The sequence below is a fragment of the Chroicocephalus ridibundus genome, chromosome 2, assembly GCF_963924245.1.
Source record: "Chroicocephalus ridibundus chromosome 2, bChrRid1.1, whole genome shotgun sequence".
Classification (NCBI taxonomy): domain Eukaryota; kingdom Metazoa; phylum Chordata; class Aves; order Charadriiformes; family Laridae; genus Chroicocephalus; species Chroicocephalus ridibundus.
In genome coordinates, this window is record NC_086285.1 from 5,692,431 (window position 1) to 6,170,095 (window position 477,665).

Genomic DNA, 477,665 nt, shown 5'->3' on the forward strand with positions numbered 1-477,665 from the left:
GCAGCCTCCAGCAGCACGGGGCCCTGGGGTGCCGGAGGTGAGGGGATGCTCCTGCCAATAATGCCTGCATCTCTGCTGGCAAAGCAGTGACGTCCTCTGCGCACCAAAAACCAGATTATCTGTGATTCTGTGTTCCCCATGAGTTGCAGAAGGAAGGTGCAACTTCATCAACGCAACCCAGCCAATATGGAGAATATAAATTAAAAGGAGAGAAATTCCTTGCGAGGCATCTCCCAACCTTTCCAGTCAATACCAAACGCCAGGGAAAAGGTCAGGCTCCGGAGAATGACTTGATGTTAAATGCGGCTCCGATCTCTCCAAGAACCTGTTTCTCCTTGAATCGTTTCAGTTGCTTGGATGCTGTTGGGGTACAGGCGCTTCTCGCCTTCACTCCGATGGAAAGGAAGGAAATTGTCTGAGTTCCCATTGTCTATGGGGTAAAAAACAATTCACAAATAATATATTTTCTTATATCTTCTGTAAAGGCTGTAGCCTTGTCTCATTTGATTCTGTATCACTCTGGCTCTCCTGAAAATCCATGCCTTGGGAGCCGGGGGAGAAACGCTTTTCATCTGCCTGTGGTGAGTCATCTACGGGCAGCAAAGGGAACCGGTTTTTCTGGCTGCTTTAGATTTTCTAAATTTCAGCTTTTCAGAAAAATCAAGCTCGTCTTTTAACTTCTTTGTAACCAGGTTGTCAGCTCTGATGCTTTCTTGGTATGTTTTTTAAACACTGAATTTGTGTGTTCTCTGACGGGCTGGGTTGCAGAGTCACCACTTCCGTATGCTCTCACGCATTTTTAGGGATCTCACCACCAAAACGAGTATCAGCTCCATCCTGGAGACAGAAGTGTTGGAGCAGAGTGACTAATTAGTTATAATAGCAGGTGCCCTTCCCTAATATCTTTTTCAGCTTTAGAGCAGATATCCCCCGAGAACTATTGCTTGATGTTAGCGAAGCAGAAATCAGATCATGATGAACCTCTGTAATTAAAGAGAATGGCAGCTCATCCTCCAGTGAGATGAGTGGTTTGATAAATGTATAGAAGCGCTCCAGCAAGTGAAGAGGTTCAGGATCTGATGAAACTTAACCCAGAGGCAAAGTGAAACACCGGTTAGCTGCCGAGATGGTCGGTGGGATGAGAAATCAAAGTGGTTTATAGGTGTCTCTGCCTTCCGAGCAGAAGAAAGTAGTCACCGCTTCATGATCCTCAGCAGCTTTGTAAGAAACATGGTGGCAGAAGGGGGAGTGCTCCATTGAGGGGACATGTACCCGTTTTACAGATGGGAAGTGGAGGTGTAGGAAGGAAAAGGAGAGGCCATCCCAGATCACATAAGTGACCTGTGGCAGAGCTTGGACGTTGGCTCTGGGTCCTGTGTGTTTCACTCCGTGGTTCACAACGTCGTTCCTCCAAGTACCTTGTGAGCCCACGTGTTCACCACCCAGGTACTCACAGCTACATGGGCTGTTGGTGATGAAATACTGTCAGTTTTTACTGGACTGAGGCATGTTTGATTTGATGCCCCATCCCTGGAGGTGTCCAAGGCCAGGCTGGATGGGGCTTTGAGCAACCTGGTCTAGTGGGAGGTGTCCCTGCCCATGGCAGGGAGGTTGGAACTAGATGGTCTTTAAGGTCCCTTCTAACCCAAACCATTCTATGATTTACTGGTCCATACAGGCTTGCAGCCCAAACCACCTCACCCTGGCTGGGGGAGGAAGGACACCTCCAACCCTTCTCCATCTCCATAGGAGATCATCACCCTCTCGACTCTGCGGCACACCTCTCCAGCCACCGCAATGTTTGCTGTGGTGTGGGGCCAGACTGGCTACAAGAAACCACATCCAATGCAGTGGCCTTTGCCTTGCTAATGCTGAAGGACTGAAGAGGGAAGAGTAGTCTTAAAAGCCGAGTCTTGCTTGTGTCTATATCCTGCCATTGCATCAGCTTTGGTTTGGATCTGAGTCACCCAGGCTGTGCTCACCCAGACAAGTGCTTGGGCGATTTGTGTTCGCTGATGAAAATAAATTCTTTGCACCCTGGTATAAAACCACAAACCATCTCCTGTCTCTGCTTCCCCGCAGGCATCGACTCCAGATGCAGCACATCACCTCGAGGTGGCCCCTCTCTTGCCTCGTGGTCGGGTATTGCTCTTCTCTTGATGAATTATTTTCAGCAGAAGTTGGCAATCTGGAGCGGCAGTGCAGCCTCTGGAGTAAACTCAGGTCATGGTTGAGCACTGGCTATGGCTTAGGAAATTGTCTTGATTCAATATGGTAGTTAAGGGGAAACTTGCTGTGGGGAAGCATCTCTCCGGCAAGAGGAGAGGACTAGCAAGTGCGTGGTGAGCGCTAGCGGGTCATTCTGGTGGAGGAGGGACGCGTGTTTGCTCCTAGAGACTCCTAACTTCATGCTGGGACGTCAGAGGTTTCTCTGTAGGCGAAGAGATCTCCCACCTGCCGTGGCACTGCAGGGAAACCCAGCCAGGAAAGGTGTGGCGCCGAGCAGGGTTTTCTGTGCTGCGTCCTCCCAGTGCTGCACTCCCTGCTCTGGAGAGCTGGTTCTTCCCTAATGACGGCAATTAGAGCTGGGTGGAAGTGCTCCGAGTTGCTTTTTTAAACGCCAGTCTTTTAGCAAAACAAACCACAGAGTTGTCAGTTTCTATGAACTTCCCGCTCACCTCTCCTGTTTTATGGCCGGCTGTAGAGCAATGAAAAAATGTCACATTTTTTTAATAGTGTTTTCAAAGTTCAAAACAGTTCTGTGATTATTATTACCCATTTTTGCCTTAAATGAGCTGCAGCTATGGCCTAATTAATTTTATCTTCTAACAGCCTGATCTAAGGGCTGTTATAAATAAGCTACACTACTGTAATGAAAGAAACACAGATATGGGAAAACAAGGGCTGCTGCAGTCCCGGGGAGCCCTGCTTGCCCTCCAAACGTTAAATTTTAACATGTAGCTGGCCTAAACCACTATTCAAGGAAAAGAAGTGGAGAGAGATGCCGATTTCTAAACGGTCCCAATCCAAGCCTATAAATTGTGTGAAGGCACCGTCCTGTTTTCCTAAATGTCTGCTCGGAGCTTACCCTGATGCTCTCTTTAAAACTGCGCGGGGGCAAGGTGGGAGGGGAGAATGGCTTGATGGGGCTAAGGTAGATGGGAGGATGGGAAGCCCAAGCTCTCAGGTACCAGAGCTCCTTTCAGATCTACAGCAGAGGCAGCAACTTCAAAGCACTTCAACAAAACGCTAGCTCTCTGAGTTGGAAAACATGCAGGCTTGGGAAAAATGACGTCAGATGCTTTTTGCTGGGAAAAACAGGCGTGGGAGGAGTCTCCCTCATCACAGGTCAGCCCAAGCCATTGGGTGTCAATGGCCAAAACGTTGTATCCTCTTGAGGTCGATGTTTTTCCTGCTGTTACCAATGTTTGTCTCCATTAGTTGCCTGTCCAGAGGTACGTAACGTGGCTTTGTTCATCCTGCAGCTCCCCCAGCCTGATCCGAAGCGCATTGCTTACAGGAAATTTGGGCAAAAATTGCTTTAGTCATGCCCAAAGCCCCGTGGAAAGAACTAAGCCCCCCTGTCTCAAAGTTATCTACTTGAGCTCGGTGGGGCTTTCCAAAGATCATTTCCTAATGCAGTTTCCCACAGGGAGAACCCTTTCCCGCATGGTTTTGGTTACTGCCTTGAGCAAATTGAATTATCATGCTAGAGGAAGACAAGAGAGGCACTATTTTAAACACCGCCATTATTTTAGGGAAACTCCATGCAAAATTACGTTGTTGTCAGTGGGGCTGTGGGTACAGTCCCACCTGACCGATGATCTCCCAGCCAAACCAAGGAAGCAGTGCAGATGATGGGTCTCTGAAGCCATGGAGAAGCGACCTGTGGTTCAAACACCATGAGGAGTAGAGGTGCGTTTTCCCGGTGATGATTAAAATTAGAGATGCGAGCAGGGAGGTATCCCTGCGTGATAAATCCAAGCAGATCAAGTACATGAGTAGAGACCAGACTGCATGGTAGGGAGCCGTGCTGCAGAAAGAGAGTGAGGAGACGCGGTGGATGACAAGGTCTGGATCACTTATGCCATGCTTCGGAAGAAAAAACAACCACAAGTTTATAAAAACAAACCCTTGCCAAAAAAAAAAAAAAAACCCAAAAAAAAAAAAACAACTCTCATTCGAGGAATGTATTCAAAAGGAGAGTTATGTAAAATCTGGGAAATAATTGCTGCTGCTCTACTGGATGCCAGAGAGACTTTGATGGGAGCTGTGGTCAGTGCCAACATGCTTTATGGCAGAAATTGTAGATAAAGTGGGCTGGCAGAGCCGCAGAAGGGAGAGTATGGAAAGCATGGCACGTAGGAAAGCCACGCACAGGGAGGTCCTTCTCGACGAGAGAGAGAAGGTTGCTGTCAGGATAAATGCCTGGTTTTCAGCAGGATGTCAGATTCGTGTCGTGTCTGGAAGACAGCTTAATTTTCAACAACAAAATGATTTCAACAATGTATCATGACTACCATGCAGCTACCTCCTAGCTTAAGGGCACATGATGTGATTGGACAAGATGATCATTGTGGATCCCTTCCAACTGAAATCTCATCTCTTCTCTTCTCTTCTCTTCTCTTCTCTTCTCTTCTCTTCTCTTCTCTTCTCTTCTCTTCTCTTCTCTCCTCTCCTCTCCTCTCTTTCCCTTCCCTTCCCTTCCCTTCCCTTCCCTTCCCTTCCCTTCCCTTCCCTTCCCTTCCCTTCCCTTCCCTTCCCTTCCCTTCCCTTCCCTTCCCTTCCCTTCCCTTCCCTTCCCTTCCCTTCCCTTCCCTTCCCTTCCCTTCCCTTCCCTTCCCTTCCCTTCCCTTCCCTTCCCTTCCCTTCCCTTCCCTTCCCGTCAAATATGAACGCTGAGGCAGGATACCCGGAGGAGCTGTGAACTCCCTTTATTGGAGGTATTAAACAACAAATCCAGCCACCAGACTTCGGCCACGTACAAGTCTGCAGACTCCAAGCACGGCCAGGCATGAGCTGTGTGGCCTCTTCAGGGTCTTTCACACTTCATATTTGCCTTGTGTAAGTGGGGACACCCCTCATCTGGACAAACAAAGTTGAGCACCCTGCCACCATCACCACCCTGCAGGTGATGCTTCTTTCCCTTGCCCACCCCAGAGCCGCTGGCACCACCAGGCACTGGGCATTTCTGTAGGCAGGCGTCTGCAGCTGGGATTTTGTGGCATGAACGAATCTGGACCCATCTTCAAAAGCAAGTGTTGTGAAAGCTCCCAGTGGCCGGGCAGGACACTGACCTGCTGCTGCTTTGCTTTTGGGGAGCTTGAGATGCAAAGCACCCCAGTGAAGGACCGTTAGAGGCATCTTTGGGAAGCATAATCCTGCTGGGAAGGCTGGTTTAGGAGAGGAGAAAGGGGATGGAAGGAAATAGCTTCAAGCCTGCATCATCGGAGGTTTGAAGCATTTGGCTGAAGTGGCTGAGAGCTGGGGTGTGGGTTTTTATTGAATAATCATCACTTTCTGGGTAAAGTGGAAAATGTTCCTGTGAAAATTCTAAATTGTGAGTTGTTCATGTAAAAAAGCAACCCTGGACCATGCAATTCCTACGTGCAAAGTGCAGTCCCGTTAAAGTGGCAGGTCCTTTCCTCCCCAGGCGGGTGATGGGAGCAGAGTCCCCGTGCTGCAGGTGGCCTCCCCGGGGAGGGCAAGGACCAGGCAAAGACAGCAGCTGCCACCACCAGCAGAGAGGTGCAAACACGCACATTGCTCGGTGCTAACTGCTCTCCTCCACTCCCAGCGCCTGAAACTTGGAAACCAGTCCATCCTGTTCTAATCCCCTCCCGGTTCCTGGCCTTCTTCATTGCGTTAAAGATGGGCTTTTCCCTTGTGGGTCTGGAAAATGATTCATCCACCAGCCCAGGAATGCAACCCTGGAGGCATCCTTTGCGGTCCTCCCCCAAAACACTCTTCTGGAGCTGGATTTCTGTGTGGAAGGAATGTGGTCTGGAAAAGTCCTCCCCAGTAAATCTTCGAGCAAAGAGGAGTCCCGGTCTCATCCAGATCCTCAAGTCCTGGTCTCATCCAAATCTTCCCTCGGGAGAGGAAACATCCTAAAACCGAAGGTGGGTGCAGCAGATCCGCCCCCAGAGCCAGGACTCGGTTCCTGCTCAGGGTGCGAGTGCCCTGCCCTTTCCTCCTCCCAGGGCTGGTGAGTCTCAGTATCACCCTCCTCCTCCCCCCAGTTTGCAAAGGGAGCGATGCTTCTGGCTCTGGGCGAGACAAAACCCCTGCAAACATGACCAGAAAGCCCACGTGTGAGCGCACGGCAATGCACGATGACCCTGCCATCTCGTTATCGTCTGTCTCCGAGCAGTTTTGGTACGAAGTGGAATTGCTCCTTGCGTTGTGCGGATGCCTACAGGCAGAGCTGTTGTCCATTCGCTCTGTTGGATAATATGTTTAATCCAAATAAGCCAAGCCCCTGGGTGTAGCACTGTGACTTCTGATGCTTTCCCTTCATGCTAAAAAACGCTAAGATAATAGTGCCCTTTGCAGGATGGGCTCTTTATGCAAGTGCTGCTGTTCGGAAAAGCCAGGAATCATAGTAAGGAGAAACACTAAACTGGCCAAATTCTGTTGGGGAACAGCACAAGGGTGCCCCAAGCATGACTTCTTGCTTGTATTAGAAAAAGTCCTGTCCCACACAGAAATAACACGGGTTTCTGCTCTAGTTGAATATGTCCCTGCTTACTGCAGGGGGGTTGGACTAGATGACCTTTAGAGGTCCCTTCCAACCCAACACATTGATTCTATGATTCTGATTCTGTGATTCTCGTTTGGTGTTCAAACACAGTAACCAGACTGCCCGGGAAAAGGCTCTCGGCTCACGGGAGCTCCTCGCCGGTGTCATTGCTCCAACCCGTTGATGGTGGGCAGTGTCGGTGTTCGCACCAAAAAGGCTCTTGAGAGGAATTGGGTGTATCAGCCTCAGGGTGACATTTTTCCTGAAAATGAGAGGGTTTTGGGGAGCACCACTGTTCCTCACCGGCCTCTCATGCAGAGCTTGATGGCAGCTGGAGGACACCATTGCTTGTTGGCACCCAAGCCAGCACCCATAGCTGGCTTTTTAGGTCTAAATGCAACACGTTAGTGATGTACGGGACAGTGGGTAATACAGGGGGTACAAGACAGCTGGGTTTCAGCTCTGGCTTTGACTTTCTCAAAATCATTTCTGATAAGGCGACTTAGCTCTTTAGACTGTGATGTTGGCTAAAAAAGTGGCTGCATGAATTCTTTAATCATTGAAATATCTGTGATAACAACAACAACAACAACAACAACAAAAAAGTTGTTTCCCTCAAATAGTCCTTCATCTTCCCACCTCAGAGAAGCTCTGTGGGTCCCAGTTGACCCAGCCCGAACCATCCCACCCTCCATGCCACCTCCTACATGTGATCCTTGGGCTGGTCTAGAAGTAGGTGGAGATGACATGCAGAAGGCTGAAGACCACGTGAGGAAGCGCGTACAGCACCCAGCAAAGTGCCTGATCTTCCATCATCAGCTGACCCGAGGTGGTGATGAGTATCGGTGCCCTTCTGCTCTTGGCAGCGGGTCTGACGGGTGGGGGTAATGGACCAAGCGCCCACGTCAGGCACAGACGCTGCTCTGCACCCTTTGGGGACCCTGAAAAACAGGGAGGGGCAGCATTTAGCAGGATGACAACTTCTCAGCCTTTAAAGCGATTGATTTTTCTTGCTCCTTCCTGGTTGGCACAGGCAGGGCTGCATTCCTGCAAACAATAGCTCGCCGCCAGGCCGGCCCCAGCCCTGGCTACCTGCTGTACCCCGAGTAGTCCTGCGGGCACGATCCTGGCTCTGCCTGCAGGTCCCCGGGCTCGGCAGCTTGCGTGATTTGTCCTCACACCCCTTCACCTCCTAAAATTTGAAATTCGTTAGCTCTGTTTAGCAGGTGCGAACAACAGGCATTGGTAAACTCATCTCAGCTACCAGACTACCTGTCTGTCCTGGGGAAATTTTTGCTCTTTTTCAGGCAAAGACCTGGGGAACAAACCCCAAAGTCCCTGAGAAGAATCCAGATCCTCTCCCAGGACACAGTTCCCATCTGACCTGGTTCATGGACGTCCTCCACACTTTCCACACCTGGGCACCACAGCCTGGCAGCTTCTGTGACACGAATTTTGGGGGGAGAGGCTGGTGTGTGGTGGCAGCAGGGCAGGGCTTTAGGATTTCATCCTCCACCCCAGCCCTCAGCAGAGCGACTTTGTGTAGCCAGACGTGCTGCCGGGTCACTGAAACGAGATGGGTTAAAAATTAAGTTTGCAAAGGAGGATGGAGTTATTCTGTGAGCACTCAGGTATGGTCACCAGCCTGAGCAATCAGGTTTCCCACAGTTGTGAAAGCTGCTGGTCTGCCTGAATGCTAAAAATAAATAAATAGCGAGGGTGAGAGCTCCAGCAGCCTTCGTCACTGAAGCCAGCGTGTCCTGCAACTACACCTTTCAGCATCCAGTGACTTTAACTCCCACTAAATCCATTGGGACCAGTTGGTTTCACCGGGTGCTAAAGGAACAGCCTTGTGCCCACAGGAGACAAACCTGGGTCACATCTCCTGTAGAATGGGGGTGAGCTGCTGGGGACCTGAGTTGACTTTCTGGTTCATGCGCGGACGTTCCATGTAATCTTGGCCAAAAAAGCATAAATAACCTCCCTCCGCTTGAGCTCCAGCATCAAAACAGGACATTAATCCCTCATCTCGCTTTGCTCATGGTGTGATTCCCATGAAAGGACAGTCAGTCCCAAGGAGCCTGGACCTCAGGGGGGGTCACCACCTTGGCACGAGTGAGTTACTCCATTGCCCACGGGCTGCTGTGGGACAATCTTTGCCAGGCTCATACACCCATTAACCAGTGCTGGCGCGGCTGAGCCTCCCCTGCCCGCGCAGCCTGTGCTGCCAAATGTCTCCTTTCTGCTGGATTCAGCTGACGCTGGAAATCGCAGAGGCTCTGCTTGATGACCCTGACCAAAGCGTGCTGGAATTCGCTGGGTTTCATAAGGTTTTCATTAGGGCTGAGAGAGAGAGAGAGAGCCCCTGAGGTTTTGTGCAACTCCTAAACTATCCGTAGCGCAGTTTGCAAAACCACCCCGTTTGTGGGGATGTTTGTTTTTACTGATCCCTCTCTGCTTTTTGTCTTCCTCTCCTCATTGTCTTCCTCTTCAAGGTAGACGTGCTGCTCTGCCTAGGGGGAACATCTGCTCCCTACCGTGGCTGAGGGCTGAGGACAGGATGGCAACAGGGTGCTCAGGGGGAGGCTGGCCTTCGTTACCAAGTTGCTGGGATGGTGCTTGGATGACCTGGGTTTGTTTTTGTCTTTTCTTCCCAGTTCCCGCAGTGATACTGGTTGGGAAACCTTATCCATCTCTATCGCTGCTCCCTCCCTCTGGTATCATCCCTATAACGGCAACTGATAACCCCTGCTACCATCTCAAGTCAGACGTGGGACAGGGAAAGATCTCGGTGCAAGGCTCCCACAATGCCTTACCCTGGGACTGAGTCTGTAAGTCATCTACTTTTGCTTTGCAAGGGGCTGAATCAGGATTTAAGATCTCCCGAAGAAGATTGTAATTTAATAACAGTAAGCAGCAGCTGACTGTCTGGATCCTCAGCTCAGAGGGTCGTGGCTTATGTAAAAAATGGGAAAAACACTCAGGAAAGGGAACACAATAGTTTTGTCCTCCAGTAAGTGGTTAGACTTGGCGAAGTCCACCACGTTGCCTTAAAGCTCACCCCATCAGACTCTCCATCTCTTTACCTGAAGGGCCAAGTCCTGCTGAGTCTTCATTGCCACCGAGTACTTCCCTAAGGCTTTTTGGCATTCGGGAAAAGCAGGCTAATTTTCTGGAGTAGTAACAAATCTAAGCTTTTCTAGCACAAACCTCGTTCATCCTAGCAGATAGTGAGCTAATAACCCGAAGAACACCAAGTGCCTGAACTCTGGCATCAGCATTAGGAGTAGGGTTTGACAGTGATGGGTCTGGGGGACTTGGATCCTTCTGGAAGTTTCCTCAGATAAAGCAACGGTCTGAATACATCCGGATCCGAACTGGGGCCCCTCTGCCGCATTCCTCCTCTGGCTGGAAGGCAGCCAGGGCTGCTGTTTGCCTGTGCCACGTCACGGTCCCACCTCGGCTATCCTGTTTTCTCAGTGCACCTGCTAATCCTTGGCGGTGGGGCGGGGGAGCAAACGGAGAGGGTGCCGTGGAACCCACGCCCGCAGTGCACACAGCCGCCCCCGCAGGCTGCCACCTCCCCGGCTCACCCTGCGCCTCGGCCAGTTGCAGATTAACCTCCAAAAGGTGACGGCAACTCTTTTTGCTCCAAGGCAGGAGTCCTTCACCAGCGGGAGGCTGGAAGAAACACCCTCCCTGAGGATTCTCCTCCACCTTTGCCCCAAATTTAATTTTTGAAAAGAAAATACGCTGCAGTATATCACTCTGCAAAGCCTTTGGTAGCAGCCAGAGCGCCTGCAGAAAGACCAAGAGAGGTCTGGCATGGTATGGCCGTTTCCATCAGTGTTGTTATATCCCATCATCGTAGTCAGTGCAGTTATAGTCACTGAGGTATTTCTCCTTGCTAACAGAGACTTAAGAGTGGTATCTCCCACCTTCAAGGACAGGACATAGACATTTTAGGATGTCGAAGAGGGGTTCAACACTGGCCAAAAGCCCTGGCAGACCTTGCTGTGATGCTACAAGGTGTCATCATCTCTGACTCCTCTCTCCTTTTCTTTTGCAGGGGAGTATTTTCCCAAAAGCCTGAGGAAACATCAGCCTCATATCCCCAGTTCACAGCCCAGCATAGCTGGCTCAAAATGGGTTTTGCACTAAGATTGCCAAGCAATAAATTGGAGCAACAGGTACAGGTTTCTTCTGCCTCAATGTTGTAACCCCTGTGCCAGAGGAACTGCTCCTGTCTTAACCTGCTGCAAGCTGTTGGCTCCGGGAAGGCAAACTGCATCTCTAGAGCTCTCGCCAAAACTGTTCCTGCCCCAAATCAGCATTTACCCTTGTGCCCTTGGCTTGCCGAGGCCAATCCTTTCTTCTGAATGGGGAGAAGAGGATTTGGCCCCGTCCTGCCCCTGCCTCCACGGGATCCGCCGTTCGCACAGCTCCGTGCGCAGCGTTGCCCAGGAGCTGCACTGAAAGGGCTGGTTTGCAGGATCGAGGTGTCTCTGTGTGCTGAGAGCCACCGACTGACATGAGCCACCCACCGGAGGAGGATGCAGCGACTCGGGATGGTTGTGTCTCCATCGGTGCAGCACAGCCGTGCACCGTGGCACTGCCGCGCAGGAGCACTCCTCACCCCGGGGCCCCGTCACATTCCCCTGTCCCAAGACATTTCCATTTGCTGCCGTTAACCATTAACCAGCACGCTGCTACCCGTCAGAGGCAGCTCTGTGCTGCCGGCCCAGATGGTGCTCCCAGAGCAATGCCCTACAAAAGCGTTTCCCCACAGAGCCCCGACCTCCACCGGTCCGAGCCCACCAGCGCCACAGAGCAAAGCCATGTTCCCTTCCCCGCATCAGAACTCCCCTTGTGGGCAGCTGGGCCAAATCCTGAGGCTGGTGCTCAGTCCCTCACGGATATCAGTCATCCCGCCTTGCTCACTGGTTAGATGCTGCGGGTGGCTGAGATGTACTGTTATGAGGAAAGGCTGAGGGACCCGGGGCTGTTTAGCCTGGAGAAGGGAAGACTGAGAGGGATCTCATCAATGTTTATCAATATCTAAGGGGCAGCTGTCAAGAGGATGGGGCCAGGCTCTTTTCAGTGGCGCCCGGCGACAGGACAAGAGGTAACCGGCACAAACTGGAACACGGGAAATTCCATCTCAACGTGAGGAAAAACTTTTTTACTTCGAGGGTGGCAGAGCACTGGCACAGGCTGCCCAGAGAGGTGGTGGAGTCTCCTTCTCTGGAGACATTCCAAACCCACCTGGACCTGTTCCTGTGCCACCTGCTCTGTAGGGGGTTGGACTAGATGATCTCCAGAGGTGCCTTCCAACCCCTGCCATTCTGTGATTCTGTGAGATTCTCACGGGGTCTTTTGCTTCAGCAAGTTATAAGCCAAGTGAGGTTCCTGCATGTACTATGGCTGATAAACACACACGTATTGCTTTCTCATCTTTTTCCCCATAGCCAGGAGCACAGCAGATGAGGGAGCAGTGAATTATAGCCCAATCATCTCTATCAGATCCGTAGGGGATCTGCCTGTAAAGGGCACTACCTAGATTTTCATTTGGACATGATGATTTTGAAGGGCAGAGCGATGAGTTTGTAGACCCTGAGCAAAGCTACGTGAGTCATGTGTAGTAAAATGCCACGTGCTTTGGTCATGGGTCAAGAAAAGCTCTCCTGAAACATTCTCAGAAAGACATGCAATGCTTTGCCTGCTACAGGTCAGGACATTTAACCTCACCTAAGCAGTGATGAGTCTTTGCACTGGTGTCTTGAGCAGCTTGTGGGGTTTTTTTGCCTCCTTCCCCTGCTTTTCCAAAGCATGAGGCCCCTGCCCTGTTATCTCATCTGCAGGGCTTGGCCCTTCCCTCTTCCTCCCAGAGCTCCATACCCGAAAGCAGGGTGGAAATACCTTTGCAACGTGTCATTTTGCAAATACGTCCTTGGCAGAGCCTGTTTCCCCGTGCACAATGTTAACCTTGTCCACAGGCATGTGGGGTGGTCAAGGCTGAGGCAGATGTGGGCCATTACGCTGCCAAACTTCAGCAGAGTCTTCCTCCCAGCAGCTTCTGATTTACCCCAGCATTAACCTGTGACAATGTCTTCAGTGTCTTCAGGCTTGCACTGGGACACTGAAAACAGCCTCATCTGCCATTTGTACACATGAAAAAACAACAACCTTTAAATCACAAGGTCTTTAAGCTCTGGGAATTCCAAGTCAAGGCTTTAGGACCAGAGTGTGAGTGCATCAGGTTGTGCGCATGGGAGAAAATAGCTGGAACAGGAACTTCTCAGATCATGTTTCAGTTATGAAAGTCGGGCTATTCTCTTTTCCACCAGTACTGAGTTAAACTGCTCGGAAATAATGTTTTCTGCTCTATAACCCATGGCATGACCAGAATTAGCAGGAAGCAAAAGTGCCTACAGCTCAGCACTAAATGAGCCCATGGTTTATGACAAACATATTCTTTTCCCTCGGCGTTGACTATTCTAAACTGCTTTACATATATTTCTACAGATTTGGGCTCCTTAAAAGCTCACAAGGATTATACACAACTTTCTCACTGTGGTGATGGAAAGGAGTAGGGACAGGCAGCTCAGACATCACCTGTGCACCAGCCTGACGTGCATTACCAAAGTTGTGGGCATAGGAATGACATGCTTCATTCCAGAGATCAAATTCGTGTTGCCGCAGCCATGGAAACGGGTTGGTTTACATCGGCATAGATATATGCTCTGAAAGGACCCAGACACACAGCAGCTATTAATTAAACCCTTGGTGCTGGGGTTAATGACTTCATGTGGCAAAAGGGGAACTGGAGCACGATGGAGTTTGGTGCTGGTCCTCTGAGGTCTCCAGGTGTCCTCGCCCCAGCTTCTATCTAACGCTTCCCACCAGAGCTGCTGGTGTATGACCCTCGCTGCTGGGCCAGCACTGGGCTTGGGGGGTCAATACGCCAGAAATAAAAGCAGGTCCTGCCACAGGTCCCCATCTCCTGTGGGCTGGATGGAGACACAAAGCATGGTGTCTCTGCAACAGAGGAAGACGCTCAGCATGATGGAATGAGAAGAATGAAAAATGAAAGGTGAAGGCTGTTATGGGTTTTATGAACTGTGACCTGCTGACATTAAGAGATAAATTGCTTGCTAGGGGTCAGTTTTGCATCTTCAACCATGAAACTAAGATCTCTGAAGTGTTCCTCTCAGATATGGGCACGCCCAGGCTGAATGAGCAGGTTCAACCCATGCCCTGATTTGCAGCTATCTGTGATTAGTGGTATACCGGGCTGTAGCTAACATCATGAGTTTTTTGGGCACTCTTCCCATTAGATGTCCCTTGGGGTCAATGACTAGGTCTGTGGAGACTGTTGGTTCAAACCTGTTCTGACACCTGGTTTAATTGATGAGCTGATCCATATCTATTTTCAGTTTGTGTGGGTTAATGTAAAGAACCAAGGAAATGGCAAGAGAAGCTTGATGCGTAGGAAGGGAAGGACTTGGACGGTTCGCAGTCCAGAGAGGTCGTGTAGTGTCCATCCTTGGAGATATTCAAAACACAGCTGGATGCAGTCCTGGATCCCCCAAAGGCAGAGGTGACCGGTGACAACAGGGTAAGACGTGTTGCCTCCGCCACTCTCCAGCCAGGGACGTTCCCTTCACCAGCAGCACCATGCAGATGCCAGGCAGGAGCAGCTGGGACTGAGAGGAGATGGTTTGTCTTAGGTCACCCACTGCCAATGGCATCGGGGCAGCTTCCAGAGGGGGTAGCTGCATATTACAGCTGCCCTTTGCATACACTTTTTTCTTAACAAACGTATCCCCAGACACAGCTTTGCGCTGCAGAAGGTGGCTACGGCAAACACTGCCAGCTTCGCTGGGTTTTTCTGGTTTATCATTACCTGTCTCCTGGGAGGGCAGCTCAGTTGCACGCCCCAGTGCTCCATTACGTCCTTGTTTCAGCCAGAAATCCTGACGGCAACCCTCAGCCCGGCTCCCCATCGCCCTGGGCTGCACGGGGAGACCTGGCTCGGCGTCACGGGGAGCACGGGAGCAGGCTGTCTGCCCCAAGCACCGCTCCCCTCAGACCGACTGCGCCAAAATTCGGGACAGCTGGAACCAGCGACTGGAGGTGGGACCCTCGGGCCCAAGCGTGAGCGTGGCACTGAGCAGCACCACACCTCGCTTTGTCCAGTGGAGATAGATAGAGAAAAGTCGGGGGGGAATAAAACCACCCTCCCCTGCCCTTTTAAATCAGGACTGAACAGGTTTCTAATTAAAGCAGTACTTAATCATTATTGCTCGGTGAATGCAGGGCTGGTGGGTATTTGATGCAAACAGCGAGTTGGTTGAAACTCTCTCACACCGGCTCCTTCTTTGTCCCTCCGTGAGCCTGGGAATGGGTGTGATCTCCGAGTAGGAGTGTCTCTGCGGTTAAGTAGAGGATTGAATTACTGAACGCTGCTGTTCCCGGGCTGACAAGGTAGCAGAACAGCAAACAAAAGTGCCTTGAAACCAGCTCACCCAAGAGGAGAGAAAGTGCCGGGTTCGGCGGCGAAGGGAGACCTGCGAGGACACTTCCCAGCAAGGTAAGCAGCTCCCCTGTACCCCGCTGGGTTTTATTTCTAAAGGCCAGAACTCTTTGATGACTTTTGTTCTGTGGGATAGCAAAAAAAAAAAAAACCAACAAAAAAATTAATAGATTTCATGTTTGTTTTTTTTTTAAAATCGCTCACCTGGTGTAAGCCGGGATGTCTTTACTGAAAGCAATGAGCCCATCCCAATTAGCACCATTTGGGTGTTATTAACCCCTCTTGATGAGCACCATTCAGGGTTGGAACCAGCAGCTGTCTCAGCTCCCCGAGAACCCGGCCGGTTCGCGATTCAGTTTGGAGGACACATGCTTTTCGTTTAGCTCTCCGCAGAGACTGGCTTTGATTTCGCACAATGAGCAATTAACGGCACTTTGGTTGGGCCTGGTTTGTTTTACCCTTTGCTGCTGTGGGGATTTGCCTAAAGCTCGCCCGCCTTTACAGTGCTGTTATGGGTCCAGGCAGCGATGAAAAGTCGTTGCAAGTTCTCATCGATAGGTCTGGTTGTCATCTAATCGATCGATCTGCTCATGGATGAACTCCTGGGCTGTTTTGCTCTGTAAGCACAGAGTGTTTTCTCATCCCCTTCGTTTGAGATGCAAATTGCACTGAGATAAAATTGAGTTGTAATGGAGTTGAGCTGCAGGCGTACTTGCCAGTATTTTTCTTAGGCGTGCCTTTTAACAACATAAATATTTAACACAAAGGAGAACTGATATGAATTAGTGCCTGTGGGAGGTTCGCGCTTATTCAAGGCTACCCCGGCACAGATGTAAACAAAGGTTAGAGCAGCTGAAGCAAACTGGCCCCACAAGAGCAGCGCTTGGAGGGTGAATCACCCAGGTGCTCTTTACACACCGCTGCTAAACGGGCAGATTAGAGCCTGCAAAATAGAGATTAGACAACTAGAGAGCATCGGCCTTCCTTTTCGGTGGAGTATTACCATTCCCTGCTGCGTGGGCTCGGATGCCGGGTGGAAGGAAAGGCAAGGATGGGCTTCAGCCAGCGTCATGCAGATCGGGAAAGCCCTGACCTTCTTCCCTCACCTTCCTCCTAGCAGAGCCAGGTGAGCCTCCCCTCCTCCTCCTCCTCCCTGCATGGACAGGCTGACCTTTTCCTCCTCCAGCTCCCTTCCCACCGGCGGACATGTAGGTCTCATGACGTTATTTCCTAGGCAGGACTTTAGAGTCATAGAATTGTCTAGGTTGGAAGGGACCCTTCAGGTCATGGAGTCCAACCATTATGACTTTGTGGCAATGGTTGCCAAGGTCTCCCAGCAGGGAGCAAAGGTTTCGTGCCATGGCCACAAGCGGTGTCACCCTGGTTTCCTGCCTTCCCCTGTGTCCTCGGGCTGTGGTTATGCTGAGACAATAAATCCCTGCTCTTGCATAGCCAAATATGCTGAAGATCCTCATGCTGTCTCCTGATCTTTTCCATGGAGCTGCACAAGTTTTCCTGGACTTTAAAAGTACCTTTCCTGCTCTGGACCCCCCGGGGATGTGTGGGACATGTGACATGGAGGAGATGCACCATGAACTCTGACTTCAGGCTAGATCTGTCATGCAGGCTGCTCCTCCAGCAACACCCACGCTGCTGTCATTCCTCCCCAGGCGAGCAGGAGACCAGCTCAGTCACCTGCCCCATGCTTGGAAGATGCGGGGGCTTTGCTCTGTGCCGGGCACGTCTTACTGGACCAAAAGTCTTCCATCAATTTTAATAGAGCTAAATATATGGTAGCCCACTTGGAAGCAGAACCCTGAAATGCCCTGTGCAGCAAAGGGGGGCTCGGGGCACAGAAAAAGCCTCGGTGATACCTTTGTGCTACCGGCCCAGCTCCATTTTAGCTGCCCCTGAGGAATATACGTGCCACCACCACCCCTCCTCAAGGCTCATCCTTCATCACAGGGAATGGGCTCTTTTGCAGCCTTCTGAAATTTGCTCTGGGACTGACACGAATCCACGGGTCGGGCTCTCTGTGCATGAAACGTCCAACTGCACAAGGAAGGGCTCCAATGTGGACACACCACACCCAAAATGTCTCTGCTGCAGCTCTTTGTTTATTCACACACATTCTGCAACTTCTGTTGGCCCCTCAGAGAAACAGATAGTACAGTCACAAGGAGATACATGCTCCTATGACTCATTAAAACCTCTCTTCTCATGCTCTCCCTTTCCACATAATACAACTCTGGAAATGGGCCTAATTATAATTTATCCTGGACATTTATACATTTCCACCCATTCTGGGTGTAAAAGGAATGCAGGAAAGGGTCAATATTGTCGCTAAGCCTTTGGCCTCCGTCAGTCCAAAAAGTCCTCAGAGATGTAAAGTTAATTTCCAACATCAGATGTTGTGCATTTTCTTCAGTTGTCTTGGATTCCAGGGACCTCTGCTTGAAAAAGGAATCCTACCTCTTGTTGTCTGTCTCTATCTGAGCCTATTCGTGCTTATCTGAGGCTTTGCTGGTTAGAGCAACACTGAAACTTGTTATTACCTTATATCCACGTCAAAGACAGGAGACATAGGGGATGCTAAATTGCATGGTTGACCTCCATCCTGGGCAGTTCCTGTGGAATGAGCTATTCAGAGCCACCGACCTCTCCCACTTAAAAATGTCCTGTTGCCATGCCCGGGGATGAAAGAATAGGTTTCTGGATGGGCCTTTATTTAAAACCATTCTTACAAAAACAGCTGAAAAGGGTAAGAAACAGGCAGCGCTAGAAATTATCTTCTTTTTTTTTGGGTGATGGAGACTATCTAGATACCCACCTTCCTTTTGGGAGGGTGCTAGAGCCTAAATTGTTGTACTTGTTGCTTTCTATGAAATAGCTGTCTGGGTCTGAGCAAATCCCATCCATCCCAGTCTTTCAGACGCCTGAATCCTTTCCCTGTGCTCAGACAAAAGTCCCATTGGCAGCTCCGGGTGCAAAAGGCGGTCCCGGATGAATGACTCTTTCTAAAGCTGTTTGCAGTATTTGCGGGGATGTTTTATTCATTTGGCTTTGCGCAGCTGACGTGCTTCTCTCTCAAAGCTGGCCTTCGTTTCTGCCAAGAGGGGATTGCACGTTCTCCTCGCGTTTGCATGCCGTGGTCCTGCGTGGGCTGGGTTTCAGTTTTTATGCCAGGCGGGTGCCAGACGCACGGCCCCGTGGGCTAGGGCTTTGCTCCGTGCTGTGCCGTGTCAGCGGGGAGCTGTGCTCAGGAGCCCCAGAGCTGGGCAGCACAGGGTTTAGCTCACAAAGTCATGGTGCACCGACACCATCCATCATACAGCACGTGACACCACAGGGGTGAAGTTACACCTCCTCATTGCCCCATGTCCTTCTGCCCTTCATTCCCAGTAATCCACCCCATCTCCATCTGCCTCGTTGTCTCCCCGGATCCCCTTCCTACCACAACAGAGAATAGCCACCGAAAGCCGTCTCAGGAAGGAGACACAACCACGGGTGTCTCTTGAGGGTGGGACGGTGCTCCTCAAGGAGCCATCACTTAAAGTGAAGGGAGGCAGGTGGAGACTGAGCAGCACCCACAAAGTCACAGGAGAACCAAGAGTGACCTCGCAGCCCACCCTGGGTCGGAAGGGCTGGATGAATCGGTGACAAACACACCACGTATGTCGTGCTGAACGCAAGCTAGAGGATAACACTAGTATGGGTGACTGCTACCAAAAAGACGTGTGTTGCTGCTGTTCCCTTGAGAGAAGACCCCATGAAGGTCTAGTTCTGTTTCAAAGACCTTAAAGCTCATATAAGGCAACTCATACCTTGGCTCAGCACCCTGTCCCAGTGGAAGCCTGGGTTGGGTTGGTTGGTACTTACTTGTTTTGACACAATTTAGGTGTCTTTCAGCAGAAGTGTGTCAGCCAACATACACAAAAAGCGAGCTTTCCTTTGCAGCTCGAGAAACAAACGTTCCCCCTGAATAAATCCGTTGCATTTCACTGGCCCAGTGATGGAAATGCGGAGTCCCCTGTGGATCACCATCCTTAGGTCCACGTCGTTTCATTTGGAATCCGAAATGCAAACCTGTTTTTTTCCAGAAGTCTTGGGTTTCTCTTCCCAAGTTTGATGTAGTACAAGTCTGAATTGGAGCAAAACTGGAACGGTCCCTTCCTTTTGATAGCCAATATTAACCTCAATGCTTTCCATTGGGAAGCCAATGCTGTGGGAACTGGTTCTCCAGTGGTCTGAGTGGACCCAGACCCCTGCTCCATCACCACGAGAAAAAGTTGAATTAGCAAGGGCTTACTCAGCTGCACTGGTGAAACAGAGGACCAGGGAAAACATCCTCTTTATCTTATACATGTGTGCATATATATGCATGCACACGTTCTTACAATAAATATAAAGCTGTTATATGCAGTAGCAAAAATCATAAATCTTAGACTTGTTTTTTGAGAAGGATGGGCCAGGTGGGCACTTGTGTTTGGGTTTCGCTGTGGTTTATTTGTGGTATTTGCCTTGTTTCATGGCGACGGATCTGGCAAGCAGGGTCTCGGGGCACGGTGGATGAGACTGAGCTCCCACGGTCTGAGAGGTGAAGGGCAGCGTGGCAAGCTGGGCTCTCCACCCGGTGGGTTGCCCCATAGGCCAAGGGGAGAGGAAGTCCTTCCTGACCAAGAGTCACCCATAGACCCATCATCAGGATGAGGGGATCCACCCAGGGAGAGTCCTCCTCAGACTTAACCGCCTAAAACTAAGACGCCTGAGTGAGGGTCGTTGAATCCCAGCCTCTGACCCCCCTCTCCTAGCCTTGCTCCAGGCTCTTTTAACCCTCCATAGGAAGCAGTGGGCTTTCCCCGGTTTCAGGTGGGAAAATGCCTTCTTTCGGGGGTCTCTCCTCAACCTCCAGCTGTCGCATCCTTCCTGTAAGCTTCTGAAGGGCAGGTGCTCCCCAGGGCTCAGACAGCTCTTGTACCCGTGACCAGGCACGCAGGCTCTCCACTCTGATGTCTCAGCTCTGGTTTTACTTACCTGCAGTCATGAAGTTAAATAGTGGTCTGTTAAAATGCTGATGTGGGAGAGGATCGTAACGTTTTTTTCCTGGATCTTTTCCTGGAGGTGGTGAGTAATTACAAGTTAGTTTCTGAGAATGTTTCTAACCTGAACCACTTCACTGGAAATGAGGAAGAGGAATTAAAATGGCTTCAGCTTTGTTTTCCTTCTACGTCCATCTCCTGCCATCACGGTGGCACGCAGCCCTGCCTTCGGACACAGTGCTGGTCCCGAGCCAGCGATCTCTCCCTTTCACCAGGGCAGAAAGAGCTGAAAGAAAGGAGAGATTTGTTCGTAATGAATTGGCAAACTAGATGCTCGCCTTTCCCTTGGGACGGCTCTGTGCCGTTCCTGACTCAATAACCTCCCGACGAGGAGCCGGAGGTGGAATGGATACCTCTGAAGTTGGTGTGCGCCAAGCTGCATTTTATTATTTGAAAATAATGCAGCTGGCACCACCCCAGGGGCAACGCTGCTGCAAGGGTTTTAGCAGCTTCTTGTGCCACTGTTTTTTCTCTCACGGAGCCTATGAGAGAGGTGAGTTTGCGTCAACAGAGCTTGTTATCGGTCACTGGGACTGATCTCAGGGGGAAGTTACTGCAGCTCAGACTCCTCTGCTGCTTCTGAAAGCTGTGAGTCTAATAGGGCTGCCCTCACCCCGCAGAGATGCTACCTGCCTGGGAGAGCCTGCTGCTTTCAAAGACATCCCGGGGAAGAAGGACTTCCCGGGAAAAGAGTCAGTCGGGAGCTGCGTGGGTGCTCTGACCTTCTCTGTAGGACACCCAGGCAAGGACTGCCAGCCTCCGCGTTCAGCCAGCTTTCTCTCCCTTCCCCAGCGCCAGTCACCGCTGAGCACCGGGCTCTGCATCCAGCCTGACGGATGTGGAAACTCAGACTGCACGGCTTGGGCGTCGGGGTTGGCATTCAGGCGTTCCGAATTAATTGTCAGTACATTGTTCTGAGGTTGTTGAGAACTTTGCTGGGACAATACAGCTCGACCGTTCCCAGGAAAAACAGTCAGTTGTGAAAATTTTAGAGGGAGGATTCAGAAATAGCAGCAGTTTGGGGAAAATCTGCTCCTACAAATCAGTTTCCCAAGACCATCTGCTTGAAGATCAGACTGCTGGAAAGCTACCAGCAGTGAGATAAATAGGAAGGACATAGGAGGTCATAAAGAGAGGTGTAGAGAGATGAGCAAGATTTTCTGGATGGAGCGAGGTGTTGAGCTAGAATTTATGGCAGGTGGAAATGAGGCAGCTGTAGGGACTAGTCTAAATCAGAGGAGATAAATCATGAGCTGCCTGCCCTTCTAAATCAGATGTTCTCTGAGGAATTTGAAGAGACAGATGAGGTACAGAATGAGGGCTGTTGCGACTGGGAGGGTGGTTATTTCCCAGTAACCTGGTATTTCCTTGTGCTCCTTCCTTTTTAAGTAAGAAGCAATGGTAGGTTTGGAGAATTAAAGCCCTTCTGCATGTCCCACAAGGGGCTGAAAGGTAAAGGCTCTCAGCACCCATGGGTTTCTCGGAAAGACTCTGTATACGCTACTAAGTCAGAAATGCTAGAAATGGACAGAGGGTGAAGACACAGGTTGCAGGAAGACACACTAAGCTGAAGTTCTCCTCTTGACAATGCCTGGGATGGTGGTTGGAGATGGGGTAAATTTGCAGGATTCAAGGGAGAGACAGCAACGGGGTCCTGGGGAGACTGGTCGGCTTTTGTCAGGCAGGGCAAACTGGTTATTGCTTATGCAGAACCTGAGAAATGACTTGACTAGGTGGAGCCAGGTTTGTGCGTCCTTCAAATTTACTGAACAGGGAATTCAAACCTCCCCTGGGGTATAGACCACGTCCAGTTTGAGAGGCTATCAAGAACATAAAGTCATCTCAATGATTCTCTTCACCCCAGGCCCTTAAGTCTTCACTCACAATGACACTGAACAGACTTCAGCATCTCAGTCCTCAGCATCCCAGCCCTTGCCCCATGAACAAAGAACAGAAATGACCAGCTGCTTGTGATGGCAGGTAGCTGTTTGGACGAGACATGATCTGATGACCCCTGGCAGCCATTCATGGAGAAAGGGAAAACCTGACCATCTGAACCCAGTGAAGTCCCTTCTTAGCTCCAGAGCCATTGACCCTGAGAAAGTGAGCAAGAAGCTTCTGCACAATCTTCGTTCATCTTATCTAATGCCCCATCTCAAGTTTTGATCCATCTCCACTTAAGAGAAGACTAAAAAAGCCCTTCAACTCCTTTCATGATCCACACAGATGATTTGGTAGCATGGATAGGGCATCTTTTCTGACCTATGGAGATGGCTCAGTGCAGCCCTGAAGCAGGAGGATCAATCCCTGTTATTGCCTTAATGCCAAACCGATGGGAAGGCACAGCTTGCCGAAAGCACAGCACCTGAGCAGGGTCTCACGGTCGTGGACCCCCAGGGAGCCAAGCCCAGAGAGCACACCCTGGCCATTTAGCCATCTCATTTCAAAGACATTAAGTAAAGGCGAGCCTGCCAGCTTCCCTAATAAGCCGTTCCAATATTTAATTGCCCACCGTGATCAGAAATAGCATCTTATTTCAAGGCCTGTTTTATGTAATTTTAGCTGCCAGGCAACAGCTCTTTCCAAGAAGGCTGAAGTGCTCTCTGTGGTCAGCCATGCGTGTCTGTGCAGAGCCCTCTCCTCGGCACGCTGGCCTCACCGAGCTCCTGAACCTGAACCTCACGGGACCTAGGGGAGGAGGAGGTGAGCCGAGCTGTACTTCTTCCTCCTTTGCCACTCCCCAAAAGCCCATATCCCATTCCCTACCTCATGACTGCATCCCAGCACATCCTACATGGGTAATGTGATTCAGCTTCTCTGATTGCAACCCTTCCTGTGATCGTGCAAGAGGACGGGAGCTGTCACCAACACACTCATACACATATGGAGATGTATGTCACAGGTGCTCTCACTTATGCAAACTTTGCCTACCTGCCAGAAAATTGGAGGAGGATATTATGTGCCTGAGCGTGTGACATGAGAGAGAAGACAAGCCCCCATCCTGGACCTCTCTACCCGTCGTTTCCATGTGAGATAGCATCATAGAATTATAGAATTGTCTAGGTTGGAAGGGACCTTTCAGAGCATCCAGTCCAACCATCAGCCTAACACTGCCAAAACCACCGCTAAACCATGTCCATCAGCATCGCATCTAATTGCCTTTTAAATACCTCCAGGGATGGCGATTTCACCACTTCCCTGGGCAGCCTGTTCTAATGTTGATAAAAGCCTCTTCTTCTCCTCCTGCAACAGGAAAATAGAAGACAACTTATATTTGTTGAGTGCTGTACTTCTGGGCAGTCACTCGCCAGGGACAGGCATTGTTCAAAGCAGCGGTCCCAGGCCCCAGGGCAACTCAACGCTGAATTTCATTCCTCCGGGCAAAACAAGAGTTAACTGCTGTCCTCTGTGCAAACAGAAAATGGCACCTACTTGGGCCCAGATGCCCGGCTATGATGGAGACAATGAAAGCAATTCAACAACCCTGGTTTACCTCATCTAATGCCAGTCCAAGTATTCCCAATAATTAGGCCTTTCAGCCTGGAAAGGCTGGAGCCACAGCTGCTTCCTATTTTCCCGAAGCTGTACAGAGCATTAGTCATTTCACTGGGTTTTTTTTTTTATTACCGTGACTACAGCCGAGTAAGCGTGCCGCCAAACCCTAGACAAGCCAAATCAGGCTCAATTCAGAACAAACCCCGTGAGTTTGAAATTCTCTCCTATCCCCCTTCTGAGTCCTTATTTTCCCTCCCCACCCAAACAGCCCGAGTCTGCCTGAAGAAACGTCCTGCGAGGTCTGCTTTCTCAACATGTACCAGGTTGACCAAAACGAAGTAGTGATTGCTGGCACTTCCACCCCAACTGTTACTCATTAACCAATCTTGGGAATGACCTTGACACTTGATTAGTCATCTAGTCCTTCCTGAAGGCAAAGCTTTTCCCCACACTGTGCTGGTTGGAGAGGAGATGGGGATCATATTTAGCAAGGAGGAGTGTTGCTGTGATTTTGGCAGCGTGTGACAGGGGCAGAGACCCATCTGCCCTCACCTACCGGCTTTGTTACTGAGGTCGCATTAGGGAAGGCTTTGCTTTTACCTCTGGAGGCTCCAGGTTGCCCTGGCTGTGACATTCAGCCAAGAGACCAGCCACCAACGTTGGGTTTTCAGGTCCTCTGCCCTCACTCAACAGCAGCATTTGCTCGTTGCAGTTTAATTTATAGTGTCTCAACCGAGTGGTGATGCCCCAGCAGAGCAGCTCCAAGCCGGCAGTTGTCTTTGCTATGCAGTGGCCACCTCAGCCTGCACTCTTGGTGTGAACTTGTCTCCTCTTTCCATGGTTGTAAGAGTCCCTGGAAATGGTGGAAAATGGGTTAGCTGGCCTTGGAGGTGGAAAATGGGTAGTTGTAAGTTATTAATGTGGGGGTAAAGAGGGGAGCTACAGCTGCTTTAGTGCCTCTCTTCCCCCTTCACAGGTAAAGCTGTGTCTGTACAAGGAAGCAAACATCCATCCCCATAACCAGGTTTTTTTATCCGATGAATTCCTGCCCCAGAGGCAGTTGACTAATGCTCCTTGCCAATTTGTCTTTCACCTGGCGCTGGGCAAAACTGGTTTGATTTAGATAGGAACTGACCCAGACACTGCTGTTTAAACCCCACAGTGAACCCAAAGCCTCTTAAGATCCCTTTTTTTCTTCTTTTTAAATTAGAAAAGTTTCTGCCTTTCCTAATTTCAGCACAGATGGGAGGTTTTCACTCCATAAATACTGGATTTTGTGTCTGGGCAGGAGTTGAATTATGGGATCATCTGATTAAAAACCCACATTAAATCATTAATGCAATGAGCTGTCTGATTATATAAGTCATACTCCTATTATTTCTAACTTGGCCACCAGCCGAAAGAAGCTGGAGTCCAAAGAAACAGCCAACCTTGTCTGTGCTTCAGACTTCTCCCATTTTAATGACTAATGAGGAAGGGAGGGACAGCGTTTCCCAGAAAAGCGGGGACCGGTGCTAACAGGCGAGTTTGAGATGGAGAAAGGACCCCCAGGAGATCCAAGATCCCCGATTCGAGTCAAAGAGGTTTGGGTGGGAATCGGTAGAGCGTTGCTGGCTTTCGGAGGGTTTTGTCCAACACAGCTGTCTGCATGTGGAGGAATCTCAGCATCCTTTGGGTTAACTTTCCCGACTGCAGAGGTTGGGATGCTGGGAGGCGCAGGAGCCAGCTGTGTCTCACAGCTGGCCAGCTGCCGGTTTCCTGCGCTGTTAGCAGCAGAGCAAGACGCCTGCTGGCTTCCACAGGGAGCAGTGTCACTTGTGCTAAAAAGCTTCATCCCCCCCCACCCCGAATTCTCCCTCGCATACAAACATCTTTAATTGGCTTTGTTTTCAGGTTGTTCCTGTTTTGACGCTGGAAGGAAAAACCGTAAATAAATTAAAAAGATAGCTGAAGGAAGGCAGCTTCATTTGTGGTTTTTTTTTTTTAATTTGATAGGGACTTTCCAAATGCCATATTAAAAATAAAGGAAAGGTCTTTTGGTTAAAGATCTGAACTGGGATCTTTTTTTGGCTTCAGTTTCTGATAGCCATGGACTTCACAGTAGGTGAGTCAGGACCCCATTCAGAAAAGCATCTAGCTCCTCTGTAGGCACTGAAATATCTTCCTGGATCTGTCTGTTAATCTGTGTGGGTCTCAATTACCTTTCTGGGAATTGAGATGAAATTTGTTTTTTTTTTTTCTCCTTGCTGTTTCTTTCCTTGCCTGGAAGTTACCTGGAGGAACCGAAAGGGAGATGAAGGTTGATGAATGTGCCCCTGATAGGTACATGAGGCCACATGGACTCAGTCTTCCACAGTCCTTCTGAAATATCTGTGTTTGGAAAGGAGTGAGCATGTCTGACTCCTACTACTGAGTGGTGCCAGACTGTGGGTGCCTGCTCAGTTAGCACAGAGGTGCTGGGGCTACAGCCAAAATACCCCCTGGAGGTACTTGCATCTCTACCACCTGTGCAGGGAGCCAGAGTCTGGCAGCTCTGGGCTGTGGGAGACCTGGATGGAACAATGTTCTTGCCTAGAACAGCAATTTTTGTACTCTTACTTAGTGTGCAAACTCTTCAGGAGAAGGACCATGGCTTCTTGTGACTTTGTGATGCCAAGTGCAGCACAAGTCTCCATGCCCTCTTAACATGAGCAACAAACACACCTTCTGGCAGGGGATCACCTGTCTGTGTTCTTTTCCTCCTTGAGAAGAAGCTTCTTCCATGGCTTTGTGTGATAGCTTCTTTTATTTTTCATCTTGTCGTGGCTCAGTTGTTGTGCCGAGTTGAGGCAGCCATGGCACCGTTCCTTCTCGTAGGCGGTTTCCTACAGCTGAGCAGAGGAGTGTAGGAGAGGCCCTGGCCTACGATCAGTGCAGCCTTTTCATCCAGAGACAGAGAAGAAAATGCAGTCAATCAAGTTGTTGTTGTTGTTGTTTTTTTTAACGTAGTACAATCGTTCAGCCTGTCATGAGCAAATGCAAATCAGGGGAGCGCACTGGTGGAGCAAATCAATGCAAAACGCAGAAATCAGTGAGCTGTGTTTTCTCTCGGAGCTGGGCTTTGATTCGTGAGCAAGACTGACTCATATGGGAACGGCTGATATGGGTCTTGCCCCTGCACAAACACAATCTGTCCCGTGGCCGCTCCATCGGAGCCGAGCTGCTCAGGAGGCACCTGCCATGCGCCACGGGCCAGCCAGCTCTGCTAGGATATAACCCAGTGTTTTCACATACGTTGTTTTTGGGTTTGATTTGCTTCAGGGAGTTGCCCTGTAAACAAGCTGGGTTCAGAAGTTGCTTCTTGAGCAAAACCTCAGCTATCCAAGCAGTAGGAAGAGGGAGCATAGCTAAGGGTAGTCCTTTTTCCTTTTCACAGATGGTAGGTATGATAAATAGGAGACCTTCACTCACTAGAGGGGTAGCTGGAGATACCAAAACCATCTCAAATGTCCCCAGACACCTTTGTGTGGGCAACTGAAACCTACCTCTTCCCCTTACAGGCAACAGAGCCTAGGGAGCTCTGTGTGTAAAGCAGACATCTGGGTCATCCAAGATCACTCCGTGGATCACTCCATATGCCCTCCTCACTGCACTGGTTATGTCTCCATTGACCTTTACAGAGCTGAGAGCCTGGTGCCCTGCCCTGAGATACCTGCAGGTGTCTTAATTTAGAGCTGAAACTCACCCTGAAGTGGAAGGGCTTCATTCCTTGGGCTCCTAGTGCTCAAGGGTGCCTGACCTGACCTGACCTGACCTGCAGCAGTTGCTCCAGGAGGGCATAGGTCTCCTGGAGGTCCACTGTTGTCTCTGCCACCCCTCGTGCCATGGTGGGAACAAAGCAGTAGTGATGTCAGGGCCAGCACCCTGGTGAATCCTTTCCACCTATTCAAATGGGGGAAAACTAATCCCACACCAGAATGACGGTATCCTATCCAGTCTTTGCTGGGCTGTGATCCCACACTTTGCTTGGCCCCCCATGAGCATGGACAGCCTGCGAAGGGGAGTTCATCCCACCTAACTGTGGGTAACTACAGCTGTGCTCTTTGTAGTCAGCAGAGAGAGACACTTCAAGGTGTGGATTGTCTGTATTAAACCTCGACTGATGGCAACAGGAACCAACCTGACTAGCACGCTTACTGTTGTATCCAATTATATAGTAATTTTGTTTTTTCTTCTTCCTTTCCCTTCTAGCTCAGACTGCAGGATGACAGACGGTGACACAAATCTCCCAACTATCGAGAGAAAGCTGGGACTGCAGATATGGGGCATAGAGGTATGACAAGAGGCAATGATGGCATATGGCCTTTGCAAATGTTTGTGTGTGTGTGTATGTTTCAAGAAAGAGATATTCTTGAAGTAGTCTGGGTGGGAAAAGAAGGTCTTACGGATAAGATGCAGTGGGAAACAGGAGACCCAATCTCTGGCAATGCAACTTTCAACGTGTTGTTGCTTTGTTTTCCTGCTCTGTAAAACAGGGATAATATTGAGTAAGGAAACATGCATGTGGTGGGACAGAACCTGTTCCTCCAGCACTGGAGGCTTTCTTACCCACTTTGGGAACCAATGCAAGGCAGCTTTAGCACACCAGAAACTAATTCCCTGTTTCACCAAGAAGAGGGCTTATGTATAGGTAACCTTAGTCTATACCAGCAGCTGCCATGGGGAAGCATCCATTTTTGCAGCAAAGGCATCCCATGGAGTCTGTTTGCACTTCGTCCTTGTCTTTCCCACTCTGATCAATGGATCACTGCAAAGAGAGATACTGCCACCTGCAAGGTCACCTTCTGCTTGTGGTGGTATTTGATTTTGTACTGGAGCCAGGCTGTGCTCAATTCTGCCTTTTTCTGGCCCAATTCTCCAAGAACATTAACCTGCAATGAGAGGGGGCATAGCCTGAGGTGCAGAGTCCGCTCAGGGGAGCAGTGGGAAGGGGCTCCAACACGTCTCCAAGTGGTGGTGGCCCTCTGCAAGTCCCAGCTATGTTCCAAACATCACAGGGTTGTTGCCTTTCCATTTCTCTCCAAAACACTGTACTAAGCTTCTTTCCAGAGGATCTGTAATTAGAGACGTGTCGGGTTCACAAGGGTCAAGCTGGTATGCTGGGAAACAAGTTAGGCCACCAGAAGAATGTGTGTCTCTAATTCCAGGGAACCACAGAGCCAATTCAAGCTCAGGAGCTGTGTGCATACTGGTGGGTGGCGCATCCAGGCACCTGTGCTGGGCAGGCATGGTTGGTTAATTGTGCACTTGTACCAGATGATGTGTGCAATTAGGGTCTGGAGAGGTGGAGGGACATATCAGTTTCCTCAAGTCTGTCTCTTCTCAGCACTGCTAGTTGCTACGAATCCCTGGCAAAGTGGTTATCCTAACAAAGCTCCAAAAGTTATCCTTGAACTTGCAGGTACTGAGTAAAAACCGTGCCCCAAAACTGAACCTAGGATGAGATGTGCTCACTCCCTGGGAAATTCCCTACAAAAGCAAGTTCTGGAGCACTTCAGCCTGACCTCCAGGTCGTCTTGATGTAGAGCTACCCGATTGCAGAAGGGCAAGGAGACCAAAAAACACTGGTCAATCTGTCCAAGGAGCATTATCATTTATCATTTGCCCCTTCTCACCCCTTAGTACTTTCGGGATTTCCCCCAGAAGTGGCTTTTCCTAGCATAGAAGCACAGCCCTGGTTCTTCCTCCTCCAAACCCTGCTTGTCACCTTAGTGTTTCATGCACCCCAGCCGTCCTGTTTCGCACACATCAGCTTCTGGCTCTGAAGTTCGAGCAATGACCCAAATGCTCATTTCCTTACAGAATATGAAGATGGTTCCTGTACCTGAAAAGGCTTATGGGACGTTCTTTGAAGGGGACTGTTATATAGTTCTGCACGTAAGTAAGGATAGCAGGCATCGGTCTCTGGGGTAGGCAAGAGAGGGGAGGCAACCCTCTTGTTGCCTGGGAGGCAACAAAAACAAACCTTTTTGTTTAGCTCTGACTTGGACGCTGGGTATCCTCACTGCTGAGAGCAGCACTGTGGGTAAAAGTGGTTGGGCGTATGCGTTCACCATCTAATCACGCACCTGAATTTAACGTGGCTGTTGCAATAAGACTGTGTTTAGTAAATTAGAACTCCAGAGGAACTGTTAACTTAGTAATTCATTAAAATTATTTGTTTTCTAATCAACTGAATCATGTCCAGACTTGGCAAAATGACCAGTACATTCCTGAGAAACTAAATCAAGGTCTACCTTTGCATGACTTAAGGGAGTCTTCTGGGGGCGTGAGGGGTGGTTGACTGGAGGGTCTTGTTTACAGCAGGTGGCGTGGGTTAAGGTGTACCACTTATTCAGTGTCACAGAGGCTCTGCAGCCCTTCTCATGTCCCCATGAAGACGCTTCATCTGTCTAGACCTCCATGCAATTTGGTCTAGGCTTACTTGCAACAGGCTGAACCCGAGCTAGCTAGAAGCATGAGGAACTTCTGCGAACCAACTCTACTATATGGGCTGTACATAGTGCCTTGTGTTCCCAAAGCTCTGTGGGAGGATGATTGCACTCAGCTCCCAGACTTCGTTCCAAATCTCTTCATCTGCATAGAGCAACCCAAGCCCCATTGCATCAAACAACATCCATACAGCGGAAACCAGAAGCATTTCCCACTTCCTGGGTCTAAGCGTCCCTCCTGCAAACATCTTCATCAGTCAAGAGACACCAGAGCCTCCATTATTCCATGATAAACAAATGCACATCCTCTGTATGTGAATCCGGGAAAGCAGGCTGGGATAGCGACACAGATTGAGTCTCCTGCTCTAATTCCCCATCCATATGCCTTTAAGCTACTTTTTGAGTGCTTTTGGCGAATCAGTTTGGTAGCGGCCACCCAAAGACATGCTTAGAGGAGAATATGAGTGTCCTTGCAAGCAGTTGACTCCAGATACCACTATAGATTTTGACGCTCAGCTTATGTTGCAGTAGCTTCCCCAAGTAGAAAAGCATTTAATCAGCCCACTACTCTCCTCCCCCCTGCCCTGCAGATGGGAGGGTAAAAATACCAATCTTTGCATTCTGCATCTTGACTGGAGGCTCTCCAAACAAAGGCAGTCCACAGAACAATGGGACTTTGATCATCTTCAATAACAGCGTATTAAATTGAGCGTTTTTTGCAACAAATTAATTAGCTGTGCCTGGAGGAACTGAGCTGTATTTTATTCAAGTTTTTCTAGCGTGTTTCGCTGTGGTATCGCTGCACAAAGCAAATAAACAGAGCTTAGTGTCAAATCCAGTTTATAAAATGAGCTTTTATTACCTTTCCCAGGTGTCCATGATAGGGTTTAACACAGTAGGTGCTGAAAAATACCTGGCACAGCTCACATAATGATAAGCACACCTGTTCTCAGATCGCTCGCCTCCTCTTTCTAGGCTATTGGGTTTTTCTGTAATAAGATGAATCACAGCATGCACACACAGGCTCCGCTTCATTTGGAGTTAAGTCTGTTTTGCAAGTCAGCAGGAATTCAGAGACAGTTTGTGTTACTACGTAGTGTGATGTGAGGAAGAGAAAGGGAAAGAAAGGATCGTATATCCAGGCAAATAAATAGCAGTGTACGTTACATTTAGAAAGGAGATCTATGAGAAGAGTCTCTAAGTTTTAATATCAAAGTCTACAAAGGTAGGACAGGTTGAGCGCATTAATTTTTGTAACCGCGTGGGTGTTCAGTTTTCCTTGATAGCAAGAGTTATAAAAACACACAAGACACAAACATCCTTCAGTGCAATGTTCTCCCAAATCAGGTCCCTGGCTCTGGGCTGAGCTCCCAGGGAGTATCCTAAGGCTCCATCTTGTCTCCCCATGCCCAGGAGAAAGGCAGAACTGGGAAAGGTCTCCATGGTCACTTGGTTTTGCCAGGTCTCCCTGGCCAGTCATATTATTTGAAACACACATATGGGCTATGTCTTCATTCTGACTTGTCTTTCCTGCCTCTTCCAGACCAAAAGAACCTCTCGCGGCTCCACTGTGGATTTGCATTACTGGATTGGCAAGGACTCATCTCAGGATGAGCAAGGTGCTGCGGCCATGTACGTCACCCAGCTGGACAATGTGCTCAGGGGGAGCCCCGTGCAGCACCGGGAAGTGCAGGGACATGAGTCTGAGACCTTCCAAAGCTATTTCCGCAATGGCATTATGTGAGTAGCGTAAAATACCCCGCAACGAGCTGGGTCATGGCCTCTGGGGTTCCCTCTGCTTCTCTCCATAGAATCATAGAATCTTCATGGTTGGAAAGGACCTTTGAGATCATCGAGTCCAACGAAACAACCTACAATCTCTGCCACTAGAGCATGCCCTGAAGTGCCACATCTAGACGTTTCTTAAACACTTCTAGGGATGGTGCTTCTCAGAGCCATCAACGTTTCAAATATCTGAAAAACATGGATCAGCACTGAATTTGGTCAACATTCAGAAGGAAAATTTCCCTTTTTGAAAAAAATTAGTTACAAGCATTGGGACTGGAACCGAGTCATTCTGTTCTACTGGTCGTTTTCCCAGATATTTGCTATAAATGCATCTTAACCTCCCTTTTGTTCACCCTAAGGTCTTCCCTCCTCTCCTCCACATGCTTTAGATTAATATGCCCATTCAGAGCACTTCAGACTAATATCCACCTTGAAAAGAAGTGCCGATTTGGCTCACACTGGGAGAAATATTCCTGCAGTGGAAGCAAAGTTTGACTCTAAACTTTGGCCATCTAAAATTGGGTTGAATACAACCCTGTGGTCGTGGTTCCCTTTTGGGTCTTTCAAAGGTGACTCCAATGGCTGTCTTCCAGGAGGACTTTCACTGGCAATAAACAGCCTAAGTGCCTTTCTTTTAAACCGCTGAAGAAAACTCAGATGAAAACCCATCCTTGGTTAATACCCTCTATCCCAGCCTGGTTTTTTGATACCTCTGTATTGTGCATCTCTATAACCTCTCATGAGTTTCCTCAGGACTTTTGCAAGACAAAAAAGTGCTTTTATCCTCATCTTAAAGGTAAGTAAGGGCCAATGACGGACTAGAATTCAGACCTCCAAAAGTGTGTAGGTCTGGAAATCTATTTGGAAACCGATCTGCCTGTGAACTCAGTATGAGTTAGACATCATCTTGGTCTAAACCACATGCCTAAGGTCAAACAGGAAGTCTGAGGCAGAATGAGAAATTAAAGCAGGCTCTTTCCAGAACTTGGCAGGTGGACTAATCACCAGAGCGTCCTTCTTGGATATATTCAACTAGGCCAAACAAGTCTGTATTACTGTGTATCACTCACACAGCTGACCATGTTTGTCAATCTTCTTACAAGCTATGATAAAATACACATATTACCCATATGGCAAAAACTATAAAAATTTCAGCAATTATCTGTTTCCCACAAATGGCAATTACATCATGTCAATTATTACCGTAAGGCCTGAAGAATGAACATTGGATCTGTCTTCTAATATGGTCTAGGATACTTGGAAGTGGGTTAGACTTGTTCAAAAACCATTAAAAAGGCTCCAGGAATTCCTTTGGGGACTGTGTCCTCTGAGGATGTGATTGTGTCTTCCTTGCAAAGTTGCAGGGAAAGGAGAGGATGGCATCATGCGGTGAGGCCACAGCAGTGCTAACAGCAGCTATTGCAAAGTCTGTGTTCAAAGATGGAAGGACAACAAAACTGATAGATTAAATCTGAGAGAAAAGCAATGTCCTGTACCTGTTTACGATAGCATTTTGTTCTGCTTATGGCAACAATTTCCTATCTAAGCTACTTTTAATAGAATAACTATTTTGAACAAAACCAAATTTTAGCAAAAAGTCCATTTTCTGCAAAATATGTTTCATTTTTTAATTGAGTGTTTATGGAATATTTCAATTCTGAGATGCCACTGACATGGTTAATAGGATTTTCTGTTTGATTGTGTTATGTTTCCATTGCCATCCCTCACCTGCCTGTTGATCTACACACCTTCTCCCAAGATCACAACAGCAACACAACACCCATAACAGGCAGATGGACACTGTGAGGAGTCATGGTTTGACCAGGGACCATGAACAGTAGAGTGAGGCAACACAGCATTTGACATTCCATTTTTAGGACTTTGAGATTATATTTGGTCTAGATTTTTCAGTTGTCACCAAAAGCTTGAGATGTTCTCAGAAGATAAAGGGGAAGGTATCTTCCAACCAGCTCTAACTCTTTACTCCCTGCTACACAACAGCTACAAGAAGGGAGGAGTGGCTTCAGGATTTAAGCACGTGGAGACTAATATGTACAACATCAAGCGTCTTCTTCATGTCAAGGGGAAGAAGCACGTGTCAGCCACAGAGGTAAGAAGAAGAGCCCTTTCTCCTTACGAATCATATCTCCTTGCCTCTCCTCCTACACCCTTTTTCGACCAGCTTTGCCTGCTAGATAGCTCATCTCTGCTCAAGAGATGCTGCTCCACTACAGCATCAGTTTCAAGACCTGGCTCAGGGGTTTGGTATTACCATGAGAGAAGCCATTGGGCTCAGTGAATGCTAGAAAAACGAGTGTGTCATTGCAGACCAGTTCTTACATCCCCAGGGGCAAGTTCGCAATGGCTGTGCCTTGTCTCCTGCAGCTCTTGTTGTCCCCCGCCATCTGCCAAATGCTTTCATTTCCTCGTGACAGGTAGCGCTTTCCTGGGACAGTTTCAATAAGGGTGATGTTTTCTTGCTGGACCTTGGGAAAGTGCTGATTCAGTGGAACGGACCCAACTGCAGCATTGCTGAGAAATCCAGGGTGAGTACAGGAAAAAACCCCTCAGTTTACCAATGGTATTTTTTGATGCTGGGAGGGGGGAAAAACAGAGAAACAGCGCTCAGTGTTTGCACAGTGAAAATGTCAGTAAAACGACCAACACGCAGATGAACAGAGGAAATCATGACAAATCGTCTACTTCTCCATCTGCTGATATCAGAGGCCCAGGGAAATTCAGAGCTGGCCTCAGCTCGGGTTTCACGAGCAGCTGTGGGCACATCAATAGCTGCATCTCCAGAAAGGCATCCAGCTCCCTCTGGAGAGGTCCATCTGCATCCCTCTGTGCCCCGTATGCGTGACATGGGACTAAAAGGCAGCAGCAGCACCAGTAGTTTTAGCTGCAGTAGCTACCCCATTGGTAGATGAATTTTTATTTTTTTTTTGCAGTATCAGAGGGAATTCCAGCTTGGTCAGTATGAGACAAGCAGGAACATGTAACCCAGGAGCTGCTAGGTCAGATCTATAGCTCTTAAGGCACTTTTTGAAAAGGTGTCATTATCTTTATTTTCCTTACAGAGGAACCGAGACACAGAGATGTAATAAAGCAAGATATTATCAAGGTGTCATCAGCAAAGTTGATGGCCAACCTCATAGCCAGTCATTGTACACATTAAAAGGCAGGTGGGTCTGCTCTTCATGTGGTGGCACCTGATGAGCCAGGAGAGGGGGAAGCTTCACAGGGAATGCAGTTTTCCAGGACACGATGGTGAGGGGAGAAAATCAAATGGAGGGTGAAGAAAAGACAAAGAAACCCTCAGGACACAAAGGAGGGGGAGCAGGTAGAGGGAAGCCTGCTCTGAGGAACAGGCCATAGTTCTCAGGCCTGGAGATCGAGCAGGTCATTTCCTAGGTCTAACAAAGAGGGGACCCTTTTAAATCATTGCAGTAAGAGTCATGGAAAGAAAGAATTCAATGGAAAATGGAGATTTCAGCCTAATTAGTTGCTTGGCATCTCATGCTGCTTTTTTCGCAGAAAACATCCCCTGTTTTTGAATACTTGAAACATTTAAATGTAAAATGTCACCACGGGGCACCCAGGGTCCTACAGTTCCTCAGCGTCCATCCCCGTTGTCCTCAGCATGCGTGCGTCCCTCTCCCAGACCACCTCAGAAGATCATTGGACCTGCTTATGTGCAGTCGCACATAGGCAACACCTGTTGTGGCTACCGTGCGCCTGTGCCCTGCGGGAGCAAGCACCAGGAGCAACTGTAATAAGCAGTATTTTCCTGAGAGTTAGTTAATAAGTAGGCATTATAGGCACATCCCTTTTTTTAATAGCTAAATTTGGAGGACACTAGAAACTTCAGAGACTTGTGGTCGTATGGCTTGGACTATTGGTGCTCAGTCATTGCTCTAGGTCTGAGGCTTGTGGAAGTCACTGTCTGGATCAGGACTTACCCCCTGGTGATCCTTGTTGCAGGGTCTCGCGCTGGCTCGCAGCATCAGGGACAGCGAAAGAGGCGGCCGCGCTCAAATCGGCATCATTGACAACGAGAAGGACTCCCCAGACCTCATGCAGATCATGAAGATGGTGCTGGGTGAGAGGCGCGGGGAGCTCCGAGACGCCATCCCAGATGCGAAAGCAGATGAGCTGCAGAAGGCGAATGTCCGGCTCTACCAGTAAGTCTGGGGATGGGCACCAAGCCCCGTCCTTTCTCACAGCGGGCACTGTATAGCCTGACTCCAATCCGTGACTCTGTCTTTCAGTGTCTATGAGAAGGACAACGACCTGGTGGTACAGGAGATAGCCACCCGGCCCCTGACACAGGATCTGCTCCAGCACGAGGTGAGAGAAAGCCTTCAGCCCTTACAGTGAGAAAAGGATGCTGTGGCTTGCTTTATTTTCATCCGAGCACCTGTTTTAATGGGGCACCCCATTTCCTGAAAACTATCAGCCCTCCCATCCTTCATTTTGTCAGGTGTCCTCTGAAAACAGGACAGCTTGGCCCTGCTACAGCCTCAGTGGCTGGAGGTAGGTGGTGCGTTGAAGCTGCTCTAACGAGAGATGGCAAATCAACCTTCTCAACCAAGGGTGATATTAGCTTGGCAATCAGATTCAAGGAGAGCTGTGGGCCAGGAATAAATTCCAGATGGAAATAAGTCTTCTTAATACCTGATGTTCCGGGACAGCCCTCCATCTGCCGAATTCAGAGCAAATAAATGCTCTGCTCACAAAATCATGAAGATATGTTTTTCTGCTGTAGCAAGTGACTGCTCTGTGACCCACCCTGGAAGGACATTCCTTACAGACCCTCTGTCCAAAGGCTTTCAAAAAACAGAGGCTTTCCTAATACTGGTGGAGAATTGCTCATCCTTAATTTTCTGCAGTGCAAACCAGCTTATTCCAAACCAGCGTTGCACTGGAAGGCTCCAGCTCCCTTATTCACTCTGCTGTCAGCCTCGTTAAAGCTCAGTCTCCTTTTACAGGCATGGGAAGCTTTTGCTTTTCTTGTCAAAGCTCACTGTGAAAAACGAGAAGCCTTTGGTCACCCAGCGGGTTGTGAGTTTGGAGCACCAGCTCTCTGCGGCGGAGACAGGCTGCCTGGCAGCCATCTCATCCCGCTTGGGTTTGGGATCCTACGGCGTTCACAAGGATGCAATGCTTTTAGCTCCAGACTGGGGACACAAAAGAGTCATACGGAAGATGTCTAACTTGAATTTTTCCTGCTCCTTTAGTAGCAGATTTGGCATAAATGAGCACCACCACCAGCAGTGCTGAGGGTGATATTTCAGCGTAGATGTCCCCTTGAACCTTTCAGGGCTGGTGTCTCTGTTGATTTGGGAACATCTCCCATGAAACAGTAATGGCCAGTTTTGAGCAATGCCTAGGAAAAATGCATATTTTAACTCACTACAATTAAAGGGCAGCTGCCTGGGTCAGGTGTGCTTGCAAAGCCAGCATGCCCATGAACCCCCTCACTGTAGGGCTGATGGTAGTTGTAGTCCATCTATGAACCGCAGTAAATCCATCCTCTGCTGCCTCTTCTAATGGTTGCACCAGGGTTAGAGCTCTGCAAGGCAAGGAACTGAGCTAGGTCTACATCTAGTCTAAATCTTCCACAAGGGTCCAACCTGGGTAGGCTACAAATGAGGACATTTGCCTGCACAGAGCTTTTTACGTATGCTTTTTTGTTTCCTCTCAGGACTGCTACATTTTAGACCAAGGTGGTTTTAAGATTTATGTCTGGAGAGGAAAAGCCTCCAGCCTGGAAGAGAAAAAAGCAGCCTTCACTCGAGCTGTGGTGAGTTGTAATGCAGTGCAAACAATGTCGTGGGAGGTTAACTAAGTGCTAATCTAGATCTGACCACTAATTACAATTAAGTGTAGGTCTTGAGGAGCTGGCCTGTGTAATAATAGAGAGAGAAGTTAAACGTCTAAGGAAGGGAGGTGTGATGACGTAAATACAAAATTGTTAGTCACCAAATTGCACTAGAACTAAGACCTGCCACTAAAACTAGGAAGAAATTCATTAAAGAAAAGAAAATATGACAGAAAATTCTTTGTTACACAGTAAGTGGTGGAATTCTGGAATTTGTTGATTCAGGGTATGGTGGAGGCAGAGAGAGTATCTGTAGGGTCCAGATGGAATTAGACAAATTCGCCGTCACCAGGTCTGTAAACCTGGTATTTACAGAATCTGTAAATTAAAGGAGCTCTCATATCCTCTCTAACATCCAATATTGAGGATGCTGGGGAGAGGGGAGGGATCACACTGCAGACAGCCACCAGGCTCACATGTGCTCGTTAGACAGCACCTCGTAACGGCACTGTTCCAGGCAGGGCAGACCACTGCTCTGACCCTGAGAAGCACCTCTTGTCTTCCAAACCAAGTGGGGAACTCAATTACTTGGGCTGTCTGGAAAAGCCAGACTTCGTATGCAGGTGCTACAGGCCCCAACCCCAAGTCCATTAGGGGCAGCAAGTCTTTTTCACAATGCCAATGGGCCTGAGCCAGGTTCTGCGTGTGAATTTGAAGATGATACAGGGCTCTTCCACTGGGTAGAAAAGGATGTGTTAGTAACTGCTACTAATTCAGATGGCCAACCTGAGGCAAGACCAGGGCTCACGTTAAGGTAGAGCATGTCACCGTAGCGCCCTGGCACCTCCAGATGAGCTGCCGTGCAGTTATTTTTTGGCAGAGCATGCCTCAACGCTTCCTTTCAGAAACAATTAGCCCCAAGGGAGCCCGTGTGAGTAAAGCGTTTGGTAGGTTTTTTACAGGTTGGCAAGTTGAAGTGAAGGCTACAAGGGAACGTAGCTTTTAATCCGTTTACTTATGTGAAAACCATAAATGTCCTCATCTTCAGTGAGATCTTACTAGGAAATAGTGAACTTCAGTGGCCCCACCTTCAATAAGGTCATGCCTGGAGACACCCAGCTCCAATGCTGATTGCAGCTATTGTTTGCAGCTATTGTCTCGGAGAAGAAAAGCTTAGACAAACTTTGCCTTACAACTCCTCTCGCAGTCCTCAATGCTCTTTTCAAAAGCTTAACTCAGATGCTTTTTAATAGGCAATCAGCTCTGCAAATTCTGGCCCTGAGCTACACGTGTGGAACAAAAGATATCTCTTTCTTTCAGTGTGGCAGGTGGGAGGGATGGGAAGACCATCTGCTCTGCTTTTCCCTGGGGGGAGTGTGTGGCTGCAGTATTTACAGCAGAAGATGAATGCTCAGAAGACCACAATCAAGCTCTTTCCCTGAACCACGGCTGTACCTCCAGGTCATCCTGGAGCCTGCTGAGATAAACACAGAGCACTTCCCAAAAACCGCGCAAGGACTTTGGCATTGTAGCAGAGCACAGATAATTTTCTTCCCTCTCATATTGTATCAAGCACCTCTGTTGAAGTAGCCTTCTAACTCGACAGTGGCTCTATTGCAAAGAAATAATTTGGTTTTAGGAAAAAATACAGGAAAGAAAAATAGACATTTCTGAGAATTTAGTCCGTTCAGAACACAGCTCATGCTCTGGGGTACTTAGCTGCCTCCACCCCTTCACTGCCTTGGCATGCGTGCTCTCTAGCATGCTACAGAGAGGACAGTCTCCCTGTTTTAGAGAGGGACAAAAAGTTTGGAGAGAAGCAAAGAACTGCACTAGGTTCTCAGGTCATGGGCAATCATCACTGCTCCCTCTCTCCACGCCTTGATCCATCACCAGAAGCCATCTATGGACCTGTATGAGATAGAGCAGGAGGCCTTTCATTGACCCACTGAGTGAGATTTTCTTCAAGACTAAGGTGCCATGTACATATTAAGTTTAGGATTTGATCCAGACGACCAGCCTCTAGGGGCAGGGTTCAGTCTCCTAAACACAGAAATAAACATGGTCACTACAGTGAGAGCTTGTAGACACCTCTGTTTATAAGTCTGAATGTAAGTCTTGGGGTGAATCCTGCCTTTGGTCATGCCACTGTGTTCAGTGGGGCACGTTCACTCTTTGGGCTGGCTCAGGTCCACATCCCTCTTCTCATATCTGTAAAAAGCTCCGTGTGTCCCCACTAATGTCCTTTTCCAACACCACTAGGGTTTTATCCAAGCCAAAGGCTATCCTTCATCCACCAATGTTGAAGTGATCAATGATGGAGCAGAGTCAGCCATGTTTAAACAGCTCTTCCAGAGATGGACAGAAAAGAACGAGACACAAGGGTTGGGCAAAGTCTACACTACTGGCAAAATTGGTGAGCATGTTTCTCCTGGATTTGGATTTCCTACCTGTGCTAGGCAACAGCTGAGGGAACATCATTCACATTAACTGTCTCTTGCCTTCAGTGTCTTGAAAATCTGGTGCACGTTCTTCTCATGCCTTGTATTTTCCACCTTCTTCAGTAGATGCAAAGGATTCAGGAACCGAGCAGTGTTCAAAACTGCTGAGGCTTCTTTTACAAAAAAACCTTCCACTTATTCCAAATGGGAGAAGATCACTCTTGCCTGAAAAATTGTGTACAAAAATTCACACTTGCCGAACTTCCTAATTTTCTTTATAAAGGGCTAATGATGAACCTGGTAAGGAAGTGTTGAACAATACTCTGCTTTCATTTACACTGGCATCCACCCAAGGTCCTCCTGACGTCAATGGAATTATTCTGTATTTACACCAGTGTAAGCGGTGCCTCGATTTACCACGCTGCTGAAGTGAATATTGCAATGCATTAACCCCAAAGAGTAAACAATACTGAAGAGAGAGAACTTGGGGATGAACGATGGGATGGTGACAGAGATGCTGAATGTCTCCCTCAATAATAGCTTCAGGGCTGCAAATCTCTTTCCCTTGCAAGTTGTCTCTTTCTCTCCACCTCTGTCTCTCTCCGTCCTGCCCATAAATGCACTCTCTCTTTACCATGAGCTGCAGAAATGTAACCATTTTATTTCTGAAAGCGACATTTTAAAAGGAAGGGAATATGTATGGATTTGGAAACCAATTATGACTTTTCAGTCAGGAGACAACTAATATTTTTACCAGCCAGCCATCACTGGAATGTTCTATATGGCCCGTTGCCAGCCTGTAACAGATCAACACTGGGGTGGTATGAGCTCTTGAATATTCCAAAATCAACATTGGCTTGCTGGTGGCAAGACGTGGCTTCATGCAGCCATGGACCAGGTTTTTCTCATGTGTATAAAGATTGTGAGTGCATGAGGGTGATGCAGACGGTTGGTATGTTATTGTGCATTCACTGGGTTCTTGTTTTTATTCTGCTGGTGCGTGCAGCCAAGGTGGAGCAGGTGAAGTTTGACACCACTCAGCTCCACGCCAGACCGGAGCTAGCTGCTGAGCAGAGAATGGTAGATGATGCATCTGGAGAGATAGAGGTGAGAGAGCTCCTTTTGCTGATAGAGGATGCAATAACCAGCGTGTTTCCAAACGTCCCTGTGTTTCCACACACACCAGCCGTATGGAGCTGTGAAGGTGTGCCCACCCACCTACCTTCCCCAAGGAAGCATGGCTGCAGCCAGACCACACTGCTTGTGAACTCCAACTAATGCAGCAGTTACAGTAGCTCGGGGGTGTTTCTCCTCCAACCCATGACCAGTGGAGCAAAGCAGTCACCAAGCTGACTCCTCTCCTGCCATGTGTGTGGGTCATGAGACAGATACAGTCAACTCCCTTCTCACGCTGTCTCCCAGTTAGGTCCATATCAACCAAACTTGCGCAGAGCAGAGGCTCCTCTCCCATTCTGGTGGCCTCCCATAGCTGGCTGATAGAGGGGTTGTGGGACTGAGGGACCAGGAGGCTGCTCCTCCTTGAGGGCCACCAGCTGCAGAAAGGCTCTGAATGGCACACGTAGTGTGGCAGTCACTGGAGAGACCTGACTTGGACAGCAAGCACTTAATCAAGCTGGAGGAACATAGACTGGCATCCAGGGGAGAAAGGAAGGGTTCTCCTTCCAACTGAAGACCTGAACTTCAGTGGTCTGCTGGCAAAGGGGCTGTGCTCTGTCTTCACCTTCTGACTCCTGGTGTCTGACTTCTGACTCCACTGCTGCTCACGAAAATGTTTCTTTCGCTAGGTGTGGAGGATTGAGGACTTGCAAATGCAGCCAGTAAATCCCAAGACATATGGGCAGTTCTACGGGGGTGACTGCTACCTGGTCCTGTACACCTACCTGAGATCAGGCAGGCCTCACTACGTCCTCTACATGTGGCAGGTAGGTCAAACCAAACAGAGAGGACTGCGCTGTATCTGCTGGAAGCCTGAAACTGAAGGAAGCAATTAGATGCAAAAATCCCAACCCAAGCCTTCAGAAGAGCTCACATGCCTTTTGCTCATCAGTTGTCCATTGTGAATATCCCAAGCTGTGCTTTGTAGGCAGCACGGACTCTCCGAGCCCAATCTGGCATCAGACTGAGAGCTAACAATTTCATCCAGAAATAGTGAAGGATTACGGGGTTTAGAGTGCTGAGGTCAAACTTTGCAGTCTTTCAGATCTTCCCTTAAAGCCTCAGCTCCTGGAGTCACATGAGTATACAAATATCTCTGCTTTCCTTGTTAAAGTAAATTTACCTCCCCTGGAAAGCAGAGAAAATCTTTGAAAATGGGATGTTAAAATTGCCAAAACCAGATTGAAGTGAAATTTAAACAGCTGGTAGTTTTAACGCTGATCTCACGATGTTGTATGAAGGGCTTGGGATTGGCAAGATGTTACATCGTGCAGAGCTTTATGCCCTTCATCTCATCACATAGCGTGTGGCATCTGTCTCTTCCCCAGGGTCGCCATGCCTCTGTGGATGAAATCACCGCCTGTGCCCTCAATGCCGTCGAGCTGGACAAGAAGCATGGGGACGAGGCAGTGCAGGTGCGCGTGACGATGGGCAAGGAGCCCACACACTTCCTGGCGATCTTCAAGGGCAAGCTGATCATCTACGAGGTAACACGGCTTTGGGTGCGTGGGCAATGGAAGGTGCAAGCACCAACCATGGCTCAGCAGTTGCAATGGAAACAGTCCAGAAAAATCGGCTGATATTCAGGAAAGGAGCCTGCCAGGTCTGCATGGGCTGGCAGATGGAAGTGGTGGAACATTTCTACTCCTTCCCAAGTCGTATGAACACCATATGTGTAAACACAGTCCTGGACTGACCCAGACTCAGCTGTCCACCCCTGAGCTCCAGCGTTAATGTGTGATGTTCTTTCCAGCTCTACCCCAAAATATTTTGCAGAGTTACAGTAAGACAATCATCCTATGAATTACAGATACCACTATCCAGAGACGGTCGTCCAAAATATCCTACAAACACACAACTTGAATTGTCCCTGCCTGAATTTTATCACGTTAATTACTAACCCACTTCACCAGCTGCTTTGGCTGTCACCATCTGCGGTGGAGACATTGCAAATGGCTGGGGGAGAGGGGAATTACCCTCAGCTCTCAGTATTGGTCCCACCATACGGCTTCCATGGCAGATGTTCAGCTAAGCCGAGAGCAGCTGGAAATCAGAGTCCAGCTGCCTTGCCCAGTTTACATGGCAAATGCTTTGCAGATACTAAGATCTTCTCACATTGAATATGAGCATCTTGATGGGAGCTGGTCAAGACTCAGAGTAATCAGGGAGAAATGTGGAAGTTATGCCATGTGGGTTTTATTCTGACCTGGAACCAGAAGGTATTTGGATTTCTTTCCCTGCTCTGTGCAGGACCATGGTCCATCGTTGCAGCAGCATGGAAGGTTGTGACCCCAAGAGCCTTCTTCCTCAAAAGGAATAGGCTGCCCAGGGAGGTGGTGGATTCACCATCCCTGGAGGTGTTTAAAAAAAGGGTAGATGGGGCACTTAGGGACATGGTTTAGAAGTGGCTTTTGTCAGGGTAGGTTAAAGGTTGGACTTGATGATCTTAAAGGTCCCTTCCAACCTCAGCAATTCTATGATTCTATGATTCTAAAACCAGTTGAACCCTGGATTTGCATGCCCTACTTGCCTCCCAAAACCAACCTTCCCTCTGTTTCCCTGCAGGGTGGCACAAGCCGGACTCAGAAAAGCATGCCCGAGCCAGCGATCCGCCTCTTCCAGGTGAGAGGCACGGATGAGATGAACACAAAGGCCACAGAAGTGCCAGCCCGGGCCTCCTCACTCAACTCCAATGACGTTTTCCTGCTGACAACCAGCCAAGTTTGCTACCTGTGGTGCGGGAAGGTGAGAAATTGCTGATGTGAGGCTTCAGTCTCCTACCTCCGCTGAGCTGTGTAACCTTGGGCATGTAGACCATTAATTCCAATGGAGGAAGGAGCACCCAGGAAAAGGTTCTCTCTGTGGAGGATTAGCAGTAACACAGCCCTCTCTATACAGAAGTAACCCATCTGGGACTTCACCTCACCTCATTTCAGATGTTCGTATGACTTTCAGACAAATAAAGTACCCCAGGTTCTCCACCTGTAAGAAATTTGCCAGCATTAGAACATATTCATTTATCCTCTTTTAGTCATCTGCTTCAGGATGAGATGGTAGATAAAACCAAAACAGAAGGGTCGCCCGGAGAAGTGGTGGATGCCCCATCGTTGTAAGTGTCCAAAGTCAGGTTGGACAGGGCTTTGAGCAGCCTGATCTAGTGAAAGATGTCCCTGCCCACGGCAGGGGGGTTGGACTAGATGCTCTTTAAAGGTCCCTTCTAACCCAAACCATTCCATGATTCTATCAGTTGTGCCTTAAATGCCATTGGCTGCACTGAATGTCCCTTCAAGGACTAGAAATGGATTCTGAGAGATCAGCTCATGTGGGACCCTCAAAGGCATTCCAGCAGGTCTAAAACTTTCCAGAGGAGGGCATGGCCAGCTTTTCCCCACCGGTAAGTTTTGCCACTCTGCCCCTAACTCCACCTCAATCTTATGTCCCGAATGCAGGGATGCAGCGGAGATGAGAGGGAGATGGCAAAAATGGTGGCTGACATCGTCTCCAAACGGGACAAGCACACCATTTTGGAGGGACAAGAGCCAGCAGAGTTCTGGGAAGCCTTGGGAGGCAAAGCACCTTACGCCAGTGAAAAGAGGTAATAGTAACCTGCTTGCTCCTCTGGCCTTGGCCAGGCAACACTAAGCAACCACACTGAGATGTCTCTTTCATAGGTTTTGGGTCAGGCCTTCTGAAGTAGGAGCTGTAGATCCAAAAATCTGCAGACAAGGATGTGCTACACCCTCTTTTCCCCACAGTAAATCCATTCCATATCTTGTCGTAGGGGCTACATGAACCACATGCTCCATTTCCGGCCATTATTAGCTTTATGGGCAGCCCCGGAAGATTCATGAAACTAAGCCTGATTTTGAACAACCTGGTTTTCTCCAGTCCTCTGGGCCAGCGATGTGTTCCTTTGCAACCACCGTGTGGCTTTCACCTGACAGCACAAGGACAGAAGGGTTCTGCCTTTGCTGTCTTTGGGTGGAGAAAAAGTTACCTTTAAAAATTCTTAAAATGATCCGAGGATCCCCTGAGACCTAACATTGCCTGACTTTCAGGCCCTCAAAGGACAATTGCCATGTTCCCACCTCTTCCATCAAGGTCATGGCAAGTAGCAGCAGGGTCCTGAGTAAACCATGAGGGAAAGGTTTCCATCTCTCTTGCTTTTTCTTTCCCTGCCATGCATGAGGAAGGTTTCAAGAGCAAGTCACACACTACCAGCCTCGCCTCTTCGAGTGCTCCAACCAGACGGGGCGATTCATCATGACAGAGGTGGTGGGCTTCTGCCAGGAAGACTTGGATGAAGATGATGTCATGCTGCTAGACACGTGGGAAGAGGTCAGCACTGACTACCCCTCCTCTTCCCCTCAGACGTATTTTCAAACAGGTTGTGGCTTAATTCATTTTAATCCATCATTCAGCATGAAATCAAGGGCAATAAGCTCTCTGTCCCACCTCAAAATCCTTCATGATGCTCGGTCAGACAAGCAGGTGTATGTCCAATCCTGCTCACCCAGGTACGAAACACGAGTGAGGTGGTATTGCTAGCCCTGTTTCACAAAGGAGGGAACAGAGACACCTGGTCCATGCCTTGCTCCAAGGCAAGATGAGCTGGACCTGCTCCAGTCTTTGCCAGCTCATACAAGGGGGTGGCACCCAGAAACCCTCCCCCTCATTTCCCAATGCCGATGGTGAGGACTTGCTTTAGACTATCGGAAACTGACTCCGAGGGGTTTGCTTTCTGAGGCCATTTGATTTTTTGGCCCTGTGAGGGTTGGGTTTAGCTACCTTGAAGCATGGGAGAGCTGTTTTCTGAAATATTTATGCTTTGGGCCTGTCTCAAAAGCAAAATCCTTCTTGCCTGGGAGGAAGTCTGCAATCAAAATCCCAGGGGACTATTGGGAAACAACAATTCCTGTCTTATCTCTGCTTCAGTTGGCAAGGCTGAACAAACAGCCGTGCCTGTACAGGTCCTAAGTACTCACCGGTCTTCAACACCATCTCTCCTTGCAGATTTTCCTTTGGGTTGGCAAAGCCTCCAACACCTACGAGAGGAACGAGGCAATTGCCTCGGCTAAGGAGTATCTCAAGACCCATCCAGCAGGGAGAGACTTGGCAACTCCGATAATACTGGTGAAGCAGGGCTACGAACCCCTCAACTTCACAGGATGGTTCAACGCTTGGGACCCCTACAAATGGAGTGTAAGTTGCTGGAAAAGCCCCGTGGTGTGCACACGCGCTCAGTGATGCTTCAGGGGTGTGATTGGCAGCAAGCCATAGCCTCTGTGGTGCACGGAGCAAAACCTTGCTATGACATGTCCTGAGCTTCACGGCTTCCTGGTGCTACCTGAGCAGCTTCTGCTCCTTTGCCAGCAGAAAGTACCTGTTTGGTGAAACTGAGGCTTTTGCATATATAAGTAAATGTGCTTTAATTCACCATATTCACAGTTTTATTTTACAAAAGATAAGGTTCCACATCAGGTTTATTATTTCAGCCAAAAATGGGTTGGGGCTGCTAGTAGTAGCATTAGTAGTAGTTCAGAGTGGCAACAAAATCACCCCACATCATTTAAAAAAAATGAAAAAAAGGTTAATTTTTCAAAACACAGCCACAGAGAAAAATTCATCACCCAGCTTTAAGGACAAACTCCAGTGAAAAGAAAGATGCGAGCAGACAGGTCTCATCTCCAGGTTTGCAAAATGCCCATCAGAGCCCAGGAGCTCCTGAGCAATGTCACCCTTGGTCCTTACATACAAGCCTTCTTCTCAAAAGCTGATTTACAAATACCAGGTCTTCACTTTTTAGAAATGGAAACTTTCCTGAGGAGATGCCTAGGAAAGGAAGAAGCCCTTTCTTTCCTCTTTTGAAGACACAGGCTTCAAATCATTTCAGGAGTATAATGTGGAGCAGAGATTTGCTTGTGTGGCCAATGAGTAGGGGCTCACCACGTGTTGTCAGGCCGGCATCTCCAACTCTGGTTGTGCACAGCGTGGTTGGGCGGAGGAAGGAGCAATGCATTTAACTCTAGGCAGACCATGGACCAGCTGGTCCAGCCAGCCTCGGGGATGGGTGCCGCAGCACAGAGTGTATTAGGAGTAAAGGACAATCCTGGGGGGGCTTTGGTGGTTAATGGAGACAGTGTATTGGTTCATAGCAAACAGACTGGTGGAAGCAATGCTGCCAGGCTGTGCACCTAAATTCCTGCCACCCGATGGCACTGGTGGGAACGGTTTAAAAAAAAAATAAAACCAATAAAAAAAATAATAATAATAAAAAAAAGATGATGTGCAGCTGGGAAAAAGCTCAGCTCCCAGGTGGTGTTCTACCAGACCCTTCCCCGGTGAGATCGCCCCTTCCATGAACATCAGTGTTCGGCCAGTTCACAAGAAATCCTGTCTTCTGGTTGCCCAAAGGGCTGTGAGCAAAGTCCTGTGCTGGAGGTGGGACAGCTGGGGAAGGGGGGTGACGGTCCCCAGGAGACTTCACACTGCAGGAAATGTCATACAGAGACATTTTTTTTCCTGTAGCTGGGTTTGCATCATCTTTCTTTGCAACCGGTGTGGTGGTAGAAAGCCTGCCTTGACAGCCGGATTTGGACGGATAAGACAGCAATTCCCAGAGCACTGACCCTTAAAACAATGTTGATGCTTAGAACAAAGGTCAAAACTTGTTTGTTTTTTTTTTTCCTGAGGAACTGCTGAAAAACAAGGATACAGCTCATAAAATATGTGCCTCTCAAAATATCCCCTGCAGGCAGCTTCAGCAACTGCAGACAATCCAAACTGTTGACATCCCAGAAACATCTGGGGGGTGTGTGTGTGTGTTCATTGCTCAGTTTTGGGTCTAAATCTGTTTGCTCTGCAGTCCATGTGTTTACGTTGTTTGTTCTTGTTGGGGAACTTTGTTGGATGATTCTGTTAAGAACTGACATCTCCTGGCTGCTCAGGAAATCACAGTCATCAGCTTTGCCAATACATCTAGTGTATTCCTTTGTTTTAGGAAATAAGAGGTAGCTGGTGATACGTGGTGCCAAACTACAAGAAGTCAGGGATTGAGGCTTTGAGAAATCTGTTGCTTTAGCTAAATGAATCAGGGAAGGGGGGAAAAAAAAAGGAATATAAGTTTATCCCAAATTTTCATGCTCTGAAAGATTCTTTTAAGATTTAAAAGATTTTGATCCAGTGGTAAATATGATTTCTCTTTATTTGCCTTCTGCTCACTGAAGTCTTTAAATTTCCTTTTTTCACCTGTTATTGTACAACTGCAAAGGCTAAAGTCCATTTGTTTCTTTGCTTTTGAGTGAAAGCTCTGATTCTGGCACAGTCTCCTGACTCCAGGAGCTGGGGATCATGGGAGGCAGCAGCTGCCACCTCAATGGGCATCGCCGGCCTTTAAAATTTCTGTGGTCTCCTGACCCTGTTAGAGACCAGGACCACGTGCTAATTAAAGGCTGTCTGTGCTTCTTACAACCCTCTTTACCTTTAGGATGGCAAGTCCTATGAGGACATGAAGAACAGCTTAGGAGACGTGTCGGCTCTTTCCGAGATCAAAGTGGTGAGTTGCTTCTCGACCATGTGGGTGGGAAACACCTGGGTTTAGACACCACCGTGTCCTCCAGCCTGTTTGCATGAAGGAGAGGACACAATGGTCAGAGCAGGCGTGGGGACCTCAGGCTGCCAGGGTCAGAGCTGCGCTCTTCTGTGGAAGGCAGAGGGAGACACGATTAATAACCCCTATGTATGAGTAGTCTGCAGTGCTGTGGCCCCTGAGAACCGAGACAAGGGGCCCCTGGTCAAGAAGAGCACAGCCCAATGGGGATCCTACGAAACATGGAGGAAACAAGGTCCCAACAGTCCCAAACGTGATGGTCACACAGGCTCAGTTCTGCCCTGGACAGGGGCAGGAGGAAGGCTGGAAGAAAGTGGCATGGGCTTTGAACCAGGAGAGATGGCACGTCAGGGAAGGGTACCTAGGTAATTTAGATGTTTTAGACATGGCAGATACCTAATCTCACCTCCTGTCCTCCCTCCCACACTTCCCACTGCTGTTATCTTGAGAAAAATGTGACAACTGTAAGTATCTTCAGTTACTTCTAAGGGCTCTCATCAGTGCTGTGCTTTTAGCAGTCCTACCATCAAGACATAACATTGATGGAGGTGCTGGACTAATGTTTTAGTTTGGACTTTCTCCTTGCTGCTTTGGAGCAGCAGCCCAACAGATAGCTTGTGTCAGAAACAGACCCCCCCCAACCCCAACAGAGAGAAAGATCCTGGGATAACCCCCAGGTTGCTCTGCCAGAGCTTGACATGTTTTCCGCCGTTTGGCAGGACCTTAACAACATCAGCCTGAACAAGAGAACCCTCAGCATGACCAACTTGGGTGGTTCAAGTACGGCCAGTGCTTCCCCAGACTACAAATCACACTTCAACCACAGCAACAGCAACAGCTACAGCAACAGCAGCAACTACAACAGCAACAGCAGCTCTTCCCTGGTGCACAACGGTGAAGGATTCTACTCCCGAGAGGTGCTGATGAATAAGACAGTGGATGAACTTCCAGAAGGCGTGGATCCCACTAAAAAAGAGGTGACAGCATTGCTGGCTTGATGCCTTTGTAGCTTAACCTGGAACTTGGTCATTGCCTAAGGGCACTAGTACTTTAGACTATTAAATCCTGCTTCAGGCTCAAGGAGACAGTAGCTGGACACATAGGTCTCATGAAAAAGAGGGATCTTCACGTGAGAGGGAATTGTCGTAGTTTTACCCTAGTGGGAGTATTTCTATTTTTTTATGGCAGAAAAATGAATTTAAAATAGTCATTTTTTAAATGTTTTTTCTTCTGGTAGAGTTGTTGTACTCTGCCACCCAACCTCTGTCCTTGGAGGGACAGAGCATCAAAAGCACAGCTCCTGCGAGACAAGGTGACACAGCTGAGAACGAAGCCAGGATTTGCATTTCGCTTGGGCTGTGGGTGCTTGTTTTCATTTGAAACTCCTTCCAGAAGGCATCTTTTTCTTTTCTTTGTTGTTTGTCAGAAAGCTTTCATTTCACCATCCAGGGACAGGGAGGAATGTCACATTTCAGATTTCTGATGAGCCCAAGGATTTTGTCAATGTCCGTAGCTGAGTCCAAGCAAGCCAATGGAGGGGAAGAAAGGGGAGGGCAATTGCCTCTGCTCTCTACAACCCAAGTTTGACCAGTTTCTTGCCCCAAGAGATCTCCTGGCAGAGGCCGAGACCCACAGACAGAGAGCTGATCCACAGCCGGGCCAGCAGCTCTGCCCCACGGCAATGCCCATGGTTGTATTTCAGCTGTACAGGAGTGCTTTCTTCTCCCCAAAATGCCAGGGAAAACTCAACCTCAGTTGCTCACAGGGTCTTTCTCACTATCACTGACGAGCCTGCTATCTACAAAACTTTCTGTCTTTCCAGTCCAGGGGGAACCGAGTGAAGGGGAGATGCTTTCCCTCTGAATCACTACCTAAGAAACCACCCAAAACTTTGGCCAGCAGAATTTTTCCCATGCACCATTAATGGTCCTGGCCTTAGAATGGTTGATTAGTGGGGACCAAATTCCAGCCAGAGCATGCTAACCCTGCGGAACCAGAGCATCCCTTTGGGCTGGTGGGCTTTTATTCCCCTGGTGCTTTAGGAAGGAGGATGAGGAACAGTTGCTGGAACATTCCGCAGGCAGGACAGGCAGCAGGACAGGAGCTGTTGGCCTGGAGTTAGGGGTCAGCACTGGCACAGTGAGAAAGGGACACAGCTGATGGAGGTGTCCCAGCCCCTGCAAAAGCCAAAGCTGACCTCTCCTTGCTCTCTCCTCCCGCTGCAGTACTATCTCTCCGATGCCGATTTCCACGATATCTTCGGGAAGTCCAAGGATGAGTTCTACCAGATGCCCAAATGGAAGCAGCAGAATGAGAAGAAGCAATGTGGACTCTTCTGAGACCGCAGGGGCCACCCGGCATCCCGTGACTCTGGGACCAACCCTCGCTCTCTTAGGAGCGTCAGGGAAGCAGCACAGACATTTGCTCAACAAACCCAACCCAACATCTCAATCAGGCCAAGCTCCGATGCAGTTGTTCCAGCAGCCACTGTTCAGGGGATGGCTCCTTTCTCCCTGCAGACCCTGAACCCAAGGAGACAAAACGTTTTGCAGCAACGGCTTTGCAGGATGTTTTTGTCTCTTTTTGACACTTTATTGCTGATAGCCATGAAGATGAGTGTGTGTCGCACAACCATATTGTAGCCTCTTCTTTCCTCTCCCTTTTGCAAATCGCCACGCGCACAAGGTCATGGTCTTCCTTCATTTGTAGAAGTTTAACATTAAGCCAGAGAAAGGCCACTGGCAGCTGCTATGTAATTTCTGGGTGGGGAGAGGAGAGGGAAGCCTTAGGAGGACAGAGGGGGAGCCTTGAGTTCAGGAAAAAGGTAATGAAGTAGCCAGATGTGTGACAGGGTAGCCCATGGGGTGAGACCAGCCAGTTCAGTCCCTTCTCACCTTGCAAATGTCATCTCGCCAAAGAACAGCAAGAATCTGTTGTAGACCAACACGCATAGCCCAGTACAGAGAACAAATGAGAATCTGGCTTGGAAAAAAAACCAGCTTATTTGGAACATATTTATTAGCTGATCTATTTCAAGAGGATGATGAGATCTGGGGCTACACACAGCTGTTGATTTTGACTGCCAGACAAGACGTCGTCTATTTTTCTCTCGTTCAGACAGCATCTCCAATCTCACCCGGCCTCCCTGAGCACAACTGGGTGTAAGTGAACGTAAGAGTCCACCGCCCTGCAGACCAGAGGCTTGGGGAAGCCAGAATGGTTTGGGGTATGACCTGAGGCAGAGTGGGTCCCGCTGAAGGTTTCATCAGGGCTCCATCCCTATGATGTCCATGGGGCTGAGAGCTCTCGTTCCTCACTGAGAGCTCAGTCCGATCGGGGGGGCAGGGGGAAATGTAAGCCATCAGGGAGGGAGACAACTGTAAACTAAAGGAGGGAAGATATTCATTTAAAAACTCAGAAGATGTGGTTTTGCAGCTTTACTCCATTTCCAGCCTGATCAGTGATTCCAAATAAACAGCCAGCAGCAGCACTGTAAGTGTCCTTGGTCAGCGTGTGGGGTAGGACGGCAGTGGAGAGAAAGCTCTGCAGGGCCACAGCTCCTTCAAACGTCTGGTCTTTAAAGGGATTTGGGATTTTTTGAAAAGAATAAACTGAGAAGGTGGGGCCCCCTCTGTTCCCAAACACCACATAGCCAGGACCATTTGTCTCCCCACGCCCACGTACCCTGCTCCTGAAGCCCCTCCATTGCCCATGGTGGGTACTCGGCCAGTCAGCAGTTGGCCTGACTGCCCACTGCTGCAGCAGGGATGCGGGGATGAAGCTGAGGAGCTGCAGGTGGTGGGCTGGAGGCAGGGACCTCCAGGAGATGGGGTTCTTCTGGACAGATCTTTGTGTTTAAGAACTGGTAGTTACTTCACGTAAACCACCACCCTGTCATTATCTCCATGCTCCTGCCACCCTTTCATCCCACTTCTGCTTGAGGGTCCAGCCCAAAACCCATTGAACCCAGACTAAGGTAAGAGTCAAGCAGCGACAGTAATCAGCCAAATTACCTGCGTGATTGCTCCTGTTGTGCTCACGCTGGATACAATCAGTGCACATTATCCCTGTTTCAGCCTCTATTGCCACTGCTGGAAGCAACAATATTTGCGTCGCCCTGCTGCGGCGTGCTCCTGCCAGCTCCCGGATTAACGAAGCGTATGTGCTCCTCAACAAAATGCAGCAATGCCACCTATCAGCCCTGAGCGTGGGCCTAACGAGCATCGTGCGATCAAATGGCGACCAGCGGAAATACCATTGGATTAGGGAGATTAGGCCAGTTTGCTACAACTTGTTTTAATTCCTGTTGCCACGATACTCACCAACACACACTATCAGAGCATGGGGCATGGGATTTTGCAGATAATAAATTCCACTGATATTTGGGCCCGTTGGAAACTGCTGCTGCTCTCCTCTCCTCCTGGGCAGAGCTGGTTTTACTCTCAGCCTCTGATTTCTGAAGGAAAGCTGCTCACCCACATCCTCCCTTTTGTGTCAGTTGCCCCTTTCACGGTGAGCCATGTCCTCTTTCTGCTGCTCTTTTTACAGGAGCTTTTCCCCAGAGTGGGGCTCCAGAACTTCCCAATCTGCTCAGAGATGAGGTCCCTTGATAATGGCATGGACCATGTCCCTTCCTGTGGGGAGAGAACACATCTTGCAGCATTGTCCATCATGCTCTGGTCCATCCCATCTCCGTCTCAGCTACTTTCCCGCCTGGCTCCAGTAGTTTTTGCCCAACTCTCCTACCTGATGAGGGATGTTCTCTCTTCCCATGGATCTTTCCTACCTTTATTTAAGTGTACAACAGGCAGAGGAAACCCTGGCTTTTCTGCGTAGCCCATCTAAGCCCATCCTGGCCCTGGATAGTGTGGTCCTGCCCCCACATCGCTTCCCACTCCCTGTCCATCACTTCTCTAGTGCTGGCCACAGCAGGCAGGTGAGGGCTGGTACCTGCGTGGCACAGGGCAGTCTTGGGTATCCATCGTTCATGCATTTTATCTCATGGCTCCTCAAAACAAAATGCTCAGAGCATCCTGGGAGCTGGGACCGAACTCAGGCTGTCCCCAAGTTGGAATCAAGGATGTTCCAGCTTTGGCCTTCAAAGGAGTCTCCCGATACAACATGCCCCATCCCAGAGGTGAGTTGAGAGACAGCCCCTGTCACTGCAGGACACCCTGTTCTGCCTCGGTGGCCTCTGCCACACTTGAACTCTTTCAAGTTAATTCAGTACGAGCCTTTGAGTTGTGGATATGATTCACATTTAATTGGCAATGGTTTACAACATCACACGATATCGTAGTGAAGAGGAAAAAATCAATGTGTCCAGCAATTACTGCTGCAGCGTGACAAACTCCAGGCAGGACTAAATGAAATCCAGTTTTGCAGTGGACCAAAAAATCACTAAATCCAGGTTATTTTGGAATCAAAAATAGGTGGGGGAGTGAGTGGATCGGAATTTGCTTAAAAGGACATTAACCTCGTTGGTAGCAGCCCGTCCCCTACACCACCAGGCATGAAAAACCCCAGAAAGACTGAGAGCTTTAAGAAATTAAGCACGTCTAGCTCCAACTTCATGTGTGTTGCATTCAAGTAAGACAAAGAGGCAAATAGTGACAAGTAATTGGACTTTTCCAGATATTTTTTTTTTTACTTTTAATAGTCTAACATATTGTTAGTAACATAGTTGGCACTTCAAAATATATATTATTCTATTTCAACAATATTCCCTTAACTCTGTGGTTGTACTTGAAGATAGATCACCTTTTGCCATAAATACTGTCGCTGTTCAAACCGCTCTTGTCTGTTTGTGCTAGGCTACCTCTACCACTTCCTCTGCGTTAAAAAATGACGTTTTTCTATAAAAACACAAAACAAAGAAAGTTTTACCACATAAAAAAAAAAAAAAAGAAGAAGAGCCCTACTGTCAGTTGAGCGCCTTTCCACCGTCATCGGCAAAAGACGTTCTCTGAGGTCCCTTTGAGGGGGTTTCACTTTGGGTTAGAGGGAAACCTGCCGTTCGGCAGCTTCTTTCTCCTTCACAGGGTGAGAGCCGGGCTTTGACTGCAAAGCGAGCTGGCTGAGCGCCAGGCACGCAGGCGGAGTAGTGTTCATGTATTTTTTATTATAATACAAAAGGAAAGTCGAGTTACATAACACGGGCCTTTGTCGTGCTGCTTTCTTTTTCAATCTGTAACAGGAAAGAGGAGAATTGCGTCCCCGTTTAAGACTTCATACGGTGAAAGATGGCTGACATCTGAAGTCGCAAGAAATCACCTGGCGTCTGGCCACTGATTTCAGTGGTGGGGTGGATTTTTTTCTTGCGCAGTTGTTGGGTGTTTTGTCCAGATATCTGACCGAACCCAACCCAAGAGCTGTACTTTGCTAAAAAGGAGTCCCTATCCTCTCGCTAAAAGCAGAATTTAAAAAAAACCACACTAAATAAAGTGAACCAAAACCACAGGCGGATTGGTCAAACAGGTACAAAAGGATTAATCTCAACGGCAGCATTAGGGTGTTCCCAGCATGCAGAATGGAGAAGGTTGATGGCTATTTCACATCAGGGGTCCTATGGAGCACCATGTCCTGCTCCAGAGAAGGCACTGGGGATTTGTTGGGACCCTGACATTGTCAGACTTCGCAGGCTGAATTCCTTCTAGGTCTGTAACGAGGTTCACTGTGCCCTGAAAGAGCTGAGCTGCTAATCCCAGTCCTGGATATCGATGTACACAAAGAGGGTGGAGGAGGAGTACGGGTCTCCGTTCTTGGTCAGAAGATGGATGTGGCGGTAACCTGGAAGCAGAGACACAGATGGAAAGTGGCCTTTAGTCTGTTTGGAAAAACATTTGCTAACATTTGCCAAGAGCCTGCAAACACATCTCCCTCTCTCAGAGCGTTTTCCTCCCAGTACCCCACAGAACAGGTAGGTCTGAAATGCACGGCTTTGAGCGCTGGCAACGTGTTGTGCCCAAGACAACTGGTGACAAGGGGACCCCTTCCCCAGAGACAGTGTTAACAGCTGCACAATAAACCGTTTATCATCTTAATCATTGCCCCAAGAGAGGACCTGTTCTGACCCGAGGTACGATGGGTCTGGACCGCTCATCACGGAAGCTTCCCAGAGGGCTCAGTGATTGTGAGGAACAGGAAGCAGGGCCTTACCTTGCTTCAGACTAGTGAAGGGAAGGGTGTACTGCCCAATGAAGTCGTTCTTGGTCGACATGTCAAAGTCTTCCACCACAAACCGGACCAGGGCAAGTGCAGGGATCTCTATGTCAAATGTAAACTCTTCATCCCATTTTGGGTTAAAGCCTGGGCAACACAGAGAAGGACGGAGATCAGAGCTGCTCACAAACCAGGAAAAAAAGTGAGAGACGCTCACAAGCAAGGATGGAGGTCAGAAATGCTGGCAGATAAGGACGGAGGTCGGAGATGCTTGCAAATGGATGGAGACTTTGCCTGACTGCCAAACTAATCTGAGCCAGGCCAACGGTCTCACGAGGTGCCAAGACCACTGTTCCCAGCTCTGACGCTGACTTGCTACCTGCTACTAATAAATCCTTCAGCTTAGGCTGCTCATTGCAGACCAGCACCACGCTCCCAGAAGGCAGCAAGGAGGAGGAGGGAGGTGAACTCGGCTCTGCTCCACAGGCTCTTGTTGGCTGATACACAGATGTCTTTGGTTGCCATTGGACCAGCTGCAAATTTTTAGAGCCCTAAACCAGGGGGGAGCAGAGAGGAGGGCTGTGCCTTTGTGTTGTGACAGCCTTCTGGAACCATCTGTCACCACTCTGTGCCTCACTTTCCCTGTCTGCAAGAAAGGTACCTGATTACAAAAAGCATCATCAAGTCTGGAGAAAAAAATGGTTTCTGTCTCCCTATATAAGGGCAGTGTCTGAGACAGCCAGAATAGCCCCACTTCTGTTACGGATAAGGATCTCGTGATCCGGACTCACAAAGCAAACAAGACCCAGACCGTCACATCAGACGAGGAATGAAAAGCAAGCCCAGTGCTCTCTCTGTTGGTCACAGCGGGTGCTCTCTGCAATTTCAGTAAACCACTCCCCAGGAACAAACGGGAGGAGTGGACATCCTGTTTGAAACTCTGCTGCCATTGGCCCAGCCTGTGCAGAGCAGGAGCCCAAAGACAGCAGAAGGTCAGCTGAAGCCCTGATCTTTCAGCTTGCCCTGAAGGGGCTGAGATGGGCCTGTGGACAGTGCCATCACAAAATACCTGTGCTGGGTTGGTGAACTTTATTTGGACTTTAGTAGGATTAAATCAACTGGACTGTTCAGATAACGCACATCTGCTCCTCACCTCCTTCATCCTTGGGGAAAAAAAACAGTGTTGCTGATGCCATGGGAGCAGAAATCATGAAGGGAATCATGAGGGAAAGTCATCAGCCCTAGGACCGTAGGTTTCACTGTACTGACATCTGTGGGGGATTTTCAACCCGTCTCAGAGCCATATGAGATGCTCAGAGCTTCTGAGCCAGCAGGTTCCCACAGCCTCTCACACTCCACAGCTGCACTGCTGGGACCTGATCTGTGCCCACAGCACCTGCTTCCGTCCCACCAACACAGAATCATACAATCATTTACGTTGGAAAAGACCCTTAAGATCATCGACTCCAACTGTAAAACATCAAACCAGGTGAGCTGCTGAAGCGTGGTCACATACATGAAACCTCAGCCCATGAAATGTAACCCCCTCTCTGCAGTGGCCCCTTTCCAACACTGATGTTTTCATGGTTTGATTCTTTTTCCATTGGGCAATGCTCCCTCCAGCACCATTCCAGCACTGCTCCAGTATCGCTCCAGCTAGCCAAGGGCCAGCTGTGGGGCTGGGTGTGCTGAGCAGACCTGATGAACAGGTCTGGCAGGTCTGAAACATTCCCTACACAGTTTTCACTCATTATAAAAATTATCGTAGGTGACGGAAATGGCCATGAGCTTTAGGAGCCACGCCAGATTTACTCAAACAGGAAAGAGGAAAAGTGAAACGTTAGCAGGGAGGAAAATATGCATTGGCTTTCTAGCATTTGGCTCTTACTCCATGCAGAAAAGCAGCCTGTGTGTGTGTGTACCTGTGTGTTTGTCAGCAGGAGGGCAAGGACTAATTTTTCAGACTCCTACTGCCTTGTTATTCCCACGGGACAGAGGGCTGAACTTGCCCTTTGCAAACTCAGGCGGCCACAATATTCAGACTTTCACTGCGTGGAGGGAAATCACATCCATGTTTGACCGTTGGGAAGTGGTCCACCGGGAGGTGAAATGTCCGTGAGATCTCTGAGGTCGGTGCTGGGTAAGGCTTGAGCCCAGCTCTTTGGAGATCGGGTCTTACAGCTTTTACCCCTCAACCTGTACCATTGCTGTGATATGCATTGATTTAGCAGCAGTGCCACTTTGGCGGAGAGGACAAGCAGATGCAATGTCCCTGCCTTGTGAGGAGGCTCTGAGCTGCAGGAAATATTTTCCTTTTGCACAGGCTATGTTACATATGAGAAGAGGCTGACAGAGGTCGAGTTATTCAACCTGGAGAAGGATATGGGGGTTATTATTGCCATCCTCCACTACCTCCTTATAGAGAAGATAAAGCCAGGCTCTTCTTACACGTGCACAGCAAAAGCATGATGCACAATGGGCACAAACTGCAACAGGGGAATTTCTCGTTAAGGATATGGATATCTTATTTTATCATGAGGTCACTCAAAGACTGGATCACTTGAGAGAGCCCAGAGAGACTGGGGAATCTCCATCTTTTGAGATATTCAAAATTCATCCAGGCAATAACCTGAGCAACTTGAGTTAACTTTGAGGTTGGTCCTGCTTTGGGCACAGGCTGGAACAGACATTTCCAAAGTCCCTTGTAACCTCAACCTTTTGTGAGTTTGCGACACTTTTAGGATAAAATCAGCCTCACAAGAAGCATTCTCTGGGAAGATGTTAGTGGTGATCCATGCATCCCAGGTCAAGTCCAACTGCACGGAGGTAAAGAGCACTTCCAAAGTTCTAGCTCTACAAATTTGGCAGCCAGCCTCAAAACGAATCATACGGCTGATGTTGTTTTGGAGGGAATTTCTGTTTCCAAACATCTTAGAGAGAAAAGAGAGGGAAGAACCCCCGAAAAGTAATTCTCCATAGGGACATCAGTCTGTGGGGCTAGTTCATGCCACCAGCAGTCTATAACCAGGGTCCCTGCACTGAATTAGGCCAACAGCACCTGGGCAGATCCAGCCACAGGGCAGCAGTCTTGGCAAGGGACACCACTACATGAAACAACTGGGTTACCGCCCTATGGGAGCACGGCATGGAAGAAAACCTCTTACCATTGTTTTCAATGACTTTGGTCTGCTTCTTGTTGTTATCCTGTTGGACACCGTGGATCTCTACTGTCACCTTAGGATCAACAATGGAGTTTTTGCTTTTGTTCACCTTGGGCAGCTGCTGACCAGAGATGATCTGTGGAGAAAACAGAGGAAGAGGTCAGGACATCATTAGGAGAGAGGGCTCCCTGGCAAATGTCCCTCTCCTTCTCCAGGAGCGCAGGACCTGTTGTGACAAGCTTGTGCTGGTCTTTCAGAGCCAGCGTTGTGACATCCTTCAGTTTAAGTTGTCACAAGCCAAAGCACCTAATGAACATTCCTCCAGCCCAGCAAGCTAGCTAGGGGGCAGGCAACTTTGCTAACTGTTGCCACAGGGATCAGATGATACTGGGAAACAACAGTGGTGACTCTTGACTGTCTGCCTGTATGTTTCTGTAACGACAGAGAATACTGTCATTAGCTCTCCTATTGCTGAACATTAAACATGTGATAAGTCCCTGGAGGATGAGCGCCCATGCAGGACTGAAGCAGAGACCCCAGTGGTTGGAAATGCATAGGGTTAGGATAACATTGCCCAGGTGGGACCAGGAGAAGGAAAAGGTATGACCTAGACCCCCCTGCCCCCCCAAAGGTGGATGCTACATTTTCTGACTTCTATTCTTACTTTAAGCAGAAGCTTCTTCTTTGTCCCCCATGTTCCTTCTGTGATGGATTTTGGATTGAATTTGGTTTGCTCATCCCGGAGGAATTCCGGCTTTAAGACATACCCAGAAAACCCATTGTCCTGGAACCGACCCTGGTAGACATCCATTTCTGTGCCTGCTGTCTGGAAATTTAGGGCAACTGCAACATAAATAAATAAATTCAGTCACTTTCAGATAAATCAATGGGACTTTTTTAATACTAATTCTGTTCACATGAAATTGCGCTTTATGGACATAAACATTGGCTTTTCCATGCTTTAAAGAGCAGTGATGAACTCTGATCCTCGTAGTCTGCTACTCCTGAAGATTTCTTGCATTCATAGATGTTAGAGATAGGAAATGACATTACAGTCACCTCAGTTGTTCTCTTGACTGCCACCGGGTCAAAAAGAGTCCCGCACTGAATTTCTGTCACCTGGTTGGACAACTGCATCTTTTAGATAAACCCATTCATTTCTATGCTGAAGGAGTTATCTCCCGCAGTGAAGACAGAAAATCCTTCTCAGATTGTTATTCTGACTACTTAGCCTCATTATAAAACTTCCTTTCCAGCCCAGATATGCCTATTTCCAATTGTCATCCCAAGGGCCATTGATGCCTTTGTTGGTTAGCCTAGAGAGCTCTTTGCTGTCTGAACTCCTCATGCTGGAGTACAGAAGCTGTGATCAAATCATCTCTTTATTGTCCCCTGCCCAAAATAGATCAAGCCTCACTGGTGTCCTAATGCCAGGCAGATTTCTTGTATTCTTTCCAATTTGCCACCATCCTTTTAAAAGTATTGATGTCAAGTCTGGAAGCAGTCTCAGTGAACGGTCTCATAGTATCACACAGGGAGTGCACATGGACCCCAGCACCTCCTCAGTACTCCGCTGATTTCTCAAGGGTGATGCCAACCTCTTTAGCAACTTCTAAGACAGCTCTAGGACAGATGGCAACTTATCCTGGTCCTGGGTCCTACATAACCTGTAATACTTTATGCCCAAAAGCATTTTAAGGCACTCTCCTGTTTTTCCACCTGCAAACAAGACTTTAATAATTGCAGTATAGCTGGGAGCTACTATATACTGGGAGCTGCAAGTACTTGGAGCTTCTGAAAAAAAACTTATTTTGGGTGCCCAAATACTGAATTCAGGTCACATAAGGCATGTAGGTCTGGCTTTAGTGTACCCCGAGGGACCTGATGTTTCCTCCCAGAGACTCTCCTGAGGCCAGACTCAATACTGGAGAGACAGGCCAATGGATGGTACATCCATCCCCTACAGGGGCGGCAGCACCCAGCGAGTTCATATGCTGACAGCCACATCCAGCCCATGTAGGTAGGTCTACACAGCTGGGGGCCAGGGAGCCCTGCATCTGCAGATTCTCTTGTCTGGCTGGTCCATGTAGGCATAACTGGGACACTTCCACCATCCAGCATCACCAAGACAGCCACGTCATCACCAGCCTGCCCACTTAACAGTGCACCAGGTTTCCTGGATGAAAGCTACAACATAATTCACTTAACAGGCTCTGGGTCCCTTGTTTTCATCAAATCTCTGAGACATCAATATACTACCAGGGGCCTCCATGCCCTGGGAGTAGGTATGATGAGCTGCTTTGACTACAGGGAACAGCTCAGGCCACAGCTTGGCCCTTACGGTTATGGCCTTGCTCTAGGGCTCAAGAAAGCTGAGTTTGATTTATGTCTCTGCCAGAGATTTCAGCACACTACAGTAAGACACTGTAACTCCTGGCTCCCTCCTGCTTTGTTAAATGGCAACAACACATCTTCCTGTGAAATTGCAGGGACGTGCACATTCATGTGCAGGAAAGACTCTCTTCACGGTTTTGAGGTGGGCCAGAAAATAGTCTATGAAAAGTCACTGAGCATTGTCTGAAGCGCTGATCTCTCCCAGTGTCCACTGAGCCTCTCTGCCTGCAAATGGCTTGAGATCGCACATCTACTTCAGCTGAAGCCCCTTCATAGCTAGGCCATGGGTGACCCACCCATGTTGACCCTCTCCAGCCTCCCAGTTGCACCCACCAATCTGGCAGCCGACGTTCCACAAATCAACGGGGTTGTAGTTGGAAGAATCTGTCCTCCAGCCTGCAGGGTAGATCCGGCTCAGGTGCCTGATGTTGTGATGAACAAAACTGGTTCCTACAGACAAAAAAGAAGAAAATGTCCCTTTCAGTGATGGGAGCCACTTTTATCTCTTCTTGATGCTGCTGGATATATTGCTCCTCTGCCTAGTGAGTCTGGCTAAATGTGAACTACCTGTATAAAATGCCCTTCTTGGTAACAGCCTCTATGATGTTATGTTACTCCTACTGTTTCTCAGTGACACGCATGGCCAAAGAGATCAAAACCGACATCTTTCAGGGTGTTTTTTCCTCATGCTTAACCACCACTAGCTGTCCCTTTATGGGGGACTGGGACAGAGGATGGCCTTTTGCCAGGGCAGAACATACATACCAGACTCCTGGGCTAGTTTCAGAGCTTTGCTCTCCGTGAACGATGACATCTCGTAGAATGCCCGGGGATGGCTGGGGTCCTCAAAGCCATTGAAATGGACACTCTTGCAGTAGACAACTGTGTCTGACAGCTCCTTGGCCAGCTTCAAGGTGTCACTCTAAAAGCAGGAGAGCAAGAGGTTTGTGGGGAGTTTCTGCAGCCACACTCAAAAGTCATAATCACGCTTTGTCTAGGACCCCTAGGGCTTCTCTTCTCCACCATCTTCACATGAAAAGGATGTATGCTATCAACACTCAGTGGCACCGCTATGCAGAGAGAGGGTGGAAAAGGGGCAGACTGCCCTTGCCATGTCTCTTGCCCTGCATGGAGAGTGCTAATCCCTCCTCTCAGGGCATCACTGCCCTCTCAGGTCCATCCTGGTCTGTCCCATGATATCACTGACTTCCCAAGTGTTACTACCAAGATTTAATTTCATCTGGGCCATTCCTCCTTCTACATTTATTTGCATGTTATTATGTGAATGAGTATTTCAGGTTGGCTATCACAACTCGCAAGTGATTAGTGCTACAAACACAGTAGCAACCAGCCCGATCGGCCTGTATTGGTGAACTAAGAGAGGATTTCACACAACAGATGCTTTGCTGTCCCAGCACCCTTTGTTGCATGATGTTCGACAGAGGGATTCTATCTTTGTTGGTGGGATACCCTTTCTGCTGCTCTCTGCATTTGTATTTCAGCATCAATGGCTGTCTCCAGTTGCTAAACTTTACAATAGAGCCTTAGCAATGAGTTTTCCATAGTGTCCTGGTCCCAAGCACGGAAACCAGGAAATAAGGGGAAAGGAAGGATGTTTTGGCCTCTACAGAACTTGGACTTTTTCCCCTTGAACTAGGAAGTTCTCATAATGTAGGTACATCCTACTCCACGGCCACATTAATTGGTGCAGGGGTGAAGTGAGAGCCACCAGCTCCCATCAGATGCAAGGAAAGAAAATGTCAGACTTCAAAATTATACACATTATTGACTACAGTTCAGAGAAAGAAATAAGACCCTCAAAGAGTGAGCAAATCAGCAAGGGGAAGCACAGATCAGACCAGATCCAGAGGCAACACCAATTAGCTTTGCCATCAGTGGGACTGAATGTATTTATATCACCTATGAACCTGGTCCTTAAGGGATGTGGCCTTCACAATGACCTGCAGTCTGGAAAAATGAATGTCCTCACACAAGGGCGCAAAACACTGGTGTAAAGGCCAGCCTTTTCCACCCAGAAATAGTGATCCTAACTGCTTTAGTAACTGGCCACCCTTTCGCCATACATCTGTAGATCTTCCCTCCCTCCTCCAGGTCAGAAAAACTTGGCCGGTGAGGGTGCGGGTATGTCCCAAAATGTGACTAGAAAAGCATCAGTCTCTGGTAATAAACAAAGTCATGATAGTCCCATGACAAATACATTTCTGGAAATCAGACTGAGAAAGACTGAACATGTGTCCTTCCACTGCTTCCACAGAAGCTATATGGCCTGTCCCAGCTGCAGGGTCCTGCAGCCTCATTTTAAGGAAAGAAGCCAACCTTCACGCTTGGCTGGCTCTGCACGATCCCCGTTTGTGCTCGGGACAGAAATCATTAAGCTGAGCAAGGACCAGGGTCATTAGCTTCAGCAATTTCAACAATTCGCCCTTACGTGTTCCCAGCTGAGTAGCTGAAAACACACTGAAAACTGTCTTAGCTGGGAACACGTTGAAAGTATATTTCAATTCCAGCATAAGTCATGGGATAGGCTAACAAGATGGGATTTCCTGATGCAGGATTTCAGAGCCTCTGTAATAGGCAAAGATCTTGTTTATAGCTTTTCTGCCTCTCCAGGTCTGCCCCTTTTCAGGACTCAGTTACTTCTTTTATTTACCTTCCCCTTCTGCTGTATCTCGGTCTTTACTGATTCATCTTCGATTTCAGCTGCTTCGTCTTCATCAGAGACATCCTCAGCCTCCAGATTGTTGTTCCCATTTGTTCCGGTGGGGTCCTCCTGCCTGCTCAGCTTCTTGCCTTTCACAAGGATCTTCCCTTTCAATTGCTGCACAAGGAAAAGACAAAATAGATGGTGATTAAGAAAAGGTTCTTCCCGCTCTGAAGGAGAAAGGATGTAACAGCTCCTCAGCTGCAACAGGGCCTTTCAGAGTTGCATTGGTCACTGGTTATTATCCATAGATACAGGTAAAAATAAGTCTGTTTTTCCACTAAGGCCTTGCCCTGCCTCTGGCCAGCCTCTGAGACCACAAGCCATGAGTTCGAATACCCCAGATAGCCTGCTGATTCCCCTCTAATACAGAGCTGACCATCCCCTCAACTAGACGACTTAAACACTCATGCTCTTAGAGGCAATAAAAATATACTTTTTTTTCCAAAACTGAATGGGGCCCAGCAAACAAGGCCAAGCCTGGAGGTCAGGGCTCATGGAAAGTATTCGTGGCACTGTTTCTGCCCCTCTGTTATTTAGTCTACCCCAGTCTCTGCAACATGTGGTTATAAACACATGCACAACTTGGGAAACGGCATGAGATCCATGCAGGGACTGAATCACTGCAGCCTTCTGCTCCACTAGACATTTTAATGGTGAGAGAGGTCCATTAAGTTCTAGAAGGGTGCCTTGTGGATAGCAGACATGGGATTTTAATACGTAAAGGGATTTTGCAGGTGAAACCTTAGGGAGCTGACAACCTAAGGACAAGTTCCCAGACCCTTCTCAAAGATATCTCCTCTTCTGAAAAGAGCTTCTCCTGCGACTGCTAGCATGATACAACACTAATCATAACCAGCAGCACGTGCCAAGATAACACAGCTGGCTGCTGAGCTAATCCAAGGAGCACATTTCTTGTGCTGAATCAACTCTCTCCAGCCTCTTTCAAAGTCCACATAAAACCCCAGGTGAAGGAACAGGCCATCAGCGCATGGTTGCTCGCAGACCCCCATACCACTGATGTATCTCTTGTGGTGCAAGATCTGACTGTGGGAGGAAGGCTGAAGCTCGTAGAGGGCTGACTGAGTCCAGACAAGGCAGCAGCGATGCTGGCAGCAGGGAGCAGTACTGAGAAGGGTGACTGCCTGGGTGCAATCTCTAAGTGAGCGGATTATGCTACCAAATTAGTTAATTCAGCCCAGAAGCATCCCTAGATCCTGCAGTTTCCAGTGAAATCAGTGGGAGATTTGCTGCCACATGGATGTGTTTGGTAGTCCTGGCTTTGGAGGGTGCTAGTTATTCCAGAAAAATGCAATCTCAGAATTAGCCAACACCTCACTCTGCATAGCATGCCTCCCCCCTCCCCCCTCCACCCAGTGACACCCTGTATTTGCCCTTTCCACAACAGCAAAAGCAACGTTCTCAAATGACAGGACTGTGGAAAATCAAGGATCTTTCAACACAGCCATTTTCAAAGAACGTTATTCCCGTTTTGTGGGTGCAAGCAAATTGCATCACGTCTTTTCAGAGACCAGCCCGACTCCTCACCACCCGGCTAAGCTGTGGATGGAGCTTGGTTGGAGCTGAAATTTGACACTGGCACCCGAGGCAGCAGCCAAGAGCATTTTTCTTCAGCTACCACAAATTATCTGTTTACAGTGGGGCACTTTCCCTGTCACTCAAAAGCTACACATAGGCAGCTGGAAGGAATGTACCAGTTACCAGGAATAAAAGGCCCAAAGGAGCAGCGAGAGCATAGCAGTATCCACCTCATCATCCCCAGACCGCCCTCCATCTTCCCAGCCCCTCAGCCCTCTTCCAGGCAGAGCTGTGACCTGCTTTTTCACATCCATGGCTGGGAGATGAGTTGGCTCATCTTCAGAGTCTCTCTTCAGTCGCATGTCTCTTTCCACCCTCCTGCCCTCAACATCCAGCTTTTCACTGTTCTTCCACAACACGCACTGGCAGCGGACGAAATCCAGTTCTGTGAGAGTTTTTAGGCTCCAGTCAACACTTTGTATGGACAAGCCTGGAGGGATTGCACTGGGGACAGTGAGGAGGGGCTCAGAGAAGCCCTTCTTGTCCTTTGTAGGCTGCAGACAGCGTAATGCTGTATAAGATATTACCTGCCTCTGCTTTCTAATGTCCCATAAGAAATGTTAAGAACAGCTCAACAGTAGAGAACTAGGGATAAGGTATTTGGGGCAGGTTGCTTGATTCATGATTACCAGTAGGATTACCAGCCCCTTTTAAGCTTCTCCAGTTCAGGACAGCCTGTCCAGCAAGTGGGAGGTGTAATTTCTGGCACAGACTGACATGGCTGAATAACATCAGCAGTGAAGGCACAGCGACACAGCCTCTGCCTTGTCTCCTCCCCACACCACATACCAGGGCTGCCAGCAGTCGGTCCTTGGTGCTGCTGTTATCCTGTCTAGACTGTGGTTACTCTGGGAAACCTTGGACATGCTGCAGATGCTCCCCATGGGCACAGGCACACTGGTCAGCCCACACTGTGCTACACAAGACTCTCCATAGGGCGATTATGGTGGTCCCCTTTTGGCCTTGAAATCTAAGATGTTGGCTCCATTCTGGAGTCCTGTTGCATTGCAGAGGTTGAGCATCCCCCTGTGCAGTTGACTTCCACTGTGCCTACATGGGAGAGAAGTCCATGTACCACCTAACTCCAGAAGAGATGCATTAGCTCATTGGTCCACAATGAGGGGTGAGATTCACCCCAAAACAGAGCATTTTCATCTCCATTTCCTGCAGAAGATGCTGCATTGCAGTGAATCCACCCTGCAGAAGCTGCCAGTTTCAGACATTGTCTCATTGTCTTCTTTCATTTAGGAAGCAAAGTCCAATATTGGAGTGTTTATCTTCTTTAACAAAGTTTTAAATAACTTGATACACACAGACACAAACACACACATGCACATGTTTCATCTCTTTTGGTTCTGCTTCATGTGATATTAAGTATTTCTAGCCTGAGGCGAAAGACACTCAGCTTATCAGTTCAGCTCCGTTGAGCAGATCTCTTGTCTTAGGAAGAAGCATTAGCTGAAATACTCAATAAATATTCTCCAAGTAGACCATAAAGCTATTCTAACTGCCAGTGGCAAGCCCAAGGTTGAATACAACCTAAGAAAATGGGAAAGGCTACAAGGACATAGACTCTACTGAGAGCATACAGCAGAGCGGCTGCTGGAATAGATGCAACTCTTTCCCTTCCTCACGTGCCCTGTAAACGGCATTGCCTTAGTTCTCCATAAATGGAGCTCCCCGGCTCTCCCACCTTTTCTACTGCATGCTCAACAAGCTCAGCTCTGCCAATGAAATGGTTCTGACGCATGGCTTTGCTTCCTTTAGGAGTCTGTGAATCAGGACACGGCAACCATCTTAAATGAAAGCAGCACTGATTTTATCAGAAGGAGCAAAGCTGTAAAGAGCAGAGGATTTCCAAAGGTCTGCATATACATTTATCCCACCTGAAAGTTTCTTGCCCCTATTATCAACCTGAAAGCCATGGCAAGGTCTGATTTCCAGTTTTCATCTCAGTGGGAGTGGAAGATTTATAAAGTGATCCACCTCATCAAATTTTCTTTGCCTTCAACACCTCCTTTAGAGTCAACAGAGAAAACTACACACTCCCAGGGTGTGATTCTTCTTCTCTATTTCGACAAACACTTACGAGGAGGTGGACCACACCTCCAACTCCCCCAGTTGTATTAACTAGTTCTCAAAAGGAGCCCAAAGTGAAGTGCTCACATATATGGATATACAGGGTCTGAGCGCTGCCACTTTACATCCCACTCTTTGGATGAAGATCTCCATCTCCTCAGATTTCTGAGAAGCTGTGAGGATTAACGTGTTCACATTCATAAGAAGATGTGCAGGCCACATGCACTAATCGATATCACATCTCCACCTGTCTATGTCGTTCAGCCTAGTTGTAAACTGAAGCGTTGCAGGGTTTAACAATGAGTGGCACGGGAGGATGAAGGGAGTCTCCAGAAAAGGGGAAGAAACACATTATCAAAGGAGGTTTTGAGAGATTTGAGGGAAACTCATCTCAAGAACTTCAGCCAAGAAAATGCCCTGCAGATAAGGTTGACACAAGCTGGGCTAACCTTGGAGAAAGGCATAGGTGTGGAGTTAGCCATAAGGCAGAGGGACTTGAAGCCACATTCATGCTGAGTATATGATGCAAAAGTAACCCGCCCAGGCAGACGGCTCTCGGCATCCACTGCTGGCTGAGAGACCTGTGACTGAACCCAGTCTGGACTTAGCTGAGACAAATCTAGAGGCATTTACTGCCTTGCTGCGAGCACATGGCAGAGCATGGCACCCCCGCTGCCATGCAGATCAGTTGTGCCGAGCCCTGCACTGCCATGGCTATAATGGCAGTGGTTCCTGAGCTGCATGGCTCAAAGTGATGTCAGATGGGGAAACTGGACACAGCAATGGATGTGACTGAAGGGACGGCTGGTGGGACAGTGAAGGTGTGGGATGGAAGAGGCCCCTGCCACTGCACTGGGGCTCCCAAGTAGGGCGCTCACGGTCCTGAGGGTCACCTACCAAGACAAGTCTGTTAAACCCAAATCCACTGTTGTTGTAAACAAGGAAATCTAGTAACAAAGAGTTGGAGGGGTTTTGGATATGGCTGATACACTGAATAGTTGCATGCGCTGTTGGCAGCTGTTTTAATCTCGTTCCAGGGACAGGGTTTTGCAGTATTTCTAGCTGGGATGCAGGCAGAGGGAGAAGGGGCCCTGACAGATCGCTGTGCAGACCAGAGATAGGGCAGAAGGGCCTGCAACAAGCAACCAGCAGCAGAAATTGGAGTAACTCTTCCCTACAACCCTGGCACTGCCTGTAGATTTTGTGTGGCTTTTGGCCTTTCATCCTATAGACCTTTAATTTACTACTGGGACCTAAAGAGAGCAGCTTGAGAGAGATACTTAGATGCTCTGTGTAGTCCAACGCTGTTCCTGAATGGAGCCTAATAAATCAGATGCCTGCCCTGGGCTGTGGTATGAACCATTAGTGTGAATCCAAACTGTGCTGATCTTCCTTTAATTACTGACACTGCCCCCCTAACACAATCCGCAGCAATTCTTCACCTGGTTCTATTTACAGACTTTCAACCCTCTTTCCAGTGACAGATCCCACCCTTTGTCTAATATAATAAATAGTACGTCATCCCGGGTTTCCCCATGCCAGCTTCACAAGGAAGTGGAAAATCCAAGAGGTTTTTGGTTTGGTTTTTTTTTTTCCCCCTTAATGTTTTAGCTTCGATGTATTTTCCACCAAAAAAATCAGCAGTTCAGCCATTTGCACTCTCCTAGTTCACATAACAGGAAGGCAGAGGAAAAGTACCAGAGGGAGAAGGATAGATTTTGCTACATTGGCAATTTTTCTCCCTTTAAACTAAATGGATCGGTCCCTCCAATGGAGCATATCAGCCCAAATCCATTCACTAAGGTAGATCTTGGCTAGATCTTTGTTCTAGCTGGGGCCACGTGTCCATCTGGGCAATCAGAGCAGGAGATTAGACAAGCACAGGAATGGGAAAAACGTCTTTGGGAAGGTGGGGTCATTCCCTTACACTCGCATCACGCATTTCTTTCTTTGGTGTTTCTCTTTTCTTTCTTCGTATCATTCCTCTGGTCACAAGGCAGCGTTCTGAAAAGCTATCAGCGGCTTTCCTGATACCACACCAGGGACAAATAGCAAGCCAGGAGGTGACACTGAAGACTGATTTTTCCAACTCACTAACAGCCTGCAGAGACCTGTCTCCATGTTTCGTGTATCCTCACCCTGGGAGAGTCACTTCTTAAATGGAGGCACCTTGTCTGTGCCAGTGCAAAGGTCCTGCTGAAGCAGCAGCATTCAAAATTATAGAAGATATTTTGGGTGGATCATTTTTCTCTCTCCCCTGCTGACTGCCAGCTTTATCCCACCCACAAACTGCTTCCAGCTCCGGCTAGGCATGCTGATCCAATTTTTGGCAAATGATTTCTTTAGCAAAGAAATGCAATTTAAAGGGGACTGCAGCTATTCACACACAAGTCTGTTTCTGCAAAGTGCTTAGGAGAAAAGAAAGAAAGAAACCACAAACCCAAAGGGCGGAAACAAATGAATGTTTCCTTTCTGGCTTCTGTTTTGGAAACCGTGTTATTTCATATCAAGATTCCAGTTCCAATTTTTTCTAATTGTCAGCTAATGATTTTATAGTGGTGGTCCGCTGTTGAGGGCTGTATCTCCTTCCCCCCACAGGGTCTGAGGTCAGCTCCCAGTTTCACGGCTGCCCTCATTCATGGGGATCAGAGGGGATCTCTATGCAGCCTCCTGCGTCCCCTTGTCCTCCATGGACATCTCCTTCCCTATCACCCCAGGCCATTCTCGGTGGGATGACACTTTGTGCTTGATACAGTTTTAGGCTACCTGTACTGGTTTTCCCCTTGAGTTTTGAGGGGCAAAAAATCACAGCTGTCCTTCCAGCCCTCATTGCTTCCTCATCCACAGTAGAGCAGCCGAGGCATTAAAGGGGGAAGGGAGCACAAGCTACATCCCTCAGCAAAGGGCAAAACATCTCACCTACACTGAAATCAGGCACTGTCTAGTCTTATTGGATTAAAAACACAGGGACACCTTGTAGTCACTCCTTGTGGTGCTCATCTTCCCTGTACGTGCAGCAACCTAACAATGCTTCAGAGGATTAGCCTAAAGAAGGTCATATTCAGCTTTGGGGCCTGGGGAGCTGACACAAGAGAGACTCTCAGGATTCATCTCCTCTGGGACAAGCCAGAAAAGCAACCACCTCATGGGATGAAGGACATTCCCTGGCCTTGGTAAATGGATCAGGAATGTCTTCAGTCCTGCAGGGATGTCTCCTCTGAGACCTTAGACAAGAAACAAGGAGCAACAGGGCATTTTGTGTTTGACGTGCACAAGCTACTTCTAGATACTCTTATTTCTTATTCGACCACTGCCCACAGATAACCACTGTTCCTCAGCAAGACCAGTTCTCACCACTCCCCATGCATATTGTCCACTACTTGGCACTCAGCAAGAAGACAGACTTCTCTCTTGTCCCACCCTCAGAAGGCAGAAAGTGCCTTGCTTACCTCTGGGGAGGGGAACTGGGATCTGTTTCCATCAACTGGGGCAACCAAGAGCATGTCCTGCAGGATTGTCGTCATGTGCTGAGCCATGACCTTCTGCTGGTCGACACTGCAGTGATTCTCCAGGGAGATGATGACAGGATATGGCGAGGTCTAGAAGAAGACAGCAACATACATCATCAGTGAACTCTGCAATTTCACCTGTCTATAGCAATTGATATAAAACCCAGCACTGTTTTCTGTGGAAATGAGTGTATCAACAGCAAGGTCTAGTATTCTGCTAAAATGAGCATCTGTTAAAAACGGAAAAATTCAACTGTGCAGTACCTACTCAGATCTCTGCTGATGCCTTCCAGAGATGACGATCCAATGGACAGGGCACTAGGCTGGGTCGGGATGCCTCCCTCAGACTTGCTGGGGCACTTTGATGAGGCTCCCTGTACCTCTATTCTCCATTTGCACTGTGGGCCAGAGCACCTTCCTACCTCAGGGGAAGGAGACTGCGAAGGAAGGCTCTGAAATCACTGGGTTTGCTCAAATCCTTAGGTGATGTGAATCCTTCCTCCATTCGTGCATAGGCCTGATCTGGTTCCCTGCGGCACCCCCTAGTCATTTTGTGTGCTGAAGGCATTGTCATTGTCACTGCTTTGTAGCCCCACAGGAAACTTGATACTAGCTCTCAAGTGCACTGAAAATAGTGGAAAGCCCAGTGAGTCTGGAGAGACCCAAGGTTTTTTAAAGGCTGCTGGCCCAGCACTGCCATGGAAGACCCCAGACCTGCTCATTCCTTTTAAAGCAGAGTAAAAGCAGTCCTTTCCATCAGTCCCTCCAAAACACATGCACATGAATTCCTCTAAACTAGGAATGGACCCCGAGACATCAAAGCCACGCAAATCATGGTCTTGTTTGTGTTTCCCACCAGTTACGCTCAAGATGTTGGGCATTATTTTCATTGCAGTGGGGTCCAGGATGCAGCTATGCTGGGATAGATTCAAACTTGTCCCCAGGTAGTGCTCTGCCTGTCCAGCAACCCCCAGGAAAGGATCTCTACAGAAAGCAGAACATGGATGCCCAGATGGAAGGACACATCTTGTACCCATGAGAAAGGTTAAGGTGAAGTCTTCGTTGCTTATGCTGTCTGCTGGGAGGGCAGAGACCTACTATCAGTCTTGGATTGTGCAATATGTCAACTCTTAGTGGGTCCCTCGTCCTTACTTTGAAAGCATAGTTCTTGATGGCCTTAATGACATCGCTGAAGAGGATCTTGGAGGTGAGAGTGTAGCCATGATAAATGACAGGCTCCGAGTTAGGGCCGTCCCAGCAATCCAGTTCCACACAGCGGCAGCCTTTGGTGAGGGCTCTGGAAACAAAGAAGGGACCTGGTTGGGTTCTAAACCTTCTGCTCCGTCTCAAAACAAGGGTGCATCAGGCACAGGTATTGCCTGGGAAGGCTGACAGGAAGTTTAGGGATCAAGGGAAAAAAGAGGAGCTTGGAAAAACAGGAAAGCAGATGGAGAAAGGATGGGATCAGGAGAGCTCAGAGTCAGCAAAGAGAGCTCAAGGTAGAGCAAGGAAAGCACAGTGGGATCTGAGAAAGGAGGTAGTGAAAGTCCAAGGTAAGAATTATCCAAAGAAGATGACACAGTCAGTGCCAGATGAGAACGGACACTCATGACTGTGCCCCAAGTCTTTTCCCAAAGATGGTGAAAAGAAGAGAAAAATCAAGAATGGCTGCATTGGAAGAAAGACAGTAAGACAGTCCGCCTTAGAAGCCAGGTCATAAAGACTGAATCATGTGACTTCTTCATCTAGATCTGATAAGACATGAGAGATGACTCCTCAGAGCTGTCAGGGAGGGAGCTGTGAGAACTGCACCATAGCTGAGGAGACTGCTAAGGGCCAGTTTTCCAAACTGAATTTTCGCTTGAAACTCCCGCCTCTACATATCCATACTTTCATTTTAATTTACTTTCAAATGTAGGTTTCCCCTACACAGATCTGGGAGGTGATCTTGTCTCTTTTACAATAACCCCATACGTTTCAGATAACACAACTCCTTTAACTCATTGCAATAAGAATCATGGAATTTTTTTTTACAACCAAAACATAATTTTGCAATTTTAAGATACCGTAAGAGGAATTCAAACAGCTACTGAAAAGCAACTTGTGCCAGATTTCACTCTCCACTCTTTTGAGCTTGTCACTCAAGATACCCATTGTTCCCTGAGAATCAGATAAATAATAAACAAAGACAGAACTGCAGTCATTGGCTTGCTTATAAGGAAACACTGTCTCATTTGACGAAAGTACAGGTCATAGCAGAAGTAACGTAAGGTCGCTGTGCACATTAGTAAAGGCCACTGCAAACATCTGGCCATGAGACATCAGACAGCAGTTGTTGTTAAAGGCAGAAGTAGGCAATATCTAATATTCTGTCCAGGGACACTGTGGGAGCATCTGAGCTGCTAAAGAGGGACCAGGCGTAAGTTTCCTGATCACCCACGCTGCTTCATTAGCTCACCTCCTACCTCTTTTTTGGGAGCGCTCAAACTAGTCTCCAAAATAAACCCCAGCATGGTTCTAGGGATAGTCCACACCAGGGGCTACTCCCAAAAGGCAGTGCAGATCATAAATATCATGACAGTATGCATCATTTTGGCTCCTTCCAGTCCCTACACAGTCTTGCAGCTCTATCCCAGAAATCTTTGCAACTTGTAAGCTCCTTACACTCTCTCATGCCATATTCTGGGGAATGCAACATCCCCCTCAGCATCATGATTTGAAAACACCCTGCTAGAGGGCTGCAATCCAGCCTCCGCATGACTGCAGATATTTTAAACTAGTCCCAAATGTACTAATTATACATCTTACAGTCAGGTGGACACCACATGGGGCCCAGCAGAGACCCAGGTCGAAGTGCTATGAAAAGGGGCGCATGGCCAACCTGGTTTAGAAACAGCTCACCCTGATGTGAACATGGGCCAGTCCACATTACCTGGTGTCAGGGTGGGAGTCACTTCTTGGTCCTCTTGCAACTGGCAGTACATATGCACCGTATGTCTTCTCTAAGAAAGAGGCCAACCTCTCACACACACATAAACACACACACACACATACGTTACCTGATATAGGCTTCTGTGCTGCTTGGACCTGTCAGCTGGTCTTCCATAAGATAGGTATTGTGTGAGGATGACACCAAGTAGTGACTGAGAGGTTGAGTCATGTCCTGGTAAACTTTACGGTGAGAGGAGTTGAATATATTCCCATCATCAGAGAGCAGGTACATCAGGAAACCATCTTTGGTCATGGCATTACCCCTCTTGGCTGCCACATAAATAGACAGAAATCCCATATTGAAAATCTGACACCACCATCATCTTCACCATAATGCCTGCTGCTCTCCAGAGGACCTCAAAGGCAAAACATGCTCCCTAGGCTTTCAGCTAATAGTAAAGATATTGGTGCTGTTCAGACGATGATGACAGCTTCATCTGCCTGAAAATGCTTTTAAAACCCCTTCACCAAGCACAGCTTTTTACAACACTTACTGTCCTTGATAAGACCTTAAAAGTGTCAAAGACAGCACTTACCTCACCTGTCTCTAGAGAGCTACAGTATAAAAATCTCCATTTGAGCACTTCAAGCTTTCTTCATGCCAACATAGAGAAGTTGTCAGATGTCTAAACATAGCCAGATAAATCCTATCTGTACTATCCAATGAATACATGATTTGCAAAGACTAAATGCAAAACTACTCAACTTTGGGGAGAAACTGAGAATTCCCCATCTTGAAGGTCTGAGATAGACCTCAGTCTAATCCCGAAGTCTGACATCTGCAAAGAATGTCCCTCTCCTGAAGGTATACAAGGATAGGACAAAAACAACCTATGAGCCTGTGTTCATTTCTTGAACATGTCCTCCAAGGTGCTCTAGACTGGCAATTTGCTTAATTTCTGAGCAGATAGTTCTGTGATTGCTCTCCTAAACAGCTGTCACCTTCTTCGCCCTCCACTCAGACATCTCATCACTTTTCAGATGCCCCCATTCAAAAATATCTGCCCCCATTTCTGCTTTTGGAGAACAGAAATATTGGTACATTCTTAACCTTGCAAAGCCATGTCAGGTCTTGGCATGTGAATAAGCCATCAGAGCCTTTCCCTCAGGAATTCCACCACCCTCTAGTCAACTCTATATCAACCCCTCTCCAGCTGCTCAGTGTACCGAAGATAAAATTGATAAGAAATATTTCCCATGCTCTCCTGTGCTCTCCTCTCCTAGAGCTGCTAATGTTCCCTAGAAGACTGGTGTTTCAGAAGCAGCTGTGAGGAGAAAATGACACACTTGGCTGCAGAAGAAAGTAGCAGAAAACCAATTCATAGTTCATCAAGAAAGCAAGATTTTGAACCAAACCAGCCAGTGTTTCCGACCTACCTCTTTCATTGGGCTCATATTTCTGAATTAAGGCAGGGGCAGCAACAACAGCATCTTCTTCTTGCTGCGTCTCATAGAGGAACCTCACGAGGTTCTGGCAGGACATGAAACCTTCTGCATCTGAGTACTTTTGGAAGATCTTGTCTATTTCCTTCCTCTCTGTCAGTATCTTGTAAAATTCCTCTATCTCATCATCCTCCAGAGCCTCTGTTTTGGACTTGTCACAGTGCTGTAAACGTAGAGGGGAGAAGGAGTGAAAACCTTCTTTCCTTCTGGCATATGCCAGCCGTAATCTGCACCAGGGCTACACAACGCAGAACACAAAATATATGGAAACAGTTACTGGCCAGTGAATGAGAAGCACTTGGTCAATTACAATGGTTCTCATTGACAAGGCCAACAGTCATATAGCAGTTACAATTATTATTATTTATTCATATTATCAGTGTGCTGAAAAGCACCAGGCATGGCCTTGAGCTCCAGCACACTGTGTATTGCGCGAACTGTAAGGTAGACAACTCTAAGACAACTCAAGACAATCTAAGTACAAGTCAAGGCTCAAGAGAAATGTAACTCTTGATCTCAAGAGGTGGAGGAATATAAGGAAACAACTAACTCAGTACATCTTAAACTACTGAGAGAGACCGTGGCCTAAAATCCAGTAAGTGAAAAGGGCCTTCCCTTTGACCTTAGTGAGTCTGAACTCAGGCTGCAAGAGTCCGTCAAGGCTAGCAGTAGTGCTGCTTGCACAGATGGCATCAAAACAAACTTTAAAAAAATCCTGCTAAACATGTGCATGTTTAGATATGAAAAAAAAAAATCCCTTTTTCCTTGGAAATTTTCCATTCTCATCCAAAACCTACCAAGTAACAAAATCTCCACAAAATTTCAGATCAGATATCAGATTCTCGAGGAGCTATAATTCAAAATCTTCATGCCCATGTGCTCCTCTGTGGTTTGAACCTCTCCTCTAGACAATAGCTCTGACAGAGAACCACAGTCAAGAGCTTGGCTGAACATAAAAGATCAGGAGTTTAAGGTACACATGTCAGTGTCCCCATGAAGGACAGCACCTTTTCCAACAACAAATATTTCCAGTTTATTTAAAATGTCCCAGATTCAATTTTCCATTAGAAATTAATTTTTTTTCTGTGGCAAATCTTGATGTGAATTTTGTTGTTTGTTCCTAACAGAATACTTCACGCAGAGGTGAATAACTATTTTTCAGTTATCTCTAGGATGTAAACCTCTGCTGAGCAAAACAAGCCGCAATGGAAGCCAAGAGCCTTTCTCAGAGGCATCACTTATGGGCAGGGAGCGTTATACCGCTTCCAAGTGTATTCCCCTGCAAATTTCAGCAATCAACCCCCTTTTAGTGAGTGTCTTGTTATTGTGATGATTCCCTCTTCCTCAATATCTAAAGCAAGCACACAGAGCCTTAACAGTGGTGTCCTCATCTTATACAGCCCGCTCACATCTTAGATTTCACGTAGGTCTGAAAAATGTCATTTTTGGCATGGACACACAAACCCCTGCAGGACATGGCTTGCCTTTCTTAGTCTTTGGCCTAAGAACTTCTCTTCTTCAGGCCTGAACTTGGAACGGAAAGTGTGTTCCAGGCCACGCAGGGGAGGTTGCGGTGCATTTCATTTCACCCTTGCTATGGACAAATTGGTATCAGTTACAAGGACTTAGCTGACAGATGGTAACTTTTCAAACCAGAAGAATTAAATTGCTTTCTGTCTTTGATCTCTTATGACAGATAGAGATATTTTTCTGGGGTTTATGACCAAAATGCATGTCTCAGTTTAAGCAGTCATCATACTAATCTCAACCTAACTCAAATAATGAGCTCAGTGATGGCTATGGTGGCTTTGGCAGTGCCCCAAGAAAGATGACAATGAGGGACTTACTTACATCCCTTGCAAATACTCCACTGGAGTCCTTCACTATCTGTTAATGGTGCACATGTAAAACCAAACAAAATTATCATGATGCACAGCATTTCACAAACTGAACCGACAGCAAAAAGTTCAACTTGTCCTGACTTCAGAATCTGCTGGGTAGAAGCTACGGGCTCAACTCAGGGATGGGACAACCTGTGAAATGCTACAGACACCTTCACATTAGGTTTGAGCAGTCCAGGGACTGTCTTTTCCTTGCTGTCTTCCATGTCTATGATTCTGTGCTGTGGCTTTGGCAGATCTCACAAGCTAAGATGAGCATGATGCTTAGCAACTGAAACAAGAATATAAAGAGGGAAACCAACTGTTGGGGCTGCAGGGATGCTGTGAATGACAGGCGTTCTTCTGTTTAAGACACAGCAGGGAAAACGACATGATATTACTTCTAGAAAACTGGTATTATAAGTGATGTGCCTTGGGAAGTTTGTTCATTAGTGGCCATTAAAGGTTGTGATGGAAATAGGACAATAGCACTGGCATTATAGTCGTATTCCAGGACAGATCAGATGCACAATATGAAAGTGTGCTCCTTCTGCTTTGGCTACAAGAGCTTCAAATTATAAAAAGAATCTCAGCCTAAAGTACTGTGTTTTGCCTCACTTGCATGGAGTATGAACCTTTCTGATGCACCAGAATGAATATTCAGGTTGAAACGAAGCGAGCAATTAGAGGAGCTCTGCACAGTTTCTGGTCGCGTTGCATATGCATCAGGTGTGCCTAAAACCTAGATGTGGACACAGAGTTACGTGATGAAAAGCAAGAATGATGTGAGAACATGCCCTGTAGGTCTCTCTTGAATCCTTGATCATCCTTCCTTCCTGTGACTAAATGAAGAAAAACTCACTAAGACAGAAAAGATCACCCTTTTAATATCCTGTAATGTCTCTCAGTCCATCTCAGTTTAGGCATTATGTAAACTGAAAATGTAATTGCTTTAGGAGCAAGACAGAATTTTCCTGGAGGCAATTCAGCCCACAAGAGATCTGAATTAACCTCGGAAGAGCCTCTCTTTCCAGTGGCTATACAGGAAACTTAAAACAATTACATGCCTAATGAGGGTACTTCAGCTAGATGCCTGCATTTAGATGGGTTGAATCAAGGTTTAGCAATTACTCGGAGACCTTAAGAAAAAAGAGAATTGAACTTCATCAAGTTTCCACTCCTAGAGCTCCCTTGTAACTACTGCAATAGCTGAAGAGGTTCATTGAACAAAGAGACTGCGCCTTTTAAAAAAAGTGCATCTTTTCAGATTTTTGACGTTTGAAGATATAGGTAGTGATTCATCTGGCAGATGTGAGATGTATCCTTTAGGATGAGGTGAATCGCACCCCAGTCTCCATTATTGGCTTGACCTACACAGACTGCAAAGGAAGCATAAATGTTGGTGACTAGTTCCGATGTAGATGTCTGCACTGGAGACATCCAACCCAATCAGAACAATCCTAGCCCTATTGCTCTTCTTCCAGGGTCTTTCTGAGCAAGGAATAAAGCATGGGATGTGCCAGACAGAGCAGACAGTACATCTGGAAGATTCTGCAAGTTGAAATTCTTTAAGAACTGCTGATGACCTCCCCCAATTCTTGCAGAGTTACCAAAGAGAGAGAGACCTTCATAAAGCAAGGATTAGGAAACTTGTATCTCCTCTGGGGGAAGGTCCTAATAAAATCTTGCCAACTTTCCCTCCTATGTGCTTAGAGGAAGAAGCAGGAGAACTACTGCCCGGTGCCCAAAACCACCCACGTGTTACTGCTGATGAGTAAAAGTGTTTCTGAAACCGCACACCCATGAATTCAAATCCTGCTTCAGACAGATGAAAGCTTGGAAATTATCCATATGTTCTATCTCACTTCACCAGGAAGGTTTCTTCAGAGAGAACTCAAAAGCTTAACAACTGAGAAATTTTCATCCCTTATAGGCTCAGCCAGCAAGCTCAGTCCTGAGAATTTAGAAGCGTATGTCTCTGACCAGAAAGCCTTGGGCTATTAAATCAACCAGGCTGGTCCAGGCTTGGGTGCAATGTTACGTATCTATCATGAATCTGGCATTTTTTCCCTAATTTGCACTTTCATTTTGTTTACCTGTCACTTGTACCCTCCTCCTCTGAGAAGGTGAGGATATGGGTTCATAATTGTAACCAAACCAATTTCAGCCAGACTCAGGCACTGACACGTGGTTGTGGCACACAGAACTGCCGAAACACCTGGGACTCAAAGTGCACTTGAACTTTGCTTTTCCCTTTTTCTTGCATTATCCATGTTTGCATCTCATGTTCTCTGAATCCTAACAAAAGTGGGCATCAGTGGTAAAGACAGACCTTAACACACCTTCATCACAAGCACTGTGCTGGCCTAACTTAGTTGTTAGTGGGAATCTGCTGAGCACCAAAAACTGAGAGCCCTTCCTTGGTATGAGAAAAAATGCTAGGAGTTCTCTTTAGAAAATGCTAGGAGTTCTCTTAGCTTAGGTCTCCAAACAAAGCTGAAAGCTGTGGGAGACCTTGACCTCAGTCAACAGCAAATACTTTATCTGCTTGCTCTCATTACCTGGAAAATCTTCTTGGCATGATAGTCATCGACTTCAATGTTCACTTCTTTCAGGAAGTTCTTAAGCTCTTTCAAGCTCATCTTGTTGTCTTTGTTTTTATCAGCTTTCCTCAGGCAGGTATGAATCCAGCTGCAGGATGATGTAAGGAAATCTTTCCAGGTCAGTGCCTAGCCTAAATACCACCCTTCTGCTGCCCATGGCGGGGGGGAAATATCTTCTAAAGACTCTGAACCACCTCTCCAGCTGCTGTAAATCAGCGTGCTACCACTGAACAGCTTACATCATCTCACCTTCTGCTCTGAAAGAGCAAAATGGGGCTTTGGCAGAAGCAAAATGTTCTGTAATAAAAGCGATCATGACCCGGGAGAAGCTTTTCACCATCTGGCCAAGGCTGGATCAGCTCTCTTTACCCTGTAGGAGTTTCTCGCCACAGCCAGAAACAGTCCGATTTCTCTTTTATGACAGAAAGTGCATTCTGCTACAGACTGCTAAAAGCGGATAAAGGACGGATGAAAAGAGCTCCCAAGTGGAATTTGGTAAACTCCTTATTATGGATTTGATCAATACGCAGTATATCAAGGTGAACACTGAACAGAGATTCTCCAAAAGAAACATTAATATTAATTTTTGGACTCACCTTCAGCATCTGTATTTCTTTACCGATTTCTGCCTATATGTCTTAATAACTTTGTTGCGAGCAGAATGAAACCGAACTTTATAGGTCTCTGCTTCCCCTCACGAAATGCACAGGGTACATTACTGTATCGTACTGTGATAATAGTTTGTAAGAGCTTGGCTTATAATAACTTCAGTATATCTATGAATCTGGACTAATTACTATAAAAAATGAGATGTTTAATGTGATGCGGGATAATTTGAACTGGGTCTCCCATGTTCTTTCAGTCTCTTGGGAAAATAATGTTAGACAGTTGAAATACCTTGCAGTTTTAAACTAAAAATGTGCTTTTTGCATCATGGAACTGATTCTCTCTAATTTGCTTTACTGTCAAATAAGAAAGGTCATCCAGAAAAATCTCCTATTTTTCAATAGAAAAACATTTGAAATAACAATTTGATCTCCACAAATGTAACCTTCCACGTCTTGCATAGGTAGCATTGCTTCAAACTCATTCTAAAGAAAATCTTTTAAAAATGCCCAATCTGGATGTTAAGCAGAGTAAACATCAGGATCAGCAAATTCCAGCTGAGACATTTAGTACCTTAACATGTTAACTAGATCTTTCAAAATAACCCCTAAAAAGGGCATTAACTGACAGCCTTTGGGGCTATAGACATAACCCTGAAACACAGTATTCACCACAGCTACCACTACATTCAAATATTTCCGAACTATGGAAACATGCGTAAACTGTTTGTAAGTATTGTTTGTCTCATGGAAAGTTGAACTTTCTGTCTTTAAAAATCTTGGCAGGTGCTAAACAATGACCTCACACTGCATCCGTCTTAGCCTGGTAATATTAATATTCCCCTTCTTTAGACATGGAAACCAAAATAAAGAGAAGCTACATTTCCCCAGCTCCCAAGGACAGTCCAGGGCACTGAACCAGGGTCTGTCTTGGACTGATTCTTCCCAGAAAACCAAGATCAAGTCATGAAGCTCCCAGAGGATGCTATGCTGGAAGCACAACACCGTCCACCAGCAGCTGTGCTCCAAAGAGCGCCTGCTGAGCATGTCAACATGGTGCCAGTGGTGGTGCCACCCATTCATACCTGACCCCCGCACCTCAGCTCCCCTTCACAGCCTTCCCTAAAAATACAGGCAGGAGTAACATGCAACTCTAGTGAGCCAAGAGGAAATCCAGACTGTCACAGCCAGAGGTGAGCGGCAGGGTTGGATAACACTAGCCGTGCGTAGAAAGTACTCTTTCTGCTCTAACCACTGCAAAAAACCACCTTTTTTAAAAGTCTGCAGTCATTTCCACTGATCAGGAGCACCCAGAGGTCATGCACATATCCAAAGCTGACTCTGGAAGGCACTATGTGGGCAGTCAATGCATCTGCAAGAGTATGCCCAGGTCCTGCCTGCAAATGGAAGATACTTTCCTGTTACATCCCTCCCAGGGCAGCTGATCAATGTAGGAGCGGAATCAGAGAGCTCAGAAAGAGCGTAGGCACACAGTGGACCCTCTCGCTGCAAGAGCAAGCAGCAAAGAGAGAAAAAGGAGACTACAGACAACTGGGGCCTCAGCCTGTTGTTTCAGCAAACAGCAGTGTTCATTCCCGAAAACACCCAAGCTCCCCATGCATCTGGACATCCTCAGGTTTGAGAAAGCTTAAAGGAGCTGGATGAACGCCAGCTTAAATTCTTCTCATCCGATACAAACACCATTTTGCAGCCCTGGTTGTGGGTCTTCTTTTCACCTTACATGCCTACTTGGGCCTGGGTGGACTAGGAAAAAGCTGGTCCCATTCCTGTATACATCCAGAGAGAGCGTTCTTCCTGCCTCTTGTTTTTGAAGGATCTGCCAGCTTCAGGGCTACCAGCTTTCTCTTTGAAACCAGAGAGGGATGACTGAAACTATCTGGCAGATATCCCATGAATGTGCTCAGAACAGAAATGCTGCAAAACTTCTGGTAAGTGATTTCCAACCAGAATAAAAGCTCATACATAAATCCCAGAATCGAAGCAGATGGTGCCACGCTACTCAAATGAAAAGTCCCCTGTATTTTCTGGTCTAAAGTCTTCCCCGCACACATACCTGCTGTATTTGCTAAATAACCTATGCCAGCTTGTTGCAGGGTTGAATCTGAGGCTTAATGAAACAGTACTGTAGGCATAAGGACATCAGAAGTATTCATCAAGCATGTGGGAGTTTTATCTTTGTAGGAATACAGAACTGGAAAAGACACGTAAGACACTAAATCAAGTCCCTTGCTACCACCAGCAACTCCATCATCTTATAAACTGAACAAATCCCGTCTGAAACCAGCAAGGTTTTTGCTTTCAATACTTGTTTTCAAAATCTTGCTCATTCCTTACTTGCTTTGCAAGGTTTCGGAGGCTGGAAAAGATACACTGCAAGGCAATTCTCAAGTCATGGGGGACAGGCAGGGGACCCAACACTTCTCCTTGTCTACCGACTCTTCCCCTTCTGTGCTCACAGATGCGGAGAACACTTCTGAGGTTTAAGGCAGATCTGAGTAAGCCCACGCTGCCAAGCAAACCCAGTGAAGACAGACTAAATTTAAAATCCCAGGCTTTAATTAAACATCATCAAATTTCAAATGAGAAATCATGCTGTTCTGTAATTCCAGGTTACATTAAATGGCCTGAGACAATCGCAGATTGGAAGCCAGCACTGCACGGTAATTACTATTCCAGAAATATGGCTTGCCTACCCACACTATTTAGCTTCGATTCAGCTTTCCAAAGAGAGAGGCACTTTTCCACGCTGGAAATTTACAGCCTTCTTCCCTTGCAAATGTCATTGTTATTTTTCCCCCCTTAGCAATCTTGTCTCTTCTTATGGAGAAGTATTTCAGCAACATATTCAATCTGACACGCTCCAGGGACAACCTTCTGTAGCCCAGATCTTCCCCACACACTGTGGGGTGGGGGAAACCTTTGCATTTAGAAGGAAAACTGCCAGGGTGCAACAGTTCCAACAGCATCAAAGTTTCAAGATTTCAACTTGTCTAGGGACTGCTCCCCACCACCACAGACGCACAACTGATAACGCTGCTGAGAAATGACCTTACAGCCTAGAGCTTGAAAAACCATCCAAAAGACACTCACAGTGCAGGAGACAAACACAGCATCCCGCGCACACCAGAACTAACGGAGCCTGATTCCTTTAAACGAACAGCACTATGGCTGTGCAAGTGCTTATTAGACTTCAGAGAATCCAGAGAAGAGTAAAGCCCGATGAAAGCTCAGCATTTATGTGACATCTCCTTCATCATCAGCACATTATTACCCAGCAGGGAACCCACATGGAGTGAAGCCTTGACTGAGGGCAAGACTCCCTGGTGCCTGCTCAGGCTCAGGCTCAGGCTCCAGATTTGTGATTTTCCCCAGCTGAGGATTTTGCATCTCCCCTGCTCCCCACGGATGCTTTGATGTTGAACAAGGCATGAAGCTCACGCAGCCTTATCTCACTGAGAGCACTCTCTGGTTTCCTCTCCGATAGCTGGATGCCTATCTTTGTGAAGCTTAAAAGATTTTAATATTTTATGACTGCCGTGGCCCTGTCAAATCAGGGTGAAATCAGCCAACAGGTTCATATGTCATGGTTAGAGCTTCAGATACACAGGGACTGCAGAAAACCCATCAAACACTGCACCCACAGATATTCTGTCTTTTTATATGAACATGAGACCTGTGGTCACAAAGCAAGTTACTGAGTGAAATACAGCCCCGGGGAAAATTCCCTGTGAATTCAGCAGAGCCAGGATTTCACCCAATAACTAACTCACTCTCCATTTCACGACTAATTCACTCTCTTTTCCTGCTCTGCTACTTTTCCCTTCAGATGTCTGCATTGTCATCAGAGCAATTGCAAATTCTTTTAGGGCAAAACTTCCATCCGTGCTGAGGCAAATAAGAAGTAGTTTCACTAAAGTCAGTGGAGCTACCCCAGAGTAAATTTGGCAGTCGGAAGAGGAGAATCAATTCCCTCGCCTTGTATTACTGAGAAACACGGTAAACAGTACAGGCTTTTCATGCCTTGCCAAGAAGGGCCTGACCTGGAGTTTACTGCAACGCAAGTGAAACAGACCCCTGAAGAATACAAAAAATAATGATTGTTTTATCTGGAGATCCCTGAAAGAGGCAATTCTTCGCTTAAGGAGCTATGTGAAGCCTGAATCCACTCTTGCTTCTATCACTGTAAAACAGGGGAAAAAAGCACCAGGGAGTTTGCCCGGGTGCAAAATCAGTGCGAGAGAAAACCCAGTGCCCAGGGTCAATAGGAAAAAAGGGGGTTAGTCTCCTATCTCCACCCACAGAGAAAGACAAGTGCATCTTTGTGTGTGATTAATCACTTCACAAGGCAAAGGATACTGTTGGAGTTTCTGTTTCTGGTTCATGGAGTTGCTGTGGGCTATGATTTTCCCAAGGCCGGAGATCCAGTGGTTGGCATCGTCCTCCGAACTCGCAATGAGGTCCAGGTTTTTCCGCTGGTCTTTGAAAACGATGGAAAAGCAGCGATACTCTGGGACATCCTTGGCGTATTTTTCCATACCTTCTGTTTTATGGCCTGACCTCACATCCCGAATATCTTCAATGGAGACTGTGGAAAGAAAGCAGAGCCTGCTGTCAGCAGGGGTTCAGTCAGCCTTATCTCTACTTGGTGAGGGATATTAAGAAATTACTCTTTCTCCTGTTCCTGCATCCTCTGGAGGATTCCCTTCCCTTTCCCCCCTTCCCCAAACTTTAGTACTAAAGAAAGCTCAAATCAAAAGGAGCAGAAAGAGCAAGAATTTCCTTTTAAAAAAAACAACCAACCTCTTTCCCCATGTCCTTATTTAACAAAGAAGCCAAATATGCATTAGATGCCATACTGTGATATCATGTTTATGAGATACAAATCACTGCCAAGAATTTGGTTCCAGCCCTCGGGGCAACCCTGATTTGATCTCTGCCCCCATCTGAGAGCAGGGAGAGCGGAGCTGTGCCTCCCTGTGAACATCATCTCACAGGAAAATGAGAGGCGACTTCAGTAAGAGCAGGACAGGGACCAAAATACTCATTCTTTAGTTTAAAAAAAAGTGAGAAGTAAAATTTAAAATCCCTTATATTATTCTCAGCCACACTAGTGCAAATAGGGAGGGAAAAACCAAAGCTTCAGAGCAGTTGGTGTCACCCATACTCCATCCTCACCCCCGTCAAGGGTAGAATTGATCCTCTCTGCTGTTAGAAAGCAAAACGTTGCTTTCAGGACCATCCTTCCCCATTTCCATCTCTACCCTTCAGCTAGTGGCAATGAGCCCTGAGGTCGCACCAAGTTTGCAAAATGCACACACAAGGCAATCCAGAAAGAGCAGTGCATTCAAGAGACTACATTACTAAACAAATGTAAGTAACGGAGACACGCCGACATTGTCCCTGAGAGCGTGCAGATGCCCTCAAACTGTGCTGAAATCAGGCAAGCTCCCCGCAGCATGCACCGCCTTTCACGGAGTCGTTGGGCCACTTAATACATCTACAGAGGACTGAGAGGAAAAGGCAGGAACTTCTTCATCACATTTGACTGCTGAGAAAGGTTAAATACACACAATAGATGGCAAAATGCTTGCAAACAGTATTGGAATCCATAACCGAGAAAGTCTCATTGCATTTTCTTGGGTGGGAGACAGACTAGTTAACGTTTTGTAAACATCTACCAACACCGTCTCAGGGCACACATAGAAAAGGCAACACAGCTGAGAGATATTCAGCCATCTTCTATAACAAGCATGCCAAAAAATAGGTATAAACAACACAATAATTTGAAAAAAAATATTAACTTCTCCTTACCTGAAAATGTAAATTACACGTAAAAACTCTTTCCTGTGTCACAGCTGTGTGAGATCAATTTTATTTCTGCTTATTGTGAAGGAGCTTCATTGAAAAGCAGTATGTGAGTGTAAAATATCCCCACTGTTTATCTGAATAGGAGAAGTTTGCCTTTAAACATCCATTTTATCTGCTCCTTCATTTAAACTTGTGCAATTTCACCATATAAAGTGCCCAGTTCATTCAAAATCAACACTGCTAAAAAACACAACTCGGCACACACCCTGCACGTTTTTAGCATGGCTGCCCTGGGATAATCCAAAATTCATCAGATGCTCATTAGAGTTTGAAAACATTCCTTTTTTCCCCAAGACAGTCATGATAATACTCAGCTGCTGGGAGGAAAAAAAAAAAAAAAAAAAAAACAACAACCCCAAACTTCACTCTTCAAAAATCAGTGACTTCCCAAAACCAACACTTGACATTTGCTTTAAATTCCCAACACATGTTGGGGTGGTCAAACATCTTCCACAGCACTTGCTGGTTTGGTTCCTATACAAGAGCAAACCGTGAGGACCTTCCTTGAGCTGGCAAAGCTCCTCCCTGACAATTATGAGCAATTATCTTCGTGTGGTCTTTTATGATCACTTTGTAAAGGCCAAGAGTTGATCAGTCAGAGGGGAGTGGAGGATGGTTGGGATGGGATGGGATGGGATGGGATGGGCTGGGCTGGGCTGCTGTGGAATTACATTATCTGGCCAATTTACTGTAGAGTGAAAGTTTATGGTCTTGAGTACTAAAACCACCCTTGAAAGAAAAGGGTTGCAATTCCCTTGCAGCTGGGCTGCCCTGATGGTGATTTTGCCTGTTAACTAGGACATTGGGCAAATGACAGTGATCGTGCCCTAGGTAGAACTACACCCTTAAAGTAAAGGACGCTATCATGTTTGGACGGATTCAGTTCAGTCAAAAAGTCTAAATTTTAGTTAACTCCCTTTTATAGCCAATGGGAAAAAAAAAGAAGCTTTTGGAACACAAATCCTCTGTCCTATTTAGACAAAATCTTTAGGGTAGTATAAATCATACCCTTAATCCATGGCTATAGCGGACCCTTGATCAGAAAGGAAGTCCAGGCTGAGCATCTCAGATGCAGACATGTGCCATTCAGATGGTCCATAAGTAGGTGATTCTCCTCCAATACCAGTCTCTTCTTGTTATGGCTGTGCAAGGAAGGATCATCCTGTTCCTCCTCATCACCTGCCAACTGCTCAGCACTCCTTGGCTCATAGGAGTTATTGTCCCTTCAGAATGGCTAGCTAGTCTGCTTGTGCAATCAATTGCTAAACTTTGGGTTGGCAAAGATCTAGTGTTTCCAAGACTAGAAAATCTGATGTTAAATATTGGAAATTTAGAATGGATTCTTTGGAAACCATTACCTGGCAAAATGTATCCACTGGAAAAGAGAGCTGTGTGGGAGGAAAAAAAGATTGAAAACCTGTGTCTGGAAGGGCTGCCTTGATCTCTTTGTGGTATTCTGAGAAGAGGATGATAGAGGGCACAGAGCTCCTCAATGCAGAAAAGGTACAAGGAAGGCTGAAGAACAGGATTGATGTCTACCATAGTCATGCAAGTGACAAGGACAGAAACTATCAATGCAGGAACTGTTAAAAAAGCAGGGTAAGGGAGGGTACTTTTTAAAGCTTTCCATAGCTTGGTCATGTGTACTGCTTTCATCTATCATTAAAAAAGCTGAAGCCAAAGGAGTCGACCCAAGCCATCTGCAAATGTTATCTCTTTTCTGGAAAATCTTAACCCAGCATGAGTACATTATCAGCTGCTCCCAGACAGTGAACGTTCTGTATTAGCAGTCCCAAGCTAACTGCGTGCTCAGCTGAGCTATCTGCAAGAAGAAATCAGAAATAACTGGGGGACAGACATTTCACAGCAGAGGAACACTTACAGCAAATACCCATCAATCACATATCCCTGCAACCTCCCTGTTCCTCTCCATCACGCCACAGTGGGGAGGTAACCACAAGCAGAAGAGAATCTGGAAAGTTTGCATCTACTTCTCTTGAGTGTTTACGTCTGCTGAAGAGGTGGTTTGTGTAAAGCCCAAAACATGAAGCACAACACAAGGAAGCTTGTGTCCTTTCTGGCCTCCAAACATTGAGTCAAACAGGTTACATCCTGGTCAGCCTTCCTGGCTGCTGCGGATGCCGCTTGGCCAGTGTCACAGCCAAAGGCTCCCCACTGACATGGACATACAGCAGCATTCCCTGGAGCCGGTGAAATTACTCTGTCTGAACTAGTCTCAGGGATGATACCAACATACTACAGTTTGTATAACACTGTAGGTTTTAAGGGCTTTAGAATAAAGTATGTAAGTTTAGAAATTAAGGTGTGGTGAACTTTGTACTCTATGTTCTGCTTGCGTAAGTATCAGTAGAGCAAAGGAAGTCTGAGAGACAAAGGAGAGACAAAAGTCTGGCAACATAGAATCATAGAACATGTTGGGTTGGAAGGGACCTCTAAAAGTCATCTAGTCCAACCCCCCTGCAGTGAGCAGGGACATCTTCAACTAGATCAGGTTGCTCAGAGCCTCATCAAGCCTGGCCTTGAATGTCTCCAGGCAAGGGGCCTCCACCACCTCTCTGGGCAACCTGTTCCAGTGTCTCACCACCCTCAGTGTAAAGAACTTCTTCCTGATGTCTAATCTAAACCTACCCTGCTCTAGTTTAAAACCATCGCCCCTCATCCTATCGCTACATGCCCTTGCAAACTGCCCCTCCCCAGCTTTCTTGTAGGCCCCCTTCAGGTACTGGAAGGCTGCTGTTATGTCTCCCCAGAGCCTTCTCTTCTCCAGGCTGAATAACCCCAACTCTCTCAGCCTGTCTTCATAGCAGAGGTGGCTCCAGCCCTTTGATCATCTTCGTGGCCCTCCTCTGGACCCGCTCTGACAGGTCCATGTCCTTCTTGTGCTGAGAGCTCCAGAGCTGGACACAGTACTCCAGGTGGGGTCTCATCAGAGCAGAGCAGAGGGGCAGAATCACCTCTCTGGATCTGCTGGCCACAGTTCTTTTTATGCAGCCCAGGATGCTGTTGGCCTTCTGAGCTGGAAGCACACATTGTTGGCTCATGTCTAGCTTTTCATCCACGAGTACCCCCGAGTCCTTTTCCACAGGGCTGCTCTCTACCATGTCATTCCCCAGCCTGTATTGATAATGAAGACTGTCCTGACCCAAAGGCAGGACCTTGCACTTGGCCTTGTTGAACTTCATGATGTTTACTTGGGCCCACCTCTCTAGCTCGTCCAGGTCAACATGCAGTTGAGCAAGATAAACATGAGATAAACCAACCTTGAAGGTAAGAAGGAAGTTAAGATGAGGAATGGAACCCTGCTCAACTGAAATTTGCACATCAGCAAACAACTCCTTTTCAGGAAAAACAACCTCAAAAGCTGGTCCAAGGTTAAACAGCAGATAGGGTTGGAAGTGCCAAAACGACCACCAGGGACCACCAGAGACCATCGACTCAATTCATTAAGCATGCATGACTGGGAGGAGAATATGTAAATGAATTCAGGGAACTAATTAAGATATGTACTTTTTTTTGAGAAATGTAGCGAATATGTAAATATTATGACCATAAATATGTCTGCTCTGTGTTGCCAGACAGACACACTTTGGAGGAGCGATCCCCGTGTGTCTCCAACACTGCAGCTTTGCCAGTAAAGAATGCCTGCTTTCTAAGATTTTCAAATAAAGTCTTAGAGAGTTTTATTTGCCGCTTTTACAGTATCAGGGAGATGCTGAGAACTTTCTTTTCAATCCTCCTCTAAATTTTCATCACTGGATACTGCCCTTGTGCTCCTCCCTTGCTAATTCTCGGCCCAGTGCCCTTTTGTTTCACCCATGGCATTAGCAGGCAGGTATGAGTCAGGCCTGCAGAATGCAAGAGGCCAGGTTTGACAGCCATGATGTGTTCAAGCAAACAACATGTATCTTTTGGGTGTCTCTTTTGATCTGGGTTTCTCTCTGCATGGCTTTCAAGGAGCTTGCTGTTACACTTGCAAGCTCATCTCCTCATGCAGAAGGACGAGGAACACCCCTCAAAGGAAAACAAAAGCTGTGATTCCCACGGATGGTCTGCAAGTACCCAAGTCCAAAACAGTGACCCACAAATTCTTGCTGAGCAGGTGCAGAGCCTCACCTGTGCCTCTGCATGACCAAAAAGCTTTCCTGTGCCCCAGAAGTTAGTTTCTTCCTTCAAGTGGCCCCTGCGCAACAGGATTCCCACCTCCCTCCAGCAAGACCCGGGCTGGCCTGACCACCCTCCACGAGGTGTCCTCAGACACACCCCAGTGCCAGGATTTCTGGCATCCCTCTGCATGTGCAGAGGGGATGGCCATTTGTGTGAGAACCATTCCTGCAGTAGGGAGAGGGACACAAATTCCATCTCCCCATCACCCTAAAGGCTGTAACCCCACAGCTTTCAGGCTTTGGGAGTGCATCCGAGTCACATGTATCTACTGTAAGCCAAAAATACAAGTGTTGAGGAGCCAGAAGGACAAGCCTGACAAGGTGCCTAATGATTAGAGCACTTGTCCGGGAGATGAGCCCTGGCCCCTGGTCTCTCCGTCTCTTCTTCAGTCGCTGCTCCTAAAGTGAAACATCCAGACTGTGCTGGGGGCGTGGACAGTAAAACACTTTGGTAATCCTAAAGAATACAGGGAAAGGAGGAACTGAGGCATAAAGCAACCACACTTTGCCTTCCTCCCGTGTGACAGACAGCGCTTTGAGAGGAGATATTTTTTCGAGTGTCTTACAGAAAAGAGAGAAAACAAGGAACTGAACCTACATCTCCTGCAAACCACTGAGCATGTGAAGGACAAGGACCAAAAGGTGCTTCTCCTTCCTTGTGCCTTTGCTGATAAAGAGGGAGAGGAGAGTCAATGTATAGCGATTTAGAGGCACTGCTGGCTTTGAGCTGGCCTTGAGTTACCCATGAGGGGAGGGGGGCAGTTTTTTCACTCTGGGAGAAATACTCCTCAGATCCTTTCCTTTCCTTATCCGGCCTCCCTGTCATTAGCAAGCGATCTCTGCAATGTGGCATTCAGTCACGTTGAATTACATCCCACTCTAATTGTCTCAATAAGCCACTTCTGTTTACTGTCAGGAAATGCAGATGAGAAATGTAGTCAGCTGTTTAATGGCTTGTACCATATTTGCACACAATACTGCAGAGGGATCAGACCTTCACCAGCTGCAGCTCAGCCAGGCTGGCTTAGCATCTTTGTCAAGAACAGATGAAAGCCGCTACCTGACCCCAGGACCACCCTGCCAGCCAGGATGGCTCCAGCGGAACTACACGGATTTCACAAGATACGGAGCATATGGGGCAAACGAGCACTGCGTGCTGCTTCTCTCTTTGGTTTCACCCCAGAAAAAGCAGTTTAGTTGATTTCAGTTTCACCATAGGTAGCTGATGCTAATGGCCAAACGCAGTTGTGATCAGGACCTTTGTTATCAGCAGGAGCTGGAACACTGTCAGCTCCCTGGTCCGGGAACACCAAAGGCTATCCATCACCCTCATCGCTGAGGGATGCTTTAACATAATGCTTCAAGGGTGGGTTTAGCACAAGCCCCACTGTGCTGTGCCTTCTTACCCCTGACCGCGTTGCGCTCTCGCCTCCCTATGTGTGAATTACTGCAGGTCCCAGCTGCTGATTCCTCATCACTTCTCCTCTCCCCCTCCACTGACTTGCTCAGCACATCATTGCTTTAACTTGAGATCTGCTGCACAGCAGTCTGCCCTCATTGCTGGCGTGTGTCACCATCTGACAACCAGTGATATAACGCACATGTAATTTTACAGGTTGTTTGGAAATGCCTTTTAATATAAGACCTTTACCCAATCTTTCTGCCTACCCATCACAGTTTGGGGCGTTGATGTAAATAGAGTGATTTCTATTTACATTCCTTCCACACATCACAACCAGGGCCCTGCAAACTATTTCTGTAACTAGTTCCTACTTCTCCTGCCATTACAGTGCTACTAAATTTGGATCTAAGGCTCTCAACACTTCTGTCTTTGCATTTAACATATGCTATGGAGAATAAGGTCAGTATTTGTCAGCACACTGCCTGTGATGAAAACTGTCCCAGCAACGCATGCGGTGGCCTGATTCAAAATTAAATCGAAAAACCAGGCAGCTCTGCATTTGAAATGATTTGTTTTATGGATTGAGTGATTTTGATAAAACTAATGAGACCCACAGACAGACGGTTTTGTTTTCACAGCTGATGGCTGCCTTGCATAACACATTCACATCAGCAAATATTTTTCCAGGGACAATTACATGTCTGACCATGAAGCAATGATTCCTAAAGAAACTGCCTGACCAGTTCCAGAAGGAAGGTGTAGGTGCAGTCAACTGCCTGCTGTGTGTATACAGGTTGCTGAGAGTTTCTGTTGACTTTAGGCAATTATCAGGACTAATTTCAAGTTTTCACTTCTTGACTTGAGCAAGCACAGAGCACTACCACGTCCTTTCTGTTTTTCTGCAAGCAAGTTCAGGGCATTAATTCAATGGAGACAATCATTCATTCTTCCACAAAAATGGTATGGTATGTTCTTTGCATGGCATTTAAAGGGCATTCTTAAATTTCACAGGAACCCAAAAATGAAGGAAAAAGGTTTCTGCTGAACACTGTTGGTAGGCTATAAATATAAAGCTTTTGTACTATTTTTGAACCATGCACAAATATCCTGTAATTGGGCTGGAAGTCATAGGAACTGTAACAAATTCTGTGCATTTTTAATAGTAAGCATAATTAATCATTAGATCAAAATATCAATCTCTTTAAATAATAATACAAACACCACTTGCAACATTCACTTGTGCAAATGAATTTATCTCACTTCTGTAAATTGCTCCCCAAACTGATCCTTTTAAACAAAATACAGAAAAAAACCACCCAACAATAGTAGTTTTTAAGTAAAGCTTTTGGCCAGAAATGGAAATATTTCAGCCAAAACTCCCAAACTTCTTTCTTGACTACACTGCTTGTGACTCAACGACGCACCCCCAGTGAGTCATCCTTGGTGCAGTGTGTGAAGCTCACTCAAGGCTGTCATGGAAAACGTCATCTCCCTGAGCCTCCAGCAGAGAAGGAGTGCAGGAGGCAGCAAAGCACCAGCTTCTCCGAGGCTCCATTGTAGCACCCCTAAATATAAATGACTCATTCAGTCTATTCCTTCTGGCTTTGAGTATTCTGCTTCTCCATCAAATGCTCAAAAGGATGTTTCACTGGAAAGTTTTCAACCACCCTTACAAATCCCCCAGTTCAGAGAGTTTTTAAAGGAATTGAGTGTGGCTTAAGTGAGCTCACGATAGGGATTTCAGCTGGTTTAAGGAAAGACTTTCAAAAATCGATTTCACTGAAAGCAGCACATGCCTTTTTGTTCTTTTTTTCATGTAGATGAGACCTGATATTTGAGCACAGCTAAACAAGACAGTGTTACTGACAGGTTCTTGCTCTTTGAACACAAGTCCCTCTACCTCCTTTGGCTCCCCTCCTCCCCACCGTAGTGATGCTCAGAAGTGAACGGGCTCTGACTGAACTGGCTGTTTACCAGACCCCTTGCACAGACCTTTTCTTTGCCCCCAAATTGTTAATCCTGCCACTTGAATTGTGTTGTTTCTGCCCCAGGGAGAAAGCTGTCCCATGTGTAAAACCCTCACGGGCCAAAGAAGCATCCAACCTGACCATGGCTCTATACAACATTTAAGATAACAGAGAGCAGCAGTTATGGGCCCAGTATGCAGCTCAGACACACGATGTAGCAAGTTATGGTGAAACGTGGATTTTTAAAGGTGCTTTTGTGAAGCCCTTCTTGCCCAGCACTGCTATGTTTCTGCTGGAGCCGAACAGAGAGTACGCACAGGGCATAGCATGTTTGTTGGAAAACGGGCCATTTAAGATGCTTCAAGGGTTTTTGGAAAAAAACTTGTTCCCTTGGGTCTAAATGGAACATACTGAAAAATAATGGATTTTGGATAATAAGGAAAAAATGGATTAGATTCTACCTGCAGGGAAACCATTGTGAAATGGCAGCCTATCCCCCACAAAGCCCTGTGGGTAAATCAGCTATCAAGACAGCATCCAATCTAAATTTCCGGTTGTTTAAAATAAAGACAACAAAGAAAGGTACTGGTTGTACCCCATGCATCTGATCCAGACAACATCTGTGCCTGTGACAACCCTGGTATGTTGGGTTTTTTAACTTCAAGCATCTGAGATTCTTCTGTCTAACCTTGGCAGCCCCCAGTTTTATCTACTAGACACCACCACACAATGGTTTACAAACAGCTTTTCTGCATGATTATAAGAACAATAACAGGAATAACAGGAAACTGTCCAAACAAAAACATAACCCTTACCCAACCCAGACTTTGCTCCTCTGAGGTGCCTTCATCTGCTTGCTCTCAGCAATGCTGCAGATAAGATTAGACTCGCTGCTAAAACCTCCCAGTTTCCATTCTGCTCATTCTTTTTCCTTCCTAAAAAAGGCAGCTTATCGGCAGTTTTAGAAAGGCTTTGTACTGGAGGGCAAAGTTACTGTCTGTTAACAAGGAAGGGTGACCCTCTGGAAAGACTCGCCTTGAAGTCCCTGATTTTGAGTATCAAATCATGACCCTGCACTCTTCCTCTGCTTTTTGACCGCCTACACACACCAGACCAAATGAGAAGGCAGCTGTAGTGACAGAGCTCGCCAGAGGACAGAACACTAACCAGGGGTAATCCTCTCTATACCTAAATCCAAAGCAGCCTGGTGAAATTAAAAGCTCAAGAAAGAAACTCAAACCAACCGATCACTCCGAAAACTTGGGAATGGAAGGTCTCAGAGGACCAACACAGGAGAAAAGCATGGGAAAATTGATGTCCTTGGGGCTATGGCTTGGGACTGGGCAGGTGTCAGTCCTGTACTCATGTCTCTTGTTGACTTCCACGTTCAGATGCATCCAGGGTACCTGTTCAAAGCAGCCCTGAGGTGGTCCTCCAACCCTCCCAAAAGCTTGCGCCACAACTGCTGGCATAGCTTCACATCCTCCCAGGAGTGTGTGGGACATGGCCCGCCCAAGCACGCTTGGTAGGTCAACCTGGCACCAGGCATCTGGCACCAGGCATGTTCCCACAGCCATCTGGGTGTACGGGTGCAAAGCCAGCCCAGCTAGAGCCCTGCCAGAGCTTGCTTTTTCAGAGCAGCAAGGATAAGCTTCTCAACTTCTTTGTCTCCCTTCCTGCTAACCCAATGACAAAACAAGGAATCTTTCTCTGTGGAAAGGGGTGCATACGTTGAGGCATTATGGAGCGTACGTGTGGGTGTGAGTTGGTAGGCAATATTACTCCATCTTTACTTTGCACTGAGGACACTCCCATGGCACAGCAAGCTCTTCTTCCTGCAGTGGCACTGCCTCTGTCGCCGGCAGTGTGGAAATGTTGGTTGTGCCCAGTTAGCAAAGTGTATCTTCAGTGTTGTAAATCCCCACCCACACAGATACACTCCCAGCCTGTGCCCAACACCCAGCTCAAAGGATCTGATCTTGCTGCAGGGCTCTTATTGCAGCTCAGTATATATTAAAAAAGTTCCAGTTGCGCCAGGTCTCCATGCCACTGCCCCAGCCATGGAGGAAATGGTTCCACCACTGCCTCTCCAAGCAGACCTCAAAGTCCCTGGAGCCACAGCACAAGGACCCCCTCCCGTTTATTTCAGAGGACCAGGTGGGGTCAGGACTGTTACGGGAGTCGCTCTCAGACCCCATAATTTGGAAACTGCTGGCTCAGAGCACAGGAAAGCAAGCTCTGAAAGTCAGTCTTCTCAACTCACACCCTTGTTTGTTTTATAGCAAGACATTATCTAGGACTTAGCTTTTAAATGGGACAGAGCTCAACAAAGCAGGCATTCTTAGGGAGCAAATGTTCACTAAGGCCTCTGCATTTGTTGTTGTTATCATGGGTTATTGCATTGGTACCTAAACAACTCAGCTGAGCTCAGGACCCTGCCACGCTGGGCACGCTGACACACAGTAAGGGACAGCCTCTAATCCAAAGCCTTTCATAGCTAGATAGAGAAGGAGAAATGAAATGTGTGGGGAAGGATGCAGAAAGAAAATGAACACGGTGCCCAAGGTCACGTGAGAAGAGCGTGGCTGTCAGGGTTACAAACCAAACCTATTTTGCCCTCCTACCTTACTCCTCCTACTGAAGATCATATCACTTCTTGTGGGAGCGGGGGGGGGGGGGGGGGGCGTAATTTGGAAGACCCACCCTTCATTTCATTAATTGGGATTGTTACCAAAAAAATTGTGTAAATAACACAGGCGGCGTGTTCTACATTTCAACATGCCGTAAAACATATTCCACATTATTCATTTATCTCCTGGCTTTACAAGACTGTGATGATTAGTGACAGAGAAATATGTCAGAAAAATACCAAATGAGAAGAAAAAACAGCTATAAACAGCTATAAACAGATACACACTCTGTCTGATCCCATTTTGACTGCACAATTGGGCTCCTGGGCATTGCTGGCACAGAATGGTTTACCCTTTGTCCATACAACAAAGAATGTCATATCTGGATGTTTTACAGTGGGGCAGATTCTGAGTTTCCAAGATAAGGATGAGAACAAGCTTTCCTTCACAGAGAGATGTTCTGCCAGCCCTTGGACCTCCACATCTCTGTAGTTCCCTTGTGAGGTTTAAATGCCAGCTTTCCTAGGGGCTGCAGGCGGAAAAGAGGTGTCCCGGCAGAGCTCAGACCAACAGCCCAAGCGCACCATACCACACCGCAGATGCTCAAGCCATGTCTCACACCGAGCATTAGGTCTTGGGCACCTGAGTAACCCAAACTCTTGCTCTGGGGAAGAAACGAGGCAGGCAGGGCTGCTGAGCCCAGCGTGGCCCACCCCACAGCAATTTTAAGTGGTAGCTCATGAGCTTGGGAAATGCAACCGTTCCTGACTCGGCAGATTCCTCCCAGCTGTCTCTAGAGCTGACAGCATTACTCTGTGTGTTACGGGAGATGTGAAGGTCTGGTCTCATTGCTCCAAGCCCTACCTCCACACCGCAAACATGATGGCTCACCCCAAGCATCTCTGCCCGCAGTGTCCCGTGCCTGTGATGAAGCAAACTTTACTTACAGATCTGTGACTCCGGAGACCTCAGCATCTTCTTTGATTCCTGCCATATGGTCTTGCAGTCCTCCTGGAGCTTATAAAACCGCTCCTTTCTCCAAGAGCCTGACTTCACTTTTAGCAGCTGGCTGCCTTTCAGGAGGAACTTCAGATCCTTGTCATCTTTCAGGCCTGCAGAGAAACAGTATTGGTGATGTTGTAAGAGTCAGCTCAAGAAATGCTGCACACAGTGTCTTCCCTTCCACGGGACACTAATCACAGATACAGACAGACCACTGCAGTGCAGCCAGGTCTGGGGGGGACAGCAGAGCAGAGGGACCCAGAAATCTGCCATGCCACACTTTACACTCACAAAAGAGACTGGAGCCTTGTAGATTTCTGAGATTGAGTCTAAAGACTTTTGTACTATAATTCTCAGGTGGTTTATAAACATAACATATCTTCTTCCCAGCAAATACAGTTTAATGTTAGGACGCAAAAAACATCAACAAAAACAACAACATAACAGTAAAAGCAGAGGACAGAAAGTTGTATAACTTGTAATTGGAGTACTGTCAGGAACTTTTAAGTGATTTCAAATCTATTCTGTGATAAATTTCCTTTGTGGAAACAGGAATACACAACAATATCTCTCTTCCTTCTCTGGCAAGCAGTCCCCTCCTATCCACATGGGAATTTTGAAAATCAGTGTCATGAAGCTTAGGACTTACGCAGATAAGTCTGGTGACAGGCAGCATCACATCAATAAGATAGCAATAAGGTAGCAACCATGTTCTCCTCATTGCCCGGCTAGTATCCGAGAGGACCTTTATCCTTCTTACCCTACTAGGCCACCACAATGTCAAGTAATAATAACCAGACCCTCTGGTTCCAGGAACTTCAGATTTCAGATCTTAGGCTAGATTCAGGAAGACACTCAGACATCTAGAGAGGCAACAGGCAGACTTTGAAAACATAGATTTGGCATTCTACATGGTTTTGAATGTCTCAGCAGTGTATTACTTACACATACCTAAATACCTTGGAGACTCTGTCCCTCAAACCAACCATTAATTACAGATCTGGAGCGTGTGGGCTGGGAAGGGTGAGAGCATGAAACATGAGGAACACATCCTGGGCTTTCTGTAATAAGTACCTTGCATCTCTCTGACATTGCATGAGAGGCTGTTTCAAAGCTGGTGAAACAGCACGTAACTCTGCAGTACTGACCAAGCACATCCCAACTCAATGGGATTTTTGCTAACCTCATCTTGACAATACAGATGAGATTGTCACTGATAACCACTTGGCCGCTTGCAGCCACTTGACACTCACATAATGGGCAATTTCCCAATGCTAAGTAAACATAACGCGGGGTCGCACAAAGCAGAAATCCAAGTTAATTGATTTATGCAATAACATCTATATCGCAGTGTGGCATTCTCCTGTGACATTGGGCTTGTCCTTCTCTGGAAGATACAGCTGCCTTGAACTGTTGTTTTTTGAACAAGGCAATAAACTACCAAGCATCACTTCAGGCCTGCTTGAAAAACAAAACCAGCATGAGACCCAAGTGGCCAAATCCCCTCATTTCTGATAATTTGTACAGGAAACTGAAGTGCCAGGTGCTGCGCATCACCAAGGTGGATCATGGTGTCAGCAGCAAAAAGCAGCACCACAAGTTTGTAATTGGGATACAAAGGCCTAAAGAGAGCATTTTAGGTTGCCAAGAAAGCTTGACATCTCCATCAGAGATAAATATTAGGGGTGTCCAGCATCCACTCAGTGAGCCACTCACACAACCTTACCAGTTTTGCAGATGCCAAGGAGCATGACCAGAGCTGAGCCTGGCTGAGGCAGACAGAGTTGAAAGTGCCAGAGTGGGAGCTGGGATTCTGAAAAGGTGCCTGTGGCCTCTCTCTTTCCTCTACATTCCATTAGCTATCTCATTAATTAAGTGTCTTCCCATGTTACAGCATCCCCTGGGCCTCTTGGCTCATGTCTGGTCTGGAGGTTCCCAAGAGGAGAATCTGAATGCTTCCTCCTCTGGAAACCCTCTGCATCTTCACATCCCGACCATGAGAGGCATCGTTACGAGACTAGGAGGAGAACATGCCATCCTAGGGTGACGTGAGGAGGAAAGCAAGAAAACCATCAATTCCTTTGGATGCCTATGTGCATAAATGTGTAATGAGAAATCCCTGTTAACTGGCATGTTTCATTACACAGACACTGCATGCAGCATGCATAACGTGTCGTGCTACCTGGACATCCCAAAGAGCTGCACCAATGCAATAAAAGCAAATCTGGATGGGCACAGGCAGTGGCCAAGGGCAGATTTGTCGCCTCTAGGCTTGACTCACCCAGTTCAGACACAAGCTGGAGCTTCATCCTGCTCCAGCACAGCCTGGTCAGTGCATTAGTGTGAGTAAAAACTCCCTTTCCTCTTCAGAGGACCCACCTATGTGTTAGGAGCAGGCCTCCCACCCATCCTTCGCCACTGTGCCCAAGGATCATGCCAGGTTAAGTGACCCAGCAAAAGTGGCCACTGCGCTTTGCAAGAGCAGAAGGGAAAGATAAAGAGGGGCAGTGCGTGGTGAAAGCAAGGCAAAGATCAAAGATGGCAGGGAGCGTGAGTCAGAGGGCAGTGAGAGAAGCCAGGGAAGGGATGGAGACAAGCTTGCCTCTAGGAGACAGCAGGTTTGGCCAGGAAAGGGTGAGAGGGCTGATCACAGGTGTCTAACGGCTCCGTCATTCCTTTGATGTGGGAGGCCTTTGAGATAGAGAGCAGTCACCTAGAGCTGACTTCGGCCAGCGGTGACCCCAAGCACTCACTGAACCACCCCATCGTGGGTCTGGAGGAAGGAGGGGCATCCCCTTAACCAGGTGGACACAGCCTATTTCAGGCCTGCTCTGTGTCTGTCTAGCAGCAGTTCAAGCTCAGACAGCTAAACTGGCCGGGAAAGAGGGCCAGTGTTTTGGTCCCTGCCTCCTATGCCCAGTCCAATCACTGCCACAGACTCTTTAAATGACCTTGGGTGAGTCACTTAGTGTCTCTATTCCTATCTACAAAGCACCAGCACTCCGTTACGCCAGAGACGGAGCAGAAGATGCTCTGATCTGCTGATACAGGAACCGCAACTGCACCCGTGATGTGCCAGTGGGACATTACTTTCCGTTGGTCACTTGAACTGCTTTCCAGGAAAAACACCATTTCCCAGCAGAAACCTCAGTTCAGGTTTTATGCCTGAACCAGCTCCTGAGGATTTCTGCCTAACAACCCCACGGAGATAAGGAGATTTGCTGTCCAGAGCTCCACCTCACAGCAATGGAAATTTGTATGAAAGAAAGCAGTCATCATACACATATATAATTGAAAAAATCAAAACCACTCTGCAGCAGGACAAGGATATTGGTTTTCAACTCTATAACAACAGTGGACGTGAGAAGCACAATCACCATACTGAAACATGCCTAAAATCACTGCCTAAAACACGTGGCAAGACTGTGTCTTGCTTAGCATCTTCTGTGAAATACCAAACACGTACTTGGCATGCAAAATCGCGGGGTGCGTTTCAAGGGTCAGGCCCCCCCTCCTCGCAAATTATCAATCACACACTTTCTAAACAGAATATATTTAGTGTGCAGTAATGTTCAGATTGAAAATCACATTTGGCAAAGGTAGGAGCGCCTCAAGCACACACAGCACTGCAATAACCATGAAGTTAATATACTGCACTATGAAGCTTTGCACACTAAGGCATCAAAAATGTTAACCTTTGTATTATCCATCTCAGGCTTTTAGCAAGCAGGAACCACAATAAAACAATAGCTGTCACGGTAGAAGCCAGGCTCTGAGTTCACTAAGGAAATAGTTAGGATGATGTCTATGGAAGACACTGATAATCCATATTTCTGCATTGCTCACTCGCAAATCTGCTGATCTGATATAAACACGTTAATTACAACTGCTATAAAACAAGCCTCCTCCTGCCTGGTATCCCTCTCCCACCTGGTTTAAGACCTGACATAACTCACGTTCACCAGTTTAAAGGACAGAAAGCTTTTCTGCTAAAATTCAAAGAACTCATGTGGGTAAATGGCCATTTTCTATTTCCACCTGCCCTCTGTAGCCACAGAAATCAAGGGACTCACATCCACTTTGGGCTGTGTCTCCAGAGAGCAGGAACCAGCAATGAGCCACACACAGAAGTTATGAAACTCCCTGGGTTTCCTGTTTCTTTTCATATGGTTAACGCAGACCTCTGAGTGGGTCCTTGGGCTCTTATAGCAACTGGCATTACACCACTGAGAAGTCCTAAAATCAGGCAGGAAAAGGGCACTGCCTTCCCCAAACATCCTCAACCAGCAACAGTTCGGAAAGACCAGCAAGAGATTTGAAAACCGACCCTTTGCCAAAGAGGTCCCACTTTCTTTGATGCCTCAAATGAAGCGGTTTACATATCTGGCGGGTGGTTACAGGCAAAGGAAAGGAAAAGAAACATCAGGAGTTTAAAAATAACCTTAAGAGTTGCCTTTAGGGTGGAGCACTGCCTCTGCGCAGGGAAAAGAGGCAGAAATCAAGCAGCTGCCAGAGTGTCGAAGTGCCGAGGGTTTGGTCAACTTGTCCCTTACCCAGCCTGGTGCCGTTCAACTCGGCCACTCTACGGCTCTGCTCCCGTAGGATGTTTTCCTCGGACACGCTGCGCTTGGGCTGCCTTCGGATGCACTGCATGATCCAGCGCGGGGCTCAGGGAGAGGTGTCGAGCGTCGGGAAGGATGGGGGGCCACGCCACCCCTGAGGGGATCCCTGCTCATCCAGGAGCCTCCGGAGTGCGCGGTGTCAAACGGGGCTCCAAGGAGGGAGCGGAGACAGCGAGAGAGTGCAGGCAGAGGAAGGCAGGGGAGGGCAAAGTCCAGCTGGGGGTGGGGACGGTGGGAAGTCTCTCCTCCTGCTTTGCTCACCAGCTTCACAACACTGGAGGCAAAATTACACCGAGGCGCCTGCCGGCAACTGCCCAGGTAGAAGGAACAAGTTTTCCTATACTCATATGCCAGTGGGGTTTTATGCATCATTTCCAGGCTGGAGGACTCTCAAATATTGTTTGTGGCTCCTAATCAGTGCCTAGGGCTTTGTCAGCTCAGCCTGCCCACTAATGCCAGGATCCGAGAGAGCTTGGCTCCACCCTTTCTCTTCCGTGCGGAGCTGCTCTGAGCTGTTCCCACTGACATGCAGTGAAAAGGAAGTTAAAACACCTTTTTGCCAGGGCAAACGTAGCCCAAAAGCAGCTCGGAAACTGTGTTATAATGCTCTTTTTTTTCCACCTAGAGAAGAGCATTTTCCTAAGACTCTGGAGACTGCCTTCTCTGCCACTGATTTCCTGTATGACTTGGGTGAGTCACTTACCCTGTGTTTCTGCATAGCTCTGGGTTTATTCTTGTAATTCAAATTTATCCTGCAGTCTAGTACAGGGATAAGCCCCACCAGTGGTTAAACAAGTCACTGATTACACAGAATCAGAGAATAATTCAGGTTGGAATGGACCTCTGGAGATGTCCAGTTCAACTACCCACTCAAAGCTGGGTCACCCTCACAGGTAGACCAGCTTCGTCACAGCATTGTCCATGTGAGTTTTGGACATCTCTAAGGATAGAGACTCCCCAGCTAACCTAGAGCCCTGTTCAAAAGCTTAGATGTTCTCAGTGAAGAATACGTTCCGTATGACCAGTATAAATTTCCTTTGCTGAAACTCACGACCATTGCCCATTGTCCTGGCAATGCCTGGAGCTGAAATCCATCTCTTCCCTAGCCATGACCCCTCCTGCAGTGAGATATCACAGCTATACGTATTAACCTGTTCCATTCTAGGTGAGTTTACAGACCTTGTTATGGATTAGTTTTTTTGTCCTTGCCTTTGCTAGCTGCTGCCCTGCCAGGCAAGCCAAGGGTGAAGATACTGCAGGGAGATGGAGTCAAGCTGCAGAACCAGTACATGCCCGAGAAACTTGACAGCGAACCGTATGTCACCGTTTCTGATAGAGACTTAATCTAAGGCTCTCCATCACCAGCCCCCCATCATATTCAACACAGGTTTTAGAAACATATTCTCTATTTCTCGTATCCAGCAATCCAGCCGTCTTCCCTTTCTTTCTCCGCATTTTGAAGGAAGCCCTACCAACACTCACAGATAAGCACAAAGGACTGGGTTATTTGACCAGCACAAGGACAGGATCAGAGTCATTAATCGCTGCCATATGCCACATGTAAGAAACTCCCTGGGGATAAGGCAGAGCCATTGCTTGGCCTTGAACAGCAGTGCAACTAATAACGCCTTATTTACCTATAGCAACTACAAATCACAGACAGCGAAGGCGAATAAAGGCATTTTCTGGATGAGGCATTGCTGAACACATTAGCCAGGCAGTCAAGAGGTGTTTGAGGAAACACCTCCAGCCTTTTCTGAGCCCCCTGCACATCTAGGGGATGGATGTCGGAGCCGTAATCTCTGTAGTGCTCCCCTGGGAGCTGGGAGCTTTGCTTTTGCCTGGGCTAGGAGGTAGACACCATGATGTAATGGCTAGGGGATATTTATTAGCTACCAGACTCTGAGCACTTCCCGTATTTCACATTGTACTAGAGAGGATTGATCAAATTAAAGGAGTGGGAAACACAGTGGTCTCCTGTACTTGCCTTAGCAAAACAATTTGCTTCTGTGCACCAGCTCTCCCGTCCAGCAGCAGCCGGAGTCCCATAGGGATCGATCTGAGAGCACACAGAGCCCCTCTGCTTCATTTTCTCATTAATTCCTAATAAGCAGTGCCGGTGACAGCACTGCTTGGAGCTTTCCAGGCCCTCAGAGAACATTTTACTGTACTTATCCCTGAAGATTGCATACACACAAAGCATGGGATCAGCATTCACCGAGTTTAGATATTTCTCCAGAACAGCAATGTGCGAGTTTTGCTGTTGTGAGGCCTTCAGAGATGTGAGGCAGTTAAAATCAGTTTGGTTTTAAAACAAAGATGAGATCGTCGGGCCAGAAATGTCCTGCTTTGGGAAACAACAGATCTGGATGTATTCTGGTCTTGAGGTCATTTAGAGACAATGTCACATCTCATAGACGAAGCCTGATGGATAAATGTGACACTGTGGGTTACACAGCATTGCTTATTGATGTTACATGGTGCTGCAGCACTCTGCGGCACTGGAGGAAGTGATTCCTGCAAATGGCTTAGGGACAAATTCTCCAACCCTTATTCACTGCAGGTAACACCTGACTGGGTCTGAACCCTGCAAACACTCAAGCATGCAATTTTACCCGTATGACCAATCTCACTGAAATCAATGGCACTAGTCACATGAGTGAAGTTATTCACGTCCCCGTGCCCAGGATCGGGGCTGTGCTAATCATCCTATTGATTCCAGCCGGATTAGTCATGGAGTAAATGGTAATCAATGTGAATGAGGATGTCAGAACATGGTCCCAAAGTCAGCAAAGTGCTTTAATAGCCAGGAAACAGGCACTTGAGACAGAAAGACTCTAGAGTCTGGTAGGAAATGGGCTATGTGAGAAAACTATTAATGCACAGGCTGCTCTTCAGACAATTTTCCAAAACGAATTAATCTCCATCACATCCTTATACAAAGGAGCTATTGCCACTTCACAGCGGAATAAGCAGGTTGGTTTTGAGCTCTTTGGGGCTAGACAGACCTGTTCTCCCATCACCGCCACGTTTGGGCAAAACCAAAAGTGGTGTAACCCTAATACCGATCATAGCCTCTTTACACCACACTGACACAAATGACATGACAGAAGTCAGTTGCTGATTTGCCCGGTCTTGTGATAATTTGGGACTGGAATGAAAATACCTGTGCTGGTGATGACCTCACCACTTCCCCATTGCATCATGCACACGATGTAAATTACTCTGTTATGACAAGTAATGCCTATGGCAGTTACACAACACGTTACCCAACAGTTACACAACACATGTCATTTTAAGAGATTTTCCCACTAAAGAGGCTACAGGTTGTGCCTTGCTCTGCATTTGTTACCAAGAAGAAAAAATAGGTTTATTTTATATGATGTCATTCTTTGAAGAAACACTGTGATTTCACCTTCCCTCCCAGGGAAATTCAATAGAATTATTTTAATAAGAGTAACACCACAATCCAAGTATCACTGCTTGTTAACGAACTACAATGTCTGTCCCTACATATTGCTAGGCCTCAGCAATCATGAGAACATGGAACCCAAGTGAACGCAGAATCAGTGAGAGTTTGGAAAAGCTGTAGTTCAGCTGGTCTGTAGTAACACGACAACCTTCCGTCACTTGTTAGGTTGACGGAGCACTCAAACACTGAGGTTGCTGATGGTAAATAAACTTTCATGATTAATTTTGCACTCCTAGTACAAGGACCATTGTCAGTGCAGCAGCTGTTTGGAAATGAGTACAACCAGCTGCAGCGCCGGGCAGTGGCTGCTGTTTGGGAAAGCAGAGAACCTGTCAAGTGACAATGGTTTTGCTGGTTTCCCCTGTGCTTTTGCAAATCGCTGATGTTACTTGTGAAGTGCCTCTGCAGAGTCCCCTTTTGTCATCTACCATCACCCCATCCAACCTGGCTTTTATATCAGCTCTTTAGCAGCCCTGTGCCTGGGATCGGTGTGGTCCCAGCAATGGCAAGTTGTCTTCCAGCTGAGACCCTGCCAGAGGACAGGACAGCAAGGCTCCTTCCACATCTGCAGGCTCCCACCTGCCCTGCCTTTCCCTCTGGAGTCCATTCTTCACTTCATTCATGCCCTCTAACATCCCACCCGTAGACACCCCTGCTCTTTCCTCCTTCCTTGCTACCTCCAGGACAGCACTCGCTGCTTTCAGCTTTATTCTCCCCAGTCACACCTCACATCCTCCGAGGACCAGGCCTTGCTGTTGGCACAGCAGAGCTTGAGAACAGCCAGTTTCTTACCACCAACAAATAGCTCCTCTACACCAGCACTCCCCCTCTCGCTCCCTCCGGTGGAGCAGGGACCAAGGAGTGGGTGCTGAGACCATAAGCATCCGTTCATCTCTGGCCAAAGATGCTGCTGCTTGTTGACAGTGGGCGCATCTTCAGTGCATGTGGTATGTACCAAGTTCCACCTTGTGGTGACACTGAGAATGGGCTTCTCCGCAAAGCCCGTGGCAGCACCAGCAAACCTCCTTCTCTTCCTTACATTGGCTTTTCTTGCCCCCTTTAGTTCCCTTCCAGGGTGCTTGAGAGGTCCTGCTAAGCCGGAGCAGGGTGTTTCATATAGAAGGAATTCTCCCCAAGCATTCTGTTGTGGCTGTTCTTCAAATCATTGCCTAAAACCTTCCTCCATCGGCATGTTAGCAAGAAGCTGCATGATGGACAGGTTTCTGGTATACCGAGATCAGCACTGTCACCCTGCCCAGTATTTCTCTGCCTCACTTCTTCTGTGTATCCTTTGGATATCTCGCCTTGTCCGCAAGGTCTCTGGGAGGAAAACAGTCCTTTCTCCAGCTCTGCTCTGACTAGTCCATGCAGCCTAGCCATCTTTCCCCAAAACAGGCTGGCTATATCCAGACTGCCTACTGGGAAGGACTGCAGACCCAAGCCATCACCCAGATCATGCTATGTGCTAGCTTGCTATGGATCAGAACCATGCCAGAGAGTGTACTGGCAGTTAAAAGGTGCAAAGCCCTGGCCCTGGTTTGTATAGACAAGCCAGGCTGCCTGCTTAGACATTTCACAGATGGTATAAATTGTGACCTTTATTTGTGAATATCTTCATAAATCTTTCTGCCAGCCTGGGTCACTCAAAGGGCATGCAGATCCATGCACAGCACTGGCTGTGACCGATCAAAAGCTACTGCTGTCTCCCTGCACTCTTGATGAAATCCAGGTAAAATGCCTAACTGAAGTTCATTGCACTCGGGAACTCAAAACCAGAACGAAGGTTTGGTTCGGGCCTTCCACTGGTCCCTCCATCACGGTGCACATAGAGATTTGGCTGCAGAGCGAGAGGCACTGAAACAAATGCTGGCTTGCAGTAAATTACAGCTTTTCCAGTGGCCGGTGTGAAAAGGGCGGTAAGAAAGTAATTGAAAAGAAGGATATAAATTTGATGGATAGGACCAGCACCGACAGCACTCTTGCAGCTTAGCTGCTTAACTCCTAAGTCATTGTCCTGATTTGGGTTTCTGGGCACATGCTGGTGAAAATGTTCTTCTCATAAAACCAAAGTCAATTGTAGGTGGGTCACAGCTTCGTTTTTTTTAAGGCCACTTAACAGCTTTTCTCACATTTTCTTCAGGAGCTGAAATTTCTTCCACAGACGAAATGCTGATCACTCTGATCATTCTGTAGCAGGGCAAAATTTGTGCAATAATTAAATTGCACAATTGAATTATGCAAAACTAGGGGGAAAATCCTTTTTTTTTCCCCTCAGTGATTTATCTGGAATTTCAGCACTCTGTAACTTTAGCCAAAAACAGACAACGAGACTTGTTGTGCGGTATCTCAACACAGGGCTTTAAAAGGTACCCACGAGAGGGGCAGCCCGAGGTGTGAGAATTCCCCCACACACATTGTCTAAACTGGGTCATTTAAGGTGTGGAAGTATCTTGGTTTAGAAGAAACTGTGGCAAAATCTTCTCTACCTGCATAAAGAAAAAGAGAAACCTCTGTGTTTGAGCAGGGTCTGCAGCCTTCCATTCTGGTGGGCTTGACTGAGTAAGGACTGAGACCCTCCACCCACGGTAAGGACCCAGGAGACGCATGGGCTGGGGGTTAGTCTCGCAGTATTTAGATACCTACAGTGCACTGTAGACAAGGGACCGGGAGAAGACAGGGTACAATTCACCTGTCTAGATCCCTATAAGCTTAAAATTTCTTGCAGACACCTACATTTAGCCAGCCTTATCAAGTCAACCATTACTTGTCTGCAGCTTTCCTTCATAAATACCTGTTTATATTTTTTTGATTTCCCTGTAAGGGAAATTATACTCTGCTCCCAAATCATTGGTATCTTTGGCTCCCAGAGCTGCCCATCCAGTCAGCTGAGCTTCCGGATCTTGCACAAATCATCTCTTCCTCACATATTTCTCCCTCTTGCTTTTCCCCTCTAGTTGGCTGTATCCTTTCATTTCTGCTACCTGCAGCAGTTTTCCAAGCGGCTACATTTCCTTCTTCCTCCTCTTTCATTTCCTCCTTAAATTCTATTTTTCCCTGAGGATCCTCTTGCCCTGACTCACGTGCTTTTGGGTGTGATGTTGGGGCTTTGCACACCAGCAACAATCTCAAAACCAACCGCAGGCTTTAGTTTTACTAAAGACATTGCTCAAATTGGAAGTTTGGCAGCTTTTGTGTCAAAATAAAAAAAGACTCCAAATGAATTTTACTTGTGCTGTCTGAAAAAGGGACAAGTTGCATGGTTAACGCACTGCAAAGTGCCAGAATTGCAAATTCTCCTGCACTACTAGAAATGCTATGGCTCAAAAAACGCTCATGTAACACATGAGACACAACCTGCATTAAGTGGGATGTGCTGGGAATATTTTGTTTGTAGGAAAGGAGATCAAAGTCACCGGCTGCTTCAGAGCAGATCCAAGCTGATCCCAGGTAATATTATCTCCACCCTTGGAGGCTGGAGCCCAGAAGGAGCCTCCTCAGTCCTACCAGCTGAGAAGGGCAGGTGGAGATGATTCATTTGGAAATTTAAATCTAGAAGAAGTAAATTCTTGGGAGTGACTGACAGAATAAACAGGGAAATGTCCTGTTTTGTATGATTTTACTAACCCTTCCCTGTGGATTCTCACGCTGGGCTGTGGCAGAGGGCATTCCCGTAGCGGGGCTGTGGCATTCCCTACACAATGTACACAGTGTCTTGGATGAAAAAGTCAGTGTATAAGAATAAGGCATAGTACAAATTAGCTATTCTATAATGTGTGCAAGCACAAGGGCTCCCAGTTCAGAAACAAACCAACTTAATGAGGCAAGAGAAAGATTATTAATAGCCCACCAAGTCTAGCACATTCATTACGTACTAAATGTAGATGATTCTTTACAAAATAAGCAACAAGAAGCTCATCCAGCTGAATCAAAGACATTCAAAATAAAAGGCACAGATCACTAAATCACAGCAGCTACTCTGTCTCTGCAAACAAGGGAGCATGCTCCGTTTTCTTCCCCGAACTCAGATCTCCATCCAAATGCAGAGTAAACAAAACTCTACAAACTTTTCAGAAACTCTCATCTATACTAATACCAGCTTCTGCTACCAGAAGGTATCTCAGGTGTCTCCTACCCATAGTCAGATATTTTACTGAGACTAAACCATGTGCCTGTGGTTAATTCTGACAGTAAATACAGCTGTTCTATCTATGTTGGAAAAAACGAGTGTAAACCAAAGAAAGAAACTGAGTTTCAACATACAGCCATAGACAAAACATATCTCTAAACCATAGTATCTGAGAAATTTCTGACAAACTACATATCACATGTCTGATCCTGCTAACAAACCAACATGTGAGCAACTCTGCTTGTCGTAAGTAGTCTGGCATTCAGAATGACTTTGGCACTTCTGTGTGTTATGTGTTAAGGAATTTCAGTAAATACTTTTTTAAAAGCTGGGCTCATTCAACACTTGTGTATTTTTCTGCCTGTGAGAAGAAAATAGATTAACAAGCAGCCACTGAATTCTTCTTGATTCCTAACCCCAGAAGACTAAATAATATACACTGAAAAATGACCCACAGCCCAGAATAGGAAATATTTTAATAGTTCCAGATGTATTCCTTAGCTTTCTTTCCCCAGTGGTTGTACAATGAATGGGATAGCTACAAAAAGTGTAACATTAACCTCTGTTTCACCTTCCTGTCAGATTTCTAGCATCTGGGGAAAAAAAAAGAGGGAAGATTTCTTGAGCCTGGGGGAATCTTTTCACATTTCTGCTGGTAATGCTAAACTGATTATGTTTATGGTCAATAACTTATTGCTTTATTAGTTGGGTTTTTTTTAATAGCTCATCTACAGTAAGAAAGCATCTGTCTCATGAAAAAAAAAAAAACTTTTCCCATTTCTCTGGGATCACAATATCCCATTTCAGTCTGTAGCTATCACAGTCCTGAGTTGTTTCTGCTCATCAGAGTAAGTAAAATACAATGAAGAGGTAACAAATCAATATATTAAAGTCAGACCAGAGAATAAGGGCTACTTCATTACCCTGTCTATCAGACAAGCCTCCCAGCCTCAGTACCAATTGAATTTTCTTAAATCTCACTTGCTGGAATGGCAGAGAGGATTTCTTCTTTTTTAGAAACATTACTTAATTTACACTTAACATTTATAGCATCTTGGGGACAGACCCTGAGCTGAGGTGATTTATCCTAGCCCTGCTGTCTTCACCAGAGCCCAGAGAGTTTACTCAGTTGAGCATCCGTCCCACTCTCAGTTTCACCAAAAAGGGGAGGAGATTTGGATCAACTTTTCTGGACTTGCAGAAATCTATCCAGCCAACACACCCTTCCTACCAACACAGCTAAACCTATCAACAGAGAAAAATCTGTCATCTCTGTAACACGGAGTAAATGCTGCATTACTTCCAAATGACAGAATGGGCAGGCAAAGGAGGAGGGAGAAGAGAGGAAGAAAAATAAAGCTTTTGGACAAGATAAGAGCTGAAATGCAAGGACATTTCTACTGACTTACTGTTGCAAGCGAGGAAAGTGCCATTCGATTCCATTGCTGCAAAACAAGCCGACACGCAGCAGCAGAAAGGGCTCCGGGAAACAGCTGTGCCCAGATGTTAGCGCTGGCCCCAGCGTGGAAGCCAGACCCGTGAGGCTCCCCCTGCTTTCTGCTCCAGTAATCCCCAACGTCAGCTCCCTTCGGCGAGGCCTGCTCCTTCCCCTTGGCTAGAAATGCCTCTTCGCTATGACTCCTCATTTATTTCTCTCCCGCATCCGCACGCCAGTGCCTGCCCAGCGCGTCGACTGAGGCCAAGCGCCCGAGCTCCAGCGCCGCGCTGGCCCTGGCTCCTCCCCGCTGAAATCTGGCGTCTTCACCGCTGGCCCAGCCTCCTGCTTTTGCTACCGCTGCAGCTTGACAACGATGCCTCTTTTCCTGTTGCTGGCACATTTTCACGCTCCTCTCCTTTCCGGCAAGGCTTCCAGAAGACATCGAGTGCTGCAAATCTGTCCTCCGTGGTCCTCAAATCAAGGAAAGGGCCTTAAACAGTAGCCAGGGATCGGAGTGTAGGTCTCAAGGGCTTTTAGATACTGGGAGGGGCATATTTCTTTTCACAGGGAAAAAAAACAAACAACAGGTCAGAAATTGCCAATGTAGAAATAGAAGCTGTAACCACAAACGCTCACAGAGGCATGAGCTGAAAGCAGGAGAAAAGTTACAAGCTTTGCTTTTGAGACAGCGAGACAGAAAGCAGAAAAAAATGCACTGTCCTGAGGCTTTTCCTGAGTGGAACTTATTTCTTCCACTCTGTCCCCTACTCTTGAATTAGATATTTTTTAAGGGTAGAAAGACAATGCTGGCAAATAGGGAGTGGGAAAGAAAGGGAATCCGATGTGAGAAGGTAAAGTTTCCCTCTACTTGAATGTTTGTGGGAGGTTTTCAGTTACGGTTTTGCTGTTATTTATTTCTGTTTCTGGTTATTTAGGTTATCTTGATGCAAACAATTGATGGAACTGTTGGCAGATTCAAAGCTCTCGCTCCTCAGCAGCTGTAAACCCAGCAGCTTCACCAGCAGAAGCGAAAAGTCCCTCTCTGATGGTGACAGATCTGGGAAGCACATCATGAAAAATACCTCAGGGCTAGGACTGTTTGTCCCTCCCCGCCAAGAACTGGGCTGCTCCTTTTAGAGCCCAGATGTTGCTCTCAGTTTTACAGTCCACAAATACCAGGCTGCTGTCACCACCCAAGAAGAACTGCCCTAATATAGCAAAACTCCTCTGTGCTAGTACAAAACTAACAAAACCAAACAAGTGGAGAAAATAAAGAGCAGAGATTTCATCTCATCATTTCTCAAAATCCCACCCTTCTACCTCACAGCCACCAGCATGGCATGGCGGGGGGCTCGCGCTTTCTGAAGGACCCAGGAAGAAGCGCCCCTTCTGCAAACCCGCAGGCAATGAGACATTGACGCAGACAGGGGCAGACTGTTTGGCAGCAAGGTCAGTTGCTGGCACGACAGCAGCTGGAGGCACCCAAGAGGTTCCTTGTACAGCCTTAAAACCTCAAGGCGGGGGCATTTCTGGAGGACATCCCCAAAACCTGTCGCCCTTTCAACTGACAGGGAAGAGCACTGGAGGGAGTGTACAAGAGGCTGGCAGATGAGTCAGGCAGACTGGAAACTCCAGTAAAGCTGAGGTGATGAGAACATTGTGGTTTTCACAAGGGAGGAAAAGTAGAGAAGGGCAGCTTGAAAGTGGTGACGGGAAACAGCATGATAGTAACTCCTTTGCTCTTGTGTATATCACACCCCATTGCGTCCTCACATTGCCTAACACAAGCCCCTCACTTAGGGACGAACCAGCCGGTATCCCTATGCCCTCTGTGGCAAAGGGGGGAGATCTAAGAGAGCTACGTTCATCCCAGAAACAATGAGGACCATATTCTGGAAACAACCACTTCACAGAGCACCAAGACATGACCATCACTCCCCTGCACCGCAGCGAACACCACTGTGATTGCACTGGCTGGTGGACAGAGCACCGTCACCGAGCGAGACTCAGTTTCTCTGCCATCATCCCTTGAGATCTGAAGATGATCCCCAGCATTTCCCCTTCACAACAGCCCACTGTATCTTCTTGTGCTTCCTTCTTGCCATGCTGCCTTCTCCATGATGGTAGAAGAAGTGGTAGCAGTAATGGTGCCTGTCATCATTCCCAATTAACAAAACCTTGCCCAAATTTTCACTTTTCCCCATTACGCTTAGTCTCTCTGCTTCTGTATGTGTCCAGAAGCATCACCATTTGGGCTGCTCTGAGCACTGTGGCACCTTTCTGCCACCTTAAGCTAAGTCATCACCATTCCTAAATCCCTGATGGGCTTCACGTTGTATGTGTGCTCAGAGCAAGCCCGGCATTTCCAGACAGCCTTGCATTCCTTGCATTCATCAGAAAGTACAGTCACTATCAGAGCCATTAATACCCTGCAGCAAACATCCAGAAGCCGAGATCACACAGCACAGGTCTCATCAGAGCCCTCTTTCGGAAGGCAACCGTCCTTTTCGCTATATTTCTACATGCATACCATACGCACTTGAATTCCCTTCCCTTTGCATTGCTGAAACAAATATATGTCCAGAACAACAATGAAACCAAAGTGATGTGAGGAGCTACTGGGCTCCTGTGAGCTGCAGAAATCCTACTAACAAATGATATCCTGAAAATAATATAGAAGTTTAAGAATGTCATACAAATCAAATCTCTGATCCCCATTTTGGATCACAGCATTTATTGTATTCCTTCTCTGGTTTGGATTTTGGCAGATCTAGAAGGTGCAAGGTGCAAAGTGGGATTGCCCTCTGCCTGGTTAAACCAGCAGCACAGCTGAGTGGCAAGTTTAAAACTGGTGACAGAACTGCAAAAAGTCGGCGTTCATCTGGAAGCCTTAAGAGAGCAATTAATTCTATAACAAAACGTGTAGCTAAGATAGGCTGCAGCTGACTGCTGCTGTATCTTTGCTTATTTTTTAAAAGCTGTCTGAATTTCTGACTGCTTCTTCCCTGTCTTGAATACAGCTGCTAAGCTCTATCCACCAACTTGCTCACAACCAGTTTTGTGGTTCTTGATCTTTGAGATCAAACCAGGATTTGAAGGGGTGTGATTAAAATTAAACAGCACTTCTTTGTGCATGTTGCCTGTACTTACAGCAACAATACTGTTGCTAAGGGTCAAAATTAAATACATACAATTTATTCTGGGCAGATCGGTCCTGGCATACGTAAGATGGCATTTCAATACCTTTTTTAAGGACCCCAGGTTTGTCTTCTCTGCTTTAAAAATTAACTTTTATAGTGAGATAACAACAGAATGGTAAAATCTTTCATTTTATTGCAAGGTAACTGAACAAGATGATTGCATACTCTCTGCCCATGCTGACTTAGCTCTATTTATTCCTTGATAAAATTGCCTCCTCCAGGATTTTATAGCAGGCAAGTTAACATGCACTGATTGTTTCACAGGAGGAACACACCTTTTTAGCAATGAAGACAAAACCTAACAGAAAAACCTGCTCTCCTGAATTCCACGAATACATTAGAGATTACAAGGAGGGCTGTATTTATTCCCTCTCAACTCCTGTGGGCACCACCCACAAGCAGTGACTTCACCGCTGAGCCCAGCTTGGTGTCTCCCAGCTTTCCGCACGCTGCCGGTTATTGTATTTAATGGCTCTTAGGAAGCCGCTTTATTTCCCTGCCTTTATTGTCATGGATTTTAATCCCCAAATCATCCTGCAGGCTGAAGAGGAATGTGAGGAATTCCCTGTGGCGTCTCAGACATGTGTCTCTCCACCTATCCGGTGTTCCTTGGAGTCAGGATCCTGACTTCCCATGGCTGTACCTGGACCTAAGCTCCTCCTCACTACCTTCCCAAAAGAAAGGCAAGGTTGGGGTGAAAAAGTAGAATACCAATAGAAATAGAAATGATAGGATAAGGGCACGTAAATCAAAGAGAGAAGCAGGCAGTGTTTGATGCACAGGGTTTTTGCATGGGTAGGAGCTACAGGATGGGTCCCATATGCAGAATAATGCATTAAAGGGAATATTTAGAAATGCCAGTGCAGGAGGGGAAGGACAGGAAAAGACCCAAAGTCTACTTCGCAAAATTTTCTCAGGTGTGGAAAGAAACCTAGACGTGGCAATCACCCAAGAAATAAGCAACCTGTTATTTTTTTGTCCCTTTCTCCTCAGTCTTTCCTCTCCAAGGGAAACTCTCCCTTGTGGCTCTGGCACCCAGGAGGAAGGGAAAGCACAGCTCCTCCATCCTGCTCCCAGCCCTCCCCTCAGCCACAGGAGAGGGTTGTCAGGGCTGGAGGAGGGACCAGGACTCTGATTTCTCAGTCACACTGGAGAGGGGTGCAGGCAGGAGCAGGAGTCTCTGAACAGGAAGAAGACAGAGGTGCTGTGAGATCCTCCTTGGGGATTCTCTCTGGATTATGAGCATATGGATTTGCTGCACAAACACACCTGCGGCAGCAGAAGCTAAGGAGTTGCTGCTCCCGAGTTGCTCTTGGGGTGGGGAGATGAGGCTCCTGGGAGGTGGAGAGGGGAGGAGAGGACATATTGCAATACATGCATCATCTTTCTGGACTATCACAAAAGGCCTTTTCTCAGTCCAGAGCTTCAGGCTTATGCCAGTGACAGCGTGACAATGCTGGAACCCCCAGATCCTGATTAAAGGAGGCACAAAGACCTCACAAAGCCCATTTTGCTCCTCAACCTCTTTAATTTGGCTCAGCCACAGCCCAGACTTGGGCTCAAAGACCTCACAGCAAAGATGGGAAGAACTGACCCACACTCAGCTCTTTGCTGCAGCTATTTAAGACAGGCCTGTTCATTGCACCAAATCACCTTCCAGACAAAGAGACTCAATCACCAAAGCACACACCATCGGACAAAGGTAATTCCATTTCAAATGAACAGAAAACTCCAAAACCTGCTTTGGGCACCCTGCTTTTTCCTTGTTCATACCATCATTTTCTGAGCCCATCAAGAAGCAGAGTCAGGGCATTTCTAGGGCTGGAGACAGGCTGTAGGATGGGCACGGCCTTCCCAAAGCAAAGCTGACACTTTCTAAAGAGTGTAAGGTAAGCGCTGTGGTATTTTACCAAAGGACAAGTCCTAAAGCCAGGACACACCTTCATTAACCCACTTGCTCTCTAGCCATATAAGTGAGCTTGAAAGGAGACAAATGTTGGCCAGGCTGGGTGAGGAGCCTGCCTCTCTCTGCAGCCCACCCTCCAACACATGTCTACACAGCTTGCCAAAATCATCAGCTGAACTGGAGTTGCACAAAGTCAAGGAGAGCTCCCTTTTCCCGCACACCTACACCCCTTTGCATTCTCCTCCTTTGTTTGTGCATGCACTGCCCAGCCCAGGCAGCAAAGAGCCTTCACAGGGTTCAAAGCCAAAAACGTTCACAGGCTGCAATTCAACGGCGAACCATAGATCACAGCAAAACCAAAGCAAAGCAGTTTACCTGTCTCCACTCCGCCAGCATGATTCAAGTGTTGGTTTAATTGTACACAGTGGAAGGAGTAACTTTGCATCTCAGAGGAATGCTACACCACCTGATCACCAAGTATTTTCTGTGGAGAAGATGCCTCCTGGCTTCCTCTGCCCTTCAGACTCTCACACACACCCTCCTCATCACACAGAAATGTTCCCAACCGCCTCTCCCAAAGATAACAGCAAGGTGCTTTGTTTGCTTTGCGAAAAGGACTCGGGATTTCTGCCACTGTGACACAGCAGGAGTGTAAGAAGCATTTGGGGGTTACATGGCCAGCAGGGAGCTTTGGTAGCCACGTGTTTGGGGTTTTTTTGTCAGCAGGAGAACTACTGAAACCAGCACAAAAGAAAATGTCATATTAAATAGACTTCATGTGAATGCAGAAGCGGGACTGGAATTTTTCAGATAATTCTGCTATGGTCTGGCTGTTCACTGATCTGCTTTTTCATGTCTTTTCCCAGTCCATTTACTATTTTAGATAGGGTGTCTTACCATCCTCAGATCATCTGGTCTCTCACAATGTAAATGCCTTTTACATTTTTGGATCTGCTCATCGCTCTTATTAAATAGTCTATATATCAATTTGGAAGGCCAGATCCAGTCACCCTGATGACTCACCTTTTCATAGAATCATAGAATCATCGAATGTGTTGGGTTGGAAGGGACCTTTAAGGCTCATCTAGTCCAACCCCCTGCAGTAAGCAGGGACATCTTCAACTAGATCAGGTTGCTCAGAGCCTCATCAAGCCTGGCCTTGAATGTCTCCAGGGATGGGGCCTCCACCACCTCTCTGGGCAACCTGTTCCAGTGTCTCACCACCCACATTGTAAAGAACTTCTTCCTAATGTCTAGTGTAAACCTACCCTCCTCTAGTTTAAAACCATCGCCCCTCATCCTATCGCTACATGCCCTTGCAAACAGCCCCTCCCCAGCTTTCCTGTAGCCCCCTTCAGGTACTGAAAGGCCACTATAAGGTCTCCCCGGAGCCTTCTCTTCTCCAGACTGAACAATCCTTTTGTAAAGGTATCATTACTCTTTTGTTATCCCTATTGTCTTTCATTAGGTGGACATAGTTCTTGTTGACAACAGGTTGTACTCCGTGCCTGTGTAAGATCTGGGATTCAAAGGACTGATCCTACCACTGAGTGTGCTCCACCCAACATTTATCTATTGGTGCATTTTCCCAACACTGACAGCTTTCTGGCAGCTGCTGGTCCTTCACGTGCAAGAAACACGTTGCAGTGTGGGGAAGAGCAGCCTCACGGCTTGTCAGGAGCTGGCGGAGCTCAGCACCTCAGGAAGTCGGGTTCCCTTAGGACATAAATTGGAAAAAGCTGAGGAGTGGGATTTATGACTCTGCAAGAACAGTGAGATTATTGTGTTTGTGGATGACTCACTGGACACAGTAACTCACTGAAGTTTATAAACTAGGCTGGAATGGAATTAACACAACACAGTATCATAAAGTTCAGAGAACGGGTAGGGCAGCCAAATGCCTTGTTTATCACCACAGACAGCTGTGCCAAAATATCTTCAGCCTGAATGATGCTGATGTATACATCTGCATTTAAACCATTTATCGCAAGTTACTCCCATTCAAGAGAGAAGTACATGGCCACAGGAAAAAGAAGCAACAGATGCTGGGATATGTAAAGCTAAACCTGCTGCTGGCATAATCCCGTAGAAGTCCCATTAAAATTAATGAGGTATTTCTGCCTGAGCAGAAGATAAATTTGACTTACTAAGCCAGAAATACGCCTACCTGACTGTACATATTAAGTATTTGGACGGGTTTTCCCTCCACTTAGTGTAAGTAATCAAGAGCAGCTCTAGCCACCAAATAAAGCAATAAAACAATCAAAAGAGTCATCTATTACTGTGTTGGTTGCACATAAAGACTTAAAGAGTTACCAGCACAAGTCCCAAATTGTTTTCAGACTGAAAAATTATATGAAAATAGAGGAAAAAGCACGATTATGCATAAGATTTGGCAATAAAAGACCTACATTTCTCTAGTTATTCCAAAAAGCTCATTATAACTCTGGGAATTTCAGTATAAAGGAGATACTTAAATAATTTGACCCCCATCCAACAGTATGATTTAGACATCTCACTAATTTTGTCTTTGGACTAATTTTGATTTGTGTTGAAAGTTTTATTTCATATTGGTTTATCTAATTTCTGTCACTATAGTATAGATTTCTGAGTGTTTGAGAGTCATTTGTGTGCATTTCTATGCTTTAACAAATTCAGGTTTAAGTGGGCCCTCTAATGTTGAATTCCTTGACTTTACATATTCTGATTCTGGGATAATGAAAATGTCTTTACTGGAGAGCTATACAGAAAAGTACATTTAGTCTTAAAGACTTATTGGCAAGATTTTTTGGGGGGAGGGATGACCCCAGAGACTTCTTTTAAAGCTGTGAAAAGCTCATCTTCTAACAGTGAATGAGAAGCTCAAAGAAAATGTCATGCATACTTCTCATCAACTTCCCGGTTCGGTGCATCAGTGAACAGCACAGATCAGCCACACGATACTGGACAACCTGATACAATTTATAATTGTGTGAATGATTTAGTAAATCTAACCATTAATACGAAGTTAATGTTGCATGAATGAGAAACAATAACCTAATTGGGGAACATAGTAACGTACTAGACTTTATGCTATGAAAACATTACTTGGAGTGATTATCACTGTTAGGAAAGAAGAACAGTGGGAGACTGGTCCCAGGGTCCTGCCACTTTTATCCATTCATGGCTCCTTCTGATATATCCCAGATTACAACGGCACTGAGATACTGACCCTCACGACCACTAACATCCAGGTTAGCAAGAACATTTCTAACCTTAAGAGACCACAGTCATTAGGCCAAGTCATCTGCTATCAGGAATGCTTGACACCCATCTCTTCTTTCTTGCACCGTTGCCTCTTTACAGCCAATAGCACTGGGATATACAAGGAGGATGGAGGAGGGCTGATGATTAATGTCATAATGGGTCCTTTTAATATGCTTCATCTGTCAGCTTAATTCTCGATAACTGGGATAATCACAATAATTAGATGCAATTGTTCATATCATTACCTAATTGCAGCTTTTTTCAGTGTAGCCAATTCACATGAATTTTAAATGCACAGAAACTATGGAAAGTCTGAATTACACCTACATTTTCGAAAACCTTATTACGTATAACATTGCCCCACAAGTTTAAACCGCACATGATGATCTTGTGATTCCAGAGTGTACAACACAGGTAATCGGTGATGTTACAAGTGAGGCATTTTTATTTCTGATCCCAAAGAGTTAAAACTACAATTCACACAAGCTCAGTGACATCAGGCTTCCCTCCACCCCCATCTGAACAATTCATGCAGAGTACAAAAATGTTCTTGAATTGCTAACATCTCCGTGGAAGATGTTTGTGCCGAAAGTATGCAAGGAATTCCTGTGTCTCCCAGAGTCCTAATGAATGGACAGCATTTTTGGTGTTAATTTATAATCATCCATGTTCTTTGAAAAGCCAGACATGAGATGAAGAGAAAGCCACATAATGAAATCATTTAGGACCAAAAAAAAAGAAAAGATCAGACAAGGTGACAATTTATTACTAGATTAATTTTTAGATTAACATGTTTCCTAAATGAATAAAAGGATGAACTCATAAAATCTCAGCAAATGTATTCAAAAGGAGTATTCATAACCTCTAATTTAGCTTCTTTAACTATCTAGTTTCACTGCATAAGATGAAAGTTACCACAGTTCAATAAACTGTCACTGAAGAGAGGGAAGCCTTTGAAAAGAATGAAGAGGACCAAATTAAGATGCTGAAGTATCTCAAAATAGACAGAGTAAATACCCTTCAGAGAGGTAGTGTTGTAAGTCTGAGATCACGGGCTATATCTTTATTGCAAAGGGAATAATGAACCTTTGCTTTAAGTGCAAAGTAGAACTTAAGTTTATATATAAAAGTGCAACAGCTGCTTCCAAAATTACGCAGTTATACTCCTGATAGAATCAAATCAGCCACATATCTTTGGTAGGTGGTGTTATTTGGATTTTTGAAAAGAAAACACTAAGGCGATATCAGGGTGCAGAAAGAACCATAAACGTTGCCCGTTGAGGAAGTATTTTATTATTTCTTGGTGCCTCCTCATCAGTTTTGCAAGCCTGGTACAGCCAAAGCAAAAAGGTTAAATGACTCATTTCCTTCCTGCTCCTGCTGCGGGGCACCTAAACCAGCAAAGCCTTCGCGCAGGCGTGCACCTCCTCCGATTGTAGAAGACCTGGTTTGTGCAACTGTGCAGACATGCCTGTGGGAACAATACCCGGAAATACAGAGCTATCCGATTGCTATTAATAAATACTACCGGGATCCCAGCAACAAGCTTGTGGGCCATACAAGAACCAGAGAAGAAAGCCCTGAAGCCTTGCCTTTGAGTTTGTGGCACCTCGGGCACCTCCCTAAGCTCCCCAGGGCTTCCTTCATCCATCTAGTCCAAATTATGCCATCAGCTACCCCTGCGCCCACCACGTGATCCTTTAATCCTGAAAACTTCACCCTCCCCACTCTCTCTGGCCACTTGCTTGCAGTGGGTGAGAATCCCCACCAACATTTATTTTTCCACAGAAATTGCGCTTGTAGCTGACACGCTCCTGCTTATATCAGTGGTGGACCTCCTTTACATGAAAGGTAAAAATGCTGCTCTACCACAACGGAAGACAACCCAACAAAACAGCTTTGGCTGCTTATTGAACAGTTTCACTTAAAAGTGTTGGAACCGTGTGGTGTCTCAGCACAAGAACATGCCAGTTGGACATGATGGGACATGTTCTCACTGCTTTATACCTTATATTCTTCAACCCCGATGAGGATGCAGACCTGATGCTTTTAATTCCAAGGTGCCAGCTGCAGACCAGGTTAAAATGAGCTTTTGGAGGGGTTTGCTCACTTTCTAATGCATCAAGGATATTCTAGAGTGCACTTTGGAGATGTAGGGGTTTTTATTTTTAAGGCCAAGTGCAATTAAAAAAGAATTCACTTTTTCTGCTGAATATGAAAAATATAGAATCATAGAATCATAGAATCGCTGAGGTTGGAAGGGACCTTTAAGATCATCAAGTCCAACCTTTAACCTACCCTGACAAAAGCCACTTCTAAACCATGTCCCTAAGTGCCCCATCTACCCTTTTTTTAAACACCTCCAGGGACGGTGAATCCACCACCTCCCTGGGCAGACTATTCCAATGTTTAATAACCCTTTCAGTGAAAAAATGTTTCCTAATATCCAATCTAAACCTCCCCTGACGTAACTTGAACCCGTTTCCTCTCGTCCTATCACTTGTCACCAGGGAGAAGAGGTCAGCCCCCATCTCCCTACAACCTCCTTTCAGGTAGTTGTAGAGGGTGATAAGGTCTCCCCTCAGCCTCCTCTTCTCCAGGCTAAACAACCCCAGCTCCCTCAGTCGTTCTTCATAAGGTTTGTCCTCCAGACCCCTCGCCAGCTTTGTAGCCCTTCTCTGGACATGCTCCAACACCTCAATGTCCCTCTTGTAGCGAGGGGCCCAAAACTGAACGCAGTACTCGAGGTGGGGCCTCACCAGTGCCGAGTACAGGGGGATGATCACTTCCCTAGTCCGGCTCACCACACTATTCCTGATACCAGCTAGGCTGTTGGCCTTCTTGGCCACCTGGGCACACTGCTGGCTCATATTCAGCCGGCTGTCAACCAACACCTCCAGGTCCTTTTCTGCCGGGCTGCTTTCGAGCCACTCTGCCCCAATCCTGTAGTGCTGCATGGGGTTGTTGTGACGCAAGTGCAGGACCCGGCACTTGACCTTGTTGAACCTCATACCATTGGTCTCAGCCCATCGGTCCAGCCTGTCCAGATCCCTCTGCAGAGCCAACCTACCCTCAAGCAGATCAACACGCCCGCCCAGTTTAGTGTCATCTGCGAACTTACTGAGGGTGCATATGGTGAAGTCCCCAGAATGAAAGCATTTCTTCTTGCATTAGGAAACTGGTTGTTTTCAAGCCAAAATTAATGCTGTAATTAACACCATGTTAAACTGTAGAACTGAGGGTCAAGCTATACTTTGGTTATTAATGTCACTGATAGTCTCTGGGTGCTTCTGTGGGGGAAAAGGGCAGCTCCTTGAACATAAGGACTTTAAAAACAGTACTTAACTGCCTAAACACAGAATTCTTTATGTTGTTTCAAGGGCTGCAGGATGTCCCAGCTGACCTTCTGCTTCTGCTGCTGCTCCAGAAGGCTGTCAGTCCCCAATAGATCCTGCAACAAAGTCTGACAGTCCTTTTTTTATGGATCCTTGGGCATCTTACATGACAGGCACCTAAATGTAGGCAACTGTAGGCAAAGCTGCTGTCCTAAGACCAAAACCTTCCCTTGGGAGACCCTTCCTTGCTCAGAACCCTAAGGAAGCTCCTATGTTAGAAATAAGCCCTGAAATGTTAAAAGATCATGTAACTAGCCCATAGACTGCCTAGAGATGTAATAGAAACACAACTAATAAGCTTAATAGAAGAATTACTAAGTGCAGTTTACAGCAGGGCACGATGGAGAGGAAAACAGTCATTCTGGGACCTGCCCACTAGGGTAATTCCTTGCCCTTGTTTCAGTACCCGAGGTCAGTTAGATAGCAGTAACGGAAGGTAAAGGGAAACCATATATCTCTTGCTTCATGATTTCCTGGGCATGGTGAACAGTACTACTGAAGGTGTCCTGCTAGCCTGGGCAGAAAAGAAGATGCTGATTCTGTAGGCAGGTACCAGTTCATCTGGCTTGTGAAACCAAGCTGCCTCCTCGCTTTCTTTGATCCACTGCAGGGCTCACATGGAAAAGCATATGCAAGCCTGCTGGTTTGGCTGAGCCAGCCTTATCTTTCCCTACCAGCAAAATGAAATAATACTCTGGGAAAGCGATGTGATAACACAGCTGCACATTTTTCTGATGACAGACTCTGCATGTCCTCAGGACACCACCACCTCTCGCATTCTCCCATCCCAGTGGGACAGTTTTTCTTTCTTTCATACCGAGTTCCCCTGACCGTACTCCTACAGATACTATTTCCAGTGAGATTTGTCCCAATCTGCAGGATCTAGGGCACAGTTTGGAGCTAATGTGGGCAGCAAGAATTGAAAATGTCCTTAGGAAATCCAAGCTACTTCCTTTGCACTTCTGCCACCAGGGCCAGCTTGCAGCAGCCGTGAGCCCTCTGTTTCTCTGGAAGATGGCAGTCCCAGACCCCTCTACAACAGCACAACTATGTTCTCTCCTTGCACTCCAACTCTTTCCAACAGATGACATTGTTTTGCCTGTGATCAATTTTCTTATGTCCCATCCTACCCTTGCAAGGGCTTTGGAGGTAGCTCTAGCATGCCATATTTTTGTGTTCCCAGAGTGAACAGTCTCTTTGAGATGATCTTTTGAGACTAAAGCAAGATGTTCTTTTTCAGCTATGCAGCCCTAACTTAGCTGGCCTTCTGGGTCATTTGTCTGTGCCCAAGTTCCTGAGGATAATGGGGTAAAAATACACTTAAATTCAGCCCATTCATCACGCTGAAACACCATATCCAGTGAAAATACCGCTTGGAGCTTTGCCTAAATTAACAGTTTTCAGGGAGGTGAAAATAATTTAATGTTAAAGTAAAATTTACAAAGCACTTCTCCTGATGTTCATCTTAGAAACTCCTTTCCCACCTGGCCTGACGTCCCTATGAGCTTCGCCTCCAGTCTTCTCAATTGGCTGCTTCTAGCCTTCAGCGTGCTGACTGAAAGGGAAGACTGAATTCAACAGTTTACGCTAAATGTAAGCTGTCTGAATCTGGGCCTGTCAGCATCACCACCTGCTTCAAAAGAGGTTTTGCTCATGCTCTTTTTAAAGCAGAAACAAAAGCTGGAGAGAAACCCAGGTGAAAAATCCTACATGTAGGGGCGTTTGGGTTCCTTTTCCTTCAGAATTAGGTGGCAGTTCCTCATTGCACTGCACCACACAGGAGGCATATGGTGGGTCTTTTCCATCTTCTACTCCAAAGATTCAGACCTTGCCCCATCCTCTACCAGGCGACAGCCTTGCTCAGCACATCTTCACATTACCAACATCTAGAGCACAGCCAGGTATGGAAGAATAATTTGCATTTTTCCCTTTAATTCACCCAGTGCACAAACCAGGAGAGCAGGGGGATATCTGCAAATACACTGTGTCTGAAAGTTTGCTGACAGGAGGCTGAGAAAAATCTTACCAGATAAAGGTAAGAAAAAAAGGTGTTTAATTTCGTATGCAAAAGGTTTCAAGATGAGGAGGGAAAGCCTGGTAAAGTACTGAGGCGCTGGGACAGCATGAGACAGGCCCAAGCCATGGTTTTCTGACGGCCACGGTTTGGCTGAATGAGCCCAGGCAGAGAAGTCACAAGGCGGTAAAAAGTAAGTAGTAGGGTGATCTCCGACAGCAGCTCCCAAGGGTAGGGAGAAAAGTAGAAAGAATAGGCCCCAAGTTTCTGCTCTTCCAAGGTTTCTTTGCATTTATAGAAAATCTGGCTGCTGTGTAAGGAGAAGAACTTCCAAAAGAAACTGAAGCACAGAAGGGAATCAAGGTAAGAGAGAACCATATTTCCTACTAAAAGGAGTCAATCAGTGGCTTATTCCGTGCAGCACAAATTATCTACTGTGGAGTTCTGCCATGCCATGCTAGATCACTTCCAGGACAGAAGAGGTTCACACAAAGCTAGTCCATGTATATATATCTATGGAAACCTGGAATCTGCAGGGTAGGTATGGGATACAGACATCTCCCCAGTGATGTCCCTGAAGGGTAGAACGCTATTAAGCATCAGTTAATTCTCTTTGTTACTGCAAAGTCTCTAAGATCTGGAGAAATTAAGGCTGTGGTCCACTACTGTGTAGGTGCTGTGCCAAAAACCAAATTCATTTACGAAAAATAGCACCGAGAAGACGCTTTATGACCACAGAAAAAATAAATCTGGAATGTGAAAATGCTACCCTTATTCTTTGACATAGGGAACAAAGGCATATCCAGAAGCAGAAGCCAAATATTGGGTTGTGAATCTAACCAGAAGCTGCTTTCCTTATTAGCTATCATAGACGACCTACTTACAAATAATCAGTGGACACAGAATGGAAACCACTAATTTTAACAAAACACATTACTGGGTAAACTGTTCTGGTCTAAATGTAATAGCCTTTGACAAAAGCAGGTCAGACTCTGTAGTCCAATAACCCTCACTGACCCAGGGACCTGTGAATATGATGGTGAACATGGAGTATGAGCCCCTCTTTCTGCTCTGCTTGAGAGTCCCAGTGTCACACCAGCACTGCACCCTCTGGCTGGATCTCTCTGTGGAGGTGTAGCCCATTTCCAGCTTAATTAGAGAGTGACGTATCTGCCCAGACACTGTTGGAAACGAATGACTGGGTCCTTTGTGTATGCATTTTCCACATGCTTCTCCTACATGTTGGGTGTGTCTAGTTTGTAAGATCCCATGCAGCTTGAGTGAAATTACAGCGTATTTCAGCAGAAGTACGGCAATACTCACTGACATGTTTTAGTGAGGGACAGACTTGTAGATACAGAAGAGATGTGTGGGAAACAAAGAAAAGCTTAAAGTCATGAAGTGTAAACTGGAAGCAAGTGAAAGGGTTGACTCACGTCAGGAGACAGCCACAAAATAACACCACACAAGATGTTAAGAGTGAAAATAATGAAGACCATTCAGGTGGAAATGCCAGTTGCAGGTTGTTTCAAACTGTCTCCAAGAGAACTGGAGATGATCTAAGTACAGCCAGCAAGGCAAGATCTGTAAGAAATGGATAGCCTTTAAACGAATTAGGACATCTGAAGAAAAAAAACAACTTTGGCAGGACAAGGAAGCAGTGCAATGTGAGAAGACAGCTTTCAGAAACTAAGCTGTTTGGCATTTTTCACCTGAAACGAAAATGTTTCTTTTCCACTTTCTGTGTCTGCAAATTTTACTTGAGTTTTAAAGTCAGACTGTGGAGGCTGTTTTTAGTTCATCTTCAAGATACAGATGGTAACATGCAAAGGAGACCTGCATTCCGACGATACCTGTTTGGCTGCATCTCCAATAATTACAGGATAATATATAGTTTTGCCAGTGTAGTGAATAAACACCCTTTACCTAATACACTGGTAAGAAAATATGCTAGATTGAGATGGAAGTATTTTTACCTGCTCAGTTGCCTGATCAGAACAAAGATTTAGTATGTTTTTAAAGGCTTTCCTGAGTACATAGAAACCTTAATAAGACCACTGGAGGGCAGCAATGTCAAAGTGAATCATCCACCAGCGTAGTTTTGGGAATTGTTTCCTGAAAACCCAAATCCACGAAGACTACTAGCAAAGATCTAGAAAAAATTAGAAATAATTTTCTGCTACCCAGGTGCAAATAGGCAGAACAGTGCAATTATTCTAGTGCAAAAGATGATACTGCAATGTCATTTCCCTTACTTTCCCACAACTAAAGAACGCCACCTGAAGCCTGAATGACTTGCCTTGTTTTCAGAAAATACTAAAAACATCCAAAAAATGTTTGGAGTCTTCATGGATTCTAAACCGTATGGATTTGTGTTTTTAAAAAATCAATATATAACCCAAGAGTATTCTGTATATCTTTTTATATACATATATATAATTTGAATTATGTGTACATTTGAGATATGTATAGATACATATTCCCAAATGAATCCATATTGTTGCATTAATATAATGGGAGCAGCACATTCAGCAGAATTTTTAACTTTTATTTTTAAGAAATTTCAAAGAAACCTTTCAAATATCAAGTGAGTGGAATCATTTTAGCGAGTCCTCCCTCCCTCTGTAAGGAAGTCCACTGACATTAGTGAAGATTTTGGGCTCACCATGAAGAGAAATGTTTTGAGCTTTCCTGCAAGCTGTTTTGATTTAGTGAAAGGATGCTATTGTTAGTTCAATATTTACACATTTAAGGAATAGATACTGACAATAATTTAGGATTATAGTTAGTCAAACTCAGCTGTCCATTGCTTTAAAATATATAAAAAAATATATTGGCTGACTTACAGGCCCAGGTCATAACACCCATCTATACTTTTGATAAAATATGAACAAGGTAAATAAAAACGCTATAGAGCCTGCTATTTTTGGAAAAAGCGTAAGACACAGTTCCACTCTGCAATGTAACTATGTACACATCGTCTCTTACTCAGTCCTTGAGCTCCCTGATTGCATTCAAATCACATCTGGCCGTTTTATATACAAATATGTTCTGTTACTGTCCGTCTTAGAAAGCTAACAAGCAGAAAGAAGGAGCTGGGCTTGCCTTATCCATAGTGTCATTTGGCACTCGGATGCCTGAACAAGCCACCCCCATGACTGTAAGGTGATTTTGTTAGGTTACAACGAGAAGGACCTTTTCTGAACGCGTTACGACCAGAAGAAAACATGGTTTGGGACAAGAGTTGATCTTTTAAGAGTTCACATGGGATAACAAGAGATGTGTGAGAACCACCTGGGGAGCACGAACAAAATAAATATAGAAAAGCAATACAATCTTGACAAGACACAGAGACTACTTTTAAGAGTGGAATAATGTGGATTTTAGCAGAATTTATGATTCCTCTTAGGTCCGTGACTTAGGTTACATCTACCTTAGCAAGTAGCTTGGTGCACTAGGAGCAGAACTGCAGTGCAAAAAAGTCGGTGCTCAGGAGACAATGTTCACTCTGTAGGCATTTGGGGATATTTTATTTCAAACTAGCTTTTGTTTGGTCCTGTAGACTGAGAGCCCAGTAGCTGACAGAGCACATGAGATGAACTCCTGGAGACCTTAGCTTCAGATTAGTTTCCTCCAAGAGAAATGCCATTGTGCTCCACACTACACACACAAGCATACTAAGTGGGGCCCTCAGGAATCTCTTCAGGTCCACACACCCAATCCAAAACAAAATGTCCGCATAAAATCCAACCTTACACGATACCGAGAGGAAATACAAGGTAAAATGTCTCGTAGAAGTCATAGATGGCAGTTAGAGAAAGTGTCTACATGTGGACAACTTATACCTATAAATGTAGGCTAAAGTTTCTGGTTTTGTTTTGGTTTTTCTTTACCATTTCCCACATGCATGAGTCTCTCTTCAGCCTTTGGAAGTTAAGTATCTTAGAATGGTGATAAAGAAGATGATATATATGTAATTATTCTTAATTTTTATAGTATTTATATGGAAATGTGAATACATATGTAAATTAAACAGCTTCACAATTGTAACAGTGGCATTTATTTTTTAAGTTTATATAAGTAAGTGATGATGGCATAAAAATGGAGATTAATGAAATATATATCAGGGTCATATGGGAAAAAATTGTGTATAGTCCTGGACCAGTGTTTAAGCCCTCCCTTCTGATCTTGCATTTTTACTACCAGACAGATGGATCTCACCTTCAAATCCAGATTTCACGGTGGGTTTCTGGACTGCAGTTGGAAAAAAAATCCAGCTTCTAAACTGAGATGATCTGCTTGGCAAGTTACTGAAAGACAGTAAAGATGAAAGTACAGAAATTTTTTTCCACAGGCAGTTTTCATGTACATCTATATACTATTTTAAACAAAAACATCTGCTTTACTGCCACTACTCTAAGGCTTTTTTAAAGGCTGGGAAAGAATTCTGTAAAAAATGCTGGATTTTATTAACATTCCAGTTAGCAAACAGATGTTATAATCAATTGTAATAGTGCATGATGAGAAAAGTTGGAATTCTGATATGGAAACATGTCAAAATGTGGATGCTCTAACCTACTTTTAAAGGCAAGGACCCACTTACATGCCTGTATGGAAACAAAGCTGTGAACATTTTCTACGGGAAAACACAGGTATCTGATCGTACCCTCGTCAGATATCAGATCTCTCTGACTTGCCTTAACCTTTGGAACAGGATATTGCAGATTTACCAAGCTTTCCTTTTGGCAAGTTTCCGTTTTTCACAGGGAAACTAAAAACACAGCAGTGCCTCCGAGTCTAATTCGGTGCCTTATTCCAAACACAGGTTTTGATGAGCTGATGAACTAAAGCTCGTGACGCCCTGTAGCCACAAGCCCATGTGCCACGTGCCTACAAACACCAGTTCCTCAACCACCACCATGGCTGCCATGGGGTTTACACCCCAGGCCTTTTGCTGGTCTGCTCATGGAACAACACGGTTCGGTATATTATAATTATTTTTGCAGTGGCTATTTCCCTTGCACTACCATCGGAGGGCAGTACCATTGCCCACATACACTTCCAACCCCTGCAAACCCGCTTCACAGGAACCCCGATGGAGCCCAATGACCCTGGTAGGGATGGAGAGGTCCTGAGGCCCACAGTCTGGTTCTTTCACTGAGCAAGATGCAAGGGGGAGGTGAAAAAAAAAGGGAAAAATAGGAGGCAGGGAAAGCAAAAAATGCTATGCCGGGATGGTTTCTAAGGAAAATATCACCAACTTCAGCAGGAGCAGGCGGCTGTTGTTAGCAACTGGTGTACACAGCCAGGCAGGCAGAGGGGGAAGATGAATGGTTCCTCGGGCCGATGATGAATTACCCCCTTTTCCTGCCCTGCCTCCACGGGCGGCGTGTGGCAGCTGGGGAAGAGGGAGAGGATTTGTCTCCTTCCCTCAGCTGCCAAGCTCCCCGCCTGCACCGCAGCCTGACGGCAGCGGAGGAGCAAGCCAGGCCTCCTGCAAAGCCCAAACCCCCTCAGGGCTTTCAAGTCAACATTTTATTGCGTTTCTCACTAATTCCTGCAGCTGTGCTGCTTTACAAGAGTGCAAAAAGTACCTGTTTTGACAGAGGTAGGGCAGAAACCGGGTATGGGGCTCACAGGCTCTGCCCTCAGCCCTCCCGTTACCGGTACAACAGCGCGGGCACGGAGGCGGGGAGCTGTGTGAGGAAGCCCAGGGAGGGGAATTAGGAAGCGGGGGCAGCCGCCGTTATCCCGCTCCGCGATGGCCTCGGACGGAGCTCGGCCCCGGGTGGCTCCACTCCGCCCCTTTCCTGGGCCGGTTCCCCCCGGCCCGGCGGCCTGGCCCTTCCCGCCCTCACGGTCGCTCGGCAACGGCGGCGCAGCCGAGCGGCGGCGGGAGGCTGAGGGGGCGGCGGGAGGCTGAGGGGACCGGGCCGGCCGCGGCCACCCCAGCGCCGGGCTTGACATGGCTGAGCGGAGCCTCTGGCCCGGCATGCAGGTAAGGCAGCAGGGCTGGGCCGCAGGGGCCCACACGCAGCCCGGCACACAGCCTCACAGGATGGGCAGCCATGGAGGCACACAGACAGACGCCTGTATGCACCCTGGGACACACAGACGCACGCCCTCTACAAAGACTGCCACACACACCCTGTGCAGTGCTTGTGTCTCCCTCAGGCACACACACACACCCCCCTCATAGCCCCAAACACGCACGCCCCCTGCATAAACCATGGCACATGCTGTGTGCATGGAGAACCGTGTCTGCCACCCTCACCTGTGTGCATGCACGGCCTTGTGTACACACGCACACGCTTACATACACACCTCCACACACCTCAGTGTTCATGTGTCTCCCTTTTCAGGGTCCTTCCCACTACCGTTCCCAGCCCTTTCTCCCCACTTTTCTGCCTTCATTTGCTAATTCCAGCCATTTGCACGCATGTCTTCCAATCCGATCTTAGGCCCCAAGCGCTAACATCCTTCTTTTCTTTCCTCAGGACATCTCCCACTTGTTGGAGAGCACTTTTGAGGACCTGTACACTGGAGATGTTATCGGGGAGGACATGGAGAGAAACTGGATCAAGTCCCGAGGAGGCGACAATGCTTATCATGAGAGTTTTACAGAGGAGCTACAGAAGGTACAAGTGGAAACCAAGTCAGAGTTTGGAGCCCTGTTCAGCTTTCATTGCTACTTTGTAATTTCTAGATCTTCTGTAAAATAAAATAAAAAGGCAGGGTGGGATCCTAGAACTGACATTTTAATGGAAATTTGCAGGATCACAGTTTCCCACAGAACCTTTCATGTAAATTAATATTCACCACATGTTTCTTCATGATACTTTCAGCTCTGGGTCGCTTTTCAGATGCAGAGTAAAACCAGTAGCCCTTTAAAATGCCTATTGTACTGGCTGACAACCGTAGTGGTGCGCTATGACACATAATCCATTAGCATTTGCGATGCTGTTTGGGAATCTTGGATGAAATCAACAGTAGAAATGCAAAATGCTTGTATTAATCATTGCTCTGATAGCTATTGTCAGTGTATAAAAGTGTAGGCTATTGCTGGATGAGTTATGTAACAGGTATTTTTTCCATTCTGTGTCATCGTACCCACTTCAAAGGTTATCAGACGTGATTTTGTATTTCTTTTGAGTCATTTATGAATATATTAGTGGACACAGTATGTTCTGAGTAATAAATGGGAGTACTTCTGCTTGGATAAGGTTCATTTCAATTAACACTACATATCTGTAACATGCACGTTACAGCTGAACTAGTCACCCAAGGCTCTCTGTATCATCAGAAAAAGGAAAAAAAAATCAAACCAGGCACTTTTAACGCACGATCCATCCGATCTATTTTAGGTAGCAACTTTGTCATGGAACAGGATCGTATCCTGGATTCCAGTGACAGTGGAGGGATCCCAGAATGAGCAGGACAGGAGGAAGCATCTCATTTTAGCTGAGATGCATCCTACCCTTTGTATTTAAAAAAAAATAAATGGAATTATTTAATTCTATTAAATGAATTATTAAATTCTATTAAATGAGCCAAAAGATTAAACCTTGTTACATGAAAGTTCTACAGAAAGCTCAATTAGGCTACAGGTGTTCTTGAGACCAGTCTATCAGTTTCTCTTGGGGTTGGTCTTGTGTGTCTCTGCGCCTCTGCTATCTTCTCTCTTTAATTTACATTGATACCTCTTTCAGGCAGGATTTTTCTTTTTGAGTTGTGCTTGTAAAGCACTTACCACAGTGGGCAGAGTGATTCAAAATGTGTCAGGAGAAGTGAAGTATCACTATTGGGATATTCTGGAGTTTTAGAAACCTTCCTAGTAACTAGGAGGGAACATTCCCTTTAAATTTAATCCTACATTTCTAGGCAAAATACAGTGCCGTTGCTACTGTCCCACAGAGGTAAAAGACAGACATTTCTCTTGTCCTGAGAGAGTTTTCTCGTCTTTCACACATTTTTCTTGGGCAGTGCTTCTTACCCAGCACAAGTTAAATGACAGGAATGACGGTGTTTTAGCAGGCCAGTTTGTGCTTGTAGAGTAATGATGGTTTTTTACCAAGCTATCCATTTACCTTTCAAAGGCAAATAGAAAACATTTATCTGCAAGGAGATCTTTAATAATTTGTGACAGCTCAAATCAGACTAATTTCTCTGCGTTCACCTGTGCCCATGACAGCTTCTTGCTGAATATAAGTGCCGATTGACAGAAGCTGATATGGTAGAAGAGAACATCATACAGGCCCAGGATCGAGCAAAAGCTGAAGAAGAAAGGGCCCTAAATGTGATGAAGGCAGATGCGGGGGAAGATTTCCACAAAATGGGATTGCCGTCAGGTGAGGATTCTGGAAATACTGTCTCTCCCCAGTACATGTTTATGGTACCTGGAGACGAATGTAACTTTCTTCTGGTAGGAAGGTAGGACTGACACTAGACTCAGTGAGGTTTTTGTTTGGCTTTACATCAGTTGAGCAGCTTTGAAGGATTTTGTGCAGAGATGCAGGTAGGTAACATCTGTGTAACACTGTAAGGAACTAAACAACTAGGTCATTTTCAAAGTAAATTTGCAATTAATGACTTACCACCTAACTTTTATTACAAGCATACGTACCTTGATATATAGCAGCAACAAAGAGGTTGTTTCTCCAGTGGCTACATAGCTGGGTTTGAACTGAATTTAGAATGGTGGACATGCATGTCCAAGTCCTGGGATTAAAATACCAGACTGTTTCTCTATCCAAATATATTACCTGACAGTGATGAGTTACAAGGACAACATTACTTTGGATTGATCAAGACAGTGCATCGTTAAGGGGCTAAGCTTTTGTGCTTTTTTATTGTTTTTTTTTTATTGTTTTGTTTGTTTGTTTGTTTTACTGTTGCAGTGGCATCCTCTTTTAGGTGGATTGTGGATAATGAACTTCTCAGAAAAAATCATTTAACCTGCCCTGATGGTTACATCACTGATAAATTACCTGTTACTAGAGCACCAAAAGGTAACTTTTAAAGCAGAGAATAATTTAGACTTTTTAGAACACTCTCTAAGAATTGAAGCATTGGAGGATGTAGCAGATCTGAGTATATTTTTATAGTTTTCTACCAAAGCAGAAGGGACTCTAGTATTACAAGCATAAAATTCTGCTAAAGGAACATTGTCAAAATAAAATTGATAACTTAAAAATGATCGACGTTAAATGTGCTTAATTATGAAATTTAATGGTGGTCGCACATTTGTTTACAGTTCTTTCCATCTGACACAAAAACAATATTAATTGTGACTGCTCTGCCTGTATTCATTTTCATTAGCACAAAGCTGCAACTACATCTTGTATACAGAAAAGGGAAGTGGTTACAGTAAAGTAAAAACTTTTCAGTGAAATAAAGTTGTATTCTTTATTTTGGGTTTAAAATTTTCCAGTTCTGGAAATGGTGAGACACTGGAACAGGTTGCCCAGAGAGGTGGTGGAAGCCCCATCCCTGGAAGTTTTTAAGGCCAGGCTGGACGGGGCTCTGAGCGACCTGATCTAGTGGGAGATGTCCCTGCCTATGGCAGGGGGGTTGGAACAGGATGATCTTTAAGGTCCCTTCCAACCCTAACAATTCTATGATTCTATGATATATTGGTTTAATTTGCAAATGAAGATCTTTTGGGCAATGTCAAGACTTCTTACTTCTTTTACTCATGTGCGAACCAAGGTGAAAGGTTTCAGTATCATTAAAATGAAATTTTTCAGTCAAGTGGAAACAAACGTTTCAGAGCAGTCAATTTAGTCACAAATTCCAAGATTCAGGGTTTTTCTTCCATTGTAATTCCAAACAAAGCCAAAAATATGACATCTCAGGGTTTTCTCTGAGGTATCAATTTTGTTGTGTAACTATAGGAAGATGGGACTAGATGGTACATCCTGTTTATGTCACTTTTCTGACTGTCATAAGTCCATCTTACGGGTCTTTTTGTAAACTGAACAGAACATTCTAAGTTCTGCTCACTTGGAAGAGTAACAGAGCTTTCTAAGAGTAATATAACTTTCTTTGTGTGTAGCTTGTTTAATTAATATTTCTAAAAACTTTCTTATTAAAGTAATAAGCTTCATTTGTGCAAAATAAATTATAAACATATATTAAATTCTAGATGATTTAAAATGTATTTTTTCCATTAAAAAAACCTACAATAAATTCATATACCTACACTTAGAATAGATGCTTATAATTCATGTTTTTCTCTTAGAGAATTAAATTTTTCTTTGAATTGCAGGAAAAACAGAACCTGGCTACATCAGAGAGACGTTTAGTTTTAAACAGCATGTTTCTTCAGGCTCACGGGACCAGATGCCTGCAGGGATTGCACACCTACAGAAAATACCTGGTAGTCTGCCAAGTGTATCTTTATGCACATTAACTTGGCCTTCAACTCCAGAGTCTAGCTACCAGACTAAAAAGACACGTAAGGTACATTTTAGAGATTTGTTTGTTTTAGTCTTTCAGAACTGTAGGGCCTATTGCTGTTCCTCTAACAAAGGGTAAATATCAGTGCAGATTTGACTCCAGTACTTGGGTTTTTTTGATCTGTTAAGAAAAGAGAAATACAATATTTCTATATGAATTTTCAATGCTGTATAGCTTTAATTAGATATGTACAGATACCTTAGCCATTCTCCCCAAAATTGTCGTGTTTAATTTTGCACCATGGTATTTGTTTTTCAAAGAAAACTGATGCCTCGCAGAAGGTAGCCTGGAAAGATAGTAAGTGCAAAGCAGAGGAAGAAAGAGAGCGTGCTTACCTTGCCAAACTTGAGAAAAGACAGAATTACTTGAAGAACCCCCGCTTTTTCCCACCAAATGCTCTTCATGGAGGCAAATCTCTTGTCATTTCTCAAGAAAAGGTGGAACAAACTATAGCCAGAAGAAAAGCAGAAGATAATAAAGGGTATGCAGTATATACAATTTATTGATTCTGATCTGGAGCACACAGAGAGATCCACTATAGAATTGCTGTGGATTTACATGTAGATATTTTGAGCTAAATGTCTGTGTGGTCTCGTAGGAAACAAAGTATGTCTGTGCGACATTTTGTTTTTGCCAAAGGGTACATTTTGCAATTTCTTATTTTATCAGTATTTATAGAACTAGGCAGTAAGATAATGTCTCCTTTTTTTTTGTCTTTCAGAGACACCTCATTTGTTCCTGTGTTTCTTGCCAATCCACCTACTGTTTTGTTTTCTGATTATGAAGTTGGCCAGGTTTATGAGGTGAGAACTTGCTGCTTTGGAGAGGGTTCGTTCGACCACTGAGAAGCATTATGTCCTACCATGATCTACACATTTCACTCACTGTTGGCTTTCTGCAGTTCAACAAAAGTCTGAGTTTCTTCTTACATTCAATTAATGACCCTTTAGCTTCCTCAAGATATTCTTTCACACATGCCACTGACACACTAACCAGTGAAAACTGAAAGGGACTCTTACCAGTCTTTGCTTGGGTTTGGTAGTATCTGATTCAGGCTTTATTGAATAAACTGAGATTTTTGGGCCAGTTATGATGATAAATTAGCTACTACTAGCAGAGTACTGTGGAACTGCAAACATTATAATGAGTGTTGATAAATACAAAGGAGTATTTTATTTTCTTTTTAAATGAAGATGACTATAGAGCTGCAGAACATCACTTCAACATGTCATCACGTAAGACTTATCCCCCCCTCTACTTCAGCGTTTGCCATTGGGCCAGGTAAGGGTTATTTTTTCTGCCTTTAAGATGTTAACACATAAGAGATCTAATTTATCTGCTTGAACAAAGAATTTTCAGAGACATTATGTTTGGTTCTGCTGTCCCTAGTGCTCTGTGTAGGACAATATTCTGCTCAGTTCTTTAGAGACTGAAGGCTGTCTTATGTTTCTAGGACCATTCACGTGCAACTCATAAGCAGATTCAAATGGTCGAATTGGGAATTCAAGAAGACTAACTAACATTAACATGTTTGAAGTTAGATTGAAATATATCCATGGAGTACCTAGATTGACCCTTATCCAAAATTTATCTAGGAACAGACATAGTGTCCATTGAAATCAGTACTAGGAGATGGCAAGAAATAGCATACTTCAATTGGCACAAGGAAGATTAGGTGAGAGGAAAGGTAAGAAAAACACCTTTCTTACAGTAGGGTAGCCAGGAACTGGCATAGATTGCCAAAGGAGGTTGTGGTATCGCTGTCACAGCATCGGAGGAATATTGCGAAGGAGTTAGGTTCCCCCATGTAAACCTTGTTGTCTTGTGGCAGAGGAAAACTGGATAACGACTGTAAGTTTCTCCTCACTCGGTTTCCTCAGTTATGAGAAGCATTTTTCAGACAAAAAATCTTCTTTATGTTCAGTGGAAGATATGGATGTACAGATTACGCTGGCAGGCCTTCTGTGGTCATTCATTTTTATCAGTTTGACTTAGGCAATACATGGGGAGAGTTTACAGGCACCTTTCCAGAGGGAGATGTGATCATAAATACAGATGCCAACTTTGGGAGGTTTTAATTTTTTTAATTCCCTGCATATTTTTTTTTCCAAGGAAAATTTCCAGGAAAGGGAGGAATGATTGCTCCTGGGATGACATGCCAATATACGGTCCAGTTTATTCCTGAACATCTAGGAGATTATGAGGATTGTATATTAGTGGAGACTCAAGTATCAGAACCTCTTCTGATCCCGATCCAAGCTAAAAGACCACCTCCAGTGTTAACATGTCAGTAATGTCCAATTCTTAGGTTTCTCTAAAGTTAAACAGACTTGTTTGGCTTTTTTTTATTTGACTGTCTCCAATTTTATGTCACAAACCAAATGTTGACAAACTTGGCGGTGCAGTTTCTACATTTTGATATCTATCCCATTTTCACTCATAATAGCTTTATTAGTTATTAAAACATAATCCTGTCAAATTTTTCCTCAATTATTTTTGCTTGCCACATCAAGCTCATTTTTTTTCACTGTATTAGAGGATTGATCAGGATCCACTTCTCTAGGTTTGTGTCTTGCCAATTCCTGAACTACTAACTGTAATTACCAATCCTAAATATTAAGGAATTACGATTTAGTTATAAATGTTTGATGATATTAATATTAATGAAATTTTACATTAATTATATACAGATATGACATCTGCAGGATTCACCTCTCAGACATCTAGCCTCAACTGTAACAACCAGGATTACTTTTGCAGAAACGTGCTTTGATACTTTGTAAATTCACTTTTTCTGTTATACTGAGCTTTTTTAAAAATCATCTCTTACTCTTTGTCATCATTCAATGCACTCTTTAAGTAAAAATCGCCATTAAAATGTAAGATGAATGTAGAAATATGTACCTCATACTGTTTAACTTTCAAATTGAAAGAATTTAAGGTTTTTTAGGATTGCAGCACCCAGCATATTCATATGCAGTAATGTTGTCTTTAACGAGTTATTCAAGAACTGGTGTTGCCAGCTGCTAGCCTTCAATGTCCATGTAGTCTGATTTTCTGTGTTACTCATTGCAGTGCCTCACATTATAGACTGTGGTTCCTGCCTTGTTGGAGGAATAAAAGTAACGATAATTTCATGCAGAAATGAGGGATTTAGCACTGGGAAGTTCTGTATAATGCCAAAGAAAGCCTGGCCACCTCCGAATTCCAGGGTGAGTGATTAGAAGGGAAATATTGGACAAGGTATGGTATAAATGGCTTGATGTGAAGGGCTTTGATCTAGTCGTGGTATAGAATCATAGAATAGTTCGGGTTGGAAGGGACTTTCAAAGTCATCTAGTCCAACCGCCCTGCAATGAGCAGGGACATCTTCAACTAGACCAGGTTGCTCAGAGCCCCGTCCAACCTGACCTTGAATGTTTCCAGGGATGGGGCATCTATCACCTCTCTGGGCAACCTGGGCCAATGTGTCACCACCCTCATTGTAAAAAATTTCTTCCTTAAATCTAGTCTAAATCTTCCCTCTTTTAGTTTAAAACCATTACCCCCTTGTCCTATCACAGCAGGGCCTGCTAAAAAGTCTGTCCCCATCTTTCTTGTAAGCCCCTTTTAAGTATTAAAAGGCCACAAGAAGGTTTCCTTGGAGCCTTCTCTTCTCTGGGCTGAACAACCCCAACTCTCCCAGCCTGTCCTCACAGGAGAAGTGCTCCAGCCCTCTGATTATTTTTGTGGCCGCCTCTGGACCCATTCCAGCTGGTCCATGTCATGTATATTAGCACAGAGGTCATAAGACCTTGCTGGGGACATCTGTATTGTCCCATTCTCTGAGGGGTTCCCATTTATCCTCGAGACCAATCTCTCTGGATGTCTGTACCTCCTGCTTGTTCTCCAGCTTGCCTCTGGAAGAAGATGTTTTGCTCAGTGGTGAGGTAAACTCAGGCATAGGTCAGGGAAAGGACAACTGGTTTGAACTTTAATCTTACCCTTAAAGCAAATAGAAATGCAATCAGTTCTAGCATCGCTTGAGCTCATTTTCTCCCCCTTCCCACCAAAGGTATCGCTTACTGACCTTGCTGCACCTCTAGACCCTAGCAGTCCACTCCAGTACCGCTCTGTCTTTAGCTTTCCATCACAAAACAGGGTCTAAGTGAAATGCACAAAGAAGATAAGGTGTGACTGGTAGATTGGCATTTTATGTGCTGGAGAAAAGGCTAATGGGACAGCTGGTGTGCCAGATTGTCCCCCCTGAAATGCTTTACAGTTCTAATTCAAAGTGAGTCATAAGCATGGCGAAACAGCCAGAGCTCCTGTGCTCAGGCATAGCTGTTCTTCTGTGAATATGAATATTAGGGCTCCTAACACGATCATTTGCCTTTGGTGACAACGTCTTCCCTCCTGCTTTCACCAAGGTCATTAAAAAGCATGGAGCATTTATTCTAATTGAGCTATATACATAAGCCACATACTTTTGACATGTGTGGAAAAAAATTACTGTAAAAGGTAGAACATTGATGTTGTAGTATACTGCTTGTTTTAGGTAAACCTGTATTTTAAAAACAACCACCTAATTAATTCAACTTATTAGTCTTTCTTTTTTTTTTTCTCTTTTTTTTACACTTTAGGCTGTTGCCACTGTTGATTTTGTGATACAAGATCCTTTTGGGATCTATCCTGCTGTTTTTGAGCTAGCTCCAGGGCAGAGTACGACAGTAGAGGTTAGTACCGACTGCTACAGAAAGTATTTGTACTTTACCAAATACGTTAGCAATCAAGATTATTTTAGAAGACCGTGGATGGACCTTGCAAATTTGTGTTTGTGTGAGCCAAAATGCTCAAATCTTGCTGTGCAATTATGTTGGAAGAATTGCAATTGTCTTATTGAAGCGTCTTTCACGGAAATTTCCAAGTGTTGCTTAGCCACTCAGAGACCAGCCAGATTTTCCCGATGCAAGGAATCTTGTTAGAGAAAACAGGAATCTGAGAACACAGGAGTCCTTATTTCACTCCAGCTGGGGCATCGAGTCCAAGAAACTTTTCCTTTCTGAGCTTCCTGGGGAAAAAAAAGGGCATCTGGAGAAAAGAAATCCTTTCATTGAAGAGCAGCAGGTACAAATCCTTCACTTAGGCTGCGCTCTTTCCTGAAAAAGGTCCTGCAGTAGGTGTGTATTACTGGTAGTCACCACTGCTTTCTCTGATGTGGGCCACATTTTATTACAGCATCACTATGGGGAGAGGAAGAGCGATATGGAGAACATGGCTGTCCTCCAGCCCTTCCTTTCTCCAGTGCCTCTTGGCTGTTGGTAAGAGGGATGGTTCAGGCAGGTGTGGATAAAGGAGAAATGTTTCTTCTCCTTTCTCCCTCCCCAGGTGCATTGCTTCAGCAAGGCCAGGCATGTGTAGGACAGAAAGAGGAGATGGATTTAGCATAGGTTGGGTTCGCAGGCCGTAACGGACAAGAAGTAGAATAACCATTACACGGCCAAAGGTTTTGGCCCCTGAACAATTTTTGTTGCAGTGGAGCTCGGGGAAGGCACACAGCAGCTGCCCTGCTCACACTGTTGCAGCTTGACAGGCAGTGGGGGCATTGCTCCAATAAGTGACCAAGGGCAGATTAGATTCTGAGGGTCTAATTCATGTGACTGACCAACCCAGCAGAGTGCTCACATCTCCAGTGACTACAAAGTCTGGTGACCTTCCAGATACACACATGTAAGTTTAGTGACCCAGAAAACACCTATTTCTTTCTGGTCTCTATTAAGGGAATATGACACACTCTGTTTCTTGCAAATGTAAGCTTTAATTATGAATCATTAGAACTGTCCTTTAGTGAACATTTACGAGTCGAAGTTTATTACTTCCTGGAAAGAAGTAACAGGCATTGCTATTTCACTTCTCTCTTTCAGGTAGTGTTTTTCCCTTCTTTTCCAGAAGTCTCACAGCAAATATACACCATTGTTTGTGACAGTTGCCAAGTCAATGATGTTACAGTCACAGGTTTGTTTCTAACACTTTTCAGAGATCGTGTTTCTAACACTGTAGATATTCAAATAATGTGAGTGGTGGTTGATGGCTTGAAGCGATGATGAGATTTAATGTCACTGGATTAAGCACATACTTTGTCCCCCGATGGTGTTAAATGGTAAGCTTTTTTATTATTATTATTACTGTTCCATCTCAGTGCATGAAATACATGGCATTCAGAAAACAATGAGCTCTTAACCCACTGTAGCCAAAAATCCAAATGTAAAATGTCACCAAGTAGCAGAAAAGAACACCTGTAGTCGGGTGCAATTCATTGCTTAGGCTTTTGTATCAGTAAGATGACATGACAAAGTATAAAACATCAGCTTTAACAGGGCAGAAATACATTTGGGTGTGAAGCAAATTTAGGGCACGTCTTGGTTGAGGATATTCAGGAGAGAGAGGCAGTCTTTGGATTAGCTAATGAAACCAGTTGAAATTCTCGTAAATGTTAGTGCTTGTCCTGTGATGTAATCGTGAGTGCTATAACATTAGGCTTGACTTGTAGTCTATTTTATCACTTTATTATAGGTATTTCCTTTGGAAATGTTTGAATAGTGCATTTTCTGCTTATTTTTATTTTAAGATACTGCTCAAAACATCTGGGAGCCACATTATCAACAACTGTAAACATTCTGCTCATTTCAGTGAAACGGTGCTGATGTAAGTGAGCTGAGATTGTGGCCCTGAAATTCAAATCTGTTAAGTTCACGAAGAGAAAGATCTCAATTGATATATAAGTATCAGGAAAATATTGTACAGTTAACACATTGGAGTTCTGAAACTTGAGGAAACAGCAGATACAATCAGTAATGGCCATTGCTGGCATTTGCTGTTAATGTGTAATACGAACAATGTTAATAGCCAGATGGTAAACAGTAATACCTACTTATTTCTTCAAGGGGTTGGACAGCTGATAGCTCTGGAGCTTGTGTTCGTCACGGGTGGAGAAAGCAAACCTGAACCTGGTGAAGTTACTGATGTAACAGCACAGCATCTCATACGATTTGACCCCCAAAACCCACACACCACCCAGGAGAAGAAACTGGTTATAAGAAACTCTACGTATGTAACTACTATTAATAGAGTAATGCTCTGCAGTCTGAACATACTCGTGGGGACCTCAACTGTGAGACCATCCTCTCTCAAGCTGGAGAAACCTTCATGCACTAGTTGATAAACTTTGTGCAGAAGCCTTGCTTCTTTCTGCCACATAGTTTAATAATTAAGGTTCAAGGATATGCTTGTAAAAGCAGGAACATTATATATAAATCAAACATTATGGCAACCATTAGCCATACCATTTGGTTCATACGCTGCCAAGGTCAATATATTTGCCTTGGTATAGATAAATCTACAACTGCAAAAGATTCATAAATATGGATGGTTGCAGGAAATATTTAACAGGGTAATTGAGATGGGATTTATCTAACTTTACACGTCTACAATGTATACTTGTGCAACTGAACTAAAAACCCTATACTCTTTTCCTTTCATAGTGCAGGGAAATAGATGCTTTTAAGGATGCAGTTCTGACTGTGGACATCTCCCACAGAACAAGACATAACACATCCTGGACTCCCCTGCATCTCCATAGATTAAAGCGGGAGCCCAATGTAACTAGCTTGTATTAAAATTTTCCAATGATTCCTACTATTGAGTCCTAATAGATCTAAATATAAACTCTATTTGAAGACAAGGAATATGTCCCTACGTGCAATTACGTTGTACTGAACATAGTAGAATCCTGATTTTGATCAAAAGCAGCTGGATGATAATAGAAGTACACTAATGTGCATGACTGCAGTAGTTAGAGGCTATAGACCATCAAAGCAGAGAGGAGGTCAGTGCTGGTTTTAGATACGTTCATGTAAATTGCTACTTGCTACACTGAATTTCTGGAAGTTTGTTTTGTGGCCTGGAAACCACACATGCATAATGCCAGAACAGAATGCTGTTTGGGTATAGAAAGAGTGATTCAGTGAACTGGATACTGTAAACTGACGAAGGATGTGACTATGCCAATTTCTACATTTTCTCTGTGTTATAATCATGACAGCAGTCCCTGCACGTCTGGTATCAGCATTTGTATGAAGCAAAGTTGGACAGCCTGGGACTGAACTCCACAGAAGCAGGAAAGAGAAAACTTTCTACTGCTATAGAAAGTGAAACAAGAAATTGTACATGTTCAGTTTTCTGTCGTTGACACTCACTTTCAAATTCCAGTGTCCTTCCTCCCCTTAGTAAGGCAAAGTTTTTGAGGTCAGTAGGAGCAAGGTTTTAAAACCCGTGAACGCATTCCATGGAATACAATTCTGCTGAAGCAACCCAGTTAAGCAACCTTTTCTGGATTACAGAGAGTGTTGCAGAGCCATTGCTATGATCTTAGCTGGAGCCCCTGTGTTTCTTGATACGTTAAAGACCACAGCTTGCACTTGGATTAAATTCAGAATGTTAATGTAGATCATGAGCAGTGATCCAATGCAAACAGACTGATATCAGCAGGAATTGTCCTGTTGAACTCAGATTCTTGAAAAAAGAATCGTAGAGTTTCCTAGAAGTTGCATTACATGACAAGTTAAATAAGGCAAGAAAGTGTTAACATATCTTGCTCATTTATATAATTTACTTCCATATATTAGCATATTCTTTATACAATTTATGACTTTATACAATTTATTTATTTTTATGACTCTATGCTGCTTCATCAACTTTGTAGCTCACAAAGACTGGTAACTCTAACCCTTGTAATTTTTAAGGAGAGGAATTCCCTACATGGAAAAAGGAACTGCAAATCTTCTCCCAATATCTTACTCAAAAATGTCTAATTTTTTTAATTATAGCTTTTTGTTGTTTATTGATTTCTTTGCAGCCACGTAGAACTTCCTTTCTACTGGCAGATAATAAAGCCTAATCTGAAACCATTAATACCAGAAGAAACTGCAGACTTTATGAAGCTCAAATACACTCAAGATACAGAGTCAGCCTTCTCCCTAAATCTTGAGCAGGGAGTTTTGCTTCCCCATGCTGATCATGAGTTTATTCTCACTTACACTCCACAGGAGGTATGGCTTGTGATTCCTTCCTATCTGCAAACTCCAGCTGTGTATTTTTATGCAAGCCATAAAATTCTTGCTGTGCAGCTTTCTGAATTAAATTTAATTAGTTGGTACTATGCTCTGTTAAACAGTGTTCAAAATGTAAAAAGTTACTACAAGAAAACATGTTTTGACTGCAAAATATGAGACAGTTTCTGATCTCATGTCATTTTTGGTACTGATTGGACACAATTAATTTTACACTGAAACTGTAGACGCATCCTCATAGCTGCAGCTGTGCTGGCTGGTAAAGTTACCACTCTCCCATTACCGGCTCCTCCACAATCTCCTGACCCTTCCCATCTGCTGAGTCAGCTGCTTTGGGGGTGTGCCCCATACCTGCTGCAGCCTAAATAATTTTGGTTAGCAAACAGTGATTATTTAAACTGTTTCCAACTGTAGCTTTTTTGGGCTGAAATGGGTCCTATGAACAGCTGCGTGGCAAATTAAGGGGGTAGTAGTAGCCTTTGGCAGAGAAATTATAGGATGCAGCTGTGGGTAAAAAGGGGTGCAACGATGTTTGAGCGCAGCTGTACCAGTGACTGTTGTCTTCGTTTCTGCTTTGCTGTCTGTGTAAATAAGGAGCATGAGCTCACTGTATTTAAAGAAACTCAATCCAAAGTAAGCCCAAGAGTGGGAATATCCCGTGCTGTGGTGATTGACGTACATAGGAACACCTCAAATAAGTATGGAAGAGAAACTAACTGTGTTTTTAAAATACTTCAATTAGTTAATAGAAAAATACATTGAATTAGCATATACACTTAATATCTCTCTAGAAACAAAGGAATCTTTTGCAAAGCCCTTCAAATTTAAGGCCTGCTTCTTTGTTTCCTTTTTTTTGCCCATTATAATATAGAAGGCACCCTCTTTTCCCGTGACAGAAAAGTAGTGTTTCTTACTCAAAATCAGACTGATAGTCAATTAAGCTGAACGCCCTGGAGCTGTTATAGGAAACTTTAAGTTATTACAGCAGTACTGATCTTAATTTGGGGAGCCTGTGCAGATGCTTGTGTGTAGTATGCAATATACTAGGGAAATAATAACAGACATGTCAAAAATGAGTATTTTTCTTGGAACCATGCACCATGAGATCAGAATCTGGCTTAATATTTTGCAATCAAACATGTTTTCTTTTAGTTACTCTAGAGTTACTAAATATTGTTTATCAGAGCTTAGAACTCCGATGATGATTGTTCATCCTTTAAATGTAAACTACTTTTTCATCTCTTTTTAAGCCTCAACATAACTGATTAGTTGACATTAAAATTCTCTCCTCCTTCATCTGTATAGCTGAAGAGTTATCACAGTGTGATTCAGATGGTACTGAGGGACATCCCAGAATCACCTTGGTAAGCTGAGAAACAGTATTTCCTGGTAGAACGTGTAGCCACATTTTAGCTATGCTATGACATTAAGTTACTGCGATTCATCATCTTTCTGGTCATGATGGACTGACAAATATAAAAGACTTTATCTGCACAACTAATTGTGGTACAAAGAGCATCGCTGTGATCTCCCCTAATGTCTGGACCCTAATGTCTCCCCTAATGCCTTAGCCCTAGCTAGGGCTGTGTGTCTCTTGGAAAAAATAATATTGTCATTTTGTCTATTTATTTCCCAGCTTTCTTCTGAGATTTCCAGCAGGTTTTCCTGTTATTACAGTTCGTCACAGCAGTCTGTGACTTACATACTTCTTCATGAACAGACTGAGACTACTAGAATACATTAAAGAACAACTATAATTTTTTCCAGTTTTTAATTGTCCCTAGCCTGGGCTAACTGCAAATGGGCAGTCTGTAATTGAGAAACTTTTGATGATTTTCAATTTTAATCTCGCAATTAGAAGATGGGATCCAGTTTAAACACCACTTTAAGATGCTTAATAATTCTACCATATTTCCTCCCAAAGTTTAGTAAAAGAGGGGATGCTTCAAAACATCCCAGCATACAAAGCAGAGGATGTAATAGCACTAGAAATAGAAGTTAAAGGATCAACAGAACCATTTCACCTTCTCCTGGAACCATACGCCATTATCATTCCTGGAGAAAACTTTATTGGTGTAAACGTCAGAAAAACATTTAAGGTTTGTTTGCTTTTGGCTTCATTGTTATCATGTGCTTTGTGTCACTAGATGTCATAGGTGTTACTAGAAGATATGAGAAAATCCATGGTATTTTAGTTTTTCTTAAATATTTTTAAAGGAGACTATGAGTCCAGGAGGGTCTGTACTGAATTTCCCTAGCAAGCCTCTTTAGCCCTACACTCCAAGCAGCAGCTTTTGTTCTTTTTTCATCTCTCAAGTTTGACACCAGAGAGTTTTACCCTTCTAAATATTTTCCTGGGTCAGAGTCAGAAACTTGTTGCTTATCACTTTGTCACTCCTGTAGTGTAAAAGTTTTCCAGTTGGGAGGAATAGCCAATGGATGATTAAATTACTTCGTAACAGAGGCACTGTTCATGCAAAGAACTACAGCAAGCACAGAAGAGCTACAAAAGTCATGCTGCAGCTTACGAGACCTTATTCTTTCCTGCAGTTGTGATAATTTCTGTTTGACCATTATGGGACAGACTGCTGCTGCAATTGTCCGCTCACGCAGCGTCCTCTTCACTACGGATCAGGATCCTTTTGTTCTTAGACTTACTTGGGAAAAACAGGCCTGTTAGCAAGAGCAAGGCAGGAAGACATTTCCCAGTTAATGGTCTTTCCATTTTTTTCTTAAAGATACTGCTAAATCAGCATTTAGTTTTATGCTTTTTCTTCCTATAAGGTCTTTTTCAGCTTAAGACAGCCATTTCTTACTTTCCAGTAACGCAGTATGGCTACATGTGTGGTATAGGTAATTAAGTCACTTACTGATAATATAATGACATTCCTCACAGTTTCCAATTCTTTTTATTAGTCTTAAAAGGATAAGAGTTTAAACTGTGCTTAGAGATAATTGTGCTTCAGAGAATAAAGTTATTTGCTGTAATTAAGAAATAATGTTTGAATAGATCTGAAGAGCAGGCCAAAGATTTCAAGAGCTTCCATCATCTCCCTCACAAACAGATCCTTGGGTAAAAAAAAAGGCTTCTTTCAAAAAAGGATTTGAAGTTTAAGCTTAGCTTTGAAGTTTTGTAACGTTTTTTGAAATATGGGAAAAAGCATAAAATGCTTCAAATATGACACAGTTCTTGAAAAGAACGGTTAATGGATTTTCTTTAGGTTTCACGTAACACCTTCACTAGTGTGAAGGTAGCCACTGAGTTCACCTGACTAAATATAGTGCTTTCAGCATAGATCTCCACATCTGAGCTACCTGCTCTAGACTTCCCTTAGAGTCCTTGGAGATCTGGTTGGCAGCATCCAGAGGGTGATTCATCTCGTCCCACAGGCTAAAATAGGTCAGAGAAATTGGTCCCAGCACTGTCTAACTGGCTGTATATTCAGAAAGGAGAATTCCTAGGAGATGAGGTCATATGTAAAGCTCTTATCTGTTTTGCAGATACCTGAAATACAGTCAGGTAAATCCTACTTCTTCTTGTCCTTGTTTTGCATCACAGAGGAGAAAGGAGAGGGAAGACACAGCATTATCATGAAAATAACAGTAGTTAGTGCATGGCATTGGGTTAGTACTGTTCAAGTCAGAGGTTAGTTCTATGCCTTTCCACTCTTACCGTGCTCTATTTATTTCAAGATTCAGGTGACCATAGAGTATGTTGTAGCTAGATTCGAGCTATATTAGTAGGTTGTAATCTTTAGTGGTGATCAGGATATGGTTGCAAAGTCACTATTGCAAAGTATGTGATGTAAGACTTGCAATGCCTGGTTTGCAGTGCATCGGTACTCTCAGCAAATTGGCTTGTTGCTATGAAAGCTTAAAGTGCATTAATTGTCTCATTGATTTTAATGGTTTTAGATGTGGAATAACAGCAAATCACTGATCCAGTACACATGGGAGAAAATAATGCCCTGTGACATCATGGAAGTTGAACCTCATACTGGCATCATAGGTAAATTTTCTGTGACTTGCAAGCATCAATTAATGACAGAAATATTTAAATTGGTATGAGTGGAAGAGAAAAGTCACAGAGCACTGTAATGCAAGCTGCAAAACAAGACCTGATCCCCAGCCCACTACAGCCAGCAGGAGACTTAGTTTGCTTCCAGAAGCTTCAATCACAGGCTTGCAGCAGGTGGTTTCTTTGCAAACGGCTAAGACAGGACCCTGATTTTTTCTTTTCTAGATATGAATAAATGCTGTGAATTTGAACTGGCAATTACTGGAAGCGAACCTGGGTGCATCAGCCGTGACCTGCGGTGTAAAATTGAACACTGTCCAGAGCCTGTTGTGCTGCATGTTGAGGCTGCTTTTAAGGTAAAGAACAGTGCAGTGTTGTGGGACGACTAGCTGTGCAGCCTGGCCATTGTCCGTATAAAGGTTTTTGCCTCTCAAAGGCATGACAAATCTAAAGCAGTTACAAATAGGAGGGAGGTGGTTTTGCTGTGTAGTAACTATTGAGGCAATGTTGATACTCCCATGACAATAAGAATTTTTCTGCATTACACACAATGCATTTGCTTTCTCCTATTCTCTGTGAAATTGAATGTTAATCTTAGATAATGTATGCTTCTTAATCAGGCAGGTTTGGCAGAAGTGTCCATTCTGACGTCTGTTTCCTGGTGTCCTAGGGTCCACTTCTTTGTATTGATGTTCCTTCACTCCAGTTAGGTTTGACTAAGCAAGGTGAGAGCGTGTTAAGAACCTTTGAGATTAAAAATCTGTGTCAGCTGCCAGCACAATGGAGAATGCAAGAAAGCCAGGTTTGTCTAGCTGAAAGGAATGAAGAGGTAAGTCACTGCTATAGCTGGCTATGCTCCCTCTTTAGCTATTTCTTCCTTAGTCTTATGAGTTGTAATATTCATTCCAGATATCAAAAGTTACAGTTTCTCTGACTTGTTATGAAACTGGTTCTGCACAGTTCCATAAGTGCTTAAATTCTTTTGAGATTAAATGCTTCTTTGCAACTTTTCTCCATTTCTATTTATTACAAATCCCCTGCCAGCCTGATCCAAAGAGACACGGAGTATTTCCTGTATTTCCGTATTATGACGGGAAATTTATATCAGCTGCTGCTGATATAAATAAGAGGGAAAGACTTTATCAGAACTGAGGCTGCTAAACACTCCTCCCACACACCCACACCAGCATCTCGGACAAGAATCTCAGCACCTACTGAATTGGGCCCTTTTGCTTTAAACAATAGCTTTGAAACACAGAGGTGCGTCCCAAAATAACTTGGAGGTAATACTGGTGGCAAAGAATTGAGCGGGAGCTGCTATCTGCGGACCATCACATATTCCTAAAATTAAAAAAAAAAAAAAAAGAAAGAAGGCAAAATACTTATTTTGATTATTTGTGGCACACAATGGGCTTTGTACCTAGATTTCTCCTTGGTGTTACGCATTAAAGGGAAGTGAGGAAATCCAGACTCTGGGGTAAGTGCTTTTTTGTTGTAATGAAAAGCCAAATTCTGCTTGTAGGCCTCTTTACATAATTGCCCATGCAAGGAATTGAGTTCACTTGTTTCGTGGCAAAATTGGTCCAAAAGCTGTTCAGATGTTCTGTTTTTCTGGAGAGACTGTCGGTTTTGCAATGGAGAGAGGGGTTGTTAAGGAGGAGCTTTCCATTGACCATCAGGAGATGGAAACCTGAGAGAAGTTGTACTGTATCCTCATGAGTTCTTGAGCTTTGTTTTCTTTTCTGTGTATCATGTAGACATCTCACCAACTTTGGGTGAAAGTTGATGGCAAAAAGAAAAGATTTATGAGTGGTGGTTATGTCAGCCTTGCAAAACAGTTATGTGTGTATGTCTATAACTTTTCCCTCAGAATAATTATAATTAAGTGCCTGATTAGGGATAGGGGTGCCCTGGAGGAGACCCTGTCTTCAGAGTCCTCAAGCCCTTACATCTCACTGTTATTCCTTTGTCCCCTGCCATTCCCAACAATTCCCAGAACCCCAGAGAGATTTGAGACTTAATCTCTTGAATTTGTCATCCTGGAGCCCATTCATGTCCCAGTGAAGATCCTAGATCAAGTGCTCCATTCCTCCTGCATAAGAGCTACCCCTTTCCTTTCCTGAACCTCTCCAGCCCCGACCCCACACTGGTGCTCTTTCTCATTCCACTGCTCCAGCCCTCCTTTCTCGACTTTCTGTCCGAGAATCTCCCCAGTGTGTGGCACGTTGCATTGCTGCTGCTCAGCCCCTCCACTTGGGAGGAGACACTGCTACTGCTGCTGACTGGTGCTCCTTCACATTCCCCCTCACTCCAAGCACAGGCATCCCTCTTATGCCCTTGGCTCTGACTACTGTTCCGTTAAGTCATTGCTTTTTTATTAGCTGTCCCTATAGAAGGAAAACTGCGCTTACCGAAATCAATCCAGGTGGGACTCCAGGGGCAGAGAAAAAGGACATGTGTGAGGAAGAACTAGGTACATGCAAGTCTTAATCAGATTGTGTGGCTGCAGCATTTTACACTTGCTTTGTAGGTGTCCAAGAAATTTCTGTTTCCTCTCTCCTCTCCTAGGTATCTCCCTTTACCATTCACCCGTCTGCTGGAGAAATACCTCCTTTGGGTATATGCAGTGTGTCAGTTCAGTTCACATCGTTGCTGTGCCAGCGTCTCCAGACAGTATTAGAACTAGAGGTAGAAAATGGAGAAGGAAGGTAAGGGGGAAAAGTGGCATTCTGCTTTGTTTTTTTTTTTTTCCTGAGATTCACATGTGATTTTCACTTTAGGTAGTTTTATCTCCTATACCAAAAATATGTATCAGGAACTCAGAGCGGGGTTGTGTAACCTATTAATGAACTATCCGATCACTAATATTGCTAAATAAACATAATCATCATTCTTTCCAGCATGCTGTTGTATGTCGAGCACATTTCATTAACCATAACAATAGACCATCTGTGTGTTTATTTCCAGTCACCTTCCTGTTTTTGTTGAAGTTCAGACCCCACAAGCGTGCCTGATACCTAGTCATCTAGTATTCACTGAAATTTACACTGGAGTTCCTGCCAAAGCAACCAGCAAACTTTTTAACCAGACACTGCTGCCAGCAAAATACTTATGGGGAAAGGTAAATGCTCTTCCAGTGGATGAAGAATACAGCAGGGATAGAAATTGTAGTTTCTGTCAAAATACAGACTACTCTTAAAAGCTTTTCTGATGTGTCCATTGAGTAGTGATTCCTGTTTACTGGCTTATAAGCAAGACTTCAACTTGAGACCAGCCTTGAAAAGATTACCTACCACTTGATATTAATAACATCTTACTGTCTGTGGATCATCCCTGGGAGAACAGGTGGGCGGAGATGTGAGGGGAAATAGGATTTAAGCTACCGGAGTATTAAACAAAGTACCATGGCAGTTTAGGGTTTGCATTTAATTGTAAAGAAACAATGGTGCTTTTGAATCACGTCTAAATTTTGCTTCAATTTTACATTCTGGGTGTGATTCAGCTCACAGATTAGGACCCTTAAATTGAATGTCAGTATGTAAGCTATGGTCTGAACTCTCTTTTCAGTCAATGGAAATCTGAGCTGGAAGTCAGTCACTAGAATATATATGTCTAGTGTCACTGTGGGTGGTGTAGAGTGTTTTTCCCCACCTCCAGGTGTCACTCAAGAAGTGTAGTCTCTTGTAAGTCTGGTCACACCAGCCTGGCCTGCTTGGATGGCATGGCTACCCTATGTGCCCACGTTTAGGCAACTGAATCCTACCTCATCTATCCAGCCAATGGAGTCCAGAGAAGTATTCAGCTCTCCCTAAAATGGACACCTACTTTGGTCTGCAGAATGCTCTCTAGCACATACTAACTGGATGTCTGTTGGCTACAATGGTAGTGTTGACACCCACTGTGCATACAATTAGGTTAATTAGCCCGTAAGCTGAATCCTACTGTCAGTGCTTTGGTCATTTAGATCTACTCTGACATCCAGGGTTCAGCTCGGTTAACTACATAAAAGCATTCAGTGCCATCTGAGATGTCCTTTGGTGCCCAAGACATCCTACCTGAGTGCGCGGATGATATTGGACCTATGGGAAAGCGTTTTGGAACAGCTGGAGCCTAGGAAGGATATCCACAGCATTTACGTGGCACCTGATGTTCCTATGTGAGCAACTGAGTTGAACCCCTGGATTCATGCCATGTGCATTTAGTCAATTAGGGAACGTGCCAACAAGAGGATTGTCACGTAGGCCACCTCTGCAGTCAGTGGAGAGAGAGATGGCACCTGTAGGATCCTGCTCCAATATCAGATAGGTTGACTTAAGCCTGGAAAGCCTTGTGACTGTGAAAGGGACAACAGTGACTCTGCTGCCAGCCCAGATGCCTTGGTTTGGCACCTGAAGTCATTTGGAATAAAAGTAACACAAGGATCTTCTCAGCCATGGGGGAAGTGTGCTAAACTTTAGAATAACTCTGTGTTTATGGTCCTCTTTGATCTGAAGAGAAAATCTGAAAGAATTGGTGTTAATGAATTGAGAGAGTTAACTGAATGTCTGTCCTTTCTGTTTGGCAGCTCATTGGAAGTCAGGCAGCTTTCTGCTCCGTCGCTGTCTCCCCAGCCAGTGGCACCTTAGGCCCAAATGAAGAAAAAGAATTCTGCATAGAGCTGTCAGCTAACGTCGTGGTAAGTTTAAAAATTGATGCAATTTTACCAAAACAGCAACACTGGCATTCTCATCTCACCTCCATTTGGCAAAAGGAAGGATTTCTATACGCAAAATATAATGCCCTTTTTTTCTCATACAATCTCACTGGATTGCTTTGCTTTAGAGGTAACCGTGGTTGAAGGCAAGAATTAGATCAGTCCGCATGGTGGCAATTTTCTACCCTGCCGCTTTCTTTCCTGACTGTTCTTTTCATTGTTTCTTGAATGCCTATTCAATTACTCTTAATGCCTATCACTTTTCTTAGGCATAACGATGCTCACTTTGGATTATCCCAAATGAAATGTAGCAGACTGGCATATGTAGTACACATTTGGTTTTCTGAATGCACTGGGCTCATGACATTTTGATATTTGAAAACTTAAAAGGGGCTGATGGGACTGAGGGCCTGCAAAATAGGGCATAGACTGCAGAGTTAACAAACTTCAGGAATTCAGCCGTAGACTTTATAGAGGCATTCAAATAGATGATTTAATGCAACTAAATAAAGGAGCTTCCTATAGGGGTGGTGTATTAGTTTCCATTACAGTCACTGGAGACCGAAGTTTCATTTATTCGCTTAAAAGTAGGTGTTCAGTACTATCAGAGATGCCCTAGAAGATCTCAGATACCCATGTATGTCTGGCATACGTGGCACAGGATCCCAGTAAACTTGAGCTTTCTTCATGGAAAACTGGAAGCTTAACAGGACACACTGGGCATCTGAAAGGGCACTTTTGCATATGGCTGGGGAACTGAATGCCATCTGAGCCACCTGCAAGAAAGGTTGTCCAGATTGTAGGTGAGCTAAATGCCCAAGTACCATTAATGAATCAGTGGGGATCTAGAGCTCATATTTGGAGTTCACCTTTATAGATGAACTCAAGGGCTCACATTTAGACAGGTGTTACATTTGGAAGTCTGAATCTGGAGCTGAATCCCAGTCTGTTATTTTATGCAGGATGCACAGATTCATGTATTGATAAGGCAAAAAAGAATAGTAGTGTTGAATTAGCCAGAATACTGGTGTAAGTGGGCCACATGATTCATCCTACAAGTCCTGCTTTAAACGCAGGTAGAAATAAAACTTTAGTTTTGGAAGATTATTTAAACATGACTAGAAGTGATTAATGCTTAGAGCTTCAACACTTGCAGTGTAGGAATTGTGTCAAAAATCACTAATGGAGCAGTCTTAGGCTTATAGACTGATGTGGGTACAAAGACACGAAACAGACATAAATTTTTACCTTGGTACTGCCTTCTAAGCAAATCTGATGGTGGCAGAAAATGCACTTAAAATAATTCAGTAAAACTTTTCACGATTCTATTGTAGTTCTGGTTTTATTCCAGTGAAGTTTATACGTGTTTTCTAAGTAAATTTCGTAGTGAAGCTGCCTTTCCTCTCTGATGTTTGCTTTGTTCACAAGAAAACTTGACTCTTCTCCTTTCAGGGTGAGCTGAAAGACCTTGCCCTTTGCTGTAGCATAGAAGACAAGATTGAACCCCTCTTTCTGAGCATTTCTGGAGAAGTGAAAGGACTGCATGTCACCTACTCAGTACCTTGTGACAGTGGAGTTGCCAGGTAAATCAAGGGTTTACCCCTGAACTGGACAAAAATCACTTCTTCACAAAGCAAAAATACAATAGCGAGGGGAAAAAAACCACTTATCCACATAAACTTCACTCTTCCTGCTGCTGTAGGCAGCAGGACAGTAAAATGTGCCAGGATGATTCACTGAAGGTGCCCATGTGAAGAAAAGGTACTGGGTTTTACGCCCTATCCAAATTCAGCACCTTCATACGCCCAAGAGAAGACTGGAGAAGAGCGCTACTCCACTCCCACCATTGTTTAGCTGAAACTAAATAAATTAACAACTGAGTTCATTCATTCATCAATAATAAATTGATGTGAAGTTAACTGAGCATTAGTGGAACTCATGTTCACGTGTTATGTCTGTTCTCCCTTCCGTTCCTGGCACTTGTAACCTGCCAGTAGCCTTGAGACTTCGTGTGTATAGACAGCATGAAAAATAACCTTTCTCCCTGGTAACCAAAGTGTGGGACCTCTTCAGTCCCTCACATGTTTGAGAGTGACAACTATTTTTTGGAATTACAAAAATTTGTAAATTCAACTCTTAGATGTGAATTTAGAATTACAGAATTGTACCCAAGATCCTGTAGTTTTTGATCATTAAGTTTTGTTGTTGCTCTGTGAGACATGATATTAAAGAAAGATGAATATACTTCTCTTTGACTTGGTGTTTCTCACTGATATTTATTTTATTTTTCTGATAATTCTGAGGATGATTATTCTCTTTTGGAATATAATCGTCTTTATATATTTTTATAAGTAAAAATGGCTTTAATTTGGTAGGTTGGCATGTATACATGATAAAAATTCTACCCGAAATAAATCCTTAAGTGGATAGGAGTAAAATAAATGAAAAGCAGTAAATGCTGATGGCAAAAATAATAGGCTGCATAGTTGTCTTACACCAGTCGTCACAACCACATTGCATATTGCACATTTGAAAAATCTACTGAAATTATCTGTGGCATAAGAAAATGAAACTGATGTTTTAATACTAATGTAACTTTTTCTGGCAGTGATGAAAGACAAATGTTACAAAGCCTGTGTGATCTTCTTTTGGACTTTGGATCTGAAGTTGGATTCAAAGACATCGTAAAGCGTCAGCTAATTCTTACCAATCACTCTGGAATCAGTGCTCCATTCAAACTAGAAGCTGAGTATTTTACTGGCTATTCACTTACTCCAGAACAAAGAATGTGCCCGTAAGTCTTGCTTTTCTGCATAATGACTCAAATACTAATTTAGGTCTGGATTAAATCTGAAATCAAGACAGAGTGCTATTGCCTCTGGCACGAGATACGCTTTCTGCAGTGCTCTGGTGGGTTGGTTTTTTAAGAGGTTTTTACCTCTGACTGTGGTAATGAAGAGGGGCAACCTCAGAGGGCTGGAGCACCTCCCCTATAAAGGCAGGCTGAGAGAGTTGGGATTGTTCAGCCTGGAGAAGAGAAGGCCCCGGGGAGACCTTCCAGTGCCCTTACAGCCCCTTCTAGTACCTAAAGGGGGCCTACAGGAGAGACGGGGAGGGACTTCTTATGAGGGAGTGTAGCAATAGAAGGAGAGGTAATGGTTTTAAACCAAAAGATGGTAGATTTAGATTAGATATTAGGAAGAAATTCTGTACTCTGAGGGTGGTGAGACACCCCAGAGAAGCTGTGGGCACCCCATCCCTGGAGGTGTTCAAGGCCAGGCTGGATGGGGCTTTGAGCAGCCTGGTCTAGTGGAAGGTGTCCCTGCCCAGGGCAACGGGGCTGGAACTAGATGATCTTCAAGGTACCTTCCACCCCAACCCCTTTTACGGTTCTATGAATGAAACTTGCTGGTGAGGCTTCCTGCAGAAATGGGTAGCGTGCAATGCAAGGACAGAAGATTTAGCTTATGTAAGTGTCAAAACACTATTGTTGCCAATGGACATAAGCTGGTTTATGCTGACCAAGACTCTGTTATGTCAGATTGTACACAGAGTCTTGCACCTCTCAAGTTGATTGAGTCCTAAGCATGTTACTTTCAAAAAATGCTTTTTAGGCAGTCCTTCTTTATGGACTACTATGGCTAGTAATGGCTAGTAATTTAGGAGTCAGGTAGAGCTCTTACTTTAGCAGAGTCCTGCTCATTTCACAGAAACTTCGTTGCAATTTTTTTTATTTTTTTCAAGCTCCTCAAGCCATCTGGTGAAAACAAGAGGGCCTGTCACAAAACACGCAGCCAGAAGAGCACTGTCAGGTATGAGAATAGCTGTTAATCCCCACAGTGGAGAGAAGGCAAAAGCCAACTGACTACCGTATTCAGCATTAAATGTTCCATTCAGGCACATCATTTCATTCTTGGAGTATCTGGCTAAGTCTACATTGTGAAATGACTTAGTTCCTCAGTTCATTCTTGAGTTTGAAAGTCCACGTTGCATAGGCATTAGATCAATCTCTCTCTTCCCCCTCATTTCTTTTTTCTCTCTCTTCCACCACTTCTTTCTCTCTCCCCCTCCCTTTCTTTCTTGTTCTCGTTCTCTTTCCTCTTCTCTCTTTCTCAAAACCAACAGCCTGAAATAAAGATGGGTGGTTCTGGTGATAGTTCACTCCCAGGATCACTCCTAGCACAAAGTATGGATGACACGCATAACATTTGGCCATTTCCTCCCTACACAGTCTTCCAACACCATTGCAGCAGGCTTTTCTCCCTCAAACCCTTTTAGATACCCTCCCCACTGTGGAAAGCTGCAGCACAGCCCATCCATCATTTCTGATGCATTGTACTGAAAAATAATAATATTCAAAGCCCCATGAGACCCAGGGAGGGAGGAAATGAGAGTGAAATGCTGTAAAGCATAGATGTGTCTTCTGTATCCAAAATAAAACTTGGACATACTGATACCTTGCCATAGTGTTTGGTATGTGTTACAAAGACAGAGCTTTTCAGCTGTTGAATTAGTACTTAAGACTGGAAAAATGCTGTTCTGACAGATTCCATGCAACCTTATTGATTTAGAAAGCGAATGACTCAGAATGTGGAAAGGCTTTGCTCTTTGTAATTTATTCTTTGTGTTGAAGAGCGCACAGAGGTAAACAGGCAGCTGTTAATAGGAAGACAACCAGTTAGCACAAATTCCAGCTTATTTTTCTCAAATTGAGGGTGTGTTTTCATGTAGCCACTTAGTGCCTTGCATATCCCAAAGAGTCCTGGATCAGATTGTTGGAAGGGAGTTCCTCTATGAAATAATCTCTGCAAGAACTCTCAAAAAAAACAGATTAAGACCCACTGCAGAAGGGAAATTGGATAAAGTGGTATAAATGATCCCAGGTTTTTGTGGAGGCTGATTTTTGAGGTTAGGCTGATTAACACCAGCTAAAAATATGGTCCTAGATACTCTTTGAAAGACTAACTTTATTCCATTTCCTCAAAATTCATCAAATGCTTCTTTGCTATGCTCCTTCAGAGTTTGCAGCAGCAGTGCTGTCTCATGGGAAGGGAGTAGCTTTCCATATACAACCTTCCACAGGAACTCTGAAAGCCTTCCAGCAGCTAATCATAGAAATAACAGCTTACAACGACATGTGGGGAGAGTACTGGGATGATCTTGTCTGTAAGGTAGGTGGAGCTTTGCTTTCAAGTAAAGTATTGCTATGGCAGATTTTACACCAATTATATTTCCTAGATTCCTTTCTGATAAAAATACATTTTCGTTAGGACTTCTGAAAAAAAAAAAAAAAAATCAGGGCAGGTATTGCTATACTGCTACCTCCAACAACATGTAAGGAACAACTGTTTGCTCTTAAACCGTAGGGTTTAATTTTGGTGTTACGTGTTCACCTCCTGGGAGGTTTTCATGTGCTGATTGCAGCAGTTTTGATTTATAAAATCTGTTTGGTAGCTGGCCAGTGCGCTACTCTGTTCTACCAAGCAGAAGGGAAGCTCGTGAATGTATGAGGTATTGCATTCTCCTGCTGAGAAGAGCTTTCGTCAGTGTATGAATTAGGTGCTGTCAAAAGAAATCAGACAAAAATATTTGAAAATTCAATCAGTTTTCAAAGCCTAATTTTGTAACCCAGAGAACTAAAGTTTCATCTTGCTTCTAATTGCAAAAATTAATTTTTAATAGGTGGGAGACTTACAACCTAAATTAATTCCTATGCAAATGACTGTGAAAGGCTGTCCAATCTTCCTGCAGATGACAGGACCACAAACAGAGCAACCCATAATCAGGTACTTCACACTATAGGCCATGCTTTACCTGATGGCCACTCTTAACTGGCTGCCAGTGCAGCCAGATATGTTTCCACTTTTAAACAAATCTTTAATGGAAAATTATTTCAGACATCCACTTCTGTTCTGAACGTACTGACAGCAGCGTTTTCTCCCCCAGGTTTGGCACTCATGTCTCTGGAGGGTGTCCTGTCTTTCGGAGGGTCCGGCTCAACAATCCCACTCCCTTTGGTAAGACTGACTTTTGTACAGCAAGCATTGACACTTGCATTGAATTCCTTATAATAATAAAAAATAGAAGCCATTAATCATGTTAATTAACTGACGTTCTTGTTTCCTAATGAGGACGTTCTTTGTAAAAAGAAGACAGCTTAGATACCCTCTTATATACTGTTATTATAACTTGGTTAGTGCAGAACGAGAGTACATATTTGTCAGGTCTTTTTGTGCATAGTAAATCTTTATCATTATGGATTTACTGCCATGAATATTAGTTTGCTTTCTGCAACAGGAAAGCATGTAAGCTCCAGCCAGAGTGTAGTAGAATTTATATAATCGACTCAACGTGTTACTACTATGAAACAGCACATCCTATCCTGATGCGTCTGGGTTTTCACTTATTGAAATGATGGGAATTCAGGATTTTCCATCCTCGTTTTGTGCATCTCTCACAGCATTAGGCTTAGTCAATCAGATACGCTACCTGCTTCTTAGTGGCATTATCTGGCTCGTCTGTGTTTAGTCTTTTTATCTCTTGAGTGAGATTTTAAGCTCTTCAATGATAAATCACCTTTTTTTTTTTTTTCTGAATGCCACCAAACACATTTTCTTAACAAAAAAAATACTAGTAATTTACTTTAATGTTAATAAAAGTTTAGGCCCTAGAGAGCAGACAAACTATAATAAGGGCATAGCGCACATGGTCTTAAATCATTTTAGTTTACAGCAAACATGGAAAGCTTAAGATGTGCTTTATTATGAATTCAGTTGCTAGAGACAAATTTGTGACTTGATATTCTGGTTCTCTGGTACCAACTAAGCTATGAGTCTTCTCAGTGGCCACAAATAATTGTCCTCTCTCCTTTTCAATTCAGACATCCGCCTGGACTGGGAAATCTACAACCTAGAGCAAGACGATAAGAAGCTGGTGGACCTGTTGATGTTCTTTGGAGACCCTTTTCCTCCAAAGGCCATGGATGAAAATGAGACTGCATCAATTGGTAGCAATTCAGAGTCAGAGATCATGTTAAAGTTGGATCAAACTGCCATTCCCTGCGGAAGCATTTATCCAGCTTTGCAAACCACAGATGAGGTCAGCTGTTACTCTGTTTTTTATACTGCTGCTGAGATACATGATGGGTTTCCTGGCATGAAAGGTTGAAAACAATAACACACAATATAACTTGTAACTAAGAGCTGGATTGTTAAAAGAAATGTCAGTTCCTCTCACAGTCAAAGAAGCAATATATGGGTAGACGGCTATTGATTAGCAATCAGTTTCCAGAATGAGGTATGAGCAACTAGCTCTTCAGCTTTTCCTAAAGTTGTTAAAGAAGCTGATCAGATACTTTTTAAAATACTGTTATTAATAAACTAATGCCATTTTTACATTAAAGTGTTAAGACAGCTAAAACTCCTCAGTTTGGGTCTACTTTTCTCACGGGTGCTTTGTGGTGTCAATGTGTGCAGAATCTCACCTGCGAAGTTCAAATTGCAGCTAACATTTAGGAGGTATTTATCCCAATAGCGCTTTTTCCAAGGGGTTCAGGAGCAGTTTCAGGAGAACAAACCTATGCATGAAAAAATGTCCAGTTTTTGTGCCAGAAAGAAAGAAACTGAAGCTGGCCATATTTCCTGAGTACCGCAGCAGTTCCCTGAACACTTCACTTGCATTCCTCCTCTGCTGCGTAACAGTTTTAACCATTCCCCACCCTTGTGTCCCTGCAGTCTTCAGCCACCGACAGCAAAGAGGAGGAAATCATCACTCAAGAACCTACAATACAGAAAATTGTCTCTGTACTTATACGACCTCATGAAGGGGTTCCTGCAGACAGCCCCTACTCCATTACTCCAAGACAGATTGTAAGCTTTTACCTTTTCTTTGTGCTTAGATTTAGCATATTTTCTGCAGGACAGAGGAGACAGAGGAGGAGGAGGTAGCTTTGGTTTTGGGTAGAGACTACTAAACAGTGAAACAGTTGGCTGGGAGGCTTTGGGATCTTGAAGATGACTATGAGAAGAGTTTGCAAAGTCAACAGAAAAAAGGAAGTGTCTTACCTACATTTGAGCAGTTAACTGATGACTGGAATTAAGTGTTCAGTTGTACTAGGCTCTCTAGAGTGGCATCTCTGGTCTTCCCACTTTGGGCTGCCTCAGTGAAATGTGGGGTGTTAGGCGGGAGGCATCCAGCGTGGAGTTGGAACCATTTTACTTAACCAGAGTAGGTTTGCTAAGTAGATGTGGTGGAGTTGGAAAGCAGACTGCGGGGAAAGGCGTGTTCTGTAGAGAGCTCTTCTGGATAAACAGTTGTAACCCACAGTACTTCAAAAGTAACTGGTGCAAAAAGGGGCCACAGTGTCGCAATTCCTTAGGAATAAGATAAAGCAAAGACAGCACTGGAAAGATCTAACTATGACAGGGTTGCCCAAAACATCAGTGTGTCTGTTTTGATTCTTAAATCAAGTTTTGTGCCAAAGGGTTTCAGTTACCAGTTAGAATGAGCTAAAGATTACATAAATAATTACAGAAGTGGCATCTCAAAGCCACGAAGCCTCCAGTCAGCTCTGGGGTGTCTGAAGCTGAGATAGCTCAGAGAAACAAGTGCTGCATTGTGGAGGCAGCCTCTACTGCGTGTAGCCGGCAGTGAGCGTGGCCCATGTGGAACGGGGTTGATGCTTATGGAGCCAGTCAGGTATTCCTCTGCTGAAATGTTCTCCATGTTTCTGCTGTGACTCCAGGAGGGTCTGTTGGCTCAGGTGTTGTGTAGCACAGCTCCATGGTTGAGCAACCAAGCTGTCTATGACCACAATGCACAGACCCTGCAGTGTTGTAGGACATGCCAGAGCTCTGCTCTGGCCCTGCTGGACCTTAGGCAGAGCTTTGTTATGCTCCTCACCACTCTGAGCAGGGGAACGCGGTGCAAGGAGAGCTGAGCTAGTTTTGCTTCTACAGAACGTAGGTCCAGCAAGACCAAACATCTCACCCTGTGATCACATGAGATCGGGGAGTTTGCGTCTGCGCAGCACTAGGCTGAGCGCAATACGTACCACATGGGCCCTCAGTTTACAACCTCGGCTAGATGTGAATTGCCTCTTCAGGGAGGTGGCAAAGGTTTTTCTGCAGCAATAGCAGGATTTAATCATAACCTGCCTATGTTTCTGCAGCAATAACAGGATTTAACCATAACGTGCATAACACACCTAAAGAAAGCAGAATCTATTCAACCTGTAAATCCCGGAAAATCCACCATAGCTGGCTAGTGCATTTGATTACATTCCCTGCTGTCATGTAAAATAAAAAAGCTGAGAGTAAACTGAACTGTAAAATACTCTTAATTCTCACTTGCAACTCTTCAAAAAATGTTTTTTGCATCTGTGAGTGCTGTCAGTTGTGGGATAATCATCTGAGTTGGCTGTGGATTAAGAGTGGCCAGAACTGGGTATTTTTAAAAGCAAACAGGTAGGTACATCTGTTTGGGTACTTAGGGAGTTGTCTGTGACTGTGCTCACACTCTGTTGATGCTACAGTGTGGCTACGCTGATATTAAGTCAGTTTTGTTGTCGCGTGTTGTCATTTTAGTGCAGGCCTGAGTGTAGCTCATCCCCAGGAGATTTCACGCTCCTTGTGCGACTCGGTTTTAGCAGCTGAGCGTTGAGGGTCCTTGTGCAGCCCCAGGCAGGTCCCTGCACTGCTAAACGGTTGTCTCTCGACTGCAGGTGGTTCCAGGAGGTGGCAGCATCTCCGTTTGCATCTCCTTCACCCCACGCCTCCTGCCAGAGGCCGTGCCTGAAGTGCAGTGTGAAGGGTTTGTGCTGGGTTTCATGAGCCTAGACGACGAGGTAAAGTGACTGTCACAGCAAGTCTAAAGATGACCAGAAAATAAGCGTTTCCCTTCCTGTGATGTATGTACAGGCTGCTGTGTACCTGGGCAGTCTGTATAAACAGGCCTGTTCCTGCTACCCTGTACATCCTTCCTTAACGAGGGTTGTTCGTTTGTTGCATTTGTCTTTTAGCTTGGAAGCATTCTGGGGTGGGAATGCCACTGTCTTCTGACATTGTCTGGTGCCGCAGACCCCAGACAAAAGCCCGGGGTTTGAAACACTATCACAACATCAGGTTTTATTGATAACAAGAGTTAACAATGGGACTGAGACTCAGGACTGCTGAGTTCTGTTCCTGGCTCTGCATCCACCTTCCTGTGTGAATTTGCACAGCCGATCTCTCCTCTGGGAAACTTCCTCTTCAACAACTGCAAGCGCAGCTCACAGGCGCTCTGCGATTCTCTGACATGAATCATTGCAAAGGTGCAAAGTATAATGAATGAACGGCAATGGAATATTTAATAAAAACATCCTTAATGTTCCTAAGTCCTGGAGGAAGAAACACCCGCGTCTGTATTAACCGCAGCCATTCGGAGTTCAACTACCGCTTCGCTTTTGCTGTTCCTTGCACGTTGCCGTCACGTCTTACAAACAGGCAATACGGTGTCAAGCAGAATCCCTTTTTGGCTAACAGCCACTCGGGCTAAAAGTAGAGTTTCAGGTTTTAGTGCTATCATTTTATACATCACTTCTGTTTTCCTTTCGTTGTCAGCTTGCAAAGACAGTGCCTCACAAGGTGCATCGCAGACATGGCTATGAAGCCCCACCGTTACGCATAGACTTGCAAGCTTTTGTAAGGCGTCCTCTGTAAGTACCACCGCACCAACGGCTGCTGCGTGTGCAGAATGAATCAGCCTGGAGGGAAGGGCTCTGACCAGCTCGGATTCTTTACACTCAGGTTAAAAGTAGACATGGATCATGACGGAGGAATGGTGTTTTATTCAATGGCAAGTGATCTCATACCAGCTCAGCCTCTGTTAGGAGTAAGTATTTCCTGCACCAATGTATTCAGCTGTTTTGTAATGCTGTGCTACTGTAAGAATGCAGAACTGTGTGTATGTGGTTTTTAAAATGCATATTTATCAGCAATAGCCTCATGTTGCAATTTTCTATCTTGCACGTAACAAGATAGGTAAAACAAAAGGATTACAAGTACAACAAAGAGGTTGTAGAGAGGTGGGGTCGGTCTCTCCTCCCAAGTAACAGGCGATAGGACAAGAGGAAATAGCCTCAAGTTGTGCCAGGGGAGGTTTAGACTGGATATTAGGAAAAATTTTTACGCTGAAAGGGTTATTAAGCATTGGGAAGTAGTTAAGTCGCCATCCCTGGGTGTATTTAAAAGACAAGTAGGTGTAGTGCTTAGCGATATGGTTTAGTGATGGTTTTTGTCAGAGTTAGGTTGATGGTTGGACTAGAGGATCTGAAAGGTCCCTTTCAACCTAGACAATTCTATGGTTCTGCTTATTAGCCAGAAATAAGAGAGGCTGAGGTCAGACAATGCCTATTTCATATGTCTTTTTTTTTTTGTTTGCACAGGAGTTTGTAAGTAGAAAAATAAGTACTTATTTTCAGGACATAAAGGTCTGATAGCAGCATGAGTCACTTAAAGCCATGCGGTCAGTTTCTGTGACCCTTGACATTCAAAGACTTGTAAACTTTATTACATTATTTGTATTTTGTTTTTTTTACTCAAGAAATTTTGAATAACACAAGTAGGAAATACTGGGTTGCTTTGGGGTAAAGTCCTTCGGATCCCTGGTGGTGACCAGGGTGGTGAATGACCAGACAGACCAGCACAAACCTCTCAAGGGAGTTAAAACTAATGAGTTTTGAATCATTTCTCCACCAGGTTTTGACAGATTCGGTAATGACTCAGAAATTGAAACTCATCAATTGCACTAAGGTTCCTCTGTACTTCAGGCTCCGTCTGTCTACGCCCTTCAGTCTGTCCAGCACAGGTCCCCAAAAGAACACCAAAACATCCCACAGCAAGAAGGAGGAAAATGAACAGCAACCGCAACTTGTACTTTATCCACAGCAAAACATGCTGGTAGGCTCAAAAATAATAATCCTGTGCCAGAATAGATAGTTTAGTAATTGGTGTGTTAGTGTGGACCAGATGAACCACAAGAAAAACACAACCCATATAGAAATCTCCTAATTTCAGGGGAAATAGTGGTATATTCGCAAATGCTAATTACTGCCGTTTTGCCCGCTATACTGCGGGTACAAAATATTTTTCTACAGCGGCCCTGATGTGCTTGTCTCATCAGCTCTGACCTGTTGCAAATTCCTGCAGAAAACCCCGGGGTTTTTGGAGCTTACCTAAATCAATAGCCATATATATGCTGGACAAATTGAAACATTTCCACAGCCTGCAGTCCCTCATTTCCTTAAATTAGATGAGGCAGTGCAAACAGAGAAAATCTGGTTTGGTTTGGGTGTACGCAATTGACATTACAGGAAACAAAGTCCTGGAGTCAAGAATTAGCCAGAGTGCAAAGAATGAATAACATTTGCATTTTTGACGTGTGCTTCTCATTTTTTCAGTGTTCATTTTGACATGAGACACACACATCTTAATTGTGCGGGAAGAAAGAGGACTTACATTTTAAGACAGCCTTAGGAATATGGTATTTGTAACCTCGGGAATTAAGAACCTTTGTCTCGCTAGCGACTGTTTCTCCCCTGTGGTTCAGAGATCAGCCGTTCACCTTTACACTCCCTCTCTGTGTGCTGGATTCATAGGAAATAGCTGTGTTTTTTTCTTTAATTATAATGCTTTTTTCCAGTGGGAATTTGGTTGCTGGCATGACACCTTTGGGTTCCAGTGGGAAAATGTGTGCCTGGGCCTTTGAGCAGTGTTTACTTTGGATTTCCTGCACACAGTGTCTTCTTATGTGAAGGTCATCCCAATTCCTCTTCCCGCAGGTGAAAGTGTCATTCCACACAACTCTGGAGTTACTTACCTATCAACATTTGCCAGATACCCAGCTGCTTCCTGGATTCCAAGTGCTCCAGTTTGAGAACGGAGAGAGAAAGCTGAAGTTTAATCAAAATCTGGTCATTGAATATAGTAACCGCAATACCCAGGTAAGCTCAGAACTAGATCTCTGGGCCCTGAGAAAGGGCTATGTCGTATCAGCGCCTCTGACTCAGAATGGACGTGCCTTAGGATTTGTGGCCAGCAGGTGGAGGGAGGTGATTCTGCCCCTCTGCTCCACTCTGGTGAGACCCAGCCCGAAGTGCTGTGTCCAGCTCTGGAGCCCTCAGCACAGGAAGGACATTGGACCTGTTGGAGTGGATCCAGAGGAGGCCACGAAGATGATCAGAGGGCTGGAGCATCTCTGCTATGAGGACAGGCTGAGAGAATTGGGGTTGTTCAGCCTGGAGAAGAGAAGGCTCCGGGGAGACCTTATAGCCCCTTCCAGTACCTAAAGGGGGCTACAGGAGAGATGGGGAGGGGCTCTTTATCAGGGAGTGGAGTGATAGGACGAGGAGTAACAGTTTCAAACTGAAGAAGGGTAGAACTAGATTGGGTATTAGGAAGAAATTCTTTACTGTGAGGGTGGTGAGGCACTGGAACAGGTTGACCACAGAAGTTGTGGCTGCCCCATCCCTGGAGGTGTTCAAGGCCAGGCTGGATGGGGCTTTGAGCAGCCTGGTCTAGTGGGAGGTGTCCCTGCCCAGGGCAGGGTGTTGGAACTAGGTGATCTTTAAGGTTCCTTCCAACTTGAACCATTCTGTGATTCTATGATTTACTCGTCTTTGCAATACAGCCACCTCTAGAGTAAATTGTGTCATCCAGTTGAGGTGAATGGCCGTGGATTTGCAGAAGGAGATGGCGCTCTGTTGAGACTGCAGGTGACTCTCAGATGGACAGACAGGTTTTGGGTCAGCAGCCTGGTGCTGGTGCCCCAGCTCTTTGCTCAGCGCGATGGCCTGGATGATACAAAGGGCAGCCCCATCCCAGCGTGACTCTCAACGTCCTTCTGAGACACGGGGTCAGGACTGTCTCAACCAATGTGCCAGCGACTGAGTCACCAAGCCTTGCCTCCCGCAGTGCCCAAGCACGTCTTGAAAGTGTCCCGAGTCTGTCTAACTCATGTGGTGTGGTCACAGCCCACACACGTTTAAAGACCGATCTCTTCCAGATGGAAAGCTGTAAACGCCCCCAAGTCTTCAGCAGTTCCAGTACACTGCAGGCATTCTTTTTTTAATTTTTTTTTTCATACCAGGTATTTCTGAGGACTGATCTGTGTAAGATCCGAGCACCATATCTAAGATACAGTCACTTTAATAATAATCTTGGGCAATCTGCACAAATCGAATGACTCACAGCGGGCCATATACAGTCCTAAGGGACAAGGAGATGCTGTAATGTCTGCATCTCCGCAGAAAACCCTAATAACAGATCAGAACGTTCATTCCATGTTACTTCATTAAGACCACAGTGTCTGGTTTGAAAACCTATCCCAAAACAGTAAAACAAGCAACAACTTAATTCACTCAAACCTGTAAAATGGGGAATTGACTCTATTACAAAAGAGCACAGAACAACTAAGTGCTTGAGGTAAGAATGATCCAGCTGTAGCAGATGTTATTAAAGCCCTATGAAAATAAGGTGGGTTTTCTCCTTTCCCTTTCCTCTGTTTTGCAGCTGGTCCCAGTGACCGCGTACCTCACTGTTCCGGTTCTGGAGCTCTCTTGCGACACGGTGGATTTCAAGACCTGCTTTGTTGCACAGGCCAAGACTGAACACGTCTTCCTGTGGAACAGGAGTGGCTGTAGAAGTTACTGGGCTGCTTTGCTGGGTATTCTGGTTTTGCAATTGGAATTTTGTGTTATATAGTTTCACTATTCAGTGTTTTTCTTTAGTAAGACTGCAGGCACTCATTCAATTTATAGCAAATATATGATCGTGTCGGCTGCAAACATGCCAGGTCTGCTTCTGTTCTCACTTATGTGGGCTTTTTCTTTTTTTTTTTGGTTTGGATGTTTGTTGCTTGGGGTTTTTTTGACATCAGCGTATCTCTACTGATTTCAGCAGTTAATCAAACGATTGAATTACAGCCCTCACAGGTGGTGGACACACTTTGCTCCTTTATAGTACAATCCTCAGAGGCGACAAGAAGCAGCAGCTCCTCATGAGTTTGGTTTGAGCTTGTGCCTCATGATGTTAACAACAGGTGGATTTCAAAGGAAAGATCAGGGCCTTATTATTTTGACGTGGAGGCCATTGATCACTCCCCTTGATTAGAGGATGGAAAGAGCAACTGGCCACACGCAGAGAAAGCCTCTGTCAGTGCAAGACATGAGTTATTAATTGGCTAGTAGCAAGGAGGAGCATTGTTTTGAGTGCTACATGTTGTACAAACTTATACAAAGAGTCTTGTATTGCTTTGTTTGATATTTGCCCCTTCACTGCAGATGACCAGGAAAGGCATAATGACCTGGAAGTGTTTTCTGTCTCCCCTACTAATGGCATTTTGGAGGCGCGTGAAGGGGACCCACCTACCAAAGAGATTTTGCAGATCAGCTTTACTGCAAGGTACAGTTCACAGGGCTGAAATCTCGCTGTTTTTCCCTGTCAAGCCCAGACTTACAGTGTGAGTAGTCACTGAAAGCAGAGAGCAACTCTGCTCTGGTCGTGGGTTATCTGGCTGCTCGCTCTGCTTCTACACTTGCCAATCCTGGCCTTCCAGCTGCTACGTTTTCCCTATAACCATGTTCCCTACACTGCTCCCTTATATGGAATTTCTTTTGGAATTGGCACCCAGAATTTCAGGCTTTAGATGTACCCTCTCAAAATCATGCTGTTCCCACAGCTGGCGTGACAACACGGACTACGTACCACCAGCTAAAATCCCTTTCCTTAGGACAATGTCTTCAACAGAGGGCAAAGCTCAGGCCTGTAAACCAGTGTAGAGGCTGATACAAGAGTTGAGTCCTTTCAGCATCCAGCACTTTATTAGGACAGAGGGAGAACTGCATCTGGAGTAGTTCAGAATTCCCATAAAGCATCCATTTGTCATGCAGAGAAGTGCAATGTCTTTTGCAGTTGCTCTCGGGGATCCTTCATCATCATTTATGTGGCTAAAAGTAACTTTTTGAAGTCCTGTACTTCCCTACCTGCATTCAGAGTTCCTCCTGATGAGGCAAATAGAGGAAAATGTTATTCCAATGCAATGATTGATAGAATTTGTTTTACTCTTCCTTAGCCTGGTGCAGTGTTTAGTGCAACAGTCATCTTGATGTTTGATGAGAGGAAAAAAAAAAAAAAAACACCAATGTATTTTTGTTGCCTCTTGTCCAAATGTTTTCTATGCAACAAAGATAATGTGAGCTGCAGGCTCAGATGACAGCAAAGAACAGAAGAAAGCAGGTGAAAATTACTTTCATTGTCCTAATCATGTTTATGGCCATCTTATCACAACCTTTTGTCAAGGCTAGCCATTAGTTGTGAATGTACGAGGCAATGACCCAGAGCCTTTAAAGTCTTCGCTCTAATTAGGGAGATGCAACTCCTGTAGGAAAGTTCAGCTGCCATTACGAAGTGTTTTCTTGGAAGTTATCACATGGTGGCAGAAAGTTTGAGAGAGAGACAAGTCTACCCCTGTGATTTCAGTGACCACTGAACGCTGCTGACAGGGAAGGTTCAAGAAGCAAACTACAGCCGACACGTTACTGCCCAACCTCGGGACATGCCGCCCGCCCTCCATCGCTGGAGACTCTGAGACCTCAGTGGGACGAGGCCTGGAGCAGCTGCTCCAAGCTGTCCTCGCTCAGGGCCGCACCATGGACCAGAGACCTCCCCAGGCTCCTGACCGCCTACATTTTTCTGGAGTGCTTGTGAATATGCCTGAAGCGCTTCTTTTTGTCTGACAGATACACTAATTAGCCTGAAAGTACCAGAAAGTACCGATGTTGCTGTGGAGCAGCTGACCATCTGCTCAGCTCCAGACAAAGAATTCCCAACATAGCAGAGCTCAGGACCAGCGTGGCATTAGTAAATAATGATATGCGAGATGTGAGGTGGTTTTAATAATTCAGCTCCCTAAATCAGTGGTTTTCCTGCAGGGGAATTTTGCATGAGAGAGAAAAAAATACAAGTTGTCTGGCAGAACAGGCTCTTGCCCCAGGCCTTTACGATGGCCGTCTCTTCCCCGCAGAGAAGTCTCAGATGAACAGTCGCAGGAGCGTCGGAGAGCATTAGCCTTAGGAGAGTTACACTGTAAGAATTCCGCTTAGTGCAAGGGATAAAACCGCACTTGCTGTAAGCTTTCTGATGTTCATTTACCACCTGGACTCTGTTGACTGCGACTTGTCTCGGGGGAGTTGATGGAAACTTTTCAATTTCAAACTCCGTCACAGGGATGAGTTTTCACATCGGGGCAGTGCAGGCTCCCAAACACTAGCCCCCAGCAGAGCGTCATCTTATTTATTTAACTAAAACAGAATTTAACAAGTAGGGAGTCACTCAAGTTCTTCTTTCAAACATGAAGTTAATAATCCAATGTCTTTCCTTCGGGCACAAACTGGACCATTCTTTTCAAACATTCCCTATGTAGCCACAGGACGCAACACCATGGAGCGAGATGGCCACCCGCAGACTCCACACTGACTTTGGAGCCCGGTGGCTTGTGACTCGAAGCGGTTCATGTCTCAGGGCACCGTTCTCCCCTTTTTCTTCCACAAAGTAACTTGTCTCATCCTTCAACACAGAATTGCAGTAAGCACAAAACAGCTGTAACTGAACTGTACTTTCCCTCTGCATTTTAGGAGTGACATTGAATATGAAACGATCGTGACCGTTACCGGAATGCTGGGAGAGAAGCCGTGCAAACTACAGCTCAGGGGGCGAGGAACATACGATGGGAAGTATGAAGACCCGTATTTCATTTAAGCAAGACAATGTGGGACACGTCAAGGTAATGCGTTGGATGCAGATGTGCCATCAGTCGAGCCTGTATTTTCACCTACTTCAGTTGTTTGAATATGGACTGGAATTTTAGCAGAATGAAATTTTAAGTTATGAGGAAAAAAAGAAAAGCTCACGGTACTTTCAAGAAAACAGTCATAATCTCATTCTCTATTATTTTATTGCTGTGATAAGCTGACCCTTTCCCACAGATCCGGGCTCTGCAAAATAATCGGGTTTAAATTGCAAAGCAGCTACGGTAACAGGCCAAAACCCTTTGCATATCACAGCCTGCCTCAAATTACAATTAAAGACCCTTCGTACCTTAAAAAACAGCTTTTGTTTTGCCTTGTTTATTTGTTTGACATTAAAACGGACATTGACACATAATAAAAGCAAGAATTAGAGAACAGGCCAGCATTCCCCTGGCTGTTTCCTCAATGCCGGAGATGAAAAGGGGAAGAGCCAACTTTCCCCGGACGCCTTGGAAAATTCCCAACCTGCATGTTTCATCATGCTTGGGTATTGAGAACATCCCCTTCGGCTGCAGAGGGAGGAACCTGCTTCCTTTTAATTCTTTCCCCCCACATGGTTCCCATTTACTCACACTTCTCTTTAAATGTTTTTAGTATTACTTTAGCTAAAGGTCACCGAAATTCCCACTTCTGAGCCTGTTAAGTTTTCCACTCCCACCATATAAAAGGTTTTTGTTAAAGGCAGTGTGTGCAGGGAGGAGGGGGCTGCAATCCACGCTGCAGAACAAAAGATGCGCCATAGCTGCCTTCTGCCTGCTTTAAAACAGACTCGTACCAGCACCAAGAGCTCAGTTCATACCCAGCGACCTCAGCGGGAAAAAAGGACCCTCAAAAGATGCTAATGCCCCTCTCCCTCTTCTAAAGAATTTAATCTCTTTTTGCTCTAAAATACCGCACATGATTGCCAAGTGAGAAGGCTACAGAACAAGAATGTGAGAATATAAAATCTCTCTCAAGCTAACAACGACCTCCAGCTACCAATCACCATAAAAAGAATACAAATATATTGCAAGAACCCAATTGTATTAAGTGCAAAAACAAGAGCCAGCACAAAGAAATTCAGTCTCTGTTACAAACTTAAACACTTCTAACATGTCAACGATGACGAGTACATTTGATGACAACGATGATGAGTACGTTTCTTTTTCAAGCCGTTAGCTCTGGGTTTCAGTGGTCTGACAATTCCTCCTAAGAGGACGAACAGATGCGGGAGACCTTTACAGGATAAAACACACATTTCACTGATGCTCACGTAGTGCTTGCAGTAAGAGTAATGCTGAAATCTGGTTTATGTTAGGTAAGTAAATATTATTAAGCATAAGCTTGTCTTCTAAGTTAGAGTCACACAAACTGATAATTAGAAATGTGTTGTAAAAGGTGGAATGGCCAATTTCAAATTCCTGGCGTCTATAAATCATCAAAACCGTTCTGTTCAGGCACCCCAACGGTTTGTTTGCTCCTAAGCAAAGTAATTTTTAGTCCTTCCACGTTCCCCCACTGGAGGCTTCAGGGCAGCTTGGTTAAACATCGAAAGGTACAGCCCATCCTCCAGCATAGGGACAATTTAAGACATAGCCGACTCACGGCGTGGACGGACAGAGTTGTAAAGGTGTTAAGTCTTTGCACTGCCTTCAAAACAAGCTCTTCTAGCCTTCCTACGAGATGGTGAAATCTTTTCAGAAAACCCTGGAAAAGCCTCTTCACCTGCACTGATGTTTTCATTTTGAGCAACCATTTTAGGCAATTTGTCATACAAAAATACCGTACCATGAACTACTTCTCGCTGATAATATTCACAGAATAAAGGGATCAATTAGATTAGAAATATTCACTCATGGTCGCCACACAAGGGCCTGTAGTGGAACTTCAGCTGAGCTCACTTCTCTTCTCGTGTCAGGATGTTCTCAGGCAAATGCCAGTTTTGCATTTTCCCACCTGCTTAATAGATCTGTATGATTTATTCTGCTTCCCAATTTGTCCCTACAATTTGTAGATCTAGTAACGAATCCCTGAATCTGCTTGATTTCACAGTGCAAATCGTTTGCTATTACTAGCGAAGGCAGAGAATTAGCTGTTGTGTTGTTTCGTCGGTACAACTGGAGTTTAGTTCCCTGGGTACTCAAATACGGCTGCAGCGCCCATGCCCGTTCCAATGCACATGGATACAACGCCGTATGCTCTGAAACGAAAGAACACATGGAATTAAGAAAAAGACAGATCAGATTTAGATCATCTGGGGGAAAAAAGAATAAATTTGAGCTACGCACTGCTCTCCTGTGTGTCACCAAGAGATTCTAATTCTGGAGCAGGTCCTGGTGCCCTGGAGGGTGTTTGCAGAGCACATGGGGACACGTTTCTCTGCTTGCTTTCCGGACAGGAGCAGTGTGCCAGGAGCAACTGGGAGGGCTGGGGCCAAACTGGCACAAAGCTGGATGCAGCCCAGGTTTGCAGAGCTGCCAGCTCCGAGCACTGACTGGCTGCTCTAACGCTGCACGGCAGAGACGTCTGCTCAGGGCCCTGCACCACCACGGACCAGGAGAGACTCTGCATTTGTGGGCAGCAAGACATTGCACAGCTCTCCGTGAAGAGAACCATCGGGAATTCGTGTCCAAAGCTAGCAAACGGATGGAGAAAGCTTGACCCAGCCTGATGGTTACTTCTGAGCCCAAGTTCCTCACCTACACATAAGGCATTACAGCGAATACCGTTCCTCAGTGCTCACCTTCTCCCTCTGCGCTTCAATTCATTGAGCAAAGTGACAACTTGACGAGCACCAGTACAGCCCAGTGGGTGCCCCAGTGCTATTGCTCCTCCCAGCGGGTTGACCTTCTCCATGGGGATGCCCAGCTTTTCAACACAGTACACAGCCTAGAAAGACGGAGGGAATGGTTTCATGGAGATGCTCTCACCGCCGTTAGCTTTCACCCCTCTTGCAATAGAGAGCTAAGAGGACTGGAGAGAAGACTGGTGGTCTCGTCCACATATAAAAAGGGGCAGCAAACAATCCCTGGCAGCTCTAAGGGCCTTCAAAAGATTTGTGCTCAAAATGAGTTTAGCTCAAACTATGTTTATTATTACACAAACTCCACATCATTGTGTCAGCTGCTCTTAAAGGATTAAACAGGACTTTTAACATGGTCCTGACTCCAGCCGGACCGTGCTTCCCAGTGGAAAGGAGTGGAGCCGCATTGCAAATCCAGAGCACAGGCCTGTCAACTTCATCTCTAACTCAGCACACGTACCTTCTGATGGGCAGGTCACAGGTTTGTGAAAGACACGGTACTGACGTTTCTACCTTTCATCAAGGACCTCCGAACTGGTGAGTGCAACACACTGACATCACCCAGTAACAAATTACAACCCTTGTGAAACACAAGTTTTGCAAGTTGGTATGAGGATACGATAGTAAAGATTACGTTCTTATTCAGTGGACGTATTTTTCTCAGCTTTTTTTTCAATATTAAGCTGTATAAGCAATGCCCTGCTTATTTTTATTTGAAGGAAAGGCAATACAGCCTGCGCATGTTATTAACGTTTGGCTGAAGATGTAATACGTGGAACAAATTCAAATCTTAATTTGGAGACCAAGCTGAAATGCACTCAGTTACCACGGAATGTAGCAGCTCGAACAGGACGATCACTCACCTGGCTCGCAAAGGCTTCATTAATTTCATATATATCGATGTCATTCAGAGTCAGACCTGTGGTTCAGAAAAGTCAGGATTTAAAAGGAGGTATTTTTGCCTTATAACTACATTAAAGAGAATAATTCACTTAAAGCCTCCCTTTACAAATCCTAGTTCTACTCCACTAATGACAATAAGAGGGGGACCTGGGCTCCCTGTGGGGTACCTACACTTGTACGCACGTTTATGTACAACAGCACCTAAAGACTGTAAAACATCACAGTCCATGGTACTGTGTCACTGAGTTCACCAAGTTTCCTTAGATTAAATGTTATTTCTTTGCAGAGGGATTAAAGACTGAAGGGTATTTCAAGACTGAAAGATAAAACTATAGGTGAGCATGTGACCATAGCAATGACAGGCCAACGCAACAGTAATTATCAGTTATAAAAGCTATTTAACCTGATGAGTATGATAAGAATCTCTTAAGGTTTTGAATTTAAGTTCACTGTTCCTACGGCTGATAGCTGCACATGCTGGAAAACTATAACCTCAGTTTTCAGTCCACAGAGTCCAATCTGCCTTGTGCCCAACAACGTACGAACGATGAGCGGTTCTTACCCGCCTTCTCCACAGCGACTGGGATTGCGTAGGCTGGTCCTATGCCCATGACGTCGGGTGGGACTCCAACCACAGCAAAGGACCTGAGCACCCCCAGGACCGGGAGTCCCAGCTGTGCTGCTTTCGAGCGTTTTGCCAGGAGAACAGCAGCCGCTCCATCACTCACCTGGCTGGCATTACCTGTTGGAAGAGATCCAGTAACACCTTTTTTGCCTGGGCGCGTTCTCTTACAAGGCAGGTAAAGCACAGGAACAAGAGGAATTTAAGAACAGAGCTGACCTGCTGTAGTGCTACCATCCTCTTTGAAGGCAGGCTTCAGCTTCGCCAAACCCTCCAGGGTCGTGGAGGGTCTAATCCCTTCGTCTTGGTGCACGGTGATTGTTTTTTGGTTGCCTTGATTATCTAGAACGGTGGTCTTCACTGGAACAATCTCTGTTTTAAAGAGTCCCATCTGCTGAGCTTTTGCTGCTCTGTTAAAGAGAGGAAAGGTTAAATATTGTGGAGGCGAACTGCAAGAGAACTAACGTCAAGGAAACCAGTTAGTAAGAGAATAAACTGAAGCGTGACTTGGTACACAGGTACCTCACCGAGTAGTGGACAAGAAGACAGGAGAATACTTATTTCCATTCATGGGAAGACAAACTTCTTGCCTCTACATCACAGGAAATAGATCACTAACATTATGAGCATTTCACCCCAAATCCAGGTCAGAGGATCACATGCTTCTGAGCAAGATCCCCGTTCTGTTCCCATCGAGACCTTTGTGACCGACTGACCACCACCAGACCACAGCATGAAGCCGTACCTGTCCAGTGGTACAGTCACATCACAATTGTAAGAAAATAAACAAACCCTGGTCTTCAAAACATCAATTCTTATTTTTGAGTTTAAATGGGACAAGTGGGCTAAGCTTCCACATAACGCTCATGATTTCTGACAAGTTAAGGAATGCCTGGAGTTTTGTCCTGGTTTTGTCCTACTAAAGGCAAGCTGAGTAGACCACATACTTCATGTATGTGGTCTACCTTTCATCAAGGTAGATGATGACCACATACTTCATGTATGATCTTCTGGCATTTAAATGTAAGCTTTGAACCCCAAATGATTGCGACTTATGTTGCATAGTTCAGTGTGACTAGTAGAAGGGTATCACTTGAAGGTGCAGTGAAGACAGACAGGGTCTGGTCCCTCAGACAGCAGCATTAGCAGTAGGGAACAACTGACATGACCGGACTGATGTAAGCAGGCAGAATGCAATTAGCTAAATTAGAATTAGCTAAGGGCACATAGTGTTAATCTTTCATATCAGCAAGGTATTTCAAAGCCTCCACAGTAAAGCTGATTTAGAAGATTCACCTTCCAGCAGCAGAGCACCCTTTACAGGGAATACACACTGGAGACTGAGAGCTTGTTTTACCCCTTTGTCACTTTACACTTTTACTAATAAAATGAAAATATTTAATACTCCCAGGTAAGCGAGAGCTAGAGCAAAGTGCTGAAGGACAGACACATCAGTAGCTCTGCAGACATCCTGAGACCAAGGCCAGAAAATCACCCCTTTCCTCGTGCGAGAGGCGAGGATCGCGTTCACATACCCTTTTGGGTTATCGGTGTCAGTGAGAAAGGCTGGCATGCCAAGTTCCCTAGAAGCAGGGCCAGAATTTAAAGGTTAACTGGCCTATGCAGTACCTTCCTGGATTAGATAAGTAATTGGCCGGGGTGATGCTTAAACAGAGCTCTGAAAGTTAGTTTAACTCTTTGACAGCAGCAACGTTAACGTACCACCTGTCACCGGACTGACAGAACAGCCCCCGGGATCCCAGGGGTCAGTTTACTTTGGCAGTGATTTAACCCAAGAGGAAGGTCATTAGAGGCAGAACTGGACTCACTTGGAGCCAAACACCTGCAGCGAAGAAAAGCCTCTTCTCAAAAGCTCGGCAGTTCTCTAGAAACAGCTACGTTGAAATATTCCCGCTTAGGAAAGGTTCCTTCTGCTGCCGCTCCCGTGTTCAGTTTCAAATGATGCCGAGCCAAAGCCACTACGAAAATACTGAACCACACATTCGTTCCAGAAACCTCGTGGAGGCTGCATCCCTTGGATGCTGAAAAGCACAGGGTGCTCGCTGCTGAAGGCTCGTGCAGCCTGACACGGCGCAGGGTTAGGCACACAATCCCCGGTTCCTCGTCACACAGCCTGGGACGTGCTCTGGTCTTCGCTCTGACCATCTCAAGCCTCTTTACTCACTATTAAGGTTTGGAAAGCAACGCAAAGGCTGCACTTAACCGCTCTTGGGAAGTAGCAATGCGTTTTCTACTTGCATTCCTTAACTAAAAGGTTAAAAAAAATAAAATGTGCATTTACTTTTGTTGGGAAGCCAAGGCAAAGGCATCTTGCTTCTTTCGGGAAACTCCAAACTTCTCCGCCACATTTTCTGAGGTTATTCTGGGGAAAACATCATCATAGAATTAATGCAATGACACAGCTAACGGAGCTGCAATTGGCTTCTACTAAGACAACTCAAGGTCCAAGCACTGGCTTTAGTCTCAAAGCGAACTGCTGCCTTCTCAACCGAAAACTGCTGGGCAGCAGCAGATCCTGAATCGAATCCAGAGACAAAACAAGGTTCAAATCCACTCTGAAGTTTCTGCTCATTAAACCATTGAGTTTAAGACGCAAGACAAGAGAATCTTTCATGGGAGCTGCTGATCTTCCCCCCCCATTTCACACCATGACTCCTCAACCATGACCAAGGAGGATGCCGACACATGCAGATCCCAGCCCACGACGTTCGGATTGATTTGAAACAGCATTTGTCACCATGGACACAGACCATCGAGAAAATCCTTAAACTCTGGGAAGAAGAACCACTTACCCCATAGGAATAAGACAATCTCGAGCTTTGCTGTTTTCCATCATACTGGAACTGATATCACCAGGGTTATTTGCATTTCTGAGGGACATCGTTTCCACGCTAAACACAAGAAAAATTTGAGTTTGCTGCCAGTGCTTTCACACTATATTTGCGGTAATTGCTCAGTTAAGACTGATCAAAAACATAGTATCTTGACAACGTGCTTTCCTTTCATCCCAGAGAAACACAGCTATTAAGAACTGGCTGAGGCAGAAGCTCTTCAATCATCGATATAAGCATTACCACGAAATGAAAACAGATTGCTAGATTAAATTGGTCCTTGTTTCACCAAGAACGGGATACCAATGTCAACAGCTAATTTCTCTTATTTCCACAGCTAGGAAGGAATCGTTCCTGATTCTGGCACTTCTGTCCTCAAACGTAACGAGAAATCTAAACTGGAGTTTCCAGCGAGATTGTCAACAGCCATCAAAATGCCACCTACAGCCTAAGAACTGGTTGGCAGTATAATAAGAAAAGCATTGAGCAAACCATGACAGAGACTTCAGTGAATTATGGCATTTGTATTTCGCAACACGGAGAATTTAAGACATGGATCCCAGAGGCTGCAGTCTTTCCCCTACAAGTGAGGTAACGGACTGAAGGCATCCAATTTTACTGTATAAATACACAGCCATCACTTAAGACTAGTGAGCTTTGTATGTCAGTCTAGACCATGAAGCCTACCGTGGGAAGAGGGTTTCAATTGTGCTCTGCACCGCAAAAATACATTATGAAGAGTAAGTAACAAAGAAAATATTCCTGGAAAATGCAAGACAAGCAGAAAATAAGGCTTTTCCCCAAGCAGCTTATAGTTTCAATTCCTGACAGCACTTACTAACTCTAATCTGGGACGCTACATTACTTGACTTCAGCTGCGCCTACCTCCAGATGGAAGGTATAGAATTGGGCTTTAAGCAAGAGCAAACCACAGCTACAGCATTTTGTGTTTTCATCCAGTGTCTCTCCGCCTACAGAGTGGGTGAGTCCTCTCAGGGGAAGAGCACGACCGGGGATAAACCCAGCTCACAAATGCCATTTGTAACATATGGATTTTATATCTTCATGGAGGTCCCGGCAGGGTAGAGGCCAGAAAACGTCCCCCAGTGAAGCGCGGTGGCCGGCATTCCCAGAGGCACAAGGGCTAGATCCCAAACCCTTTGAGCCTTTCAGTACCTTCAAGCGTATCATTTTGGAAGACGGTGACAAGCAACTTCTTGAAACAAAAGTGTGTTAACACGCAGGAGTGAAAAGCATCACGTGCTCAAGCACAAGCGTTCCCGTGAAGACCCAGTGCCCAGCCTGCAGCAGAGGAACATGCCTGTCTTGCTGAGCTGTTTATTTCGCAGCAGTCTAAGAAGGGCGTTCTCAGCATCAGATCTTGCTCAACCAGGTACGTGCAGGTGTTGAGAAGTTGTAAATATAAATATTTTCCTAAGGGCTACCAGATGACTGTGTAAATCAAGAAAGATTTAGAGCTACCAAGGTAAAGAAAAAGAGAAATCCAGTATTTTAGCCTCAGGAGTACTGAATTCTTCTTTCTTCCATTCGTTCTTCTGACATGAACGTGTACATGGTCACTGGTATTTCTCCAAAGCCAACCTAACATTTACACAATCTTCTAAAAAATAAACACTTCTTACGATGTTAGAACTGAAGCAAAGAACAGCGTGCCCGTCGACTGCAGAAGAACATCTGCTCTAAGTCTATAGAACAGTTATTAGCATGGGTCTTCTAAGTGGTCTTCTAAGACACTAGTTAATCGGAGATTAGTTAAAAAGCTCATTATGGCAGGCTCTTCCAGGCTGTCAGAGCTCTGCACAGAAGTGGTGTCTTACAGCAGGGCCAGAGGACCCTAATAAAACAGGCTCATTGCGTGCTTCTAAGAGGTACTCAGCCTCTTACTGCAACCCCAGCAGACATGTCACCGAGACCAACATTTCCATGAGAATTAAAGGATTTTAAAGCACCCTCCCTCAGACTCTTTAAGATGACCTTATCTTCTGCCAAAGTACTCAGAAGCCTCTAGAAATACATGAATTGCATCTGCAGCCACCACTTAAATTCAGGTCCTAATTCTAGAGTTTATTTACCCATTTGTCAAACGAGGACAGCGCCTACTTCCTTGGTGGGGACAGACCTGGTTGGAAGGAATTTCTAACTGCTCACACAAGAGCTTCTGCAGAGGGACTGAGCGCTACTGTCAGGCAGCCTACGCAAGTGCCATAAAAAGACTTTCTTACCCGCAGGCCAAGCCAATGTCATACGATCCATTTCGGATGCCACCTGTAAAAGCAGGGCAGAGACAACCTTACTATCATTAGGAGCAAAAGCACTTCCATTCCAGCTGCGGTTCCATGGACACCTGAGGCATCCACTACAGCCAAATGGGGTGTTCCCTCTGCCCTACCGCCTGCCGGAATGGGAGCCAGGTCAAGGAGCTGGTGGGGCTGAGGACAAACCAAGACCTGATATGCAACCAGGGAAGACAGGGGGAACCCTTCTAGAAGCCACCCGATGTGGAAATGATGGCAGAACTCATCCTCAGAAAACCAAGTTACTTCTATAGGGGTAAACTCAGCCACTCGAGGATATAAAAGCACTGAACCAACACCACAATGAAAATTTCTAACAGCAGAAGCCATTATCACTATTTTTACTGCTTAGAGAGATTTGAGGATGGGAGAAATGAGTGCTTGGGGCGGGGCAGGCATCAACTCTGATCCAAGAGCCCATAACGCTTACCAGCTATGTTGATAATGGCCTGTAGTCCAGAGGAGCACTGCCGGTTCACGCTCGAGCACGGCACCGTCTCTGGAATACCACTAGAAAATAAGACAGCGTTGGCAAAGGCTCAGTGACAAAAACCACGCCACAAAGCAAACATCCAAAGACAGCATTAAGCCGCCTGATTAAACTTTAACCCTGAAGTTCAAGACAGATGCCTTTACACATTTGTTGACCTATTTGGTCCTGCACCAAGACAAAGCAAAGTTCATGGATAACTTCCACACGTGATATGTAAGCAGCTCTGAGCGCTGTTTCCCCACAGGCCTGTCGTCAGAAGGTCCTCGGTAAGCAGGACCCTCTCGTGTGCCTGGTTCCCGAGCTCTGACCAAAAGGCTCTGCGATATTTATATCGCGACACACATGCAAGAATTACTGGTGGGCTGCCTCTGCACCTCTCCAACGTGGTGGCTGTGCACTGATTGACAGAAACAAACACCACTTGGCAATAGGCACTGGCTGAAATATTTGGAAGCCGGGAGCCAGCTCAGTACAAGCCATTGACCTCAACACCAGGAAACGAACAGAAAGACCCGAGACAAGTCCATGGTTTCAGGCCCATGCAGAGCAGACAGAAGCGCAGCCTCGCAGTACAGAGCGGCAGCGGGTGCAGCTGGGAGCCCACAAAACAACATCTCCCCTTCAGAGGCTCGACACAGGCGGCACAAACTGATTAACCGGCCTCACCTCTGCCTCCCTGTCCCTTTGCCAGCAGGGTTCGCCAAACCCTGCCACGGTTCTCCAAACGCTCGATCGAAGTCTAATTTCTAGGCAAAAGGTGATTTGCTGTCGCTTCTTAGGAGCGCAGCAGCCTCACTGCAACCTCTGCCCCAGTGCTGCTCTGTAGCCAAGGCCTGAGAAGGGGAAGGAGGAGGAACCTTGAGAGTTTACCTTAGAAACTGCGCAACTCTTGCAATCAAAGCGCCAGCTCCAGGCTGCAGCACATTTCCTGAGTGCAAAGATACGATTCCAGTCAATGGGTTGCGTTTCCCTCACTATTTGCTGCAGGCGTCGAAGGGATGTTGACGTCGCCATGGCTTGGTACCATCCGGCACCCAAATCAGAGCCCCACCACTTGACAGAACAGTCGTGAAGGACACATGGATTTCATAAACCTAAGGCTACACATGAACCCCTACCAACCCCACGATATTTGCAAGCGTCCCATGGGACACCAGGAGCAGCGTGTCCCAGAGAGCCAGATCCAGACCAGGAGTTTTGTGTCGGGATGGAGGTGGTCCACTCACCCACACAGATGTCTCCCAGGGCCTCGGGACGAAGATTGACATCTTGAAGGACAGCCGTCATAACGGCAGACAGCAGTTCGTCGGGTGTAGTATCCTGAAAGCACAGGGGATTAGTGCAACTTAACAAACACCAGGAACTGCCCTGTCACCAGTTCACCCTCAGACTACTTCAGAGGGCACAGCACTTAGACAGCTTTACTCCACCTCTCAGCTCATGAAGGTCGTTGTTTTCCTCAAAAAGCAAAATTATTCTGTGTGGTTCTTACCCTGGGTATCTTTCAAGCACTGTAACACACGCTGCTTTCTTACCGAGCTCGGTTTTACATGAGCACGCTTTGTAGGGCCTTCAAAGCCAAATAACTACCATGAGTTATGTTGCAAGACTTAGCGAGTGGAGCCTCTGAATTCATTTAACAAGACCCATTTGGAGGATGACAAGCAAGGCACATCCTTGGAGCCATCCTGGCACCGTGTTCTCGCCTCGATAGGAGCCCCAAGGCTCTCTGCTGGCCACCCGGCGAGGAAAAGAGCCACTCAGGAGCAGGGTGGCAGGTCCGTGGAGATGCTGCTTTTCTAAGTAAGTGGTTACTCCGTTTGACCAAGCAGGTGCAAGCAGCACGGCAGAGACCTGCCCCGGGCTTCAAGGGGAGCTGCGAAACTTGTCAGTACCTTGGCTGGCTTTTTTGGGGCTGCCGGTGGTCCTGCTGCACCGGCGCCGCACACCTCGGCACCAAACCCTCAGAAAATGCTGCTTTGCGACTGTTACAAAGCGGAGCCCGGCTCCTGGGGAGCAGTGAGCAGGGATGGGGGTGCAGGGGGGTCCCCACCTCCCTGGGGAGGCTCAGAGCCTGTGGGGGTGGCCTCAGCACCTCAGGGGACCCCAGCCCAGCACCCTGGGGGGAACTCAGCGCCCGAGGGGACCCCAAACCACCCGGGGCGGGGGGACCCTTAGCGCTTGAGGGAACCCCGACCCAGCACCCTGGGGGGGGCCTCAATGCCTCAGGGGACCCTAACCCACCTGCGGGGGGGGGGTGTCGGCGCCTATGGGGACCCCGACCCCGCACTCTGGGGGCGCCTCAGCGCCTAAGGGGACCCCGATCCCGCACCCCGAGGAGACTAAGCAATCGGGGGACCCGGCCCCCGAGGGACCGCTGGGCCCCGCAGCTCCCCGGGAAGGGGACGGGCGGGCAGGGCCTTCCCCCGGTCCGTACCTTGAAGCCGCCGCGCTTGGCGCGGCCGATGGCGGTCCTCCGCCCGTGCACCACCACCACATCGTCGGGACTGGTGGCCCCGGCGCGGCTCCCGCAGGGCGCGGCCCGAAGACCGGTGCCGGTGCCCGGGGGGGCCGCGGCGAGGTGCCCCAGCACCAGCTGCACCCGCCGCGCCGCACCGCTGCCCGGGCCCGCCGCCATCTTGTCACCGCCGCCGGGGGCGGGGGCGCCGAGGGACACACCCCCTCATTTGCATGTCCTCACGCCCTCATTTGCATGGCCACGCCCCCGGCCCACCCCGCCTCCCGCCGCGCGCGGCCACGGAAAGTTCCCCTAAAGCCGCAAAAAATAAACCGAGGCGGGCAAACAGGGACCGGATTAAAACCAAATAGATAAATAGTAAAGTGAGTAAATTTCAAATAAATTTAAAAATGCATTGGTAAAGAAAAAATGAAAGCCATAAAATAAAATAAAAAAAAAAAAGAAAAGAAAAACCATACTAGACGAAGAGAAAAAAGGAAAGCATGGGAAAAAAAAGGCAAGAGAAAAAAGAAAGCAACAGAAAAAGAAAAAACACGGGAAAAAAGAAAGAGAAAAGAAAAAGAGAAAGAAAGAGAGAAGAAAAAGAGAAAGAAAGAGAAAAGAAAAGAGAAAGAAAGAGAAAAGAGAAAGAAAGAGAAAAGAAAAGAGAAAGAAAGAGTAAAGAGAAAGAAAGAGTAAAGAAAAGAGAAAGAAAGAAGAACTAGAAATAAGAAAAGTAAGAAAAATTTTCCTTTAGGTAAATTTAAAGGGAAAATAAATAAATAAAAAGAAATTAAAATTAAATACATTTTTTTAAAAAAATCTAAATGCGGTGTGTTTGGAGCACCTGAGGCCAGCAGCTGCCAGCACAGAGGGACGGGCAGAGCCGCGGGGCGCGAGAGCTGCCCAGATTCATTATTTCCAGTAAAGCCCAGGAGCCCCCAGCTCCGTCCCCACCGTATCACCCCCCCGGGACGGTGGCGCCAGGCGGCCCCTTGCACCCCCAACAGCTGCTGCCTACTGGGACCAGTCCTAGGGGGAAGGGGCTGTACTGGTGTGCAGGGGACAGGAGGTGTCCCGCTCCAGCCCCCCCCCGGAGAAAATCAGTTCCCCATGGACGCGTGGCAGGGAAAGACACTGGGCCCCATAACCGGCAGAATAAAACAAAACTAAAACCAACCAAACAAACCAAAAAAACCCCAACTTTACATGGCATAATATTACATTCTCTTTTCCTAGTTCCATTCTGTACATCAGAACACTGCAAGGGTTTTAAAAAACAAAAAGGCAAAGGCACCTGAGGAGCGAGTCGCGCGCACACACACACACACACGTACCCACACACACACGCACACCCACACATACCCACACACACACACGTACCCACGCACAGCCCCGCACACACACACGTACCCACACGCACAGCCCCGCACACAGGCCGCATCCATCCACGGGAGGGTTTAGGGGCCCCGGGAGCCCCGTTTTGCCCCCTCAAGGCTTTGGAAAGAAGGAAAAACACCCACCCACCACCGAAGGGCTGAGAAAATCAAACCTGAACAGATTCAACGGAAGAGGAGAAAACAGCTTAAACACGGGTTGGTTGGGTTGTTTTTGGGTTTTTTTTTTTTTTTTTTTTTAGCTTTGTTGAAAACACACTTTTCTGACAAAAATCCTTCCCAGCCAACACTGATTATTTTTGTTTTCTTGTGTGTTTCGTTTGTTTGTTTTTTTTTTTCCCCATCCGTCCCATGTTACAGAAGGGACAGATGGATTTGGTCCTATTCACAGAATAAAATTTTTCATTTTTCCCCCCAGAGGAAGGGGATGACTTTACCCCCCCGCGAGGAGAGCTGCCCATCACCACCACGCTCGTGAACCCCCCAGTGCTGCCCCCGCCCCAGCTTCGCCACAGCCCAGCCTGGGGAGGAACTGGCCTCCAGGAACCCTTTTAACTACTTCTTTTAATTTGCCCTAGTACTACCAGGTCTTGGTTTTCTTTAAATTGAAATAACTCGAATTTTTGCGTCTCTTTGTGGAGCTGCGGCCGAGGAAACGCTCCCACCGCCACAGCAGCGGTGCGACGTCTTCATCCCTTCCACGCAGAAGAACTCAAGGATGCGTGAAGTCATACGAACAACCAATTTCTCAATTTCCCCTTCAGTCCAAGCACCACTTTGCATTTTCAATTTAAAAAAAAAAAAACAAAATTAAAATAAGGCTGTGTGTGACTCCTTGGCCTGAAGCTGGCAACACCCCAGTATCTGCTTATTTAACCCCTTACTGAGATAAGTGGAAACGGCTAATGCAGCAGGGAAAGGGGAGGGGGGATGGTGCAATTAATTCGCTCAAAATAACCAAGATCTGGTTAATTAATTAGCTTCCAGAGACTCTGCTTGCTCCTTCCCCAGGTTTTTCGGCTGGTCAAAGAGGCTGTAGCCCAACTCTGCTTTCAACTGGCCCATTTTCTCCTACAACTTCAGGTATATGCTGCATGAAGAAATCTGTTTCCAGCTGCCCTCGATGGAGGCAGCTCCGGCTCTCCCCGCCTGTGGCTTCGTGGGCCTGCAGCTGCTCCCTCGGCACCCCCGCAGAGGTGACATCCCCGTCCTCAGGGCTGGTCCCATGAGGCACGGAGGAGAAGACACCCGGCCACAGGTGCCGGTCCTCTCTGCCTAATTTTAGGCACCCGCTTGGGTTTTACGGAGAGCCACTGGGCTCCTCCTGCAGCTCCGCTTCCAAAACACGTTGGCACCCCTCCCAGCCCCAGCGCAGCCACGTGGGCACGGGTCAGCAGGGTGATGGCTACGAGCAGAGAGCTGCCCTCGCCAAGGCTCTCCATGTCTGAACCCTGGCTGTTCCCAGCAGGAACGGGCCGGTGCTCAGCCCTGCCCACCGCAGGCGTCAACAGCGTTTCAACACCCCTCCACAGTGCCCGTGGCAGAGGTCCCAGGCATCCGTCCATGCGTGTACCCCGCAGAGACCTCCCACGCCCCGAGAAGACCCCTTCTTCCACGACTCTCACGCACACACGCACGCACACACAAAGGCAAAGTCAACACGGCTGCTGCATCATTGCGCCCGACTCCGTGCTTTGTGCCGAGTTGAGCATCACTCCTTGATTGTAACCGCTTAAGGCACAGAACAGTATTAAAGGCCGCCCCGCTGGAGACGCCGGCTGGTCCCGCGACCTCCAGGAGGGTTCGGTCCCCTTGTGTGAACGGGGACACTCGGGTCCCCCCGACTCTGCGGTCTGAGGATCATCTCCCTCCGGCTTGGCTGAAGCCTCTGTCTGTTCCCCTGCGCAAGGTGGTGATCGCCACTGAGCATCTTATTCCTCCGCTGCTCCCAGGGATGCTGCCAACGTCGCTGTCATGCTGGGGGCGGCGGGACAGATCCCATTCGCCGTATTTTCCCCAAGAGATAAGTAACATGGCGAGGGGGGGACGACCCTGACATCGCTGGCAGCAAGAAGGTTACTTGGTCCAAAGCCAGCACCCGCCCAGTCCGGGAAAATTCTTCGTTCTGAATTCCCAGTGCCGAAGATCCCGAGCGCAGCTTGGAAATCCAACAACGCGGTGGGTACCGAGCCGGTGCCGAGCAAGAAGGTACCCGCGGGGGGCACTGCCAGGACGGCCCAGGACGGAGGTCTGAGCTGCTGAGCGCAAAAGGCCGCGGGTCTGACGGCCGCCCCCCTCCCGCCGGCACTTCCCCATCCCCGCTGCCAGGGGCTCAGAGCCCACAGTTGACGAAGGGGTGTCTCAGCAGGTCCTCGGCCGTCGGCCTCCGCTTCTCCTCCACGAAGATCTGCTTGAGGAAGTTGCGGCAGGAGTTCGAGACGCCGTCGGGGAGCTGGGGGTTGGTCGGCTGGGTGGCGATTTTAAAAATAGCCGCCATGGCTTCGAACTCTGCCCAGGGCGGCTTCTCCGTTAACATCTCCACCACGGTGCAGGCCACACTCCTGCAACGATGCCAAGCACGCGGTGGTGAGACAGCGGGTAAGGGACTGGGTGGCTCTGCATCTGAAGTCTAATCGGCTCTAGGATTGCCCCTGCCTGGCACGGACTGCGCAGGGAGCAAAGCCCTGTGGGAGACAGGGGCACGTCTCCAGTACGCGTGGGCCCATGAAGCTCACTGGTCACACTGGTCCTTGGCACAGGGCGCTCTGCTCCCACTAGCAAGGGAACTTGCAAGCCTTGCCCCAAAGCTGGTGGCTTTTCTGCCTATGTTAATGGGCAGATATTAAGTTTCATAAAAGCACGTGAGGGACCTTATTGGAGCATGTCCTGAAGGGAAACCCAGGCCCAGGATTAGACGTCACAGTTTCAGCAATAGCACATGGTTCCCCAGGAAGCTGAGCCGGAACGAAACGTGTTCACCTACATCTGACTTCATCTCAGATGTGCATCTAAGGAGCACGTCGGATGAGCAGAAAAGAGCCTGAGAGCTTTTCCTGTGCTTGCCGAGGAGTCCTTGTCTCAGCAGGGACCCTCTCTGCCACCTCCATTCATAGTTGCTCCTAAAAAAATTGAACCCCCCCCATCAGCCGGAGCAGCCGGTGCAGGGCTAACTACTAAGGATTCCCTGGGTTTCCTCACCAGGGGTCCAGTGGAGGGACCAGTTTTTGTTTACCCTACTTTGCTTGGGCACCCATTGGGGAGCACACTGCGAAAACAGTGCTTCCTCCCCATTTCCCGGGAGGATTAGAAGCGTTATCCCAACTCTTTTAAGCTCCAGCTGACATCTGTGGATCTCCACAGATCAAAACATTCACAAGCAGCCAGTAATTTTGGTCGTCTTTGTGCCCGAGCCACACGCAAACACCCGGCGGCAGTTTTTGAGAGGCTGCACGAGATCCCCCTCCGCCTCCAAGCTGGGTTCAGCTGACCTAAGTTCAGAGCCACTAAAAGTCAGCAGCTCCTTTAGCAAACTTTGTTATCAACCTGCTTTCCAGAACTAAAGAGCAGCTACGGGCTTGAGCTGCGCATGGCCCTCAGACACGATAAGAGCTTCCAAAAGCAAGTTGTGATTTTGATGGCTCCTGTTTGGGACTTTCAGCTACAACATGGTCCCTCTGGCTATCTGCACAGTTGATCCTAACATTTAGCTCCCACTTCCATCCTTTGCACTGCTCCATCTTCCAACTACCAGCAATACCTGTTGCTCCAACTTCCCAAAGGGGTCGTTTGTTTAAGCGGCAGTGGTGGGGTTTCTATCGTATTCCTTACCACACGTCAGCTTTTCTTCCGTAGCCTTCTCCACTGATAACCTCTGGGCTCATCCAGTATGGCGTTCCCGTGACAGATTTAATCCCAGTCCCAGACATGCAGATGGTCTGGATGCGTTTGCTGGCCCCAAAATCTCCAAGTTTCACATTTCCAGCAGAATCTCTCAAAATATTGGCACCTAGGGGTGAAAAGACAAAAAAACAAACCCCCAAGAGATGAAGCAGCAACCTGAGTTGAAGCGGGTACAGTGAGGAGAGCAGGGAGGGCAAAGGCAAAGAGCTGGACATGAGGGAGCTTTGGGGGGCTGGACTCAGCATTACGCAACCCCCCCCTTCTCCTCAGGCAGCTGCTCTCCAAGGGGGTTGGCTCCCATCAGCTCTCCCGGACAGTCTCAGTCAGCAGATTTCCCAGAAGTGAGCAGTGAGTGGGAGACAACAGATCATCCTCCCCACACATGGGCAGCAGAAGACCCTCAGATCCCTCTGGTCACCAGGGCCTCAATTCTTGGGTACGTTACACCAGGTTTTCAGATGTGTAAGGGCAGCTAACAATAATCCCTTTCAAGAACACCGAATCTGGGCTTCCCAAGCAGGAGGACAGCACAAGATTTTTGGTTTCAGGTGCTTGTTCAGGATTCTCATGGTTCAAGTTGGTGAATACCAGCACTATGTTTTGCATAATAATTTATTTTGGGGTGGGGGAGATCGGGTTGAACAAATCCAAGCAAGCAAGAGGCCTCTCTGTATTATCTACTCACCTTTAATGTCCCGGTGGACAATCATATTGCTGTGTAAGTAGAAGACTCCCTGCAGGATCTGCCTGGTGTACTTCCGTGTGACGTTCTCGGTCAGAGCACCGTAAGCTTTTAGCTGGTCCTTTATTGAGCCCTGTTGCAAAGAAACAACACGCACCAGCTGTAAGGACCAGCAGAACCCAACGTACCACATCGCAGTGACTTTTTAAACTTTCCCGACCACTCCCATCTCAAAAAAAGCCACTTTACCCTAGAAACAGGAAGATAAAAATCCACTGAGTGCTGAACGGAGCACAGGCTTGTCCTCAAAGTCCCAGATGCCAGTGGAGAAAGAGGTCTCTGGTGCACATCAGTGCTACCTTCTGCCAACACTGCAGATCTTTTTCCCCCTCTAGTGGCTGGACATCCCCAATAGCCCATGGAGAAGGACCAGATTGATGAGGAGTTACAACTCAACTGAGAGGATCAGCTCAACTAGTTCTTCAGGGCCAACCTGATGAGTCAGTCTTCTCTGAAGCCTCCCAACTTGTCACAGCAAGGACTACCCACTGCTATGAGGCAGACAGACTCTGAGGGACATGATCAGCCCCGCATGGGACTGCTTCAACAAGACCCAAGTTAGACAATTTGCAAGTACCCAGGCCTTGAATTTCTGACCCAGGCACACCGGTTCCTACTGGTTTGATTTTACTGATTTAAGAGGGAAGGAATCAGGGGTGCAGACATCTACCATCTGCAAGACGTTCACCCCCTTGGTTTTAGCTGCATTTTCTGTCGACTTGGAAACGGATGTCCCTCACTATGCCGGAGCTGGGTTTTAGCAGGGATGAACCAGAGGCAGATCTGGGGTTCAACCAGAGAGGTCGCACCCAGATCTACCTCCAGCATCCAGGTTGGCTGAAGAGCAGGAGGGGACACTCATCCTGTTTCTGCTTGTCCTGCAGCTCCGGGGTTGATCCAAGACTGCCACAGGCCTTGTGTTCAGGGAACAGTGAGCTGCTGTGCTCCAAGTCAGTCACTCAAACTGCATCAGCTTTTCCACAGCCATCCACCTCTGCTGTTGCTCTGCCCAACTACTGTTTTGGCCTTCTTTTGAGGCTGGTGGTGATCCTGTGGATGGGCCTCTCTTTTCCCTTTCACAGTGCTGCTGAAGTAACCCAAGATGCTCTGAAATTAGCCCCCCAAACAACTTGTATGCAGGGTATGTTCCCTCACCCACAACCCGAACAAGCTTTCTTATCCTGGCCTCCCTCACCCTGATGGAGGGACATCAAACAAGAAGGGGAAATGGGGTCTTCAAGGCTGTGGTCAAATAGGCCATTCTGTTTTCCAAGCATAAATTCAAAAAAAATTGTTTATGGTCAGGGAAGGACAGAAAATACAGTCAGCTATTTAATGGGGGCAATCATAAGAATGCCAGACTAATGGTGGACCCAAGGTTGGCCCCATGAAGACTTTGCCAAGTTGGCTGTGTTAAGTCACAAGCTTGTCCAGGCCTAGCGTTGCAAAGCTGTTGTCCTGCAAGGTTTGGGAACTCAATCACTTCCACTGGCCTTGGAAACTAAAGCCCTGAGCTGCTTTTGTGAAATGAGCCGTTGCTGCAGCACGAAAGTCAATCTGTATTTGGTCAGAGCTCTGGTTTATCATTAAAAAAACAAACATTCAACTTCCAGCCCTGCTGGACACTGCCCCAGCATCAAATGTTGGTTTCCTGGCCGCTAACAAACATCGGCACGCTGCAGAATAAGTGGCAAAGGGACCGGTGAAGCTCCCGGGGTTCACTCCTCTGGGTCCGTGCCTCATGGCAAGGCCTGGAAGTGAGACGCCTGCCCGCAGGGACCCAGGGAGGATAGGGCTTTGAAGGGACTCAAACACGTGGAAGTCCACCTGATTATTCACGTGCAAGATGTGTTAGGAGAGCTTCTAGCACGTTTACTAATGACCAAAATTATTTGCAACCAGATGACTTAATAGTCCCTTCTGACCTTACAAATCTCTGTATAAACAAGGGTTTATTCTCCCACACTCTGGGGACTGAATCCAGCTGGACAGGCGGGACTTAGGAGAACAGATCCTCTCCAGCAAGGTAAATAGCGTTATGCTGGTTTATACCAGCCCATGACTTTGTCTGGATGGCTGAGGTAACTCACATGCTCACAAACGGAAAAAAAGATGTTCAACTAATCTGCGTGCATTCTCCAGCCCCTGCTTAGACACCCTCAAAGCTTCCTGATCTTCTTTTTCCCCTAGGTGGAAATCATCCTATCCCCGTATCATCATTCCCTAGGTAGAATCATCCTATATCAGCAAAGTCACAAATTGAAGCCACTCCTGCATGAGAGGATAACGCTACCAACGAAAAGCTCTGTCCTGCACAGAAGACGACTTTCAAGTGAGTAACACTGTTTTCAATACACACGTGCTGAAAGCCGTAAATAATTGGTGACAGCTGTGGGTGGACAGTTGTACTATTAGCTTTTCCTGCAGGGATTTGCAATAAATACTTAAGGACGGGCTCAGGCCACAGTGTTTGGAGCCAGATCTGGATCATGTCCCATGTTCACCAAGTTCAGATTCCAGAATGGGAACACACCCTGCTCCAGGACTCAAACCTAAAACCTGCCTTCAAGGCTCTTGATTTCACCCACTGCATGTTGAGGGGCATCACCGTGACATCTGACTCACAACCGAAGCTTTCCCAAGCCATACGGATGCTGAGATCCACTGTTTTGGTTTGGCTTATCAGAGATAGAGCAGCTCAACCGTAGAGTTTAACGCCAGATCCAAATTTCACCAAGCTCCAGGGCAGTCTAAATCTGTCCTCTGTCAGTCAGGACAATCTTTAGCAGGAACTGCGCTTACCCCTGGCATGTATTCAACAAAGATAGACAGTTTCTTCTCCTCAGGATCCCGCAAGCACCCGTAGTACTGCACTATCCTGTCGTGACGGAGAGTCTTCAACAGCTGAATCTCACATTCCAAGGCATTCACCTCCTGTAATAAAACAGCCACACTTCGTGACAAAAGGGAATGGTTACTTTGGGAAGATTATCCAAATACTGCTTGAGGCCGAGCGCTCTTTTCATAGTGCCCGTGAAGCTGCCCACGAGGGCATCAGGCTCAGAAATGAAGAGCGTTGCCCTACGGTAAGGGGAAAGACAGACGGGATACACGAGGGCTTGGCTTTGAGACAGGTTTGCTTATTTACTCGTGCTCAGGGAGTTTTTCAGAAAGGTGTGAACCAAGACACCAGCGAAGCTAATGCTGCGCCCAGAGCAGGAATGTTGCAAGAAGGTGCAAGTGAACGGTGCAAGAAGGCTGAAACTAAGGAAGAGACAGACCTTCAAGAGACAATACCCAAGACGGAGTGGGCCAACATGACTAATGAACTGGGAGGTAGAGAGGTCACCAGAGCATGGCCACAAGCCATTGGGGACCACTCCGAAGAGGGCAAACACGCACTGCCTCCCATCAGGGACACAGACCCCTCTGCCATTCTGCCCTCAGCCTCCAGCCCACAGTCCCACAACATGCTGCAGAACGCCGTCCTGCCCTCATACTCACTTTACTCGTCTCTTGACTGTCGGGGTCGAAAGGCACCTGCTTCACCGACAGCTCCCGGCCAGTGTCAGCATCGTAGCAGAGATAGACTTCCCCAAAAGCTCCTCTTCCAAGCAGCTTCCCCAGCCTCCAGTTCACAGGTGCCTGCAGGGCTACGGGAGAGAGGAGAGGGTTGAGAGAAGAGCACAGCAGGGAGACTTCGGCATGAGGGTCCATCTGCCCCTACAGACTGCAGATCATGCTCGCAATGTGCTCACCAGGGCAGGCAGTGAGCCACCCTCTCCCAGGGGCACCACAACAAACCAGTTTTAATTGTACTAGTGCTACTGGTATGTGTGGGGGTGGGGGGGGGATGTCTCTCAGTCTGCATTAGTATTAAGCAGAAACAGGTCCCAGAAAAGTCACATTTCTTTAGGAGTCCTTCCTCCAAAAGCTGCTTTCTTAGCGAATGTTTCTCTCCTCTGCTATAGGAGTGGTTGGCGGGATGCAGCATGGCTGAGCAGCAACCCAGATAGGGACCCGCAAAGAGTTTTATCTCACTGGTCATTCCCAGGTTGTTACCCACCACCGAACAGGCCCAGAAGGCACCGATCTCTATAGCTCGGGCAGTCATGCAATACCAGAGCAGCCTGCAACACCGTCCTTGGGTGCTGGGATGATAGCAATGTAAGCCAAGGATGCATTTGCTCCCACATCCCAAGTCTCCTGGAAGCTTCTGTTGCGTGAGCACACTGACAGCCCAACACACAAACAATTTTCTGCAACTCAGCACGTGATGAACACCAGTTGACCCCAGGCACGCTCTCAACTCAAGGCCAAGGTAAGAGACAGCGTGTTGTACTAAGTCTTCCTCATTGAGACATAAAGTGGCGCAGTCTGCTCCGTGCTGGGGATGGAATCAGGGTGCATTCACACACGGCTAGCTTAGCTGATGGCCAGTAACTCAGCAGATGATGGTAACTCAATTTTGTGCCGAGACCTAGATGTACTGAGACCTCAGACACCAGCGGCTTTGATTCACTTACAGTTCCTAGCTTTCGTAGGGGAGGTGCTGAAGACCTGCAGGCTTTTTTCACAATTGTTCCACCATTTGGGCCTGTACTCGTTGTACTGCAAGGTGCTGAGCTTGCTGTCCCCGTTAAAGCTCTTGGTTCGGCTAGAAGGGACAAGCTGAAACAGGTTCTCCTGTGGGAAGTAACTCCTGGGGAAAGTCCTCCGGCCTGTAGGAGAAAAGGGGAAGAGTTACAGCAAGAACACACACACCGGCTTAGATCTACCTATCACCACCTTCTCACGTCGCTGCCCAGAGCCAGTGATGCACCTCTTTAAATTAAACAAAAGAAGTTTAATGAAACTGAAGCAAAGCCTTGTGAACATTTTTAATTCAATTTAAGAGTTGTTAACAGCAGGCATTACATCTAATGCAGAATGTTTCCAACGATTTAATTACATTAGGGTTTTTTGCTAGTTATTAATCACAATTAAACTCTGAACAGGCTGGGATTTACACTGCAAATTATCCTTGGCATCCCCTAAGACCACAATACAAATGACCACACAAGCAGTGCCACATCTCATGATAACTGCTTGCACAAGGGTGGCGTCAGTGAGAGATTAAATTCATTCTGAAAGGCTCAATATGCTGTCTGCATGTCCTCCGTATTTTTTTTCTTCCAAGGGAATTTGATTCTTACTCAGTTTTGCCTCCCACCACTTACAGTCTGACACAGCGAAAGAAGGAGCAGCAACGAGGTGACGGAGTGGTCCCCAAAGCTTAAAGCTCACCAGCTTAAAACAGAGACGTGAACAGATACTGCTACCCCGAAATTGCTCAGAGACTTCATACAGCTCTGTGAGAAACCTGCTGTAAAGGCCATAAACCAGCATCCTCAAAAGCAAGCGATTTAGGGGAACAGGTTGATATCGCCAGGGATAAGAAATGCTGCCCGTCCACGTGGCGAAGTTAAAACAGTAGGCATAAGGAGAAGAGGAGCTGAGCACTGACTTTCACACATCCTGGAGATCCTCAGCGCTTCCCAAGAGCAGACCTGCAAGGTCTCACAGAGGATGCTCTTCAGAATACGCAAGTGAATCCCAAATTACTTGATTCTTCTCCTTTTATTAGAAAATTCTCCTTCCCAAGTCTTCCAGTCCTAAGGACTGTCACAAACCACCAAGATCCCAGACCACGCATCTCCCTCCCCGACCCTCCATCATTTCCTTACCATCACTGTAGTCCTTGCGACTTTGGGAGAGGTGGTACTGCCTTGGGAAGGTCCCACCTTTCCCAAATCTCTCGCAGAATGGGATGTCGAAATCTGACAGGAAGGAAGAAGAAAGGCATTTCTGAGTTCAGCTCAGTATCAAGCGCCCAGAGCATTTCTTATAGGAAAGCATTCTGGTCTTCACGTCTTCACAGGCAAGAACGAGGTAACAAACTGTTCATTTACAAAACCAGACACCCCCCAAGGCTCATCCTGAAACCTGTCCGGAGTCACACGCTCCTTAGTGGAAAGGAGGGTTACGCACAGCGGTCTTGGTCCCCCCTAAAGCAAACAGAGGTTTAACCACTGACTTTATGGACCCTGGCCCTCACTGTTCAAATACAAGTCAGGGGATTAACATCGACAATGCCTGGTTTCCAAAACAGAGCACTAAACACCTTATTTGCATGTGGAAAAATGTAAAAATTAGTGTGGAAACAGAACTGCTGGGGCAGGGTCAAGCCTAGATCCATCTACTCCAACACTCTGCTCTGATAACAGCTATTTCCAGGGAAATACAAAAACCCGGCACTTGGCTAACACCGGACAATCCCTCCCCTGCTTCTCAGATGCGACTCCTGACCTCTGAAAGCCAGAGACCAATTTATACCCCCAGAGCTCCAAACTTGTATATTTACTTTGATTAAATGCTAGAAAGATAGAATATACAGAAGGGATTAAAGATCATCAGAGTTTAGATTAGATAGAGATTATGAGACTGATGGATGGACGTGCAAGATAAGGACTTTTTTTTTTTTTTAATAAAAAAAACGCAGCACAGGAAGCCATTGCTGGTAGCACTGAATAACTTGAGATTAAAATATCTGTCATTTCCCCCCCCATCTTTCACCTCCTGTTTTTCCTCCCTCCAACTCTAATGACACAGTCCATTCTGATTGTTTGTTTGTCTTAGCCTGGGGCCAGCAGCCGTTCCTTGGAGACCATTCCTGGCCTGGGCCGCGCTGCAGCATGATTTCCCCATTACAGCAGCGTGCAGGAGGAACGCATAATGGCTGAAATATGGTCAGCAAGAAAAGCAACAGGGACAGGTCAAAAGGTTCTCAGCGAGCCACGTGTGAGCGACGATGCCGAGTGGTGTCTCAAAGCAGAACACCTCCCCTACCACTAGGGATGTATTAAAACCTTCAGCGACGTGGACTGACTGCAGCTTCACCTCTACGGTTCAATCTAGAAACCCTGCCTCGGGCCAGAACCGAGTTATCGTGCCACAGGCGGCCTGCCATTTGTTCATTTTTAATAGTGAAAGTCATTACAACATTACGGAGTTTCCATGACTTAACCAGCTGGATGTTTATAAGTGATTAAGCAGTAACCTACGATCCTTGCAAGTTACCCATGCACTGTCTCTAACAGCATTTGCGGTACGACGGATTGTTATTAATGCAAGTGGAAGAGGGATAATTCCCTAGAAAGTTTAGGACTCGGGTTTTGCTATGCACGAACTCAGGATCCTGAAAGTGCAACTCACAGGAACTAACAGAAAGAAAAGGTGATGCCACAAGGCTGTTTCCGCATTCTCGGCATCTTAGAGTTGCCTCTAAATACAAGAGCAAGACGCCCCCCCTCAGCACCATCTTCCAACACACAGCTCGTATCTGATCCTTCAACAGCTTTATTTGCTTTAATCCATTTACTTCAGGGCCTTTGCTACCCCAGTGTGCACTGTTGTTGCTGTAAACGGATTCCCAAACCGGCCCCAAAGGTTCTTCAGTGCTACCACTGCTGCTGCAGAGCCAAGAAAGGTTAATGATGACCCGAGCAGCCCTGCCTGCGTTTGATGCTCTGGGTCTTTTGATTTTAGAGCACACTTGTGTTTGATCATTGCAGGGTCATTTTTGAAGTGTAACCTAAGCAGTGGAGCTGGTTTGCTTGATTGTTTTAATTACTTTTCATGCAGTGCCGTCTCTCTAATAGCCTTTATCCAGTCTCTTTACTACATGCTTTTTATACTTTTAAGCAAATACAAACCTCCAAGAGTGCTTACCCATGCAATCAAGACTGTCTTTGGGATGGCTCTTCCTTCCAGGAACAGGGGTTTGGGTAAAGGGAGGGCTGCAAAGGGATGGAGGAAAAAAAAAAAAGAAAAAAAAAGATACACACTTTATTATATCAGAAAGGCTGTGGAATGAATTAGAGAGTGATTACACACAGAAAGGACAGGCACACAAGATGCACTGATCAGCCCAGTCTACCCAACTGAGCTCCCATCCTCAACCTGCGCAAGAACGAAGACTGGTTTTTTGCTGGGTCACAGCTTGTTCCTGCAGCAAACAAAAGGGATACCACAGGAAAGAAACACAGTCACCAGGCTGAAACGAAGCAGCCAAAGACCACACCACCTATGCACACGACGGCACAGAAGGAGGGCTGCAGATTTCTCTTCCCTTAACGTCAGGCGTTGAACCACACAACTCTGCTTTCTGTGAACGTTGCTTAGTTGTTACGGATGAACACAGTGAAGTCCTTCAGTCATGCTTGACTCATGCGGGTCTCCCCTTCTCTGCAACATCGCCCCCCGCCTTCCTCACGCAGGAGGGTCCATACCACCACCGGGCACACACACCCTCCCAGGAGACCAGGAGGGAGAGAGCGAGCTTGGTGCTTCAAGTCTCAAGGTCTTTAAACGACACTGAGAAGATGATAAAGCACTGCAAGGGGTTCTCAGCCACCCTAATTTCACCCTTGTCTCTGTAAGGGCCAACAGGGTGATCTGGACAGGTTGCTTTTCCACTCTCCCTTTTAACAAAATGTGCATAGTAGTAGGAAACCGCTTTGTAAAGTGCTCTGAAATCTACTCACGTCAAAGCTGATCACAACAGGTTTGCTACAGTGAAGAGCAATTTGTCATGTTATTTCTTAGCATCAGACTGGTCACCATGCCTGGTGACTAGCTCTGCCCTCTTGAGGCTAATGCCATCTCCAGCAATTGGTTACAAGGGCTCAGCTATGGCTTTGCAGGAATAGGCATACTTACTCATTCTGCCTTTGAAGAACATAACCCTCCTCGTGCCCTTTTCCAGCTCCTAGACCCTATGACCGAATACAGCTGCCTGCTTCTTTGTATGTGAAACCAAGCCATGTTACCCTCTCACAAATATTCCTAACGCTCTTCTCTTGGTTCACAATAAGGCATTAGAACCAGGCTGTGCTCTTTCTGTCGTTCTTCCTAGCAAAGTCTACGCAAAAGCGAAGCCGGGGCATAGAGGCTGGGAGCGCAAGGAATCCAGCTCCAATACAGCCGTAACAATGAATAAATACATCACAGGAAATTATTAAAAGCCACAAAAAGGAAACGGACCTTGATGCTGAGACAGACCCAAAGCACGCAGAGCTGGAAACCCGAAGCATGCCACACAATCAAATCAGCACAACGCAGACCTGCCGGAATGCAGCCTTATGCTGCACAGCAAAAGCAATGGCGGCGGAGGGGGGGGTGGGGAAGAAAGTCTTTGATGCAGATGGAAAAAAAGTATATATTGCTTCCCAAAAGGACACTGTGTCTTATACACAGCCTACCGTGCACAGCAGCAGACGTACAGTTGCCGTGCACGTGTGAGCTTGGACCAACCGGCCGCACCAACTATTGAACTGCAGCCTGTGTTAGTACAACATGTCCTAGTTGCTTCCTGCTGAGAAGCTAAACTTAGTTGCTGCTCGTCTGGTGTCCTCAGCACCTTGACTGACACGTCTGTGGCTGCTGGCAGTGCACAGGGGTTGCCGAATTTCCAAGCGGTCAATGGAGAGCAGACAGCAGGCCGGAGTAGGAGGAGGCATGGAGAGGCTAAAGAAGTATTGACCCGGTGACTACAGAAAGCCAGAGGGTAGGAGAGGGATCTGGCCGAAGCAGAAAACCTGGGCACACAACGCCAGGCTGTCCACAGATCCCCGGCTACTTTTGTCCAGCTCAGATTATGGCAATTCAAATCATACCATTGCACAGATGCCTGTGATATGATCTGCTTTGCAGCATTCAAGATAAATTTGTTTTGCTCAGGTGCATCCTCATCCCAACGGCAACCTCGGCCTCAGGGAATGCCACTGACCCCGCTCCTCTCCCGCCACGGAGCGGAGGCTGCGTTTCAGCTTGTGAACGCGGTGACGCTCACGACTCACCTGTCCACAGATCTGTCCAGTGACTGGCAGCTCCCAGACAGCGACTCGTCGGGGCTGATGAAAGCTTCAAGCATCTGGCAGCGAAAGAAAAGGGGGAAAACAATAAAACCATGCACTGTAGCTCTTCAAGCTCCAGTCCCGGCAGACCTCTGCAGGGTCAACAAAGCTCCACCGAAGCTGGCTGACTTACACCAGCGGATGCCAGCCCCAGTAGAGATGAGACCCAATCTAACTAAAGCCCTCCTCCCAGTGGAAATACATTTATGATGCCCTCTCTGGATTATTGTTCTTTCCAACTTCTATTTGCTAGCAGGGAAACCAAAGCGAAGATAATTAGCACCCTGACGTTCAAACCACGCCGAGAAGTCAATGAGATTCAAAGTGCTCAAAATATTGGGGGGGGGAAGAAAAAAAATAGTATCAGGCCACAAATGATGTGTCCAAAGCCGAGTGGATATTGTGTGCTGCAGCCAGGATCGCAGCCCTGGACTCCTGACTTCCCCAAGCTGCCCTGCCACACAAGACCAGCCTTCCTCTCCAGTGATAAGCGAAGCATCATCAGGGCTTTTGGCTGGAGGAACTGGCTTGGCTCTCACTAGCTCAGTGAGTCAAAAGCTGCATTTGTGTTGCTTCCTGGATGAGACATTGTGCTGGACGGGGTTATTTATAGCTGGTTAGTAACAATAGAGGGTTTGTACTGAGTGGCAAACCTAGGGGCTATGCACACTACTCTGTGGAGCGAACTTGCTCAGGGCCACGCTGTGTTGTGGTCATACGATGCTTCCTCCTGGCTGCAGACCCACCGTGGACACTTGCTAACCCCTGCTCCACAGCCAGCCCCAAGCCCAGCTCGTTCCCTGGAAACCTGAGCAAGGAGGGTTAAACACCACATGGAGTCCCTCTTTGCTGGCTCCCAGACCCACGTCGCTCCTCCTTCCCCATGTCCGGGAACAGCCTCCCCTTTCCATGTGCTGTTCCTGTGTTAGACCTCCTCAGCCGGTTGTCATAACAGCTCGCATTGTTTTGGCAGGACGGTCCCAATTGGAAAGTCGGATTTTTCTCCATTTCCCAGTTTTTACCCCAAAGCCTCATCCATCGAAGTACACCAGCCAAAGAAGAACAAGACCTCTGCTAGACCCCACTCCCCACCTCTGCCAGCCATACCAGGCCCCTCCCAGCAGTTAAAATAACACTGAAATGGATTCATTTCTCAAAAGCATAGAATTGGGAATCCAGGCAGGCTCCACACTCAACCTCTGCTCATCTGCCAAGCTGGTCTCAAGGCAAAGACTGCAGTTATATCACAGGCTTGCACAGGGGCATTCCCCAGAAGGCAGCAAGCACCAGCCTGTAGTTGGTTTTCCACAAGGCACATGTGGAAGCTGCCGCACGAGGACATGCTGAGGGCAAAGCCCAAACGCATGGCTGCTCAATCCCCAAAACCCTGTTTTCCTGCATGTAACTCACCAGGGAAAGGCAGCAGGCCACCCGCAGCGCGATGCTGGGGAATAGTGAGGAGGAGAGCATCTGGGAACCTTCCTAAGGAGCAGGGTCAGAGCTCAGCTAGCGCTAACGGAGCTCCGTTAACAGCCAGTGGAGCTGCGCTGATTTGCACCCCAGAGGGGCTTCATGCAGGCCCTCCCCCTGCACGCACACACAATTTGTCTTAATCCTACCAAACGTGTTTGGAAGCCACGTGAAAACAATAGAAAGCCAACTTTTGGCTGCAAAGAGCACAAGATACATCTGCACTCTGACGCTGCCAAGACTCACCCGGAGTGACTTCTTATTTTATTAACGGCTGTATAATAAACTGTTGAAAACACAACTTTGCCATAGAAACACTGGCACAGCCTGCACACAAAAGCAGAGCTAGTGGGTGCTACCCGAGTGTAGGAAATGCTCATGTCCCTAAGGAAGATCCTTGGGGGCTGTCACAGCATCCTGCTGGAGTGAGGTTAGTGCCTTCTGGCTGTCCCTCCACGTCCCTCCTGCACAGCCAGCCCTCCTGCAAATTGTGGAGCCTGGTCCTGCCCTTCCAAGAGCTTTGCAAGAATGAATTGTGTGCCCAGTTAGCCCAGCTGGTTTCACAGGACCTGTGCTAAGCTCTTCAGAGCTGTAGCTTACGCAGAGATGCAAATGGAGAGGGAGGTGTAAGCTGCTCCTGCTCTGGTCCCTTGACACTCCAGTTTCCCCAGTCGTGGGTACCAAGCTGACTGGAGGAAGAGATACTGCTCATCACTATGCTGAAGAACTAGCTGCTCTTTTATTACTGAGGGATTGGAATATACAAAATCCTTACTAACAGAGGGGGAAAAACAATATATATGAAGGAGGGACACAGAGAGAGGCTGCGGGCAGAGCCAAGAACTGTAGACGGAGCTCAGGCAGAAACAGCACCTGGGAAGCAGTGAGAGCTGCTGACGTTCCCAGGCTGTTGCAATCGCAGGCAATCGGTTGCTTGGCACAGTCCCTCCTGCTCCCCGGGATCTGGGAAGGCTGCAGCCATGAGGGCCTGGCAGCTGGTGTGTACGTGTGTGCCAGATCTACACTCCTCCAGAGCTACCTGAGGTGCCTGAGCACATTGCCATCACCACCGCAGGTGGCTTTTAGGGTTCCTGGAAATAGGGCACGCTGTTTCTTCAGCATGTCAAGCCCAGGGGCACCCATTCCTGGAAAAAGCTGGCCTGAGCCCCACGCGCAGGGCCCACTTGGGGATTTAATGGTGGGAACGGCGCTCATAGCACAGCCTCGCTCATGCCTGACGCTGCCCCGGTTTAACCCACGCGCCCCAGCCCCACTTACGTTCTGATCCATGGTCTCAGGGATGAACTCGCCTTCGCTGTTGATGCTGGTATAGGACCCCTGGCGGGCAATCTGCTGCTGCTCTTCGGGAACGCTCCCCGGGGGCGGAGAGCTCCGGCCGGTGTGCAGAGAGCCTAGGACACGGGAAAGGCATGGGTCAAGGAGAGAACTTGCCACATTGAAGTCCTTCCAGAGATACTGTTCCAGTGATCACAAACCTCCTGGAGACGCTGCTGGGTTTGAACTTGCGTGGAAGGGAACGGAGCTAGAGACGCAATATTGTTTACAGACATCCTACAAAGCTTTTGCAACAGGAACAGCTTCTCACTGTGGGGCCACACAACAGCTAGCAGACTTGGCCTTCAACCTACCTTGGATCCCACACTGTATCGAGGTGCTCTGTCAATGCTAGAAAGATAAGAGCTCCAGAGTTTTATTGTGATAAGATCAGTCAATCTCAAAGCAAAACGCACCTCCAAACCCACCTCCCCTCTTCGACCCCCAGGCATTTCCTCCCTAGGTCACATCACCGCCTCATTCGGCGATGTGGGAAACAGCCCGGATGAACTCGTTGCAACATCACTTAAACGCTTCTTATACGGAAAATCACTTGCACTCAAATACCCCTCTTCTCTCCCCCTTCCCTATACGGAAGTAAAGAGGAAGGAAAACTAGCCCTTAAATCCAAGAACCATGGGGAGGGGAACGACCTACGGGATCGGCTCGTCCTATCTCCTGCCCAGGGAGGGTTGTCTCCCCTATCTGTAGCCCCAGAGGCTCCACGCCTGCAGCTGGCAGATCCTCCCAGAAACCCCCAGGGCTTTGCAGCGCATGATGCGCACGGAGCAAGGCTTTTGCGGGCACCCCACAAGAGCTGTTTAGCAAAAGGGGTTTTCTATTTTGCACCTGAGAGGGAAATCCACAGCTTCCTTACATCAGCGTCCCATTCCTCTCCCTTATTCCCCCAAGTTCACCCTAATTGATTCCTCGTGCCTTTTCAGGATGTAGAGAGCGTTGCCCTCACTTAGCCCAGATGCAAAGGCTTGGCTCTGCTTGTCTTTCTGCAGTCCCTCCCCTCCATCCCTGGGCTGTCATCACTTCATGGCAAGGAATTGCTGACGGAGGTCCGTGCTGCTCCGTGCTGGAGCTTAAACCAGTCGTTATTGTGCAATGTGAGCCTCCACACAACACAACAACTTGTTTTTAAGCAGACTTCTAAAAAGCACACATCCTTTAAGAATTAAGAAAGCACATGGAGATGTGTTTCCTTACACTTCGTTTCCATTTTTGCAGCACTCTTGCCAACTCTTTGGTTCGTTACTACCATTTGGTAACAACATGCCCAGGCTAAGCGTGATACTGCAAGAGAAAGGTACCGGGAAGGGGCCTATCCCATCGTGAAAATTCAACACCGATCAATCAACACAACGCTTCTGCCTCTTCTGCATCACAGCTACTTTGCCAGATAGGTCTCTGGCATAAATCCATCAGCGTGATCAACACTACAAACCCGAGTCCCCACCTCTCACTTAAGCTGATACCCATCAGGAGCTGCTAACATTAGCAGTGTCACACCACCATTAGAGATCACTAAATCAGGCTTGCTGGATGTATACCAAATACAGAGATATCCTTGTCCCACAGTATGCCTCCCTCCAGACTCCCTGCTCAGCTTGTAAAAATAAGAGTCATATGGCTTTGAGTTACTTTTTTTTTTTTTTCCCCTTCTTCTTCCTATTTTCTCCTTCACAGATTTCCTGCAGGATAAGAACACAGCGAAAAAAGTCCAACTGAAGTAACGCCAAGATCAAGGGGAGAGAATCTCTCGAGTGCTGCGGCGCTCATAATGAACTGGCCTTCCACCAGCCCTAAAAACAAAACCAGTTGGGAAGTACGGCATCCTCTCTTTGAAGATAAATAAACAAACCTTTAACCATTTAACAGTTCGGGCACCCTGGATAAATCACGGTGTTATCATCCCCTCATTTGCTTCGCAGATGTCAACCCAGAATGCCGCGTAAAGAGATTAGGGTGGCTCTTGCTCCAAAAAAGCTGCTAGAGGATTTGGCATGGTATACCCACTGTGTCTTAGCTCTGTTGAGCATTTTTGTTGCTGCCACGATGAGGTGTGGGTCTGCTCGTGCAGCGCTGGGATCTCTCGCTGCAACAACCCACCCACCGCCCAGGATGTCTTCAACTCTGATTTTATGGAGAGCTGTACATGCCCTGTTTGATTTTGAACCCAGGGAGTTAAATGAGATTTATCACAAGCGTAAAGACTTTGCATGATCTCACATCAAGCCTTTGCCTGTAACAACTACTCCCAGTCATCGGGTCAGTTGTGTTTGACCTTCCAGAGTCACATTTCCTGCCAAAAACTGCAAGAGGGGATAAGACACTAGCTATTTCCCAGCAGGCGAGGAAGTTAAACAAAACGCTCAGCCTTTTGCACGCCTGCAAATGGCTGGATTGAACCCGATGCCTTTCAGACAGGCTGTTTGGGTAGAAATGCCGCTCAAAGTAATTTATGCAGCTTCGCACCTCCAGGAGCACTGGTTGCTGCTGTGTCGCATCCTTCCGTGCCCATCTGCCCGGGAGGAATGCAGGGAGGTGGTGGGAGCAGAGCTCCGGAGCCCAAGGTTGATTCCCCCCCTCCAGCCCTATCCTGCCCTGTTAACAAAATGGGGGAATGGAAAACAGGGGCCAGGGAGATAGAGCAACTGTGGTACTCAATAGCAGGCTTAACTTATAGCAGAGGCAACACAAGGCATGCTGGATACGTTAGATAATGCTGCTTTACACACCCGGCGGCAGAGGAAGAAACGGACAGACAAGCCCAGATGTGCCCGTTTGACACATCACAGATGCTCTTCGCGCTTGACCTACTACTCAAGAAACAGCAGGAGCACGATGCAGAGAGAGGAGACCCCCGAGGGACTGTCCTCATGGAGTCTAGGGGATTACATGTGAGCTCCAGTCCTCAGACCCAGCGGGGATGGGGCGGGCTCTGAGGCTCTTCTTTACAAGCCGAATGCTGGCTGGATCTCAGCAGCTCTATTCAGGGTTCCTGAACTCAGAGAAACTCTGCAGATTGGCACCAGCTGAGCATCTGACCTCGGTTACCCTTTGGAGCAAGGTGCTTTGGGAAGGGACTCCTGCCCCATGTTACACACACACTAATGTAAAGCCATATGTTTGAGACTAGAGCACAGCATGTCCCGAGCAGGGTGAACCAGGCCAGCACGGAGACTTAGAGTCACTGCTGGCATCTTTCATGTTCCCTTCCGTTATTTTTATTTAAGAAGTGTCTTTCATGCAGTATGTGCAGAGTTTGTGGTGCTGCACGTACAGCCAGCTCCCCTGTGCCAGGCCTGGCTTCCCTCCGCCTCCCCATTCCCTGGCTTTACCCTTTCCCTGCCCTGGCAGATCCTTCCCAAAACTTCATCCATCACCGATCGGCATCAAGCAGGGGTCCCGATGGAGAAGAGAAGCCCCTTAAAAGTCAAGAGCTTGGGAGGGTTTGTTGGCAGCCACCTACGCTCACAGCTGCAGCCACAGAGAGCCCAGCCCTGGGATGACATCGTCGCAGAGCCGAACGAAGGACAATGACGTCAAGATGTGCCGTTCCTCTGAGCCCTGGCAGAAACACAGGGCTCAGGACACAGCAGCACAAGAAGGGATAAACCTGCAGGAAGTTTCTCATTCTGTGACTGTCGAGGAGAGGTGTGAGCAGATGGACCAAATCTCCCTCAATTTATTCTTTTTCAGCAGGACCCCTACAAGTCTCCCTTCTTCTCCATGCTGATCCTCTGAGGATGGATTCCTACATCTTGATTTGAGACAAACTTTAGGGTACTTCTACATTAATAAGCAGGACAGAGCCCATTTTCTAGCCCTAAAGCAGCTGGCATGATGCACACAGCCAAATTCTCCTCTCCTCAAAACAGAGGGGGTCTCATCCATCTCAACTCCTGCGACAGGTCCCTAATCCACGCTGCCCAGTTTGTACCCGGGCACTGCTGGGATGCCAGTCATTGCTAGAGGGCTGGGCAGGGAATCTTCTAATGATTAAGCAGCCTCATAAGTGGCCAGCCAGTGCTTACGTCCTGGCCCTGTGAATTTAACGGCATGGATATCACCTCCAGGCCTTTGTTTCTCAGAGTCACCTGGCCAGCAAGGTCTTTCTACCATCTCTCTCCAGAGATCTGCATTCAAATCCTCCCAGGGGTTAGATGCTGCTGCACGTGTGTCCAGGCATCCATGAAAACCTGGGCACCATCACTGTGGTGGCAATTCTCCGAGGTGAAAGTCCTGCTGTTCCCATGGCTGGTCCATATTCGGCAGCACGGACCCAGCCAGCATTTGCTCCTGGTCGGGAGAGGGTTGGCAGGCACAGGATGCCACGACTCAGCAGCCTGGTTTGCCACCGTGGAAAAATTGAAGTAATAAAAACTTAAAGCTTTCGGCAAATGTTTCCACTGAAATGGTGATTCGGGAATAGAGCTCTTGAATAATTTGCAGGTAATGTTGTGAAACATGTATTTCTTCAAAGTACATAAAAACAACCTTCAGTTATTTGAAAATCCAGAACCCCAATAGATTTTAGCCAAAATTTCCAGGCACTCAGCTGAACACTTGCAGATGGTGGTCACCAAGAGACTGGAACATTTTCCACTTCAAAAAGAAAAAAAAAAAAAAAAAAAGAAAAAAGGGGGGGGTGTTCCACTGAAAAAGTTTATGGGAAAAAAAAAAAGAAAATATTGACTTTGCATAAGGTTTTTCAGGGACATGGAGTGAAGACATTTTCTGTCCAGCAGAAGCAAAAATAGCCAAAATCTTCCCCAGAACATCTACCCCCCCCTTCCAATGTGCTTGTGCCAACAACACGCAGTTTTATTATTTTTCACTGCTGCTAACATGGCAGAGTCAGCAGAAAAACGTGAGACATCTCAGAAACACTGAGAATGTGACCCCGAACCACCTTTTTTATAAAGTCGGTTTAAATCTCCTTTGAAATGTGGTTTCAAGACAAAAGCTGAACCGAGTTAAGATCCTCTCTTGACGGCAGCCGCTTCGATGACAGTGGAAGCAAACACTGTGAAATACCTTGCGACTGCAGATGAAGAGTAGTTTCTCCTACAGAAATCCCAGCCTCTTGGGCTGCCTTTTGACTATCCACCAAGTTCAGTGGAATCCCCGGTTCAGGGAACCTCAACACAGGATCATCCGTATCTGTCTGTTGCCTGACGTTCAGTTTTATGCTCCCTTTGAAACACTGGTCTCCCTTTCAGCTCGCTGGAGTTTCTGCCCAGATGCTGGATTACCAGTTCTGACACAGAAGGTGAAAAAAGTGGATCTGCTGGATTGTGAACGCCTCCTAAGCAGGGCTGCAGTAGCGTCCTACAGATGCCAGATAACTCTGAAGAGAGGTCTGGTGTGCTGTTACCCACACAGAGGGTTTGTTGCAACCTCTTTTCAAACGAAGAGCAAGGAGAAAAAAAAAAAAAAGGAAAGAGAGGGATGACCGTAGCACGGACTGGTTGCCTTTGCTACCTAGCTATATTACAGCGCCGAGGACAAGGGTTTTGCTGCATTAGCAGTCATCGTGCAGACCCTCCTGAAGATCCCAATGTTATCACACTCTGCATCCCCCATCTGGTCTGCCCAGTTCTCCTCCTCCTCCGTTACCTAGATTAAACCAGCACGTTACGTCCATTCCCCGACTCTGCTATTCAGGCATTCCCTCAAAATCCATCTGTACCTCAGGCTCTCACCCTTGCAGAGCTGATATCTCCTCCTTTGTCTGCCTTGTCTTACCTACAGGACGCCATTCAAGGCAGTGACACCTCACAGTCAGTGGTGTGGACTCTTGATATTACAGCAGCTCCGACACAGTAAGGAAAGGCCAAAGCATGACACAAAAGTCTAACTTTGCAAGAACTCATCTTCTCGCTAGCACAGCTACACATGGGATCATGGGATCAATTCTGCCCATCACGCTTGGTTCACACATCAGTGACAGCTGCCGGTGCCACAGCTCTTCACTGCTTTACATTAACAGCTTAACGAGTGCCAGAACAGAGCGGCAGGGGTGTTTCGCACAAGCGGAGTTTCTGCTGAGGCTCTGTGCCTTACCATGTATTTCTGTGCGCATTTCATTCAGAAGCATCTAGTGACTCTGCCAGACTTTGGGCAAACTCTCAAGAGCCGTGCGAGCTCGGAGAAAACACCCACAATAGAAAAAGACATCCCTGGCACATTCAAACACCAGGCCCAAAGCGGGCTCTTGTACCACCCACGCCTGGCTTCAGTAAGCGCTGGGCATGGCTGCACAAGGGGCTATATTGGACCTACCCTAGAAGAACGTTTCCTATATATCATTGTCTGAGATGCAGCAAGCCACAGGCTATGTTATCAAGGCAGCACAGGCTAAGAGACAGAGAAAGGGCAAATCCTTGGAGAAAAATACTCTTTTGTTGCACAAAGAGTTTGGAAGCGTTTACTGCCATGTAAGTACAGAGGATCTTTGGACGTTGAAGCATATTTGTATAGGAGGACCCCCCACTGTATTCAAGGCCTCTGATGCTGCCATTTCTACAGTTGTCGACTAATTGTATGAAAACAATAGAGATCTGTAGAAATTACTCTAACCAGCGCTCACAGGTGCGGCAGAGAACATCCATTGTATTTCAAGATCATTGAATCTGCCTATAGGTTGTAACATGAATAATTATGCCTCTGCTGTATACCAAGAAAAGCATTAACTGAAGCACAGAAAACCAAAGAAAAGATCAGACAAGGCTACAAACAAACTCCAGTGCCTGCAGACTGCAAGAGGAGACCAGGCATTTGCCAGAGCGGCTTCAGAGGCTGCAGGTATCTACTTCCCAGCATCTCTGAAGGAAAGGGACGCCTCCCTGCATCTGAAACGCGAGCACTGCAAGACACTGTGTGCATCCATGCTCCTGAGAAACCACAAAGGCAACTACCACAGACTCCATTTCACCAACAAGAACAGATTGGTGGCAGGGAGACATATATTTGGTCCTTATGTGGTCAAGCTGGTCCCAGCTCAGGATCTAAGGAATACAAACCCATTCAGCTACATTATTGTGCTAACTGGGGACGAGGGAGAGATGCCGAGAGGAATGACAGCAGATGGTTAAAGGAATAACCATGTCAAGGTCTCAAAAAGCCTTGGCTTTTCATAGATCCTCACTCTTTGCTTCAATAAAGCTCAGTAGCGTGGATTTCAATGGAGATTTTTATCGCTGCATTTCCCCCCTCAAATTACACCTCAGATCCCCTGCTCTTTTTAGCTTTCAAGCCCAACATAAGACTCTGCTCAGTACAACCTCGTCTGATCCGTGCAACTTGCAGTCTCTTCCTCAGGCTAAGGATAAGCAGCAACTGCACTGAGCTACTGGTGGGAGACATCAGGGTGGCCGTCCAGACTATAGCAGCTACAGGGTTGTGACAGGAAAGAGAAGGGCGATGGTGGCCAGCTTGTAACAGCACAAAACACCCAGCAGAGCATTGCATTTCACTGACCTGTTGAATACTTCCGCGTCCTCTCGGAGTCCTTGTACAGGGATCCCATGATATCGCCCATGGATCTGGAGATCCTCATTTCATGCTGTTTACTGTTGTTTGGCTGCAGGAGCTGGTAATCAGACAAAGGGAATGATCAGACTCTGTCAGAGCCCTTGCAGACACACCATGTGAAACCCTGTATTTGGCTCCCCATGACCATATTACCCAAGAACCATAAAAAAAAGGACACGTGTAATCAAGGGCGATTCAGAAATCATTCACAAACAATTCGCATCTGCTATTAAAATACTCTAATAAGTTTGAGCTCCAGCTGATAATGATAAATACAGACATTTGACATAGAAGACTGTTCCCACACTGCATTATTTCCAGATAGATACAGAGACTGATCCCGAACCCAAGTTTGCTGTCCCAAAAATCAGAGCCTGTCCTCCATGCTCCACAGCGGCAGAGGCTCCTCTGTAACAGAGCAGAGGAACACTGAGTGGAGGATCAGGTTCTGCTAGGGAAGATGGATCATGGGGAAAGCAACAAAATTACAATCCAGCTGGTGACTTCAGTGGTAGTGGCCAAGTCGAAGATAAAACACTACAGCGCACCGTGATTTTGTGATAATTTTATGTATGACCTCGGAACCATATGTTCTTGCATGGTTACATGCTTCAGGAAGAGCCTGACCGACTCTCAAAGGTATGCATCAATCTACCTGGCTGCTCTGGTCTAAGGAGTTAACTTGCAATACTGCAGCGTTCCTGCAGTTACTAGGGCAGATTGTCCCATTGCTGCCCAGGATTTAGGAAACACTGATTGATGGCTCAGTTTTTTGCTGGGACTCTGGTCCCTGCACCTTTTGAGAACCTCTCAAAAGGAACGGAGAAGTTCCAGGCGCTGCGAGCACCAGCAGTAGCATGAGGACAAGCAGTATGAGTTTAAAGACACCCAGTCTCTCTCCAGTACTTCTACGAAATATAAGGAAGAAACGGAGTTGCAACATCTGCAAATCCCTTGCTTTACAGCCTGTGCTTGGGGCAGCACGACATGTGCTTTGGCAAGACACTCTGTGCAGGCGAGGTCAAGCCAACAGGCTTAACTGCAAAACCACTGAGCTTAGGAAAAACAAGTAAATAAATAATGGGGGAAAAAAAAACCAAACCAAAAAAACGACAGCCCTGCATGAGACTGAAGGATTCTCCAGTTCGCTCTCCCTGGCCTTTAGTACTGCAGCACCACACGGAGGGAACGGTCCCCACGCTGCCACCCAGCACGGCAAGGGCCAGGGCTTGCGACGTCTGTGGAGGAGAGGCTGCGGAGGAATGGTGACAGCATCCCTAGGCGCAAAGCACAAGGCGTTCTCGTGGGGTTTAACCTTGTTTGAGGATCAGTACAATATTTAACCCTCCACAGGCTCCAGGAGGAGCTAGGGGAAGCTGAGCTTGGCCTCTGGGCTGCTACCGCAGGAGGATTTCCAAGCGGCTGAGCCAGAGGAGGGCTGACCCCCCTCCTGACCAGCTTGCCCTCTGCTCTGCACCGTCAGGAGACTCGTTTCCACTCCCCAACACAATAACAAGGCATCTCGCTCCGGACACAAAAGAGCAGAGAAGGTGAAGGGCTCACATTCGCTTTCTTTGGAGCGCTCACAAGGATCCGTAGGCTTTTCAGGGAAGGGCTCAGCTCCAACTGTTCCATCGCTTTGTCCAAATCTTCCTGGGATTTCAGCGGGATCAGGAGCTGGAAGGGATTGAACAAACACCGGAGCACGGCAGCGTCACACTTTTGGGTAAACAGAGGAAGCCAGATCCTCACAGAGAGCAGCTTGGGAATCGGGGGATGAGGGAGGAACCCAAGAAGGCGGATGGAAAATAGAGCCCCCATGCCCTCCAGCTTGCCGAGCTCTAACATTTTCTTCCAAGTTCTCATCTACCAAGGAACAGACACAAAAAAATCACAACAAAAAACATCTGCAAGGAGAGAGCTTAAAGGTCACATCACCAATTCAGCTAGTGGGAAGAGGAGAGGGCTGAGATGAAACCTTAGGCTTGCTGCCTGCTGCTCTGAGGCTGCTCTAATCTTGAAGTTTGTAGGCAAGACCTGCTAATACCCAGTCCCAAAGCAGCCCCACATATTCCTCTTGGGAAGAAGGTCATGCAATGGTGCTCCAAGAAAGCAGTGAGCTGCACCAAAGCTCTGCTAGATCCCCAGTGGCCTTCCCTACTGCTGCAACCTGTGCTCCTGCACACTGACACATCTCCCTAGTGTTTGGGCATCAGGTGAAATCAGGGAACATCTCACAAATAGGAGTGTCTTCCCTTTTGATGTGAAAGCTGTGCATTGCTCTCCTTCCAAGAACCACTTCTTTAACTCCCAGAAGGACAAATTCAGCTTCTGATCTTTGTAAAGTAAACAGAACAAAGCGCTACATAGTGCTGCGTCTATCAGGTAGCTAAAGATCCTGATGTTTTCCTGGTAAGTGGCAAACTATTGCCCTCCTATCTCCAGAGGGAATCTGACCCTCCTGACATTGCTGTATGGTGTACCACGTCCTGCAAAGCTTCCAACACCCAACACAGCTGCACTTCAGAGGGGCTCTGCGGCCTTCTGCTGCCTTGGGATAAGATTAAAAACATAACTTTTTGCCCCTCATCCAGGGGCACTCTGCCTAATCTCATAAAAACCAGTCCTCAGCCTCTGTAGGTTGCCTTGGGCATTGGCACCGAATCCAGCCAACACAGCACGTTATACTCGCGCCTGTGCCAAAGTACACAGCAGTTACACCTACCAAAGGGACCAAGCAGCCACAGCTCCCAGTAGGCTCCCACTGGTCTTACTGGGAGCCACAGCTGCCCAGAACTTCTGAAAGGCAGCTCAGCCCTCTGGGCAATCAGTTTTCATGCCACCAGCCGCAGTAAATGCGCCTCAGATCAACCACTCTAGAAGACGACACTCAAAAGCCGCCTGTGTCTACCTTTTTGATCCCAGGGTGTTGCCAAGGGTTTGGCTGTTGGCCTACAGGCAAATACACCTCAGACTGTGTGCACTGAGGCTAGGACTGCCAGGGTGACCAGGTCAAGGGAAGGCTGTGGGGCCCTGGCCAACAAGGTGAGGTTTGACCTCAGGAAACTGCTACAGTCACCTTCTCCACCCAAGAATCACAGCGTGAGCCCATCAAGCTCCATCTTGGGTATCTCCGAGTGGCTCCTGTTTGTGCACTGTGAACAGCTCAAGGTTTGGGTTGTTCCCCCTCTCCTGTGTGATAGGAAGTTTATCTTTCATCCCCATTTTGCAGACAGGGAACCGAGCCACATGCAGGCCACTTATTTCATATGCTATACATCAGGTTTAACATCATCATCCCACCAAGAAAGTCAAGCTCCTGCTGCAGTGGGCAGCGGGTGGTCCTCAGCTTACACCTACCTTATACACTCAGCTTTGAGACACTGAAAGCCGGGTCTGCAAAGGGGCACTGAAACAGCTAAGTTTAATGCAACCCGCTTTCTGTAGAGTTTACAGTCCCAAATTAGATACCCGGGACCCATACAGCTTGCATGGCAGAGTTAGATAACCAGAAATGGGATTAAGAGGCAAGAAAAAGAAGCTGACAGGTGTAATTGCTGGAAGCAGTGATAATTGCTGAGGAAAGACCAGGCCAGTTCTCAAAATATATTTAAGCAACAAACTCCAGGTTGAGTTCGGACCATTCTGGTGTAAGGTATGCAAGTGTGGTTGAGAAATTTCTGCAGAAAGGCAGAAAAAGAGACTCTAGGGCAAAGCATTTCACACATTCACCCACGAAGAGGGATAATCAGGTTGTGTACCCTTTGTCTGAAAACTATTTAGTTATTTGTGTAGGAAAAAGATTCCAAGGGGAACTCTTGAGAAAGCCTTGCCCCAGGATGTCCTACAGGCTGTTGGTGAAGGCACTTGAGCTCCCAACCAAACAAGATGGTGAAAAGTTCAGGAAGATGTCCCTTCCCTCCCAAGCAAGGGACCTAACCAGGGTTTACAGAGAACACCAAGACCAGTCTCGTCTGGGCTGGGTTTCCAGCCTTGCTGGAAACAGGTTCCCAGTCTGGGACAGGGCTTGGACATGAATGAAAGGAAAGTACTCACCAGGTAGATACCAACTATTCAGGGCTTTCAGTAGGTCCATGGAGTAAATGGTTAGCCCATGGTTAAACTTTGGGATCTAAATGAATCACTCTTGGTCACAGCAGCCATCAGACAAAGATGGTATTGAATATGTCCCCCAAATGCTGTGCAGCTGTTCTCAGACAGCCTGTTCCCTTAAGCAGCACAGCTTAAGAGATGTTCTCTTGGTGCACTGCCTAACCCTCTTGAAGGTCACAAGGGCTCCACAGGTGCATCAAGCAGACAAGCCTTCCCTTCTACACTCCGCCAAACAGAAATGAGAACGGTGGAGAGTTGCTCCCCCTCGTTTTGCCACCAAGCAGAATTTGACGCTGAACTGTAAGTCCCACTGCTCACCCATCCCTTTACTGAGCTCCTCACAAACATTCAGAGCAATTCCTCGGCTGTTCCTTTGAACAGAATGTTCTGCAAGTCACTCCATCTCACTCCAGTATCACAACATTAACACGTTTGCGTGCCTGCTTCAGAGAAGCCAAAAACATCAGGCAGAAATTGCCCTCCTGTAAAAGGGATTGGAGCCAGTATTTAGCTTGGCTTTACCTATTACCCACATCTGGCAAGTAGATTTTGCTCCATTTGGCTTCCAGACTGTGGCACACATGGATATCAGGAACAGATATCCACTAGGCACGAAACTAAATATAGACTCATGCAGAACCACGGAAGTAATTGCCAGGGTGCATTTCCAGTAACTGGGTTTATTCTGTCTACAGAGCGAGCAGCTGTGCTGAACAGCAAAGTTTACTTGCACAGAAGTTTCACTAAATAGAGCTCATGAGATTTTCTTCTTGCTTTTAAATAGTATACTCCCCTGGAGCCTGATGTGTGGGAGTTGGTAGTCAATCCACTGCAGACTAAGAAAGTGAGCGCAAAGGGCGAGTTTTCACCGGCTACAACAGCATTGCTAGACCTCACTCTGTAAGACACTGCAGAAAGCCAAAGAATAGTAGGAAACGGGGTTGGGGAAAAATCTGAGAGGTCAATTAGTTCATCTTCCTGCCCAACGCAGGACCAACTGGCATCAACAATTCTCGACAAATGTTTGTTAAATATGCTTTTAAACACCTCTCCTCCCCCCGCCACCCCGCCCCATAACAGAGCTTCTAATAGTTCCCTAGGCTTTAACTCTCCCTAAGCTCCTGAAATGATGCTGAGGGGACAGCCTCAGAGGAGACAACCAAGGGGGCGTCAGAAGGGAACTGGTGGCACAGTGAGGTTCAGTGTTCTGCCTAAAGTGACAAACTGGTGATGGAGGATGGGACAAACAACAACGTAACACTTAATCACACCTGGAGAAGCTGTTCAGCAGCGCACACAGATGAAATTCCAGCAGAGCATTTGCTGCAGAAGCCTGTCTTTCAATCCATAACGCAGGCAACTATCCAAAAAACACCACGCCATGCTGTCCATGGCCAGGCCAGATTTTGCTGTCCCGCTCATCAGAAAGATGAGCCCAGCCTAACAGTAACATGCAGACATGCCCCATGCGTACACCCAAGGCCAGGCCCCACTCTTATCTATACCAGCCCAAGCCCACTGATTCCATGGTCCCACCAGGATGTGATTCATGCGTGCCCCTGCTCCACCCAGCTGGCATGCTCATCTCCCTGATCTTGGCTTCAGGACTCTTGCTTCACCGGGACAGGGACTGACATGTAGCGAGCTTCTGTAGGGGCCTGTTGACCTCAGTGTAATTTTGGTCTACAAGGTGCTTCTGCAAGAGAAACATCTGATGGCAGCAAAGAATTACTGCAGAGTTCCCTTTGAGCACAAAGAAAGGGGGAAAACGGTTAGCTGCACTGAGTCTGTGGTCAGGCTACCTCCGAGACCTGCAGTCACAAGACTAAAAAAACCCAACCCAGAACACGCTAGGAACCAGATGCCGGGGTGTCACCATGTGTACATGTAGGCTATCTCCCTGAAGGTCATTTTTGTGTGTTTACAGTGTTTCCGCAATAACAACCCTGAATTACTGCTGCTCGGCCCTCTTCCCAAAGGTGTGGGTTCTCACAAGGAGAAAATTTTTTGTATAGAAAAACATAGCACTGAAGGTCCTTCTCAACCCTAAAGAGTTAGGAGTACCCAAAGGCCTGCTCATGGTCCTGCAATGTGCTGTGCACGTGCCCAGGAAGACAGTCTGTAACACGGGATAAAAATGCGTTATTTGAGCTTCTGTTTGCTGTTGCTGAAAAAAATTCCTCTTCCAGTGGAAAGAAGCCTGGAATGAAATGAGTCATTCCTAGAGAATTCAATGGCAGGCTTTTCCCGGGAGAGCTGTCAGAGAATGGCCAAGATTAGAAACCTGACCACACTCCAAGCCAAAACCCAGCAGACGCTTTGATATCATGAGGTACCTATTATAAAAGAAAAGCAGCCTTTTTTGTGGAGCAAGTCTCCACTGAAACAGAAGGAAGGAAAAAAGAAAGGAAAAAAATGAGAGAGAAAGCTGTCTTCATAACCTCCATCTCCATTCATACTTTAATGAGAAGCTGCAGTCATTTGCAATTAATACTTGAACAAGCAAGCCGACCGGACAGATCCAGAAGAACTGGTGTTTAAAAGCCCACCTATTTGTCATTTGGCCCTCTCCCCGTTCCCAAAGCCAAACCCACTTTAAGAGTCCAGTGGCTCCAGCTGCCTCCCCAGTTCATGGTAAGATGCCTCACAAGAAAACACTAAGCACACCAAAACAGATGCCAAGTATTGCTCCCTTCTAGGTAAAGGCCCTCATCAGTACCCTCCTTTCAGACACAGTGCTGGGCTCAAAGAACAAGTTGGAAAGACACAGTGGCCTGTGTTATGAGGAAGGTCAGAGCAGAAAGGTCTTCAAGCCTTAAAATGGAAGAATCACAGAGGGAGTGTTTCTTGGCTGCTTGTACGTGGCCACAGGACCTGCTAGAGGAACCTTCAGTGATGCACATTTCACTGCAGACCTGACCATATGAACATGCCCATGGTTACGGGGTTTTGGGGTGAAAAAGTCAGTGCTAGATAAAAGTACAGTGCACTGTTCCTCATGCTCTGGACTTCACCAGGCTCCTGCAACTGCCCCAAGGTGGGAAGGCTTCACATCCAACCTAAACACGCAGTAGCCTACAGTCACTTCACAGAATCATAGGGTTGGAAGGGACCTCTGGAGATCATCTAGTTGAATCCCCCTGCCAGAGCAGGGTCACCTAGAGCAGGTGGCACAGGAACGCGACCAGGCAGGTTTGGAATATCTCCAGAGACAGAGACTCCACCACCTCTCTGGGCAGCCTGTGCCAGGGCTCTGCCACCCTCAAAGTAAAGAAGTTCCTCCTCATGTTTAGGTGGAACTTCCAATGTTCAAGTTTGTGCCCCTTACCTCTTGTCCTGTCACTGGGCACCACTGAAAAGAGCCTGGCGCCATCCTCCTGACACCCACCCTTTCAGTATTTATAAGTGTTGATAAGGTCCCCCCTCAGACATCTTTTTTCTAGACTGAAGAGACCCAAATCCCTCAGTCTTTCTTCATAAGAGAGGTGTTCCAGTCCCCTGATCATCTTGGCAGCCCTTTGCTGCACCCTTTCCAGCAGTTCCCTCTCCTTCTTGAACCGGGGAGCCCAGAACTGGACACAGCACTCCAGGTGCGGCCTCACCAAGGCAGAGTAGAGGGGGAGGATGACCTCCCTCGACCTGCTGGCCGCACTCTTCTTGATGCACCCCAGGATGCCATTGGCCTTCTTGGCCACAAGGGCACATTGCTGGCTCATGGCCATCCTGTTGTCCACCAGGACTCCCCAGGTCTCTTTCCACAGAGCTGCTCTCCAGCAGGTCACCCCCAACCTGTCCTGGTGCAGGGGGTTATTCCTCCCCAGGTGCAGCACCCTACACTTGCCCCTGTTGAATTTCATAAGATCCCTCTCCACCCAACTCTCCAGCCTGTCCAGGTCTCTCTGTATGGCGGCACAGCCTTCCGGTGTGTCAGCCACCCCTCCCAGCTTTGTGTCATCAGCAAACTTGCTGAGGGTGCAACTCTATCCCCTCATCCAGGTCACTGATGAATATATTGGACTTCATGTGGCTCTCAGGAAAGCCATTTGTCCCAGTCATTCTTCTCTCTGCCTTGCGGGTGCTCTCACCAGCCAGACACATCTGAAAGTTGGTCCTATTGCCTGAAGGGGGTTCATAGGAAAACATCTGCTGCTGCTGACTGTGCAACTGAGCTGACAATGTCTCCATCGTCTTGGTTACTTAATTCCTTACCTTGTTTGAGTGAGGAGGATTTTTTTGTTCTAGGGGAAAGACAATGTTATCGTGACACCATTTAGTAGGCCTTAATTGAAATAATTTTAAGAAGGGGAAAGCCTAGCTTGGAGTCTGAGAATCCAACTGATCTGTGTCTGGACAAGAGTTCTTGTACACTCACTACCCGAGAACCATAAATTAAGATCACTTTTCTTCACATCCACATACAACACTAAATTAGGGCCTTAAGAACAAGCCACCGTTCAATTGTGAAGCGGGGACCAGGCACCCTAAAGCTCCCCTAGCAATGAAGAGAAGAATACCTCATTGTTCACACAGACTAAGTCCATCGTCTGTCCAAAAGCATCCGTGACCTTCTGCACCACTTCTTTGAATTTGACTGGTCTTGGAAACTGGATAATCCTGTACACACAAACAAATACAAGAACAGTCTCGATTTAGTAGAAGCATATTGGAATTTGGGACTAGACTGACAATTCTGAAGCAAGGATCTGTATGCTTCTGTTGTGAAGCATGAAGCTTGCTCGTTGCTTTTACACTCATACTACTTGTCTGACGTGCCCAAGACAGGACTTGGCCTACCCTGTAAGAATATCTACCAAAAATCCTAGTGCAGCTCCTCTGCTCCTCCCCGTACCATGAGGCACAAGTGGAAAAGAAGAAAGTCCAGTAGCCCTTCACTGAAGAAGGCCCAGGATGGGGCACTGGTCAGTGAGTTACCATCTCCACTTTCAGCAAGAGACTCTGAATGCTGAGGAGGGATGGAAGAGAGAATAATGCAGTCTGGCATCCTGTGGCTCTCCTGTACCATCACGCGCAGCAGCTCTATAGGCACACATCAGGTGGTACAGGCTAGCCCTACGGTGACATTACTTACATTTTCTTTGGCTTTAACATGCAACTTGGACCAGTAGCCTGCGAGTTTCCAGCCCTGTGTCCTGCCCTGCCACAGCCACCGAGCAGAGGTGATTCCATGAAAATGTCAAGCAGGGAAGGGCGGGCAAACTTTAACTCCCAGCTCTATTTTTATGGGCCCTGTGCCCAAAATCTGGTTATCTTAAGTAAGTGTCATAGGCTGTTAATCAAAGGACACATTCCTGTAGACTTGCAGCTCAGCTGCGGTTCAGCAGGGCTCAAGAATTAAAAAGAGAAAAGGATCCAAGCGTGTACCCTGTGTCCCTGGTAAGAGGCATTTAATTACTTCCAGCTTGGAACCACTTTGCCTGCATGCAAATCCCAGGAGGTACTTGTGGCAAATGGGATGATGAGGCCAGGCTCTTGCATATAAAATTGTAGTGGATTTTAGGGGAACGAATCCTGCTGTGAGCTCATCTGCAGCTGGCTGAAATCAGTAGGATGACATTAGGTAAAAAGGGTAATTTGTCCCAGCACACATCAGGGACTGGGTTGGGTACATACCTTTTCTCTCCTTCATATTCAAACTTGATCCTGACATTTCGCTGCTGAAAGAGAAAGCGGAAAACAGTTAGGTCCCAAACTGCATCCCAGACTGACATGCAGATGCAAAGCTGACAGCGGTTCTCAGGGAGACTCCTCTAACTCCAGTGGGCAGCTGGCCTATTTTGGAACGAGCTGCCTGCTGGACTCACGGACTTTGGAGAAACTCCACATTGCCAATAAAAGCCCTCGTCAAAAAATAAAATCTTCTGTAAACAAGAGGATACTTACTCATCTGTGCAACTGTTAGTTTTAAGAAAATGCGTTAATAAAAGTGGAAAGTTTTGAATGCTCTGAACTCAGTTCGGAACAAGGCACTACTATCAAAGAGGCAAACATGTTAAATGTCTGATGTCTGTCCATCTTCAGCACTTCCCATGGTTTCACTCCAGTACTTTTCTGTTGGAAATCCAAAAAGCAAAGCCCAGAGGATGTTTAATAGAACACAGGAATATTTGGGGCGAAGAAAGAAGTAAAAGCAAGCATGCTATAATGGAAGTGGAGGGACAGTCTTGGATTTTAAACGCTAACAGTGCTGGGGTGGCGGTTATTTTCTTAGGACACACAAGACTCAAAAGTGCATCAGGCATCACTACACTATACACAGTAAATGCCCGCCCTGAACTGACCTGTTGCTCACCTCAAGAGAAATCATTAAATTTACCTAAAGAAGAGCCAGCAGAGTCATGGGCAGACTGGGCACACAACTGTGCAAGGACTAGTAAAAGCCACTTCTTCCATCCTCTATTTGTGCATATTTAGCAGCGATCGAGACCACAAGGAGCCTTTTCATTCATTCAGCCTTCTCAGACCCAGCCTGAGCCAAGCATCCTTCTAGCATCCCTTGGCTCATTCCAGAGCTTTCCGATGGTCTCCAAGGCAGATCAAAACCCTCTTTGCTTCCCAAACCAAGTTTAGTCACCCCAGTTAACCAGGGCTCTGCCTCTGCTAGTGCACATAAGCTTCCCCAAATAGTGTTTTTATACCCATGGAGAAGAAAGTCCTCACCACCTCCCTCTGAGAGGTAACACCAGGGAGGGCTCGGTCCCGGGCTGCCTGCCTCTCACAGGGATAATCCCCGAATGGGCGGGTGACAGCCCTTCCTGAGCGAGGGCCTTATCTCTAACCCTGGATTGCCAGCGCGTGAAGGCACATTTTCCATCCTCTCAGAGGGAAAGCAGAGCCACAGTGAAACAGCTTTGTCCCTAATGAGGAAAATGAGCTGGACGGGCATCTTCAGGTTTATTTTTAAACTGACAGCTCCTCGAGTTCTGCAAACACCCACTGAAGTTCAGGAAGTCAAGGCTGGAGGCGATTCAGTTGAAAAGCTTAAAAAACCCCAGCAGATTCAGGGTAAACATGTTGGATCATCTGAAGCGCATCCTTTTTATCTGTGCTCGTGGCATTTTCTGTGTTTCTAGAAAGGCTGGGAAGAACCAGCGCTGGGACAGTCACCAAATGGGGCACTCCAGCAGCATTACACGCCTGTGCTAAACAGGCATTTACATCACCTCAGTGGCTACAGCCAGTTCTCCAGACCCACAACATTTGGACAAACTCCAGGTTCACTCCTAGAACCAGACTCAACCTGTAAAAATACCAAACTAACTGTAAACCAGTCCAAAAGTCAAAAGGAGATGACCATAACCAATGTAGTGTTGAAGGTCCAAATCAATCTAGAGACACAGGCAAATACAGGTGGGATAGCCACCTTGGGTTATGTCTGTTGGAAAAGAAAAAAAAAAAAAAAGAAAAGATATGGGCTCTTTTATGCCAGTTTTAGTTTCATGTGTCTCTCTGAACAGGGTCTGGCTGGTTCATCCCTCCTGGATGCTGGTATTAAAATCAGCCGGTGGGGGTTCACCGCATGTAGCTCCGCAAAGCCCTTCTCTAGAGTAAGAGAACGAAATCAGGGCAAGGAACTTTCAAGGTTTCTCCTTACAAAGGAGCAGGACGTGTAAAGGGAAAAGCTCACGCAGCTCCAGGCCTGGTGCAGGAAACCTCTCAAAACACGGGTTTCACTTTCAGCGCAGACCCAAACGCTGCACCGAGCCGGGCCGTAGCACACGTTGCCTGTTTGTGCTGAGCAACACAACTTTCGCAGACAAATAAGTTTTGAAGAACAGCTTGTGGCTGGAAAATGTCAAAACACTTGTATAAAGCTCCAGAGAGAGAAGAAAATGGGGGGGCGGGGGGGGATGTGGGGGGGGAGCCACAACCCTGCTGCATCCTTTTCTTCTACATCAATAACAGGGCTGATGTGCTGTGGCTCGAAGCCAAGAGAAGCGAGCCAGCTGCCCCACATTGCTCCGCTCTGCGTCTGAGCACAGCAAACAAACACACCGGCTGCAACAGGAGAATGAAAACCCCCTTCATTTCTTAATTAGGTATTATTTTTTTCCCCTGATATAAACCACACTAACCTTTCGCCTCCCTTAAAGAAACCGAGACCTTAAGCTCGCAAGCGTTTAGAAGAGGGATAAATATATATTTATCTATAGTTCGAGAAGTTGTTTGCAGTTTTATTTTGCAGTCTTCCCCTGGTTTGCTCGTGTTTTTAACCCACAGCTAAAGCTGAATTCCTCACTGCTATCAGCAACAAATTTTTTTTAAGAAAAAAAAAATATAAAAAAGAAAGGGAAAAAGAAGGGCCGTGCCCAAAGCACTAGGAAGTCCCAGGGGGATGCAAAGCACTTCCTAAGTGCCAGAGCAGGCTGTGATTTTTTACACCCATGGAAATCTGGTTCGGAGCAACTGGTTTGAGATTACACAGCGAGTCTTGGGGCACCGCCAAGTGCTGGAGCAAAGTCTCACGCGAGTCTGCACCCAGCGTCTCAAATGCTCGATGGAACGGAAGGCAGGATCAGCATCTTCTCCGTAAGGACCTCAACACAACACGCAAATGCTTGAGGACAGGTCGCAGAAGAGGTGCAGGTGGTGGCGGCTGCTGGGTCCTACTCACTTCTGCAATTTTGTGAGGAATGAAGACAACAGCAACTCCTCCTTGCACAATCCAAGCCATGCTATTCACCCTCCCTGCCATCAGGTGTAAAATGAAGTTAATGGCAGCCGTGCTCTCCCCACAATTAAGAGGTCATTAGTTGGTGTCGGAGAACAAGCTGAGACATCCAAGAAGGGATGTGTTAAATACGGTAGAGGAGAGGAGTAAGGCCATGCCACAAGACACCAGCCTTAAACACTGAGCTCTAGCAGAGGGTTTCAGCAACGGTATCACTGTGAAAGCTGAGGTAGATAATGGAGCAAGCAGGGGAAACTGAGGCATAAAGTGCTTTGCCTCAGGGTGTGAAGAAAAAGCCCAGCTTGGGAAAGAGAAGGTTCTGGGGAGACCTTATTGCAGCCTTTCAACACATAAAAGGGGGCTTTATAAGATGGAGAGGGGCTTTTTACCATGTCATAGAATCATTTAGGTTGGAAAAGACCCTTGGGATCATCGAGTCCAACCATCAACCCTACTCTACAGAGTTCTCCCCTACACCGCATCCCCCAACACCACATCCAAATGACTCAAACACATCCAGGGATGGTGACTCCACCACCTCCCTGGGCAGCCTATTCCATTGTCAGACCACTCTTTCTGTGAAGAATTTTTTCCTAATGTCCAGCCTAAACCTACCCTGCTGCAGCTTGAACCCATTCCCTCTTGTTCTATCACTAATTACCTGTAAGAAGAGACCAGCACCAGCCTCTCTACCATGTCCTTCCAAGTAGTTGTAGAGAGTGATGAGGTCTCCCCTCAGCCTCCTCTTCCTCAAACTAAACAGTCCCAGCTCCTTCAATCGCTCCTCATCAGATTTACTCTCCAGGCCCTTCACCAGCTTCGTTGCCCTCCTCTGCACTCGCTCCAGCACCTCGAGATCTCTCTCGTATTGAGGTGCCCAAAACTGGACACAATGCTCAAGGTGTGGCCTCACCAGTGCTGAGTACAGGGGGACAATCACCTCCCTCCTCCTGCTGCGTGTTCTGTAGTGACAAAACAAGGGGCAACAGTTTTACACTGCAAAAGGCTAGATTTAGGTTGGATATAAGGAGGAAGTTTTTTATTTTTTATTTTGAGATTGGCGAGACACTGGCACAGGTTGCCCAGAGAAGCTGTGGATGCCCCATCCCTGGAAGCGTTCAATGTCAGACCGGATGGGGCTTTAAGCAACCTGATCTAGTGAGAGGTGTCCCTGCCCAGGGCAGATGGGTTGGACTAGATGATCTTTAAAGGTCCTTCCAACCCAAACCATTCTATGATTCATTCTATAAAGCAGAGCGGCAGAGCCAAGCACAAAATTTAGATGTTTGCTCTCCCAGGTTGTATGTACTGAGCAGCTTTCCCTCTCCACGTGCATTTCCGTACGACATGGGGCACAGAGGAGCCCACGTCTCTCGGCTGGCGCCTGTAGGCCCTGCTGTGACACAAACAAAATAAGCGACAACCCTGACAGGAAATACCACAGTAATTCCCTTCGTTTCTGGAATAATTTCTTCTCCGAGATACTTGTACCGGCATTTCCTCTAGCCCCGCTAACAAATGCTATTTTACTCTTTCTTGCCATCCGCCTCGGAAAGGAAAAAGCAAAGCCACCGCAGTGGCCACAAACCCATCACCATCTTTCCAGGCTTTCCTTGAGGTATTTTTAGCTCCTTCCTCAAAACTTGTAATTTCACAAAAAGACCACAACTGCCGAGCTTTAGAGGAAGCGCTGACGGGAACTGGGGTGGGGAGGGGGAGGAATGGGGACAGACGACCATGTACCCCAGCAGGCCTGGCCAAGCTCAGCCCCTGGAAGCTGGAGCAAGCAGCCCTGAGCACTGGTTTAGATTAAGGAAAATTTTGGAAAAAAAATGGAAAAAGTGTTTCCAAAGGAGGTGAATCATGATCTTACACAGAGATCCCTGAAGAGCTGAGTGCTGTTTGTAATAAAAGCACACACGGAGAGCAAGAAAACATGCTGTTAGGCCTAAAATGGAAGTGGCTTTGGAGGAACAGAAGGTGCTGAGCACCCTCAGCTGCTGAACACCCAGAGGGTCGATCAGATCGGGGTATGGGTCCAAGCTGGGCAATGCCATGGCCATGGAAAAGGGTGTCTGATGGCACAGGGACACCCTCGCTGCATCGCCCCAATGCCGCCAACTGCAGGCAGGGAGCCGGTAGAGGACACAGCCCTGTACCTCCATGTCTGCCTGTGGCACCGAGAGCCAAAGCACCTAGAACTGCCACCCTGCAAAATCTGGGACCAGCACCAAGTTCAAAAGCTCCCCCCACCATGTCCTCTCCTCCTCCCAAACTCAGCTGCCACCAGAAGCAGCATTCTGGTCGGAGCCCGCCTCTGCGGCTTGCTTTTAAAGCTGCTCTTGTCAAACCTAACCAGAGGACAGCTTTGCCCATGCTGAGATACCACAGGGACAAGAGCCTTTGGATCACTTCTTCCACCCAAATCCATGGTTGCCTCACAAACCAGCTGGGACACAGCCTCTGACTCCAGCATTAACCATTATGAGGTCAAGAAAAGCAGGAAAAAAAAATCATGACAAGGGGCCTTGTCTTCCCTTCAGCGCTGCACCAAGGGGGGATCATTTCAGCTTCACTCTTACCCACCCACGAGACCTCGGGCACTTACTTTGCCTCAGTCTCCCCCCTGGGTAAAACAGGGGCAAGGAAGGAGACCCACTTCTCCATGCTGGAGGGTAAACCAAGGGATTATTTTCACTTCTCTCCTTTTCTACTTGTTGGATTAGGAAGCAATGAGAAAACCCCACTGAGCGGTGCAGCGTTCAAGCATTAGGGCTCTAGTTACTCCTTTGTACAAAGCCACAAAGCGGTGGGATTTCTCCTCAACTTCTGGCTTCGGCCAAGAGAAATCAGCGCCACAGGGCCAGGCTGAGGGGACTTTGCACCTCCCCGACTAATGCACATTGTTTGCATTAGTCCTGCGCTCGCCCCTGCTTTTAGCAACGGGATGTTCGTTACAAGCCAGACAGCTGGACCGCGTCCCCAAACCGCAATAGGAGATGACTAATCCGCGTCATTAGGAATTATCTGCACAGAACCCCCACGCGCTTCGGGTTATTCAGCAATCAGACAGAAAGGGGTTTGTCTGGGATTGCCCCCTTCTCCTCTCAAGGGGGTGGAAGCTACAAGATATCCTGGTCCCCCTGGATCCTTGCAGCTCTTTTCCTCTGAAAAAACAAGCCCACCACGTGAGCAGCTCAGAGGCCAGCGGAAAGATGATGCCTAGAGGGTTCACTGCTCCCTGTTATAGATATTTTTGGTTTACACAGCAGCAGAAATCACAGGCTTCAAAATGTTTATCCAAAGCCACCTACCTGGCAGGGAATGGCTTTTTTTCCAGCTGGATTTCTCCCTGGTCCAAGTCAGCTCCACACACAGACAAGGGAAAGCCTCTTCCCCAAAACCCTGGGACTCCACTGCCTTTGCCATCTCCAGCCAAGGCTTCCCCAGCCAGTGCCACTTCCCTCTGGGTCCCTTGCTCCTGCCCCCCCGGTGGGGCAACCTCAAAAGATCTCCTCATAGAGACTCCCGTCTTCCAGGTGATATTTATGGACCCCCATCATAGTCCCCAACAGTAAAACAGAGGAGATCAATTAGCCTAAAAGGAGTTTGGCTTTAAGACCTACAAACAGAGAGCCCTAGAACATAATCTGTATTTTATTCTAGTTATGAGCAAGCCTTGTCCCGCATCCAACTTGCCAAAAGAGAATCCGGAGGTAATTCACTAAAAGAATAACTTTTGGGTCAGTCTGACATTTGCTGTGCATGGGAAAACATTCTCACAAATATTGGACTTTATTGCCATGGGAGAACTCGCAATCAAAATTAATGTGACAGAGGAGTTGCTAGCTGTCATCGGCTGCAATAAGAGGCCCATGCCAATGCCTTGTCATTAGACCGAAACACAGCAACCGACAACCAACTTCATGTTGTGAGTTGCCAAGCGCTATTTATATAAATAAATGGATGTGCACGTAAATAGACAGACACAAAATAAATGTTAATGTAATTGCTCCTTTCTCCTCCACAGTTTTGTTTGGGATTTCTAATTCTTTGTGGTTTCCCTTCTTATCCCACTCATCCTTTTCCTTAGTGATCACAATGCAGATCTTTATTCTGCTGTTTCCTCCTTCCCCTCTTCAGAGCCACTGCTATAAACAAACTCCTTTGTCTGTCCAGTCCAGGAGAAGGCCTGAAAGGGCTCCTTCCATCCATGGCAGAGGATGCATGAGGAATAATGGAGTGATAAAGGGAATAATGGAGGAATAATAGTGCAGTGGATGCACTAGGAATAACGTCAGGATGATCCCTCTGTTCCCAAAGAATGGCTCCCTTTTCAAGATGGTGACTCACATGCAGAAGGAAAAGGGTGTCACATCTCCGTCCCTCTGCCCTGTTTTTTTCACAAGGCAGAAAGGCAGCAGAACTCAGCGGCTGACACCTGACCAGGACTCGGGAGATTCAAGCTCAGCCATCATATCTGCTGCGAGCTGCCTGGGCCATCTCAGGGAGGAAACTCACCCACACCATGCATCAAGTACAGCTGTTCCCATTTCCAGCTTGTTCTGCCATGAGGCATTGGACATCCAGAGACTCAGCCTCAGTCCTAAACTCACTTGCAAGGAAAGTAAACAAAAAAAAAAAAGATTCCCCACACACACACACAATTTGCCAAAGGATGTTCATTTCATAAGATGATCCGAAGCAAAACTGACGCTATTTTGGGGAAGAAATATTGTGTAGCACACACCACCACAGACTGCTTTCTTGTGTGGCCCAGGCCTATCAGGAATACTATCTGGCAGGCTCCAAATTTCAACTTTTGTCAAGAGAGCACTAAGGAACCCCTCCAGGAGACGGGGATGAGATAGCACTTTGGTTGTGTTTCTTTGTGAACCAAAAAAAACTGCTGCAAGCCACAAAGGGACAGGATAGTTAGTCAACACATTCTTGTTTAAGTGTTTTTCAGTGGAAATTTGGAACACTGACTAAAGGATTCCCATGCCTCAGAAAAGCATTTTTCCACAGAAAAAACAGATTTTAATATTTTATTTTTTAATCTAACAACTGAACATCCAGAACCAAGTATTTCAATGAGGGCACGTTGCTGCAGGCCGTCATAAGAGACACCGACAATCAGATTCCCCAAGAGGAAAATTTAGCATCCAAATGCCCCATGCCTCAGTGTCCCTCTCCAAGAAGGGAGACTGTGCAGTGCATTCTTCAGCCCAACCAGCCAACCTGATCACAAGAAAAAATAAAAAAGAAAAGAAAAAGGGGGGGGGAGAACACCGAGTACCAAAGGAACAACAAATCACAGGCATGACAACAGCATTTCCAAAGCAATCTTCCCCACCCCGCAATCAATTTGCATGCTAAAAAACAAGGGGAAAAAAAAAAACAAACCTAAAAGTGACCCAAACAAGTCAATTAAAAGTTTGAGCTGCAAACGTGAACCAAGTCCCCACTAATTCCACCTACTTTGGCCACTCCCCACCTCACAGACTAGACTCCCGTCGTCCCGCGAGCCAGACTTGTTCCAGCTAGTCCAATTTAGTGAAGCAACAATTCGACATACTCCAACGCCCTTCATCTCGTGGGGCCTGCTGGTCTGAATCCTCAGCCCCGGATGTACAAGGAAAGCGGGATGCTGACTATGGGCACCTCCTCCACCAGCGAGCTCTGAGTAACAATGAGCACACAGCTACGGCTGGTCCGCTTATGGATAAATAGAAAAATCATAAAGGAGGCAATGTTTTTCCAGGCATCAGTGTTGTAATTGGGAAGAAGAGTTTGACTCCTACTATAATGATATTAAACGCAAGCAGCAGCCAACAATGCTAAAGCTAACAGTAGAGCACAACATAACTCTAATGGTGATTTTATAAGTGAAGCTACAGAGTGGATGGGCTGTGGATACAAATTTGATTGCAAGACTTCAGTTTTATGAAACTTTTGTATGTAAGAATTCTGCCCATGAAAACTATTTTTCTTGTTTTCAACTAACTAGCTGGTTAACTGCGCATCTGCAGCTCTTACAGCAAAAGTTTGCTAAAATGACAGCAGGGATTTTCCCCCATTGCGAGAAAAAGACATGTGTTATTTAAGGGACATCTAAAAAGCTTTGCTATCCTGAAAGCAACCCGAGCTGCCTTGGTATGGTCCCCACCCATCAACTTGCAGAAAATGCTGCCCTCGGAGCCATCCAAAACTGCGCTGGATTGTCTGTCTTGCCTGCAGCTGCAGAGAGCCAGCTCTGAATTTCTCCGGTCAGTTTTGTAAACATCTTGGACTTATTTCAGCATGAGCTGAACACAAATCCAGTGATTCAACTGGGACAGCTGCTACCGCCAGGACACACTTTAAAACAGACATGCTACGTGCGCACGTGTTGTCATCTGCATGTGTCTAGGAAGTCTAGAGGGATTCGGGAAAGGATTTCCCCCCCCCAGCCCTGCATCCAGAGTTCTTCATTAGTAGCACTACTGCCATTAAAATACGCATGACGACAGTAAATGACAATTTGTTTTCTTCCTCGCTAGACATTCAGCAAGTTGATTGCAAGCTTATTCTAGGCCATAGCACTAGAAGTGGAATTCCAAGTGGATTTGCTTGCGTGCTTCTCCAGCAGCTTCACGATCCTCTCCTTATTTTTCCCCTTCTTTCTTTTTTTCTTGCTGTTTTGACAAGTGAATTCTTTCTTCACAACTTTTGTGCTCGCATAATATTTGTTCCATACGCAAAGAGGCTATTAAATCCACTGTAGCTATTATATCAACGTCAGCGAATAATTTCTGACATCGCTCAAGGGCCAATGTTTTTGCTCACCGAATCAACTCGGAACACGCAACAGGGCCAAAGTGTTTGGTTTTAGGAGCATAAACACCAGTAATTAATATTTAAACACTTTATATAAGAATGACATTATTCCTCCCAGAAGAGCCTGGGTGTCTACAGCTCAAAGTTGGCAGTCTGTCTTTCAAATATCTGAAGTAAAACATGCAGATGATAAATACTGTATTTCGTCAACGCTGTCAATAGAAAACATTTGACTAATCCAAAACTTAAAGCTGCATAGCCTGTAACAAATTCTACTACTTTCAGCGCTAAGCGAGAGAAAGAAGTGCCTTAGGGTGGGATTTGAGATCTAAAACCAGTTTCAGGCTCTATTGCTGCATTTGTAAGTGATTTGGGGTATCACTGTTTTCCTTTGCTCTTCCGCTGCTCCTCTGTGATACAGGAATGCCTGTAGCTTCTCTTCAGAAAGAGGTCCTAAAGCTTGTGCCTCAGTAAAATTATGTTATTTCTGATGTGCTGAGCTCCTGCAGCACTTGTTAACTTCAGTTCCAACATTTAAACCCTGTTCTCCCAGCATGGTGAGCATCACGTCCACCTCTTTGGTTAACTGGAGTTTGGGGCGGACTCGAGCAATGCCTTACCTGTTTGCTGGAGTGGACGCTGTTTTTATTCCTGTTGTTGTCCAGCAGCCCCCCACATTTGCCCAACGCTGCCAAATCCTTCATAATAGAGTTCAGAGCTTCTTCTTCATCTGCAAAAGAAGGAGACACAACTGAAGTGTGGAAGGCAACCTCGCCCCTGGAAGCGCAGTGTAAAAATACAGCGATGCAAATTTTCAACCCAAATGGGTCAAAAGACAGGATGTCCAGCATTCAAAGACCACACCACAGTCCCTCCCAGCCCACTGTGTCTTGGAAATACAGGTTTCTTCGTGTGAGAGAGATCCTCAGAAAAGCCAGTGGCTGAGTATGGGTGGCCACTGCTCCTCCAGTTCATAGCTCATGTCTACTGCCCATGGAGCCCTCTGGAGAGGGACCCATAGGCCAGTCGTATTTTCCAGGAGGCTGGATCCAGTTTGTGAGGCCTAAGATGATGCTCTACAGGGCAGAAACCTTTCAGGACCCTCACAGCTCACACAGCAGGTGATGGAATACACCACAGTTCTTCATCTCCACCTTTTCTTCCTCTTCATTAAAGATGCTCAAGAACCACAACTGATTTTCAAAACTAGAGCCAGTGAAACACCAAGGGAGAGGGCAAGAAAGCCATTAGAAGAGGCAACAGATTCAGCTATCCTGGATAAAAGAGAGATACACTGAGAGCCCAGACGGTATTCCTGATTTCTGCAGTAACGAAGACCTCTGAGGGACCCATTTGATCTGAAACCAGTCTCCTCCTTTTAAACGCTTTTACATCTACTGATGTGGTCTCTTAAAGCAGCTAGTAACATTTTTATTGCAAAATACCAGCCACAAGCACTAAAAGCCCTATCAGGATCCAGGGCACCGCATAGCTTGTTGCATGCGGCAATGTTCAGGATACAGTCAAGACAGGCAGGTATTGGGCACGTCCAGCTATTGCTGTAAAGATACAAGCATGGCTACTGCATTTTGTGTCTTCAGCCACCCCTGCTCCAAGCCAGCCTGCAAAGATGTGAAAGATGACAAAAACTGTATGAAATCACAGGGGACTGGACCCAAAGATCGAGGTTCTTTCCCCAGGGAGGTATATGCCCTGGATCCTCATGCTCGGATACAGCATCACCTCCTCTTTTCCTGCTTCTCCTGCTGGATTGTAGCAGGACTGAAGCTGTGAAAAAAGTGAAAGGTGTGAGAAAGAGATTTCTCATGCATGCTGTGCACCCAGAGCCACCTCTTTAAAGAGATAAGGGGGGAAAAATGGGAGAAAATACTTAGGATCCAGTGTCACTTATTTTAGAGCTCAGAAAGAAGCGCTAATGCCTACATGAGGCATCATGAAAACTCCTACGTTTTCCTTTAGGCAATGTGTGTATATATATATTAGACTAAAATATAAATATATATTTCTATATGAATATTAAATATTTAATTAGTAAAATAATAAATTTCACATCACAGTACATTAAAGTGCAATTCTTCTCCCCTTCCACATTTCCCTACCCAGTAAAAACACAGGTATGTTTTTCCAGAGGGGTAAGAAAACACTCAAGAAAAAGATAACTTGGTTCTAGTTAAAGGAGAAAAAAAAAACAAAAACAAACACACACAACACACACCACCAAAACAAAACAAAAAGCCCACACATAACAAAAGTGTTCCCCTAGTTGGGTTTTTTTTGGTGCTTTGGTGTTTTGGAGTTTTTTTATTTGTTAAAAGGGACCTCTGGGGAAAGCATAGTTTTCCAGGCGTATTTTGTAGTAGGAAAAAAACCAACACAAAAAAGAAGAAAAAAAAATATCTTTTTTAGGGGGGGAGGGGGAAGGGAAAGAGGGGAGGGACAAGTTAAAAAAAAAAAAAAACAACCACAAAAACAAAACCCCCACACACCGCCCTCCAGGAATTTTCCACCAAAGCTATAATCTCTGAAATGCCCCTCACCCCTTTCTTTTTTCCAACCCGAGTGACAACAAAAGTTTCCTGAACTCGCTGACACAAAACCCTGTCTGTAATGTCACAGGGAAACAGGGCTTCAACAGGCAGTGGCAGAGCCGGGCTTTTGCTAGCAAAACCACCCAATTCACCGCTCTTCCACCTCCAAACCTCCCTGGATGTGCCTGGCAGCATCGTTCAGGAGATCCATCTCTGGTTAACCCACCAGTGCCCTGCAAGGATATTCCAGAACTTATAAGATTCAGCACTGCCTGTCCCAAGGAGGTACAGCAGGGTTTGCTGGAGGTCAATACTACTACTACTACTACTAAAAAAATAAAAAAAACCCTAACAAACACAGACAGAGTAAGTTTTAAGTTTTCTGGAGTGACTGTCAGCTCCTCCCACTGTTCCTCCCAAGAGAAAGACCTGGCAGCCCCCAAGAGCTGGTCCAAACCCTCCAACGACCACATCCCAGAGAGCTCCCACCACATCCCACAGGTACCCGTGAGGATTAACCATGCAGATGAGAGCAATAGCATGAACCATGCTTTTGTCAGGATGTCTGATGAGCCCATGGCATCACTGAAGATACCGAAAGAGAGGATCCGCCTCAGCTCAAAGATCTCCATCACTGTTACCCCCAGAGATGAGCATTCACGGTCACTGCTTCAGTGTTATTCCTATGGGAGAGGTTACTTCGTCCCTCGTTACTTCGTCCCTCGTACGGACAAGGGATTGCAACGTAACTTCACTAGCAGGAAGCTGGAAGTGAGCAACCTTGCAAAGAGTGGGACTGGAAATCCCATCTGCTGGGTGCACAGAAGACCTGGATGTCCTCACTGCCAATCCTACCCCACAGGGCTTACGCTGGCCACCACGTCAGGGTATTCAAACTAACCTGTGACAAGTTGTTTACTGACAGACAAAGCAAGGAAGGCCAGTTTCCCATGGACTTCTGTCTTCTCCTTAAACACCAAGCGCTTTCCAATGTCCAGGAAAGGTTGGGTTAGTATTACATTGCCCTCAAAGCAGTAAAACGGTCTTCCTCCTCTACCTACCCAATCAATTTTGTCAAAACTTTTTGCAACACAGTCTTCCGAGTCTATCAAATACAGTTTTAAAAACTCCTGGTGCTGCAACCCCACCTGCAAGGCTGTGAAAGTTGCATTTCTTCAGAAAGTCAGGCTACACATCTCTGCCAGAAGCGTCCTCTTGCATCCCTCCCAACACAGCAAAGCAAAAAACATCCACTCACTTACACTAACTGCTTAAATTTAGCCCATTTTCAGAAATGCCCAACCATCAACTTAATCAACCTAGTATCAGTGGTGTAAAACTGGGCTCTAGCTGTCCTGAATCAGGTACTAGAAGGGAGGAAAAAAAGGAACAGAAAATGTTTCTTGTATTTAGGCTGTCAACTCAGCATCTTTGCTCCTCCATCTACTAAGCAGCAGATGCCAAAGAGCATTCTGAAGAGCATTTGAGGGGTTTTTTTTTTTTACTAAAAACATGAGTGTTACTTGTCAGAAAACCAAAATACACATCTGTGCCATCACAGCTATAAAATAAGGTAAGAAAACATCTTTCAATATGAGAATGAAAGAACACGACTTAAGCCCAGGCAGAAATACATTGTTTCCTTGAAGTAATGTATTTCCATGTGCATAAATAGCTTTTTAACTACACTTAGAGTGTGATTTTAGTCCAAGGGAACTGCAATTTCAGAGGCGCTATGACCAAAGCCTCAACTGTTCAAAACAAAGACGAAAAAAAAACCCACACCAGGCTCTGAAGCAACTTCAGAGCAAGAGCAAGATTTGCATCATCGGTTGCAAAACTGACACTTCCCAGTCCTCTCCATGACAGCTTTGCACAGGGACTGGTGCTTTCCAGACTAAGCCTCTTGCCCATCCTAATTACTGCTCTTAGGGTCTCCAAGCTGACTCCCAAGAAGGGTGGAGAACTTTGTTCCATGGAAACAAGCGGCCAGCTCAGCCAGTTCAGTCAAAATTCAAGCACTGAAGCTTACTGGATAATTAAATCCAAATGCCACTCCTAAGCCTCTCCAGCAAAAGGGGCGTCACAGGCTGCTCGCTCTCTGCTTGGCTTGGTTCGAGCAAGCCGAGGGTGCAGGACGGATGGCTCTCCCCAGGAGAAAAATGCTGGGGAATCAACAGGAATCCCATAGCCCAAGGGACATGCAAGATCAGGATCTCCAGCACTGGCAGGACGCGCACATGCTTCAGCCTTGCGAGAAGGCAGCACTGAGACTACACAGCAAACATCTCCCCGGGCTTTGCTGTGGCTCCAGAGCAAAACAGCCGCAAGTTGCACAACACCAATGAAGTACCCGCAGAGCTCGGATGGAGTCGGAGACCCATGGAAACCACTGACTTTGCACAACACGAGCAGGTTCTTGCTCCTGAATAGCCGCCTCTTCCAGCTTCACTCTTGCACCGTTTTGTACAAATTCACTTAAGGTATTGTGGGCTGACAGGATGAATTGTACAAAGCCTGCTCCACGTAAACAGGAGTATTTCTATGATGGAAGATCAGGACAAAGAAAAGCTGATTACACAGACAGCAAAAATGAAATGTAAAAATCAATTGCGTTTAGCACTGTCCCTTTGTCCCCAGTGTCTCTTCTTCCATCCTCAGCTCTTTCTTTATTTTCAGCTATTTCCTTCAGTAGGAAACTTGTTTCTTTCTTCCCTACTTCCTGCCAACACCCCAATTTTGTTCTTTTTGAACCAGCTTCCTGTGACAAAGCTCACTGGATCACGCTGCCAGCCCATCCAACCAAGAACCACTTCCAACCAAATATTCCAACAGAGGTCTCAAAGACATTAATTTCCCAAAGGTTTGGGGGCGGGGAAGAATATCCATAATCACATAGAGGAGAGGAACACAGAGAAGAAGCAAGCCAAGAGCACTCCCAGGAAGCAATGACCGGTGGAGCTACAGTGGACGTGGGAAGGTTGGTTTTATATTTTAATAAAAGTACACTCATCCATTTTGGCAGGATCTTGTTTCAAAAGCAGAATGCCCCCTTCTCTCATCAAGTTTTCAGTTCTGCAAGATGTTAAGACTCACAGGTCCCAGGCACAACCAATGTGAATCGAGGGCATTCGGCACTTAAAAAAAGTCAACTATGAAGTGAAATCAAAAAGCCACAAGATGACACATCTCTCTGCTCTTCAGATACAAGTTTCCGGTGCTGCTACATGGCTTTGGTTCCAGCGTGCGTGCAGGAGAGAGGAACCTGGAGTTTCAGTCTTAGTACAGCAGGCTCACTGCTGAACGAGAAGGGAAAAAAAAAAAAGCAAGGGAGAAATACCAAGCCTGAAGGTCAACATGGACCACCCAAAACAATTCAACAGTCAGGAGAGAAAGCAAATGAAGAAGGGACAAAGGAATAATTTAGCTGTGTTCAGATGGTCTAGACAGTGCTGTTATTGTTGGCTTCACTAATAGGTCATTACTAAGAGGCAGCTTACGGTAGTTCCATGAAGCTGCTTCCATCAACAGCACAAAAAAAAGCACCAGCTGGACGAAGTACACAGAAAAGCCTGCAGAAGTAAGACAGAGCCTTGTAAAACACGGCAAGTTCTGATTTTGGCCTCTCACACACATCAGGCAGAGCTAGGGGTGGGAAAAGTCGAGGCAAAATCCCGGACGTTGCAGAAGGGAAGAATACTGTCCTCTGAGTCATTACTGAGCAAGGCTAGAGCATGGAGCTAACGGGCTGCACGTTGTCACAGACACTTCCGCTTGGATCCAGCATAAAACTACAGACGTGGCCACCTGTGGTCACTAAAGAGCCCTCTGTGCTTTTTGCAACCGTGATGTTGATCGCCCAGTTCAGCACTTGTGCCTGTGTAAATTCCAGCAGCAGCCTCCACCTCTCTGGAAGGTGATGCAACGGCTGGGGATAACCCCAGGCAGAGGGAAGAGTTCTGCAAAGGCTGAGAGGGGATGAGGAGAAGATGGGAAGCCTGCCAGAAACACTGGCACCTTCAGCAAAAGCCCTTTCAAAAGGCAAACAAACAAAATACTGAAATATAATAAAACATAGTAACGGTAACAGTTTTAAACTGGAAGAGGGTTGATTTAGATCTTTACTCTGAGGGTGGTGAGACACTGGAACAGGTTTCCCAGAGAAGCTGTGGATGCCCCATCCCTCAAAGGCGCAGGGAGGTTGCGACTTTAAGGTCGCTTCCAACTCCAACCATTTTATGAAAAAGAAGTATGGAACCACATGACTATGGCACTGACAGTCTTAACTTTGGCCTGCAAAGGACATCAGCCTTTCATTTTCCTCTCGTTTTGGAAAACATGCATTTAACTGGCATACAACATTTATCATGTATGAAAGAGAACCTCAACTGAAAGCTAAGACTCAGTACCTCAGCATCACTCAGCACCTGCAAGTGGCAGTCCCTGTTCTGATGGACTTACAGCTAAACAGTCAGATGGAAAGAGAGACGAGCTGTTATTTAGGTCTCATTTGATGGACAGAAATCTGAGACAAACAAAAGTCTTGCTCAGTATTACAGAAGTCTGCAGCCAGCGCTGAATACGTTCACAGGGCTTAAATTCGGAAAGGACTTAACTTGGTCTAGCCTTCCTGGCTGTAAACAAAGGCCATGGAAATTCATTTAGCAGCCTCTACATCACGATCTTGACCTGGAATCAGGCAAAACAGCCTCTTTCAGAAAGCTGACTAGAAAGTCTCCACTTGAAGAGCTCACGCACCTATTCCAATAACCTCCCTAGAACAAATCTCTCTCTAAATTCCAGTTTGAGTATAGCTCGCTTTGTATTCCACTCATTAGATCTTGATATCCCTGTATCTTTCAGGGACCCCAGAAATCTGCTCCCCTCATCTTAGAGTAATACTTAATTCATTCCTACAGTTCTTCCCAGTTGTCCCCTTTTTTTTTTTTTAATTTATTTTATTAGAGCACAGCAAATATCAGAGTAGGGTGCAATGTTCAGTGACCACAACATCTTTTCATTTTTATTTGCAGTGTGAGCACAGGGTAAGAGCAAGCTTATCCCACACGTTACAGTGAAAGTTCACATCTACTGGACCAACAACTTGGACTGCCCACTGCCATCATCAGAAGACCGATGTCACACCAGTACTGGGAATGCTTTCCCAGTCCAGGGAAACCTATGTGAAAGCAAGTGTCAAAGAACTTGCTTGTGAAGACAAATGCTGCCTTTTCTCCAAAAGCCAGAAGGAAAAAGAAAAAAAAAAAGCTTGGAGATGAAGAGAAATCCAAGACCTTTGGGTTTCTTCAGTACGTACAAACATCATCTACAGACATGTACTGCCACCAGGATTCAGGCCATGCACAGAATAGCAAGGGCAGAGGTACCAAGACAGCATGGACTCAATCTTAAGGGTCTTTTCCAACCTAAATGATTCTATGATTTTTAATAGCTGAAGGGATCAATTAGTACACTAATCACACTGTCACAGTGACTGTTCCAGTCAATATTAGGAAGGAGACCAGCGAGCGACAAGCTCAAGCATCTGACTTGCAGTGTAACAAAAGCCGCCAAGCAAGTAAAGAAGGGACCCAGCCACTCTCACAGGCAGGTACAAATATTGCAGTTCACCCCCCTTAAAAGGGCTGTCTGTGAATGACCTGCGGCAAAACAGATTGCTGCACGCATCCGTCCAGTGACAAAGATGCTGCTAAACCTCCAGGTAAATTAAACCCCCATGAACAAATCATTTTGCCACTGCCTGGTGCAGCGTTCAGTACCTGATAAAAGTTACCCAGTTACCCTCCCCCAGTCCAGATTACCGTGCACTGGAGCAGACACACCAGCAGAGCACGTTTCCTTTGCAAGTCAGCAAAGGCTGGCCGGCAGCTGGATCCTGCTGTCGTTCACCCTCCTGCATCCCCACCCAAGGGATGACAAGGTCACCCCTGTGTACGGCTCCAGGGCAGGGCACAGCTCAGCAGGTCGAACAGAGCAATTATACAGGAGGAAATGAGGAAAGACCCTTCTGATATGCAGGATTTCTTGGCAGGAGTTTGCTCACTGACGTCTTAAGCTTGGGACACACAAATTCACATGGGTAACTAAAGCTGTGAGGTGCTGGGGCTTCTTGAAAGCATATTTCTCCTTATCAAGAAGTCATGATGCTAAAGGGTGCACCATCTAATAGGTATAGAAGATTATTAATATTTTACCTGACAATTTGACGGTAAGTGTTTACTCTCCATAAGTGACATTGGGTTGGATTTTGCATTTTGCTTTTATAGCACAACCAGTAACTGCTTTGTGAAAAGAAACAAAACCAAATCCATCAGAGGCTTTTGACAGCTACAGATGTCCATCATGTCAGATGGCCAGTAAAACACCTGTGGATTTAGGGTGCAGTTATACTATCTCACAGACCCTTTTCTTGGAGGTGAAGCTAATTTTGAGAGTTCCTGCTTCCTGTTCCCCCTCTACCCCATGCTGTCTCTCAGGTGACCCATATAACGATTGGTAAAATCACACAGTCAACAGATCAGAGAACCCAAGGCAAGAATCTACTTTAAGAAAGACCTAATCAGTTCTTTTAAAAATTATAATTAGTAGAATTATATATCACTTGTATAACTAATTCTGATCACCCAGTGGCAGGACCCAACCAGTCCTCAAAACACTCATGTACACAAATAAGCAAACACCTTAACACGTCTGTAAGAGCACTGAGAAAACAGCAAGAGATAATAAACCGGCAAATAAATAAATATGTTATGTCATAACATATTTACATCCAGGGTGTGAGATAAGGAAAAACTTCAACTGCTCTGGATTTCCTCGGGAAAACCAAAAGGTAATGCTACTGGGAATTCACCTCAGTTTACAGAAGGCGAGAGCAATGCCCTTAAAACACTGGGTGATCGGTACCTTGCAAACACCAAAACCAGTATCTTTCAAGCATGTTGAAAGGCAAGTTTTATCATTTATGTAAAAGTTGCAGTGGCTAAGCCACAAATCATGTAAGAAATTTCTCTTGACGAACATGAAGAGCTGTGGCATGGTACTGACATACCCTCCTCCCAGAGATTTACCAGGAACTTCAGCAATGGAAAAGGACTCGGGATCCAAAAGGTGTTTGGTTTAGCTCAGCAGGGAGGGAAAGCAGGGTTACGTCTGCAGTTCATTACAACCCTCTGCTCCCAAAATAGCCATCCCTCTGACAGTGCCACGTGCAGTAAAATTCCAGGGGATCAGAGCCAGTGGCAGAGCTCTCCCACACTCTGCAGCATGCCACCCTCCACCGTGGCCCCATCCCCATGTATACTCATCACCAAGCCTCCCCCAGACATCCCTGCAAATGCAGAGGGTGGCAAAGACCAGCTAAGAAGCCATTTTCACCCCCAAATACAGCCATGCAACATCACAGAATCATAGAATTGTCAAGGTAGGAAGGGACCTTTAAGATCATTGAGTCCAACCATCAACCAAGCACTGGCAAAACTGCCACTAACCCATGTCCCTCAGCACCACATTTATCTGTCTTTTAAATACCTTCGGGGATGGCGATCCCACCACTTCCCTGGGCAGCCTGTTCCAATGCTTGACAACCCTTTTGGTGAACAAATTTTTCCTAGTATCCAACCTAAACCTCCCCTGGTGCAACTTGAGGCTGTTTCCTCTTGTTCTATCACTTGTTACTTGGGAGAAAAGATCGACCCCCACCTCTCTACCCCCCTCCTTTCAGGCAGTTGTAGAGAGCAAGAAGGTCTCCCCTCAGCCTCCTGTTGTCCAGGCTGAACACCCCCAGCTCCCTCAGGCGCTCCTCACAAGACTTCTGCTCCAGACCCCTCACCAGCTCTGTTGCCCTTCTCTGGACTCACTCCAGCACCTCAGTGTCTTTCCTGTAGTGAGGAGCCCAAAACTGAACACAGTATTAGAGGTAGGTGCCCCAGGTACAGGGGGACGATCACTTCCCTACACCTAGTCACACTATTCTTGATAAAGGCCAGGATGCTGTTGGCCTTCTTGGCCACCTGGGCACACTGCTGGCTCATATTCAGCCAGGTTTTGACCAACACCCCCAGGTCCTTTTCCACCAGGCAGCTCTCCAGCCACTCTTCCCCAAGCCTGTAGCACTCACGGGGCTCTTGTGACCCAAGCGCAGGACCCAGCACTTGGCCTTGTTGAACAATCCAACAGCCAGATTCAGTTACAGCAAAGCAGCTCAGGCATGAGGGCACGTAAACTCTGACAGCTCAGAGATGGGCAAAAGTCTTTGTCCTTGTGGGGTTTATCCCATGGCTTTCAGATAAAGGCTCAGGGACCAAACCCAGCCTCCTCCTCGCAGCCCCCCTCCTCCAGCAGCACAGTGTTGCTGAGCCCTGTAACAACCTGTGAGGGTCCAGCCATGGCACCCCACACCCTTCAACCCTCCTTGGCTAATGGGGCAAACATCTGGGTGAACACTGTGTGGCATTCGGGGTGTGTGTGGGGGGGGAAGATTTGCTGAAGAGGGCAGAGTTGGGGAAAAAATGGGTGCTGCCCCTCATATCCAGCCAGTGACTTGGATCCTGGAGCAGGAGGCTTGATGGTTCAGTAATAAAAATTACACCAGTTTTCAGTGATATAAAGGGTTTCAGGGCTTCTCTGACACTTGCTGACTGACCCCACACCCTGTCACCACAGGCCCAGCCACCATGGCACCCCAGGCTGCAGCGGGGTGCGCAGGCGCAGCCGCGTCCCCAGGCCATGGGGGACAGGACAGGACCCTGGTGTGCCACTCGTACCCACCATCTCCCTGAGAAGCCACCCCTCAAATGCTCCTCCAGCCCCCATCAGGTGTCATTTTGCTGCCAAAAGGGTGGCAAGCACGGCGCCCAGCCCAGAATCAGCCCCCAGCGCCGAGCACACCTCACAGGGCAGGGACCCACAAGGGGAGTTCTGGTGAGTTCTACACTCCTTAGACTATTTTTATATTTAGTCAACTAAGCCAGACTAGCACCCAAGTCCTGCCCTGTGACCTTCCATAGCTAATTGCCAGCTTGCTGCCTGCTTCATCCGTGCCCCCAGCCAGCTCCCTACCCCCTGGGCTGCTCCTTGTAGGGAGAGCAGACGAGGCCACCCCATTTGGGGGGAGGAATTTGTCCATACCCACACACACAGTGCCAAAGCATGGGCCGTGGCAGGTTTTGTTGGCCACCACAGCTGTAACTGGGTAAGCCGCTTTGCCTCCAAGCGCCTCCAGACGTGGCTGTGAAGCAGGGACCATAACGCAGAGCATGTTTGCAAACCCATCTGAGGCACGCAGGAACAAGAACGCAGCCCGGTCCCCTGCTACAGAAGCTCATAAAAAGACCTAAAGCGCAGCAAAGACTAAATAAGCAAGTCTTGGTGAGCCAAAGAGCGAGCATTGACCCTACAGAGAAATTTAACCCAGCCTTGACCATTCCAGCTGCTGAAGGCTTCCCAGCCTTGGACAGGCTCCCGCACTGGGTGGCTCCCAGTTGCGGCCCAGGGGAAGACGGGAGGCAGAGACAGGAATACGGCAGCGAGGGCTTTCTTATAAAAGCACAGAGTGCTGCGAGATAAGCCCTGCTAAATCTCTGCCTCTTGGACAAACCTATTGCTCCTCATTGACTTTTGCAGATTAAAGTTAGTCTAGGAGAGCTGCAAGCAGGGGCTAGACCCTTAAAAAGCAAAAATTAACCACATTTAAGAAAGTGTTGTATGCCCATAGCTCCACTGAGCATTTTTAAGAAACAAAAAATAAAAAGAAATAGAGGGGCTGTTTGTTTTTATGGCACGATATGTTTTGTCCCACCACATCTGCCTGCAAAACTCCTCGCCACTTCAAAGGTACCAGGTCTCTCCCTCTCATCCCACAACAAACTTCCACAGCTTTTTTTGCCAACCCTGCCCGTTGCTCCACAGACACTAGCTACCTTTTCCTTTAACGGATTAACATAATTAAATCAAACTTGGGACAATTTTTCCAGCCTGTTTTCCTGCTAAGCCTGAAATTTACTCCTTCAGATGAAGGGCTTATGTGCCTAAAAGGCAACCTGGTTTTTTCCACCTCTATCAGTTTGGTCTAATAAAAGATATAACCTCTCCCCGCAACCCTTACCTCTCCTGAGCACACTTGAAAGTAGAAAAATGTTTACCCAGCGAGAAACACAGCTGGCAAGTTATTTCCCCCGACTGCCTCCGATACCTTTGAAGGTTATTTGTGGGCTCATAAAGACCTCTTTCTCCTTGCCAGCCCAGCTACTTCCAGTGCTCACAGCCACAACCCAGAGCCCGCAAACTCCTCATCTGTTGCTCCAGCAACGGCTGCTATGTCCCAAATGCAGTGATGGATGGTCCCACATTCCCCAGGTGCCCAAAGCACCTGGTGTGACCCTAAACAGGGCAGTGCCAGGAAAGGGAGAAGGAGACAGGGACACCTCTTAACTCGGACACTACCCAAAAATAACAAAACCTGAGCTAGAAAGCCTGACGTGCCTTATAATAAGATAAACTGCTGCAATTCAGCCTGGTTTGTTTGTTTGGGTTTCGTTGGTTTTTTTTTTTAATAGCTCTCACCATAGAGAGAGCAAGTGAAGAGCACAACCATTGTCTTAGATTGAGGAATGAGGAAAACAAGGCATGGGAGAGCTGAGACATCAACACCTGCGTGCACGGGGAGAGGGAGGGTCAGTCTGTTCCCCCCACCAACTGGAGCAGTTCTCTCCATCTCAACAGCCCCCTCCAAAAACACTGAATTGAGTTAAATGGCCAGACCATGGCTGTGCAAACAGGTCCTTTCTCCTTCACCAAGCTGCTGTGCCTTCTGCCAGCCCAGCCTGCAGTCGTCTTCTCCAAACACACCCCCTCTGTCAAGGCGATACTGTAAATTGGCATCATTTGCCCATCTCCCGCAACTCAGATTACCTTTCTCCTGAAGCAAAGGTCACACTCGCTCCAGAAAAGTACTACAGACGTAAACCTTTGAGTTATACGTACATACACTGAACAGAATAGATAAGTGCTCCTGGAGTTTTTATCATCGGAAATACACATGCACGTACACAGCATTGCATAGCCAGAATTAAGAATACTTAAATCATTTTTAAGCAAAAAGGAAAAAGTTAAGCAATAAACATGCTGGTGCTTTTTATACCAGCTTCTGCAGCTTTTTTAATATTACTTTTACTGTGGTGGTGTATTTAAGCGCAGCAATTTTTAACTGCCATTGCCCATGGTCCTTCCACTGCGTTGTACTGGAGATGTGGACATCTTTAGAAGTCTCATATGCACTCGCTGGTCCACAGCTACATTTTGGTCAAACTATAAAGAGGTCCTTGGACCCTTGTGGAGAGGTGGCAGATGGAAATGGACTGCGAGCTGGAGGAATTGCTCTGCGCCAGGAGCGAGCAGTGGGACATCTTGCTTTAGGACACATGTTCTCCACTCCAATTTTTCTCTCATTATCAAGGCTGAGAAAACCAGTGTAAGAGGCATATGTCACTTGGACTCTTTGAGGCCCGAGAAGAATGGCAACCCAAGCACCACATTAAAAGTGAGTTCATTATTCTTCCAACCAATTATTCTTCCAGTACCAAACTGAGAGCAGATAACCACTTCAGGCTCCAGCACCATTTTGGATGACCAGTGTCCAGCGTAGTGTGTTGGGAACCAGCCTTCCTGAAGATGCCTCTCTCAGACCCATGCTCAGTCATCTTACCCCACATCACCACTACACCCAAGACCTGACCCACTCAGGAAACGTGTGGTCAGCTTTGAAGCAGTGACTGAACACCTACAGCATGGCCACAAATCTCTCTAGAATTCCAATGCCATTTCCACCTACAAACTATCCCACTGTTCTCACCACCTTCCTTTTCCATACAAAGAAAGCGTCAAATGCTTCAGTACAAATACAGCTGTTACATATCTGGAATAAAGTGTCTCAGGACAACGCTAAATGGGAGCCCAAGTGATACAGTGAAGCCCAAAGCATTAGGCAAAACCAGAACAATTCTGTCCTGAGATCCTATGCTGTGTCCAGTTGCTCTTCCCTCCAAAATTAAGCCGTCTCTGATCTATCCTGCAGATATGTCCAGGTCCTTCACAAACAGCACTAGGAGACTAAATAAGCGTTAAGTGACATGGTCATGGCCATGTCTACACATCATAAGATGACCCAGTGCTGAGGACCTCTGCTTAGGCTGGCCCCAAGATGGCACACGTAGAGATACTGTCTTGGACCTGCAACAGCAGATCAACCTACCTGCAGCGCTGGGATGCCACGGCTGCAGAGGGCTAGGCCAAGCACCACATGACACAACCACAGCGCTATGTCAGAGGTGCAGTCCATGGAGACACCAGAAGTCCCCACTTCCCATCTTGTGGTCTCCATACAAGGTCATGCAGCTTCCCTAGAACATGTCCAGGGGTGAACAGCCCTATGCTGAATTCTGAGACACTGAACAGACTACAAATAGGATCCTAGGAAGAAAGGATCCAACATACCTCATCTGTGGTCTACCAGAAGGGAATCAGTGACATGACTGCAAATTCCCTGCTCTTCCCTTAAAAATGCTCCTTCACCCCAATGCGCAGAGAAAAGAAACACACGTATAAAAGGAGGGAGGGAAGCGAAACTAATAAAACCTCAAAAATTTAGCCTAATTTTCTGTGCGTCAGCAAAGCTGTTGCAACGATCCTTTAACGAACAAACACCACTCAGTAACACTGATCAAGATACACATCACTTCATCCGTTTCACCTCAAATGGCCAACCCAGAGACCAGACTCAGGACCACAGCCAGACCCTTTCTGAATGTCACCTGGCAGATCTAACTGGTCCTCACACAGGCATTGATGCTGTGTTAGTGGCGAGCTATAATAATGCTCCAAGCAATGACATTTGGGGAAGAGGACACACACAGCACCTTCCACCCACAAAGCATAAGCAGAACTCCAAATCCGCACAAGGCTCCTGCCAATTCAGCTCCCATTCCCAAAAAACAGTCACAGTGCTCTCTTCATGACAGTATTCCCGCAATTACTGCTTCCCCAGCACATCCATATTATGTTTACAGCTCACAGTTTGAAGGCACCGAGCAGTTTGTATCAGCAACACTCTTGGTAGAAGAGGTCAAAGTGACTTTCTGCTGAGAACCAGGCTGGAGACAGCGACTCATTCCTTACTGGTGCTCAGAGAAAATCTGAACTTTCCTTTTAAAAAAAAAAAAATAAATAAAATATTCCACTGACAAAGGAGTGGCTTTAGCCTTCAAAGTGAAAATGTCTCTAAAAATTTTTAAACTGAAATTTGTCATTCTTTGTACTGAAGCAACAGGTCTGGACTTTCTCTTCCCTTCCTTCCCCACCCTTGGCTTTAAATTAGTCCTTTCGTTTTTTAAACTCAAACCACTATTAAACTCTGAATCACTTTTCTACCAGGTTTGCAAGGGCAGTCCCTAAATTTACTGGTATTTCCCCCACCTCCTTTTTTTTATTTTTATTTTTTTAAACACCATTTTAATCAGTTTTGGGTGAACTTGAACAAATGCTGCAAGTGTAAAAGCAAAGTGCTCAGCTTCAACCAGGACTCCTCCAAGGTCTCTTCTCCTTTCTTGGCTCACCAGGTCAGGAAGCCGTTTCAGGAGATTAATTTATGCTCCTGTGTAACCTGCTTCTTCTGGTGATGGAAACAGGACAATCCAAGTTCAATTAGCTCCAGGTGTTAATTGAGCACTGTGAGGTATCATTCTGCCACGTGAGGTAGAACCTGGCCTTGTTCTTCAGTCTGCTGAGCTTCCTCTTTTCAGCAAAATCAAAGAAAAGGAGCAAAAGCCCCTGCAGCTGCTGGAGCTGCTACTGGCTGGCAAGAGGGCTTGTAGACCACTTTGGAATTGGTTTTGGGGTCAATGCTCATGCTGTAAAGAGCTTTCTCATACTTTGCCGTGCTCATAAATGCATGAAAAGCTGGTTGAATCCCAAATCTAGCAGTGATGCTGTCAGTAAGGCACGCGTCTCCCGCAAAAGTCCTTTAGTGACAATAGGGAAGACACCAGCCAGTCCCTCCCGCTGCATCCACTTGTGTGACAGGTGACAAACACAGTAGCAGAGCATGGATATTTTTCTGCAATCAAGGTATGGTTTTGCAAGAGTAATGCGATAAGTTCGATGGCCAATGGCATGATAAACTGAAGGGGGGCTGGGGCTCTCGCACTTCTCACCTGCTCACGTGAGACACCACCACTGATTCGATTATTCACATGCCAAAACTGAGACAGTCCAGCACTTCCAAGTGGTCCTGATTTCTGACATAATGAATTTTCTTTAGCAGTAGAGATAAGATCAAGATCATTATGTACCTCCAGAGCTATAAATAATCTCCCAAAGTCTCCCTCAGCACCACAGGGCATCTGATACATGACCACTCCGTTATTACAGCGGAACAGAGAGAAGGTGCAAGTAATCCAGGTCACCGACTAGAAAAGCAATATATTGAGGCTCTGTTTGAAACTGAAGCTTCCTTGGAAGAAGAGGTACAGGGAATGAAGATGGTCTGCCCAGAAATACAAGCCAAACTTAGGACTTATAGAACACGACCCACCAGATCACACTGACGGTAAGAAGAAAACATGTCCAATTTTGGCACCACTGGAAGGTAAAAAAGTTAGAAAGCAGTATAATATTCAGCCAGACCATCTTGGCAATGCCTCCCACTCTGTTGTCACGCTTGGTAGCCCCAACCAAAATTAGCAGGCTGCAGAAAATTAATTGCTTCAGCATAACCCAGTTCTTACCCATCTTTCCATCTACATCAGGCCTCCATTCCACCGGTCCCAGCCAGACACTTGCACCTTATCCTCCACTCTCAAGCATCCACCCTGTAATAACAAACATACACAGAGTTTACAGATTAATTTTGACATGTCAACACAGACAGTGACTGAACAGGAACCACCCTTCACAAAGCATTTCCCCACCATCACCCAGGATGAAGGAAAGAGGAGAACCATTTAGTTAGGAATCGAGACCAGTCTGCCCTCCTTTACACACCCCAAAGGTAACACCCCACAAACCTGGTACCTTTATGGTTTTAAAATCTTGGGAGTAACCATCTTATACTTGTGCCACAGGTCTCCTTTTGTTAAGGGCAGACCGTCTTCAATACATTACACCTTTAATGGATTTCTACATTATTCAATGTAAACTTACAGAATCACAGAATGCTTTTGAGTTGGAAGTGACCCCAAAGATCATCTAGTTCCAACCCCCCTGCCATAGGCAGGGACACCTCCCACTAGACCAGGCTGCTCAAAGCCCTTAAAGCAATACCGTCTTTAACGCATTCCATTTTGTGGCATCCGTATGAAATAACACTCACTTGGGGAAGAGACCAACAGCAGAACATGGAAAGTCAGTCCCAAGACAGCCTGTATCAAAGCAGAAGCCTAAACTTAGGCCTTCCAAATTCCAGCCAAGGTTCCTCAAGGCTGGACCATCCTTCCTCTGACCGCATGGGGAAAAAGAAGAAATAAAACCCTGAGTCTGGACAGTTCTTGGCAGCAACGTATGCCCCACACATCCCTCTTGGCAGGCTGTGGCCCAACAGCCCTTCCAGGGTCTCTGACTGTTGCCAAGTGCCACTCACAGTTTGCCCAAAACCAATGCAAAAGGGGGTTCAGTTACCTGGCACGCTGCATTTAGCCAACACTCTGTGCCCACCAAAGGGGTAGGGTTTTCCCCCCCCCCCCCCGACTGAGAAACTTAAGAGTGTAAGCCTGAGGCTGCTGCAGTCAGTCCTGCTCACTAGTGGAAAACCTCATCTTAGACTGAACGAAGGCATAACCCGCCTCAAGACAGGCACATTTTAAAGAGCAATGTGATAGAAGTGACCAGCAAAGACCAGTCCACTTTAGCTGACTAATAAACATGCAGATTTCTTGGTCATAAATCCATGTGAAAACACAAGTAAGTGGAGAGACATCTCAAGTACTTCAAACTTGCATGGAGAGAGTAAGGCACTCCTGTCCTGCAGTCACTGCAGGCAGCATTGCCCCAAAGTCATCGAAGGCTGTGCGCGCCAGGACACAGGGATGAGTTCTGGAGTGTTACGTACAATGCATTGGGCAGAAGCAGTTAAAAAAAAAAAGGCACTTTGAAAATTTCCCAGCTCAGTCAAATCAATTTAAATGCCATAACAAATCTGAAGTGAACCAGGAATGATTGCGAGCTTGGATTATAATGGTTTTCTGCAGCTCTGGCGCCTTGGAGCTGGCAAGCAGAAGGATATTTATCCAACCTATTTTGAGAGAGACGAGCAGGAAGGGAAAGCGATAAGAAAGCAGCAGAGGCGGAGACGTACATGTGCCCCAAAGTGCGTTGTTCCTTTTGCTGCTGCAGCTTCCTCTCAGGACAGCACCATTTAGCCTAAGGGCCCACGGCCGCCGGGGACTCTGTCCATTTTCAAGACAAAGGAGGAGGCAAGGAAGTAACTAACAGGCTTGGAAAGGTTTAAAATCCTATATTGAGAAGGAACCAGCTAATCTATGCAAAAGTGGATCAAGAGAGAGCAGAAAAACACCAAAGAGTAGTGTAAAAAAATCCATCTGATTATAGCAAGAGTAGGAAATAGCCCAAATCTTCACTGCTTTTGCTTTCAAAATTGACGCGACACTTCCAGCAATTAAGCTGCGTGCAGAGTTTGCACCAAGGGCCACCTGCAGATAGCCTGGATTAACCCGAAATTCCTGGGCTAGCCCAGGTTAACTCCCTCATCAGTGTAATAGATTTTTCTAATGGCTTTTTGGAGGCGTTCCAGACCTTTGCAATCCGTATCTAGTTACAAAAGCGTGCACCTACAGGAACCGTGCAAATGAACCCTGGAAAAAACAGGTGACCTTTCCATCAGCGGAGCCCTGCCCTGTGCTCTTCTCCATCACCTCTGCCACAGCGAGCCCCTGAGACCCCACTGCCCAGCTCTCGTGAGCAAACCGGCCCCTGTACACAGTGCAGGAAATCTCCAGGGATACACGAGAGAAAAGAAGGTTTTCTATTTTAGCAGGATCTCTTCAATCCTGAGGACAGCCAGCCTTCAAATTGGCCTGCAGACACCAGCGATTTCCGTGGCTTCCCAAAAATACATACCAGCAGCTTCCGTGTACAGACGGACAAATTCCTGTTTCTAGTACAAGTTCTATCCTTTTATCATCTCCCTTAAAAAACAGGGAGGGGAAAAAAGGAAAAAAAATAAGAGTGAGGGAAAAAAAAAGAGGAAAAATCCTTTTTCTACTCTGATGCACTTCTAAGCAGCATCCCCCTTCTCCTCCCACTAAGCTCCCTGATCAGAGCCTTCAAGCGTTGGCAGTTTACAACACAAACCAGTGAGCATCTGAAACAGGGCTCCCAATTCACACTCCACCGCCCCCGCAGCTAGCGGAACCAGCCTCTGCTGTAAATCTCCTCTAAATCTCCACTGTCAGTCTACAGACTACTGCCCTGGTAACCTCACCAGGCACAAACACCTTCTCCGAAACAATGGAAGTGAGAGCTCAGGAAAGCATCAGCTCCCAGGGATGCTGGGGCAATACAGTACTTTTATTCCAAGTTTGTGTCTTGGACACAGGATACTTGGACTGCTCCTGTCAGGGAACTGCTGGAGGTTATTGAAGCTGCAGGAAAGCCCAGTAGAGATGCCCTCGTCAGGAATAAAAGCAGCCTTGATTTGACTGAGCTGAACTCAAATCTGCAGCCAAAGTGGTTCAACATCATTGCAGCCACATGAGTGCTGAGCCTGAGTACCCGCATGAGAACCATATGCAAGGTTATTAATGCACTTTAAAAATTAATCCCAGATCTTCCCTTTTCACCCTGTACTCCTGGTTGGTAAGGGATTAAGAAAGACTGACTTCAAGGGAGACAACAGTAACGTACTGCCCAGCTAGACGTGACTCCAGCCTCTGTGTATCTAGGTTGCAGAAAGCAGAGCAGGGGAGGAGAGGATGGAGAAAAGCAGTGTTTCCTTGGATGTGAGAGAAGGCAAAAAAGTGCCTGGAAGAGACCTACTGGGAGGAAGGGTGTAGGATGGAGGCTAGGAAAGCGGGAAGAGTACAGCCCATCATTGAGAGCTGGAGCTACCAGCAGCCTACAATTGACTTTAAATGGGATTTATAGTATCACCTACCCTGAAATGGGCTGTTCTTACCCCAGAGAAGCTCAGCATCCGTCATAAGACATGGCCTCCAAGTCAGGATGTCTTGCCACTACCGCAGCACAAGCAAGTGGCATCTCCCTCCTCAGTTTATCATCCCCAGGCTTCCAGGGAAAGCAGCACCTACCTATTCCTGCCTGAGCACCACTTAACACTTTGGTTTGGAGGTGCAGGGACACACCACCATAAAAAAGAATAATAAGCCACAGTTGCCCCTGGAATGTGGCTCAGCTGGAAAGCTACTCAAACTAGCATTGCTAAAATTGGGACTTTCCTTGTTTTTTTTTCAAGCAGCAGGGAACAACATGTTGGGCTCAGAGAGTTTAACAAGCAGGAGTCAAGCGGAAAAAATCTCTCCTTTTTAAGAGTTGACCACATTAACTTTCAGCAAGTTTCCGGGAGTCCTGCCAGGGCGCTGGAGTTTTGTATACTACGGAACTGTTAAAAATATTATTGTAAATGTTATTTTCAAAAAGCTTCAGAGGCCAGGGCTGGGGTAGTGTTAAAAAAAACAGCAAAGCAAGTGAGATTGTTTTAATGGCGAGAATACAAACGTAGGCATGCTGATAGCTCAGTCAAACAGCCTGCAGGCTTGGCAAAGATGGATTCAAGTGCAAAGATGGATTCAAAAAGAGCCGTGGAAATATTACAGGTTTCCTCAGATCATCTCAACCTCATCCTTATGGTTTTGCCTAAACACTGTAGAACATCCGGCCTTCTGTGCTCGCAGAACTGCCTTGGAAATGGGACCCGTATTTTGGGCTACACAAAGAACAGCTAGGTTTTGGTGACACTTCAGACACATTTTCCACTCAGGTTATCCAAAGGATGGCAGGGGTAGTCAAAAAGTAGCCATTTAAGACTATGCATCTGTGTAGATGTGGCACTTAGGAACATGGTTTTGTGGTGGACTTGGCAGTGTTAGGTTTACGGTTGGACTGGATCTTAAAGGTCTTTTCCAACCTAAATGATTCCATGTTTATGAGCATGCAACTGGGATGGACTTTTTGCAAACACACATGTAACCAGGCCAGGTTTGCAGGCGTATCTCCCAAGCGGGCTCAAGGGAGAAGCTTCATGAGCCAAGATGAGGAGGAAAAAAAAAAAACCAAACCTTTCCTCAGCATGCACTGATGAGGCTGCTAAGCAAGAAGTGACATACGTACATCAGCAGAGCTCATGGAAGGAGGAAGCCAGTGCTCTGGGAACTACAGCGCATGAAAGCCAACAAGCAATTCTATATGAACATGCATCAGTTGTGGGTGTTTTTTCCCCATTTTTGGGCATGGCACCCCAAAACTGATGAAGAATCTTTTGCACTACGGTATTTCGCTGGGAGAGGAGACAGTCTATGCTTCTTTAAGAACCATCGTGCACAATGGAGGATACCGTCAGTGACGCAGCCAATGCAGCTGTATTCAGCAGCTGCTTCTAAAGAAAAATCTCCTGAGCCATCCTGTTCAATCTAGCACAACGTGTACATAGAATAAGAGCTTTAAAACCTTCATGACTCCTGCTCTTAACTTCCACGCCAGAAAACAGCCATTGAGATCTTAAAACTTCTCCCCTTTCAACAGTTCCTCATCTCGCAAATGACTTTGCAAATGAGATGTAGCAGACAGCATGCTCCAGTAAGTTATTTTTTTCAGTTAGCTTCTTTTCTTGCTGTACAGTAATAATCCTTTTACCAAATTAAGTGAAATAATCATTAATTTATACTGGTATATAGAATAGCTTTGATTTTGCATACAGATCTCAAACTTCTGGAAACCCATAAAAGGAAGCAAATCAAAAATATTAGAAAGGGCTCCCTTATCAGCAAAAAAAAATAATCAGACAACACAGCCCTATCAGGTCAGCGTTCGTGCATTCTTTTATATTTTTAACAAAGTCAAGCAAAGCAAGTTTCCAGAGAACACACGTGGTCCCCACCTGTTTGTTTTTTCACTTGCATCAGGGTCTGCGCAGCACAGAAGTGTGTCTCTGCTGAACTCGCACTTGGTACAGAGGAACTGCCACCTCCGGCAACTGGTAGAGCCGAACCCATTTGCAGACACCCTGATTATACCCCAAAGCCCACCTCAGTCCCACCACACACTCTGCCTAAACACAAATCTCACCTCCTGCAACCCAGTACGTTCATCTCCCTGGATGCCAGCCAAGCCAGGATTATTTAAACGCACAGCCCCGCTTGCTGAGGATGAAGGTCTGCAGCTAGAGGAGAGCACTGTTCTGCATCATTTCCCCTTTTACGGGGCAAAATCCTGTCCTCTGACAGTTATCTGTGGCCTTATAAAGCAGAGAGAAACCCTGATGCAAGTTACACCAACAGAAACCCTCCGATTTCAATGAGCAGACCCCACTAAGCAAACACAGCAAAGGGGAAGGTGTATCTCTATGTAGAAGATAAAAGCCAACACAGAAGTGTTTAACTTCTTCCTCCTGCAGGTTTTCATGGCCTTATTTTTGGTTTTCTCCTCAAGTGACTGAAAACTTTGTGCGAGGGAAATTAAAACAAACCCAAAAAAAGGCTTATCTGGAAAAGTGAGGCTTCAGGCCTCTCTCTTCTACGTCCCTGGGAAAAAATAATAAGAAGGACCAAAAACTAAAACCTTCAGATGAAACATGCCCTCAGAAAAGCATTTGTCTCCAAGCAAAATCTTTCCTGACAAAAGCAATTGAGAGAAAAGTGTCTGTACAGCACCAATCTGCTATCTGGCATCAGAAATGAAGAGTCTCTGTCAATGAAGCTTTACACCAAAGAGCTGCAAAGCCAACGTCATGCAATGAGATGCCTGAGAGCCGGCATCTGCACCGGGACACCCAGTTATCCCCGAAGATAACGGCAGGCAGGAACCAACCCCGTCTCTGTAGCTTTGACCTAAGAGTATCAAAACCATTACAGACTTTATGACTGGCCCAACATGCTCTAAGGGGGAGGTTTAACACTAAGTGACCAAGCTTTGGACTGGGAAGGACAGAGGTCCACCCCGTTCCCTAGGTGAGCAGCAAGGCCCTGTGGCCATATCAGGGCTTTTAAGCCACTGTGCCATCTCTGGCGCTCATCCCACCTTCTTGCTGACCCACTTTCTCTCAGTTGCAACACCCTGCTGACAGTATACAGGATAATGCCTGTATCCCCTACCAGTTGTCCTACCAGCCTTTGTATGCCACTATTTACCCTCAACCGGCTGCGATCAATAGTCCCTCTCACAGCCATCCCACCGCACAGCTTCCTCTTTAATGAGCTGCAGCCTCACCCCTGCAGCCCATCTAGATTTGATTGATCACAACATGACTTTCCAATCGACTGTGAAGCCAAGGGATGAGGACTAATTGACCACTTTCTGCTCTCTCAGCAGCTACCTGGTTATTTTGCTCCTTCCTTGCGGGCAAGGAGCATGAGCTCCGCAGTGCATGGGGAGACCAGGACCTAAGGATCAGCCCCCAGGAGCCACCAGAGAACTTTGCAAGGTCTTTTTCTTGCTCACACCACTTCTGCCATGCAGTTCTGGATCAAGACTAGACCGGGGGAGGAAGCCAAGCTCAGCGAGTGCTTGGTGGCAAGCAAAGATTAAAACACATGCTGTGTTTTGGAGCAGAAGAATCAGGTTTCCACATAGCCCCAGGACACTGCTGTCTCCACAAGCTGCTGGCTTGTGCGTGCTGTTGGTGGGGTGATGATGGGGTTATGAAACAGAAACACGTGGGTCAGCTTTCACAGAGGTTTTGTTCTCCTTGTCCTCTTGTAGTATCACATGAACTCAAGTACACTTAGAATCATAGAACTGTCTAGGTTAGAAGGGACCTTTCAGATCATTGAGTCCAACCATTAATCTAGCACTGCCAAAACCAACACTAACCCATGTCCCTCAGCACCACATCTGCCTGTCTTTTAAATACCTCCGGGGTTGATGATTCCACCACTTCCCTGGGCAGCCTGTTTCAGCGCTTGGTAACCCCTTTTGGTGAAGAAATTTTTTGTAATATCCAATCTAAACCTCCTCTGTGACAACTTGAGGTCATTTCCTCTTATTCTATCACTTGTTACTTGGAAGAAGAGACCAACCCCCTTCTTCAACCCCCCCACTTGCCTTCATGTGTGACTAAACACAACAGAAAATAAGCCATCAATAATGCAGGAACCAGACTGGGCAGCACATGGCCATAGACTCACGCCACCTTACAGGTCCATAGAGCACATGTATTACCCAAGGTTCAAAGTGCTCAAGGGCCTCCCAGGTCTGCCCTGCCTCTCCTGCCAGCCCTTCACCATCCAATTTTCACATGGTTGTGGCTCTGCAGAGCCCACACATAGGCTGTCGCTTGCTGCGGCAGTCAAGAGGCAGCTTCTTCCAGAGAAGTGGAAGCAACCTTGAGTTGCCCAAGTTGTGCCACCCACAGCCATCGTGTAACCGTGACCTGCTCCCCTACTCCAAGGCAGCAGGTCACGGCTGCTGCACTGGCTCTCCTTCATTCTCCAAGCCCCGTGAGGGGGAAGAAAAGACGAGGAAACTGAGGAAGAGGCAAGGGCAGATCTTGCCTCTAAATCGAGCTTAGGCCATTGCTGGGTGTAAGGCTGAGAGCATGACAGCTCACCATGGCCGAGAGCAGTCTGCAAGGGAGGCAGAACGATGAGTAATTTCCTCTCCTACAGGATCCAGGCTGGTGCGGTGCAGTGGAAAGTCGCCGGCAGCAGAAGGCTGTGGGCCTCTTCAGCCATCTCAGAGGAAGTCTGACCTGAAGACTTTCAGAAGAGAGAAGCCCATCACCCTCAAGTGAACATGGGCCAACCCTGAACTGCCCAGGCAGCCACACAACACCTCCAAACTGGAAGACCAGTTGCTCAGCTGCTCCGAAAATCAGGTCACTTAGCCGGCACAGTGGGGAAACAGTCAACTACTTTTAGAAGAAAGCTCTGGAGAAATACAGTTCAACTCAATATTGATTCCCACGGCCCCGTTACAGACAGAATTAATTTCCAGGATGGAAAGAACATATGCCTGCATATCAAAACAAAATACAGAAGCCTTTCCAGTTCTTCAGCTGCATTTCAATGGAAACCAGAAGGCTGTCACGATGGAAAGATTTCAGTTTTCTAATTAATCCTCCCTGCTGAGCGTTTAATGCTGCTAATTGATGAGGAGAGGCAGTGTCCAGACAGCATTTGCAATTGCTTTTTACATCTTTAGACCAAGTTTTCTCTAAATTAAATAATAATAGGGCAGATTTGCTCCCTGCATGCACTGTGCTGTGCTCCAACTCCCTCCTCCCTAGAAGATGTCTGGTTGAGGGAAGGGAGACGAAGCCCATCTCAGAGCTCATTTACAAACGTTGGAAGTTTTCCTGGAAAACGTCATCTGCGATACTGTCACTTCCACAGAACATGCCAAGAGAAAGACCATCGGTGCCAGGGACACGGTCTGTACCATGAAACACCCAGCCCCTACCCTCTACGGATCTAGGGGATAGCTTCTCCTGATTCAACAGAGAAATCGCTTAGCCAAGACATGTCCCATAACACCTCCAGAAAACTGCACAAAATGCACTGTAGTGTCAGGAAACAGATCATCGGGCCATAGCACAGCCCCAGGAGCTCAACACAGTGCCACCACCATCAAAGACACCTCACTGGCAGCAGAGCAGGCTTGGTTGCTCACCTACACCACAGAATGGTCCTTGTCTCCAATCCTAAATATTGATCTCACACTGGTGTTGACCAGGAGACACCTCTGGAGCCAGCGGAGTGATCCTAAGGGCAAAAGCCAACGCAGTCTCAACATGAGAAGGCATTTCAGCACATGCCTACCTATGAAATTTCTGCTCCCGTCCCCTACCTGTGCTCAGCACATGCTCTAGTTCTTCCTTGAATTAATTAAGGACAGAATCTGTCCCTTTATACTCAACACTCAGCATCTCCCAGATGGGAATCGCTAAGTGCTCTGAGCTGCAGATGAAATCAGGGAGTGTGAAATAAAAAAAATTTAAAAAAAGCATGCATTTGTGAGGCTGTGCTATGGTTACTGAGGAGTAATAAACGAAGCAGTGCTGATGGTCCCCAAGATTAAGCCTGAAACTCCAGCACTGATCTGTTTGTCATAGCAATAGCATTTCCATCTGCACCTTTCTGATATCTCCTCCGGGAGTCTTCACACACCACTGTCATAGATCATGGCCAAAGGAGCCCAGGCCAGCTGTGCAGATGTCTAGCTGGCTGACCTCTCCTTACCAAAAGGCTTCTAATTTCCCCTCCTGCCATTATTATTAGCTTTCAAACCACCTACTCCACCATAAATATAAAGTAAAATTAGCTTATTCCGAGAGCATTAAAAAAAGATGAGCTGACGCCTGCACGAAGTGAGTCCCAGCAAGTCAACGGGAAGGCTCCAAGCATGCAAAGAATGTCAAGTCTAGAGCTTTTTGGCCCTTTTACTGTGTAATCGTATTGCTGCAAGCAACTGGTGGACGTGCAAGACGAGTCACGGGCGTGCAGAATCCCTCACCTGCAGAGGCTGGCTGCCGCTCTTCCATAGTACCCCAAGTAAACTACTCCTGTCTGCCCAGCAGCCTATTAATAAATATACACCAGGGAGAAAAACTGCACGCCAGCAGGGAGGTGGACGAGATGATCTAATAGGACCTTTTCCATCTCTTAGCTTTTATGCTTAGTCACAGGATAAATATCTCCCACGTTGTAAAGAAACATGCTGGCTTTGCTTGCCTGCTTATGTTGGGAGAGCATTGCCCTCTGAAGACATTGCGTTTTCTGCCTGTTATTTCACTCATGCTAACAGGACTTACCCAAGGAGAGTCAAGCAAAGGAGGACTTGCGTTTGCCTGGCTTTATGCTTCAGTAAGCTCCGAGGCACCCAAGCGAGTCCCCTAATTCCTGTCCCAGCAGCCACAAGCAGTGGAGGAACCCCGTTTCTGTATTATCAGAGCCCTTGTGTTTCTCTGAGCACTCAAAGCCTGATCCTGTCCAACGTGGAGAGGCACTCCATTCACTCTTGCAGAAAGCAGGTTGGCAAAAGAACAGACAGCAAGCACCCCTCCATCAGCCAGCCAGGTCAAGCCTCCTGTGAGAGACTGTCAGAAAACAGCTCAAAAAAAACTTCAACCACTGCAAGGAACCAAAGGGTTTGTGGGGAAGAGAATCCAATGCAGCTTAGATAGTACAGAATAGGATACGATAGTACAGCTTGGGTTGGAAGGGACTTTTAAGTCACCTAGTCCAACCCCCCTGCCATGAGCAGGGACATCTTCAACTAGATCTGGTTGCTCAGAGCCCCGTCCAACCTGACCTTGAATGTTTCCAGGGCTGGAGCATCTCTCACCTCTCTGGGCAACCTGGGCCAGCGTTTCACCACCTTCATTGCAAAAAATTTCTTCCTTAAGTCTAGTCTAAATCATCCCTCTTAGTTTAAAACCATTACCCCTTGCCCTATCACTACAGGCCCTGCTAAAGAGTCTGTCCCCGTCTCTCTTCTAAGCCCCCTTAAGTATTGAAAGCTTACGGTGCAGTTTGCATCGGCACCGATTCATGCCGCTAGCAGCGGTAAGGCCCTCTCTTAGTTTTAAAATGCAGAAGTGCAGTCACACAGAGAAGGGTCCAGCAGCTGCACTACTCCAGCATCTCCAAAGCATGTTCAAGCAAGGCATGCACCAATTTGCAAGGTTTCTACAAGGGGCCATCCTCACATAATCCAAAGAGCAATTGAGAGCCTCAGGATCACAGATCTGCAGATTTCACCATGTAAGGAAAAAGCCTTTTACCATATAAATTTAAAAAAAAACCATACACCATAAAAAAACCCAAAAGCCACACAATCTGGGCCTCTTGCAACAAAACAGACACCAAAGGATGAGGAAACAACACTGGAAATGGAGTCAGGGGTAGAAGGTCTTGCTTCTAGCTCAGCTGCTGGACCACGGGATGACCCTGAGCATTGCCAATTCTCATAAGATTCAGTGTTTGCCGTGAGTACCCAGTTCCTGGAGTCACATGATTACATCAGAATCCACACTTCCTTTTTTTTCCCATTAAAAAGAAGTACTTGTAGGTGTCAAAAGTTGAAGAAAGAAGTCTACGTCATGAATTTTGAAGTGCTCAAACAAAAAAAAATATTTAAAAAAATCATTATTTTAAACTTTATTGTTCATTTTTTGGAGGCAAGAACACGATTGAGAATTCTTTTCTTCCAATGTTATACACTGGAAACCTTAGACTGGGCAGGAAATGACTTAATTCGGGGGTGGGGGTGTTCCAACATCCCCCTCTAAGTTACAGATGAGAAAATACAACTTTCATAGCAACAACTGCTTAGAAACTAGGTAGCCCCTTTGAGGTACCCTGATGCTGGTCCCTAGTCAAAAGAGCATATTGTCCCCCAATGCATCATGAAAGCACAGCAGTTTAAAAAAAATATTAAATAAATACAGCAGAATAGCCTGTCAAATTTTGCTCCCACTTCTTTTATCCATCATCAAGCAGAGTAAAGCCCTGGAAGTCGGCTATGCCAGCTCATCTGCTGGCATCCTCTGCTCACCAAAACTAATGGATTTACAGCCACTGGCGAGTCTCGCCCAGCAGAAATACCTTGTGGTAAGAACTAAATCTGTAAATAAGGACTTGGGCTTCTGAAAAAGCCTTTGTTGGCTCTTACGGAGCTCATCCCATGCTGCTGCTGAGCCCTGGAGCAGTGCTTCAGCTCCCTGTGCTAGCCACCATGGCACTACAGGCACGTGGACTGCAGTTAGCCATTACTTAAGAGTAATAAACTTCAGCCCCACATTCAAATATCCACAAGCATGACAAAAAGACGACTGCAGGTCACATTTATTCCCTTTTTTGCATGGAAGAAAACTATTAAGATCTAGAAGCCTTCGATCTGGGGCATACTATGCTATGCATTGAATACATTATATCCATGAATACATTATATGCCCCCACGAAGGGGGTAAACACTGTGCTTCTGATTCAGCCAGAGGTCTTTACCCACTCTGCCCAAAGCTAAGCCGCAAAGAAATTCAGAGGAGGAGGAGAACAGGAAGGACCTGAGAAATCGTGGTGGCGACAGCAGCTTCTGGTGCAGGGTGCTTGCACAGGCAGCAAGCCCGGAGCCACCCCAAGGAGTAGCGTCCATCACCCCAACTTGAGGTCAACCGTGCCATTCCTCGAGCAAGGATTTGCTTTGCATCAGCCGTGCAGGCAGAGACGACAGCAAGTCAGCTGTTCTTGCCTCGCAGAACGCGCACCGGGGCAGAAAGAGGAAGCCTTGCTGTTCTCACTTGGCAAACGTTTCTGAGTTTCTGCATTATCTCAGCTTTGAGATTACAAGGAAGTGAGCACAAACCTGTTCAGTCACATTGTTCCCGCTCACCCCTGGCCCATGGCCGGGCCATTACGCTCCTGGGTTCCTGCTGTTCCCAGGACAGAGCTGCTGCCCCTCTGCAGCCCTCGGGCAGCTCTAACCCATTGCTGCAGCACACCCCGACACGCTTCTGCCTGCCCCAGCAGGGGAATTTAACCACAGCCAAGCTCTGGCAGAGAGCATGCACAGCATGAGAGGTCGGTCCACGTCTATTAAATTCCTGGACTCAGCTAACATTGCTGCATACAGTGTTTAACAAGCCTAACCCTGGCTCTTTACACCACCTGCAAAGCACAGGCACATTAAACCCACCTCTCCGCCTATCATAGAATCATTTAGGTTGGAAAAGACCCTTGGGATCGAGTCCAACCATCAGCTCCACTCTACAAAGTTCTCCCCTACACCACATCCCCCAACACCACATCTAAATGAGCCTTAAACACATCCAGGGATGGTGACTCCACCACCTCCCTGGGCAGCCTATTCCAGTGTCTGACCACTCTTTCAGTGAAGGATTTTTTCCTAATGTCCAGCCTAAACCTACCCTGCTGCAGCTTGAACCCATTCCCTCTTGTTCTATCGCTAATTACCTGTGAGAAGAGACCAGCACCAACCTCTCTACCATGGCCTTTCAAGTAGTTGTAGAGCGCGATGATGTCTCCCCTCTCAAACTAAACAGTCCCAGCTCCTTCAATCGCTCCTCATCAGATTTACTCTCCAGGCCCTTCACCAGCTTCGTTGCCCTCCTCTGCACTCGCTCCAGCACCTCGAGATCTCTCTCGTATTGAGGTGCCCAAAACTGGACACAATACTCAAGGTGTGGCCTCACCAGTGCTGAGTACAGGGGGACAATCACCTCCCTCCTTCTGCTGGTCACACTATTTCTAATACAAGCCAGGATGCCATTGGCCCTCTTGGCCACCTGGGCACACTGCTGGCTCATGTTGAGCCGCTTGTCAATCAGAACCCCCAGGTCCTTTTCTGCCAGGCAGCTCTCCAGCCACACTGCCCCAAGCCTGTAGCGATACACGGGGTTGTTGTGGCCCAAGTGCAGGACCTGGCACTTGGCCTTGTTGAAGCTCATACCGTTAGCATTGGCCCATCGGTCCAATCTATCCCAGTCTCTCTGTAGAGCCTCCCTATCCTCATGTAGATCAACACTCCTGCTTAGCTTCGTGTCATCTGCAAACTTGCTGATGATACACTCTATGGCCTTATCAAGGTCATCAAAGATGTTAAACAGAAATGGTCCCAACATTGAGCCCTGAGGGACACCACTTGTGACCGGCCACCAGCTGGATTTAACTCCATTGACCACCACTCTTTGGGACCGCCCATCCAGCCAGTGCTTGATCTCCCTATTCAAACCTTCTGTACCTCCTGCCTACTGAGGATTTGCCCTCCCTTCTCTCTGCCCACTCTCCAGTGTCCGCAAAGGGTGGCCAGACTTGCAAAAGATGCTGCAGAGGCTGCTGCGATCTGGTCACAGAGGTGGCGAAACACAAGGGGACCCTTCTGCTATCTGAAGCTATCACACAGCTATGGCCGCTCTGATTCTCCTCCGGTTAACGCTAATCTTGCTGCACTTCGTTCTCAGGGATCTGAGTGCTGCTCCCTTTAGACTGTGCAGAGAAAACGAAAGTGAATCAAGGGTCTACAAATAAATATTTCTTTAAAAAGAAATGTATAAAAATCAATCTTGCTAATACTCTGCCTTGCTGGATCACTATAGAATCAGTCCTCTATTTGAGCAAACATTATCAACAACAAAAAAAAAAAGGATGCAATTATGATTTTGCTTGCAGAATTTTCTCTGCACCTCCTTCTCTTTCCCAGAAGGATTTGCTTTAAAAGAAAAATACCACCCATAATGTTTCTATGCTTGCTTATTTAAGAGGAAAAATACAGCATGCAGCTCTAGTGTTATTAGTACCTTTCCTCTTTTTATGGCAAAACATGACTAAATGAGACACACTACAAAAACTAAACAGATGTGGAAGTTACAGGTCTTTTTTTCCTCCCTTTTTTTCAAGTTAAGTATTTTATTATGCGAACTCAAAAACCCAGATCACACACACAAAGAAACGAGTTTGGAAATCCCCCTCCCTCCACCCCCACTGCTATTTGCTAAGGAAACCAGATGCCCAAAGCCAGCCAAAAAATGATCTCAGCCATTCTTAAGAGAGCCTACAGTGCTTTTTCATGAGTCATGGAAAGCAACAACTCGTTGCTTTGGTAATGCTAGGTAAGCAACTGGTCATCCATCCACAACCAGACTTTCAGCAGTAAGTCAAAGAGCAGACCATTTCTTGACAGATTACGTCAGAGACAGCCCCAAAAATAGAGCCTCGCGGCAAATTTACCTCTCTGGAGGTTTTATAAGACACACCACAAAGCTTGTCCTGTAAAAGCATTTAGCACAGCATTCAGCAGCCGGGATCCCCCATGGTCCTGATCCCTGCGTGGCAGGGGTGTTTCTCAGCACCCCACCTCCCAGCCTGTGCTCTACAAGCTGGCAGAGGCGCCAGCAAAGGGAGGGGGAAGCGACAGCCAAAGGCAGGGATTAGTGAGGAGGTGGCAAGTCCCTTAACCCACACTCTTGCCATGAGCCGGGGCAGAGAGGAAACCTGCTGCCTGCCAGCCCAAAAGCCAATGCTGGGGCAAGCAGGCTTGTAGTAAGAATTGCAGGATGCTTCATCCATCAGACCCCTTCCAACCAGGGGTCTGCGGTGGCTGCACAGCACAGACCCACAGGACACATACACACACAGGTGTGGGAAAGACGCGCTTAAGCTTTCATCAGTCCCTGACCAAATTGCTTGCTCTTCTCATTTCTGCAGGACTACAAGCTAATAACCAGCAGGTTCTGTGGTTAAGCAGAACACCACTGTGTCTACTGCCACCTCAAGACTCACGCAATGAGCACACATGCAATTTATCCAAGCACTGCAATGGGAAAAGCAGTCTTTCAAAATACATATACATATAATTTCCCTACCACCTTCTCTGGATGAGGGAGGCTACTGCAGGCACCACTCAAAGCCCTCAGTGACACTCCTGAACATGGCCATGAAGATGGTGGTGTTGGTATTCTGTGATGCAGCCTAGAGCCCTTCAACCACACCTGTGCAAGGCACCCATCTGTCACACTGCAGGGCTGAGGTTTTGGAAATCCAGCCCAAGACAGGTCAGGGAAGTGGGAGGTTCCCCCTGCAGCAAGGGGAGACCCTTTCCAACACATCCCATGGTCTTCCACAAACACCTCCCACCTTCATCACCTCTTGGTGACTCCCACAGCAAACACACAGCCACCACTGTCCGAGAAGCTCCTGCAGAGGCAAGACACCAAACTGCACCTCTCTGGCAAAGCACGCTACAAAAGGCAAAATGGTTTTCTGTGTAATTATACTGGACAGTAATGATAGTGGGTACTGGAAGTCTTGCTCCATCTCATCCAAGTCCCCAACAGCTTTGGGACACTCTGGTGGTCCAGGATGAATGCGCAGTGTGCCACACCACCTCCCTGCAACAGCCCAACCAGCTTCCTGAAAGGGAAGTTCTCCTGCAGAGGATTTCCTGGACATAGACCAGGACTGGAACTAGCCTGTCCCCGGCTTTCCCTCCATAGATGAAGCCAGTTACAGTCTCCAGCACCTTTTGTGCTGGGTCCAAAAGGCGATTGTTTGGCCTCCCCTCCTATACAGAACACACATCCTCATCCCTTATAGCCCATCCCAAAGCTGGCCAAGTATCCATCAGATGTTAGTCAGACTGGTAATGCTGCAGAAGTTACTGAAATATTGTGATGATTAAACATTTTCTGTTTTTTCTTGAGTAATTAGGCAGGTAACACAGTGACACACATCATGCACATCTCTAACATCACAGCACCTTGGCGAAAGCATCACAGACAGCCTCGGCAAGCATCCCCACCCCAAACAAAAATAGGCAACAGCAGCCATGGTTCCTCAAATCCTTCACACTCAAAAGGTCATTTCAGCTAAGCGAGGTAGAGCCAAGGCAGTCTTCAGAGACCATCATCAGGGTATGCAGAAATTAACACAGCTGCCCTTTCATCAGAGCCACTCACGACTTAAGTCAGCATCCAGAAGCACTTCATATTCCGTGGGCAGCACAGCCAAAAGTGACTGTATCACAAGCGGGGGAGCAAACAGGCACCAACCCAGGCCACCGGTGAAGCAGATCCTCCCAGGCAGCAAAGCCAGGGTAAGCTGAGGATGGGGAGCGGGAGAAGGCACCAGGCTGTGTGGTCCCACATCCAGGCAGCCCTGATGGTCCCCTCCCAGCCTCAACACCCAGAAGGCTGCAACAGGAGACGTCAGCAGGGCTTCCCCTGGCTGCCACCATCAGAGGAGCAGCTCCTGGGAGTTAACAGGAGCCAAGGGCAGAGTCTTCCAGCAAAAACCCAAGAAAGAAGCATGACAGGACTTGCCCCATCACGATTCTTCACATGCACTGCAATCAACCCCCCTGCCACCACCATTCAGAAGGAACACACAGCGAGAGCACCTTTCCCTACCTTTCCCTCCGGAGCAGCTCGAATGCACCCTGCTGCTGGGTTTATCCCAGGCAGTAACAACATCCAGAGCCGGACCTTGAACCTTTCAATAAAGCCAATGATGCAATAAGCCAAGCACAGCTCAATACAGTCTCTGTTTATCTCTTTTACTTGCCACCAGCACCATCCAAAGAGAAATAACTGAAATATCTTGCATATTTCTCTAATGACTCTTGCTAGTCTGTTAGCACCAGCACTGAAGGATTAAGACCAAGGAGCAGCAAAGACATTCCACTGGTTTATTAACCAGGTGCTCAGGTTTCCCAAAAGCCACTCTCCAAGTGGGAAGCCAGCGGAAGGATTGCAGCAGAGGGATTGGTGGTGTATTTTTGTGCTGAAAGGCAAACAGAAGGCATCGAGGCTGCAGCGTGAGTGCCTTGCTTCAGCAAGGAAAGCTTTCCAGGAGCTTGGCCCAGCCTGGTGCCTACTGAAGGATGCTTCATCAGTTCAGCAAAACAAGCCCTGGTCCGCACTACAACAATGCCTTGACCAACCTCAACAGAAGCAAAACCAAATCTCTCTTCTCTGATTTCCAAGTACTGGTTATTCATCGCTTACACACTCCCAGACCGCTCTGCCCCACCATCCCAGCCCACACACCTCCTTCCAGCCACAGCAACCGCGTTATTTCTGCTGCAGATACCAAGCTGAGTTATCAACCCATCAGCATCACCCAGCTATAGATAGCACTATCAGACGCCCTTTGTGATCACACTGCACTGACCCAGCATGCAAAAAAGGGACAGTCCCCCCCCAGGGCACTCCCCAGGTAGGGACAGAGTGGAAGAGGCGAGAGGCTGAAAGGAAGAGGGTATTTAAAAGAGGGTTTTTCCTGCATGCACACACGCCTTTTCCTTCAGTTCACCTGCACCACCAGCTGCAACAGACCTCACTTTCTCCCCAAGCCATTTTCCCCGACCAAGCCTTCCTTATCACAGGCCTTGGGTTCCCCCAACCCTTTAACCTAGATCAGAGGCAAGATTTCCCCGTCATTTGAAACACATGCTCGCCACCCTGTGTCCACCACCCTTCTGCAGGGTCCTCGTGCCTCGGGATAGGGCATCACTGATGCCACCTTGCAGAGCAGAAGGTGCAAACAGCCCACTAATTAAGAGATTAAATATCTGCTAGATTTTTTAGGCTCTTATCATTGAGGGTGCTGCACTATTTCCAGTTTACAACTAGACTACAATGATCTGATCTCTGCTGAACCATAAAAACCCAAAGAGGTTGTAGAGCAACTGCACCAAGCAATCCAAAGAATCCACTGTCCTCATCATGATGGACTTCCACATACAAGGACAGATCTCAACAGGTTTCTCCAAACCTCTGCACCAAGAGCAGCAGCAACAGAACTCACAGCACGACACAAGGTTCATTTTTGCACATGATTTTCAATAGTCCCTTGGGGATTTGTGGGCACTTGGAAGCCACCGTGCAAGGAACACCTTCACATGGACAAGACAGATGCAGTCGCTCCAGGACAGTCCTAGTAGTGCAGGAGCACTCAAAGTATTGCAGAGGCCACAAACACCCTTCAGCGGTGTTGGATTTAAGACTTTCTTGCCTCCTTCAAAGACTTATCCCATAAATTATTTTCCCAAAACAATTGTATGGAATCTTTTTTCCTCTGAAACATCTAGTTATCAATCAGATGAGTTTTTGTTATTTGGCACATAAGTTCCTGGCCTTAGTAGCTTTGCAGAGCACCTCTAATCCACCCACCTAGGGCTATTTTTCCAAGCGATTTGGTGTTTAATCACTACCTGAAGACTCAACCCGTCCTCCCACCACCTCCAAGGAACCTGGCCCACACACATGCTGATTACACAGCAGCCCACGCAGCAGCTTGGCCAGCTCCTTACAGGATCTGGACCATGCTGCCGGGCATGGCACGCAGAACGCGTTGCCAACCGGACTTTGTCCCGTGCAGCTTCTATGGTGCTGAGCCAAACCCTGGCTCAGCTCCACCCTGGGTTTCATTGCTGTTGTGGCTTGTCCTTCCTGGGCTGCCCCAGATCATCTTGCACAGTGGAGGGTGTAAACTAGGGGAGCTTCCACGGAAGTGACAACTAGTTCTGCATAAAATGGTGGCCAACCTGGGTTTTAACTCAGGAGAGCAGGACAGGCTCCAGCCTACTACAGATTCTCATTAGAGTCCCTTGGTCTCCACTAACATTTATATTAGGATCTTGCAGCGCAGGAAAAAGTATTTGAGGAATGCATTTGGCAGCTGAATCCCCCTCCCTCTTTTATGGTGCACAGGTATAACTTTCACCCTTGACTTCTAAGTCTCAGAAGGTCCAGGTCAGACCCTCTGGGTAGCCTTCACAGATGTCCCAAGCACTCTGGGAACAGCAGCTGGTACCCGAGACCATACACAGCAATGACATGTAATAGCATGTCCCCACCCCAGGTGATAGAAAGAGGGAAGCAAGGGGAAGAGCTGTGAGCAGCCACAGGGCTCAACCATGAATCCACACACCCCCAGCTCGCTGAACCCTTCCACCACAACCTCTGCGGCACTGGGCAAGCCACTTTGGGCCAAACTCCTCCACAGGTGCCCACTGTGGGCCATACTGATGCTGCATCGTCCACCATCCCCGGCTCAGCTTGGCCCCAAGCCCAGTGCCTCCAGGGAAGGCTCCCAGAGTAACAGCCCCAGGGCTGAAACAAAACAGGGAGCCGTGTACCCCCATCCTACAACTCTCCGCTCTGCAAAAACTCTCTGCCCCAAAACTCTCCGCTAGCCCCTCTACAGCGTTCTTCTCTTGCTCTCCCTTCCCATGTAATCAGTATCCTGCAGGGAATAGCTTCCCGGTGGCTTTGAAGAACATCTGGTTTAAGGGAGATCTTTGCTTTTTCTGTCTTGCATCATTACAGATGAGCTAGGACAGGCTGATTCAGTTGGACACTGGTGGCATTTCAGTGACTAATGGGAAGATTACTTGGCCAGACCAGATCAGAATTGCAGAGACAGACAGAAAACAAACAAAAGTGTCCACATATACATGCTCACGTGTGCTCACTTGCGCCTTCACAGACAGAAAGCACTTGTCTTGTCCATCTGATGCTTACCACGATGTTCACCACATCAGAGGAAGGCTCACACTGCGCAGGGTATGGGGCAAGCCCGCAGAGACAGCGTGTTCCAGGCACAACCGAGACGACATTCGCTATCTCTGCATCTCACATCGCACTTAGCAATGGCAGAAAAGGCACCATGAAGAAACAGGGTCCTGACCCAGCGTGCACAGCCGCATGCAGGGCTAGGGAACTGCTCCCCAGAGACACTCACCAAAGATGCCTGGTCACCCATTCCCCTCGTGGAGCTTAAATAGGAAAATAAATAAAGTCTGGGGATTGAGGGTGAACCCACCAGGTTCAGGATCAGTGGGTCGTTTATAGCTTTTCTGAATAGTGTCTGAGGAAATAAGAGAAAGAAGTTGAATTCCATATTCTCCTTCTTATGGCTCCGCAATGCACTTTCCGTCTCCCTGGTGCACAGCTGACATTCTGCACATTTCTGTGCAGACTGCGCTTGGCCTGTACTACGTGCAGAGAAGGGAGTGGAAGTGACTGAGCCCAGCAGCCTCCTGCTGCTGTCAGGCACCAGCCAGCACCAGCCCTGTCCCCACAGCTGCCTGTCGTGGGAGCTGGGGTGCAAAGGCATCAGCCACCTCCCAAGAAAGGCTGGCACGTGGGATGCGTGTCCCTCTCCGGTGCTGGATCTCAGGATCTAAAAAAGTCCAGAGATTTGTAGAGAGAGAAAACATGTTTCCTTAGACCAAATGAACTGTACAGGCTGAACTGCAGTTGAATATCTCTTTTTATTTTTTTTTCCTTTTCTTTCAGATTATCTCCTCGATTAGGAGAGCCAAGGTAAGCACAGAGCAACTGCTTCCTCCTAATTCTCAGAACTGAGGTTTGCTGCTTCTGCGTGTAGACAGGCCTGCGTTCACCAAGCAGTCTAATAAAAGATATCCCTTCTAACAGCAAGACCTGACTCACTTCCCTCTAGCCTTCACCAGCAGGTCTCCGATGGCAGGGCCAAATCAACCAGAACAGAAGATCCTGCCAGCTTTCGCACTGGTTCCCACGTCCGGCTGGGGAAAGCAGGGCTAGAAGCACATCACCTTCCATGCCACGGCAGCACACTCCATCCCACCGCTCTGCCAAGGAGCCAGGAACACTGCGTGATCCTCACCGGCATCTTCCCGAGGGGAAAATTCAGAAAATACAGCAAGTCCAAGCTGCATGCTAACACCACAAAGCATCATCAAGCAATAGCAATGTTTCAGAAGGGATGGGGAGAGGACTACACTCCTCTGGCTGCTGTAATTGCCAGCTCTTCGCGATGCAGTCTCTCCGTCCCTGATAAAAATCCAGACTACATCTCTCTGCATGAGCACACTTCCCTCAGAGGCTCTAACAGCCTCCACAAAAAAGAAGTGCATCACCTATCAGCACACATTGACAGAGCAGCGCTCAGAAACCCATCAGGGTTTCTGATGGAGATTTAAGACCCATGGAAAAAATTACAGTACCAAAACCCATTTAGAGAAGGAAGGTATAAAAGAGCCTTTAAATCCACATTCCACCAGGCTGGCAGCCCATCCAACTTCTCATCCTGCCTCCAAGAGAGGAGCTCTTACAAGCTGCAGAACCTTCCTAGGGCAAAGGCTGTGCCCAGCTGCAGAGGTATCCCCCAGATCTGCAGGGGCTCCGGGAAATCTTGAATCCCCAGTTATAACTAATGTTAAATTAGGGGTTCTGGAAACTGGGCCATCTGACACAAATATCACAAGACACAGGTAGTCATGGGCAAGCCTCCAAACACAGCCCATCTCCCACATGCCTGAAGAACAGCCTCCAAGACCTGCACGGAGCTATATCAAACTGCACATGCCAGACTAGAAATAAGTTTACAAGGCACCACAGAAGGACATTCCCCCAAACCGCTCACCGAAAAAAACAAAACAGCTTGACCCTGGAAATCCCTGGGATCACTCAAATTCCACACAAATCCCCAGCGAGACCCAGATTTTCAGTCCGTGCCACCGGCAATGCATGTGGACCAAACCAGGAGCAGGTCTACTTCCAAAACCCACTGGATTACGAGACAGGAATTGAAGAGGAGGATAAAAGCAGCAGCCCGAGGGGGAAACCACTCTCCAAGCTGTGTCAGGGACAGCAAGAGATGCGTTTGGCTGCCGTGCAGGACCTGGCGAGCCTTGCCGGCGCACACCCACTCATGCTGGCACAGGGCTCCCACCTCCGCTCCGCTCCCCACCCGGCCGCAGAGGGACAGAGAGCAAATCCTCCCGGAGCATCAGCCCAACGCGTGGCACAGCTCCCCATGACAGCCACTCGCTCCATCCAGGTAGAAATCCAGCTCCACCAGCCGCCACCATCACTCATGCCACGCAGGTACCAGCATCTCTCACCCACGGGGGTCCATGCCTGCCACAGAGCCTTCCTCCTCACCGCTCACCCCATCCTCACCGCTCAGGACAGACTCTGCGCAGGGAGGACTTTGCTCAGGGGTGAGGGCTGGCCAGGCATTCCCACAGCTCCTTGGCACGGACACGACGCTTCCCACCAAAGCGGGACCCAAGCCACGGTAGCCAGCAACATACCCACTGGCTCAGTAGTTTAATGCATCCCCATAATGGGACCCTCTGTATTGGGGTCTAATCCCGGCGCTTGCTGTCCAGCAGCTGCGGTGGGACAGGCTTCCCGGCTGACTTCCCAGGCAAAAACCCGGGAAAAAAGAGTTACCCGAGTGCTCTCCCACCAGACGAGGGCTGCGCCGGGGAGGGTAAACCCCCAAAAGGGGCGGCAGGTCCTCCCCCTGTCCCGCACCCACCGCCCCCTCCTGGGGATCCGCTCCAACCCCCTGCTCACCCCCCCGCGGCTCCCCAAACCGAGCCACTCGCCCGGCGGGACAAGCTCCCACTTGGAAAGACTAGAAAAAGGGGAGGGATGGAAAGCCACCGAAGCTGCAAAACCCTCGGTCACCGCGGCGAAAAAGACAATTTAAAAAAAAAATAAATAAATAAAAGAGCGAAACAACCCCTCGCAGGGAGGCGGACTTACCGGTCCGGCGTTCGCGGCTACCGGCGGAGAGCCATGACCGGCGACTCGGAGCACCGCGATCCCTACACCCGGCTCCGCTCGGCTGCGCTGGTCCCGGCGGCGGCGGCGGCGGGGCGCGGGGCGGCGCACAAAAGCGGGAGGAAGCGGTGACGCGCGGGGGCCGCGGCCAATGGGGCGGCGGGGACGGGGAGCGGGGGGGGGGGGGGGCGGAACGGTCCGGTCCCGCCGCCGCCGCCGCCGCCGCCGCCGCCACCGAGCGAGCGGTCCCACCGCCGCGCCGCTAGGGGGCGCCCTGCAGCGGGGGGGCCGAAGCCCGGCCCGTCCCGCGGGGCAGCGCCGAGCTCGGGGGTGTGTGGGGTACGGGGGACACGGGACCCACAGCCCGTCCCCTCCAGGTGAAGGCGGGGTGAAGGGATCGCTCTCCGCTAACGTGGTTTTGCCGCTTTCTTTTTTTTTTTTTTTGGGGGGGGCGGGAATTGAAGGAAAAACGAGCTAAAGGGTGGGGGGGAGGTGCTGGGCTGTCCCCGGGCTCTGCCCCGTTGCCCTCCAGAACAGCTCAGGGCTCGTCGGGCAACTCCCCGGGGCCACTCCGGTTTACACCCGCCTGGCCCGAGCATCCCGTGGCGTGTCCCGGTCCTTTCGGACTTGGCCGTCCCCACCCCCATGGAGGGCGGAAAGGCAAAATTCACCCCCCCGAGCAAAGGACCAGCGCGGGTCTGGGGCCTGAAAGAAGCGGGAGCTGAGTTTTGAACCAGTTATCGCTCAGACTGGCAGGAAAGAGAGAAAATTCATGCAGACAACAGAAAAGAATATTTTTCTGATGATTTCCCCCTTTCCTTATTTAGCAAATATATTGTGGAGAGGAACAGGAGCAAAGTCAGTTTGAGATTTTGGGGGGAGGAGAGAAAAAACTGGGCAGAATCTTAAACCCAGACCCATTCCCCTCAAGTTTTTAAGAACGGGCTGCTGCAAGAAAGGTCGAGCCATTGCCTCCTATAAAGGCAACAGAAACCCCAACCAGGGACCCCTCCTGAGAGATTCAGCTCTCACATCCCCGTATACAATCGCGTGACCTATTAATAAAATCCATAGAAACCAATTCTGTATATACCAAATAACAGCAGATGGCTCCAGCCCAAACCACTCTGGGTTCCCTCACTCCATAAATGATTTTACTAGGGCCACTCGTGATCTTGATGTAATTGAATAGGTTTCACTCTTTTCTCTCCCCCTCCCCAGAATATTTGTGCAGCTTACGGAGAGATATCCAGGGGGACCGAGCTGTTGCTGGAAGGAACCTCTGACTCCAGCTTGCCTCATCCATTTGGGAAGCGGCGTAAGTCTATCCTAAGCCACCTGGCTTTGGGAAGGAGGTTGCTTTTCTCTGCACCTTCCCTCTAACTCTTACAGCTTTTAATAACATTCTGGTAACTTGGCACATTTGAAACGTTTTGGGCTCCTGCCCATCGGGGATGTGTGTAATGAATTCTTGCGCTGCAGATGCCTTTCTGAAATAAATCACATGTGTTTACCTTGGGAACCAGGCACAGGACCCCAGGACTTCAGGTTCGACTATTATAAGGCACGAAGCGACAAGCAGCTCCTTTAAAACCGCCTGGTTTTCATGGGAATGGGTTAGGCAAGCAACAATTAACTGCTGAAAACTCCTTTCAAGCAGCTTCTCTTTTCGGAATGTGTTTGATGCCCCAGGAATCCCACGATGGGGATTTCAGTTCAGGGTTTTCCTGAACAATATAAGGATCGTCATGTGTGCAAAGCCTGTTTCCGTCGATGTCAACAGCTCCCTGCCGATGGGCGTGCAAAGGATCTGTCCCCGTATTCTGCCTCCTCAAGCTGCCCTTGAAAACATTTACCAAGCCTGGCAAAAGAACGGATGGAGGTGTGTGGCTCCGCGTGTCGTTTCATGTGTTCTCCTGCAAATTCCGACTGAGGGCCTTCGCCCCGTTTCTGGAGGAAACCTGGTAGAGAGCACACAGTGGAGAGCATTGGTAAAACCAGTGGTAAAACTGGTAAAAAACAGTGCAGACAGTGGTTGTAGTGGAAATGCGAGGAAATAAAATAGACGTGAGGCTATTCTCTGTCCCTGAGGACAACAGGCACAGCATACCTTGTACGCATACAGCCAAACTCTCCCTTCGTTTCCAAAACAGTGTCCAAACTGCCGTTAGGAAACATTCTTTGGTGCATGCTGTCCCACGCCAGCATATGTGCCAGCTGGCGAGATGAAAACTATGCCACACATAAAACCTATAGATGTGTGCTCTAATTCCTCTTAGTTGACTAGTATATATGTTGGGGTGGATGGGAAGGTCTACATCATCCTGATAATATCTTCAGTGAAAAGTTTGATGGCACAAGTGGGTAATAGCAAGCAATAAGAAAAGCTGATTGTTCATCCACAGACCAAGAACTTTGCAAATCGCAGCCCCAGGCTGTTCTATTTATGCTTCTCCTTTAATGACGTAAGCATTAGTATTTGCTGTGGGGAGAAAAAGGGGAAGATATTTGGCTTTTACCTAACTGCTACTATTTTGGGCTATGTCAGGGTTCCTGCAGGATGTGAATGCAGGTCCCAGAGCACCGACCCAATTCTTCTGTGACTAAATATGCTCTGTCTAACCTGAAATTCTCCCATGCCTTCTGTTTGATATAATATCCTTTCTTGCTTCCTGTCCTAAACGGCAGCATAAAGCTGTTGTGTGCTGTGAGACGTCTGTCAGGCTTTCTCTCCCATCGAGATGGGAGATGCCTATCGACGGTGGGTGAAATCATTCCTATACTTAGTTTGGAAACTGTAAAGGAATGATGCCATCTCAGTGTAAAGAAAAGAAGCCAATTACTCACTCAGAAAAGGTGTGCTGCTTCACAGCTGAAGGCTGGAGCTGGTAATGGGCTTGGGTGGGATTTCAGCACGTAGGCACAAGCCTGTGATGCCGAAACCTCTGCGTGGCAGCGCCTGGGCTTGGCAGACCTGCGTCGGCTGCAGCTCCTCCTCACCCAAGTTTAATCATGGGTCTGCTCTTTGCTGTGGAAAAGCAGGTGGAAAAAGAGGGCTAGAGCTGTCCTATGTCCCTCTTAATGATATTACCCGTGCAGAAGGCACATTTATTTTGCTTAAATATTCCCCCATTTCCCACGTGTTCTGACTGCTGCAAAGCTGGGCGATTTGAAGACTACCTGGTAGATAAACCTGGTCAGGACCCACCAGACCACACATGTCAGCATTCCCAAGGAATATGTGCTGTTCCCAGAACATGCCTGAACGAACGTATGCAGAGGTTTTCTGGGGACAGGCATTTGGGGATGGCACTTCATGTCTACCTCTGCTTCCGTTTCACAAGAACCACTGTGTGGAGCGGTTGAGAAGGGTGAGAGTCAGGTTCGGATCCCTGTTGCTGAGGGGCCACACGTTTCCCAGCTACATTTCTCTTCCTCTCCTGTTACATGAAATATTCCCTGGCTGATATCACCATAACCTCTGCGGGGCAGACGCCAAGATCTGCTGTATGAAAGACCTCACGACCAGGCAAGAGCAACAGGTGACCTCTCCGGCTCGATGGGTTTTGAAACCTTTCCTCTGCTGTGGCAGAAAACTGTCTCTCACAAACAGCAGATAACGCCGCCTGCCCACACAACAGATTAACCTCGTGGGTTAGAGCTTGGGTTTATACCCCCTCGGGCTGGGGAGGAAATCCTGGGCTCCTACCCAGGCTCGGTGTATGGGATATTTCTAGCATCCACTCCAGCGTAAAAGGTAGGTGGCAGCAGCAGCAACTGTATTTTAAAAGGAAAGGGGGAGTCCTGCACTTGAAGATAAAATGCACGGGCTTCATTCTAGAGGAGAGGGTCCAGAGTGTGAAGAACTGGCACTGGTGAGGCCCCACCTCGAACACTGTGTTCAGTTTTGGGCTCCTCACTACAGGAAAGATGCTGAGATTCTGGAGCGAGTCCAGAGAAGGGCAACAAAGCTGGTGAGGGGTCTGGAGTACAAGTCTCATGAGGAGCGGCTGAGGGAGCTGGGCTTGTTCAGCCTGGAGAAGAGGAGGCTGAGCGGAGACCTTCTTGCTCTCTACAACTACCTGAAAAGAGGTTGTAGCAAGGGGGGGTCGGTCTCTTCTCCCAAATAATAAGTGATAGAACAAGAGGAAACGGCCTCAAGTTGTGCCAGGGGAGGTTTAGAATGGATATTAGGAAAAAATTCTTCACCAAAAGGGTTATCAAGCATTGGAACAGGGAAGTGGTGGAATTGCCATCCCTGGAGGTATTTAAAAGACAGGCAGATGTGGTGCTGAGGGACATGGTTTAGTGGTGGGTTTGGCAGGGTTAGGTTAATGGTTGGACTTGGTCTGAAAGGTCCCTTCCAACCTAGACAATTCTATGGTTCTATGATTCTAAGAACCAAGAGCAGAGGCGTGCTCTCCATGCACTGTCGCCCATCGACCACTTGGGAATACTGCAACACCCCATCTTGGGGGCGCAGAAAGTTGCTCCGTGAAGGGGTCAGAGCAAAGGGGTAGCCTCCAGCCCTCTCTGTGTCAGCATTTGTGTCCCTCTACCCAGCCATGACAGGAGAGATTTTTCAGATCGTAGGAAACAAGTGCTGGAGTCTGTGTGTGACACGCAGAGGAAGGTAGCAGCGTGCAGCAGCCAGCAGCATCAATCAACCAAAAACCACAGATTTTAACTCCTATTTCGAATGAGTTGGGTGTGACTACAATGAGATTGAGTTGTGTGGGTGTATTTTTTTTTCCTGGTAGTCATTGCATGTGCTTTGATGGCTTAATGTAACTTTCCACGCTGTCCTTTTCCATGACTTGCCTTCTCTGCCCAAACAAAGGGAAAAGCATCTCCTAAAAGGACAAAGTGAAGGGGAAGAGGATCTGATTTTGGGGTGGATTGTTAAACAAACATAATTCGAGAGCTTTTCTCTGTGGTGCTTTTTCATGTATGCATGGAGCTTGGAACTTGTGTCATCCAAACAGTATTTGCAAGGTGACTCTATATATTGTGCTGGTCAAAGGTGTGGAGCTGAAAACCCTGGAGAGTTATTATACCTGTCTACAAGCAGACCCAGTTCAGACTTTCTCAGGCAAGGTCAGAACTATCCCAGAATATTTATGGGCTCATCTGGTGCCTGGATATTGTGGAAAATAGCACAAGCATTACTGTCCTTGCGGCATTCGCAGCTGAAACTGCAAGAAAGCCAAAAATTGCAGGGGATATCCTATGTTTCCATCCCACCTTCCCAGAAAGTTCAGAAAAATCTTGGTACTTCCTTGAAAAGAACCCTGATTCTCCACCCTGCAACTGGCCCCTCTTGAGTTAAGTCTAAGGGATAAGAGAAGGACTGAAAAGAGCATGGTCCAGACATGGGTTTAGGTATGTGTATCCAGCCTGCCCTGTGCTCTGACACCACTGACTCCAATAGGATTTTGTTCCTTGAGAATATGACCCTGTTTCTCTAATCCCTCTCCCGATTTGAAAGGTAACCGATCTACAGGGATGCAGTCAAAGCCACCCATTATAATGACTGTATTACAGCTCCCATTTCAGTGGGTATTTTGCACTCCTTACTGTATTCTTGATGAATAAGCTCCTACCAGAACCCTTCAGGCATATTTGTACTCCTGCAGCTGAAAGTGAATCATGTACGAGCAGCCATTGAGCCTGAGTTTCTTTGTATTTCTTCACATCCACCCACGTGGAGCTGGATTTTAGCTGACAGAAATCAAAGGAAGTAGACATTGATTTACCGCAACTGGGATCTGTCCCATTTGCCATAAACTTATCTGCACGCATCAAGTGGAAACCTACAGTTTTTCCTTTACATCTGTCACGAGGGGGAAGAAATCACTGAAACAATCAAAACCTGACTGTTTACACATGTTTTGTTTTATAAATGGACTTGTATAGAAAGTTGCAGCACTGTTGCACAGACAGCTCACATAAATCTCTTATCACAAATGCCATATGTCCTCATTTCCTCATCTGCGGTAAAGTACAAGTGGTGGCGCTTCGATAATTAGGAAGCTGGAGGTAAACCAGTCAGCATCCAGCAGTAAGAAAGTGTATATGGGTGAAGGTTACAAAACACAAAACCAAAACAGAGCAGTTTGGTTTCGAGTGGTGTCACTTGTCCATACAACTTTCCATTGTGTGACTATCGTTTGCGTGTTAACAAGCCAGTTCCTCCACAGTGATGGGGGGGATGCTGGAGAAAGTGGAAAGGTCTGAGAGGTGCCTGATCCTCCCCACTTGGTTTGCTCTGAGCTGGCAGCCTGGTTGCCCAGCCTTGCTGGGCATTTATCTTTCCCCTGAAAAGGACTCAAAATCTCACCTCAAAATGCAGTGAACTGACCTGCTCCAGTTTAAGTCTCTTTGATACAATCTCCAGACACACAGAGTTGGAGACGAGCTTCCATGGACGGTCCTGCAAAAAGCCTCATCGGATGGATGGCACAGTGGGGGATCCCCAGTTCCCTGCATGAACCTAATGCGGTTTCACCTGGGAAGAAGGAGCGGAAGGGTCCCAGAGGACCGCTCAGATATTTTTTGGCTTATCCCTTACCAAAAACTCAGACGACTGTCATCTGTGGCCCTTGTTCGGCACTGGTAAGCCAAGCCAGTGTCACTCGCTAACTTTTAACTTCCCCCACGTGTTTTCATAAAGCTAGTCTGAGATGGATAAAAATTAACTGAGTGCGTACAATTAGCACAACTGTCGTTATGGCATGTCTGAGTCCTTCCAATCTTTTATTTTTTCTAAAAAGGAGACATTTCCTAAATTTCAGATCAGCCAGCAATGGTGAAATGCCCTTTTGCCCAGCTTGGTGTGCTTTGTGTAAGGGGTATTTATTTAATCCATCTGAAACTACATGAGAAAGGAGAGAAATATCCCGGCAGCGAGATAAGATTATTATCTTCCTGGCAAACAATAGGAACACGGTCAAAATTAAAAATAATTTGATTGCAAATAGGAAGCCTAGTAAAGCAGCAGGACCAGAGGAAACATGACTAATTTTTTTTAGCTTGTCTGAACTCACACAGCAGAGCTTTGCGAGAGCCATAACTTTGAAATATAGATCTGTAGAAAACCCATGGGGGGAAGATGGCAACAATCCAACTGCAATAGTACAATAGGGGCAAGTTAATGCAGCTGGTAGATCTGACCTAAATGGCTAAATAGCAACAGACAAAAGCTGTTTTAGGTATAATTTGGTGAGGACCACAGTAAATAAGATTTGGTAAGAAGTGAGGAAAGTGAAGGCCTTTTTTCTTGACTCTTTTTTTGGTTTCCATTCATTTACCATTCTCCATGGCAACACAAGACCAAACCATGATGCCAGTCACCTGCAGGATCAGGACCAAGCTCTCAATACTGAGCCTGCAGGCCAACACTTCACATCCTAGGACAAGGATGGTTCTTCCCGTCTCTGGCAAAGAACCTTAGTTTCTGCAGTGGAAGGAGGAGGTGGCTGCAGGACTATGAGGACCTTGGGATTTGTCTCCAAGAGAAAATTTAATAGATGTGAAACCTATACAAGGGCCCTTATAAAGGCATTTCCTTCCGATAGTGATTACCTGGCAAAAGTGTTTATATGATTCCCAAAAATAGTGCGTACTAAACTACTACTTCCTTAAAACAAAACTCAACGTGAACCAACCTCCGTCCATTGGGGATGTGAAGAAGAAAATGCTGTTCCTCAGCGTCCATGGCAGAACTCAAACATCATCCTCTGTCCCACAGTGCTCATATCTGCTGTAGACGTGATGTTGAGCTGGGCAGATGCCGAGACTCACTGATGCTGCAGTTCTTCGTGTCCTTGTATCACAGCCTGCAGGTCAGAAATGGCTTAGGGACTATTGATTTAACCCAGTGGACAGCAACATTTGAATTTCTGTTTTTAAACATCTAAGATGACCTGACTGTATCCTTCTATAAATACTATTGTCTAGAATATTCTGTTATTAGCATTGTTAGAGATGGGTCTCTAATATGAAGACAGTCAACACTCAAAACGCCCTGTGCGATAGGGAAGTGATATTACATCCATTTTGTAGCAGAAGAAATTCTGCTGTAGATAGAGGGTTGAAATGATCCGTTCCGAGAACATAGGGAGAAGCATGGATCAAAACACAACAAAGACATGATGTTCCCAGGTCTAGTTGTGACCACAAAACCACAATGTCTTTTTTTGATTTAAAAGCCTTTTGAACTGACATTTTTAGTCAACTGAGGGTTGGAGCAAATCCTCGGTAGCTCCATCGAAGCCATGTTGAATTACGTCAGCCAAGGATATGAGTACACTTCACTGATATTAAGGTACTTCAGTTGCAGTTATGCGTGTCTGATCCTTTACCTGGGTAGGTATTTTTTCTAGTATTTTGAGGGCATAATATAAGTCAGGTGAGAGTGTGTTGCAAACCCATATGACAGCCATAAGCAATAGCTGACAGTAGATGCTAAACAGTATTTAAGCCACTTGGCAAACCTCATACAGGTCCAGTAATTGTAGGTGGATGAGAGCTTGCAGAGGGTCATTAGGTTCCTGATGGAGGAAATACTGCTGAAAGGCAGAAGAGGAAATGACAGATTTAATGAATAGTGGTCACAAGCTGAACTACAAAGAGCAACCCGTCTGTATGTTTTCCTACAAGAATGATCATAGCAGAACCAAGGCCAGATGGTCCCTGATGGCAAGACCCCTCCAAACTAGAAGGCATGACAAATGACACCAGGGAAAAGTCTCTGACCAGTAAGAAGAGTGGCTGCATTTATGCAGGCAGTGAACTGAACTCTGAACAGGGCTGTGTCATCCTGCTTCCACCACAGAAGAGAGTGCCAGGTCTTTTGCAGTCGAAACATCAAAGCGTTGTCTCTGGAATGGGAGGTCCCGGCGTTAAAGGCAGCTTGCCACTGTTACCAATGGTTCAAAAACCTGAAAGATAGATCTAGGTAGAGTATCAGATATGCGTGAAAAGAAAGAGGTGTTTCATGCTGATGGACAGGATTTAGCATGCTAGTCAAATACAAAGAAACGAGATTGTACTTGTCATAGTCAAAGAGACACTAGAGCATATGCTTGGACACAGCAGGTCTGGTAACAGAATCACTGTCTCTGAGCAGTGCAGCACTGTGTGTTGATCATGGAGGTTTTATGCTTCAATGAAAACAGCTAATGATGACATGATTCAAGATTCTGTAAAGGGCTCAGAGGGAGACTCAGTAAAACATCAAATAGTGATGTCAAACTTTTCAAGCATGACAAGCTAAATGCAAAGGCATCATTCTCACAGAGACTTAAAAGAAGCAACAGTTGGGAGTTGCTTCCAAAATGAAAGAGGAAATTATTCAGTCTAATTTGTTACTTTAAATGTGTGAAACACCATCTGAATGAAGATGGCGGCATGTATCATTAATGAAGTTGGGCACGGATGCTTATGAACATGGACATCAACAGATGACACGTCAAAGGCTGAAATCAGTGATGTAATGACACAGCAACACTGGAGGCAAACTCTCCAGAGGACGAAACCTTTATAGTCCTGGGGAAGGGTCATCAAGTGTAAGCCTTTAACACAATCAGAACTTCTCAAAAGAATACACAGCCAATGTGTGATAGCCACCTTCTACCTGATTGTTTGCAGTGCTGCTCAGTGCACAGGTGGATCTGCACTGCTCTATCTGCTGTTCAACAGGAGGCTGTCACTCTTGTCACTCTTGAGGAAGACTTTTGCCTTCTCTTGCCTCAGTGCTTCATCTCAGCCTGTTTCTGTCAAGGAGAACAAAAATGTTGGTGTGTGTTTGTTGTTGAACTTCCATCACAGCAAGCTAGAGGCAGAAAAGTAGGGAGAAGAGAGGGGAGGAGAAGAAAGAGGAGGGGAGGAAGCTTGGCCCACCTCCAGTTGCTCCCTCACAAAACTGTCTTTCTGACAGATTTGTTCTGCATAAGCCATAAAAGGAGAACTTACTGCAGGAGCGACGAGGTGCAATTCTATGGCTCTGTTATCCTAGGTGGGTACAACAGACATTTCTGACTGTAACACTTAACTCCAGGAACAGACAAGAGACGATAAGTGGCTTTAATGAGCGAAAAAGCACAGCCAGAGCAGCAAGGGGAAGAATACCACTGAATGATTATAGACTTGGGAGTTAGGGTCTGTCCAAGACCTCATATCCTATGAAGTTGTCCCTGAGAAACAGAGATGCCACTGTTCACATTGCAAGAAACAATTGCTAGATGCTGTCTAGCCTGGTAGCTAGGTTTCCCCTAGGTCTGGATGGTCCATGGCCATGTCTTTATCACAGGTCTCCTGTGCAACTTCATCAAAGTTCACAGACCTCCCCCCATGTCCCATGAATTAACTAACAACTTCAGGGCTCTGGGAAGGAAGCCGTTTCTTGGAGGATACTTAAAAGAACAAAAATGACGGTGGAAGGCTTGTTCTCCTCCATACTGGCGTGGAGATTGCTGGTATGGCAGTACCAGCTTTTCTACTTCGCAAAGGGAGAATGGAAAGCTGGAACACGATCTTGGAGTAAAGAGGCAGGTGTCGGTGGAAAAAAAAATAAAGCTTTTGTTCTTCTTGACTGTGTTCATCTGAATGGAAAATCCAGGCAAGGAGACTGGAGAGCCTGCAGTTCACAATGCCAGGTCTCCTGGTTTCTAATTTTGGAACAAAATACTCCTCACAACCACTTTTCCTAAACACCCCCGTTACACATATTTTCAGAGGATGATTTCACAAGGTCTCACAGGAGCAGGGACTGAGCAGACGTACATGCAGAATCGAAGGAGAAACTACTGTGTAAGTAAAAACTATCACCCTTTATTATCTAGGTAGACTACAGATCAGCACTATTTCAGAAAGCACTGGCTTGAGCGCACAACAGGAGTGTCCTACAAGAGCGCAAAGGAAATAAAACTGACCTGCAGTGGTGTGAGAGAAAGGGCACAGTGCTGGGTGTAAGGAGGTCTATTTGTCCTTTATGGGCCTCTGTTTTCCCTGCCCGTTCTTGCTTCCAAGATAGTCACATTTAACAGCCCTGTCAGTGCAGAGTCTGTCATGGTGCTCTTGCCGCTCCCTCAGCATTGGACACCTTGCATCCTTTATATCTATGTAAATAGAAAGCTGTCATCAACTCACTTGCTTTTAAAACCACTTTTGTTTCCTCATCGGCATAGTTTCAAATCTTTTTATTTATGTTGCAGAGGGTTTTGTTTAATGGTAGCCAGCACTCCCTGCCAATGGGAAATAAACCCTTTTCAGGCAGTAGGGCACCTCTCTCTTGCACGCCCATTAAATAAGACCTCTTTAAGTTGCAGTGCAAGTGGGTGGCTGTCTAGCAGCTATGAGTAAGCTACAAGAGGATGTCATTATTGCTAGACTTGGCCCAGCTTAATGTCAACCAAGACATTGTGGGGGAAACCTGACTGCAAACAAAAGCGAAGCCAACTGCACCGTTTGTCCTTGTCCAAATGAAGGCAAAGGCAACTGGATTTGTAAAATCCCTTCATTTCTAATACAATAAAGAGAGGTGTTGGCTTCTATGGCATACGCACTGCAAGCCAACAACTGTGTTTTCCTCGGGTACGTGCCAAAGTTTTGGCTCTACTTTTCTTCCACCAAACATGAGCCCTCTGAGATGAGTCACTGGTTCTTCTAGCGGGCTGCAGTCTGCTGAGCCAGGAAAAGGAGCCCTTGTTGCACAGAAAAGGAGTCAGGAGATGATGTGTCATGTGGGTCACAGGGGGAATCGGCACAGCTTCCCACAGCCAGCCAATGCAGGTCGTGTGCAGAGCACCTGCAGGCCTGGAAGAGATGGAAATAAAGCCAAGACTCCCAACCCACTGGGGTTTGGGTACCACGTGTAATCTCTAGTGAGGATCTAAGAGTCTGTGTGACTCCACCAAAAGCTCCCCTTCAGCAATTCAGGTACTTAAATGAGCTGCAGCAATTCGTTTCTGTAAACCTGGATCCCCAGTCATCACCAGCTCCTTGCTGCAACACGTTCCCCATCCTCTCCCACCCCAGGAAAGCCACTGGAGTTCCAAGGGGAGCACGTGGCTGGAGACCTCTGCCAGGGAGCCGTGCAGGGGCTTGGTTGTTTTGTTTGGGTTTTTTGTGTGTGTCCTCTTACTATGAGACCTATCAGATGAAATAAAGGATCCTAAGGGACAACTCAGTGAGTAAGGGATGTGTGATCACTGGTGTCCTACATCAACTTATGGAAACTATAGGATGAGGCAAGTCTTTTCACTTTGGCCGCTGCTGTCAGTGGTGGGAGTGAAAAGACATTAATTATTGCTCATCTACAGCTCACGTTTTGTTCATCAACAGGTGAGCAAACTATCCGCAAAGCTGGCTCGCATGCTAGCAGCCACGGGTGTGACACAACCTTGTCACTTACAGGTTAAATACTAATTAATATTAATAGAGAGAGCCGGGCGAGCAGGGCTCCTTGCAGGCGATTCACCATGGCGGCACAAACAGGGCAACGCTTCTGTGTGAGGTGGCTCCCAGCTGTGTGGAAGATAAAGAGATTATCGAGGTTTAAAAAAAAAGAACACCAAACAAACCACAAATTCAGCAATGTGTGACCGGCCTGGGCAGGGTGAGAGGCTGCCAAAGAAAGGCGCGGGGATCTCGGACCAAGGGCAGGGGTCCTCCTGCCCCGCCGCCGCCTCCGCGCCCGCGGAGCCCCCGCCGCCGCTGAGGGCTCGTCGTGGTCCCGCCGCCCTCCCGCAAATCGGGACGGGACCCGCCCGTCCCCCGGGCCCGCAGGGCGGCGGTGGGGGCGGCCGCAGGCAGCCGGAGGCGGGACGGCTCCTCCCCGGCGGGGCGGACTGAGGGGAAGCGCGGCGGTGAGGCGGGAACGGGCTGAGGGGGAGCGGGCGGTGAGGCGGGAGGGGGCCGGGCTGAGGGGGCCGGGCGGACGGAGGGCGGAGCTGGGCCGGGCTGAGGGTGCCGAGCTGAAGGGGGACGGAGCGGGGCCGTACTGAGGGAGGACAGGGTCGGGCTGGGCTGTGGGGGCCGGGTTGAGGGAGGACGGAGCCGGGCCGGGTGAGGTGGGACCGGCCCCGTCGAGGCAGCATGTCGGGAGCGGCGAGGACGGCCATCTGCCTGCTGCGCTGCGATCTGCGCGCCCACGATAACCAGGTAGGGCCCGGCCGGCGGCCCCCCGGTATTTCTTTAGAGATAACCCCGCTCCCGGGTAGGCTGGGGAGAGATGTGCGCTGCATCCCGCCCCCGAGAGCTGCCACGGCCCTCTCTGTGCTTCCAGGTGCTCCACTGGGCTCAGGGCAACGCGGATTTCATTATTCCCCTCTACTGCTTCGACCCACGGCACTACCTGGGCACCCACTGCTACGGCTTCCCGAAGACGGGGCCCCATCGGCTCAGGTTTTTGCTGGAAAGTGTGAAGGATCTAAGGGAAACGCTCAAGAAAAAAGGAAGGTAATTGAGAAAGCATGGTGCAAAGAACACATCTATCTTTTTTTTCTTTCTCTTTTTCAACACATATTTGTGCTGTGAGTCAAATCATGTCAGATGCTCTGGGCTCTGATGATGACTCACTGGAGAGCCACAGCCAGATACAGGAAGGTCCCATACATAACCCCTGTTCATATCACCTGCTGTGGCATCTGCAAGGGAGCAGAGAGCCCTCCAGGCTGTGTGCCATGCAGGGTTTTGCTTTCTTGAACTCAGATATCACAGATGGGCGTCAGCCTTGAGCTCTGCCTGGAGTCCTGATGATTGGAGATGTGAACAACAGTCTTCCGAGATGTAGGCAATGACAATAGCCACTGTGCCATCTATCCTTCCTTGTCCCTAGCGAGTTTGCCCTAGGAGTTGGCTTGAGACGTGGATCCTGACTTGTGAGACTGGGGGATTAAGGTTGTTCATGCCCTGTCCCGCTAAACCCAGTCTTTGTGGTAGGCTACACTGGGAAGGGGGTCTTCAGGGATTCCTCCTTCATTATGCCTTTAGAAATCATAACTGGGGTAGACCAGGGCCCGAAAGTCTACATGCTGAAGAATCCCGTTACCAGATAACACCTGTCTTTGCTCAGCACAAGATGCATCAGCCATCTCCCTGAGCAGCATAACAGTGGTAGTAGAAGCAAGAGGAATGGCTCTGGGTTTGCAGTGCAGCATGGACCGTGCAGGTGATGAATGTTATAGGAGAGCTGAAAGGATTGATCAGTGGGTGGGTATCTGCACCCACACCCTGCAGTGAACAGATTCAGAGCTGCTTGGATGCTGCTGTGCTGTGGCTGATGAGAGATCGGTCTTCTGCAGTGAGAGATGTGTGGTTGTGAAGAACCATGCTAAAACCTAGGCTCCATTTCCACAACCATGAAGTATCTTCTTAATCCAGTGGTAGACAGAAATCTCCACATCCAATCTGTGGTATTCCCTGTGGGCAGCTTGGTCTCCACTTTTCTGTGGGAAGTGAGAGGAACAGCTCTCTCAGCTACTAGCACCCCTTGCTCCTGCCCTTGTCGGACCCAGCCCATCTTTGAAGAAACATCTCAGTTATGCTTTAAATTATTCTGGCAAAAACACTGTATTGCCCCTTGAAGAAAGTCTTCTCCAGCACAAGCCTCTGTTAGATGACACAGTAGTGTGTGTGTGTGTGAGAGAGAGAGACTGATAGAGGGACAGTCACATATGAGGCTCCTCACAGAACACCGCACACACCTCTGACCAACTTTCTCACCACAGCTTCTCTCTTGGTCTGGTGCCCTGGGTACACAGCTGGGCAGTTGGTGAGACTGCAAGGTGGGAGGGAAGGTTTGTTGACTCTGTTACAAACACAGAGCATTCAGAGGAAAGAATTCCACTGAATACTCCCACATGAAAGTGGAGAGGGGTCTGCCCACAGACCACCACTACCTGTGAAGGGGATTGAAAGAGGAATTGGTTCTTGAATCTCAGCCTCAGTGTGTGAGGATGAACAGATCTGACAGATTTACTTTTAGGTAACAGCCTGGCTTTCTGCCCAGTCATCTTTTCTAAGGCATCCGGGGTGGCAGGAATGTATTTGACACAAACTCAGCCCCAGAGGCTTACAGACTGTTCAGTGGGTCCTAAAAAATGTAGGCTAGTCAAATCCTGTCTGTCTGCCTCCACATGCTGCCTGTGCTCTGTAGAGAACTAGTAGATGGTGCCTGGGCCAGAACTAGGGCTTCTGTACACATAAATGAGAATAACATCAAACCGAATTCAGGCCAATGTTTTGTGTTTGCAGTACCCTCGTTGTGAGGAAGGGGAAGCCGGAAGATGTGGTCCGTGATCTCATTTCTCAGTTGGGCTCTGTCAGTGCTTTGGCTTTCCATGAAGAGGTAAGGGAAATATTTGAGTGACATTGTTAAAAGATAAAATTAGGTTGTGGAAGTTTCTTCAGTAATCAAATGATGATGCAGATCCTGTCTGTTCAGAGCCTTGCTTGTCTGTGGGATTGTTAAGCTTGGGGAAACTGGCTAGCTCCTGGGATGGGGATGGTGTAGGTGTCTGGGTGGGAGCCCTTGCTGGATGACAGCAGCTATTTGTGATTGATCACTTGCAAGTGCTGTGTCTTGAGGAAGAGGAGTTTCTGTCAACTGGCATTTTAGGTCAGGTGAGCCCATTTCTCCTCCTGTTTGCATCAAGCTGCCTTTTCCTGGTGCCTTCCTTGCACAGGGAGCTATCTGCCAGGGGGCATATTATATCCAGTGTAGGAAAGGCCCACGGTGAGTTGGCAGCACCCATACTTAGGCTGTTTCCCACCAGTGTGTTGAAGAAAGGAACACGAGTCTGGTCCTCCACTGACGATGGGGTTGGCATGTCACTAACCTGTCTTCACTGAGCTGACTAAGTGGTTTGATCCAGAGCCTGCTGAATTCAATGGAGGGCTCTGGATCCAAACCACTGGTCCTGGAGGCTTTGTGTACAGACACACACATACATATATACGTACATAGGTGCACTCAGTATTAGCAGAGTATGGACCTCAGAACTGTCTAATGCAGGAATCACTCTGTGACCTGCGCTGCAGGTATGCCTGCTGACGGGCCTTGTAACTTGACAACTGACACATGCCATAGTGCCTTAATCCATGCAGAACAATTACAGAGGATCAGACAAAAGGCTTCATCTAACTCCATAGCCTTTTTCATGACAGTGACCAATAACAGATGCCCAGGGAAGCCCACAGGAGCAGGACAAATCTGTAAGATATTTCACTTGAATACTTTCGCAGCCTCCAAGAATCTGTGGCTCAAGGACTTCTTGAAACAGCAATGCTATCCTGATACTCAATAACCCTTGGTGGATTTCTTTTACATGTACCTGTCCAGTCCATGAAAACCTAAAAGATGTGCAAAATCCTACATCAAGTAGTTCCTTACTCTGGCATTGGCACTACTAACGGAGAGTGAAAACAGTTGTTGGGTTTGGCAGGGGGAAAATACTCAGAGATTGATTGTGTGCACCTCTCTCTAAAGGGATAAAGCTAAATGGGGTGATGAGGGGAGAGGGCAAGACCAGGGACAAGGGTCTGTGTGTGTGTGTGAGCTGAGGCCGTGCATTTTGTTCTCCCTAGGCCACGCAGGAGGAGCTGGATGTGGAGAAGGGGCTGTGCCAGGTGTGTAGTCAGCACGGGGTGAAGATCCAGACATTCTGGGCATCCACGCTGTATCATCGGGACGACCTTCCCTTCAGGCCTATTTCCAGGTGGGCTGCTCCACAGTATCACTCACTCCTCCAATGTCCCATTTGTTTCCCACTCCCCTGAACTGGTCAGGAGGGATCTTGTTCATCTGGTCCCACAGGGAAGGGACCCGTTAGCCCATCTGCATTTATGGAACAGTGCTGTCATGCTCATACACATCAAGGGGAAGGGGCACGTTCATCTCTCTGTACTAGTAGGATTTACACTCCAATATGCATAAAACTGAGGGGTTTGTCTGGCCATTTATGGAGGGACTGATTTCTCCTTGCCCTTCCACCAGCATGATTTGGATACTCAGTCTGCAGTGCCCAGAGTCCTTGTGAAGTTGGACTGGATTGCTCCATTACCCCTTCTGGCTAAATGCAGCTGCTTGTGACAGTAGCCCTTTGTGTGTGGACTTGTCATGGCTCCCTCGATAGTCACTTGAAGGTGTAGTTGATGGAGTTGAGTGATTCATAGTATCCTATAGAAAATGTATAAAATAGGGCTGAAGAGTTAGGCCATAAAAATGCCTGTTTCTTTCCATTGACGGAAAAGGCAGCAGGAGGTTGCAAATTTTTACACTGAGGCCAGCCTTGTGGGTAATCAGAAGTTAGGTGAGATAAATCTGACCCTCATGGATTGCCCCATCAGTACACACCTTAAATTGAAAAGGCACCATTTGCATCAGAAGCAGAAAGAAATTGGCTGAAGGACCGAAGTTCTGATTGCTGCTAGCCGCAGGGGCATCTACCTCTATTGTGCTAGGGAATGTAAAAACATGCATCAAAAATGAGCGCTCTGCCCTCAGGACACTGCAGCCTGGAAAGCTAACCCTCCCTCTGCGGAAGCTGTGTGGCGCTGTGGAGGGGCCAGGGTAGCCATCCCCGGAGATCTGACAGCACTATAATCTGTGCAGGTTGCCCGATGTCTACACTCATTTCCGAAAAGCGGTGGAATCTGAGGCGCGGGTCCGGCCAACCCTGCGAATGGCAGATCAGCTAAGGCCTCTGGCTCCAGGGGTGGAAGAAGGGTGTATCCCTACAATGGAGGATTTGGGACAGAAGGGTAAGAAAACTTAATTTGTCAGTTGCTCCCTTGAAATTCTACTTAGAGGTGTCTCTTACTGAGAATCAAAACATGGAGGCCTACCAAAGGCAGTGGTTGTCCTTCAGGCTGTAACTACCCTCCGTTCACTTGTACAGTGAATGAAGATAAATTCCCTGCCTGGAGGAGCTGCCCTGCAGATGGTAGAAAACATCCTCTTAGTCAGTAATTTTTAATATGTTTGATGTGGCCCTTGTTTTAAAGGAAGAGCAGGGCACAATCTTTTATGTCCCCAAAGCAGACATCCCTACTGCTGAACATCCCTAGATTTTAGGCTCCCTACCTTTTGAGGTGCTTTCCAAGGGGGTAACAAGGTGATGTTTTTTTCTGTGGCAGACGCTGTGACTGATCCACGAACAGCCTTCCCCTGCAGTGGAGGAGAGACCCAGGCTTTAATGAGACTGCAGTATTATTTTTGGGACACGGTAACTCATACATTTCCTTGTCTACATCCTCCCCCTTGTACATACGGCTGTGCAAGTGGGTGAGGCTGCAATTTCACTTCCTAATGATATTTCCTTAGTGCCTGTATAACACTTTACAAAGGAGGGTATTAGCATTATTTCAGTTTTTCAGAGAGACAAACTAAATCAAAAAGAAGTCATCCAGGAAATGGGAATGTAAGCCAAATACTTAGGAACCTAGTTTAGTGGCCATCCCTCTTAAGACTTTTTTTCCATCAGCTTTTGGGAATTAGGACAATTTTTTTACCTCCTTTACCTTAATTTTTCCCTTTTTACTCTCCGGTCCCACGTCATCAACAATGTAGTTCCTCCATTTTGAAGGAGTGAAAAGTGGTTTGAAGGGCTGCAATTGCAATTGGGGTGAGCTGCTGACTCAACTGACCCAAGCTGCTGCCCACAGTTAAAAATAGTAGGAGGTTCCCAGTAGTCTGGTTTAAAAACTTGCAGACAATAATTACAGCTACTTCTTGCTCCCTCGCTTTGGTGGAGTGAAGCTGCTGCTGGCTGCATTTTCTCTGTGCATCCTGACCGTATTTGAACTTTTGAGGAACTGCCTTACATTTGTCTTGTGTGAATTCAGATGTATGCTGATTTCCAACAGCATCAGACCCCACACAGCTTTGTGGATAAAGGGGGTAGCATCTCTCCAGCTGAGACGGGTTAAGAAGTGTGCTGTGTCCAGTGCACCTACTGGGACAGCCCCCAGGGGATTCTTTCCTTTCTGCCATGCTTCAGAAGTTCCTGCATTCCCTTGCTGTTGGGGAGCATTGTGACGGTTTAACCCCAGTGGGCAGCTCAGCCCTGTGCAGCTGCTCCCTCACTCCCTGCCAGTAAAAGGGAAAAGTGAGGAAACTTGTGGGTTAAGATAAAGAGAGTTTAATAGGTAAAGCAAAAGCCATGTGCACAAACAAAGGAAAATAAGGAATTCTTTCACTACTTCCCATCAGTGGGCAGATGCTCAGCCATCTCCAGGAAAGCAGGGCTCCATCACACTTCACTTGGGAAGACAAACGCCATAACTCCCAACATTTCCCCCTTTCCTCTTTCTTCACCAGCTTTTATCCCTGAGCATGACATCATACGGTGTGGGGTATCCCTTTGGTCAGTTTGGGTCGTCTGTCCCGGCTGTGCCCCCTCCCAGCTTCTTGTGCACCCCCAGCCTGCTCACTGCTGGGGCAGTCTGGGGAGCTGAAAAGGCCCTGAGGCAGTGTATGCTCAGCAATACCTAAAACACTAGTGTGTTATTTTAGATTCATCACAAATCTAAAACATAGCACCACACAAAGCTACTATAAAGAAAATTAACTCTATCCCAGCCAAAACCAGTACAAGAATGTATAGTTTCTACCCTTGGTCAAGCATTAACACAATCAGTGCTGGAAAAATGCAAATTTTGTCTTCCCCAGTGAGCCAGAGCAGCCCTTTAGCAGTTGTAACCTGTGCAGGTCAGGGGATCAAGGAGAGATCAGGCTTCCCTATGCCCTCTACATTGTCAATGGAGTGCCCAGAAAATGGAAGATCTGCACCCTGCTGTAAATGTGGGATGGCCCAGAGGTAACAGTGATCAGGATTCCTGCAGCTGAGTGCTGGGTGCTGCCAGACACTGTGGTTCTCAAACTTGAACAAGCAGCAAATGGACAAGGGAAGTCCGCCAGTCCCACTGGTGCTTTTAAGTGGATTATTGATCCAGAGTCAGGCGAGTGTGGGCAGGGAGCAGCACAGCCAGGTTTATAGTGCTTCCAGAAAGAAAAGTGCTGCAGGCTGAAGCGGGGAGCATAGCTTGTGACATGCGTCCCAGAGCTATAATGAAAACTGCTGGCCTGATTAATTCTTGTGCACTGGAGGCAGTAATTTGGCAGCTCTGTAATCCTTGCAGGCAGCCATGAGAGGGAGCTCAGCCCTGCCAGATTGCCCTGGCTCCAGTATGAAAGAAAACATATTTAGCAGGTTGCATGTAAAGTATTAAACCCTTTTGTTCGTTTGCTCATGCAGAACCTGGTTGCATCCTACAAGGAGACTCGGAATGGACTGGTGGGAATGGATTACTCAACCAAATTTGCACCATGGTAAAGATTTTTGTTGGGAGACTGGAAGCTCCTTCTTTACTCCCATCCCAAACTGATGTTACCTGTCTGCTGAGTGCTCACTGGGCATGGGTAGGGGTTTAGGTGTGATTCCTTTTGCCCTTTTTGTTGGGGTACAGCAGCCTCAGAGCTGCTCTTTATTGCGCTTCCAGGTAGCGGTTCCCTGGGAACATTCCTGCCATCAGGAATTGCTGAAGTGTAGCAGTGCTGTGCCAAGAGCCCAGTGTGCTGGGAGCAGCGATGTGGACAGGGCACTGAAGAGACACCCCACTTGTCTTTGACTTTGTGCTGGCTTGTGTTTCGGGGTGGTTGAGAGCAGCCGGGGAAGAAGCATAGCTTTAGCATGTTGACAGGGCTGTAGCAGAACTTGATCCAGTCCTGGTTTGCTGAATACTGTGGGGCAAGTCACCTCACCTGACAGCCAGACGGCCGTTCTGTTTTTCTGTGGGGTGAAGAGACACTTCTGATTATTCCTATTGCAAAAGGACCTTTTGTTTAGGTAAATATGATTACTTCTAATTAGGGGGCTTAGTCTCCTGTGCTGGAAGAGGCAGAGTTAATTCCAGACTCAAACTGCAGCAGCAGAACCCAGTTCAGCTGAGAACATCTGGAGTGTTTTCATGACAGATTTGCAATATGAAATAATTTTCTAAGGCTGTTACAGGTCAGGATTTCTTATTTTCAACTGGCTTTGTGCTTTAATGGTTGCAGTGGATGGCTCCACCTGGTGGCACTTTGGGATGCCAGGACCACTGGCACTGCAGAAGTTCTTTATTTGTAGCCTCCACTAGAGTTTTTCCAAGCTGGCCATTTGCCCAGAGCAGGCAGTCCTGATCTCCTTGCCCCAAAGTGTTCCTCTGTTAGATAATCAAAATCAGCCCAGTTCAGACTGCAGCCAGTCATTCACATTCATACCCACCATTTGTAAGTGTTAGACCTGGTCAACAATTAAGCAAAAACTCTTCAGAGCCTTTCTTCCTGTTTTCCAATATTCATCAGAACATCAAATGTTTCCATGAGTCCTAGTGGGAAACTGCAGTAAAATACATTTCTAGGAAGATCAGGGTAAAAATCGTTCCTTATCACTCTTTGTGATGGGGTTGGAGTCAACAAGCTCTTTCTTGTCTTGCACAGCACTGATTTGGAACAAAGGGAGAGAGCGCAATGGGTTGAAATGCCAGAGCTGGGTTTGATTCCCTAGTTTTCCTGCCCTGCCTGAGATTTTCAGCAACTCACTTGCCTTCTGTGGTTATTCAAATGAGACGTTAAGGTACTGCAGGAAAAGGAGCCCTGGGCATATGATAAATAGGTCTGTAGTAAAAGGAGGACTGTTGAACAGCTAGGACAGTTGATGTAGAGGCTGACGCTTGAGATCCATTTCTGGGTTTGTTATTGGTGCGTTAGGTCACCAGCTGAGCAAGGTCTTTTAGGCAAAACTTGTAAAACTTGTGTAAAATGATTTATCTCAGTAGATTGGAGACTCCTGTAACAGTCATGTGTTGGGAAGGGGAGGATTTTGATTCTCAGATTGAAGAGTTGCAAAGAAGTCATACAACTTGACTAAAGCCGTTTGGGAAGTCAGTGGCAGAACTGCAAACCATGCAAAAGTTTTCAGACAACAGCTCTAGACACGAAGCTGCCCCTCTGCTCCCTACACGCAGACATCAAGCTGTCAGTCCTTCATTGCAGTCAGGACATCATTCTTCTGATTTCAGGCTGGCGCTGGGCTGCATTTCACCTCGATACATCTATGAGCAGATCCAGAAGTATGAAAAAGAGAGAACGGCAAATCAGAGCACATACTGGTATGTCCCTGAACGATCACTGTGGCTTGTTTTCTCTGAAAAGGAAACTGGCATCTCATGCACAGGAGAAAGTGATTTGTTCACTTTCTTCTTAACTAATCCCGTGCCTGCTGTCTGGTTCCTCTGGGTTGCATTGCAGTTCAGTTTCAGTATGGATTTATTAGTCTGCCTTTGACATCCAGAGGCTTTAGGCACTTTATAAGTAAAGATTATTAATGCTAGTTGTCATTATTATTGCTGGGAAGTAGTGGTTTGTGATTTTTAGAACTGATCTCTGTAAATCTGCACCATCCCTCTCTGTATCGTTATTACGGGCTAGATGAGAAGGAAGAACTATTTACAAATAAAAGCCAGAGGGTTTCTCACGCCAAGGATATGAGCTGGGTTTCACCCAAAAGGCTCCACGGCTGTGCGACTTGTACAAATTACATGGTGACTGAGGTCAGTGTATCCATCCCTGGGCTGACCTTGAACTTGCTCATGCACCCTGATCTGCCCATGCACTGTCCATTAGAGCCTGGTATGGAGCTCTTACGGAGAAGCAGGTTCACGTTAGGGCCTGGCCTAACACTAGACCTGGATGGGAAAAAGCCCAAACCAGAAAGTCCGTGCAAACTGTAGAGCTTTATTTTCGTATTAGTTTGTTACATTTGCAACGTGTCAAACAGCGCAATGGTTGGTGAAGAACAGGCAGAACGTTGCCAACAATTCCGGCCAAAATACTCAATTTCATTAAAATTCAAATGACAGGTAAAATATTGACCTTTTACCTGTTGAAGTATATGTTTGAGTTTTTTTCTTCAAAGCCAATTAAGAGAGGGAAGATTTCAAGAAATTAACATATCAATGTTTTTCTGTCTAACAGTCAGCCAGCCTGCCTGCAGCTGGAGTGACAGGGTGATCTGAGCATTTTAAAGTGATAAATAATTATAAAAAACATCAGCTAAGCAGAATATTTCCAATGTATCAGAGAGCTGAAGCAGGTCTCAGAGGCTGAGTTACCATCAATTTATAAGAAGCTCTCTTTAAATAAAAGTTTTCGTATAAAACTATTTTCTGTGGGCCTAGTACCTGATCTCATGAGCTAGACCACTGTAAACCCGATTTTGAAAGGTGCCTTTAAGTCCCTAACAATGCAAAGGTTCTAGGAATGTGCTGACATGCTTGCTCATGCGGAAGTGTGAAGCTGAATCAGGTCCTCGCCCTGCTCTTTGGCGAATTACATCCCAGTAGGGACAGATGAGAAACAGGTTTCCCGAAATTCGGCTCCTGCACTGGAGTTAAGGAAAGCTTCCCAAGTGATTCATGCAAAGTTTGCTTTCACTGTAGTCATCCAGGTGCAAGCTAGATAAGTAGGCTTGGGGCAAGAACTGGTGTCGTGGGAAGGTACGTGAAATTGCTCATTGTGAATAAACCTCATGGTGTTAATGACAGGTGCTATGGATGCAAAATCCTAATTCAGTAATATATCTGACGCACAGTGAAATACGGACATGACTTTGTGTTTTAGGGTCCTGTTTGAACTGCTGTGGCGGGATTACTTTCGATTTGTGGCCCTGAAGTATGGCAAAAGGATTTTCTCATTAAGAGGTGTGTATGGATCACCATATTTGGAGAGGAAAGGTACAGTCTTACAACAGGCGAAGTACGAGAAAAGGCTGTTGGCATTGTGTTGTACAAATGTTCTTCTCATAGCACCTGTGTCACCACCCTGGGATGTTGCTGGTGACTTAGTATTACCACAGAAGTGCTTCAACACCACGGTGCTGGATACGGTGTAGACACTGAGGCTTTTGCTCCAAATCTGATTAGATATGGGGAGTATTATTAACACATCAGTGGGAAACAGCAGCACAATAAGAGTAAAGATGCTGTTTCCGGAGACACTCCACCTTTGGAGAGAATCCAGGCTTCGGGCTTGCCCGGGTTCACCAGAGAATCTGAGACAGAGCAGGAACTGACCCAGCAGTGTCAATCCCAAGACACCAGATATTCTTTCTGCCTTGCACTATACAGGAATCAGAGTGAGATTCAGCTCCAGACCCAGTCACTTACGTGCAGGTGTCTACACCTGAAACAGGGGTCTGAACTCTCAGTACAGCAACAAATGCCCACATAGTCAGGAAACCCTGCAGCTGATGCCTGTGCTGGGTGAGCTGTTCTCCATGTGATGCAGCTGCCCATACCTCAGCGTACAGCACTGATTTAGATGCAGTCTAGGGCAGTCTGCCTGGCATCCAGCTGTGGCTGGAGCCCATCTCCCTCAGGGCCTGCGTCACATCTGCCAGGCCTATGTGGCTGTTTCCGATGCCCTCTGGCATCTCGGATGGCGCTAGATGCTGGTAGTGGGCCTAAACTTATGTGTCTGGAGCTAGAGCTGACTCGTCCCGGCTGCGTCCATTCCACCGTACAGAGGAACGGACTCCTGCAAACATAAAGGCATCCCCCTCATCTGTTCTCACCCCACTGCAGGAGCAAAGTGTTACCGGGGGCCGCCAGGTAATTCTGGTTTCAGTGTCTGCTACAGAAACAGATTTCACATAAACATTGTCCTGGAATAAAATTAAAAGAGAAAATATTAGGTTGTGCCAGGGCACATCTCTGGCCACTTGTGACGTCTAAGTCATTTTTTAGTTAAAAAAAAAAAAAAGAGCAAACACCAACAAAACAAATAATCAAAATCCATTAGAGCTTGAGCATTCTTCCTGTGCATGAGACACCCCTTTGCCACCCTTGAAAGAAGGAACAGATCATCTCTAAAGCTTTGCAGAAGGAACGTGGCTTGTTTGTAATACCACTGAGAGGGCTAGCTTCATCCTTATGTCTTGTGCCAAGGTGCCTTTGGCTGTCATTGTTTTATTAATAACTGCCTGCGTCAGCATTTGTCTTCATTAGCAGTTCATTTTTTTTCCTCAATAGGCCTTCAAAGTAAAGAAGTCCCCTGGAAGAAGGACCTTCAGCTCTTTGACTGTTGGAAAGGTCAGTAGAAACCACAGGTTTGGCTAAGTGTGCTTTTGGTTTCCGCGTGTTTGCATGCTAACATGTGCCCTAACGCTAACTCCGATTTACTTAGGGGAACCGTCAGCACGATCAGGCCCCGTCATTTAAACTGTTACCACCAAACACGAGTCCAGTCGCTGGGTTCGGTGTGAGTGCAGGATACTTGGCTTCCCTTCCGAGGCTGAGCACCATACAGGAGCAGGCCCACAGGTTGTCATGAATGGCCAGGCTCTGACTGGCTGCTCCACGCTTTGTGAGATGTACTGCAGCTAGATTTTCCTGCCCAGGTGGACCTGTTAGTGCCTTCTGTTTAGTCACCCAGAGGTTGACTATCCCTTGTTATCGATGCTAAATTGTTCTTCCAGTTAGTTTTGGTTAGAAGGTAAAAACAGCCTTAGAATAAATCACATCTTCCGTTATGCCACAGCCTTGTAATATACTTGCTTTTCTTTAGCTTTTATAACCTTGTTGTCACATGAGTAGCAAGCGTAATATCTCAAAATTTGGAGGGACTAACAGATTAAAGTATCAGAATCAGTGAAATACACACCTATATATCTTTCTTCACATTAATGCCACGTGTGTCCATTTGCACACAGATACAATAAATCTTTTCCTTAACAATAGACGAGGCTGTTTACTTTTCAGGTGCTAACGCTTGGGGACTTGTCCAATACGACCCTCTGTGCTATTAGTCCCCTGTCAAGAATCTTTCTGTTCTTGGCCCATCTCACTGTTATGTGTGTGTTTATTTTGCTCTGCAAAATTCCCTGCAACCCACCTGATTGTTTTTCCAGTCTGATATTTTTCTGTGCCTTGTTTTTTTTTTCTTGCCAAATATTCTCCTCATTTTAATTTTCAGTATCATTTCCCATTTAATTTCTAGTGGATCTTAGTGGCTGCACACCACCTAAACCTCACTGAAATCTCTCCCTCCTGCTGTACGCTGGCACTGTCTTACCTGCTTGGACGGCTGTGAATGCATGAACACAGGTTGGTTCCTGAGTGCCCAAAAATGTCATCGTGTCCCAGCGCTGTCTTTTGTCTCTGCAGAGGGCAAAACAGGGGTTCCTTTTGTCGATGCCAACATGCGAGAGCTGGCTGCGACCGGCTTCATGTCTAACAGAGGGCGGCAGAATGTTGCCAGCTTTCTCACCAAGGACCTGGGTCTGGACTGGAGGATGGGGGCAGAATGGTTCGAATACCTGCTGGTAAGACTGAACCCTTTGTGCACCTGGAGTTGTTTGTGCCCCTTGCCTTGAGCGACAGACAGGGGGACAGCTCTGCCTAGTGAAGGATACAGAAGATGATCTGTAATTTTCAGGCTGATATAAGTGCATGTATATACTGCTTGCATGGTATGTACTTCCCAAAGCTCACATAAGAAAATGGCCATCAACCAAGATGTAGTTAGGAGGTTTGCAATTATAGTTTTGATCCTCCATGTAGGGTTTTAGCCAGAGATCTGTCACAGTCGAGAAAATTTTCAAATGTAAATTATGTTAACAGTGCTCTGATTTGCTCACCCCAAAGGCTGGGGAGGAGGACAGCCCAGAAATAGAACATAAAAAGAAATGTGTTCTGGCCGCTGAAGCCAGTGTTGGCACAGCACCTTTGCATTGATCGCTGTGGACAGGGATCTCATCTAGCCAAGAACAGGCGAGTATGGACAATAGCTGGATCAGCTTCCAGAGAGCTCCACCCCAGCTGGAGTCATCCTTCACTCTGGTGAGTCACAGGCCTCTCTGCCAACTGGAGGACCAATTTGTTTCTCTTATGCCAATCAGCAGCCGTGCAAACACAGTTCGATAGCTGGGTTGCTCCTCCATCCTCTGTTCTCATAGCTTCTCCCTAGGCAGGCCTGAACAGGCTGGCAGTCCCCAGTGCAGAGGCGTGGGCTCTGTCCCTCTGTACATCTCTGCATCTTCGCTTGGTTGCCATTATCTCTCGTGGTACCAATGGAGCTGGTTGGACTAGATGATCTCCAGAGGTCCCTTCCAACCCTACGATTCTGTGCTTCTGTGAGAGGCGGTCAGTACCACCATTTTGAATGGTGAAAACTGAGGGTGAGGAGGTGATAATCTGCATTTGTTCTTCACCAGACTGAACGGTACAGACCAAAAAAGAATAATACCAGCCTCACATTAAAGACCTTGTCTGTAGGATACAAGAGGCTATTGGTAATGAGGAAACTTTCTACTCCCTATGATGGCAGGAGATACAGAGAAAGCCCAGTTTCCTCATCATTATCTGCAATTAAAAGAGCCTTTTTTATGAATAATTTTTTTTTGAGCTTCCTTGGAGCTGGGCTCTGACATGGCTTTGGCTGCAGAGATCTGCAGGAAGATGTGGGTGCTCTTCCCATTGCTGCAACTCACACCAGTGCTGTGAGCAGTGGGCTTGCACAGCAACACAGTGCAGGACTTCTGCAGGATCCTCCAGAAGGCGGTGTTGGTAGCTCCATGCAGTGACGCTTTTCCAGATGAGAGCGAGAGCCCCCAGCACATGGCACCAGAGAACTTATATCTGAAAAGTGGTGGCCTTATCCTTCATACCCTGACTGGAATTTGGGGTGGAAAATCTTACCTCAAGTGCACTTCTTTTGCAGTTTCTATGGGTGGTATAAGATAGCTGATACCCTGCATGCCCTAAGCTTTGTAGGAGTGCATTGTCAAGCAGGGGCTGCATTTCTAACTCCTGTAGGCTGAGTGCATTGTATGTGACACACAGTGGTCCTCCAGAACAATGGGCCACTTCACAAATGTGCAGACACGTCTGTGCATGCCTGTCCTTCAGAGTGAGCCGCTAGGACTGATTTGAATGGCTTTTGATGGCATCTGTCAGCTATGGCTTTCAGAGCAGTTGCAAAGGTGACTTCATTTCACGGAGAGGGCAGCTTGCTTCACGTACAGGCAGGCCTCGTGCTTAGAGTCACCAGCTGATGAAGAGCTGGGAGTCAGGAATTGAGGCTTTGCTCTGATGGGCGTGCAGCCTTGCCTTCCTCAGGTAGGAGCTTGGTTCACTTTGCAGTCAGATCCAGAGGGCCGTGGAAGATTCCAGGTCCTATTCTCCAAGTGAGGAAGACCTGGAAGGTCTCACATTGGAAAGGTGCTCCCTGGGTTTCTTACCTTTATTCATATGGCATGAATGTTACCAGCCTTGCTGGAAGCAGGATTTGGCACTCTGCACGAGCCCTTTCAGCTCGGGAAGCTGCAGATGCTGACTGCCGCTGTAGGTTGGCATGGCACAGGCTGATCCTTCTGTCCTCCTGTCCCTTCCTTTCAGCTTGTGTCACACTGATGTATTGCTAGACAGCTGTGTTACTTTAAGCTGGTGGCGTCCCCAGAGTAACATATAGGAGACATTGGTTTGATGGGGGAGAATGGTAAAGGCCAGTACAGAACTGAAACTGGTCTCACTTCCTTCCAAAAAAGGAAAACAATGCATTTTCCATCTCAGATACATCCACCAAAGGCCCACCAGGTGTTTAAGCGTGCCTGTGAAGAAGTGTTTGCCATCCACAAAAGACAGGCAGGGAGACTAAGGCAAGCTCTCTGCATCTTGCTAAAGGCAGGGAAAAGGACGGATCCCTCTGGTGTCCTGAAGAGAGAGTATCTCAGCCATGATTTCATTCACAGGGTCAGGCCCCAGGGAAAGGGAGAGCAACAAACAGAGAGAATGCCAGGAAGGGGCAAGGCTGAGGGGGAAATGAGCCTGCCTCCTCCAGTCCCCCTTGGATTTGCCCTCACCTCCAGCACACGCTTTCCTGCATGTTAATTGCACAATCAGGCCTCCGATGGCATCTTTCTTCCCCTCCTTATCTCGCCAACTGCAGGAAGTGCTGCTGGGAAGGGGAAGCCTGGCTATTGATCACCCTGTCCCCAGCTCTCGGCTGGCTTTGCACAGAAAGGGGAAGGGAACTGGGCAGAGCCCGCTCCCCTGTGTCTTCTGCCATCTGGGCGCGTTGAGGTCCCCACTTTAAGAGGTTTTGTAAACATCACTGTGTGGAGCAGTTGATGCCGCAGCTGGACTGAGGGGAGATCAGCACTGAACCTGCTTAGTGATGTGTTTTTGCAAACTCTGCCGCAGCTGCCAGCACTACGCTTTTGCAATGCGAACACCTCTCCTAGGAACGCGCAGAGATCCCACGCCCTGTTCACTATCGCTGCCACTCCCCTCCTGAGCCGGGTCTGAATCGCCCTGCAACTGGAAAGCTTCCGATGCTGGATTTAAGCCACCCTGCCCAGCTGAAGGGCACTCAGACTGGACCATGTTCTGCTCTCGTTTGTGCCTGTTTCAGGAGCCTTGCTCCATTGCACATAAGCATCCTTGAGAGCTTTTTATTTGCTTAGACGTACAATAGCTTGATGATGTGCAGCCTGCTGAGTACATCATGAGAGCTCTAGTGTTTCCCGTAGTAAAGCACCTCTCTATGCCAAGTCCCTGTGAGTCGAGGCTTATCACCTGATGAAGGTCAAGTACAGCAGGGAAAAAACTGCAGTGTTTGTATCTATTGCATCTGCATATACTCGGTGTGGTCATGTACAGGCTGAGTTAGATTTTTCTCCAATCTGCCTAATACGATCTGCAGAGATGATTTTGTTAGTCTGTGGTCTCTGGGTAACTGGTCAGGAAGAATTTTCTCTCGTATTTGAAATGTACTGTGCTACTGTTTGGAATACGAACACTCAAAAGCTAGGGCTAGTTGTTATGAAGTCTGCCAGATGATGGCAGAAAGAGAAAGATTTTTTAAAAAAAGGGAAACTGAGAAAGAGAGGGACTTTGGTTGGAGTTTTAGCTGTCTCATTGACCTAAGGCCCACGAAGCGCAGTAGCCTGGGAAGCTGGTCCCAGCTGTACAATACAGCCATGCAGCATGGTCCTCTTCTGAGCCAGATGGGAGAACTCTGACTACTCCAGTGTGGCCAGACTCATTCCCATGCAAGGAATTCTCCCCTTGAGATACGGGCCAGCCCAGCTCTTTTTACTGTTTCCTTCCTCTCTTCTCAAGGTGGATTACGATGTTTGTAGCAATTACGGCAACTGGTTATACAGCGCTGGTATTGGCAACGACCCACGGGACAACAGGAAGTTTAACATGATTAAACAAGGCCTGGATTACGATGGCAATGTAAGTCTTGTTTGCCTGTCTTATAAAGAAGAGTGCAGCAAAGCACATGTGGTAGTTTCAGGGAGCAGAGGAGATCAATCTGCTGTGTGGATACTGCTGCAAAAACACTTCTGCGATCTCCTCGCCAACAGTCAGGCAGGTTCCTCGTTGTTGTACAGGAAGATCTGACGTTTACAATCTGCTGCTCTCCCCAAAGAGGCTGGTGCTCTGTACGCCCTCCCTGCCCTGCCCATGGTCTGTGTGTTTAGTGTTTCATCACCGTTTCTTCCGGGTAACAGCCACATCCCATCCGTATCTCACATTTCCTTGGGCGCAGAGCAGCTTGTCGGAGGACTCGAAAGTGACAGGAGAGACTGAGCTGCTCACGTGGTGCCTCGGGAGGTCCTGGAGAGTAGATTAAACCTGTGACTCCTCTGATTGTCCTCTGTAAGTGGTGGGAGCAGCTAAATCGCCCTTTCCATGTGCTTAGCCAGTGTTCACATGCCAAATTACCTGTTTCCCCCCTATTCCTTAGCTTCATGGCAAGCCGCGGTGTTGCCTTTCAGCACAGTAGCTGGCAGGACTTAGCAAGGAGTCGGAAATTAGTCCTAGTAGGGGACACAGCAGTAGAGTTAGTGGGAGATTTGGGGGCAGGGGGGTTCATCTTGCCCAGCACAGAGGTGGGTGTGCAGCTGACCGAGGAACCCTAGTTTCCTTTACAGTCACTGGAAAGAAAAAGGGACTTCTTGGGAGTGACTTCATCTCACTATGTCCTAAATAGGGCAGGTGAACTGTACCAGAAAAGCACCTCTGCCTCCCCTTGCTGCCTGCAGAGTGAGCCTGGGAGAGGAGCTCCAGTATCTATGTCTCTGTGTTTAAGCGCTAATTCTCAGCAGAGGGTTTAGCGGGAGGGGCCGAGACTCGGCAGAGGTAACTGATGCTGCAGTACAGCAGCTGCTTTACCTGGAAATCAGGCTTCTTCCTTTCATGTTAAGACAGACCCTTGCTGGGAAGCACTTGCAGATTGTTACTGAATGGATGCTGTCCTCCTGGTTCTGTTTGCAGGGGGATTATGTCCGGCTGTGGCTCCCAGAACTACAGGGCATAAAGGGTGCAGATATTCACACCCCTTGGGCACTGAACAGTGCTGCTCTCTCCCAGGCCGGAGTAACTCTAGGCGAGACCTACCCACAGCCAGTTGTGACAGCGCCGGAGTGGAGCCGACACATCAACCAAAGGCCTGTGCGTACTGGGAAGGTTCGGATGCAGTGGGAGGGCTTTGGGCATTTGCTCTGTGTGTAGGTGTGGCTGTGAATTCTGCTCTCCTTTCTCAGGTATAAAGGGAAAAAATTGCTTTAATGCAAAGTCTCGTTAGCTCACAGCAGAGGGTGGTCCAGCTCTGCCCAGGAACTGTGCAGCCAGGGTTATTTAGCTGTGTCTGTCCTACTAGAGTAAATCGGTCTGAGGCACAAGCCCAAGTACCAATCTCCTGTCATCTGGACAGTTACATTATTAGTGTATTCCCCAGCAATATTTTTGCCAGGGACAACCAGCACCTTCCAGAACCTTGTCCAAGCACAGTTTGAGGGTACCATGTGCTAAGGACTGTCACAAAATAAAGTCTTGACAAAGCCACCCTACAGCATATGGACATAAACTGTGCCAGGCCAGTTGGCTTTAGGGCTGAAGAACAAACCCGTGCATGTTTTGTTTACTGTTTTATAGGTAGCTCTTCTTACTCAGGTTTTTTCCTTCTGGATATACATAGTTCCAGATATGAGTGGAGGGATGGGGTATCTCTGAAGGCCTCCACTGACCTAACCACCCCCTGATGCAGATGGACAGAAAGGAGGCAAAGTTGATGCTCAGTTTCCACTCTGTTCATGAGGTGGAGACTCTTGCCGTGCTTGAATGCATCCAAACTGGAGTCAGCAAGACAAGTTAACATGGGGACTGGCCCTTGCACTTTGTTTTTTGGGTGTATCTCATCCTTTAGAATGGGGAAGGATTAAGATGTGGATCCTGCAACATGTCAAGCCTTGCATCTACTGACTGGGCTGATGTTCTTGGAGGAGATGGGCATGGAAGGAAACTGCTCTGTAGGTCTGGGTGCAGTCAGTAGTGATGGAGCTGGAAGGGACGAAAGAAATGTTTGTGACCAGTAGTTGCGTATTTCAAGGAGTTTTCAGAATTCTGTCTCCCCCCATGCATCCTCCCTGCCTCCTCCCGAGTGAGGATACTTTGTGGAGCCTCAAATTTAGTTGTCATATGATGTTTGAGGAAGAATGAAGCACATTTGGGGTTTTAATCCCAACGTGCAGTACCACATTTCTCAGGCCGGATTCCTCCACCATGAGTGGGAAGTATTGTGGCCATGCTGTTGAAGGCCCTGGATTATTACCCTTCTGCTTAGAAGTGCATCAGAGATCAGAGAAAGGACGTTTTTCTGCATGTCGAGGCTCCTTTGTGATCAGATTCACTCTATGGCATCAGTAAATATCTCACTGTTCATTTTTCACTTGCAGCAGGGACAAAGTCCCCACCCCAGGGGCAGGAGGGGACCGGCACACACGCCAACGCAGCACAAAGACAGAGGGATAGATTTTTACTTCTCTCGCAAGAAAGATGTACGATGAAGCCATCCGGGTGTGTGCTGGAGGAGCGCTCGGTGGGAGCTTGTGCTGCTGAAGATGCCAGGATAACGGTTAATCTCCTTTAGCTGAGCCAATGATACAAGTCTGGCCACCACAAAATAACTAGGATCTGCCTCTCTGGTGTTCTCGGGGACGGGAACTGGACGTGGATACTCGGAGGCTGTGAACTAGCACCAATTGCGGTGATGGGATCTTGTGTTTTCACTTTGGTGCTTGGGCTGGTGCCGTGAGCTCGCAAGAACTTTGCGTGTCGCCCTCCAGGAGCGACTGCCCTTCAGTGTGGAGCATCTGACTCCCGTGGGCAGGGTGTCACTCTCAACTCTGTAAAGTCCTTCTCTTGAAAGGGACTGTCTAACTCATGGTAATTAACCAAAATGGCATGGCCTTTCTGTTTGGAGGAGGTGTGGCTGCTTTCCCAGTGCCTCTTGCTTTGCGCTGGTGCTTAAAGCTGTCACAGCTAAATTTCTGCCTCTTTACAGATGGTTTGTGTGGCAGGTGTTCAGTCTCAACTCTTTCTAGTGAACTTTCTTATGCTAATTGTTCATGTTTTAAAGCTTTAAAACTACCGATCATTGCTCGATTAAAAGTTTTGCTACCGGAATATTTTCTCTTCCTCATTTCCACAGAAATCCAGAAACAGTGAGACTTCAGAGGATGTTCTTTTACTCTGGCTCCTCCAGTACTTTGGAGAAGCCCTGAGTTCCCTTGAAAACTGCCCTGGAGTCCTTGCAGTACCCAGGTGGCTTTTGGTACCAGCCTGGCAGCTGGAAACTGTTCAGTTCATTGCTGAGAACTGTGCTTTGTACTCGGTCAAAAACGGTTCCCCATCTGTTTTAAGTATTTTGGTTTTATGCAGAATGTTGTACATGCTGGAAGAGTTTGGGAATTTGGAGATAGCCATATTTGTGCTGTCATGGAGCACTGTCACCTGATAGAGAGCCAGGTTTGAACCCCTCAATCCCAAAAGCAGTAGATGGAACATGGCTCTGAAGTTATTACCACGAGGGATCCATTTGGGCCTCTTCCAGAAAGAATACTACCTTACAGCGGCCTTCCAGTACTTAAAGGGGCCGACAGGAAAGATGGGGACAGACTTTTTAGCAGGGCCTGTTGCGACAGGACGGAGGGTCAATGGTTTTAAACTAAAAGAGGAGAGATTCTGACTAGAGATAAGGAAGAACTTTTTTACAATGAGGGTGTGAAACACTGGCCCAGGTTGCCCAGAGAGGTGGTGGATGCCCCATCCCTGGAAACATCCAAGGTCAGGCTGGACGGGGCTCTGAGCAGCCTGGTCTAGTGGAAGATGTCCCTGCCCATGGCAGGGGGGTTGGACTAGATGACTTTAAAGGTCCCTTCCAACCCAAACTATTCTGTGATTCTGTAATTCTTTTAAATTTCTTTTAACAGTAGGTAGGTTCAGGACTGGACTGAGGCAAGAACTGACATGGAACACAAAAGCAAGTTCTTCTATGAAAAGGAAACAAATCAAGTGATTTTGAACGTGTGCCCTGTTATAGATTGAGGCCCAATAATTGACAGGAACCAGTCCAATTAATCAAATTAGTTTATTAAGCAAGCGGCAGCAAGCAAAACAGCGCTGGGCGGCCGGGGAGTCTTTGCTCCGCCAACGGCGCACCCCCACTTCCCGAAAGTAGCTGATTATATACCCTTCTGGTTCCCGTATACGTGTCAATCCTGGTATATTCTGTGTCTGAGCGACGTGTTGCTAGGGGGTCGGTCTTGTCCCGCCTCCTGATGGTCGTGGGGCTGAAGGCTCCTCATCTTTATCAGTGTCCTTGGGGAGACTCTTTTCAGCTTATCTCACAACTTAGCTCTTCCCTTTGAAGTGTTAAAACACACCAGATGCCTGTGATTTAGGCCTTGAGGTGTCAAAGTGCCCCAGACAGCACACCGGATGCCTGTGATTTAGGCCTTTAAGTATGTGAAGAGTCGAAACAGTGTAAGTTTTCACCAGCCTTTAAGAAAGCCTGATTTGATTAACAAACATGATTCTATTTATTACATGCCCTGTCGGAGCCACGGTAATAACCCTCCTGTTGTGTTAGGGGGCTGGACAGGAATGTAGCCATCACGGGGTTACTGGGGGGGACACAGAGGAAAGCAGCTTTAAAGACAGCACTGTCCCCTCTGTGGCAGGAGTGACCCCCAGCCCGGTCCCGGCTCGGGGCTGCCCCGGGCCCCGTTCGGGAGCGAGCGGTTCCGAGGGACGGGGCGGTGAACCGGCGCCGTTCGCCTCCCGTGGGGCCCGTCGAACAACCGGTCCCGCGAACCACCCTGGCGGCGGAGGCGGGGGCGGGCAGAGCCCGGGGGCGGGCGGCGGCGAGGCGGGGCGCGGCGGGAAGCGAAAGGGCGGCGGAGCGGGAAGTTGCCAGAGCGGTGCGGCCATGGACACGGCGCCGGCGGGCCCTGAGCCCGGCCCGGGCCCTGAGTCCGGCCCCGGCGCTTCGCCGCTGCTTGACCTCCACGCCGTGCCCATGGTAGCGCTCAACTACGGCGTGCGGCGCCGCCTCGGCCTCTACCTTAACCCGCGGGCGGCGGCGGCCGCCGACTGGACGGCGCTGGCGGAGGAGCTGGGCTGCGAGTACCTGGAGATCCGGCGGCTGGAGGCGCAGCCCGACCCCACCGCCGCCCTGCTGGAGGAATGGCAGTGCCGCTGCCCCGGCGGAGCCACCGTCGGCCGCCTCCTCGACCTCCTGCGACGCCTGGGCCGCCACGACGTTCTCCTCGACCTGGCCGACAGCGTGGGTGAGGCGCGGCGGAACCCCGCACCCGGGCCCGGCCCGGCTCCCTCAGGGCCCGGCTCCCTCAGGCCCTTCCCTCAGGGCCCGGCTCCCTCACACCGGGGCGGCCCTTTCCCTGAGGCCGTTTCCCTCAGGGCCCGGCTCCCTTAGGCCCTTCCCTCGGGCCCGGTTCCTTCACACCGGGGCGGCCCTTTCCCTCAGGGCCCGGCTCCCTCGCGCCCCGGCGGCCCCTTATCCTCCGCGCCCGGCGAGGCCGGAGCAGTGCCCCACGGCCCTCTGTCCGCCTTCGGGGGGGAGCGGGGCTGAGCCGTCCCGCGGTGGGGGGGCCATGGCACGGAGGGGCCGTGTCCTTCGCCTCGGGTTTCTCTCGGGGACGCTGCCGCCCTCTGCGACAGCAGGGACCCCCTGAGCCCGGTGCTTCCCTCACGCCTGGGAGCGGGGTGCTCTTTGTGTTGGTCTTTGCTGCTCTGTCCTGGCGGGGTGTGTGTGTGTGATGTTAAGAAAAACCCCCACACAAGCAGGAAAGCCCTTCCCAGGCTGTGGAGTGGCCTCCTTGGAGGCCTGGAAGCCTCACCTGACATAGCTTCCAGGAGAGAAGGGAGAAGAACGCTGTATTTCTGCTAGCCATAAGCCTTGCAAAGTAATCAGGAGTCTTGTCTAATCCCAAACCTACAATAATAAAGTTTCTGTGTGTCACAGGATGCTTTGGGCCAGGTGAGGCCGGAGAGAGCTTGCACCAACACAGGACAGTGTGAAAATTATGATGTGTGGGTCGAATGTGATAGGAGATGCTCACAGGGAGAGATGAGGGATCTGTGGAATGGGATAATGGAAGGGAAAAATAATTAACTGGATAATGGAAGGGAAGAAAATTTCCTTGCAAACTGAAAAAAAAAATTGAGATAGGTCATTGAGATGTAGGAAGGTCCTAGTGCTGTTTTGATAAGTTGTTCTTGATAGACTCCTTGTATTCTTCACGATCACGGAAATTCAGCGGGAACCCAGCTGTCATCAGAGGGGGAAATGCATTGCCGAAGGATTTACAAAGCCAGAGACTCTGATGAAGTCCTGTGTTGTATAATACAGTTTACTGGGTTAGTGGTGAAGAAATAATAAATCTCATTTCCTGTTACGGAGAAAAGTGAAGATGTAGAAATTCAGCCATGTAGAGAGCCTGACCAAGAAGCGGTGGAGGACTTTCCCATGCTCCTGTGGTTCTTCCTACTCAAGAACACATCCGGAAGACTCGGTTTGAGGAACGACATAAAAATCAGTGTGTTTTGTGATCCACCGGTTTGAGATTCATAACAAATAGTAGAAGCTTCCAGCTGTGCGAGAGAGCTAGAGCTTTGCACAAACATTGGGCATCACCTTGGTTCTTCTGGCCCTTGAACTCAGGAGCTGGCCCACTGGAAGGGGACACGGTGGACGGTCTTTGTCAGAACCTGAAAAGACAACGGCAGAATGCGTGGGAGGAACCTGCCCTTCAGGAAAGTCACAAGTTTAGCCCGGCCATGGGTCACACTGATAAGAGGAGACGGATAAATTCATGGAAGAAAGACCCACTGAGGGCTATTCAACACAAAAGTCTTGCCTCTGGCTCAGGAAATTCCTTAACTACGAATTAATTGTCCAAAAGATAGATTACAAAAATAGACTGTAGATTATACCTAAAAGATAGATTATTTGAGGAAAATATCACTGTACACTTACTTTATTCTTATGTTCTCCCTTAGGCATCTGTTTTTGACCACTGCTGGAGACAGGATGCTTGGCTAGATGGACCCTCAGCCTGACCCAGCATGGCCATTCCTATCTCTTATTTTTTTTGGCTGAGGACTGCAGCTAGGGCCTGCGCCCTGTTGCTAGCGCTCTGAACTCTTGCACAAGTCTGAGATGTTTACACTCGTAAGAGGAAAGGAAATGGATGGTTGTAGGCACTCTAAAGCACAGTGTTCCTGACACCAGGGGCATCACTGCAGTGGCATTCAGCTCAGAATCAGAAAACATCAGTATTGAGGTTTCCGCGGTCTGTGCTTTCATCGCAGGAGGTGCAGATCTGGGGCGCAATTCGGCTGCCCACACAAAGGCATGTCAGGTCATTTGAGAGGCATCGGGATATCCCACATGGCCTCTGCCTCCTGGTGGACACAGGTCATTAGTAGGGCCAGTGTCATACCTGCTGGCCTGTTGCAGATGTCTTGGACACTCTGGGATCGTGCACGTGACACCTGGTGTCTTTGTGTGGGCAAATGAGCCAAGCTCCTTTAGTTCCGCTTTCTCTGTACCGTGGGGCTGTATTCAGCAGCTCCCCTGTTACACGCTCTGGAGTACAGACACCTCCAGGATGCAGCTTTACCATCCCCACAGATCTGCGCTGTGCGTGATCTTTCTCAGCGGCTTGTTTTGTTGCACAATCATCTTTAGGGATGGGAAGCTCTTTGGTACGTTTGTGCTCTTTTCCTGCTGAAACTCAGTGATTTTTTTTTCTTCCCAACTTGTTATAAAAGTGCTGCTTTCCTGCTTGACAGTTACAGGGTCTGTTTTCTCTCTCTCCTCATTGTGATAATCATTTTGCGCTTTTAAGTTTCATGTTTTTATTCTCTCTTTCCAATACCTCAGGCTTTTGTTTAACCGCTGGAGGAACGTAAAGCCTGTGCTGTGTTAGTTAGATGCTGGGTGGAGTGGGACAACTTGGAGGAGTTTCTTGCTACTTCTTTGTGTTAGTTCACATCCATTTTCTTGTACAGTCAGGCAGCGTTTCCAACTGGGGACTAATCCATGCCAAATTAGTGAATGTCTCTCATCCCTTTGGGTTCGCCGGACCTATTGGCACTTCCAGGATGACAGGGCCCCCAGTTTGCACTTGTAATAAAACTGTGAAGGTCCAGTGTTTTGGTTTGGGAGCTTTGCCCAGCTCTCAGGTTTATCCTGTAGGGATAAATGGGGTCTGGGATTACAGCATGATGCCATCAGAACTGCGAGCGTAGGCTTGCCTAGGTGAATCAGGAGAACGCTGGTGTTAATGAGCGCGTGTGTCAGCCATGAGTGGTGTGGTCATGAGCTCTGGGCACCCATTGAGACAAACGCAGGTCAGGCCAGCATGGACACCACTTTTGCAGCTGGGAGAAGCAAGGACAGAGGACATGGACCAAATACACTTAAAATGAACATTTCTGTAGCGAGCACTAGTATTTGTATGCCTGTAAATAGTTGCCTGTTCTTGCCTATTCAGCAATATTTTGTGAACCTGGCTACCTAGGGGATCACGGCACACGTAAGGTGGTGCCTGCGTGTCAGTCCTTCCTGTGGAACTTCTGAACCCCTTGGTCCATTTGAAGCAGTTTTGATCATGGTTTCAAAGACACTGACTCACCTGACATGAAATGTGCACATCTTGTGGCAACAGGCAGCTGGCAGAGAGCAGGCACCCGAGTTTGTGCTTTAGTGAGAGAAGACCTGAACCTTCTGGCTGGTAGAGAACGTGGCTGATTCTTCTCTCTGCTGCAGGACTGGGAAGGAGAGAGACAGACTGGGAATGCCTCAGCCTCAGGAAAAGCTTTGATCAGATCTGACACTTTATTAGATTGAGGACAATCCAGTCAGGAGATGCAAAGCTGAAGTGGAAGCAGAGGATGGGGCTTCAGGAGCTGGGCTCATTACCGGTTAGGGCTGGGTTCAACCAGTGCTCCCTGGGGTCCCACCCGCATCCTGCACTTCCAGGAGACCCTTTACTCTGCTGCCGCTGTTGTACCAGCAGTCTGCATGCCAGCCTAACGCTCTGAGTGATGAATACTGTTCTGATTGACACTTGTTTTTTGGGTTTTTTTTTAATCTTAAGCAAAGGAGAAGGTTCTAGGGAGTTTCATCTTTTTGTGAAGTCCTGGTTTCAAATCTCCTTTTACTTTCAAGTTCTTCCGTAATTGCATATCGCAGAGTGTCAGAGGCTGCAGGGTTTCTTGTCACTTCTCCAAAAACTTTACATTTAGATTTTTCATTCATTTTTAAACAAAATCTCTTCAGAATAGATCTGTGTCCATCACTGCCCTGTTCGGGAAGTTCACAGCAGCAAACGTGACAGGCCTGCTTGCCCTTCAGTTATCCTAGAGGGGATAACTGCCCAATCTCCGCTAGTTGTTGATGATATAAAGCCTGTTTTGGGAGCTTTATAGATAGAATTTATAGATAGAATTTTACATGCTCCTCCTGTATGTGGGGAGTGGATGTACTCATCATCACCCACAGGTCTGTCTGACGAAGGCTGGTGATGTGAATCGTCTCGTGTGTGTCTACGTTTCTTAGTAAAAGACAATACTAAGACTTCTAATTATTTGATGATTTTAAATACTCCAAAATGCATAACAATGAGAGCAGACAGTAGAGTTGAGACCTGTTACACACATGGTACATGGTGTTTAGGAGTACTGGGAACTAAGGATAATAGGAGCAGAATGGTTTAAAACAAAAGAAAGTACTTCTTTACCCAGCAAGAATGAGCTTCAGGAATTAATTGCTAGGGGAGGTGGTGGAGGCAGCATCAAGAGGTTCAAACAGGAGTAAGGGAAATTCCAGGACATCAGGTCCATAAACAGGTACCAAAAATGAGACAGGGTTTTTTTCCCTCTGATATCCCTGATCCATGAAATAGCTATTCCTCTTCTAAAGAACTCAGCAGTGTAAAACCGCCGTCACAGCAGCCTCTCGCCCTGGTTGTGTTTTTGCAGAGGAGGACTGTAGGAAGTACTTGCAGAGGAAGCAGGAGCAGGCTGACCAGCCGCTTCAAGTGCCAGCAGTAGACAGCAGCGTGCCGAAGACGTCAGAACTGATGGGCATCACCACCAGGGACGATCCGTATGGTAAGCACCCGTGGTTACATTGCTGCCGGATACGTCATGTTGGAATTGCCTTCAGCTGTAGCAGATCCCCGTGAGAAGAGCAGAAAACCTGTTTGTTTTCATTACTTGCCCTGAATTTTTGTAGCCTGGGCCAGAATGCTTCAGCTGGTAGTCTGCAGGCACTTTCATTTTTCCTGTTCCTTAGGGCAGAGAGGAAATGCAGCCCCAGGGAACGCCGTACCCAGAAACAGGCTGGCATAGAGCCCACTGGACACGTGTGGGAGGAGACTTCCCAAAAATGTGTCCCTTAGCACAGCCTGGCACGGAGCAGCAGCTGCTGAAAGCGCAGCGGGTTGGAATCAAGGGGGAAGGATGTCCAAGCAGAGTGCCTTGGCTGCGCTGCCCTCTCTTCGGCAGATTTAACCACCTTGAATAAAAAGGGAGCCAGGTTTGAAGTACGGCTGGGTGTGAAGTGGGGCGAGAGAGGAAACACAGTTCTCTCTGAGTGTGCAGCTGTGGGCTGAGGGAGCGGACAGCCTATAACGTTCTGTGGCAGACGGAGCAGCAGCCGAGGCTGGAGATGTGTCAGCTCACCTCTTCAGCTGCTCCCCTGGCTAGTCCGACGTTGGGTGACCACCTTTGCTGTGCGTGGAGACATCATTAACCCTCCCCAAATATCCATCGACCGCAATGCCGGTGTTTGTACACGGCAGCTTTGCCTGATGTGACCCCCAAGTTAGCTGTGCCCCTAACGCAGTACTCTCAGTTTGACTGACCTGGCAGCCAGTTACCCTTCTGCTCGACTGGATGCGTCTTGCGCTGGATCTGCCTGCCGGGTTGATACTTTTCTCAGCAGCTTTTAGAGCTTGACCTATTTTTTCACTGTGGTAGGCTTTGACTGGCATAAAAACTTGAAAATATAGGTATTGACGTTGATATGAAAAAAAAAATAAAAATAACACAGTGGGAAACTATTCAGCAGTATTAAGGCACTTAATTACAAGAGACATTGCTCTTAAAATGTAGCACTTTAATATTTGGATAACTGCTAAATAAACAAGAGCTTCCAGCCATTAACTTCATTGGAAAAGAGCCATTTACATAGGATATGACTTCAGGTACCCAAATTTGACAGCCATAAAAATTGCAGGTTCCAAATTTCAAGGCCTACCTCGTAGCTCAGTAGACAGCAGATGTCAGGACACTTCTGGATGAAGGGCCTGCAGGAAGGTTTTGGTTGGGAAGTTTGAATCCCTGTGACCCGAACTAGAGAACTGGGAGCCAGAGTCACAATGCTATTTTAGGTGTGTAATTCCCAGAGCGTTGGGGCTCTGAGTTGAATCGTCTGGGATACTTCACTCCCTCCGGCTCTTCCCAGACTGTCTCCCCTCGATTCCCCATGGCTGGATGTTATTGCCCCTGCAGATTTTGCATGTCTGTGTCTCGGCGACCCTTCCCTCCCCCCTGCCAGCAAATGTGGGTTTACATGAACAGGGTGGACTGTGAAACAGAGTGGTCAAGGCACAGACGTGTGTTACCTCCTGCCAGCCCTGTTATGGACAGGAGTCTGGGCAGGTAAAATGTTAAATTACCTCCACAATTTGGCCAGAGCTTGTCTGTCAAAGCTCCTACTTCTGAGTGAAAGTCTGTGGGAGCTAGTGAAAGTTCACTACAGGAGTTCATTTGTAGCAGAAGTTGACAGCTAAATTTTTAATGGTTTCAGGGAACGGAACAGAGATGTTTGATGCCTTCATCTGCTACTGTCAGAAAGACCTTCAGTTTGTCCAGGAGATGATCAGGGAGCTGGAGCAAACAGAGTTCAAGCTGAAGCTCTGTGTGTTTGATCGGGATGTCTTGCCAGGGACGTGTGTGTGGTCCATCAGCGGAGAGCTTATAGAGAGGAGGTAAGTGAACCGTGGCTCTTTGGGACAGCTGAGTGTAATGGAACATTACGTTCATTTCACCGTGGTGGCTGCAGCGTGGTGCCAGAGAAGCAGTAAAAATCCAGAAGGATGTCTTTATGGGATTTGTTTTATGCTCTTGGCTCAAGAAGGAAGACTCGAGCATTCCCAAACGTGTTGCTTCAATGTGTTCACAAGGAAGTTGCCACTACAGTGATGCTGCTTGCATTTGATGCCTTTCCTTTGGCTGGAATATCCTGCAGTGGCATCCTTGGAGGTGATGTGGAAATGAACACAGCTCCAGGCCGAGTTAGCTCCACCACAGGGTTTGGAGTTGGAGGGGACAGCACTGGTGTTGGGTCTGGCACTGACTTCAAGGATCCTTCAAACCTTTGTGGGACTCAGGTGCTGGGTGACATAAAAGCAACTCCCCAGATAGAGACTGACCTAGAGGAAGTGCTTCTGGCGTGGAGAGGGGAAGTACTGGCCCTGGCAATTTGCTCTCACAATCCTGCCAAATGAGGCTCTGTGAAAAATCCCAGGGCAGATGTTTGGGTTTTAAACATCAGCCTTTCCGAGGGAGGGAGCTTGGTGTTAACAGACACCCTCGTAAGGCCTCACCATCCCGGCCCTTGTACAGCGTCCCCTTCCATAAAGAGCCTAAAATACAGTTTACAGCCAGGCACCTCAACTGAGTGTACGCAACACACTGCAGAATCAAGCTCAAAATTATGAAACCGGGTGAATTCACAGTAACTGGAGTACAATAAAGCTCTGTCCAGTTCACTCTAATATTAAGAAGTTCCTGTTATGCTCAGTCAGTAAAGGCAGCCTGTAAGCAGATAATTACGATGGCATTGTTTGTAATACATAGACAGAGGATCAAAGATTGCACAGATAATCCGGACTTCTCTATTTCCTCATTTTTTGGTGTATGAGTGTGTATTGGTAATGAGGTTTTTGTGTGTAACGTAGCTCTCTGTCTGTCAGTAGTCCTTCCGCAGTAGTTAGTTGCTGCTGGAACACAGCTGGCGGGTTCATTTCTGCACCAGAGCAATTCAGAGGAATACGTGCTTCTACCACTGGGAATGAGAAGCATCTCTGTTGACTTTTTTTTTTTTTTCCCCTCCCCTGACTGCTTCATCTTCAGGTGTCGGAGGATGGTGGTCGTCATTTCAGATGATTACCTGGAAAGTGATGAGTGTGATTTTCAGACCAAATTTGCTCTTAGTCTTTCCCCAGGTAAGACCGCACAAACGTCCTATTTAAAATTGCATAGCAACATGATAATTTTTATTACAGTAACACCTCCAGCTGAGATCAGTGCACTGCAGAAATGCAGAATGAGGGGTAGTCTCAGATGTGTTTAAACATATTAGATAAATATGGCTGAGAAAGGAGAAAATAAATAACAGAGGCAGTAACTTGGTCGCAGACCTGGGTTCTCACCGCTGACCTACGTTTCCCGTGTGTGAAAGTCCACCCAGGCACAGGGCTTGCGCTGGGTGTAATGCCCTTCACTGAGCAAACAGATTTATCGCTATTAGAAGCAGCCATTAAAAGTAACAGTGGCTTTGTAATTTCGTTGTGCAGGCAGGGACCTGGACTTGGTTCCTCACCCTGCTGCTGAGCTTCTGCGCAGCCGCGAGCGAGACGCTGAGCTGTCCGTGCTTCAGTGCTCCGGCTGTCAAGTGGGCTAACGCTGCCCGCTTCAGAGACGGTGCGGCTGCATGCCAGGCTTGGGAGAGGGAAAAGGTTTATAATCAATTCAGGGTGTGAGTAAACGCTAGGAATCAGGGAGCAGGTAATGAACGTGCAGCTTTTTGCAGAGATCCGGGAGTATTATGGATAGGTAAGCAAAATACGGAATGACCGTTCGACTTGGATTGGAAAAATCTGTTACATGTTTTGTTCTGAATTGAAAAGCCATCGATTTACTTCTGTCCAGCCTGTTCAGATTGCTTTTCTCTAACCAGTAGTTATCCTACAGCACAGCCTAATACTATGGAGGATATGTAATATCAGTAGGAGTGTCTGTACTTGCAGAAAAATCTCTTTTCTAGATGACGGGTCTTTTCTAGATGCAGAAAAGTCTCTTTTCTAGATGAGGTATTTGACATGGTTTTCTAAGGGACATGCCAGAGGTTAAACTGGAAGCCAGTGGCAGAGTTAGGAGTTAGCGCCGTCATCCTTGACACAAAGATTTCATACAATGCCATAAATCACTGAACACCCCCAGCATGTTGCATCAGCCCCCCGTCATCCAGATTTGTAGCAAAGTCCTTTTAGGTCTTCCCCATTTTTTTAGTTGGCATCATGCCTTTCATTAGAACAACAGGAAAAGAAAAGCCCATCTCTAATGACCTGAGCTCTACCAGTAAAAACACACGTTTAAGTACAGGCTTACAAAAATCAGAGTTATGTGTTTGCGTGGGGTAACGTAACACACAGAAGGGTTTGGTGGCAAGTTCTGGGGGGTCCACAGATTACTTAAGCATCTGCTACAATTATGGAATCCTGGTTTCTTGCTTCATCCAGGTCTCGGCGTCATTACTTGCGCTGGGCAGCACAGTTTAGGTGGTAGCGGGTGTCCCTGTGGAGAATTATAAGGGGAGAGATTCCTTTTTAGAGGAGCTGCTCCTTCAAGCAGTAGCAGTGCTAGGGAGAGCTGCCTCATCCTGCGCACGCCTCAGCAAAGCAGTTCATGTTAGCGGAGTGATTCCTCGCAGCCCCTTGTAATCGGTGCAAAATCAGCAGCAAACCTGGGTCTTGATGTGTGTGCTGCTGTGGGGAGCAAATGGATGTGGGATGACTCTGGCTCTGTGTAATCCTCTGCCCCTGTGACCTGTCTTCCAGGTGCTCGTCTCAAACGGCTGATTCCAGTCAAGTGCAAAACCATGAAGAACGAGTTTCCAAGTATCTTACGGTTCATTACAATTTGCGATTACACCAATCCTTGCACCAAAAAATGGTTCTGGACGAGACTTGCAAAATCCCTCATGCTGCCGTGATGCAAAGTCATGAGAGCTAGGTGCTTTTTTGTGATCTTTCCTGGCCGTGCCTTTGGACCGTGGTGTCGTTCACGCAGGGTCTTTTACCACTTCAGAACCTGGATCCTTGCAATCCGTGTTTGGAGCCTGCAACCAGAAGCAAGGAATGTTCTCTAGCACTTTTTTATAACTCGGAAGGGGAAATAAAGCAACCGTGTGGGTGTTCCTGTTTAAGTTAATCCTGGATGCAACAGCATCCAGCATTTTGTGTAGTAAGCACTGCCACTGAAAATACAGAAAATACACATTTAAAGATGGAGTGTCTAATAAAAGAAGGCTCTGTTGTAAGCATTTAATAAGATCTCAGAGCCTCAAAATGCAGGCTTTCTTAAACAAACATTTCATAATCATTTTAAAAGCTGTTTAATGGCTATAGTAACGTCTAAAGTGGTGGTGTGGGTTTTTTTGGTTGGTGTTTTTTTTTTTTTTTTTTTAATTCCAGTGAAATCGCATGGCTGCCTGGTGATCGGCAGGAACCGAGGTTTCAGACCCTGTTGCCTGCTTTGTGAACGGTCGGTGCCGTGAGAATGACTGATTTCGGCAGCCCTGTCCCTGCTGGGGCCACTGTCCCCTGCCCTGTGCTGCAGCCCGGCTGTTGGGCAGCCCGGGGGAATGCCTGTGGGCTCTCCCCGGCCCACGCTTGTTCTCCTTCGGTCTTTGTTTTGAGAAAAGCGGACGTATATTTTAATTGTTAAAGCCCTGCAAAGAAGTGAACAGTTCTTCCATTATTCTTAGCGATATCTGCAAAATTAGGAGTAATTATCCTTGTAATTATAACTAATGCAGAATTATTGACCTTGGTTTATTTGGCGAATGTTTTCTTCCTCAATATCACAATATTCCTGTCCTGTGTTTATTTACAGGGTAAATCCCTTGTCACTATTATTTTTGAGGCACTCCCTCAGATTTGCTCTAAGTGGTTATTTTTTGCTTGTTGAAAGCAAGAAGTGCAAGGAAACACACGCTCTGGTACCACGTTGGTCTCTGTTCAGGTCACATTTCCTGAAGTCATCTTATGAGGAGCCTTTTATAGTCCCAGATCTTATTAAGTGTTTACGATAGTGCCTTTCTTTAGTAGAAATTCAGTCTTAAAATACATCTTTTCAGTGAAAGTCCTTACTACACAAAGTGCGGGATGCTGTTGCTCATTGACTTGACCAGTAATAGGGTGAGCACCTAAGTGGGTCCAGATCTTAAATTGTTTCAACTTTAAGAGACTTCCAAAACACATCAGCTTTTAGGATGTTGAATAAAGACTGTATTTAACTGTCAATTGGGCTGTTAAAAATATAAAAGCTAATGTTATTTTAACAGGAAAGAGCGTATTTTAATTAACCACCACAATCATTCGTGTATTTCTGTGACTAACGCGGATAGTTCTCTGCTCAGCCTTGAACTCTGCCGAGCGAGTAGTGGGTCTGCTCAGCTCTCAGTGCTCGGGGTGGGAGGCAAGGGTTCTGCCCAAAGTAGCATTTTAAAGCGACCCGTTGGTATATTAAACAGATTTACAGTAAATATTTACTTTTCAAATTGGTAAGAGAGGAATCCTGTTGATGTATCTGCAGTTGCTTGAACTCTACCACTTTGTTCATTACTTCAGCCACTGACTCATGTTGATTTTACGGCTCAATGTTTTACTCATTTACATTTTTAAGGTTGCATCTGCATGTGGTTTTCTTTTCTTTTTTAGTGAAGGATTTGTTTTAAAGCGTTACCAGGGCTGAGGCGCAGACGGAAACGTGTGCTCCTGCCTTTCCCTCGCCCACCCTGTCAATGAACGGTGCCTTACCAGAGGGTGCTGCAAACTCCTGTCCACGTGCTGGTTCCACCCGGCTGAGAGCGGCCAAGCCCTTGACTTGAACACGGTGAAGCTGGTTCATGCGCCTCATGTTAGCATCAGGGGCCGTTTTCGGATAGGCCCCGCGAGCTGGGTGTTTTTCTGTCCCTCCTACCAATATAATTGCTGCCAAAGTGACAATGGCACCTCTCTGTCTTGCCAGAACAAGTGAGAAGTTTGTGGGCATGGGAGCAGAAAAGCTGATGAGGGGTTTCTAAATAGCGCAGCTTCATGTCCTGTTGCCCTCAGGCCTCTCCTGCAGAAGTGGAGACAGCGGCTTGCCTCGGGGCTTCTGCATAATCGTTAAATGTTAATTATAGAAGAGTTTCTGGAAGCCGCTTGATCCCCAGGCGCTGCTCGGGCTCCGTGAATTCTCCTACTCTGGAGTGTCTGTAAACATTAATTATGGGTCATTACTCGCAGGACCAAACCAGATTGCTCCTGTTTTGGGGAGCTGGAAGGGCTCCGGTAACTAACGAGGGGAGCGGCGGCGGAGGCGGCTGCGCTGCAGACACTAGAGGGAGGCAATGGACCGCCGTCATGGCCGCGTCCGGCAGGGACAGGAGAGGAGCGGGTTCTCTTTCTCTGCCCCTTCCACCTTCTTCTGTGGAGGCGATACCGAAAATAGTTGAGAATTTTGGCAGATGAAGCCTCTTGCGGCATCTTCTGAGCGAGTCCTGACAGGTGGTTTGGGACTTGGGGTGTTACAAATGAGGGAAAAAGAAAAAAAATAGCAGCAAAAATAATACTGTTGGTAGCAGATGACCTGGTGGTCACCAAGCAGGGAAAGTGCTGCTTCTACAAGGGGAAGCAAAAACAAGAGCTGAATTTCTAAACCTCCTGACTTCCAGTAGATAAATCCGATATTCCAAATAATTGTGAAAAAAATTGCTCAGTGTTGCTTCGGGATCTTGTCGTCACCCAGCTCTGTGCCGTCGAGTGTTACTGTTGTCGTACTGTTGCTTTATTGCAAACAGTTACAATTGTCTTGAAGGCTAAAATAATTATTTTGGGGTAAAGGGAGGTAACAGCCCTAAAATGTCAAGTACGTGCTTTAAATACGTATCCTTTTCTGTGTAAAAAACCAGTTCATGCCCTTCGGACGTTTTCACATCTGCCTTGTCACAGTGACTTTATGAATTGTGACGTCTATGAACGATACAAAATCTAGTTACGGTAAACACATTTCAGTGGCAACTGTGGTTCTCCTCCCCTCTTTCACACTCAGTGGAAGGTCAAAATTTTGAACACCTTTAAAAAAGGGATTTAAAAAATTGTGATGTTATACTTTTTTCCCCATTTTGTTTCTTTCCCTCATTGAAATTGTCATAGTTGAATCTGTTAGTACCAAATCATTTATTTTTATATAGATACATATATATTTATACTACTTTCTATCCTGATACAAATCTTTGTAAAAATGTACGTGTTTCATAGCCGTTCTGAAAATAGTCAACGATTCTGTGGATTTTTCCTCCTCAAAAAACCAGACTTTTGCTACTTGTGGAAACATTTTTAAAATAAAGAATTTAAACCCAGCAGGCTGAATCTTCTTCTTGGGCATCAGAGAAGAAACACTTGGTCTGAAAATGAAGCGTTAGTGAAGGCTAGTGCTTTTTTGTTTTTCTGTTTTGCCTAAACAGCTTCTTCAGGAGGTTTTTGGCCGTGCCTGGAAGAGCGAGAGGTAGAGTTGTGTCACGTCAGGAGGAAAATTATGAAGGAATTGCATTTCCTCTCCAGGTCTCAGTTTTGGCTTTTTGGCCCATGCCTTGCTTCAGCCCTGGTACCCAGCAGGCGGGGGGGAGCAAGGCAGGACTCCTGCTGCCCACCCCCAGGGATGCTGGGCCGTTCGCTCCTGCTCCGCATCCTTCCCAGAGGCCCCGGCAGAGGATAGACTGCAGGGCAGCAATCTGGAGGATTTTGCCAGCTTTATTTCCTTTGGCTCGGAGTCAACCCAAGGCAGGGAATAATTTACAAACCCAGCAGCTGCCGGGCCAAGGCCCTGCTACAGGAAAAGACGAAGGATCACTGAATCAGGGAAGCGTTGGTTGGAAGGAATTTCTGGAGGTCAAGGACGAGCTGCGCTTCGCAGCAAGAGGGGCTCTACACTGAGCCGCTTGCAGGACGATACTCGCTATAAAGCAGATGAAGTAATGTCTTTGCTATGGCTACTATGAGTGAACATATGGACAGTGATATGGAAACCATCCCTGAATGGATTATTCGAGATAGAAGTCACTGGGAAGAGCAGCCTGCCAGGAGAGTCCCATGCCCAGAAGTGCTGGCATCCCATCCCTTTCCGCGCAGCCTCACACCACTCGCCTGTTTGGATGCTTTTGAGCAGTTAGTGCTTTTTGCCTGTATTTGGCAGTAGCTCAGACTCACGTGGGGCCGGGGGGTCTGGCTGCGGTAGCTCTTTCTGTTACTCCTTTTGTGCCAGAAGAAATATTCACAGGATCACAGAATGGTTTGGGTTAGAAGGAACCTTAAAGATCACCTAGTTCCAACCCCCTGCCATGGGCAGGGACTCTTCCCACCAGACCAGGCTGCTCCAAGCCCCATCCAGCCTGGCCTTGAACACCTCCAAGGATGGGGCACCCACAACTTCCCTGGGCAACCTGGGCCAGTGTCTCACCGCCCTCATCGTAAGGAATTTCTTTCTGATATCCAATCTAAATCTACTGTCTTTCAGTTTAAGGCCGTTACCCCGTGTCCTGTCACTCCACTCCCTGATAAAGAGCCCCTCCCCATCCTTCCTGTAGCCCCCTTTAGGTACTGGAAGAGGCTATAAGGTCTCCCTGGAGCCTTCTCTTCTCCAGGCTGAACAACCCCAACTCTCTCAGCCTGTCCTCACAGCAGAGGTGCTCCAGCCCTCTGAGCATCCTCATGGCCCTCCGCTGGACCCGTTCCAACAGGTCCATGTCCTTCTTGTGGTGAGGACTCCAGAGCTGGACGCAGTACTCCAGGTGGGGTCTCACCAGAGAGGAGCAGAGGGGCAGAATCCCCTCCCTCGCCCTGCTGGACACGCTTCTTTTGATGCAGCCCTGGATGCGGTTGGCTTTCTGGGCTGCAAGCACACATTGCCTGCTCATGTTGAGCTTCTCGTCCACCAGCACCCCCAAGTCCTTCTCCTCAGGGCTGCTCTCAAGCCATTCTCTGCCCAACCTGTATTTGTGCCTGGGACTGCCCTGACCCAGGTGCAGGAGCTTGCACTTGGCCTGGTTGAACTTCATGAGGTTTGCAGTCCTCTGTTTCACTTTGATGCAGGAAGGTTGGACAGCATTTACCCGGTGAAACTCAGTAACCGCTGCAGAATGTCCTGAGCTTTGGAGATGGAAGGTGAGAGATGAAGTATTGCCCCTTGACAGATCAAATTCTGTTCTTCGTTATGCTGACATGAAAGGAGTTGCTTTATCACAATCACCCCTTGGTCCAGAGGGCACATTTACTGGAAGAAAATTAGCATAGGGAATAAAATGTAATTATGCATAAAAAATGGCTGGGAAAATGTTGTTTGAGCATCTTGGAAATATAGTTTAATAAGGCAATAAAAAGAAACAAAAACCACAAGGTTGACATTACTGGAAAGCACGCTAATAGAGCTTATTAAAAAGCACCTCTGTCAGAACTATTGAGGTTTCACCGGACAATTAGACATGCGCTGTGTACAAATGTTTCTCTAAAGGTAATTTTCTCTAGGTGCTGGAACTGTTTTTGGTTCAGCTGATCTCCACCAGGATTTTGAGATGACTTTGAACCTGATGCAACTTCTCCATAAGCACTATAAAGCCTGGCCCCCAAAACTTGTTTATTTTGTAGTAAAATCTGCAGTCGGGAGAATCCATGTTGTTGTATCCACTCTGGAGCTGTGCTGCTCTGCAAAGCTTTAATTAACTGCAGGTGTATTTAAGTGTTAAGCTGTTCCGAAGTCTGATTGACGAACAATGCATTTTCTGTTCCTGCAGCAGAGCCTGGCTTAGCGACGCGCTTTTCCCTCCTCCCGTTTCGCTGCCAAAGCCGCTCGTGCCCACCGGACAGCGGTTTATTCCATCTCAGCTGGGTAAGATGGTTTCCACCACGGCACGTCGTGGTGCTCCAGCAGCTGCGTGGGATGCCTCCCTTCACTCCAGAGTGTCAATGTTTCACCTGGAGTTTCCCCTGGCTGGCAGCCGCCGGAGGGGCTTCGATTCCAGTTTCCCCAGTTCCTAGGCTTGCTTAGCGTGGGTTTTGGTGGGGCTGGACTGGAAGGAGGGAATGAACTCAATCTGCATTGGCCACAAAACACTTAACTACGCCGCTTTACAAAAAGGTGCTTGGAACTTTTTTCCCCCCTCCTGTTCCTTCCCGCTGCTGTGGAGAGCGGGGACAGCCGTGCGCGGTGGCTGGGGCTGAGCCTGAGGACAGCACGGTTGCTCCGTGCTGCGCTTTCAAGCCTCCCCTTCCCAGCAAACGCGGACCCCCCCTGGGTGAGGAGGCAGGTGGCAGATGGCTGGAAGCAGAGAGGCGCGGGGAGGAACGTGCCAGGGTTTCCTTGATATCCAAGAATCCAGACTTTCCCCGGACTGGACAGATTTCCTACAGCACTCAGCCCTACCATGCATTCACGCGGGCAAAGGGCAAAGTAGCGGTGCCAGGCTGGGTGCCAGCCTGCGGGGGAAAGGATCCGCAGGTCCTGCTGGCTCGTGAGGTGGGTGGCTGCTGGTTTCACCTGCGCCGAGGGAGCAGGAGGGCTCTGCAGCGGAGACGGTGCGGGAGCAGGAGGAGAACCCTCACTTCAAGCCCAGTGAGAACACACAGGCTCAACGCTACGAATTGCGTCTGGTTTGTTGATGAAATCAAAGTCACACGGCATTAAAATGGGTCTTTATCCACCGTTTGGGATGGTAGATAGGAAAAGGATGGGCTCACAGGAAATATGTTGAGGCACATGTGGGGGTTACGATGAAGTGAACTTTCACAAAGTTTTTGCAGCATTTTTCTGGCTCTAATCTGCAGCTATTTCGCCTTCTGTCTGTGTCAGCAGAAATAAGAAGAGCTGCAAGTCCTAAGGTGCTTAACTGCTTGTGTGCCAGTTTATGATCTGTTGCCTCAGAAACAAGAAATACCATTCGGGAGGGGAAATACCGGGCAAGTGAACCCGACGGTGCCATTCCCTGTCCTGCCGGAGCCATGGCAGATCCTGTGCACTGCTTTACAGCAACATTTTCAAAAGTATCCCGAAATTCAGGTGGCTGATCTAAAACTAATGAATCATGGAAGAGTCAGTGTTTGATTTCTGGCAGCACTTGGCAGACACCCCCAGCTGAAATATACATGGAAATGAGATTTAAAGTGCTTCGAGCTGAGGACTAAAATGGACATTGGCCTTAAAATATCAGTGTCTCAGCACCTCTAAAACCTCACATGGGTATTCAAAGAACGTAATTTTTCAATAAAGGCTTTTGAGATCTTTAGAAAGAAAGGCAAAGAAGAGAGGCATCACGTTTTTTACTCCAAAGCTATTTAGTCTAAGAATGAATATTCCCTGTTTTTCCTAACAGTTATTCTTTAGCCTCCTTGGTGAGTTAACCTCTCCTAGCGCTGCGTCTGGCATCTGCTTAGCCCCATTGTTTTATCGAGCATCGGGAGGAATGGAAGCTTTTAAGATTTTCTCTCTGAGCTCTCAGAAATCTCGCCTCATCAGCATGCTGCTCTCGGCAGACGGGTTTTTCTTCAGCTCCAACACATGCATATTGATCAGTCATTTTCTTTTGTTACCTAGCATCCTGTCATCGATTTTAATTGTTCGGTATTGAAGAGGAAGCATTCAGTCCACGTAGAATTACCAATGATGAAATTTTGCTTTCCACCCCTTTCGCCAGACGGTGCCCGCAGCGAAGCCCTTAGGAGCTGGGGATCTCTCTCTCTCTCAGCTCGCAATCTGCACAAATTATGCAGCACTCAATTTTTCTCTATTAAATCAACTTCTGATTCTCTGTGACAGCTTTCCCTGCCGCATGATTTCACACTTCGGTGGTTTTGGTTTGTTTCTGAGGTGCCATGCGGGTTGTCTTTTTTGTTTCAAAGGGGTGGTGGTGGGAATCTGTTTAACTCAGATACCTTGCTCGTGTCTTCCCAGTTCCCCGGTCGTACCGCTGTCCTTAGATCTGCATGACTTCAGGTGACTCCTAGCGAGTCCCTTTCTCTCGCGGCTCTTCTCTGGCTCCTCATCAGCCCACAGGGCTGCTCCTGGGCTGTTCCCTGTTCTCCTGCTGCTGGAGTGGGACAGCTTCTCCAAGAGGAAACTGTAGCTTGGTCCTGTATCTGATAGAGATACGAACTTTCCCATCCCCGTGGTGCAAAATACCAAACCCGGGAGCCGCTGCGATTCATTAACTCTTCTCCTTCTTCCGGCAAAATATCTTCTTAGATTTAGATTGTTTCCATCTTTTGAAAACATTCCTGTGCTCTCAGAGGGCCTTCATGACAAATATTTCCTGAAGGCTCTGTAAGAATGAACCTTGGTCCCCTCCTACTGTCTCTCTGATTCTAGGTTTTCCTTTACTTTAGATAACAAAAAGGATCCTATTTTTAGCAGCCGGCAGTCAATGACACAGGAATTCATGAGTAGGGAGGAAAGGATGTGAACTATCCAAATAGATTTTTTTTTTTCAAATGAGATCTCTTTACATTCCTATCGCCATAGTAATAAGCTATGAGTCACTGTTACACTGAACTATTACACTATTATTGTAAACTCATGTCATTAGAATCTGCTAATGTGAACCACAAACCTTGCCTGGCCTCAGCTTAGCTGGGTTCAAGAAGATGTTGGCCGTTTATAAGGGTAAGGACAATATTCCCTCACAAATCTTATTCCCAGATGGCAAGAAGTAAATGAAATCATATGCAACCCTATCTTTCTACTCCTAGAGTTTCTCTTCTCGCTGCCTTTTAAGAGAATTCATCGTGCTTCATTGTAATGTCACAAAAGATGTTTTATTTTATTTTATTTCTTCCAGTTTGCCAGCTGTAAACCGGGTCCCAGCACTCCCAGCTGGCAGAGTATCCATGCCATATCACCTGAGAGCAGCACTGGCTCCTCCCAAAGCTGCTCCCTGTGTTCAGTCCTGCCACGGCCAGCCCTCAGAAGGAGATTTAAGTACCCAGGGACACTCGGAACTCCTCTGCTTCAACAGCAAGTGGCAAGGAGGGGATCTTCTCTGGCATTTGCTAAGCTGATTTCTGCCAGGAGTTGTGGTGTCTGGACTGAGTGTTTTTCTAGAATTTTGTTGAATAATAAAATGTCCAAAATGGTCTTAACTACACACGCAAAGCTTTACACGATAGAACCAACAGTCCTTGGCCACCCTTCATCACCTGGAAAAAAGGAGTCAGGCCAGGTGTACCCGCTTCTCTGGCAGGGTCTGGATGCTTTGCATCAGGCTTATTTTGCACTTTCAACAACGAGGGGAAAAGCTCTGAAACGCTTTCTCAACCCCCCCCCCATGCTGCTCACCGGCTTAGAAAATGTTTTATGATGGAGATTTACCCTCCACAGAAAAGGCCAGTGGGAAAACCTTTCTGTACTTAGAAGCTGTGACATTCCCAGGGCGAAAAGAGGTATTGGCATGTGAAGTGTCTTTCATTAGCCTCTGTAAAGACAAAGCAATGCGAAGAAAGCTTTATTCTAAACCAGAGCACAGCAAGAGCTGATTATTACACTGTGGTTCAGGTATGTGGTAATCAAGATCTTGTTATAATTATGTCTTAAACCAAGCATCGATTTTATATTAGATTTGAAGGAGGCAGCAAAGTTATAATTTGTTACAGAGAGGGTTAAATGGCTTTCGATTTGTGTACTGAAAAATCATAAACTTAGAAGAAAAGAGTAAGAAGAAAAAATTTGTCTTGGTCATAAGCTCTTTGCTTGTTTCCTGGAGCTTAAAATCCAGGGGGTATTTTCAGTGGAGGAAATAAGAGAACAGTGCAGCGTTTCTGTTGGGACGCAGTGGTGGTGGGATAAGACGTGTGTTTGCAGAGCAAAAGCTGGTTTCAGTAAACATACTCTGCGAACCAGAATTCACCTGTTAAAACCAGGCCTTCAGCTACTTGACTTCAAAGTGACCTCAAAGGTGAATTTAAAATGACTTAGCACACCGGCACTCAATGACGGGCCGGAGATACGTGGCAGTACACAGGATCACTTAGGGAAAACCTGCCGGTGTGGTTTAGGCTGGCATTTAGCTTGTGTTTTGAAAACAACTATTATTAAAAACTTGCTCCAGTTGGAGGGTTTTAAATCACTGCTCCCTCCTCCACTGCATGGTCCTTGCCTTGTTTCTCAAAACCCAAAGCAAAGGTGCCAGGGGAAATCCCTGCAGATAAAGCGCAGTGCCTGCCTTTGTTGGCTGGAGAGGAAACCGCCTTGTACTTTGTTAAATAATCAGCTGCTGTTTGATAGAGTAAGGTCCCTTCAATAAACCTGGAAGCGTTTCCATGAAGAAAGAATAGCGGGCAAATTTTGTAGTGAAACAAGGTCAGGCATTCTGCTTGCGGACGCACACTTGCCCTATTCTGAATGCAATAAGACAGGCATTGTCGGGTTCCCCCTTGCTTTAGCAAACCATGCCCGTACCAAGCAGTTCAATAAGCACATTAACTGCTATTGTTTGCAAGAATCACGGTAGCTAATGCATGGTCACTTACAAACAGCGGTTTATGATGCCTTAAAAAGCCTTTAACTAGAAACGCAGCAACAAATGCCATGGCCCCAAACACTACTGAACTGTGACAGCAAATGCCTCTCCACGGCTGGTCTGAAAGAGCAACTTCAACTGTAACAAGAAGAAAATTATATATCCGAGAGCCCCTGTGAACTGTAAGGTGAACTCTGCAGTGCCTCAATAAGCAAACTAGAGTTTAGACTAGTTTTCTACAACCCAAGTGAAAATGAAGTTAAAGTTCACGCTTGTGATGATGATCACCATCAACCATCAAGGATCCTTTACAGCTACTAAAGCTAGTAATGTCCGTGCGCTGATTATTAAAATCACCAATCTATGCACTAAACATCAGTTTTACGGTAGCCAATATTACAGGAGTGGAAAAAAAGAAAGACAAAGAGCTGGACAGTGCCAGTAAGTTTCATTGAAACAATAAGTAATTGGCCCACAAAGGCAGGAAACCATGTGCCTTACGAGAATGAGTGCGTTTTGTGCGAGTGCATGCGTCGTGTGCCTGTTGCGCAAAGGCTCCCAGCCAGCTGACAGGGAACACGAGCCCCAGGGACATCAGTGAAACGCAGGTGTCGGAAAAAAGCCTTTACTCCACAACAGAATCAATGGAAGGAGGGCATTGCCTGCTCTATTTGCCATGGTGTTTTATTTGAAGTCAAAAAAATATGGGAAACCCATCTCTGAGACTTTTTCTCAGACGGCAGCCTTCCTAACTGAAAGGCACCTGGAGTTATTCAACTTCTTAGTCTCCCCTAAAGCCTGGTCCAGAGTGGAGGTGGATACACCAGGAAACTGCTTTTCCACTTCAGATTTCTACTAAAATTTCTTCTTATTACAACAAACCACTTGATTCAGCAGCACCACTTCACAGGCTCTTTTATAAATAGTGACTTTGCCTCTGCCCTGAAGAGCTTACAACCTACACGAGACAGACAAAATAAAGCAAATCAGGAAAAGTAGGATGAGCAGAATATTAATGATGAAACAGGAGAAGGTGCTGCTTGGAGATGTGAAGTGGGCTAAGGATTAAGATCTTTGTGGAAGCCAGCTCCATTTTTTCATCCCTCAGCTGACTCAGGTTGAAATAACCTACTGAATGAATAAATGCAAGAGCAATGCCTGACTTTTGAGGGACCCAAAATGCTGAGTTAGTTTAAAATAAAACAGAAAATTTGTGGGAACCCGATTCTATGTGAATGAGAGATTTTTTTGGTTTAAAAATGTGGAAATGCATTTTTCACTGCTGAGCTAGAAAACTAAAACACAGTGTTCATCTTTGTATGCTCATGTGGCCACTTGTGGTCTTGTCAGTGCACATTTTAAATTTTCATTTCTATCAAAGTCTGTGGTAACTCTTAAAGAACAAGGCTCATTGTGGGCCTAATCCTGCCCCATTGATCTAAATGAACGGGAGTTTTAGCATTGCCTTCAGGGGGAAGATTTTCAGCCTAAAATAAGAGAATTCAAAATATGGTTCTGACTTTAAAAACACTGTGGTAAAATCAAGCATATATAAGTCCCTTTTTGTTGTTGATGCTTGGCTCAGATCCATTTTTAACATGCTGTTAGCTATCAGAAATATGACACTGGCTACCCAAGTGCATGCTCTGGGGTAAAACCTGTTTTTAGTTGCTATATAATCTCCTTTTATAACATGGTTAAAAGATCACAGAGACAGTTCTGGAAAGTAATTAAAGCATATTTACCAAATATTAAAAATTGCTTAGCACAGGAATGTTTAACACAGACACATAGGAAAAACAAACAGCTTCTCAGTTGGAAGCTCCGCGTTACAGAGACCATCATTGTTGAGTGCCTGCACAGCAGCAAACTAGATGGGACTGGCGGCCTCTTGCTTCTGTAGCACAAAAAAAGAGTAGAAGGAAGGAGTAAGTGTCCTGCATTAGGTAGCACAAGGGAAAATACTGGAGTCACACCATGCATTTGGCAGGGTACAGTGGCCTTCTACAAAGCCTGTTTCATCAGAGGCATCTCAGGAATTTGTCCTAATAAGCTAAAAATGTGTATAACTGATGTTCTGTGATCACAGTAGTGCCTGACATCAAACTACAAGAACAGCAACCAGTAAAGAATGAAACCCGATACAGAAATTCCCAATTAACTCTCATGATGGTTACTATCGTGCCTGGTGATACTGAGAGATGCACCGTTTTATCTATTTTTTGTCAGAAAAAAACTAGATCGCCAAACTGCAAACACTTTAAACCTAAATATATAGACAGCAGCTTTCATGGGTTCAAGGTACTAATTAGCCTCATATTCCTCACTCTCTTAATCTTTTTTTTTTTGGCCACTGACCACCAGATGTAATTCTGAATGCATCCAGATCAATGAAGCTCCAGCTATGGACTTGTGAGCCATGAACCATAGGATAAAGATGTTGGACAAATCCATGAACGCTGAAATTGGCAGTATGGAGCAAGCAGAAGCATTCAGCAGCTGGGAAACTGGAGAATTGCTCACCCTCAGAGGCGGCAAGGAGAAAGCCAGACCTTCTGATCCCTCCATACCCATCGTAACCTCGGGACCTATTTTTAAATACGGAATGTGGATCCCCTAAGCGCCTGGGCCGGGCTCCACACCTGCTCACTGCAGGCTCACGGCCGGCCAGGAAACGGAGATGAAAGACAGTGGCTTGGTACTCTTTGCCTCAGGATTGAAACGTTCCTCCTGGACCAAATCCGGGCAAAGCCACGCCATTGCTTTCTGTCCTTCCATGTGGTGGGTTCCAATGTGCCTGTCACAGCAGGGAGACATCCCAGGGCTGCTGCAGCTGCCACCACGTCTGGGAGGAGGGCTGCTGGCGGGCCTGCTCCCGCCCGCCAGGCTCTGAAGCCCCCTCATGGCGGGCCCAGGCCCGGCCACCCCTTCCCGCCTCTACCCGGCCTCCGCTCCCAGCCCCGACCGTGGGCCCCGCAGGGCGAAGGGACCCTGGATGCAGAGAAGGCGCGATTGACAGCCTCTCCACGAATGGGAGCGGCGGATTTGGCAGCCGGTAGCCAATCACAGCCCGCAGCGGCTCTTAAACCAGTAATCCCTCCCGCCTCTTGTCTGAGGGTGGGGAAGATGTGCGTGGCCGCCATCTTGTGTGTGTCACCCCCACCCTTCTCTTTCTCCTCCTTACGGACTCCCTCCCCCTCCACCGTCCGCTTTCGGCAGCCCGCCGCACCGTCCCGTCCTTCGAGGCGGCGGTGGAGGCGGCATCTGGGTAAACCGTAGCGGGATAGTGTGGCGGCGGCAACGGGGTGCCACGCTCAAGATGGCGGCAGGCGGCGTTTACCTCCTTCCCTCTGTGGCGGGCGGGGCGGGGCGTGCGCGCAGCGGCGTGCTCAGGTGACGTCAGCGCGCTCTGGGCATGGGCAGGTGGAGGGAGCAGGCAAAGTTTGGCCGGCGGTAGCGGCGGAGGCGGTGGCCGGGTCGCGGTTGCCGCTGCCCGGCGAGGGGCTCGGCTGGGTGTCGGGGCGGCCGGGCTGTGCGAAGCAGCAGCTCCTCGCCTCGCCTCTCTGCTCCCTCGCTCCTGCGTGGCGCTCCCCCTCGCGGCGCGGAGGGCGGGAGGGAGGGCGGCGGGCGCGGTGCGGCCATGGCCGAGGACCCCAGCGCGCTGCCCTGGTCCATCAACAAGGATGACTACGAGCTGCAGGAGGTCATCGGTGAGCGGCGGCGGAGGGGCGGGACGGGGAGGCTCGACCCCTGCCCGGCGTTTGTGGGCGCTGCGGATGGGCTTGTGTGGGGCACCCCCTCGCTGAGGGAGGTGTGTGTCTCCGCTGAGGGAAGTGGGGGGGTCTGTCCCCCCTCGGCTGAGGGGGGTCCTGTCACGCACAAGGAATGTGTGCCCCCGGCAGCGATGTGTTTGTGGGGAGGGCGTGAGGGGGGGTCTCGGCCCCCAGCCCCGAGGGGGTGTGTTTCTCCGCTGAGAGAAGTCGGGGGGGTGTCTGTCCCCCCTCAGCTGAGGGGGGTCCTGTCACACACAAGGAGTGTGTGACACATCAGCGATGTGCCTGTGGGGAGAATGTAAGGGGAGGTTTGTCCCCCCCCAGCCCTGAGGGATGTGGAGATCTGGGAGACCCCTTTACTGAGGGTGGTGGTGGGGGACGACTGCCCCCCCCCCTCAACTCCAAAGCGGGTGTCTGGGGTGCAGGCCCCCCTGCTATGGGATGTGTGGGCTCAGGGAGGGGTTGGGTGGGTGTGAGGGGGCTGCTCCCCCTCCTCACACACGTGAGGGACCCACAGAGGGGCCGTGGGTCAACTCTCCCCCACGCTCTCCCCCCAGCAGAGGCTTGGAGCAGTCATGGGGGGCACCCCCCTGTCAGGGGGCTCATCTCCAGCCCCTGTCTCCCTCCTCACCTCGTGCTTGCCTGAGGGGACAGAGTGGGACAGGGTCCACACTGCGGGGACTCTTCTGTCTGCCTGCCACCCCGCGAAGTGGGACATGCTGGCTGTGTCGGAGCAAACCCCACACCTCTCTCCTTCCAGGGCACCCCCTTTCATTTTAGGGGCACGACTCCTCTTGGCAGTTTCGGAGCCCTGCATTGCTTTGGTCCATGCAGGAGATGAAGGGTTTTGTAGTGCTGCCGAATGAGCCTTTTATCCTGGGTTTCTGCTGCTGCTGTGGATTTTCATTCATTGTCCTCACAGCTCGAGGCCCCAGCCCTTCTCTCCATTAAATGATTTTTTTTTTTCCCCCCTCACTGTCTCTTGACTTTAAACTGCACAGTTACCAAAGGCCTCCCGCTGTACTGATTTATTGGCTGTCTCAACCATTTTGTTGGGGTGTGTGTTTGAGGGATATATTGCTCTAGGGCGAGTATGTGACACATCTGAGGTGGTGCCACAGGTGACTCTAAGGTCAGTGCCTCCCGTCTCCCTCTCCGGAGGCACTGAATAAAGCAGGAGGTGGCAGGGCAGGCTCCTGGCCAAAGGCTTTTAGGAAGGAGGTTAATTTTTAGAGTAATCTTTGCGGAGTGCTTTTATTTGAAGTTTATAAATGATGTAGCACTATCATGCCCAAGCCTTCCATCTCTGCCTCGTGGGGAGACTTGTTTTCTGTTAAGGAGGGTGGGAGAGTTTGTGAAAATGCTGTTTTAAGAGATTAAATTCTTGGCATTGTTTAAAAGTAGGAAGGAACTAAAGCTGTGGAGGGGGGGAAGTCCTTCTGGAAATCCCTGTTGCTCTGTGGGATCAGGCTTTGTTCTCTCCCTTTGCTCAGCAGTACTTTAGGAAGGAGGCAAACTCCTTGTAAAGACAAGGTGTAATCTTATAGATCAATCCTTTAAACCTCCTTTGGAAAATGTGCCTTGGGGAGGATGATGTTCAGCCTCTTTGAGGAGCAGGAGGTAAAGGTGCGGGGAGGAAGGGGGAGAACGTGCCATCCATTTCCCAGGGAAAGGGATCTGTATTTTCACAGAATTTCGTGGAATTTTTCAGAGTCGGAAGGGACCTCTAGAGATCATCTAGTCCAACTCCCCTGCTAAAGCAGGATTGCCCAGAGCACATTACTCAGGACCGCATCCAGGCGGGTCTTGAAAGTCTCCAGAGGAGGGGACTCCACAGCCTCCCTGGGCAGCCTGTTCCAGTGCTCTGTCACCCTCACCGTAAAGAAGTTTTTTCTCGTTTGTGTGTGTAGGAAATGCTTTTTCCCTTTGGGAGCCTACCAAGGGGTGCTCTGGTAATGCAAAGCAGGGATTTGAGCTTGAGTATCCAAGGATAGGAGCAAATGGACAATCTGCCTCTTTGTAGCTGAGGAGCAGAGCGGGATGGGAACAAAAGGGAATGTAAATACGCTTCTGCTCTTAGGAGAACTTGCTGCTGGAGATGTGCACCCTACAACCTCAAAGTATGAGGAGGAGCGCAGAGATCTGTCATCATCTCATGTTAACTGACAGAACTTAGGGAGAAATTAGGAAAGAAATATTTAATTTCTTCTGTATCTTCTCCCTGTCCTTCTGTAAACTGAGTTTCTGTATGTTGCCTGCTCAGTGAATGATTGTGTTGGCTTTCTGGCCTGCGATGGAGTGTACACTGAAATGTGTATATTGCAAACATATGGTTTCTCTTTTTAACTTTCCCATCCCCCCTTACTCTTTTCAAACATTGGTGTGTCTGCCAGCGTCCTGGATGGAGATGTGACACAAGTTTCCTAGCACATACATGATTTGTGGGAAAAAATGTCACTGTGTTAACTGAGCTGGACTGCCTTGTCTCCTGCTTCATGTCTCCTGTAAACCTCAAGGTTTTGTGGTTGTTTGTTTGTTTTGTTTTTTTTTTTTTTTGAGCTCTCTTTACCTCTGTAGTTTTCCAGCAGGGAAGAGGCGTCCTGGGGTGGAAAGAGATGAACCTTGCACTGGTGCTTTTAAAGGATTTAACTTGTTTCCTGATGAAAAACGTTGCTCTTTACACTTAGAGTCTGACATTCAGTAGATTACCAGCTCAGCTCTTTTCCCACATCAGAATAAAGGAGATCCATGCGTAGTCCAATTCCTTAATTTCTGCTCGTTTGGCCTGAAAATAGCCATACATGGCTTTCATTTGATATGGATGGCTCCATACCATTTTGGGGCAGGAATTGAAAGAGCAAGTTTTCTATCTGTAAGGAGAACTTCTCCTGTAAAACTGCCCTCCTGATTCTGGCTAATACTAAAAAAAAGGATTACTCAGCACTGGGGATGACTCATGCCACTATAAAGGTATGGATTAATGCCTGTGTCTGTTGTGCTTGGTTAGTGTTAGTTACTGCTGAGTAGCCTTTGTAGGTTAAATATCTTCTGTTCTACTGAATCGAGGAACCTTGTTCAGGATCAGAACCCGACTTTCATTTCAAAAAAGGATAAAATGGACATGGGGTAGGAAAAGCAATTTATAAAGCTTTTCTATGAAATGTATACCCAGAGTAGCGATAGTCTTTGCAGGTGAATATCTGGAGATCTATCTAAGAATCTGGAGACATCTAAATTTTCATCTAAAAAAAATGTAGTCTGTGCTGGTGGTTGTGAAGGTGGTCTTCCAAGCGTGGATTGCATATAAATCACAGCAGTCTTCTTTTTGAAGCTTGGAGAAAAAAAAAAAAAAAAAAATTCAACCTCATGTTGCTTGTGCTGATCAGGTACCTGCACATGCGGGTTCCCTTGGATCTCACAATTCCTGTTGGAAATGCTGGTAGCGGTAGTGAAGTTGGTTGGAACTGGGTCATTCTCATTTCGCTACTTCTTTGGAAAGATGAGAGCTGTGCTGGCTGTGGCTGTTTGATTTAGGAGCATCCTCTTCTCTGTGAACAGCCTGTGCCAGAAACAGAAGATAAATTAGTGGTGGGAGTCCTCCCTTGCTCTATTCCTGTGCCCTTTCTCCCCTGACAGATTCCTTCATAGCGATGAGGACAATGCAGGCTGTGTGAACAGATGTGGTGGGAGTTTCTTCTCCCCTCAGAAATCAAGCTTAAATTGAAAATTGAAGTCACCATTTACTGAATGATTAGGTTTTTTAATGACTGCGGTTCGTGTAGCTTTTGAGTTGGGCTTTGGCTGTGAATGTGTTGATCTTTTGGAGTTGAATATTTAGATTTCTAGCCACGTTCTTCCCAAGCTCTACATGTGAGCGTATGTATGCATGTGTGGGAGAAATTTTCTTTTACAGGTATAAAGGAAAGTCTTAGAATTAAGATTTCTGCTTCCCCAAGTTTTATCAAAATGTCTGTGTTCATCCATCTTGTGCTTGTGTAGTTATCGCATTTATTGAAAAAGTACTGCCGTAGGAAAAGAGCAGCCTATAAGTGCTCACCAGGTACGATCGAAGTCTTTGGATGTAAAAACCAGGCTGGAATGGGAGGGTCCTGTCCAAACTTTTTTTTTGAAGAGTGGTGAGTCTTATGTGCCAGCTGCAGCCAGTTTCAGATTAGGCATCTATTTAAAACCCATTCAAGAAAAACGTTACACACTATAAAATATAACTGCTTAAGAACTAAATTGAGTGTTTAGACTTCAGTCTTCATGCCATATGTTTTGTTTTAGCGTTTCCTCCTGGGTTCCCACTCCCCCCCCCAGCCTAGCTAAACAAAATTGATTCCTACAGTGTATTCCCAGTATTCAGGCTGGTTAACGCATTTGAAGACTTGCTTTGTGTGCTTATGTGCAAACTTTTTCCACTTAAAGTTGGTAGAAGAGCCTTTTTGTTGTTATATATTATGTTAAAGCTTGTATAAAATTAACTTTGGGCAAATGTAGATCTGATTAAAAAAAATGTTAGTGGTCATTCATAGTACTTGGTCTGCTTGGGCACTGGAGTTGGGTAATGTTGAGTGTTGCAGTTTCTGGAGTGCTTGGACATAGACAAATATATTTTCTTGTGTATTCCTGAGTGAGACCGAATAGCCAGGTTACTCCTGCATCCAGGCTACCTTTCCTTTGAATACTTGGCACATCTCATTTCTTTAAGACTTTTGATACCATTGCTATACTAGAGTAGGGCGAAATTGAGTCGATCTTCACCTCTTGGGAAGTGAAAGCAAAAGGTGTTTAGTTGTGTGTGTGTCTTTTGTTTAGCGTTTCTGTTGCTTGCTCTCAGATAGGAAGGAGGATAAAATGCGCAAGGAAGCAGACTGAGGACATACAAAGCCAAGCGGTGGTGAAAGAGGCTGACCGGAAAGAAAACAACGGTTTTTATCAAAGCCTTACCTGCTGATTTGAGGGGGGGATGGGACAGGACAGGGACGGTTCCTGCTGCTTCCAGCTATTCTGGGGTATTAAGAAAAAAACATATGGGGTGTTTCGTGTGGAAGTAGTTCATGCTCTCCTGTGGTTGATTTCTGTGTGGTAGGTTCCTGGACTGATTAATGTTTAACGCTTTAATTTCTCAAGAATACCATTTAAATAATTTCAATTTAATGCAAATATCTTGGCTAGTGCTGGTAAATTTGGAAGTGCTGTGCTCTTGAGCACACCTGAGGGGTGTATATGCTGGCTGACAGATGCACGCCTGGGAGCCTTGTTCCTTCTGCAACTGATGAAATCTTGGAGAGGCTAAACTCTTCCCCAGAATGTTTATCTATTTAAACTTGGCAGCTTCTATTTTATTTCTGAGTGTTAGCAGCTTGCCCACCAAATCAGTGTCTAGAGATGTAATCTTTTAATAAAAGTTGGAGCTGTTTAAACTGATGGGCAATAACATTGGTTCTTATTGCTAATTGTGTTAGTGTATTGCGAAAAACTGCATTTTGGTCAAATTTTCTTGGAAGAATTCCCCTAAAATGCATGATATCCATTGTAAATCTCTGTAGCAGTAAATTTAGCTGTGGACATGCTAATGGAGTGATTGTAAACTTGGTGTTATTAAACTTTCTTAATAGGGAGAGACAGACTTGAGAGCTTTGTGGGTGTAGAAGAATAGCTGTTGGAGCAGTGGAATTTGGCATTGCAAAATCCTTGAAATATCAGGATCCTGGGACTTTCCAGATGAGTTTAGCCTATTATCCTGCACTCCCTTTAAAATCAAACAAGCGAGATGCAGATATGAAGAACTTGGCTCTCAAAGTTGCTGTAGTTTCCTGTGATTTCACCTATGGGAGTTCAGCCTTGACATTTCTAAAAGAACATCAGACTCCGTCTGTCTTTCTGGCAGTCACGTGGGAAGGTCTTGGAGACAGGGTTAGGTCCCTGGCTGACAGAAGGTCATTGCTCTTGGTGTATGAGAGGAGATGTGGTACCTCCTGATGTGCAAAATAATGCCTATGCTGATGAAGGGAGCCCATACTAAGAACAAAATCAAACTGGTCTGAGTAAAACAAGATTACTGTAGCAAATATTGTAAATACAGCTAAGTAGCAACAGGGTTACAGGTGCCTGACTAGGTCCATGATACCGCTTCAGTATTTCTCGTGTTCCTCTTGTGCATGAATACAAGTGAAGAGATTGACCTTAGTGTGGGATTCTGTCAGCTGTGAGTTTGGTCCCTTTGGTTGTCTGGGTGCATTGTTTGCCTCACAGCACTGCTAATGCGTGGAGCTCTCAAGTTAATTGTCACAGCCTGCATATTGCTTGGTTTTTACCGGATGATGTTGTCCCATCACTTAGCAGGTAGGGATTTGTGGTGATCCAAGTGCAAAAAGGAAAAATCCAATATTTCTTTTCACTGCTACTCAAAAGCTACAGCATCCAGCAACCTTTTTTTTCTAAGTCCTTACTTTCACCACTTCCCAAGGTTCTTGAAGAACATTGTTTCCTGATGTGCATCACTGCAAGCAGAATGTCTGCTTAACACAGGCTTTCTTGCAATTAAGAGAAATTCCACCCCAGGAAAAAAAAAAAGGTTATGTATTTATGTATCAGCCTCTATCAAACCAGAGTCTAACGTGCCTTTCAAGGATTTCTTAGACCTCTTTGGTTCTGCACACTGCGAAGTCCGCAGGGGACAGCTGTCTTCAAGTCTTAAAGGCTTCACAGATCCCATCCATAAATGAAATACAGAGTAAATTCACAGCACTGGTTCACTTTCTCACTGAATCATCAAATTAGCCAAATCTTCCCTCCACACATCCATTAAAGTTTTATACAACTTGTACTGCATGCTTGTGAAACAACACTCAAACTCGTATAACTCAGTCAAATTAAAGTGCATTTTTTAGGGGATACAGAAAAGCTTTTCTGAATAAGGTTTTAGTTTCTGGCCAAATTTCAATTTTCTGCCCCATCCGTTTTGTCTTTAGAGCTTCTGAGTTGGGGGCGGAGCAGAGAAGAATTTCTTGTTTTGTTTCATTTCACTGTTTCATGCTAAACTGACTTTATAGCATTCTCCCAAATGGATATTTCCTTCAGGTAGGAAAGGAACCTATGTAAATTCATCCTGGACAGAAAAGGTACAAGCAGCTGTTAAAGAATAGTGAGAGTTGAAATACTTCAGTGATCATCTCTTACTGTAGTAAATTCTCCTTGTGTTTTGCCAAAATTTTACTGCTTTATAGTCATGAATGGTAATTTAAGCACAAACTCTACTCTTTTTACTGCTAGCACCTTGCTATTAATAAAGCTGTGTGGGAGGATGCTCCGATTCCTTTTCATCCTTCCACAGAATTGTTAATTAAGTTAAAACTGCAGAGTGAAATTTTGACCTTGAGTACCCTCCTGAGTCTTCTGAGCACGTGGCGTGTCCTGTGGTATCCTCCACTCGCTTACTGTGTGGGAGAAGTTAAGTTGCTGTTTGTCTTAGAGCAGAGTTAATTGACAAGTTTTGCAGTTTGTTAGAGGGGAGCGTGTTGTCGGGTAGGAAAATGTTCTAAAAAAACTAGTTGTGAACGTGGAATTGTATTTATGTGCTTGTGGTCAGGGCATGAGATTATTGCATCTTGTGGCAATTCAACATATGTTTTGTAAAACTGAAGTCTTCCTAAACATTGGATGAAAGCTCTTTAGTTACTGTTGGATAGGTTGTGTGTTTTCATTTTTGATTGGGTTTAAGTTAGGCTTTTGCTCATTTTTGGTCTTCAGGGGATTCTAAGTCCACTTTCTTGAGCTCCCGAGTTCATTCCATCTCTCTGAAAAGGAAGCTTTGGAAATGGTGCAGAGTAGTGGAAAATGATGGCATTTGAAAAAGTGAGAGAGCAAGTTAATGGCTATGGGATGAGAGCACTTACAGAATATTTTTCTTAAGAAAATTAGCTGTCCGTGCTCAGAGCTGGTACCTGTTGAGGTAAGTGGGGCAGCTGAAACAGCAGTCGGGCATTTCAGGCCGTCTCCAGCTTCAGGCAGGCAACGCAATATTAGGTTATCTTGATGGTTTAAAAACTCATAAAGAAGATGCTTCTTGTCACAGAGTAAACACTTTGCCTTCAAAATCCCCAGAGATGGATTTCATTATGTCAATTTTCAGAACAAAACCGGAAAGCTACTGTCACTTGCTTAGCTGAGATACAGAGCTAGAAAGGACTCCCAGGGTCATGGGGTCCAGTTCCCTGCTATAGCTGATGCCAAATTGTATAATCCCTATACCAAATTAATGAGTGCTTGTCTTTGAAATGGCGCATGGGGGAATTACAGGCACACGTTCTATTAAACACTCAAACCTCTGTGTGACCCTGTCATCGCTGTATGAAACAGCTGCTTAATGGATTCCCTACGACAGTGGGAACTAACAATGCCTTCTCTTTAATAGCATGTCTCTATAGCTCGGTGTTTTTCTTATGCTGCTTGCTTTACATTCAGGCTGTATCTGCAAGGACACCTCCCAGTTGAAGGCACGGGAGAGCTGCAGCTTGGCGTTTGTACTGTCTCCAAACCTTAAATGTGTTGGCCACGAATATGTCTGATTTGTGATTCCTTAAGAACTGCAAGTGGGAAACGAATCCTTTGGAAACTTGATGTTTTGTATGTCCTCACCTGTAAGAACTTCACCTCCTGTGCCATTTCTTTGTTAACCTCTTTTTGTCTCTCACCTTGTGAGGTTGCATGCCACGCAAGTTGAAAGTTGACACTGTAAGTTCCATCCCTTCACTAAAGTAAAAATTATAATCGAGGATGCCAAGTGCTGTCTAATAAATAACTTGGTATTAACAGCTAAGAAATACCTGGGTATTGACTTCCAGCAAACTGTATTTTACTGGAAAAAGCGTCTTGAGCATGAACTCTTTTCCTGTTGAACAGCTCACCGATGCAAATCTTTATTTGAACAGCTGATGGACCAGCAGCCTGAGCATAGTTGTTTGTCTGGATCCTAAGGCTTGGGATGGTTCTCATTACTCTTAGTTAAAGAAGGTAATTTTTAACCATGGGCTAATCTTGTGTGCTGAACACAGTAATAGACGCAGAAAAGACTTATTAGATCAAGCTATTCCCTGAAAAGAAAAGATAATAGCCTTCAAGAGAGGACGTATCTGATACTTAAAAGCTTATTTACCCAAAATAACCACTGTACTATCAAACATCTGCACTGTATGCAGACAGATTGTTCTGTTTAGTGGAATCCTGGCCAAATAAAATATCCTCTACAGTTAACAATTAGAGTTGAGACAGAGTTCAGAGATAAAGGTTGCGAGGGAAGAAAGGAGAATGCTGGCTTGGCTACTGTACCGGGGCTGTATTTCGAGCCTTGATAATACCTGATGACAGCCAGCATGATATTTACGTTGCTGCATATACCATAAAGGCAACTGACAGTGATTAAAAGGGAAGGATAAACCTTCTCCAGTAATATTGCTGTGTTTGGAAATGAGATGTTTGAGCCTGCTTTCCATCGTGCAGAATTAACACTGCATAGCTGCACTGCCCTTTAAATTAGCCAGAGATGCTGGCAAGAAATCAAATGAATATAATTGGTTTCAAACTGAAAATCTAATTTAGGCATGCTACTAGCATCTTAAGTAAATGTGGCAGGTCACACAGGACTTGTGTAACTGGCCCTCGGAGCACAGTGTAGTTGCTGCCATGGGGAAAATAGTCTCAAAGGTGTTCCCAAATCACCTGGGCACCTTGTGCAACTGGAGGGTGTTTGTATTTTCTGGTGAGGTTCTGGTCTCTTCCTTGCAGACCATCAGGGTGACAGTAGTGGTTCTGTCCTTTTCTTGAGGTGGGCTTTGGGTTAAATTATACCTGCTTAAAGGTATGATAGGGTTATATGCTACTTTGGAGTAATTTGGGGCTGCAGGAGATGAGGCATACAGTCACAGCAGCACCTTCTGGCCATATGTCTCTTCCATGCTTTGGTATTTGCAGTGAAAAGGTTGGGGAGCATATTAGATGGGCTGATACTTGCCCCTGTTCTTCTCCCCACTGATACCATCTGTGACCAGTGGCTTTTTCTCTTGCCTGTATTTTCTTGCATCCTGTTTCAGTGCAGAGTCCCACGGCTGGGTGACTGCAGCCCTTTGCAGTGTTCATCACCGCTCGGCAGTAGGGAGGTGGCTGGAAGCCTGGCTCAGCTGTGTGCACTGTAAACTGGTGACTGTAGGTGAAACAGTTCATTGGTGAAATCAAACAGCAAAGTGACCCGGTGACAATTTTGTCAGATCTCTTATTGACATGCTTTGCATGGCCAACCCTATTCCTCACCCTCCGTTCCAGTCCTGGCCTGTGTTATACTGACGGGCTGACCGTTTTCTCCCCAAAGCTGTCACTTCTGTGCTTAGTCTGTAAGGATTCCCAACCTGAATGTTTGCTGAAGGTGGGAAAACAGATGACGTTTTTCTGTGTTCAGGCCCTAAGAGATATCGAAAGAGTTTTGAGAGAACAATGCGGCATGGGGTGGAGTGAAACTTTCCATAAGACTCCCCTTCCTTTCTGCAGAAACCTTGGCATTGAGTTGTGCAGTTTACAACAGCTAGATTTCTCTATAGCTTAGAAATCAGAGAGTCATTTATTTATAATGTGGAGTTTGATGGGGCCATGGGGAGATGTACCCAGCCATGGGGAGATGTACCCAGCCATGGGGAGATGTACCCAGCCATGGGGAGATGTACCCAGCCATGGGGAGATGTACCCAGCCGTGGCTATTGCCGATCACTTGCTGGTGGCTCTGAAAATGATATTGGATTTCTTACAAGTGACTGGATATGGGTTTGCATTCCTCCTTTCGAGTTTGAGAACTGAATTAAAGACCTGGGCAATAAGTCTACAATGTCATTCTGTATTGATGGACCACTGGAGGGGAAGCGTGTCTAAACAAGTGCTGACAGCCCTGTATGATCTTTACTGGTTTATCGCTGTTCTCTGCCGTACATGGAGCATTAGGCGTTCTGAGCAAGACATTGTCTTACATGGGCAGAAACCTCTGAGCTCTGAACACAATGCGTGGGTTTCAGTGGTGTTGTCAACAGCGAGAACTCTCATCAAGATGGTGAATAATTCACTGTCAGCAAGTTTACGTGCAGTTCAAATATTTTGGCTGTATTTCAAATTTGATAGCTGAGTTTCAGAAATCTGCTGCTTTTTCTGAAATTTCTTTGAACATGCTGGATTAGTGCTGGAATATGAGTTGTCTGTTGGATACTGCAGGTACTAACATGAAACAACTGAGCAAAGATTCTCAGGCTTTGGGTAAAACACGTAATTGAGTCTTAACAACACAAATCCCTTGTGTGTAAGTACTGTTTGAAATAAGTGGCCTCGCAACTTGCACAGAATTGGCAAACTACTTGAGCTCTGGCTATACTGGAGTAAATGACCAGAGGTCAATACAAAGAGATACACCTGCAATTTAAATGGAAAAAAAAAAACAAAACAAAACAAAACCACCATAGGAGTTCACAGGTAATAACTGTGCTTTGTCCCATTCCTCTTTCCAGTTCATTCATTAAAAGGTCTAGACTGTAGTCATCAGACGCGCTGGTGTGAAATAGAAGTAATTTGTATTTAAGTCTTAATTCTGTGCCTGGACATAATACCTCCCAATTATCACCCTTTCTCAATGGGTTGTCCAGCACATGCCCTGTGTCTTAATGTTCATACAGTCACCTTTGGCTTGAACCCAGCTAAACATTCGTGGCACTGGGCTGTGCTCAAGGTGAGCCCGAAAGAGGAATGAATGTGCTGCATTCAATGATGTGAGTTAGGCTGTATTGAAGGGCGGGGTGACATTTTGACGTTGGCCACACGGAAATGTGAAGTTTCAGAATAATTTATTTAAAATAGGGTTGAGCTGTTCTTCCTTTAAAGACTCTTCCTCAGAAATACGAGGGTAGCTACTCTTGTAAATGCCTGCCTGTAGGACTGCTGCACACGCGTAGTGCAGGTGTCTTCATATATATTGTGTACTTATGCTGTGATATATAGTCAGTGGGGACTGCTGATTTTCCTACACACCACCACCCCACCCCCCAATATAGGCTTTAAAACTGGCTTCCTTACAACTGTTCTGTTAAATCTGCTTTTGCTTTCTGGCTTTGCTTATGCTTCTTTGTTGTAAAAGATGATTTATTTCTTTCCTGCACTGTATTAGCAAGTATTTCTTTCCCTCTTTTCTGCCCAGTATCTCTTCGCCTCCACTGTAGGTCAAGTTGTGCATGACTGGAGTTGAGAGAGGGTGCACCAAGTTAAACCTGGCCTCTTACTGCCTCTATCGGGGTTTTAAATCACGTATTGCCATCTTGCACTGTGGACGTGTCGTCCTTCAGCTTGTGGAGAAATGACTGTAAAGCCCTATTTCTCTATGGGAAATACTATTCATAGTAAATCCCTATCAGGAGCAAGTGATGGGAATTTCTGGGAGTGAGTGGGCTGTATTGGTGCAGCTCTGGGAGCTTCCCGGGGGTAGGCATGTGTCTGCGCTCCCTGTGTCACTGTGGGAGGGGAACTCCACTCACTATTGTGGTTGTGTTGCTTTTTTTTTTTTTTGTCATCTTGGCCATGGATTGCTCTGCTGTTGCTTTAGGTTTCCAGAAGTTTTCCAACCAGGCACAGAACAAAACTGGCTGAATTCTCCTTTACTGGTTTCACTGCTGCTTGCACTGTTTCTAACAGCAGCGTTCAGAGTCGGCTTGCTGTTTGGGTTCACTCTGAGCAGTGTTAGAAGCAACCAAGTGATCTTCCTGCTGATTTGGGGCTGTAACTTCACTTCTAGCATCGTTAACATTCGCAACACTCTTCCTGCAGTACTGCACTGAGTAGGTGACACTTTCCTGTGAAAGCTTTCTCCTCGCCTTGTGTGAGCAGACTTTTTGCGTCCTCTCTGTGTCAGTACTCGGAATACGTCTGAGTCCCATTCCGAATTCCCATTGCTTTTATTAATGCTCTCTGTAACTGTCAGTGTGGATCGCATCTTCCATTTTGCATCAGGAATTTGACACATAGTGGGAAGATGGCTTGAAGAGCTATGACTGTATTGAAGGACCATTAGCGTTGCCTTACTGCACTCTTCCTGAATCGTCAGGCTTGTGTGAGGAAGACTTTTGACACCAGTGGACTTTTCTTACCAGATCCTGCATGGGTAAAGCAGCATTCCCACCCTGTACTGAGCTGGTTACAAATTTAAGAGTAGGCTTTTTTGCTAACTTGTTTTCAGAAGAGGCTCATTCTTTGCGAGAGGACTCTCTTCTCACCAGAAACCTCAAAGGAGGTGGAGAAAATAGAGACATAACTTTGCCTTTGTAACAAACGGACCAAACACTGCAAGATCAGTCTGAGTTTGCAATCTGGTGTTTAATTTCTGGTTTAATTAGATCTGTAGCTGCCATGTGCTCTGCAAGAACACTTAAGAAATTCTATTCCCAGTCTTGTAGCTTTTTGTTTTTATTACTGTATTGTCCTTGGAGTGAGTAACCACAGAGCAGGGCTCCCACAGCTCTTTGGCAGGAGGCTGTCAAAGAGTTGAAGCATCCGGAGATGGAGGTTGCCGTCCCTGTGCCTGCGGTGGCCGGCATGAATACAGAGTCTGTGTTATGAAACATTAAAGGTCTCCTGGGCTTTGAGTGTCCTGTCTGTGTGATCTGGAGTGAGGGCCGTTAATGTCACATCCTTGACCAAGAGACCTTGGCCGGCCTGTGTGTGTGTGATCAGCTGAATCTTCTGCTTGTTATGATAGACGTGTAATCGCATAGAAAGATGTGGAGTGAAGCAAACTGTACTTCTGGTTGCTTCTGCAGCTAATCACAACAGGTGATTTCTTTGGTTGTGTAAGATAAAGCCTTTGAGAGATCGTGCCGGAGCCCACAGAACATAGTTCTGAATTTTTTTCTTTTTTTTTTTCCTACCTGAAACTGGATACCTGGAGACTGAAAGCTATTGCTTGGTCCAGAGCAGCCTTGCAGGGAAGTGTTTTGTGTGCATTGTTCATAAGAGGAAAACCCAGGGGCACAATTATAAACAGAGCCTGCGTCATGAGCGGCTTTCTGGCACTGCACTCCAGATAGTGGAGGACAGATTCCAGATCTTGCTTAAAAATAGAGAGCTTGTGTGTATGCTGGGGAATGGGGAAAGGAGAGGGCAGGGTTGTGCAGAGATGTTCAACTGCTCATGGTCTAATACTGCAGGAGACTTGGGAGGTGTGGATCTCTTCAGCCTTAGAAGAGTGAGCTAAGGGGGGTGTTATTGCTGTCCTCAGCTATCTAGTGGGAAGTTGCAGAAGAGATGAAACTGGACTCTATGGAGGTGCATGGTGGAAGGCCACAGCTGTGAGCAATGTAGGGAAATCTGATCATATAGTGAGGTGAAAAAAAAGCTTTACTATGTGGGTGGTCAAACACAGGAACAGCCAAAAAGCTTGTAGAAATGTCTGTTAAATGTATTTAAATTTAGACTGACTTTGATGCTGAGGAACCTGATCTAACTTGGGGTTTGGCCCTGCTTTCAGCAGGAGAGTAGACCAGAGACGTCCAGAGGTTCCTTCCAATCTAAGTTGCTTGCAACATTCATTTGACCCTGGAAGAGGGTGTTTCCTCTGTGGAGGGGGATTTGATACCACATTAAGATAAAGACTGATGCTCCAAGACTGTTACAGAAGATGTCCCCTATTGATTGAAACAGCTGTGAGCAACTGAGTTACTTTGAAGGGAAGTTTTCACATCTCCCAGGATACCAGAAACTCAGTTCGCAGTAGTGGGATGGGTTTAAATCTTGGGCAACACTGGTGGGGTGTTTTTTGTGGTTTTTTTTTTGTGAGTGCTCTTTCTATGTAGCTGCTTGAAGTTGCCGTTGCGCGTGGTGGGGGAATACTGTTCAGAGCCAGGATTTGATGTTTGTCTTGTGACCATTTGGCATGACTGTTCCCATTGCTTAAGCAGATATTTCTGCCAAAAGGACCTCTGGCTTCAATTGCATTCGCCTGGGAGGAGGCATCAGTGCAATTCATCCCAGTCTTACTGGGAGAGCTGCAATGTCCTTATGTGGCTGCGGAGATTCAGTTATCTTTGGAAACAAAGTGTGTGTGAACATGCTGTGTCCTCAGGTCAGTCCCCTGTCTTTCCGGTTCTCCAAATAGCCTTGAAATTACTGGTTTCCATTAACTTTAACAGATATTTCAGAGGGTTTTTTGTTTGTGTTTTTTTTTTTTTAAATAAACACACAAGCTTCATGTAAGTTATGTGACAGCAAGTGACTGCAGAAGAGATGGCGTCCAGCCTCTCTTGAAGGCTGGAGGTGGTTTTCTGTGGGGAGTTTGCCTCAACTTGAGAAGTTCAGGCTGGAGCTCTGGATGCTGAAGGTACAGGGAGCATGGATCCTGAGGACCAGAGGAGATACTCTGAGAAAAAAGGCTTAAGTAACTGAGTGATTGGAGACTTTTTGGTTTGGGTTGTTTTCAGCCTTTCCAGAGGTTGGTTTTATTTCAGAAAGAACCATTTAATCATAGAAAACATGAAAGAAGCAAGGGTTAGAAAGGGTATGTTTTCCTCCTTAGGCAGTGTTTCCTAAAGTAGGTCGTGACCCTTTTATGCAGGAATTTTGCAGCTGCTGTGCTAAGGGTTGGAATTGTATCTGAGCCTATAGAGGTGAAAGCAGGGGGTATTAAACAGATCCTAATACCACTCGGGGTCTCTTTCCTCCCCGTCCTCCCCCAACCCTCAGCAAAATGATCTGCTTTTCAGGAATAAAGCAGCAAGCATTTGGCTGTGCCCAGTTTTCATTGTTTTGCTAAGCTGTTATGCTGGGAAGAGATTAACTAGGGAGCAATTTCTCCGAAAGCTGATCTTGAGGGAGGCTGAGGGAAGAGCCTCAGCACTGACCTTGATCGGAGTGTCTTGGGGTGGGGAGCGACCATCAACTGAGCCCAAGAACGTTAACCCAGTGCTGCCCACAGCCTTGCAGCTGAGCAGCGCCAGGGACTGCGGTCGGCTCTGAACGCAGCAGATCTGTGTCTGCCGGGAGAGCTGGGTTGTCTAAGTTGTGCCACCCTAGCACAAACTGCCCTTGTGTCTTGCTTTTTTTTCTCATTGAAGGTGGTTCATAGCAGCCAGGGAAATCACTTTGCTCCCCACCTTTCTCCATATGTTTGTCACTGCTCCTAAAATTTAAAAAACTTCCTTGCCAGGCTTGCTCTCTTTCTCTCCATTGGTGTTGTCATCTCTCATCTATGCTTGTTTTCACTTACCAATGTGTTTAGCATCCTTGCTGCGGCTTCTCTCCGTTCCTTCTCTTGCCACCCTGGAATTTCACAAACAAATTGTATGGCTGCAAAGCCCCAAGTGGCCGTGTTGCTATGTTTTCTGTACTCTTCAAAGAAGCACGGAAACCCGTCTTTGTTCGGTTCCAGAAGCGCGGCACGCCGCCGCTGCTGCTACCAAAGAGCAGCTTGCTTGTGGCACATCGTGCTGCAGCTTGGCTTAATCCTTGCTTGATACGCTTTTGAGATTTCATTGTTTCTCTATAATTAAGTGCTACAGAGGAGCTGAAAGAAATGACGAATTAGCAGGAGAGGGGGGAGCAGGGAGAGCAGGTGGTGATCGAACTGGAGAGAGCTGCCAGAGAAGTAGGAGCAGCAGGGAATTAAATGGGAGGAGTTTTGAGTTCAGATGATTCCCTGCCATGTGCCCAAAAGGATTTAGTTTGGGATTTCATTACTGTTCAAATAATGCCATACACCCATAACAGGTCGGGTCCCTGTAGGCTGGGGCATTGTCCAAACACTTAGTGAAATGCAGTTTTTGCCCTGAAGTCCTAGCAAGCGTTGATCAGACAGGCTCGAGGACTGGAGAGGAGCTATAGAATGCACGTCCTGCTTTTAATTAGTCTGCATCTATTGTTTCTGGTTGTAACATTTAAAACAACCAAAAAATCCCCACACCAAAAAAACCCCACAAACCAAACAAAGAAACAAAAAAAAAAAAACCACCCAAAACCCAAAAAACAGCCACAAAGCCATTCTTTGTGTAGTCACTTCTATAAAATGCTGGACTTCACTCTCATCTTGTGATACCACTACTCTAGACCAAATCTTTCATGTCTGGATTGTAAGAAGCATCTCTGCCAGCCATGCTTATACCAACTGGGTTTAACTGGCACAGAATTCCTGGTACATCATCTTGTGGGGGGAAACAGATGTACACTGAAGCTACTGAGTGTCTGAGATACCCAGAAAGAGTCTTTGAGCACAGATACTCTTGTGTTGATGAGGACCGTGCAGGTAGGTAGCTTTAGAGACAAAAATATGCACCGCAAAACTAACTGAAGAGTGAAAAGAGGTGTGTGACAAGACAGTTCTCTGAGGTGCACAGTCGTGTATTCTTACAGCATCTGGTTTGTGTTTTCAGGCTCTATTACTGTGCACCAAGGCATCCAAAGAAAGAAATCATAATATTGGTGCTTTGAATGTGTCAGCAGCAATGCTTCTTCTGGGATCTAACTCTTTCTAAAGAAATGATACAGGCACAAGTGTTTGTTTTTGGTTCTGACTTCTGAAAGGCTATTGCTGTAGGGAGACCAGCAGTGCTAGGAAATGCAGACTCGCTTCTCCTGCCTTCTGTCACCACTTCTGTATGCTCTGTTGTCTTTGTCTTGAGTCACTTTGTGTGTTTTTACTTTTTTCCACCCCAAAGAAGCAGCAGAAAAGTTTAGAGGAGCAGGTACTGGGTGAAGAGCAGGTCAGTGTGACTCAGGATTCCCAGTGGGGGCAATACATCCATGCTGGGGCTGCTGCTTTCGCGTTGGAGTCCTGCATCTTGTACCTGACAGGCAAAGCGACTACAAGGAGTGAATGTGGAGGTTTCCTTTTTGGATATTTGTCCCATGGTTAATATTGTGTATTTCAGCCCCGATTCTGGCACTCTAGCCAAAGTCAGCTGTCAAAACCTCCTCCCCTTGCTTTTTCTGAGTGCTTTTTGTTAGTGGCTGGCTAGACTCTTCCATTGTCCCCATCCTGTGCTCAAGACCTTGATTATAGCACTCAAACTTCATTTTCAAAGACCCTTTTAAATATTCTTGCCCCTATTGCTATCCTTCCACCTAAGCTTCTCCTGGTAGATTTGTTTTGCCCTCTGCTAGGAGTAGTCTCTGAAAAATAATATGCGTGAAAGTAATACATGGCCTCAGTCTTGATCTTTTTAAAAACTCATTTGCTTCATGAAATAGTACAGCTTTAGCAATCTTGCTGTTTTGTGTTCTGCACGTTGCATCCTTCTGCCATTAAAATGTAAACTCTTAAGCGCAGGGAATCAACTGGCAAGCTGAAGCTATTGTCCAGGGTACGCTTGCAATGCCATATAAAGTGAAGTGAAACTCCTGTAGCTCTGCTGTAGTGGGTATTGGTTGAAGGTCAGAGGAGCAGAGTCCCACAGTTCAGGGCTTTGTAATTTGTTTCAGTGTGACTTTGGACAGAACACTTTTCATATCTTTCAGGGCTGGATTACAAGCTTTTTCCCCACCCGACACTTTATTTGAGTTGGGCTGTGACTTTCCCCAACTCACTGTGAGGAGTCTCTTGATGGTGGTTGTAGGGAGCTTCAGTAGCCTTTGTTTGAAGATGAGATTGTAGGGTTTTGCCCTCAGTTTATATGAACAGACTAGGAAAAAAAAATAGTTTGTAAGAATGTTGTGCTTGACCTGTATTGTAGAATCTGGAAGCAGGTTTTACAGCGTTAAGAGTAGGAGAATCTGGTAAAATAGGTGTTTTATTTCAAAATGCGGAATAGCTGTTCTCATCTCCTTCATCAGACCAAATGGGTTCAAGAATTATGCCTGGGTTAATGAAAAAAAAATAGCTGTGGCTTTATTTTTAATAACTTTTTAGAAAAGTGTTGGCAATAGGGAGCTCTTGTGCTGTTTTCCACCCATTGTACTCCTTTTTTATTAATTAGAATTTATTCTTCTGCAGTGAAGTGTGTAAATGCAATGAACCGAGATCAGGGTAGAAAATAAAGCAACAAGGTGTCTGATTGCTGAGACTTGAATGTTGCAACCATTTCTGGCCAACAAATATGAGTTTAACATCAACTTGATTTTAAACCCCACTGTTGCAAACTCCTTTTGATATCAAAGGGTATGGTATTGCTGAGCAGATTAAATCCAGGACTCTTATTCCTGCTTCTAGCAGTTGAACAACTGTACACTAAAAGACATTTTTTCCCCCTATTTAAATTTAAATGTTCTGTAGCTGTGGTTTTCAACCTGCTTACTGAGGTGGTGTGTTACCATGTGAGAACTGGAACTGAACAGGCTTGAGTGAAGCCTACCTCGTGTCTTTGCATAAAATGAGGGGAGGCGAGAACAGGAATTAGTACATAAAAATATTTGAAAAATCTCATTAGTGTTGGTAGCAATGAGCGTGGCTTGTTTCAACACTTTGGGTGAACACATCAGGTTAAAAGTCTGTGTGACCTCTGTGCCTTTCTTTTAAAAGCACATCAGAAGAATCACTCCTCTGTTATAAGTAAGCTGGAGTCCGGGGTGGGTTTTTTTTGTCTGCAGAGCTATGGTGATCCCTCATAAAGATCCGCTTATTTTTGTTCGGTTAGCCCAGTACTTCGACGTTGCAGCTGAGCTGACCTGCTGAGATACACAGCCCTGGAGTGTGGACTGCCTGTGGGGTTGCCCTTAACTGGGTTTTCGCCTGGCTCTGCTGTCTTTACTAACTGGCACTCACAATTTTGTTGTCTGACCTCCCTTCCTTTCTGCTGAAGTCCTAGAAGATGTTGCTAACTCTCTCTTTTTCACCCACAGGGAGTGGAGCGACTGCGGTGGTGCAGGCAGCCTTCTGCGCTCCAAAGAAGGAGAAGGTGGCAATTAAACGGATCAATCTTGAGAAGTGTCAGACGAGCATGGATGAACTCCTGGTATGCAATCAAAATTGTCTGGGTAGTTGTATTTCAGTGAGCATCATCTCTGTTCGCTGACTGCCTTAAACAACGTTTCTTGAGGTGGTGTGAGGGTGAGGGGACTTGACTGATTTCACTAGAGGCAGTCCGGTTGTCCTGGTGGTGCGACACTACTTAAAATGTTAAAACGATCAACCGTTGGAGAACTTAGGCTATTTGTTTAGAGCTAAGTACTTTGTATAATCCCTTTGTTTTGAACAGAGTTAATGTGCAAGTGTGAAACTCAGCTGTGCCCAGAAGAGCTCTGCAGTTTGAGAGGGATCCAGGGCTACACACTTCCAGACTTTTTAAAATTTAAGATAGTTTTGCTTTCCTTTCCTGCAGTTCTCTACTTTTTTTTTTTTCCCCTTCCACCTGTAAAGAGAAAAAATGAATAAATAAGCTCTTGTTTGTAATCTCTTTCTGGTACTGATGCCAGCTAAGGGATCACTCTGACATATTGCAGGCTGCCATATGGAAACCCCACTAATTTGAGTTCAGGACAGGAGGCAGAGTCTTTTGGAGCTGTAGCTGTGTGTTTCCTCTGCTGTGTGCCTCTATTCTCAAGATTTTCTCAATGGAAAACAGCTTCTGGCAGGTAGTGGTGGTAATTAGAATCTCTTTTCTCATCTGGCTTGTATGTTGATGGGCTTCTTCGTCTTCTCCTTTACTTGTGCATGAGCTGGTCCTTCTGTAGCGCAGCAGCTGCCACATCTACCTCACATGTGGAAGGCCAGGCAGAAATAGGCGTTCCTGTGAGCATTGAGGCATCTCCACTAGAGGTGAGAAAGCTCTCTTTGGTAAAACTTTCCATAGTAAATATTGGCTGGCAGGGGTTGAGGAAAGGTGGGAAGATGAGGCCTTGTACCACCTGTCCTTCTAAAGCAACTCTCTAGGAATTTTTTAATGCTACCTGTCTGTCTTTCCACTTGAATCCTGACAGCTTCTGTAGTGTTACCTCAGGCACTTGTTTTGGTGACTGCAGTTAGAAAGTAGAACGGAGAGAATTTGGGAGTCCTGGCTAGCTCTTCACTTGTACGATCTTCAGCAAGTCACTTGAACCACGGTTCCAGTTTCTGTCTAGTGACTAATGCTATTTTTATCATTATAGGTATCTGCAAATCTGCTCTGGTAAGGAGCAACGGCTCCATCCAAGCTGTCACATTTTAGTGTGCCTGTGAAGGGTTGCGTGTGGGACTGTTCGGATGACCTGCATTCACATCCTCTTATGGCTCATGCTAGTGTAGGAGTTTGAGATGTCTTCCCTTTTCACAGTCAGTCTTTTTGTCCTGATACCATTCCTTCGTACTCTTCTCAAGTGTCTCATGTGGCTTGTCGGTACTACTGTGCCTCAGTTGTATTCCGAACTGTGCTGTCATGGTGTAGTAATTGACATTATTAGTCTTTTAGTAATTGGCAATTCTAACTATAGAAGGGTTAGATTCAGAAAGATGTGCTGCAGAAACTTGGCAAGTAATTTCAGATAAGTACTTCTAATAGCATATTTTAAATCTCTGCAAACCTGTTCCTCACAATAATTTTTCTTGTCATGGGTAGGACTGCAATGAGTTGCCATTATCAGCTCTCCTAAGTTTCCGATTTTGTGACTAGATCTACTGGGGGTCCCTGTGTGGGCTTGTGTATGCAACTATAGATATTCTTGAACTTAAAGGCATGGAGAGGTGGAGGGGGGGGAAGAAGATGGTTCTGAGCTGTAGGAACTTCCTGTAGCAGCGGTCACCAAGGTAAACACGTTGTCTGAAAAAGTGTTTTCTCTGGGTTTGTTCTGAATTCGTCAGTTTATTGCATGTCACTTCTCAGTGCAAGAGCCCAAAGGATGGAAGTTCCTGATTTGCCTGCTCTGTGCCCTTACCTTCCCTACTTTTTATCTTGTCTCCATATTTGCTTCTTCCCCAAAGTAAATATTCTCAAGCTTTTCAGTCTTGTAGTCTCTGTTCATGGCACTTTCTCCAATCAGTTTAGTTACCTTTTTTTGAGCAACTCCTTGTTATTGCAGGATTGTGTTGTTTTTTTTTTTCTTACAAAAAATGTAAACGTAAGTCCGTGCAGATTACAGTGGTTTTAAGAAGCAAGTGCAAAGAGAAAGACAATGAGTTCATACTGGCGTATGTTACGCCACCTCCCTGATTTCTCCTTTCCCCAGTGCAGTTAAAAACACAAATTTGGGCTTTTATTAGATCCATTATGCTGAAGGTATCTGAGCACAGTAGTTGGTTTACAGAAAACCTTGATGTGCTACCGGGGGTCAGGACAATGGTCTTGTGCTATAGCACTGCCCAGTCATCAGGCCATGGGATAGAAGAGGGATAATTGTGCTTAAATTCTTTTTAATTTTTTTTTTTCTACAGTGCTTCAGACCCATAGACTTCTCTACTGAAGCAAGCTTGTTTATTCCCAGAATCTGCCTAGCAAAGAGGGTAAAACAGCGTCATGTTGCTTTGGCAGAGGGTAGGGAGAGCAGCAAAAGGTTCTGCCATCCATAAGGATAACTTGTTTCTTCTACATGTCCGTGCTGCTTAGTGGCTGGTGCTTCTGTTTCTTGGAATGGAGGACAAGAGGAAGGTTAGTGTGGGGTGGGGTTAGGAGATGCAAGGTAAGTGACTTTGAGCATCCTTTCAGCTTCTATAGCAGCAGGTGCCCAGAGGCCAGGGAATCTGGGACCACCTCCTACCTTGTGGAGATTCCATGCTTAGGGTAATTAAATGATATGACTTGGCTCATTATAGGTATTGATCTTGATTCCTGTATCTCAGCATACACTTGAGCTGTGTGGGTGGTCAGGCATAGGCTGCATGCTTTGCAAACACTGCACGGTATTCTGGGTTAATGCAATGGATTAATTTATTGCTGCTACAGGGTACGGAAGTGTAGGAAAGACCAATTTTGTTGCATGGGGAACAAATCCAAGTCGAGGGCATTCAGCTCTTCAGCGGAAGTGCTAATTGCTGTAAAGAATGTAGACAGGCAGTAATGCAGTGCGGAGATGTGGCCCAGCTACTGGATTAGGTGATGTTAGTCAGGAATTTATTAACAGTGCTTGATTTTTTTTTTTCTCTCTTTCATGGTACATTTTTGAATGCTCCCAGATCTTTCCTGGACTGCATGTGGGATTCAGCTGGAAGGGAAGTACGGAGTAGCCTGTGATTCTTGCTCACTGATATGACTGGGATTGGAGTGTAAGGAGAGGTGGTCAAATAGAGTGTTGTCTACAATTGGTCTTGGGCTTTTTGATTTGTTCTTGAAGTTCTGCTTCTTATTTGTCTTGCAACCCATAGTAGTTAAATTTATGCAGCATTTGGTGTGTGTTTGAAAACAGTCCGCTCATGTGGTGTACTTCACAGCTGGACACTGTTCACTGCAGTGTTTTGCTCTTACGTCTCCTTTCCTTTGCGGGGTGCTGGTTAAGTTGCTGCTGTTGCCAGTCCTTGAAACACAGTGGTGTAACATCTACCTTGAAATAACCATGCCTCAAGCTTTTTTTTTTCTTGTATAGCATTTTCTTGTTTTAAATAGTTATTGATCTAAAAGACCTTAAATCTTCCCTCTGTCTAGCAAACTCTGCTTCATTTTCATGCAATTAAAGCTGAGTTAGCTTGCTTTCATCATGATGGGTGGTTTTCCTCCATGCTTTGAGTAACAGATGACGTGGGTTGTCTGCTTAGCAGATAGTAGGAACGTAAGCCATGGAGTATTTCACACTGGGCTTTCCCGGCTGGGGGGAACTGCTGCCCGTTTAGTTCCTAAGGTGATTTAACAGGAGGCAGGTTCAGGAAGGAGCATGGGAGATGTGGCGTTGTTGCTTCTAGAAGGAGACTCTGAACTCTTCCTAGTCTGGAGACTGATAGGACTGGGCCTGACTGGTCTACATGTAAGAGGAGTGAAGTGAAGGTACTGCTTGTCCACTGCTATGGTCAGAGGGCAGTTCAGGAAGCCGAGGGAACAAGTTTAACTGCAATAAAAAGAGACGTCCTTTTGAATTTCATGGAATTAACCTGGGGAGCTGGCTGCCAATAATACGTAGATCAAACATTGCGTGAGATTAAATAAATCAACCTATAGTTGAGAAGGTTAAATTAGATAGGATTTAAAAAAAGGATTATGAACTCCCCTGGTTTAAAGCATAAGCCAACTGTTAACTGCCCAGGCTTAGTCAGAAGTCTTTCCTCTGGGCAGATAATTGTGTAACTGCTTGTTATAGGGTTTTACACCTTCTTTTGAAGACTTGGAAAGGATATTGAAGTGGCTTTGATCTGACAGAGTAGTTCCTGCAAGTGGATTAACCAGACTAAGGTTGTTGGGAACAAAGCAGTAGTCTGCTGTAGAAGTAGTATAGATATTTCATCCATGCCTGTTATCTTGTGGGAATTGCCATTACAATTCCATTTCCAGTCCTGAGGACCTTTATGCTTGCTCCGGGGTGAAAAGTTCCCAAGTGTCAATGCCAGAGAGTCTGATGTATAATACGTGGCTTCTGCATGGTTATTTGATGTGCCATGTTACATGTTTTCTTGCATGATGGGATTGCAGCTTTATGGAGGACGTAAACCTAAGCTGCATGCAGCTTGGTTGTATTGTTTCTCAAAGCAGCAACAACAGAAATCTTAATTACTGTGCTGGTTGAAGGTGTTTGGGTGTTTTGTCTTTTGTTTTTTGTTGGGTTTTTTTGGTGTGGGTGGGTAAAGTTCAGTATGAACATGGAGATTAATAGTGTGTGAAATCCCGAATGTACAGTGTCTTCCTTCACTTGGCCTGGATGAGCATGAGATGGTGTATGTAAATAATTTTATGGACTCTGCAACTGCTGTGTGTATTAATCACAAATTTAAGGCATTGTCGAACTTTAAACACTGGGTATTGACCTGAACAACTGTAAGGGTCAGTGATATGTTAGTCAGCAAAGTGGATAAGTGGGCTTCGCTTGTATTTGTGAGGTGAGTCAGTGAATTGCTACACCATAACAGTTGTAAACATCTGCTTCCTTCAGTATGTTGTCACTAATACTGCAGACCTTGAGGGGAGGAATGACCACTGAATGATGTTGAAGAATAGCCATTGAAACGAGCAGCTGCTGGGTGACTTGCCATGGGGTTGGTTTGTTCCCATTGCCTAAGATTAATTTATGGATGAAAACTTCCTATCCCTTTCAGAATTGTTTCTTTTCCACTGTTGCTCTGGATGGGCTAATGTAAGTCCTTTTTAATTCTGCCAGTCTATCTCCTTTAGCCGCAGCTTGAGCTAAGGGGTTGAAGTGGATAATCTGGACATAGAAGTTGGATCAGAATGTCTGATTTTGAGCTATGTGCTCTTCCCCATCTCCTTCAAAAAGTGCCTCTCGAGTGTGGTAGGGTTTGGTTTTTTTATGTTGATGTTTAAAAAGGGGAATGAATTAATATTCTCAGTTTTACAGCCTTTTAGTTAAACCATTAGAATTTCATTTGGAGCAAAATTTGAACGGTTATGGCTGCTTGTAGGACCAGAGCTCTAAATCCTGCTTTAAAAGGATGAATAGGAGCTTTAATGCCTTATACCTTGAGTTTTCAGCTGAGCGGGAAGTTCTTTGCCGTAGTTGGAACATTGGTATATTCAGGGGGGAGATCACGTCTGACCTGCTTTGATTTTTCACCCCGGGCATGCTTTCCCTCCCCAATTCTCTTATGGTCATGATTGCCTTCAAACAGGGTAGCCAAGTTGACAGCTTTCTGGATTCCTCTGAAGTTGCAGGTAGCCACATAAAAGCAGATTGCCACTGTGTTTTATCTCTTGAGTTCATGTGAACACGTGGGAAGTAAAACTAAATAAAGCCTGATTTCCATCCTTGTATTTGAGATCAAGTGTCTTTGAAACGTGCCTCAGGGGCACATAAACACAAAGAGTAGAAGGTGATGATGTGAACAGAAAATACCATAAGAAAGTTCAGCTAGTAGCTTAAATACGGCTTTACCTGCTTTGTATCTCAGCTCCTATTAACTTCACTTGTGTGTCAGTGGGCAAATAAATGCATTTCCAAAATAGCAGATCTCCAGAAGTATGTCAGACTTACAGGAGACTAATAGGTTTCTTATGATTCTAAATTATACTTCACAGCAGTTTTATTAGTGTTTCAGAAGCCTTGAAATGCTGCTTTTATTGCCCGCAGAAGTACTGAAAACATTCATCAGAACCCTTAATGGAAGACACAGAGGCCTTTATAGCTAATCCCAGTCTATTTGCTTTTGTTGTTTGACAGTGCAGATATTTTTTTAATATCTAGCCCAGGGTGAGCCTTGTAGCCATCTCCAAAACATTGCCTGTGTCTAGACATGTTTTTATCGGTAATTCATTCTCCCAAGCTGAGCAGAAGGCAGCATAATTTATGGATCCTGAAATGGGGAATTGGCAGTAAGGCAGTGTCGCATAACTGAAGCCATCTAGTGTGAGGGGTGTCTGTGTCTACACAACTGGATGGATGGAAGAGCTGTCTGCTGGCCACCGGATTTGCGGGTGGTTTGAGGGGTCTGTATCAAGTCACCCGTGACGCTTGGCAGAGCGGGAATAAAGCAACATTTCCAGTTTAAAAGTTGTATATAGCAGCCCAAATAAATTCTGATGTTTAGTACTGGCATTATTACAGACGTGTAGAAATCACCAAGATCTTTTATTAGGAGTCTTCCACTATAGTTTCAATGCTAGTGAAAGTGAGAGGAGCACAGTTGTAACTTGATTATTTCTTCTTTGTAATTTGGGGATAGCAGACTTATTAGGGAGAAGGTAGGGAGAAGAAATCGTTGCTTGCTGTGACTTTATTGTGTTTGAAGAGCAGTGAACTCTCTGGAAAACTTTTGAAATTGTATTAAAGCTCTGCTTACTAGCACGCAGAAAAGCTATTGCTGCATTTTATCCCCTCCTGCTCTCTCTTTCTGTAAGTCTGCTTTTGAGCAGAGCTCCCGGGTGATCCTTGACTTCCCATTGGGAATCCCACTAGGTTTTTACGGTACCTAAAGGGGGCCTACAGGAAGGCCCCTCCACATAGGCCTCCCTATGGGGAGGGACTCTTTATCAGGGAGCGGAGCGATAGGATGAGGGGTAACAGTTTTAAACTGAAAGAGGGGAGATTTAGATTAGCTATTGGGAAGAAATTGTTTACTGTGAGGGCGGGAACAAGTTTCCCAGGGAAGTTGTGGATGCCCCATTCCTGGAGGTGTTCAAGGCCAGGCTGGATGGGGCTTTGAGCAGCCTGGTCTAGTGGGAGGTGTCCCTGCCCGTGGCAGGGGGCATGGAATTAGATGATCTTTAAGATCCCTTCTAACCCAAACCATTCTGTGATTCCTGCTTTAACTACACCTCTTCGGCCCTTGCCTTTGCACTGCTGCAGCACAGACTGTTGTATGTACCACAGCATTGGCTTGATTTCAATTATGCGAGGAAGTGTTTAAACCACAAAGCCCACTGTGATTTGCCACCACCAGTTAAAACAGTTGTATGCGTTGAGCCTCCAGGATGTTGGTACCCTCTGTGGGGGTGAAGAAGAGCGAAACTTTGATGTAGTTAGTGTGAGATTAGGCTAGAAAACTGTTGAAAATGGGGTGGGGGTGAGAGGGGAAACTCTGCCTGACTGCTGCTCTTTCTTATTAGGAATAATGTAAAAACACTGGAAAATATGGGTTGTGATGCAATTAATTATTCAGAGCTGTGATGCACTGTGTGAGAAATGGTTTAATCTGCCTGTGTTACACATCCACTGGCTGACGGAGGTGTTTAATTGCATGGATCAGATTTGTGATTACTGATTTTCCCTCTTTGTGCACCAAAGCATATGACAGACTTCAGCTTTTTTTGTGTGCTTTGTTTTGTTTTTTCAAACTGTTTCCCAGCCCAGGGAGCAGACTGTGGTAATGAAAGAGAGAGGAAGTTCTTGGAAAATAATAAAATAGTAACTCAGCGTCATGGAATGCCTGCAATATGCTGTAGTACAGAGCTGCTCGAATGGCAAAGATCTGATCCAGGTCTAGGTTCTTAAGTAAACTTGTTCCAGACTTGTCTCACCATCTCCTGAATTCCAGTGGGGTACGCTAATATATAAAAAATACACAATGTTTGTGTATATTTCTTATACTAGTCTCTTGATCTCCCAGGGAGCTTGTTCAAAATATTTTGAGTGGTCTAGCTAAGAAAAGATAAAAACAGCTCCTCTAGGTGATTTCTGAGAATGGTGGATTTGGGGCAGATCTGGCGGCTGGGATGATTAACTGGTCAGTGTCCTGCTTGCTTCTTTCCACCTGTGTTTCCTTAACTAGGGGCTCAGTCCGGTGCTCTAAGCAAGTCCCAAATGATCCCGGGGTAAGCAAATGAGTTCAAAACTCTGAGCTCAGTGAGTTTCAGGAACGTTGGATGAATCAAAAGTCTTGCACTTTCATTTACAGACAGCAGCCCAGAGCTTCCCAACCAAGCCAGGTTTTGTGCGAGAAGTGTGACAGAAGGCAGAAACCAGTGACTGAGTCTGAGCTGTGTTATCCAGGGCCCCCGTTCCCATCCATCCCCTGTTAGAAATTTGAAGCAGGGAAGTAAAAAGGTTTCCGTTGCCAGCTTTGTCTGTTGAGGGGGTTTTCCTGCATTGCAAAGAAACTTAACTAGAAGGTATTAGAAAACTCTAAAGGTGCTGATTTATTTCCTTTTTGAAAAATAGCTTGACACAAGTGAGTGTTTGCAAGGAAGGGAGCTGAAGCTGTTGGAATAAGCAGAGGATATTGTTTCAGGCGGTATTTATTTTCATGGAGTGGTTTGTAGTCAAAGAGTAGACTACCCTGAGATGAATAGCCTGCTCCCCAGCTCTTCAAATATCCTTTCCTGTTTAGAAGGATTTTTCTTTAATCTGCTTATTGGAGTTTCCTGGAAAGTTGGTGCCTTTTCTGGAGAAGTAGAAAGAGGAACCAATTGTGTTTTATTCCTCAAATGCACCTACTCACTGAAAAGCAGTATTAAAGTGGATAAATCAACATTAGCATGTTTCTTTGTAGCTGTGATGGCCAGCTAAACCCTTGCCAAGGGGAAAGCAGTGTGCCTTTAAGCTATACTCAGTCACAAGCAGAGCTTTGTATATGAGCAGGAGAAGAAAATGCTGTGACTGTGGGGTATCCTACACATGGGCAAATCCTTCTCAGATATCTCTCTTGCACTTTGGTTCCAGGGAGGTCTTGTGCTTAGAGGGAGGAAGGGATCAGGGCGCCAAGGGCCCTTGTTCTCCCTCCTTCCTTGTGTGTTTGGGATTACGGGACTTGGGTGAGTTGGTGTCATGGGGAGACTGAGCAGTGATTAAACCTTTGAAGAGTAAGTGGCATCCATGTGTTCAGTGAAGGAATGTCTTAGCTGAGAGCAGAAGTTCAGGACACCAGGGGATGAGTGTCTGGTGTGGATGGTGCTGGAGGGTACAACTTGACATGTTGGGGGGCTTGGCTGAAGCTACCAGCTTGGCTGAAGCACAATGGCCCAGCTGGGTGTAGTGCAGGGTGCCAGGCTTGGCTTAATGGATGGCTTTTGTCTATGGGCAGTCAAAAAACTGTGAGGCTTTCTCTCCATACTGGTGATCTGTACTTGCATAATGAAAAATCAGTCAGTGCTTTCTGTGGCATTGTTGGCTCCATAACCTGGAAAACCTCAACCCTTCACCTGTAACCAAACGTAAGAATATGAACAGTCAAAACTCAAACAGTTTAATATCTGAGCATATTTCATATAGTACTCCCATCTGTAGTAGCTAACAACTTTCTGATCTTGAACTGATTTCCCTCTTCTTCCAGTATGACAAAAGATAGAGCTGTCCTTTGTGCCTTCAACCTGATTGAGCTAAGCCATCTGCTTTCCTGCTGGGAAGAAACATTAGGAATAAGAGGCCTTTTTTTTCCCGGCAGCAAATATTTCCTTTTCTCATCCGAATGATAGTCTTCAACAGATTAAGCATCTGTTGTGTAATATCTCACTGAAGGGATGAACTTCTTAGGTAACAAACTGGTGCGAATTTTCAGGAATATTCTGTTGTAGCTGCATGCAAGTGTTTGAGCTACGACCACTTTGCTAAGAGGTTCTTGGTCAACTTTTTCTTTCATCTAGACAGACAGGAAGAACACCTTAAAATACCTTTGGGCCCTAGTGTGATGTAGGCTGAGTGCTTCTGGATTTTCTACATTTAGCTTCTAGGTATCCTTTTTCTTTGCACCCTCTTTGAAGATTGTGTCTTGAGGAAGAGAACTTCTGTGCCCCAGGAATAATAACCACCGGGTCCAACTGCTAATGCATTATTTTTCTCTACAGAAAGAAATTCAAGCCATGAGTCAGTGCCATCACCCCAACATTGTATCTTACTACACATCGTTCGTGGTGAAAGATGAGCTTTGGCTGGTGATGAAGTTACTTAGTGGAGGTGAGTGGTCCAATTTCCTTACCCTAAAAGGCAACGTAAAAAGCTGTGTTCCTGTAATACCCTTTCCTTTGTTTACCTCCTAAGCTTCCCACTTGTGAATTAAGGCATTTGAATAACAATATTTAACTTCAATGCATTCAGCTCAGAAATAGCTTCTCTTGTTATGTACATCAATAGTAAAACCTAACTACATGATTGTTCTAGCTTTTTTCCCCCCTCTTATTTTGTGTATTTGACAGTATTTCATAGAGTTATTTTGAATGTGTTTGCTGAATGACTCAGTTAAGTATTTGAAAACTTAAGCGTATGACTTGACAAGAGAAGCGTAAGTGCAGATGTAGTAGTTGAAACCATCCTGAACTTCTAGAACATAAATCTCACTGTCATCTTCTCAAATGATGGATCTGAAGTGGTGCTTCTTGGGTCATGTTATCAAAAGTTTCTTCATCTTTGCTCTGTGAGCCTTGGATAAGCTTTTGAACTAGGGAAGTGTGCATCCAACTCCACCGAGCCCAACCATTTCCACTAGCTTTATTGTGAGACATTCAACTCCTCTTGCAAGACTGGTTCCTTGACCTTTTTCTCACTTGCAGCATGGAGGCCTGCATGATGCCAATGGCTGTTTGGTAACTGGCCATTCCATTGATTTTGGCTTATTGACGTGTTGGCTGCCCTTCTGAGGAACTTTAAATTATCTCTATTTTAGGCAGAGCTACTCCCGTAATGTCAGTGTATGGCCTTAAAAAGGGAGGAGAACAGCAGTGTGGGTGCAGCTTGATTTGTACAGTGTCGTTGCTCAGAGCTGGATTACTTTGCCCACTTCTTCCAGTTGACAAAATAACTGGGAATACTTGGGACCATTTCAAATTACGGCCTAGTTAACACAGAGCCAGGGGGAGACTTTCCCCTTTCTGGATTTATTCTCTCAGACAGTGGAGAGACAGCTTTTTTTGAGCGAGAGTTTGAAAACTTATCAGTAATGCTTAATTTGATGTCATAATATTTTCCAGGAACCCTGTTTAAATTACAGTCATGAAAAGAAAGAGAATCAAGTTCTGGATGATAACGTAGAGGACTGTTGCTAAATCTCAGGCCTGTCTTTAAGAAGACTTGATTTTCCTGGCACCCTAGTGAAAAGGAATTGAAAGCCGAAAAAAAACCCCAACTGTTTTCTTGCTTTTTATAAAAACTTCTTGGCTTCTCTGTTTTTGGCTTAATACTGAGGACTGTAAAATGCCAGAAGATGATGTGGAAAAATCTGGCTAAACCTGTTGGCTTTTTCCACAAGAGCTCAACAATGACCATAAAACATTTGTCTTTGAAGATCTTCTTTAGAGAATTTTAGCAGTTCTCTTGGGGGCAATCAAATTTTATGCCAACTTAAGTCTGTCTTAAAGGGTTTTTAATGTCTCATGTGCTTATGTGTCATTAAGTAATACCATCTCTTTTCCTGGAGTGACACATAACAGGTCATTAAAGATGTGATTGCTGTTTCTGTGTAGAAAATAATCCCCTGCCGGCTTAATGCAAGTAGTTTTGCTGTGTGTCTAAAAAGTGTATCTAGGGGAAGGTTTCTACAACATGAGGAAATGGCATTTCGGGGGTGCGGGAGAGACAGCAGCAATGTTCTTGACCTTTTTCAGGAGAGTACACAACTTCTTTGAAGAAAATGCACAGCTGCCTTAGCTAGTATTGTCACGGTGGCTTTCTGTCAGAACCAAGTCAGGATTAGGCTCATCCTTGACCCTACGAATGTTGCTTTTGTTTGCCCTCATTTTTTTGGGGGGAGGGGAGTAAAGATGGAAAAAAAAAAAATGAGACTTTGTGGACTATCTCTTCACTATCAAGGTACCACAAATATAAAGACCGGACTGGAAAATTTCTGGAAAAGTAATCATTGCTTCAGAACCAGCCTCTTGGTGGTGTGTATGATGACCTGTTGGTCATTTAATATTTACTTTGAATGGGCTTCTCCATTATACAGACTGATAATTGACCCTTGTGCAACTCTGGCATTAAGTGGGGTCCTTTCAGTAAAGTAGTGCTATGAAACCATGAAGGTGATCAGAGGGCTGGAGCACCTCTCCTATGAGGACAGGCTGAGAGAGTTGGGGCTGTTCAGCCTGGAGAAGAGAAGGCTCTGGGGAGACTTTGTAGCCCCTTCTAGTATCTGAAGGGGGCGTACAAGAAAGCTGGAGAGGGACTTCTTACAAGGGCACGTAGTGATAGGATGAGGGGTAATGGGGGTAATGGCTTCAAAGGGTAGAGGGTAGATGTAGATTAGATATCAGGAAGAAATTTCTCCCTCTGAGGGTGGCGAGGCACTGGCCCAGGTTGCCCAGGGAGGTTGTGGATGCCCCTTCCCTGGAAGTGTTCAAGGCCAGGCTGGATGGGGCTTTGAGCAGCCTGGTCTAGTGGGAGGTGTCCCTGCCCATGGCGGGGGGCTGGAACTGGGTGATCTTTAAGGTCCCTTTCAAGTCTAACCATTCCGTGATTCTCCAATTCTAAATCTCACTGCTTATCTTATCCTGTTGCATATGTTTAAGATTAGGGCTCATACAATAAAAGATGGACCAGTAGCAGTGTAATCCCTCCTTCTCAACATTTCCATGAGCCAGTGTTAATTTTTTTCACTTAAAATGAAACATTTAGGGGGTGGGGAAGTTGCTAAAATAGATGGCAAGACTTTGAGAATAACTTGTCACTCCTTTTTATGCAGGAAGGTACCTTGAGAGGTATTTTGTTAACTGTTTTCACTGTATATTTTTTTCTTGTCTGTACTTCAGAAATCTTATTTTAGACCTCATAGGCAAATTCTACAGGTCAGTCTTGAGGATAGGTGAAGAAACTTGTGTATTGGAGCCTTCTGACCGAAAAGCTTTTTCATTCACTTTTAATGAGACTATTTCCAGTTGGTTTTAGGCTGAGTGATTTATGTAACAAGAGACGCTTTAAAAACTGCTTCTCATTCCTTTCAGCTTATTTCTTATCAGTGATAAACTGGCTAGTTTTGTAGTCATCTGTCATCCAACGGGAAAAATAATGGTCTGAGAATCTCAACAGGAAAAACCTTTGAGCTGTTTGTATAGACCAGAAAGGAGGGGGAAAATAGCCTGCACCCTGGTCTGGGTTGGGGTTTAACTCTTATTCTGGCTAACTATTCAGAGAGCATGGACTGAGATACTTGCACATCCCAGTAAGCATGTATCAAATCTGTTCTGATTCTGTATCTTGATTGTGGCTTTTGTACTTGAGAATTTCTTCTGAGTAAAAGTTCAGAATCTTATTGCTTCTCTTCCATCAGTGTCAGTGTATGCTGGCATGGGTTTCCAGGCTGAAACTAGTTTTAATTTCAGCCTAATTACACTGACCTTATTACTTTGATAAACAGCCCACAAGACAGACCAGTTTGTAACGCAAGCCTTTTTTTTTTTCTGTTGTTGTTGTTGTAAGTGCAATTCAGTTTATTTTCTGGTTGCAGTCATTTTGTTGAAATCTTAACCTAGTCATATATGCAAGTATTTGAGAAATGTCTCTAAGGGAAAATACTCTAAATCCATGAAGTCCATGAACAATCCATTGTTCTCTAGTAAGAGTGCCTTGCTCCTCTGAGCAGCCAGCTGGTGTGCTCAAAGGTAGCTTAATTGCCTGACTGGCACTGTTGCTGAAACAGAACTTCTTGTCTAAGCTTTGCAAGTACTGTGTTGGTGGAAGATACCATTTTCTGTCTTTGAAAGTCAGCAGCAACGAGGAGGGAATGTACTGGTGAGCTGCTGGGGAGTAACATGTAAAACCACTAATGTGCATCAGAGCCAAGTCAGGCTGGTTGAAGTTCCTGCTGAACGCAGTTAGAAGTGGCAGATCTGACACCGAAGCAGATGTAGAGCGTAGTTGTTGCTGATGGCAGAAACGTGTCTGTGATGATATCCAGCTGGTAGTGACAAGAGGTGCTGGTGTGTCCAGTTACTCTGACACCCTCTTTCAGATCTGGTGATGTGTGCCTGGATTGCGGTTGTGAAGTGTCTGCTGTTTCTGTTCCCTTCAGAAGAATTTTCAGATCCTTTCTTCCAATGATGAAACTGTTTGGTAGGGATCTAAGCTTAGCAATGTCAACTTGGCACCCCAGCCATTTGGTCCAATGTTACTCCAAACTAAACTCCAATGGCTATTTCTAGACAGCTGCTGACCTGCTCTTTGCCTTGCTGGCATTTCCTTGTCGTGAATTTTACTCATGCCTTTTTAAAGCCATCTGAAGCCTAGTCCTGCTTTTGAGCTCCTGCAGCTTTTAGTAGGAAGAGGAGCAGCTGTCCTTTTGTTCTTGTGCTTTTTCTGATTGTGACCTGTTTGCTCCTCTAAATTCTTGCTGCTTTTGACAAGAGCTCTCATTTCACAGGTGACCCACGGCTGTAGCTAACTCTACAAAACAGTTGCTCGTATGAAACAGCCGTCTGTGGCGGCTTGCTACATCACACAACAATTTTTACGGTTGTAGCCTATAGCAGATGAGACCTCCGAAATATTTTTAAACTGTGTAAATCCTTTAAATATCGAAACATTTCCAGATGGGGCGCTTGGATCTTATGCCTTCTTGAAGGCTCCTAATTAAATCTGCTAAGGAGATTATTGTATTGAAATAGCTGAACCTCTTATTTTCCAGAAGTTTTTAAGATTATCTAATCAACCTCTTATTTCAACCTTTCATCTTGATTATCTGATGAAGCACTTGGCCAGCGGTTCAGCAGGCCAGACCAAAAGGGGAGGTATGGCAAGTCTTAGGTCTCCACCAGGGAGGCAGGACATCTTGTTCTACTTCTGCTGTGCTAATCTCTGATCTGGCCTCTCCTAATTCCAGCAGTGATTTACGATCAAAGCGTAAGCCACAGGTTCTTAGAAATCCTTGTGTTTATGTTGAGTTATCTTGTTGGGAGAGCGCTATGCTATTTTGAGTCTATCTGGAGGGTTTTTAATTTTATTTGTAGAGACGCAACTTAATTTCAAACAATTAAGGATGGGATAAGTCAGAAGCAGGAGGTGGTAGGCACTGTACACGATCGCAGAATGCAGAGTGTGTAGATACACTGCCACTCGGAGCTATAATAGGAAAAGCATGAAAAAGAAGTAGTTTGGCTTCAGATTTTTGCTTATAAATGCCCAGTCTCAATTGCAATAGGCGGTTTTGCTCCCTATATTTATTATCTTGCTTCCTGCCTTAATCTTGTCGTATTTCTTAGACATCCATGCAAGCGCTCTAGAGGGAAGGAGGCAATAAGTGTAGGTTTCCTTAACTATTCCTCTGTGCTGAGGTGGCTTAACCAGAGTTAAGAAGCAACTTTGAAACCAGAAACCCCAGCAATGTACTTAAATGTCTTTTCCTTTGTTTTGTATAACTTGTTCTTTCCTTTACTTGGGTGCTCTTTTGCTGTATTCTTCAGCCCCAAAACTAGCAAATCCAGTCAGCTGTTCCTTCTTCTTTCACGTTTTCTTCCTCTGTTTGTCAGAGGCTGACAAGATGCAGATTTAATTCTTGGCTCTGATGACAATCAGGCTCACTGAAACAGCTGGCTTCTGCTGAGATATCTTAACACAAGCAGCAGTGAATCCTCCCAAGTCCTGGTTCTCAAAGATGCAGCATGTTCAGCATCAGTGTCCATCAGCGTTGGGGCAGATCTTGATTCTCACAAAACTGTGTAGTGATCCCCAGCGCTGTTTAACAGCCTGTTTATGCCAGGCCTCTAAATGGCAAATCAATGCAGGTACTGTTACCTGCTCTTTATCTTACTTTCCAACCAAAAAAAAAAAAAAAAGAGTATTAAACTTTCTTGTTCTGCTTGCCAGACAAATTTAAAGGAGGAGTTTTCTTTGCATTTAACTTATCCTGTATCTTTGTCCTGTCACTTGGGTTGTAGTATAACATGCCAGATGTGGGTCCCACAGCAACTAGCTCTGCTGTGCATTTCTGTTGCCTCTGGGGGCATGTAAAATTCCAGCCATAATACTCCTGCATTTATCTGTAATCTTGTTCTAAACAAGCTTTCCTTTCTGCTCAGGTTTTTGTACTCTTCTCTGCTTCAGCCCCATGGCCTGAGGCATCAAGCAGCGTGGCTGACGACTGTCACATGGACGCTCTCTTCCTCTCCTGAGGAGAAACATTAGAATCAGGCTTCCTAAATGCCATTAGTCGTGCTTGCTGATGTAGGTGAGGTCAAAGAAATACGCTTTGGATTTGGAACAGGAAGTGTAGATGTTTTGCGGTGGCTTGCTGTTGAAAGTGGATCAGTGGAACAATTAGGACTTCTTGCCCCGAGGGTGCCATTACACAAAAGTTTTTTTCCACCAGCAAAGCTGGTTTAAGAAGTTCCTGGCTGCTGGGTCTCCACCCTGCCTGGAAAACTGAATTACTGCAGTGATCTCATTTACAGTATGGCTTTGTAAGGAGGTGCATTGGCACAACAGGGAGGTAGTGAGCCATGGAACTCTTTAATCTCATTTTGTTGCTGAAGAAAACACTGGAGCAGCCCAAAGGACAGGGTGTTGAAGGAGGCGGTTTTACTGGGTACGTGTGTGGGGTGCAAGATAGGAGTGCATTTACTCGGTTTCAAGACAGTCCATTGCAAATGGTCTCCCTGATGTCAACATACAAAAACTGAATATCCCTCTCTTACAAATTCAGGTTATTGGTCTGCTCATGGGTTTCTTGTCCCTTCATTGCCCTGATACTGCTGTAATGGGTGGAAACCAGCTACTTGCTTCTGGAAAGTTGGAACTGGCTTCTGTGGATTGAGTCAGACCTAATCAGACATAATCTAGCCGTGGAAAAATCGGAAAGGTGAACTGTTCTTCACTGCTGGAGAGCAGTGGAGGGAGCAATGGGGTATCTGTTCCATTTGTGCAGCTGGACAGATACCTGTCTGCAGAACTGGTGTCAGCAATAAGGACTCCGGGGGGGGTGGGGGTGGGGGAATTGCTTGCTGCGTGTTTGTCTTTGACCTGTAATAGTTACAGGTTGGGTTTTTATCAGGTGTGTCTCTGTACAGCCGGTTCCCGGTGAGTTCCGCTGGCATTAGGAGCTATTGCATTAGCAGCTTTTAGAGCAGGCTCGGAAGCTTGTGAGTTTGAGCAGAAAAACACTTAACTTTTAATTGCTGTACAATTTGCACTGAGAGATTGTGCTTTACTAAGTAGACGTAATACAGTTTGCAATTGGTGTCAGAATATACTGAGACACTTTAATTCGTGATGAATGATAAATAATACTAAATGCTTTATCAGATTGCGCAACATCTTGTAGGCTTCCTGTTCGTGTGCTGCTCTGTATATTTGATGGGCAGGAATTTGTTTATCACTGCTTTTTTTTCCACATCAATCTCTAAATGTCCTCTCCTTTCGTCTTCTATTGGGCTTTGAGATCAGTTACTCATCACCAGACTTCTTTAAACATCCTTATTAATGACAGCATTATTTATATTTACATGTAGGCTCTAGTTCTGGCTCTTCCCTCTGTCTTGTTTTGTCTTTTTCTGATACACTTCCTTTCTGGGCTTGGAAGAGCTTTCCAGTCAGCCTCAGCCAAACTTAATTTCTTTCTCACTTAAGCCTGACCCTCCTGTTCTGTGAATCTGTAGCTTCTAATTGTGCATTTTGAATGAGAAAAATCAGGAGGGGACTGTTGTAATCAAACATAGTGCCATGTATAATACACACCAGGGTACTTCACAGCATTATCTGAAATAGAAGCTGTATTCTAGGGAGGAGTCAAATATTTCTTTAAAAAGAAAAAAAGACATCGTAGTGGATTTCTTCTATTGAAAATGTTGTAACTGTTCTCTGATACAGAGTGGGTGCTTTATTTCCAATGTGAACCTCATCTTCTGGCTGCTAGATTATGGGAGACGTTTGTCTTGCAAATTGTTCGATCTTTTTGTGCATGCAGACCACAGACCTATACTGAAACTACATTTAAGCAGAGATCCAACTCTTAACTTTCCCAGTTACTCTTAAACTAGTTGAGAAGCTGGCTCAGAAACTGGGCAGTACCAGGAATCATGCTGGTTTTTTGAAACGGGATGATGGGTTTGTAAAGCACATGCTCTTGTGTAGGTCAGATCTTGGTTCCAGTTCAGCTGAATTAGTTTACAGTTAATTTCTGGCAGTTAATGCATTGCTGGATTGGGAACAGTCCGCTTTGTGCGAAGTGGTTGTTTTGCCCCTTAGGCTGAGGATGGGGCTCTGACCTACTGATCTATTGTTCGAGTGTGAGGCATTTGGTGTAAGTGAGAAAACTTGTCTACATGCTAAAGCAGTGGAGGTCTTACCCTACCAACTGTGTCATATGCTTAACTGAGATCCTCGGGAACAACTGCATTTCAGCATCAGCCTGATAAATTCCATGCATATCTGCTTTCTAGCAGAAAGTGTTTCCCTCAACAGTGGAATTCCTGTGACTTCTGTGTTCAGAGTAGCTTTGTGCTTAGCTCTGGCCTTCTGTCTGCGGATCTGGGTGTTCAGTTGCTCCATGTCAGGCCAGAATGGCAGAAGACTTTGAACGCAGCATGAAGCAGTGTGTGGAAATGCAACTTGGCTTCTTTCTTCATATCCCACGGTGCTGTGCTTTATGAAGTTGCAATTGAGTTGGGAAGCAGTACCTACCTTCTAAATTTACGGGTCTTTGAGGTGGAAAAATCACAACTTTATTGTGTTGTGGTGCCATCGCAAAACTCTCTTCCCTGCGCAAACAAAGTGAGGATGATCTAAATGCAACTTTCACCAACAGGAAGGTGTCTCTGGGGTTGCTCTTCTGCTGCTCGTAGCCTTTGGGCTGTTCTCCTTTCTGTAGAAGACTGGCACATTCCTCCACTACTTTGAACATCTCAGTGTGAAAGTGGTTTTTAAAAAATGTGCTTAAAAAGTGGCAGGCTGGGCTGGGATCAGATATAGTATGGGTGTGAATCAGCCCTTTCACAATAAAGGCTGGCTCTGTGCATGCCCTCTTGTCTGTCTAACCCCCACCCCCTTTTCTGGGTTAATTACAACCTCTAACTTGGCTAAATACAGGATTTTTTTTTTTTTTTTTTGACCAAATGAATTTGAACACCATATGATCTGCCTCCTCATGTTCCCTGAACCCTTTGCAGGAGAAGGGAAATATTTTTGAACAAAGTCTGCTAACAGAGTTGTGGGTGGAAAGAGGACAAAACGAGTACGTGAAGAACCACATATTTTCACTGGACTTCTAAAACAAGTGACAGTTTGTTCTCCAGATAAAGGCACATTTGAGAGGAAAAACCTGAACAGTGAAAGTGAAGGGGGTTTTTGGTGGGTTTTTTTTTTGGTGTCACAAAAATTCCTGTCCAAAATAAGACGCATTGAGGCTTGCAAGCACGTACTCTTAAAATATGAATACGTGACAGGCTGAATCCCAGGTGAGTCCTCATGACACACCGCAGAGGATCTTTCTCTTAGACACTAGAAGCAAAAGGCGAGATTTCAGTGGAGGGGAGTGTACTCTTACATCTGGGGTTTTACAATTTCCTTTGGTAGAGATAATCTGGCTCCCATGCAGGAAGTCCAACGTATGTCGAAACAACCTCAGTTACGGCTGGGTGAAACCTTTGGCTAACTAATTAAGACCCGTGTCAAAACTCACTAAAGAGGAGTGTGTTTCCATGCTCAAGACAGGGTAAAGGAAGGCTGAACGCTGTGAAAAGTATTCTTGGATCAAATGTTGGGGGGATGTTGTGCAACTTCACTTCTATATTTTTTTTTTTAGTTTTCCTTTTTTTTGTTCTATTTTGTTAGTGTCTGCCATGTTTAAGATTGTATCTGCAAATACCTTGAACCAAGCAAAGTGTTTTTTGGGGAAGAGGAAGCTAGAGGTGCCATTCAGGGCAGCCAGGGAGCTGGTCCAACCTCTTGCTGCATTCACAAATGTGTTCTCCCTTCTTCTTCCCCTCCTTTTCCTCTTCATTGGCTCTGAAACTCCTCTGTTCAGAGGTTATGCTCACTACCAACCAAACATAGTGCTTTTTTTCCCCCCTCCTTGGTTTATTTTTTGGTGGATTTAGTTGGTGGTTTGGTGTACCCCGTGAGCACTGACGCCGGTGGGCTGGAGAAGATGGAAAGCGTGCGGTTGGGCAGAGGGGAATGGTGACTCGCCTGACTGCAGCAAGCTGCTAGAGGAACTCAGCACATACCGTTTCCCACAAACTAAGGCACACTGCGCACCCATATAATTGTTTCCTGCACAGTTTGAATTGTGCAAAACAAGCCTTTCCCCATGATGTTAGGATTTCAGCCTTGCAGCCTTTTTGCTTTCATGTGAGAAGCCAAAAGTAAAATACTTTGCTAAGCGCAAACCTATCAGCATGATTGTTTTGGCCAAGAAGTTCAAATAGGATCGTTAATAAAAGAAGTTTTAAAGGAGGCGTTTTTTGTCAACCTGAAGCTTAAGGATGAAAAGAAAAATACAAAAGCCTCCATTGCGTTTTTCTGCTTGCTTCAAGAATTTACAAGGTGGAACCTGTAACTTCCACATTGACCAAATTAATGAGAGTAAATTCTCAGCTTTTACTGTTCTTCAGGTACAAAAATGTTTTGAGTCTGTTATGGGTTTTTTGGTTGCAAGTTAGGAAGAATGAACTTTCAGCTTTTCTGAACTAGCTGAGTTAGCTGAGTTAGTTAGTACTGAGTTGTTCTTACTGTTCAAAGACAATTAAGGCTGGAATTTGTGCTTTGCAGTCGTGCCTGCTTTTCCCTTTCTTTAAGAACTTCCTAGTATTGCTGACATTGCTTTGTGTCCATAGCTGTAAAAATCCTACTAGCTGACTATCCAGTCATTAAACCATAGAAACCCAAGTTTGAAGGGGATAAATAGCACAGGCCTGGAAAACGGGCTTAGACATTCCATACTGGAGCAATAAAAATAGAGTTCTGAGAAGACTGTCTTCAGTCCAGCTGCAAATACAAAGAATACCGTACCCAATATATCATGAAAACAGGACCTTGCACAAGAGGCGTGTTGCTAGTCATTGATTCCGTCTATTCCTGGGTGCAATTCAAAGAGGTGGTTTGCTCTATAAAGCATGGTTTGTCATGCAAGATGATGTAATTCACACCACGGTTGGGAGAGAGCCTGATGTTTCTAGGGAAGGTTCTAAGCCATTCCAGTTCTGTACGCAGCGAAGAAGTGACTTATTGTCAGGATTTGGCCTCATTTGTTCTCTGTTTAATAATTTCCACTTTTTTCTTTTAGGGCAGTGTCATCCCTTTATGTATTAGATTTTTCTTGCTGTTATTCTACATCAAGTTTATAGGAGCTGAAAAAGAAAGTCTAATTTTATCAAGCTCGTTGCCTTCAGCTTATGAGTCCTGGCAGCCCCCTGCTTTTTCCATTTTCCCCTCCTGCTTCTCCAGTACTCGGTACTAAAACAGCTGTAGCATCGGTATCTACTTTAAAACCTTCCAAGAGTCCTGTGTATGTACACTTTACATTTTGGCATGTTCAAATAACTTCTCAGTTACTTGTCATCACAGGGATTTTTACAGCCCACCTTGAGGATCTGCCCCCCTGTAAGCCACCACTTAGCTATGAGTTGGTCGTTCTAGTTTAAACTAATGTGTTTAACTCTTATTTTCTCTAGGCTCTGTTCTGGATATTATAAAGCACATCGTGGCCAAAGGAGAACACAAGACTGGTGTCCTGGATGAACCCTGCATAGCCACGATTCTTAAGGAGGTGCTGGAGGGGCTGGACTACCTGCATAAAAATGGACAAATCCACAGGTATTTTTCATTTTTCTCATCTTTGCCCAAAACGTGTGTTGCTGAAACAGCAGCTGAGCACATGCGGTCTCATCCTACAACCAGCTGTGAGGGCGTGGAAAGAGGAAAATAAAGGTGGGAGCTTAATCAAAGTAATCAAAACTCGGAATTCAGTTGTCTATAGTAGTAGCTGCTGCCATAGGAAATACTATGACTAGGCCAAGTTTGGGTAAACTTCGAGGTATTGAAAGTTCTAAGACAGAGGACCTTCTTCGAAATGTCAACATCCAGCTGCAAAGTGTAGTTGTTGGAGCTGGAAAACTTCAGCTGGTTTTGTTTCTTGCAGAGCTACAAATCACCAAAAGTACTGCATAAGAACTGTTGAGCAATTTAATGAGTCCTTCAAGCCCTGCTCGTTCTTTTTTTCAGGCTAGCTGCAAGATCAACATAACAAAACTTAAATTTGGGTAACTTCATTTAAAAAAAAAAAAAAAAAGAAACAAAATTAGTGGAAAAACTCCTACTGCAGGCAAAACCCAGTTAACTAATGGTCTGTGATTTGATGGATCGCTGAAATGTGTGGGTTTCTGTGCTGCTGTGTCGTTTGGGAGGTATTTCTAAATCATGTTTTCCTCTCCGTTGGTGTCAAGGTGTGGTGTAGTTAAGGAAGAGAGGATACTAAGGCAGTATGTTCTGCTGTTAAAAAGAATAAGATTTGCAATCCTAAATATGTGCTGAAAATAGAATGTACCGCTTGTGGGTAATATACATCATCCCAGCCACAGACTGCTGCTGGGAACAACAGCCGCTTCTTTCTTGGGAATTTTGTGAGCTTGGCCGTCTTCTGGTATGATGCCATTATAAGCATTGCTGCTGCTGTGCTGGAGTAAGTTTCTGTCCTCTTATGATAGCTGAAGAGGTAACTCTTTTTGCCAAAATGTTATTTTTATTAGAAAATCCAAGAAGCATTTATTTCATATTTTTGGTCAAACAGACTGGCTTTTGTAGGTTGCTGTGGGTTAAAAAGAAAGAAATGGTTGGAAACAATTCTGGTGGCATTCCTTTCCCTGAAAGAAGTCTCAAGTTTCGGGTTCCAGTCTCTCTTAAAATTCTGATTTAGCATGAGTTGTCTTCATTGAAGACAGTTCTGATTTCACAGCTGGGTGTTTAACTTTGTTTTTTTTAGAGATAAGACTTCATGTAGCTCTGGGAAGTTAGACCAACTTACTGAGTGCATGGTCATTTTTCACCCTTGCCATAAGTAGTTTACAAAACCATGCTTATTTGTGACTCGCAGTTGATTTGCTTGACTGATTTGACTCATCTTCTGGTCTAATGGAATCAAAATATGTATGTTCAAGCAGCAGTAACCTGTTAAATTTTAGTTTTTCTGAAGATGTCACATGATGATCTCTGTATCGGAACAGAGGTGGTCCCCCTCTTGACTTGCAGTAGTGAAACAGCAGCACGAGTAATGGTGGTAAAGGTTACACAGGATGTATTCATGTGTTGGTTTTTTAACTGCACTCGGCAAAAATATGATGTTCACAGAAAGTTCAAACTGCTTGGTCTGAAGAAAATGTGATTCATATTGAATCATTTGGAAGCAGACTGAACCGAACCTGCTGCGACCATTCTCGTCCTGCTTGTTGGAAGCATTTTGCCCTTATTTAGGGGACTTCAGCAAAGAAATCAAAGCTGTGTCATTGCGGCAGCTTAAGCTTGCGGTTGTGTGTCAGCTACTTTGCATGTGTTGCATCCCTGTATTTTGGGGCCACTCCAGCAATTGTGTAATGTTTTATCAGAAAAAAAGTGTTTGGATTACCTCATTGTGTGGTCTGGGAAATCTGGAGAAGTGCAAATAGTCATGATACAGAAGGAAAACTTCGTAGCTTCTTACCTGTGTTGCAAAGGTTGGGCGTTTGACTGTGGACAGAAAGCAAGCTTACATGCCTTTGAGGGGTGAAGCATATTTCCCGAATGGAGTTAATCATGCTGTCTTGCATTTTATCCAGATGTGTGTACATTGCTGAGAAAAAACACAGTTTAAAATTGTAGTGTAGACGGGACCTTTCCTCATGCATAGGAATATCTCTATGGTTTTCCCATCTTCCTTAACGCTAGGGGTCATAATATTGGTCATGCCTGATGGGAAAGGCAGGTGGAAATCTTGCAGTCGTGCCAGAGATGCTCTGAGAGGAAGCGTTTAAAATAACTTAACTTTGGTCCCCTGGGTCAGCTTAAAGTATCTGTCTCTGAAGGAAACCGACTGCATCAGGTGAAGGGCTGAATATAGTGTCTGCAAAGTGGGGCAGCTGCGGTTGGGGTGAGCTTCAGACCAAAACAAGGTCAACTGGGAAGGGTCAAAACTGAAGGTTTTGTTGACCTGGCACAACCATCCCAAAGCAAGCAGCCACCCAGCACAGCAAAGCATTCAGCTGGTTACACTGAATATCCCAACTCCGTTTGTGTTATATCTAGGAGAAGAAGACTTGATAAAGTTAGAGACAGGAATGGATGTAATTAGCACATACGAAGTTGAACAGCCAGGCTGGTGGCAAGGCCCGAAGGATGAATATCTGGACCCAATTGTAATTTTGTGGGTGTTGTTGACCTGAAGCGGGGACAGCTTGTTACTGCTGTAAATCATCAGTGAGATCAGAGAATATATGTCTGACAGCGGAGCTGCTCGATACTTTTAAATTATGCATCATCTTAAATGGGTAAATTAAGTTAACACGTGGAAGACTGGCTTAATGAAACTCTGCTGTTGCTGAATCTTGCTCTGCATAAGCCCGTCTTCAACTTAATGCCACTTCCAATTAAGGGCTGGGGAGCTGGCTTTGCATGGAAGTGTAAATCCCCTGCTTTGGACAGGAGAGCAGCTTGACAGTATTCTCTAGAGGAGATTAGAAAGCCAAATATCTAGTGAAGGCTTAAACTATAAATTTATTTTTTTTGTTTAGTTTCCTAATTAACAGCCAGGGCGAGGCTGAGGCTTGAATAGATGCCGTTGTTCAGCAACAAACGCTTAAGTCTCCCACATTGTCCAAAGTGGTATCTTTTTGCATTTGTCTTGCAAGGGCTGTTAGGAACAGACTCTGAGGCCTTATGGAAAAGACAAAGGAGAATGCAGGATCAGTTTTATTTTCATGAAATGCTCTATACCAAGGTAATGATTACAAATGATCCCTGTCTGCCTCCAAAATTGCCACTGCCTCCTGCATCTCGGAGTTGGCAGCTCTCTGCCTTCGTTACCGCTGTCCCTGGCCATTTCTCCCGTGCCAGCTGCCACCGTCCCCATTGCGGTTTTCTGTGTAGCACAGTGATCCCAATGGCCGTTGGAAATCCTAGTGATCTGGCTCAGGTTAAGTGAGTTAAATTGCCTGGGCATGAGCCAGCGTGCGGAGGACAGAGGGCCACACTCGGAAACCTTCGGATGAAGCTCTCCTGCAGGAATCTGCTCAGACGTGGGTGTGTTTGTTTCTTTTTTTTTTTTTTTTTTTATGGAACTAGAGCAAGACTGATATCCTGCGAGGGGTTGCTCCTGTGCTAATCTTGTCTGGGTGACACACGGGGTATGTTGTACCTCTTCCCCATTTGGACTCTGATTCCTCTGTGTCTTTGGGGATTAGCAGGAGTTTGATGAATGACTTGGAAATAAAACTAAAGCAAAAGCAACCCAAGAGGTTTTATTGCTTAAAGGGATTTGTTAGAGGGAAGTTCAAGGCTTTTTCAGGTGGTGCTCTTTATGGCAGTCTGACAAATGAATCACGCTGATTAACTGTTACAAGGTCTCTCTGTCTTTCTCCCTATTTTTATCTCTGAGCTTATCTTCTATTCATGATTAGCTGTTGTGTAACTGAATATTTCAGTTAGTCCAGGTGAAATGATATGCTGCTCGAATATAATCAGATTCTCATATTGCGGCGTAATAAATGTGATACTCGCATGCTTTTTTTTTTCTCTGTAAAACCAAAAAAGCTTAGGAAGTGGTTTAGGGTTGCATGCACTTGAAATATTGGCGTGGCAGTGATCCAGCTATTAATTTGTTTGCGGCTCTACTTCTCAGGGGGTGAGAGGGGCAACAGCACATTTGATACGCTGAGTTAGATCGGCTTGTGCCCCCATACAGAATGTTTTGGCTTTTTTTTTAGTGTCTTGTCAAAATCGCTTTTCGGAGTGTGGGGTGGTGGGGTGCTGTGGCAGCTGTTTGAATGTTGCTTTGAAGAGACCCTGGAAACAATATTCTTGCTGTGTTTTTATGCCAAATATATTAGCTTATTTTTTGGACCTTGGGATGGTTTTGACACAGGATCAAAGTTTAATTGTCTGCCTCTTCTAACTATATTAAGAGAAAATAATTTCTGAAAAAAGGGTGTCTCTGTGTGAGCACATAGACATCACCAACACTTGGGGGGGGTGGTGGTGGAGCGTTCCTCCTGTTGCCAGTTTCGGATTTAAGATGAAGGAGCTGATAGATGTATTTTGGCAGAACTCAGCTGTCCTACAGGATTCAAGCTTAATTTTCATGTATCTGATTAATGCATTGATAGCCGTGCTGGCAGACATTGTGGTTAAACTGGATTCCAGTATGCCTCTGATTACTTTGACGACTGGAATGCTGTACTTTTTGTTTCTGTAGCAATACTGTAGGAGAACTTCACAGCTGTCCTCTCCACAGTGCAATAATCTTGTTTTGGAGACGGTGTTTTGGAACTGAAGTTTGGTAGGGGAGGATTGAGGGATGGATAATGGGATGTGGAGCCCTTCACCTCTAATTGCCAGTTTGATTTTTAAGTCAAGACACTAGTAATTTGAAATCTAGCTATTAGTCAGCCTTGGGAAGTGAAATTTTATATTGAGAAGTGTACTCTGGTCTCTTCTCCCTTATAGTACAGGATGGGCACAAGTAGCCTTTAGAGGTAGTTGTTAATATAAATTTTAAAGCTTTAATTTGTAAACAGTTCAGTAGCCAGAACAATAGAAACGTTACTCTTGGGTGTCTTAGTGGGTCAGAGGAAAAGAGATGCTGCTGCTCTAGGTTATACTGGGTGATTTGTTCCCCCAAATAAACGCCTTGCTGTGCAGCATCCAGGGCACAAGGAGCACTGAGTCTCCGCTCTGTGTGCATGGCAGTCAGACCAGGGACTATTGTGGTGGTTTGGCAAACCAGCATGTTCTCCTGGTGGCTGTTTCTTCCACTGCATCATCCAGAAAGTCGTAGTTTAAAACAAAAAAAAAAAAAATTCTCTGTGGTTGCAAAGAGAAAATATGAACCAGATGTAAATCCTGAATCTGCAGATAGCCAGAAACAATAGCTCCTGTGGAGACAGTTTTCCTAGAAATGGATAAAGACGATCTCTGCTCTGAAGCTTAAGAACCTGGCAATTCGAACTCTGTTGGTAAGTGTCACTGGTGATGAAGGCACAGGAATGCTGGGGGCCCTGCAGCGGCTCCAGGCCGATGTCAGTGCCCCAACCCTCAGGACGCCTTGTGTTGTGAGGGTCCACGCAACGGCTGACAGGGTGATGCCTGAAGGTGAGCACTTGCTGTCAGACTGCTGCATTCAGCTGTCTGTCCCCACCTCACTCTCCTCAGGCCCAGGTGCTGCCTCTGGGCTTTGTCACTTGGGTGTCCCACAGTTACTCCAAGTAACTTCGATTTAGTCTAAGGGAAAAAGAACTTCTTGGTACAACTACTATGCACTGCACTAAAAGGGAGGTGACTTTTTAGGCTTTTCTCCCCCTACCTTTGTTACATGGAGATAAGAAGCAGGAAAAATATCACAAAGAGCAGGAAATAGAGGTCGGGGTCATCTTCAGAAGGCTCAACAGCAGTGACAGGTTTTGGTCAGTGATCCGTGACTGAGTTGTACACTCAACTAATAAGGTTTCTAGCAATTCCCAAGTTGCCAGGAGTATTTGGGTTTGATGTGTTTCCAGGGGGAATAATCTTCATTCACTGTCTGGAGCGTTAATTGTGTCAAGCGAAAATGTAACAGACTCTCTCAGCTTCTGACTCTGAAGAACCCAAGTACATTCATATGTACGTACAACCACTCTGTTCGTGACGTCCGTCTCATGTCACTGTGTTTATCTGATGTAAATTACTGGGACCAGATCACCCTGTATAGACTCTCGCAGCATCTCCCCAGCAGTAGAGTAAGTGTTTAAATCACTGGTGTTCATCCTGTTTGTCCTTTCTACTGTGAGGTATGAAGTGAATAACTCACTTCAAAAAGATGGCTTTGAATATTGTCCCCTGTTGTAATGCTGCAGATTTTCTGGCCTTCATAGATCCTGAAAGCTGCATATGTGGAGATGCCTTAAGCATTTATTCAGACCACTGCAGTCTTCTCGTTCATGTCTTATGCTAAAGCATGAGAAAAAGGTCACTTGCCAAATTTGTGTAGTAACATATTAAGCACACTTAAAAATTTTGCAAGGCCACATCAGAAGTCATTCTTGCCTGTTTACTAAATCAATTTATATTCTGTCTTGCAGTGTTCTTATAAAACTCTAACATAAAAAGTAAAGCTTAATACTTTCAAAAACAAAAGTGAGACAAAACCCACACAAATGTAGGACAACAAATAGGGATCTGCCACAGAGAAATCTACCGTTTCACGGCAGCCTGGAAAGTGTCACCAAGTTAGACTGGGTGTGCCAATACGACTGTTTCCATTGTGCAGGTACCCAATTTGATAACTGCTTTCTCCATTCCATAGGAATAGCAGGATGCATCCCTTTCCTCTTCCTGTGCTAGCCATGCTTAAAAGTGTCATCTTCTAGATTTTGGAGAAGGAAGTTGAGCTGGCAAGTCTCTCCTGAGCCCTGGTTGCCTTGAATTTCTCCTTCTGCGGTACATAGCAAACATTGCCGAGCAGGAGCTGTGGGTGGCTTCAGAGATATGGACGGCTCTTGGCTGCGTAGGGGAATGCCTCGGACCTAGTGTGTGTGTAGGTATAAATACCACTTCCCCAGAACAAGGGTGCTTATTGCTTATTTGGAAATCAAGACCTTTTTGGGCTGCCCTATATCAACATTTTTGGGCCTTATTAGATCCAAGTTGATGATGTGTTTACGGATATGAACTTTCGTCTCTCCATCGTGGCAGGGTCAAGGCAGGGAGATGTGTGAATCACTGGCTTTCCTGGTTCTTGTGCTACCTGATCTACCTTGTACTCAGCCAGGGGTGATCTGTGTGAGGTAGTTTTGGGGAAATTGCTGTTTCTGAGCACACTAGGAACATGCTTTAGCATGTGGGAGATACTGCCTCATGGTGACGTGCATCACTAGTATTGCCACATGAACCATGTCCACCTCCTTACATGTTAAATAATTTGACATGAAACATAGAAATAAGGCCAGGTTATAACTTAACTGTTCTCCTCTGTTACCAACACTAAGGCAGGGCCTCCCAAAAATATCTGGGCCTCCAGGGGTAGGAGGCAGACCTTGTGACTCCACAGCTTGCTGTGTGTGCCACTTTTTCATGCGGCAGCTGTTAAAGGAGCTTTGTGCCTTGTCCCCATTGCAGTCCTTAGGAAGTAGGATCAGGAAATGGAAGGGCTGAATAGATGAATTTGTGGAAGAAATTGTGGTACATTTTTAGCTGCTGTTCAATGGTATGAAAACTTGATTTTAAAGCCTGCTGGGCAGGGGTCCTTTCCTTATAAGAGAGAAAAGTGAAGTTCTGAGTGAACAGGGGAAACTTGAAAAAGTGGTGTATGAGGTTAGAGACGTAGCTTCTCTCTTGCATTGGCTGCCAAAGGGCTGAAGCTTGTCAGAGGCCCTCGCTGCTTGGCAAATCCTCCTTGCTGTAAGCTGATATTACAAGAGTGATGTGCGTTGGGGTGAATACATGAAGCAACAGCCTCTTTTGTAGGAAGAAGTGGTGGGACTGAGAGGGTTGGTATGATTAGATTGTCCCCGTGTTGGGAGACAGGGCTAGGTCTAGTGTTCGTAGCACTTTGTTATCTGGCTGAAGGAGCTGATCTGTCTGAAAATGAATTTTTAAGGTTTTGTTTTTAGCTGCAGCAACTCCCCCCATGCCGATGTGCAGTTGAGGTTACCCGAGGACTGATGCTGGGCTGGGCTGGAGGCATGGTGATGGTTGGGAGGTAAAGTCCAAGGCAGACAGGATCTGTCACTGAACCGCACCTCCCTTTAACCATTGTTAGGCTTGTAAACACGTGGGAAGAGAAGGAATTAATGAGAGCGCAAAAACATCAAAGACAAAATTGGCACAGGAACAAAAAGCGTAAGCTGGACGTAATTTGCTGAGATAAAGGGAAGTTGCAGGCGCTGCGATAACAGTGGCTGTGTGACAGACAGGATCTGTGTGACGTGACACACCGCTTGCTGTCTCGCTTCATGTCAGGGACTTTCACCCAGTTAGCCCAAGGCCTGCAACTCCTTCTTTACTGCCTCAGCATCTTCCCAGCCCCTGGAGCTATTCAGATAACTAAGATGACAGAATGAATTTCGGGAGGATCTCCTGCAGCTTTCTTTGGTGAGCCCTCCCTTGTCTGAGCTGACATAGTGGCTTAACCTAAAGTGAATCATATTTCTGAGTTATGGTTTCTCAGATCCTAAACCCTCTACTTAAAGCAGCAGTCCACTTCTGCAACACTGGAGGGCAAAAAATCAGGAGGAATTGTACCTAATGAGTGCATCATGGATCATCTGAAAGGTGGTTTACGTGTTAGCTAAAATAAGGCACAAAGGGAGATTTATTTCTCATGTAGCCCTTACTGGGGCTTATGTTCGCCTGTGCCAAGAGACTGGATGCAGTTACCACTCCCAAGAGGTCTCTTCACTGCGCTGAGTGTGATCTGCCTGGATATTAAGGGTAGGGCATGGAGAAAATGAGTACTCAGTGTACTCTTGTAGCTCGTCTTGTTGGAAGCTGACAATCCTTTCCAGTAGGCTTTGTCTGTCTGCACACCCCTCTGTTTGCAAAGCCACAGTCGGTCACTTCTGCCTTTCAAAGCCTTGTTTCATGCTGCTTAAAAGAACATTTTTTAATTCTTGATAACACTGGATTATTCATCTAACATTCTCTAACATTAAAATGACAGTTAAAAACCCCTTAAATATTCCTGCCTACCTAGCCCCTGTGAAGTGGGGCTTTAAAAATGCCTCTACTGTTTATGAGACCCGGAGTAAATCATGAGTTGCCTTGTCCTGCTGGCATTTAGCTCCTGCACTGAGGCCCTGATCTTTCACCACGGCCCGGCAGCCGGCAGAACAATCCAGAGAAGAGGGTGGAAGCAGTTGCTGTGCTTCCCTGATCCTGAGCAATAAAGCGTGTCGCCAGGCCGGTCCCCCACTGTAATTTATAGCAGCCTGGCTGCTGCTGCTGGTCCCGGCTGCCAGTGGCCACAAGGGCCTGCTGAGAGGGCTGTGGATGAGCAGCGATGGAGCAAGCTGTGGAGTTGGCCCTCTCTTCCCCCTGCTTATGCCTGGCTCAGCAGGGAGGCTGCAGAGAGGAGCAGGGAAGAAGCTTTGCCAGCTCTCTGCTGTTGGAAGACCTTCAAGCTTTGGGAGACGTTCCTGAGTCTAGCTCCGCGGAGTTAAGTACAGCACTGTAACAGGCAGTAATTGCATCTTGCCCAAGAGTTTGGGACTTAAGGCTCAACCCTGTGGCATGAAAATGTTAGTATCCAGGGCTTTTCTGAGCAGAAACAGGGAGAATGCTAATGTACGGCATTTCTAATACAGTTGTCTTTAATGCCTTCTGCGATGTTCTGAAATGTCAGCACATTCAAGTAGGGTGTAAAAAATAGAACCATAGAATGGTTTGGGTTAGAAGGAACCTTAAAGATCATCCAGTTCCAACACCCTGCCCTGGGCAGGGACACCTCCCACTAGACCAGGCTGCTCCAAGCCCCATCCAGCCTGGCCTTGAACACCTCCAGGGATGGGGCATCCACAGCTTCCCTGGGCAACCTGTGCCAGTGCCTCACTATCCTCAGAGGGAGAAATTTCTTCCTGATAGCTAATCTAAATCTCCTCTTTTTCAGTTTAAAACCGTTATCCCTCTGCTGGCATGCTCCAAGCCTAGTTTCCATTTTGCAGCTCCATCTCAAATGGTAAAGCTCTTGCGTACAGCCAGCTTTTTACATCTTGGCTTATAAGGCAAAGGGAAGAGGTGACACAGGTAACAGCATATCACTGAAAAGAGAGTAATGTTTGATTGTAGGGAGAGAACAGTGCTCATCTGGTGTGTGTCACAAATTGCTTTGTATGTAACTGTAAGTCGAGATTTTGTCCTGGAAGTAATTTTGCAAATTACTCAGAACAATGTAAACTCCAGCAATTGGCTGCATTCAGTAAAAATATTTCGAGTTATTCATTACCATTAACAGAAAATAGTAATTCTTGTATCATGCACCTTCTTTTTTTTTTTTTTTTTTTTACATGAAACTTGGCAGGACCAATGACTCCTTCTTCATGCCAAATTATGCTCTATAGAGTTCAGGCCACGAAAATTTATTGTTACAGTTGATGTAAATTGCATCTAATGGGCAGATGACTCAAGGCTGTGCCAGCATGGCACCCTAAAGGCACATAGAAGCAGGTTGGAAGCAAAGGTGTAATAAATGGGGCTTATCTCTATTTTCCCCCTTCATGTGACAGTTTTCTTCTCAGTCCTGGGATGCCACTCTTTGCTCAGGCCACGTGTATCATGGTTGTAGTGGCTTTAAATTGTCCTAGCTATTGCTGCCAATGTAGACTTCTGAACACAAGCCAAGTGAATCCTTTTTGATCTCTAAAGAATATTAAGAGGCTTGTTTAAAAAGCAGTAGCTTAACATGCTTCATTGCTTTTCTTGCAAACACCGTTCTTTTAAGTCTGTAATATGAAGTTTTATTGCTTATGCCAGGATTGCAGAGTTGCAGCTGGTTATTGATAACACTGGACCAGCAAGTCTTGCTCCCTTAGTGTTGTCACTGCAACAACCACTATATGGTGGTGCAAAGGACTGATGGCTACGGGTGAGGGCAGATCTGATCATTTCGCAGGATTTTAAGGATTTATGTAGGCTTTTTATAGTGGGAACAAGTCATTAGGATACAGTTCCTGTCGTTCCCCCCACCAATCCCTGTTGAAAAACTTATTGTGAGGGATGCCGGAACACTGCACTTGAAACTGGGAGCATCATCTCATTGCCTTCCTGTGCTCCCAAGTTTCCTGTAGCTGGATGCTTGATTGTAATTTTGTTGGATCGGGGATCAGGTTTGGTTATGTGGCATCTAATGCCTGTGGCCCAGCCCTCACCTGGAGGCATGAACGTGATGTAACTGGTACGTTAGCGTTTGGTCGCACTGGGAAGCTAAACCAGTTTGGAATGCAGATGAGGAGGGATTTCTGCCCTGCTGCGAAACCTTTCGAGGCTGATGCGGAGAATCCAGCTTTGCACTAGAGCCAGTCCAAACCCTTCTTCCCACTCCAGTTGTGAAGTATGAGGTAAATAAAAACATAATTGTTGTTTTGCGGAAGAACTCTTGGAGGCTTTAGAAGAAAGGAAGATGACAGCTACCGAGCGGGTATGTCCAGAACTATGGTAGCATTTGTTAAGCTGCTGGCAAGAAAGAGTTTACTCCAGCCTCCTGTAACTTCATTTAAAATGTGGTATAATTAATGTTTACGCTACAGCCTAAAGCTGCTTCCTGCTTCCAGTATAGTAATTATGCCAGAGGCACACCATTTATTCCAAGTGTATCAGCCCAGGATATGGTCATTACCACATCAATGGGAAGTACCTTCAAATTGTTATACTTGGCGATAACTATATCCTGGAGTAACAAACTTCTCGCCATTCAGCTTGCGAGTTCATAAGCATCTCCTGGTGAGAGTAAACAGGAAAGCACCGTTCCTCTCTCCCCCGCCCAACTGCTTTAAATGCAGTTAATTAGTCTTAAAGATGGTTTTAAAGGAGGACCTGATTTGAAGGTAACTGCTGGTGACACCAGTATATGCTAAAGAAAGAGTTCACCCAGTGTTATTGCTCTTTGATGTTCACCTGGTGCTGTTGCGGTGGGCAACGTGATGCTGATACACTGGGATGAGGAATGGCAAAGCTGGAAGTTGCCTTTATGGTACAGTAACTCCGAAATGGAGTGGGTGTCCCCAAACAGCTTGCTGCTGATCCGTTTGGCTGCTCCAGGGTGGAGTATACCACGCTGGGGTGAGTAATGGCCTTCTCAGAGGGTTGGTCACTGGGAGGAAATGCCACATCAAGCGGTGATTTAATTCTGCAGCTTGACTTGGATATTTGGCAGTGGCTGTTGTTGGCCTCCTGGATTTCTTATTGTAGCAACGACTTGGTTTAATTTCTTGAACCAGCTTGAAGCACCATATTTACTGACTTTTGTTTCCAACGGGAAAATATGTGCATTTTAATTAATCCAAGCTGAAGTTAAAGAGAAAACAAGCCTCTGCATTGGAGGGGGTTAAGGGACTGGCGTCCTTTGGCTCTTTTTTCCAATGGGATTCAATCCGAGTGCTTGTTTCACTACTTTTTGCACTCCAGGCCTGTCTAGCTTGCTCTGTTACGGTAGGATGGTCTGGTGGTATTGAAGGTGTGCTGCTTTCTGGCCACTGTTGCTACGTCAGTGAAACCTGCCTGAGGGTTTTCTTTGATGCCGAAGTGCACGACTGTTGGGACTTCATCCTTAGATCTGCTCAAAAAACTTCCCTAGTGCTTCCTTTATTGCCGAATGTGGTCTGCTTCGGGGGCTTGCTGAGCTGCACGTGCCGTCGTGCTGGCAGGGGAAGTTTGGAATATACAGTACCGCATGGCGCGGTTTACTGGGAAAATGCTCCAGCGTCCTAGGCTGCCTTGGAGTAGAGATGGAAGAGGAAATTACTATTACGTATGTCCATCATTAGTAAGAGGAACAGTAACTTCAACAGGCAACATCGGTGCGTGCTAATCCTTTCCCTGTAACCTGGGACTGGCAGGCAGCTTTGAAAGGGCCTCGTGCGTCGCAGGAGAACTGACGGTCTGGATAAACATTTCCAGTAGGATCGGAGAGTTTCCTGAACACCCTCTGTTCCCTCTGAATTAGTGCTGGTGCAAGGGGGGATTCCTGGAGAGGGCTGCTCTTGTGCCAAGCGTATTTCATTCCTCACGAGCCAGCTCCTTAACCAGGAAGCAGCAGACGTGGGCACTGCGCTCCAATGGCTCCACGTGCTCATGGGGCTGGATCCTGAAGGCATCTTCTACCTAAATGTTGTCAGGGAGCTTTTCCATTCCCTCACTGTTACAGACTGGGAACACTTTGTGGGAGTGCAGGGGTTAGTGAGGCTTGTGTTTCTCATGGCGATAAATCTCTACAACTCCGATCGTGTTGGATTTGGCCAATGGATGCTAAGGGGGGGTAGCATAACTTCACACTTACTGTTGTATTTAATCCTTTCTGGTTCGTCCATTGACTTAAGAGTGTCCATCCCCTGCAGTGCTGATGCTTTCCTGTCTGCAGCTGTTAATTGCAGGAAGAAACCAGAATAATGCTTCTTGGAGGGAATTCTGACTTGCCCCTAAATGCATGTTCATGTGTTTAGATAATGTAAAAAGAAAAGGAATGGAACTGACTGACAGTGATTTATGTTTGTCTCCTTATTCCAGCATCGCTGTCACAGCTTCTTACTACTTTGAATCCCATTCTGCTACGAAGTCAGCTTCTCAAGGCTCTCTCACCATACACCTTCAGTGTTTCCATATGGATCTATCCAAGTGTTCTTGATCATTAAAGCAAATTAGTATTTTCCTGTACTTGCTCTTAGACTTGTGCTTCAAACAGGGGTTAGGCTCTGCGGTGGTCACTACTAGCAAGAGGTGTGTGTTTGGCAGGACTTGAAATACTTGTTTGAAGGCGAAAGGCTGCTGTCAGCCACAGTTTGATATTAAAGTAATCTTCAGTGGAACTGCCTTATGGACAGTCTTCGTTCACTTTTATTCTGCTGTGTGCTGGGGGAAAGCCTGGCCATGCCAATGTCCTAGGCTGGGTATTCGGAAGAATCTGACAAATGCCAATGCTGGAGAGGATGTGTTTAAAATTGTCCTGGCCTGGAACTGGCAGCAGCCCAGGCTTTTCTTCAGAAGAGCAAAGCCAGGAAGGAGGAGATTTCCAGGGTCCAACCGGGGCTCTTTGGCCAGGCCATCACGCCAGTTCTGTTCTCAGGATGCATGAGGGAGGACAGAAAAAATAGCTTTTGACTTTCTTTTAGTGTGAAAGGATTTGGAATATTTGCAGAAGGCAGTGGAAGGAGAATCTGCTTGGTTTGGTTGGTGCTTTTTTTTTTTCCTTTTTTTTTTTCTTTTCTCTCGCATGCAGGTGGTTGCCATTAAGGGGAGGTGTGTTGGGAATTGCTATCTATTCACTGGCATCCGTTCCCCAGGCAGTTGCTTTGCTTGCAGCCTTTCTTGAGACAGTACCTGCGTGTGCTCTGGGTCTGCGTGGCTTCCTAGCCAAGCTTAGCAGCCATGCTGGTGGACACGAGTGTCAACTGTAAAGGAGCAGCCTGTGAAAATAAGCTGTAAAACTTCAAAACATATTTGGAGTGAAAGTAGCGTTCCCCTAGGGATGGAGAAGTGCTGCTGTTAACTTATCAAACCAGAGCTTCTTTGGGGTAGAAAGGGGATAGTACGATAACTTTCATAATACATGCTGGATGTTCTTGTGCGTTCGTTCATTTTGTTTGGGAAAAAAAAAAAAATCAGGGAGACTTTTTCACTAAAGTTGAGACTTCACAGGACAGTTAAGTGGCTCTACTTCCCCGTTCTCACTGTCTCAGCTCTGCTCACCTCACCCTTGGTAGTGTGGTTCAGTTCATTAAGCCACAAGCAAAGTTTTTTCTTCTGTCTGCATTTTCACCAGTGCGTGGGGCTGAACTGAATTCCCGAGGAAGTGGGTGAACTCCTCCAAGGCTGGAGAGCAGCGAGACTTGGGGCTGGGGAAGAATGGGATGCATCCAGCCTATATCAACTCAGCATCTCTTGAAGTCTCCCCCCTAAAAGGGTACATGAGTATCAGACCAGTGCTAGGTTCTATTCACATTTTTAGCTAACTTAAGAACCTGTGACAAACCACTTTCCTTGTATTTTTGAGAGTACCTTCTGATAAGTTTTTAATTTTTTTTCCTATACGTAGTACTTTAAAATGCTACTATCTAAAAATCATACAAATACCACTTAGTGTCTGTCTACTGAAGTTACAATTGGTGTAAAGTCTCTGCTGTTCCTGCATGATTGGAAGCAGGAGGTGCTAATGCAAGAAATAAAATACAAGAAATAATAACCTTTTAATGTACTTTCGTTGGTTTGAAGGAAAGATTTAATGACTTCCGCTTACTGTTGCATTCTCTTTCTGCAGGGATGTGAAAGCAGGAAATATTCTTCTTGGAGAAGATGGCTCAGTGCAAATTGCAGGTAACTTTCTTGGAACATAGAATGAACTTCAAGTATAACTGTGTATCCAAAGAGATGGTTTAATGATCAAGAAGAAATCTACACAAAAATGTTAGCTTCAAGCCCCCCACAGTTCTTAAACAAAACAAAACCAACAACACCAAAAAACCCAACAATAAACAAACCACAGACCAAAACAAAAATCCCAAACGAGGACCCAGAGTTTATTACATCTTGTTCATTGGAATAATGACAATCAGCAGGAATAAATCTTTTGACTGTTAACTCCTCAAAATCAATAGATTAGATAAAATTCTTGGCATGAGCTAGTCAGATTTTTAGAACAGCAAGTTCATAGGCTTGGAAGTGGACTGCAGAGACCTTGCTAATTTATCATCAGTGTGTAAGGTGGTTTTCAAAAGGACTGTGGTGAACAGTGAAGAGATTAATTGGAAGAAAATTGGTATGTCTGATGTTAAAAGTCACTTGCAACGTTGCCGTAACCAAAGGTCTGCTGGTCACACTGTTCCTGTGGACGTTCCCTAGTCCGTTTTGGTTGAACCGAGTGGCAGAGTATATTTTTAACTGACTACCCCAACCCAGCCCAAACTGGGGTGAGCTGAAGGTCTTGGAGCAGTCGTGCAAGCTCAGGGCCGGGGTAGGGAAGTCTAAGACAGTCACTTTAGCTGATACAGATGTGCCTGGAGGAGATGTCTGTTGTAGTGACTGCTGTCACGAGCTGCATCAACACAGGTAAGTTGGAAACAGTTCTTGGTGTGGATGGATCACGTGTCTGTGGAGAAGGACGTTGTGTGGGTTTTGGCTTTGTCTTTTGTCATGTCCGTGTCGTCCCCGTCCCCCCTCCGGTACTACTCTTCTAGTCTTTTATTTCATACATGTTCCTACAGACTTCATTCTTTTTTTCAGAAATCAAGAAGAATTAATATTAGTATTATTATTATTGTTGTAGACTATTAAGAAAGACAAGAGTTTTGGAGACTGCGTTTAGAATCTGTGAGACTTGTTTATCCTCTTCTTCCCAGTGTGCTGTTTCCCTATCCTGAGTACGATTCCCCTCCAACAGTCCTTTCCCTCAGGACTATGCTCTTCCCATGAATCTTGTGGTGCCTTTCCAGTCCTTGTGCCACCTTGAGCTGGAGGGCAGAGCTTGCATCTAGTCCTGCCACCTTAGCAAACATCCTTGTATGTGTTGAAGCTTTTCAGTCCCATATTTAATTGGAAAGAGCCATAATCTGTTTGTTATAAGGTCCCTTTTTTTAGTGCCCTGTCCTGCTGGTGGAGGCACCGCAGCGGGTCAAGCCAGTGTGCTGGGGGTTAAAGGGCAGGACTTTGCAGCTGTGTGGCAATGACTGTTGTGCCAGGCAGAAGTGTGTGTCGCATTGTGTAGTGCTGAGGGGTGCAGACACCTTTGGTATATCTATGCCTGGATTTACATCTTGAAATGAAAGGTGTAAATTTTCCACCAGGAGGCAGAACTCATCGCAATGCACAATTTTTTTTATAGGTAGCTCTTCTCCCTCTTCAGAAGGCCGTTAGCCCTTTCACAGGACATAACACCTAAAATACAGGATTTCTGTTTAAAACCTGAAGTTGCTTTGTTTTCCTTTTTAAGCCTCCCAGTGCTCTTAATGCCTGCCGTTATATTTCTAACGAGGTGTAAATAATTCATCCCCTGTGGCAGCTAATGGAAGGTAGGGAGTGGCTTCTAAAATGCTCAAAGGAGCAAACTTTAACCAGTGAAATCCTACAATTTTTTCCATAATGGGGCCAAGATGTAGCACTTTGGATTTGTAATTGCAGGGAGATTTAGATTACGCTCTGGGAGAGGCTGCAAATAGCTGTTACATTAGAGCAATGCACCGTTATTCCAAGTGTTTCTGCCAACCCAGGAGAAAACTGCTTGTGTTTCTCTTCCAGAAAGGTCTCAGGGTTTGGCTTTTTTTTTTTTTTATTATGAAGGATCACTGGTGATAGGTACCTGTTCATGTAGTAATTTTTTCTGCTGAATAATTTTTAGTTGATAAGGAGTTTTAAGGTCTTGTATGGATTTCAGAGGATTAATTTTGTACGTGTTCTCCTGGACTGAACTATTGACTAGTGGTTTATACGTGTAACATTTAAATGATGAAATCCATCTTTCTGCATATCCTGCGAAAGCAACGTTGCGAGATGGGCAAAGTTCCCTCTTTACAAATTCTTTCTTTGAACATGCGAAAGGACCAACGCTGTAACCTTCCATGAGAGACGGCAGAGCGACTAAACTCAACGCAGGTCAGCAAGTTCAGCACAGCCGCAGGAAGCACTTTCGTTTCTGCGAAGGCAGCTGATGACTTGAAAGAAATAAAAATAAATGAATGACTGAATACTAGAGAAGAGCCTGACCCGGTCATAACATGAGATTTTGTTTCTGTGGGAATTTCTGACACTTAAGCTTCCTTTCCACCTGACCCAGGATGAAATAGCAAAATTTCTTGTGACTTTTTTGAGGAGGAAAAAATGCTGGAAGCAAACCAGTCCCAATAAAGTGAGTTTTGTTTGAACAAGATCAAAGCGCTTGCCTTTGACAGTCATATTAATGTACATTATGAATAATTCTGTTGATAGTTGAGTGCTTCAGTTATCAGCTGGATGACATCACTGTCTTCCCATGGAACAAACGTGTTTAAGTTTCGCTGGAAAGTTACACCATGGGGGGGGGGGGGGGGGAAGATTGATCAGCGGTGGAATGAAGCCTGAGGGTTAGAGTGAACGAGGCACCTCCTTTGAAGGAGCTGGTTTGGTGTACATAAAAAAAATGCAAATAGTGTAGTGGGAAAGAATGACTTTAATTCTTCTATAATGATTCCTTTCCCTGTTGCCATCCCTCTATCAGAACTGCCTGTGAGTTGTTAAGAAGGTATTTTTCGGTGTTTGGCCTTCACAGCCTCATGTTCCTGCATTTCCTACTGCTTGATACAATTCGTATCTCTTGTCTCAGAAGAAATGTAAATCTTAAATGTAAGTAAGAAATGTAAATCTCAAACTGGAAATCCTTTGGGGGGAAAAAAAAAACCCCACAGCTTCTTTTGGGAAGGCTTATAAAAATTCTTGACCCTGTGGTAGAGGTAAGCGCATTGCTGGGGTGTACCTTCTTCAACATGTCAGTGAATTTAATTCATGTACGTTGTAGTTCACACTCGGAAAACTTCAGCTGTATATAATTCGTGGCAGTAACTTTGCTGTGGGATTATACAGTTCTAACCAGTGAAAAATGAAACTCTTGTGTTAGTTTGGACTGTGCAATTCTTTTAAGGCAGAACAGAAAAAAAACATGTTGAAGGTGAGTCCGAGGTGTGTCGGGTTCTGTTTGTAGCTCGGGGTCGGTGGCTCCGCAGGCGGAGGCAGGAGCTGCTGACGGGAGCCCTGCGAGCCGAGGCGGGCGCAGGTGAAATCTGTGAGCTCAGGGGCATTTGCTGCAAGTAGGAATTCTAAAAATTCCTCTAATGGCCTGCACAAATGCCCAGCTTCAGGCTCCTCCCCAAGTCCTGGGACTTGGTATTTTTACCCATGGCTCTGTCTATTTTTAACTGTGTAGCTCCTTCGCTTTTCAAAATGTGCGTCCACTGAACCAAGGCATAAAATTGCCTTTAACAGATCCAGTTCACCGGTGAGACCTAAACTGAAACTGTTTGCTTATATCTTAACATCTTTTTTTTCTTTTTTTTTTTTTTTTCCTTCCTTCCAAGGGCACTGGTTGGGCCTGTGGCTTGGCCCCGGGTTTTTGGAGCCTGTTACAATTCAGAGTGTCGCTTTCTCAGTTTGAAGTGTTTCCCTGCACACTGAATTAATCTATCTTTTGGAGAGAGCGGGACTCTTTCCCAGATACCATTGTTCTGGGCTGTGCTGATGGTGGTTACAATGTAAATTGAGATAGCCGCGCTCTTTGTGTTCCAGCCTCTCCATGGCAATTACTGTATTTTTATTTTTATTTTTTTTTTAATCAGAGCGTAAAACCTCTTTGCCCTGGCGTTTATTGGCTCCCTGGAGTCTAAAAGCTGCACGGGTAAAAACACTCTCCATCAACATGAACTGCATCAGCACCAATATTGCTGCATAAATCAGGAGATTTCTTCTTACAGTAAGCAAGGCTTAATATCCATCAGTTTATTTAACTGTGCAGGCCCTATAAATTATTGTGGAATGAAGTGGGAGTCTTGATAGACTGGGAAAGGGTAGGAGAGGTTGAGGGGAAGCTCTCCCAGGGTGCATGAGATTTGCTCGATACGAGCCACGCTCCAACCGTGGCAGGATATTAGCATCCTACCGAGGCTGGGTGCAGGCTAGATATTATTTTTCTCCCTGATTTTTATCCACAGGGGTATTAAATGATGCTGTCACCCACCCCTCTGTGACTGAATGGGAATAAGCAAGGGTGAGCTGAAAGGCAGGTGTCCCTCCACGTGTGGTATGTTTCTGGTGTAAGTTACAACACCAGTTTATCTTCAGGTTTTAAAACCAGTTGGGATTATTAATGCGCGCTCCAAGAGGCACCCAGCGTGGCTGCCCTGGCCCGGCCAGGCTGCGTTGCCAAGCGGTTGAGGTAAGATTTGAGATTTCACGAAGTCATTCAGGACTTGCTAATTGATACTGGGCAAATTGCCTAACCGCTCTCGCTTTATCTATTTATAAAAATGGGGATAGTTAAGGCCGGGCAAAACTTGTGTAACTGAATTTGTGTAACTTTCCACAAATCCATGCCAGCTTGTCACCGGCTCGCTGTGTTCCTGACTGCTCTTAATTCACTATACCAAAATAGCGTTCTACATAAACATCGGGCTATGATGCAGGCAGTGTCATTCCCCCACTTTCCCTTAGGAGACTCTAACTTTGGAAGATTAAATTGCTTTAACAAGGGGCAAGGCATGAATCTTGCTCAGGCAGAGGAGTGCCAGTTGCAGGGCTGACTCGAGCAGCCGGTGTTGTATCATGGACACCTTTGAGCCCCTTCCCTCTTTTGAAAAAGGGGCAAAAGACCTTTTCTTTGTGGTTGATGGAGAGTTTTAGTGCCCCTCATGCGGCAACATGATGTGAAGTAACTTATTCTTTGTGTCACTTGTAATATCTGTATTTCCTGAAGAGATGTTGCGCCATTTAGTTGTTGAAACCACTTGTGAACTTCTCCAAGGGTGGTGGCTTCAGCCGGCCCGGGCTTTGTCATCCTGAAGTTACTTTGTGCAGCATTAGCGTATCTTTGTTAACATGCTGTTGGAGATCAGTTACAATCTGTACGTTTACTCAGCAAAGGGATTTCATACATCTTTTATGTGTCTTGACAGTATTGCAAAAAGGCTAAACTTGTGGCGCATGTAAAAAATTTGCCATTTTGCATATGAATTTATTAGAAATATATGTGACTGTGGAGATCTACGTTTCCAAATGAGAATTTGGGAGAACAAGTGTGCATTAATAGATCCAACAGCACTATATAACCATATAGGCTTTAAAAGGAAGGAAGCTTTTGATTCCTGTTCTTCACTAATCTTCATTTTCTGTGCTGGCCTGCCACCCCGCTGCGCGCTCAGCACAAAATTGCTGTTTACCACTGCCTTCCTCTTCTTCCTGCCAGGCTTTTATTCATCTCCACCGCTCAAAAAGCGGTAAGGTTTGCAGAAAAATACAAAGTACAACTGTAGATATTTTCTGATGGTGAACAACTGAACAAGAAGGAAGGTGACCAGTGGAAAAAAACCCAACACCTTAGCACTGTTTTCTAAAATACTTTGATTTTTGCTTGAGGAGGGATAATATCTTGGCTACCCAAATTTAAAAATAGCTCTGAGTGGTTTGAAATCAAGATTGGTTGGTTGGTCTTTTTTTTTTTTTATCTATTTTTCTGTTGTTCTGTCCCCACTGAAGTTGGGAACTACTTTAAGGTCTGATCCAAACCCACCAAACTCTGCTGGACCCTTTCTGCTGTCAGTAGACTTGGTCCTGGCTCACAATTAGGGCACAGTCGTCTTTCCCTTGTGGTAGCTACCTACAGTAGCAGGTACTCAGGCTTTTTAGGATTAAGGTAATGTTACAGTGAGATGGCCAAGGAGGGATGGCTTTTAACATCTGACTTCTGGATTTGGATAAAATAATCTAATTTATGATACTGTAGAAACGTATCTTCCCAATGTACACAGCAGCAACGGTGCCCGTTGGGATGCGGTCCTGCCACAGCGTTCTTGCGTTGGCGAGTTGCTCAGACCAAGTCTTTGTTTCTGCAATGCAGAATAGCAAGAGGAGATTTTCCTTTCAGCTTTTGCATTTCCTGAGCAGCCAGAATAGTTTTCAAGTTTGACAACTTGGCTACCTTAATAGCAGGAATTGTTGCCTAATACCATGCTTTTGTAGAGTGTTTTTAAAGGGTCTGTGGTTTGCAACGCATGATGTTTCTGCTGAAAAAGACAAAATTGGCCATATTTTTTTTGCAGAGCCTACGTCAGCAGAATTGTCATTTCCATTCTGGATTGGTTTTGCTGTGATATGAGAGTCTGGCTGGACTTTTTTTTTTTTTTAAAAGATGTCTTTGGTTTATATCACCGAAACAAGTCCAGCAGATGAATCTTTTCTACATTTCTTCAGAAAAATGCTAAAAAAGAAAATGAACCTACTGCTCACATCCAGACATCCTGGAGACTATTATTTGCTAGCAGACTGCTGGAAGTCTGCAATTTTTGGGCTCCTTCAGAATATCTGACAGTCGTCGGATTCCCAGCAGTGGTGGTTATTGGTATTGCAAGCCAAGTCCAAACGCTTCCAATTCCTGCCTGTTTCTGGTGAGGCAGTCCTTTCCGGTTATCGCTGTAGTGAGCCAATATAAAGTACAAGCTGCCGAAGAAGAGTACACTTCCGAGCTGTCGTACCTCTTGAGTTTCCTGACTTTCCCCATTTCCTAGAGTTAAATTAATTTGCAATAACCTAGTTCTGTTTTAGCCTTTCTCTGAGGGTGGTTAACAGCGGCAGAGAGAATGAGACGTGGATCGTACCAACTGCTTAGAAGTAAGAATTGAACCCTAACTTGTGGTTAGGATTTTCTTTATTTTATCACTTTACAGATATTTCTTGAGAGCAGGCACGTTCTTATCTTAATAGCTGGGACTTGGATAAAGTTAGTAAGATGACATTTGAGAAGACAGTTCCAAAGTAGTTTCTTTCAGAAGAGCAGCGCAGACTGTTTGTGCCTGTTTTAGCCCACTGGAAATGAGGGAAATTGATTGAGAAAACATTGAATAAATCAACCATGTAACACGATACAATTTAATTCCATTTAAGCTTTGTGCTGACCTCAGATAGCAGATGTAGGGGCACAGTTTCCAACTGGAGTTTATAAACCCACGTTTGATGTGTGCGCTGTGTAAAGAACTTGTGTTTTTACTGCTGGAATGCTTCTCCTTTGAATGGCATTTCCTTTACCCTCAAAATGACTGCATGGAAACTTGAGGTAAGATAATATACACAAGTTCAAATACAGCACATCACGATAATATGCTGATGGCACTTGGACAAGTTCCTATTAGTATTATCTTATTTAAAAGAACTTCTAATTGCTCTTGCGTTCAGAACAATAGGTCTTGTGAGACTTCCCGTAATGAGCAGTAAAGTGCAAGTAATTTTACTCAGAACTTTTTAGGAAGCTCATTTAGTTTTCTGAGAAAAGCAAGGGTGGCAAATACACGCATGGAGGATCCCAAAGCAAAATCACTGGTGCAAAAAGTGGTTTTCCAGGAAAAATACAGGTTGTAGTGCTGACGAGGACAGTGATCCATCTAGACATTCTAGAACTTGAAGGTTGGCAGGAAGACAAGATGCCTGAAGAGAAGAGGACAGTGCATCTGGAAGAAGCTGAGCCCTAATGATAGGTGTTTGCTGGTGCTTGTTTTAGCCCTGTGACTTTTATGCAACTTTCTTCAATGTCAACTTTCAGTTACCCATGTCTGGTATTTCAGTGAGAACAAAGTTCCTGTCTTTGGACACTAAGTGAGCTGGAAGCTTTCAGTGTCTTACTCTGCTGAACGATAATTTCAGTGGTGTTCCTCAAATGCTGACAGACTGGTGAGAAGGGGCTCATTGCACTGCTCGCGTGATGCAGAGGGAACCTTGGGACTGTCCTCACGCAGATGCCATTGCTTGTAAATTGTAAATCAACTGTTTGTTGCAGTCGATTCCTCAGTTAGGATGACATCCATAAGCCATGGAGTAACTCTGTGGCTCCTCCGAGTAAGACTTTTGCATTTACAGTTAACTGTGTTGGCTGAGTTTCAAGAAGTTCCAAACCAGTTGTGGTCAATAACGTTCTGTTTTTATGTGAAACAGCCCTTGAATTTCAGAAATTTATCCTCCAAGCCTGACATCAATCTCAAAAGTAGCATTCAAGATTTTGATTGCTTGTACTGTGTTTAAAAAAAGGGGGGGGGGGGGCATGTGGATAAAATTGAGTTATGGGGAATGACCCATTGGAGGTCTATAATTCTGCAGTACGTAAGTCGTGTAGTTTGGAGCAAATTGGGAGGAAACACTTGCACAGGTTTATGTTTGCAGTTTCCCTGTTGCCTGATTTACTTTATTTTATTTTTTTTCTCCGAGGAAAGTCTGCCATCCTCTCCTTAGTGACTTGGTTGCCAGATCTCTTGTAATGCTCCTCTCTGAACAAACATACCGTATCCCGTTGCTACTCCTGCACACTGCTTCACAGATCCTGTTTTCCATGTCGTTTTTAATTGCATAAAACGTCAGTGTTATCTTTGAAAGCGCAGTTTCCATGTAAAAGAATGATTTACTTTAAGTAATACAATTCCCAGCGAGTGCATGGGGCATCCTTGAGCATCCTTCAGCTTGTGAGAGGTGTTTCAAGGGGGAGTAACGCTGTGCAGGCTGTGAATACCTGTCTGGGAGGCTTCCTCGAGGATGGTGGGGCTGGTGAGCGGCACGTGCTGTTGGATTCCCTGCCGCTGCTGTATCACTGGGAACTGGTCCAAGTTCCCTGTTAAAGCACTGAGCATCTCAGCGGTGGAAGATTACCACGCAAAGCATATTCTGGTAATAAAACATCCAGAATAAGGGGCCGATACCTCCAGTTTGCAGGATGCAGTTAGCATGGTTAAAGGTTATAAAGTCTAGTAACTTTTTCTGTACCTGACTTCACTGCTGCAAATATTGACCGGATGCTAACTGAAGTTCAGTTATTACTTGTGATGTATGTATACAAATGTAAAGAAAGCGCTGGCTGTCAGAGGCAGGTTTGGACAGTAGCGTGTCTGCTGGGGGAGCATGGGCATGCTGTAATGTGACCAGTGGGCCGTAATGGAAAGTGGAATTTTCCTCTCTGCCGGCCAGCGCTGAAAGCTCTGCTGTCCCCAGTAATTGAGTGGTGGACTACAGACCGCTTCTGTACCGGCACTCTTAGCTAACTGTTGGTCATTCTTCGTTTATTAGGAACCTCCTCATGCGTAACTGTGTGGTCTAGTACTTAATAGAGGGCTGGGAATATGAGGGGAAAGAGGGGACAACCCTTCAGTTTGTTCGGGATGTGTTCTTAACAAAATCTGATTTTGTTTTCTTTTCAGACTTCGGCGTTAGCGCATTTCTGGCCACCGGTGGTGACATTACCAGAAACAAAGTCAGGAAAACTTTTGTGGGCACACCTTGCTGGATGGCACCAGAAGTTATGGAACAGGTGAATTGTTTTTCCTAGTGTCCTGTTATCTGATCTGCACCAGGAATTCCCTGTTGACAGCAGTGGCCGTATTTACTTCAAAATAAGATGATAATTTGGCATCCTGTTAAGCTTTCTCAAAACCACAGGATTTTCTTCCATTTGCCTACTGCAGCCAAGCTTGTACTGGGGAATATTAAATGTTCAGTAGATTTTTGCCCTGTTGCTTCTCTTCAGGCCCCTACCTAAGGTGAGGGTGAGACAGCTCAGCTGTTGCATAAAGAAGATTAACCTGCCCCTCCCTCTTGTGTAAATGTGAGGTGGAATATAAATAGTTTCGCACATGATAAATATGTGTATAAACAGCTCAGTAATGTGCTCTTGTACGTTTGCAAATATGAGAATTTGGGGTAGCTAATGGCAACGCGTCAGAGTGGGGAGTTATGGCAATAAACCAACACGCAGTTGACTTTATTCAGGTTTTTAGTTTCTCTTGGCTTGTGAGTACCCAGACTGTAGATGCTGAGGAATGCTTGCCTCTCCCCCTTCCTCCTCTGCCCTTTTGGCTGGCTAAAAGATGTCATACTTCTTCCCGTTGGGTGGAGATATGTGACTTTTTGTCCTCCACTACTTCTAGACTAAACTACAGAAGCTTTATCTGTGTGACTTCTGATGAAGGCCACCCAGAAACTTTGTTTAATGTAAAATATCGTTGCCTATTTCTGAGCAAGATCCATGAACAAAATCATGCCTGGGTCCTGACAGGGCACTTGCAGTAGCTCTCTACTGCATCGACGTCCAGTGTCAGAGGCATTCTGAAAATTATCTCTCGTCCCCCTAAAAATAGTTTGGCAGAGGACTGGGCTTGGGGTTTGATTTTTTGACAGGTGTGCCAAGCAGAAATACAACTGGCTATAAATGTTTTTCCGTTTTTCCTTTTTTTCCTTCCAAAAATCTTTTAAACAAAAATATTTTTGGGAAAACGTTGTTTTAATAAAGTAAACCCGCCTTGTTGTTACTTTCCTCCTTGCTGTTCGCAATAAAATCCTTTGAAGCTTAGGAAGAACTTGAATAAGACCCCCCCATATATATATCTATATCTATATATATCTAAAATGAAAAGCAGCTAAAACAGTGGTAGAACTTTAATACGTTTTTTCCTATATCTAAAACTTCTTGAGGGATTGAGATAATTTTGGATAATCATACTATAGATGAAAGGCTTTTTTGATGTTTGGCCTTTTCAGTGGCTCCCCACGGCGGCACTGAGGGGCTGGTGCGTTACCGCACTCCTGCAACCTCCTCAGCGTCCAAGTCTAAGACCATCGAGTACGAGACACTCCCCAAGTCAGGAGCCGTCTTTGCAAGCTTTTGAACTGCTTTGCTGTCATATACTTCTGGATTTCTTTTATGTTGATTTTAAAAATAAATAAAAATAGAGTATCCAGTGTTTCCAAAACCAGGTCAGAGTTGTCCCTTGCTTTTCTCTCCTTTGTGTCCAGTCCTGCTGTGCAGGGCACAGCAGGCTGGCCAGGACCTAATGGTGCTGCTCCAGGCTCATTGATGTTGGGGTGGCTGGAATCCACAGGATAAGAAGTTGGGGGTGGGTGGTGGACATCTAAAGGAGGGTGCTAAAAAGGTGAAATTCAGGTTTTAGTGACAAAGGGGCGGTTCTTGATACAACAGATGTGTTTCTGAAGGAGGCAGATTTCCTAGGCAGTCCAGTACTTCCACAAAGGCTGTGCGCATCTAACTTGTTGCAAATATTAGGTGGCAAGGAGGTATTTTGGATGCTGATGTGAAATCCCTCAATGTCCATTTATATCATCTTGCTGTCTTCCAGCAGGTGTCACTCTGAGCCACTATATCCAACCCAGGGAAAAGGACGAAGGGGTTGCTGTAGGTTAGCCTTCCATACGTAGATATTATCGACCCAATTCCATCTGGTTTAGTTCAGCATCGTTAAGTTCCTTTAGCACGTTAATACATGGTAGCCTGGCATTGTCTTTTAATGTATGCTTGCTTGACAGATTTATGGCAAAAAAAATTAAATAATAGTTGATGAGAAAAATAAATGTGGTTGATATAAACTAACTGCAGGGTGATGACTAATACGTATTGGACGGATGTCAAGATGAACTGCTGTAGACAGTTTTGAACTTCATAGCTTTCATTTGCAAGCAGGATTATATGATATAATTAAACATTCAAAATACCAAACAGTTAAAATCCCGGTGGGGAATGGGGAGTTGTACAGTGTTTAGATGTGCTGCAAGACTAACTGAAAGATAAAGCTAAAAAATGTCCCAAAGTTATTCCCTAAACCTAAAAATAGTGTAAGGGGGAAAAAAACCTCACCCAACTCTTACAGCATATTTCTTCCTGCACTGTGTTCTTTTAAATTGTTCTAGATATCTGTGCTTGTTTAGTTAAATGACTTTAAATCTGTTCATAATCATGGCATCCATAAACTGAGGCACTTAAACCTTTCAGACCTTTAAGGCTCATGAAAATGATGCCTATGTAGTTGAAAAAAATTGTACAAAATATAAACTCCTGTTCCTACAATAAATTTCAGTTCAACTATATGTAGTATCATATGAAAAATAGTGCAAGAGGGTTTTTTTTTTTTGTTTGCCAAAATTCAAGATCATCTTAAAGGTAGTTTGGGGAACGTTTTTTGGCTTCATCACAAAGAGTGTCTTTCTAAAGCTTGTTAGGTTAGCTGAACACAATATCCCTATTAGCTTTGCTCTGATTCAATATTCATTTTTCCGTAGTCGAGCAAGAAGAAATACAAACCATTCTACGCAGCCAAAACGCTTTGATTTTTGTAGCTGCTCTTGAAGTTAGTACATAATGTCTCTTCCCTGCAGCGGAGAAAGCGAGTGCCAAAATATTACCTAATGACAATGAGGAAGTAACCGCTTTGGCATATGAAATATTTTTTCCTGTGCATGAGGGGAAGTAAATGCTATAAATTTTCCTGAACAAGTCTGTGTTTAATGTCAAGTGCAGAAGCTACTGTTAATTAGAGGAGGGAAATATTAGTCTGCAAACAGGAACCGAGGGGCTTTTTACTGAGCTGGTGCGTACTGAAGTTTCAGGATCGACTGTGTTTGCAGTCAGATTGATTAAGCGGTTGACTAAAAGTGTAGTGAGGCATATGTCCCAAGGGGATAACGGGCCATCTATTAACTATGAGAGTTTCATTATACTGTTTAATGACTCTCTGTGTCTTTGTGTGGAAGTTGGAGCCTGGGTTAACCCAGTGCCCCTTTACGTTCTACATGCGGAGAAGTTTATGGCAGAGCAGTCCTAGTTGTACAGTCCACAACCATAATTTTCATCGGACTGTGACCTCTAAAACACCTCCTGGAAGGTATAAGGAGCTGGGAGGAGAGGAGGGAGAAAGTGTTCTTTCCATCTCTTTAACACTGTAGGGCTGGTCTTTCCAAATTCGAGGGGAAAGGAAGGAAAGGGTGAAAGGATGTGTAATAGGCTAAAGAAAGGGCTTGTAGGGTAGGATAGCAAGAGGCACATGCTAACATCCTCCAATGTTTTTCAGGTCAGAGGATACGATTTCAAGGCAGACATCTGGAGCTTTGGGATCACCGCTATCGAACTGGCCACAGGGGCAGCTCCTTACCATAAATACCCGCCAATGAAGGTGAGCAAGTCTCCAGATATCTTGTGCAAGATAAAGGATCAGTGTGTTCTGTGGGTGTTCCCGAGAGTTTGGCCAGCATGCTTCGTTGAAGAGTTTGTCCTCTCCGCTTGCACTTGTGGATCATGATGTTCTTGGATTTATCTGAAGTCACCTTTTAAAAATACGTCACTTAATCAGTATTGTCTGAAACTGCGCAGTTCTTATTTAGATCCTGAGTCTTGCCAGGGTCACCATTCTTGAGAAAAGTGCTGTGTGTTTTAATCCTGAAGCCTCTGAAGGCAGCAAATGTTTTTAGGGCTATAAATAATGATTCAGAACATGTTATCTGGCACTGAGTGACACTGGGATGGTGAGCCATTTCATTTTCCTGCTCTGATAATCCTTCTTGGTATCTCTCAGAAACTCTGTTACCAGTTATCCAAAAGAGTGTCTTATTTTCTTTAATGCCAACACAGTCCTGGCAGTCACTGAACCAGTGGAAAGTACCACATCAGTTTGAAATGATGTGGTATTGGCAACATTAGTATTTTATTGAAGTTGAGCTGGAGGAAATGTTCAAATGCTGACACTGCAAAAATCTTTTTTAAACATCTTGAACTTTAGATGGCTTTATAGTTTGGCTAACTTTCCCTGTTCCCTGATTTTTGAACCAGGAGCTACTTCCAACATGCTGCTCTTTCAGAGAGTCTACATCTTAAAGTTAACAGAGTCGACTCCATCATAGAATGGTTCGGGTTAGAAGGGACCTTAAAGATCACCCGGTTCCGATCAGTGATTGTGGCAGAGCAGCGAGGAATTCGGGGAAATGTGTTGGTGATTTAGTGGGTGCTGTTTTCATGGATACTTCCTTCTGTGCTGTGATTATTGGTAGCATTTTGCAGTAGCTTCAGCGAGCGGTACTTCTGTTTATTGTGTTTTGAATGCATGGGTTGCAGCTTTGGATACAAAGATTGACCATTTAGTACCGTGTGTTGTCATACGGTAGATAGAATTACGAGTCTTCAATTCTGTTAACTATGGGTTCCAGTTGTGCAACCTGCAAGAGGACTTCTGTGTTTTATTGATTGAATGTAATTGTATTTCGCTGCAGATTAATTTTGTTATGCAGCAAAATGACCCGTGCATTAAGTGACCCTCCAAGGAGAGGGGAAAAAAGCAGGGAATTCTGTCATGGACTGTATAATTTCAACTAGATTGATGGGCTCTTGCTGCCCGAAGCAATATAGCTGTTGAAAGCTATTTAAATGTGCTATGTGCTGCTTCCTTTTCTAAAAATAGATATTCATCTGTATGTAGGTGACAAGTGAAAATGGAAATGAGTAATTTTCTTCCTTTCCTTCAGAATATCTGAGTGATGTAAAGGAAATAATCAGTTTGGCTTTATGGGTGCTTGTGTGAGAAATGTCTTCACCCACTGTTGCATCAGTACATGGAAATGAACCCTTGTATTTTTTTTTTATGTTGCCCTTCTGCTTTTATGTTCATTTGATTTCTAGCTAGGAAATACCTGCAGGAGCCTTTGAATCAAATGCCTGGCACAACTGCTTATCTCAAATGAAGAAGGCTGGTAGAATTTTTGCTACGCTTACACCTTCAGTCACACCAAACAGGCCTGAAAGCACATCCCAGCCTTGTGCTTGGCCCGTGGACTGCACCATGGGCCAGGACATGGGATGGAAAAAGAGTAGCATAAGTTGTTGGGTATTAGCTAGCCTGGCTTTCCAAGGAAAGGAGGTGGAGGTAACTTTCTGTAGATCCTGTTGTATGAGTCTTGAACCTCTCAGCTGACAGAATTTGCAGAGGTGTAACGGTTTTTGAAAATAATTGTTCCTACAAAGTTAGTGACTGTGGGAAGCAGAAGGAAGAGGAGAGACCCTGTAATTGCCTTGAGAAAAAGGTAGGCGAGTGTTTGCTGTCTGGTGAGTGCGAGGAGACGGCCTAAATTTTAAGAAACTTCACTCTGAGCTCAGGCTACCCTCAGAGAGCCATTGTAGTGAAACAGTCCTTGTTGACTCAGATGCCTGATGAAAATACTGGTCTAAAATACAGCGTTCCTAAGATCTGTCTCTAGCAAAGGCCAAGAAAAATCTCATTGTAAATAGACATAATTCTTTCAGGTTTTAATGCTGACGCTACAAAATGATCCTCCATCTTTGGAAACTGGTGTGCAAGATAAGGAGATGCTGAAGAAGTATGGGAAATCATTTAGGAAGATGATTTCATCGTGCCTACAAAAAGATCCCGAAAAAAGGTAAGAACAACCAAAATAAATTAAAAAAAAAAAACACAAACAACCGACCCTAAAACAAAACCACAAAACTCATTATATTTCATGTTTTTTAAAGTGGGTACGCTCTCTGCCCTTCCAGCCTTTCAGTGAAAATGAACACAGCAATTGTGCTGTGTGGCAGCAAATTCTCTTGGCTGTCCTTATTTTCAAGGATAAATGTCTGGCGTTGTGCCTGGGCAGGGCACACGTCTCCCATTTGGGTTAATGAGAGTGCATCCCAGTCCACTGCGTGTGCGGTGCCATTCTCCCCCTTGCCACCTCCAGCAGGTGACTGCAGTTCATGTTTTATTCCCAGTCAAAACTGCTCTGTGTTTATAAATCGGAAATTACATGTTGGGCAATACGTGTTTACTTGCAAAGCTTCATAAATAAACTTTTTAAAATTTGCCAGTGCAAAGAGGGCTTTCAGTGTAGTTTTGACTTGCTTAATTATATGGATTATTTGGTTTGGGGGAGGAAAATCGGGGAAAAACACTGGCAAATTTTACCAACATGTTTTCATCAATACGGATTGCTTAAGTGACCTTTCAGTCTTCTTGTATAACGGTAGCTTGACTACTCAGGGATGTTAGAAATACTACTGAGGGCGTATGCTGTAGTTCCCAGAATAGCTTTGTATCACGATGTTATGGCACCTTTCAAAGCTGCATGAGGGTCTGGCTGTCTTCGGCGCTGTTTAAAACCCCCAGCCCGTCCCGTAGGAGAGCTCAGATGTATTTCTGTGGAGAGCAGTGATAGCATTTGCCAGCCTCAAAGAAACTGTTTAGAGTGTTCATCCTACGTTAAAAATAGTTTTCCTTAAAATGCAAAGCTGAAGAAACAAGTGTTCCCACAGATCAGTTTTTATACCTCTTAGTCTTCTTTTGTCCCTCGGTAATAAAACTAATTCTGGAAAAGGAAAAGGCCCTTCATAAAATAATAATAATAATGAAGACATTTTTCAGTTCGCTGCAGGAACAAAGGCTTCTCACGCATTGCGAGATGGGATCTCTCTCTTCTAACAAGCTTTACACTCGAAATGCTTAATGAATCTAGTGGTGTGCTTGATAAATGCTGATAGCAGGGGTTTTTTTTCCCCCAGCGTGATGGTTTTTTCTCCTTTCTAAAGCATATCCTATCCCTGCAGGTTAGAACGTGTGCTGATCAGAATTAAACATAATCGCTCTGAATCATGGCGTGCCCCTTCTCCCTTCTCAAGCACCGCTAACAGCCACTGTCATCATCCTGACAATGGGAGCAGGAGGCCAGCCCATAATGAGCAACTTGCAGAATCAGATATGCTTATGCATATTGTATGGGTTCCCGAAGAGGCACGTGTAGTGCAATTACTTTTTAATTATTTTGGAGGCTCCCTTGCTATAAGGTGGATGCTTTTTGTTAGAGTGGTCTGAGGTGAATTAAACCCTGTGATCAATGGCCTCTGCAAGTCGCTAATTAAACTCTGTTAGTGTTTAAGCATGGCTTGCAGTGTGGGAAATGCTGTGAGCTGGTACTTCCTCATGTAGGCCTGAGTCTTCAGAAAGCTCCTTCTAAACTGACCAAGGGATGTATTTTACTTTCCAGTAGTTATCCTAAAGCCTAACGTAAATATGAAAGTAGTTTGTACTTGTTCCTGTTAGACGAAGGTTGATTGTCTTGCCTGTGTTTAGTAGAACTAGTTACACACACATCATCAAGTATCTCTGAAATAACTCGTACTTGCACTCGGTGCGTACTTGCACTCCTGCTGTAGGTGAGGATCCTTCATTTCAATTTTGAGCAACTTGTTTCTGCGATCCCCTCAAACTGGCTCCAAGAGACTCAAGTTCAGCATCAAAATGGGAGCAACTTCTGCCCCCAGCCCTAAGTTATTCTCAGCTTTTGAACAGAACAGGCTTTGATTGGAACACACTGAGTGTTTAAAAAAACTGCCGGTGTAACGTTTATTTGGAATACATTGACTGATTTTTGGGGAATTGTGCAGGAGAAGCCGATGCCGTTACGAGATGCCAGGTTACAACAAGCTGCAGCAACCCGGAAGACCTTTGTGTTGAAAGGGAGCGTTTATAATTGTCTTTTCCACATCTGTTTTTATTGACAGACCGACGGCAGCAGAACTATTAAGGCACAAATTTTTCACGAAAGCAAAGGTAAGAAAACACTTCCTAAACTGATCCATGTCAAAGTATGATAGGAATGGTGAAGGCTTTATTGGCATGAGTGTGGGCTGTTTCACTTCGGGCCAGCGTAGCTGAGCGACTTGAATGGGTGATTGTGAACAAACAGAATGAAACCCCTCTTCTGAACCTCCTTGCGTATGCTGCTATTAAGAGAAATTATCTAGAAATTCTGGAGCATTTAAATGCCTTTCAGTGGCTTTGGTTTTTTTTTTTTTCTTCTCTTGTAATGGTGCCATTCTGGCTGCGTGTCCAACCATAAAGGTCTCTCTGGCAGTAAATGTAACTTATATTTTTAGTAAACTCTATAATCAGGCTGAATGCAAAGCAGTGATTGAGGCCCACTGTGCAGAGGGCTACCTAACACTATCTCACCCTGTGTTGCTTTATTGGAAAGTGAAGATCCTGTGATAAAAAATAGCAGGAAACTCCCATTTCTAGCCTTGAAGTGAATTACCAGTGAGGATTTCTGTACTTACTGCCTGGAGACTAGTGCATATGCAATGTGCAAGCTCTTATTGAGGGAGGGAGACAGAAATAATACAAAGGAGAACTTGTGTTCCATGGGAATGAGGAAATGTTTTATGTTTGCTTATTTTTTACTGTGGCATATTTGTGATCAAAATATGTGGCATAACACGCATTAAACTGTCAAAAAGATAATCTGATACCTGGGCTAGCGCAGCAGCATCACCAATTAATGGAAGTAGTTTTTGGCTCCCAAATTAGGATGCTTAAAAGGAAACGGCCACATCTATGTATCTGTACAGGAGCTGGATGTCCTATTAAAGCTGACAGAAATCTAACAGGTGCAACCAAGGAAGTCTAGAGAGTTTATGAAATGTAGGAGATTGCTTTAGGACAAGTTCAGTTGATGTCTGGGCTCTTGACAATATTAACTAGGCTTTCATTGTCCACGAAGGGATTTTAGGCCACTGAGTAGTCTGCATCTGTATACTGGGTACACGCTTGGTGTCCAAAGTGACAAGATGGCTTACACATTGCTGACCTTTCTCCGTTTGGTTATGCGAGTTCTGGTTCATGTTATACTTCATTGTGTGTGAAATCTCCTTCATGCTTTCATTAAGCCGCTGTAGAGTAACATATTAGCATATGGGGTGGTAGAAAATTAACGTTATTGTAAATGAGGCAATACTTAAACCGGCACCCTGAAGTGAAAATGTGTGCCAGTTAACACTCACTGTTAAATTACTTTTATGTATCAGCCCCTGCCAGACTGACAGCTGTAACTTGAGGACAGAAGTGTCCAACTTCTGTATTGTCTATATTGAACCATCTATTTAAATACAGTCTGTTGTGTAAAAGCATGTTTTGATAATGCCGAGAGCTACTTACCAGTGTGTGTCTTGAGGTTCTCCATCCTGTGTGCAAGAAACCATCACGGAGGAGTTCTGGGAGCACTTCTTGGCCAGAGGTGGCAGAGCTATCCATCCTCACTTGTGTGGTGTGAAATACCCAGCCAGATCCCAGTGCTAATGCCAGGCTGCTTGCCTGGCCTGCTTCCCCTGCAGCCAGCAGTTTGGCTCTGCGGTCAAGCGGTTGGAAAATTTTATGGTCAGGAGCCCACATGAGCTTCGGCAAGCCCGGAGTAGCTTACTGTACAGGAAACTTCATACAGTAACGCATCACAGCAGTTTCCCAATATCTGATCTGTTGTGATCACTATGTTTACGTCTTCTCTAAACAGAATCACAGAATGGTTCAGGTTGGAAGCGAAATTAAAGATCATCTAGTTCCAACCCCCCTGCTACGGGCAGGGACACCTCCCACTAGACCAGGCTCCTCAAAGCCCTGTCCAACCCCTTCCAGGGATGGGGTTTCCACAACTTCTCTGGGCAACTTGTGCCAGTGCCTCACCACCCTCACAATAAAGAATTTCTTCCTAATACCCAATCTAAATCTCCCCTCCTTCAGTTAAAACTGTTACCCCTCGTCCTATTGCTCCACTCCCTGATAGAGCCCCTCCCCAGCTTTCCTGTAGGCCCCCTTCAGGTACTGGAAGGCTGCTATAAGGTCTCCCCGGAGCCTTCTCTTCTCCAGGCTGAACAACCCCAGCTCTCTCAGCCTGTCCTCACAGGAGAGGTTTTCCAGCCCTCTGATCATCTTCAGGGCCTTCCTCTGGACCTCTTCCAACAGGTCCGTGTCCTTGTGCTGAGGACTCCAAAGCTGGATGCAGTACTCCAGGTGGGGTCTCACCAGAGCTGTACATTTTTTTCAGCCACTTTAAATCCTGCTCCCTCAATTCCTCGGTCTTGTTACTCCAGCGTAGAGGGGTTCCTGCATCCTGGCCTGCCTGACGTCTGAGGTTTGCCTCTGACAGTTGAACTGGCATAAATTTAGGGACAAGATAAAGCAAAGTAACTGGAGCCAGGCGGTGTACTATCTGCGAATGGAAGAATGCCAAATGTCTCAGCAGGGTATGAGATGCTGGGTTATAATAAATGTAAGCATGTTCCCCGGTAAATCAGACAGAGTAATATACAGCTCCTCAATGGTTAATTACCCATCACTTTGCATAGGGAAGGTTCCACCGTTAGCTTAAAAGGTATTGAGGATGAAACATCATATACTGTAGTCCAAAGGAAGAAAGCAGTTAATATCTTCGGGAGAATGGGGGTAAAACATGTAAAACACTTTCTGCTAAAAATAGTTTAACAGTTTCTTTATCGGAGACACTGAATGAATCAAAGGATGTTTCCAGCAAAGCAAATATTTGGTGTTTTGTCTTTTGCAGAATAAAGAATTTTTACAAGAGAAGATGTTGCAGAGAGCACCAACAATCACTGAACGATCAAAAAAGGTACTGAAAACCTCCTGGGCTCTTGCTGTTACAGTCATACTGTAGGGTGGGTTTTTTTTTATGCTTGCGTTCACATTTTTTATGACAATTATTGTAGTGTGGCATTTGCTAGATAACAGAGCGAGACATTTCAATAAAATACTCAAGCGCCCTGGGAGATGGTGCAACCCGAAGATGCTGTTGTGCCATTTCTCCTAAAAAAGATCAACTGTAGAAACTGTCTGCTTGACGTATCAGTTCTCTGTCTTTGTGCTGAGCAGGTCCGGAGAGTCCCGGGTTCCAGCGGGCGTCTTCATAAGACTGAAGATGGTGGCTGGGAATGGAGCGATGATGAACTAGATGAAGAAAGTGAGGAAGGCAGAGCAGCAATTTCACAGCTCAGGGTGGGTCCTCAAACTCGGATAGCTCTATTGCCTCTGTTTTGTTTTCTAACTATGGCATGTCTAAATATCCCTGAGAAGTGTGTGGCCTTGTTTTAAGTATGATACACATTAAATTATAATCTCTCCCCTTGAGTTTGTAGCTGAAAGAGAGAAAGCAGCCTGAAAGATGAAGAAATTGTATTGATCTCTCTTCTGTCATCCTTCTGGGGCACAGTTGGTCTCATTCAGGGATGCTGAGCATAATTGGGAATGTGAGTGCGGACGGTCTGCTCCCAGCTCAGCATACTAACTCACTTGATACTCTCTTGGTTTTTGAGGGTGCTGGCTGTTTGAGATGTTTTCTTCTGGAAGTGTCAGGTTTTGTCCTTCCGGAGGGAGCTGAAATCAGTAGGGCTTGTGCTTATAGCTTATGGCTGATACCTGATACCTGAAACACACGGGGCCTGGTTCTGTCCCTTCAAGTTACCCTGAAATTCATTACTGCTAGTAAAAAAATGTTATGGCATCCCTGAAGTCACCAGGAGTGATTGATCTAGCACTCAGAAATCCTCCAAAAAACACCACCTCCTCCTCTTCCAACACATATGCAAAAAAACCCAAAACCTGGAGAAACACAGAGACATAATATGAAGAGTGATCAACTAAAAGATTACAATAAATTTCCAGATTGTCTTCCTCCCAGTAGCCAGCAGTATGGATTTTGACTGTAATGGCTTGCCTGTTGCCTTTTTGCTACAGCAGGTAGCTTGAAGTGGACTATGTTTTAGTCATTCTGTAATTGAATTAGTGAGACAGTGAAGGATTTTTAGAGGAAGCTTTTCAATAGGAAAGGCAAAAAAGGCAGTATTGGTTTGAAGCATTTATCACTTTACAACTTCAACTCTTCTCATTTCTCTTTCATTCTTTTTCTTCTACTGGTGTTCTGTATAGACACTTAAACGCAAGATTTTACATCTTTTTGGCATCCTTTGAAATGCTTTAGGTTTTCAAAGGCTGCTATTGATACAGTAATTCCATACTTTGTGGCAACAACTATTGTGTCTTTTTAAAGAGCTTACTGTATCTGGCTTCGTACTACATGGTCAAGGAAGATTTCTTGGCACTGAGGGAATACTGCCAAAATTCTTGATCCTTTATAAGCTGAAATCTTCTAAATTCCTCTTTTAGGTTAAAATATAATCAAATGTTAGGAGAGAGGATTGTGAAAGGCCCTAATTCTATTTCAGAGATTACTTAAAACTTGTTCTATCATGTGTCCAAGCTCAGGATACTCTGATTTAGCGCTGTTTACTGTGTTTTGAACAGTGCGTTCTTGTTTCATTCCTCTTAGGCAGAAAAGAGCAGATTGACACACATGTTTACAAGCTCCTTTTCAAGCCAGTGTGTGGGGTTTTGTGTGTGTGTGGTTTTTTTTTCTTGGAGCTTTGGCATATTTCCTTAGACTGCTGTCTGTCCTGATCTCTCTTCTCTAGTTTGGGCCGTGCTTGGCCTTTGTGTCTAGATGTCCCATTCAAGAAACCTTTAGGATGGGCGTTGGAGCAGTAGTTACGTAAATGTAGATGTATATTGCCATTTTGGAGGCACCTCATGTAGATATAACCCAGAACTTTAGGAAACTTGTATCTTTCTGGAGGTCAGGAAGGGCACCGTGGCATCTTAGAACTCACTACAATTCTGCCTGGGTGCTTGAATCCTGCCCTGGGTGTCTTTCCTGTGCACGGCTTCTGAGCCATTTTCTTTAGCCCGAAGATGTGCCCTTGTCACTAAGAAGGCCAACGGAATTCTGGGCTGCATAGGGAAGAGTGTGGCCAGCAGCTCAAGGGAGGTCATTCTTCCCCTCTACTCTGCACTGGTGAGGCCACAACTGGAATACTGTGTCCAGCTCTGGGCTCCCCAGGTCAAGGGAGACGGGGAACTACTGGAGAGAGTCCAGCGTAGGGCAACAAAGATGATTGAGGGATTGGAGCATCTCCCTTAGGAAGAGAGGCTGAGAGAGCTGGGACTCTTTAGCCTGGAGAAGAGAAGGCTGAGGGGAGACCTTATTAATGTTTTCAAGTATCTAAAGGGTGGGTTTAAGGGGGATGGAGCCAGACTCTTTTCAGTGGTTCCCAGTAACAGGACGAGGGGTGACGGGCACAAGCTGGAACATAGGAAGTTCCGATCAAATATGAGAAAAAACTTCTTTACGGTGAGGGTGACGGAGCACTGGAACAGGCTGCCCAGGGAGGTTGTGGAGTCCCTTTCTCTGGAGACTTTCAAGACCTGCCTGGATGCAGTCCTGAGTAATGTGCTCCGGGCAATCCTGCTTTAGCAGGGGAGTTGGACTAGATGAGCTCTAGAGAACTCTTCCAGCTCTGAAAAATTCTGTGATTCCGTGATAAAAGGATGGGAACGCTTGTGCACCTCTTGCATTTGATCCCTTCTCGAGCAATCTTAGGACTTGTGTTTAAACTGACAATGTTTGCCATGAATACGGTGGTGGTGTTGAGGACTGGGGTCAATCCTGTGTTTGGCCATATTTCAAACACAGGGTGTAAATTTCACCTGCTTGTAATCCCTCTGCAATTTTAACTAAGTTGTAAGAATAACTTATACTAACTAGGTGTCACCTTTTATTCCTGCCCATGGCAGAGGGGTTGGTCTAAATGGATCCTTAAAGATCCTTTCTGACCCAAACCATTCTGTGATTCTGTACTGCATTTTATTGCTGCCAGCCTTAAAGTAAAAGAATGGCTTGCAGGTTGACTTAATTTGCTAAAATACTTCAGTATTATCTGGATAAAAGCTTCTGCGTAAATGTAAAGGGCTTGTACTTTTTTGCTTCTCTCCACCTTACAGAAAAGGTGAGGTGAATTTAATACATACCAATGTGTATTTTACAAGTCTCTTGCTAGGACTGCACGTGAAAGCAGACAAGTATTTATTACAAACAACCAGAAATATCTGCCCAATTCATTGAGTACTCTGGCTTGCTGGCTCAACATTACCACTTGGATATAAAGATTTACTAAACTTCTTTGCTCTTGGTATTTAAAACCTTGAATTCGAATTACAGCAATTGTGCTGTGTGGGCTCTTAAATCATTCACCTTCCGTTACTCAATAAATCCGGCAGCGGCACTCTGTGTGGTCACATTTCACTGGCTGCTCACATCATCTCTGATTATACAAGCAAAAGTCGGTTAAAACTAATATATTTCAGCACATCCTCAAAGTCATCCTACTTGTGCCTTAATTAGGTAAACATATGTCAATGTTTGTCCTATTTCCTTTCTGTCTTTCATGTTTTTCCTTAGTTTACCTCTGTTTGCAATTTATCTGGGTTAGTTGTTGGCCGTGGGGCAGGGCCCGTGTTTCCATACTTGCCTGTACAGTGTCTAGCACACTGTGATCCTTCAGACGAGCTCGTTTTGAGTTATTCCTTGAGGCATCCGGATACTCTTGGATACGAGCTTCATACCTGAAAGAACAGTGCCGCAGAATGTGGAACGTGGCTGTTTATCTCTGGGAGCGGTGCCGTGTTTTTTATCTTGCCTGGTAACTGTCAAGTGAAGACTCACCGTATTGAGATGGATTTCAGGCTTTAGCTTTCCAGCTGCGTGACTTTTTTCCTGACACTGTCTGCACATAGTCATTGTGAAGGAACTGTTACTTCTCCTCCTGTCTAGAGGGCTTCTTTGTGACTTGCTGTTCTGGGAATAAGACTCTCTAACCTTCTCTCATGAGAAGGTCATATGTTACAAATTGCTTTGATCTGCGTTTGTTAAGGCAGTGGCATTGGTTAGTGCATAAACTGACTCAAAAGATATAGTGGCGTGATGAGACTTACTTCTTCTGTCAAACTTCTGTCCTAATTGCAACCTGGCTTTTACACCATTGTGTGGAGAAGCAACATCTGTTTTATTAATCCCAGCATGGACTGAGCCATCCCAGCTCTCTGCCTCCACATGGTGATCGGACCTGTTAGAAGTCAAAGCTGCGGACTCTCTTAATTGCAGGGATTTCCAGGAGCACTTGGCAATTCCTTCCTGCTCATGTGAAATAGCCAATGCACCTTATCTTCGTTTTACTGATAAGCAAAGATTGGTCGCATTGCTTTGATTGCGCTTTCCCCGCCGTTCCACTGATCTCTTTGTTTCGCTGCTGAACTTGTGTGCAGCTGTCGGTCTTCTGCTTTCTCTCACGGAGCATAGCGTAATGCAGAGTCCAAGGGTGAGGAGAGCAAGAGAGAGGTTTCTTTCTATAAAGCAGCACAAGTAAGGCTGATTTCCCCCCCCACCAAGGTTTTGTATGGTTTAAGCAAGTTGGTTTGCAAACTAGTTCCCTAAGTACACGAAGGGGATTTGTTTCCTAGCAGAATTATGCAAGGCAGATTTGTGTGGCTTATCTTTTTCTGCAAGACTTGGGTAGCTTAAAATGGATTTTGCCATCTTGGTGCACAAGTAATTTGATCGAATCTGAGTGATCTTCAAGAGTACTGGATTTTGCTGATGGCTAACAATGGTAGCAGCTTAGGGTATTGCATGTCACTGCATAAATACCGCCTATGAGTTCTGAAACACGACTGTATTTTTTTGGGTGGTATGATGTTTAGGTTGCCAACAAATTGTGTGATGTCCCTTTTATTATGTATTTTAATACATATATGTAACTTGAAAGCAATTATGTATATGTTCAGTATGGTTCTGACAAGTTCTTCTAGTCAAAGTTTCACTTTTGTCTAGGCAATAACAACTTTGTCTCTGTTTTTCAGTCTCCCAGAGTGAAAGAACCTCCACAGAATTCCGAGGTAAGTTATAATTGTGAATGGCTTCCTGTAATGATGGCTCCTGGTTACTGCTGTTGTTTCAAGCAACATGCTTTTATTAGCCTTTGAAAACACCATTGTGTGAAGTAGAAGCTAGTATCTAGCCGAGCTCTACTTGAAAACATCCTTATAAAAGGAACCATTGGCTGTGTAATGCCAAGAAGTCTTCCTGAGGTAAGTTTGGTTTCAATTTTACTTGCTATGGCAGAAGTCTGTATACTATAAGATAATGAATTGGTCACAAGCATAATCTAAGCAAAACAACGGTGTTCCTATTTCCTCTTAAAAAAAACCAAACAAAACAACAAGAAAACACAACTTTAAAACATCTGGTTTGCATCGTCTAATTCACTGGTTTGGAACCTGTGCTCGTAACTGTGAAATAAATCTGTAGTACTATTTGATAGCAAACAAAACGTCAGATGCAATTTATAATGTGCTTTCAGTTCTGGCCTGTGTTTCTTACATTAGGAATATTATATATCCTACCTTTCAGTGATAGGGACTGCTTATCTTCTAGAGACTGCACTCTTGTCACTCTTTTCCCTACCTGCGTAGAAAGATAACTGTCTCCTAGAAATTATTCTTGGGTTAGGCTGTCCTGTTCTTCCTTTTTCTGTTTCTAAAGATTGATTATAAAGGAAGATCTTAAGAAAGACTACAGTTCTGTCACTGTAATTTGATTTAAACTCCAAATTCAAAGAAAAAGCTGAAAACCAGAATGCCTTTGGGATGAATTTCCCCATTGTGATACATCTCTTAATATATCTGGAGGTCTGCTGCCTAGGTGATTTATTTTTCCTACAACTTAGCAGAGTAAGTTGGAGGGTACACTGAAGAAGTGCCATCAAACTTGCAGTTCCTTGGCTACCGTGCCAAAATCAGTTTCCCTGTTACGAATAACACAAGAGGTAGAAAAGGTTACATTTTCATTTAGCTCTTTTCCCCCAGTCTCAAATTAATTGCATATTTTTTTTTTTGCAAGGGACTAACTTTACTGAGTGCAATCCTAGACAGTCTTGTCTTGTCTATTTTGAAGAATTTAAGCTGTGAACTCACTTTTCAGCTGAATATCCGCGTTGGTCTGACTCTGGCCTTTGTTTTATGATTGGATAAATTCTCGACAGTTATCTTAATGCTTTGCTAGGCTGTGTTCTCTGAAAAGAACTACAAGTCAAAGCAGAGTTGCTCTGCTGTGACTGTGTGGCTACTTGAAAATATAAGTAGGGCTCAGATTCCGAGAAGTGGGGAAACTAAAGAATTGAGTGCTCTTGTCCAAGCTATAGGATATGATCTGTGTTCATGCAGCCTTGCTAGCTGCAGAGTGTAGTTTTTGCCCAAGATTCTGCAATCTTGGTTTCTTATCCTTCTTTACTGGTGAGTAAAACTTGCAAATGTGAGGGCAGAAGGGGTCCCTGGACATAAGGAAACACTGAACCCCTTGAACACCAATTTGGGATCAATGTTAGTGTCCTGGAGGCCTGGGAATGCCCTTGGCGTTGAACTTCTCCACATGATTTATGCAGCAAACAAGGGCTTTGTGGAAAGCTGATGCTTGAGTCAGAACTCTTGAGTTCCTTTTCTCATTAAAATGCCTTTTTGCTTGCAGCTATTCCCATCAGCTGAGCCTCCAGGTCCTTCACTCAATGCTCCAGCACAGGCACCTACTCAACTACCTCAGGCTGCAGGACAAGTACCCGCACAACCTCAAACTGCTGTACCTCCACCTAGTCAGGCTCCTCCAGCAGCCCCAGCAGCAGCCCAGGTAAGACGAGAAACTCTTTGTACCAGCTTTCAGCTTTGCACTTAACTGTTCCGTTCCAAATGTGCTAAAATGATCTGAAGCTGTGGAATTGGCTTGTCTGGAGTTGAGTTAGTGCTGTGGCTTATGCAGAATTGACAGGGGCTTGGCAAAAGGAAGACTGTCAATGTGGGTGCGGCAGTTTTTCATTCTTATTCTGTGGGTGAGCAGTGACTTTTTATGCTGTTTAGGGAGTGGACTCTGGCTTGAGGCAGTGTTAAAGGTGAGAAAAAAGGAGAGTCTCGTTTAAGTGGCAGCTGCTTGTTCCTGGTATTTAAGGTGTAGCACCAAACAAGCTCTCGTTATGTGTCTCAGTATCGCTGGCCTCTATGGGATAAGAAGAAAGGAAGAAACTAGAACATGCAAGTTCTCCAGACTTCAGAAGAGAGACAGGAGGCCTAGGTTAAAACTGTTGTTGTAGCAGTCAAAAATTGTGGAGAAACTCTCATCTTTGGGAAGCTCTGAACCTTGTGGTTCAGACACTTCCATTTCAAACAGAGAAGGGAGAATGGACCTTTGAGGGGAAGTACAGGGAATGCGAAAGCTTGACAAGTGTGTGTTTAATTCTTAGCTACATCACCCCAAAGTGTAGGATCTAGGTGGGATAGGCAGGCATAGCAGAGTCAGGAAAGAGCTCTGACTTGTATTAAAAAGAGAAAAATAGCCAACTCAAATCACTAGTGCGACACTTGGAACACGTCTTGTGGTTTGCTGGGGTAAAGCACTGCGGAGTTTGCCAGACTCCTGAATGATGGCACCTCTCTTTATAAAAAGACGCTAATGTTCATATTTGTTGGTGGGGAGAGGCTGGCACTGTTGGAGGGGGCCAAGCTGCCATCATCCTTTGGCAGACCCAAGGGGAAGAGACTTGGCAGTGTTGGTCAGAGAAAATAACACTTAAGCTTACTCCTTCCTAGAAATGTTTAATTGTTTTTATTTTAAAGAACACGGAAAGATACATATATCACTGTAGTCAGCTCATGTTCCTCTTTACAAAACTGTTGAAGACGGTGCATTAGTCATTAAACAAAAATAGTGAGTTGGGGTCTGATTTATTCTTGGTTACATTAAAAGTAGCTTCGATACTTAAATCAAACCCCTTCAAATCCCTTGCAAAAGGGACGGTGTTTGATCCCTGAATTTTATGCAGCAGTTGAAACACCAGCAGCAGTGAAGGCTAAGATTCTTAGTTCGGTAAAATGAAATAGCAGCGTTGGTCTCGGTGACAGTGGTTTGATTTGCACTAGCAGAGTATCGTGCTCCCTGCCGCTGGTGCCCAATAGCTTCTTTGTTTGCAGCTTGTCCTAAGGTAAACTTCATACCTTTGTGTCAGTGAGTTCTTCTTCATAGCTCTTCTTTTATCAAATGTTCTTCTTTATAGCTCTTTGTATCCCTGCGTTATTCTTTATAGCTTTCCCCTGGTTCTCGTAGCTTCTTGGTTACTGTTTTACAGACCTCTGGGCTTCTCTCTGAGCCCTTTCTTGTTTTCCCTGACCTGGTAAAGCTTTCAGCTTCCGCAGAAACAAGATTGTGATCGGAAGCCCTGAGCTGCGTTGCTAGTGCAAGAGCACCAACAGATGGAATAAAATACTAGTCTTAAACAAAGGGTTACTTTTTTTTCTCTCATGAAAAAGCAAGTGATTCAGATGAAAAAACTTGATCAAGACTTCTGGTCAAACTATCAGCCTAGTGTTGTGTCTGTCTTGTTACTGCAGATTTAAAATCCCTGCCTCAGCATGTGCAGTACAAATGACTTGTGCAGTGGAAGAGATGGATCATTCTCTGTTTTGTTTGGGGTTTTTCTGGTGGAGGTTGAATAACAATCAGCCCTTTACTGGAAGCATCCCAAGTGCTATAAAGATGGACACCTCCTGGATCTTTCCTGCTTAGAAATCTGCTGCTGACCAACATAAAATGCTTTGATTACATGTTGCAATAATTACTCAGAAGTAATTTAGAAGTGAAAATAGGCGACTGTAAACTTGATGCTAGGTGCTCTTAAAGCCTTTGATTTCACAAAAAAGTAATTGAGAGAGAGTCCACGCTAATCTGACAGTTAAATTATTTCCTAGGTACTCTTCACAATGTTATCAGGTTTTTAAATCAGATGTTTGAGGCAGGCATTAAAACACAGGAGGTCTTCAAGTTGTCGTGAACGCCATAAAACCTTAAGTTTTGATGCAAAGCAAGCAGTCCTTTTTATGTCTAGCACTTCTGAAGTCTCCTGCCATTTAGGCATTTCTCAAAGTTGTGTAGCTTTTTCTCTTTTCAAGACAACTGTAGAGAGAACTCCTAGGTTACTATTTAAGCCTGAAGTTCTCCTGTTTTATTAGTCTGTCTTTTTCACTGTAGTGTCGTGACTCCATGAGTTAAACTTTTATTTGTATTTATAGTTGATCAAGGTTATCTCTAGTTTTAAAAACAGAGAAAGGAAGTGTTAATCTGCTTTAAAATGATGTAATCTTATTGCAGGCCCCACCTGCTCCTGCGGCAGCTCCGGTACAGGAAGATACAAAAGTCCCCATCAGCCTTGTACTAAGGTTAAGGTAAGGACACAAAACTGACTTGTTTTGTCAAAGTGAGTCTTTGTAGAGAGGGACACTGGAGGACTTCTGGTGTGCATCTTGCCTTTTAATTAAAAGGGTGGTGGTTATATGTTGTCTGTCAGCTTGGATTTCACCCACTCTTCCGAAACTGGGACCCAGAAAAGCAGTTTGTCATCCACTTTTTCTTCAGCTTGGCGAGAGCTGTAGATTGAAAGAGGTTTTGATATTTGCATAAATATTCCTAAACTCTTAACGAGGTGGGAAGGAGAAATTAGCTGGGTTCCCTAAAGGGGGTCAAGAATCCAGGGGTTCTGGCCTTGGGCTGGGCCATCTTACTATTTGGCCACAACTTTAGACTTCACCCAGTTCTGAGAGTGAAGAGCTTCTACCCGATTCAAGGCATGGATTCTGCTCTGTGTCTCTAGAAATAAGCAGGAAGAGGATTGTAAGCACATTCTACTGTCATTGCAGATATTGATGTTTCCCATTTAAGGAACCTGCCTCTTGTCTCTGTAGGGATGATGGTTGTTGATAGGTGTTGGACTGGGACTTCTGAGCATCACCTCCCAGCCATTCCCGGACGGCTGCATAATGCGTGTGCATCCGCAGTCATCGAGTGCTTCCTTCTTCTGAAAGATGTGCTCCAAGGATATATCCCCTCACAGATATGGGTTGCTGAGACAGTAGAACAACGTGGTCTTATACCAGAAGGCACTCAATTATGCTGGACTTTGGCCCACTCGGGCTCTGTTAGGTTGACTGTGCCCAGAGCCCTGCTTCCAGATGCACACCCAAGCAATTAGTTTCTGCCCGTTGAGGGGGAAGGGTGGAATGAATCCGCTTCTTTCCACGGACTGATTATTCAATGACAGTGCTTTTTTGGACACCGATTGGTGCAATGAAATGGTCTCTTCTATATAAAATTCTCTCGTTTCCACAGGAATTCAAAAAAAGAGCTCAATGACATTCGATTTGAATTTACCCCAGGGAGAGGTGAGCTGGTGGGAAATTCCAGTGTGTGGAGGGGTTTTGGTGAAGGGTTTTGGTGTTTGCGGTTGTGTGTATGGAAACCCTGCGTGAGTGTCTGTCCACAGTGCCTTCCTGAAGGGCTCGCCTTATGGTTGGGCTTGAGGCACTGCTGGTGAGAAAACCCTTCTTGTAAAACTGTTTATAGATAGGACCAAAGGGCAGCTCTTTGATAAATTCCAACTCAGAGTTTGACAGCATAGCTCACAGCTGGCTGACCGTACCTGGTGCACACCGTAATATCCATCTTGTGTAAACAGCACTTTGGCTGTTTGGTTGTACGAGCTCCTTTAGGTTTCTATGTGATGCCTTCATCATTTGGACAATTTCTGTTATGGGATGACTGGCTCTTGGGTTTCTCCCCAACAGATACTGCTGACGGTGTGTCTCAAGAACTCATTTCAGCAGGTCTTGTTGATGGCAGAGATCTGGTAATAGGTAATTACAAATTATTTTTTTTCTGTTCTAACCATTTCAGCAATTTTTTGCATGTTTAAAATGACCTGATTAGTGGGTACTAGGAGAGTTTGTGACCTTGATTCTCTACCCCTGTGGCTCTACAAAACTGCTATTAATTCTGGTGACAGTTCCGTGCCAGTACATTTAGGCAACCCCCAGTATGCCAGAATATGATCTGTTGGAAACATTATGAAGCAAATGTTCCTTGTAATGCAAAACGAAGGCTAATCGATGCATTAGCTAAATCATTATTATTTGACATACATGCACTGCTAAACTGCTGCACAAGCCTGAACTGCTCGCAGGTCCTACGCAAGTCTGGGACTGGAATCAGCCAGGCTTTTTTGTTTTAGGGGAGGGAGGTGTGAAGTGCACACGCACTGAGGCAGCAGGACGTGTTGCACGGGTATAAACAGCTACCTCTGGCTACAGTTTGCTAAATAAATGTGTCCTGTGCGGCAGGTGAGACTTTTCAACTGCCAGCACTGCCTATATATTTTGAGTACAGCGAGCAAAACTGTTCCTTGTACACAGGGTGCAACACCTGGAAAGGCTGCTAGTGCAAAAATAACAGGATTTCTAGGTGCAGTTGGGCAGTCTATTACTACTAATTCCACCGCATCCAGGAAAAAATAACTACCTCTGAAAAAGAAGCATAGTAACAAATGACAGCGTTTTCACAGTTTAAAGCTTTAGATTTAAGTAGATTGAGTCTAATTGAGACCTAAACTTTTTAATCATGTTAAGAAGCTCTAAGTTTGAGTAATAGAAAGAGACCTAATGAATCTGGGGTGGTTTTCTCTACCCTGTCCTAATATTTGCCCATTTTCTTTGTGTGTGTGTGTGTGATTTCAGTTGCAGCTAATTTGCAGAAAATTGTGGAAGAGCCCCAAGCAAACAGATCCGTCACTTTCAAACTGGTATTTATTCCTGTGCCCTAATTGAACAAGTTGTCACTTGCCATGCATATAGATGCCTGTGATGCCTACTGTAGGCATCGAATGTATGTGCTCTAAAATCCTCCCTTCTTTCCCAAAGCTTCCTACGGGATGCCTAACAGTAGGCAACGCAGGCTCCCTGCTTCTGTCCTTTGAGCAGCACCTGGGTTAAATAAGTGTGAGATGATGTGCTAATACAAACAGTCCCTTATCCTGGCTAATAAACATATCAAAATGTTACAAAAGGGTATTTTCTGGGCTTGGAATTTACCCTTGCCCAGAAAGGGCAGAAATGCTTCAGGGCAGGTAAGCGGGCTAAGAAATGCCACGGACTCCTTTCTGGAGGAAGAGAGTGGGGAGGGTCCAGAGACGTTGTCTCTGAGGAGGAAATAAAGGAAAAAAAAGAGTGGGGGGCAAAAGAAGAGAACCTAAACTAAGATAGGCCAGGAGAGGAGAAATAACAGTAGATTAATTCTTCGGAGGTAGTTGTAGTAGCAAAGCAAAGGTGTGACCAGTTTATTGACAGTGAAGCAGTAAATGCCATTATTTTTGACTCCTCCTGCAAGGAGTTTTCACTTGTTTTGCCCCAGTTAGTGCACGTAGCCCCAGTCAGAGCAGACATTGGCAAAACTTCAGTCCCGGCCCTTTCTAGCTTCAAAAAAAGGGCAAAAATAATAATAACAAAAAAAAGCTTAATTTTAACTTTGGGGTAGTGTGAGCTGCTGAATCCAGTGCAAAGCTGTCCTGTGGCTGCTCCCTCCCCAGACGGTTTCTGATGCACCTTGTCGTGAGATGTAGCATGGCGTGTATCAAAGGGAAGAGCACGTGTGTTGCTATTTGGATCTCTGTTCCTTGTGTTTCAGGCATCTGGTGTCGAAGGCTCAGATATTCCTGATGATGGCAAACTTATAGGATTTGCACAGCTCAGCATCAGCTAAACAATGGTCCCAGGAGACGTTTCCCAACCGAGAACCCACATGTGCATATTCGTAATGCTTCTGTTAGCCTAAAAAAAAAAACCACTACTGCCAAAGAATTGAACTACAGCCCCTTCCTAGAAGCTTTAACACTTTCCTTAATAGGATCACAAACCTTCCTGAAATTACCGATGGCGTTTACACCTTTTGTAAACAACTCTCATGTTTTTGTATCTGTCATCTCAAACATGCAGATCCAACACATCATTGCCTGCATGTTCATTTTATTATTGCCTTACTTTAAAGAAAAATACTACTGAGTACGAAGCAGGGGGTTCCACTGCTCTGATGATCTTGCCTAAATGTTTGCTTACATGTGGTTTCATTTTTTTTTCACTTGCTATTTTTGCACAAGTTTTAATACTGAACGGATCTTTTTTTTTTTTTTGTTCTTTACCTGCTTCTCCTCCTATCTGAAACACCAATGTACATGTTGTTTGGGTCACCTGGAGTGCTGAGAAACCCGCTTCTCTTCAGCTGTGTGTTTTGGGTTTTTTTTTTAAAATGCTGGTTTGAAAGCTTGCGCCTGAGAAAGCAAGCCAAGTCTTAACCCACGGGAGGCAGAGCCGCCTTCCCTTGCATTTGTGTTTTTGAGAAGTTCCTTGACTTTTGAGATGTTAGAAGTCAGCTTCCCTTTGTAAACTGCCTTAATTTTCTTTTTTCTTCTTTTTTTTTTTTTTTTTTTTACTGTTTTGGTTCTTTCCACATGAGTGCCAGGCATGGCATGAGGGCTGAACCTTTTAATTTACGTTAAGCAGTCCTTCCTCAAAACGTCTTTCGTTCTGCATCTTAGATGTTAGTCAGTTCTTGAAGCAGACCAGTGAGGCATTGCTGTCTGGAAACTGGTCTTTCAGATGATCAACAAAATACTCGTGGTCAGAAGGAGAGATCTGTGTCGCTCTGCGTTTGGAAAAGATGCACTTCGAACCCCTCCTGAAACCCAGTCTGTTACGCCTGGCTGCGCGAGTCCCCCCCCGACGTGTTTCCCGGTCCTTTGCAAACTGGTACCCGTGGAACCATCCCTGTCGTGTTTTACAGCAATAACCGATTGCCAGTAGAGTGGTAGTACTGGGCAAGCGAGCGCCGGGCTGCGTCCCTCCTGCACTAATCGCTTGGGTCGTCGGCCTTCTCCTCGGTCCAAGCCTCGACGTTTGATCAGGATGTCACTGAAACCCCGTCACACACGTATTTAGCTTCTATTTCTATGTGGTGTTGAATTGGAGTTTCTACATGAATAATATAAATTATACTCTGCGTTTGATAAGAGACACTTGTAATGCAATATGTGAATAATAAATGGTGTTGATGATTTTTTTTTTTGTTTGTTTGTTTCCTACTGTTTCACAGTTGGCCTTTGTAACTGCCATTGGCTCTGGAGTGTTTTCTACACAGAAGTTGTAAGCCTGTAATTTAACACACAGATGGAAACGTGTTTGGTTTCCATCAGCCACAAGCAATGCAGAAACAGAGTGTTAAAGTGGAATGACTGGGTTCAATTTACGACTTTTTTTATTATTTCCAAGTCTTCAGATGAACAATCTATATTTATATATTGTTCTCTTATGAGCAGCTCTGGAAGCTTCCCGAATTGTGCATGCTCTTTTTATACCGCCCTCATTGCTTTTGGCCTCTAGGTGGATATTGGGTATGTCCCCATGGGCTATCTGCAGCCCCGTGGCCGGTGAGGGTGAAGGGGAGGGAGAGGAGAAGGAGGGTTTGGGAGCGAGAGCACCCCAGGGTGCTGAGCAGATGCTCTCAAGAGCCCAGGAAGCGGGTGCCCGAGACCAGGGAGTTGGTGGTGGCTGGGTTTGGCTGAGTGCCTGCACGTACGTGTGGCGCCTCCGCCACTTTCTCCCATTGTCCGACACGAAGCACTCCCTATGGCTTCCCCCATCCAGCTTCTTGGCTTGGGAAGAGCAGGCTGGCCGTCTTGATTTCCCTGTCACCCTGTGGTTGATACGGATGTATCGGAAACCCTTAGGATACACAGAGACAAGGTAGTCGTGGTACAGTATTATTTTCCCTTCTGCCTGCATGCTGTGGGGACCCCCTTGGTCATTTTTGTACTGGTGCTGAGAAAGGTAGGACTCGAACTGCTCAAACGGAACAATGCAGCGTCTCTATTTATTAAGTTATTTCTCACCTTCCCAAAGCCAGGTCTTAAAGAGCTCGAGCTCCCACTAGCCCGAGGCTCCTCCGTTCTTTAATGGAGAGAATAAGTAAGGAAGAAACTGATGGGTTTTGTTCTGTAGATCTCCAGATGTTTTGGGTAGGGATCCAAAATATTTACTTGGGCTATTACAGTTCTAGACAACTGTCTTTTCTGATGTTGTTCCAGTAAGTGCCAATGCTGTTCATAATTGTTTTCCGGTGTCATTAAGAATTTGGTTTTTGTGCAAATTTCTGATTTGAACCTGGAAGCAGGTGGTAATTTTAAGTTAGTTCCTACTTTTAAGGGCAATGCTCTGTTAATGAAAACGGATCCTCTTCACAACTTTGGTGTATTGTAGATTATAATGAAAGATGTAAAATATTCAGGCTTTTTTTTCCTTTTTTGGACTTTGTATTTTACTGCATGTCTCTAATTTTTAATCAATAAAGAACAAATTGTCCATTGCTGTGTGTTTGGTGTGTGGTTTTACGTGTCGTTGGGTTGGATGGCGCATCTTGGGGAAGGGGTTTGTCTGAGCGGTGTCTGCAGCCCCTGGGACATTTCTGTTTGGGGCGGTGGGATTGTTTGCCAACTCCCAGGAAGACTCGGTGAGGAAGGGGTGGGGATGCTCTGCAGGAATGGTGTGCAGAAATGGAGCCAGGATGGCACTTGGGACTCTACCCTGAGGGTTTGTCTCCGGTGGAAAGGTTTGCTCCAAGCTCTGCATGCCCTGTGCGGCCAGGGATGAGCTTCCCCTCTCCAGGGACACCTCAGGGTGGCAGAGGCTGGTATTAAAGTTGGGAAGCATTTGGAGCATGAACTGCACTTCCTTGCAATAGTTATTCCTGAATTTTGAAGCTTCAGGGCAGACCTGATCCAGAGGTGCCTCCGAGGTCTCTCCCTTATGCTCGTAGTGGAGCCAGAACTTCAAGAAAATGCGCCGACAGTGAGAGGCAGAGCCCAGGCATGTCCCCGTCTCTCGTCATCATGACACCTCTTAGCTCTACCTGTGCTGTTCCTCTCTGTAAGCACCAGTATCCCCCACTGCAGCATCCTCCTTGTGCCAGCGGTCATGCTTTGGGCTGCAAGAGCAAGGAGGTGCCTCAAGTGAAAGGTCTCGTCCAAGTGTGCAGGTGACAAGACTGTTGGCAGACTGTCAGTAACCCCTTCTGTGACCTGGCACTGGGCCACCGCCATGCCTGTGGCCGTGGATTTGTCACGGTGGATGCTGCAGTTTGGTGTCAGTTAAACTGAGTGGGCATCTGCGCAACTTTCTCCAGTCGTGGTCATCCTTTAACGGTGAGCTTGGGTGGCTGCTGCCAGCTGAACCACAACCTTTTAGTGTCCTCTAATGTCACGTGAAAGAGAAGTGCCTGTCTGCAAGCAGAGACTGCCTGACACCCTCTTGGAAAATCGTCTCTCTGAAGCACCGTACTGCAGAAACCTTAGAGTTTTCCTTCACATCCTTCAATATTTCTTGCATGTCTTCCACAGAGGAAGGAAATTTTTGGCAATGAAGGGAAATATTACCCGAGAAGTAAAAAAAAAAAAACCCTATTATTTCTCACTGGGGGTCCTTGGAAACTTTTCCCTAAGGTATGGCTTCAGTTCCTAAGGTGCCCTGTTGACATGATTTACCCAGATTTTAGTGGGGTTTGTTTTGAGCGAGATCATGGTGATTCCATTAATAGGAACAGAAGGGGTTTTCCTGCTCCGAGGGTGGGAAGGGAGAAGTTTCTCTAAAGCTTCATGGGCTGTCAAGGGAAAGGTGTGGGTCTTGTGGGAGGGGATAGGGATCGTCCAGTTCTAAGTGTGGTGCCTAGGCCTTTTGGCTGGGATGCACCCATCCCTATTTGCTTGAAAATGTGCCTGTTCTTGCTTAAAAAGCAACAAAAAAAAATATCCCACCAAACCAAAAAGTCGTGGTGGTCTTGGTGGCACTTTCTAAGCTGCCTCTTCCATACTTTCTAAGGCTCTTGGGCTTCTAAGCTCTCCTTCCTAAGGTTCTTGGGCTTCATTTGCCATTTTGTAGGTCTTTATTTCTCTAAAGATGTTCCTCGTTACTGACTGACTCAGAAAACTTTATCTCGGGTGAGTGTAACTTCCAAGCTTAAGGCGTGAGACGGTAAGGGATGTTCTGGGTCACTGAATCTCGTTCCCTGCATCTAAGCCAACATCTTTGCGGTCTTTCCAGTATTTGGCCAAACCCTGCTTAAAAAACCCCAAAGAACCACGTCCCACTTTTGTCTCCAATCCCTGCCTCCGTAGGAAATCCCTTCACGGACACTCCCAAAGGCTTAGGCTGGTGCCTCATAGTCCTCCTGCGACTGAATAGTCCGCTCCGGTTACCTTCGGCCTTGGATGTTGCCCTTGGTGGGTGCTCGCCGTGAGGTGTCTCATACTGCTCCTGCCCGGGGGCTTCCCTGCTCTTCTTACCTCCTCCCCATCACCTCACCGGCTCTCCTCCCAGCTGATGAGTTTGCAAATGGAAAGTACCCTCCCCTGGTGTTACGGTTTGAGAAAAGCCGTAACAATTTTCTGTCGTTTAGACAATTATTCTACCACCCGATGACCCCTCCCCACCCGGGAAGGGGAATCAGGGAAAGCAAGGAAACGTGAGGGTTGAAATATAAATAGGTTTAATAGGATAAGACTAAATAATTAACTAAAGGTAACTAAACGATACTAAAAAATACTAAATAACTAAATAAAACTAAATAATACTAAAGAACCACTGCTAATCCTGATACTAATATAAAATATCTAAGAATTCTACTCAGCTAATTCTAACACTAGGAAGCCGTACGCTCCCAGCAGGGGACAGCAAATGTGGGCCACTACGAGCGCAACGGCTTCGGGAGGAAGGGAAGGGCTCAGGGCTCCGGCACCGGAGCAAGGAGTTTCTCTGGACCGCCGCCATCAAGGGAGAGAGAAACTACGCAGCAAACTTTCTATTTGATGTCGAATGTGACATTCATGGTATGAAGCAATCCTGTTGGCCCGCCTGGGTCAGGTGCCCAGGCCTCCCTCCTCCTCATCCCTGCACCTGGTAAGGCTTGAAAACACCGAGAGCTTGAATCCCACGTAGCCTAGCTGGCGATAAAGTAAATATTTTCATGAGTTCAGACACTAGAGTCTTCCAAAAGTGTAGTTTTCCCCGGCATTAGGAGAGAAATTAGCCCTGTGTCGCTCAACCCAGGACACCTGGAGGGTGTGCACCTCCTGAGATTTCTCTTCCATGTAACGGGAACGCAGCGCCGGTACCAATCCCAACCCAGAGCATTGCTTTTCCTTCAAATCTGCATATTCACTGGGGCTGCCCACAGCTTCAAGGCTTTTCTTGGGCTTAAATACCAGTTCCAGGCCCGGGGAAGCCTGTCTCTGCAGGTTCTGCTGCCAATGTCAGGCGTCAGGGAAATTTTGAAAGCGGTTGGTGATTTTGGGCCTTTTCAGAAACGGCTGGTGCTGCTCACCTTGTTTCCCTGCCTCGGGGTGGCTTTCCACCAGTTTTGCCAACTTTTTATGGTCCCACACCTGCCTCGTCACTGCGACACCAGCTGGATCCGTGCCGTCGGCCCCAACCTGACCGAGGAAGAGCAGCTGAACCTCACCCTGCCCCGGGACGCGGACGGGCGTACGAGCAGTGCTCCATGTACTCGCCGGTGGACTGGGACCTCGACTCCATTGTGGCGTACGGCCTGAATGCCACAGAGGAATGCAGCAGTGGCTGGGTGTACCCCTCAGACCATGACGTGACGCCGGTCACTCAGGTTTGTACCGTCCCTTTGATTCTGATTGCTTTGTGCTGTGGTAAGTGGTGCTTTGAAGGCTTTGGTGCATAAGACCTTCCCGAATTCCTGACCTTTACCGAAAGCCATGGAAAGGTGTGTCATGGACACATGTGCTGGTCAGGTCCTGAGGAGGACATCTCAGCCCCTAGACGTGACTCGGCTCCGAGCAACCGTTGGTGCCTCCTCACCCGTTGTTGGAAAGCTCCAGCAATGGGTTCCTGCCCTTTCCCCTGGTCCACGGTCTTGGAGTTTTCCAGCCTCCTGTAAATGTGGTGCCCAGCTCAGGCTCGCCAATGATGCCCAGAGCAGGACAGACCTCATTTCACCTGTCTTAACTTCTGGCAGTGTTTCATACAGGTCCTTGGCTCCTGCTTCTCCGGATCCATGAGACCCATGACTGGTTTCTGACTGACCCTCCTGGGCTTCCCCATTTAAACCATGAACAGAGAAGAGCGGATGAGGCTGCTTTGTGTCCTGGACTCCTGGCATGGAGCCAGGAGACGGACAGACGAGATGGCGGGATCGGGCCTGGGAAAGGCTCCTGAGCTCCTGGACATTAGGTGATTCTACTTTTAGCAAGGTCTGGCCTGTTCTGCCTCCTGCGGATGAAGCAGAGCCCAAGGTGAACACGGACACCTCAATTTCATCCTCCATCTGAGTTTCCAAGTTGACTTGACCAGACCCAATTTGTGTTGTCTGGCACCTCTGCCCGGTTCAGTGTCTGCATGCTTTTCTCTGTCTTTGGTGCTCCCTGCTTCTAGTGGCTGAGCTGGGCTTATGCCAAGGGCACCATCTCTGGCTGCCCGGGAAGCTGGGGCACCTCCAAGTGTGACCCATGTGGGTGCCCTGGCCAACCCAAACGGGGCAGCCATGGTCTGGTTTCCATCGTGCTTAGACAATGCTCTTCCCACGGATCTGTTGGCAGGACAAGGCGCATCCAAATTGCTTTAGGGCACTTCTGGAGGCTTTGCCTCGTGGACATCCCAAAGGGGCCCCAGGCATCCCTACATCAGGCTTGGGCTGAACAGAGGTGGTTTCTTGTTCTCAATAGTCATTTTAAGGCAGGAAGGCGTTTGAGATGAGACTTGCCAAACCTGCCTCAAGCGACATTGCCCTCTGTCAGAATTATGCCATCCCTGTGTGCCTTCCCTGCAAATAACCCCCCCATCTTCCAGCCTGGCCCAGAGCTGGTGGGAAGGGTGGGCATCCCATGCATGGCTTGCTTGTGGTTGCACCAAGAAGCTGCAAAAGATGAAGGAAATGGAATCTCCTGTCGCCTGGGACCACAGCCAACGGGCCGCCTTCCTTGTCTCCGGCTCTACCCATCCATCAGCATCCCTCCCTTTATTCCCCTGGGTTTTTCCCACCTCTGCATCGTGCTGGGATGTCTTGGCCCCTCTGAACCTTGCTTGCCTGAGTAGGAACTGCTGGGGACCATCTCAGCAGTTCAGCAAATGCAGCGCTTGCAGTTGCTTTGGAGAAGAGTCTTTTCCCCCGTCAATGCCACCTTGGCCCCGGCAGAGGGGGTGACCCAGGTTGCCTGAAACAGGGGTCCCTCTGCTCCAGCCAGCAGCAGGCACCGTGTGTGCGTGGGTGGCACAGGGATGATTAATATATTACGTGGTGTACTTAGGACACCTAAAACATCAGGCATTGAGGCCACCCTGTCTTTACACGTTTGTGGTGCCTGCCTATAACTGCAGTGCTTATCTTAGGTTTAAACATTAATTCTAGCTCCCTGGAAAGTCTGTCCCAGCACTGTCCAGTTCCAGATTCTGCTGCCAATGATGTCAGGCATCGGGGAAATTTTGAAAGCGGTTGGTGATTTTGGGCCTTTTCAGAAACGGCTGGTGCTGCTCACCTTGTTTCCCTGCCTCGGGGTGGCTTTCCACCAGTTTTGCCAACTTTTTATGGTCCCACACCTGCCTCATCACTGCGACACCAGCTGGATCCGTGCCGTCGGCCCCAACCTGACCGAGGAAGAGCAGCTGAACCTCACCCTGCCCCGGGACGCGGACGGGGCGTACGAGCAGTGCTCCATGTACTCGCCGGTGGACTGGGACCTCGACTCCATCGTGGCGTACGGCCTGAACGCCACGGAGGAATGCAGCAGTGGCTGGGTGTACCCCGCAGCACAACCGCCGTCCCTGCTGACTGAGGTCTGTAATCACCTTTTGACGTGCGAGGGACGTGGGAGGGAAGGGACACCCAAATGGCTGCCCTCCCCTGCAGTTCTGTTGAAGTTGATGCCAGCCATTGTGCAAGTGGGCTGGGCTGAGGCTTACAGCAGGTGCATTTTGGGGACCTTGGCTCCACCACCCAGTCCCCAGGGGTGGTTTTGGAGAGGTTGCGTGCAGGCAGGCTGCAATATGGATATCCGTGGGGCCACAGGCAGAGCCAGTGGAGAGGTTAATCACTCCTGGTGGGACCTTTTGGTTTCTACCTGCCCCAGCTGACCCTCTGCAGGCTGAGGGTAACCTTCCAACTTGTCCCCGTGCACAGCTTTGTGCTTTGGACACCCCGGCTAGGGGAAGGAGGCAGAGCTCAGCGCTTGGTTTCTGCTCTCACGCACGCTGGGGAGCCATCAGGGCGAGCGGCTGTGGGGTGTCTGTCTCGGGGTCTCAGCGTGGAGACTCCAGCTCAAGGTTGTCGCAAACAGATCGAGTTCCTCACCGCTCCTTGCTCTGTGTGGAGGTACCAGGTTTGATGAGGAGAGGAGAGCCTGCAAAGCCACAGATCTCATTGTCACCAGGGGCTTCAGCAACACCAGGAATGCTGCAGTGAGCAGAGCTAAACTTCTTTCAGTGCCCTCTGACCTCTCTGTATTTCCTACACCTGATCTTCCCTGTGTGACTCTTTGTACAGTTGCCCTCTGGATGCTGGCAGCTGCAGAACATCGCTTTAACGGAAACTGCTTGGCCCGGGAATATGCGTCGCACTCATCCTTTTTCCTTTGGGAGAGAGGACAGGCAGTCTAGGAGAAGCGAGCTGCTGGGACTTCTGTCCCAAGTCTCACTTTAAGCAAAATTTCCCAAGCAGGAGGCTCTCCTGGGGGTTCCCGGGCTGGGGGGGGGGGAGTCCTGCAGGTCCCAGTGCTCAGGAGAGGGGAACCACTGAGTGCCCCATGGGCTTTTCCCACCCCTGACTTGTGTGCTATGTACACACCATGGAGACTCACGTCCTTGGAAGCGGGATCAGAAAGCATCTGGAGCCTGTTGAGAGCAAAAGCACCTGTGTTTCCTTCCTCCAGTTTGACCTGGTATGTGACAGGAAAGAGCTGAATGACATCTCCCAGTCCATCTACATGTCGGGGCTGTTCCTAGGATCCCTGATCTTTGGGCCACTAAGTGACAGGTGAGGAGACACAACCCCCCGTCCAGGGTCTGTGCAAAGCTGGTGGTGCGCAGAGCGACGCGCAGCTCCCAGCCTGGCTGGGCTCTGCACCCTGGGCTTTATGTCACTGCTCCTCACTAGTAGGGAGCCTGATCAAAGTCCTCAGGTGCCATGAGGACATGGCCACACAGTGGGTGGAAGGGAGAAGGGCACAGAGTGTGTGCAGGGTCCTTCACCTGTCAACTCAGGGTCTAGTCTGAGCCTTATCACCCTCAAGATGGGGCGACGCAATCACTGTGTAACCTGCTGGGCTCTTCCCCATCTCCCTGGGGTCTCCTCAGATACCAACCGTGTCTTCCTTCTTCCTCCCCAGGATCGGCCGCCGGCCAGTCATTCTGATCTCCATCTTCCTCCAGGGCTTGTTTGGCGTAGGAATTGCCTTTGTGCCCCATTTCTATGTGTACATGGCCTTCAGGTGTGTCGTGGGGGCTTCAGTGTCAGGGATCACCATGACGATACTGTCCTTAGGTGAGTAGGCAGACAGATGTGGCCTCTCAAGATGCAATAGGAGAGCTCTGCAAAGAAATAAAAAGTCACCACGTATGACTTGAAACACACTGCGGTGAGGACAGGTCTTGCTCTGCACTGCCCTTTGGCAGTATGGCATCTCCCCAATGCTGAGCGAGAGCCATGGGGAGCATCTGTCCCATGCCAGTGCCCAGAAGAGGGCAAGGGGACAGCCTCCCAGCTCAGGAGGTCAATGCGAGCCCCATGGCTCTGGGACATGATTGATTTGGGCCCCAGCTCTGCCCCAGTGAGGGGCTCTGTGGATGCTGACAGGACAGTGCTAACGTACCTCAGCTTCATGTCCTCTTGCACAGGACCAGGACAAAGAGAGGCGATGCATCTCATGGAACACTGGTGACTTACATGTGTGACTGATGCCAGAGCTCTGACAGCTGGCCTCCTCTCCTAGCCTCCTGGAGAGCTCTTCTCCAGGGGAAACACCCTGTTGGTGTCAGGGGAAGTAATTTGCATGGGTGACTCTGAAACTTCATTCGTCTTTTCAGCCACAGAATGGGTTGGTGCCTCCTACCGGCCAAAGGCAGTGCTTATTTCTCACTGCTGTTTCGCCATCGGACAGATGCTTTTGGCTGGCTTGAGTTACGGTATTCGCAACTGGAGGCTGCTGGAGATTGCAGGATCTGCTCCAATGTTTGCCCTTTTCTTCTACATCTGGTAAGCAGGAGCGGGGCAGAGCTTCTTGCAGACATGACAGCAGTGGGTGTGAGGGGTGGCAGTGAGGAGGCAGCAGCTCTGGAGCAGGTTGGGTCTTTCCCGTAAGAGTACGGATGCTGGAGGAACTTCTGCAGAGCTCAGCACATCTCCCTGGGGCACGGGACTCCAGAGAGCGGCAGCTGCTTTGCTTCAGGTCTTCAAATGTGGCCTCTGGGGCCTAAACATAGGCCTGGAAAACCTGACCTGGGGAGTTTCTCAGACCTATCCATCACCCGTGATGCTGGACGTGGTTGTAGGGATATGGGCTGTGAGGAAACTCAGCAGATCACAGCGGTATCTCCTGATTTCGTCTCCTCGGCAGGGTGATACCAGAATCAGCTCGGTGGCTGGTGACAAAAGGCAGAATAGAAGAAGCTAAGAAAGTCCTTCAGAAGGCAGCGTCCATCAACAAGCGCACCATCCCACCAGGACTCCTGGAGCAGGTACCAATAATGGCACGCACAACTGCTGCTTGTCTTCAGGGACTTTCCTCTGTGCTTGGGTTTGTAGCAGCCCCTGGAGCTGAGCTCATCTGATAAACATCTTTCCATGCCTGCTGGGGATGGTTTGGGGATGGCCTGTGGGTGACTCCGGCTCCAGCTGCGTTGTACCAGAAACAAGGCCAAGGAAGAGGCAGAGCTTCTGCTGAGGCTCAGCCTGGAGCTTTCTGGAGTCCACCTTGGGATATGGAAAGGACTCAAATGCTTCCCTGGCTTTTCTTCTGTGAGCGTTTCAGGAGCACTGAGGATGAGCCCCAGGTCTCTCTTTAGTTTCTGGTTTTCCATGCATAAATGCCTGAAGGGTTACCTCCTTGCCTACCTCAAAGTCCCTCCACTGGGGAAATGTCTATCCCAAGGAACCTTAGTCACCAAACTCGTGCGTTGGGCACCCAGAACAGATGTAGGAGCCCAGCCCCAGAGCACTTTGGCCTCACAAGCCCATCCCGCTGAGGCTTTCCTTTGACTGCAGATGGAAAGGGAGTGAGCCATGGGTTTCCTTTGCCTGGTTTGACTCTTTGGCTTTCTGCATTTTCAAGTTGAAGCCTGAGACAAAGACCAAGCCTGGAAGTGTTCTGGATCTCTTTCGGAAGAAACAGCTCCGCAAGGTGACTTTAATCATGTCGTGCACCTGGTAAGACATCCTCTGGTTCCCTCTTTCCAAACTTGTAGATGAAGAAAAGAAGGGATTGTTGGTTAGTCATAATTGTAAATTCACCTTGTGTTTTTTGGGTGTTATTGATGGGTGTTTCTGTTTCTGGCTATTCTAGATGGCATGTGGTTTTTGGGAAAGGTTACAGCCATCCCAGCTTTGGCTGTCCTGTGGTATTCGTCTGGTTTTATGTCCCTTTGGAAATCATGTGGCTTGGTAAAAATGTTGTCACTGGAGATCGATATTGTATTTGCTCATGGCCAATAGGTATTCTCAGTGCCGCCTTGCCTGGCTTTCAGGTTTGTGAACAGCCTGGTCTACTATGGGTTGAGTCTGAACGTGACAAATTTCGGTCTGGACATCTACCTGACACAGCTTGCGTTTGGAGCAGTGGAAATCCCAGCCCGTGTTGGTTGTATCTTCTTATTGCAGTGGTTCGGGAGGAAGAAAACCCAGGCTGTTCTCTTGCTGCTGAGTGGCCTGGTGTGTCTGATCATCACTGGCATCCCTGAAGGTGAACACCTCTTCTCATACTGAGAGGACAACCTCTGGGACAGGGAAGCACAGAGCCCCAACCCTTCCCTTGCTGGTGGAGGTCCTGTCCTCCCAGCCAGGCTGACTCACACCTCTCAGGGCTTGAGCTGATTCTGGTGCCACGGCCACAAGGGACTTGGTTAACTCTCCAAGGCCTATTCTGATCAGCAAACTTTTGCTTGCCAATTGCAACAGGAGAGGGTAGGACTGAGCCTGGTAGGCCCCCTGTTAGCGGAGTTGTCCTCTGTGAAAATTAATACATGGGGAAGTGAGATGTAAAGTGCGCTGAAGGTGGCCCCCAGGCCAGAGCTGTTCCTTGGTCCTCATTGAAGCACTGTTCAGAGGCGATGGCTCCCTGTAGGCGACACAGCTGTCGCCATGCATTCCCGGCCTCCCTCCCCGAGTGGTGCTGGGCCCTCCCTCATCCCATAGCAGCGGTCTCTTCTCCTCCCCTCAGACCAGCCCATGGTGACCACCGTCCTGGCCACCATTGGCAAATTTACTGCCTCTGCCTCCTTCTCCACCTCCTACGTCTACTCTGCAGAGCTCTTCCCCACCGTCATCAGGTGAGATCTCCCCACACATCGGGGCTTCCTTCTGCCATGGTGGGTGGCAGTGGTGGGGCAAGAGCCTGGTTGTCCCCATGGCTGCACTCAGTCCCATGGTGGCCCAGGGGATGCCGAGCTCTGCCTGTGCCTCCCACTGCCCCTCGCTTCCCCAGGCAGACCGGCGTGGGGCTGTGCTCAATGTTGGCCCGGGTAGCGGGGATCATGGCCCCGCTTATCGGCCTCCTGACCCAGTACCACCGGGCCATCCCCATGGCCATCTTCGGGAGTGTCCCCATGGTGGGAGGGCTGTTCTGCTTCCTGCTGCCCGAGACCTGTGGCGTTGACCTGGCGGACGACACAGGGGATGGCTGCCCTCCAGTTGAGGTGGGTACCCCATGGCGCCTGTTCTGCCTCCTGGGCAGGGACACGGGCTGCCAGTGCTGTGGGAGGCCGTCAGCATAGCATGGGCTGGGGCTGGGGGTGTCTTTGAGGGCTTACAGTGGTGGGAGGGCAGGGAGTGGGGCTGCCCCACTGCAGGGGCCAGGGAGGAGCCCCCATAACCCTGCCCATGGTGGTCATCCCTTCATTCATGGCCATGGGATGGAAGGACTCCAGGAACAGCCAGTGCTTCCCTTGCCTCGCTCTGCCCTCCCCTGGGAATGACTGGTGCCTTGTAGCCATGTCCTCTGGCTTTTGGCCTCATGTAGCTCCCAGCACCCCATTGCCCATGGGACCGGACGGAATTGCGCCCTGATACTTTTGTTGCCCTGCTGGGAGAAGGGCGTCCATGGGGGCCCAGAGAGCGCGTGGTGAATGGGATGCCAGGTTGCCGAAGGTTGCATGGCTCGGAGGAGGCTGCCATCAGCTCATAACAGGTCTTTTTTTTTGCTTTTTAACTCTTTTCCCTTTCATTAGGTCTGTGAAAATGCCAACAGCGTCTCTGAAAATGGACATATGAAAGGAAAAGACGGTGGCCAAGACAAGGACTACATGAAGACCACTTACTTCTAGCTGGGCCTGCAAACGGCTGTAATTAAAGGCCACCTAGTGCTGTGCTGGCACTGAGGACATGCAGGGTCTCCATTTGCAGGACACCATCACTTCTCAAGCTGTCACTGCCAGTTCTTGTCTTTCCTTTTCTTTTTTGCCTTCCTGTACCTCCCTCTATAGCTTGTCCTCGGGCACTGCATGCTGTCTCTGGTGCTCAACAGTGCCCTCGGTGGAGAAAACCCGATGCTTTTCATTTAAGGAAACAAAGAAAGAAATCGGAAACCAGGGTAGATGCAAACATTTTCTCTTCGTCTTTTCTGTCCCATCTTCCGGAATGTGAGATTGTGAACTTTGTCTGAGTGAGACACCTGCTAAAGCACTGAATAGACTTGCAAAGGAGTACTGAGCTCACTGAAGAGAAAGCCAGAGCAGATGCAGCACTGAAAACAGTCTCAATCTCACACTTGCAAGAAGGAGTGATTTCCCTTGACTGTCTGGCATGGTCTTCTCATCCTCTCTGGAAAACACTCCTTTAAATTGTTTTTTAAAATTTGAGACACTCAGCTGAGTGAGAAAAAAAAGGTGCAACGAAAGAAACAGCAAGCAGTGAGCAAAGATGTCTAACACAGCAAAATCTTCGCCTTCGTGCTGGTGGCTTTGAATGAAAGCATGTCGTGGTGCTTTGTGCACCGAAAATTGTGCTGTCCGGCTGTGGTGTAGGACCACATCAATTTGTCTGTTCCAGGAAACTGAGAGACGTTGTGGCAGTTGGCCTCTTAGAAGAAAATGCAAATCTTTCTGGGAACTGTTCTAATCTGTTCTATTCTATTGCTATGTCCATCTCTGTCTTTAAATGGTTTATGACCACTTTTGTCTTACACTATGAGAAAAACTCACGTTCTTTTCCTGTGCTTGACCTCCCCTTATCTCCTTTCCCTCAAGACAACTTTCTTCTTCCAGTGGTGGTGTGACAGCTTTGACTGTGAACAGTTCAAAAGCTATTTTCTGGTAGTGTCAAGAATTTTTTAAAGGAGACTTTTATTTCTTCTCCCTGTTGTCCTGCCTGCACGTTTTCCAATGTATCTCATGGATATGCAGTTTGATGAAGACAGAGCTTTGGATAAAATCAGTGATGTGCGACAGTGCCCCACCAGGAGGGGCTGCCTGTGGTGCCATCTTCTCTCTGGCACTGCCTTTCAAGGGATTTGCTGTGGTGCTCCTGTTCAGTGGCCCTGAGCATAGAGGAGCTCTGTCCTTTGCCCGAAGGCCTTCTTTCCTTGGCACAGGCTAAAGGCTGTGTCCTTCAGGCTTTATGGAAAATAAGGTCTTGAAGGGTAAAGGCTGAGGGAAGAGCTTGGAACAAACTGCACAGTTACCGAGAGAACCGTGGCTCCTTTTAGGAAATCTGCTCTGAGACTCTTTGTTTCAGCTCACTTCAAAAATAAAGGAGTCCAGACACATCTGATGTACTTCGGCTTCTATCTCATTCATGGCTCCAGTAGGCTGAAGATCCATTCTGTCTGCTCTTATCTAGTCCACTGCACCCGGTTAGTTTGAAGACCACTGGACGGTGCACTTTTGGTTGAAGAGCACTTGAACAGTTTAATCATAGAATCATAGAATAGTTTGGGTTGTAAGGGACCTTTAAAGGTCATCTATCCCACCCCCCTTGCAATAGTCAGGGACATCTTCAAATAGATCTGGTTGCTCAGAGCCTCGTCCAACATGACCTGGGATGTTTCCAGGGATGGGATCATGGCTATTCTTCAGAGGCAGCTCTTAACACCCTATCCATTTCTTGATGTAGAGGGTAACGCCTCTGCCCCTCCTTCCTCGTCTGTCCCTTCTGAACAGCCTGTAGCCATGGATAGCCACACTCCAGTCATGGGATTTGTCCCACCAGGTCTCAGTAATGGCAAGTAGGTCGTAGCTTTCTAGCAGCACGGTGGCTTCCAGCTCCTCCTGTTTGTTGCCCATGCTGTGTACATTGGTGTAGAAGCACGTCAGCTGGTTTGTCGGCTGTGTCACCTTCTTAGAGGAACACCCCTCAGTTCCTTTGGGCAATTTCACCGGTGTTTCCCTGGTGGCTCCCATTACCTCAGGAGCTCCTGGCTCGTCTCTGTAAGACTTCAGGTGTGCTGCAGTGTAACCAGCATTTCTCACAGCAACAGGCTGCAGGCCCTCGCTAGCACAACATCCCTCTAACTATTGCCTGTTGTCCCGCAGCTTGTCACGGCCAAGCCTGATATTGCCCCCCTCAAGCCTGGTTTAAAGCTCTGTCAATGAGCCCTGCCAGCTTGTGAGCAAAGACCCTCTTCCCCCTTTCAGAAAGGTGAATCCCATCTGATGGGATCTGATGGCCTAGCACCGTGTAGGCCCTCCCGTTATCGAACAAGACAAAATTATGTTGGTGACAGCAGCCACGGAGCCATGTATTAGTAGACCGGGCTCATCTGTTTCTTCCAATGTTGCTGCCTGCAACTGGAAGGAGAGAGGTAAAAATAACTCGTGCTCTGGATTCCCTTACCAGCCATCCCAATGCCCTGTAGTCTCTTTTGGTCCCCCTTGGACTACACATTGTGGCTTCGTCACCACCTACATGGAGGAGCAGCAATGGGTAATAGTCCAAGGGCTGTACCAGGCTGGGAAGTTTCCTAGTGGTGTCCTTAACCCAGGCCCCAGGGAGGCAGCAGACTTCCCAACGAGGGAAGTCTGCCCAACATATTGGACCCTCTGTTCCCCTCAGAAGGGAGTCACCTACAACTATAGCCCACCTTTTGTTCCTTGTGGAGGTGGTCGTGATGCAGGGAGTAGGCCTTTCTGACCTTGGCAGCACCTCTGGTGAAGACGGACCGTCATCCATTGACTGGCCATTCACATCCAAAGCCTTGTACCTGTTGTACAGAGGCACCTGGGAAGGCGGCGTGGGCAAGGAGGGGCTTCACCTGCTGCCCTGAGTGTGGACTTAGAACCATAGAATCATCGAACGTGTTGGGTTGGAAGGGACCTTTAAAGCTCATCTAGTCCAACCCCCCCACATTAAGCAGGGCCATCTTCAACTAGATCAGGTTGCTCAGAGCCTCATCAAGCCTGGCCTTGAATGTCTCCACGGATGGGGCCTCCACCACTTCTCTGGGCAACCTGTTCCAGTGTCTCACCACCCTCAGTGTAAAGAACTTCTTCCTAATGTCTAATCTAAACCTACCCTGCTCTAGTTTAAAACCATCGCCCCTCATCTTATCGCTACATGCCCTTGCAAACAGCCCCTCCCCAGCTTTCCTGTAGCCCCCTTCAGGTACTGGAAGGCCGCTATAAGGTCTCCCCGGAGCCTTCTCTTCTCCAGGCTGAAAAACCCGAACTCTCTCAGCCTGTCCTCATAGGAGAGGTGTTCCGGCCCTTGGATCATCTTCGTGGCCCTCCTCTGGACCCACTCCCAAGAGGTCCATGTCCTTGTCTCCATTCACTCTTCTCCTTTAAGCTACTGCCTTCAGCCTGGCAGGGGGAGGATACAGGATTCCCATTGGTCTTGGGTTTTTCCTGCTTGTTGTTCCCATTTCTGTCTCAGGGAGGGCAGAGCATGGTTCCACCAGTCTGTCTTTTTCTTAGACTCTCTGATGCTCCTTAATCTTTCTACTACCTCTCGTAGCTCTGCCACCAGCCTGAGCAGGTCATCCATCTGGTCCCATCTCACACAGCTGTTGTCACCAGTGCCATCTGCTACCAGTGAAAGGCTCTGGCACTCCCTGCAGTCCAAGACCCAGATGGCTGCATGTTTTCATGGGAGCTCTGTCTGGGTCGCCACATCCTTTCTGACCAGTGAAGAGGACACGGCTTTCTGCTGGGTGGATACCCCAGCTGTTCTCCTTCTGAGAGGGTGACAGCCACCAATTGAACTCACCTCTTAAGGTGGTAGGGTCACTACACCCTTCTCACATGCCCTTCTGTGCAAACTGCCACCCCACACCCTATTTTCCCACTCTGTTTGCCGCGCTCCTGGTTGCCTGTGTTCCCTTGGCTACTTTTCATAGGCAGGAGGTGGTCACGGTTGCTCTGGCAAGGCCCACACCTCATCAGCGTCTCCCATGAAGGCTGCCACCTCCTGGTGGGTCTCTCCACTGCCCTGCCTCAGGAAAACACCCTCTGCACCGAGACCGGCCGCTCTGCTGGGGGTTGGGCTCACTCTGGATCAGCTCCCCTTGGCGTGTTTGACTCGTGATGTTTTGCCCAGCCCAGCAGGACTGGCAGGATGCCCAATGGTATTGCTGTGCCTTAAAGACATTGTGTCCTGGTTTGTACTTGCTCTACACATAGTCCTGCGTTGTAATAAATAGAGCTCACAGTACAGAGTCGAGCTAGGCATGGTGGAACAAGATGTGAGAATGCAAACTCACTTTTGCATGCATATAATGGGATGTTTGGGCTCTCATCATGATAAGGCTATGGGCAAAGTGTAAAAAAGTGCCTCAGGTGACCTGAAGGGATAACTAAGGGAAAGAGGATGCACCCATAGTCAAGCGGAGGGAGCTAACAGGCTGAAAAGAAGGTGAGGACAAAATGTGGTTTAGCTGGGAAGAGCAGGTGTAAGACCTTAGTGGCTTATCAAGGGGAAACATAAGCCCCATTTTCAAAAAGGGAAAAAAGGATGACCCAGGGAACTACAGACCGGTCAGTCTCACCTCTGTGCCTGGCAAGATCATGGAGCAGATCCTCCTGGAAACTCTGCTAAGGCACATGGAAACTAAGGAGGTGATTGGTGACAGCCAATATGGCTTCACCAAAGGCAAATCGTGCCTGACAAATTTGGTGGCCTTCTATGAGATTGCCACAGCATTGGTAGATAAGGGGAGTGCAACTGGCGTCATCTACCTGGACTTATACAAAGTGTTCGACACTGTCCCACACGATATCCTGGTCTCTAAATTGGAAAAGCATGGATTTGATGGATGGACCACTCGGTGGATAAGGAACTGACTAGATGGCTGCACTCAAAGGGTTGCAGTCAACCGCTCAATGTCCACATGGAAACTGGTGACGAGTGACGTTCCTCAGGGGTCAGTACTGGGACCAGTGCTGTTTAACATCTTTGTCAGTGACATGGACAGTGGGATTGAGTGCACCCTCAGCAAGTTTGCTGATGACACCAAGCTGTGTGGGGCAGCTGACATGCTGGAGGGAGGGGATGCCATCCAGAGGGACCTTGACAGGCTGGAGAGGTGGGCCTGTGCAAACTCATGAAGTTCATCAAGACCAAGTACAAGGTCCTGCACCTGGGTCATGGCAATCCCAGGCACAAATACAGGTTGGGCAGGGAGTGGCTTAAAAGCAGCCCTGAGTAGAAGGACTTGGGGGTGCTGGTGGACGAGAAGCTCAACATGAGCAGGCAATGTGCGCTTGCAGCCCAGAAAGCCAACCGCATCCAGGGCTGCATCAAAAGAAGCGTGTCCAGCAGGTCCCCCCCCAGGAGGGAGGGGATTCTGCCCCTCTGCTCTGCTCTGGTGAGACCCCACCTGGAGTACTGTGTGCAGCTCTGGAGTCCTCAACACAAGAAGGACATGGACCTGTTGGAGCAGGTGCAGAGGAGGGCCATGAAGATGATCAGGGGACTGGAGCACCTCTGCTATGAAGACAGGCTGAGAGAGTTGTAGTTGTTCAGTCTGTAGAAGAGAAGGCTCCAGGGAGACCTCAGAGCCCCTTCCAGTACCTAAAGGGGCTACAGGAGAGATGGGGAAGGACTCCTTATCAGGGAGTGTTATGACAGGACATGGGGTAACGGCCTCAAACTGAAAGAGAGTAGATTTAGGTTAGAATCATAGAATCATAGAATTGTCAGGTAAAGATCACCTAGTTCCAACCCCCCTGCCATGGGCAGGGACATCTCTTCCTCCTCCTGCCCCCACGTTGGGAAGGCCCCACGTTCATGACCAGAGCAAAGCCTGCAGAAAGGGACACAGCAGGGAATGGCCGAGAAGGTGAGGAGAAGCAGCATTAATTCTGCTCTCATGACTCTGTCCAGTGAGCCAGCGCCAAAGCCCAGATCCTGAAAATGCCCTGCCCCATCTCCAGCCATGGCCAGGTTCCATGTGAAACTTTGCAATTTGGTGCAATCTTGTGCACCAAAGCCAAAGTACAAAATGCATATCACCTCCAGGCATGTGTGGCCTTCAAAACATCATAAGCAATTGTAAACAAAAGGATGTTACAAACCTGAGTGACCAGCCTTCTCCTTGGACCAAGGGTAATGCAATGCTGTGGTTTGAGGAGATAGTTTAGTGGAAGGGTGCCGAATACACTCCCTGTTGCAAACAAGTGAAGCAGCAGAGGAGGCCACCCTTCTCTTTTTTTTACGTGACATGACTCTAAAATGTTGTGGCTGAGCTGGCAGCAGCCAACCAAGGTCACTGTTAAAGGCTGACCATGTCTGGGGAAAGCCCTCCAGATGCCCACTCAGTTTAAGTGACGTTGAATTGCAGCATATACGGCACGATTCAGGAATCTTCCACAGCTGCTCATAAGAGAAAATAAATATAGATTGTTCATCAGGAGGCTTGGAAATAAAAAAAAAGTTCTGATTGAACTCAATCACTCTGCTTTAACACTCTGTTTCTGCATTGCTTGTGGCTGATGGAAACCAAACACGTTTCCATCTGTGTGTTAAATTACAGGCTCACAACTTCTGTGTAGAAAACACTCCAGAGCCAATGGCAGTTACAAAGGCCAACTGTGAAACAGTAGGAAACAAACAAAAAAAATCATCAACACCATTTATTATTCACATATTGCATTACAAGTGTCTCTTATCAAACGCAGAGTATAATTTATATTATTCATGTAGAAACTCCAATTCAACACCACATAGAAATAGAAGCTAAATATGTGTGTGACGGGGTTTCAGTGACATCCTGATCAAACGTCGAGGCTTGGACCGAGGAGAAGGCCGACGACCCAAGCGATTAGTGCAGGAGGGACGCAGCCCGGCGCTCGCTTGCCCAGTACTACCACTCTACTGGCAATCGGTTATTGCTGTAAAACACGACAGGGATGGTTCCACGGGTACCAGTTTGCAAAGGACCGGGAAACACGTCGGGGGGGACTCGCGCAGCCAGGCGTAACAGACTGGGTTTCAGGAGGGGTTCGAAGTGCATCTTTTCCAAACGCAGAGCGACACAGATCTCTCCTTCTGACCACGAGTATTTTGTTGATCATCTGAAAGACCAGTTTCCAGACAGCAATGCCTCACTGGTCTGCTTCAGGAAATATAGGTTCAGATTGGGCATTTAGTTTACACCTGACCATTCATAACTTGCTCTCCGAGCCTCTGTACATGTCCTCTGAGTTTACTCCACGCTCACAGTGTCTCTCTTGGACAAATTTTCCAGTGTGCTGCTGCTGAAAACAAGAAGGAAAGAGGAAGAGAAAATATTTTTTCCATCCTGGTTTCTGATACATTTCTTGTTGGCTTAAATTTGCACCTTTGAATTTTTTTTTTTTGCCTTAAATTCAGAGCTGCAGGTACCCACCTCAGCTGTGTGGTGGCTGCCCCTGTATTGTCTGCCAGGTCGACTCCACAGGTCTCGGGCAGCAGGAAGCAGAGAAGCCCCACCACCACGGGGACACTCCCGAAGATGGCCATGGGGATGGCCCGGTGGTACTGGGTCAGGAGGCCAATCAGTGGGGTCACAATCCCTGACACCCGGGCTGACATCGAGCACAGCCCCACGCCGGTCTGCCTGGGGAGCAAGGATCAGTGAGAGGCACAGGCAGAGCTCGGCATCCCCTGGGCCACCATGGGACTGAGTGCAGCCATGGGGACAACCAGGCTCTTGCCCCACCACTGCCACCCGCCATGGTGGAATGAAGCCCCGATGTGTGGGGAGATCTCACCTGATGACGGTGGGGAAGAGCTCTGCGGAGTAGACGTAGGAGGTGGAGAAGGAGGCCGTGGCCATAAATTTGCCAATGGTGGCCAAGACGGTGATCACTACATGCTGGTCTGAGGGGAGGAGACGTGATCACCACTGTGACCTCCATGGAGAAGGTTCAGTTGGGACCAAAGATCTCTGCAGTGGGATTTCTGAGGACAGCCCTTTCAAACAGATTTTTCAAGCAAATCTGCCACCTAACCCATTGGAATTTGTTCCCCGTGCACCCTGTCCTGGAAAATACCCTCTGGATAACTGGCAAAGAGAACCCAGATTTCTCCTGAGGCCTTGGGCATTTCCTAAATCTGCAACTAGAGTGGGCCTCTGAGCTACCACAGTTCTTTGGGGAGTGCTCGGTTGGAAATACCTCATCCATGAGCTTGAAAGCATCGTGCAGCCCCTCTCTTTGTTTCAGCCTTACTCAGTACTATCAGCAGGGGTGAGGGCATGGACTGCAGCAATGTGGAGGTAGAAACAGATAAGTGGGGGAGCATTTGCTTTTCCCATTCATCGAAAGAAGTGAGAGACGGCAGCTTTTAGAAGGTCTCTTCTGCTATGCAGAGAGAGGAGGTGGTGGTGTCTAGTGGGTGGTGGTGTGTAATGGACACTGCCTGCCAAAGGCCAGGAGCTGTGGAAGGACCAGGCATACCTCTGAAGGAGAAGAAAGTCATACAGAGGGGAAGCCAGCACATTGGGAGTGCAGGGCAACCAAGGGGTTGGGCTGCGGCACCTGAGGCAGCTCAGCCCCTGAAAGCCAGCGTGGGTCTGCACAGCCGGGCTGGGAGGACGGGATCTGACCCAGGATGGAGCTGGCTGGGGCTCTACCCAGCTGTGCTCTTGGGTTGGGAAGAGGTTGTTCACCTTCAGGGATGGCAGTGATGATAAGACACATCAGGCCAGAGAGCAGCAGAAGAACAGCTTGGGATTTCTTCCTCCCAAACCACTGCAGCAGGAAAATGCAGGAGAGTCGACCTGGTAACTCCACTATCCCAAAGACAAGCTGTGTCATGTAGATGTCCAGACCAAAACTTGTCACGTTAAGGCTCAGCCCATAGTAGACAAGGCTGTCTGCAAACCTGAAATTCAAGTAAAATGGAATAGAACATGTAACCAGATGGATTTTCCACAGGTTTATCCTCAAAAATCAGGGTGGTTAGACCGCACACGACTTATTTAAACACCCATCAATCTCTGTTTTGCTTCTAGTCACCACCTGTGACAATTCTGTGGGATGTAGTTATATGAGATAAAGCAGTATAGATCCCCATATGGTCAGCAACTATTACACTGCCCCCAGAACTTCTAGGGGGGCACAAAACTACTCCAAGGCCCAGGGATTGCCCAAAGCTGGATTTACTCCAGCTTTTCTCATAAAACCATCAGCAGCTTGAGTAATCAGCTCCACCCCAAGCCCAGACATGGTAAATCTGGTCCAGTATGGGGAGACGGAAAGGGAACAGAAGAACACATATACATAAACATGATGCCAAAAATCACACGAAGTGAACTTACAGTTCTTGTCAACCCTCAATCCCTTCTTTTCTTCATGTACAAGTTTGGAAAAAGGGAACCAGGGGATGTCTTACCAGGTGCACGACATGATTAAAGTCACCTTGCGGAGCTGTTTCTTCCGAAAGAGATCCAGAACACTTCCAGGCTTGGTCTTTGTCTCAGGCTTCAACTTGAAAATGCAGAAAGCCAAAGAGTCAAACCAGGCAAAGGAAACCCATGGCTCGCTCCCTTTCCATCTGCAGTCAAAGGAAAGCCTCAGCGGGACGGGCTTGTGAGCCCAAAGTGCTCTGGGGCTGGGCTCCTACATCTGCTCTGGGTGCCCAACGCACTAGTTTGGTGACTAAGGTTCCTTGGGATAGACATTTCCCCAGTGGAGGGACTTTGAGGTAGGCAAGGAGGTAACCCTTCAGGCATTTATGCATGGAAAACCAGAAACTAAAGAGAGACCTGGGGCTCATCCTCAGTGCTCCTGAAACGCTCACAGAAGAAAAGCCAGCGAAGCATTTGAGTCCTTTCCATATCCCAAGGTGGACTCCAGAAAGCTCCAGGCTGAGCCTCAGCAGAAGCTCTGCCTCTTCCTTGGCCTTGTTTCTGGTACAACGCAGCTGGAGCCGGAGTCACCCACAGGCCATCCCCAAACCATCCCCAGCAGGCATGGAAAGATGTTTATCAGATGAGCTCAGCTCCAGGGGCTGCTACAAACCCAAGCACAGAGGAAAGTCCCTGAAGACAAGCAGCAGTTGTGCGTGCCATTATTGGTACCTGCTCCAGGAGTCCTGGTGGGATGGTGCGCTTGTTGATGGACGCTGCCTTCTGAAGGACTTTCTTAGCTTCTTCTATTCTGCCTTTTGTCACCAGCCACCGAGCTGATTCTGGTATCACCCTGCCGAGGAGACGAAATCAGGAGATACCGCTGTGACCTGCTGAGTTTCCTCACAGCCCATATCCCTACAACCACGTCCAGCATCACGGGTGATGGATAGGTCTGAGAAACCCCCCAGGTCAGGTTTTCCAGGCCTATGTTTAGGCCCCAGAGGCCACATTTGAAGACCTGAAGCAAAGCAGCTGCCGCTCTCCGGAGTCCCGTGCCCCAGGGAGATGTGCTGAGCTCTGCAGAAGTTCCTCCAGCATCTGTACTCTTACGGGAAAGACCCAGCCTGCTCCGGAGCTGCTGCCTCCTCACTGCCACCCCTCACACCCACTGCTGTCATGTCTGCAAGAAGCTCTGCCCCGCTCCTGCTTACCAGATGTAGAAGAAAAGGGCAAACAATGGAGCAGATCCTGCAATCTCCAGCAGCCTCCAGTTGCGAATACCGTAACTCAAGCCAGCCAAAAGCATCTGTCCGATGGCGGCAAAGCAGTGAGAAATAACCACTGCCTTTGTCCGGTAGGAGGCACCAACCCATTCCGTAGCTAGAAGAATAACAAAGTTTCAGGGTCACCCTTTTCTGAACAGGCAAAGTTATCTTTTGTTATTGCATCTTGTGAGGCCATTTCTGTCTGCCTCATGGTAAGGGCATCCTACTCACCCAAGGACAAGTCAGTAATGAGCATTCCTGACACCGAAGCACCTGTGACACACCTGAAGGCCATGTACACATAGAAATCGGGCACAAAGGCAAGTCCTACACCAAACAAGCCCTGGAGGAAGATGGAGATCAGAAAGACTGGCCGACGGCCGATCCTGTGAAGAAAGACAGGAGACACAGTTGATATTTGGAAAGACCTCATGGGGATGGGGAAAAGCCCAGGTGCAATACACAGCAATTTGGAAACTGTTCACACCAGAGAAGATTTGACACCCATGTGAACAAAGCTCCTTTATACATCCCAGGAAGTAACCATCAGGAAAAGCAGTATCTCCACTTCTGACCCATTGCGGTGCTAGCAATGGCAAAAAGAGTTGCTGGTAAAGGAACCATCCCTTGACGGGGCTCCATGTCCCCTCTTTTGAGAGCAGTGAGGATTGGACTGAAATGGACTGTAGTGCTGGTTCCCCTGTGAGAGACTGTGTACACATGCTGTGCTCTTCTCCCTTCCATGTCCCCTGTGTGTCTGTGTCATGTAGGGAGCTGCGGACTTTGGTTTGTGTCACCATGAGCTTAGCAGAGTCGTGGGAAGCAGGTGTACATCATTTGGTTACCTCAGCTGAATGTGGGTCCAACTCCGTGCCCAAACGTAAGTTTCTGGGATTCCTAGGGACACCCTTGGGTAGCTGAGACACCAGTTGAGGTGTCTCACCTGTGATTCCTGAAGCACCCCCCGACAAAGCTGTATCTGCCTCCCTCTCTTTTCAACCCTCAGACATCTACAGACATGTCAGGTGGCCCCAGATGCCCTTGCTCAGCCAAGGGGACCGAGTCCTGTGGAGAGAGTATTTCACGCTCAATGCATGAACATCCTGAACTCTCAGCTGGGCTGTCCCTGGGTGCCAGGCAATAACTCTGGGAAGGTGGCTGTGTTTCCTCACCTGTCACTTAGTGTTCCAAAGATTATGGATCCTAGGAGAAGCCCCACCATGTAGACGGACTGGGAGATGTCGGTCAGGTCCTTCCTGTCGCACACCAGGTCAAACTGGAGGAAGGAAACACAGATGCTTTTGTTCTCGACAGACCCCATCTGCTTTCTGAGTGTGGGCAGCCCTTCTGGTCCATGGTTGACCCTGGACTTAGGTGCCCAAGGTCTCGCTCAAGCCCCTGGGAGCAGAGAACCCACCCCCAAGGACATAAGCCTCCATGGTGTACACGTAGCACACATGTCAGAGATGGGACAGGTGTATGAGGTGCTCAACCTGCCACTTCATCATGGTATACATATCCTGAGCACTGGGACCTGCAAGACACCTCTCCAGCCCAGGAATCCCCAAGGGAGTCTCCTGGTTGGCAGGTTTTTTTTAAAGTGGGACCTTGGGATAAGAGTCCCAGCAGCTTGCTTCTCCAACTGCAAAGACAGGGCAGGGCGGAAGGAGGAGGAGGAGGGCAGGAGACCAGTGTTTTCTCTGGTAAAGGAGGACTGGCATAGGAGTGGGAAAGGGTGCAGTAGCTACTGAGGACCCTCTAGAGAAGCTGTCTGTGAAATGGACACATTTCACAAAGGGACCCCAAGGAGCCTTTGCAAATGCCAGGGGAGGGAGGGAAGAAGGAAGAAGGGAGGAATGAGGGAAGGTGAGAGAGGAGCAGAGGTTGAGGGAGGGAGAAGTTGAGGATGCTGACAGACAGAGCCTTTGCTCAACTGCATAGCCCATAGAATGTCTTCTTGCAGCCCTGAAGGTCTCTGGAGGTCACAGAACTATCAATAACGAGTCCTTGAAGATATCTTCCACAGATAAGGTGATATGAGGAGAACCAGGGTGAAGATTAAGGGAAACTGTGGCAGGGAGACCCAAAAGGTCCCTCAAGGCAAGATACATCATGGGTTCAAGGAGACATTGGAAAGGAGAGAGATGGTGGGCAGAGCACACGCTGGACTCACAGCCCCACTGTCTCTGCCCGTGGCCTCCCTGGGCATCTACATCATGGTCTTCCTGCAACAACCTCCCAAGGATTACAGCTGTGATCTGTGTGATGGAGCCAAGGTCCCCCAGTGCCTGGTGTAAATCTCATCCTGACTGCACCACAGCTAACATTGGCTTACCAAACTACAGGACAGAACATGCCCATCCCTTCCCTTCCACATCCCTAGCACGTCAAAAGGTGATTACAGACCTCGGTCAGCAGGGACGGCGGTTGTGCTGCGGGGTACACCCAGCCATTGTTGCATTTCTCCGTGGCATTCAGGCCGTACGCCACGATGGAGTCGAGGTCCCAGTCCACCGGCGAGTACATGGAGCACTGCTCGTACGCTCCGTCCGCGTCCCGGGGCAGGGTGAGGTTCAGCTGCTCTTCCTCGGTCAGGTTGGGGCCGATGGCACGGATCCAGCTGGTGTTGCAGTGGTGTGGCACATCCACGACCATGAACACTTGGCCAATCATTTGGAAAGGATTAAGAAGCAGTGGGAGGGAGAGGAACAGTACCAGCAATTTCTGATATAGTCCAAACTTCCCCACAGCACTTATAAAATCTCCAAATTCAGTCATGGTGACTGTCTCAGTGGCCAGGCTGCACTAGGTCACAGTGTTTAAATAGGCAAATATTAATGTTTAAGCTATGTGAGCACTAAACCCCTAATCAGGTGTGATAAAATGAGCACTTGTATCGGCACATTTGTCCATTGCAATGATATACTGCAGTCCTCCAGGGTGTACTTTGTCACTAGCCAGTCCCTCCCTGTTCCTGGGGCCAGAACAAAGGTGCCACTCTTGGGGACAGCATGGATACAGCTTCTCTTGTCCCAGCCTGGAGTGTTTCCCCAGGCCTCCTGAAGGAGGACTGTTCTGCAGCGCAAGGTGTTTGTCCGAGACATGAAGAAGTGACTCTGCAAATGAGGGCTAATTTTCCTAAATGTGGTGAAGAAACCAGAGTAAATCTGCTGCTCTCGTTAATGGCTTTCTGGATATATAGGCCATCCTGGAGACTACATGAAAGAGAAGCAGAAAAGCACTTCTCCTCTGGAACAGGAAATATGTCTGGTAGTCAAGAAGACTTGGTCTTGACAGCTGTGTCCCAAGCTGTCGGTTTTCATTTGTCCCATGTAGAAACTCTGGTTAGTCATAAAACTAGATCTAAACTACAGTCTCCTGAGGAGAATCCTAAAATAGATTTGGCTTAGAGAGTACCCTTAAGAAAAACGAAGCACGTTATGCACACAGGCATACAGAGCACATGGGATTTGGGGATAAGAAACGACACCAGCTTGGCTTTGCCCGAGGTTCTGATGTCACTTGAAAAGCAGATTGACCTGATTCCTGCTGCACATCTGAGCTGCCTCCTGGACAGACTCCCTGAGTGGTTTGTATTTTTATTCCTGGAAACTATAAAGCCGGATTGCCCCTGTGTATGAAATTCGGTGTGAACTTTGGCAGAGGTCTCCTGGCTGCTTTCACCAGACAGATAAGGACAGGTCATTAGAAACTGACCTGTTCACTTCTCAAGTACTTTGTCCTTCACTTTCAACCCAGATACTATGTCTGCACCTTCAGCAAAGTTACTGAAGGATCACACAAGTCTGGGTTGGTGTTTCATGTGTGGCTGTGGCACTGGCGTGCTCATGGAAGTGGGAAGAGAGGTAGAAGATAGGATCTTAAAACATCACCCTCTAAGCTGAAGTAGGAGAGAGAGGTCATACTGGTTGATGCTATTGGGAGTAAAGGAAGAGAGGAGTAAATGTTGCTTAGAGTTGTGCAAATTTGCACCATGTATCATGTGGACACACCACACAGCCAAACACTTCACTCAGCTCTGGATCCACAACCTTGGATGAGAGGACTTGCTACTATTCAGACGCATGCCTTGAACAGGAGGTTGAGCTAAGAAACCCCCAGAAGTTCCTTTTTACCTGAAATGCATCTCTGGCCTTGTTGTGGGATGACTGGGCCAAGGAGATCTGCTGTGGCAGAGGCATTTTGACCCTGTCCTGGTGAACAGGGAGTTCAGCCTGAACAGGGAGTAGATGCCTTTTCCATCAGTGTGCAGCAAGCTGAAGTCTTCAAGCTTACCCCATTGTGTCTGGCTCACGGTCTTCCCTTCCGCTTCTCAGCCACCAGCATCTCCTGTGGCAAAGAGGTCAGATTTTGGCTACAAAAACTCCTTGGGGGCGACTCAGACACGACTGCAGACTCATGCGCTAATGCAGGTGTGACTTCTTGAGGCTGTTCCTGCTAACGTCACCAGAAAGGCTCTTCCAAAGCCCTGGGAAAGCTTCAGTCCCCTGTTGTAAACTCTGTCAGCTTAAGATGACACTTCTCATAGAAAGACATTGTTCTTATGACTGTCTTCATCATCTGGGGTTGAGTGGGTCAATCCTGCATGGTGGAGACCTCTCAGGGACAAATTTTGGGTCAGCCCTGCAAACCTCTGTTTCCTGGAGCTCCACTGCTGGAGTTTCTGTGCTTATTTCTCTCTGGCTGACAGTTTTGCCCTGGTGGATTACTAATGCTTGCAAAGCCTCTTGAAAATTGAAAAGCCTCTATCAGAGGGCATGAGAAGTCAGCAGGTCTCAGGGAAGACCTGGGATGGACAGCTGGAAAGACTGTACATCTATGTACAAATGTGAAAGACTGGGGGAAGGGAGAATGACCATCCAAGAGGGTAGTTCAGAAAAAAAAACCATTGCCTGGGGAGGAAGGCTGATGCGGACAATAAGGCACTAACACACTGATTTATGGACTTGGCTTTTCTCTTACACAGCTCTGGACATGAGGAGTGACTGTGGTTGGAGACCCATTTGGACACCTGTATGTTGGGGTGAATTGCAGCCAGAATGGATTTGTACCCACCACCTATGGCGCTTCAGGGTGCCCGGCGACAGGACAAGGGGCAATGGGCACGAACTTCAACATAGGAAGTTCCACCTAAACATGAGGAGGTACTTCTTTACTTTGAGGGTGGCAGAGCCCTGGCACAGGCTGCCCAGAGAGGTGGTGGAGTCTCTAACTCTTCAGACATTCCAAACCTGCCTGGACGCGTTCCTGTGCCACCTGCTCTGGGTGACCCTGCTCTGGCAGGGGCTTGGACTAGATGATCTCCAGAGGTCCCTTCCAACCCCTACCATTCTGTGTGATTCTGTGATTCTGCATTTTCCCTTTTATTAGCGCTGACAGGCAGATGACAGATTTATAGGTGTCATCATAGGTGTCCAATCAAATATGAGGAAAAACTTCTTTACGGTGAGGGTGACAGAGCACTGGAACAGGCTGCCCAGGGGGGCTGTGGAGTCCCCTTCTCTGGAGACTTTCAAGACCCTCCTGGATGCAGTCCTGAGTAATGTGCTCTGGGCAATCCTGCTTTAGCAGGGGAGTTGGACTAGATGATCTCTAGAGGTCCCTTCCAAGTCTGAAAAATTCTGTGATTCTGTGATTCTGTGATATGCTAGTGCCACCTTGGTCTGGGGTGTCAATCAGAGAGTGTTTAGCACGGATAACTGGCCACCCCCTTCCCACTGGCTTCAGAAATAGGTGCTTAATCCCTTCAAGCCTTTAGGTCTCTTTACTCCATCTCTAAACACAGCTTGACCAGGTTTCAGGCAAGGCTCTGAGATAGTAGCATCTCTGTCCCAAGTCTCTTGCACCATCCCTCGATGAGACCAACTTCAGCATCTAATGAGTCATATAATTTTCAAGGACATCCCTCTTTTCCTTGATTCGTGTTGATTGAACAGTCTCCCTGCACAGAGCACCGACACACTGCTTTGCAGCAGATGCAGTCATTAAGCAGCTTTATTCCTCCAGCAGATCTGACAGAGCCAGAGTTATTTCAGCACTAGTGAGGCAGGGAGATTTTTTTTTTTTAATTTTATTTTAAAAATTAATTATTTTAACATCTTCATCCTTTTTTTTTTTCCCCCAGATTAAAACAGGTGAAGTGATAAGTTCCACGATCCTTTCCATAAGACATGTGTTCTTGCTTTGACCCTCTGAGGTTTCTAGTGAGCTTGTTTATCATTAATATAATTGTTAACTCCTATAACATTTATGTTATGGCAACACAGTGTAGTCAGGGAGGGTCAGAGTATGACCGCACAGGGAGAGCAGATAAAGCAATGTCCCCATGCTCCAAGACTTCAGGAGACCCAGGTTTCCTTCCCTCCTCTGCCCTTCTCACCAGGTGACCTTGATAAGGTCATTTCACTTATCTTTGCTTGTCATTGTACGATGAGGCTAATGCCGGTGACCTCCTGTGTGAAGAAATTTTGCATTCTACTGAAGGAAAAACATAATGAAGGGAGTGAGATATCATTATTATTAAGTGTAGGCAAGCCATATGGTGAAAAGGTGTATGATGGTTTGGGTTGGATTCATCTCTGGATGTCCTAATGCAGTTGTCTGTGTTTGAAACAGACACACAAGGTTGCACTGTAGGTAGAAGAGATGGATCAGCACAGTTAATAGAGTCCAGAGAGCTGTTAGCTTTTCAAATGCTGTTGTCTCTTTTAGGGTGAATCACTCCCCGGACTGCACTTACTGTACTTCCTAATTCTTCATTGACTCTGATCTGGGCTTAAACAAGTGGTTTACATTGAAATGCTGTTATTGCAGACACCTAAACCTAATTTGGAGACAAAGCTTCACCCTGCTCCCCTCAGCTTTGCCTTTGCCCATTGCATTTTACTTGTGTGCTTGTGGCCAAGGGTTCGGTTCCTTCCTGATAATGACATTCTCATCTCATTGGAGTTTCTAGTTCTGGATTAGCATGTTGCTCATGGCTGCTTGCTGGTTGGATCTCTTCGGAGGTCTCTCTCCCTTCTGCCATGCAGACAGTGGTCATGCAGACATCCTCTGAGGGATCTTGGCAGTAGATCATGCAGAAGATCCCATCCAGGTGCAGAGTACAGGGTGCTGGTTTGTGTCTCCTTGGGAGTGCCTCACAGTGAAGCCAGCTCTTGCAATGTTCTTTTTTGGGAACAGAACACTCACCGACTATGGCCAGGATTGAGACCTTAAATTTAGCTCCTTCAGCACAACTGAATTTGTCTCATGCCAAAGGAGTTTGTGATTTCTACATGTATTTCATGAATTGTTGTTCATCCCATATCAGCTGACTTGTGCTGCAGGGGTGGGTGCTTCTTGTCTTCTTTTTTTTTTTCAACTATATAAAGAACTCCTGGTCCAAAAGGCCATCATTTAACACAGTCGGGTCTGCGGAGGAGAGACTTTCATAAGCTTCTTCAACTCCTGATAGTTTTCTGCTCCTGATCATTTTTTCAGGAGCCTCCTGGCCCATTTTGTCTGAATCAATATTGAAAGGATCAAAGACGTCCTGATTAAGGGCTTCAGAAACGTGGCTGGCGAACATGTACATTGGGGGAAAATTGTCCTTCTGCATAGAGAGATGTTTGTTTGTTGAGCCTTCAGCACTGAGACCAAACCCAAATGTATCTTTGGCAGCCTTTGGAGCTTGGTACTGTGGATCTAACTGCTGCAGCAGCGCACAGCTCCGAGTCCCTTCCAGGTCTCTGTTAATAATCTCATCCTGTCCAGCAAGAAGTGAGACGTTGGAGGTGTCCCAGAGCACTGTTGGAACATTTGTTTCTGCTGGGATCTCTTGGCGCAGTTCTGAAGGATTTGGATCAAAGCAAGGTGGAGTTTCTGCCTCTGAATTTTGCAAGTCTGAATTTGTGATTTTACTTGCCATGATGGGAAAATCTTGCTCTCCAGAAAAGAGCAAGTTATTGTCCTCTAGAAAATCGACATTGTCTAACTGAAGCTCAGCTTCCTTAGGAAACTGTTCTGAATTGCCTAGTGAAAAAAATATCCCACCATCTATCACTGTGTCCTGGACATCCAAGCTCAATAAGTTCTGAATTTCTAGTAGATGAGCATTGTGATGATTTCCCTCCCTGATGAGTTTGTTGTTGTTATCAGCTGCAGGCATAAGCTCTGGAGGAGGATGTAGTGGGTTTGTTCCACCTTCTGAGGTTACTGCAGCTTCTTTCTGATTTTTCTGTGCTGGCATGAGAGAAGTCCAACAGCTGTGCTGTTGCTGCTGAACCTGACTATTTAAAACCAGTTGGTCGTGAATGTCAAGTTCAGTTCTCTCATGTTTATCCTCCCATGAAATGCTTGCACCAGGATCTAACAACAGGACATCGGTCTCCTTGCCCCCAGTAGAGTCTGAGCAGTTTCCAGAGCTCTCCTGGTTACGTTTAGGGGTGACCTCCGTTTTCCCTGGCTGTGGCAGCTGATTGTTCTTGGAGGCTTTTTGTTTTGCTTGGCTGGAGGAGCTGAGGAGGCCCTGGGGCTTTTCCTGCCTCTCTTCAATATTTGTTTGTTCTGAAGATCTTGCCGGATTTTCTTGTTGAGTCTTTTTCTTCTCTGAGGAATAACCAAACAAAGTGACAAGGGCTGACTGGGGCTTAGTGGGCTTCCTTTGGGTTGTAGTTTCCTTCCTGAGAGTGTTGCCTTTGTCTTCAGAACCGAAAAGCGTAGTGAAGGGGTTTTTCCTGAAACCTTTACCCAGCATCTCTCTGCAGGCTTGACTGCTTCTGGTCTCTTTGCTCTGGGCATCAGGCCTTGTTGTATGCACAGTGCTTTCCCCTGGGAGTTTCAAATCCTTTTTTTCTTCTCCCACTGGATGACCTCCGGATTTCCCCAAGGATATATTCAGTTTGGAAGAGTCTAATGTCTTGGCTGGTTGCTCATAAATGTGAAAGATGTTTCCACTAAGAACCTCTCTAGGGCCCTTCAACTTGGAGTTGTTGACTTCATCACGTGAGGGCAAAGTGTCACAGAGTTCTTTGGGAGATGTGTCTGCTGATACTGGAAGATCCTTGCTGGGTGATTTTACATCATGTCTCAAAATATCCTCATGAGGGTTAGTTGTCAGTGGGCCACATGTGGCCTGAGGTTCTGTTTCTTGCAGGCAGGACACGCTATGGTCACCTGTCATCTCTGGCAAACCAGGTGAAGAAACTCTTCTCTTTTCTGCCTTGTTTTCCTGAGAGGTTTGCTCAGGATTGTATTCTTCCAGAAACCCCGATGTACTTACAGGTTTCATTTCTTCTGTCTTCTTGGATTCCTCCCCTTCGCTCTCAGTCCCAGGTAAATGACTTCTGCTGGATGGCTGCATTTTTTCCCCTGAAGTTACTGGTATCTGTTTCCCAGGGAACTCCTCGGTGTTTGCCCCTGATTTCTCATTCACCAGCTCAGACATCTCAGGTGATGGACTCAGCCCTCCTTGCTCCAGGGAGACAGAAGATGGGCAAGGAGTTCCTGACACTCTGGAGACACAGGGGTCTTCGTGTTCAGTTTCACTTTCAGGGGGATCAACATCCTCAGCTCCACTTTTTAGTTCCATACTTGTGGTGTTTCTGGTTTTGGGCTCTCCTGACGCACAGACGGGCTGTGGGCTGTTCATTCTCTCTCCAAGAGGATGCTTGTCTCCTGTGGTAGCTGGAGTGGCTATGGTCAGTTCAGGCTTGTCATCTGTCATTGCAGGAATTGTGCCTCCTTCGCTGGGTGTGTTTGGAGACCCACAGGCTTCGTTTTCCTTCAGTGGGAGCTCTGCAGCAGAGAGGATGCAGCCCCCTGTGCCCCCCAGGTACACCCAGTTGGTGGGTTTAGTGCTTCGACGTGTGGTGTGGTGGACAAGTGAGCCACGAGGCAGGGATTTCACAGGCTCCAGGACTAGAGGGGAGGAGGCAGAGGCAGGTCCTCTCTTCAACTGGGCTTTGCCCTGCTGGATGGCAGCCACTCGCTGGGACACTTTGCCCCCTCGCTTCCCTTTGGGCATGTCCCCATCCCCAACCTTTTCTCCCTCTCTCTGCTCTCTGTTCTTGGGCCAGGAATGCACTTGCTCTCTTTCCTTGGTATAGGTGACACCAGGTAAGAAACTTCCCTTCCCCACTGCTGCCTCCACCGCTGGTTTCCCGTCCTGACCCCTGAGCATCATCCTGCCTGCCTTGCTCCCCGCAGCCTGGTAGGTCTGCAGGCTCAGTGTGGGATTTTTCCAGGACCATGCTCCCTTTTCAGCTTTTCCATCTACGGCCAACAAGGCCGTTTCTGAAGGTGGCCAGCCTGTTCTCAGCTTGTTCCCCAAGAGGACAGAGCTGCTGTTCAGCTCTTGCTGGTTCTCAGCTTGCCACAAGCTGCACCGCACATTGAAGGATGTAGGTTTCTCTCTTGTTGCATTCTCCTTTTTGGTCCTGTTATACGAGTCCTGGGGCTGTGGACCTCTGCCTACCATTGCCACTGGCTGAACCTGATGTTCTCCTAGCCAGTGCTCCAGCCTTTCCGTCTCACTTCTGTTTTTAGCTCCAGCCATCTGCTTGTAGTGGACTTGGCAGTAAAACACCCCATGGAGGGCAGCATAGTTTTGCAAGCTGGAAAACACACATTGGCATAGCTGTTAGAGGCTGTGTGGGAGGGAAGGATTAGCAGTAGCAGTGATGGACAGGTTTTCAGCAAAATTACGTTTCAGTTGAAACTGTTGGGGAAGGGAAGGTGTTTGAAGAATGAAACCTTTCAAAAGCAATGTCTGTTTTCTGAGGTTATGTTTGATTTTTTCTTTCAAACCCTGAAACATGAAAAATTAAACATTTCCTTGCAATACCTCTGGGAGCTGTAGTCCAGGTTATGTTTAATCCTTTTCTCATTTATGGGCCAGGCTTCACACCAGCACTTCATCTCTCCCTGTATGCACAGCATGGACCATATGGGTAAAACTGTGCAGGGCTTCCAAGATACAACAACTGCATGGTGGGAGAATGTGTCTGTACAGCTGGGGGGCCAAGAGGATGGCAAGAAGGCTCACAGAAAAGGACCGTGGTGTCTTGGTGATTGACAAGCTAAAAACAAGCCAGCAGTGTGCCCTTGTGGTAGAGGGGCCAACTATATCCTTGGCTGCATTAGCAAGAGCCAAGCCAGCTGGTCAGGAAAAGTGGCTATTCCTCTGCATTTGGCACTTGTAGGACCAGATGTGGAGTACTTTGTCCAGTTTTGGACTCCTCAGTGCAAGAAAGCCATGGACTTACTGGAAGGAGTCCACCAAAGGGCCACTAAGATGGTCAGGGACCCGGAACACATCATCTGAGGAGAGGCTGAGAGCTGAGTTAGCTAGGTCTTCTAAGGAGAAGGTTAAGAGGGAGGAAATCATTGCTCTGTTTGTCTATTTTATGGGATGTGATAGAGAAGACAGGGCTGGAGTGCTCTTGGAGGTGGACAGTGACCAGATGCGAGGCAATGGGAACAAGTTGTAACATGGGGAATTGCAATGAGGTATAAGAAAAAATATTATCATTGGTTGTCAGGTGTTGAAAGAGGGGGCCCAGCTGAGAGGCTGTGGAATCTCCATCCTTGGAGCCATTCATGCCTCTCCTGAATGTGGTCCTGAGCTACCTCCTTAGACCCGCAGGAGGCTGGGTGGAGACTTCCAGAGGTACCTTCCAACCTACCTGACTCCATGAACATGTGAGGTACCCAAACGACTCCTTCAATTAAATTTCACTTCAGCGTTCCCAAATTCTAAATATTTCTTGTATTTTCAGCTCACCCTTGAACCACCATGCAGAATTCTGATCCACAGGTGTCTACAAGATTGAGTTGAATAGTTTTCAGACTCTAGTGATGGAGAGGCAGATTGCATTAGGGAATCTGGCTGCCCTTTCTCATTTCCTGAAGCCTGCCCTATTGGAATTAGCCTTGGACTATTGTGATGGAAACTACTTAGATATCCCTTAAAAATAAATGCACCGGGGTCCTACCACTCACCTCAGCTTCCTCCCGCAGACCTGGCAGCAGAAACATGAGCGGTGCAGACAGACTTTGTCAGTGACCACACGCTCCATGGAGTAGACAGGCTGCAGGCACGAGGCACACACTTCTTTCAACATGGGCTGAAGAAGAAGGAAAAACTGAAGTTAAACAACTCTGAATCATGACCACTTGGAAAGGCATCTGCAAGCTAATTTGCTGCATCTTCTGCTTGTGTTGGATTTTCTTGTTGGTTTTTTTTTTTTTTTTTCAGATTTGTTGAGGGAGTTCAGATTCCTGTCTGACTCAATTTATTTGTCTTCTTGAATAGGTCAGCATTACTTTTCAGTCCGGACAGAAAGACAAGACACCCTTGAATCCCTGATGAGAGAAATTATCCATTTGCTTGAGAGCAAATGATTCACTCAGTTGAATCATTTAAGAGCCTTGAGTGAGGTAAGGAACTTTATTCAGAGGCTCTGACTCAAAAACTCTGGCTGGGTGACTCCTGAAGTCACTGATATCATATGGCCGCTCACGCAGACCACATAGTCCAAAGCCTAAAAAGACAGCACATCTCAGCGTTATAGCTCCCACAGCTCCATAAACCTTGTGATTTACTCTGTGGACTGTGTTTTATGCCAGGACCTGACTCCTCAAACACCGCTTCACGTGAAGATCCCAGGGAATCTCTCTGGAAAGCATTGCCAACACCAGCTATTTTATTAGTGGAGAGAGAAAAGGAATGAAGAAGCTTGGACATCAGCCTAGCTGCAGAAATGGCTCCAGGTTGTCTGGATGGTCAAGTAAACCAGAGGCTGCTGGTGGCAATGTGGATGTCTCCATGCTCTTCCTTTCACTGTGGTGTGGAGCAGAGGCTCAGGTTAGCTGGTGAATCCTTCTGCAACTCCAGTCTGTCCGAAGCCCCAGAAGGAGCCCAGCTGAGCCTAACCTAACTCTGCCTGACCGGGTCAGTGCTCTGAGTGCTGACACTCCCTCACAGGAGGCCACCTCTGCCTCTTTATTGGGAGTATTTTGCCACAGTTTGGTTTGGTAGAGTTTTACTGGTGCTCTCTGATCCCTCTGGCTTTTTGTTCGGTCTGTGCTCACCTTGGTTTGCAGCGTGTCAGCTCAGAGAAAAGGCAAGTTTACTTTCTGCTCTTGTGTGCAGTGGGCTGGTGGCCAGATTTTAGCCTGGACCAGAGGAAACATAGAAGGTGTTTCTGCACCAGAAACACGCAGTGTATCTCAAAAGAAGAGCTGACAAGGGAACAAGAACCCTGTCTTTTATTTGCAACAGATGTCTGGGGCACCAATTTTTTTTTAAATACCTTTGTTTTGGCTGTACATACCAGTAAGATCAAGTCATCTTTATTTTCCTATGACAACACTTGCAAGAAGAAGAGTTTAACATCTTCGGTTTTCTTCCCTCTCTCTAGAGGGAAGTATACAAGCAAACCCCCTGTCTTTCCTTCATTCTGCAATGATCTCAGCATACCTCTGCTCTTCCAGTCCTCGACAGAGAGGAAACCATATTTCTATGAGTGTCTACGTATGTAATCAGTGTTTAAACTCCCAGTATACCCAGTGGAGGTCCATTTAAGTGAATCTAGGTGGTGATGCATATACCCTAAACCAGGCCTATGCTGTTGAACAAAATTAGTCAGTTAGGCAGGATGAATTTCATCAATGTGACTATGGAACTGTGATGGTACTAATGGGAGGACAGTGCTGGGGAAGGTGAACAAGAAATGTGCTTTCATGAAAAGAGACAGATCTTCCAAGTGGAAAATGGTAGCAGAAACCGGATGGGAAGTGATACCATGTTAGCAGGTCTCTCCAGGAGTAATTGAAGCTCTGCACCTGTGGCATGGATGTCATTTCCCAGGAGGAAATGAGCAGGCTATTTGGCAAAGAACAGTGAGTGTCGATGGGCAGCTGCACGAACACAGCATTATCTGTGACGATGGAACAAAGCGCCAGTCCTGGTGATAACAAACCTCAGCCAATGGATCAACTTTGCTGTGGTTGGCAGTACAGATCACAGCTACATCCAGGTACTCTCACAGACAGAGGAAACTCTTACAGTGACGAGCTCTCATACAGCCCAAAGGAGTGTGTCCTGACAGAGAAGAGAGAAACTGTCGATATGCCCCTTCTTGGATAAGAAAAAAAATGCTTTCCTTTAATCATGACCAAGGAAGGAAGCAGAGCTGTTTAGCAAACAAACAAGATCCCTCTACTCTTAGCTGGGAATGAACGTATGGACTTCTGGAGTGTCTTTCCAAAGCAGCATAATCTTTTATCGGGGATGCAGGTCCCTTTCACCAGGGGATTTATTTTAAGTGCTCACTGTCTGATGCCTGGAAAACACTCTTGCTCTTCAGAGGTATTTTTATCAGCCCCAGGAATAAGCCTTTCTAATGGTTTGGAAGACAGAGAGGTGATTAGCAGCAATCGAATGGCACTGTGGGCAAGGAAATTATCTCAAGAATTCTGTGAAAAGCTGCTACAGAGTGTTCCTGGAAGGCTCTTTAGTGCACTGCTGATTACTGCTATGCTGAAAGTTGCAGCTGGCTTATGGCTTACCAGTTGTTGCCTTTTTTCCCCTAGGTAGATTAAAATTTATATTGTAGGAGAGGTCAGCCTGAAAATGTCTGTACTATAGATAGGTGGAGGAGATGGTGAGCACAAAGCTGTCTGACCTAAGACTGAGCATCCTCAGGGACACCAGTGGCTGAAACGGAGCTGGGAAGGGTAGCGCTTGATGTAGGTACTTCAAATGTGGCATATTTCACGCCTGCTGCTGCAAGAGAACTGGATCTGCAGCTGAATTTGTCATTTGACCACTCAAGGAGGTACAGTTAAGCCAAGGCCATCTGTCCTCTGCCCGCTGGTCCACGTAGTTCTCCCAGCCAGCTGGCTCTTGAAAATATCTACCTAGCACTGTGTGAGAATGCGGTGACCTACTAGGGCACAGAATGGTGAACAGTGTCGTGTCTTGTATCCAAAGATCACAGAAAAACTACGACAACTCATTTGGGATTTTAAAGTTTGTGTGTGCTCTGCTGGTTTATTATTGCAAGGTCTGAAGCACGAAGAATGTGAGCTGATCCTTCAGCTTGTATTTAAATTCCACATCTTTGCATTTGTTTTTTTTCTCCAGCTCTTTCAGTGCTTCAGGGAGTCATGTATGGTCCTGAAATAATGCAGCATCTGTCCCCTCATGGTATTTCAGTTCCTGGCTGATGGAAATACCATGAAAGGGGCACATCTTAAATGATCTTAGTCTCATAAATGGCTCATTGAGACATTTAGAAATCCTGTAAAACCAGAAACACAAACAATAAGATCAGTATTTTTAAGCACTGGCAGTGCAGGATATTTGGGTTTATTTGAGTTTCTGTGGAATCATTTTCATTGCCCAAACAACATGTTTGCAGCTTACAAAAACTGCTCAGCAGCTGTCCTTAAAATGAAGTGAAACAAACATGTGTCATAGACATCCTGAAACAAGCTGAGAAAAAAACAAGGATAAGAAAGCAGTGTTGGAAAAATTTTGAAGAGGAGCTCCAGATTACTGACTCTTCCTTGTTTCTGCAATTGGTCCTACTAAAACAACGGGGAAAGTCTAAGTGGTTATTTTTTCTGATTCCCTGAAACCAGATATGCTCAGTTTATGACGATCTGCTCTTCCACCTCAACTTTTGGTGTATTCTTTGGTGGAACTGAAAATTATTTCCTGACTTTTGTTTTGCCATATCTTACTTTCAATTTTATGGAGTCCTAGAGGCCAACCAATGAGCTCCGGGTATCTGCCTGATTTTTGTGGGGGAAGCAGAACTGCTACCTGGTCTACAACACCTTGAACAAGGTGTTGCACGGTGTGAGATAATATCTCCTATTTAAAAACCCGTCTATGGACTTAGGGATACGGAGTGGTAGACTCTGAAACTCTGAAGTCCTTTCTCTTCATTCATCAGTGTGGGCTCTTTTTTCTCAGAGGAAAAAAGCAAATATTAACCTTAATGTTTTACTGAAACATATGATTTTTTGAATGAGGTTACTGTCCCATTCTGCAGAAAGGTAAACTGATGCACTGAGAGATGAGATGGCTTGCCATGGTTCAACTAGAAGGTCTACAGTCAGACCCAGGGGTCAGTAGTCTAGGTCTGAGCAGGCTGTAGGACACAGCTCCCTGAGAAACCATCCAGTCACTCCGCAGGCTCTTCGCCTTCTCCCACACCTGGAGCAAACTCCTTGCTCATTCGCCTCACCCCCAAACTGAGGTCAACCTGTGATGTGAGTTGAGGCACAGCACTGAGTAATGGCTGGTTCACCAACTGCCCCTCTGTGTAGGGCTTGTGGAGGCACAACACCTCCCCTGCCATCTCACGTGGAGGAAACGGGTGCAGGAAAGTGTTCACACCTTTCTTGGTGTACACATCCTACCCAGTTTCCACGGACCTACGCAGGGTCCTGGATTGGGTGTTATACATCGCCCTGGAGTCGACTCAGTTTTCAGACAAGAGTATGAATGTTGCTTGCCACAGGGCTGATAATCCACTCACATTGTAAAGAAGATGTAGACTAAATCCCTCCAGTGATTTAGAGTGCTCTCAATATGTGTTTCAACTGGTTCATTGAGAGATGATTTCTAGGTGCTTTCAAGGGAAACAAGCACTCAACAAAAGACACTCAACCAGACCAAAGTATTTTTAGAGGTAATGTTTACCTTCAGAACGCAGCAATAGAAGTTAAAAAAAAAAAAAAGCCACAAAATATCTAAAATATTGAGTTGAGAATGTACAAAACAAATTCATAATAAAAAGAAAATTGCTTTACAAAGTCTCAAAATGAATTTAAACAGGAAACATGTATGAAAGCATGGAAAATCTAAAATAAGGTTTTTGTATATATTGAATAATAAATTACAATTCTAAAAATAAAGAAAGGAAAGCAGTAACCATTCTGACTCAAGTAGAGAATCTTTCATAGCATCTTTCTTTGGGGGAACGGCACTGATAATAGCTGCAGGTCTTGGCTTGACAATTTTCAGTAGCATCGAGTACTTTCCAGGAACTGAAAAATAAACTGACAAATACCTCTCCCAACCCCAATAGTGACAGCAATTTGAGATTTTTTTTTCCTTCTCTTTTGTTAACGGCTAAGAGAAAACCTATCCAACCCACCCATCAATATGAGCATGCGTGTATATGTGTTGTTAGGATGCCCTTCTTGGAAATCTGTATTGAAATTAGAAAAAGAAGGTAGCATGAAGGTGTTTGACAGTGACCAGATTGGTTGGTTCTTTAATTGATCCTACCTGTTCTTCTGCATTAGTTCAGAGAAGCCCTATATAACACCCCAACCCCTCCCCAAAACACTCTAGGGGGAAGAAGCTACTCTAAGGTGCCCAGGGATGGATTTTTCCCTTGTGCTTCTAACGGTGTCAGGGTTGTGGTGCAGCACCAAGTCTGTTGGGTTGGCCAGGTGAGGGCTGCTCTCCTTCAGTGTCAAGGCAGGTTGCATTTGTCCTGTCTGTAGGCAAACACCCAGACGATGGCCCTGAGAAGTCCTTTGGGTGTAGATGAATCCCTGTGTATAATGTGGATAAACCAGGTTATTTTTTTTATTGTGGACTTTTTTGTCTCACACAGTTCTCTCTTGCTCTCCAGAATCTCCTATTTCTTTGGCTTGGAGTTGCCAAAGGTTACAAAGACCACTCCTGGCTCCTGAAAACTGCCATTGGTGTGGAAGTCTTCACCTGGCCTCTTCAAGTAGCCCTGAAACACAGGTGAGCCATACTGGGGATGAGAGACCACATCACATGTGGAAGATGTTTGCGTCTCAGATTGCTTGGTGACTGTGGTGGACGAAGTGATGATCTTGTTTCCAAACTGGTCCATTTCCTCGTACTGCTCCATGACAGTCCGGGTGGCTCCATAGAGCTTGGACCCATCGGGCCCTGTCTGCAGCTCCAAGATGCTTTTCTGCCTCCGTGGATTTTGTGGGCTGGGTGCATTCAGGGAGGAGTAGTCTGAAAAGCTTCCTTTCACCCCACAGTGGCAGCTGCCTTTGGAGGTGTCTAGAGGGCACCTCTCTTTCTCACTGATCTGATGGTTGGCATTGCCAAGGGTGTGCTGCTTCATCGAGCTTAGCCCAGCTTTTGTTTGGGTAGGCTCTGGTCTCTTCTCACCTGCTGGTGGATGGTTAAAGGAGCTAAAGCTGTCCTGAGCAAAAGCATCCCTCTTTCCTGAAGTGTCAAGACAGTCTGGTGAAGGGGCGTCCCAGGGGGAATGTGCTGTCTTGGGTGATTCTGATGGTTTCCTGGCAGCAGACTCGATGGAGATGAAGGAAGGTGAGGAGGGAGAGCTGCCACGAGATTGAATGAGGCGGGGGACACCAAGCTCTGCCTTGGTTACCTCGTTTTTTTCTGCCACCTTTGCACCCCCTCCAGATGCTGCCTCCCCTGCCTCTGGTGTGGTTCCCTCCTGCTTGGCTTTGCTTGAGACAATGCTGATTTTACGGATATTGCTGCTGCTTACTGAGCTTTGGGTGTTCCCTAGAGACTCCTTGAACAGCCCTGAGAGCCCAGCGATGTCTGACTCAGACTTGAGACTAGAGACAGAATAAAGAGCCTTCTTGATGGCCTCCTCAATGTCCAGGAGCCGGGCAAGTGTCTGCTCCTTCAGGTGGATGATCTCAGCACTTGCTCGCTCCAGGTCCCCAAAAGCCAACTCCACTGAGGAGACACTGTCAGTGTCCTCCTTTGCCAGTGTCTCAGCCCTATCCTGTTGCTTGGCCTGGTGGGCCTTCTGACGAACAACCCAGTCAGGAACCTTCTCAAAGAAGCTCTTCAGAGCTTTCACGTCCACTTTGCTTGTCTCCTCTTCAAACTCCTTCACTCGAGTCAAGATCTCTTGCAGCTCTTCCTGTCTCCTGAGGTTCTCAAAGATCTCCATAGCCTCCTTGACATTGCCTTTCATGATCTCCTCTTTGTGTACTGACAGCCTCTTCCGACGCTCATCTTCTGTTTCTCTCTTGGGTTTTTCTCTCATAACAACTGCTGGCTTCTCCTGATCAAGTGTCTCTGCCTCTCCATCGGGACATTTCAATTGCCCACTATTAGCCTGTTGTTGCTCCTCAAAGGAGTTCATTGACTGCTGATGGAAGGACGTTGAATGACACATCTGCTTCATTTCATTCACCTGCTGTATGACTCTCTGACTATTCCACGATCCATAAGAATTAGACACACTTTCTCTTTCCACCTTGGATGAGGCATTTTGTGCAATGTCATCTCCCTTTTTTGGAGGAGTGATGTGGCCCCCATGGGAGAGGTTTGGCTCAGTCTGTCCTGGCACATTACCAGGACAGGTTGGAGGTGATACTGAAGAGCACCCATTCTCATCTTGGCACAGGTCTATATGGCTCTGAACCACCTCACCAGTGCACCTCCTTAGAGCTGCTGCTTTCCCGCTCATCATTCCCTGCTCGACTTGAAAACTAACCACTCCATTTTCTATTGGCTTTGAAGTCTTAGCACTGTCTGATTCTACCTTTCCTTGCCCTGCTTTGCTTGCCTTGTACCTTTCCTCTGCCATTTGAAGAGGGGTTTTGGCAGTCTTTTTTGGCATCTTTCTCTCGGGGATCACACCTTGAACTGTGACAGGCTTGTTCACAGATGTCTCCAAAGTGCAGCATTTTGCTTGAACCTCCTCATGGCCTGATTGTTCACATACTTCCATGCAGCTTAATCCCAGCTCCGTGAGGGGAGGCTTTGGCTTGCTCATCTCCTTCAGGCCTGGAGGTTTCGGAGGCACAGGTGGAGGGACGGGTTTGGTTGATCTGCTTGTGCTGTTATTTGCAGAAGCGGATTGTGCTTCGTGTAAGAGGTGCTCAGGTTTTGGAGGAGGAACTGGTTTTTTCCTGGGTGGAGCAGTAATTTCTGGTTTTGGAGGAGTCCTGGGCTTCTCTGCAGGACTCTGATCACTGGGTTTGCAGGACAGAGAAGGGAGGGCAGGAGGAGGGGTCTGGAGTGGTGCAGAACATCCTGGGGCTTCATCTTTGCTGGTTGGTAGTGGAAGGGCACCTTCTCTTGTTGCTTTAGTTGAGGGTGGGCAATGCTCTGCTTTCATCACAGCAACTGAGGGAGGAGGAGGAAAGTCATTATCAGCCTGCGACCCTGGAGCCACTACAGCTGTCTTGTTACTAACGACTTGAGTCTCATTTTTCTTTTTACACACAGAATAGGACTGCCCTGCATTTCTGTATATCATAGCGGCTTTAAAATCCCCTCTGGAGACATTAACGTTAGACTTTTCCAGCGACTGAAGTGTGGCTTTTAAATTACCACGGACAACATCCTCCTTTTCTACCAGGCGCTGTTCTGTGGCGGCACTTTGCAGTGCTCTGATAGCTGTCTGTACATCCCCTCTGACAATAACATCACTTTCTTCTTGCACTGATTGCTCTTTGTAATCAGACTCAACAAAAGGGTTTATATAGGTTTTCACGGGTGTGGCAGTATAAAGGCCATCTTTAATGCTAACATCTCTACTAGGCACAACTTGGCTTTCCTGGCTCAATAGTTGTCCTCCCTGTACTTCCTCTGAAGCACTGACCTTTTTGTGTGATGCTATGCTCTTCTGAGACACGCTTGTGTGGGTCTTGGATGCCTCCTGGACTCTAGAGGTGGTGGTCCTGACGGCAGTGCTGGTGCTCTCCTGCCTGGTGGATGAAGTGTCTTGTTGGTGTACAGTTGATTGAAGGGTCACTGTGCCCTGTGTGCTGACTGTTTGCTGCCTGCAGGCCACGTGGACCTCCTCCTTGTTTCTCTGTAGCTTGCTCTGGACATGATGTTGAATGTTTTTTGCCTCTGCTGTTGCTAGCCTCAGGCTTTGCATTGCAGCCTGAAGATCACTCCCGAGGGCCTTTTCTTCTGGCTGCCTCTGACTGGCTTCTGCCATCCCCAAACTCTGCTGTTTCCCATCGACTTCTTCCCTCTGAGCCATCTTTTGGGTTGGAGATATGCCTTGCATCATAGTTATGGGTTCCTTCAAACAGGCAGAGGATGCTGCTTCTTTCTCTGCCTTCTTGCTGACATCTGCAACCCTTTGAATTGACTTTGTAGTCACTTTAAGCCCCCCTGACAGCATTTCTTCCTTTCCCATCACTGTGGGCAGGGGTTTCCCAAGACATTGCACAGTGGCGCTTGTCACACCTGCTGCATGCACAGCCTCTCTCTCTAATGCACCCTCTTTGCCCACGCTTTCACATGCGAACACCTTTTTTGCTCCCGCCATAGCCCCTGGCTCACCCTCTGCAATTACTTTCTCTATTTGTTCTTTATTTGGTAAGATATGTATCTTAGCCCCCTGGACAACCCGTGGAGCACTCTCGTCTGCCCCCTGCTCTGCTTGGGAAGAGATGAGGGACTGTATCTCCGACTCCTGCTGGAGATTCTTCAGATAGTCTAGATCTCCCTTCTCAATGCAGCTTGCGAAAAGCTGGACATTTCCCTTCTCGTTGTCCTCACGCTTAACAGTTGCTGTTGCTTTCTGCTCCTGAGAAGAAGCCAACAGGTTACCTATCGTTGACTTCACATCCCCCTTGACAACTTTCTGCTGGGCAGAATGGAACAGGAGGGAGTAGAGAGTCATCTTCACTGATCCTGACTTTGTTTCTTGTAAGACCATCCCCTTTTTGATGGAAGCGTCTTGACTGAGGAGACCCTGTAAAGCCTTAGCTACATTTCCACTCAAGTCCTCTTTGCCTTTAATAGCTTCACTCTGGTCCAATAGCTGCAATGGGCTTACTTTGATCTTGCCCTCTCTGTCTTCCTCCACCAGCACACTCTGTGCTTCCACGTTGGTTCTGTGCAGGAGCTGCAGCATGATCCTTTGCAAGTGGCCTCCCACAATCTCCTCTTTCAGGATCTCTGGAGCACCTGGGCTGCTGAGCTGGTACTTCACCATCTTCACACTCTCCATATCATTGGCTTCAATGAGGATCCCATCATGCTGAATAGCCTGGTAAGTGCAGAGAGTCTCTAAAGTCTCCTTCATGGTCCTTTCTTTCAGTTCTGTTTCTATACTACCTTCAGAAGCACTAAATTTATCCAAGGGTGTGCTCTCGAAGAGCCACGTTGTACTTTTCACATCTGCACGAGGGATCACTTCTTGGGCCCCAACATTGGATGTCACCTCTGAGTCCTTAAGGGTGTCCATTGGCTGGGTTTCAAACAACCAGGTGCAGCGTTTTACATCCCCTTTTTGTCTGTCCTCTCTCTGCACTGTACTGATAGATGAGCTTCTCTCTGCATCCCCATACAGGGAGTCCACAGGCTGGTTTTCAAAAAGCCAAGTGGATGTCCTTACATCACCCCGCTGAACATCACTGACACTGACCATCCTCACGTACTTCTTCTGACCCACTTGCTGGGACTCAAAGAGCTGCTTGTTGGACTGAACATCTCCCTTCTGCACATCATCTACTGTTCTGGGCACAGACATCTTTCCCTCTGAGAAGGAGTCAAGAGGCTCTGTCTCAAACCTCCACCGGGCAGCCTGGACGTCTCCTTTCTTGATGTCCTCTTGGGTCACAGCCCTGATCACAAACACTTCTTCTTCCTTCTTGATCTGATCCAGGGGCTTAGTTTCAAACAACCACCGGGCACCTTTCACATCACCTTTCATGATTTCTTCTTTCTGCACCGAGGTGACCTCATGGTATCCCCCCTCTTTGTCCTGGATAGCATATAAGGGTTGGCTCTCAAAGAGCATTGTGCAGGACTTGACATTAGCTTTGCTTATGGTGTCTTTCTGGATCTTCTGGAGCTCTGTCTCGTCCACTTTGTCATGGATTTGATCAAGGGAATAGGTCTCAAATACGAACCTTTTGCCTCCAACATCTGCCCCCTTGATATCCTTCTCTGGAGGGATTTCCTGGATGCCCTCAGAGCTGTCCTTCAGGGAGTCCATGGGGTAGTTCTCAAAGAGCCAAGTGAACTTGTGCACGGATCCGGCTTCAATTGTCCCATCATTCTTCTGGGTTGTTGGTTTGGTGACTGTATCCAAGGGCTTAGCTTCAAAGAACTCCTTCACTCTTGACACTTCCCCAGACTGTATTTCCACACGACTGGAGTACCGCACGGTTTTCTTTCGGTCAGCTTCACTGACAACACCGCTACCCAAGGTTTCAGTCTCAAATAGGTGCCGGACAGTTTTAACATCAACTCCCTGTAATTCCTCCTGAGTGTATGCCTTACTGACTTGTAAATACTGCTCCTCCTGGCCTTTCAGGGAGTCCAGGGGCTGGGTCTCAAACATCCATGTGTATGACTTCACATCGGCTTGGGGCACAATGCCATCCTCCTCCTGCTTCTTTTCAGCCTTCTCATACAGGGTGTGGATGGGCTGGGTCTCAAAAAGCCACCTGCAAGTCTTCACATCCCCCCGCTGGGAGATCTCCCGCTTCACTGAGGGCTGCCCTTCACCTTGCATGGCTTGGTGATGAATGACGTCCATGGGCTGTGTTTCAAAGAGCCACTTGGCTGTTCTGACATCACCAGCCACCACCTCTTGTTTTGTGATCCCCCGTATTATATCCACTTTCTTGGTGCTTTCATCAAACTGGTCCAGGGGCCTGGTTTCAAACATCCATTTGTAGTTCTTGACATCACCACTGATGATTTGCTCTCTGCTTACAGAGGTGACTTCATGGAAATTGCCAAAGCTATCCTTGATGGCATATAGAGGTGTTGTCTCAAACAAGATTTGGTTGGCTTTAACGTTGCCAGCTGGAATCTTCTCCTCTTCTTTGGTGACGGGCTCAGCATCAGCCTGCTTGATGCTGTCTAAGGGGAGAGTCTCAAACAGGGTCTTGAAAGACTTCACATCCCCTTTCACTACCTCTTTCATGCTGGTGGCTGGAATTTCTTCCTCAAATGCCTTGGAGATGCTGCCAAAGGAACAGGTCTCAAACACATGTTTTCTTTGCTTCACATCGCCCTTCTCCTCTGCTGAGAGCTCTACTTTCTTTAAACGTCCCACCTCAAAATTGTCTTTCAGGGTTTCCATTGGCTGGGTTTCAAATAGCCAGAGTGTAGATTTCACATCACCTCCAACGACTTGTTCTTTGGCTACAACGCTTTCTGAAGCTTCTCCTTTCAGAGAATCAAGAGTCTGTGTCTCAAAGAGCATTCTCTGTTTACTGACATCTGCCCCTGTGACAAAATCTGTTGAAGCCTTGAAATCCTGTTCTTCAACGGTGATTTCTCTAATGGCATCCAGAGGCTGAGTTTCAAATATCCACCTTGCTCCACTGACATCTGGCCTTCCAATTTCTTCCAATGAAATCCCACGGATTATTTGCACTTTGGAAGTGTCCTTGTTGATGGTATCCAGGGGCTGAGTCTCAAACAGCCAGCGAGCTGTTCTGACTGCATTGCTCTGAATTTCTTCTCGGCAGACGGACTTGATTTCATGGATGTTCCCAGTTTTATCTCTGATGGCACAGAGGGGCTCTGTTTGGAAGAGCCTGATAGTCTTCTTAACATCGCCTTTTAGCTCCTGGATTTCTGACTTGAGTTGCAGGATGCTCTTCTCCTCCACTGAGCAGCAGCGCCCTATAGCATCCAAGGACTGCGCTTCAAAGAGCTGTCTGGCACCTTGCACATCACCTCCCTGGACGGGATCCTTGAGAACTGCCTCCTGCATTTCGGTTTCATCCGAATACAGTTTGTTTAATGAGTCTAGTGGTTGGGTTTCAAACAGCCACCGGGCAGTATGCACATCCCCTCTGGCAAGGTCTGTGTCTGATACTTTGGCTGATGTTGACAGACTGTCCCCATTGATTGACTGGCTTTCAAAACGCAGGGAAGTATTTTTCACGTCCCCACCGGGAATGACCTCTTCTTCTGCCAGCTTCTTTGTGGCTTGATGGTCCCCAATGGAGTCAAGTGCCCAGTTTTCAAAGATCCAGCGCATGGATTGAACCTCTCCTGGAAGAACTTTGTCCAGGTTCACAGATGCCTGTGCATTGGGATCTTCAGTATTAAGCATTTCTGCCAGGTCCTCAGTCACAGCTTCTTCCAAGTTCTTCCTGAGCTCAGGATGCATGTGTCTGTAGAGCCTTTTTAGCTCGTTCACTTGACGCTGCTGGTAGAACTTGGAGAAGGCTTGCTTTGGAGGAGGCACAGGGAGTGGATTGGGATCCTGGTTCCCTGGAGCAATGACCTGGACTGAGCCAAGGGCAGGAGGGGGAGGTAAGTCGTCTTCCATTTTCGTGATTGCAACTGTAGATGATTTTTGAGCCTCTGCCATCTTTAGGGAAACAGTTTTAAAAGTCAGCATCACCTCTTACCCCCTAACCCCATGGCCATTAGTAGTGAGAATGGCAAAGGAAAAAGCCAGCCAAACAAGGGAAATCCATGCACCTATTGAGCTTCATACCTTTGGTTCAGTAGCTCACAGCACTCCAAAGCGTCACACCACTGCACACACTCCAGGCATGGGGTTAGCTCTGGTTCAACAGCAACGCTCTCTAAAGCATGTCTCAAATCCAGGCATGGTGTTGGTTAGTCTACAGTCCCCAGGATTCAGTCCAGCTACAGCGTAACAGAGATGCCCCATTTGGATTGTGTCAGCAGTGACCACAAGAATAACATGAAGAAGGCTATCTTAGAGTAGCGAGTTAAAAGTTAACTTCTCCCTCTTGCTGCCAAGAGTCCAGGGCAGTGTAAGGACCTGCAGAGAGTCTGGGAATGTAGGATATGGGTGTAGGACAAAGCCAAGGAGCAATATGTAGAAAGATCTCAAGAAGAAAATGAGGAGAGGGAACTAAACAAAAGTGTCAAACTGAGCTGATGAGGACAGCCTGTTTTTGGGAGGGCAGCTAGCATGATGGGCTTTTGGTAGCACCATGGGCTGCGCAGGAGTGAGGGCCTGGGGGACGACATTTGTCTGACTGATGGTTTCTTCTGTTGGACTCACACGTGTACCCCATGCTATCATTTGCATAAGAATAATGAACCGTTATACAATCGGAGACGTAAATAAAACTCTTTTGACTTGCAGACTTGTACGGGCGCCAGGGTAACTAAGGTTTACAAACTGCTGGAATTAGCAGGCTAAATTCTGCGCTCCGCTAGGAGGACAAAGCAAGGCTGAGGGACCAGAGGTCAGGGTACAGCCATAGCTGGGGGCCAGCGAAAGCTAGACCTGTTTAGACTCAGCCGGCCTGAGCTCAGCTCAAATTCAGAGCAGCATTGGTACAGAAGCGAAGGGAGGGTGCAGTCGTGATGGGGTGGACTATGGTTGCTTAGCCTACCCTTGAACCTCACTTTCTGCATTTTTTTTTCCCTTAGCTTGGGAAGCCTGAGCGCCGAGCGCTGAACGGAATACCTGCGACCTGCGCTGGCTTGGCGTTTATCCAAGGGCAAGGTAGCCGAGGCCTGTAATCGTTATCTAAAAGAGACTGTAATCCTGGTGGCTTTCCTTTCAGTAAACAGATCTGCTGACCCTTGGCATGCCTGTGGAGTTACGTCTGTAGAGTTATGCCTGGAATATTATTAGTTGTTGCTCAAAGCAATGGCGCGCGGTGTTATTTCACTCTGTTGCACACAGATTGTTCTGGCTAAAAATAAGTATTGAACATTAGTACAAGAAAAGAAAAAAAAAAAAAGAAGCAGAATACCAAAATCAGCGTAGTTTGCAGCGAGTGTAAAATGCAAATCTTTCACATGAGCCAACATACTTTGAATGCACTTTTAAAAATAAGGTTTTTTTTTGAATCTGTGAAGAACTGCTGAACGCGGGGAAGGGCGACTGAGCAGCTGATAGCTATACTCAGTATGAAAGCACTCCTCACTGCCGCATGTGGGTATCTAAATCACACTCCACCACAGTCCACAAATATTTGGTTAGATAACCGCGCTTATCCTTAACATTTCTTACCTTGCTTCTTTTCTGGCTGTGGGGAGGGCGAGCGGAGTTGTCCTTCACAGTACTCTGGAAAAGGCACAGGGAGAAATGACATCAAACTGCATAGGAAGACACATTATCTGTGTATATCTGTCTATCTATCTATCTATCTGTACCAACTAGAGAACTGAAAACCATTACAAGTGAGGGTTTTTTGTTCTATGGCAGTTCTGTACAGCTGGAAAAAAAAATCTCATTCCAGGTTGATCAGAAATATTTTTTTTTTCCAAAACTCTCAGTCCTGAAACTCCAAACACATTTGTTTAGAGTTGGGGGAAAAAGAAAACAGGCACTGATTTCTCCAAAGTTTGATACAGCTTATATTTTTGTTTATAATTAAATATTTTTAAAATGAAATGGATCTATATTTGTAATTGTATTATGGATTGTCAAATTCATTGTTTTGAGGTTGCTTTTCTTTTTTTAATCTCAGTTTTCTATTTTTTCCCAACCAGAACACCTTATTGCGGTGCAGATTAATTAGAAGATTTCAATTACTACAGATTCTGGTGAAGGGACATTTCTGGTGAAGAAGCATTTCTCAGCAAACAGTATGGCCCACCACACATTGCTGAGCAGGACACACGGTTCTTAAAGAATCATGGAATCGCCTAGGTTGGAAGGGACCTTTCAGATCTTCTAGTCCAACCATCAACATAACTCTGACAAAAACCATCACTAAACCATATCTCTAAGCACTATGTCTGCCTGTCTTTTAAATTCTTGCGCATCCCCAGTGCGAGGTGACACACGTGGGAGCACGGAGCATGGAGCAGCAGGGCAGCCTTTACAGGAATCAAAACCGGCTTCATTGCAGGTAACTGGTCATAATTTTCCAATTACAGTCTCAACTTATTTATTATCAGCTTGGGCTTCTTCAGGCTGGGCTCCTCCAGCACAGGGCCCTGATACAGACGAGAGAGACCGCATCTCTGAGCAGAGACCCAGCAAAAGACTGAGCGTGGGAAGGAGCATGAACGCGCCTGCAGGAAAGGTCCAGATGTGAAATCACATCCCGTGTCACTCTTGGATCACCAGTGGAGTTGGGGAAATGGGAAAAATATAGCTCAATGCCTCATAACCCTTATAATCTGAATTATCCTGTGACCCAACAATCAGCCTGGGGTGGGTGATTAAACCCCTGGCTCCCAGACCCAGGGCTATAAATGGAGGGACACAGGGAGGGTGCACTCCCTGACTGTGCCGTATATGCCTGACTGTGACATATATGGACATGCATACATGTGTGTGTTGGCATGGGTATAGCACAGAGAGGTACGTGTTGCTGTGTGCTGAATATTTCCTCCACGGATGTGAGCGTGTAAATATAGAGATGCAAATAAAGTGGAAATCTTATGTGTGAATAAACAGTTTGTATGGGGTAGCAGATGGAGGCGTGTGTGTGTGGGATATGTGTGTGAATATAATGTGTGTACACGCGTGCGTATGTGGTGTATGCATCATACTGGCACTTAGGGACATGGTTTAGTGATGAAATTGACAGCGTTAGGTTAACAGTTGGACTCGATGATCTTAAAGGTCTTTTCCAACCTAAATGGTTGTATGATTCTATGATGTGCATTCATATCAGCACCTCTGATCACGTTTATACAATATTTGCAAATGGCAAGGGAAAGCTGGTCATTTTTGGGCAAGCAAAACGCCACGTTTCTCCTCCAGGTTCACCAAACCAGACATGTTCTCTCTCACCCTCTTACAGCCACTTGCTGGGACGGGACATTTTTTGGATGCCGTTGGGGGAGGATGGCAACACGCAGTGCTTACCGGCTGTGTGGGGCTGCCGGCGTAAGCAGCAGCAGCGGCAGCTGTCTGGGAGAGATAGAGAGCCGACAGCGCCTTCACGGAGGGCGCAGAGGACCTCCCTCGTCCTTGGCGAAGTATGCAGCTAGTGTTGTCTGATACGTCTAAAAATGACCGCGTCCTCTCATCTGAAAGAGGGACAGAGGTGCACGGTGAGCTGTGTGCCATAGACGTGAGGGTACAGCCCTGGAGCATGGGCATCACTCATCGAGGGCTCTGCTGGGCACCCCACTGTCTGCACATCGATCCCCCTGGCAGCCTCCACCCTGGACCCCCAAAACTTGACATCACACCCTTTTGGTTTAGGGAGAAAACGTGGATGTTTCCACCTCCTTCATGGCTGAAACGGATTTTGAGCCTGCATGAGAGTAACACAGCGGGCAGTGACCTGATGCCACCGTCCTGCTGGCAGGGCACAGAGCCTGCATCCATGCCCGCATCCCCAGACAAAGCCATCAGTGAACAGGAGTGAGGCAGAGGATGTGAAGGAGCTACGCATGTTCAATTTGAACCAATTCCCACTGTTTTTTCTCCATGGCCACATCGCTCTCCCATCAACATGCCTCACAAGCAATTATTACGCTCATTTATCTTTACGTCTCCCCTGGGAACTCGTTTCAGAGAACTAAGAGATGAAGAAGTTACGAGACTTGCTCAAGGACTGTGCTCTTTGGCACAGTCAGAGGACTGAACCCTGCTCTTAGTTGAGAGATTTGATATTTCGAGCTGCCATGGGGGCCCCACTGGGGTCCAGCATAGCATTGCTGAGATATTCAAGATACTCAGTGTTCCTCCTACCTTTGTTCAGATGTCTCCCATGGAGATGCCTAGAGCTGAGGACGTCCCTATCTGGTTCATGGAGAAATGGCTATGCTGGGAGGAGGTGATCTATTAGCCAAGCTTCCTGAGGGGTGCACAGAGGGACTGGATGGTTGGAGCGGCCACACATTTTCGGATGATGCTCAGGCCATGCTCGCTCACTCCCACCTGCTGTGCTCCCTCCCTCTTGGTCCTCATCCCCCTAAAGATCCCCTCATCCCCTGAGGATGAGAGCTGTGTCCCCATGCCCGGAGGGAGGTTCATGTCAAAGCTAATGACTTTAAAGTAGATGGGTTCATTTTTTAAAGAAAGAGGCAACTCCAAAACCTAGCTAAGGAATTTCTTTTTGCATTAATCTGCTAGGTGTCAACAGGATGGCCATCTCCACCTCCCACCACAGACATACGTAGAGCTTTACATCTATATGAAGCATCTCAGTCCTCCAGGTTAGTCAGGGCTGTAATTTCTCTGTTACTGCTGTAAAACCACGAGAAGGTTCTCCTTTTATCTGCAGGCTTGCACTGCTGCATTCGGATTTAGTGCGGTATTTGCAATGCTTTCTGTTTGAACAATGGGCTCTCTCTCCACAAATCCAGCTATTGCACAGCCAGAAAAGGGCTGATGTACTTTTTAATATGTGCACAGTAGAAGCACTGCAGCAATTCTAGCATTCTTTGCCCTCAAATCTCAGTCCCCAAATCATAAGATTTTGTAAATACCAAACTTAATGACTCTTTTCTTTTTTGTTGTGAGTTCAGATTTTCAAGTTTTTTCCTAGAACACTGAAGGTGATTTACTCTGTTTTTATTTTAAAGCAACAACAAATAATGTCATACACTAGCAGAATTCCTGGAGCTGGTGCTTCAAGTGAAATACCAGTTCCTAAGGGGACAAATATGCACCAAAAAGCCATTGAGATAAGAGCAGAGGGATGCCAGTGAGCTTGTCAGACACTGGTCAGTGTTTTGCTGGAAGGTGCCAAACCCCAAGGTTTTCTTTTGTCCTTGGTTCCAGCTGCTCCCGAAGACGCACAGGCATTTCGATGCAGAACCAAGGCTGGATACACGAGGAAGCAGCTGGATGCAACACAGGTTTAGCTGCCCAGCTCTGCCAGAGGTCACTGGGACACCAGGGGAGGAAACAGAACACGATATTTCCTTACTGCTTTTTTTGCTAAGTCACTGTGTAAATATAGGACCTCTCTCCCTGATTTCTGCTTTCCGCAGCCTAAATACTGAGTCAAAGTGAATTCTTCATCTACAGCCAGTGGAGACAGTGGCATTGCTGGGGCAGATTTGGTGTATCTTAAGACAGGCTGCGAGGCTACAAGACAAACCACCCTCTGATTGCGTCAGTTTTTCCCCACTCTGCTCAAAAGACCGCAGACTTTGACTAGATCCCTGTTTTTTTTGAGATTAAGCACCCTGGAAATGGGGAGGAGAGGGTCAAGGCATCACTGAGACGCTGATTTTACAGGAGCTGTTGCTGATAGC

General features: G+C 46.6%; 11 protein-coding genes across 18 annotated transcripts in view; 6 read left to right on the forward strand and 5 right to left on the reverse strand.

The window, feature by feature from the left end:
• The first annotated feature begins 14,715 nt into the window (after positions 1-14,715).
• VILL (villin like) lies at positions 14,716-52,489 on the forward strand. The gene is made up of 20 exons (XM_063324324.1): positions 14,716-15,335; positions 28,103-28,184; positions 29,714-29,788; positions 31,886-32,082; positions 34,132-34,240; positions 34,566-34,676; positions 36,115-36,314; positions 36,402-36,480; positions 37,838-37,936; positions 40,217-40,370; positions 41,402-41,502; positions 42,201-42,338; positions 42,900-43,058; positions 44,137-44,316; positions 45,021-45,166; positions 45,765-45,909; positions 46,585-46,773; positions 49,058-49,126; positions 49,900-50,157; positions 51,406-52,489. Exons 2-20 carry the CDS (start codon positions 28,116-28,118, stop codon positions 51,517-51,519), a joined length of 2,592 nt encoding a protein of 863 aa, XP_063180394.1. The 5' UTR covers positions 14,716-15,335; positions 28,103-28,115; the 3' UTR covers positions 51,520-52,489.
• Positions 52,490-52,686: 197 nt separating this feature from the next.
• PLCD1 (phospholipase C delta 1) lies at positions 52,687-112,331 on the reverse strand. Of its 2 annotated transcripts, none has more exons than XM_063324326.1 (15): positions 112,031-112,331; positions 98,347-98,511; positions 85,705-85,933; positions 80,681-80,810; positions 76,174-76,402; positions 74,865-75,066; positions 72,958-73,102; positions 71,746-71,895; positions 64,568-64,735; positions 62,662-62,818; positions 62,230-62,346; positions 60,167-60,345; positions 59,506-59,638; positions 56,339-56,488; positions 52,687-55,969 (listed from the first exon to the last, which is right to left on the reverse strand). In XM_063324326.1, the coding sequence occupies exons 1-15, from the start codon at positions 112,062-112,064 to the stop codon at positions 55,878-55,880; spliced, it is 2,280 nt and encodes a 759-aa protein (XP_063180396.1). In that variant the 5' UTR covers positions 112,065-112,331; the 3' UTR covers positions 52,687-55,877. The 2 variants fall into 2 exon arrangements, with proteins under 2 accessions (XP_063180396.1, XP_063180395.1); XM_063324325.1 differs by lacking the exon at positions 112,031-112,331 and adding an exon at positions 102,955-103,357.
• A 21,808-nt stretch (positions 112,332-134,139) lies between these two features.
• Positions 134,140-172,093, forward strand: DLEC1 (DLEC1 cilia and flagella associated protein). The gene is made up of 36 exons (XM_063324327.1): positions 134,140-134,168; positions 134,718-134,828; positions 136,088-136,281; positions 136,539-136,759; positions 137,000-137,081; positions 137,472-137,559; positions 138,391-138,564; positions 139,354-139,490; positions 140,901-140,993; positions 142,182-142,272; positions 143,202-143,364; positions 145,172-145,364; positions 146,691-146,749; positions 147,310-147,484; positions 149,301-149,394; positions 149,629-149,759; positions 150,074-150,232; positions 151,972-152,111; positions 152,371-152,524; positions 153,968-154,078; positions 155,549-155,679; positions 156,705-156,890; positions 157,841-157,908; positions 159,116-159,267; positions 159,779-159,882; positions 160,043-160,113; positions 160,977-161,125; positions 161,827-161,964; positions 163,818-163,940; positions 164,695-164,789; positions 164,881-164,965; positions 165,832-166,032; positions 166,914-167,075; positions 168,643-168,796; positions 169,413-169,533; positions 171,765-172,093. The coding sequence occupies exons 1-36, from the start codon at positions 134,153-134,155 to the stop codon at positions 171,886-171,888; spliced, it is 4,650 nt and encodes a 1,549-aa protein (XP_063180397.1). The 5' UTR covers positions 134,140-134,152; the 3' UTR covers positions 171,889-172,093.
• An 849-nt stretch (positions 172,094-172,942) lies between these two features.
• Positions 172,943-184,589, reverse strand: ACAA1 (acetyl-CoA acyltransferase 1). Its single transcript, XM_063324328.1, has 12 exons — positions 184,343-184,589; positions 183,132-183,225; positions 182,776-182,833; positions 181,843-181,922; positions 181,341-181,383; positions 179,059-179,157; positions 178,548-178,628; positions 176,465-176,655; positions 176,186-176,365; positions 175,584-175,639; positions 174,661-174,806; positions 172,943-174,117 (listed from the first exon to the last, which is right to left on the reverse strand). The coding sequence occupies exons 1-12, from the start codon at positions 184,541-184,543 to the stop codon at positions 174,042-174,044; spliced, it is 1,305 nt and encodes a 434-aa protein (XP_063180398.1). The 5' UTR covers positions 184,544-184,589; the 3' UTR covers positions 172,943-174,041.
• A 608-nt stretch (positions 184,590-185,197) lies between these two features.
• LOC134511018 (mitogen-activated protein kinase kinase kinase 3-like) lies at positions 185,198-271,274 on the reverse strand. Of its 2 annotated transcripts, none has more exons than XM_063324330.1 (17): positions 271,139-271,274; positions 247,680-247,763; positions 230,953-231,062; positions 220,456-220,496; positions 219,339-219,438; positions 212,275-212,388; positions 210,658-210,769; positions 203,107-203,240; positions 200,302-200,375; positions 198,173-198,240; positions 196,129-196,221; positions 194,929-195,123; positions 193,907-194,055; positions 193,205-193,336; positions 190,346-190,475; positions 189,589-189,766; positions 185,198-188,321 (listed from the first exon to the last, which is right to left on the reverse strand). In XM_063324330.1, the coding sequence occupies exons 2-17, from the start codon at positions 247,681-247,683 to the stop codon at positions 188,093-188,095; spliced, it is 1,863 nt and encodes a 620-aa protein (XP_063180400.1). In that variant the 5' UTR covers positions 247,684-247,763; positions 271,139-271,274; the 3' UTR covers positions 185,198-188,092. The 2 variants fall into 2 exon arrangements, with proteins under 2 accessions (XP_063180400.1, XP_063180399.1); XM_063324329.1 differs by having other exon boundaries at positions 220,456-220,499.
• A 12,884-nt stretch (positions 271,275-284,158) lies between these two features.
• On the forward strand, positions 284,159-304,678 carry LOC134511019 (cryptochrome DASH-like). Of its 3 annotated transcripts, XM_063324332.1 has the most exons (14): positions 284,161-284,320; positions 284,445-284,617; positions 286,415-286,508; positions 287,747-287,877; positions 288,774-288,922; positions 289,298-289,386; positions 291,418-291,491; positions 293,225-293,314; positions 294,825-294,904; positions 296,234-296,293; positions 297,368-297,525; positions 301,325-301,444; positions 302,489-302,665; positions 303,949-304,678. In XM_063324332.1, the coding sequence occupies exons 1-14, from the start codon at positions 284,255-284,257 to the stop codon at positions 304,057-304,059; spliced, it is 1,572 nt and encodes a 523-aa protein (XP_063180402.1). In that variant the 5' UTR covers positions 284,161-284,254; the 3' UTR covers positions 304,060-304,678. The 3 variants fall into 3 exon arrangements, 1 of the variants encoding a protein (XP_063180402.1); XR_010069770.1 differs by lacking the exon at positions 303,949-304,678 and having other exon boundaries at positions 284,159-284,320; positions 301,325-301,870; positions 302,489-302,625; XR_010069769.1 differs by lacking the exon at positions 303,949-304,678 and having other exon boundaries at positions 284,159-284,320; positions 301,325-302,353; positions 302,489-302,615.
• Positions 304,679-306,417: 1,739 nt separating this feature from the next.
• On the forward strand, positions 306,418-316,810 carry MYD88 (MYD88 innate immune signal transduction adaptor). The gene is made up of 5 exons (XM_063324333.1): positions 306,418-306,843; positions 311,564-311,695; positions 313,398-313,578; positions 314,726-314,817; positions 316,432-316,810. The coding sequence occupies exons 1-5, from the start codon at positions 306,483-306,485 to the stop codon at positions 316,584-316,586; spliced, it is 921 nt and encodes a 306-aa protein (XP_063180403.1). The 5' UTR covers positions 306,418-306,482; the 3' UTR covers positions 316,587-316,810.
• A 13,737-nt stretch (positions 316,811-330,547) lies between these two features.
• Positions 330,548-422,551, forward strand: OXSR1 (oxidative stress responsive kinase 1). Its single transcript, XM_063324334.1, has 18 exons — positions 330,548-330,850; positions 350,756-350,868; positions 361,195-361,303; positions 372,940-373,081; positions 388,449-388,504; positions 398,095-398,204; positions 401,752-401,853; positions 403,971-404,104; positions 406,224-406,272; positions 409,055-409,120; positions 409,381-409,503; positions 414,256-414,291; positions 415,919-416,074; positions 418,583-418,656; positions 419,597-419,649; positions 420,052-420,120; positions 420,997-421,061; positions 421,943-422,551. The coding sequence occupies exons 1-18, from the start codon at positions 330,781-330,783 to the stop codon at positions 422,015-422,017; spliced, it is 1,602 nt and encodes a 533-aa protein (XP_063180404.1). The 5' UTR covers positions 330,548-330,780; the 3' UTR covers positions 422,018-422,551.
• Positions 422,552-429,664: 7,113 nt separating this feature from the next.
• On the forward strand, positions 429,665-437,291 carry LOC134511022 (solute carrier family 22 member 13-like). 2 transcript variants are annotated; one of them, XM_063324335.1, is made up of 10 exons: positions 429,665-430,158; positions 431,250-431,353; positions 431,706-431,860; positions 432,403-432,571; positions 432,933-433,053; positions 433,647-433,741; positions 434,059-434,273; positions 434,751-434,859; positions 435,015-435,225; positions 435,757-437,291. In XM_063324335.1, exons 1-10 carry the CDS (start codon positions 429,784-429,786, stop codon positions 435,850-435,852), a joined length of 1,650 nt encoding a protein of 549 aa, XP_063180405.1. In that variant the 5' UTR covers positions 429,665-429,783; the 3' UTR covers positions 435,853-437,291. The 2 variants fall into 2 exon arrangements, with proteins under 2 accessions (XP_063180405.1, XP_063180406.1); XM_063324336.1 differs by lacking the exons at positions 434,059-434,273; positions 434,751-434,859.
• A 5,129-nt stretch (positions 437,292-442,420) lies between these two features.
• Positions 442,421-451,226, reverse strand: LOC134511024 (solute carrier family 22 member 13-like). 2 transcript variants are annotated; one of them, XM_063324341.1, is made up of 10 exons: positions 448,967-451,226; positions 447,733-447,836; positions 446,792-446,946; positions 446,507-446,675; positions 446,025-446,145; positions 445,337-445,431; positions 444,612-444,826; positions 443,713-443,821; positions 443,349-443,558; positions 442,421-443,214 (listed from the first exon to the last, which is right to left on the reverse strand). In XM_063324341.1, the coding sequence occupies exons 1-10, from the start codon at positions 449,336-449,338 to the stop codon at positions 443,166-443,168; spliced, it is 1,599 nt and encodes a 532-aa protein (XP_063180411.1). In that variant the 5' UTR covers positions 449,339-451,226; the 3' UTR covers positions 442,421-443,165. The 2 variants fall into 2 exon arrangements, with proteins under 2 accessions (XP_063180411.1, XP_063180410.1); XM_063324340.1 differs by having other exon boundaries at positions 442,421-443,217.
• Positions 451,227-463,257: 12,031 nt separating this feature from the next.
• The window catches only part of XIRP1 (xin actin binding repeat containing 1), a 37,384-nt gene continuing 22,976 nt past the window's right edge, over positions 463,258-477,665 (reverse strand). For both annotated transcript variants that reach the window (XM_063324337.1, XM_063324339.1), the window contains 3 exons: positions 475,318-475,481; positions 473,506-473,559; positions 463,258-471,873 (listed from right to left, as the gene is read on the reverse strand). In XM_063324337.1, the coding sequence (XP_063180407.1) occupies positions 464,230-471,873; positions 473,506-473,559; positions 475,318-475,481 (7,862 nt within the window). In that variant the 3' untranslated portion in view covers positions 463,258-464,229. The remainder of the gene's footprint in view (positions 471,874-473,505; positions 473,560-475,317; positions 475,482-477,665) is intronic.

Excerpts from the sequence above, each read along its gene's own strand:
- VILL (XM_063324324.1), top strand. The coding sequence starts at position 28,116 with ATGACAGACGGTGACACAAATCTCCCAACTATCGAGAGAAAGCTGGGA. Across the intron at positions 42,339-42,899 it reads ACGTCCTCTACATGTGGCAG|GGTCGCCATGCCTCTGTGGA; the intron begins GTAGGTCAAACC and ends TCTCTTCCCCAG. Across the intron at positions 46,774-49,057 it reads GGGACCCCTACAAATGGAGT|GATGGCAAGTCCTATGAGGA; the intron begins GTAAGTTGCTGG and ends CTTTACCTTTAG.
- PLCD1 (XM_063324325.1), bottom strand. The coding sequence starts at position 103,054 with ATGCAGTGCATCCGAAGGCAGCCCAAGCGCAGCGTGTCCGAGGAAAAC. Across the intron at positions 62,347-62,661 it reads GAAACTAGCCCAGGAGTCTG|GAACCAGTTTTGTTCATCAC; the intron begins GTATGTATGTTC and ends TTTTGTCTGTAG. Across the intron at positions 59,639-60,166 it reads AGAAGAAGCTTCTGCTTAAA|ATCATCTCTGGTCAGCAGCT; the intron begins GTAAGAATAGAA and ends TTTTCTCCACAG.
- DLEC1 (XM_063324327.1), top strand. Across the intron at positions 143,365-145,171 it reads CTGGTTATAAGAAACTCTAC|CCACGTAGAACTTCCTTTCT; the intron begins GTATGTAACTAC and ends ATTTCTTTGCAG. Across the intron at positions 167,076-168,642 it reads ATAGTAACCGCAATACCCAG|CTGGTCCCAGTGACCGCGTA; the intron begins GTAAGCTCAGAA and ends TCTGTTTTGCAG.
- ACAA1 (XM_063324328.1), bottom strand. The coding sequence starts at position 184,543 with ATGGCGGCGGGCCCGGGCAGCGGTGCGGCGCGGCGGGTGCAGCTGGTG. Across the intron at positions 181,384-181,842 it reads GGCCATTATCAACATAGCTG|GTGGCATCCGAAATGGATCG; the intron begins GTAAGCGTTATG and ends CTGCTTTTACAG. Across the intron at positions 176,366-176,464 it reads GGATGGTAGCACTACAGCAG|GTAATGCCAGCCAGGTGAGT; the intron begins GTCAGCTCTGTT and ends CTCTTCCAACAG.
- LOC134511018 (XM_063324329.1), bottom strand. Across the intron at positions 219,439-220,455 it reads GAATATGAAGGAGAGAAAAG|GATTATCCAGTTTCCAAGAC; the intron begins GTATGTACCCAA and ends TTGTGTGTACAG. Across the intron at positions 193,337-193,906 it reads ACAGTCAAGAGACGAGTAAA|GAGGTGAATGCCTTGGAATG; the intron begins GTGAGTATGAGG and ends GTTTTATTACAG.
- LOC134511019 (XM_063324332.1), top strand. The coding sequence starts at position 284,255 with ATGTCGGGAGCGGCGAGGACGGCCATCTGCCTGCTGCGCTGCGATCTG. Across the intron at positions 288,923-289,297 it reads GGAGGATTTGGGACAGAAGG|ACGCTGTGACTGATCCACGA; the intron begins GTAAGAAAACTT and ends TTTCTGTGGCAG. Across the intron at positions 293,315-294,824 it reads GCAAATCAGAGCACATACTG|GGTCCTGTTTGAACTGCTGT; the intron begins GTATGTCCCTGA and ends TTTGTGTTTTAG.
- MYD88 (XM_063324333.1), top strand. The coding sequence starts at position 306,483 with ATGGACACGGCGCCGGCGGGCCCTGAGCCCGGCCCGGGCCCTGAGTCC. Across the intron at positions 306,844-311,563 it reads CGACCTGGCCGACAGCGTGG|AGGAGGACTGTAGGAAGTAC; the intron begins GTGAGGCGCGGC and ends GTGTTTTTGCAG. Across the intron at positions 314,818-316,431 it reads TGCTCTTAGTCTTTCCCCAG|GTGCTCGTCTCAAACGGCTG; the intron begins GTAAGACCGCAC and ends CCTGTCTTCCAG.
- OXSR1 (XM_063324334.1), top strand. The coding sequence starts at position 330,781 with ATGGCCGAGGACCCCAGCGCGCTGCCCTGGTCCATCAACAAGGATGAC. Across the intron at positions 350,869-361,194 it reads CGAGCATGGATGAACTCCTG|AAAGAAATTCAAGCCATGAG; the intron begins GTATGCAATCAA and ends TTTTCTCTACAG. Across the intron at positions 404,105-406,223 it reads CAAAAAGATCCCGAAAAAAG|ACCGACGGCAGCAGAACTAT; the intron begins GTAAGAACAACC and ends TTTTATTGACAG.
- LOC134511022 (XM_063324335.1), top strand. The coding sequence starts at position 429,784 with ATGATGTCAGGCATCGGGGAAATTTTGAAAGCGGTTGGTGATTTTGGG. Across the intron at positions 430,159-431,249 it reads CGCCGTCCCTGCTGACTGAG|TTTGACCTGGTATGTGACAG; the intron begins GTCTGTAATCAC and ends TCCTTCCTCCAG. Across the intron at positions 432,572-432,932 it reads GCCCTTTTCTTCTACATCTG|GGTGATACCAGAATCAGCTC; the intron begins GTAAGCAGGAGC and ends TCTCCTCGGCAG.
- LOC134511024 (XM_063324340.1), bottom strand. The coding sequence starts at position 449,338 with ATGACTGAATTTGGAGATTTTATAAGTGCTGTGGGGAAGTTTGGACTA. Across the intron at positions 446,947-447,732 it reads TTTGGAACACTAAGTGACAG|GATCGGCCGTCGGCCAGTCT; the intron begins GTGAGGAAACAC and ends CTTTCTTCACAG. Across the intron at positions 446,146-446,506 it reads GCCCTTTTCTTCTACATCTG|GGTGATACCAGAATCAGCTC; the intron begins GTAAGCAGGAGC and ends TCTCCTCGGCAG.